A 410,568-nucleotide genomic window follows, 5' to 3' on the forward strand; every position below is an offset into this window, starting at 1 on the left:
GAACACTTGATCGCTTGGAGATCTGACTTAAATTTCAAAATTATGAAGTTCCTATTTGTATACAACCTCTCCCTCGTGCAGTGCCAATCAATGCGCCAGAGTTTGTTGAAACTGCAAACTTTATTGGAGTAGAAAATGATTGGGATGGCTATATAGGTAACCTACGTTTATAGCCTTCAAAAATCATAGAAATAAATAAAACAACAACAAATACGCAATACTTTCTCATTTCTTTTATTTATGCATATTTAGTAAATTTTTTGAACTATAGATTAATTAATTTAAAAATGAGTTATTTACATGCTTTTAAACAAACCCATTCATTAATTAATTCATTCATTCATACACTTATCCATATAAGGGGAAGCCAAAAAAAAATAATTGGTCCGCTTGAGTCGGCCTTATTGAATTTTGAAAGATGTCACCAAAGCTGCCATTGCATTATCATTCAAACGAAACGTGTATTCACAGCTCAGTCGGTTAGGGATAATTGTTTTGAAATTATTGTAGTATGCATGTTACTTACCTCTGTTATTAGAAGTAAGTAACATGCATAGTGAAAAAATAAAAGCATTTAGTAACAGCCTTGGTTCAGAGGATAACCACTCAGGTTTGCACTCACTTCGGACGTTGTGACACATTTTTATACTTTACTTACACATTTCTCTATACTAAATAGCAGGTCTTAAAAAGTTGTTATAGTTTGAATGGAATTTCATTTAAGTAGGGTTTTTCTTTACATATTATTTCTTGCAGTTTTCATTATATTACTTAGAGAAACAATTTTTAAACCTGTCAATTTATTTCAGGTAGATATAACAATAACGGGTCTTAAAGTAGGGCTGAGCTGGGGTAGGGGGCTTTTTACAACGCTCCCTATAGAAAAGGACAGCCTTACTCTTACATCTGTGGATATATAAATAGATATGTTTAGAGTCACCACAAATTTTCCCATCATATCCATATGCAAATATTTAAAATTGTTATATTTCGTTACTTAACTATTTACATAATATGCATAACTAAATTTCTACAATAACATTACATATTTGAGATCATAGCACTTCATTATTCACTAAATAATAACCTAAGTTTAATGCTAAATAGATGCCGTTGATTTAGGGTCTGTTTTACGTGCATTTGAAACGCGTCAGTTGACATACCAACAAGCTGGAAACACCTACGATATTTAGAGTAATGTTTTTAAGCTCGGTTTGCTAAACTACCTAAATTATGGGCCATTAACATACATACGTGAATAATCTAAAAATAAACGCGTTGATAGATTAGTGGGTAAGGCTTCGGCTTTCCTATCGATCAGATCGAGTTCGAGCCCCGGTACGCAACACTGACATTTCGGCGTTATGTGCGTTTTTAAATAAACATCGTGAGGAAACCTGCATGCCTAAAGTTCTCAGTTATGTTATCAAAGACGTGTGACGTAAACCGATCCGCACTTGGCCAGTAGGCTACGACGTAAACCCTTCTCTTTCTGAGCGGACCCCTGCCCTGTAGTGGGCCGGTGATCGGTTGATGGTGATGATGATATATTCGAAATGCGCTGTCTCGTTTATAACAAGCTGCTTTATTGATATATGTCTATTTCATAAAGTTTTGTTGTGTCTTTATTAATATTGTCAACTTATAAGTATATTTCGCATTCATCTGATGCTTTTTATAATTGTGGCCATCATAGCATGCCTTTCGTAGGGTTGCATACATTTACAAGGTCTCTTAGTTTGCAAAAATGTCCTAGGCAACTTCAAAAAGATATCAAACGTATAAAACACGTTATATTTGAGCGTTCTTCTGATTATGGTTTTCTCACAGTTTTGCATTTTTGGTTAGATACATAAATACGTGGTGTACCTACATCTCTGGTGGCCTTGCAGTTTGTGAACTAAACTTCAGTATCTATTTCGTTTCAAGTTTGTATTAGGGGCGCTGGCTGAGCGGTGTAGTGGTTAGAGAGGGGCCGCTCGTAATTTTTGCCGTTCCGCCATTTGCCTCTGCAAAATACACGTGGTAAGCTAAGGGCAAAAAATATATTAGTTTTATTTATGTACCTAAGTTATGATGCACTTATGTCAAGTGCGTTTTCCTAGAACATATAACACGCGCCATTAAAGAATAAATATGTCTAAAGGTGACAAATATCCTGCTATCTCTTTCGCACAATTTTCTCACGTCCGCGTAGTGTGCGAAAGATATCACAACGGCCGCATTTTTAAATTCTGTTCTTTAATCGCGGATTATACCTATAAGGGCTTAATTTGAAGGTATTTCTAAATAACAAAAAATCTTGCTTGCCTATTAGAAATAGAGCAAGCAAGGCGCTTTATAACAATGATAGGTATATAAACTTCGTGACACTGTAGATTCTTACAAAGCCGGAGTTTAGCAATATGTCTTCCGTGCCCTGTTATTATCACAGTAAAGTGATAACCATTTTTACAGCCTGCATTTGAAGTAGCGTAGTGGATCTATGTTCTAAATCCCACTTACGCATAAAGTCTATGTCCAGCTATGGGATGATCCTTCCGACTGCGCCACTTGTAATATCAGAATAAAATTACGATAGAGTTCAACTCAAGACATACTCGTAGCGGACACCATAACGCCTCTTTTGTCAAGCGTTTGCTGAGAAAGCTCCTAGACTAAGATATTTAAATCCTACCCCCGACGGAAGTCGAGTGCAGCAAATCAGTTACATTTACTTCCCCGTACGCAAAGCACGCGCCACATATATATCGCATAGACGCACGCAAGTTCGTATCTAATCTTACTTATTTTTAAAGTACGTTGCAATATACCTAGTGAAAAGTTCTAAAACCCACAGCTAAAAACTAAACTTTTAATCCATGTCTAAAAGCATTGTTTTTAGAACTAACTACATTACATTACAATGAGAGTAGTGATGAATTTTTACCTCATCAAGTTACGGACGTACTGACTGAGCGGCGCGTTGGGAGTGCCTTCCTCAGGTACCAAGACTGGGAGCGCGAGAGATAGGTAGTGGTCAGCGCTGGCAGTCAACAGCTCGTCCAACGCTATGTGCAGGTCCGAGAACGTTGGTCGGGAGCGCGGCCGATCGTTCCAGCATGACATCATTAATTGGTATCTGCGAGTACAGTTTATCGTATGGGTAAAATCTCTTAGTGGGTCTTTGCATTAAAATCGACTAATATGTCGTCATGGAAAACGGCACGACGCTTTAATGCCGTCATGCCTTTGTTTATGCGCGCGTACCTATTCAACATACTAACTAATAAATATAAAAATTTACAAAAAAATACGAAAAATGTATTAATAGATCGAAATCCCAGGGCGCACCTCTATGTAGGCATGTAAGTTTCCTCACGATGTTTTCCTTCACCGTTGAAGTAAGTGATATTTTAATTACTTAAAATAAGTTTGAAAAAAATAAAGATGCGTGCTGGGAGTCCAACACGGCCCCCTTGAAGTGTAGTTGACCTCTTAACTACTAGGCTATCACCGCTTCATTTAAAAAAATTCAAAATTCAAAATTATGAGCACTTTTGAAACGTCAAGTAGGTAAGTCTGTTTGTACTTTGTAGTAACTCTACCACCGGTTCGGAAGGCAGATTCTACCGATAAAAAACCGGCAAGAAACTCAGCAGTTGCTCTTTTCCAACATCATTTAAAAATAAACAATCATTGTTCTATCTTGTGTAAGATGAAAGCGGAGCGGCTTGCTTCCAGGCAAACTTGTCAATTCTTCAATAAGTCTAAAATCATTACAGAAAAGAATTAAAAACATTTAACAGAAGAAATAAAGTGTAACTCACAGTGGCGCACTACAGTTGAGGGGTCGCGGCATGCGGTATCCTGCGGCGAGGAGACGCGGAAGCCGCGCGGCGCTTACGCCAGCGTACGGGGCCCCTCCCACCGTCACTACCTCCCACATAACAACGCCGAAAGACCATCTGCCAAAATGTCCTAATATTAAATTCACGAAGTTCTTTACAACAAAACATATATAACGTTATTCTTGACCATATTTCTGATTAATGGTACTTCACCACAGTGACTGCTCGACACTGCGTGGTCAAAGATTCTTTCAAGCATCGTCACTACCTCCCTCCCACGTAACCACGTCGAATGAGCATCTGACAACAGTAGGTATTTGAATTTTTTAGTAATCTTAATTTAAAAAAATCTACTTATATACTAAAGATGTTTTTTACTAAAAAAATCTAAGTATGTATTATGAAGTTCAAACAAAATGTAGTAATATTTAATCTATGAAGTTCTTAACAGAAAAAATATAAACGTTATATTTGACCAAATTTCTTACTAAATGGTAAAGAAATTGACTGCAGTGAAACTGCACGACACTGCGATTTCAACGATTCTATAAATTAAACTGAATCTGTCCGCCTATGCTTCTCTCGGGTTTAGAAACTATATTTGCGTTTTTGTTACCTACTTCACTGATTTTATTTGGCACTTACAGCAATTAACTAACTTACAAACGCTTTAGATCTATTCCATATGATGAATTTTCAGAATGATGATTCAAGCTTAAGTCATGCCGTGTTATAAACTATATCCATCCAAAGACAAACAAACAAATAAACTTTTTAGTGACAATAATCGTATAATAAAAATACAACACCACCGCGCCGCACATATACTTAGATTGACTCGCAACATTGTCACGCAGTACCGCTGGAGTGCGGTTTGGCCAAGTCGGGTTCGACTTTACCATAAAGTTCTCAAGAATTTAGCAGATTAAAGAGTAAATATTATTATAACATGCTACAGAATTTCGTTTTCATTACAACGTATTCATACAAAAGACATCAACGAGTGCAGCGAACGTTTTTACTGCACTTGTAGCAACAATTTGCCCAATTTAGCGGTTCTGCATTAGACGTACAATTAAAGAAGTAGATGAGTATTCTACTGTCGATTGTTAATGTAATTTGAGCGCGAAATATGTGATGTCTTAGCCAAGGAAATACCCGTAGCATTTAGAAAAAATACATTTTACTACGTTTTTATTCATTGTTTTTATTAAGTTATCACAAATGTAGAGGTAGAACGCTAATGACCAGGTTTCCTCGGCTTGAAAAAGCTTTAATTCCGAGTTGCACCTCATGTTAGTTTTGCGTTCCGCCATTTTTTCAGATAAAAAGTATATAGCGATATAAGCCTATGATAAAAAAAAAATGTCTTACACATCAGTTTGTGTCGTATAAATGCGATGCGTTAAAGACTCCAAAGCCATCCACTTCACGGGCATCTTGCCGTTGCTCTTCTGCTTGTACTGATTTTCTTGGTAGACGTCTCTCGATAGACCGAAATCAGCTATTTTCAATGTCCTATCTGCTGTAACCAGAATGTTTCTAGCCGCTAGGTCCCTTGAAATAAAGAGGAGAATTCTTTAAATTTATACAATTGTTTAATGACAAGGTTGCTTGGAAGCATCCGCCTCCGCTTTCATCTCTCACAAGATAGAAAAATGAATGTTAAAATGTAAAATGTAAAATTTTGATGTTGGAAAAGAGCAACTGCTGAGTTTCTTGCCGGCTTCTTCTCGGTAGAATCTGCCTTCCGAACCGGTGGTAGAGTCACTACACACGGACAGACTTGACGTTTCAAAAGTGCTTGTATTAGGCCTACTTGAAATAAATGAATTTTGAATTTGAATTTTTGACAAAATGTTCGTGACATGTAAATTTAACAAAACGTACTAGGTATTTTAAAATGTAGGTAATGCAAATTGTGTGAAATCGACCTTTCTAACACAATTGATGATTTTTTAACAATAAGGCTGCTTGGAAGCACGCCGCGCCGCAGTCATCTATCAAAAGATAGACGTTGGAAAAGAGGAATTTTCTGAGTTTCAGTTTCTTCCGTAGGATCTGCTTTTGAACCGAATGTAGAGTCACTACATCAGACAGACTTGATGTTTCTGTAAAAAGATGTTGAAAAGAGCAATCTGCAGAGTTTCTTGCTCTAGTAGAATCTGCCTTCCAAAAAGGTGGGTAGATTCATCAGACAGACTTGAGTTTTTAAAAGTAGTTTTACAGTACTAAGGACTGCATGAAATAAATGAAGTTTTATTTTTATTCGTTTTTTACAAGTAGTATCGTGACAGCTCTCGCTCAGCTAAAATTCATGTACCATTTGTGATTTCGCGGTAAATAGGCCATTTAATAAGGTAATTCGTACTATAAATAATTTGAACGGTAAAAAAACCTAACCTTAACATACATTGTAAATACTATGGCTGTCTGTTACTTGCAGGTAAATTCTATCAATATTGAATATGTGCAAAAAACTGACCTATGAACGACTCGGTTTGAAGCTAAAAACTCCATGCCCATGGCCACTTGCCGGCAAAAAGAAAGAAGGTCAAGCAGAGTCAGCTCTGTGTCGCAGACTCCTTCGAGTTCGTAAAGACGATTCGCAACAAACTTGGATTCGGGTGTGTTTTTAAACTGATCGTAGCGATAGTTGGTGCATTCTTTGTTATTGTTGCTATATTTGGCGTTACGTCTTGACACCATCAGGTCCCATGAACATCTGGAGAAAACAGAAAAGCAAATAATATTAGAACACGGGTGTAATGCGACGTCTTATGTTACGGACGCCTGGATAGATCCCAAGTGTAACAAGGGATTTGAGAGTAATTCCCCAGCTGCGCCAGAGTTTTGCATCTAGAATCCCGAGTGTAGCGAGGGGTTTAGAGGCGCTCAAGACGAAGACAGGATGCACTTAACCTTTACACAGTGACTTCCTTGTTGTCTTACAACAGTGACCCGGATAATTTGTTCTACTATTTATTGGTAAAAAATTATAAACAAAATAAAAACTAAGAAAATTAATATGGTAGTTTTGTGTCAGTGTATGAAGTATAAGCAGCGCGGTGCGGCGGCGTTATCAATTAAATCATCATACATAATTCTGTATGATGATCTGATGATGATGATGATGTTCTGATCTGCTTTACAATTGTAAAGCAGATAAAAAAATTAATTGATAGGTAGGTACTCAATTTGATCGGCTGATTCGTAATTTCTAAATGCAGTTATAATAATTTGTTATCAATGGTAGTAGTAAAATTCAAGTATGCAGAATGTTGTTAATATTTTTTAATAATGTTAGTAGTAAAATTAAATAATCATTTTTAATATTGCTTTGAGTTACTGTAGCTCAGATAGACTAAAGGCTCATGTTGCATGTTGTTAATATTTTTTATCGATGTTAGTAGTAAAATTCAATAATTTTTAATATTGCTTTGAATTACTCAGATAGATTAATAGCCCGTGGATGTTCGACGATAAAAAAAAAACACATCAACGACACATCTGGTTATAAGATTTTTTTGTTTACTACGACCATCTACTGGGATCACAAACCCGTCTAAAACCTCCCGTTGCTGCCCAGATGAGAGAAGCCTCTAGTCCAACAGCGGACTGTAAGAGGCTATTGAGGATGGTGATGAAGGTTTTTTTTGGTACCTGAGATAAGTAAGCAAGTCGCCGCGGCTGCAGTACTCTGCCACGATGAGTGGGCGGCGACCGCTGCAGCAGCCCACCAAGCTCACCACGTGCGGGTGTGCGCCCACGCTCTTCATCAGCTCCATTTCTGCGCGAAAGGAACGGATCTCCTCCAGGGATGGGAAATCTAATTCGTGAGATAAATAATAGTATTTCATAACGGCAATTAAACAATCATAGCAATTAAATCACTTGCTTTGACGCTAAAGGAAAACATTGTGAGGAAATCTGCATGCCATAATGCTCGTAAATGCGTGTAAAGGCTATCCAGTACCTACGCACCAGCGGCGTGCCGGACTGCGGCCAAAACCATGCTCATTCTGAGAGAAGACCCGTGCCCTGTTGTGGGCTGGTAATGCGGTGATAGAAATGATGAAGAAGATTCATAATTTAAACTCTATTCAATTTAATAAATTTAAAATGCTGTAAAAATTTTCGGAACCGACAGGATTTGAACCTGCGACTCTCGGGCAATCGCGGCCTGAGCGCTTTCACCAATTAAGCTACGGCTCTCCAACCGTCGATGCCGAAATTAGTATATGCCTTTCACATCAGTCTTTTAGCGACTGTAGCGTCATCTAGTAGGAAACGTTGCAGTTTCGTTCTACTTTTTCAAAGGTCCATATTACAATGAAACACGTTTGAAACAAGAGATATCACATTAAAAATAAAAAAAAGGCAATGTGTCATCTCTTGTTTCAAACGTGTAATTGTTAATTATATTCATCATCAATTGATAATTCCTCCAAGTGTAGGTAAAAACACTAATAAAAATTATAAAAATATAAACTCTATTCCTTTAAATAAAAAAATAAATTTCGTTAAAAATGCAGAAGGTATGCACACACCTTTAAGCATTTTAACAGCCACGTTTTTGTCAGTTGGCGCCAAGGTGCCTCTTCGAACAACGCCAAAGGCACCTTCTCCTATAACCTCATGTAGCAACAAACGATCCAGACGCACCTCCCATTGGTCCTCGGAACCTGATTCTTGGCTACTCTCGTCTTTCTCAACATCCTCCGGTATTTTCTCTAGTACCCCCTGGTAAACAAGATCAAATCAAACACTATTAGGAGTGTCTATTCTTCCAAGATGGTATTCTTAAAGATTAAACGTCGGAAAGTGTTAGTTATAAGGTGTTTTTCCACGCTCTGACTTTCGAAAAGTGGTGGCATTTGATGTGAGACAAAAAACTGTATTAGTATTCCGATGTTATTCCACGTATATTTATAAAATATCAACCCATTAAGTATCATCATTGTGGCTTCATCCACTTAACTTTCTCAAGATCCTACATCGAACTTTTTTCTTCGAACATCCTACATCCTATATCGAACTTTCGTACTTTTGAAGTTTTCACAAACGAGCACCATTTATCAGTATCAGTGGCGTGCTCTAGGTGTCCCACCAGGATATGTATTAACACATAGACGATATCAAACGTCAAAGACCTCGAGAAAATCGTGTTTCTACAATGAAAGCGCGACTAAGCGAAATTCGCGTACCTATAACGCTGGAAAAAGCCTAAGTTACAGAAAATTTGTTACTAAGATATTCAATCTTTAGAATGTATCTCGAAATATGTAGTTATTTAATCTTTGTCTTCATCCGTAGTCGAAGAATAAATAAGATCCACGACCCGGAAATCTAACTATATTTATTTATTTATTTATTTTGTTAACAATAACATAACTTAACCGCTGATGAATGAAACGATGATCACTGTAAAAATATAAAACTGCGAAACAGTCATAACGCCCACCTCGAAAACTAGTAAAATTACCATTGTTCACTGGATATTTATCAAAAAATCTAAATACATACATACAAAAATATTAAACAAAATAAAGTAAGATAAAAACAATGATTAAATGGGATACCAGCGTGTTGCATACACGCTGATCTTAAATTCGATTACCGGTGAAGTGTTACTGTTGTATTAAAAGTTACTTATAGAAAAACTATATAGTTTCTGATTGTTTGTAAATCTCACCGGAAAATATATTTTAGTAGAATATTTTGAGACCAGTCTCCTGCGCACGTAATGTATAAAAACCAGCAAAGTGCTAACTGTGAGTAGCGCCGCTGCACACATCACGCCTATCATGAGACTGGTGGAAATTGGAATGGTCTCTCGAGCTGCAATCAAAATGTTGGTAAAAACACTTTTGTAAAAGTGTAAACAAAAACATTGTTTAATCTCTTGCTTCAAAAAGAGTCTTTGAACATTAGATCGAAACTGCAACGTTTCCTACTAGATGTCAGTCGAAGACTGGTAAAAGGGACATGTTTTATTTTCTGACTTATGAAAAATGTAGCTGATTAGTAAAGAGCTCATGCCACTGTTGTCGGAGAGTCACATGTTGAATAATTTAAATAACCACTTACTTAGATACCAAAGTCTATGCAACAATACTAACTTGAAATATGCTCATATTCATAGACTCGGCAATTTTAAAACAATCGATAAATAATTTAAATAATATAATAATAAAACTAACTAATAAGTTATATAAAAATTATATTAGAAAAAAACACAAATATTAATAAGAAAAGAAGGCAAAATAGAATAATAGGTGGCACGTAGTTACTTATATAATATGCATAAAAATGTTCAAAATACAAGCAACATTAAATTGCTTTCATTTTTCATTAAACTTTTATATATTTACTTGAAGCCCCGTTGGAAGAAGTTTTCTGTAATTTGTCTTATTGGTACAATAAATAGTTATTACCCGGGAATATGTTCCTCTGAATCGCTACTGCTGGAATTTTGCCAGGAATTCTTGCGACCACCGACACGTTATACAATCCTCGGCCTTTTACGTTTTTGAAATTGACTTCTGTCACGTTCTGGGGATTCAAAAAATGTTCACAATTATCATTAGCTACATCTCTTTTCTCACGTCGCGTTAGTTGGTACTAAAATATTCCCCACCACACCATCCCCTGTCTGAAGGGTTGCAGGCTTCGGATTGCCTCGTATATGGAGGCATATTCAAAGCAATCTGTCACTTTCCGCCTTTGATTCGATTCAGACATGGCATGCAATCAGGCACGTTTCCACTAGCGAAACTAGCGAAAGTCGTGAAAATTCTATGTAAGCCAAGCAACTCCACAATCCGCACTGGGCCAGCGTGGTGGACTACGGCCTTAACCCCTTCTGTGGTGGTAATGGGTTGATATGATAATGATGATGATGACCGGTGCAAACGATATGCGCATACTATTTGCATAGTCTGGCGAATTCTACTCGTCCCGTTACAATCGAGTCGGCAGGTTTTAAGCGAACGATCGCTACGAAGGATTGCCTGTTTAAGGGTCCCTATACAAATTCACTTAAGGTGAGGTTAAACCATTACTTAAAACCCGCGTCGCGTCCCGTGTGCGACCAATTAAAGGAGGGAAGTTTTGTGATTGGTCGAACGCAGGACGCCAGTTTGAACGCCGCTAAAGACGCATATTGGACGGTGCAATCTGGCCTTAAATTTACGTAATTAAATAATTCACTTACGCCTAAAACAACTGTGCTTTGCACGGAGTTTGCACGCAATGTAACATTGTAGTCGTATGGCGCAGGTCGCTGTTTCGCCCACCGCACGTGCACCGACCACAGGTCTGAGTCCACCTCCTTAGATACCACCATGGTCACATTCTCTGGTATTTGTGGCGCTAAAATATAATATTTACGGTTGTGATTTCAAATTCAAATTAATCATAATAATAATATGTGAATATTTTACTCAATAAGTACACTTACGCGGCTCGCAAAGCGGAATTTCTTCACAGGTGGGTGTGTGATATGTTAAATTGGTCATAGAGTATTTTCCTTTCACACGTATCGTGCATGTATCGTTTAGAGGCAACTTTTGTAGTATCACTGAGCGATTGGAAACTGGCTAGAAAATATCATATCAATAATTATAATTAAAGGTGTAACAACTAACTTAAGAGTTTACGCTTATCTAGATATATACAGAGCTTATAGCTGTTTAAGTGTTTCGGGTACCATGCCCATAAAGCGAATGCAAAACCACCACTTCCAATCTGCATCCTTAGGTGCGTTCAATTTTGTTTCTTGCGTGCGAACGATTGGTCATCCGCTGGGCGAAATCTTGAACGCTGCTCTAAGGACGTAGGTTGAACGCGTCGCGACGATACGGCCTCGCCTTAAGCGAACATTTTTACAGACCTGTGATTTGGACGGCATAATATGAAGCTATCTTCTTTTTTCGCGTTACGAAAATAAGATCAGAATAAATTTTGCTAAAAGAAGCAAAAGTTGTGACTGCATATGTGCTTAAACATAAGTTGCTCCCCAATATTAGTAATTTAAATATAATTAATCTCTTGAATTAGTATTAATTGTTTGTTCTTTTTAGATTTTATTAGTAGTTCGTATTACTTTATGTCGCCCATTGTTTCACTTGACTCACTCAATGAAATGTTTTATATATATATGAAAGCTCAATGTGACTAGAAGACGAAATATAATATCTTACGGGCCTATTTTATACCCACACACATATACACATACACATACACACACACTCTACAAGTTTGCATGCAAGCATTAAAAAAAAAAAGAGATTGCGAATATACGAGTATATGTTATAATAAATGATTTCTGAACAATATACAGTTAAATTAGAAAAATTAGCTCAATTTATGTAAGAGAAGAGCGAGACCTCCTGGTACAAGTATATTATATGCTTAAAAGGAGATCTCAGCGTAATAATTAAGATATGAATTTAATTGTTAAAGAAATAAAATTTATTATTATTATTATTTAGTACACACATGATTTTTTTTGCTAATATTTTTACCAAGTAGGTAGTATATAAATACTGAAAAGTATTTTACTTTATTTAGGTAAACCCTTAATGTTCTTAGCTTAAAACAATATGTATACTTACTCCGATCCGTTTGTCGTCCGAATTGCCTAGGACTCCATGAGCGCAATTATTTAATACGTTGAATTTTAAATCTGTAGCTGAAAGCACAATAGTAAAAACATTTAACACATAAAATTCCTAGAATGTTAACCAAAAATTATAGGGTCACGTAAAATGGGCACTCATGGTTTTAGGTGACGGTCGTCTATATATACCATTCGTGGGTCGGTGGGTCCTTGCCATTGTTCTAGTTAACCTCAGTCCTACCCAAGTGTCGGAGGTAACTATAGAGCTTTTCCACCACCAAAAAAAAGGTCCTTGCCATTGGTTTATTAAATTAAATTGAAAATTATAATCCACTCCTAAAGCGATGAAATGGTAGTAAAATATGAAAGTCCTATGTTTTTTAATCTAGATACAATAAAATCTGCAGGAAGTATAATAATTTCAGCTAATTATACTAATATACAATCAGCCCGTATTTATGGATTCAGTGGCGTGCACAGGGAATGCACATAAAGAAGGAAAATGGCATCAAATCCTGCCTTTATGAGTTATAGAAAAAATTTAGAGTAGGCAGTGCTTTTGTGCATGTAACAAGTGCACGCCACTGGATGTGTTATGTATAATACCGGATGAATGTTTGTATGGGTTATTTTACTTATCAGATATTGTAAGAAGACGACGAAGCGGTCAACCATTAGTCACAATAAGTTTTTATCCTTTTTAAAATATAATGGATGAATATCCATCCTGTACCATCATGTATCATATATCATCACTGTTTTTCTTGGCACTATTATTTCTTGGAAAATGTCTACCGTGATAATGATCTTCTTATTTTTTTAAATTATATTTTCTAAAACTCCCGCTACAATACAGCTTGTTGTTTCACTTACGATCACTGGAATTCCACCAAAATTGACCGCTTATATGATAAGAATCCTTTTTGTATGAATCCAATAAAAAAATTAACTTTATATCATATTTCTTCTCAACATGTTTCCACGACTGCAAGATCGGCCCTCTTTTCCATAAGGAAGAAGTACCATCGGAGTTTATTGTAGCTGTCCAGAAGGTATAGCTCTCTGTAGGACTGGGATACAGGTCGTCGGGTTTTTCGTTGTTTTTGATAAGACTATAATATATCTGAAACAATGTTATAAACCACATTAATAACATTGAGAAAAAAAAAATGTAAGAACTTCTTCATCATTTTATCTCCCACACACTCACACACTCATAAGATAGAATAAAGTCTTCTAAATAAATAAAATAAATATACTACGACAATACACACATCGCCATCTAACTCTAAAGTAAGCGTAGCTTGAGTTATGGGTACTAAGATGACTGTTGAATAATTTTATGAATAATATAGGTACATAAATACTTATAGAATACAGATACACACCCAGACACTGTAAAAGATTCATGTTCATCACAGAAACATTTTTCAGTTGTGGGAATCAAACCCACGGCCTTGGACTCGGAAGGCAGGGTTGCTGCCCACTGCGCCGATTGAACCCGTGGTTAGAACTTCGGCTTCCCTTTTGGGTGTACGATGCACCGAGTCGTACCGACCCGGTACCCCTAGCTTTTCGGGGCTACGTGCGCTTTAAGCAATTAAATATCATTTCTATTTTGTCATTTCGTTGAAGAAAACATCTCTCAAATCAACTCAACTCTGAAAAGTTACAGTTAGACTCGGTTCCACCGATAATTACCATTAGGATATCACCGCATCATCATCATCATCATCATCATCATCATCATCATCTTATCAACCATTTACCGGCCCACTGAAGGGCACGGGTCAATTGCTTAAAACGTATTATCTTTATTCATATATATTTCTTGTGTGCGTGTGAATGTCACTGAACTCCTCCTAAACGGCTGGACCGAATTGAATGAATTTTTTGGTATGCGTTTGGCATACCAAACAATGGCACCCTGGATGGTTTAGATTTACAACTCAGCACGTCAGATAGCGCTGGGGTCCGCTAGTATAATATAGTTAAGTTAGAGGTGCGTAATTGGATTCGAACTCGGCACTCCGAAATTGAAGCCGAAGTCATAACCACTGAGCTATAACCGCTACTCTTAACCATTGAGCTATCACCGCTACCCCGCAAAAACAAACTTACCTACGTCTTAACATCCTTTTTTGGGTATGGTGATAAGACCACGCTACTTTCCTTATTTCTAGATGATACCTTGTAGTAGACCTTGGGTCTGTTTATGGAGACGAAAAGTGGACATAGAAATTCCTCCACCAAGATAAATACCTTCGTTTTGTTTACCGTTACCTACCTAACATTTTAAGGTCTGTGAATTTTAGTGCATTGTAAGTTCATAGTAGACCTTAGGTCTGTTTATGGAGCCTAAAAGTTGTAATAGAAACTCCTCCTTTTGTTTGCCGTTGGCTTGATAGTATAAAACTTAATTTACAAAATAGCCAACTGCAGCCAAGCCTTAGAAAGGGTTAAACCACTCTGCAGACGTAACAAGAGAAAAGGAATGCCGCAAGCAAATTAATTGTGTCGGAAGTCTACTGAATATACTCGTAACTAGATTTAAATATTTAAAATTAAGTATTACTTACGACCTCATCACTGTTGTGTTCGTTGAGCAAAGCGACTATTTGCATGTGATTCGACGGGGTCGCTGTTACCGACACCTTGTATTCCCTCCGCTTTTTTATTGTTATATTCGGGGGTTTCCCGTCAGTGTAGTTGTGACCTTAAATTATTTAAATATTTCATTAATTCATCATCGTCATATCAACTCATTACCGGCCCACTACAGGGCACGAGTCTCCTCCCACAATTAGAAGGGGTCCAGGCTGTAGTTCACTACACTGGCCTAGTGCGGATTGGTAGACTTCATACACCTTTGAGAACATTATGAAGAACTCTCAGGCATGCAGGCAAGCGGTAGTAAGTGATATTTTAATTGCTTAAAACGCACATAACTTGGACAAGTTAGATATGCGTGCTGGGATTTTAACTCGGCCTCCTAAAAGTGAAGTCGAAGTGTTGCCAACTAGGCTATCACCGCTTTATTCATGTCTTCATATTAATTATTACTTAGAAAGAAATAAATTGTTTACTTAGGTACGTAATACGTAAAAATGTGTAAGGATTTCATACTCACTTAAAAAGTTCCGTTCACAGAGTTTACGTTCCTCTTGCAGCTTAGGGGTCAGACTTGGATACTGAAAACAGAGAATTTTTCGTTGTCTTTAGAAAAAAGTATCTTATCTTAAGCCTATTAAGGTGTTGAGTGCTGCCAAATGAGGTTGAAAGAAGATTTTAGCTATTAATAATCTATGTAGTTCACCACAACAAAAAAAGATGAAAGATTTTATTTTTTACCAAATTCCTCATTAAAAGACCCTCAGCTATACCCGTTTCAGTAAAATTTACTTGATAGAATAAAATCTTAAAGTCAATCCACAACAAAATTCACAGTAAAGTTGCTTCGTTATTTAGTAAAATTTTGGGATGTAAAATAAAAAAATACTACATATTGTATGTAGTGGTACTGAATTTTTTGGTTATGTTGAATTTTCAAGTATACCTAGTACATAAGCATCTCTAAAATAGTGAAAATGGGCGCTAAATAGTATTTTTTTTTTGATGATGAAGATCGCGTTTTGTTTGCAACGTTCTAAAATCGAATTTGGTTGTTCTAAAATCAAATGTCAAGCAGTTGAGTATTTTTGTGTAGTGGCCATGTCCTAACTGTTTTTCAGTATGTTTATAGACAGTGGTTACAACTCAGACTGAAGCACTGAGCACAGGTAAGATATTAAGGCAGTAAGGAAACTAACGCACACACACACAAATGCACACAACGACGAGGCCCTAAAGCTATCGCATGATTGTTTGTAATCGAGGGATCTAGCTTTGGGGCCTTCTGGGAACTTATCTATAAGCTTAGTTTTGATACAAATAGTACTTTGAAATATATGAGACAACTCAAAGACATCAACTGTACCGAATTGATTCATAACTATATCATCAATTAAATTATGTCGATCAAGCCGTATTTTTCGACTCTCACATATTTTGTACGCAAGTACGAGTAAATAGCTGCTTAAATTGAATAATTTTTACACGTAGCGGTACCAAGGTATTATAACGGTGCTATAATTTATTGTTCACGAGCAATTGAATTAACTTTTCCCTCGCCTTTATCCTTTTTTATGTGTCCCGGAATGGATCCGTCCCAATCGAAAAAGACAATAACGTAAACATTTGCAAACCCTTTAACCGTTTCGGGTACAGTTTTTTTTTTTAAATTTTATACAAATAAGCCCTTGACTGCAACCTCACCTGCTGATAAACGGAGATGCAGTTTAAGTAACGGGCTGACATTTTTGGGTATTGCCTTTTACGGTTTCTACGTGAAGTTGTACCGGAACGCAAAATCACTAAGCGGTATGTCTTCGTCAGTGGGTGGTAATTAGCCACCAGTAGCGTGCATAGATGGTATGCAGATGATATAAAATCAAGAACATCTCCAGTACGAGTTATAAATACTTAAGGGTAGGCTTTTCAACTCTTACAATGCCTATCCTTAGTGGCGTGCACAACATTATTGACCAGGGTAGGTTTGAAAATGGCACAAAATGGAAAAATCCTCTTCCTATTCGAGTTATATGAAATTTTAAGGGTAGGCCTGTAGCCCACTGATAGCCACGGTCAAAGCCTCCCAGACAAAGCTTGTATCACAGCTTAAAATACTACATATAGCTTTGAAGAATGCAACTATAGCTATCCTGGTGCACTGATGGCAACTGTGTTATCCAAGCGACGGAAATCGAATAGTCCTCTAGGCCGTCACTTGCAGTGTGCTGCCCGAGCGCTTACGAGCGTGAAGTGCTAGCATAAGGTTGCAGTTTGCGAGCGTAAAGCCGAGCAGAGGACGCTATGGGAGTTTCGCTGATACCAATCATTAATGTCTCCTATCGCATTGGGCCTAAGGTCTATAGTCTAAGCACTAAAGGCTACGAACAGTGCGTGTTGCCAGTGATGTTACGGATCTGAAACTTGTTGGCTTACTATAGGGCTCATTAGAAGGCTTAAAGCTGAAGTGGCAAAGTGCCCCACTTAGCTCGGAGAACCGATAGACGTTGGGTTCCCAAGTTGCTGGAACGGTGACATCGCACAGGTAAACGCAGCCTTGGTCGGCCCGCAATGAGGTGGACAGACGACATCATACGAGTCGCTGGGAACTGATGGAAACAAGCGGCCCGGGACCATGGATTTTGTATATCGCTACAAGTCAATCGGTTGAGGTGATGATGACGATATCATGTAATGTCATTGAGGCAGTAGGAATGGCTGTAGCTTTAATTCCAGTTTCATCTCTGAGATATTGTTGTTCGTAAACAGTACCCAATCGGGCTAGCATGGGCACCACGAGATAATTATGTGTACCAAATCATTGTCTCGTCTTCAGAAAAAATACGAGTAACTCTGCATGCTAGCCCTACAGGCGATCGACTGCGGCCATCTTGTAATTGGTGGCACGCTGGACGCAAACTTTATCGCTGCCAAGGACGCAGTCAAGACACCACAGTTTGGAGGGCTTACTCATACTGTTTACGAAAGATGCCGTAAAATTTTGCGCAGATTTGACTCATTGGACATTGGTAAGGTTAATAGCCTGTTTACTAAACATTCACACTAAAATATTCCGTTTATAACTTCCTATTTCCCATGACCCGAGATCAGGTTTTGAAACGAGAAGTAGGTACTGCGATTCATAATACCCGTTTCAGCTGAATTTGGGTCATACTAATAATATTAGGTAGATCAAAAAGACCAAGTTGATATTTCGTCCGCAGCATATTTTTAAGTTGTGCATTCTTGTAAATGTATCAATTAAGTTTTGTTTACGTGTATACTCCCTAATTTTTTTATCTCGCGATAAAATTTAAGTCTCATGTCCGATTGGAATAAATTAAAAAGTATATTACTGCTATAAATGATAAAACTTTTTATTTTAATAAGTGTTCATACTACGATGATGATAATGCACCCAACCACTTCTGTTTCTAACGGCGAGCTAAAAAAAATTTAGAACTTATTAGAAGCTGCTATTGCGACGATAGTTAGATATATTCCCCCCCTGCGGAATTTCTTAGGTAATAATGAGTACTTTAATTATGTACTTAGTACATATTTTTAATGAATCATGAATAGTTTTTTCAGCGCACTCCAAGTATTAAATTTTGCTACTTTGGGAAGCAATTTTATTAAGGATCTCCAATTTTTTTTAATAAATTATAGCCTGATAGCTTATCTTTCCTTTGGCGAAGAAATGGTTAAAATTGGTCCAATACTTTCGTAGCCTATTGGGTACAAACAAACAAAAAAAAAACTTTCCTTTTTATTATATTAGTATACAGTATTTATGGATGATTATTAAGTAAAATCAATACAGGTACGCCAAATTCTAAAGATCGTTTTACTTCAGGTTTGATAAAAGAAAAATCCAAGCATATCCTTCTGTTGCCCACTGGGTTACTCGAAGCTATCTCATTATTAAATAAACTATGATTTTTCGGAGCAATTAAATGCAGACAGTTCTTGTTAAGTACTTGGTTCGATTTAAATATTGTACGACTCGCATCAGAACGCCTTTATTACAGTGTGATTCAGTTTGATTTACTGATAAAATGAATTGAATTTGATCGAGGCTGACGACTGTAAAAAAAAGACGGTTATTCTAGGTCAAACTGCCTTCTTCAAAAGAACTTATTCATCAAAGAATTGTTGCCTTTTGTGAATTTTAAATTAAAGGTTTTGTAAGGAATCCTCTTGGATAGCTCTCGCGGGAAGACGATGTGGATTTTCTCCCACTGCTTTCCGAGCATTGGCGCACGAGTGGAAATAATATCCATATAAATAATATATCGATATATCCATATACAACATTCATATTTAGGTTATGGAGGGTTGATTCTAAACGAAACACTACTTTACGACGGTCTGTGTATTTTAAATGATTAAAATGATGTACAATGATTCATAATAACGGTATGCGTTGGGGTCGCAGCAGTTTTAGCGTCCCCAAATGTACGTGTCGTAGAGTTGCACTTTGCTGCTCTTTCGGGCACGCTTGCAGCGCGGGACTGACTGTGGCATGGTGATTATAGAGGGCCCTCTTAACAATTTTTCACAAAACAGCTAAAAAAATCTCAGATTATCCGTGCCAGGGACTGCAGGACAGCTCTCACTAAAAAGATCAGCGAGCACACCTCACCACATACACCACATAATTACAAAAGCTACGCGCATCTTCAACAAACTATCACTTTACTGCCGATCCACGTGGGGAGCACACCCAGAGAACGTACGCACGCTCTACTTACACGTCGTTCAGCCCATCGTCACGTACGCCGCCGGCGTGTGGGGGCATGTTGTTCGTAAGAAAGGCGTTAAAAGCAGACTCCTCAGCATGCAACGTGGCTTTGCTATTAGAGCCCTCAGAAGCTTTCGAACCGTGTCCACCTCCGCCGCGTTGGCCCTCGCCCGTTTTATGCCACTCGACCTCAAGGTGCGAGAGGTGTGCCTTATCGAGAACACTAGATTGACTGGCGCGACAGAGTATCTCCCAGATGACATAAGTCTTGAAAGACCTACACCTCCCCGCCTTATGCTTCACCCTGCTGAACGTCTTACGTTCCCGGCGCAGTTCCTGGTGAGCCAAGATGAGGTGGAGCGGTACCAATCCGAGCTACCGACGCATGCAAACCATATATTCACGGATGGCAGTAAGCAAGAAGACGGCACAGTCGGGGCAGCCTTCGTCAGCTACTGCCGGGGACGCATAGTCGCCAACAGGAAGTACAAGCTGCACAATTGCTGTTCGGTTTTCCAGGCCGAGCTCTTTGTCTTACTGCGCGCTTGCTGATGGGCTGCCACACTCTGCGACACCCATACTTATATCTACACAGACTCCCGCTCCGCCATAAAAGCCATCCAGGATCGCAGCAATACACACCCTCTGGTCGCGGACATCCATCGAACAGTGCATGCGAGCTCTGGAACCGTACAATTTGCTTGGGTCCGGAGTCACGTGGGCATAGAAGGTAACGAGGCGGCCGATGCCGCAGCCAAAAACGCGGCCGGTCTCCACAAGGCCCCGGCTTACTGTCACTACCCGATATCTTTTGTGAGACATAACATAAGAAAGGAAAATCAAAATACTTGGCAGAGCCGATATGAGAGCGAGGCGCAGGGGCAGCACACTAAGCGACAGCTGCCTACTATCATGGACATCCGCGAGCTCTTCAAGCTCACGGATATCTCGTTCACTCTCACGCAGGCTCTCACTGGACACGCATACAACAAACACTACCTACACCGCTTCCACATCACCACTGACGATAAGTGCCCTTGTGACAACTCCACCAGCCAAACCCTTGACCATCTATTTCGGGAATGTCCCCGCTTCGGAAATCTCCGCCTGGATCCTTTGCGGGCACCTTGGGGTGTCCCCCTATGAGCTGCGCTCTCTGATGCGAAAAAGATCTGCCTTGCAATCTTACACCGACATGGTAAACTCCATCCTGAGTGACCTCAAGAAATTCAACAATACTTAGTAGATTGAAAATTTTTAGTAATAATTATTATAAGTGTGTAAATTTTATAGTTTTAGTTTATCTATGTGTATAGGAAGAACAGCCTGGCCGATGTATCAAATCGCAGAAGCAGGGCTGTACTTTTCTTTTTCAAAAATTGTATCTTACGAAACTGTTAATTATAAGCATATAAAATAAGATAATGTAAGAAAACTAAATTAATAAAAAAAAAAAAAAAATACTCTAACACCATCTATTCCCAAAATAAGCGCAGCTTGTGTTATGATGTACTTAGATGACTGTTGAATATTTTTATGAATAACTAGCTGTTGCCCGCGACTTCGCCTACGTTTGATTTTGTTTTTTGATGTGGCATTCAATTGACATTCAAGTATTCAGTATCGCTAAGCCTTAAATGAGGGGTTTGCTGTTGTCCGCTGAGGAGTTCTGTCCTCTATCTCCAACTACATTCATCAGATCTGCACTAAGATTGGCAAAATTAAACACATATTATTTACTTCTAACACTTCCAAGAATATATGTACAAAGTTTCATTAGGATCGGTTAAGTCGTTTTTGCGTGAAAGCGTAACAACCAAACTTACATTGACATTTATAATATTAGTAGGGATGTACATAAATACTTATATAATATGCATATAAACACGCAGACAGTGAAAAACATTCATGTTCATCACACAATCATTTTCCAGTTGTGGGAATCGAACCCACGGCATGGATTCTGAAAGCTGGGTCGCTGCCCACTGCGCCAATCGGCCGTCAGAACTTACTACCGTTACGTAATATTAACTTACTACCTATCTACTTGCTGACAACGAGCTACGACTGATAAAAACTATTAGACATGTTCCGTTAATAACTTTTTAGTACCTATTGTCGCCATTACTGTTATCAACGATGTTAGCCAACCGGTAAGTTGATAAAAAGTACAAGAAGTCTATAAATATTGCTTTGCTTTCGCAAAAGAAGTTAAAGAAAGTTAAACTAATGTGTAATAAGTAAACTGTAGGTATCTGCTACCTACTTACGGAATAACTAATTCGACATAGGTATTGGAGTATAATCCTGAATTTAATTCGTACACCTTAGCGTAATACTTATTATACGAATATAAAAAAAATCTTCAGAACGTTTGTTTTTTTTCTAGTTAGTATTTCTTATATTAAAGGCCTGTTTCATCTGGCAAATTTTGGACAGCGTAAACGTAAGTTTTGTTACTTTCTTTCTTTATATGAAGTGCCAAGGACAAAATTTGTGAATAAGGTATCCGACACCTATCAAAAGGTGGTGAAAATGTAAGTGCTTATACAATAATTATTGCTTAAAAAATAATTTAGATTTTTTAATATTCGTTTTCTTTTTTTTTGTATACTTTTAAAGGGCTATCTGCCAGTAAAATGTCGAAACCGTTCCAATAAATTATCAGACTAAAAAAACGGTGAGTTATTTCAAAAACACTCACAGAAACTTTAGTTTTATTTATATATATATATATATATACACATATATATATATATACACATATATATATATATATATATATACAGATATATAATATATATATATATATATATATGTAAGTTGTGTGTAAGTAATGGTGTTTATAAACAGGCGTTTCGAAGTATTATACAGCTAATGAATAAGCATTATATCTATTTTTTTGTTATAAGGAAGTAATCTGAATTATTTAGCATGAAGAACGTAACCTTTATCTATCATAGCGGACACTGACCCCAAAGCATTTAGTTTTAATAAGGAAATCTTTACACAATAGTTTGTTTCATTGTTGATTATTGAAGCGGTGATATCCCACTGGCTACGACTTTGGCTTCACTTTCGGGGGGCCTAAATCTAAATCCCAACAACGCCACTTCTAACTTTTCTAAGTTATGTGCGTTTTAAGTTATTAAAATACATAAAATAATAAATAAGTACACTACGACAATACACACATCGCCACCTAGCCCCAAAGTAAGCGTAGCTTGTGTTTTGGGTACTAAGATGACTGATGAATATTTTTATGAATAATATACATAAATACTTAGAATATACATATAAACACCCAGACACTGAAAAACATTCATGCTCATCACACAAACATTTTCCAGTTGTGGGAATCGAACCCACGGCCTTGGACTCAGAAAGCAGGGCGCTGCCCACAGCGCCAATCGGCCGTCAAAATATCACTTGCTTCAACGGTGAAGGAAAACATCGTGAGGAAACCTGCATGCCTGACAGCTCTCCATAATGTTCTCAATGCGTGAAGTCCAGCAATCCGCACTGGGCCAGCGCGGTGGACTACAGCCTAAACCCTTCTCAAATCTCATAGTGGGAGGAGACCCGTGCCCTGTAGTGGGCGGTGATGGGTTGTTATTATGATGATGGTAGTTGATTAAGAAAATACTTTGTTTGTGGTATTATAAGTAGATGAAACTTAATTGTTTATTTATTTATTTATACTCTTTATATGTACACCACTCAGAAAAATGAGACAAAAAAAGAACAAACACATGAAGAATGAAGCAGGATACAAAAGGCGGCCTTATCGCTAAGTTAAGCTAAGGTAAGTAAGCTATTGATGTACCTATTTTAAAATTTAAACTAAAATTAAAATTACAAAGCCACAAGTGGTTAAGGCCTTCTCTTACTCCTGACCCCAATGTCGTTCCCCTGAAGAGAACTGTCCTTTATGACCCGGCCGATCGAATTCAAACTAATTCCTTGACCAACATACCCAAACTTTCCCAAGGTCATCCTTAGTCGAGGCCCGAGCCTTAAAAGAGGCGTCATACAGTTGATATTACTTCGATGTTGTCGAGCCCTGGGCCCATCTCCTTGCCCTTTAACAGGTACCGGGGGTTGAAAAGAGATAGCACCCCCGTTCTTCTTAAACTTAAGAGCTCTAAGCTCTTAACCTTCTCTATCCATGGCCCTCATCTTAACCCCTTTGTGCCCACCCAAACAAAATTGTTTTTCAGTCTGGATGTTTATCTGTATTAGTAAGTATTTATGTATTCTATATTCAAAAATATTCATCAGCTATTTTTGTACTCATAACAAAAGCTCCGCTTACTTTTACGATGGCGATGTTTTAATAGGTTGGGGAAAAAGTATTTTCGCATTATAGTATGTACGAACTTGTAATAAAATCTCTTTGGCTATACTATTTGTATCTGGCTGGATTTGGTATCATTAGAAGTTTAAATTTTGAAGAAGATAATTCCAAATGAGGAAAATGTGTGATTTTTATTTGTATTTCGTATTGTGAAGATCGGTGATATATTGTCGCGGTAAATTAATTATTTATTTTCCAATATATAAATGGGCGGCATACTTTAATTTTTACGCCGTTGTAAAGTGAATATGTAATAATTAATTCTTATATTAGCATATTCATTTGCGACTCGGTTTTAGAACTTTCATTTTATGTATTGATCGTAAGGACAACAACATCGTTAGTTGTTTCATATTTTATAATATTGATTATGATAATCTTGATATCGGCTGGGAATTTGTACACGGTGGGTGATAATAAGCAAAGGTGACCGCGAGTGTAGCAGAGGGGATACGTTTATTAAAGTACTTAAACATCATGCGCTACCTACCTATGATATTTTAGCACTATCAATGATTTGGGCCACGATAGTCAATCTTCAGACAGATTTTCCAACTACGCGGGATATTAAATTGCACAAGTGTGTGCGGGCAAACACAGGTGCACTTTCTATCCCCTTACTCTCATAGTCCGATGGGACGGTGGATCCGACACGAGCGTAAAGAGATCAAGCGCAAGACTGACAGCTCAACGGGGCTAGGCGAACATGCTAGACGAACGAGGCAATTTTAAATGCTAGTGTAAATGTGAAAGTGTAATGTGGGTTTCTCGTTTTACCAGGTTTATTATGAGTTGAGATTACTTGCACGAGGTGGTTTAATTACTCGATATCATCATCATCACCATCATGATTCAGGTTATAAATATACTACGACAATAAACACATCGGCATCTAGTCCTAAAGTAAGCGTAGCTTGTGTTATGGGTACGAAGATAACTGATGAATAATTTTTACGAATAATATACATAAATACTTATAATAATATATAGATAAACACCCAGACACTGAAAAACATTCATGTTCATCACACAAATATTATCCAGTTGTGGGAATCGAACCCACGGCCTTGGACTCAGAAAGCAGGGTCGCTGCCCACTGCACCAATCGGCCGTCAAATATTGATTATAAACTACATACTATATATATACGTTTTTTTTTCCTGTATATTTTTTTAAATTTATATAATTTAATTTACTGTATTTAATTTGTGTCATTGGTGTTAACCGTACTTATTGAATTAAAAAAAAAATAATAATGAAGCACAAGCTATGCTTGCTTTGGGGCTAGATTTCAAGCTAGATTCTGTGTAAATTTATTTATTTATTTTGTGTGGCGTGCACGGGGTTTTTGACCGCATAAAGAAGAAGATGGCACGAATCGGAAAAATTATTCTCGTTTATGTGACATACAAAAATTTTAGGGTGCTTTTGTACTTGTATGAAGTGCACGTGGCGTGCGTGCACTGCTATACTAAAAGTGCAGGCGGCATTGTCTGCTATACCATTTGCATGATCTGTATCCCTATTTCCCCAATAATGTTCTACATGCTAAAGCGTTCATGCGTGGAGAGGTTATTTTTATAACAGAACCATAGTTTAGCTCTATTCTATAAGAACTATGTATTTTTCCGGTATAAAAGGACATTCACTCTGATTACTGCTTGCGCCGCCCCTCGTAGCCTGCCCGGGCCATGGCCCTTTTGGCCCTAGGGTAAAGACGTCCATCATCATCATATCGACCCATTACCAGCCTACTACAGGGCACGGTTCTCCTCCCGCAATGATTGGTGGACTCCACATTCCTTTGAGAACATTATGTAGAACTCTCAGGCATGCAGGTTTCTTCACGATGTTTTACTTCACCGTCGAAGCAAGTTATATTTTAATTACTTAACACGCACATTACTTAGAAAAGTTAGAGGTGCGTGCGTGATTCGAACTCGGCCTCTCGAAAGTGCCGGCCCCTATCACAGCTTCAAAGAACGCCCATGCCTATGTTTAAGTTTAATCTCATTAAGGAGTACCTACTGATCACTTTGAGAAGCGTGCATACAATTTTATTAACGTTATAATGGCGTGGCGATGGCGACAGCAATACTTCTAAACGTAAAACTAAAGCGAAAAGCTTCATTGTTGCTTAATTTGTGTGCAATAAAGTGTATATAAATGTCGTTCTATCTAAAAGGGTTCCAAACGCGATGAGATACGCGTATCTATTCTAGATTATCTCTATTACCGTATCTTTAAATATAACATTATGAAAATTGTATAATAGATTATCATCCTCGTGGGTATAGTGGTTCTAGCGTGTTCGTTTGTGGATAATTATGTCCGGGGTTCAACTCTTCGGTCGGGCCAATTTTTTCAGATCTTGCATTTTCTTATCAAGAAGTTTTAGTGGCGTTGTCCACCCTCTGAGAACATTTTATAAAAGCCAGTCCCTTCTAATAATAATTTAATTTTGGTAAACTTATGCAATTCTGAGAAACTCTGAAAGTTTGGAGTGATAGTTAAACAATAGTAAATTTGCTCAAAATTTTAGATTAACTGAAATTCACCCAATTTGTTAATTTCAATTTATTATCGTCATTATTCTTTTCAGACTTTTAATATCTCTTCCTTCGTACGAGGGAGGTAATAGGAGCATAGCCCTATATATAATAACAGGGACCGACGGCTTTACGTGCTAGGCAAGGGGTTGAAACCGCCAATTTCCTGACTCAAGGCTAAAAAATCTAATAAATATCTCATATAATTTTTCCCAGGTTTCGACCCTAGGACCTCGTGATCCGTAGTTGAAATTGCTAACCTTTTGACCAACGAGGCAGTTATGTAAATTAAATGTTACATGATTCTTAAATACATAGCAGTTATGTTGAAATAACCATGCGGTAGGTACCATGCGGTCTTAGCAAAATATAATTTGATGTATCGATAAATAGTTAGAAACTTTTTTTTAATTTTAATTTATAAATTATTTTAGTTTCAGTTAAAGTTTCATGAAAAGGATTTTTTGTAGGGTTAAACTAATACATTTGGCTTAATGTTTTTTTTCAACGCTGAGTGAAATTTTTAACGGAGGTTATAGAGAAATAACATATTCTACTTAGAACCAGAAATATTATATTAATAAATATGAAAATGTACTGTTAATAGTTTATATTTAGATAGTATAGGTTTTAAGTAATTTGTTTCAAAATAAGTTTGCATAGAGATATTTAAAGATAATAATAAAGTTTATGTAACAATTATTTTTGGAAGACTTACCCATTCATTAGGAAATAAATCTTTGCACACAAAATGCGCAAGGTTTTTCATCTGTTTTATCGATGCCGGTAACTCTTGAAGTAATTCTTCAGTGCTCAGTACGCTAACATTTGACCATAGCATAAAAAAAAATACAATTTCCCTACTCATTTTCACAGTAAAATACAAATATTCACTTAATTTTCATAGATCGATATTAACGTCTTTATTTATCTCGTAATGCGTTACTTATAGAATTCCAATGTGCTATTTTATATATAGTTAATTCCGTATAGTTTGTAAGTAATACTCAAGAAAATTTTCAGCGCTCGGAAAACTTTTAGACACGTGATACGTTCGCGTCGTGTGGCGAACGCTATGATTGGCCACGCGGTATGCACTGAACTTACGGGTGGGCGCGATCCACCACTCGATTTTTTTTTTAAACAATCGCTACTGTACACCGGTTAAGGGCCTTCCTTTTAAATAATCGAGACGGTTACGAATTAATTTAACACTGACCTCACGACAATGAAAAAAATTAAGAAATAATTGTTCAATTGTTAAATGTGCTATTGAACACCGGTTAAGGGCCTTCCTTTGAAGTATTAAATAATCGACTTAATTACGGCAACCTAATTGATCACCCATGATAATTTAAAAAAAAGAATAAACGTTTTAAAATGCTTAAACAATCTCTCTTTACCCCGGTTAAGAGCCTTACTTTGTATTCAAATAATCGACCAGTTAAAAAAAGAATAAACTTTCAAAAACTGTTGAACAATCGCTTCCACACACCGAATGAGGACCATCCGTTAATGTTTAAAATAATCAGGCATTAGGGGTAGGGGGTTCATGTCTCACTGAACACACAATGGAAAAAATAAAGAATAAACCACCCCAAAATGCTGCATAAATCGCTACTGTGAAGGGCTTTATTTTGACGTTTTAAATAATCGAGTAGGTTACCACCTAATGTATCACTGACCACGCAACAATGACACAAAAATGAATGAGCTTTTCAAGTGTTACATTCATGCTACAAATTGTAAATTGTTGTTAAATCAGCCTTCTTTCGAATTTTTATTAAAAGTTACTGCTAAATTTAGTATAAAGCAAATTACAATATTTATTATTTTAATGTTTAGATAAGTAGGCCATTTTCACAAAAAAAAAAAAGAAAAAAGTAGGCATATAATTTACTTGTTATTATAAATAATTTAAAAAATATATTTTTTTAATTATTGTTCATATAGAGAATGCCAAAACTGGCAGCTATGGGCAAACATTTCTATTCAACTTTGCGTGAAATTTTCTTTTACTTATAACAAAAACTTAGTTTGAAGTTTTAAGTAATCGAGAAAGTTACTTAATTTTTCACTGAACTCACAAAAATGAAAAAGATAATGAATTAACTTTTCAAGTATTAAAAAATACATACTAGATAACGATCTTCCATATTAGAAGAGATTTGAATTACGATTTGAATTCGAGATGGTAACTACTTTTTTGGCCTTGAATCGAAATTATCCGTTTATTTATTTTGTTTTATCAGGTAAAAGATAATTATCAAAGAAATTATAATTTAAAATAATATTCTAAGTAAAAAAAAGAGCTTTTGCATTCAAAAGTTTGTTTAAATTTTAAGACAGGTAAGAAAATACGAGTAGGTAGGTACATACTCACATATCTACAGGTCTAGCTAATAAAAGCGTGTTAAAAAATACGTCGTACTTAATCACGTTTGTTTACCATACTTCAATAACATATCGCATTACATTTCATGTGAAATTGTGATTCATTTAAAAATACTACTTTGTTTGAGGTAAATGCGTCATTTAAATAAAGACGTAAATAAAATCCCAAACAATATATAAATGTAAACATAAAATCAACATACTATTAACTAACAAAAAGTTTCAGCCACTTTTTTCGATAATATCTAAGATTAATGTTGTGACCAAGTTCTATACTTAGTTCCAAGACCAAGACCATTTTCTATACTTAGTTTCGCTGTTTGACAAACTTTTTGTTAAACTTTATGAAAATTACTGAAGTCATCATGGCGACGCTTGCCAAGTGCTATGATAGAGTTATTGATACAGTTTGTTGATAATGAATGAAATGAAAGAATTACAAGCATATACCGTGGTGGACTACGGCCTAAACGTTTCTCACTGTGGTAGGAGACCCGTGCTCTGTAGCGAGCCAGTAATGTGTCGATATGATAATGATAATATGATTATCACACACTGAAGAACTTAAAGTCTTGTTATTTAAAAAAAAATTTTTTTCAAGTAGTCCTATTTTATAAGAAATTTTAATCTTACGATTCCGTGCACTTGCAAATTGGGGAACAATCTCCCATCTGATGTCTCCTTTCAAAATACAATTTAGGGTTATTCAAGGGGCGGATAAACAAACTACTTTAAAGCTAGCAACGCATCGGTGGCTCCTCTGGTGCTGCAGATGTTTGTAGGCGGCGGTGATCACTTAAAATCACGTGACCCACTTGCTCGTTTGCCCGCTATTTTTATATAAAAAAAAGAAAAAGATAATGTAAATTTTGATAAACAGTATGAAGGAAGTATAAAATCTCAAAACGTTAGAAATAACTTGGCCCGACGCGCGACGCACTTCTTTGCGCCTCTATCGCCTGCACGCGATATTATTATAAAAATGCATAACCTTTTTAATATAAATATTTCAAAAGAATCTCAGATGACCTCGTGATATTTCATCAGCATGCTGTCGTAAATATCACTATTCTTAGTATACGTAATTTGCTCCTAAATTTATATGAGACCATATAAATAGAAGGAAGGGCTCAACACATATTGTATTATAATGCAACGATTTTAATTACTCTCTTTTTCATAAAGGGTTACCTGTGCATGTAACTTCTACAGTTTCGTCCATTGCAGTCGTAGTACCATCATCATGTCATCATCCACATCCTATTAACATCCCACTTCTGGGATTCTCTGTCATAGTAGAGACGGTTTAAAAGACCCACAACGCTGCTCCAATGCGGGCTGGTGGGTGTAGTCTTCAACGACTAATATCACAGGTTAGTAGCAAAAACCAAGTTACGTTTAAAAAACAGGTTACGTGTAAAAAAATCACCGGCACCATGAATCACGCACCTCTAACTTTGGAGCTTAGTGCTCTTTAAAATAACACTTGATTTAACGGTGAAGGAAAATATCATAAGCGAATCTGCATGCCTGAGAGATCTCCATAATGTTCTCAATCGTGTGAAGTCTATTTATTTATTTATACTCTTTATTTGTACACCAATCAGAAAAACGAGACAAAAAAAGAACAAACAAATGAAGAATGAAGCAGGATACAAAAGGCGGCCTTATCGCTAAGTAGCGATCTCTTCCAGTCTACCAGTCTGCCCACCAGGGTGTCTACCAGTTTTTACTTAGCCAGCTTTGTAGACTACGATTTAATTCCTTCTTTCTCATTCTAAGAGGAAACCCGTGTCCTTTAGTGGGCTTATAATGATGATGATAATGATGACTACTATGAAGGCACCACATTAGATAATCTTCTATTTATATAAAAGAGAAAGTGTGTTGGTATGTTCCGTATAGGCTCCGAAACGGCTGGACCGATTTCAATGAAACTTTCAGGGAATCTCCGGATTGACCTGGCGAGTAATCCTGTAAAGTTTGGTGACGATCGGAGCACTCCTATTTTTGAACTGTCATACTGTCAAATTCAGCTTTTAATTACTATGATGATATTCTATTGTTGGGTGTACGTGGGTGTAGATAATGATCTTCACCCGCTCAAGAAGAGAATAGAAGAGTCATTCGCTTAAACGGAGAGAAATAAATGATTTAACATATTATGAGACTTAAATTAAAAACTTAATGATGTAAGTTTATTGTTTTAATAAAATAAAGCAAAATCTAGCCCGGCGAAGCGGGCTGGGTACGCTAGTATTAAATAAAAATTAAAGAAATGCCGGGGTTTTTATATAGTGTACTCTAATATTATACTATAACACAAGTCGAGCCCTTTCATTTGATATTAAGGGAGTTTTTAATGACAAATGTAAAACGTCATTTTGTGGCAGCGGCCATCTTGGATTTGAAATTTGAATTCATCCCTTCGAGAGCCACGATGACATACATACACACACACAAACACGCGGGGGTTTGCGTCGAGGGTTAATAAAATAAATGTGAAAAATGAAAAAACTCTCGTCCAAATCTGTTGTATTTCATGCGGTAAACGGTTTAATAATCTAGATTAGGCTTACACCTTACAACCGGCCGATATTTAAAATCAGCTTTTATTGGCCAAACATTTGAGATGTGGCTTAACAAACGGTAAATAAAAGGTAAACAAGAATGTTTTACTCGAACATGGTTAACAGTCATTCTACTTTATTCATTTAAACTTTGTTTTCCTCAATTTAGATCACACGGGTCTTCACCGGATGAACTTAGACAAGACCAAGATTATGCTTAATAATCTGATCGTTCCGGGGCAAGTCACTGTCGATGGGTGTATTCTCGAAACTGTTAAAGAATATACATATCTTGGACAAATCGTTCAGTTGGATAGAAACAGTTTCGAGAAGGAGATCGATAGAAGAATACAGCTGGGATGGGGAGCGTTCGGCAAACTCCGCCGAGTCTTCTCGTCACCCATACCGCAATGCCTGAAGACAAAAGTTTTCGATCAGTGCGTCCTGCCGGTCATGACTTACGGTGCCGAAACGTGGACACTGACAGCGAGGCTAATTCACAAACTTCAAGTCGCTCAGCGTGCTATGGAAAGAGCTATGCTTGGTATTTCTTTGAGGGATAAGATCCGTAACGAAGTGATTCGCCAAAGAACTAAAGTAACTGACATAGCCTTTCGTGTTAGCGTACTAAAGTGGCAGTGGGCTGGTCACGTTTGTCGGAGGACCGATGGACGTTGGAGTCGAAAGGTTCTCGAGTGGAGACCGCGTGTCGGTAAACGGAGTGTCGGACGCCCCCCTACTAGATGGAGCGACGACCTCCGAAAAGTGGCAGGCATCGACTGGATGAGGAAAGCCGAAAATAGGAAAAGTTGGCGCTGCTTGAAAGAGGCCTATGTCCAGCAGTGGACGCACAATGGCTGATGATGATGATGATGATGATGGGTCTTCACCCACAATGAGAAGGGGTTAAGGCCGTAATCCACCAGACTGGCCCAGTGCGGATTGGTGGACTCCACATACCTTTGAGAACATTATCGAGAACTCTCAGGCATGCAGGTTTCCTCACGTCGTTTTCTTTCATCGTTGAAGTGAGTGATATTTGAATTACCTAAAACGCACTTAGAAAAGTAGTGCGTGCTAGGATTCGAACTCGGCAAAATGAAGTTGAGCTACCAACTGCGCTATCACTGCTTCCATAAACTTAAACTTGGTTTTTTTTTAAATCCGCGACTTTAATTATAGTGTACACTATTCTACTAGTCAAGCCCTTTTATCTGATACCCATATTGAGGGCGTTATCAATAAAATTGTGTATTGTATTCTTCTCGTCAAACCCTTTATTTTGAGACCCATATTGTGAGAGTTGCGAAAAGACTTATAATCCGCCATCTTCAGCCGATTTTTATCAAACATAATAGTCCCGACTAATTCACCTTTCAACGAAAAAAACAAATTCAAAATCGGTTCATCTGTACGGCAAATGTACACACAGACACGTCAAACTTAAAACACCCGATAATTTTTGCGTTAGCAGTTAAAAACGAGCATACATAGTATAATATACACCTAAGGTCTGTATCTGTTCCTACTGTATTTAGAAATCCGATTGGTGCAGTGGGCAGCGACCCCGCTTTCTGAGTCCAAGGCTGTCGATTCGATTCCCACGACCGGAAAATGTTTGTGTCATGAACATGTATGTTTTTCAGTGTCTCGGTTATTTGTATACTTTAAGTATATTCTTTAAAATATTCATCTGTCATTAGTACCCATAACACAAGGAACGCTTAATTTGGGACTAGATAGCGATATACTACCATTCACCGAGGCAGTAAGCTGTAATATAATTATTGAAATGTAATTTATATACTATAGGTCGTACTATAAATTATATTTATATACCTACCTATATTGTCGCTCTGAACTCGTGTATGCTATCAGAACAGACGGGGCAATGGTATTCATAAAACATAAATTGAAATTCTAATATCAATTCTCGTACACGGTCGAACTCTCAACTAACTTATTTAAATGTAAAATATTCCAAAATATTTAATCCGATCAGAATTGGAGTTAAACAACAAAACTTTATAAAAAGCTCCGTTGTGAGTTTCTTGTCGGCTACGGAGTGATATGCGATCTGAGCCGGTGGTAGAGTCACAACAAACAGACAGACTCAACTTTCAAGAGAGCTTGAAAAGTTGGAACTGCTTAATATTTAAAAAATTAAGATGGTTATATACTTAGTTATTAAATCGAAGTTAGGTACATAAATTTCAGTGAAAATTAAAAAAAAATGAAAGATTACCAAACATCAAAAAACGTGTACTTCCATTTTTTTTCTTTTTCCGTTGATAATTAAGTAGTAGGTATTACTATTGTAGTGAGCTATGGTTTCTTTTAAAAGGTTTTTGATTGTGGAATTTGCGTGCACGTGTTTTTTTACGCCTTTGTATTTTTATGTAAAGTTAGAAAAGAGCTACTTCAATAAAAATACTATTAACGAAAATTAACGAAATTTTAAAATAGGTTTCCAGAAGAAAACCCTAATTCTACAAAATCAATAAAATAAAGAGAAACTTTAAGCTAGTTTTTTAAAAGTAAACAAAAACGAATCATCTTTTGAAAACCCTTTTTTTGGAAGCTGGTTAACAAAATAACACTGAACCTCGCATAATCCGAACATCTTTATGTAGATATATTTTCCAGCCAAAATCGGCCAAACATGAATTATTTAACGTATCGTATTAAAGGTACTGAAAGATTGATTCGACCGCCAGAATAAAATTCAAATACTTTACGTGGCAGAAAAGTTGTTGAAGTTTGGAATATCTTTGTCGTGACATCGTTTTTTTTTTGCGCATTGGCTTGTACCTAAAACCTATAGTATTAACAAAATATGGACTGTGGCGTAGCATGATTTTTCTCCACACGGCTCGGCGCGGCTATAAACTAAAAGTCATGATGCCGCCTCATGGTTCTCGGAACATGTCAACGATGGACGGACACGAGTGTTACTGTACGTGAAATATAAACGCTCCAATCCTTCATTGGATGTATGAAACCCTAAAAAGTAGGTTGTAATTTCATGTAGTTTCATAACCGAAGCTGACCTCTAATTTCCGAAAAGCCGCCCCTGAAATCGGCGGTCATACCCGCCACACTTAATATGTGTTTTGGTGGTTTCCTTTGTTGGTTATACAGCATCAAATTAAGCTTCGTCTATGAATACCTTAATCGCACCTCAATCTGTCATCCTTATTTTTTCCCCTACACCAAGCAAGAAGACACTTCTATATGGTTTAGTGGTTTCCTTTGTTACATGTTTACTAGGTCTATGAATACCTTAACCTTGAGAGCTTTCTCGAGGTAATAACCAATGGTAGGTTCCAACATACTTCCACGCCAGTCTGTTAGACATCTCAAGACCAGAAAACTGTGACTTTCTTCTGGTATAACCGAACATTATTACCGTCGATGCAGCGTATAGACTCGAGCAGTATAGAAAAGCCGATGGTCACAGGGAAGATCGAAGAAAAGAGGCCGTCGGAAAAGGAAGTAGAGACGTTGGACGGAGCAGTTAAAGGAAGCTCCAGACTGCCCCGTCTATAATGCGTATCATACGGCGTAGAATCAGAAGAGATGGACACTTCTAGTGAAGCAGGCGATATCGTTTAGGAGCCACTATCCTCAGTAATGAGGAAGCGACTGAGGAAGAAGAATATGAATTGATCCACAAATCTGCATTACTGGAAAGTATCACGGCATGCAGAGCTACGTCACATACACCAGACAAAGAGAAACCCAGACGTAATATACATAATAGATAGGCAAACAACATCGAAGTTCGCAGGGTGCCACTGGACTCGAGAGGCATACAAAGAAAAAACGAATAAAGAGGACGATATCGACAAGGGTCAACAAATGTCGATGAACGTGTCCATTTGTAGTTCAAATATAGAGAAAGAAGGGGTTGACAGCCTAAAATATATCTTTGTCCTCCGAAAATAAAAGGACAGCTTTTAAATTATTCCTTTGATCAGTTTCCGTATAATATACATTCACACCAATATTTTATTTATTTATTTTTTGCCAGAGGGCACCGCTCGATTTCGTCAGGTACCTGAGCTTGATTTGATATAACCTTCACTCGTATTTCATCAGCAAAGGCCGGTCAATAACCCAACCTGACTAAATTGTTAAATGTTAGTCTCGACATCTATTTCATAATTATTTTTATATCAACCGATCAACCGATGACGCAAAATGCCTCTTGTAAGAGACAAATATTAAGAATTCATCTGGTCACCTATGTACTTATAGCTATAAAATGTTAATACATTCCGATATATTCATTGACTTCACATATGACTCTTATGTCCTTGTAAAGACAAAATTAAGTAATTAATTTTAGTTTTTTTTATTAATTCATGCAGTTTCGGTGTGTCCAAATTGCGGCATAAATAATAAATGGATAACGTCGTCTGAACGTTCATAAAACGCCTTTTTCGATGCCGCTACGACGTCCTAGTACCTTTATCTTATAATAACTGCAGATTATAATCGTTAAGTCCATCATGTAAGAGATTAAAAGAGAACTTCGAACGTTGCTTACGAAAAAGTTAAGTTTAGCCTACGCGCTAAATCATTTAGAGGTTATCATGAGCATAGTTAACTTTTTAAGGTATCCTACAACTTTTATATATTTCGGGAGTTCTTTTTAATGTTTGGTTGTCTGGAAGAGATCGTTATGTAGCGATAAGGCTGTCAAATTGTATACTTTTTGTTAAATTTTTACTTATAATTTTACTATATGTTTATGTGGTGTACAATTAAAGTGTATTCATTCATTCATTCGACTTTTTATATGAATTCCTGTACCTACATGATAAATAATATCTTTTTTAAACCTAGCGATTACCTTTGACTCGAAAATATCGTTATTTGTCTTCACTCCTAAATAATATCTGTGCTTAGGGCTTCAATAAGGATAAGCATTTTAGTACATATCACAGTACAGTACGGTTTCGTTGGACTAGCCGCATTGAAGCGGCGTTATGATAAGAAACCTGTGCTAGGCCGTAAGACGTTATGATGATGAGGAACAAAAATACTATTGCTTATCAAGTTCATCTAAACCTACTAACTCCATTTTTCTAAACTGTAGTAAAGCGTATTTTCAATACCTTATAATGTAAAGTATGTATAAGTGTTTTAAAAACAGGAAAAACAATTAATTGAATTTAAAACAAATTAAGTAAACTAAATAAAAGAGATAGTAATGCTCCGTAACTGTTTAAATATTTTTCAAATATACGTACTTTAATGTAACTCATTCAAAATTCATTTATTTAAGTAACACTAATATAGTTAAGAACTTTCAAAACGTCAAGTACCTATGTGTATTTGTAGTGACTCTACCATTGGTAATAGGTAAATTTAAAATGAAAGAGTTGTACATATGCGAGGTCTATTTATAGTCATTAAATCATTATTCTGTCGCCCCTCATAAATAAATGTCTGTATATTAAAACGCCCGCTATCGCAAGTTCCTCCCAATAACACAGTGATCGTATCACGCAGTAACCTTAAGCGATTGGCGTGTGCAAAAAAGTGATCAAAATAAAATGAATTTTGCCCATTATAATATAGCATTTAAGAATGTATTATTGTAAATAGTTTGGCGCCAAAATTCCGCGCAAAAACGCCTTCGACCGACCATGACTTGCGCGCAAAAAAATTGGTATTGAACGGCGGCGCGCGATCGGCGCGATAGCCTAGCAGGTAGGTAAGTACCTCGAATAGTTTACTTGAAACCTTTTACCAAACCCAAGAAGTTTTTTTCATCGATTCCTTCACCTACTGCAGATATATTGGTATTAGAATTTACGTGGTCGAGTCCCATCGGCCATCACACATCATTTCATACCGGACCGTGGTCCAATTCTGTCGGGAATACACTGGTATCATTTCTATAAGTTATTTCACAGTTCGAGGAAATAATACCTACGTAAAGAAATAGGTGCATGTGTGTAGAAACCACTTAGTTTTTTTTTACTGCGTATTTTTTTTTGATTTTACACAGGTGTAAATTCTGTGGTTTTATAAGGAAGAGGTAAAAATTTTATCCGCGGCTGAGACAATGAAAGAATTTATAATTTAATTTTCTCTGGTCTCGTCAGGTGGGGGAGGCTTCGGCCGGCCGTGGCTAGTTCCGTTCCAGTGCGACGCCACGTAAAAACCAACTAGGGGTATGTGTTTAATATAACTAACAAGATATTAGTGCCCAGGTGCCACACAGTGGAACTCCGAAAGCGTTGACCGTAGGATAACAGCTGATAGCTTACGTAGGGTGACCATAAGTGTGTATATAGAATTTCACTAAAATTGGGCATAGCTGGCATTTACATGGGTATGTGGGTACCCAGGTCCTACATAGAAAAAATGTTCATTGCGGGAGCTCACGGTTCACAGCCTGCCAACAACAATTGGAACAGCGTGGTGGTCAAGTCCGCCATGATTGTTTGTGCCACAAATCAGCATTTAGGTTTGTTTAGCTGCAATACTGTGTTTAGATATGAAGGGCGTGGTTGACGGTGTACCTATTTCAGGGTTATGAGCTCCAACACCGGATGTTTTTTTTTTAAGTATATAGCCAAGTGCTTGACTGCAATCACACCTGATGGTAAGTAATGATGCAGCCTAAGATGAAGCGCGCTTGCCTAGAAGATGCCTATTCACACATCGGGGAAGACGGAAGATGAGAGGGCATTCCAGGGTTTTGCTGTGCGTATCAGAAAGGAAGAAGCAAAACGCTTCGTACGTGTTGATGGTATTTCAACAACGTAACGGTGCAGATTCTTTCGGTACCTCGCAGTTCGATGGTATAAATGAGATGGTTTAACCAAATCGAATAGCTCCTGAGCACACTCTCCGACATGTATCTTGTAGAATACAGCCACACAGGCAATCTTGCGCCGGTGTTCAAGGCTTTGAAGTCTACTGATGGACAAAGTCACACAGGACAGCACGTTTCAGGAAGTGTTGGTCGTTGGTCCGTCAATTAATACTATAAAAAAAAGAAGAAGCCTATGCCTATATGCACTCATATTTAAAAAAATATGTGGCACACCTATTTGAATAAAGATTTTATAATTTTAATTTATTTCCTCTCATTGTTTATACATTGTCCACTAAGCTTGTCGACCTTCTTTTTTATGTGACACGTACTTGTACTCTAGATAAATATCGATATGATTGATTGTAAACCGAATGACAAATTGCTAATTCGGTTTTAGTAGGCGGATGGACTTTATGAGGTCGCAAAAAATGTATCTTCATGCTCTTAACATTTTCCCGTTCTTATATCTTACAGTAGGCACCGACCGATCAACAATAGTGGTAGTGTGGGGTCGATACAGAGTCTTCTTTGTAGATCTTATTAGATGGTAACACCCTAAAAGGAACCTAGCTCTTAAATTTATTTAATATTATATCTTAATATGTATAAATCTCCTGTCACGATGTTTGTCCGCGATGGACTCCTAAACTGCTTAACCGATTTTTAAATTATATTGGCACACCGTGAGCAGTCTGCTCCAACTTAAGTAATAGGATAGCTTAGATCCTTAATTATAGTATATATATATATACTACTATACTCATATAAGGCTTAGCGTTACTGAATACTTTAAAAACAATATCAAGCGCAGACAAAGTCGCGGGCAACAGCTAGTATATTATATTGCGCTGAAGCTGAAGAGTTTTATATATTCTATCTATGATCTAATAATAAAGATGAAGACTTTTCGTTTAGTTTGGACGCGCTATGTAATGTGTGGAACTACCAAGTCAGTTTTGAATTTGACAGTGCATTTTTAAGCACACATTCTTGACAATGTCATCATTATTATCATTATCATCATATCGTTCGATGACCGGACCACTACAGGGCACAGGTCACCTCCCAAAATGAGAAGTGGAATTAGGCCGTAGTCTACCGCGGTGGCCCAGTACGGAACGGTGGATGCAAAACGCCTTTGAGAACATTATGGAGAACTCTCAGGCATGCAGGTTTCCTTACAATGTTTTTCCTTTACCTTTAGAGCAAACACCGTTGAAGCAAATGATATACAATTAAGGGACCTTTGCGCGCTCTGGAAACTGTTCTATAAATTATGCTCTCGCAGATATAGATTAGAGTACTTTTTATTATACTTCAGGACCACAAGACTGCACTTACCCCAAGTACATTACATAATATTTCTACCTGCACCCAAGAAACAACTTTCTTTATCTACATACCTACGTCTCATAGAAATTTGCAAAGCAATTTAAACTACGGCAACTTAAAAACAGAATCACCTATGTTAGTGAAATGAAGCCAGTCCGTTACTATTCAAGTGGAAATAAATATCTTAATAAGAAATATGAGCAATTTATCAGTGTCAGATTAGATGTCATCTGAGAATTATAATATCTACCAACTAAGAAAAGAAAGTACGCTTTATTTTGGTTACTTATATAAACTTTATTAAATTTCGCTCAACAGTAGCATTTGTTAATAACTATCTATTCTTGGAGACACATATTCTTTGTCTTTGCTGATCTCTCCGCAAGCTATTTTCCTGTTGCGCTCTCTACGCATTGCCTGCGAAGGAAATAACACATCTTTGATTATTGCCAGAATTTGGATATAACTTTTTTTTTTTTACTACAAGTTAAACCCTTGACTGCAATCTCACCTGGTGGTAAGTGATGGTGCACTCTAAGATGGTAGCGGGCTAACCTGTTACCAGACCAGACCAGAGAAAATTCAGAATTAATAAATTTCCAAATTGCTCCTGCAAATCAAAATGCTATCGCCTACGAAGTCCTGGGCAACAGCTAGTTACCTATTACTTTAAAATTTCGGTGCCCAATTTCTTTCAATATTCAAGTTCGGGCTGACTCGAAACCATTTAAGTTGGGCCTACTCCGACGAAAATCCACTTAGGGTTCGACGACCTTTCTGTCTGAGTGGTGTGCGCCATGTTTGTCAGTAAGAAGTCCCGGGCTGCGTTTGCTTTTCATTTTCCCTGTTCTGGTCTAATGGCAAAAACCAGCAAAAATTACTTGGTTTCGGCCGTGGCTCGTCACCACCCTAACGATCTCGTGTAGAGACTCATTAGAGGTATGGGTTTGATACAACTATCATAGGTCTTAATGGATCAGACGGTTACCATCTTAAACTTCACTTGTCGACATGTGAGATTGCAGCGAACGGCTGACTTGTAATAAAAATAAACCTGTAGTCGAATTGAGAACCTCCTCCTTTATTTAAGTAAAAAAAAAACCGTTATTTTCATATGTAAAAGAGGAAATGAATCAACGTTGGCCGATTAACTCGCTCTGTAGTATCTAGACTTAAAACTTTTACAATTAGGAGAAGTCTAGAAGGCATCTCATCTATATTATATATTTTTTTAAAACAACGTATAATTCTTAGAAAACATAAAATTTATATTCTAATTTTAAATCTATAAACAGCGTGAATAAAGGTTTATTTTTTTGTTAAGTTGTTGATGCTAAATATGCTAAACGAAGTAACAAAGGTTTTTAATCATAATTTTAATAACATTTTAAAAGAAAATTGGGTAACTATAGTCAGCAATATCCATTAAAGTTGCAGTTGTGCATTATTATAGTATGCTTACCATAAAACGCAGAAATTGTTTCCTATTAGTCTGGCACTCTTGAAAATCTTCCAACAGATGTTTACACCTGATGAGGCCGCGATCCCAACCGTAGCCTTCCAAACAATTCCTGAAGTCCATTTCTTGTCTGGCACATCGCCCCATCTGCTGGTGGTCTACTATGCCCCCCGTTATGTCGGTGAAAACATTTCGAAATAACGGTGAAAGTTCTCCCATATTCACGAATGTATTGTATAATGTAATATTCTCTGCAATACTAAATTGAATGTTTTGACAACATTTTGACATGATATATATATGTTTTATTTTTTATGTAACTTTATTTTCAGCCACAGTTAGGGTGCCCGCGCACGGGCAATATTATTGGCAATATTCAAATTAGACTTTAGTTGTAGTAGAGCTTTTTATGGTAGCCGACTTTTAACCGGAGATTCTAAGCACCCCCTCGACCGCTACCAGAGTCGGAAGAAGTGGGGCCGCCGGGAACTAGTGGCCTATTTTTTGTTGTGCTACTCATAAGAATGCCCTAATCACCACGCTGGGCAGGCGGGTTGGTGATCGCAGCACTAGACTTGACTGCGCAGATATCGCTGCTGCCCGACATCGGTAAATGTAATTTGTGCAAGTCTAGCTTGTTTAGTTTAATGGTTATCCCGCCATTAGTCGGTCGTCAGAGCCTCGTTCGTTAGTTAGCTGGTGGTACCACGAGCAGGTGAGGTTGACATTTGGAATGTCTAGATGAAAGTGCACTCCCTTACCTCCCCCAACTTTTTTTACTTCAAGTCGCTCAGCGTGCTATGGAAAGAACTATGCTTGGTATTTCTTTTAGGGATAAGATCCGTAACGAAGTGATTCGCCAAAGAACTAAAGTAACTGACATAGCCTTTCGTGTTAGCATACTAAAGTGGCAGTGGGCTGGTCACGTTTGTCGGAGGACTGATGGACGTTGGAGTCGAAAGGTCCTCGAGTGGAAACGGCGTGTCGGTAAACGGAGTGTCCGACGCCCCCCAACTAGATGGAGCGACGGCCTCCGAAAAGTGGCAGGCATCGACTGGATGAGCAAAGCCCAAGATAGGAAAAGTTGGCGCTGCTTGAAAGATGAAAGAGGCCTATGTCCAGCAGTTGACGCACAATGGCTGTTGATGATGATGATGAGAGCTTTTATGGCAGAGCTCGTCAGGGAAAGTAGTGCCGCCATGCTTATTTCTGATGAGGCGTGGTTGCCGATATCATTACAGGTGCTCGTCAGGGAAAGTAGTGCCGCCATGCTTATTTCTGATGAGGCGTGGTTGCCGATATCATTACAGGTGCATTAGGCTTAACCACATCGCCTTAAGCTGATGGACACAGGGCGGCACGTTGCAGGACATGTCCAATTAATATAGTATATTATAAATATATAATATTTATTTATTATTATATATATATATATATAATAATAATAAATAAATATACTACGACAATACACACATCGCCACCAAGCCCCAAAGTAAGCGTAGCTTGTGTTATTGGTACTAAAATGACTGATGAATATTTTTATGAATTATATATGCATAAATACTTAGAAAATACATATACACACCCAGACACTGAAAAACACCTAATGCTCATCACACAAACATTTTCCAGTTGTGGGAATCGAACCCACGGCCTTGGACTCAGAAAGCAGGGTCGCTGTCCACTGCGCCAGTCGGCCGTCATATAGCCCTATAATAGCAACAATGTATAATAGTCCTAGAATTTGCCATAACATAAGCTTATGCTTTATAATAAATGTAAGACCTATCATTAATCAAAATATTTACGTTTAAAGCCCTGCACAGGCTATAAAAGCTGTTCAAAAATGACCTAATGAAAACTTAGCCCCGGTTTGAGTGGCTTACGGAGTGTGCCCAGCATTTGTGTAGTTCGCTAGTCACAATGCCGACAGATTAACTGTAAAACCAATCACGTATTTTGCTATTAAAATAATTAATTTGTATTTATATGTGATATTTATATATTATAATTATATAGAAGCGGTGGTAGCTCAGTGGGTAAGACTTCGATTTCACTTTCTGGGGGCGAGTTCGAATCTCAGCACGCACCTTCTTATTTTACAAAGTTATGTGCGTTTATTTAAGCACGTAAAATATCGCTTCAACGGTGAAGGAAAACATCGTGAGGTCACCTGCATGCCTGAGAGTTCCACATAATGTTCTCAAAGGTATGTGGAGTCCACCAATCCGCACTGGGTCAGCGTTGTGGACTACGGCCTTAACCTCTTCTCATTTTGGAATGAGTAGGTATTCATATGATAATGTTGATGATGATGATATTATATTTATATATTTGTGTAATATTTGTGTTTTATTAATTGCACCTCTATTGTATCTTTTATTTTTTTACGCCTATGTAATATTCAAGGCAGGAGAAGGCCACCAAATTGTACTGCTGCTGTATGTTTATATCTCTAACTACTTTTTTGTTTGGTAATAAAAGTGCATTCATTCATTCAATTCATGGTGCATACGCATATAGAATGATCACTGATTGGTTTACATTTCCAATAACAAAATTGTTAGAAAAGGCGACTTCAAGGCTTTTTTCGATTTCGAGTAAGTTGACATGACATTGGCGTAAATCTATAATTTTAGATGACCCCACAGAGCACTTGTTATACAGGTTTGACCCCGTCTCATTTTAACTAGAGGGAAATACAATAAAACTTTAGTATTTTGAATGTTAAGATTCTATATTATCTACATAATTTACATGATTTAGAAACTGTCTACTTTTGGATTCAAATATTGTCCATCTCCCTTAAGCTTTCCTTCGGAGATCTGGCGATCCCTTTCCTTTCTCATTGCCTGTAAAATAAGAATGATATAAATACACTGAATGTACTGTTTCTTGTCATCTGCTTAAATAATGTCCCATCGAGGGGCATAAGCCTCCTCTTTCATGAGATATCAAACTCAGACCTTTTTTTTACGGGGGGGAAAATCTTCAATGACACCCAACCTCGGGGAGGACGGGTTATCTGGGATTTTTACCCACTAAAACCCCTCGGTGACCAAACTCGGCACATCTGTGGGAGGCTCCGGGATCTCTTAAGAACGCACTGGTGCCTCCCTCGTACAGCGCATGTAGAGCTCGTCCCGGGAGAAAATATTCCCCTGACCTCATGTGCCTCGCTATGGGCTATTGCAAGCTGCTGGACAGCAGCCCCTGTTCATCAAACTCAGATCTGCTGCTTAAAAAGATGGCAAGTTTAGGAAACCCTACAGTTATACATCCAGCATGGTTAGTTAGCAGCAGGAGACATTTTTTTGTTTACAAGGAAGGAAGGACAAAGTGTTATATTCTTCCACAGCTTTTATTAACTCTCCAAGCCTTGGTGCACAAGTGGAAATAATATCCAAATAATAAACTTGTACCAATTATTAAACGGGGCAAATTTTGCATATTCTCATATTCTGTGTTGTCATGCTTCAAAAGTTTTCCTTAATAAGTGGATATAAGTTTGTCTTCTACCTATGCTAACAGTGTAGTTACCACTAGAATCAATATTGGTTAACCATGGCAATCAACTAGTTTGTGTGCAATTCACACTAACCATCACACAAAAAAAAAATGGTTGGTGTTTATGTCCTGTTTCTATGCCATTAGGTTGGAAACTAGCCATGGCTGATGCAGCAAATAATATGTGAATGGATCATCTAGAAGTGGCTTATCCACAACCAGATGATTTTCATGCCTCCAACCTACACCCAATGGTTCTGCTAGAGTGGGTATTTGGAGCTATTAAGGAAGAGGTTGGATGAAAGGATGGTATTTAAATATATGGCAACCACAGAATTAAGAAACCATGTACACAACTATTATTGAACCTACAAAAACCACTCCAATGCAGTTGACAGTAATTATTTTAAATTTTATGCTCTAAGTGTTCAACATAAAATGGCAAATTGAAAAAAAATTGTGAGCTTGCGACATTAAGCAGGTGTAAATTTAGACATGTGCGGGGCGTTTTCACTGATTTTGGACACAATACACTGCATACAATCTGTATGTTCTTATTTCAATGGCGACTACAAAAGATACTGAAAATTCGAAGTGTGTCGAAGACTTCGAACATACAATCAAATAAGATAAATTAGTTTGGTACCCACCATAAATCTTTTAAATTGCTTAGTCTTGGTTTGACACTCATGGAAGTCCTCAAATAAGTCCACACACTTCACCTTGCCGCGGTCAAGACCGTATGCCTCCAGACAATCCATGAAGCGAATCTCATGCTTCTGACATGAACCCAACATCTGATGAGACACCAGCCCACCGGTGAGGTCGGTGAACGGATTCCGGAGAAATGGTGAGATAGACATTACCTGTGTACAGTATAAAAGACCCTTAGTCGTAGAGGTAGTTTAATGAAAGTTATAAGATATTTTTAATACGAGGTTAAGAATTACGTAAACAAATACATTTGAAATTAGGAAATGACTAAACTTGCTAGTTTACCACGAAATATTAAGTTAACTTACTTTCTTTTTTTATTGAATTCAGTTAAGAATTGAAATCAGCAAGTAGTTAATAAAAACAATTGAATTTTACGAATTTTGATTTTCCATTTTATTTTTCATGAACTTGTCAATGTCGCACTGACAGTTGACAGCACACTACACAGAGCAGAGTTGAAATGTTGCTTTGACTTTATTTGTGATTACATAAAGAACTAGAACGTTTAAGCTGGAAAGCCAGGAAACAATCATGTATCATATATTACTCAGTCTACTATCACTGACCTCAACTGTACTATAGTAGTAGGTATAATTATATAGAGGGCAGTACTTTGTATTAATTATCTAGGGTTGAGGGTCTGTGGTATTAATCGTTAGCTATAATCTGAGCCAATTGTCATGTCATTTGTGAATTCAGAATTGTGATTATTGATCAACCAATATTCAACAGTGTAATATCTTTGCAAATTACAAAGTAAACGTTTAACAAAGGTAGTTCTTAAGTTTAACGAATTCACAGATTGGGTAGATTTATGTGCAGTATTAACCAAAAGTCATAAAATTTTAGGAAATTCTAACGATTACCAACTAAACATGGCACGCCAAAGCCTTGAAGTTGATGATGATAACGAAGATACTACTTCGGTTACTGCTGAACTTAAAAGTGCTATAAAACAAGTAAGATGTAGATTTTTCCACTTCATCTCAACCTTCGTAGAAAGCTTTAAGCCGTGGTTGGTTACAAGTTAAACGCCCAAGTTGTGCTTTTACACATTAAAGCTGTCAAAAGCAGAAAAATAATTTTTTATAGGCTCAGATTCCCATTTATAAGCAAAATCCGAAAATTACGTAAAAAATTACATTTACATAAAAAATAAACTACATTAAAATAGAACCAAATGAGACTAAATAAGTTTGTTGCTTGAATTGGAGACTACCAATACTTATTCAGTATTTTATAAGTTTAAATGAGATCGCCTCTATCTCGCCTACTTTAAAGGTTGCCGAGTCCAAGGTTGCAAGCCTTTGCTCATATGAAAGGTTTCTGATTTCCCTTGGCAGTTTAGTGGCTCGATTTTGAACCTTTTCAAGCATTTTTATATCCTTAACAAAATATAGACTCCAGACCTGACCTCCAGACTCCAACAAAGGTCTTAAATATGTCTTATTTATAGGTGTACTTTCCAATTCTTTGAAAGCTTTCCAGTTGCAAATGGCAGATTGATTAGCTAAAATATTATTTTTTGTTCTTTAGGATTTCATGAAACAGTTATTGAATGGGCAAGACAAGAATTTGAAGATAGAAGATGAAGCACTTAACATGGTGGTTGAGGTAGCTAAGTGTCTTGTCAAAGACACTTGCCTCAGAGCCTCAAACCAGGCTTTACTGGAAGGTTGCAATGAAGTAAATGCTGAACATGTGAAGAAATGCTTTCCGAAACTGGTAAGATGCTTTTTTATAATATTCAGATCAAAATATTAAGGGTGGTGGACATAATAAGAGTATATTTTTTCTGAGCAGTAATTAAAGTAGCTATTGCCTGTGTTTGCTGTCCATGTTTATTGTGGTTTGTTACAAATCACATTGTCATCCCACAATTATCCATCCATCCATCCTATAATTCCTGAAGATGTGACTGCAGTATCACTGAATCAGTTTAAGAATAGACTGGACAAACATCAAAAAGACAAAAAGTACAAGATATTATCTTCCAGGCTTATCTCCATACTTGGTTGGCATAAGTAGGTCCACTGGTACCTCTACCCACTGGGTCTCTTCAGCCAGCCAAGCTCACTCCAGAAGCTTAGCAAGCCTCCCAGGTTGCCAAGTGTCCACACACAAGAAAAAAAAAAAAGAAATGATATGAGACACATTAGCAAATGCTGCTTTGTCTATTATATAATAACATCATCTTGACGGCTGAGTGGTGCAGTGGGCAGCAACCCTGCTTTCTGAGTCCAAGGTCGTGGGTTCGATTCCCACAACTGAAAAATGTTTGTTGAACATGAAGGTTTTTCAGTGTCTGGGTGTTTATCTGTATATTGTAAGTATTTATGTGTATTATATTCATAAAAAAAATATTCATCAGCTATGTCAGTTCCCATAACACAAGCTACGCTTACTTTGGGGCTAGATGACGATGTGTGTATTGTCGTAGTATATTTATTTATTTATTTTACCACCTCTCACTCTCTCTCCCTTTTCCAATATTTCTCACATTTTCTACACTGTTTATTTGTGTTATATGATTTATCAATAAATCATATATAAAAGCAAGGGTTGATAATGTTTTTTACAGCACGGCTAGCATACGCAGGAGAATTATATGACCTGATTATATCCCATGACCAGAGATAAAATGAATGTGTCCACCTGCCAAAACACAGCAACAGGGAATTTTTACATGGAAATTGGAATGGAAAATGGAATTATTTGGATATTATTTCCAATGGTTTCCACACACCTATTTCTCATTTTCACTCAGCTTGCCAATGCTTGGAGAATTAGTAAAAATTATGATTACAAATAGTATACATAACAGGTGTTGGTACAGATTATAGGTCCCGACAGGTCCAGAAATAGTGCTTCTTTCACAAACAACACAGTGTGAAAAGGAAGACAATTACTTTAACACCATATTAGTTTAGTTGAGACATTTGTGTACAACAAAATTGTGCCATTAGCATTTAAAATAAGCCAAAACATAATTTTACATAAAAATAACTAGCAAGCAGATCAGGATTGTAATTTAAATTTGGTGCCTGTAGTCATAATACAAGATTTGCTTGCTTTTAATAATTTTTGCTTTTAAATTTCACTACACACTAAAATTACTTTTTAACTGTTTCAGAAGCTGGACTTCCCATAGACAATATCGCGTGATAAAAATGAAAAAAGAAAAACACTTATACAATATTTATTTATATCTAGTAGTAAATGGTTTTTCTTGCATTTATTTTAAGCCATTATGATCTCTTTTAAAATAATTAGTTAGATATTCTTTTTAATGTAATTACTATGTTTAAAAATGTCAACATTCGTAATATGTATTGTTATTAAAATATATGTTTTAAAAAACAGAAATATATGTGAATGTGAATATTATTTTAAGTTCAGAAAACATGCTCATCAATTTTAGCCTTGATACCAGGCTTGATAACTACATAATTTCATATCTATAGTTGCAGAGTCAAATATTCAATTACTCAGTCTTTTGTCACACACTTTTAGCGTATAGTTTTTAGTTGTAACATGATACAGTGTGAGTACACACCTCACATTCTCCCACGCAAGGAGCGATAAGACATCCTTCGCACGCAAAATGTTTATGTCGAGTATTTTTACTGTTTTTTTTTTGTATGATATGTGTGTGCGATAATGTTTACTAACAAACAAAACCGCCTACTAGTGCTTTATTACCTCATTCTGTTCTATACTAAATTGAATAATCTGTAGGAAAATTAATAGTACATGCTGGGCTAATTAAAACTTCTTACTGTACACACTTTGCTATACTTAGCTAGGTGCTGTAAAATACTATAGCCACCACATTAAGTGAACATAATTATTTTTTTTTGTAAGTAAATAATCTGTGATAACAATCTATCAATGTGTTTTATTTATGACAACAGATTTGTTTAAGCATATTTTTTTTAAATTATTTATGACAACAGATTTGTTTAAGCATATTTGAAGGGAACTTAAAAGAAAGATCACAGTTAAGATATGTTTTATTTAGATAATTAAGAATTTGACTATGATCAGTTTTTTTTGAGTTCCATATTTTTTGTCAACCTATTATCGGCCCACTACTCTGTCGCGGCTCAGAATGAGAAGGGTTTAGGCGGTATAGTTTACCTTACCACGCTGGCCAAGTGCGGATTGGTAGACTTCACACGCCGTATTCCCCATCCGCATTATATTTGGTGGTTCTAAGCTCTAGATTCCCTTTTCCCGTTTGCTCAGCTGTTGTTAAAAAAAAATACATTTTTTTATAAAAAACTTTATTAAACTTCTTAGGTCCAGAGAATTGTATAAGTTCACACAGTATACAATAAATATTCTCAGTTTTAACTACAGCCTCGTAGATAACTAACAAAATAAATAGACGTAGGTACCTAATATTAAAACTGAAGAATAGCATAGGTATGATATATTCATATTATTATTGTCTAAGTTTTACAGCATATTATACAGCGGCCTTAAGTATTTTAACCACGCGTTAGGCTGTCTGTCCACCAACATTCTTAAAGGATGTAACATAATTAGATCGATTACCATCCAAAGATACTCTCACAAAACAGAAAAATTCTAAAGATTGTTAAACTTAAAAATGATGTTAGAAAATAGCAATCAGTTTCTCGCCGGCTCTTCTCAGTGGAATCTGCCTTCCGAACCGATGGAGTCACTACAAACAGACTGACTTGACGATTCAAAAGTTTTTAATTAGGCCTACTTTAAATAAACGAATTTTGAATTTCCATACATTTGTTTCATCCACTAGATTTGGCCAAGAAGTTATACTAATTGCATTAAAACTAGCCCCAAATCTGCACATTAGACAGTAGACTACTTTGAGTAGTCGACTTTTAGTAGGTACCTATAATCCGAATCAGACTTGATGACTTCTCAAACTTCGTTCTTACTTTTGCAACGACAAAGTTTGAATCAGAGTATACCTACTTAATAATAAATCTCGTGGTGGGGTTTGCTTTGACAAATGCATTTCGACCCCGGGATTTTATATAGTTAGATAATAACTCGCCTTATTCTCAAATCCTTACCCGCAAGCTTCAAAAACCCACTAAGTGCATGATTTTCGGTTGAAGGCGCAGTAATCCTCGGGGCGTTGATATGGACGAGTCTTAAAAGATCAATTCGCTTTTTCAAGGAAATTGTGACAAAGCGATGACGATCTTATTGGTAGTCGCAAACGCATCCACGGTCCACGCTATGTAACCTAGCTTAGATGTAAAGTCAGGCTAAAGCGTAGCCCACATAGGCGGTGGAGGTTGTAATCAGCCAACGCTAACGCCACTGCGCTCAAACTTTGATAAACTGGGTTAATATCTGTCAATTGAGCAAAATCAAATTAGATACGATTTCTCACTTCAACCGGTTAAATAAACGAACCTTAACCGAAATATTCCCAAAACCAGAATTAATGACAGAGCCGATTTAATTTTTTATTCGGTTTCCAAGACTAAAGTTTATCATCACGATTACACGTCCATGCAAGTAGAGCATGTTGCTATGCTATGGAAAAATTGGTATGCTTCTTTTGAGTTAATATTTCTACAGGGGAATTCCTTACGAAATATACTTATGCAGCCTTCAATATTATTTCGTAATTCTATTAAACGTTGTATCGTCATAAAAGTCAATGTTTTAAAATAGTTAGCATTGCTTTCAGGAGAGCAGCCTGTAGACTAGCACTAAGTACTATTACTGTTTTCCTTGTATTTTTCCTATTGTGTTGTGTTGCAATAAAGTTTTTCTATTCTATTCTATTCTATCACAATGCGTTGTAAATCTACATAATCTAAATCTTGCCCCAAATTACCACAACCGCCATCTGGTCAGTACACTCTAATAAATAAACCGCATCCTGTTCAAAAATGTGACTCGACGCAGCTCAACTCAAGTTAGCTTTAACATTTATGTAATGAACATAAACCTAATAACTAAACTCGGCCGCCCGACAGCGCAGGGTTTGGTGAGGACTATAAACCCTGCTCGCGACGACTATGATAGATCCTCGGTAGGTAGATAGGCTCCGCTTTGCTTGCATTACTCTCAATAAATACCGTAGCAGGAGGAAGTTCACTCTCTATATTCTCATGACACGTCATCTGGTACTAAGCTGCTCGCCAACTAGACCAAATTAAAACCTAAATTGATGCAGCTGACGGAAAGCCTAACGCGGCAAAGTCCGCAAGTCATAGATAGATCCAAACCTTTTTTTTATGTCGTCGCAGAAGTTATTTGCAATTGCAGCATCTTGCATGTAATCGACTGTACCGTCCCGCTGATTGGATACCGAATATGGAATTCTGCTTATCGAAAGTCACGACTAAAATCCTGCGATAATAGCTTGTGGGCCTTTAATACATTAACTGGACGTAGTTATACAAAAATGTTCCAATCCACATGTCATGCTAAAATGAGTTAAATATACAGATCTGCGTATTTTTACATCTACTACTTGTTTCATTAATCTGTTTCAGTCCTCAAGTGACAGTTTTCGGTATTTCATTTTGACATTACGTTCCAACCCACATTTTGTCAGATTAATGCAATATGCAAGTCATAAAAAATGTATTAATCCGCAAGAAACATTTTAATAAACAATATTATTTTATTTCACCGGGAAAACAATGTTTCAATACTTTTGGAATGTTTTGACAAAATTATTAAATGGTCTCTTTTCTTAGAAATAATGTTTCAATATGTTTGGAACATTTTATCAAAATTACAAAATTTTCATTTTTCTTGAAAATAATGTTCCAATTCTTTTGAGACGTTTACACAATATTGTGAAATAATGCTTTTTCTTGAAAACACTGTTCCAATACTTTAGGAACATTATAAAAAAATATAAAATATTTATTTTTCTTAAAAAATAATGTTTCTATGCTTTTGAATGTTTTTTAAGAATGAAAAATAATTGCAAAATTAATGTTCCAATGTTATAGTATCGTTTTAAAAATACGAAAAAAAAACATTGTTTCGTTAAAATTAAATAATGTTTCATTGGATGTTCCACGGTAGCCCGCGAAATTCAAATTTTCGTACGTTTTTTACAATTTGCCGGCCATTGTCAAGCTTTACATTGAACAAAATATGATTCGCGTGAATGTGTAATGTGTGTATGTGTATTACTAATACTTAGTATTATTTTATAAAAATAAAATAGTCTAAAATTATTCTAAATGATTCAAACAAATAAATTATGAGGATGCATTTGAGCACTCAATTTGTCTAATAATAATCAAAGTGCATTTAACTATTTCCGCTAAGTCGATTAACCTTGACCGAGTGAATCAGTTTTGTAACAAGTGTCATAAACGTCGTTCGTGTTTTATTATTATTAATTACTTTGCAATTACTTTGAGTTACTGTTTTGGTGATTTATCATCGTAATAAAAATGGAAGAAAACGGAAGCGGGGTAAGTTTTATTGCAATACAATTACTAAATAGAATAGGTAAGACTTTAGACTAGGTAATTAGGTATTCATTTTGACCGTTATGCGTGTATTATAATAGGCTTGATACATAATAATACCCAAGTATTTATTGACTGTTTACACCTTCGATCAAATATTTATGGTAGATGCACAGTTCCATATAAAAAATGCGTATAAGGCATGCCGTGATAAATCAACATTTTTTGGTTAAAATAGGTTTTATACCTATTTTAACTATGGTACCTAATTAATTATTATTGTTACTGGGTCGTCATGCCGGACGCCGCTCGGCGTATACCGTGTTCGATTCCTGGCACGGTCAACACTTGTCTGATGAGCGCATTGTTAGCTGGTTGTACAATATGTATCGAAATGATATATTTTGTATTTATTTAATATGTAGATATGTGTAGTTTGGAGCTAACCGACCGTGAATGTGAAATGCGTCCAATATTTATTTATTTTATTTCTTGTTATATAGGTTCAGTCCTTAGCACAGCTATTAACTAAACGGAAAAAATTGATGGATCTCCGAAACACCATAATATCTATAGACACATGCAGAACAGAATTGAATACCGTAGATCTTGTGGCAAATCATCACAGTAAGTATTTATATATTTAACTAACAGTATAAAGCTGAGAATTTGTTTATGTTGTTTGGTTGAAAGCGCTAATCCACTGTTTCAAAATTATTAAAAATACTTTAATACAGCTAAATCTACGAAAAATAATGTAAATGTTTAGATGGTTGTTGTTCAATAACAAAGAAACAGCTAAACAGATTCTGATAATAATTGTTTTTTTTTTAATGTTTGTAGGTAATCCCGTTACTCCATACTCAAATGAGCAACGATCCATTTCTCCACTGCCATTTTCACCCCTTACTCCACTTATTGCTATGAAAACAACTAACAAGAACATCAGTTTATCAGAAGGTAGGTGTATCGCAGTTTTGATTCAAATCTACATTATAATATTATATGATTACAAGTAGCTATAAGATATATATTTGTGTACATACGTGTCTTTACTGATTCGAGTTTAACTAATTTGATCCAGGAAAAGTGAGATGACGATTAATTACAGGCAAGGTGTTGTTTCAGGTCCATCTAATTCAGGTGTTTTACAGTCAGATATAGAGAATATTGTGTCTGTTCCACCATGTTCAACCGAAACGCCATCTTCATCACCACTTCGACCGATGTCCCCAGAAACCCAAGAACTGTTTAACACACTAAGTGAACATCAGAACATATTATTAGACAATAGGGATATTTCACATCATGAGGATATCGTATGTGATTTCGATAGCGATGATAGTGTTAGGGATCCGAATTTTAACATATGTCATAAACGAGGTGTTAACATAAGCGAGTCAACTACTTCTTGTTCATCTTTGAATAATAATGAAGCATGTGCTAATAATTTAATGTTATTAGAAGAACAGCATAACGATATCGAAGTTAAATCAACTACTGATATACCAATAGAACCAGTACCCGTAATAAATGATGATGATACTGTAAAAACTGGTAGACCAAAAAAAGGACGTAAACGTAAATATCCTCAGAGTCGTGATGAGAGAAAACGTAATAAATATAATAATATAGAATATACAACAACTAAAAATGAAATAATTAAACCTAAAGTTTTTGTAGACTATCGGTGCAAGTGTTTAAAAAAATGTGCTGACTTAATTCCAGTAGAGGTTAGAAAACAAGAGTTTGAAAAATTTGTTAAACTAGGTTCCTTTAACGCTCAGGTGCTTTACATAATATCTTGTGTCACTGAATATAATAAAAAACGTAGTTACACTATGTGTAACGTACCCGGTGCAAGAAAAAAGCCCAGACAATTCTATCGTGTATATAAGATCAAAGACGTACAGGTATGTCGCGATATGTTTTTGAAAACATTTCAAATAACGACTCAAAAAGTCACAGTGTCATTAAAAAAACGTAGAAGTGGCGAACCTATTGTGGATGGTAGGGGAATACATAGAGGTGACATAAATAAGTTGACAGATGAGGATCATAAATTCATTGTTGATATTATTAACAATCTTCCGAAATACGAGTCACATTATCGAAGAAATAATAACAGTGGCACTTTATATTTACGACCCGGTATGACAATAAATAAAATTTATGATATATATACAAAAGAACACGCAGAAATGTATGGTATCGATCGCAAATGCGCCTCCTTTGCGACATTGAAAAAGATTTTCTATGCTGATTTTAATTTAAAATGTAAAAAATTAAAAAAAGATACTTGCAATAAGTGTGACCAATTATTCAATCAAATCTCTAATGCCAAAACTGAACAGGAACAAGAAGATGCTAAAACTGAGAGGCTTAAACATTTAGAAAGAGCAGAAATGTTAAGAAATCAGATGAATCAGGATTTTATAGACGCAAGAAACATACCGGATGTTGAGTGTTTAACCTTTGACTTGGAAAAGACATTGCCACTACCGCGGATACCAACAAATGTTGCCTTTTATAAAAGGCAACTGTGGCTTTACAATAGTGGTATCCACTCTGCATCTGATGACGTAGGACACTGCTATGTTTGGGTCGAAGGTGAAGCGGGTAGAGGGGCGCAGGAGGTAGGATCATGTTTAGTGAAATATATTAAAACAAAACTACAGCCGTCTGTTAAGAATCTTATACTCTGGAGCGATTGCTGCGGAGGGCAAAACAGGAACATTAAAATAGTGCTCTTACTAAAAACTGTCTTAAGTTGTTGTCACTCAACATTAGAAAGCATTACATTTCGCTTCCTTGAATCTGGGCATACCTTTTTACCTAACGATACGGACTTCTCTAAAATTGAAACTGCTTTAAAACATCACCAGCGTATATATACAGCCGAAGAGTATATAGATATTTTTAAAAATGCTAAAAAAAAGAAACCGTTGCAAGTACAAAGAATGGAGAAAGCTGATTTTTATGGAACTGAAAAGATTGAAAAAAATATAATGAACAGAAAAAAATTTAGTGACAAAAGTAAAGTAAGCTGGCTAAATGCCAAAGAAATAAAAATAGAAAAAAATAAATTATACTCAATATTTATGAGAACTTCGTTTGAGGAAGAGTTTAAGGAGTTGCTTATAGACAAAAAGAACAGAGAAATAAAGAAAGATGATTTAATTCTTTTGTGGCCTAACGGAAAACCGATCGCACCAGCTAAGTTGGCCGATTTAGAATCAATGTACATGTTTATACCGGAGGACTGTGTCCAGTTTTATAAAAATTTAAAAAGTTCGGATAAGTTTATCGATGATTTTGATGGGTTTGGCGGGGAGCCTGACTTCGAGATAATTGATGAATAAATCATCAGTTTTTTTTAACTAAGTTTTTTATATTTGTTGAAAACTTATTGTGTGCTCAAGTTATTTTCTAATATATTTTTGTTTCATTTAATTGCTAAAGCTTCGTTCATTGCAAAAGTTGATGATTTTGATTTTTTATTTTAACCGATTTCTTGTTAGTCTTAAGTTTTTCATAATAAATCCTTCTTATTTCGTAACAAGTCGTATTTATTTAAAATTAATAAATGTGGAACGTTTTTACAAAATATACTGAGTGCTACTTCATACAAAAAATATTTTTTCAAAAACGTTCCAAAACGATTTTTCCAAAATACCTATATTTCAAACAGCAATTTTGAAATAATACTACTATGATAGAACAATATTATTGTAATACTTAAATAAAACCTACAGTATTGAATTATCCTAGTTCAAACAAAAAAATGCCGAGTCAAAACACAAAAATGTATTTATATTGGTTTCAACTAGTTGTGGATTGGAACATTTTTGTATAACTACGTCCAACTGTGCTCGTGAAGTTCGAGAAGTCATAAAGTTTGATTCGGACTATACCTACACTATAAGTTATAGGGACACTCAATCTAAAATATAGGGGAGGCAAACAAAACACCGATTATTGCCTAAATGCGGACCTACTAATTGTAGGTTAGCATTCCGTAGCCCCAACTAGAGCTTTAACGTCGCGTCGCGTCGCCGGTACATTATGATCATATGATTACGATCGTTATTTCTTTATTATAATAATATTATTATACATTATTATAATAATGGAATGTATGTCATTATATTTATTTTTAATATTTTAAAAACACACTTTACAGTTAAATGTTGTGAAAAAATTGTTCCAATTATAAAGAGCAAGGAAGAAAAAATAGAGTATATCAGCATACACCCAGCCTTAAAGTAATTTTCATAGGCGGATAAAATAAAGCCCAAATATTGGCTTGTATTTGAACTTGGCTGGTGCATAAAAATAGTATAAATTCATTTTTAATATTGTATTAGTTATATTGAAATGATCAATGTGATTATTTTGGAGCAAGTAATTTACTATTTAGTATAGATACAGTTATCTACCCCGCTAAGGTCCGTTATTCACATTTTTAGTAGGTACCAAAGTCTGAAGTGGGAAACTGATCAAGTTACGATGTTAGTTGATGGCAACTTTCCGCAGTTGCTAGCTAAATTTTAGTGGCTAGCAGAATCGGGCTGCTGGTCAGAATACAACCAAAAATTCAATTACGTATGTTTACTCTATGGGCACCTTTGTCACAAGTCCGTCTGTTGGTAATGCCTCAACCAACGGTTCGGAAGGCCGATTTAATAAAATCAAATAGCATTAAAAAAACTAAATGATAATTTCATTAAAAAAAATCGCTATAAATAACGTCTGACTCTTACCTATTATATGATAATGTTTTTTTTGAATACTGTACTTTGGGAGATTTTATAGACTTTGGAATAAAGTTGATATAACGGAACTAGTTTAACCAAGCTTGCCCGGAGAGTTTTATTTTCGAATTTATAATAAATGGGTTGTTTGCTTGAAACCAATTTTGCATAAAACAATAAAGGAGCGATTACATTAAAAGAGAAATAAAATAAAATATTTAATGAAAAAGAAGGATATATTTTTGTATAAATAAAGAAGAGAATACTCCTCAGTATCACACTGGATGTATCGAGCTTGCGCACGGGCCGCAACGCAACATACTGTATTTTTTTAATGACTTATAATAAGAAAAGTCCCGACTGATCAAGGCCCAGCCTAAACTAAGAAAGCTGGTATTTTGCGCAGAGGTTCCTGGTTCCCTTAAATATATAGATAGATACAAAATAAGGGCGGGGTTGTCAAAATTACAACAACCTTGGGCTCTGAAAGTGGCATATAGAAAAATTACAGGAAACTAGGAATTTTACATGGACCATTTTGCTAGTCCTACTGCAATAATAATTTTCACAGCCACCTTTACGTAAAGTATGCTTCGGTCCTTATAATAACAGGATTTAGGCCTTTCAATGTGCTGCAACGTGGCGTGTCCTAGTTATCTTTCTATGTACAAAGTACCATAGATGGGCGGCTTTTTGTTACATGAAGAAAAAAAAAGGATTAGGTCATTTTGAAGATCAATATTCAAAATGCAAACTATGCCATTAAAACACGTCGAACGCTATAATGCGGCGTGTACGAATGTGTGATGTGATGTGCGATCAGCCTTAACATGAATTATTCAAGTACACATTGACAATATCTAAAAAAAACAAATTTTATCACAAGCTGCTCAATTCGATGACATAAGAAACGTATAATTTGGCAGCGTGGTGTTAGATGAGTAGTCAACTTTACTAAGAATTATACCAGGAACACAGAGATAATACAACCAGCATCGCCACATATGACATAATTTTTTCCTGAATCACTGATATATCATTTTTAGGAAGATAATGCACCACCGTTTAGCAACTGTCCAAATAGTTACTGAAATTGGGGTTAGAAACTCGTCAGCAAAATCCAATGCGTTGGGTATTAATTAATGTAACGACTCACAAAATACTACAATTGTTTTCAACTCACACATTTTTGTTGCGTGTTCCTTAAGAGCCCATACCATTAAACACAAAACGCACAATTTCTAAACCACATAATAGCAGTAACAGTAATGTAGACACGGGGGCCTAATAATATCACTTGGCTCTAAAAATTAAGAGGCACTCAGCACCAGGGGTAACTCGTATATTCAGAAGAGGTCCATATCTTCACTGCACATAACTTCTAAGAAATCGTCATCATCGTAACTTTGCACGGGACGTGGTTCCGTTCGGTCCGGGAGGGGGGAGCTTGGGCGAGGCGGGGAGGGGGGCAGCTCCGTGTGCGACTGCGCGTCAGTGTCACTCGAGCACTCTCGTGCGTCTGTTGCTGGTGACGGCGGGGGATTGGAGCCGTGCTCGGACTGCACTGCCGCCTCGCTCCGCGAAAGTAACGACGGCAGCTCCGAATCTGACGACAAAGAAATTAAAAGAAACTTAGTACTTAGTGTGACCAAGAACATCAGAGTAAAGTGGATGTTATGAATACTAATAATAATAATTCTTTATTCGGAAACTATGACACATTTATTATTATTATCAAACTCTTTATTTTTATGGCACAACATTAAAATATACAAAATATAATAAACACAGAAACATAAAGAAAGAAGTAGAATACAAGAAGCGGCCTTATCGCTTAATATCAATCTCTGCCAGGCAACTTTTGTATCAGAAAAAAAAAGAAGAGGACCCATCTAACATAACAGAATAATTAAAAAAATAATAATCAAAGTACTTACATAAGATATTAATATTAAATACACAAAATAATTACAAATTAGAATTTTTGCTTCCAGGCAGCCCTACATGGAGTTATATACTATTTTTATATTGTTTTAAATCTCAAATAAGCCTGGAATTCTGCAGCCAGGCTTTTTCAGAAGTGTGTGATTTGAGATTCTAGTAGGTACGAGTAAAATAAAACCTATTTTACCTTGACGGTATAGAGTTTGATATGCAATTACGATTCTTCGATTTAGAGCGAGCAATCTTGTACTAAAGTTACTGAGAACCACTTGGCTTGTTTGTCTTGTGGCATTTGCGGAGCTTAACAGTTCCAAAACTTCAACTGTCAATTATACAATGTGTAACGTAATTACAAAATACTGTTGAAGGGTGTATAAGTATATTTCTATATAAGTGAAAATATTAAATCAAAATAAGCTTATTTATTTATTCCATACAAACTAATTAAAAAAATGTGATGTTTACTTATGACAACCCTATTAAAGATAAAAGACCGACACGTGCATAGTACCTACGCTACGCGACGCTTACCTAATATAGTGACAGGAGTCACATGATTTTAATTATGTATGTGATGTTAACGCCGTATCTAATTTCTTTAAGTAAATACTATGGCAATGGTTTACTCAAAAACTTTGAGCGATTTTACAGATATGTCTCAGAGACCGTAAATAATGTGCCTCTAAAGCCTCTGAAGTATTATTTCGGTTTTCATTTACACGTTGAATATCGACGGTCCCTACGTAGTTTTCTCTTACTACATATGGCAAATTTTACAGGAGAACGCTTAAAGTTTCAAACATGTGTATTTCATGTTCTACTTAACATTAAGCCTTGAAATTTGGTACAAAGTTTTCTTAGGTGATATATTTTACGAAAAGTAGATAATAAAAATACCTCTTAGTGCACTCGTCACTTATTTTCTTGTACATGGCAAATATTACTATTGCATATAGCTTAAGTGGTACTTCTTGACTTTTAGAAAAGAGTAAAGAGTGCTGCTTTCAGGTAGACTGCACGATTTCACGCCAGCGTGCAGACATTTTTAAAAACACAAGCTCGAAAGTCAAACTCTCAAATTTTCTGCAGAGTATCCTATCAAAAGAGCTGAGTAAGTAAACATTTCTCTCTCTACTCTTCTGCTGCGAGTATTTAATTTCAATATCAGCAGCATTAAAGATAAATTATTCATATATTCCACTTCAGTTAAAGAATGAGGCGTTCTTCTAACGGCGCAATCTCTTCCCATTTCTGCGATCCTGGTAGAACGATTCGCAAAAAGTTAGGAAAATGAAATTTCCTTGCTAAAAATAAAAAGCTGTAGCCAACAAACCCTTTATTGTATCGGCAAGCCAAAGAGTGCTGCTTTCACTTAGACTGCACGATTTCACGCCAGCGTGCAGACATTTTTAAAAACTCAAGCTCGAAAGTCAAACACCCAAATTTTCTGCAAAGTATCCTATCAAAAGAGCTGAGTAAGTAAACATGTCTCTACTCTTCTGCTGCGAGTATTTAGTTTCAATATCAGCAGCATTAAAGATAAATTATTCATATATTCCCACATCAGTTAGGCATCAGTTAAGCGAATCGTTCTACAATCGTAGAACGATTCGCATGGTAGATGGTAGTATTCGACAGACAGGTTTTTGGGACAGAGCTCATCCGGGAAGTACTATCAGAATGCTTATTTCTGTCGCTAATCAGGATTGTTACAATGCTTTCTAGTCTTAAGGGCGTCGTGGCAGTGGCAGGTTGCAGGACATTTCCTTGCATGCCCCGCAAAGTGTTGCGCTATTTACAGGCGCTGGTTGTACACTTACCATCACGTTGGTCATCTGCTTGGTCCGCCAATTATTATATATTTTCTCTATATAGCATAAAAAAATCACCTGTGAGGCTCTGTTTCAACTGCTCCATGACCTTCTGGCGATTTTTGGTGCGCGTCTTCTTAATTTTGCGCAGGTTTAGACGATCCTCGTTGAATATATCGTTAATCATTACTTGCGACACTTCATCGTCGCGTTTTAATAGGAAGAAAAATATACCGCCCGATGTGCGTCTTCGAGTACCATTCTGCAAAATAGAAATAATGTGACGTCCTCGCATTACTAAGTGTGTTAAGAACAAACAGCAGAAATGAAAACAATAACTATGTTTTTAATTTATTAATTTACTTGATCTTTAATATTTATAATGTATTTTCAATATATAATATTAGCACGGCTAAATACACACTTATCTCACAATGATGAAAAAATAATTGTTAAAATAACTATTAAATTAACAAAGACAATATGATGATGAATGATGGCTTAACATACTAAGCATGCCATATAATAATATATGTTAACTTCACACATTGCTTTGCAAGGATCTTCTTGCACTTATATTAGAATGAACAAAGCCCGCTGCATAATTATAATGCAGTATCATGGTAGTCGCTTGCAAGATTATTATATTGGCACTGCAATGCAAAACGCATTGCAGTGCCAATATTGCAGGGCATGGTTTTTGTGTTGTGTTTTTTAACAACTTAAAGCCAAAAATACTTACCATAACAAGCATTCCACCATCCGCTTCAATCCTCTGCGTTTCTTTAAAGATTTCTATAGCTTTACTTGCTCCCGTTACTTGTACTATCCTAGCTAGAAGAAAATAGAGGTTATATAACACACACACATTATAATTTCATCGGAGCAGTGAATGTAAGTTATGGTGTAATAAAGCTTCTCTTTCTAGTCAACAATTTTAGTTCTCTCTATAGTCTAGTGTAACACACAATTTATAAGATGGCAGAAATTATAAGCTCTTTAGCAAAAGTGGCCTGGTATGATATTATGTGGCCTGGTATTAATTATCATTTCACACTATGTTCCAGTGATCTGGTAAATATACCAGTCAGATTACACTGTGAGACTAGTTAAATGAAAGTAACTTTCACAAAACTTGGCAATAAGACAACATTTATCTACATTAATATTTTGAATAGGAAAGATTTTTGTTTGTTATTAATAAAATTACTGCACAAATTGAAGTAATACTTTCAATCATCACTAATAGACATAGAATATTAATTAATCCTTTCCAAATAAGGGGTTTATTTTATCATCAAGTATCAATCCTTGCTTTACATCATTATTATTGGGAAACATAGTTCAAGTTGTAATGAAAATTTTAATTAAAATACATACAAATGGGGGTGTTTATGTCTAAGAGTAAAATATTGGTGTCTATTTGAATACTTACCAAGTAATTCCTTTTTGTCCTCATTTAACTTTTCAGCTATGTCTTGAGCTACCAAATCTGTTGGTTGTTCTGAAGTAACAACAAGGTCTTGTAAAGGTCTTGGCATCTGCTTTTCTTCTAGGGGATGCCCACTGTTTATCTTTTTACCTTGCCTAAACTTTTTATTAGATCTGTCTGAATAGCTCCTCTTGTTACTTTTATAGTTATTTTGTTTATAATCATGATTGTTTGTAAATATTTTCTTAGAATAGTTATCATCTAGCCTATATTTAATAGTGTAATCATAAGATTCAACGCCATATCTACTTTTCTTTGTTACATCGCAGCTTACCATATCTTCTGTAAGCAGATCCTCCTGAAAAACGAAAATAAAAGCAACATAATGTTAATAACTTAGATAAAATTTAAACATGTTTATCAATTTGTGCTGTATTTTTATTTACAGATTATCTTTGTCTGTAACAAAAATTCAAAATTTCTTTATTCATGTAGGCCTATCACAGGCACTTGCATTCATACATATAATATGTTTACATAATTGTAAGGGGATGGTAGCCAACTTAAACCTAAAGCTACGAGGGTTACAAACGCGCCCTAAGAAGAGCCCAAAACAAACTTAGCCGGGTAGATTTTTTTTTTTGTTATCACCAGCTCACAGTAAATTAATATTAAGCTATGAAGTATGAAAAGCAATTCACACCCAAGCTATTTTATCATTAAAGCAATCCTTAACGTGATAATAGGATTTTCCTGTAAGCTTACGTTTTAAATAAACTTTGAACTTATTGAGAGACATCTCAAAGATTTCATTCAGATATTTGTTATAACACTTTTCAAATTTGGTGTTTAAAGCATAGGAGATTTTTGGCATCACAAAATTAGTCATAGCAATGGCAAACAAACAGGTAAATGAAGCCCTGGCATAAAGCACCACAGCATTGTAGCTCTTACAAGATTGCAACATTTGTATTTTTTTAAATGCAATTGCAGCATAAGTGTTTTGTGCCGCAAGCTACAGCTTTCATAACACCAGTGCCAAAATAAATATATATTTTGGACCTTACTTGGATTATAGGGTAGGGTAACATGCATGGGAAACCTTAATTAAATATTCTGCCACAAGCAGCAACCCTTTTTGTTTGCAAAATACATGTATAAATGACTAAATAGTTGGAATCATTCAACACAAGAATTGTGTAAGGCATCTTATAATGTGAGGTTTTTATTAAAGTGCGTCTGGTAGCACACTTCAGTTAATATTGGTAACTGAAAACAGATTTTACCTCTTCTTGTTCTAGACAAACTGCCATTAAATAAAAATCAGGAGCCAATTTGTATGTATATTTAAGTACTAAGCTTACTGAAGAGCAGCAGTTAAACTTTAACAGCTTCTCAGAAACCTGACACTTTTTGGGAGGTTCATATTTATTTCTATTGATGCCAATAATTGAATAAACCAACTTTAAAAGTGGCTACTAAACCAACTTTAAAGATGGCTGCATATATGGAGCTTAGAGGCTAACTTACTAGACAAGTAAGTTAGCCTCTAAGCTCCATATATGCAAACTTCTTAAAAATCCACTGTTAGATGCCATACATTGTTTTTACTGGCCAAATATGGGTTTGCATATTTAACTATGGATTGTTAGTCCCTGGACAAGAATTGTTGGTTATTGAGGTTTTCTGTTAAAAGTTTCACCATCCCAGATTAAGAAAATAGGCTGTGTCCACCTCAGTCCTCAGAGAATATGTTAGTCAATCCTGGTTATTATCTCTAACATGGGTGGGTTGTGCTTTACAACACTTCTAAATCAAATTAGAGAGACACCTGTGTCCAATCCTAGGTCCAATGTCAATATGCTTATGACTGTCCATTAGTTGATCTGTATAAGTTGTAATGTAGATCCAAAAAAGTCATAGGTAATTAGAGAAATAGATAGGTTAATTAGAGAAAGCTACAAGTCAATTATGAAAAATAAAAAATATTATCTATTTACCTGCAAAGCTTTACACCAAACGTTATATTTCTCTTTCTTGTCTGGTTGCGCTTGTGGCTGCGGACGTTTTGGCCTCAGTTTAGTGCGTTTTGGGCGTCGACGCAGTTCGTCGTCCGTATCAGAGCCCGACGATTCCAACCCTGTGTCTTCGTCACTCTGCTCATCCTGTATCTGCATGTTCACTAAAGACGGCGGGTTAAAGGTGTCTGGACGCGTCAGAGGGATGTACGTGCCCTCTTCTACGTCGGAATCCTCTAACTGTAACAAAAGTCATTGCACTTTATGGACTGCTTTTTGACATTAAGAAAACATTTCCAACAATGGTGTATGTGCAAATATTTGCTTAATTTAGTTCATGTACGATAAATAACAGCAAATAAAGTAAAAAATAAGTAAAATCACTTTTATGAAAGAGTTTGAGCAGTATAAAGTGTCAAAGCAAACGGCCTTACCTCGCCATCTTCAAGTTCATGGGACACCTCGACATCCAGTTCTCCTTCTGTCGTTGACATCATACTTGCGGAAATTAATCACAGTTGAACAATAATTGCACATAAGAGTGTTTTACAAATTGCAATAATTCCGCCTTTATTCACCGTCGCTGGTTTTTTGCTGCTGTCATTTATGACAATAAACCATAGACATTCTAGATAAAACTGTCAGATGTTACCACTTCGTCATAGATAAAATTTTCTATTTCTGTCCTAAACCAGCAAAAATAAATCATAATCATAAAGCCAAACACCAAAAAGCGTATTTATAAAGTATTTTCTTTTTCGTTTGCTGTTTTTGCTTTTAATGTTCAAAGGCGCATAGGAACAGAATATTATGTCAAGCATATTAATATGCATTTCGTTATTAAATAGAAAGTGATTCAGGTCTCTAGATTCTATGTGAGAACTCTTGTGTTTGCTCTAATTTTTAATATACACCGTTTTAATATACCACACAACCTCAAAATAGTCTGTAGCATTATGTATTTTTTGTTAGCTTTTAGCAACTAGATTGTAGCAATAAATTTAATCACTGTCAATATTGTTTTTCAAACAGGGCGGCTTTTGAAGCAGTAAGCCATGTATCAATTCCGGCTCACAATCGAGCCTCACTCATCGACCTAAGATATGCCCGCCTGCCCTCAGAAACACCTCCTCTAGGTGATTACGAACCTACAGAGCATAGAAATCCTGCGCAACCTATCAAGTAATTAAAATTTATAACAATAACTAGTACCTAATAATAAATAATACAGATTTATTTATGAAGGTTACTTAATTTAATCGTAAATCTTGAAATTCCCTCTCTCCTCTTCTCTAGAGAGGAGAACATTGTCCGCCAGCACGCCGTTAAAACATGCTGTTTATAATTAATACTAATAGGCACAAAGCTATAATAAATTTCATCGTGTGAGGCATACCTATGTAACGAGTACGCAGAATGCAAATGCGAACGCCTGTAGTTAAGAGCCCCATAGTATAACTTTCTTTTAATTCCGAATCTTAGGGATATAATATTAAATAGAGTACTGTAGAGAACGTAGGAGCTAGGTTAGGAGTGTCTCTCCGTGATCAAATAGAAATTAGGAGATCCGTAGAAGTACTAGTTTAACCGACATGGCTCAAAGAGTCGGGAAGGTGAAAATTGGCAATAGGTGGGGTGCATAGCTAGGAGAATCGATGGACGCTGGTGTCCCTAGATGCTGGAATAGCCACTGTGACCGGCAAACGCAGCGTCAAACGAGTCGCATACAAGCGGCCCAGAATCGTGGATTTTGGTAGGTACTTCCTACAGAAGACCTTTGTTCAGAAGTGCGTGTCAATCGCTTGAAGTGATGATGATGATGATGAACAGTAGGTACGGGGATCGACAACTTTCTCCGATGCTTTTAGGTTAAAGCACACGTCTACCGCCTGTAACTACCTACTAAACATTAATTTGTTGCAGGCTTTGGATGGCCAATTTCAATCTTCTACGAACAATGTTCGGCGCAGGAACCCTTGGCCTGCCGTTGGCAGTTAGCCAAGCCGGTATCATGCTTGGCCCCATAATGAGCATGTCATTAGGACTTCTTATTATGCATATGCATCATACTTTGGTAATAATTTTTTTTACCACATTTTAAACAAAGCTTGCAGGGTGCTGTCAGTGGGTTTATTATAGGCTATTTAACATCACGTAGCATACGGAGTCGAGCAAACAAAGTTAGTAATAGCAATCGATGTAGATCTAATCAATATAATTGGAGTTGGTAATAGCGGTTGCGATTATACCTACATCGTACATACTGAGCGAAGCGTTAGCTTGCAGTGCAAAATTACCTACACTGAATTAATTAATATGACACCTGCTCTTTATAGTCTAAGATCTGGTAGAAGAAATGTATACCCTCATCTGCACGGCTAGCATGGGCAGGAGACAATTATCTCCCCGGGTAAAGGATATAAATGTATCTTCTCTTCTCTTCACTGGTGCACAAGTGGCAATAATATCCAAGTAAAATATGAGTAATAATAAATTGCCCTATTCTATGTTCCAGTGCTTTAGCAGGTAGACACCCCCCCTCCCCCCATATATACCCTCCCCCTCCCCCCAGATATAACCCCCCCCAGATATATCCACTTTTATATTATATAAATATTATTTTAGCTCCTGCATGCGCTCGCCCTGCTGTTTTTATACTAATATAGTGTATATATTTAGTGATACGAAATAATTGGTAGATAATAAACTCATCGAAATATCGCGGTTTACAGTTGTGGTGTTTAAATGAGATCAGCCGCCAACTGAAAATTCCTCATATACCTTACAGGTATGGATTTCGCTTAGCTCTTCTACATGGACCAGATGTATGTCATAAATTCGGAGATTACGCACCGTGAGATCTTTGCTGTACTTACTATTTTAAACTTTTTACTGGATAAACTTAAAAGTTCCATGTTTTGTAAGTAACGCCCTCCCTAGCACATTGGCTTCTAGATGAGACAGTACTCTCTGGAGAACTTGGAACGATGCTCATGTTAGCGCTAATGAGCGCAAGTAGTTTTTTAGGCTTAGTGACAGGAACCAACATATTGTTACTAACAAATTATGGAATTTATTCTGAATCAAAGATGATTATTATATTTGTATTTAAACCCATTGAAGTGCTTTCTGACGTCTTTTGAAGTTTCGGAGGGCCAGGTTTGTTTCCCAGGGTTTTGATAACCAGCTAACCAAGCACGTGACGTATTCTGCTTTAGAAATCTGGTCAACTGTTGGACTAAAGAACTCTCCCTACGGAGGCGTTTGCCCATAATCTGATTTAAGCAGATGGTAGGAACCTAACAGCTGTAAACTGTCGTTCTGGTAAACGTGCTTCCATTTCCAAGATTGCATTTATTATCAGCCCCCATTCAGGATGCTTTTGTGATATTTTCCTTAATTAAACAGTTGAAATAACTAGCAACTTTTGTCTATACTATACTATAATACCTAATGTATATGGAGGAAACGAGGAGGAGGAGGAGTGTAAGAAGTACATTTAGACCTGCCAATTTAGTTTAAACATTGGTGTCCAACAGAATAGGCACCAAAGAAAAATCATGAAATTTAGCCATTTGGCCTAAGTAACATGTGGGCATTGCATATATGTACTAACTAGAGATGCACCGAGTAGGTACATGTTTCGCCTAGTAACCGAGTACCGAATTTTACTCGGTTTCATTGTCCCCAAACCGACAGGTACTAAGCTGAGCATCTCTGCTCAGGTTTTTATATCTTAGAGAAGCGAAAACAGGTTTTCACAGGCATGGCATACCGGACTACGAGCGAGCGTTAATTCTACTCTCGGGTCGCTTGTCGAGTTTAGTACGTCTCGTATACAGTTAGCAAGTGTCTTTTATGCATGTTTAATAACTCTTATATGCAAGAAAATAGTGTAGTTTACGAAGTATACAACGTCTCCTATAAAGGTTGCAAGTGTCGTTTATGCAAATTTAATACTTCTCGTATACAGGAAAATACTGTCGTATCTGCAAGTACAGTACCTCTCGTGTACAGGTCGCAAGTGTCTTTTATGCAAGCTTAGTACCTCTCGTTTACACGAAAATAGTCTTATATGCAAATATAGTACGTCTCGAATACATGTTGCAACTGTCTTTAATGCAAGGTTAGGTCGTCTCGTATACAGGTCACAAGTGTTTTTATGCAAGTTTAGTAGTAGGTACCTCTCGTATACAGGAAAATAGTGTCGTATCGCTCGTATTAAGATCGCAAAATTCTATGCAAGCTTAGGTCGTCTCGTAAACAGGCCGCAAGTGTCTTTTTTACATGTTTAGTACCTCTCGTATGCAGGAAAATAGTGTCGTCTATGCAAGTTTAGTACGTCTGGTATACAGTTAGCAAGTGTCTCTTATGCACGTTTAATTTCTCTTGTATATAGGAAAACGGTGTAGCTTATGCAAATATACTACGTCTCGTATACAGGTCGCAAGTGTCTTTTATGCAAGTTAACTAAGGCTCGTATAAAGGTGACTATGTTTTTTATACAAGTTTAGTATGTTCATCTCGTAAACAGGTCACAACCTTAATTAAATAGGGGAAATCGTATCTTTGTATGCTGTCCAGTACCATTCTGGCTCGTGCTTAACCGAATAACTCCGCATTTAAACAGAAATATTGTACCGAGTAAAAGTTATTAAAAAACTGCCGAGTATGCTAAGTACCGATCAATAAACGAGTAGGTACTTGGCCGATCACTAGTACTAACTGATCCAAATTGCAGATTTCAATTTACAGAACAATAGTAGCCACGTTCATGATACTGAGCCAGCTTGGCATTTGTACGGTGTTCGTTATATTCACTACAGATAGCTTGAGAGATGTGAGTATGCTATTATTGTAAGTATTTTGTTTTTGAAAAGAGAATTCGAATTATAAGGTTTTAATGTAGCCTTTATTATCTATGTTATATCTTTTTTTTTTTATTCTTTATTTATTCGGGACTTTTCTTAACAATATGAATGTCAGCCCCATCGTTCCCTTTACGAGACTATATTATATCTTAGTAGTAGAGCTCGCCGTGACTATAGCCATGTTTATTTTTGCCGCTAAGGAGCATTCTTTAAATGCTGTGTTCCGGTCTGAAGGGCGTGGTTGCCGGTCTGAATACAGGCACACTACGCCTCAGATTGATGGAGGCATGTTCAAGGACGTGCTACTTGCATGCCCTGTGAAGTGTTGCTCTGTTTATAGGCAATGGTTTTTCCATTTACCATCAGGTCGGTCATCTGCTTCAATAATTACCATAAAGCCAACTTCGTTTAGTGGGCTTTGGATATTTGGGTTTGACCCCAGCAGGGCTAGCACAGGCAGGAGACAAAAAATATAACCCCCGATTATGAAGGTGCCCACCTTTTTAATCACTGGAACATGGAATAAAAGAAGTTTACCCCCTTTATTAATACACATGTGTTTTATGGATTTTATTTCCACTTGTGCGCTAGTGCTCTGAAAGTTGATTAAGCTGTGGGAGAAGTTAAATTTATATCCTTTCCCCGGAGATGTAATTGTCTCCTGCCCATGTCTAGCCGTGCAGGAGACAAAAAATATATCCCCCGATTATATCCCCTGACAAGGAATATAATTAACGTGTCCACCTGTTAAAGCACGGGAACATGGAATAGGACAAGTTTACCCCCGTTTATTATAACACATATATTATTTTCACTTGTGCGCTAGTGCTCTGAGAGTTGATAAAGCTGTAGACTGCCCATGCTAGCCATACAGGTAGCGAAGTTAAGGAATTCATAGCGGCAAATTTGGTAGGTATAGTAGGAGATTTTACACAAACTGTTTTCCAGTTATGGGAATCGAACCCACAGCGTCGGACAAAGAAAGTAGGGTCACTGCCCACTGCGCCACTCGTCCGCCGTGTATGTATCTGAGCCGTAAGTGTTAAGCCACATGTGCCTAATGCACTTGATGAAAATACACGCAAATGCACGAATTTACATGTTTATAAATTCATGCATAAGCGACTATTTATTTTATTCATAACTAGCATTACACAAGGAACTTACACACTTAATTCGTTTACTCCTTTTCAGATAATGGACTGGCAATCATCAAAACCTGCCATAGCGGCACTACTCCTGCCATATCTTTTCCTAGAATATTTTATGAAGTCTCTAAAAATTGTCAGTTACATATCAATGTTTGGTAAAACTACTTATGTTTTTTTTTGATTACAATATTGGTACAAATCAATAAGTACGTACTAAGCTAGCGCATCTCTACATGATCAAATCAGAAATGAAGAGATCCGTAGAATAACTAGAGTTACCGACATAGCTCAGCGAGTCGCGAAGCTGAAGTGGAAATGGGCAGGGCACATCGCTCGGAGAACCGCTGGACTTTGGGTCTTAAGGTGCTGGAATGGCGACCAGTAAACGCAGCGAAAGTCGGATCCCAACGAGGTGGAGAGATGACATCAGGCGAGTCGTTACGAGCGGCTGGAGGCAAGCGGCCCTGGGCTGTGTATTGCGGAACTACAAAAGACCTATGTCCAGCAGTGGACGTCGATTGGTTGAAATGATGATGATGAAATGATGAAGCTAGCGAAGGATCAGGACGTGGCATCGACAGGGTCTAAGTACAAAAAAATGGCAAAGTAAAGACCCAAATTGAGGCAAGTTACCTGCATACGTTGCGGGTACGTGTTCTGTGTAGCCAATCACACGAGTGTTGCTCAAACTCCCGCGTTGATAGGTTGCACGTAAGATGCATGCCTGCATTGCAAACTATAATTAAATATTCCTATAATTAAATTTCCTTATATTTTTCACAGATCAAAAAAATATATTGATAAGATTAACGATATAATTTCAGGTAATTTCTCGAACATAATCGGTTTGATGTTGGTTACATACCATGTTTTTTACGAGCCTCATGGTAGAGTGACGTACGCCAATACAGATTCCATAGCACTATACTTCGTTATTGGGACTTGTTTGTTCAACCTAAGTTCTCTTGCAGTGGTAAGAAACCGTTCTGCGTCCTTCAGTCTGTTAACGCCATACTTTCGGGCGAACAACGACAGTTTCAAAGCAAAGACCCACCACAGTGCGCCAATGCGGGTTAGTGGTCTAGGTTTTTAGCGAATTTTTGTTAGTGTAAATAACCAGGACGGACGGCTTGACGTGTTCTGAAAGGCTATTCTTTAACGGAAAAATACAGAACAACTAATAACATGCTAGGTATGCTAAACCACTGATGCATGCTAAACATCCGATGCATGCCAAAAAACCGTGGGTTGCTAAACACCCGATGCTTGCCAAAAACCGTAGGTTGCTAAACAACCGATGCATGCTAAACAACCGAGGCTTGCTAAACCACCGATGCATACTAAACCACCAATGCATGCTAAACAACCGATGCATGCCAAAAAACCGAGGACTGCTAAACAACTGATGCATGCTAAACAACCGATGCATGCCAAAAAACCGAAGGATGCTAAATAACCTATGCATGCTAAACAACCGATGCATGCTAACCAACCGATGCATGCTTAACGACCGATGCAGCTCCAGATCGATTGATATTTATTTATATTATGATTTTAGGTTCTCTCTCTAGATAGAGCACTAAAGAAACCTAAGGTGTTAACAAAACGCTACGGTTTAATCAACGTCTGTATGATCACGACAACCACTTTTCTGACTGTATTCGGGGTGTTGGGGTATTGGTCTTTTGGTACTATGGAAGAAAACGTTTTGAGATCTCTCCCTTTTGACGACAAGTAAGAATAATTTTTTGAATCCTTACTAATTTAATTATAACGAAAGTATGATTGTTTGTTAATCTTTTCTAAACTCCCTAACTAACTAAGCAACCAATCCACTTGATGTTTAGCATAGAGTTAGTTGGAAGGACGGAGGACGGACTTTTTAAAATAATCAAAAGGTGATTTGTGGATAAAATTGATCATTGTTCCATCATTCAAGACTCCGCCATCGGTGACCGGAAACACTTCAAACACACTCAGACCCCAACGATGGATTATGTGACTTACATTATAATGGGTCAAGTCAAATTTAACGCGTCTTTCTTGGTTTGGTGATTATCAGCCGGGCCGAGCCTCTCCCAAACCAATATCACGGGTCCGCTACTGTTTAGCGATATTTTTAATAATTACTAGGTGCTTGATTCGCTTTGTTCCAGCTCAGCTATGTTAGCTATAGCCTTATATTTAGTGGCAATTGCATTCGCATACCCTATCCAGTGCTACCCAGCCATACAGATCATATTGGAGATATTACGAAACAGGAAAGAAACTCTATCGCCCAAAAATATGGCTATCATCGAAAAAGTAGCAAGACCTATTTTCGTGACAACTTCTTGTAAGTCAGCGTACATTACTCATCGATGATTGGTACTGAATTAATAAACACAGTGTATTTTCATCGTTAAAGTACGTAGTAACTATGAATAAGCAATATTCAAAATAATTGAAGTTTACTACATTAATTTGAAGCTGTGATATACACGTAACAGCTCGACTTCACTTTCGGGGGGGCCGAGTTCTAATCCCTGCATGCACCTCTAACTCCCCTAAGTTATGTGCTTTTTAAGTAATTAAAATATCACTTGATATAACGGGGGAAGAAAACCTGCATGCCTGAGAGTTCTCCATAATGTTCTCAATGGCGTGTAGAGTCCATCAATCCGCACTGGGTTAGTGTGGTGGACTACGGCCTAAATACTTCTCATTGTGGGAGGAGACATGTGCCCTGTAGTGAGCCGGTAATAAATAATAAATAAATATACTACGACAATACACACATCGCCATCTAGCCCCAAAGTAAGCGTAGCTTGTGTTATGGGTACTAAGATGACTGATGAATATTTTTATGAATAATATACATAAATACTTATAATACATTTAACATCCATGTTCATCACCCAAACATTTTCTAGTTTTTTTTTTATATTAATAGGGGGCAAACGAGCAAGTGGGTCACCTGATGATAAGTGATCACCGCGGCCGTAAACATCTGCAGCACCAGAGGAGCCGACGCGTTGCCGGCTTTTAAGGAATTTGTTTATCCGCCCCTTGAATAACCCTAGATTGTATTTAAACACATCAGTTGGGAGATTGTTCCATAATTTACAAGTGCGCGGTAGTAGTTTGGGAATCGAACCCACGGCCTTGGATTCAGAAAGCAGGGTCGCTGGCCGCTGCGCCAATCGGTCGTCTAATGGGCTGATGATGAACAGCAGTGGACTTCCATTGGTTGACATGATGACGGTGATGGACAGTAGCCTATAACCACTTTAAGGGTTGTAAAACCATCAGGGGAGTGGAGCCCAAAGGCTGGGCGACATTGAGGGGTAAAGAAGCATGTAGTTATCTTTTTGACTACCTTTCTCTTATAATTATTAACTAGCTGTTGCCCGCGAATTGTTCATCTGCGTTAAAAACAAATGGCATTCAATTTAGGTGTAATTCTACTGAAATTTTTAAGTTGTGTATTCTTATGTAAGAAAAGAAAGTAAGTTATTATTTAAATCGGTTATCATTTGACGGCGTTATGTCGTCCCCTCTCCCAGAAGAACTGAGCTTAATTTCGGTATAAAAAGCATCCGATATTACTTCTAATACCTTCAGGAATATGTGTACAAAGTTTCATGATGATCGGTTCAGTAGTTTTTGCGTGAAAGCGTAACAAACAAACTTACATTCACTTCATACTTCTTCATAATACTAGTAGGGATTAGTAGGGATTTGTCTGAAGATAAATTATAATTTTTTCATAGATCAATTATATTATGTTTTCACGGAGTTTTCGCGCATTATAATGGCAATAATATCTCTTGCAGTTTTAATATGTTACGTTGTGCCGATTCAAGGAGCTTTTGTTGCGTTCGTCGGCAACCTCTGCACAACACTGATTGCTCTAGTGTTCCCCGCTTTGATGGAGATCTGCCTTTTGTATCCAAATAATTACGGAAAATATCATTTTTACTTGATAAAAGACCTGATCGTTCTTGGATTTGGACTTTCGTGTGCGATCCTTGGTGTAGCACTTTGCACTTACCTTATCTATGTAAGAATTCTCTGTCTGCATTCACCAAATGATGATTCGATATGATTATACTAATTGGTATTATTAGTTGCAATAGCTCTTTTTGAGACAGAGCTCTACGCCATATTTATTTCTGCCCCAAAGCAGCATTGTTGCAATGCTGTGTTCTAGTCTGTAGAGCGAAGGTGGTTGTTGTTATAATCACGGTCACATGAGGCATAACGTCTACGCTGCCTGGTGCAGACCTATACTTATTTATTTATTTAATGAATTTAATTATTGTACACATAGCAACTACAAATATGTAAAAACTTCACAAATTATTTAGATGTATATTATTTATAGGTAACGAGCGTACCCAGCCCGCTTCGCCGGGCTAGATTTTGCTTTATTTTATTTAAACAATAAACTTACATCATTAAATTTTTAATTTAAGTCTCATAATAAGTATATTAAAAAATTTATTTCTCTCCGTATTCATTCTCTTCTATTCTCTTCTCGAGCGGGTGAAGATAATTATCTACACCCATGAACACCCAACAATAGAATATCATCATAGTAAATAAAAGCTGTATTTGACAGTTTGACAGTTCAAAAATAGGATTGCTCCGATCATCACCAAACTTTACAGGGTTACTCGCTGGTCAATCCGGAGATTCCCTGAAAGTTTCATTGAAATCGGTCCAGCCGTTTCGGAGCCTATACGGAACATACCCACACACATTCTCTTTTATATATATATATATATATAGATAGATAGATAAATAGATAGATAGATAGTTACTTAGGTAGGTACATTTTACATCGCAAATACCTATGTGTGATTGGAAAACAATCCAATTGTTCATGGAATACTGAACTAGAATAAACTGCGTTTTAGTACTTAGTTAGACTTCCTCAATTATACCTACAGGAAAAATTACGCAACGAGCAAATATTAAGAAATATTAATTATTAATTGTAACAAAAAGACATTTAAAATAAAATTTATAATTATAGAATGCAAGTATGTTTATAGTGGTGCTACGTATATGTAGATATGTATAAGGGGCATGTTCACTACACACCCTGTCGTCTTAAGTAATTAAACACTGTTATACTTGCATTTAACTTGTTTTATTTATTTCAATTTAACATTTTTGAGCACACCGTTATTCAGTTAGTCGTTAAACTTGACGTAACGCATGCCTAGTTCCATGTCAACTTTTACATTTTCACAGACTCCCTCAGTTGCGTTATCGTGCTTCTCTCTCTAATTCTTATAGTATAGGATATTAATAATAAAAACCCATGAATGGATTAGATAATAAACCATGAATGGAAACAAGACCAGAGAAAATTTAGCAATTATAATTTACCAAATTGCCCCTGCCGATGGTAGTAAGCGAAAATCAAACTATAGAAAGAATCAGGAATCAACAAAATCAACTCGGTGGTCTCGGAGAAATTGACATACTGACCTAGATTAAAAACACGCATAAAATTGAAACCTTCTTATTTTTCATGTCGGTTAGGAAGTGGACTTTTGGCAGCCCTACATTGAATATATTATTTCCGTTTCCACTATTCGATGGAAATAACGTTCAGAAATATCAATATAAATACATACATAAACATGAAATTGTTAATAGCTGCTATTTTGTTAAGTTAGTTATTACGTTAAAATGTTCGTATTTTCCCATTTAATATATAAATGTAATTAAGAAACATTGAATTATATATATATATATATATATATATTTAGCAACAATAATAACTTCAATGATTACAGTTTCCGAACGCATCGTTCGGATACATTGAGCGATCAAATAGTAATAATACGTACACGTATCCGAATATTTCTGTTCCGTGATATTTATTATTTTCCTTTTAGTTTTTGAATTTCATTAATTCGAGCTCGTGTACATAGTCACTAATACAAGTAACTAATATTGACAAGCATGAAGCCCATAAAGCAGTATTATGTTTAAATGTCAATTTATTGAAATTATACTTCTTTTGGCGCGCACAAAATGATGAGAGTAATTTTTTACGATGCGCATGCACTCCGTCACGAAAAACCGATACCCTAAAGTTAGTTGTGTAATTACCCTATACACTTTGAATCGTCAAAGTCTGCGGGCTCATTCCGGTGATTTAATTTATTCAATTGTACAAAAATAATAGTAACCAAAATCTCAAATTTTAATGATGAAACTTGGTTTTCTGATAATGAGACAATGCGTTATAATTAATTTTTCAATTTATTAAATACCTTGTTCTTTTGTTACAGTAGTTTTTTCTACAAACGCAGAATAAGGCGAAAGATAAAATTTTTGAATATTTTAACTTCTATCGCGTGTACATAAGTACACACACGTTTTTTTTACGTACCTTGACGTCCTGAAAATAAGGATTATAAGCCTGAAACAAAGCATAAACAATATTAAAGTAATATTGCTTTAAGAGATAGTAGTAAGTGGGCTGTAATCTTAAACTTTAAACCACATTGAACGATCTTGTATTGTTATCCCGACAAATTACAAACATTTCAATAAAGACCAAAAAAGCATTGAAGACTCAAGGTCCTAATGATTTCACCTACTCGTAGTACAACGGATAAGCATTTTGACTATATACTAATAAAAATCAAGTAATACAATCAAAATGCAGTTCCTTTTATGTTTTCTGAGTATGGCAAACTAGATTTGCCTGGTAGATTAGAACATAATTTTCGAAACAACTGCTTCGTTTGATTTAGTGGTTACCATGCTCTATTACATATCACAAGGTTACTTGGTTCCCTTTTTGGGCCAAAACAAGTTAAGCGCTAAGCCGTCAGTCCTGGTTATTGTAACTAACTATAATTTTTAGAGCTAACTAGTGTGAGCTGTGACAGCTCTAACACTGGAGCGGCGTGGAGGGTCTATGCTATATTTTAACTTAAGCATAGCTTTTGTATATTTAAACACATTTAACCCAAGAACGAGGTCGGCCCCCAACGAGGTGGACAGACGACATTAAGCGCGTCGCAGGTAGCCGCTGGATCCAAGCGGCTCAGAACCGTGGAACTTGGAACTCCCTACAAAAGACCTATGTCCAGCAGTGGACGTCTATCGGTTGATGTGATGATGATGATGATGTACCTAAGAACAGATTAATTAAAATAATTTTTGCGGTAGATTAGGTGAAGCTGACTAAAAGGTATAAAGGTGTGCGACCCTTTTAAACACTAGCTTAATACCATTGGGCTATACTCGTTTTGTTCACTTAAGTAAAATTGAAAGTCATCAGTCTTTAGTACTATAGAATATAATATATTACAGAATCATAGCTTATTCGATGTGTATCTTATGTTAATAAAAATTTAAGACTCTTTCTTCCAAATAATATTACTTAAATATTTATTTAACTTTCAGAGGTCCCTGCAGACCCGAAGACTGATAGGTGAAGTACTTCAAGTTAGACTTTTAGGCAAACGTTGCTTATGCTTTCAAAATACGTAGGAAAAAACTAAAACTTACTTTAGTTTTTTATTTAAAGCTTAGAAAGCTGTTTCCGAGGCAAACTGATGATAAAACATAGGTACCTACCTATTAGGAGTTATTGTTTGAACAATTCTTAAGAAACAATCGATTCAATTTCGAATTGCTCTGGAAACCTACGGACCACTGTAATGTTCATAATAAATTATTGAACCCGTGCTTAAAAAGTATTTTTATGTGAATAAAAAAAATTGTTCAACCCTAACTGAGGAAAAGGATGTGACGTCGTAATTCTTTTGTTTATGGTCGTCCTTCTACGGGTCTTAAGATTGGCTGGGAAATATAACTTTAATATTGTTCAACGCACAAGTTTACAAATTTTAAACGTTTCTTATAATTAAGTTAATTAATAAATAACAGTTTAAAGTAAGTAAATGCTTATGATTGAATTTTTCAACGGTTGAAATGTCTCAAGTGTCGCAAAAATGTCTGACTTTGTCTATGCTTAACCAAAACCAATGTGGCGGCTGCAGGTTGACCAACAGGCACCAAGCGTCAAGGGATGGCGTTTTGTGATTGACGTTCGTAAATAGTTTAAATTTATGTGAATCTTGCAATTTTTTAGTTTTTTGTAACATATTTAATATGAGTAATCGTAATCTTTATTACGATTACGGGAACGCAATATCATGGTGAGTGAATTCAAATATTTGTACTGACACCCATATTGTTAAAAATTCTAGTTTTAATTCAAAACACATTTAATTCGATCTATTTGTGTGAATAACAATATCATATGTTATGATTTAAATGAATTGAAGTTACTGGCTTTCTGTTTTTTTTAAAAGATAATTTTCGCCGGTTTATACTTTCGAAACAATATGAAATTATACAATTATTATTCCTTCCGAAATAATTTTGAGGTTTTAAGTATGTGTAGTACGTGTAATTATCAATATTTAAACTAATTTACACGATAAGGTGAATACATAAAGCAATATAAAAGCTTTTATAAATGTGTGTATTTTCAGTGAAGTAATTTTTGTGGTACCTAGTATGCACTTATTGTCTTATACCAATACTTGCTATTATTATTTTATCATTTTTTATTTAATAGCCCTGTTGATATTTCATAAAATTTTAAGTATTTAGATTCCAAATTTTGTATAGCCACTTCCAGGCAATGGTTAAATTATTTATTGTCCCAGCCCTGCGAACCATTTCGATCAGTACTGTACTCCTGATGTTAAGTGCAATAACTCTGTTCTACTTTCCTTAAATAATAGTATGTCTAACCTTCTCATCCAAAATTATGTTGATCAGTATAAGAAAATCATAAACCTCAGCCCTGGATATTATGATTATACTTATTGTTCACAATAAATACGAAAAGAGAGACAATGTAGGAATAAGTCTTCTGTCTCTGGATATGTATAAAATTCTGTGAAGCCCAAAGCAGTGTAATTGCACTTTTGGTTAGGAGGTCAGAGTTCCCGTCAATCTTTATGGGCACTCTGAAGAAAGCTGCAAGTTTCTTACGTATAATCAAGTAGACAAAATATAAGTTAGCAGCAGCAGAGCAATTGCACAGCATTTCTCTGCTCGCTTGTTTTGTATGTATAATTCAAAGCCTCCATTAAGATTGGCTGGCACTTTAATACTATATGCCTGTATCAAGCCCGTCCTCTTAGACCAGACCCTTCAAAGTGCTTAAACAAATTATTTTTTTCCGTTGCTATCTGCTGCCATCTATTAAATATTATTTATTACTCAACATTTCATTTAAATATCTAGTTGTTTTAAAGTATTAATCCAGTAGTTATGTAGTATGTATGACAAAAATCAAAGTGATTCATTAGATTCATTCAAAGAATGTTTAAGAAGCTTATTAAATAAAAATAAAAAAAACAACAAAAGTAAATTTATCACTTGTAATTTTTTGTAATAACTACTAGTAACTTTACTAATAATTACCATCTGTAGACTTGAGATTTGCATCTATCTGTAGCTGTAATTTTAAAAGCAAGAATTTCTTTGTATGTTTCTAAATAAATACTAAATAAAAACATATGATTTGAAATTTAATGAAGAATTTGCAAAGTACTCTAGTAATTTGGTAGTAAACTATTTTATGGTGGTCCTACTCCCATGTAGTTTTTGAAATTGTAACCTTTTGAATTAATGAATAAAATAACATGTGAATGAATAGACCTGGAAAATTTCCTCGACAGGATATCCAACTTATTTCTCTTACTACTCCACTCCTGTCATCCCGATACCTCTTCTGATTTTGTCAGCATCAAAATTCTTTTAATATGATTTTTCTCCTTAGCAAGCTCTTCAGCTGCAGTGGAATAATTGATCTATAATATACCAATGGGACCGCCAGTATTGGCTCTAGAATCTAAATCTACATTCGGACTTTCGTGGTTTACCTAGTAAAAAGCTGTAAGACATGTTTTAACCATTGTAGACTAAATGGGTAATTATTTGATTGCAAAAGTTCTCTAGGCTCCCCATTCCCGTTAAGCTCCACATATGGTAAGAGAAATAAGAATGCGCGATTCTTTTTGCGGTGTCCAAGAAATTTTCCAGAGGATCTCATTCAGTTGATTACAACTTATAGCGATTTCTGTCCATTTTTGGACTCGTGAATTTCAGTTGACATGAGACATTCGGTTGTCAACAATGGTTAAAACACGATCTTCAGCGCGGGTAGGAAATGCTGCCCAGAGTGCCCCCGCCGAAAATGGAGACGCGCGTCTAAAAACCTATGACAACAGGCCACGTTCGCAAAAGAGCACCAACTCTAGGCAAGTGTCATGTCCTCAGCCCTCACGCGTTTCGCCTAGCTCTGACAGCATGACTATAATATTTATAATGATAATAATATCACCTTGACATTTTATAGTCAGGTTAAAAAAAATCTGAAACAATTTAAACTCTTACCAAAATAATTTAATTGACAATTTAAAGTAACTTGTGATGATGAATCAAAAAAAAAATCCTTTTTGTAAAATGCATTCCGTTTGTAGTACAGTAAGTAAATAGTTCTGGTAAGTGTTTAAATATATGGCAAAGATGTCTTACTGACAGACAGTTAAATAAAAATACTTTAAAGGTTATACTTGTTATAATCAGGAAGCGTGAGATAATTTCATAATGAGATTTACATATTTCTGGTAATCCGTTGTGGTAATGATGAGAAGATGTGATCTATAGACAGCAGTTTATGTACAGATTTTGATGCATGTGTAATGGAGCTTGTGGTGTTGGTGTATCAGTACATGAATTGTGACTATGAGGATCGTAATGAAATTATGTGCATGTCTTCTTTCTAATAAATTAGTATTTAAGATTTTAAAAAAAATCATAAAATGTAATCTAGAAGTATGGATGCTTTCACACTGGTTTAGGCCCTGCATTCTCTAGCAGTAGTTTGATATTCATATACCCTAGTTGTATCTGCTCACTGGGTTATATCAATATTGTACGATGTTAGTGTAAATAGAGTATTTTTTTTTTACCTGTCTTATAATGTAACAAACAATCTTTGTTACTTTTTAGAGTAATGTTTATTTTTCAAGTTGTTAAAAAAATAAGAAAAACACCTTCCTAATGATAATACTTATAAAAACACTTTCTTAATGATAATAATTGATTTTTTATGTTTTTAAAACATCCTTTACACAAAGAAATTATGAAAAGATTGTTTGCATTACAAGATAAGTTATAAAAAATAGAAATTTCTACTTGCCTCCTAAGGTCTTAAGATTACAAGGGCCAAGAGATGTCACCAAAAATTATTTTTTTATAGTTACTATTTTAATATGAAAAAATGGCTCCATTTAAATGAAAGATTCATATACTGAAAACGCTACAGTATAAATTAAATGCAGCTGGTCCAAATAAGTGTTGAGACATCCATTAATTAATTTTTCTTGATTTTATGATATGTTTAGTAACTATTTTTTGGACACTAGGAACAGTCAGGCACTGCCATCAGGCGGGTCGCAAGGGAACGACCCCTTGGCGCCCGCCATCCCGAACTCTCGAAATATGTACCAGCATCCAGCAGTCAGCGGGTACAACCCCAACCCACAGGATTCGCGGGCTCAGAATATGCCCGTTACGGTGAGATATTTTGTCGCAAATAAGCATGTACGTAGATTAGAAAAGAAAGCTTACCATTGGAAAACGAACAGCCAATCACAAAAGCTCCCATTCAGTCTCCAGTCTTGTGATCGGTTGTAAGCAAGACGTCAATTTTCAGGCATGATAACATGAGGCTACAGCCTAATAATAAGAAATAGTACAGCGGCGGGTGCGGCAATGCTTCGCTCATGCACATACTTGAGATTAAAATTGATTATGTACTACATAAGCACATAAGTACACATGAGGTGAACGTCAACGCGAGGCTTAACAACCGACGCCTCAGGTTGACGCGGTTGGCCGGTATAGTGTGCGCGCATCCGCTATGCAACGCCTTGGGTATGTGAGCGGCAGAACGGGAGTGGTAGACAAACGTCAGAGCTAACTCAGTCTGCCGTGGACCACCGCGACGGTAACACGTTTGTTGAACACGTACATGAAATAAAATATTCTAAGATGGGTCCGCCAAAGACACGACAAATTACAAATGTTATGTGCACAGTTTTTTTTCAGACGAAAGGGTGACAAGGAAATTATAGAACGCAAAAAGAAAAATTACCCACTACATTAATTAAGACAGTTTCTAACTTGTTATGCTGATTCTTAAATATTTTATGTGCGTCTTGTCCATCGCGCCCTTCCCCGTCTCATCACCCACATACTTTAGGCACACTATAAAAGGACGTATTTTTGCACGCCCGGGAAGTGTTGCTCTGTTTATGGCGATGGTTTTTCAGTTAGTTATCATCAGCAGGGCTAGCACAGGTAGGAGACAAAAATTATATCCCCTGACAGGGGATATAATTAACAGGTCCACCTGCTAAAGCACGGAATAAGAGTTTACCCCCGTTTATTATTACACATATTATTTGGATATTATTTACACTTGTGTGCCAGTGCTCTGAGAGTTGATAAAGCTGTAGGAGAAGAAAAAATTTTATTCCCATAAATATTTTAATGTCCCCTCTTCTGTATTGGCACTGTGTGTGTATAAGGGACAGTTAAAATGTGTGCACCGCGCAGGCTCGTCAGAACCCGATGTATGGCAGCGGCATGTACCACGGCTACAGCGGTGGGGGCGGTGCGACCCTCGCGCCCATGCCCTCCCCTTCGCCAACGACCCCGCTGCCCCCTTTCCCTGTGCATCCAGATGTTAAGTTCAAAAAGTGAGTGAATACTTTCTCTAGTTTACATTATAGTATTTAATGCGCAATATTCATGAAAGAAAATTAGTTAATGCCAATCTCTGTATTTTCATTTGGTTTAATTTTTTTTTATTATTATTGATGTTACAGTAAAAAATACAACTAAACTTAATGTATGCCACGTCGAGTGGTGCCAAGAATGCAAAACGTTATTATATAGCCCCAAAGTAAGCGTAGCTTGTTTTATTGGTACTAAGTTTACTGATGAATATATTATAATGAATAATATACACAAATACTTGCAATACGCAGATAAACACCCAGGCACTTAAAAAAAAAACATGGTCATCACAAATATTTTCCAGTTGTGGGAATCGAACTAATCGATCGAGGCTGTGAGCCTGTGACTCAGAAAGCTGGGTCGCCCACTGCGCCAATCGGCCACAGAATGTTACATTATTTGCGTAGGTCCAGGCTTTAAACGAGATAAACAATGTATGAATATCAGGATTTGACAGAGCTATGAAATCGCCATAAATAGACGCATCGATTGGACTCGAACCTATTGAAATTATTGTAATATTATAAATACGAAAATGGTTTGCTACAAATCTACATACAGTTCTTACAAAATAAGCGGTCCAATCTGCAGATGACACATTGTGTTTTGCACAGGTACATACAACGCTCACATCCCTGGTGGAATTAATATTGATTGTGCACTGCCCATTCAATACACATTGTGCTCTGCTCGAATACAGACAACTTGTTTTGTGATCACTGATCACCTTTAAAACGTAAAGTTCGACGAATTTATTGAATATAAGTACAATTAAACATTCACGTTATGTGTTTACCTAGGTTACCCTTCTACGACGTGCTAGCGGATCTCATGAAGCCGTCCACGATGATGCCAATGCAAGCTGGCCGCATGCAAGAGGGAACTTTCATTTTCCACCTCACGCCGCAGCAGGCCACCGAGATTGCGTGCGGCAAGGACATCGTCGGCACTAACAATAAACTCGATTATGTTGTGCAGGTCAGTATTTCTAATACACTAGGTGCGAGATTAAGTCAAGAACCCGCGGATGATGGGGTCCCGAGGCGATGGAATGGCGACCTCGCACCGGTAAACGACGCTTTGGTAGACTACCCGACGGGGTGGACGAATGACATTTAGCGAGTCGCTCAACCCAAGCGGCACAAGACCGTGGAACTCCCTGAAAAAAACCTATGTCCAGCTTTGCCCTGGGCATAGCAGCAGCAAAGCACGATTAATTTCGACTGCGGTCGAAGATGTTTTGGTTGACGTGAGTGGCGTGCCAAGTAATCTGCCAGCTTGGTGCATATCCTGTATGGTATGCACCAAGCTGGCAGATTATATAAAATGAAAAAAAAAACTATTATAAAAAATATAAGGATAGGCATTGTTAGAGTTATAAAAAGCCAACCCTGACGTTTTTATAACTCGTACTGAAGATTTTCTTAATTTTATATCATCTGCATACCCCGCGCATAACCTATGCACGCCACTGGTTGACGTGATGATGTGTAGTTTATGTTAGCCGTGTACGAGACATGCAGAACCTAGAGCAGGGATGGTGAACCTTTTTACAAGAACGTGACATTTTTATTTCGCCAGCTTAGCCGTTGTGATTTAATTTTAAGCTTAATGCGCAATGAAAAATTGCGCAGTGCAGACGGCAGAAAAGCATCGCCTCTTTCTATCATATATCAGTTCTTTTTGACCAAGTGACGTAGTTTCTCATTCAAAGACGTGGCCAATTTAGTATTAAAAAAATGTCATGTAATATTTTGTTGTTTCAGGCACAATTACGATTCTGTCTGCTTGAAACATCATGCGAACAAGAAGACTACTTCCCACCTAGCGTTAATGTTAAAGTTAATAATAAGATGTGTCCATTACCAGTGAGTATCATACTATGCCTCGTGATTTTTTGAGTTTCTTGTATTTTCTTATCATTCCAACTAGTGTTCAATAATTTACAAACAGCGCTGTGCAAAGCAATTTATTATACATAATTAAATTTAAATCGACACTTATAGTGTGCCAAATGGATTGGTGCAAAAGTACGTTGATCCTAGAAAAAGAACCTAACTTACATACAACAATCAAACTGAGCACTTAAAAGTTCATACCTTATAATGAAGCAAAACGCGAGTAAGGCTACCTCTTGGAAGCCATCAACAGTCAGCAATCGTTTCACTGTTTGATTGTCTTTCATTTTGGTTGAAACTGCCAAAAAATACTTAAAGTTACCTTGCCCATATTTCACATTTGTGGAACTTAATTCGAATGTCATATATCGGCTAATACTTTGAAGAGTACAGTAACACTAAACTACTTTTAAAAGACACTGTAGGTGACACTAAAGACAGTCAAGGGCTAGCAAAACATAATTAGTATAATAAAGGTTTGCAACCCCTGCTTAAACGACCATGGGGTCGATTAACTTTTGTCTCAATTAGTTTGGCACAGACTATAGTATTTCTCTACATCACATTATGATGCATAATTTTATTGAAGAATGCCTGCCATTGGTAGGCTGTTTATCAGTCTTTTAAAAGGAATCAAGAGCAAACTGTCTGAGAAGAATTCCATCTAATTCCCCATCTGCCTCAAGATCGCTATTGTGAACCTTTTTTTGTTGAATTGATGGACCAGGCAGACAGTGGCGTGCACTTCATAGATGCACAAAAGCACTGCATACCCTAAAATTGATATATAACTCTTATAAAAGGAGGATTTTTGCCGTTTTATGCAATTTTCTTGCTGTATGCATACCCTGGTAAAGCCAGTGCACGCCACTGCAGGCAGATGGCCTCTCCAAGGGGTGCATTACCCAATACAAATCATTCGCCTGACCCGGGGACCGACCCTCATGATCTGCAGTCGGAACATGCTAACCGTTCAACAATGAGGCAGTTCGGCATAATACTCAGTTTGCAAATGACCTTGTATACTTACCAGAAAACTTTCCTTCCAGAATCCCATACCAACAAACAAACCAACACCAGAGCCAAAGCGACCTCCGCGGCCTGTGAACATCTCGTCTCTAGTAAAACTGTCACCGACAGTCGCGAACACGATACATGTTACGTGGGCATCTGATTTTACACGGGCATACGTACTAAGTGTATTTCTGGTCAAGAAGTTAACCTCAGCAGAGCTCTTGGTCAGACTAAAGGCAAAAGGAACCAAAAATCCAGACTATACTAGATCATTGAGTAAGTATTTTTTTTATTCCACCATAAGTTGTGCTACAATCTAAGTGGGAAGCGTATTAGCCGCCAGGGGTAAGGAAGTTAAAAAAAAAATTTTGAACGGTTACAATGACACTTAAAATAATAGCAAGGATGGCAATAGTTTAGACTGTGCTGCATGTACCATCTCTGAGTAATATTACACAAATTGATAATAAGTACACTAATTATACAAATCATACAAATGTAGTGTATGTATGCATATATGCTAGATACAGTGTTGTGTGCGTGTGTGTATATATTAAAGCAATATTGGTTTCTACGCGACATCGTGCCGGAACGTTTAATCGATTTGCAGTAATGGTAACAAGCCACAAAGAAATAAACATACAATAAATAAATAAATAAATATACTACGACAATACACACATCGCCATCTAGCCCCAAAGTAAGCGTAGCTTGTGTTATGGGTACTGAGGTAGCTGATGAATATTTTTTTATGAATATAATACACATAAATACCTATTATATACAGATAAACACCCAGACACTGAAAAACATTTATGTTCATCACACAAACATTTTCCAGTTGTGGGAATCGAACCCACGACCTTGGACTCAGAAAACACGGTCGCTGCCCACTGCGTCACTCGGCCCCAACAATAACTACCCGCCGGCTCCCAGGGCAAGCAGACGTGCGGCATATTACAGCCGTCTCCTTCCCCCCATCTACAATGATGGGCAAACCCTCATTGGGTCCTGCATAAGCTATGGATGAATTATTCAAACAAGCTTTCACTATGCCCCAAATAAAATGAAATTGTAACTAAATTATAAATTAATTTATTAACAGTAAAAGAAAAATTGTCTGAGGACTACGACAGTGAGATAGCCACGACGTCATTGCGAGTTTCCCTAATGTGTCCGCTGGGCAAGATGCGAATGTCGTGTCCGTGCCGGCCGGCGGCGTGCCCGCACCTCCAATGCTTCGACGCGTCGCTGTTCCTGCAGATGAACGAGCGCAAACCCACCTGGCTGTGTCCCGTCTGCGATCGACCGGCGCCCTACGACTCTCTGGTGGTGGATGGGTGAGATTTTTGTCACTTGTATAGCTACTTTTAGCATTAAAAAGTACAAAGCACCTAGTTTGTGCTTTTAAATGCGTTAAAGTTTAAGTGGTAGTATAGCTAGTACCGCCATGCTTATTTTTGCCGCAATTTGTGTTCCGCAGGGTGATTACGTATCTCGCGACAGCAATGCTTGCAATCACTGCTGTCAAACATCACTTTTCCATACAATAAATAAATAAATAAAGAAATAAATCTCCCTGCCGGTACGAAAAGCCGGTTGCCAGAGTAATTACAAGAACATGAGGTAGCCACGCCTAAGTTTGAAGGACATAGGCTGTCACGTCACTGGACGTGTTCCTTGCGTTCACTGCGAACTGTTGCTTGTTTGAAGGCGAAGGTTTGCTCCTTTGGTCCGTCATATATTACTTTACTATAGAAAATATATAAGCACACTAGTAACTGGTAAAAAAAAAGTAATATCAAAGTGATAAATTATTAATTACATTTAAAACACCGTATCCCGTTTGCGTATTACCGAGCTTAGCAGCGTAGTGACGATGATGAAATTTACCTTATTAGCGTTAAATTATATGTCGGAGCAGCGAGCCCAACTACTGAGCGCAAGCGTGATGTCGTTGTATCATACTTTGATGAGACCGTCCGAACACGAAAACCCCCCCTTCTACGGCCAGGTTTTCGTCTTCAATCGCAGCTATTTGACGTACTTAATTCTAATAAACTGTTCGAATCGATACTTGTGGTACATTATGTCTAAGCCCATAATGAGTACATTATGTCTAAGCCCGATACACCGACTCGCCCTTCGAGTCCTCTGCTGAACCATCCGGCGACGTATAACGCAACCTAAATAAATAATAAGTGTCTAATTCAACCTAAACACGACACCGAATGACTGATAACCACTTAACTAACTTGGCGACATAAATTCTGAGAGTTTATCTCATAGCCTGAAGTCTGTACCTCACAAAACGCTGCTGGCACCATTTAACAAACTGCTGCGGTTAAAATTGTGATCCTAGGCAATTTTTTTTTTGTCTAGGTATTTCCAAGAGGTACTGACGTCATCAAGGCTAGCGAGCGAGTGCAATGAGATCCAACTGCATGCGGACGGGAACTGGTCTGCGCACGTGCCGCCCGCCCGTGCGCCGCTTCCGCAACCCACGACCGAGCCTGTCACACTCATATCCGACGATTTAGGTACGACTCGATGGATTGCTGATCTAAAAAAAAACCAAAGATCATTAATTTAGAGTTCGGCTACTTTATAAGTACTGAAACATTAACTGTATCTGGTTTTAGTGACCTTAACGTTAGTTCATAAAGATGAGGAAGACTAAAAAGGATCCACCATAAAACTTAGAACTATGTCATCAGCTATTCACATCAGCATCAGCTAACGACAAGGCTGCTTGGAAGCAGGCCACTCCGCTCTTATCTCTCACAAAACAGAAAAATTCTAAAGATTGTTAAACTATAAAATGATGTTGGAAAAGAGCAATCTGTCAGTAACAAATAACGGGGACTCGGTTCTTTCCCTGAGGCACAGAACTCTGCCAACTTAATCATTACAGGCTGGTAATGAAACTTCTACACAAAGACCAGTGGCGTGCACAGGGTTTTTGACCAGGGTATGCATAAAGCAGGTACATGGCATAAAATGGAAAAAATCCCCACCAATACGAGTTTATACACAATAATTTGGGTATGCAGTGCTTTTGTGAATGTATGAAGTGCACGCCACTGACAAAGACTCCTTTTTAAATCTGACAATAAATGGCCCCACATTGTGACTCCAGTCCCAAGACCTTGTGTTAAGTCATTTTCTTTAAAAAAAAAAAAAAAAGACTAACATCACACTAAAATAAACAATTGTATTTCAACAGAAGTCATACCTGTTGATGGAAATGGTGCCAAACGCGCGGCAGTTACCGAAAACCGTACACCTAAAGCAGTCGAGACATTAGTGGACCTCACTTCCGATTCAGAGGATGAACTTCCTCTCAAGAGGAAGGTGTCGCAGCCCAAGAGCACACCGCCCGATGTGGATGTTCCCACGAAAACTGAAGACAACTATAACTCCTCAAATGGTAAGTGAAATGTCATCATGTGTCACGGGTTTGAATGTGATAGCACTGCACAGTGCAGTGCAGTTTGCACTGCACTTTTTAAAAGCTGGCTTCTATGATATAAACAATCATTTAATTTCTTTTTTTTGTGTCAAGTATGTTCTTTAAATACAAAAAAAAAATACAAGAGCAAATTAAAAACTAAAAGAAATCTCTTTTTATTATTTAAAACCTAACCTTCTGGTTCTGGTTTAAGAAATTTATTATTCCATAAAGGAATTTCCACTTAAATTGAACTTACAGGCTTTCAATTTACTAAAATAGGATAATTAAGTACATATATAAAATTGATTCTTCGAGCGCAAAATAAATAAATTGTGAATTGTAAGTGGGTAGTTTTAAAGCACCAGCCTGAGTCCATGGCCGTGGGTTCGATCTCCACAACTGGAAGATTTTTGTGTGATGAACATGAATGTTTTTTAGTGTCTGGGTGTTTATCTGTATATTATAAGTATTTATGTATATCTATATGTATAAAAATGTTAAGCGTACACAGCTTCAAAAAATCAAAAAGTTCTACACCGATCGAGCTGAAATTTTAGCGTAATACGCATCAACGATTGTTTTTATCTACTTTTCTCAACCATTTAATCACAATGTGCCACAGCGGAGCGTGGCAGGGTAAAGGTCATAAAAATATTCATCGGTCATCTTAGTATTCATAACAATAGCTACGCTTACTTTGGGGCTAGATGGCGATGTGTGTATTGTCGTAGTATATTTATTTATTTCTATCGACGGTCAACTGCTGACGCGAGCCGCGGCTATGTCGCTGCATAGGTAACATGGATTCATACACAACTAGATGTGACAACTGAAAATGTTACTTGGTTAGTTAGTAAGGCAAATTAATTTCGTACCTTTAAACTCATACAGCCTAACTTGCTTTCCTTTGAGGTATCGTTCGGAAATCGCTAGTTGTATCGAAAATAAATAACCGCTTAAACTGAATTAAAAAAAAATATTTACATTTTAAGCGTGTATTTTATAGAGTGCTGGTGTGAGATTTTCTACTTATTGATCGCGTGATAATTAACTATGTATGGAATCGAAATCGAATCGCACCATCTGGTGACATTACAGTTCCCAGTCCCAGATTGTAGTTAATTTGTCACACCATCGAATATGTAGAAAACCTTACAAAGTAAAAAATATCTTTAATCAAGTAGGCCCATAGGTGGCACTTTTGATGCGTACATTACATGAGAATTACACGGTAGTGAGATGATGGCGATTACCATATTCGTAAACTTAAAACTTAAGCTACGAGGGTTCCAAACGCGTCCTGGTCAAAGAAGAAGCCCACAAAAAACTTAGCCGGGTGTTTTTTTTTCTGTTATCACAATCTCACGTTGTCATTTAAAATTATTTGAAGCACGTAGAACTTTGTGTTATAATGTAAACAATCTTTTTATTATAATAGTAGACAAGTACCTATACAACTATTGGTATTGAGGTGGCACTTTTGATGCGTACATTACATGAGAATTACACGGTTGTGAGATGATAGCTATAACCATATTCGTAAACTTAAAACTATAGCTACGAGGGTTCCAAATGCGTCCTGGTCTAAGAAGAAGCCCACAACAAACCGGGTGTTTTTTTTTGTTATCACCATCTCACATTGTAATTTAAAATTATTAGCAGAAACACAAATATACAAATATTGGTATTGTTGCAGCAGAAGCCGTGTCATCGAGCGGGTACAGGTCGCCGGGTGGCGGCGCGGTTATATCCTTGGACAGCCCCTCCCCGCCCGCACCTGCCTCACCGCAGCCCTCTCACGCACCCGCACATAACACACACGCCGCGCACGAACCGTCCTCGCCGAGGTGCAACAGTGACCAATGTAAGACAATAATTGAAATATACTGCGCCAATGTTTTTCTAAACGTCTTACTCCAAAAAAGGAGGAGGTTATCAATGCGGTTTTTGAAGTAAAACTTCTTTAGGCGCGACTAGGGACTAACTCAGATTTTTTCTGACGGAAGTAACGCTTACGTCAGACGTCTGTGCAGTTTCCGCTATTTAAAAATAATAATTTGGATTAAGTATATGTCATATACTCCACGCTACTTGACTTATACGTGTTATATATAATAACCTTTGATGTATTTTAGAATAGTTTTGGTTACCATGACCACTGATTGTTATTAGTTAAGTTAAAGAATAAAAATTCGACAGTTTTAAAAAAAATATTTAAATTGCAAAGTTTTTTGGAAATGGCGGAGTCCCAGGAACATTTAACTCTTTCATCAATAAATAATAATAAAAGAAAAAATCAAGTAACTAATAATAACTTGACCTGTAAAAAACGTAAGTGTTCATTTTTCTATTGTTAAACTTATATTTTTTTTGATATTCAAATAAAATATATTAAATCTCATTTGTTAAGATAAAAAAAAATCTTATGATAATAAGATTTTTTTTTTATTTTAGGTAAAGGAAATGCTACTAAAGCTGCTGAAAAGATGAGATTATATCGTCAGCGTTTGCGAGAAAAAAAAGCTAATGAATCTAATAATCCTTCTAGCTCTCCAGCAATACGTAAGTGTTTATTTGGTAACAGCTTTAATTATCAATAACGTATTGAATCATAAACTTATGTACATATATTTAATGATATACCATAGTTTTTCTAGTATTTATTTTTTTAAGAATAATTATAATTTACTTAACAGGTCAAAGGGCTCTTACAGGAGCGGAAAGATCAAAATTGTGGTATCAGAGAAAGAAACTTACAAAAATGAAATTATTAAATTCTAGTCAAAAACCTAGTGAATCTCAAAACAGCGAGTCTATTATACAAAATAATGAAAATACTGTGGCGACAAGTATGAACTTTTAATATAATTTTTTTTTAAATTTAAAACAATTTAAGAATTATTTTATTTTACTTTGTGCTATTTTTAGGTGCAGATACTTTAACTCCAAATTTACATGAAGCGACAAGATTACAGCAAACGCGGAAATAAGATTCTGCAGTAAATGTGCCACCATCACTTATTACCGAAGCAATTACTGATCCTTCGCAAGAAATCGTAAAAAATCCTTATCGAGAGTTTCATTTGCATGAAACAAATGTTTAAAAAACAATTTCTAGATGACAGTTTCGGCTTTGTTTTGTGTGTGATCGTCTTCGGTTCCAAAGTGATTTGAGAATGATAAGTGAAATCAACACAATTTGGAATTTTTGGACAGATAATAAATATATACCACGTCATATCGGCCATTGCATTAACCTCCACATAAAAAGAAAAATGATTCATAAAACTAGGTTTTTTCAGGGATTGACAAAGAAGAAAAATCTCTAAGCGTTGCTTCAACATTTGATTACAACCCCTTTATATCAAACTTAAGATGTAAAATTGACGAATCTTTTTTTACTGGAGAAGATACTGCTTTTAATGATATAGAACGAAACAAACTCTGAGGATATTCTTATTGAATCTTTGATCGCACAACAGCAAACTTTATTATGGAATTATGGTAAATATTTAAACATCGCTCCAGGAGAAAGGAATTTACCAGTCAGTTACTTTTTGAAGAGCATGCTGAAGAAATATATATCCCGGCAATATACGTCGGTGAGTTCCGAAAATTTAAAGAAGTCACCGGGCAGTCACTCCTACACGTCTTCTTTATCTAGTCGTGAAAATTCTGCGAGACAGCTTAAAAGTTGCTTTTAGTAATGTTGGATACAATACTAATATTACAAGGCAGCAAATATAGTCAGATTATATTAATGGCATAGAAAATAATTTGGCTTTACTTCGATGTATCCCAAATTCTGCTTGGCATTGGTATCAACGTAAAAAAGACCTCTTCGCCATGATTCGCCAGCTAGGAAAACTTACAATATTTCTTACAATGAGTGCTAATGAAATCGGTTGGACGTCATTACTACAAACTTTATATAAGTTAAAGAACAATGGTGCATATATATCTGAAGAAGATATTCACCTAATCAATTTTATCGAAAAAACTACACATGTTAATGATAAGATGATGATGATGATTAAGATGCTGTCACATGTGCAATTTATTTTAATAAATTAGTAAATTTCTTAATTAAAATACTTCAATCGAAAAAAGTGAATCCTTTTGGTAAGCATTATGAATGAATGAATGAATGAATACACTTTTATTGTACACCAAACAAACAAAAAGTAGTTACAAAGATATAAATACAAATCAAGAGAGTACAATTTGGTGGCCTTATCGCTACATAGCGATTTCTTCCAGGCAACCAATGGCGTAAAAGAAAAAAAAAATTGGCATTATGTTGAACATTACTTTAAAAGAATAGAATTCCAACATCGAGGAAGTCCTCATGCACACATTCTGATGTGGCTGGCTGGAGCGCCTCATGATCCATTAGGAGCCTATATGAGCTATTAATATAATATGGACTAACATTTGGAATAAATATAAATAAATAAAATTTCCAAACAAATAAATTGTAATAAGCAGCACTAAGAATAAGTTAGGATTAAAGAAATTATATCGATAAGACACAAGTTGTTGAGTATTCCTGAACAAAAACTGGAAGTCTAGGTAGGAGGAATGTCAATGTAAGTGTTGGGAAAAAGGGGGAATCAAAGGGATTAACCGGTGATGGTGGAAAACAAGCATCGTTAAAACATAAAAGTACAGTTGGTAGCAGTTTGAAAGGCCATTCTGTTCTCTTACACCTAATTATGAGAAGCAGTAATTGTTTATAGAGAAAAGTTAAACGAACAACCAGTTTAATAACGTGTCGTTGAAACGTACTTTCTTAAAAACCACAAGTTGCATATGAGATTGGAGATGAGTATATTACATTTAAATTAAACCTAGTTGCCAGAAGCTATAATAAGCACTGCTGTGACCAAATAATAATACCCGTTAAAGTTTAGGCCTAATTTAAATAGCTGAAGCTTCAGAAATACCTACATATTGGATCAACGCAATATGAATAAAAACCTACATAAACCTATTTATGAATGATATTTCCTTCTAGAGTAGGTAAATCAGTATTAAACTTTATAAAATTATTTAAACCTATTAAGTCGGCAGCTACTATGATAAATTATAAGTACCTGCTTTAAATGAATCTAAACTAAAGTATTAGAATGACAAATGTTTACCTAGTAGGTAACTAAAATAAATATCGAGGTTAAAAGTAAATAAATAACTTCTAAATATGTGTACTGTATTTTATTTATGTGAGCCTAACCCAATATTTGTAACAATTTCAGAAATTGGAATAAAGTTCCATGCCCACCCATAAGCAAAGGAAAAACATACGTGCATAAACAAAATCACTGAAATTCACTTGTAAGTGTATATTATTCATAATAGCTCAAAGTTGAATAAGAGGTTATCATGCACACGAATGTAGACAGAGAAACGAAAATAAAGACTCCAAATAGACTTGTAATCCGTCAAAATATTAAACTTCGCTTTCCTCTAAATCATTGTAAAGTTAAAATAACGTTAGTTATATACTATTCAAATGAAGTATTATCCAGAAAAATATACATCGGTATTAAAATATAAAATAATAACATAAATAATTCTATTGTCTTTCTCAAAGAAGAATTATGATCATAACAATGATAGAAGGGAACAATTGAAAAAAAAAAACAAGACAAAATTGAAACTTAAGTTTATGTCATCAATTCAAGAGTTAAGCGTTATAAGATAAGTTATTTAATTCAAAGTCAAGATATTGTTGTACCAGTATTGACTTACTCAATACTGTTGAAATATCCTATCACGAAGCTGGTTGGGTTTTATTGAGAGAGCCAATGTCAAAAGCCTCGGCTGAAACGGCCAATCGAGCGGCAACGCATTCGAAAAACTCATCAAGAATTGGAAAATTTAGGAATTGACGATGACTGCACTGCACTGCACAAATGGAAAGTAAATTTATTGGATAAATATGAGAAGAGGCCAGATAACTTAGAAGCTACATCACTTGCAAAATTCTTTGCTTTCTATACTAAAAGGGCCTATGGGAATTGTTATAAACGAAAAATATCTCGAATCATAAGGTACAGAATATATGATATGACCAATGATGTTACGGAATATAAAGGAGAAATGGTCACTCTTTTTTTCCCATTTCGGAGCGAAGAAAATGATATTCTCGCTGAGATGACAATAAACAAATAATTTTGAATAAAAAAAAATATTTGAGTCCATTTTAGACATTGAAAAGACAATTGAAATATGAAAACAATTGTGTCGTGTTGATGAAGTCGACCATGAGGATGCTGATGAAAATGGTGTCGTTACACGCATGCCTGAAGCAGATCCGTTGTTGCAATTATACCGGGAAAATATATTATAGCTACTCTCAAGGCATTAGGATTTTAGTTAAAAAAAGAGAAAATATTACGTCTAATTAACAATTTTATGATTTATAATTTCATGATAATGGCTAATGATGAACAGAAAGCAATTTTGATGCACGTCATTCATATTCTTCTATCGGCTGACAGAGATCCCCTTGAAATATTTTTCACTGGACCAACAGGATGCGGAAAGTCTTTTGTCATAAAGTTATTGATGGATATTTATAATAGATTTTAATTTAATAATTATTGTAATTTACTTGTACTGGAAAAGCAGCTGTAGCTATAAACGGAACAATACACAGCATTAAAATTCAATTCGGATCATTTATGCCACTTCATTCGGTAGTTCTTCAACAATACAATTGTCTTTTTAAATTTGTGAAAGTTATCATCATTGATGAATTAAATACTTATTGGTACAGAACTGTTATCAGAAACAGATTCCCGATTAAAACATATAACTGGGAATAAAACTTGGTTTGGTGGAATAGTCATGTTTTTCATCGGTGATTTACGGCAACTAACACCAATTCAAAATATTTCACCAAGTATATTATCACAAATTTCCGATGAGGTTTCACAAATTGGTGACATCGCCTTGGTTCGACGTGTTAATACGAATGACCTGTGATTATCGTTGTTCTCTACATTTCCACAAATACTAACCTGACAAATATCATAAAGTTTATTCATAAGCAATTACTTCACTTCGCAATTGAAGGTTCGCGACTTGAATTACCGATGATTCTAACCGGAGATTTTAATGTTAATTTTCGCTCTCATGAATCTCAGCCGTTAGTTGATTTTTTAGAACAAACATTTGATCTATTAATACTTCTCCACTTCAATCAACAACGACACTTTATTTTCAAAAAAGCAAATTAGCAAATTTAGAGAGTAAAATATAGTTACCACAAACCTATTATTTCACACAAAAAAGTTATGAGGACATTCAAGTTCCTATTTCGAATGAATAATATGAATGAAACATTTGAATAATCTTTGTAAAGCACATGATTAATAAATATAATTAAATTATAATATGATATTTATTATTTTAGTTAAAATTTAATCATTTCAGTAATATATGACGTCGCTCCAAAGGAGTTTTACTTCAATCGCGCGTAAAGGTTAAACGCACTCACTTTTTTTCGTTTATTGTTGTGTATTAAAGCTAAGGAGTTCCATTTTCAAATGTATTATGTATGTTTTAAATATTGTTTATAAAGTACTTAATACAATTGGCCAGTTAATCAGATTGAGAGTTTAAAGATAGTCAGTAATTAAAACCACTGGTTGTGTGTTCTAGGCACAAGTAATAACACAGATCGGGAAGAGAATGAGCCCGTCTCGTCGCACTGGGCGCCCTATGCTGACACCGACCGGGACAGTCACGACTCTTATCGGAGGTAAATAGAGTAAAGGCGAGAGTGATGTGATAAAAAATATAATATAAATCGTTATTGCTTACAAATCAAATTTTTAATTATGTCTAGAACACAATTGTATGCTTCTTTATCGTACTGTTGTTTATCGTACCCATAACATGCACATAATAAAAAACTCATCCTTCAGTAATTTTTTAACTGCCTAATTAAAGAATAGTTTTGAAGTGGTATTACATTATTTATTAACTTTTTCTTGGTATCAAAGCTGTCAGAGAAACAACTTGACAAAGTTTCATAAAAATTACGCGATGACAACCATAATATCCGCTGTGTTAAATAGGTCATGGATTACTATAAAAACAAAAAATATGAATGTATTAGATATATATTTAATATCGTAGATATATAAAAGATAGATAATTGATAAAGTTCGCCTGGTTGGCAATTTAAACTGAACAAGTGAAAGTCTGTTACTCGCTTTTGCAATTCAAAGGTGATTACGATTTTACCCCTTCGACCCGATTTATGGATTCAACAAAAACATTCCCAAAGAAGGTCGAGATCGGGAAGGTGGCCGGTCGTAACATATACACGAAACCATCAACAGCGTCTCTTTAAATAAAGAAAAGGGCAAGAAGACGATATTTATTTAAAGAAGATTTCACAGACACTCATACTCCTGTATAACCCGCGCCATTAATAAATAGATTTATAAATGTCTGCATGCATGTTCGTTTGCGCAATACGCCGGCGAGCGAATATTTATAGAGTCCATATGACTGCTAGTAAGAAATGGGTCTTAAAAAGTAATTTTATTGTCCAGGTACTGACTGAGGGAGAAGAGTGGTCGCCCCTCCTACACTAGCGACCATTCTTCTGAAGAGGAACAGGAGTCATCCTACCCCGAAGTACCACTTATGCAATCCTAAGCAAGACTTCCATAGCTTAGTTGCAAGTTTCTGTGGAGAAATATTTATGTGACGTAATTATAAAACTGACGCAAAAAATATTATGTTTTTACCTGTCGCAGAATATTTATTTGTGAATTTTTGGACGTTTCCAAAATCAGGCCTCTTAACATGACCATTGTGATATTTTAATAAGCGATAAAATATCGTTTCTATCAATTAAAGATCATACGAATGATCTCACGCTGGTCAAGTTTTTGGAGACCTGCAATGGATTGTTTGAGCGTGTTTTGTTTATATGAAATAAAAACTTACTGTCCACATATAGATGATCCCCAAATGAGTAACTAAATTAAAACTAGATTCTGCCCGTGACATCACCATTTCCTTGATAATCACAGTCCATAGTTATAATGCTCTATACTAGTTATAACGTTCGGATGTAAAGTAAAGCTTTGGTTACCTAAGCCAACCGGGAATTGAAATTCATTTTATTTAAAAGTACGTTGATTTAAAACGATTTGTTTCACACCTGGGAATGATTCTCTTTTGAATTAAAATTTTCGCTCGAAAAGAATTGACGTAAATTTTGACACCTCTACGTACAGTTGTCAATTTTTATGTCACAAACTATATTACGATTTAGGATCATAAAAAAAAATCAGGTTCATGCTTCTTTTTAAACATTAAAATAAGATAACTTGATCTAATTTTAAATTAGTATGTTAAATTCAATTAGTATGCGATTATTAAATGTAAAAAATAACTATTGTCAGGTTATGTCCTAACAATATTTGCTAGGGTGTCACACGAGTATGGGAAATTCTCTCGATAATGATATTAACGAAGTGAAATAGTTTTTTTGTAATAGATGCAATTTTTTTGTAATAGATTCAATTTTCCCACCACATGATAAATCTGTATCAAAATAAGTGAAAATCCGCATAGACATAAAGAGATAGACAACTTAAACTAAACATTGGGTTAGCGCGAACTTAGCGGTTCCAAATAGTCCTAACTTTTACGTACTGGCCGCCAGGTTTATACGCAGATTCAAAAGACTGAAAACCAGTGCAAGTACTATGTTTTTTTCCCGATGTTGCCCAATTAAACCAAATCGGTGCTCTGCCAATGTATACTCAGAATCCTCAGCATATTATATGATTAATATTTATAAAATTCCAATACAATTTCATTTCGATAACGTAATACATAAAATATTTTTCAAAAATGAAACTTCTTTAGACGCTTATTGATTTTTGTCAAATGAAATTTCGCAGTGTTTTCACTGTAAAGAGAGGAATTTCACTATTCTCTTGCCTTGCAGCGGTCGCCGGCTTTTACATGGTCACACAATCCGAAGAAGTTTCACTTATTCTGCCTTAATTCTGTAAATGCTTCAATATTTTAAGAAATCTAAAAATTTAAGTGCATTTTTTTAATATTGTGAATGAAAGTTTTGATATTGTGTGTGTGAAAAAGCATTCTTCTATGTTTTGTAATTTGTACCTTCACATTTTAAATATAAGAAACTCTTTTCTGTAATTTATTTATAACTGAAAAATAGAATAATATGTGTAATTGTATAGTACGTACGAGAGTTACATCTGGGTAACTTCAATGCATTACGACATTTCCAAATAGCACTAAAGAGTAAGATAATGTAGAAATAGTATTTAATAAATGTAGGCATAAACTCAGAGCCTTACACATCATATTGTGATGTCTAAATGTTTATGTATGAAGAGGTCAAATTTGACGTCACCAATTGCATTTTGATGTCAAGATAATCAAGACTCAGAAAAATCAGTTCGTTTTGGAGATGCTTTACCTATCTTAGATTAGACAGCTTTCTAATCGCGCGGAATAATGTGCGATAAGAGTATAAGGATCTTTGTAGCCATAATAGTATTGTCAGTTTGTTCATTAAGAAAAGTCATACTATCAGTGGCGTGCACTGCATACATGCATAAAAGCACTGCATACTGTAGTTATTAGAACTCTTATCCGAATGGTTGTCTTCGTGGTAGAAAACCCTGTGCACGCCACCGTGAACTATGTTGATTGGCGGCATCTTAGAGCATGGTAATTTTTATATTTGAATCTATTTCTTTGAATGATTATCATAAAAAGGATTTTTTTGCAACTTATTTATTTAAATATACTTGATCGGTGAGAAAATAAATAAAAGAGAATAAATGTAAATAAATGTAGACTTGTTTTATTTTATAAACCATTACCTTTCTACCGCTAAGGTCATCTTAAATTTTTATAATGTAATTTAACTTTTCATAACTAGAGGGAAACAATTTTCAAAATGGCATATTAAAGATTTATTTTTTATTTACATAATTTTACTTGAAAAAAAAAAACAAATAAAAAGAAGCAATACTTTTTCGATATTGTTCTCAAAACCCTCTTGTCAGCCTAGACGAATAGTAGTTTTGTCAACGGCTCAGCTCTGTTAAATTATATACAAGAATATTGTTGTCGTCCAGTGGTTTTTGTTAACTAATAATTGACGGTCTAAGCAGATGGTGCACCCGATGGTAAGTGAAACCAACGCAAATCAACGGATCCAAAATCCGTGGGGTATGCAAGGAACACGTTATAAGAAGCGCGGCCTGTGTTCATTAACCTGAGACGAAGGTGTTAGGTAGCCTCATGGCCTTGTGATTACAACAACACCCTTCAGACCGGAACAGCATTGCAAAAATGCTGCTTAGCGGCAGATATAATCATGGTAGTAACTGCCCGGACGAACTCACCAAAAGCGTAAAACTAGTAGGTACTCGCGTCGTCCTTGCCGCAAAGGCTCGGTGTTAAAAAGGCACAACTTATGATAAAGTAAATTATACCATACAGATTCTACTACTTTTCACGGAGTATAGCAAATTTGGCTTAGTTTTCATCATATAAATAAATAAATATACGACAATATTTTTATGAATAATACACATAAATCTTATATCTTTAAACGAGCAATTCTTGTATATATATATATATATATATATATATTTATAATTGAAATCTCGGAATCGGCTCGCAACGATTTTCATGAAATTTAGTATACAGGGGGTTTCGGGGGCGATCGATCTAGCTAGATTCATATTTAGAAAATGTCATTTCATTTGTGTTTTCTGGTTATAACCGATTTGGTGCAACGAAGTTGCACGGGTCAGCTAGTACTTATAATATACAGATAAACACAATCACACAATTATTTTCCAGTTGCGGGAATCGAACCCACGGCCATGGACTCAGAAAGCGAAAGGCGCTGCCTACTGCGCCAGTTGGCCGTCAAATATAAGTGGAAATAATATCCAAATAACAAACGGGGGTAAACTTCTAATATTCGCTGTTGCCGTGCTTTGGCAAGTGGAAACGTTAATTTTATCCCTCATCGGGGGATATACTTGGGGATCATAATTCTTTTCTCTTTTTTAGGCGGGCATGGTGCAGGGCTATTATTAAGGTTGTTCTTCTGAACCTGTAAGCGGGCTTTTTGGCTATCCGAACGAAGCGTCCGCCATGCTGCCTGCTTCTGAAGTCAAGCGCGTGCGCATGTTCGAAGCCCTGTAGAGTTTTAGTTTGGTCCTCAGTGGTAACCTGGTGTTGAAGATATTGACGTGGCAGCATGTTCGTTAAAATAATGGCAGTGTAGGTATAGTCAATAAATAGGTATTTGAAAATTTTATGTGTCTAGCCAGGGGAGGGATATCCTCGATGTAGGTTAACCTGTGACGGCACGGTGGCAGGCAGCTACCCTATGTATATATTCAAGCACGTTTAGGGTGGTGCTGAGGTCTCAGAAGGTCGTTTCCAACCCAAACGTGCTTAGGGATTATGAGAATAGAAGATTGGAATCGCTTGTAAGTTATGACAGAATATTTACGACAAAGGAACGAAAATTCGGCCAGTGTCTTCGCTTCGGTGTTCGCTGTAGGTGAAACACACGCGTTCGCCTTACCGTCAAGTATGCGTCCTCAATGGAGTCATAAACGACCAATAAAAATTCTGGTGCAATCCGACGCCTATGATTGGTCAGAAAGCACGTCACCGCAGAAGACGTTTGGAGGTGTTGGTTTGTCCTTATTACGCTTCTTAGGAACCAACTTAAAACCGTCGAATCGCTTCACAATATGTTAAAGTGAAGGCAAGATACAATATTTAACGGAACAAGAGTGGACGCACGTATAGAGTACATACCTAAACATACCGTATTTAATGTTCTGTGATAGGAGAAAAAAGACAAAGACAAAGGATTCGGCAAAGCCATTTCCCTAAAAATAACTTACCCAATTACCTAACTATTTTAGTTTAACCTGGGAATCAAACACAGGAGACCTTGGAATCAATAGTCGCACATGCTAACCATTTGACCAATGAGGCTTGTCTTCAAGTACCTACTCAATAAAGGTTAAAAGCCCGCGACAAAAACAATCTTTGATCCCATCCTATTTAATCATCGAACCCTAATAGGGCAACATCTCCTCAAGGCCTAAAAAATTTGCCCCAAACGTCATATCATGTTATAAAATTATGATAGTATAGTAATATGTAATTCATTGATGAGACAAATGGACAAAGTTGTAAAACTTATATAACGACCCTCCCTTTATGGGTTACGTGTTAATTAAGGAGCTCGTAATTAATCGGAGGAACTGTTGAGTGCTGAGGCAAAATTCTAATATACGCGAGAGCAACTCCGATGCGAAGGTCAATAACCTCGTACGTGTTATTGTAAAATTATATTTTCGGTATTAGATGGACGATAAAGACAGTACTTGTACAAATATTTATTAGTCCATCTCTAATAAAAGGTTTAACATGGATTTTTTGCGACCTGCGACAAGACAAGTCAATGGTCACAATCTGTATGCGGCGCCCTTCCATTTTTGTGCCGGTCGTAAAACGTCTCGCATCCCTTTTTAACGCAGAGTACAGTGTATCTGAGGTCTCGCTCTCGGGGCCTGGGGACACGTAGCGTTCCTCGCTGCAAATAAGTTCCGCGGTCGACCGCCGAGTCGTTGCGGCGCTGACGTGCGATACGCTAAACTAGTGTTTCCACCGTGAAATCACCAGTGTTATTTGTTTATACCTACTATGGCTTTGATTACATGGCCCCAAGGATCGGCTGTCGATAGTGTGGTGTACTGTACGTGTGTATGTGAAGATTGAAGCGACTAATATTGTGAAACGCGTCTGCCGTGTGCGTTTATGTGCCGGATTGTGATTAAAAGTAATTTACTTAGCTTTTACCGTGTAGAGGGTCGGTCGGTATCGATCGCATATTGAAACAAAGCCGTGGATTGTTTTGGCGGCGTGGAGACCGGTGCAGCTTGAGGTGAGCGCTCTTTGTATATTGGTGTGTAATATCGACTCCGAACTCAGCCGAAGAGCTTGACATGTGGGGCTTGGGGTTTAGGGGAGGGCGGGGACGCGATGCACCGCACTTCAAAAGCTGTTATGGATTTTATTTCAGTCATACATTTCGAGATTGTAATTGATCTCAGTGGTTAAATTAGTAAGAAGTAAACTGCAAAGCGACGTGCCGTAGCACCGGACTAATAGCTTCACATCGAGAGTGAGTAATGCCTTCCCTAATGGGATAATGGCTTTGCTGGCCGCCGCTCGAAATATTTATAAAGCGGTCGAACGAATCGCGCCGTGTCAACATCGGTGGGCTGTTTGCCTTCCCATTTAGACGACAAGGGAGCCGATAAGGCGAAGCTCGAGAGCCGTCCGACATAAATGGCACAAATATAGATTTAATTGCGGTGTAAAATGAACAAAAAACCGCCTTTGTTTCATATAAGGACATCTAAAAGCATTGCGGCTAAATAAACTTTGATTAGAATATCAATGACTTAATAACCTAACTGTAGCTATATACACGTTGGGCAGGCGTGTTGGTGCAACGCTGTGCTGTCGCTGATCCGACGTGACGGCCACTTGGCAAGTTTGGGTCGCTGGCCAACAAAACCGAATATTGTCCGTTTTTCGTAAACACATCGTATAATAAATTGCTTATAAAGAATGATCAATACAACAACGTCTAGAGACCATATTTGAAATTTCAGTACGTTGGATCAACTGGTTAGGCAAAGACGTTGGCCAAACCAGTACCTATCTACAGCTAGTAATATGATGCACTTGTTAAATAGTCAATGTACACGCAATAAAAGGTGCTACAGGTATATGGAATAGAATAAATTAAACATAAAATGACAATCTGTCTATTGAATTACTTGAATTGATCAGGATTAACTATTTTAGTTAATAAGTTGCATAAAATATCCGTATTACGAATGCAACAAACTCATCAAAAATATTTAGCTTTATTACCAAGCATACGGCTGTCGCGTCTCGTGTTATCTGATGTAAACGCTCAACATAATTATCTAAAAACCGGCTAAGATTGTAACCGATTTTTGCGTGTAAATTGGTAATAAATTATTAAAAAAAAATCTTAAATTTAAGTACAAAGTTAACTTTTTAATGCCTTTTTAACACACTCATTTTAAAACCTCTTGTTCCACACTAAGGTATGTGTAGTTATACCTAGTTCAATCGCACCAGTCTCATTTCGATGTTGGTAAAAATACAGTCCATCCAATATCCTCTACTTTCTATAAACTTAATTGCTTGATTCACTACTCTTCGACCTATAAACTGCACTTTTAGTAGTTTTTGAAAGTTTATAGAACTTAACTTCATCCTAATCATCAACATTATCAGTTTAATAATGTTACACTGTTGAGGATTTTACAACTGAAAAATTCAATACCTCCCATTATCCAGTGGCGTGCATAGAGCGTATGCACGTGGCCTGCAGATGATATAAAATGAAGAAAGTTTCCAGTACGAGCTATAAATACTTAAGGTTAGGCTTTTTATAACTCTTACAATGCCTATCCTTGAGTTGTTTATAACTAAATTTCATTTTCTCAATTTTATATCATCTGCATAAACTGTGCATACCCTCTATGCACGCCACTGCCAATATCCAACCCTGGATTCAAACGCAATAAGTCAACCATATTTTATATACATGCCCGGTTCTACCTTGCCTACCCTTAAGGGTACAAAAAACAAAATATTTAATTAAATAATTTTCTATAGTATATGGCGGCCAGAACTATTTTATTATTAGAACAATTTAATTTATTTTGTTCGAAAGCAAAATTGAAACAAAACAAATTTCAATGTTAAACCAAATAATTACACGGTACAGATTTATCTGGTTGCTACAGATTATAGACAAAGCTTAGTTAGTTCATTATGGCCTTGCATAGGGTAAGGTTGACTATTCAATATTAAAAAACTAGAAAACCAAAAAGATAGAAGAAAATAAAATGAGCACGTAACATAATACCAAACTCATTACGGGCGCGTTCGCAGTCGTAAATATTTAGGTCATGTTAATCTCATTAAGTCATTGACAAGAATGCCCACAAGTTACGTGAGCACGTCTTATTTAATAAGTCTTTGTGAAATTTAATCGCATGATAAAAAGTTCTAAGTAGACAGGTAGATTACTTTTATAAGCCATCGGTTAAATGTCACACGGGAAATGGGTACCTAATCTGTAATTTATTATCCGTACCTGTGAGTACATTGGCTATTATAATCTGGAGGCAGTTCCGGATTAGCCCACAAGCTAATGAAGAATTGGTTAGGGCAATACGTCTCGGAGGGCACCCTACTAAACACAACAAAGTAGTTCAATTTCGATATAGGTGTGAATAGTACCTACATAGGTACTATTCACACCTGCTACATGCTTTAAGAGTCCTGGTTGGTGTACATTTAAAGTTTTTTCAAGTGATTGTAGACTTTAGCTTCTGCAAATCATACTTTTATAAAGATAAATTATTTGGAAAGCCAATGAACTTTACAGAACCATGATAGGTGGTCTGGATACGCAGATTTTTTTAAACGCATTTCTCTGATAAGTGACGTGAATGTAAAAAATAAAAATTATGACTTTTGAACAACAATCAATGGTTTAAGGCAAATGTATTACAAAACATGCAAGGAAAATGTTACAGTAATTTTATATAGTGGGTAAATAATTAAACTTTTGATAACTATACATTCATATTGGCCAGATGTTTTATTAAATTGATTAGGATTTTTACAAATACGCTTATAACTATTATTTAAATAATAATTAATAATAAGTTTCCAAGAAACAATTAAAATTATATTTGATTAACAACTAATGTTCATGAAATGTCATGAAGTTGGTGGGTATTTCGATATACTTGTAAATACGAGTGTACTTTCGTTACACTGCAGTCCTACATGGCCTCGAACGATGCAAAGGTAGATACCTCCCGGGGTCTAGTCGTTTATCAAAAGATTGTTGGAATACCTGCATCTGAAAAGTCGCATTCAGTAGCTAAGCGCTTTGGTTTTACTGAAATACCTACATACATTAAAGTATGATCTATCTCGAATAAAATACGTTAAAGTAACTTTAAGGACCGACACTAGTTTACAACTGGGTTAGGGGCGTCGAATTCTTAAGGCATCAAGTACTCTGTCTAACGCGGACTGCCCTGTTCTTTTGCGTAAACCTAAATATATGGGTATCTACCAAAGAATCCAATAATATACTTTCAGGCTGCCACGGACCTCCGGTTGGTATAGGAAAGCCTTTAGCATGGCTAGCATGGGCAGTAGATATTCCTGGGGAAAGGATATAAATTTATCTTCTCCCACAGCTTTATTAACTCTCAGACACTGGCACGAATTGGAAATAATAATATAAAAAATGTTTATTAATAAACTTCTATTCTATGTTCCAGTGATGACGGCTGCACCGGTGGGAGATAAAAATTATATCCCCAGATAATATCTCCTGACAAGGGATATAAATAACGTGTCCACATGCTAAAGCACGAGAACAGGGTATACGAGAAGTTTACCCTCGTTTATTATTACTCATATAGATTATTTGGATATTATTTTTACTTCTGCGCCAATGCTCTGAGAGTTGATAAAGCTGTGGGTGAAGATTTTTTTCCTCTCCCCGGGGAAATAATTGTCTCCTGCCCATGCTATAAGATATATAAGAAAGCACATATCGAAGTGGTGGTCAATTTATTAACCACAGAGTATGAGTTAAGAAATAATTTATAAAACTTGTTTTAAAATATGGAATTGAAGCTGAATATGGAGTATTCAGCTGTTATAACCAGATAAATCGACACTGTTCATTAACCACTGTATGTAATTTGACACTTAATATATTCTAGCATCTCCGTAATAGATACCTTATTAATTTTACGACCTAATTTAAATAATTATATGCGTCAACAAAAAGCAGCCGCCTTTGATACAACGTGAACTGTTTAAAGCAAGAGGTTTTGTTAATTCGTCGTCCAAAGTGTTTTAAAACTATAACACTCGGTTTTACTTTGATTAAAATTTTGAAAACTTATAGGACACGTCTTTTGATTCCAATTTACATTTTTCAAAATAGTTTTTGTTAAATTTTATTATTGTTGTTTTAAAGACACTAGCTGCTCAAACAACATTAATAATGTTTCCAGCTTAAATTTGGTCATAAAAGGCGCCGAGATCGAATCCCAGCACGCACTTTTAACTTTTCTAAGTTGCGTGCGTTTTAAGTAATTAAAATATCAACAAAATATAACAATGTTCGCAAAGGTGTGAGGAGTCCACCAATCCGCACTGAACCAGCGTGGTGGACTACGGCCTTAACCCCTTCTCATTGTGGGAGGAGACCCGTGCAGTGTAGTGTCCGGTAATGGGTTGATATGATGAATGTGGCCATATTTTTTTTTTTTTTAAACAGCTTTCTAAATAAGGTTATTCATCACCTAATTTCAAAATTCGCTTGATAAGTTTTAGAAAACTCGTTTTCTGGTCCCCATTTCTTACGCCATAATAATTTATTTGGAAGGTTGTAGGTAGCCAAAGTTTTCGTTTATTTAGAGTACATGACTCATCATGTCTGTATGTAGGTTGGTATCTAGCTATAAAAGTTCCAATTTAAGATCATTGACATTTCCAGATACGCAAGCCGTAAAAAATCACGGCAAGAAAATATAAAAACCGTACACGAATTTAAGTGAAGACAAGTTAAGTATACCGATCACTGACACCTTGTTATAAAAAATTATGTCAAAAAATATTATAAAAGTGCGAATGGAATATGTATGTAATGGATCCTTCTTATAATATTAACATGGTAATAAATATTTTAAAAAACCAACATGTTAGTAACAAATATATTTTTGTTTTACACTTACATACTTTTATTTTAAGGTTGGTGCCTTTTAAAGATGCCTTATAACATGTTCATACGAAGAAGATACATTTGTTGTACCTTAAAATAAAAGTAGGATAATTTTTGGAAGGTGCCATTGTTCGCTTATAGATAAAGAAAGTTGATTATTAAAAAAAAAAATTTAAATATAAATTTTAAATCCTTTGACATAAATTATGTCAAAGGATTGTGAAAAACCTCTTTGCTGATGCGTTTTAACGAGAAAAACCAGCAATAAATAAATTTTTAAATCGAGCGTAGAAAAAAGGATATAATACCTCATAATTACGAGGATAGTTGTTATAAATTACATGAACAAAGTTCGACTAGAGAAGAAGATCGTTCTGAACACTGTATTGTAAAATTGTACTGTCTTAAAAGTCTGCTGATAATATACTCCCTACGCATTTGTTCGGATAGAATCTCCTTTTTTAAGTCAGTGAATAGGCAGACAGCTGGACATAATTCCGGAGCTTTATCTGTACAGAATTCCTTACCTGCTTTTTTACCTCCTTTGGCCTTTATACCTTAAAGGTGAGCCTTTTAGGGTATGATAAGAACGGCATTTCCTTTAATACGATCTAATCAGCAGTTTCAGGTGTCGAGGATTAAAATATGGCAGATCCGTAAGTAGTAAATGAAAAGTTTATACTATTTCCTAATAAACACTACATTAAAGTTAATGCGTTAGTTATAAAGCTGGTATCAGTTAGCATTACTTATTATTATTTTAGAAGCAGTGATAGCCTAGTGGGTAAGGCTTCGGATTTCCTTTTGTGGAGACCGAGTTCGAGCCCCGGCACGAACCACTGACTTTTCGGAGTTATGTGCGTTTTTTAATTTTAGCAATTTAAATAACACTTGCTTTGAACAGTGTAGGAAAACATCGTGAGGAAACCTGCATGCCTGAGAGTTCTCCATAATGTTCTTAACGGTGTGTGGAGTCCACCAATCCGCACTGGGCAATGGTGGACTACGGCCTTAACCCTTTTCATTCTAAGAGGAGACCCGTGCCCTGTACCACTACAATGAACCGGTCAATGCGTTGATGATGATGACGATGCATGCTTCTTTCGGGTTTGTTACGGTTTTTTACACATCCCGTGAGAACAGTTTGTTTTTCTGGGATAATGAAATAAATAAATATACTACGACAATACACACATCGCCATCTAGCACCAAGTAAGCGTAGCTTGTGTTGGGTACTAAGATGCCTGATGAATATTTTTATGAATTATATACATAAATACTTAGAAGATATATATAAACACCCAGACACTGAAAAACATTTATGCTCATCACTCAAATATTTTCCAATAGTGGGAATCGAACCCACGGCTAAGGCTCAGAAAGGATGGTCGCTGCAAACTGCGCCAATCGGCCGTCTAAACAAATAATTAAAAGGGATAAAGTCCACAACACAACTTTCCAACAACTAATTAGGATTTATTTCACTTAAATAAGCCTAGATCCTTATCTTAGCTTTGCATTACCTTTGAAATAATCCGTTCCGAAGATTAGACTGTAAAAAACCAAACATATTTTTAAAAAGTGTGTTGGATTTGCTGCCATCATTCTAGTAACAGTGAACTCTAAAAGAGCTACAATTAAATAACTGCCAGCAATTCTACCTTTTATGTAACATCTGTAACATCTAAACATATAGTCGATTTCTCAATGTTCCTTGATAAAAGAGCTATAATAATAATTTTCTTCTTGAAGAACGCGGTAGCTAGCTATAAGGATGTTGTTATGTTATTCGATGGCCGATTGGCGCAGTGGGTAGTGGCCCTGCTTTCTGCGTTTACGACCGTGTTTTCGATTCCCACAACTGGAAAATGTTTGTGTGATGAACGTGAATGTTTTCAGTGTGTGGGTGTTTATCTGCATATTACAAGTATTTATGTATATTCATCAGTTATCTTAATACCTATAACAAAAGCTATGCTTACTTTGGCGATGCGTGTAATATATTTATTTAATTTATTTATAATCGCGAAAAAACAATGAAAAATATCGTTTACCACGATTTACACACTTAACAACATATTTAACTAGCTGCATATCCTTGGCACCTTTAAAGTAGCGCCAATTGAAGTTTTTATCTGCAGGGGCATTGCAAGCATTTTTGTCTGCAGGCAAAAACAAAAAGTATATCCCCCGATCCCATGACAGGGTATATAATTAATGTGTCCACTTGCTAAAACAGGGGAACATGGAATAGGAGAACTTTACCCCCGTTTATTATTAATCATATATTATTTGGATATTATTTCCACAGTGCCCTGAGAGTTGATAAAGTTAAGATAAGAGAAGATAATCCTTTACCCGGAGATAAAGAGTTTGCATAAATGATGCAAAGTCTCAGGGTTCAAATACCTCAATGGGTGTCCCACAAGGCTCGATTTTGGGTCCTTTTCTATTTTTAGTGTATATAAATGATCTACCGTACCATGTCAGTGGAACATGCGACATTGTATTGTTTGCAGATGATACATCTCTAATTTTTAAGACTGATAGGAGTAAAGATAACTGACGAAGTAAACCGTGTTATGTCGCATGTGTCGCACTGGTTTACAGTTAACAACTTACTTTTAAATGCAAAAAAACAAAGTGTGTCGAATTTATCTTACCAAATGTAAAGAAAATTGATAAAAATATAATGATAAATGGTGAATCACTAAAAATAGAGACTTCCACAGTTTTTCTGGGCGTGACCTTGGATAATAAGCTACAGTGGGGTGCCCATATAGATTCACTAGCGGGTAAACTAAGCTCGGCTGCCTACGCAGTCAGAAAAATTAGACAAATTACTGACGTTGAAATAGCTAGGCTAGTTTATTTTGCGTACTTTCATAGTGTTATGTCCTATGGAATCTTGTTATGGGGTAAAGCAGCTGATATCGAAACTATATTTATATTGCAGAAAAGAGCTGTACGGTCAATATATAAACTTAAATCACGCGAATCCCTCCGTGAGAAGTTTAAAGAAATAGGCATACTTACTGTAGCTTCACAATATATTTATAACAATATAGTATTTGTAAGACAACATATTAGTCTTTATAAACAAAAAGTGGACATAAACAGTCGACTTACAAGAAATGGTCATAAATTAGTGTCATCTGCATATCGTCTGCGTAAGGTACAGGGATCATTTGTGGGATTGAGTATACGCTTTTATAATATGATTCCTAAGGTGATTTTGGACCTGCCAATGCACAAGTTTAAAGAATTTGTTAAAACACATTTATTAGAGCGAGGTTACTATACAATTGATGAATTTTTTAATGACAAGGTTGCTTGGAACAATCCGGCTCCGCTTTCAGCTCTCACAAGATAGAAAAATGAATGTTAAAATACAAAATGTAAATTGTTGATGTTGGAAAAGAGCAACTGCTGAGTTTCTTGCCGGCTTCTTCTCGGTAGAATCTGCCTTCCGAACCGGTGGTAGAATCACTACAAACAGACAGACTTGACGTTTCAAAAGTGCTTATATTAGGCCTACTTGAAATAAATGAATTTTGAATTTTTTGAATTTAATTGTGTCCTGCCCAGGCTAGCCGCGCTGGTTGGTCGGTGCATAGTTCCGGAACAAAAAATCGCTTTGGCGTTAGGGTAGCCTAACTAGCCACGGCCGAAGCCTCCTAGACCCGACCAGGGAAAATTCATAAATTAAAAGCACCAAAGTAGCAGGTTCAGGTCCAGGTTCGATCACTGGCAAGGGCCATTCAAGTACCTATTCATAATTTCTGAATGATCTATGGTGGGGTTTTGGCCGTGGCTAGCTACCAAACTGACAAAGACATGCCGTTAAGAAATTAGTGTTCCAGTAGGTACGGTTAATAAGGGCGTTAGAGTGCAAGTACAACTAACACCGGTTTTTACAAAAATAACTTGCGACTTATCAATCGGTTCAACTAGTTAAAAAAACAAAGACGAACTCCGATCAATCTCCTTCGAGCCTTTTCCATCTACACGACATTGGCGAAGTAACCATAAACAAGAATTGAATTGAATTTAATCGAATCGTTTTGTAAGCCAAAGTTTTAGGTTACGCTAAAGTAGTGTTACGCGGTCCGTTACTCGAATCAGGATAGTAAAAAAAAACATAGAACAATTCTAAATTAAATACTAATTTTTTTTTTTAACAATTTTAAAATAAATAAAATTTCCGTTGGTGTCCCACACTAGGCAAGCCTTAATTATGGATTCGTATTCGAGTTTAACATTTTTGTCTACTTTTCGCTATGCTATTGTATTTTTTTAAATAGAAAAACAGATGCACTACTGACTACAAACTAAACTACATTTATTTTAATAATAATTTAATAATCCGTAAGCTATATGAGTAAGAATAAATCAAATAATTCTTGTCCAATTGCTAGATCTACGTAGGTATTACTTAATTGTTTATTACAATAATTGTCTGCACTAAAGAACACCGATAAATAATTGCGTTCAATAAATAACGGTGCTGATTTGCAACGTACTAAGAACTTTGATTAATGTCAGCTGTGCAAGACCATTTGTATCTGGTTTGTACAGATTATTTTATCAGATGTTATATATATATAGCTACGTTTAATAACATCATTTCTTTACTAGAGAGACGATACTATGCATAGTTGTGAACATATCTTTTAACTTCTGAGTTTTTATGAAAAGGTGAATATTTAAAATCACACAGGAATCCTTTATTTTCCCGGGATAAAATGTATCCTATGGCCGTCTCCAGGATGAAGACTCTTTTGATGTAAATTTTACCAAAGATAAGTGAACCGGTCTATTTTTTTAAGTCCACTATACGAACATGGGTGTCAAACAAACAGACACACTTTCGCATAGTATTAGTATGTATAAATTTATTTTGGTCCTTTTTTAATATTCCACGCCGTTTTTTTATAACTATCCTTTATACAAAATTTCGCTGAAATTAGTTTAGGTGTAAAGCAGACTTGCATTAGCAGTAATGGTGCATTGTTGCTTTTCTGATGTTAATCGATTATAGCAAATTAAGCTTAATCCTCATTGTAAAAGAATCGGTTATTTCTTGTGTTACGTGGTAATATATATAAGTGATCGGGTGTTTTTACTGAAGCAATGAATCATAAAAAAACCCCAATATAAAATTTCTCTCTCTCTTCGTCCCGCATACTTTTCGCGTCTCGTTCCTTTTTTAAATCTTTTTCCACACCGGATTCTTTTAATACCATCAATTTTATTTTTATTAACTCGCTTTACGAATCTGGATGCCTGTCTTTATAATTCCAACTAGAAATTCTTTATTGATCATGGATTATGCATAATTTTGGCTATTCCGACCTAAGAGCAATCTTTTAAATTACAAATAGGCAAAGGCAGCTTTGTTATTTGTTGTTGGCATTTATACTTATATAACTAGCTGACCTGCGCAACTACGTCTGCACGAAATCTGATTTTAGAGGTTTTAATATCTTAAAAAAACCTAGAAACTAGTTGCAGCGCCTACCTACCAGGTCCAGTTTTATTTGTAAACTATGTTATTCGCTCACAAACTTTCACATTTATAATATTAGTACGATTCATTCATGAATTCGATCGCTGTACCATATGCCTTGTGGCTTGCTGTTTTCTTTGAAGAGTTATGTCCTTTATCTCCGACAATATTTATAAGATTTTCATCAAAATTAAACAATACATCCTTAATACTATACACTCTCAAATAAAAAAAAGAATTATTAAAATCCGTTCAAATTAAAAAAAAAAAATTTTTTTTATCTCGTATTGTTTATTGGGATAAAAAGTATCCTATATGGTGATTCGGAATACCAGCTATAACTATACCAAATTTTATTTAAATCCGTTCAGTAGTTTTTACGTGATGCCCGGACAGACAGACAGACACATAGACAGAAAGACAGACAGACAGACAAAAATTAAATAAAAATCAGCTTTTGACTCATCGATTATAAAGCATCCCCCGGTCAAAATTTTCAAAATATATTAAATGTACAGAAGTCTTCCAGTAACAGATTTATTATCTTTATACTCGTATATATATTTCTTGTGTGCGTGTGTATGTTACTGAATACCTAAACGGCTGGACCGATTGGAATGATTTTTTTGGTATGCGTTTGGGTGGCACCCTGGATAGTTTCGTTTCACAAATCAGCACGACAGTTGGCGCTTGGGTCCGCTAGTAAGTATATAGAATATATTAAATGGACTTCTGTAATATTCTGTCTTCCGGCTGGTTATATATAACACCTGAAATCCATAAACATTGGCTAAATAAAGACTGACAAATGATTCACTAACTTCTTGTTAAAATTCCAAACGTTCGTGCATAATCGTGACTAAAATTTTCTAAAATATATTCAATGTAAATTTACTTACAATTCTATACTATTGTTATAGCATCTAATAATAACAATGGAATGACTCGTTCCACGAACAGATAAACTTTAACAACTGTAAAACAAAACATTTCAAAACTATTGTAACTATTTCAATAAACGAGTTCTTCTTTGTACAAGTTTATATTATGTTACGAGTAGCTACTTTCTTTTGGTGACTTGGAAATATAACTGACGTCGCTTTAGTGCATTTTTCCGTAGCATATTTCATAATATTAGATCTGTTTTATGCCTGGAACTATTTAGTTGCCAAAAAAGTTTTTGTGCGACTTGAAACTATTATTGGATGCATATTGTTGCGGTGCTTACTTCGTTAGGTATTACGTCAACTTCATTATAATATCCATGGAAGTTAAGTCAATTCTTACTTCGAGAAAGTACTACCTACCGCCTTGCTTAATTCTACCACCTAGTAGCATCAAGCATGGCTGAAGGGCGTGGTTGTCGGTGTTTTACAGGCTTTTACAATAACAATAATATTAATATGCAGTTTTTATTTTATCAAAATAACCTACAATTTTGGTTTTTTTTCCTTAATTACCCTGGAATCCCAAACTAGGATAACCAGTGTCTTCCCATATGTGTATCGAAATTAGAAAAGAACAAAGAGAATATGTACTTATTTTGTGTGTGTGTGTGTGTGTGTGGTCATGCATGTGTATGCTGCGTTCATTTACGTAGCTCTACAATATTTTATTTATTCAAATTTATAATTAAAATATATTACTAAATTTACATTAACGAACGCATTATATTTTTCGACATGTTGTGTGTGTGTGTGTGGTCATTCATGTGTATGCTGCGTTTATATACGTAGCTCTACAATATTTTATTTATTCAAATTTATAATTAAAATATATTACTAAATTTACATTAACGAACGCATTTTATTTTTCCACATGTACCTATAATTACACCGGCATCCACCGCCAAGCATAAGCAAGCTAAAAAAGCTCCACGACTATTAATTACTATTACAACTTATAATAAAAGTACCTACTCAATTTACTAAATTAATGTGGTTAAAATATCGTTCGTTAAACAAGAATTTCATCGTAGAAAAACTATTTCCCGAGGGCGTAATTTAAATTCCGAGAAGAAACAAATTCAAATAGGAACTGCGAACGTTTTAAGAGTTTCACCTTGACAGCGGGATTCTTTGCGATGTTTCTCTTGACTTTCGACGAAATTACTCTCTTGCTTACTTTGCATCCGTGCAGCTTCTTTGCCGACCAACTACGGTTTGCATTATGAAAATATATTCACTGAGATATTCATAGCTATGCATATATTCTGAGGAAGCAAACTGTAACTACTTGTGCTTGAAGTTTTGAAGCTTGTTTATAATCAGTTTAGTTAATAGGTATCTGTGGATACTATTCCATCTTTATAAATGAACTGTGAAGTATTAAGTTTGAACCATAAAATGGTCCAGATTATATTTAGGTTGATTCAATATCGTACACGAATTTATCTAGGTGCGTGTTAATTTGTCTTAACACCCGTTAGAAGGTGTTGCACCAATTTTAAATTCATGTTTCCGGTCCCATACAAGTCATATATATATATAAGAGTATAAAAAATAGGAGTCTGAATAAACGTGTGGCAAGAGTCATTTTGTCTAACAATTATTCTATTTGGATAAAGTTGTTTCTACACAATCTGAGATGCATTATATATTTCTACACAATCTGAGATGCATTATATATTGATGTGAATGAATAAATATGATTTTGAAAGGAACTTTCTTTTTGTCAATTTATTTTATTTGTAAAAACGAATATTTTGAAATCGGCCGTGAAAATGATCGTTTGCCCGAACGTCATCAAATTGGAGGCTTTGGGATTCGGTTTTATTATAAGATTTTCAGTGTTCGTCTTCCGCCTAAACATTTATTACCGTAAATAAATATAAATACGGAAAGAAATGAATTTTTTTTTTTAGAATCAGCCAAAAAATCTGTAGGTAAGTATATCTACTTTTATTAAAAACGCACCAAATTCTTCATCTTTTTGAAAGACAACCGTCTTTATCCTGAGAAATTTTACTAGATCTGACACCGTAAAGTTACGCATGTGCTTCCTTTTATCGCAGTCGTAAGAGAGCTCATATATTTCGTGCCACAATCCGAGAATCCTCTTAAAACATCCATATATTATACTTATACATAAAGACGAAGTTAGTTATAACAATAAAAAAAACTTTCCAACTTGTTTTGTGATGCCTTTTTCAATCTATTTCCAAAAAGAGGAAGTTATTTGAATTTGATATTTATTATTGTCTTAAAGGTTTTATTTTTAGTTTGCATTTTTTAAAATTATTGTATTGTAAAGTGATGTTGATAACTACACACGTTTGCTTTAAACACCAGCTATAATGATACTTTGAAAATTAATAAATAAATATACTACGACAATACACACATCGCCATCTAGTCCCAAAGTAAGCGTAGCTTGTGTTATGGGTACTAAGATAACTGATGAATAATTTTTATGAATAATATACAACAATACTTATAATATATATACATAGACACCCAGAAACGTCTTAACCATTATCACTATTTATTGTGTATGGGTCTGTGAATTATTACTATAAGAAATAAAGCAACTTAAGAGTCCAAGGATTGGAATTAGCTAGTGGGACTGATGTTTGTCTTTAGAGTAGAATAAAATAAAATAGAATAGAATATTTATCTGAAAAACATGTAATTTATTATATAATATAATATAATATGTATAATTCGAACAATAGGGGATTCTCTTTATCGCATTTGTACGAAATCCCTGTCACTTCCACTTTCTTTTCTACTTAATTTTCTTCCAATCCAATCGTTTCTCGCTAAACTAATAATCGACTTCGAATGCGGAATAAAACTACGGCATTAAGAGAAGAAATTTTATTTAAACCGTTAGTTTTCTCAGAATAACAAGTAGCCACTCGGTATTCTGCAAAATAACCTATATTCCGAATAATCTCTATGCCAATTTTTATCCACATTTGTCCAGCAGTTTTGTGGTGATTGAGTAACAAACATCCATCCAAACTTCTGCATTTATACTAGTAGTAAGATAGATTAATGTATTAGTTATATTTTAATGTGGAAAGCGTCAACACAACGCCTCTCAAAAAATTTAAATTGGTAGAACTATTCTGAATAATATAAACAAACAACGATATAGGAATCCATAGGTAATGCAAACAAATATTAATTTTTATATAGTTACACAGACAAAAAGTTTTAACGAGAGTTTTGTCCGATGACATAACTAATTAGAACATCGTCGACAATGCTATTGTTGTATCAGACACGATGGCTCGTAACTTTTCCCATTACGTACCTACTATCGCTTGTGTATGTTATTGAATGCTTTGGAAGTACAAGTTACATTGAAACTGTCAAGAATAATTAACTTTCCAAACTAAATATTAATCTGATAAAGAGTTGAGCAAAGGAACAAATCTGTGGAACTATTAGTCCTAATTTTGTGTTTAACAGCTTATTTTTTGAGAAATGCAAATATAATATAACATCAAGGTAATATCTAGAGTTACCCCAGACCAGACTAAAAATTAACACCTAAATGTTTAGACAGTATTTGTTTTTAATGATTTTACATTAAGAGCTTTTTCGACGGGTATTTTATTTGGTCTTTGAATTTATGATAGGCTTATATATTTTCTGATTTGATGCTTGGCTTAAAACTGGTTTGCTGGTTTGGCAATCATCCAATGCAGGATAATAGAATCTGGGAGCCGATTGTCGAAGAACGCCATAATACTGTCTGTCGAATTCTTATTTTAAGAAGGTTTACTGAGGGTTCTGAATGTTCTTCATTCTGTGTTTATATACTAGCAGTCTTATTAATAAACGTCGTGTAGCTGGAGATTATTAATGCAATTAGTTCTCCCTTTCCGTCGTACAGCCGCAACGTTTGTATTAATAAACGTTGTAATACGGTAAAGGGTACTTACAAGATATGGATTTAAAAAGCTTTCAATATCCCTATATTTATAAATAAACGACATTCGAGCTATCGACTTTTTAATTTAATTACTTTGTTGGATGGCATCTCATATATATTGACAGCTACGTATTTACAAATACCGGCTTTAGCTATCTAAATTATGTAAAGAGTAATCGGACTCCAGATAATTAGAAGCCATTGTATAACTGCCATCGCTATTAATCATATTGCATTTATATGAATATGCATGTAAGTTGGTATGTGTTGTCGTAAATACTTTTCAACATGTCTAAGCTATGACACGAATTCTTTGTCCATAAAACGCTAGTAAGGGATGTACATATTAATAGCCGTTTATCGATACACGTGATAATTGAGCAACTATTTAGTTTGTTGAGTATAATTCTATGTTGTTTATGAGTCTTTAACAATTAACTTTTAGTGTGTGTCTGAATATTTTATTTTTGACTCGTTGTCGCGTTTTTCGTCCGCGTGTCTTACAGATCTACGGTCCGCGTGTCTACGGTTTTTTACAGATTCCGCGGGAACCGTTTGTTTTTCTGGGATAAAAAGTAGCCTTTGTTACTCTCCGTCCTTTCAAGTAACTCTTTGCCTAACAGCATCGAGGCAGAATAAAAAAGAATCGATAACATAATAGGTACAACTCTAACTCTAATATAAGATTTATGACCATCCCAAAAACCCATCAACATACTTGCATAATCTAGTAAAAAATTATCTTAATATAGGATAATGTTAATTTGACAAATCGATTTATTTCATGCGAATAAACCTACTCGATTATAGGATAGCTGGGAGAACCGGACTGAGTTTGCTTACTGGCTTACGTAAATATGTATGAAATTCTCATCTGGTATGATAGACTTAGATATAGTATGACATACTAACAGCTTTTGCCTTGTTAAACCTGAATCGTAGCTTTTATTTTTTATATGATATATCGCTTGTACAGTATCCATACTTACCAACGGCCTGCAATTCCACAACTACTTACTCATATTAGAAATTGTTTGCTTTTTTGCCCTCTCTTCATTCACTAACTATAAAGCCAATCAAATTGATTTTTAGCATACAGTTAGTTAGAAGGCAATTGCAAGATTATATCACCTGTAGGGCTAGCACGGGCAGAAGATAAAAATTATATCCCCCGATTATATCCCCTGACAAGCGATATAATTAACGTGCCCCCCTGCTAAAGCACGGGAACGGGGGATTGGAGAAGTTTACCCCCGTTTATTATTACACATATAAATTATTTGGATATTATTTCGAATTTTAGGCCAGTGCTCTGAGAGTTGATAAAGCTGTGGGAGAAGATACATTTTTATTTTTCACCGGCGAGATAATTGTCTCCTGACCATGTTAGCCGCAGGATAACCAACGTTTACCACGGGATTTGTAAAAACCGTAATAAACGCGGACGAAGTAGGCAGGCAACAGCTAGCAATGTTATATTGTTTACGAATGTATGCCTTTAGTTTGTTTGCCTAGTTGTTAGGACTTCGACTTCCCTCTCGTGGGAACAGAGTTCAATCATTGGATAGAAGCAGGCGTGAGTAATATGCGGAAATCCATGATATATTATGAAAATTAAGCTTACTTTGCTATACTTAGTCGCGAAAAGCAGGAGAATCTGTATGGTGTAATTTATAATTTCTTCAATCCTTATACTCCACACCAAACAGATATTCGGCAATGTACCCTCTACGCACGTTTCGCTCCAAAACCGGAGCATCCTCAGGATATGTTAATTTTACAATGAATAATTGTTAAGTCAAGTTTCAGTCAAGACTTAACTTTTATCCAATAATCCGCACTTGGTGTATGGTGGTGGACTACGGCCTAAACCCGTCTCATTCCGAGAGGAGACCAATACTTTACGGCGACATATAAAAATGTCAGACATATTATGACTTGGACCGATGTCATCAAATTATTAGCTGGGAACCTCGGTATATAGAACTCCCTAGAAAAGGCCTATGTTGGTTGTCATGATGATGATGTATTTACATACTTACTATTTTCCGTATGAGCACTTTATTTACCCGGGTTTTAAATTATGCAATGTCCATGCTATCTCCAGGATGCAAGCTATATCGATGCAAAATTTTCTAAAGATGGGTTTTGCTCTTAAGCCCTTTTATACTAACACTTTTTAACCATCCTGAAACTTTACCCCAGTGCATTTTAGGGATACAAACTATCCTATGTCTTTATCATATCTTTGTACCAAATTTTACCAAGCTCCCTACAAAAAGCCTATGTCCATTGGTTATCATGACGATTTTGATGATATATTTTCACCTATAATATATACTCATATAAAAACTATTTAACGATTGAGAACGTTGTACTAGTGCTAGAAGAAGAAGAAGAAACACTTTATTGCACGCATAACATACATATAGGAAAAGAAATACGTGGACCCCCGGTAGTCCGGCCCCTGTCTAATCCGGCGCCCCCTGTAATCCGTTAAACTGTTAAACAAAAAAAAAATGATGAATATTTGCATGCTTCTTAAACTACATAATTGATTCATAGTTTTTGATTATTATTTGACATACATAATGAAGTATAATTAGTGTTTCAGAGTACATATATGTACATATGTATATATAAAATGTATGTATAAAGAATCTGTAATTTGTCGGATTACAAGGTACTCTTTTGTAAAAAAATCCGGACTATAGGGGGTCTTAGGCAGTACTCTATAATCCGACGAATTCGATAGTTCGACACTGCCCTGCAAAATGTTTGTCGGACTACCAGGGGTCCACTACATTAATGAAACAATGTAGACATGCTAAGGCGGCCTTATTGCTGCAAGCAGTCTCTTACAGGCAACCTTAGAGCAAGAGAACGGGATAGCGCCAAGAGTGTTGTAATATATATATATAAATACCAAAATGAACAGATAATATATAAGTATTAAATATACATAATATATAAAAGTAGATTTTAATACAGAATAGTGGTAGTGTGATAGTGTCTTCTTCGTACTCCCTTCCCAAATTACCATGCCCTTGTATTGTAAAGGAGAATGATATACAAGTAGGCTAAATTCTAAATGAAAAGCGCATGAAACTGCGATACTCGGATAGAAATGCTATATAACCGTACCTAAAACCCTCGTAAATGGTAATATCGGGCCCTACACTCGACGGCTAGCTGTAACCCATGTCCAATAGTCGATTATGATCGCAATCGCTCACGGCGCTCGACTGTATTTAAAGTATGAAATTGATTAAGTGCCGCCACGGACTAGCCTCGGGCGCCAATTGAACTTTCTACACTATTTGCTGTTCGGCTGATCAAATTGAACAAATCAGCATGATATACATTATATTATATTTGCAGATATATAAAAACACCTTGTTAAATAAATTTTCAAAATGCTTTATTTCAAAGAGCATTTCTTGTATAAAAAAGCGAAGACCGATTCATCGACCCCGTTTCCAGAAATGTACGGAATCGTATTTCGTAATTCGCATTTTCAGGCTATGAAAAGCTGCAACAATATCCTTGGGATGCGAAGGTTAATTTCGGCAAGGTTATATATAGGAAATTATGAATTTATTTGCTTTACGAAATTCCTGTAAACTATTCGTAAGTTGGAAATAAATAAATAAAAATAAATAAATATATAACATACAGGTGGGAAATCGGGTGGTCTCGAAACCAGAAGTCCGCGGTTCGAGTTTTAGTCTATATTCGGTATTTGTTTTTGATTTACCAAAAAACTAAAATATATCACCGCAAGAGAAAACAAAAATACCGATTACACCAAAAACCTAGAAACCTATGTACCTAAACTGGGTTCTCTGATAGACACGTTAAATCAATGTTTAAACTTATATATTCTGTGGAATTTAAGAACACATCTGTTTAGCGATTTGAACACGAACTAAGTAGTTCGGAAACTAAAAATGTCAATTGTGAGAATAGAATTGTAGAATTGCAAATATACGCTGCTATAAGTAATAATTTATTACAAGTGCCGCCAGCCAGCCCCGGGCGCCAATTTAACTTTATACACTACGTATTTGTTGTTCGATTGAAACGTACGACATTACAATGTTGAACAACTTAACATGATAGACGTCGATTAGAAACAGGCTTTACAACTGTACCGAATTTTAGAGCGTAGCCGTTTGAACTCTTAACTAGGTTTTATATGTTTTATAATGAACTAGCTGTTGCTCTGCGTTTGATTATGATTTTTTTGATTTGGCGTTCAATTTAGTTGTAGTTCTACAAAAATTTAAAGTTTTCAGTATCGCTAAGCCTTAAATGAGGGCTTTGCTGCCGCCCGCTGAGGACTTCTGTCCTCTATCTCCAACCACATTCAGATCTACACAAAGTATGGGCAAAATTAAACACATTATAACCTCCATAGTACGAAAATAATTATTTAAATCGGTTTTAATTTGTCGGAGTTGTAAGTAAAATCGTCAAACACTTTATTCCCCTCTCCCAAAAGAACCGAGCTTAATGTCGGGACAAAAAGTATTCTATATTACTTCTAACACTTTCACGAATATGTGTACAAAGTTTCATGCGGATCGGTTTGGTAGTTTTAGTAACAAACAAACTTACATTGACCTTTATAATATTAGTAGGCATAGGGATAGGGATGTAAACTCAAACTAGGCGTATTTTTTTTAGACATTCTATACAGAGCTGCTTTCTGTGATGAACAAATAGAATAACTAAACATGATAGACATCGATTATAAACTAATTTTACAACTGTACCGAATTTTAGAGCACAGCCGCTTAGAACTTTAAACACAAACTAAGTTTCCGTTTTTGTAGACAATCGAGACGCAAACAAGACTGTGCGAACAGCATGCTGTATCTGTCTACTTGACACGACGGAGTGATTATTATAAACTGTCTTTTATAAAACTATCGAATTTAACAGCAGATCCACTCAGTTGTTTATATTTCAACTAAACCTGTTCACAATTCATTTCAAGATGTTTGCGTCGCCGGAGTCTAATTATTAGACTGAAGTGTATCGAAAATGCACCTCTATTTATATCAAAATAACCACCAACACAATTTCATGAACAATGGCAGTGAATAAAATATAATTTATAATAATTTCTTGAAAACTATTAAAACTATTTACCCACAGTGGATACTTAATCGTGTATACGTATTACGGAAATGTTTTCCGTGGGGTGCATTTTCGATACACTTCAGTCTAATAATAAGACTGAGGTCAATGTAAGTTTGTTTGTTACTAAAAGTACCAAACCGATCCTCATGAAACTTTGTACACATATTCTTGAAAGTGTTAGAAGTAATATAGGATACTTTTTATCCCGACATTAAGCTCGGTTCTTTTGGGAGAGGGGAATAAAGTGTTTGACGATTTTACTTACAACTCCGACAAATTAAAACCGATTTAAATAACTATTTTCGTACTATAGAGGTTATAATATGTGTTTAATTTTGCCCATATTTTGTGTAGATCTGAATGTGGTTGGAGATAGAGGACAGAACTCCTCAGCGGGCGGCAGCAAAGCCCTCATTTAAGGCTTAGCGATACTGGAAACTTTAAATTTTTGTAGAACTACAACTAAATTGAACGTTTTCCGTAATACGTATACACGATTAAGTCCAATTGTAAACATTCTTTTGTAAAAATGTTTTGATTTGGCATCACAGATTGCCGATACGAACGATTTATAAGATATAGGAATGAACCCTGTGTGTTGAAATATTAAAGGTTTTTTTATAGTGACAGCTATAAAGCAAAATTATGACTGATAATATGTAAGCCTTTTTAATGTATGGAATTTGTTACGTGCCACCACAGACAAGCCGCGGGCGCTTATTTAACTGCCTATACTATTTGCTGTTCGACTAAATAGCGGCATTACGACATTAGAACAAATTGAACAACTTAACGTACTAGACGTCGATTATATATAAACCGGTCTTATAATTGTATTAAAATTAAGAACAAATTCGTTCTGTCGTTTGGACACAAACGTCGAAAGTGTTTGTTACAATAAAGAATTAAAAAGTTTATGATCACAGCTATAAATAATAAAGTTAAACATAAACAACGCAAGTAGGTTTTGAATTTAAAATGACGCGTTGTAGATTATTTTTAATTATAACAAATTTTAAACACTAATTGGCATGCATAAAAATACGCTTGGAAATAAATAAACGAAATAAATTGCATAGATACCAGTTAATGTTAAAATCTCCACTAACATACAATAATTAATTTCAATTTGTTTAAAATTAACAGTTTGCCATTGAATTAAGTATGTCCATATCGATGAAACTTATTATACTTACGTACGTAATTAATAGTTTCATGTACTAACGTACTATTAGTTCTACGTTACGTACTCGTACTACTAAGTCTTCTGTAAGTATACTTCACTTATAGTAACTTGATAAGCGTTTCCGTGTCCACATATTTTGGTGGTATCGATTCAATGAATTGCGGTCGTTTCATGCAGCAGGAAAAAAATCGAATAATGTGTAATGAACTTCAATTTCTTGAATTCTCTATCTTATAGCTATTGTAGGTAACATTTATTAAATTATGTTGATGGGCGATGAAAAAAATTACTGTGTATTGTAAAAAGGTTCTTAGGGTCTTAAGATTTATTCATTATATATTTCCTCTTATTTTGTTTATGTACAAGTCTTCTAGGAAAGTAAACGTTTCTAAAAATAAATCTTTGCAATGTGAACTTTGTAGGTATCCAAATAAGAATAGGTTTTTGTATTTATTTGTATACTTAATTAAGTTCCAATATGCCAGTTACAATTTATAATTTGACGGCATCATTTCATTCCATCATACGGAAATAATTACTTTAATAATATTATCATTCAATTAAGTATTATAATGATATTCTTATTTGTAATTTTTTGCAGCGTTGTATAATTTAATCAGCCCATCAACATTGATTGTTGATATTAATCTTGTAACGGTGCTTGGCGAGATTTGATCGAGATATTATACAAAATTCGTTAATATCTTGTGCCGTTCCCGTTATCTGTACTTCGGACAGCTCTAGAGGCCGCTCGCTTGATCAGCAGCACTCTATTAAAATCACACTTGATTAGATCTCGGCGCGGTTTAATTGAACACTCCAGTGGCGGTATGCGCGCCTGGTACTTCGTACTTGCCGGCCGCCGTCGCTTCGAGCACTCTTTACAACGTTTAAACTTTTTTTGCTCCTACATCCAGCCCGATTCTTCTTTGATTCCTTTTGTCTCTTTTGTTGAAGTTTTCATATCCTTCTGTTTTCCGGGTGGATTAATTTTAATTTCGATTCAAAGACTTTCCTCCCTTGTCCCTGTTACTTTTTGCTTTTTGTTTGTTTGCACGGCTTTTGTGTTGTTTATTAAGTTTGTCGACATTGAAATGTTTTGTTTGTGGGAGGTATACGAGCGCGATAGATGGAATATTTATCCGAGGGGTCGCGGGATCAGTGCGCCGCCCACTGGCAATTTGCCGTATGCCCGCGGCGCGCCGCATTCAATACTCGACTCCAAGACGCGTTCTCCAACTAAACGCTATGCTAATGTAATGGGGCTCCATTTAATCACAGCCCACGGCAACTTCAAATTTTCAATGAGACGTTTCTGGCAGCGACATTATTATATTGTACTTTCTGTTATGGTAATAGTTGAATCGGGAATAGTTTCACGTGGTTATTTATACACTGTCGAACTTTCGTATAACTTGTTAGGTTCTTACTTACACTTTTATTGATTTATCATCATCGCCCTTTGCTTTTTTGGCAGACACAGGGCACATGTCTCTTTTCTCAAAAGGAGTTTGAGCGAGCTTCAAAGATCATTACCAAATATTATCACTTCGAGGCACAACGGTGGACAAGAGCATCGTCATATCAACCCATTACCGGCCAACTACAGGGCATGGGTCTCGTCTCACAATGAGAAGGGGTTAAGGCCGTAGCCCACCACGCTGACTAAGTTCGGATTGGTGGACTCCACACACCTTTGAGAACATAATGGAGAACTCTCAGGCATGCAGGTATCCTCACGCTTCGAGCACTCTTTACAACGTTTAAATTTTTTTTGCTTCTACATCCAGCCCGATTGATCATTACCAAAAATTAATCAATAATTATCATTATCATTACCAGATATACCTTTACGTTTGAAGCAAGTGATATTTCAATCACGCACATAATTCAGAAAAGTCAGAGGAGGAAAAGTTCGAAGTCGGCCCCCCGAGAGTGAAGTCGAGCTCCTACCAACTGGGCTATCACCGCTTACTTTTATTGATTACTTAATAATAAGTCCTCAAGTGCTAAAAGCAACCAACTTACCTATGTTTGTTTTATTTGATCATTGAAACCTGTTTTGATTGTGATATTGAGATAACAACAGCGACCAGCTATGTACATATTAACTCACTGTTTATATAAAATGTTTGTTAAAATAAGACGAGACTTGCGTCCGAAAAACCGAAAAGCGAATTGTTTTTTTGTTCTGTAATTTGTTCTAAATTGCTGTTTGTGTTTATTGAAGCCGTGATAGCCTAGTGGTTAGGAATTCAGCAATTCTTTCGTAGGGACAGAGTTCGGTCCCGGAACGTAATTCTTACTTTACAGAGCTATATGCGTTTTAAATCATTGAATGTCACTTCCACGGTGAAAGAAAGCGTCGCAGGAAACCGGCATGCTCGAGAATTTTCCATGATGTTCTTAAAGGCGTGTTAAGTCTACTAAGCCACATGCGGCCAGCGTGGTGGACTACAGTCCAAACCCTTCTTATTCTGAGAGGAGATTCGTGACCTGTAGTGGGACGGTAATGGTCAGACACTATTATATTGCGCGGAATAGGAATGTAGTAAGCGCCAAATACAAATAGTAATACAATATTTAAATAGCTCTTAAATTTTTTTTTTTTTAAATGGCTAATATGGGCACTGGATAATATTCATGGGAACTATGTTATTAAATATTGTCACAGAACTATGCAACCGATTGAAAACAAATTGATAATACTTAAAAATTTGAGTGAGATCACGTAATTTTTTCAATCGATAAAATTTCATATTTTTATGTTTACGCTCAATCTGGGCCCTTGGAAATATGATGTAGTTTTTGTATGTTTTTGTTTGGGTAAATCAAACTTGATGGACTACTGTGAAAATCAAATCTAAAAGTAGCGAGTTTGCTTTATACCCTCTGCGTTTTAAGACGCACATAACTTTTAAGTTAGAGGTGCGTGCTGGGATTCGATCTCGGCCCTCCGAAAGTGAAGTCGAAGTCCTACCCACTGAGCTATCACCGCTATTTATTTTTAGTATGAACGGGTAGTACTTTATGCACCTTTAATTCTCCTGGGTAGAAAGTAACCCCGGCAATAAACAATTTCTGTGCAAAATTCAAGTAAATCCGTCGCTATTTTGCTGCGTGATTCATACAACCCAAGAAAAACCGTTTCGCATTCACAATATTAGTCGGGGTTAGAACTTGACCCCCTCAGTACCAATAAACGTCTCACGGCGAAGGAGTGCCACTCAACAAACTAACGAGACAGTAGTTTATTATGGATGGTACGTCAAAACATTTTATGCGTTACGTCGTTTTGTTATTATATCTATGGTTGCAGTTTTTTTATTGTTTTTGTTCTATGTTTCGAAAGTGATCGATCCGACCGACTTTAATGATCCGATTTTTAGGATTACTTGCTGTTTGGTACCTATGTTCAGCCCAAGCAGGCATATTATGATCACTGGGTTTTTAAATCGTCGAACATGGATATTCCTTTAAATTTATCCGATCTACAGTAACTTTGGGAAATATTCGCAACTAGCTTATCCAAAATGTTTTTTGATAATCAAGTTTTGAATATATATTTTTAACAGGACAGACAGACAGACTTACTTTAAAATTAACGAAATATTAGTACAAATATTAATTTATAAGATTATTTTTTTCTGCAGCATGACACAAACCAGATTGATTAATATTATAATGCCATCGCACAGCTGTTAATACTAGTTATAGGATACTTCTTAAGCATCAAAAATTCTAATGTGCTTACAGCTTGCAGACATAGGATACGGGCCTAGGATACTCTTTAACAAAGAATAGTACCAGGGTAATGTTCCCTGGGGTTTGAAATAAATTCTTTGTTACTATACACGCCTGCACAGCTAAACCAATCGAGATGAAGTTATTGTTCTAGAGACGAGCATGGCATACTTTTTATTCTGGGAAAACTGCAACAGCCTATCCATAATAAATTTTCTCAGTTATTATGAACTGATTAAAATGAAACGGGGTGATGTTGTACGATACCACTCTCTGAGGCGCGCGGGTGGACTAAACCTATTGACTAACCTAAAATGATTTTCCTGACACGGGAATCGAACCCAGAAACGTAGTAATGCTAACCACAGGACGAAACGAGGCATTTACTATTAGTATAAATAAATAAATAAATAAATATACTACGACAATACACACATCGCCATCTAGCCCCAAAGTAAGCGTAGCTTGTGTTATGGGTACTAAGGTAGCTATGAACATTCGCGTTAATGTTTAATTTATGAAGCATAATTATTGTCCGTCTTGTTTTTCAACTGATTTGACAGCTACAATCTTTATTCTGAGAAGGACTGCAAGTATGCTGCCCAATTTAGCTGTACCCAATAACCGTATCAAGGATATCGGTATTTTGCATTTATTATAAGGTTCCAATTAAATTAAACGGCGCCACGGTTTAGGTTGAGATTTACTTAAAGAGTAAAGCGGATACTTAGAATATTTTAATATATCAAAAGTTTTTGCCTACCTTTTGCCCGTAGTGTTCGTCCGTGTTTGTAACGTTATTTTTACACATACGAATAGCTATTGGATATGTGCAGGCGTTACTTTGCGGAATTCCATGATATATTATGAAAATGTTTGCTATACTCCGCGAAAAGAAACCGCCTTTTCGCGGTAAATTAGGCTAGCAAATTTTCATAATTAAGAATTACTCTCAGGCATGTAGGTTTCCTTTCGATGTTTTCCTTAACCGCTAAAGCAAGTGATTTTAAATTGCCTAAATCAGATCGAACTCGGTCCCCCCGAAAGGGAGACTGAAATAGCCACTTGCCTGAATAAACGTCAAAATAATTATGCAGTATTTGTCAACTGACGGCACCTTTCAAATGTCACAAAACACTGCGTAACTTTCCAACGTTAAACAACGTTTATTGATAAAGGGGTTAAAGTTGATTCATTACGAGACGCATAAGCTAAGCGCTAACTTGTCATCAAATAATAAAAAAATATGGTTCGGAACTCAGTCCTATCTGATAATATAAAACTTTAAATATCTTTACGGTGCCCGTTTTCGCAACGCCATTTGTCAGTGGTAATTTATGGTTCGTATCCAGTACGGCGCTCGAACTTCGCACACTTCGCATGACATTCATCAGTGCAGACGAATCTTGTTTACATTGCAGCATTAGGACATACAGTCAGTATAGACATTTTCAGTTGATCGCATATTACGGGACACGCCGCAAGAACCAGCAGCAAGCATAAATAAAGTACCTACATATATTTATGATTCGTAGAGAAGATGAACCAAAGATGAACCTACTGTCCCTATTTTTGACGTTAGTTCCTCTAAAAACAACCTCCATACTGTCTTCCAACTCCAATTCACCTGTATAATTAACAAGGATAGGGTTTCAAAATGAAAAATAGCTTATATCACTCCACTACACTCCACTCCACTGATTTTTACAGGGTTATAAAGTTCCAATTGCCTGTTTTTAGGGTTGATTGTTTCCGACCATATCTATACCAAATAGACCAGTGGCGTGCACAGGGTCTTCGACTAGGGTATTCATAAAGCAGGAACAAGGCATAAAATGGAAAATTTCTTCTCACATACGAGTTAAACAAAGTAATTTGGGTAGGCAGTGCTTTTGTGCATGTTTGAAGTGCACGCCACTGCTATAGACAGTAAGTAAATAAATAAATAATAAATTAAATCATGCTCTTTACTCGGCGCAACTCATGTCATTTCTATTTTCCGTACCACGGGGAAAAAATAAAGCGACGGACTCTTGCGACTCATCTCGTAATGTGCAACGATCTTTATTGCAACAGTTCGCAGCTTAACACTCAATTCACGTTTATTTCACAAGCAGGTTGGCTTTAGTGATGGACGACTTGGTTTAACAAATCGATTTGGAATGACGTCGAGTCGAACAATGGACGTACAGGGTAGTCCTTTTCCTTATAAAGGTTAGCATCTGTTAGCATAAACGAACATAAGCAAAAATTAATTTAAGTGGAAATTGTAAAATAACTGCAGGTAAATGGCATGCTTTAACACAACCGTTAATATGACAACGTTAAATTTTAAATTTAAATTTCCGAAGAAAATGCTGTGAGCGACCAAAAATAAAAATCATAGCTTAAGAAGTACGTACCTTTAAAAATAAATTGAAAATACACCACAAATGTGTGCAAAGACCAATGATGGTGATAAACATGATTTAAAATCCGTATACGAAGAAGCGGTGACAGCCTTGTGGTTAGGATTTCGGTTTCACTTTCGGGGGGCCGAGTTCGAACCCAGCATGCACTTTTAACTTTTCTTAGTTACTAGCGGACCCCAGCGCCATCTGCCCGGCTGATTTGTGAATCTAAACCATGCAGGGCGCCACCCAAACGCATACCAAAAAAATCATTCAAATCAGTCCAGCCGTTTAGGAGGGGTTCAGTGACATACACACGCACACAAGAAATATATGTATAAAGATATGCGCACTTAAAATATTACTTGCTTTAAAGGTGAAGGAAAACATCGCTAGGAAACCTGCATGCCTGCTCTCCATATGTTCTCAAAGGTGTGTGGAGTCCACCATTACGCACTGGGCCAGCGTGGTGGACCACGGCTTAAACCCTTCTCATTATCGGAGGAGACCCGTGCCATGTGTGTCGGTAAAGGTTTTATGATGATGATAAGAAGAAGGGTCTCCGAGCCCATATTATGTATATCTGACTATTACTGAGAGACGATTAAGTCGTATCAGGGATTACAAACTATCAAACACAAAACAAAATTGGCAAAAAAGACTTGAAGACTATAAATTACCGTTTACAGTGTATAATAGAGTACACATATTTGCAGTGTATAACGATTTGTTAAACCTTCAGGGTTAATTATTTACCAACATATTGCACATCATTTTTATTGCAATGGTTTGTAATACCTTGTTATTAAAGTTAGGTACTTATTGACGGTTGAAAGGAAGGTTCATTTAAGGTCTCATACATCAACTATAAAGGGTCTATAAAGATGACTTTAAAAGTCATTTGAATTTGGTATTCAGGAGTCGCTACTGCAAATAAATTGGAATTAAGATAAAAATTTGGTATTCGGGAGTCGCTATAGCAAAAAAACACTGAAATATGTCGGTTTAGAAGCATTATATAAGCGAATGAAATCGCCTACAACCACTAGAATTAAATCAAAGTTTAATTAGCCTATTAATATCCCACGGCTGGGTATGGGCATCTTCTTATATAATAGTGGGTCTTAGAGCATAGACCTACCACCTCGCTGTCCTTTCCGTCCCGGGTTTCAATGGTTATTATCACATGTTAGTGATAATAAACACGTTAATATCAGTACTTATCGACTTGCTCTTAAAGACAGGTCGACACCGCCAATTTCCTACCTCCGGGCTGGTACTGTGGAATTCCCATACCTAAGAATTCTTGTCCCGACCCGAGATCCATCCCGAGAACTCCTTGGTGCTAACTACGAGGTGCTAAGACCAAAGACGCAGCTCAAATAAACAGTACTGGCAGACGATTTTAAAGAATAAACTGGTCTGATCCGGGATTCGAATCCTAAGGACCTCCTCGGGCCTTACTACTATGGCTTCGCTGTAGAGATCATCGCTACTAGTGGTAGAGTCACTACAAACACTGACCTGACGTTCCAAAAGTGCTTATAAACTGGGCCTACTTAAAATAAATGAATTATGAATTTTTTTTTTTGCCTAAAACATTATTATCTGTAAATGTCAGTTCATATTTCGACATTTAACCTCAACTTCCTGAAAATAACTATAAAAAATTAAGGATTAATATAACGTTACTGCTTTAAGCGGTGGTGGTACGGGCCCTTAATCCGTTAAAGATCATGCTAACCACAAAACCAAAGAGGCAGTTTATATAAAAAATACTTTCTTAAAAGACTATTCTGAAGAAAAACCTCGAGTTAGTCATTAGTCTGCGAACGGGCTTGGTATGTGTCGGCCATGTGTGGTAGTGTCGTAAATCACAGTTCGTAATGCGTAGATAAGAGCTCTCACATTTGTTCTCCTATCTCTAGCTTTCTCAGGCATTAGTGTAACGCATTGGGATGAATCTTAAAATCTCAGTAAGTCGCTGCTGTAACAGTTTCTACACTATTATTAATGACTTAATTATGTATCTTTGTTAGAGTTATTTATACGGGATTGCAAAAACATAAGTTTATATCTATTTAAGGTTTATTGATCATTATCATCAGCAATAGCCTATAACATGTCTATAAAAGTAGGTATATTTATAATATTATGTTTTATTTTATTTGTGTAATCTAGTTCAAGTATTAGTATATAGCATGTTTGTTTTTTTATTTATGCACAACCTGCAGTATATTTCCCTCTTGTTTTATAGGGCGATAAGGCCGCCTTTTGCTGCTTCTATGTGTGTTTTTTTTAAATTCTTCTGTTTTTTTTAACTCTTAGTGTGCAAATGAAGAGTATAAATAAATAACAGTATATTATTGGACTAAAGGATTCTCTCAACGGGAGTGTTTACTCAACATAATTACTTTTTGTGTTCTATTCGCTCAGTCCCCTACTACAATATACATTCAAATTCAAATTCATTTATTTCAAGTATGCCTATTTTATAAGCACTTTTGAAAGGTCAAGTATGTATGTTAGTAGTGACTCAACCACCGGTTCGGAAAGCAGATACTACCGAGAAGAGCCGGCAAGAATTTCAGTAGTTGCTCTTTTCCAACATCAACATTTACAATCATTTTTCTATCTTGCGGGAGATGAGAGCGAGGCTGGCTGCTTCCAATCTACCTTGTCATTGAGGAATTCATCAAATGTATAGTAACCTCGCTGTACTAGATGCGTTTGTACACATTTTTTAAATGTATGCATTGGTAGGTTAAGAATTTCCGTAGGAATCATGTTGTAATAGCGTATACTCAACCCCACAAGGGATTTCTGCACCTTTCGCAGACGATATGCCGATATCACTAATTTTTGCCCGTTTCTGGTAAGTCGAGTAGGTATTTTTGCATACCTATTAATGCACTCTTGGCACTATTTTGTTCTCTTGCTGTAAGTCCTTTCTACAAAGGTTGCCTGCAAGAGATTGCTTACAGCAATTAGGACGGCTTTGAATGTCTATATTGTTTACTGTATACTCCAACTATTAATGTTTATTTTTTTGTGTGTTTACGTGCAATTAAGTGTTTCTTCTTCTTCTACGACATCCGGGGAAATAGGCGGGGAAATTACAAATCTATTGTGATCGTCACTATTATATTATTATATTTGACCGTATAATAACGACTAAGACAACCAGTAAATATCTTTGCGTCGTCTGTGTCTCAATACAAGACTAGTGCATCGATAATGACCGTAGTCGATAAACCCGTGTTTATATCAAAATCTCCACCAACAGGGCATGGAATAAATCGAATTGAATTTATTTTATTTTTTAAAAGTAGGTAATCATCATTTGAAAAAGAATCTAATTCAAAAAGGTTTTATTCCTTTAGACATTATCACAGGCGCTTATGAAGCGTTAATATATTTAACATGTTGCACTAATGTTAGTGATGGTGATAACTGCATTCGTTAACTTAAAGCTAAAGCTAGGAGAGTTCCAAACGCGCCCTGTAAAGCTAGGAGAGTTCCAAACGCGCCCTGTAAAGCTAGGAGAGTTCCAAACGCGCCCTGGTCTAAGAACAGCCCAACAAACTTAGCCAGGTTAAAGCTAAAATACTCGCTAAATTTGTAATAAGTATTAAAATATATATAATCTGGCATTTGCTATAGTTGTCAAAAGTATAATTATTTAACTACTTTATAAAATTAATATAACACGTATCATCTGAGTGTCATTCTGATTTTGTGATCGAGAGGCCACATGGTCCGCCAGTAGTTTACGGTACGCAATTCCCTAGATTAAGCCTAATTACATCATTCAAGCGATTACCGTTGCCATTCGCGAGCCTTTGCATTTAAACGGAACCACTCTCATTAACTTGAGAGTTGTTTTTCCCAAAAGACTGTTTCATCTTTAAATGTAAACGACGCAAAAAGGACGTGGAAAATAACTTATTTATTTAAGTTATCAATGAGGTCTTAATCTTTTATCTTCACCTGCTGGTAAGTGATAATGCAGTTTTAATGGTATCAGGCTAACCTGTTATGGATATAGCAGTTAGGTATATAAAAACCTTACGTTTCCGTACACGCTACGGAGCCCCTTCCCCGGGGGGGAGTTCACAAATTATAAATTTCGGAATTGCCCCCGCTGGGGATCGAACCCGGGATCACTTAAGACCACAGCGTCCCCCCCTGCCCCAGGGAGGTAGTCATTTAAACCACTCTCATTAACGTGAGAGTAATATTTTCCCAAAAGACTGTTTCATCTTAAAATGTAAACGTCGCAAAACGGTTGCAGAAAATTAGATATTTATTTAAATGATCAATAAGGGATAAACCTCTTTGGCTTTTATCTTGATTACCGGGATTTATTTTCTGATGGTTTGAGGTAGCTTTTAAATAAAAACATTTCATAATGTTAGGTTTTGATACGGTTTTTCGAGAAATTAATTGTTAGCCATTTAAAAATAGCATTTATTTCTTGGTAAATATTTTGTTATTACTTAGCATCTTTTAACTGTGTACTTACACGAGCGTAGCGTTATGTTAGTAAATAAACAAAGTTTTGTGTAACTTCTAAAACTCCCGAATACAATACTTCGATAGGTTGAAAAATCAAAACACTTGTGCGTGAAGCTTAATTTAGAATGGAGATGTTTGATCACGGACGATGTGACCTTACGTCCCTATTACGCCATTTTGAAAAATGACCGACCAATCGAAAATACAAACTACAATGACAGCAGCGTGAAAAATTGCCTTCCTTTAAAACGTACGTACGTAAACGTTCTTATAGTCTGCGCTATCTGAGTCTATAATTACTGAGCGATAAGGACGCCTTTTATATTCTGTTATTCGTCTTTTATTTCTTTAAGTTCTAGAGGTATACAAATAAAGAGTATAAATCTACTGTACTACTGTACACACCAACGGTCACAGCAATAGTTTCGTAACTTCTAATCATTACTAGTACATAGCAAGAAACGCGTTATGATTTTTTAAAAGATATTTGTTCTTTTGCAAAAATCGCAGCATCATTTTAATCAAAAGAGACGGTGCGGTTTGATGTCTTAACCAAAATGAACGTTTGTTGGCTTTAATTTATCCACAATGCGATCGCTGAAGCAATAACTACTAATATTCACTCGAAGCGTCGCCCCGAGCTATACTCTATCTCGCTTGATTAGGGACCAATTACGGTGTTCACGCGATTACCTTCATTCACGGGCCCTCCCATTTCCTCCAACCGTGACCTCCAACTTGGAAACCTACATCGGAGCCTCACCTAATTCAATCGATTTGACTGAATATCGATGTAACTTTTGAGGGAAAAATAACGGCCGAGTGCGAGTAAGACTCGCTTTCTGAAGGTTCCGTACGTTGTATAGAAACGTATAGTTATAGTTTATATGATTCAAGACAAACAATTTATGACTTGTCTTAAATTTATTTGAGACAATTATTTAAGTGGTGATTTCCACTAAGAACATAGTGAAAAGGGCCACTTTGAAATGTGTGAATTTAGTGTAGTTACTACTCTATATCTTCTGTTTTCGCTTCTGTTCCAAAAATAAAATGGCAAAAAACCCAACCTTTAATCAGTAAGTAAGACCCTGTACATGGGTATATCATACTATGTTATGCCCCTCTCTAGGATAAAGCTAATGAAGATATACCTGTCACCAATGTTAACAGGAATGATTGTTGTCAAAATCGGTGTTACACTTTAGCAGAACAACAAAGAAGACTTGATATTAAAGTTTCTCTTATACCTGTTTTCACTAAACTAATGCTTAGGCATCGCCTATATCGAATGCCCAGTGATCTAGGCTATGTCTATAAAAAAAACGATTCACCAACTTTTAGGTGATAACAATTAATAAACGGTTTATGTAGGTATGCCTATGAATCTCAATAAATCTCTAATCTCCTTAGGAAGAAGACATCACTTGTTTCATATTAAAATTCTTGTCCAGATTTTGTTGATTCTTAAAAGTTAATAAGAGATTTTGAAGTCGCCTGAGTCTGACTTTATTATCACCGTCTTTATACGATCTGCAAATTCCGTTTTGTTATACATCTGAGTGTACTTACGTAAAGAGTCCATTTGAAAGCAGCTCGGCCTGTAAGGGCTAGGGGCTAGGGGCCTAGGCTAGATCGAACGATAATACGCCCACTTATCGCATACAATGCGGATATAAATCGACCGCGATCATTTCGAGACCGATATAGAAACTATAAATATTTGTGAAGAACACGAGCGCGTATGATACACAGAGCTATAACAATACATAGTGTAACGAGAAGAAGAAGAAGAAATACTTTATTGCACACAAACATCAAAATATACATAAAATATAGAATAAGAAACAGAACAAAAATTATAGGCATGCAAAGGCGGCCTTATTGCTGCAAGCAATCTCTTACAGGCAACCTCTGGCAGAAGGAAAAGCTGCAAGAGAGCCGGAAAGTGCTATTATATATACACATATTTATAAAAATAAATATGTGTATATATAATATAATACATATATAATAAATATATATATATAAATACATATATAATTATATAATGAAAAAAGAAAAATACAAATAATACACATCAGTTACGATATTTGTTCGAATGAAGTGAAGTATCACTCAAAGACAGATAGTAATCTTTAAGACGACTTTTAAATATGGGAAGGAATTGACTTTTACGGATGTCAGCAGGCAAATTATTCCAAAGCATAACAGCCTTAAAAGTGGAAGAGTTACCGAAGAACTTGGTTTTGCAAAATGGGAGTACCAGACGGTTATCGTGCCGAGATCGGAGGTCAGTATGTGAAGCAGAATCGGAAATATAGCGAAAACGGTATGTTTCCGATTTCGATTTCTATTACGAGTATTCTAAACGATCATCATAATCACCACTACAGGGCACCGGGCTCTTCTCAGAATGAAAAGGTTTTAGGCTATTGGTAGATATCACACGCCTTTAAAGACAATACGGAGAACTCTCAGTACTAAATGTTTAGCCACCATGTTTTGCTTCACCGTTGGAGCAAGTGATATTTTGAAACTACTTTAAACGCACGCTAATATGTGCCGGGTACAGAACTCAGTCCCCTCGAAGGTGAGGCAGAATGCCTAACCACTAGGTAACCCGCAATAATTAAGCAGTTTTATTTTCTAAAGAACAACTGCTGAATTGTTGCCGGTTTTCTTCAGAGTAGAATCTGCATTCCAGTAGTACCAAACGGGCACACTTAAAATTTTATAAGAACCGGTACGGTAAGCCTACATAAAAGAATAATTGTATACAACTTCTTTATATGCTGCAGTTATTTTATGTGACATTCAACAATCAGTTAATACCCTGTCTTATGATATTCCTACTCACTACAACTAAAAACTTATTATAAGCAACGTTAATCAGCTTATTATAAAATCACAAACAATAATACATCAATCACATGTGTCGACATACACGCAATGTTCATTTGAGCAGAGTAGAGCAAGGTAGAACTCATATCACCTTTCAATATTACTTACGTTACGATATCAATACGTTTTGATCAATGATTTTTTTTTCATAACAAAAGTTCGTAGAAGCAATGGTGCATGAAGCGTAACATTTTACGTGTTTTCAAAAGAAATAAGTAGAAATAAATTATAGACTGTCTGTAGAGAATATTATTCGATTTTTGATCGGTGAGTAAAAAAAACCTTTGTTTCAACACGAAATATTTTTAATATCAAGTAAAATTTCATATACACTATCTATGATGATTCGATTTCATAAGCTCGGAATAAAGAACAAATGTTACACGGTATTGAATCCATATTTTGAATCGAAACAGTTCTAATATTATCAATATGTTGTTCAGAGTTTCAAGCATGAGCTTGGAATCAGAACTCAACGTGTTTGCTAATTTGTGATTCGTTTTAAAGCTTTATGTCGTGACTTCTAAACGTCAAGCGTGTCAGTGAACACTCAACACCTATCGCTGTTAACGTTGTATGTATCACACTTTCACATTGTTTTGTTCAAATAAACTAAAAGGTCGGCTGAATTGAATCAAGAAACGAGTTATTTAATTTGCGCTATTATTGTCAGTATCTTTATTAAACGTCAAGCTATATTATAGTAGGTACATAATAGGTGTATCTATTATCGAATTCGCTTTTATTAAAACCACTAGCAAAGTCAAATTGGTTTATAATATTAGTAGGAATAAATAAAAAATATAAATATATTAAGACAATAAATACACACATCGCCGTATTTTTTGATGATGCAGTCTAAGATGGTAGCGGGCCTAACGTGTTAGGGAGTATGGTAGTCATACCCCTAGTAGGTTTCTAAGCGACATCGCGCCGGAACTTTAAATCGCTTAGCGGCACGTCTTTGTCGGTAGCATGGTAACTAGCTACGGCCGAAGCCTCCCACTAGACCAGACTAGAGAAAATTCAAAAATTATAAATTCTCAAATATAGGGGATAGCCGAGAATCGAACCCGCAGCCTCCCACTTAAATTCACAGCATTCACCGCTGCGCCAGGGAAGTCGTCAAAAAGTCCCAAAGTAAGCGTAGCTTGTGTTATGGGTACTAAGATAGCTGATGAACATATTTTTATAAATATTATAAAACACATAAATACTTTTAACATAGAGATAAACACTAAGACACTGAAAAACATTCATGCTCATCACACAAACATTTTTCCCGTTGTGGGAATCGAACCCAAGGCCTTGGACTCAGAAAGCAGGGTCGCTGCCCACTGCGCCAACCGGCTGTTATAGTATAATAACAGACGACGAACAACTCAGTAAAATGATTACAATAGATGATACCACAAAGATGTTATCTAATTAAACTAACGTCAGAACCATCTTACATCCCAACAAAAGGTTGAAAACATTTACTTATTCCTAATAATAACCATATTGTCTATGAGTTTATTACACGTAGTACGTACTCAATAAAATAATACTAAGCATTTTTATTTGTAAACGTAATTAATTTAACGTATCGTTGCAATTATTAAAACCAATTTAGGTTATCGCTAACGAAGCCCAATAAGTTATAAACAACAATTTTTTATGCGTATTCTTCAGAAATGCAACCTCATTTAGATTTTAACGTACCAATCAATAATTATTATCATTTGGAATAATTTATCGACCTTACCTAAACGAGAACGTATTTGATCTACCTGGCTAAGTATTTATCTTTGTATACATCTTACTGACACTGTGAACAGGTTTTTTTCATCAACATCGTCATCATCGACCCATTGCCGGCCGACTACAGGGCACGGGTCTCAGAATGAGAAGGGTTTTGGCCGTAATCAAGTCCGGATTGGTAGACTTCACACGCCGTTGAGAATATTATGGAGAACTCTCAGGCATGCAGATTTTCTAACGATGTTTTCCTTCACCGTTTAAAGTGAGAAGTATTAAAACTGCTTAAGTTTAAAAATGCACATTACTCCGAATTGTCAGTTCGGACTCGAACACGGTGTCCACGAAAGGAAAGCCGATGCCTTACCCACTAGGCTATCAGCGCTCCTCAGATTCTACGTTAATTATAAGACGTACGTAAAGACGTGATGACTAGATATCGGATTCATTTTATTTATTGAGTGGTTTCATCATACACATTCCGATCGTATAGAAATCAATCGAACGTTGCGATCAGAAGGACCAGGGGAGCATGAACGCGTAGGAGCAAGACGGTGCGAAGGTCGGTAGAACCAGTTTTGCGGGACGCTGCAACTCGCAAGGTGCCGGCGGCCAGGTTAAGTTCACTGTATTAGCATCATCGTCCGCCCTTTCATGTCTGCTTATCTGTCGGTCTAGGCGATTTAAATGAGCCTATTCAATTGTGCCGTGTTAAGCCTTAGGCACAGAATTAAGAACATACAGAAACCGTGTACACGTCTAATATTGAAGCAACAAAAAACACTCAACTTTAGTAGTGCTTCTCGAAGAGGCGGTTAGTCACTTCTTACAATATAGCAGTTATTATTTCACCTTTAATGTTCTAAACATTTAACATAAAAAAAAATACAAAAAAAGACTTCGTAAGACAAGCAAAAAGTAAGAAATAAATATTTTCTGCAACGGAAAGTATCCAGTAATTTTCTACATTTTACTTGGCACTGACTTCAAAATGTTGCAGAAAATATTTATTTCTTGAAAATATATATTTATATATATATTATAGTTATATATATATATATATATATATGTATTATAGTTATATATATATATATATATATATTTTATTTATATTGATATATTTTTAAATCTTATTTATTGCACCACCTACCTCTTTTCTACGTTTTTTCCTTTTACGCCATTGGTTGCCTGGAAGAAATCGCTATGTAGCGATAAGGCCATCAAATTGTACTCTCTTGATTGTATTTATATCTTTGTAACTACTTTTTGTTTCTTTGGTGTACAATAAAAGTGTATTCATTCATTCATTCATTCATTCATTCATTCTTGCTTTTTAGTAGGTTTAAAAAAGTCTGTTCTTATTTTGTTAAAAAAAATCACGCTTTTTAGTGGATAGGTTTGCAGGTGTAACCGGGCACTTAACCATCAGCTCCTTTATAATGTAATCCACGCAAAACTAGTGCAATACTTATTAATCTATAATTTTGGTAGCCATCCTTGGTCCTGCATCTTCAGTTTGACGTTATTAAATGGTAATTTTCGAAAGAAGATGCACAAGTTACATTAAAAAATACTCGAATCGCTACAGGTGTGCCGTGCCTATAATATTTTAAGATTTTTCCAGAATCTGTCCAATAGATCTTTACCAAATTAGAAAGGTCCACCTCTGAGATATTATGACGTATTTAACAAAAGAAAGAAAGAGAGAAAGAAGAATGGGCGGAGTATTCGCGTAAACAAAAGAAAGAAACATACAGTCGAATAGAAAAACTCCTCCTATTTTTATCTCGGTTGGAAAGGGGAAAAATGGTAAAAGTTTGTGAGCTAATAACATTCCGGAGATGTGAAGTGAGAAGTGCGCGGACCCTTTTTTCTATTTTGGACACAATACATTGCAAGCAATAATGGCTCAATGAGGGTTCTGTACGTTCTTAATTCTGTGGCCTCAGGCCAGCTTGGTACTGGTACATGAATGTTTTATTTGCGACAAGACGCATTCATTTCGTACAACTGAATAAACATTTACTTAATAATAATGAAGACAATATTCGTTGTTCATAAATTAAACATTAATTAAAGTGTTGTCAATATGGTTAGCGATATATTCATTCTATAAAATGCTTTACTCCTTATTTTACTATTTTCTGAGGTGAATTTGTTGTTATGTTTTAGTTCACGAGATCACGTTTAGTTTTTAAGTGGGGACCAATAATGATTACGATTACCTCACCACAATGTACCTACCTAAAATGTTGTGTATTATTTTTCGTAGCCTATTTTAATTGAATTCCTCATTTCTCTCTTCCATTATTGCCATCACGTAATAAATAACGTTGATAAAGATTCAAAAATTCAAAATTCAAAATTCTTTTTTTTCAAGTAGGCCTAATATGAGCACTTTTGAAACGTCAAGTCTGTCTGTTTGTAGTGACTCTACCACCGGTTCGGAAAGCAGATTCTACCGAGAAGAAGCCAGCAAGAAACTCAGCAGTTGCTCTTTTCCAACATCAAAAATTAACATTTTAACATTCATTTTTATATCTTGTGAGAGATGAAAGCGGAGCCGGATGCTTCCAAGCAACCTTGTCATTAAGAAATTCATCAATTGTATAATAATCTCGCTGTAATAAATGTGTTTTAACACATTCTTTAAACTTATGCATTGGTAGGTCCGAAAATTTCCTACTAGTAGGTTCTTATACACATAAATTAAAACTTGGCTGTTATAGAAAAAACATCAGCTCATAAAAGAATATAAGCTCTTTGCAAAAGATGTGCCAAGATATTACCAATGGCGAGACTACTAATAAAAAAAATTTTTCGCCTAATTGGCAATTGGCTTCCGTCGTTTTAAAACCTCAATTCGTTACAAAAGATGCGTCTCGATTAACGTAACGCAAAACGGTACTTATATAGTTTAACAAGGCAATAACGGTTCAGAAATAAACTGGCTATTCTCGTGTCGATTGAAGACTCAAGAGTCAAGACACCCGTCAGTAATCGCGAATCGGGAGTTCTTATTTTGTTATTATTTTGACATCAAGCAAGAATTCTTTCAAACTAGGTCTTATACCTCAGTTCAAAACTTACTTGTACATTTATGTTTACTGTTCAGAGGCTATGAGAACAGTGCTACTAATGTAGTTTATTTTTGATTTTTTCTTCTTCATGTTTCTGATTTTTATTTATTTTTAATCGATTTGACAGGCTACAAGTTTTTACAAGAAGTAGGTAATTAATTTACATCTGACATCCGATAACATTATCACTATTTGCGATTTAGTGGGAATCGACGTTAAAATTTTGCTTTTATATATTTTTTCGAACGTGTTGTATTTAAGCAACATACAATTTCGAAGCCTTTTTTGGCATTTTGAACAGTACAACTAGCTTGTCACTTTTTAGTTTAGAATCCTTTCATTCCGTTCAATAATTTATTAGTTTTGCAATTAATAATCCCCTTTGTCCCTTTCTAACACAAGGCAATACTAATCGCGTCCTTTTCCCATCCTTTTTACATCTTAGCGCCATCTAGTATCGTTTAGCGGCATTATTTTGGCACCACTTACTTTCACGACGATTTCTATTAGGCCGCACCACACTCGTAGTGATCTCCAAGTACTTCATAAGTTACCAAAATGCTACACAACATAAATTAAGTAGATATAGCTGAACAATATGTATTTGTATGTATTGTATCTGTTGTAACTAGTTTATTCAATCTTCAATCGCTCAGGCTTTGTGTTCAAAAAAATGTTCAATCACTGATTTTGTGGCCGAATTAGACTTTCATTTCAAGGTGTAATTTGTATATAAAGAAGCGTTGCTTTAAATTGATAAATTTAATTAGTTTGCCAATTAAATAACAAAAGGCGATACAATTGAGGAAACTTAATGTTAACATTATAAATTGGCATTACCTTATAATTAAATTATTCAGCTGACCTGACCGGATAGGTCACTTGCTAATATAATAATATTATATCGAAACCACAGATCATAACATTTTGAAGTTAATCTGTTCAACATTCGTTATTATTGTAGGTTTGTTGTGGTGTTTACATTCTAATTATCTGATACTTAATACCGCATCACTAGTGATAAATAGCTTCTACACCTTCCTTCACCTACATCCTTCCAGATATTCTGATTAGATTTGTTCAGAACGTTTTCTAAACACCCAATATATAAATTTCAGGGCTGTAACTCTTTCCGTTTACGCGCTAGATCCTTGTCAATACCGTCGGACTGACAGATAGCAGCGTGACTTTTATAAGACACTTTTTTGCCCTCAGGGTACAAAAGTAAATCTTACTTTAAGGGTAACCGTAGATTTAAGTTGGCGGAAGAAGTAATCGCCATCCCCTTACATACATTACATATATGCATGAACGTTTTATAAGTAAAGAAATATACTACGTCAATACACACATCGCCATCTAGCCCCAAAGTAAGCGTTGAATATTTTTATGAATAATATACATAAATAATTATTAAATACAGATAAACACCCATACACTGAAAAACATCTATGTTCATCACTTTCCAGCTGTGGGAATCGAACCCACGGCCTTGCACTCAGAAAGTAGGGTCGCTGCAAACTGCGCCAATCGGCCGACAAGTGCCTGTGATAGGCCTAGATGAACAAAGAAATATTGAATTTGAATTTTGAATTATATAATTATGGACTTATTGTTACTCAATCGATACCATACTTAGTAGGTACAGCTTAATCCATTAATATTGTGTCCAGTTGTAGATATTGCTTCAACTGTGAAATTATATTGTCACGATTCAGTCTAGTCCATGCAATCAAGCTATTACCACAGTATACACATTGTATTACTGTTGCAACACTCAGGGGAGTGTCTAGGTATTACCTACAGTTGGAGATTCACACTCCAAAATGCGAATTATAAAATAATTTGATTTAAAACTAATACTTAATGTGTTATAAAACAAGGCAATCTAGAAAAGGAGTAATAGGACACCATCATAAAAAGAGTCACTTATAATGGTTTTAGATTTTAATATAATAATGGCAACCAAAATTCCTTCTTTATTATGTTTGTGGACCTCAATCTTTATCATATTGCTGATAGTATAGTATTTGGAATTAAGGAAAAAAATCCTTAACAATATTTTTTTATTTCGTATTGATTCGTCTCAAATACTCTTAATTCCATAACTATCATTAGAAATCAGTTTATAAGACTCATGTGTCTGTAGATGATTTTTTTTTAGTGTCGAAATATTTCTTTAGTAGTTATAAAAACTAAAAATAAACTTAAATCCCCTAATTGTTTGGTTACGATTGATATATTAAAAACAATAAGAATATTTGTACTAGGACTACATGACCACGAAGGGCTTAAAGCGTAATTTAAGCAGGTATCCGACCGGCCTCTATTATTACTACACTGGACTGGCAACCCCACACAAATGTCTGCAAATTTAGTCCGCATTTGAAGTGCAACATGTAACATACGAGTGTCTCTGGAACTAGTAAGATACTGTTTTAGGTAATTCTAAGGTTTAGTTTCTTGGATAAGCGCATTACTGGTAGCGACATAATGGCATCCATTAATTGTAATCAAAAACTAAGCGACAGCAGCTTATTAAGTGATAGCAAAAGAACAGTGGCGTGCAAAGGATTTTTGACCTGGGTATGCATTAAAAAGGCAAATAGCATATGATGTAAAAATCCTTTCCCTTTATGATTTATGCAAAAAAATTAGGGTAAATTTGTATCTTCGTTTGTGATTCGCACCGCAAGGATTTGGAATGCCCTTTCTGCTTCCATTTTCTCCAGTATCTACACTATGGGTACCTTCAAATGAAGAATGAATAGGCATCTTCTAGGCAATATTCTATTATATATATTATAATCTTATAGGCGCTTCACCTTAGACTACATCATCACTTACCACCAGTCAAGCGCTCGACTATAAACATAAGTGCCAGTGCTTTTGTGTTTCTATGAAGTATATGCCACTGGAATAGGGTTCAGTGACGTATTCTCTATTCTACAATTAATATTAGGTTGGTGGCTTCAATTCCTTATGAAAATGTAGGTGGTAACAAAAAGGCAGTCTTAACGGTAGACAATGATCACTTCGAGACAACCTTGAGACTAGGAAAACATAGAAATGTTGGCGTTGTTATTATGTGCCTAGTATTTGACCAGTGACTAGCACTAGTATCATGTAATCAGTTGTTTAATATTCAATCTGTGTACAATAGATGGGCTTAGTATGAGCGAAGCTGCTCACTGAACCACATCGGCAAAGGAGCGAGTGTGCCTTTGTGCCTGTAATTTCACCGACATATTCCGCTAGCGTCATATTCCTGTGCGACAATCTGTTAAAACATTTAGAGCTAATTGAGTTATTATTAAATTAAGGAAGACTTTACTGAAAAATGAACTTTTATTGCATTTTGGTACTAAAAAACCACATTATTATATAATTAAAGAGGTTTCTTACATACACTCATCATCATCATCATCATTTCAACCAATTGAAGTCCACTGCTGGACATAGGTCTTTTGTAGGGAGTTCCACGATTCACGGTCCCGGGCCGCATGCCGCCATCGGCTCCCAGCGACTCGCCTGATCATCCGTCCACCTCGTTGGGGGGCCGACACTGCGTTTATCGGTGCGGGGTCGCCATTCTAACACCTTAAGACCCCGACGTCCATGGGTTCTCCGAGCTATGTGCCCTGCCCATTGTGACTTCAGCTTCGCGACTCGCTATGCTATGTAACTCTAGTTCTTCTACGAATCTCGTCATTTCTGATTTGATCCCGTAGAGATATTCCTAGCATAGCTCTCTCCATCGCCCGCTGAGTGACTCTGAGCCTTCTTATGAGGCCCAAAGTAAGCGACGACAATCCAGGTACACACAATCTAGTTACATACACTACGTTAGCTAAAATTAAACGAATAAGAGAATGTTAAAAAAACAGATCAACAGATTATGTAATTAAGAGGTTTTTTACATACACTAAATTGGCGAAAAATAAACGAATAAAAGAATATAGAAAAAACAGATCAACAGATTATGAAATTAAAGAGGTTTCTTACATACACTACGTTATCTTAAATTAAACAAAAAAAGAATATTGAAAAAAACACTCCAGATAAAACAAAAGTTGATTCGTTGGCGCTCTGAAAAAGCAACAGAAACAATTCGCACAAGTGAGTTATTTTCACTGTAGAAAGATAGAAAGTATAGTTTTTTAAAGTAGCGCTTAGTGTAATTTATAGAACTTTAAAATACAATTTCTTTATTTACCATGTACAAAATAAATAATAATTGAAACAGCATGGTCTTAGTCTGGACATATTGCAAATTCGTATGAAACTATATGCTAAAAAAAAACCGGCTCACACAATACAGTTAGGTAGAAACACATATCTAGTAAAAGTTGTAACCCAAGATCAGCGTGAACAAGGCCAGAAATATATCGCAAAACTTGTAAAATAACCAACTCTTAAACTGAAATAAAGCTGGGATAGCGCAGAAGCATTAAAATGTTTTTAAGTAATTAAAAATGTTTGCTTCGACGATAAAGGAAAACATCGTGAGGAAACCTGCATGCCTGAGAGTTCTATATAATGTTCTCAAGGGATATGGAGTCCACCAATCCGCACTGGGCCAGCGTGGTGGACTACGGCTTTAACCCCTTCTCATAGTGGGAGAACACCCGTGCTCTGTAGTGGGCCAATAATGGGTCGAAACTGAAATAATTCGTAGGTACCGACGCTCATTGTGTAATACGAAAATTCAGCTTAAAATCTCTCATTCCGAGATTGACCCCTTTTTTATGCTAATATGCCTGGACTATCAATTAAGTGTGATAAAACTTCCGCTAAAACTTTCGTGGCGTTGTTTTTTTACTAATTTTAATGCCAATCGTAAAACGTCCGTACCTACAGTCCAACGAACTCGGAATACTAAGTTCGTGGTGAACACGAAGAAAGTTTAACTTCATTTGGTTATATTTACGCCAGTAACGGATAAATAATATGTGATGAATACCTCTGTTGTATTAAAATAGGAGCTTACTTCACAACTTGTTGTGACTGCCAATTTTTTTTCTCTCCTTTTTAGTTCTTGACTGCAAACTTACTAACTCGAATTAAATGGGTGGACATAATGTAGTGTTAGATTTTAGGCTGATCTGTTAGGGGTATGGCAGTTATATGAACCCATTATTTTCATCGTGTCTATACGATCAGAGAGTTCAGAAATGATAAATTCCCAAATTATTCTTGCAGGATAGAATCCAAAGCCTTCCACTTGTAAGATCAAAGCGCTAACCATTGTGCCAGGGAGTTCGATACTTGAAATATAAAATTCAGGACCCTACCTGATTGGTGGGGTTGGAAGGGACCCGACTTAAGTCCCTACATCAATCCCGGCCGGTGGCTTTTACATGTATAAACGGAAGTGACGACAACTTCTGTTATACACCTTTTAGGTTTGCCATATTTATCCCCATCGCGGAAGTTCCATTTCCCAATATAACTTACGGTAGCTGGTATTAATGCCTACTTAAAATGTTTCACTCCATCTTTCGTTTCAGTGTAATCTTTGAAAAATAAAAACAAAAATAAACTATTTTAAAATCCTTTGTGTACGTATGTAATATTTTTTTATTATTTATGCATACTTCTAAAACATGCCTACTTTATATTAAAAAGTAATGGAAAGATTATTGCGATTAAAAGTCGGGTTCCAAAAAATGGACTATAAAATATTTCAGACAAAACAAAAGGTTTCCAAGAACTAGCACAGTTCTTATAGAAATAATAGCAATTATTAAGCTAGAACAATCTTAGTTACGCCTGAAAATACAAGAGGAAAATTAACCCCATTACTTAGTTTTACGAGGTAACAAAGAGTCAAAGAGACTGTTTCAGAGCCAACGATTAACCTATCCAAACTTATTAGCAAAATTTTGATAATGTTTATCGTAAAAGGGATTTCCTATCAAATTTTAGTCTAACAACTACGCATTAAATTTACACATTATATTAGACAAAGGCAGTTGTTCAATTAATCAAGATTTGCGGGACGTAATCCAAGTTATTGTTATCGCTCTATCCGATTTCCCCGATAACAATTGTCACCCAAACGGGAACCGCAAGACTTGAAACGATATCCTTTGTTTAATTTACTGGGACGGAATCTGGAGGGTAGGTAGCTACGGAGTACGGTTGCCATGGCAACACGCGCCCGGTGGTCGGGCCCTGCCCCTTTCCCCCGTGCCTCGTCCCCCCGCGCTTTATCGATCCGGGCCCCCTTCCCGCGCCACTCCAAATCAAATTACACGAGCAGAGCAAGCGACTGCCGTGCCGGCACACAGCCGACCGCGTTCCCCATGCCGACTCAATCAACTTTGTATTGGCGTAATAGTATTTTAATTCTATTGCCGCTTTTGACTGCAGCCCCCGTAATGGCTTGTTTGCAAATTACTTGCACGTAACAATATTGGCAACAGATACAACGTTTGCACACTCATTGGGCCCCCGTGTGTAACATGACTAACAAGCTAATTACGGCGTCGATTTAATTTAAATGGACTAGCTCCATCAATTACCAGGCTACGTAGGTACTTAGAAGAGCTAATCCACTTTTAACGACCGCTTATTACAAGTAATATAGCTTCGTTTGAACATACCCTAGCTATTTACATTTAAAAAATATATTTTACTTATTATAAAATGTTTGTATCAAGGTAGAAGTTTAAAACTAAGCCAAAGTATTCTTTCAATTATTTTAGTATCATACTCATACTAATTTAATATACCTTTACATTTTTGGTTTATAATTTTCAACTTTTTTACATTATATAAGTATAATAAAAAAACTTAAAAATTGACTTCGCTTGCGGGGCTTTTGCGAACCCAAGCAACCGCCGGTCAGGGCTCCGAGAGAGAAATCTCCTCATAATACGTGAAATTTCCTCATAATACGTGAAATTTCAACAACTTGCTGCCTAGTGCTTTCTGTATACGTCTCTAGATCCAACAACAGCGAAAGGTTCTTAATGTGTTGGTCGAAGTTTTTCGCGAGAAGACTATTTATTGAAACAACTATCGAAACAATAACGGTTGACTCAACAATGAATACAAAGTAAGTAATAATTAATAGGTATCCAAAAAGGAAGATAGAATTTATGAATGGTGCGAATAAATCATTATTTAAGTTATTTTACTCAGGCAACGATTGAATAGTGGAACATTTGACTAAGATGCCAATAAAGTGATAAGTACCTTTTAGAACTGAAAAATAAAAGTTCTCGCGGAAGTTTTATAAAACTGAAACGGACGCTGACGTGGCGGGCGACTATTTATTGTAGAATGAAAGCTGTGAACAAAAATAACCAAAAGCAATAGGATAAAACTTCTCTTGAATTAGAAAATGTTATTATGTTAGACTTATAGCAGTCATAATTTCGGTTCGAGCTTCCATAAGCACCGAGCGGGGCGTATATTTTTCATAAATGGGCGGGACGCGGTAGATTTAAAGCAAATTTGCACGGGACACGGCTGAGTTTCAGCTTCTGCATTATTAAACGAGTACATTAAACAACATGCTTGCTTTCAACTGTAAGGAAGTTATAACTTCTTTAACAAAAGCTTTCTTATCTTTATCTCGCTACTAAAATTATTACTGCGAAAGGATGTCCATTGATTTATTAATTTTGGTTGTTCAGAGCAGCACAGAGCATTGAGATTGACGTGACTTATATTAAAATATATGATTTTGTATATAAATTATTTTTGACCGGAGATACTGATATTATATGCCAAATAATGTACGGTTTATATATTGTATGACATAAATCGACTCTTAGCTCTCTAGTCACTAGATTTTACCTAAGCAACGGACGAACTGATAAATCGCACCCTTAGTGCATTTATCAATTCCAAGTTAGGATTTTCCCCTAAATATTTTATTATAAATATTTTATGTAAACACTGCAATATAACTAAGGCATCAAATAGAATTATGGGTTGACTTTTAAAAGAACAGTTTTTTAATTTGGACATTCAAAATAAGGTGACAAATGAAATATTTACACTAGGGCATCAGAAATTAAGTAAGTGACAATATCGGCTGAGAAGAAATATGGTGCGCACAAGCGCATACATAGTTCCGCACTTAATAAATAATCTTGTTGATTGGCTTAGAAAGGAAATAACCCGTGATAATATAAAGATTAACCTTAATCATATTTCCATTCTATGTCTTAATATGATTAGACGGTTTGGGCACCCGATTAAACCTGGGTGGTTTTGTGGTGCTTTTATACTATTTTAGCAAATAATATAATGCTTTAAATCATTATTTAATTAAAGAAAATTAAATGCGATGTAGAAAAAGAATATTTTACCTTTATGCCGAAAAATTTCATATTTGTATTATGCAACAGAGTCATATTGGTTTGTTACCTATGTAGTTTACATTCTGGAGCCGGTCATAAAATAATTTTTATCCCAAAATGCATATGCATGGTTTGACAGAACTGACCTTGATAAAGATTTGCTTAAGGGATTACCTTGTATCCTGGTGACATTACATTGCCTAGAAAAATTTAGGGGTTTTCTTCAAAACAAAACAAACGCGAACGACAACAGCTAGCGCAGAGGTTCTCAACCTTTTGAAGGCAGTGACGCACTTACAAGTTAAGAAATTTGTCATGCGCCCGCGTCCTTAACCTGGCTAGTTAATATACATAGGTTTTGTTATTAAGACAGTTAGTCGTATAAAACCATAATAAATAATAAACTTTAACAATTAATTTAAATAATAAAGCTACTCCAACAATGGGATGGCTGAACTTGGTGATCTCCACACAATTTTTCAAAGTGTTGAGAACCAAAAAATATTTTTTCTTGATTTTTTTGAAGTACCGAAGAACGCTTCGCAACGCACCCACTTTCTTAGTCGCTCAGGGTGGGAAGCCCCGAGAAAGTTGGTTAGAAAACCAAACAACACAAGTTTCGTATTTATAATATCATATTAAATATCAAGTAATTAAAGAGTATGAATAATATCAAAATAAGCTATTCGGAAAGTAAGTTAGCATTAATATATCACGCAATTAAGTTTCGACCTTATTCGGTTCATTACTTTGTTAATATTTACATTGACAGTTATTATGAAGTAACTTATAATGGATAATAAGGAAAACAGTATAACTCTGTCAAGAGCAATGAAAAACATCGTTAAAGTTTATGAATAATCATAATGCCATGTTAATGTTGACCTATTGACCCCAAAAAGCCACTTAAAAATTTAATACAATTTCTTAATTAAGTAAAATATTAGATAAATCCAAGGCCGAACGTCGTAGACGTTATGATATAGTGTGTGTTTAAAATACCAGTGTCCGAGTTCTCGTGACATCGCCGTTCACGATGCCAACAAATTACATCTATTATTCATTCCCCTGTATCTTTATAATGTTATGTTGAACTAATACCTTGATTGATATGTGAGGTGTTTGCCTTGTAGATCTTGTGGTTAGACTGTCCTACTACGGATCAATAGGTCCTGAGTTCGATTCCCGGTGGGACAATTAATAAGAAAGTGACAACGATCCAGACACCAGGAGATCCTGGAGAGAGGAGTCTCAAGACAAGACTGTAGTGCATCCGCATGTATTTAAAAATATTCACCGAGTCAATGTTATTAACATTTAATTAAAACTTAAAAGCTGTTGATTTTTTTCTGTATAACGAATTGTCAGTACTAGTACATAATTAGGGCATAAGGTAGTGATGAGCCTAGAATAGCAAGATAATTCCAGCCTTGCTTATCGCTGACGTGATAATAATGGTAAATTCCTGTAACCCGCACTGGAACGGGATCTGGTGTACAGGATTATCCTATCCCTTTTCTAAATTCCTCCTTAATGTGATGAGAATAGAAGAAAATCACAGAGTTAGTTAATGAGTCGTAGGGAGTCACTTGCCACCCAAGACTGTGAAATGCGGAATCTTATACTAATATATAAAGCTGAAGAGTTGAAAGATTTGAAAAATTCTTTCAGTGTTAGATCAATTTATCAAAGAAGGCTATAGGCTATATATAATCACGCTAAGACTAATAGGAGCAAAGCATTAATGAAGAATGTTTCAAAATCGGGTTCTTTCCTTTTGAGAGCTTCCGCTGCGTTCGCTGCGGTTTTGGGTTCAATAAAATCACTATGACAAAGTTGTCCCCTTTTTAAAAATTCTAAAAAAGTCAATAGGACGAAGTTTCGTGGGACCGCTAGTCTACGATAAATACCTATGTCCATAAGTCGGTTGAAATGATAATGATTCATGCCCCTATATCTTTATAATCATGTTGAAATAATACTGTGATTGATACGCAAGGTGGAATGTGCGACGAGAAGTATAACAAACGCGCGTTCAGTTATCGTTTATTTTATAGCGATCGGCAATAAAATCGATTATCGTATCATACGTATCGAAACACTCGAGTGGGGACGACAGCCGCTTAGGGACATTTTAATGAGGGAATGCCGTGATGTCGAATCACCGACGATGGGGTATTTGTCTCCCTCCAAATAATGGGAAAGCGTCGAAAGGATATTTATCAAAACTGCTGTCGGGCTCTTTTTATTTGCGTTGCCACTGCTAAATGACAATGAAATTATTTGTCAAATCTCACGCTATTTGAGTTGTAGCTTATAACCTTCGAACAATAAAGTAGTGGATAATATTATGCAGTCGCATAAAAAATTCTGTAGCTTATATTATGCTCAAAAGTATTTAATATAAGTCTAAACACATAACATACTTCATCACATGTATTGCATTTTTCGATCGTGGAGTTCGTTGGCACTGGCAGTGAACATTAGTTCTCTTAAATTCTAACTAGAAACCGAAAAAAAAATAACTTCACGGCCATTCTTTTATGCCTGAGAGCATATCTAGTTTATCTGGTTAAAGCGATTGACAAGTCACAGGTTTTTCTCATGAAAACGCATGCTTTTTTCATGTCCTGTAATTAATCGCGGAAATCTTACAAAAATATTCAGGCACAAAAATTATACGATTTAATCAATTCCAAAATGTAAATGTTTTTGACATTTTAACATTTTTGCCTCGCCTTGCCTCTGGTAAAAAGCGTTTCATCCAACTTGTTTTATTGTTTGAATGTACACAATATTAGGCTAAGCACATTTTGGAAATAATTAATAATTTTAAAAATATGGGCTACATAGTACATTTCACTGTATAAATATATTTAAGTTTATTGTATACATGTATACAAGCACCTAAATTAACAATTTAATAATTATATGTGATAGTACCAAAATAATATCATTCAATTAGAATCTTAATTATCATTTGACGCCTTTTATGATTTTCTCTAATCATAAGCAAAGAAGTTGATATATATTTTATTTATTGTACACTTATAATAAAAAGTTTAACAAGATTAAAATAACATTTTTTTATTAAGAACTAAGCACATTTTGGAAAAGAACCCTGCCCAATAAATAGTAGGTATTAATTAAGTACCGTTTTCATAACGTTTACTGCCGGGTATTTGGTAAATAGTCGTTATATTTTATAGCACAAAGGAAATTTGTCGCTAAATGATGTTTGCGTGTTGCGTGATTGTGATGAGCTGAGTTTGGATGAACGCCAACATTGTTTAGACAAGTCGACAGGTTTCGAAGAAATAATTTAATTTGACTGAAACTAATTTGTTATAGAGGTTAACAGTTACCCGCGTTTTCGTCCGCGTATAATTTATGTACAAGACGAACGAGCTTTATTACGTAAGTAAGTACATAATGAGTTTTTAATATAAAAACTAGGTACTTAATGGCACTTAAATATAAAAGTTAAAGATATGAGACATACCTAATATGTTGCCGCTGACTTTTTTGTAGGCATTATTAAGCTCTACAACTTTTCTTTATACGTCTAATCCTTAAGCGTTCTTACAAATCAGCCTATCCCGAAAAAGTCTTTTAATTGTCGGGATAGTCTGTTCACGACAATTAATGTGGTTTCTATTGGAAAAGAATTTTCAAAATCGGTTCAGAAGAAGCAACAGTTAAAACCAACCTCACAAACCTTACCTGTTAATAATATTAGTAAAGTAAATTATAGCAGATGTGTTGTAACTTATTTTTATTATACACTAGCTGTACCCCGCTGATTCACAAATATAAACTACGGGAAGCTGTATACTTCTAAACACATATAGATCTGTTTGGTGTGGTGTATGATTTAAATTATAAATTGCTCGTTACAGATTTTGTAGCTTTTCGTGGAGTAAAGCAAATTAAGCTTAACTTTTATTGTAAATCATGGAATTCCGCCAAGTAACGCGTGCATCTATTTAATACTGCTTCGTAGGCATACAACCTTAGAAAATCGGCTACCTAAATTTTTTTCACCCGTACCAATTAAAAACAATTAACGTGAGCGGTGATGGCGCATTGGGTAGGAGCTCCACTTCACTTTCCGGGGGCCGAATTCGAATCCCAGCACGCATCACTAATTCTTCTAAGTTATGTGCGTTTTAAGTAATTAAAATATCACTAGCTTCAACGGAGTAGGAAAACATTATGAGGAAACTTGCATGCCTGAGAGATCTACATAATGTTCTCAAAGGTTGACGGCCGACTGGCGCAGTGGGCAGCGACCCTGCTTTCTGAGTCCTAGGCCGTGGGTTCGATTCCCACAACTGGAAAATATTTGTGTGATGAACATGATTGTTTTTCAGTGTCTGGGTATTTATCTGTATATTATAAGTATTTATATGTATTATATTTATAAAAATATTCAACAGCTATCTTAGTACCCATAACACAAGCTACGCTTACTTTGGGGCTAGATGGCGATGTGTGTATTGTCGTAGTATATTTATTTATTTATTATTTATTTATTATTAAAGGTGTGTGGAGTCCACCAACCCGCACTGGGCCAGCGCGGTGGACCTTAACCATTGCTCATTGTGGGAGGAGACCCGAGGTCTTTAGTGGACCGGTAATGGGTTGAAGTGATGATGATGATGATGATGAAAAGAAAGTAAAATATTATTTTTCTACAAAATGTTCTCAAAGGTGTGTGGAGTCCACCAACCCTTATTGGGCCAGCGTGGTGGACTCAAGCCTTAACCATTGCTCATTGTGGGAGGAGACCCAAGCACTGTAGTGGACCGGTTGATGTGATGATAATGATGAAAAGAAAGTAAAACATTATTTTTGTTCGTGTAAAAATTCAGCGTATTATTTCTGAGAGACTTTAAACAGTTCATCCGGGGGATTATTTATAGCGGCTTAATTTGGTCATGCAAGCGTACTAAAACCACTATGTAAGTGACGTTGGATTTCCGCCAAATGTTACTTTGTTTCCAACTTTCCGGGCATGCATTACGACCTAAACGAAATTTGTTCCCGTTATCTTTGCGACCTTTGTGAATTGGATGTATCCGATTGTAGAAACTCGAAAGCCTCTTAATTAATTAAAAGCTATCAAGGCAACAGGAACACGTGTAGCGTACTGGCTAGTGCAGAGAATTCAAGATTAGCGAAGCGATACGGACTGACCTCAAAGGGTCGTGACTCGTGGGGCGAATCTTGCCGTCCAGTACCCTAGTATAAGATAACGTTACGCCCGCAATCGTAGTCGTTTCGGAGTATCGAAGACAGTGATTTGACTGTCAGAATAAAATAGACCCAAACGTAATTGTTATTAAGCTTTATTTCGTTTACGCTTCTACAGCAAGCGCTCGTAGCGGACCGTTTATAAACTAAAAATCAGTCGTAAAATATAAAAGACTTTAAAACAAGGGTCAATAGGTCCTTGTTTGAAGTCACAGTGTTTCTATTCTAGTAAACAGTTCTGATTGCGAGTACGCAAAGTCTGATGAAAAGTTTAGATGTGGCAAAGGATGGGACCAGTTTGTAAGCATCAAAATACTGATCTCGAAAGAGCTTTTAAAACACTCTAGATGCGTATGAAATGAATAAACACAAATCGCTGTGTGTGTTTAACATAAATTGCTATAACCCTAAAGGTTAGCCTGCTATTTTGAACTGTTTCATCACTCTAAGTGAGACGTCAAGGGCATCTTGTAGTACGATAATAAAAATAATGGGTGAAATATTGGATGCGACCTAGGAATGATAACCTCTCAGTGTCTTATGGTGCAATAGTAAAGTGATCAAGTGAGATTGACACTAACCCGGTACGTTAAAATAATGAAGCAGAAACATCACCAAATCTAAAAATCTTCGAAATATAGGTATCCCGTAAAATACTGACACAGTTATTTATTAATCGTTATATTTGATGGACAAAGCTACAAGGAGCTGGCCTACCTGCTGGCGTCGGTGTTAAGACTTATGTGTATGGCATTATTGCAACATTGTTACAAAAGCTCTAGTAATACCAAAAACTGTCTTTCTTACGGCGATCCGGGCTTAGGGGTTTTGCTAGAATTTATGCAACTCATACTTAGGGTATCTGTCACTATGTTGTACGTATCCACACAATCTATCGCCACTAATAAACACCTACGAAGCCACGCACGTACAGAGCCACTTCGTGCGGACACAAATTGCTTTTGTTCGAACGTCGAACGTGCTGTGATCGAGCCCGCTGCAATTATTTCTTTCTTATTGCGGTTGACGTTTGATGGACTCACAATAAGCTGCTCAACTTAGATAATTACCGACCTATAAACCTCATCATTACATAAACGTTTGCGTCAATTAAAATCGTGTGAGTCTCTTCATTGAAATGTGTATTGAAATATTGTAACAGTAACCACTACGGAGAGTTACATATTTGCGTTCCGTTTGCCGTGGAGAGCCTGTGGCCATAGCCATAAATTCTTGCGAGACACCACACCACGATTGATTGCCTCTTCTGGTGATGGGATGGCTGGTGCAAAGAGTAACCACTTGTACTTTTGTTAAAACTTGTTGAAATAGGTCAATTGAAATGATTTGACTGTCTAAACACACTTAAAATCACGTGAAGCTAAATCTCGAATGTTGATCGCTTTGATCGCTGAAGAGGAGACTGTGAAGTGATGTTATGTGTTCAATACAGCTAATTTAAAAATTACGGGACATACTGATTCCTTTAACTATATGGCTCTTAACTATATGGCTCGTAAACCAAGTGTACAAAGTGTTAACCTATGCTTATAAATGTTAATATATCTAGGTACTTCCATAACTCTTGTTAACGAAGACTGAATCTTGAATTAGTTAATCGTGGATGAAGGGATGTCGCGAAAAATCCAGCCATAGAATCAAATCTAGCTGCTCAGGCTATTTCAATATATTTAACAGTAATAAACAAGTTCCACACGGTGAACCAGGTATTATAACTGAGATAATGTCGGAAGATCAAATTTACAAACTGTCACTCAACGAGAAAAGTAGAAGTTTAGAGGATGAAAGTTTAGCAGATTACTACTCCGATGATGACAGGAGACAGAAAGCGTTACAGGCCTAGAAAGAAAAGAAGAATTAGAAATATTGAGATTTATTTGTAACAGATCACCTCATCTGCTTCGGTCTTAGGGAAAATCATTATTATTCTAATGACGCTATAAAAACTATTTGCTCAGATCGTTATGATTCAGTAAGGTTACCTTTGTTTGGTTATTTGGTTTCTTTATTTGAAACTCTTCTCGATGATCACAGAGATCGTTGTTACTTCTTGGTTATTGTATCTAATACGTATTGTATGAAGTTTTACAGACTAAGCTGACAAGCAGCATAAATCTAATGTGTAATCGAGGATTGAAATGATACCCAATTTATGGTGACCCACACAACAATTTATATGATTAATTTCCCGTAGCGTAGGTTAAGGCTTGGTTCAGATGGTCTTGCGAATTCACGTGATGGCAGCGTGTGACTATAAATCACAAACATTATGAGTTATTATTTTCTATCTTATCCAGATAAAAAAAATTTTTTTTTCAGTTCTAACCTTAACCTATTTTAGGAGATAAGATAGCAGAATTTACAAACAAAAGAATCGCCTAATTATATAAGATATTCAAAAGCACATATCTGCACAATAGATGTATGTGCTTTTCACGTGAAATTACGATTTATTAGAGGTATCTACATTTTTATGTTAACGAATGAGGTTATTACTATGATCAGTAGATGATGAAAATTATGTATAAACGCTTCATAAGAAACTATGTCAGTAAAGAACATTTTTCATTGTTTGAATTCATCACTAATGTTTATTGTAAAAGTAGCAGTTCTTTTATTGTATCGTATCGTTATTTTCGCTTCGTTATTTTATGTACGTATAATTACATGTTTCAGGTGTTCTATGAAATGCTTTTTTAGTATTAATTACTTGCTAGAACATTATCTAAGTTAGCTAATATGAATGAATGGGTCCCTTAGATAAAGTGGCTGAACCTTTAATAATAAAACTCATCAAAGTCATCAAAGTCAAGAGCAATTGCTTTTAATGTTCGTAAACCCTCGTAAGCAAGTGACGGCGATCATGTAATCAAATGACAATATCGAATCTATGCGTCCGATAACCTCACCTAACCTTTGCGCATGTTTGGGCTTCTGAATATCTGATAGAAATAAAGCGATTAGTTTGTTTGTAAAGCAATCTTATCTCTTGAAATAGTGAAGCAAGGTTGGAATGTATCTAAAGCAAGTATATTTATTTTTTTATCTGGACAAGATAGAAAATCATTTTATTTATAATGCTTGTGATGCGTGTTTATCTACGCGCCGCCATCACATCTATTAGCTCGATACCAGGCGAACATAAAAATAAAAGAGAAATATTTGGCTTAATGGTGTCGTTCGCCGCTGAGTTGATACGCGTGGGTGCATTAGATGGTTATAAACTATTTTCCTCGACGTATAGCTTAAGCGACTTGTATGTTAGTTTATTTGTATATAATTTTATAAATTCCCATTAAATCACAAAATACTCTTTCGTTATTACCATCTTTAGACGATAAATTAAAGTCCCACTGCTGGGCACAGGCTTCCTTTTTTACTGTGAGCTACCACCATAACTTTTAGAACTTCATAAATAAGGATTTTACGTCTTAGCATCCTATTCATAGTACAACTTGTGGCACATTCACTTTAGCGGTATCATACGCAAAGTATAAAAAAAAATGAGAACTGCTTGGCTGGAATTGAACCCGGTCTTAAGTGACCGTACCTTACTGCAACTAAATTGTCTTTGTCGTGAGAAATAGCTGAATACTACCACCAGATTGTACAAAAAAACCAAGACAAACACCTATAGCATATATATTGTGTAACGAATACAGTAAAACAACGAAAATATTTTTAAAATACACCTATCTCTATATAATTGAAAATAATAATTGTCCCCAAACATCAACATAATTTAAAATTAATTATGGGGGTATATCCCGTACTTTTACGATGGTATTAAATAAATAATAGTATTAGCAGTCAGTAATTAATTTATGACTGCTAGTCCTACTGTTTATTAAATACCGCCATGAAAGTCTTAAATAATTTTCCGACTAATCTAGTATCATATAACTAACGATCCCCCGCGACTTAGTCGGCGTATGAGTCAACCTTAAAATATTGATATATGCTGACGGGAACTTCTTTAAGAACTTTTAAAGAGGAACAATTCCGTAATACATTGTTATGGCGTAACTTTAACCATACAGTCAAAGTCAAAGTCAAAGTCAAATATTTCTTTATTCAAATAGGCACATAGATGGCACTTTTGATGCGTTATTATATACAAAATGTGTACATAGCAGTGAGTAGTGATGGCGATAACTACAATCGTAAACTTAAAACTAAAGCTACGAGGGTTCCAATCGCGCCCTGGTCTAAGAAGAAGCCCACAACAAACTTAGCCGGGTGTTCTTTTTGTTATCACCATCTCACATTGTCATTAGAATACGCATCGTAAGCTGTCTAAAACATACATTTTCCCGTTTTCGCTTGACACTAAACGGTATGAGCTAAGGCCCTGATCACCAGCGGCCGTATCATATAACTATATAACGTGGTGTGTTGACGTGTAGCACAAAATCAGGCTATGCGAGGCATCCAAGAGCTCACCAGCGACGTTCTCAAATGGAATCCGAAACAACAACCGCTGTGACCGAATACGTTTAGGATTGATGAAGCCTTCTTGATAAATGGGCTATACAACACACAAAGAATTTTCCAATTCGAACCAATAGTTCCTGTGATAAGCTCGTTCGACTGAACAAACTCTTCAGCTTTATAACGACGGCCGATTGGCGCAGTGGGCAGCGACCCTGATTTCTGAGTCCAAGGCCGTGGGATCGATTCCCACAACTGAATATGTTTGTGTGATGTACATGAATGTTTTTCAGTGTCTGGGTGTTTATTTGTATTTTTTAAGTATTTATGTGTACTATTCATAAAAATATTCATCAGTTATCTTAACCCATAACACAAGCTACGCTTACTTTGGGACTAGATGGCGGTGTGTGTATTGTCGTAGTATATTTTATAATATTAGTATGGATTTCGAAAGCGCGATCCAGCGATGTTTGCATAAACGAGACAAGACTGATTGATTTATATTTTTATCTAATTCGAATTCAACAACACGTTTCTCAGATATTTACGCAGTCTAAACATTTTGAATGACATCATGACTTAGCTTAGTTAACATAGTGTTGACGTTACCACTTATTTTGTTTATCCTTCACTTTGCTGCATTTAAAAGCCTGGTCGTTCAGGCTTTTAATCTAATCGGCTTCAATTTCGGATTGTTTCGAACTCCCGGCACGCACTAGTTTTTCATAACGAAATATTATAACTTGCTTTAACGGCGACGGAAAACATCGCGAGGAAACCTGCTTGCCTGACAGCTCTCCAGCCTTTTGAGACAGACTCAAAGGCGTGCGAAGTCCACCAATTCGCACTAGGCCTTAACATTCGCAGCGTAGTTGACTGCGGCCTTAGCCCTTCTCTTTTTCGGAGGAGACCAGTTCCCAGTAGTGGATGGTGCATTTTAGAATACATCACAGTTAGCTAACTTAAATACTACTTTTGATAAACAGCTTATGAAGATCATATTCAAGGATTGTAAAACATTAAAAGTAATTAATAAATAATCATAAGTAATTATTTCAAACAAATAAGTCCCCAGCTGAGCTTAAAACAAAAAGCGTTAACTTTTAGTTTCTCTGATAGCGTTATTCTATTTAAAGTATTATTAAAAATAATTTATTATAACTTATTTGCTTCTTGCGCAGTCGAGTTTCTATTTTAATTAACTATAAAATTTATAATTGCTAGCCGCACTCTTATTCTTATAATTCTAATTATGAATTCAATAAAAACATTAACAGCGAAATATTTAATTTACGCACCTTTCTGATCTAAACATAAATAATGCTCAAATTATTTGATCACCATTAAAATACAATGCGGCCATTCAATAGAGATTTCAATTATTTTTTTCCCTACTCTTAATAATGCAAAGAGCGATGTTTGGGTTTGATAGGCTAGATCCTAGAGCAAAGACTGTACTAAACGATAGACTGCTGACTTTAACACCAATTTATTCATAATTAATTTACTAGCTGGCGTTCTTCTTCCGCATTTATTATGATTTTTTAACAAATGCCGTGGGAACCGTCTCATTTCGTGAGATAAAAAGTAGTCTCGATCCTTCGAACTAACTGTTTGCCAAAAACCATGTTAATTGGTTGCTTAGTTAGGGTGTGAAGGAAGGACAAACAAACACACTTTCGCTTTTTTAATATTAGTAAGGATTTTTAATCTAAAAATCTTACTAGGTACTACTAGGTGTCTTTGAGTTATTAGTGAGTTAGTTTTATTCTAGGCAAAAATATTTGTTAAGTAACAGTTAGCTTATGCAAAAGTAAAGACTTCACCTGATTCAAAATGACGAACGAACAGCAGTAATGACACATTGATTATTGTTTGAATCATTGAAAATAATATTAAAACAACTAACGAGAAAAGGTTATCATTATATTTTGGAGGTAATAAAAGACTCATGTTATTAAACACTTCCCCTACAACTAGGTTAAACCTACAATACATATATTTATGTGACAACTACATTCACTAATAATATCGAATAACATTTTATTTAAATTCACTAATATATTGTGTTGTACAATAATTCTCGTACAGAATTATACCTTTTATTATAAATAATATTTTGTTTGTATGTTACTTACCTTTACAAGTTCTATCATTAAAAATCATATTTCGAATAAAGCTTTGTATTCTATTTTCAATTCCAACGATGCGAAACGAATGGCAAGAAAATACAAGCATTGTATCAAAGGAAAGATCTGAGGTAGGTATTTTCAAATAAGATCGGAAAGGTTACAAGGGTTCTGAATTTTTACCGAGTTCACAAAATGCGATGCGGATAGGGACGGGAAATATTGCAATGTATCATGAATATCAAATTAGGTTGTTATGACTTTGGGAATGTATTTTGCCTTGTTGAGTAGTACTTACCTTTGCCAGCTTTTATAAAGAAGTAGACTATATCATATCAACCCATTATAGGTCCATTACAGAGGTGGCGTGCCGTGTAGTGCACGCCTCTCTGGAGGATTTGGCAGCGATCAGGCCATTGACGATGGGACCCAACATGCATTGGGGGGTCAAAACCTTGGCGAGAGTGCGGTGAATACGCAAGTGAATCTCGTGCGCTCACTTATACTCGTAGGTCTATCGAGGGACACACAGAGTTTTAAGTGGGAGCAAGTCCCACATAACTACTCCGTTTCCCCCCAACGGAGTGGTATGCGTCAAGGATTTTCTCCGTATAAAAAAATGAAAGGCCCATTACAGAACACGGGTCTGGCTGGCCCAGTTGGTGTACTCTAACCCCTTATTAATAAACTTGATTTAACGTTGAACTAAAGAAGGCTCAGAGTCACTCAGCGGGCGATGGAAAGTGCTATGTTAGGAGTATCTCTACGTGATCAAATCAGGAATGAGGAGATCCGTAGAAGAACTAGCGTTACCGACATAGTTCAACGAGTCGTGAAACTGAAGTGGCAAGTGTCTGGACACATAGCGCGGAGAACCGATGGACGCTGGAGTTCCATGGTGTTGGAGAGGCAACCCCGCACCGGAAAGCGCAGTGTTGGTCGACGCACACACACAGGTGAACAGACGACATCAAACGAGTCGCGGGGAGCCGCTGGTGACAAGCAGCCCAGAATCGCAGAGTTTGGAACGTCTTACAAAAGAACGATGTCCAGCTGTGGACGTCAATCGGTTGGTGTGATGATTATGATGATGATGACGAAGTTGTAATAATTACTGCCATTTGAAAGACCCTATCAGTTGAAGTGTGAAAAAACACTGAATACTAATAAAATAATTATTAATTATAACTACTCGGGCGATTTGTTTATAAGAGGGTTATTGCTAGAGTTTTTTCTTTATTGAACTGCGGTCATATAATGGCTTATTTTATGCACTTGTTTTACCTCCCTTATTTTATAATTTGCCGTGCATAATGAACGATGAAACGTCAACTACGTGGCATTGTTCTCCTCTTCGAATAAGGGGTTTAGCGTTTAGGCCATAGTCCATCACGCTGGCCAATGCAGATGAGTTGACTTCACAGTTCACACCAATTTGAGAACATAATAGAGAATTCTCAGGCATGCAGGTTTCCTCACCACGTTTTTCTTTACAGACACGAGATATTATATTTTCTTGAATTAAAAACGCTTATAACTCCGAAAGTTAAAGGTGCGTGCAACGATAAAAAAATACGTGAACAAAACTTTTATAAGGGTTTTTATGAGTGTTTAACAGTTTATTCATTAAGTAATTACATTTAAAAAAATCATTGAACTAAAAAGAAGGGAATTTTTATTCTTACATTACCTACGTGGTGAAAGGTGAGACGTGTACCCATTAAAGAGTATATTCACCACAACTACTTACATCTAGTACACACGACGAACACGAGTTGAGCGGCCCGCAACTCGCGAGGGGAGACTAGGGCAACATAAATATACAGCAGGTGACACTTCATAATTACATGTGATTATTTTTTACTGTAGTGCGGGTTATAAAAGCTTTTTTTTTCACTTTTTAAATGACTTGAAACAATATACCGTTAATGACTTTCATTAAACATTCCTGTATTCATTTTTATGGATTTAAATTATTCTTGAAATGGATTTGTCCTTACCTTGTGAGAACAACAAAATCTAGTATATATCAGTACCTAAGTAAGATTCAAATATGGTAGTCTCTAGGCGCCATGTTTGGCGAAGGAAAAGGCTTTTTTGGTTGTATGTGCTCGAGTGGGGTCATTGAGTAGGTCTTTTGAATTAATAAATTACCTTTTAGATTATGAATATATATTTTTTCGTTGTTGTACCTATCGTTTGTTTTTTGAGGAAGATTTTCTTTCACTTTTTAGGATTCGGTACCCGGAGGGTGCCAACATGACCGTATCACTACGCCTCCGCTGTGTGTCCGTCCGCCCGCCCGTCTTTCTATAAGCGGATGCTATATCTGATAAAGCGTAATAGGTAGAGGGTCGATTTTTTTTTCAGAATGTGAATTTCTATAAGTTACGTATAAAAACAATTTTAAAATGTTTGAAACTTTATTAAATGGGGCTTCCTATAGAAGAAACGTGTTTTTTGTGTTTATTGCTCGATCTCAATAATTTATATACCAATACCATATGCTCTTTTCCAATGCACCCTGGTACGGAACCCTTTGCATCTTACAGTCTTAATTTAAAACGTGTGAAACCACAAGACGCGCTTGCAAATAAATAGATCACTCTCAGTATGTATTATAATCTTCAAAAACTAACGCGTGCAGAACCGTACATGCGTTAAAAGTGAAACTTCATTAATAATATAAATCGTAAACTACCTGTAATATTTTATCATCGCTAAAGATATATTAACACATCGCGTGGTGATTTATCTATTCATATAATAAGCGTCTGACGCGAACACGGTACATCTATAACGCAATTTTACTGATACTATTTTCTGCTCTTGCTTTGTATTATATAATGTAAAAACTATAATTTTGGAAATGCATTCCCATAGCATCGGAGTTTTAAGTACAAAGTGCGCTCAGGTGCCCCACTAAAAATATATAGCTCTCTTTTCCCTTCTTTCTTTATTATAACTTTCTTCTCTTTCATGTAATGAAATCTCTCTCATGAATACCCGTGACGTGTATTTCAAATTTCACCCGAAAAAAATTCAATAAGCCGCCGCGTAAAAGGTTAAAACTGTCTTATCGTGTCTTGTATCTATTGACATAAAAGTATTTGCTATTATCATATCGTTAGTTACGCTTAACCGAACGCACATTATCGCAACTATGGAAGCATTTTCAAGTAAATAATAACTGTGGGTTTGAAAGGTGTATGAGAGTTAAGTAAAGCCCGAGGGTCGCAGAACGCCAGGCTGTATTGTATTGTTAAAATTGTTTGGAGCGTTAATAATTCGTCACACGCTTCACTCGACACTATTATAACAGTTTACAATTGCTTCAGAGGCACTATGTTACATTCTGTAATTAAGAAATAAGTGTAAGAAACATTTCAATGGCAGGTATTTATAATTCAACAAATAATCTACTCTTAGGTAACACTTGTTCATACTGAAAACTAGAGTAAAAGTTGATTTTAGAAATGTGAAAAGCTATAAAATATTACAGTTGTAAAAAATCACCCTAGTAGTTTGGAACAGTTTCTGTTAGTAATGGTAACAAAAAAACCGAAAAAATACACACATTATTCTGTTTACATATTTAGTTTTAGCGGTTGGCCGTAACCCGAAAAGAGCCCTGGAGCCTTAGTATCGAAGAAGTTATATCAGATAACCTTTACAAACACAGATAACATTTGAAGAAACCAAATTTATCGAAAGGTTTAAATATTTATATCGCTACTAAAAATATAATAAAATGTGTTTGTAGTTTAATTTCGAGGCTTTTTATCACCTGAGGACCAGTTCTCAAGAATATTAAATCTAAAGTAACCGTGATTAGGGATTAAGTTGTTAAGCAATGTCAGAATTAAATACTCAACACAATTTCGAAATACATCCAATCATCAATCCCAAATAATAAATACATATTAGAAAATAGCAGACGACAACAAACCCCATTTAGAATCTAAGAATCGAAAATAGAAGTAGTGAAATAAATTTTTATATCAGCGTTAATTGACGTTGTTATTAATTACCGCTAAACATATTCAAGTAAGATGTAAGCTTGTTCATATTATCTTGACTTGTTGATTTTGTCGTTTGAGTCGATTATCCCAAGCGTTTTGGCTCGTTTCACGTATCTATCGCATTTATCATGCGATCTTGGTATTTTATCGAAAGTGAATCTTGATTCATAAATAGCGATAAACAGTTCATTACCTCAATAAAATGCAAACCAGTTTACAATACAAGCTTTTAAATGTATTATAAAATATTATGGAATAAGAGAAGCTCACAAAAAATTGAAATAAGCAAAGTTAAAAACACTATTATGAAGGTGAGATAAAGAGAACAAAGGTGCATCGAATAAAAGGCGGCCACTAATTTCTCAGACTCGACAGCATAATGTTGTTTATAATATTAAGTAAAGCCCCGACTTTAACGTGTAAATTTATGCAACAATCTCATCGAAGCAGCCGTGGGATCAGGGTGTCAGCGATAACGTGAAATTGACACCGCGCCATCAATCACTTTAGAGCGAGTGGGCCGATCGAGTGTATAGTGTCGTGTTGCAGTTGTGGTTATCGGCTACAAATTGCTGTCGCCCTGGTGATTAACCGAGAAACACATTGCCTAAAACGCTTAAATATCTATTTTATGACAACCCAGTTCTGCTAATAGGTACACTATGCGGATCCCACTATTTCTAGTTGACGTTCATTTCTCTCGTCGTAATAATAATTGTGAAGATCAATCTATTTCATAAGAACGCAGTTCCTTAACTATATTCAATTTCTTTTGTTGCATCTAGCGGTACGAAGCGTCTTTAGTTTAAGTTTAAACTAAATTTAGTAGAAAACTGTCTCCTTAGTCTTGTATTTAGTATGTTAGACTACGTATTATAAGGATTTGGATTAAAGTTTTTCTGTTATGAAATTACCAGTTAGTAAATTGGTGTTGTCCATCCACATGAAGCCGATGTTTTCCCGGTTAAAGCCCGAAAGCCTAGAGTTTTAAATCCCTCTCATGTGCCATATTAGACATGACTGTTCCTGTGTCCAGTAGGACTAAGATAATTATGCCGATTATTTTCCCGTCCTCTTTGGATAGGACTAGAAAATGGGTAGACAATGATGAGAGATAAATTATAGACAAACGCATAACATATAAATCTAAACGCACAGAAACATGTTGCGTTACAAAACTTATGCAACGTGAACTTACTCAAGATTAAGGATGTTTCTTATTTTCCACAACCCACTTACAAGTCCCAACATTATCACAGTCGACAGGTTAGATTTAGAAAGCGATGTAACGTTACAATGCATTCATAACATTACAACCGACGTCACATTAATACAATAGAATAGCAAACGGTAAATCTGAATGCACGAGGAAATTGTACTTTGCGATTTATGACTTACGTCTTTATGAGTCAACTTAAAATTGTCTATGCGAAGTAGTACTGTCGGTTTACAGTTTTTTTTCTGAGTAAGTATATGAATGACTAAACTATGCTATTAAATGTAGGATTATGTTTTATTCCTTCCTGTATCATGAGTATACTGAGATTCCGTACCTTGAAAGAAAGCGAATAAATAACTTAATCAATCTCCTAAAATAGCATTGCAATGTTCGTATTTTATTACAAACAAAACAAATTAAAAAAAAGTTACTCTTCCTTCCTTTCCATTTTGTAGTGTACATTTCTTGCCGCTTTCTTCTTAGTAGAATCTGCATTCCAAACCGATAGTAGACTTACCACAAACAGACACTTTACACTTCAAGATATCCTGGAGTACTTGAAATATAAAGAGTTTGAGAGTAGTATTAGTGTTTTATCACGTTATGCTTTATTTCGATTTATTTCTTTTCCAGTTCACACAAACACAGAGTAATGCCATTTTATGACTCTCGTTCTAGAGTAATGCTTTAGTTTTGTTATTTAGACAGCCTTCCTATAACTCATAACAAAGAGCCGACCGCAGAGATCGTAACAAAAGAATATAAGAAATATTTCCCCTACAATGCGAATAGGATCGAGAGTACGGATATATCTAGGGTTGTCTTCCATCCCCATTCACCGAAAACATTATTATAACACTTTTTAGTATACTCTCCTTAAATCATTACTATTGCTGTTGTGTTTCTGACTATATTCTGTTGGAAGTTTCATAAATTACATTTTATTGTTAGTGTTTAATGTTTCTTCATAAGTTTTAAGATTTTAGAGTAATGCATCTTTTTTTAATAATAATTCTATAAGTTCTGATATTATAAATGTACGGTTCGGATTGCTGCGTATGTACTTCAATACCACCTTGATTAAATATATTGCGACAGTAAACACATTTCTATTTAGCCCAAAACTAAGATAAATGATAAATAATTCATGAATAATATACACAAATAATTATAATATACAGTTATACAACCAGACAATGAAACATTCATGTTCATCACACAAACATTTTCCATTTGTGGTAATCGAACCCACAGCATTAGACTCAGACAGCAGGGTCGACGAACACTGCGTCAATCGGCTGCTCTTATTGATTCTGTACGTGTGACCAATATTTAACTACACTTTTCGTTGCTGTAGCCTTACTATGTAGTTCTGGAGAAATTCCAGCCTCGAATAGCCTAATTATTGTTTCCAACTGCTGACGTTGCCTGATATGTTGTAGATTGTATACAATTTACACTTTCTTCAATCAAACAAACAATTTGTAGTTGTGATTGGCCTTTCCTTATCCTTGCTATCTAACTATGTGTATGTGAAGGGTAACCAAATTATTTTTTATTGATAATCATTATTAATAGTAGTTGTAGAGCATAGCTCGTGATATAGAGCTTTTGTAACCGGGGAAGCCATGCCTATTTTTGCCGATAAGCAGCATTGTTAAAAAGCTGTGTTCCGGTCTGAAGGGGGAGATTGCTGGTGTAATTACAGGCACATGAGACTTAACACCTATGCCTTAAAATTGATGGACACAGGGCGGTATGTTGCAGGACGTGCTCCATGCAAGCCTTAAACAATGATGCTCTGTTTATGGGCAAGGCCTCTTCTCAATACATACGTCAATTATTACGATAAAAAATTTAATCATTTTAACAAATAAATGCTTGAGCGCGTTGGATGGTATATCACTAGAGAAATATCCGAAAGAGTAACGCAAACATCTCCTGCATACGTAGTTTCACTTCTAAAGACCTTAATAAAAAAAATCCCGACGGGGTCTCAGGAAATGGAGAATTAATCCCTAGGAAATATAGCAACCCTCACCTATCGGGGAATATTGTGCGCCTCTCAAATATCTCTGCTCAGTACATAGTTAAAATCTCTTCTCGTATTTTATCAAAGGGAATGGCAAACAGCTTCGGCGTATAAATTGCTTTTGCGATATGGGAAACGTTATTTTTCTATGATACTATCTAATCTGTCACTTTAGTGTTAGTTTATCTATAAAAGGAAACAATCCATTCCGTGTTTTAGCGTTTCAAGTATTTCAAGTGTTTGCTCGTATCTCTTTGATTGATCTGAAGTATTTACTAGTAACAAGACTTTTATAAGTAGTTCGTAACGAGTTACCTTGGATAACATGCGTTACTTTACGGCTGTCCCTGATACCCAAGTAGCAATTTTTTTTTTGTTAAGTTCTTGTTTCATGACACCGTGTTAAGCAATAATTAAAGCCACTTATTTAAGCGATTATTTTTCTAATTAGCTTCAGGTTTCGTCATAAAATATTTTTGTACATGTTATGATAAGGTACTTTCCTATGTGATGTTTGCACAGGGCAGCTCGCTAGGCTAAATTCGAGCTTGAAACATCCAGTAGCTCTGTCTATGTATACGATACATTTTACGCTGTTTTTATTCTTCTTATAACTTAAATCCACATTGTGATTATTTTACCAAATAATAAACTTTTTAATTCAATCCCTTGTATGATGAAAATTGAAAATTAAGCTTAATTTCCTATACTTCTTGAAAAGCGGAGAATAGTTTGTGTCTGTATGGTGTAGTTTATAATTTCTACAATCCTTATACTCCACACCAAACAGATAGATCACTTCGGCAATGTACCCTTAAAACACAGAGTACATACCGAAGATCTGTTTGGTGTGGAGTATAAGGATTGAATAAATTGAAAAAAAAATGCACTTATGTCATTTTCCCTCAACAAATATTAAACCGATCTTAAATGTGTGATTTCTAAATGAATCATTGGTTGGCTGATCACATGGGTTTTTGTCTAATTCCATTTTGTAGTAGATAAATTCCATATTGTAAAATTTAAATTAATTGCATTTTGATTGCATATAATGACTATTATATTAAATTAAACTGTCAAATAATCGTTCCGTTAAACTTGGTTGTAAATATACCTGCAATTAAATGTGTCCAATTCCAGTTGCATAATTATATAATGTTAATGTATTATTTGTAACATTACAGGATGAATAGTAAATATTTAATTACATATTCACTACTTGGTTGTTACAAAATTTATTCAAAGATAATAAAGTCGATGTTTGTCAAGAAATGCATAGGTATATAATTTATCATTGTTCAAAAAGATGATATCTAATATAGTTAACCCGTTAATCATGCGAAGATGATAACGGGAAGACTAAACAATTTAAACTTGTGTATTACGAAATACCAAGAACGTCCTATAGACTATAGTTCATATTATTGAAGTATTAGGGTAATAAATCGTAAGTATAATTAATAAAATACAATTATGTACAAAATAAATTGAAATAATAAGCAAGTGGAATAAATAAGTCTTGAATCTATTATTTCAAACAACTTTCAATTAAATGTTTCAATTATTATAATAGAAATTCATATTTATAAGGTTGTAAAGGAATTATTCATGGTAAATAATAATTCTTGTTAATACCAGTCGTTTCTAATTTTTATTTATAGACACAAATTGAACTTAGAACACTAACTAAGACTACTACAACATTTCAATAACGAATGAAATAAACGCGATGATATTCAGAGTGCAGAAATGTAACCACTAACCACGCAGGTACAAAGCGCTTTGTAATAATTATCCGTTTATTTAAGAAATGTACACAAATAAACTTTACGAGTAGAGTCGAACGTTCGAAGTTCGAACATAACTTTTTTATTATCTCACATGTTTTCTTGAACGCATGCACACGTCGATGAAAAAAAAAGTGTTTTATCGCCATCTACCGCACGCTCATGCCCAGGCATGTGGCCTCCATTCCCGAGTCCAATTACTCGATCGCTTTATAATTATCAATCGACCGCGTCCCGTATAATATTACGCTATGAATAAATCCGCTTCAATCAGGAAGGTATAACAGCAGTGTAACATTTTGTTATCCCTTCATGCATAAATGTTTGTATAATAATTTTGGAAGCCATGTTCCCGCTGAGCCCCTCTCTCCCCTTACCGTTCCCCGTTCGCCATGTTGCATTCGCTTCACGCGGAATCTTGTTTCTCTTTCTAACTTTAACTTTTGGGCACGTAACTTGTGCCATTTATTTCATACATCATCCCATATAAGTAAATAGTTACGTTGACGTAAATAATAATGTAAAAGTGGCACAAATCAAATCGCGATGTTGAAGCATCGCTATTACTGTTATTGATAGTATCGGCGAATAAATTGTAAATAAAAGAAACTTAACAGAATTGTAGTTGGACATTATTTGCGTGTAATTTTACACTTTACTCTTCCACTTAGTGAAGCGTGAAATGATCGTTGCCGCGGGGAGCATAGCACGGTGGAGCCATGGAGCGTCGTGTTTAGATTCCGTTTTGCCGCTCGCCGCTCCGCCTTGTTCAGTATTCGAGTAGCGTGCAGTCGAAACGCGCGTTTGTGTCGTTCGGCTATACCTTAATCGCGACTAGTGTATCTCAACTGTGTGGTAGTGTGTTGATCAGTTTTATTTCTTCGTAGGTGTGTTCGGGACGCGCTGTCTCTGGTGCTTGGATCGTTCGCATGGTGTTGAAGTGATGGTGCAACTCCTGCAGTGATAGTGTTAACTATAGTGCTATTTGGTGCTGTATGGATTGTGTTTCTTTGGGATTGCCATCGCGGGTCACAGATAGCTCCAGTTGGGAACGGTAACAAATTATTTGTAACATTCCTCATTAGTATATGCTCCTAGTTATATTTGTGTTTTCATTATTAGCATGTAAGTCAAGTACGCGTACATTGACGATAATTATGTGTGCTTATTTGTACATTTGTGTTTGGCAATGGCTTGTTATTTTGTTTAATTTTATATGTTTATACGTAGTTCTATTTATGTTGGGCTTACGGTTATGAAGATTTACCTTATCGTAAATATTCGCGGTGTTAGTAATATCAGTAATGGCTACTACAAAGAACAATCTTACGTTTTATTTGATAGGTATCTTTAGACGTATCACGTAAGATTGACTTTATAAGATGTAGGAATTCAGATAACCGTCTGGGGCTTGAATCATAAAGTTTATATCGTAAAGAGGCATTTGTCGATATCTTCGACCACACACGAAGACCGGCGATACCTACGAACCTTTCTGAGAAACTAAACTGGGTGCCTACCTAGATTATTACAATTGTAAGGCTTTTTGTAAATAGTTTAGTAGGAAATAAATAGGTGGTTATTGCTATACTTAGAAGGAAATTGGGAATTTAGGCGACCTAATCAACCATTGAAACCTAAAAATAACAACAGAAAAAAGTATAACTCCGTTAGTGAGTTGGAAATAAAACTTCGAGAACTCCTCCGAAAATCTGGTTTTTTTTATCTTCAATCTGATGGGAACGAGGTTCTTTGTAATTTTCTCGTTTATGTAGTTAGTCATTTCTATAATGCATTATTGTGCTATTTTTTAATTTACACGATGCACACTTGAATTATTGCGATCGCTTTTTTATCTTTCTTCTCATTCTTGCTTCAAAGATAAGCTAAGCACTTAAAACGTTGAAAACGTAGGTAGTTGATAGTTGACACGTATTAATGTGTTTGTTTAAAGTTTAGCTTTTTTATGAAAGTAAACACTAATGTAGTGTTTTTATGCAAAACCATCATGCATGAGTTAGTTTAACCACGCTTAAACATCAAACTGCTGTAATTTTACAAAGCGTGTTTTTTTTATTTTGACTATAGGAATAAGCCTCCTTTTTTAAACCGGCACTTTATAATCATGATTTAACCAAACTTCACTCCCTAATCAATCATTGTTAGCTTACTTCGTGACTTTATTTCAACATTTGACACCAAAGCGGAGCTGTTCGACTTATTGACAATCCCAAATTGAGCTGCACCTTAGAGTCGCTAGAGCACTGAGGAGATATCAGCTCCCTTTGTGTGCTCTATCGACTATGCAATAGAGAATGTTTTTGATAAGTTGATGACTGATGAATATTTTTAAGAACAATATACATAAATACCTATAATATATAGATAAACAACCAGACACTGAAAAACATTCATGTTTATCACACAAACATTGTCCAGTTGTGGGAATCGAATCAACGGCCTTGTACTCAGAAAGCAGGGTCGCTGCCCACAGCGCCAGTCAGCCGTCTAAAAAAAAATCGTATGAGCCTATTATCGTATCGTATATTATCGTATATTTTATTCTTAGATTTGTATTGAGGAAAACCATTAAGCCGCTAAAGCTTCCGTATAACGAAACTAAATCTGTTTGTTCTCCATATAACTAACTACGATTCCCATTTTTCTGCAGTCTCAGCTTAAATACGAGGGCAGGCGACGACAGAGACGGTAATAAAAACGGTAACGTTAGAATGGGATGAAAAAGGGAAATATGAGCTTAGTTGGTACACGGATGTTTACTTTGTATAATATTCATATTAAAACAAGTCTTATGTTAAGTAGAGTTCGTATACTTAGAACGTTTATTCTTGCGAAAACGATATACAATTTTAAACGTACCTTATATAAAATCGTATCGCTAAGTAGATCTCGTTAACTTATCTCACCTGACGTGTACCTTAAATTATTATTCTTTTCAACAGTTTACATGCTAAATAAGTTGTATAATATAAATGGGATTCCGATATAACTACCTACGTTTAACTACGGTCAAGTATTTGTTTATTGTCTAATTCTAAACATCAAAACGCGTTCACGCTTTTATGTGCTTCTTTTGATCGTCTCTTTCGTGCTAATCTACAAAATGGGTATTAATTTAGACACAACTCAGATAGTTAGTTAGACTTTTAATTTTATTTATACAGGAACATATTTTTATTATTATTTATTATTATTATTTAACTCTTATATGCTATACCAAACCATTAACATATACCAGCATAACATAAAAACAGAAACGTGAAGAAAGAAGTAGAATACAAGAGGCGACCTTAGAAATTAGGAATAAAGATAGGCTGCTGGTTTTAAAATACATACATGCGAATAACTAAATACAAATACATAAACTAGTATTAACTACTATTTTTAATGTCGCGAGAAAACAAACATTCTTTCCTTTTTACAATCATTCAAAATAAATATGCTTTTGTTAAGAAAAATAAATAAAGATTTTATTGTTGTTAGCATTCACAATAAACGTAAAAAAAATATAAAAATAAACACATATTATTGGCTCAATTTATCCGTATATAACAACACACTAAAAGGATCTTTTTGTTAACAAAGCATTGAGTGTCCTTTGTTTATTTTGAAACATCAAGAGGGTCAGAATCCATTACGGGTTAGTGAAGAGGCAACTTTAGTTGAGCGAAATTACGGGACAAAAAGTTTGAATCAAAAGGACGACGCAGAGCGATCGCCTTTGAATAAATTGATGACTTGGAAATATGTAGATGTATACTGTATTCTGTATACTGTATTGGTATTCGTGTTTGAATGTTACGAGTAAGTTAAGTAGTACCTTTTTGTCGTTTATTGTTTATGAATATTTTCGTTATTCAGACTAAGAGATGTGAAGGTCCTGCGTAAGTTACCAGGGAAACATAATGCTAATAATATAGCTTACTCTTTAGCGGATAACTAAACGTTTGTTTAGCTAAAGCATATTTGCTATAATCCGCACGAACATTTCTTAGAGGGACCACTCTGGCATCGGAGTATCCTAAATTTATTTTTAGTGATCACTAGAACCTAATTAGTAATTATGAGATTTGATATCACAATTTTTTAATATTTCAACAACGTTGTGGTTGCTTTTTAAGCACATTAATAAGAATCGTAAAGCATAAATTTTGATTTCAAACTAAAATTATTGTCCTCGTGGATTTTAGTTTACGAATTACGAAAAGCCACGTAAATACCTAATACGCGCCCGTAATTGTAAATAGGTAAATGTTAATAGCATTAACTGTTCGGAAGTCTGTAACCAACCAATAGTCAACGACATAATAATCTGTTTTGATTTATTAACCAATTGGCTTGTCATAAAATAATTATGGTCGATTTACTACCGCGCTTCATTATGCCCCCCATCTATCATGGAAACAGCGACACGTGGCGTGAGCGTGACCCAAATGTTTTAATTATTTAATGCAGCTTATGTTATGTTCTCCTGGTATCTACCTTTTTTGATGACCTCTGTAAATTCCTATTTTAACATGTTTTGTTTTATCTAGAATTTCTTCTTTCTAAAACCAAAATGAGAAAAAAAAAACATATTATTTTTAACTAGACTCAATCGCTGTTTTATACTTTCTGACGTTAAGATAAATTTGATTTCGCAGATATTAAGTCAGACAACAAAGTACTCAAAATAATAGTAAAATAAACATTAAGTAAGTAGATTTCGAAAGTATCTATATAATTGAAGTTACAAAAATTACCTTTTTTTTCGGAGTTAAATCGCAGTAGTTGTTTTTATTAAATTTTGTTCATTAAGAATCTATTTAAGGAAGGTGTCTAAAATTATTCTCCGAACTTTTAATTAGTTAACATCATTGCCGTGAGTTTAAGAATCAGAGCTCAACGTTAAATGCTGATAACTTTTGAAGTGCTCGATTAATATTATTTCATTCGAAATATTGCAATACTTTTTAAGACATTTAATAAGTTTTTACCATTGTTAGACAAAAACCTCCCTTTCGTCGATACCATATCCTGTTTTATGGCTATTTGGGGCTAGTACTATAAAATGTCTAGCCCCCAATACCCATGTCTGCGCTAGCGATGTCTTGCTATGCATTGACATCCTTTTCTACTTTATGGAATACATAGTGTAGTGGCCACATGGCCAACCCAAACCTACTCAGAGTTTTACCTTATCTTTACCGATTCTGGCTTCTACGTCATTAATCTGTGTAGATCTCATTTACAAAATAAATGGACACCATATTAAACGCTTAAGTTTGTCTGATATTATATTACTGCAAGAAGTCTGTTATATATATACGTAAAATAATCTTTGAAATATGTGTTCAGTATAAGTATTTAAGTAGATACATCTACGTTTTGGACAGCTTTTGTTCAAGTTAAGAAAGATTGATTGTGATAGGAGTAAATTAATCTGAACATTACGATCGTAATTCCCTCTAGTTGAGAGATGTATTATGTTGAACACAATCAAAAGCCTTGTATAAAGCCACAGATTGATGATATTAAACGGCATTAACCTCTTTTATTGACTACAAAACGAATCTCTATTCATAATTTAATTAAATCCCGCCGGCCTATTTATTCTGAGCCTCATGAAACTAATACTGAGGTTTTATACCTGGAAGAGAGCTGGATAGATGCCGTGGTCCAGTAGCTTTTCGATAAAAGCAACCCCCCTCGTATGTTTTAATTTTTTTTTTGAGAATCTTCTATCAGCCCCAATGTTTCTGGGTTACATTTGAGTAACCCTATGGACCCACAAGACGTATTTTGTGCAGATTTTTCATGGCAAATTATTGGGACATCTAGATGGGTGGAGGGATTCTTAGTTAAATCATTTTTACCTTAGACTTTATTAAGCTAAGTTTTAGTATAAATAAAAAATATATATTTATGCACGTTTAATCAGAAACTACTTACTTGTCTGACTTCAAACTATATTTTTGTGTTTTTAAAAGATTATATAGATTGAAAGAGCTGAAAGAGTGCGGCTCGTCAGGAATTAGAATTCAAAGAAATTAGCCATCCTTTCCGATTAAGGATAAAAGCCAGATTTTCGAAGGAGTCACTCGTGCAATGTATGATACGCTTTTATATACGTTAATAGCCTTTCCCGTTCGGTATATTTAACCAGCTAATAAGCATTATTATACCCGCTCATTATGGCTTTTAAAGAGCTGCAATTTGCCCGCAGCACAATTTTGTTGATAGTAGGTAACGTCATAATAAGAACGCGAGATCAACCGACATCTATTATCGCTCGTTCATATCGCAGATATTGCGAGACTAAATTAACTTTTTAGTGGCAATTCACTTGATGACTATAATAAAGGTTTAATGATGAAGGTGTTGTAATAGTTATTAATAGTTCCTTAAAAAAGTCAATGTGCTGTTGTAAATTCTTCGAGTTGTATGGTTTTGTCGAACTAATAATTATTATTTATTTACATACACACAATATATATCACTGAATAAATCTTATTTTTGTTTGTTTGTTTGAACGCGCTCATCTCTCGAACTACTAGTCGGATTTCAATATGAGATGAGACCCAGACGTTCTCTATTTCATCCGTACGTTGCAACTTAGGTTCTCGTATGGATGTCCTTATTTGTTTTTTTTTATTGGACACGACTGATTTTTTTTTAATTATACGTGGCTTCGTTTTCATCATTATTAATAAGTAAGTCAAATTCTTAAGAAAATTATAAATGCGAAAGTTAGTTTGTCTGTTTATACTTCCTTGACGCCCTAACTTAGAGTTTGTACAAAGGACTAGGAGTAACATAGGCTACTTTTTATACCAGGAAAACAAAGATTCCAAAGAGTTTAGTAAAACGGTAATAAACGCGAGCATCAGCTAGTTACTATTTAAATACAAATTTTAGTAGGAAGGTGTTCCAAAAATTTAAATTCTTTTAAAAGAAATTACGAAACGAAACGAAAAGGAAGTAAAAAAAAGGATTGTATTGAGTCGCCAGGTCAATTATTCCGTTGTTTCTTAAATGTTTTATTTAGTCTCATTTTTTTTAATTACACTTATTTTTTGAATTCTTTCACTAAATACCTTTAATAGATTTTATTATGTGATAAGTAGAATATTCGATATGAATAAGTTAATTTAAATTCACACAAATCTTTAGTAATCTCTAAAGCGAGGATTAAGAGTTAATCAATTTCTGTGTGAAATTACGTAATACGTGCGGATTAAATTTAATGCTTTGGAATATTATTAAACGTTTGATAAAAGATTTATTTGATAATTCTGAAAACAAAAATGCATGAAGAAAGTCAGTGATGTACTATAGTCAAAATATTAATTGATTAAACGTTTATAACTTCAAACTGCATTGTCGGATAACGAACATTATAATATGACAGAGCTCACCAATAACGTTGTAATTAAGCTGTTTATTGGTTGTACAATGTCTTCTCTCTATCTGGCATCAGTAATCTGCCATTCGAAAGAAGAAGTTTTATAAGTTTGGATACAGAATGAACGGTTATTTAATAACCGTTCATTCTGTATCCAAAGTACAATTGAAACTTGGAATAGGGTAAAGAGGACTGGAAAGTAAATTATGAAAAAAAAAAAAAACTAATAGCCGAGTATTTCAAAGTGCGCATTACATTTCCGCGTCTCATGCAATTTTTCTCTTAAAGTGCATGCTGGGTTCGATGCTCGGGCAAAGCGCCAAGTAGCGCGGCTTGCCTGTAAATCACAGCTACCAGGCTCGCAGCGCGTCGAGGAGCCCCAATCAGCCGGCCTATTGACAAACATACGGCCCGGGCATAATGGATTTAACTGCGATTTATCCGAGGCTCTTTCTTTGGATTTCGCATTAAATCTATCGTTATTTAAACAGTTGAAATGAATAATAGCTAAATATTAAGCTTTATTTGCTATTTGAGAGGTATTTGTAGCTCCAACTGAGATTATTCTTCTAACAACATAGCTAATGTTCTATACGTCACTTGTAAAAGGGAATTATTGTTTTCTTCTTAAAAAAGTGTTGTAGTTGTATAGGAATAGGTTTATTAGTTGACCAAGCAGACAGATGGTTTGTTGAAAACTATCGCGTCTAAAAAGAGCAACACTTCGCAGGACACGCAAGGCACTCTTTCTACAAAATGCTGACCTGTGTCCGTGAACTTAAGGCGTTAGTGTTGAGCTCTTAATCATGGCGGTCGTACTTCCCTGGAAGAACTCTGTCACAAAAACTTCTTCTACCTGCTACTAAAATAACTTATACTAGTTATAACCTTTAGTCCTACTAATATTATAAATGGGAAAGTTTGCATGATGGATTGACGCTTATCACTCTTTCACGTTAAAACGAATTAACACATTTTACTACAATTTGAAATGGAGATGAGTAGATTATACTCATAAGCTACTTTTTTTCCTGGAAATATTTTTAATATTTATTGCGGTATTTATTGACGGCCGATTGGCTCAGTTTGCAGCGACCCTGCGTTCTGAGTCCAAGGCCGTGGGTTCGATTTCCACTACTAGAAAACGTTTGTGTGATGAGCATGAATGTTTTTCAGTGTCTGGGTGTTTATATGCTTAGTCTAATTATTTATGTATTTTATTCATAAGAATATTCATCCGTCATCTTAGTACCCATAACACAAGCTACGCTTACTTTGGCGCTAGATGGCGATGTGTGTATTGTCGTAGTATACTTATTATTTATTTATTTAGAATAAACCAAAGAAACGCGGGCGAAGCCGCAAACAACAGCTAGTCCTTTACAAAGTTAAATATAAATGGCCATAGTTAGTATGCGTTGTTAAACACGGCCGTCTGACACGACTCGCTAATGATATCGATAAATCAGGCATTAGGTAATAACTATCAACACCGATAAAACACCTCTTCCATTTTTAAAAAATCACGACTATTCGTGCTACTTAAGATTAACTTTGAGGAAAAAAATGAGAATAAATACGGGTTCTAGACTCTTGGGTTTTTATACTGTGGGCTACCTGACCTGTATTTGATCAATCGAATATTTAAGAATCTCTTTAGATATTTTTAACTTTTAAGTTTTACACACTTTTTAATAAACTATCTGTGTTTCCATCGAGAGAAACCGTGTTTTTTACGGTAATTAATTTGAGCGAACTGTTTATTTTAATTAAACAGTTATATATTTTTATACTGATATATTTAGATAAATTTAATAATGAACAGCGCAAACGTAATAGACAAACAAATAATGAAATAAACACACTTTCTCATTCGTAATATTAGTATTTACTGAACAATCATTTACAATCTAGGATATGATAAAAATTAAATGTACTGTCGAACCAGATAAGGGCTTATATGTAGTGTATTAAAAATTAACCTACTGAGGAGTTTATCAGCGTCATGGTTATCTCAACCGATGGAAGGCCGCTGTTATGCAAAAGTTTAATATAGATAATATTTCCGACAATCATTGCTGCTTGTGTCCAGCGTCTCGTGTCTCCTTGCTTTTTTCACCTTGTTGGGGTCAACCAACGCCAGTACTATCGCCACTCCATCACCTTGGGACCCCTAACTCCATTGCTCATGTTACATCAGACCAATAATCCTTTACTACATTTCGATTTGCATTATTATATATTTTAAAAGATTAGATATTTATGATGCCGGATTCGATCCCTGGAAGTGAGAAATCTTAAAAAGAGTCGTAATGGTACCAATAAATCAGACGCCAGAGAATGGCAACATTAAAATACCTCATGCATAAAAACATATTATATAACCCTCGGTGTTAGCACGAAATATAGTTTTGGCTGCCCGTGATTCATGATCGCATGCTTTGTCATTTATTACTAGATATAAAAGCCACTTAAAGTTGTATATAAACTTAAGTGTATTGCAAATTCACACCATTTTCTTAAAGTACCTACTTAAACCTTTTGGAATTCCGTAAACGATTCGATCATTTTTCATTTTATTGCCACTGTTAATTTATTTCGTTTAGTAATGGTCACTCACTTTAATACATTTAATGTGTATTCTTAGAAAAAAAAACACTTGTTAAATGTATTGACCTCTTGTAGGTATTATAAAAAGAAAAGAAGTGCAAAAGCATTTAAATTGTCTATAACATAAATACGCTGCGTAGATCTGGTCAATGGTCAACTCCTCAGCTCTGTGGTCCAGTAGGAAAGGAAGTAAGGAAAACTGCAACACTAATTTTCAGTGACGCCACAGAGAAGCAGCGATATGGTTGTATACTCATTGGAATTGACATTATCAATGAAAAAAAAAACTATTGTATGTATTGTATGTTTGAATGCATTGTTCGTATGTAAGTCACAGCTATTTTATTCAGACACTAACATCAGTAAGTATATAGTAGCTCATTTATAGGAACGGTATTTTATGATAGCTTCCTAGCATGAAGAGTTAGATGTTAGTCTTAGGCAAGGAGGGCTTCGTTGATTAGGATTAAAAAAAAAGTTATAATTATTCGGATATGATTAATTCATAGTTATTTTTAAAAGAGCTAACAGTATAATACACACTGTTGAGCTAAGTCAGTATAAACATTAAATAAATGGGCTAAGTGAACAGTCAAGGAAAACGCCAAATTTTTCATACCTTGGTTAAAACTGTCTACTCATACGTTAAAACTTATTTGTTAGGATGCGTTTATTTTTAGCGTTTGAAACATAGGCCTTTTTTCATATAGACATCGTCCTGTTTACGTTTGAAAAATATGTATTGTGCATTATAATACATATTTTTATCACTTTTATCTGGGGATAATCATCATAAGTCACAACAATTGATTAACCTTAAAGTTAAGCCACGATTACGAGGTTTCCTGAAGTGTATCGTGGGTCCATTGTGAAACTTTGGCGCCTTGGGATTAAAGCAATTGTTGCTATTGGCTGAATTTAGGGGAACTCCCGTCGAATTGCGTATTTGAGCTACAGATAAGGTATCATTATCATCAATATCATCCCATTATTATCGGCCGCTATAGGTCACGGGCCTCCTCTTAAGACGAGAATGGTTTGAGCCATTGTCCACCACCGCACTCGCCGAATGCGTAGATTGGTAGACTTCAAATTCCTTTGAGAGCATTAGGCATGTTGAATTCTTATTATGTTTTAATTACCACAAATTCGAAATTATGAATTCGAATTCAAAATTTATTTATTTCAAGTAGGCCCCGGTATATAGGCTCTTTTTAAACGTCAACTGTTAAAGCAAGTATTTTTTTTTATTTTACTACAAGTTAGCCCTTGACTGCAATCTCAACTGGTGGTAAGTTATATTGCAGTCTATGATGCACATGACATCGCACCGAACAAATCACTAAATCGCACGACTTTGTCGGTAAGGTGGTAACTAGCCATGGCCAAAGCCTAGAAGACTAGACTAGAGAAAATTCAGAAATTATAAATTCCCATATTGCCCCTGCCGGGAATCGAACCTGAACCTCCTAATTTAATTCACAGCGCTCACCGCTGCGTCAGGGAGGTCGTCAAATATTTCGTATATACACAAAGTTAGTGTTATTCTACGGCATTAGATTCCCGGTCCCGAGAGGCCCTGAAAACTCAAACAAGTAAGCAATTTATTTAATATCAGCATTTCACAATGTTTTTTTAAAACCAGTCTATAATATTTATTTATCTGTTATCTTTAAGATAATCAAACATTAATAGATTCAAAATGTAATTATAAGTCGTCGGTCTGTAAATAAGAGACAGGTTCCAAGAAACTCATGTTAATGCCAGTTGTAAAGTGCGGTCACGTCGTGCTTCGATTAATTGCTTAATTACCGTCGGTAGCTCGCTTACAAGACCCGCCGACAAAGTAACATAAGACAAAGTACCTACTTCCTTTAATCATACCATTTTGTTTTATGGACCTGTCCGGTTGAGTATAACTACATCTCAACTCTGATACTCGGCGACCCAGTGAATGTTTCCTCTGCCTGCCATTCATTTGTTTTTACAAATCGATTACTGAAACATCCTAAAATGAGTGCGAGAAACGCAGCGCGACGGCGGCATGTATTACGATTAAAACCATTCAATGTAGTGAAAAAAAGATACAAAAATTCAAAATTCTTTTTTTCTAGTAGGCCTTATATGAGTTTTGTTTTTTCATCAATGATTTTTTTAATTTTTTAATAATATTGCCTGATCATATTAATATAAAGGAGAATCAGATGTTTACCCATATAAAAGTCATTTATAGGTAGGTATTCGGTTACTTAATTTATTTGAGAACGTTACTCCTTATCGTTTACGTTACGTTATCCTTTTTTAAATACAGACTGAATTTAAAAAAAAAAGTAACGTTTATATAAAACGTTGGTATATTTTGACAGAGGGATGGATAATGGTTTTTTTCATGTTATTTGCAGAAGCTGCAATTTTTATCTGCCTAGCTTTAGATTTAACCGGTGAACCGAAATGTTTGTTATGTAGGGAAAAAACAATCTGACTTTATATTCATATTTTAGGTACTTGCCTATAGTTATTGGGTTAGTTGTAGTACCAACATCTGTATTGGACATCATCTTCAGCCCCAATGCTAGGTAAGGAAAGAGGTTTTTAGAGCATAGAGCCACCACGCTACTCCAATGTGGGTGTGCGAACTTTATAGATTATTATCACGTGTTAGTAATAATACATTCCGAATCTAAAATTCCATATAAAACCCTATTAATTTTTGGCCCATTCTCGGAATCGAACTTAAGACCTCATGGTCCGTAGTCTAACACATTAACCACTAGACAAACGAGGCAGTTTTTTACATTATCAGAACTTAAATAGGTTATGAAAGTAATTACCGTTTGCAGACGCTGTAAATAAAACAACCAGTTCTAAGAAACTCATGTTTAATGTTTATGTCTTTTTTTAGTGCGGTCACATCGTGTGGCGATGAATTGCTTAATTAAATAATTACTTTCAGCGGATCGTACTTATTACTCTTTTGATCCGCCCATAATGCTACGATTTCGTAACTTCCTTTAGCTATAGGAAGTTACAAATTACAATTTATCTTACACATGATGTTAATAATCAAACTAAACGAACAGATTACATATTTCATTGAGAAGTTCTTCCTACTCTTTGCTGTTGCTACGGATAACGCTTAAAGACAATACAACATACATTGGTCTAACTTTCTAAACTCATGTAGATTCTCATAAAGTTTGATATCTAAACTTTTATTGTCGCCGACGCGCGACGTCCAAACTCACCATTTTCAAAACACTAACTTTAACGCTAATCACACGCGACACAGTTTTTACAGTAGGGTAACTAGCCACGGCTGAAGTCCCAGACCAGTACGGCTAGCATGGGCCGGAGACAATTATATCCCCGGGGAAAGGATAAAAATGTATCTTCTCCCACAGCTTTATCCACTCTCAAAGCACTGGCGCACAAGTGGAAATAATATCCAAATAATATATGTATATTAATAAATTTATAAAAATATAAATTCATTTTTTTTTATTTCAATAACCTTAAATCGCAATATCGCATACGCAAAATGAGAAATATGAATATTCTATTGGTGAAAAGTACCTAAATGTATGCCTAGGAATCTTCTTTGTTAGTGAAAACGGATAATATTCCCGTAGACTAATCCCTTAATATCCTGTTATAGTAGTAAATATGTAACTATAAATTATAGCTTTATATAGTACCTAATGTATACGTAGAATGCTGGATTATTCTACGCTCCGAGCTAAGCGGGTTTATCTACGAGGTTTTATGAGTATTTTACGATTATTGCCACTTCGAATCGGTTATAACTTCGTAAGATATGAAATTTCTATAAAGGAATAATTTTAAATGGATGTATACATTTGTATTTTTATGGAGCTATTTTGATTCTAACGGCGTTTGAACCGTCGCGTCTCTAGTATACAACGTGTAAATGAAAACAGAAATAATAATGCTTCAGAGGCTTTCGAGGTACATTAATTACTGTCTCTAAGACCTATCTATGGAACTGAAACGCTAATAGTTTTTGAGTAAACCAATGCCATAGTTTTTACTCAAAGAAATCGTATACAGCCCTAACGCCACATGCACGTAAAATCAAGTGACTCCTGCCATTTTATTAGGTACGTTTCTTGTAGCGTAAGTACTATGCCCGTGTCGGTCTTCTATCTTCAATAGGGTTTTCATCAGTTAACACTGAGAATGTTTAAGAACTAGCGTCAGACGTGTGTTAACCGCAAATTAAATACAGTTGTCCTCCTCCCGCGGGTGTCGTAACAGGCGTCTAAGTTAATATAAAGGAGGGGCTGCTACTGTTACCATCTCTTGCTCTCAAGCTATCTGCTCGGCGTGGTGGTTGCGGGCAAACCCTTCCTTTGGGACAAACCTTTAGTTCTAATGGAGACTTTTATAGGAAATTGAATTAGGTATCTAGGCCATATTAAGGTAGCAAGTTGACTAATTGGAATATAGCTATAGCTGCGTATAAATATGCTCATGTGCCAACTGCAATACTTTTTAGGTGTAAACGTTCGCACTCGTTCAAATATGCACCGACGGACCACTATGAAGACTTTGTTGCCTATAAATAAGCTGTCAAAGTGGCAAGTGTGTGACTGTCGCACTGCAAATGCGACTGTTTAGAAAGGTTGACTCCAGAGCGGTAAACTGTATAGTAAAATTCCCGGCTAAGTATGTTGTGGACTTCTCCTTAGACCAGGGCGTTTGGAAATCTTGTAGCTCTATAGAAGTGTAAGAAGGTGGTTTTACGCCATCTTGTAAATGTTTACATGGTATACCATGTAGGTGATACCATGCAATTTTTTTTATATGTAATGCGTGCAATTAAAGTACCATATATGGGCCTAATTAAATTAAGAAAGTTTTAACTCAGATTAAACTTTTGACTTTGTAATTTACAAAGCACACAACACAGTGCATTCCCACTACGAATGTTGTAGAGCTAAACTGACAGATGGTGTTATTCCGCAGGGCTACAATGGTGTGTGCGCGTGCGGGGCTGCGGGGGGCGGGCGCGGGCAGCCGGCGCGCATGGCGGCGCCAATGAGGGAGGGCGCGCCGGCCGGCGGAGCTCGCCCCGCGCCCCACGCGCACCCCGCCAACTTCGAGTACGATGACAACGAGTGGGACATCGGCATCGGCGACCTCATCATAGACCTCGATGCCGACATAGAGAAGACCGACGAGGCGGGCGGCATGGCGGCGCGCGCCGAACCGGACGCGCAGCGCACCGCGCTCAAGATGAAGATCAAGCGCACCAAGCCCGGCACTAAGAGCTCGGAGGCCAAGCACGAGATCGTCAAGTCGAACGAGATGAACGGCGAACCCAAACCGCAGTCCGCTGCCGCGGCCGCCGCGTCGCCCGCCGCCAAGCGCGGCTCGGGTGGCCACCGCCGCGACAAGGCGCGCGACAAGCACCACCACCCGCACCCGCCGCACGACGTCAACGGCGTGGCGCGCGTGCCGCCGCCGCCCAACGCGCCCGGCCCGCCCGCGACCGCACCCGCGGCGCCGCTGCCGCCCGCGTCTGCGCCGCATGCGCCGCATGCGCCTCACGCTCCGCACGCGCCCCACGCGCCTCACGCGACGCACGCCGCGCCCGCGCAACCCAAACCCGACACCCGACCTGCCGCGCCGCGACTCGAAACCAAGCCCGCGACGCCGCCCGCGCCCGCGCCTTCTGCGCCTGCGCCCGCGCTTCCGCCGCCCCCGGCGCCCGCGCCCACCCCGCCCGCCAAGCCCGAGCCAGACGACTCGCGGCAGGAACACAATGCGCAACCCCCTACGAAGAAACAAAAAACGGACACCAAGGTAAGCTGTGCTTATTTATTTGTCAACACATTACCAGTTAAATACAGACCACGGGGCCCAGGGTTAAAGCCGCGGTCCACCGAGCTGGCCTAATGTGGATCCTTAGACTTCACACGCCTTTGTAAACGTAATGGACAACTAACTCTCATGCGTGAATAATCTTTTAGTTCAACATTTAAGGGCAAGTGATATTTCATTGCATAAATTAAACGCACATATAATCATAATCAGAAAGTTTAAAACTTTGTCCCAGAAAGGTAGGCCTAAGCGTTAAGAACAATACACAATCTTGCTTAACCGCGCTGATGTTGGCTCTCCGAGACGTCCACACAATATGGACCCTACTTTCACTTCATATACATATATTAAATTACTCAAAACGGAATCAACATAGCTAACTAATTCTTGTTGTTTCTATCCGGCCAACTTATACTCACTTGTATTATACCTGCCTAAAAGAACGAATTAAGAACGCGCAACAACTCGTACATTGCTTCAGAGTAAGGAAATGTTATCAATGCAAGCGCTAATATCACTGATACTCATATGGTGGGTTAATAAATCTTATTAGGTCGCTTCCTGGGCGGGGTTACATTACCTTGACCGCTAGGTTATTTGCAATACATGTTATTTTATTATTTATTCTCCACTCGTTGACCGCGACGGAGGATGAGGATGCTCTGACCCCTGAATTTAAACTATGCAAACCACACGACGCTCTGTGAAAAACCAAAACCTACACTTTTCCGGGATAAATAATTGCCTCATGATATTGCATACTATAATCTATCTCCGTACCTAATTTCATAAAAATCCGGTTAGCCGTTAAGTTAGCCTTAATAGCTTTGAACAATCAAGATAAGTACCTACTCTCCAAGTAAACGCACTTATTCAATTTTTTTGTTACTCTAGCGGTCTCTAGCTTTGGCAAATATAAGTCTTATAGTATTTTTTCTTACTTGTCTTATTATAAAAAGATTGTCATTACTTTTTTATGTAGTGTGTAAAGTATGTTTGAAAAATGTAAAATAGCAATAAAAAAACACGATAAAAAGATGTTTTCTTTATGTAACTTCGTTTTTATTATTTTCATATCAATTGGAAAATAAACTTTACACTAAAACGTAACAAAAAGATTGTGTATAATGTAATTATTAAACAAGTAAGTTAAAATAGACTTTAGATAAAGTAATTTTAAGGTTAACATTTAGTAGGTTAACGTTAGTAAGATCATTTGGATTTTTGTTTTCAAATAAATATATAAGTATTACGATAATACACACATCGCCATCTAGCCCCAAAGTAGCTTGTGTTATGGGTACTAAGACGACTGATGAATATTTTGATGAATAATACATATGTAACATAAAAACTTATAATATACAGATAAACACCCAGACTCTGAAAAATATTCATGTTTATCACACAAACATTTTCCACTTGTGGGCATCGAACCCAAAGCCATTGACTCAGAAAGCAGGGTCGCTGCCCAATGCGTCGATCGGCCAAGTATTTAATATTAAACTCCGGACAGTTTATAAAACTGTCGTCATATCATTCGTAAGATAATTTTCAAGAGCGAGATATATCAATTGCCGTGATTGACATCCGGCGTAGGTACTCGTATATTTATTTTCAGTGCACAATATTACATCCTTGATCTAGATTTGCAACGCGCGCGATTGTGACTGAGTTTATTGTTTGTTAGCGTCCGTTTGCCCCCGGCTACGTACGCCTGAAATGAATTTTTGCATGAAACTGGATTAGAAAATAATATCATGACTATTGCACAGAAGCAGGCGTTACTTTAAGGAATTCCATGATATATTGTGAAAATGAAGCCTAATTTGCTATACTCCGCGCAAAGCAGGAGAATCTTTGTAGTGTAATTTATACTATCTTCAATCTTTATACTCCACAACAAACCGATCTTCGGCAATGTACTTAATAGTCAATTTCCTTGAGTTAGAAAATACTTTTGATAATTAACCAAACAGATCTTCGGCAATGTACCCTCTACGCACGTTCCGCTGAAGTCACACCGTAGGCCGTACAAGTGCACACGGCTCTTTACGGCCTGCATTGGAGCAACATGGTGGCTTTATGAAAGAGGTGGTGACAACTCTATTCTGATTTGCCGTGACCACACGCCTTTGTGGCATAATACAAAGCTCGGTTTCCAGTGCTGAAATTCCAGCTGATTACAATACCTCAGATTTATCCAAAGAAGAGTGTGTTTAGAGGAACTCGCTCACCTTGTCTTAGGTGACTTCCGTTCTGTGTCGGTGTATTGCGCTTGAGCCAAAGGATCCAAATTTCCGGACAGAATGTGTGATGTTCTCGCTAAGTCAGGAGAGTGTAAACACGTACTCTACGTTTACTCGCCTCACCTAAGTTCAGGAGCACTTCGAACTACTCCGTTGTGTTGTGACGTTAAGGTAACTTAACTTAGTGTGACGCAGTAATATAATCAAAGTGGAAAATAAAATGATAAGCTAAGTTAGTGCTAACAATTAAGCTGTGGTTTTATTGTTTGAACGCGTTCTTTACCTATCAGTCGGTTTTGTAATAATTGCTTTTTTTGCATATGATACTTTAACATTATTTTCCAAACTCTTGATGCAGAATTTATGATATTTAAAATTCAAAAAAATTCAAAATTCAAAATTCATTTATTTCAAGTAGGCCTAATATAAGCACTTTTGAAACGTCAAGTCTGTCTTTGTGTAGTGACTCTACCACCGGTTCGGAAGGCAGATTCAACCGAGAAGAAGCCGGCAAGAAACTCTGCAGTTGCTCTTTTCCAACATGTCATTAAGAAATTCATCAATTGTATAATAACCTCGCTGTAATAAATGTGTTTTAACACATTCTTTAAACTTATGCATTGGTAGGTGCAAAATTACCTTAGGAATCATATTATAAAAGCGTATACTCAGTCCCACAAATGAGTTCTGCACCTTTCGCAGACGATATGCAGATGTCACTAATTTATGACCATTTCTTGTAAGTCGACTGTTTATATCCACTTTTTGTTTATAAAGACTAATATGTTGTCTTACAAATACTACATTGTTATAAATATATTGTGAGGCTACCGTAAGTATATTTATTTCTTTAAATTTTTCACGGAGGGATTCACGTGATTTAAGTTTATATATTGACCGTACAGCTCTTTTCTGCAATATGAATATAGTTTCAATATCAGCAGCTTTGCCCCATAATAAGATCCCGTAAGATATCACACTATGAAAGTACGCAAAGTAAACAAGTCTTGCTGTTTCTACGTCAGTAATCTGTCTAATTTTCCTGACGGCGTAGGCAGCCGAACTTAGTTTACCTGCTAGTGTATCTATATGGGTACCCCACTGAAGCTTGCAATCTAAGGTCATGCCCAAAAAAACTGTGGAATCTTCCATTTTTAGTGATTCTCCATTTATTATTATATTTTTATTAACTTTCTTTACATTTGGTATAATAAATTCCACACACTTCGTTATTTTTGCATTTAAAAGTAAATTATTGACAGTAATCATCATTTAACATCATACTGTTTAAAAAAAATGGACCTGTTGTCTCATGTAGATCACGCAAGAGTTAAAACCAAAACCAAGACGACTGATAACTAATACATTTGTTAATTTAAAACCAAACTAATTTCAGTTTCTAATGGGGTTCTAAACGAAATAAATAACAAACAAAAATAACCACTATTGCGAAAATAACAGATTCTCAAATGGCTAAAAATATATTTTTCATTTATTTTGCATCCTAGCACTAAGTACTGTAACTGTTTTCCTTGCGTTTTTCCTATTGTGTTGTGTGGCAATCAATTATTTATATATTATATTCGATTCTATTCTATTCTATATTTTTAATAAATAACTAAGAATCACGGCGTTTTAACTTCCCCTTCGAATAATAAAAAACGAATTCAAAATGACCCATCCGATTTTACAGACACTGTGCCATCTGTTTATGTGTCTGTAACAAACGCAAAGCATTGGCATAGTGGTCAAAAGTATAACACTCCCATTTTTACGTCGCGGATTGATAAAATAGGATATCCATTCGTCCAGTACCTTCGTAGGCTGTTACGTAAAGAAATCCAATCAATTACAATATAATCGCTAATTGTCCGATAGCTCTTATCGGGCTTGTATCTGATTGTTTCGTGTATTTAATTGCCGGAGCTTAGGGGTGTTTGCCAGCTTGATTGAGTGCAAACGGTGGGGTGTAATCCACGCTGTCGCCCGCCGCGGCGGTTCATTAAATCACTCCCTACCTTCCCTCGTCCCCCGCACCCCCTACCTCGGCTCTCTCTTTACAAATTAATGCGATTGCGGTCCGGGCTACTTATCTCCTAATCTATACTATTACACTATTTAGTCGGACGCTGATTTCGCGAAATTATCTGGTGATTAAATGCTAAATTATTTGACGAATGAATGCTAAACGTTCGCACACATAATCTCGTTAAGTAACTAGCTATTTAAGAAAACTTGAAAGTCATTTCTACATGAAAACTTCCTCCTTACTGACCGCTACCTAAGCTTTCTCTTTACAATTTAAAAAATAATTTATCACCTAATCGTTACTGATTTTGATCTAAATTATTTGATAATACAATGCTAAATTGTGTGACGATTGGATTATTATTTATTTATACTCCTTATTTGTAAACCAATACCCAGTAATGGAAATTAAGTAAGATTAGAGAAAACAAAGATTTGAGTAGAATACATAAGGACGGCATATCGCTTATTAGCGATCACTGCCGGACAACACTGAGCGGCAACAAATAGGTGGTGTTAAATTATTAGAAGCCTACATTCCAGTGGTGTGCACTTCATACATTCACAAAAGCGCTGCCTACCCTAAAATTAATACATTGTAAAGCTCGTAAAGGAGGAGTATTTATGGCATTTTTTGCCATTTTCCTGCTGTATGTATACCCTGGTAAAAAACCAACTTCTATATTTAAATAACTACATACGAATGCATAAAAAATATAAAAACAATAAACTTTTTTGTATTAAATAATATATTGAATGTTCAATGTACGCGTAAATAATTTCATTAAATTTAATGTTGGTAAAGAAAACTTGAAAGTCATTCTTACTTTAAAAAATTGCCGATTTCCCCTCCCGTTCCTCGCTGCCTCTCGTTACAAAATAATGCGATTGATTCTATTAAGTAAAAGTTCTATTAAGTATAAGTATATTATTATAAGTAAGTATTATTTATTCGGACGCGGCTCATTTTGATCAAAATTATTTGATGTTTGAATGCTAAATGTTTACATAAATAATGCCGTCAATATAATAGCTATTAAAGAAAACGTGAAAGTCATCCCTCCTTACACACCTTCCTCCTTTTACCTCCCCTACTTCGGCTCTCTTAACTAATTAATGAAATTGCGGTCGACTCTACTTAGCGCCTAATATATACTATTACACTATTTATTCGGACGCTGATTTTATGCTAATGGTTCTATCTGATGATTTAATACTAAGTGAGCGTTTGAATCAATAATGCCTGTGACTATTAAGAGAACTCTACCATTACCACTCTCTACAAAGCTACCACCCTTCCCCTCCCAGCCTCTCTCTTTACAAATTAATGCGATTTCGCTCGAGGCGACTTATCTCCTAATCTATATTGTTATACTATTTAGTCGGACGCTGATTTGTACTAAATTAGGTGTTTGATAATTGAATTAAACATTACTTATATACCTAATGCGTTAGGTTAAAAGTTCCTACAATTTCCGGTTTTCTAACTAAGATTTATTTTTTATTCTTGATTATTCCACTACAAATTCACCTGATGTTGATACAGTTTAAGATAGTAGCGGGCTAACCTGTTAGGGAGTATGGGTAATCGGTTTTTACGCGACATCCTAACGGAACGGTAAATAGATGCACATCATTGTCGGTAGTTTTGGTAATAATTAAGACTTAAAAATTAATCATTGTAAAGTTAACATCTCCTGAGGATGCACCAGTTTCGGAGCGAAACATGCGTAGAGGAACATTCCCGAAGACTGTTTGGTGTAGAGTATAAGGATCGAAGAAATTGTAAATAACACACACAGATTTTCCTGCTTTTCGCGGAGTACAGCAAATTAAGCTTAATTTTCTATATATATTATGGATTTCCGCAAAGTATCGCCTGCTTCTATCCAATATGATGATGATGATGATAATGACACATATAAATGACAAGACTTATGTAGAAAGAGCATTCTACACCTTTATATTCATTCTGGCATTCACACTTATATCCTTACAAATAATCCTTCACGGCCTCACTAAGGAACCAATTCACATAATTTTTGGCAAACAGTTGAAAGTACGGAGAGGCTTCTTTTCATCCTAGAACTTTTAAAAAACCGTTAACGCGGACGAGCGCAACAGCTTGTATTATATTATGTCGTGATTTACAGTGTGCGGTAGGTACTGGTTGGTCTGACCGCACTATGGCCTCAGAAACGTTGCTGGGGGCTTATTCCAATTAAAGCTTTAAGCAGGGCCTATTTAGTTGGTTATCAAGTTAACAAACTTAACTTTAGTGTATTTTATTCAACTACAAGTTAGCCCTTGACTGCAATCTCCCGTTGCTGGGGGATTATTACCATTCATGCTTTATGCAGAGCCTATTTAGTTAGTTATCAAGTTAACAAACTTAACTTTAGTGTATTTTTTTGTTTCACTACAAGTTAGCCCTTGACTGGAATCTCACGTTGCTGGGGCCTTATTGACCATTCAAGCTTTAAGCAGAGCATATTAAGTTGGTTCTTAAGTTAACAAACTTATCTTTAGTATATTTGTTTATTCCACTACAAGTTAGCCCTTGACTGCAATCTCACCGTGGTAAGTGATGATGCCGTCTAAGATGGTAGCGGGCTAACCTGTTAGGGAGTATGGCAGTTTTATTAAACCCTAATCGGTTCTACGCGACATCGTTACGGAACGCTAAATCGCTTAGCGGTACGTGTTTGTAGGTATTAAATAATATGAATAAATATGGCAAAATTGTATAGAGTTGTCAAACTTCGTACAAAAACACTAGCTGAAGCACTGTGGATGAATTTGAGCTTTAAGCAAATATATTATTTTACTTCGACATACTAACATTGCAATACCAGAAAGCTACCACGATTGCGTGCGTGCTAATCTCGAACTAAAGGTATACAGGTAGTGGCTGGACAGGGCTTTGTCCAGGGTTGGCATAAAGTAAGCAGTTATGCATAAAATGGAAAAAAAACTACCTATATGAGTTATATAAAAACTGTAGGGCAGGTACTGCTTTTGTGTGCGTATGAAGTGCATGGCGTTGAACACAGAGTTTCAGTTGCAGTACTATAAGTTGATGGCGCTCTTTCGATACCATATAAATCGTAGGTAACTTTCACGCGATCTACACACACGTAGGTAGAAAACTTATACTTGGCTCTCTAATAAAGTAACCATGTGCGTTTGGCCTTATAGTTATACATTATAGGTATATGCACATGCAATGTATGCATCATTAATCAAAAACGTGACGCAGCATTGTTGCACCAAGATGATGCTCATCGCGGCTTACCGCATCGAATTATACTGACGGCAGCCGCTCGAGCAATGATCGTAATTAGTCGCAGAGGTTGCTGGGAGTATTGCTATGGCATATATAGATATAGCTTGTATTCAGATTATGTTTGTGATTTTAGATAGAGATTATGAGTTATCAGTAACATGCAATCGTATCTTTATTTATTTATTTATTAAGGGCACTAACAATATACATATTTACCATATACAGTAATAAACTTGTACAATATTTAACACATTCCCTTATATGTACATCTATAACAAGTGACTGTGAGTGTCATTATTATTATTATTTTTTGTGAATGTCATATTCACAAAAATGAATAATAATAATGACATGTAAACACAGCAAAAATAAAAATAATCATAAAGATAGGAAGGAATAGGTGTTCTGTATATAATATCTATCTTAAGGAAGGGCTCACCTATAGATAAGCGATAAGCTCATTTCTTAAGTAAGAGCTGATGTGACAGAAACAGAAACGATGCTAGGATGTGTCTTTTGCAAACCAAATAATAAAATAATTGAAGAAAGCTAAAGATTCCACGTATTACTTTTGACGACTTCTTATTATGATTTTAATACTAACCATAATGTGCTATGACCTTACCTTATTCGCTCGCTCGCTTGTTTGTTACGCTTTAATTAGTTTTGTCCCCGTTCAGAAATTTCCGAACTGCCTTCACTTGCTGAAAGATGCTATCCATCGTAACTCCATTTTGCTATACTAATATTATAAATGAGAAAGTGTGCCTGTAACTTCTTGCCTCATGGATATGCATGAACATAATAGGTTTTGTCCGGAAGAATAAAGAGTTCCCGTGGGATTAAATAAAAACCGAAACAAACGCGAAAGAATATTTCAGTATTTATTTAAGTGCTGTACTTAATATTTCTTTCTTACAGTTAAATTACTTCAAAGCTATTAAAGATGACAAAGAGCATAGAGATCGCAAATCCATGTTTGGAGTACAAAAGAATGGTATCGATAATAATTCATGTATTCAAGCCACGGAATCCCACAACGGTCTCTCATTGCATTCTAACCGCTGTATTTTATGACAAAACTAAATTGCTCAACACTCAACAGACATGGCGAGAAAGTTTGAGCGCAGAGGGGTCGTCTCCCTTTGCTTTTCTTGGCATTATTCGAGGGGTGCTCGGGGCACAGTCTCCGAAATTCCACTCATTAATCACTGTCGAGGGCTCTAAAAATTTCGGAAGTGCTTCGGGAATCAATTTAACGTTCACTAAGGACTAGTGCAGACGACAGACTGATAACACGTTAGGAACACGTTTAGGTACAATAACTACAAACAGACAGACTTACAAACTAGAAGGGGATAGTCCTCATTGACATAATGATAAATGCTATCCACCCCTTTTTACACGAGACATACGAGTACCTAAATGAATTTTGAATTTTGATTTTTGACCTTTGAAACACTTTATGACTCGATTGAGATATACAGCGGCGTTTCAGTGTGTACCTAATGCGTTCGCAACAAATGTTCAACTCCACGCGTTTATTTTGGGCACAACACAACACATTCTGAAAGTTTAGTTTTGTCACATATAATAAAGGTCGAACTCCAATGCTTTTAATTGAATCGATATGGATCGTGCGCAGGAACCACTTGTGCCATATCAAGGTACAGTTCTTAATTATAAACATATGTAGAATAAAAACTGAATCTCGAATCATCAGCATCATCAACCCATTACGGGCCAACTACAGGGCAATGGCCTCCTTTCAGAATGAGAAGGGTTTAGTCTACCATGCTGGCCAAGTGCGGATTGGTAGACTTCACAGGCCCTTGAGAACGTTATGGAGAACTCTCAGGAATGCAGGTTTCACCACAATGTTTCCCTTCACCGTTTAAAGCAAGTGATTTAATCTCGAAAAGCGAACTTGAAAAAAAGTATTTATAAGTTGTTTATGAGAACGCTGTTCTTACATTATACGGTTTCAACCCTTAGTTTAAGTGGTTGAAACCGTGGGAAAACATCTAGACTGACATAAATCGGTGGTCTGTGTTAAGCCTAATGCATCCCAAAGTGCGACGGGAATCAATTTAACGTTTCCTAACTCGGAAACTTCGCCGGCATGATAATTAAAGCCGATATCAATTTTAAATTGCTCACTTCAACAGGTATTGACTTTGACATTGTGCCAGTCGTCGCCATATTGAATCGTGTCAATTACAATAATTAGATATCGAATTTTAACATTTGTTTTGTCAGTGACTAAGCGTGAACATGAAATGTTTTGTGAAATTCAACTAATGCAATTTACCTATATTGATTAGATTCTCTCACACACACGCACGCTCGCACACACGCACACACACACACACACACACACATACACACACACACACACATACACACACACACACACACACACACACATACACACACCACAAAATACATACACTCTTACACACACACTCGAAATCAAGTTTAACATGTTGCATGTATCCCTTTGTTGTATCTTATTTTATTTTAATTAATATTTTTGAATGTATTTAGATTTTTTTTTAAATATCAAGTGAACAGTGGTAAATTTTAAGTTTTGGAGGTGGGCGTGATCACTGTTACGCAGTTTCATACTTTTACAGTGATCATCGTTTCATTCATTAGTGGTTAAGATATGTTATTGTTCACAAAATAAAAAAAAATAAAAAACCTATACAAGCGATGTCGCAATGGAATGGTGCCATACATTTCCGCGCTGGCTAGCTTATAACTCGCGTTTTAAAGCACTTTGTAAGCTTTTTAGCTTTAAAAATACCGTGGGAATCGTTTTTATTCCCGGGATCCTATGTTCTCATGGATGCAAAATTTCTTCATATGAAATATTGCTAAATTGGATTCCGCTGTGAAGCCGTGTTTAGGTTATAAAGGGGTTTTTTAATCTCCGGTAACGTTTTCCGGTATAATCCGGCTACATCAGCCTTGGTTAAGACGAACAACACCGCCGCGTCGAACAAGGAAGGAAACAACAAGGATATTGATGGTAAAGCGATCTAGGAACTGCAGTTTGAATTAATATTAACACTATAACATAACATCCAGTGTAGGTACGATGTCAAATTTGGCGCTTCAAATCTCTCAATTATTTCAGCTGTCATTTGTATAAAGACAGCCATTCCAGCATAAATACCAGTTTAGATTTCATTGGTAGTAATACAGGTCAGTTATTAAAAACACGAGGCGCATCGACAGTGCGAGGACGAATTGTTAATGACAAAGAAATTGAATAAAAATACATTTGCCAGCATTCACTGAGCCTTAAACATCCTTTTCACATCGAGACATTGATCTGTTAGAATTGCTTGAGTTCATTTTATTGTGTTATTGCCTCCATGGTTGGACTTTTTTTGGTCGCCATTATGCTATTCAATCGCATATGAATCGCATCAACAAATAGGGTGCGACCCCTGTCAGTAGTATTTTTTGCTTTGTAATAATCTTCTTTATTTAAATTTACTTGTTATTTTATCGAACCGGTTTGTTTAATATCTCGGATGAGATTATATTGACACGCGTATTTTAAGAACTGGCTTAAGTGTCTGGGACCAAAAATAATATTCCGTGCTAATGTTATGAGTGAATCTCTGTTTGCTTTTGTTGGTTAAGTTTTAAATATTGGATAGAAGCAGGCGTTATTTTGCAGAAATCCATGACGTATTATGAAAATTAAGATTCTTCTGCTTTTCGCGGCGTATAGCAAATTAAGCTTAATTTTTTCTTTTATAAAAACGTAAATCCTTGGCAGTGTGATTTAAATCGGTATGCTTATTCTGTGTCAATGTGTTTTAGCTTCTATACAATGCAGTCTCGATTAGATCTACAGTTCAGATTTCCTTTTAAAGTTGTTATTTATTGAAGCAAACTTTACACTTTTGGGACTTTGGACATAACTTAAGACGTAACTCTCGTTTGTAGAGTTAATAAAAATCGAGGGTTTAAGCTATTAAGTTGAACTATAGCACTGAAATGGTATATCGCCAGCGATTAAGGTTAAACACCATTTAAAATTCAGGTTTATGCGAATCGACATGTGTTATGAGAGTGGTTACCATTTCTATTTACTGAACAACTCGTATGTTTAACAACCTTTTGATGTAAATACAATTGACTCCCTATAATAATTCATCGGGCCTCTAACGTACTTTAACGTTAAAAAATACTTGTTATTTATTTACTTGTGGACAAGATAGCGCCGCTTATCAGACGCTTAATAGCTTTTTATCGATAACAGTTCTTTATTATTTATCGGTGTTATGTAACTAATACTGATTCGGTTATAGTCGACTTTAAAATTGGTGAGATTTCCATCGGACTAAAAGAACATCCTCTTCCCGCCTTTGTCGTACGAGGTGACTAAGGTAATATAACGGAGAAAGGGCAGTAGCGTCCTCTGTTCTACTTCTACCATCTACTGCGGTCACCAACTCTTCTGTCCAGCGTGGTTTTGGGCAAACCCTCCCGTTGGGAAAGGCCTTTAGTCCAGCAGTGGACTTTTATAGGCTACGAACATTATGTCTAACATCTCCTTGTTTCGGAAAGAGGTTAATATCACTACCGGCTCGATTATACTGATCGGTCGGAATAAATTAACATGCTGATTAACGCTTGATCAGTGTTCTCACTGAACCGCCCGCTAACTGGCTCGTGTGAGTTAAATTAATTCTTTTAGTAGCCGTGCTTTGGAGCAGGGTTATTACTATAAAAATGTCTCGTTCGTTCGCACTTTGTAGCTTTCCTAAAACGTGATAAATTTGATGTTGACTGCTAGCTATCTAGGAATACATGGACACTAGCGCGTGTTTTTATTTTATCTTTCTTTATGAAACCAGTTTAACAACTTTGGTCTTCAGGGATTGTGGGATTATGGAGAAGCTCAGTAAAAGCACAGTAACACATATTCGTAGAAAAGCAGATTCGTCGGTTTCCGACAATTCTGTTGAAATATTTACAAGACAGCGATAGTTTGATTAGTAGGTATATTAGTAATGGTTTAGAATTTCAAAAAGAGCACTTCGTGTATTATTATTAGTTCCACAGACGGGATGTAGTTTGCACAAAGCAACGCCAGCGGGAGTGATAAATTCTGATGAATTTTTCGCTTCAACGACTTTATTTATATCCCACAACGGACGTATCGCGTTACCTGCCTCGGGCGTATCATCATTCATTTCACAAAAACGTTATTGCCCCGACCGAAAAGCCCCGCGTTTGCTGTACACTTAGTACGTGATTGCCCACCAAGCGTCGTTTTCAAGTATCGATACACTTTAGAGTCAGAGCAGAACAGATAGATGCTCTTTTTTTTTCAATAAATGTTTTGAACTCCAGTAAATCCATACATATAAAGGGGCTTGCTATAATCAGTATTATTTAAAAATTACAGTTTTATATGACATATCTTAAGGTTTCTAAAATATGGATTAGAATTCTGATACAAGAGCGTCAACAATATTAAAGTAATATTGCTTTAAGGTATGTTTGCCCCAGGAATTCAGATTTAGTTTTTTATTTTAACAAAATGATTATTAGTCTTGAGTGTCAAGTAGAAGCAGTTTCCTTTTTATTTTTTCTTTCTAGTCGTCCTGATATTCCAATTTCCAACAACTAGGATTTGTAAGATTCGTTTGCGATAACTCGTTTGTTTCATCCATCCAGCAAACCGTACATCTAAGTATGAAGCTTAAATATGCAAACCTGTACGCACCCAAAAAACATTATCCTCAAGGCAGAATTGGGTCAATTTTAACGTGGCTATCCATACTCGATACAGAGTTTCGAGAATGATCGATGTTCACGAGTCGTACAATTTCTTAATAAGGGTATAGTTGAGAATTAAAATTTTAATATCGAATGCCCGATGTAATTGATTGATGTGATAAAATAAATCGCCGCCCGGGACAGGTTAGTCCGCAGATAGAGATGGCGGAACGAATCGCTACAGTTATTACACTGAATGATTTTCAATAAATTATAATTGTTGGCTCGCTAGTGTATAACTAACTGATAAGCTCGTAATAAAGACAAGCATGTTGAGATTGAGATTGGTATTTTATAAATCATCGTACTATCTCCCTGGCGCAGCGGAAAGCGCTGTGGCTTTAAGTGGGAAGTCCCGGGTTCGATCCCGGCCGGGTGAATTAAGGAACTTTATAATTTCTGAACTTTCTCTGGTCTGGCTAGTTACAAACCTACAAACTAAGACGTGCCGCTAAGCGATTTAGCGTTCCGGTAAAATGTCGCGTAGATACCGATCAGAGGTACTACTATGGTTTTATATAACTGCTATACTCCTAATAGGTTAGCCCGTTACCATTTTAGACCGCAATATCACTTACCAGTAGGTGAGATTGCAGTCAAGGGTCAATTTGTAGTGGAATAGAAATAGTCTTAGTGGTTTCGTATTGTATGTAATTTATCATCATCTCAAAGAAGGCATATCTACTTTTATACACTACGATTTTGTGCCACTTGTGCTCAGAACCTCGTTTGATAGCGTAGTTTGACATTGCGTTTTCCGGTATGCGTTTTAACTTGACAACCTAACGATTGGCTATTGATGTTTTAATATTAGTGATTAGTCTACCATGTTTTCGTCCTATTCCTATAAGATCAGTCATGTATCTTTTCAGTATAGGAACGTAGTAGGAACTAACCCTTATTAATAAAAGTTATAAAGCGTACATAGATACGCAATGTTTTGTCTTCTTTCGAATGTTAAATGACTGATGGCAGAAAATAATCATTTTTTGTAAACCATTTTGAGGTTAGCACGCTATCATCGTACGTCCCTCTTTTATTTTCAATATTATACCCGTTATCTATAGATTTATTACTTGGAAACGTCGTTATTGTCTAAAAGCCCATACGCTGTCCATACAATTTGAACAAGTAACGAACAACGTTTGTTTTTTCTGGAATATTCATTTTTGAAAGGTTTCATTGTTTGAAATGCATGAAGTTAGCAATCTGAAAAAAACATTCGATGCTGAAGCATTTTGGCGACAAGAAATATTTATGACTCGTCAATCTTTTTGGCCAGCTTTTAATAAATAGACATTCATGAACTCATATAGATATAAAATAGATTATCATTAAAGTTATAAAAGGCGACACATTGTGCGAATTTTTCACTTAACAATTATTGATTGTAATTGTGGATGCTCCGGTTTTGGAGCGAAACGTTCGTAGAGGGTAAATTGCCGAAGCTGTTTGGTGTGGAGTATAAGGATTGAAGAAATTATAAGTTACACCACACAAATTCATGCTTTTCGCGGAGTATAGCAAATTAAGCTTAATTCTCATAATATATCATGGATTTACTTACGCAAAGTAAAGCCTGCTTCTATCCAATATATAAAATAGATTGTATATAAGAAACAGAACTTTCATCAAACTGTTAGGATCCTTTTAAGAAATTAAAAAAAAAGTTACTTTGAGTGACTATTATTAGAGTATCATAATGAATATTATTTATATTCTCACGAGGCAGAAACGTTGTATGACCAGGCGCGCAGGAGGCGAACGGAGATAGCGGCAGCTGTCGACTCGACTACTGAACGGGTAATTATTATTGGCGTAATTAGGATGTGAGGCCGAGCAAACCCCGCGGCGTCGACAGCCTGTGCACTAAACAAACGCCAGTATTATTTCCGCTTCGCATTATAACTATACAGATTGTTAGCTGCTCGTGGCTACTCGTTTATTATGTCATGAACAATTGAAATGGTAATAAATTCCCCCGCGCAAAGCAAATTGATTCAAAATTAATTGTGCCGACTGTTAGCCAAGCAAGTCCTTTCGCGTCGACATCGATATTCATCACGGTTACAGTTAGGTACATGTTTAACGGTCTCAACAAATACAATTGCATGCAATAATGGGTTATTTACGAAGGTATTTTGAAGAAAACCGTTTCATTCTTTAATACATTATTACGGGGTGAATTTCATGATCAAATCTTTATTAAAATTATATTTTAGATGATATCAGATATTATAAAAAGCGGGGACAGAGTGGCTTTTCGGCGCAATATTCAAATTCCTGCTAAATAAAATACATACTTGTAAATAGCGACAGACATTGCAGCAGTGCGAAGCCGGGGCAGGTTGCTAGTTCGGTAATAAATACGAATTAAGCTTTTGAGATCTGCTGTAGAGTAACAGGTTCCACTGGGCTTTCAACAATCAATTCTGGACCCCGGATTCTCAGTTGTTTTCATAAACCCATTTAAGTTTGCCGGCATTCGATGTGTTCGGATTTCGTCGGGCTGTGAGTTGGGTCGGATTTGTAAACTATCGACCGATCGGGCGACGGGTTTGCGGTTGTGTTGGTGGAAGCTGTAATCCGCAGCTGGCGTGTACCTACCTGGCCGTCTCTTTGTTGGAATGGAAAGTTTCTCCGAGCAGATTTGTCGCGGTAAACGCTCACCAAATATATAAACAGCAATGTTATTTCTAGTTAACGCTTTCAGAACTTCGGCTTTAGCTCCGAACGAGCAGTTTAATTTGCGGTACGGGTTACAAAATGAATAAAACTACCTACTCGAGGTTGTAAAAGCGAGTTAATGGTTGGGGAGCTCTCGTTTTATCATTGCTATATATTTCGAACGTAGTTTATATCATTTAATGCCTTTGATGTTATTGCAGAAAGCATTCATGAAATGTATCTACGTAAAATGGAATATGATATTAATTGAAAGTTGGATTTGGAATGACTCTTACAAAATATAACAAGGTGAGTCGTAGTATAATTTAAATGTTATATTTATTCATCAACAATACGTGGCTCACAATATTAACACCAGATGTTGCAGGGAGAGATTTTCAACTAAAATAAAGCCGAAAAGTATTACACAAAATCAACAAATCGTTCGCCCGACTAGTCAGCAGACTAATAAAACCTTCACAGATGCAGGATAGGGGGAGCCAGGGATCAAAAGGCGATTTTTTGTTACCTTTTTTTATAAGCCGCTATTTTGCCCTCTTTTGTGCCCGTGTTGTTTACTAATGGGTTCTGTTCGGTTCGACTTGAGATAATAACTTTAGTTTTTTCTATGTGTCGAGTTGAGTTTTTGCCGCCGGAAATGCGAGAATGCTGTTTGGTCGGATTAAAATTTATTTGTTGATCTTGCGGCCTAATCTATGTAGGGATAGTTAGCGCGGTACGTTATTTTGGAGTTAGCTCTTTATTATTTACTCACCTGGGTATTTAACTTTATTGTTTGTATCCATAAGTTCCCCGTTTTAGTATCTACTGCTAGTACAATCCAATTTAATTAAATTCGCGTAATTTATTAATAAGCGATGTTATATTGAATTAAGTGTTCATGAGGCATTTATTGATAGCACAGTAGCTATTTTAACATCGCATTTCTTCCGGTTTATTCAAAATTTTCTTATTTAGGCATTATTTTTGTTGTAGTCATTGTTATATTATTTGTTTTCTTTAAAACTTTTAACTAACCGGAAAATGCACGTTCGCACAATTAAGTACTTTTCGTTAAATTTTTATTTACAATTTTTCTATACGTTTATTTGGTGTACAATAAAGTTGTATTCATTCATTCAAATTTGTGTTGTAATAGCTAACGAGCTAACGAACTCAATAGGTTTGGTCTTTTTAAAATTTTGCTCGTCACACCGTCGCTTAATACGTTTAGATTGATTAATGAATCAATTCCATTTAATTACTGGCGTGTGTTATCACCCTCCAATTCTTCATCGCCTGCAATATCGACGGCCATTTTCGTTATCGCCGCTTAATCAATCACCGCTCGTATAATTCCCCAATATCCTGCGGTCCCACTAACAATTACACATGAGGGCCCCGTATCGCCTGTGTCCAGTCCTGTAAGGGGCAATGACATAAATTGTCACGAAGGGTCTCTCGCTTCTATGTACTCCTGGTAACCCTCTGTGTATTTAGATAGAATTTCCCATATATTTTGTTTTTTCTTCGGAGCCAATTTTGTTAATTTTAAAATTACACATTTGCCTAATCTCAACAGTAATTTTAGTTAGTTAGTATTACTACCTATCTTATTTTAAGTAGATTTATATTTATTTAATTAAATAAATAAATTTATGTACTTTTAAAGATAATATTTATCACCTCGTGTTTCTTGTAAAATTTCCCTTTAGTAGGTACACTAGGTAATACGTGTTTACTCGCTTTTGTTCGGCAGAATATATCAGCGAATAATAGGCTGAGTTGCGTCCATTTTGTGTCTTCGCAATATAGCTGCAAGTGATAAGTAAAAAAGGATAGTATTTCACCTTTTCCTTAATATTTAATGTTGCAGAACAAATAATATAAGTGTTTTCCGTCCGTCTTTCTATCTTTATTTTGATGTATTTTCTTAATTAGCTGTCGATACAAAATACCGCATAGATTACAAGATTTGAATCATATAAAACGGTGTCACACTCCGCCCTCATGAGTAAAAATGTTAAACACATCAACGATGAATGATAAACATCAACGCATCATTTAAATGAAACGGAACTAAATGTTTGCAATATCCCGTTTATTTAAAAATAAATATCAAGACAAAGGTAAAAAAGATATTTTATAAAGTTTTCTAAATAAAATTTATATTCGCTACGAAAAGGAACGCGTTAACAATACCTCAGTCAGTTAAAGTAGGATTTTGCTCGTATATAATACCGGTGAGAAGACTCTCAGATTGCTGTCGACTCGACAATCGATATTCAATCTCTTTTGACGTTATGCGCTCCGCCTCTCCCTACTTTTCTTACTTTGTCGATGTTTAGCGCAACAGGAACGTCGTTCGCTTGATCGATTTCCTTGCGTATTTTCATCTTCTTTGACTAATCCAATAATAACAATAGGAATATAGATACTCAGAAGTTATTATATCTGCGATCCCGAAACATGAGTCAAGCCTGTTACATTATCATTCATATAAATTGTGATTATTAACCATGTTATATTTGTTATCGTTTCTTGCTAACTTTATCATTAGCTAACGGTGTGGTTATAATTTAAGTCTTTATTCAAGAAGTGCAGACATAAGATACATTTCTGTATAATTTATTAAAGTGATATAATATACCTGATACTTTTAATTAACAGTGGATATCAGTATAAATTTACATTAAATTACCGCATTGCCTTCTTTGTTATCGGATATAAATTTACATATAAGCATCTTTATCTTTTTACAGACGTGTGCATTTAAGATATTTAAATAATTTATAATTTAAACTATTTTGAACGGTGCCTCGTGATTATTAATAAATACAGCAACACTCCTACCTTTTAACATCCACCAATCCAAATTGGGCGGAATATAGCCGTGATGAATCACTAATTAGGTACTTATACGAGAGAGTACATTGCATTAAAATGGCAGACGACAAAGAACAAGCTTTCCAGATATCATTTTCTTTAAGTACAGCTTCAGACGACGTTCATGAATTCCTGGTATGAAATAAAGTTTCATAACGCAACCACAGCTTGATTAATTGTAATGTTTTACCTAATGTAATTATAGCATTCACGTTGTAATTAACAGAATGAGGACACGACGCGAGCAGATATCAGTAGCATGTATTACGGCGGACCCACGTCATTTATCCCAAGTTATAATTGAAAGCTTGGCATCTCGGGTCTAGGAGCCGGGTGTATCGCGTTATTAGGCGCGCATACGTAATTTGTTTGTTAAAGACGCCGGCACGCAGTTATACCCGCTGTGAATAATTTAAATTCATCCCCACAGTAGGGTGGTGGCTCCCCGTATCGATTCAGAGTAAGCGTCTGTATGCCGCAACGAATGTATGCTCATATTACGGCCACATTCGGCCGGGCTCTGTTCCCCTGGTACTACAGAGCGCAGATTCTCGGCTCACTGCTCGCTCGGTGAAGCCCGCCTATTCCATCCAACCAACCAAACAACTTTATGCTAGACTAAGTTAGATCGCTACGTCAGTTCTGCTACTCTGGTAATCGCAGGAGGGAAGTTCAAACTAGATATTTAGAAAACAAAATTAATATAAAATGTATTTAAAAGTTTTTAAAGATGAGTAATTATTTTTCTAAATCAAACATTTTACTTTAAAATTATTGTGTGCTGTTTGCCCATGCTGTAAGACGTAAAAAATATTGATAGCATATAGTTATTGCAAATTATTCGCGGCAAACATTAATAAAAAAATCGTTTAATAAATTATTCATGATTTCGCCTACTTCCTTTTGTAATGCAAATTTCATTTTGATTTCAATAATTGCATTCCAAACACGTAATCGTATCGGTATTAAAGTTTTATGAGGTCTTTTATCTGATATAATTTATATTAACAACCCTAACAGCTCGTCGGGAATGGCGGGATTTTGTAGATATTTTATTGTGTGCACGGAGCGCGTGTGTAAATGTTTGAGGGAGATTTCGAGATACATGACAACGGATTTAAGTTCGGCCTTTTATATTTATTTTTAAAGTGATTTCGTTTCAACATTGCGTATGGGTCTTTTAGAAAGTACACACACTATTGTTATGTTTGCATATTGCATTCTCACGTACAAATTCCACTATAGGGTCGTAACCAACCAAAGCCATACTAATCCTAAGCCATACATGAAGCCATTTTATTGATCAGTTTCCAACACATTCCGGGCAACGCGTCTGGCATTCTCATATATGGTGTAATTCACATATTAATCTTAATGGCAACACTTTGTATTGAAAATTATAAGCCTCGGTTACATTTACAGTAATACCCCGGATTTACGCGATAGGAGGGGGACCAAGACATAGCCTTGTATATCGAATTCGCATAGTCGGGGCTTCAACCTTGGGCTTCAAAAACAATTTTTTTGTTACATGTTAGGTTTACACGACTCATTTTTGGTCTTAACATAATTAAAGACCTGCCCTTCGTACGTAAAATAATTCCACAAGGAACATGTCCAAATTTGTCATAAATCGAAAACGCCGATGCGCGCGAAGACCAGAAAATAAAACGCGTATCTCCGAATTCGCGTAGAACGTGGAAGCGTAAGTCGGGGTATTACTGTAGTCCCATTAGCGAAATTGAAGAGTTTACAAGCGAACTTCACGCTTCCATGACTTGTTCAAAAGTAGGTAGGTACTACTGAATAGTAGTATAGCTACATAATGTAGAACGCGTATACACGCTATTGCGAGACATTAGTGTAATGTACCCGCAGCTTCGTTATTACATTTTTGCTTATTACTGTAGCCATATTACTACTGGAGAAAACAAATTTATTAAGGCCGCTCTCTCAATAAAGCTTAAAAAAGTGTACAACTGAAGAAATTGCCTTTCGGTACTTCTGAAGTAATTGCAAAAGAATAATTGTACCTAAGTCTGAAAGAGTTGGAAAGCGATTAAATATTTCTTATGACTAAGTTGCAGCCTAAGCCATTATCCTAAGTCTTGGCCTAATTACGTCCTACCAGTGGTGTGCACAGGGTTTTTGGGGACATAAAGCTTCATATTCAGAGACCAGAGTTATATTGAAAAAACTAAGGGTAGGCAGTGCTTCTGTGTGCGTAATACGTGCAAGACACTACGTCATACTGCTGCGCACGAGCATCTTCTACCATAGTAGAGAAGGTTTCAGAGATTAAGTTCACCACTAGAGGTAACTAAGCGGGTAAAAATACAAGCAAAATACAAACAATATTATAACATCAATTAAAATGAGTTAGTTTTAAATATCTGGTAAACGTTATTATAACTGTAAATCAAATAAATCCCAATACAAAGGATTCTATTGTTTGAATTTGTAACAAAATATTCCATATTTAGTATTCCGCTCCAACAATAAAGCAATGCCCGTAATAAACTAACAGAGGCGTACATTTATCAGGCGTTGTTCCACTGAAAAGTCCGTTAATCTGCCGCTAATTCGGAATGTTTACCGTAATATTTTGATGCTTACCCACGCAACGACGCCCGTCTATTTCGGAAGCTATAGTTATTAGTTGGGGCGCCCGGGAACAAAGTTTATGTGAAACTAAAATATTATGAAGAGACGAAACGAGTCGTTCCAAAAATACAGTGTATTTTGTCGCTACGCACTCGGTCAGCGTAAAAATAAAACGAGAGATTTGTCTTTAGGTGAATAATTTGTTACAAATCAGTGTTTTATTTTATTTAACTTCGGTAGGTTTATGATACTGCCCTTATCTACTTGTCTTTTGTTTAGAATGAAGTATTAGAAACCTGATTTAGAAAATTGACTGATATCACTATGGCAATAAAACAGATCTAACAATGTAGTTAAACTCATAATTGAATAATTAATGTTAGATTGTAAAATTTTGATAGCGGTGGTAGCGCATTGGGTAGTAGCTCGACTTCACTTTCGGGAGGCCGAGTTCGAGTACGCACCTCTAACTTTTCTATGTTAAGCGTGTTTTAAGTAATTCGAATGTCACTTGCTTCAACGGTGAAGGAAAACTTCGTGAAAAAACCCGCATGCCTGAGAGTTCTACATAATGTTGTCAAAGGTGTGTGGAGACCAGCAATCCACACTGGGCCCAGCGTGGTGGACTTAACCCCTTCTTATTGTGGGAGGAGACCCGGGCTCTGTAGTGAGCCGGTAATGGGTTGAAGTGTCACTTCACTGATGATGTAAAATTTTTTTATTAAAAAAGAACCTTTCAAGATAAATATTTATAATTGAATATGAATACAGAAAAAAAAAGAATAACGGACAAGGCAATTCATATCTTTTTCAACGTCTCATATATTATAGCTTCTCTTAATATAAATTTCTAAAGTCTACATTACGCAACAGCCCTCATTTCGTTCATATTAGAAATCTTTTGGCAAGTTTGAATCAAAATGTCACATATACTTTAATAAATCGTTTGCGGCGTCGTGTTCCCGCTGCCAACGCCTGCCATATACAATTCTTACAGAATTATATTTACTAGATGTCGTGACGGCTAGGCTTTTTACAAATATGAAATGCTAGCGGTCCCCCGCGACTTCGTCCCCATATACCTTAGAAGGTAAATACTGGATATATACTGTCGTAAATACTGGAAATATACTGTCGTAAATACTGGATATATACTACCGCGATTTTTTTTCTGGCGTAACTTTAACCGTTAAGGTACACATCGAATATGTTCAAAAAATGTCGCCTATGACCTAGTTCGATAAATTGACAATCCAAAACAAAAAGAATTCTTAAAATTCGTTCAGTAAATACAGAGATTACCCTCATACTCACAAACTTTACCACTTTACAATATTAGCTAAATAACAAAAAAAATACTGCAATTATTAATTACCGTCAAATGATATTGCACTTTATGACCTAAGAGAAGGTACTTACTCTTAACGAGAATTTCAGAGAGGCCAAAAATTTTAACCTTCAATAATTGGAACAAGACTGTGATGTGATGTGAATGTTAGACTTTATACTAAATCTTAATTAACAAACGTGGCAGAACGTCGGGATAGAAAAGAGGTTTTTTACACTCTGACATCTGAAAGGTACTTCCATTTGTGACTAAACACTGCATGATTATTCGTACACGTTAATTAGAAAGGGGAAGTTTCTTAGTTAAAAAAATATTCCCATGGAAATAAAGGATAACCGCCGGCTGTCAGCAGGAGTTTATTAATGCATAAATGTGATAGTTTGGTCTCTTCCTAAATAATGTTTCTATATTCGTTTATGTTCGTATTGTGTACTGTCTATCAATTTTAATGTTGTTGAATTGGATTTCACTAAATTGTTAAACACTTACTTATCTTTTGAAGTTTTCAAGGTCTCTTAATAACAACTTATATAAGTTAAGTACATAAGTATATGAGTTTATATAGCGGCAGATATTTCGATCGAAATTACAGACACTGCAAAAACAAAGTAATAAAAGTCTCAATAAATATAACCTTACAATGACTCCATTAGATAAAACCCTGCAAAGACTAGATTTGATTAGAGTTGAGGCTAGAGAACATTTAACAAAAGCGTCTTTTGAAGATCGATACCATTTTTTTACGGCCCAGGACCGTGGATTTTGAAACTTCCTACAAAAGACCCCAGCAGTGGACGTCAGTTAAGTAAAGTTTAAGTTCACTAAAATTGCCTTTATGTACATGTCTTTTAGGGGTTAGCTTAGATGTAATTCACAATTGCACATTTCACAGTTGTACTCATTAAAAAGTTCAGATATATGATATATATAACGAATCAATGAAACGAATGAGAATAGTCAGCGGGCCGTTGATTTACGAGCGTACGCCAGCTTCGAAACCAATCGTGAGTCTGGTGATGAATAGTGTAGTGTAATCTGTGGCTAAATCCAAACACTCATTCACTCATCTGACTCGCTGCCAACAGTTGCCAACGATCGTAAGCACCTACTAATTATTATTTAATCTTTATCACAACCCGGGGCGGACCGAACTGACTCATTTCTATTTTGCTTTGGAATAGAGATAAAAAATTATTATGACCGCGTTTAATTTATTGCTTTTTGCAAGACGTGTTTGTATTCTTGACGGAACGGAATTGAAAACGAGTTGTTTGACGTATTATCCGGTAACGCAGATCGAAAGCAAATAAACGTCATAAAAGTCATTTTTATGACAAAACTTAACGTTATTTATATTTTGACCAATGTGAAACTACAATTGTTGTATAGAAAATCTGTTATTAATTAGGTTAACTGCTGCGAAATCAGCCATAGATGGGATAAACAAATTGTCATGATAACAAAATAATATGTATTTGGCGAGTTGAAAGAAAATACGTCGCATTTATCACTTTTCTTTTTTTTTTAAATAAATATACTACGACAATACACACACAAACATCGCCATCTAGGCCCAAAGTAAGCGTAGCATGTGTTATGGGTGCTAAGTTAGCTGATGAATATTTTTTTTTTAAATATAAATACTTATAATATACAGATAAACACCCAGACACTGAAAAACATTCATGTTCATCACACAAACATTTTCCAGTTGTGGGAATCGAACCCACGACCTTAGACTCAGAAAGCAGGGTCGCTGCCCACTGCGCCACTCGGCCGTCAGTTATCTGATGAATGGTAAATCAGGTTATCTGATGAATGCCAAATCAGCCATGGATTGGATAAACAAATTGTTTTGATAACAAAACAATAAATGTAATTGGCCAGTTGAGTGCAAAGAAGCATAGCTATATTGTTTGTCTTAATGGCGTCACGGACTCGAAGTGCGTCTTCATTTCGTGTAGAAACACAACGCTCATTTATTTTTATCTTTGCCAGCGCGAAATGTGACGGGTTATCTGATAAATGTTCCGATAACCCGGACGACTGCTTGCGTATGCATGTCTGAGCAAATCGACTTAATTGCTTATTTATGTTGTGGCCCAATGCAAGGTGTAATTAAAAACATGGATGTTTAATATCGATGATACCATGTTAGTGGCCGTGTTCTTAATGTATTCAGTTTTTTGTATCGGACAAAATTATTATCTTATACTGCTGTTATGCTGCCATTCTTATATTATTATTCTCTTAATGATGTTCCGAGAATCGATTCGCATTCGATTGTTTGAATGCTGAGTAAATTATTAAATAATTGCCGGCGAAGTTCGTGTCTCAACACAAAAATATATAGTCCCGTATTCAAATAAAGTTAAGTAATGAAAGAGTTGGTAGAAATAATTTTGTTAGATTCATCTTTCTCTCTCTCTCTCTAATTTTTCCAAGTAAACGGAGCAAGTTCCTCTTTTGTAATCACTCCTCCTCTTTTATAATCATCAGGAACCAGTTCTACTTTTCCGCACGTTAAAATAAATAATGTACCTACTAAAACCATTGAAATACTATTTTATATCAAGTCTTAATTTTTAAACATATATTTACAGTATTATCTCTAATGATGATTCCTCAATGCGTGAGTGCCGCAATCTCTAAACAAATAGCAAAAAGGCCGATAACTGTCGGCTACTCTTGGTGGTGAGCTAATTTTTAATGAATGGTATATAAGAATCTGCTAACAATCTAGACTTTTCGTGGAGGTGAAAAATCATTTTTTCAACTTTCCCTTTGTGTTTTGGATCTTTAATAATAAACTTAACTTTTTTTTTAAATACTGTGTGCAGACCTGAAATATAGCCACAATACAGAAAAGTGCTTACCGTTAAAACCGTTCCTAAATAATAGATATAATGTATTACTGTGACACATAGTTAGACAGACATGACAAAACAATAAGGGTCCCTTTTTAAAATGGAACCTTAAAACAAGTAAAGTAGAAACAAAGAATGGAAATAAAGAGTGTTGATTTTTAAAGAATGAAACAGATGAATCCAAGCACATACGCAGTTAAAATATAAAATAACAAAGAGAGGCGTAGAGCGTTGAGTAACAAAAGAACACTGCTCGTTGCATTTTCCAACGTAAAATGCAAGTTTATTTTTCCCAAACTCTTTCATTTTGTATGACTCGTGTCGGAATGCAACATATTATTTCAAATTCTTTTCTGTGTCCTATTTTACTTTGTAGTTTCCATGTGGTTAACACTCTGCCGCTACTAATATTTTATAACGGAATTTATTTTATTAAATATCACTCTCTGTTTGTTATTTTGCACACAATTTAATCAAGTTTCGTTCTGAAATAGGTTGTAGCGTATGCACGTTGATTAATAAATACAAAGCATAGAAATGTACATAAAATAGAGAAATAACGGTAATAAATAAACATTGTTACATCGTTTTAACGGAGAGTAAGAGAGACAAGAGTAATATTTTGTATCATTGTAGTTTTGTACAAACTATAGTCGAAATACTAGGGTAGCAGGAAAGCGGGGAGTCGCAATTCGCAAATGAAGCGGAATCCGCGGCGGGTATAATTTCCTCGGGCGCAGCCAGCGGGCGACAACGAATTGAATAAAGTTTCGTACCGCGATAATTGCCACCAGGGCCCCACGAACTCAAAGCACGTCTATAATGAGACGGCTTCTTTAATGAAAATACCGAGTGCATGCTTCACAACTCGTTCAGTACAAGTTGGCATTGGAGCGAGATCTCGGTCTCGAATGCTTTTGTATTTTTTTATTGGCAGAACGGAACAAGATTGATAAATTACTCGAGCTCTCGCAGCTACTATGACAAAATAAAACAATACAATATAAATCCTTGTAATGGGGAATAAAGAATTGTGTTCTGCTGGTACGTTTCTGCTATAATTTTAAATTGTTATCGCATATTATGCGATGCCTTTTACGCTTCTTCTGGACTTTATATTGTTGTTTTGCGTCGTACTATAACGGGTTCTGATTTAAGCTTACTATGTGTTTGGGGCCTGAAATCAGTTAAAATTTTATGTTAATTCTGTTAGGTATATAAAGAAATACTGTTGTACTAACTAATGTGTTCCTTGCATGCCCTGCAAAGTGTTGCTCTGTTCTACTGGGTCCGTCAATTATTTATTATAAAAAAAGAATACATTATTATTTTCATATAACACGAGGAATAAATGAATTGGCATTGGCAAGTAGTCAAAAAGAAAGAAATGGGGAAAAAAAAATTCGGTTAGGAATTAAAAAAAAGTTTTATTCATGTAGACCCCGTGTTACAGGCACTTAGTAATAGTAAAAGTGAAAAGTAATAGAATATACTGTACAAATAATTAACATGATATAATTATTAATGAGTGAGCTAAGATATAAAAATAAAACGTAAAAAAAATGTTGCATTATAAAAGCAACAGTAGGGCAGTGTCCGAATATATAAAAAAAAAAATAGTTCGCGGTGCTCACCGGTTTATTTGTATAATTTATATACCTTGGAACCATATACCAAGAACTATAATAAATATCACCTAGGATGTCGTAAATATACACGTCTCTTATATAAAAGTTCCACATAATGCGAGTAATAAACAGATTGGCGTACACATAATAAGCATGGCTAATAAATGAGCTAAGATGACTGCGGCCCGTCACGACATATCGCGTGAGACGATTATGGGTATACCTATAAAAGGAGTCATCGAGACATTTCTTTAACTTAAATAACGGCGAGTGGATAAAGTGGTGTCGATTAAAATTATACCTAACTCAAGTCCAGTGCACCTATGTTACAAAATTTATTACTATTATTATAGAGAGTATAGATTATATTATTAGAAATTCTTATTAATCCTACTATCCTACTAATATTATAAATATGACAGTGTGGATGTTTGTTACTCAATCACGCAAAAACGACTGAACGGATTTGGATGGAATTTGGCATGCATACAGCCGTTGACATGGAAAAGAACAAAGGCTACCTTATATAACGGCTCCTTAAGTAGTTTTCGAGAGAAAATTTAAAATTGTTTACGAGCTAAGCCGCGGTAAGACAGTTTTCAAATTTGGTATTATAATAGTTCCCGTGGTAAGATTAATAATTGTTAACGAGCGAAGCTTCAGACACGGGTAGAAGCTAGAATATTATTAAGGCGAAAGTATTTATGTTTGTTACTCAAACACGTCGCAACGATTGAACCGATTTGTCTGAAATTCGTTACAGAGATAGATTGTTGCCTGGAATAGCACACAGGCTACTTTTTATCTTGGGAAATAAGAGTTCCCGCGGGAGTAAAAAACCCTAATTCACGCAAACGAAATCGCCGGTATCCCTTATAATTATCTATGCGAAACAGTGTTTGTTGATTTGTCTTACCTTCACGCCCCAAACTTGTTTTTTAGTATAGAGTTAGTTGAAAGGACGGAGGGCACATAAATAACAACATAGGGAACATAGGCTACTTTTATCCCAAAAACATTAATAAACGCGGGTAACAGCTAGTTCTTAAATATATAAACTAAAACTAGAAACTTTTTATAAGGGGAATCAAATTCACTTACTTTGTACGACATGAAAATATCCAGTGGGAGAATCCAATTAATATAAATTATTTCTCGGAAAAGTAAAACTAGTAATTATAAGATAAGATAATGACATTTATTATCACTGTTATTTAAATAACAATACATCGATTATTTATTGTATTTTCACATTATTATAATAACTATCTTAAACGTAGGATTGCCCGATTGATTGATAGGAGGAGGAGATTGATGGGTCGAAATATCGACAAATCAAATATTATAGTATGTACGTACCCGTTGGGCGTTAAACTATTTTTAAGAAACAAACAGTGAATATAAATTCTACAGCGACTGGCGTAAAATCGAGTTTATCACGAATTCACCAATAAATAAATTTAAAAAGCAAACCTTATCTAATTACATAACCTGGTACAAATTGTTAAAGCCGTTTCGACATCAAATATATTTTGAGATATATATACGAATTACTCACTTATATATATTAGATATGAAACAGGTTAATTTGTCTTAACGAAAAACCACCCAATCTTAGAATATTATCCAAAGATTTGAGTATAAACCAACTCAAAATACATAAGAATTCATACTCTGATAAAACAGTCTAAATAAAACAGATTTCATAGCAATTTGTTCTTTATTGCGGACGTTATAAAGTCTATTCTTTCTATTATTTGCACTTACAAAACCGAGTGCCGTGAATCGCGGTCAAGTGTGTTGATCTTGTTTGTCTTGTTAACATGACTATAGTACTGGGTACTTATTATTATAATGGCTTACTTAGGGTTTCGCTCAGCCTTTGTTAACACATAACATTTCCTTGGAATAATGCCGACTTTTTTACGTAACAGTTACTTTAGTCTTCCAAGACATTTATACTTAACTAGATGTGCCCTGCGGCTCCGCCCGCGCATATTTGGGAGCGTACTGCTACAAGGTCTACACCTATAGTCATATAATATGAGATTTTTAGAATTTAAAAAAAAAAAAAATTATCTTACGTAATTTTTTTTTTTAATGAACAACTGATCCTATGTTATTTCTAATACCTCCAAGAATATGTATAAAAAGTTTCATGATGATCGGCTCAGTAGTTTTTGCGTGAAAGCGTACAAACAAACTTACATTCACATTTATAATATTAGTAGGGATTACTAACATTTTTTTAAAAATGTATTTATTAGGTTTACTTACAAACACACTAATACAAATTCTATTTAAGTGTAATGTTTTCTTAAAAGTAAACACAGCATATGAAAATACATAATATCAGCATATAATGAAAAGAAAAGGTATCGCGAATGAGAATATAATAACAAAATATCACACAAACAAAAAAAAAATCAAGGAAACAGCAAAGGGTCAAGTGGTCCATGACAAAAATATCTTATCTCTGAACTTATACATAAAGTCAGAGTAAATATCAACTTCAGTACTAATGTGGTTTAGGGTCTTACATAATCTTGGAACAGGGGAATTGGCACCAAGAACAATTCTGCGCAACGGTACGCAACGCATAATATTTATATATGTATATATAAAAAAATATATAAACCTCATTATCTGCATGTTTTGTTCTCAGGGTACATAACTTATTATGTAATTCCCCGAATTATAATAACAGCCCTTCATCCCCGTGAGGTTCACTTGACTTCTGCAGCTTTATATAGTATCATATATTATGTATGTTGCAAATTAAGCGAACGCTGCATAATAAATAAATTGTTTCTAAAAAAACCCATATCTGGAGAGACTACAAAAGGCAATAAAATGTATAATTAACTTAAATGTTCATATAAATTTACATATGATTTACATAATGCCTATATTTAACTTCAAATGCATTAATTTTTATCACTAACCCTATTTATGTACTCTTAGATCGTTATAGTTTATATGAACTATCTTAATATATAAATCTCCTGTCACGATGTTTGTCCGCGATAGAAGCCTAAACTACTTAACCGATTTTAAATTAAATTGGCACACCGTGAGCAGTCTGGTCCAACTTAAGAGATAGGATAGCTTAGATCTTTAATTATAGTTGCAATTTTATTTTATTGCAAATTATTTGTCTATAATTAATTGACAATATATATATATATATATATATATATATATATATATATATATATATATATATATATATATATATATATATATATATACTACTATACTCATTTAAGGCTTAGCGATACTGAATACTTTAAAAACAAAATCAAACGCAGACGAAGTCGCGGGCCACAGCTAGTATATTTATATATCTGTAACGGCCCGGTCAATTAAAACTCATCATGTAAAGCCTGCGAAGCAAAAAACTTAATTCTTTAACTTAATAAAAGAGGCGTAAGCCTATTAAGGTATAAAAAATGTGTTCTGACTCGACACCTGGTGTAACCAGAATCGTTTGTTTATTGTTGAAAAATGCCAGTTCTTTTGCAGTAGTGTGTCGATAATTACCTATTGGCATCTCATCTGGAGGCATAAAAGGTTTTTTGTGATATAAATACAATATTACCTTTATAAAAAAAGTTAAGCAGATCAAACTTATACGCAGTCTGAAAATAACTACATAAGTAAGTTGATTAGCCTACTTTAATTATAATGGCCACTTTATCTAGCTAGTTTTAAAGACAAGCGCTGTATGTCTTATGATATTTCCAAAGTTTCCAGACTGCGAAACAAGTAAACTCTGACGGAAATTCATTAAGTTGGTTTCTATACTGACGACTATCTTTTGACGGCCGACTGCCGCAGTGGGTAGCGACCCTGCTTTCTGAATGTACGGCTGTGGGTTCGATTCCCACTACTAGAAAATGTTTGTGTGATGAGCATTAATGTTTTTCAGTGTCTGGGTGTTTATATGTATATTCTATGTGTATTATAAAAATATTCATCAGTTATCTTAGTACCCATAACTCTAACTATGCTTACTTTGGGGCTAGATGGTGCTGTGTGTATTGTCGTAGTATATTTATTTATTTATACTAATCTTTCTTACTAATAAATATTTTAAACATAAGTTTGTGGAACAAGTGATTCCAGGTTAATTATACAGCTTACTTATATCTACAGTCTAACTAAGTAAATAGCTATATATGAATGGTTACATAAGTCATTTTATTTTGTGCGATATTTTTACTATATTTTCGTGACAGAATAGTTAATTCTACGCGAGGGTCATAAGCCACAGGCGATCGGTATTTTATTTATTCAAATCACGCTAACATTTGATTTATATTCTATTTTTGGAACAAAAAGTGTGTCAATTATAATTCTTATTATTTGTACTCTCAAGCAATATACTTTGTAGAACCAGGCCATTGCAGCGTGGGCGGGGACATGGTTTCAGCACGTAGAAGCTTCTTGACAGAATTAATCTAAACTGTTTCGATTCTGGTTCTTTCTAAGTACATTAACTTGTTTGCATTAAACAATTACTTCCATGTGAGTGGGACCAGTTCCATTTTTTGTAATAGTTCTTTATTATTTAAAAATTGACACTTACATCAAGGCTTTATTGTTGGTGTAGACTGGGCATATAGGCTATGGGTTAAAGTGACGGACGGACTTTTATTATTACTCATGATTTAAAAAGTACTGATGACGATGACTAGACACAGTCCGACAATAGCGTTGGCTGGGGAGCAACATTAATTTATCCAGAGACACTGGATCATTCAACGCGAGTCGTGAGCGGGTTGCCTCATTTTACATAAAGGATAATGCTCACAGCTGGTATTTTTGAAATTTTACTAATATAGCAACACAAAACTGAGACTACTGTCTCTTTTGTGTCCTTCAAACACTCTTCGCCCCGGACATGTACACACACACACACACACACACACAAACACAAACACACACACAAACAAACACCCATGCGCGCGAACCCACAATCTACACACTCACACAACAACTGTGAGAGAAGATAAAATTGAAGATAAATGCAGATGATATTAAATGAAGAAAATCTCCAGCAAGACTCTCCATTTTATATCATCTGCATACCCTGTGCATACCCTCTATGCACGCTACTGCAGGCCATGCTTACCGTGCAGGGGCAATAAGGTCCATGGCATTGCCACTAGCCGCCATAAAGCTGCCTTGTGGATTAATTCTAATTGTTTTTTATGTACACCAGCTATGTAAGAATGTAGAAGGCATTTAAAATGTCTTGTAGGCCACTTTTTTATTTCAATAAATTGAACAGCATTATCTTTATTGCATCAATAATTCGCTGGACATAAACTATCGGAGCTTCTTATCTATCCATATCGGTATTATCAAAATGTCTTATTAACATTCTCCTTTTACAGTACAGAAGGTACTTATCGTAGATCAAATTGTATAAACTAAGAAGGGTATTAAATGGTTTCGTTTACGTCTCCGCGAATTAAACGCTTACGTGAGAAATGACAATTATTTCAACTCGTTTTCCATTGAAAAATGGTGTTTAATTATATTTCGTGTCGCGATAAATAACGTTAAATTAGCGACACGCAGACAACTGCTCTTAATATTAAATGTTAATAATAACACCTCTTACTCAGAATGTTATTATTTGCTAAAGGATTTATATCTTGCTCGAAAATTGTATAAAATCAACGAAGGCGCAGTTAAACAATACATAAATCAAAGCTTAACACTTTTATTTACTGTTCGCAATATTTTAGCTGTTAATTATGTACGGTCACGCCGCAGGTGATTCATTCTAATTCTGTTGAGATATCCAATAAAGAAACTAACACTTATGTATACAGTAAGATTAATTTCCTAACTAAGGCCTTAACCATTAAGGAAAATCCATTCATAAATAATTGATTAGTTCAGTGAAAACAGGAACTTTGTATGTACATTTTTGAGAATTAATCTTAGTACTTTGCTAGGAAATCATACTAAAACAACAACTACAATTCTAAAACAATGGTATATAATATTATATAAAGACGGTATTTCTTAGATAAACGATAAGATTTTGTAAAAGTATAAATTAAGTGTTCGCGATATTTATCAAGTTTTCCTTTACGCATTAAATCGAATAGATTTCATCCGTCGCGTCGCTAAGCATTTGAACAATGTAGGCGAAGGCCATTATATCGTAAATCATTGTTGACGCGCCGAAGTAATTGCCTCGCCGTTGCCCGACCGCTGCCTGACTGCCGTTTCACTCGATTGCCTCTCCATTGATGCTACTCTGGTACTGAACCGCAATTTAGACGCAGACGAACTACGGTAGCTTTGATTGGGTTGATTTTGCCCCGTTCTATTTTAGTTGAATGTTAGTTAGTTCATTATTAAATTACCCTATCAATCAGTGAAATATCTTTCGGTCTGAAGCTGAACGAGTAATTTTGGATATTGGATTTAATGCGTTATTTGCGGAAGCCCATGATATACAAATAAGATTGGGCTTTATTTCCTCTAAACCATAAAAAAAAATTGCACAATATATATTGCACCGTGCAGTTTTGCTTAGTTTTCAATTTATGATCAAGCTTAATTTTAATGAAGTAATTTAGAACAATTTTTCCCGTTGTATCTACCCGAAGAATAATTTTGAAATCCAAATTGAGAATGCAATGACAAATAGAGGTTTTATCATAAAATAATAAGTATAAACTCTATTTATTTTATGTACGTAACTGAGACTTCTTAATAACAGCAGAGAAACAACTTGTCATGGTTTGGAAAAAGTTGGAGGTTACAAAACACTAAAATGAAATAGTAAAGTCAATCGTCGCTTTCGTTGCTCTCCGCGGTAATAGTTTCGAAACTAGTGTTCCGGGAAATAAATCAAAATCCCTCTTTGTTCTAGAAAACTTTTGTTTATATGTGCGATACGTACATGCTACAATGCAATAACAAATTCCCGATGGATGAATTTTTTTCCTGGGATACCAAAAGTATTGGGTATACTTTATCTATAGGCGTTGTATGCCGTTGATTTTTAATCAACCGAAAACCCTGTTGTGCGTAGGTGATTGAGTAACATTGAAACTTAAAAGCGTATTCACAAATTTTCACATTGTAATATTTGATAATCTACTGTAAATTATTAAGTTAATTAAGTATGCAGATGTAGATGACGTATGTAGAAATCTAAATTAAAACGTTCCCTCACGCCTCTCTTAGTTTTAGAACAAATTGATTCTAAAACAGAATTAACGATGTACGAGTAGTTTTCATCGTGATGGTTAAAATAATTGTTTGAATTGAACGATTTCAATTGAATTTGAATTTGTGGCATTATGAGCCTAAAAACCATTTTATGTCGTAAATTTTGATACCTTTCATACAAGAACTGTCAATTTGATGACACTAATCAGGGCCCAGATTAAGAATCATAACACTTACTAGGAGAACATAATCGGCTAGGAGATTGAACAACCGGTCTCGTTTGACATCCATTATGAATTACAATGGTCCTCGAGAATAATGTGGTGCGGTTTGAGTTTTATGAGTTTTTCTTTCTCTTTTTAGATTCGGTGGATTTTGCCATCGCGTGAATTATTGGCACTCATAAAGACATTTGCGGGCGGTTGGGGATCGGGTGACAAAAGGAGTGCAGAAACGACGCTCCATTTGGCGAACACTTTTTATTTCCCAGCCCTCGTCAGTTTACCTACGTGAGCTTTCGTGACAGGATTTCATATTATTTTTTTTGCTTCCATTCGTTTGGGTAAAATAAGCCCGGTGTGAATAGGTTAATTATACGAAAGCGGATTTACAGCTCAGAATTTTTCTTTTTGTTTTAGCTACCCTTGTGTATCCGTCCGTCGTAATAGTATGAATGTCAATGTTATTTTATTGTGTTATACCTATGTTGGGGTTAAACCGACCTTGACGGAATTTGACGAGGAGATAACTACAATCCTGGACTTTCTATGTCGGGGAAATTTCAGAAATACCTATGGGACTTTCAAAAACATTTGTTGATCTCCAATCATGTCCTATGTGAAAGCCGCCTTCGCACTTCGCCCTCGTACACTTTAAAAATATTCCTATCTTCTCAAAACTGTTTCATACCAATCGCACCAACAGGTCCTGGCAATACTGTCTATTCAGTCGATACTCTCCTTTGAACTCCATAGACATCTCATCCCCTGTATGGCTTAGCGGCTTAACGCTTTGGAAGTTTTCAAAAATTCATTTCATTAACACTCTCTTATAGTTGAAGCCTGGTTCTACTCTTGCTTATATACTTCTATTCGCTCATCTCTTCAAGACTTATTCAACTAGGATACATGCTCTCTGATAGGGAAATAAGAAGAAGATTAAATTATTTTTATATTTTTTTCGCCCGCACCGGGTATACAACCCTAAACCTCGTGAATTATAGTTGAACACGCCAACCTATATACCCACAAGGCGGTACTTTAAAAAACAAGATGGCCTTCCATCGTTTAAAAATCCTAACAATTATAAATTACTAGCTTCTGCCCGCTAATTCGGCTGCGTGGACTTCAGAATTAGGTCTAAAGCTTCGCTCGTTAACAATTTTTACTCTTACCACGGAAACTATTTGAGAGATCGGTATAAAAAGCACATGAAATGTCACATCAGACATGTGACATTTCATAGCGGTCTGCCCGCGGCTTAGCTAGTAAACGATTTTCACACGGGAACTACTTAAGGAATCGGGATAAACGGGGTATGTTCTTTTCCATGTCAAAGTCTACATGCATGCCAAATTTCAGGCAAATCCGTTCACCCGTGATTGAGTAACAAACATCCACACTTTCACATTTATAATATTAGTAAGACAGTAGGATAATAACGCTAGCTCATCAAAAGTCGATTCACGAAAGTTTCGTATACTAACCACGCCGGTGCAATACAAATGTCCTCATATCTATACAGCACTTCGTTTTAGATCGTTCACGCTCGAATACTCCAACACAGAGGCAGGTTCCAAATACGGCGAGATCGATTTTACCCGCGTCAGCTTTTCATGTGGATTTACTCTTTTACATGGCAATTCGTAGCATTTGTCCGGCATTCAATTTATTTTATTTTTTATTAGTTGTTTTTACGTACCTACTCGTATTAAAGTTCCTTCAACCTTTGATAGTAGATCTAAACTGAATTGGTTCGCTTATCTGTACTAAAAAATAAAGCTGACAGCAAGTTTTTTTATTAGAACGTGCTAATCGGTAGGACTGCCCGTGGCGGTTTTAAAACTTTTGAAATTTTCATGGATGTTAAATAGGGTATGAAATTTCACGGAAGTCCGTTATTGGTATAAAGGTTGACAAATGGAATAGTAAATTACATGTACATAATTATTCTACCCCCAAAGGGATTAAATAGGGGAAGCTTTCTTTATCAGAAAGCGGTAAACTTAGGTGATATCTATCTGATTTTGGAAACCTTTTTCACATTTGAAAAATTCTCCATCCTCCATTCTTCCATTCTCAAACCTCATAGCTCTCCAGGCGGGTGAGTCGATGCGGTCAGTCGGGATATATTTGTAGCATTTAAGCATTTCAACAGTTGGCAGTCAGTGGATCATTCTGAGCCGCGGCTTAGACAAAGCCCTATTGCCACAGAGAAACGTTATTTACGTAATTGGCGTACGTCCTTATCGGTAGGGTGGTACCGTGGTAGCTAGCCATCGCCGTAGCCTCCCAAAAATTTTAAACTAAAGTTTTTCCTCGAATCGAACCGGGGACCTGCCACTTCAAACCACGCTCTTAACACTGCGCCACGGAGGTCGTCAAAACGAGACCATTCCCAAAATCCGGCTGCAATACCTGCACTAATCGGCATATGTACAGTCCTACAGTTTAGATTGTTCATGGTCGAATTCACGAGCCCAGGGCGAGGTTCACTTCGCAGAGTGAAATCGATTCCAGCGTCAGTTTTCAGTCGAATACACCATGTTCAAATGAAACGAGCTAAATCGCTTTCATGTAAACGCCTGGTTATTTGATTCCCCTTCTAATACGGCTTGTTAAGTCTACAAAGTTCACGTGATGTATATTTTGAACTCTGTTTTTGTTTTTTTGTATGAAATGAATTAATAATGGAATTTGAAAAGTCATAGAAAAGTAAAGTTGCTCGTTTTAATTGTAGGAACTACAAGACCGAGAGCTTGCTGGCATTTTTTGTAACCCTGTATATTGTATAATAACTCTGTTTAACTTATGTGATGCATAGAAATAACAGTTTTTTTTTATTTTGCAGGTAAGATCGGATCAGCTGACAGGGTGAGAGTTTTATGAAGAGATAGAAAGGTCGCAATACTTAACGCTTCGTTAAGTTGAGGCCGAGGCATTCAAATATGCGTACTATTTTAGATCAATCATTGGATTTTTGCTCTAACTCTTATGATTAACATTAAATTTTTATGCCACCGCTGACTTTTGACACCAAATTTTTGATTCCCCACATCTGTATTTAGATTGCAACATTATCATCATCACTTCAACCGATTAAGGTCCACTGCTGGACTTAGGTCTTTTGTAGGGACTTCCAAGATCCACGGTCCTGGGCCGCTTGTTACCAGCGGCGCTTAACGACTTGTTAGATGTCGTTTGTCCAGCTCGTTGGGGTCCGGGCATCGCTGCGTGTAACTGTGCGGGGTCGCCATTCCAGCACCTTGGAACCCCAGCGTCCATCGTTCTCCTATCTATGTGCCCCGCCCATTTCCACTTCAGCTTTGCGACTCGCTGAGCTATAACGGATAGAGATAATTCTCGAGCCCACATTTTGGCCCTAGAGATTTGGTCTGCGTTGGTTTGAGCTTAATAGGATAATATATTTTAGGTCAGTGGTGCACGATATTTAAGTGCAATTAATAAATAATAAATATACACACATCTCCATCTAGCCCCAAAGTAAGCATAGCTTGTGTTATGGGTACATAGTATCTACAAACACCCAGACACTGGAAAACATTCATGCTCATCACACAAACATTTTCCAGTAGTGGGAATCGAACCCGCGGCCTTGGACACAGAAAGTCAGTCGGCCGTCAAATTGTGCAATCTATAAACAGATGCGCGGAATCAAAATGTTGTTTTTTTATAAAAAAAACGTATATTTATATAAAGGGAAACGTGAAAAATAGTCAAATGGTTCCATCGTTAATTATATGTTTCACGTGCGGTGAATCGTTACAAAAGTTCGGCAATTTGCGGAAGGTCGGCAACCCTAATGCGAGTTGACATGTGTGAACTTTATGACGGTCTTTTTTGAACACAGCGCTCTTCGGTGTTGCTAATGACCGCTATTGCAGTGTGTCGGCTTACCGTTATTTTGCTAGTCACTAACGTTCACTCTCACAATACAAATGAGACAAACCGCATTTAAGCTATATATAAGTATTCGCTGTGATGGACGCGTGTTGATGACGTCATTTGAATTCCGGATACTGATCTATAAATGAAAATCCATAGAGTTCGGTACGCGCGGGAAAGGCGTCGAAATGTTCTTACTTACAAATTTACCTACTTTGTGTATATCGTTGCAAAAAGGACATTGTATAATTAATGCTCAGTCTCATATATTTGACGTTTACGTCAGTAATAAAATGCAGCTGTTTTTCAAAGCATGGCAACCCTAATGCAGGTTGACATATTGTGTGAACTTTATTGACGACAGCCCTCCTCGCCATTGCTAATTGACCGCTATTATAGCGTGCCGACATACTGTTATTTTACTGGTCACTAACCGTTCATTGCCATAAAACGAATGAGACAAATCACCTTTAAGCTGATATGTTTATGCAGCATGTTCGGTTCCATGGATGTAAAGTAATGACGTCATTTAAATTTTCATGATTTACGATATAAATTTTGTTGCCACCTGACCCTACGACACAGAAACTTCTTACTAAAGTTATGAATGCGAAAATTTGTTTGTTTGTTAGCCCTTCCTTCACGCTCTAACTATGAACTAATTAACTAGGTTTTTGGCATGGAGTTAGTTGAAAATACAGAGAGTAATATAGATAACTTTGTATCCCAGGAAAACTCTTCCCACTGAATTTGTTAAATCCGTAAACGCGGACGAAGAACGCGGGCAACAGCTATATCTAGCTGTAACTGATGACTCTATTGCAATATAGAGGCATCAGTATTTTTAAAATTGTGTGGGTGAATGCGGTAATTTGCGGATTGTTGACAACCCTATTACGCATTGTCATGACGTGTGAACTTTATGACGGTCTCTGTTGACCACAATACTCCATGCTGTTGCTAATGACAGCTGTTGTTATGTCACATCCTGCCATAACAATTCCTATAGTCACTCTTGACACTGGCAAAGTACATTGTTCTGTTTTGGCTCTACGAAAAGCCATAAATCAAGAGAAGACGATAAATAGACGTAGAATAATTACAAAGTTCTTACCCAAAATATTATAACTGTTTTTAAAAGTGTTTTGTTTTACAATATACATATTAAGTGTTCAGTAGTCGTATTTTCTTTTAGATTTTTTTTCGACATAGCTAAGTACCGTTATAAAGTTGCTTCAACATAAGGTACTTTTATTAACTTTTTCTAAGAAAACGTCCTTAAAGGGTAAATGGAAATACTCGAGTCACGATTTTCTTTAATAAAAATTGTTAAGGTTGTCTGGAGGAGATCACTTTACAGCGAAAACATCGCTTTTCCTAGATCTACTTAAACATCACTCGTGTCATTCCACATAGCAATTATTTTATGATTTAAAAAGTCTGAATAAAAATGACCTTGTAATTTTCCGTACATAAAAGCACCTACGTGTACTAACTTATATAAAAGTGCCCTAATACATAAATAATATTTCATATCTCGTAGATAGATAGAGCGTAATGTTGTGAACATGTAAGAGACATCCTTAGTACAAGTTTTTACATCTCGACAACGTTGATGGTTTTGTAAGACAAGAGAAAGTGTGAGTCAGAGTAAACTGGACATTATTTAATTTGAGCTTCGAACTAGTAATTATAATTTTTAATATCGTACCTTATTTCACAATACCATCATTGATTCTCTCCTCTTCCTCGAGGAATTGAAGTACTTTGTCCTACCGACTAGATCGCGTGGTGTTCGTTGTTCCAACACGTGAAGACATCTATAATCATAGTATCCTCTAGGAAGCGTAAACTATGTAAAAAAAAACAGTTATACGAAATGTAGGACTTTTATAAAATTATTACGATATTTTAGTATGTAAACTCATGAAAACTATCAATGTTATCGAAGTGTGTACACTCGTACTACAGGCTACTGTTACCGGGTCATCCACGCGTGAGAGACACCGACTTTGTTGGAGTTACGCGTGAGGCCTTCATAAGACATTAAGGTTATCTTCCGGAGCTATTGCGATTGGTCAATCGGGATTGGGAAGCCATCAATCCCTGTCGTTATTACTAACACCTGAAAATAATCTAAGCCTGGAAAACACTCTTGTACCTTTGTTGGTTCTAAGCTATATTATCCCTTTTAGGACAGCAGTAGTAAGAAATTATTTTTTACAAAATAATATTAGTTGGTCAACTATTTTTATACTACAGATTGAAGTATAACGGTAACGAAATGTTGTAATTTATAATAACCTTCTTATTTATGATTAATTACCTACTTAAATTTTATAAAAATATTTTTTTAGATCGATTGAATTGGTTGTACCTACAAGATAAGTGGTAATCTTCCAAGACATCTCAGTACCAAATTTCATCATAATCGAAATAGTTGATTACAAATCAGTGGTTGCGCCGCCATCGGGTGATCCCGGTCGCATTTTAAAGGTTAATTTCCATAGAGTTTTTATGATTTTTATTAGTGTTTTTACCTACACTTGAAGGAATTATCAATTTTATAAATTTAAAATGCATATAAAAAACTGATGTGAAAGGCATATACTAATTTCGGCATCGACGGTAGGAGAGCCGTAGCTTAATTGGTGAAAGCGCTCAAGCCGTGATTTTCCGAGAGTCGCAGGTTCAAATCCTGTCGGATCCGAAATTTTTTATATGCATTTTAAATTTATAAAATTCCATAGAGTTGTTTACAATTATTGGTAGCACCACTGGTGTCAGTGATCTCACTACCAAGTTTGATTCCCGGATTGGGTCAAATATTAATATTAGGTTTTATTTATTTATTTATTCAATTACAAGTCCATTACAATGTCATATAGATTACATAAATATTTTATTTTTCAAAAATAATGTCAATCTAATGTTTACATTTGAAATGGAACCCTGTGAGGGCGCTGTAACCAGATTGAGAGGCGGACTTATTATTGTCAATATTAAATATTCTCATTTATGAAATAATTTATTTTATAATAAGCTTTCTCCAGCAAGTAATGTTTTAAGGATTTTGTAAATAAGTTTATACTTTCTTTTTCTTTTATATGTTCCGGGAATTTGTTGTAAATTTTGGTGCACATGGGGGCTTGGGCCGGTGCTGTGGATTTTTAATTTAGATGGCGGTAAGCAACAGGACCAAGTTGTGTTTGCGCATGCAAGATGGTTTTTTCAGCCCGTGCATGCTTCAGAGAGCTCTTAGACCGTCAGTCCAAGTTTCTAACTCTACTATGTGATAATAATGGTTAAAACCCACCAATTCCTATTATAGTGGCGTGGTGGGCATCTGCCCTCAATATAGATCCACTAGCAACTATTGTACCCTGCCACGCTTCGCTGGAATGGTTGGCACATTTTTATGGAATGGTTGAGAAGTGAGAAACAAAACAAAGAATACATTACATATAAGTTTAATTTTGCAATATGTGTGGATATACAATATTTTTTGTTTTTCCACTGTCTGCGTAGATATAAAGACTCGCGGATATGTGACTGATGCAAAAAATATATAAAAACAATCCTTCATGCGGATATTATATCATGCTAAAATTGCAGCTAGATCGGTGCTGAACTTTTTGAGTTTTTATTATAGAGGTATATAGAAGTCGATAAAATTATCTTCTGTTGTAGTACCTATCAATTCAGATCAAAGAGTAACAAAAAGGTATTTACATTAATAGCAGATATTTTTAAACCTACTGCCTTATGATATACTAAAGTTTTAATAACAGAGGTATCTGTTATTAAAACTTTAGTTTTATCTTGGTATTGACCTTATCAACGCTGTCGCCTCAAATAGGTTACCTTGTCGTATTTTATACGAACCGTGACTTTCTGCAAATAATATTTTATAATAGAAATATAAAATATGATTAAACATTTTTTTGCCTGTGGCTCCTCCAGTTATCTGTATCTCTTGTCCACTGACCTTTTGTGCCAAATGAGATATTTTTTAAATAAGAAAATTAACGAATTATGGCGCAAGCAACATTTATTATAACACGATACAGCGAAAGATTAAGTAACCGCACAAAATCCAATTAAATATGTACGTCCCGTAACATATTTTCGTGTCAGAAGTGGGATAACTGACCATATTAGTAGCATTAGAAATAACTTTAGCTGTGCGTGAATAATTAGGTAACCGGGTTTGTAATCTAAACTACCTTCATACAGAAATCAATTTTGGTAGATTCCGCGTGGGCATGATTTGTATAATTTTATCATTTTTATCTAAAGCTGGGATTTACGTGGTAATGAGATTAAGATAAATTAAAATAGATACCAAAATTAATCGGATTTATATTAGACATGAAATAAACATGAATACAATCAATTATCTTTATAACTTATTTATAAATGTAGTTTAGTAATTTTTAGCTTTCGTGGTCTGGTGGTAAAGATGTAAGTTTGCGAAATACAAAAAATAGATAGATACTTTATTGCACATAAAGGAATACAATAAGTTTAACTAAACAAAAAAATATAAATATGTATATATACGCACAAAGGCGGTCTTATCGCTTGAAGCGGTCTCCTTCAGAAAATAGAGAAAATACAATGAGGTTTCTGTTAAGAAGTTCGCAGTACCAGCTCATGTCATCATGAGTTTAGAATTGCTTCAACCCGCTTTGTAGCAGCGTGTTAGATTTTAGCTATTTGGGACTAAGGTCGAGGATGATGTTGACCACTCCAACAGTTTATATTCTAAAAAGCGCTGTTAAATACACGTGGCATAACGTGGGAGGCCCATATGGTGACGGCTGGTCACAATACAGTTGTCACCACCTCTTCCCGCCTGTGTCAACTACATCGTAATGATTTAAGGAACAATTTGAAATACATTAGCAAACTTAACAATTAAAATAACAATTTTCAACAAAACACAGTGGAAATATTAATTAAAACGTGCCTGAGGATTACAGTCAGTTTTAAAAATGCAGTCGAAATTAAAGCAAACATAGCCGATCGCAATTTGTTTGTAGAGTAGGTATTCGTCGTTCGACAATTCAAACATGTCCAAATAAATTCAACGGAATAAAAATATTTTACGTCGCATTTTCATATTTTTTTTACAATGCAAATAATAATTGTAATTTGATGAATCGTTTCATTTACTGTGTTATGGTGGTGGTTTAACTATCCTTAAAATTAAAACTCTCTTTAGTATCTTACATTACCCTTTTACCTATATAGGATTTTTTCTTTCCCAAAGAAAAAAATAAAAAACCTCCGATTTTCGTTAAAGTGTACATTATTGTAACTAGAAAATTGTATGTAGAAAAAGAAAATTGTAATCTCCCACCCATTCCTGGTGGCAGCCATCTTGGATTTGAAATTTTTTGGAACTACTGTATGTATAGTGTATTATTCTAATAGCCTAGCCATATTGAGGGAGTTGTAAAAAAATATGTGATCCGCCATTTTGCGGCAGTCATCTTGGATTGATTTACTAACCGACTAAATCCCCCCGACGACGAAACCGACGAAAATCAGAATTATCCTTATCAACATCCGTTTGGGAAGTACGATGCCACAGACTGGCACACACACATAAACCCACAGACACACGAAACTTATAACACCTCGTCTTTTTTGCGTCGGAGGTTAAAAGAAAGCTCAATACCAAAAAAACTCAATATTAAAAAAAAACGCAAATCTTGGAGTGTGCTAACGCTACCAACTTTTTGTAATCAAATTCCACGACTAGAAAAATCAGTCCCATTCTACAAAATATGCGATTGATATAATAAAGAGAAACGTAGGCAATCTATTAAGTGTGTACTCAGATCCGTCGGCAAATGAAAATAAATAAATTACGAACAAAATCTACGATTCCACAGCTACGTGAGACCATAAACCGAAAGCAGCCGTTGATGGGTGATTGATTCATTTCAGTGTAGATAAAGTCACGTTTACAGCCGACATTTTATTGTTTCTACGACATTAAAGAGCTTGAAATAGCGACGCAGGGCTGCCTAATGCTTGAATAAATTATTATGTTGGTACTTTAAGTAAAAAAACTCTCTTTTTTATTTATATTATTTAGATACATGTATATCTTTATTTTGATAATTGTTTCTGTTTAGAGGCTTAGTCAATGGATAATTATCATCCTACGGTCAAAGACGTCCCGCCAAGCGATTTAACGTTCCAGTACGATAAGGGTTGAAACCGATTAGGAATAGGTATTAACATACTGCTATTTTCCCGCTATAGCATGCTTTAGCCAGATATTATTTTGAAGTGTATCAGCAGTTTTCACCAAGCAAGATTGCATTGAAGGGCTATTTTGCTTTTGAACAATAAAACAGCGTGAATCATCACAGCAAGAAAATCGGAGTACTAGCTAAGTTAGAAAATTGACTTTTCAAGCTTTATGTCACGGAGATCACTTTACGTGGTCAGCTCGATTGTGGTCACTAATGCAGGGGCGTGCACAGGGTTTTCGATCAGCATAAGGATATAGCAGTATGAAGGCGTTAAATTACTAAATCCTATATAAGTTAGAAAATTTATCCCATGCAGTGCTATAGTGCATGTATTTAGTGCACGCCACGTGCACAGAACGAGCAACCCTAACCATTGTATTATAGGTACCTCCCTAATGATTCCGTATTTATGGTCTGGTTTTAAATAACGTCGGCGAATGAATAATCTCCCTTTCTCGGCGATAAATCTCTCCGTATTATTCTAATATCTTAGGCTTCATTCATAAAATTAATATTAATACGGCGTAACGTGATTTATCGTGCGCTGTATTTGATCAAATTATATTCTAGAAGCTACATTTTAGGTATAAAAGATAAACTTACTGAAGCATGTTTACTCAATAAAGAGTACATACTTCATTATTTTATGAATAAATGTAGGAATCTCTTGATATTCTTATTTATTTAGCCGCGCCCTTTCATTATTTTGTACCTATTTTATGGCACGACGACAATCTAGCCTCGGTTGTAATAGTGTAGCACTAGTACTTATAGTGCTGTGAACGGCAAAGCGTTTCTCTGACGATAAAACAAGAGATCCCAAATCTTCACTAAGATACGTCGGATATAATAAATCAGCAATCTAATCCAATATCTACATATGGCAGATTTAATCAGTTTGTGTGCGATTTTAATTTGAGAAATTAAATATCACGGTCATAGGAAGTCGTAAGGCCTGCATGCTTGAGAGTTCTCAATAATGTTCAAAAAGGCGTGTGACCAGTGGCGTGCATAGGGTATGCACAGGGTATGCGGATGGTATAAAATCTCCAGTAAAAATAATAAAAAACTTAAGAATATGCATTGTAAGAGTTATAAAAAGCCTACCCTTAGGTATTTATAACTCGTACTGTAGATTTATGTTAGGTAATTATACTTTATGCACTCCACTACGTCTACCAATTTGCAGCCAACGTGGTGGACTACGGCCTAAACTCTTCTTATCCTGAAGGTGAACCCCTGTCGGTATTGGTTGGATAATGACGTATTCCCAAATCAGGTGTCCGTTCTGTCGCTTGCGTTGACCGCCCGACTTGGAAATATGGTGCTAATAATAATCACGCCTGCTTCCCAATACTTTCATAATATCGCGCTTCCATTTAAGAGTGCAACGTGCTATCATCAGAATAGCAGTCAAGTGCTAATTCGTAATCCATTAAAAAAAAAAAAGTTTTATCGTTACAAAGAAAAACAAAAGCGATCTGAAAAGGCTAGTCGAATAACAATAGAACAGGATGTGTGCAAGCGTTCAAGTACACGTAAAAAACGCGAGGCAAACCCGCCGGGAAGGCCATTTGCCCAGTCAACCTTACAAATACACTTTATGGACTCTATCTTGAAAGGGATAGAGGTGCAATTGGAATGGGAATGCGCAATACGAGGGATGGAATGGCCGGCTGCACTAAGAGCGTCTATGTCCACAAATCCACATACAATGCATTCCAGTCTGTATTACAAAGGAGATAAGGGTTATTGATGTTTGCATGTTTGGATTGTAGAAGGAAATTGGTAGGAGATCGCGGGACGCTCACCGCGCTTTGATTACACGTTCGAGACACTAACTGCCGTCTTCGGGCTGTGGGAATGTTTAGCGTCGCAGTCATTTTGTGATTTCAGCTTTGAATTGGTAAATGTCGAGAAAAGAAGAATACATAGGTATTCGTCTATAGTAACAAGAAAATTGGAGGATTACTTTTGACTTAAAACTATATTGGCGCGACTTTTAGTACAATCTACCGGTATGCTGTCACGTTTGTTTTTTTTGTAACAATTGACGGACTTAAAACGATCGCCTATAAACAAAGCAGCAGTTTTGTTGGCAGGAACTGCAAAGAACACGTCCTGCAAAATACCGCCCTGTGTCCATTAATTTGAGGCGAAGGTGTTAAGCCTCATGCACCTGTAGTTACACGGCCTTTATACCGGAAAACAGCATTGCAACATTGCTGCTTAGCGGCAGAAATAGACATGGCGATAGTACTGTTCCGGACGAACTCTGACACAAAAAGCTTTACCCCTGCTCAAATTACGGCTAACAGCATGACGCGGTCTGATGCCGTCATGTCACCGTTTTTAATTTCCATTTAGTGTGTTCGTAGACGAGTTCATTTTTTATTATTATGTTGCCCTATATTTTCTTTATACGAATAATGAATTAGAATTTGAAAGTTAATCTGAGGAACTATTAGTTGGATTTTTGCATTTGATAGCCTTGGCTTCTATTTACTTATTTAATAAACAGTAGCTTATCAGCAGTCTGTCATGTAATTTTTATAAAACGTAAAAATATACACTGCATAGTAAAGAAATAGAAATATGCTTACAAGCTGAATCGCAGATAATTTTAAATCTTGTTTCCGTGGAACGGTGCAAGAATTCTGGCTGCATTTCAATTCTAAATCTGAAATGCAGCGGATTTTTTGTGCATCATAGAGACCCTCTATAATAGTTTTATTACAAATATATTTTCTTCTGTTCTTGACAACAACGCTGCAATCTATTTGTAAAAGTAAATACTCCAACCGACCATATATCGGACTATTATAAGACCTGTTGTGACTTAAGCTTACACCTAGAGCTGCGTTCGTAAGAAAAGTGCATAGGAATATACTTAAACCAAAGCAAGAGCCACCTGATTGCATTTCCCATCAATGTATGAATCATGATCTATAGGTCTTCATCGGTAAGCCGGTACGACGCGCGACGTCCAGATCAAAGTATAAAAGGCCAGACAGTTTATGAAGCATGCTTAAATATATTACACAAACTTGATTCAAATTGATTTGCAAAGTTGATTGATTTACCCAAAACGTAGCCATTATATGGAGTTGGGTTTATCAAAGTGGTAGAGATGTGATTCGATGCAACATTACAAAGCCACCATCTTGTTCTTACTTTACTTTTCCCCACTCAAATTCACAAATATCACTGCATTCTCAAAGTAGGTCCGCTACCAATCACGTCTTATTTCAATATTCTGATTGGTGTGCAGTGTGACGTTTGTATTCACAAAAGCTACTATACCTGACTAGGTATACTATTGATGACAGACACCTAAAAATAGATAATAAGATAGTCAGACGTTTTGACGTCTGACTATCTAATTATCTATTTTGTTATTAATCGAAGCTTGTACAGCTTTGTGTATATATCGTTATATCAATTAGACTCTCATTACCTTTTTCGTTCTGGTTAACGTATAAAAAACAACAATAGCCATTTACAGACCTTCTTATACTTTAAAACAATATTATTATCATGCATTTACTTTCTGATTCGTAGCGATTCATTATCGGTCCAATAGACTATAAATTATTATTGAAGCATTAATGAAAGAGGCCGAGCCACTCGAGCTTCACAGATTATATCTACACAGCGTATAGACAAGATTCTATCTATCGGATTAAATTAATTGTCGTTAATGTTTTCATTGGGATATTTATTGTAGATTTTGTTGCTAATTTGAAAACGCTTGTGTTCGTTTTATTATGTATTTTCATATAAAAATAGATATTCATATGAAAGATTAATAAGTTATTATTTTGTTACTTAATGCTTGTTGATTATATTAATATTTATGATTTTGATTTTTTAGAAGGCTTCGACCATCTAACAATCTAATTAAACTATTTCTTTGGATAGTAAAAAATAACTTTCATTTTTATGGGTCTTTGTAGAGTAAAAATGTTTCACTGAAACTCATTATTAAAAAATAGCAAAACTGCATACTTAGCAAGAGTGGTATTAAATTTAATTTATTGTACATTAAAGATGTATCCTTGAGTACCGGCCAAGCATAAAATTCAGAAACACACATAAGTGCTATAAAACAAAATGTTTATTAAACTAAAAGACGACGTATCGCATAGAAAACTGAGTTTCACACGTTTTATGTTGTTTCGTAAAACAACAATGTATCAACATAGCAAGCGTTTATAATGCCGGTTTAAAATTTTAAGACGGCAATTTGCCAGCACCGAACGCCTGCGAGGTTGCAACACAGATGCTGTGATGTAATTCACTTTGTAGCTACTGTTGTTTGTTTTCAATGACTGTTATCTAATGACGATTGCTTTTTATGACTTGTGCCGACAAAGATCTGGGAATGGTAATTGCTTTCATGTTCTCTGATTGCTGTTTCTTTTTTTTAGGTAACGAAATATATTGCCTTTACTCTTATACCTTTTTATTTTACTTATAAATTATCCCCTTAGTTCCTTGATTTCAAGTTAACTTAAAATGATTCTTAGATATGCTTGGCTTAGGATTCTGATTTCATATATGAGCAGTTCTCATGATGTCCCTCTACAGGGCACATGCCTTTTTTCACATGGGAAATACAGATTTAGTGGATACTGGATAATACCTCCAAAATTCCTAAATAATAATTACCGGTATGATCAACATATTCAATTGCTGGCTCACTACCGGTACCAGTTTAGGCCGCAGTCCACCATGCTGACCTAGTGTGGATTGGTGGATGAATAATAATAATAACAAGGTGTTCGTAATGAGAAAAATTAATTACATCAAGGACGAGTCGTCGTCTCGCATGAGTCGTACGTTGTCGTACGTTGTCGTCGTCGAAGCGACTAAGGGAGTATAAATTTAAACGGTCAGCAGCGTATTCTGTACTACTACCACTACTGCGATCACAAATCTCAGTCAGTCAGTCTTTGGAAGAGGATTTTTGTCCGGTAGTGGATTGTTAAAGGCTATTGACGAATATACCTCATTATTTCCTTGTGCTAAACATATTCGTGTTATCTTCAGTTGTAACTAACTATGCCTTTTTAATTTCATTATTAATGTAGGGCACTATGGCCTGCAGGCAACACGTCCAAATGTACCACTAATTACTCGCCCTACTTCTGCCTAATCGCCCACTAGCATTAATTAATAGCCCGCTACATTTTTGATTACACGAATGTATATAACTGCCAAGTTTTATATTTTATGTAATGAATAACACTCGTAAAATTAAATTGGTTTTCATCAGCGTGTAATCGGTGTATATGTTACTGGCAACGTGTAATGTGTATAATTATAGAACGCCGCGTGGTGCTATGTAACTTTGTAAGTTAAAAGATACTAGCTGACTTGCCTCTTCTTTTTAGTATATCCATATATACGTATTCATGTGGAATCTTCCCCGAGAGTTTATATCTAAGTATTGGTGATTACGCATAAAATCAAATTCATTAAATACAAAGTTAAACTGGTGTTATTTCTTGTTTATCTTACATTAACCTGAAAGTTTCGTTGAATTATAGGTTCCAATTCCAATTAGACATCTATCTATGTCAATTCTGTTTTACAGAATTTATTACACTTAACTAAGTTCACAAATCTTATCCCCATCACAGCACATTATAATGGAAACATTAAGATAAAGATAGATAGATAAGATAGATAGATGATAGATTTCAATTGTCAAGAATTGTCAAGTATGAAAACCTTCCAAAGTATTTTAAATTTTTACTTTGGAAGGTTTTCATACATTCCGAATTCGTTGCGTTGCTAAGATGTCAGCCCTATAAATTATAAGAGAGGATAAAAGAGGAAACACAATGACTTAGCTAAATTATACGTACCAATCTTCAAGTTGTGCAACGTACTTCCACCATTATGTCGGAGGAAAAACGGAGTGATAAAACTAGTCATTACATCTCACAAATAGAAAGCCGCAGGAAACCGTAGTAAATAAATCCGTCTTATTATTACTAAAGTTACCACTGTAAAACTGTTAAGTGTCTCTTAAATGCTTTTGTCAGAGTGGAGGTTTTTAATGAGATTGTACGTAGTTCAAAGCTTTGTTTCAGTGTAAATTATATTAGCGAAATTTTCCTTGAGCTCGCAACCACTTCTTAACTGAAACTTTGTCCTTCTTTGCCAAATTAATAAAAGTTTTAATTGAATCCTAACGAAAAGCAATTTTCCTCGAGTGTCAAGCTAAAGAATCTGTTGTCTTAGATAACACAACGGACAAAGATCTAATTTTACAAGAAAGTCAATTTTCCTTTGGAAATAAACTAAACGAACTATTGAATTTTTAACATTAGCTCTTTGCCTCAAGGTTTTTCTAAGAAAAGTTAAATAATAAGTAAACGATAGAGCTTAAAATTGCTCTTGACTCTTGAGTAAATGGAAACATTCTCGATATTCCCTTTCTTACTATGTTTTCCTTTGAGATAGTGAATAAAGTAATTTCTATAAATGAAATTACTAGTCTCTTCCTCAGTTCCAAACTGTTTTCTTTTAAAATCATAAATTAAATCAAATGAAAGAAGTCCTGTGGCCAGTCTTGTGTTACATGTGTTCAGAAGCTGCATGCAAGTCACTTGATGGCATAAATTCACAAACGGCACGACATAATAGCACAGCAAATGACAGTTCCATCAATGCATATCACGGTCACCGCTTTCCAGCACCTTGAAAACCCAACGTCTCTCGGTCCTCCAAAACAAGCCCAGAGCCACTTCAGCAAAGCTATTGACAACATAACTCATTGCAACGTTGCATGGGAAAAAAACAAAGATGAAAGACGAACTTTCTGAACTTTCTTCGAAAGCCAAAAAGATATAAGTAGAAAATAATTTTGATATAATATTATTCCTGTCTTTAAAGTTTAAAGTTCCAAGATTTACTTTTCTTTATTTCTACATTATATTTTATTTCTCTTTACAACCTTCACATTTATTTAATAGAACTAATAAATCGTAACAATAACCGGCTCTCTTCCGCTTTCCGGTCACGCCTCGACAATCCACTTTACTATATGTGTAACTCATTTCTAGTTCATTCGGATTTTGCACTACTTGTCTTTTCCTTTCATATTCCAACGTGTCACAGTAGCTAAAGTGTCTTTTGAAAATTCTTCTTTACCTACGTTTTCACTTTAACATTTGTAAAGAAATGTTCGTCTAGATATTTTAATAGAACACATACTAATACTTTATTCAGTTGGTTGCCGTTTTTAGTTCTTTCGAATATTTGATATCATATTATCAATCCGCCTAAATGAGAATCACCGAAATTTTCACTTGAATTTTCACTTCAATGTATTCATGAATGTTTTTTTGTAGGTATTATTATCTAAACATTTGGATATGAATATCATTGAAAATGAATATTGATAGAATATATTAACAGACATGTATAACATTCGATGTCGTGTCATGCCTGCGTAATTCTCTTACGTTTCTGCTCAAGTTATCTTTTCCTTTATTCCTTTCGTGATATCCTCATTCCCTATACTTTTTCACGATTGCGTGAAAGTATTGATAAATTGTATCAATACGAGTGGCTATAGGTTTCCAGTCACGTGCTCGCAATTCCTTTGTTCTGTGCTACGTAGAAATTTCAAGGAAGTGATACCTCTCGGTTTATTCAGCATTCTTTCAAATACGAAAGTATTTGAAAGAATTACTCAAAATCCATTTCGAGTTAAGCTACCTCAACTTTACTATGTTTTAAAACTTGTAATCTAGATTGTTGGTTGTATGTTCTGTAATCATCTTTAAACAAGAGTTTTATTTTCTCTTTGTTGCCATAAATGCTAGAAATTCAATATTGGACATAGAACTATTCTATCTAGATATTGAGAGTTCTGAACTACACAGTCTTCTGGCGTGTTTCTTTCACGCGCTATATTATGTTTATCAATCCAGTAGTACGAGTTCCAAAGCGGGATTGCTTATCTATCGTTATCTTTCTTTACTTGCTTTCTGTACTTTAATGTAATGACAATCGTCAATCATTGATATTTCATCATTACTAATATTATAAATGCGAATGCGAATTGTTTGTCCTTGCTTAAAGTCCTAACTAAACACTAGTCCTAACTAGTTGAAAAGATGGTAGGTAACACAGGCTACTTATTATCCTTGGAAAACAAACGTTTCCCACGGGATTTGTAATAAAACGGTGATAAACTCGGACGGAGAACGCAGGCGACAGCCTAGTATTATTATTATTAGTCTATCGTAATTAAATGAATGGTTTATATTTAATTGCTTACATGAATAACTAAAAAATCCGTTTAAGAATGTTAAAGTTGAAAATGGAAAAATAAAAGCAATTCCCTTTGTAAACCTAAGATTTATTATATCAAACGACACCTCCTGGCTCTTTGAAGTCTCTGGAAAGGAAAATAAATTCCCATTAAGCTTTTAATTAAAACGTTGAAATTTTATAATACCGAAATGTCTTTGAACACAAAGAATTTTGTATCAAGCAAAGAACGTTGTTTATCTGAAAATTAAATCAGAGTTATGTAATAACTTTAAACAATTTGAATTATATTCTACGGTAGCTATAATTTTTTTTATATCCATACTTATTTTTTGTAACGAAATTAATACACGGTTAATTTCTTTGTTTGGAAATATTCTTTTGGGAAGAATAAATATATATGTAAATTACACAAAAAAATATAAACCGCCTTTGTATAGCAGGTTGCTAACGGATATGCCTAATCCACGAACTACTAGGTAATCATAAATACATACATAACAGAGTATAGCAAAACAAAATAACACAACGTTATACTTGGAAAGCGATAAATTATATTTATTTACTGAGAAATACACTTCTATGAGTTATTAGTACCCGTATAAACTGTATGTTTAATCTCCTTTCAGAAATGTACGTTTCATATAATGTTTACGTTCCAACTTCAAAAGCTGCTCGCTCTGTTCGTTAATAGGATTAATATTAAATGAAACATGATCAGATATGGTGTAAAAGCTATTAGAGGAAGCCGTAGAGGGCCGTGTGATCTCCTCTTAATCCCTCGGACGCGGATAACAACGCTAACAATGTGATAAAGCCGCACGGCGCACGTCGCACTCCCTCGCAATAACTATAAACTATCAACCACAAACGTCTGCCATCTTGTAGCCGGAGTCGATGAAATATCCACCTCTCACTCACACCCCCTGGGGAGCTGTAACTTGTCTCCCTCCCACCCTTACTTATGCAGACGAGCGTCAAAGACGCGGGTGAACTGATCATCTCCCTGTGCGGCTTGTTCCGTTCCTATCAATTTAACATTCTCGTACAAGATCCTCGGTTTCGATACACGTTGCTCAACTTGTTGGCATGCTTTCAAGGATGGATTAAATATTTATCTTTTATTTGATACAACAATTTTACTATGCAACTTTACATTTATTACAGCTACTATGAGCTACAATTTCAGTTTGTCTTTTCTAACTTCAAACTGGATAATTTTCAATATGTTTTTTTAAAAACTTATCTTGACCTTAATTTTGTGTGATGCGTGAAATTTGTTGTTAAGACCATTTTAATCAAATTTACTGTCGGTATTCTTTTGTCGTTGATTTGATAGTAAATCCTAGAACCTTGATTTTCTATGGTTTGTGTAATAAAACAACATGAAAACAAAACACACTGTGTAGCAAACTGCAAATTATTATGTAAACACTTTTCAAAACAAAAGCTTTTAATACGCCGCTCGTCTGCGTTACTTCGTCGTCTGAATACCTCCTCAGCTTTGTATTCTCCTGGTATTGGACTTTAAATTACACGAATTAATCCAGGCGGGTACTTCGCGTCCTGAGGGATGGTTACTGCGTTTGCGAGCTGTATTTATTTATTCTATTTATGTAAAAGTGATTTCTTTTTGCTTTGTACACAAAGACTCGCTATATAACTTAAACAACGACATGCTTGATCAACCGAGAACACGAGCGATATTATTAAAAAATTGTTTTTACTATTTGAAAGAGTCGTTAACGTTTTTCAACGCAATTACTTCGTGTATTTCCTTTGTGCTCTTTGTATTTTTTAATTTTATGCAGTAGCGTTTGTAACTGTAATATATTTGAGAAAAAAACTGACGTACGCATGATTTATCTAGTACATTACGAGCTCTTTATAATTCGCGAGAGCATGAAGTGTGTATATATTGTCAGTAATTGCGCATTCCGACCTCGTCGCTGTGATAAGGTGAAGCGAATGTTCTATATGCCTTGGTGGTCATGTAGTTAGCATTTTCGACTTCGAATTATAAGATTCAGAGCTCAATCCCGGGTCGTGGCTTTTCTTAGTTGTAAATATTTGGTTTGTCTGTCTAGAATTTTTCAGTACCACCAACCCGGAGTAAGTCAAGTAATTGGCTTTGGGCTACTTTAGGCGTTCGGTCCGGATATTGTAAGGTTACGATAATATCGTTAGAATAAAATTTCATTTATTTCATGCAATAAAAATTCATTTATTTCATGTAGTTTATTCTCTTTCTGACTACAGTCGACAGTTGCTCGTTTTGTCATCATTCTAATCATTAATTTATAACTATCAACATTTCATTTATGTAAGTGAAAATGAAACCCCTAGCTTTCAAGTTTCCGTCTTTCTATTAGAGATAAGGACTTTGCCCAGCAGTGGATTACTTTAATAGACTCTACTCTTATGCGGAATAAACTGCAAAGTGTAGGTATACAATCTACTATAAGAAAATATTTTCGAGACTCAAACCAAATAATTAGTATGGCGATCACAAAGCACTTTCTCAATGGCGCGGCGTGGCATGAATTATTGATGCGGGCGGGTGGGAAGCCAAGGATCGACTCGCTGTTCACCATTTCATTGTCACAAATTATCCTTTTAACATTGTAAGTTTTTACGCAACTATTAATGTAGGGTTATGATTCTTTTTCTGCGTTTGTCTGTACACTCGCCTATTAATTTATTATTTAGGTATCTACTCTTGCCTTTTTAACCAAAATTTAATCCAGATATACCAATGTTTTAATTTGAAAAAGTGGGACTGATAGCTCTGGTCGGCTAGCACGGGATTTTTAGCGGGTAGCAGTTAGTTCAAAATTAATACTTTCTGTATTAGCATCACTAATAAGTGTCGGTATCGTTTTCTGCATATTGTTCTTATAATAAATCCAACGGGTGGGAATGTAATTGATAAATAAATTAACTCTTAAAAATATCAATCATAAGAAAGGTCGCAAGCGTACCAACGGCTCTGTACGTCTCTTTACGGCTGTGAAACGTTTATTGCGTATTGTGCCTTACATTACTAAAATTTAAATTTATATAGGAAATAATTAAATATGGGTCCGTGTTTAAAAATAAAACACATCTCCGATGATTTTGCGCGATTGCTATCACCTCACGCTTAAAAATCACAAGGTAAATACCAAAGTATATTTTTAAAGTTATTGAGTCTCTTTGAAAAGAAGATAGGTACTAACTAACGCTTAACAAAATATCCACCGAAGTATAAAGATCAGTAAAATTTAATTTCATACAAACATTAAAATAGTCAAGAACAACGTGCTTAGCCCGAGGATACGGTGGCGTGCAACCAATCACAGATATGCCAAAAAATGCACGTTTTCTGATTGGTAGTTTTGTACACGCATGAGCTTTGTTCTTCAGAACCACCAACCATAAATAGATGGACGGACGGATGGATTTGATGCATTAGCACGAATATCACGAACATAATGGGATGTAAAAATGTAGCATGAATTTGCGGCGTATGATACTTTATTAATATACGCATTCAATGCAAATTTTCATGGCACAAAAAGCGCGAGGCAATACATATAAATTTTAATTGAAAGTCCCGACGTTATTGCCAGCAACGTAGTGACATGTCCTCGGATTTATTAAGATTAATCACTGTCAAATGCACGTTATTTCAGATCTTTATCCGCAAGATCAGAAAACAGGATGAAATCGTTTTCGTTCCGACTGTTTAATATTTGAAAATAAAGATTTTTGAAGAATAATGAATAGAGTCTGACTTAGTTGGTAAGTTGATTGGTATCACAAGAAATATTAAAGTAGCTCTAACAATCGTTCCAATAAGGATGAACATTTTTTTTCCAAATTGGGTCCTAAAAGACAAAGCACTCACGCTGTGTGACCTTTTTGGGATAAAATCACGCTTCGCATTAAGTCTTTTGGAACTTTTTGAAACATATACTTAATAGAAGTTACTCAAAGTGGATACTGTAAAATAAATAAATATGTAGTTTTATGCAAAACTACATAGTTCAGATGATATAAATTTGTATTTTGGTCAACTAGAACTAATAAATGTTAATTTTTAATAATCCGCGACAGCCAAAAATATGTGTGGTGGATTTTGTTTTTATAATTTTTTTTCCCTTAACGCTAAAGCGGTCCTACAAAATATATTTTCAACGCACGTTTCGCTCTATTTCCATTCTAAGGAAATGTTGAATTCAACGCAAATTCACTTTGCTATGCTATTCCGCATAGGTAGTATGCAACGTCGGTTTCTATCCAGAATCCTGATTCTATAAATTAAAGAAATCCAAAGTGATCTTCATCCCCACAGAATGAATGCCTTGGTTGTTCATAACTTATCTGTACTATTTTTTTCTTAGTCGTGTTATAAATGTAAACCATGTTTTTATTACTTTTTAGTGTAACGTTGGTTTATTTTAAAAATAGAATGTATACAAGTGCATTAAAATGAACCAAATAAAACGACGTTGTCAGACATTATAATTTCTTTTTAGTTTTTAAACATTCCTTACCTGATGACATACGTCAGGCAAAATACTTGCCTCGTTTTGAAAGTCGTCGGTACATACATAAAAAAACTATTTTTTATGTATGTACCGTTATAGTATGTAGTTTATTATTATTATATGTATGAACAATATGTATTATATATAACAATTATATGTGTAGTATTAGAATATATAAAATGTAGTTTAGTTTGCAATATTTTTATTTAGGTATATATTTTTATTGCCGCACCAACCCATAAGAATAAGAACTACTTTCGCCAAAGGTTACCTGGCAGAAATCGCTTTAGCGATAAGACCGCCTTTGCACACCTAAACTAGTTTTTTTTATTATTTAATGTGTTTCTCTTTGTATTTTTTTTTTGTGTGTGCAATAAAGAATTTAATAACAATAACACTAAAAAGTAAACGATTAACGAGAGATAATGAAACGATTGTTTACATAATAAGACAAGTAATCTAATCTATCCGACTCAGCATTTGCAATTTAATTTCGCGGTCGTCCGATAATTGAATCCACCGACGTCATTGCTAGTGACATTTATTTATTGAGATTTTAATGCAGCGGGGCTGGTCTCGGTCGGCGGACTCTCAAACTGTTAATCAATTACACACACCGTTGGTCCGCGCGCTTTTTCCGCCTCGTAATGGATACCGCAACACAAGTATTGGTAATGAGTGCGGTGTGTGCACGTATACGAGGCGGTCGGGTGCACGCACGGATGCCTCGCCAAGTACGGGGCTAAGCCACTCTCTGCGCGTGTGTACTCGGCTGCTATTTTTTATTAATGTATGTGTTGGCTGGCTTTGTGCTCCCCCGGCGCGAACCGCGTGGCGTGGATCGCCATTTTTCGAGACGAGCACGGCTTGCTTGTCCGGAGACCGGAGCAGTTCTTTTTGCCCTCTTTCCGTTTTATTGTATTCGTTAGCTAAATAGGTGTTATTAAATTCAAATTCAAAATTTCTTTATTCACGTAGGCCTATCACAGGCACTTATGAAGCGTTCATACATACATGTTTACATATTTGTAAGGGGATGGTGATAACTTCGTTCGCCAACTTAAACCTAACGAGGGTTCCAAACGCGCCCTGATCTAAGAAGACCCCACAACAAACTTAGCCGGGTATTTTTTTTTGTTACCACCATCTCACAGTAAATTAATATTAAGCTATGAAGTTAGAGTAATTCACACCCAATCTATTTTATCGTTTAAGTAATCCTTAACATTATAATAGGATTTTTCTGTTAGCTTACGTTTTATATAAACTTTTAACATAATGAGAGACATCTCAAAGATTTCATTCGGTAATTTGTTATAAAATAATATACAATTGCCCCTGAATGAACTAGGTTCATCCTCAGATCATACCTCAGACTAAAGAATGCTAACGAGATACAAAACTGAAGCGCGTCGGACTTTGTATGCCCACCGTGCCTACACTACTGCCAAAACAAAATTGTTTTATTCAAACTGGTACATTCAAAACGATATTGTGAGTTGATGTTGATTGAGCTATGCAAAACCACTCCGGTCGGACTGTTTAAGACGCTACTAGTTGCTTTTTTAATCAGAGTTTATCACTTCGTTATTTACATTGTTTCTGTGCATAAGTAAGATTTTTACGAGTATATCTTGCACTTTGACGGCCGAGTGGCGCAGTGGGCAGCGACCCTGCTTTCTGAGTCCGAGGCCGTGGGTTCGATTCCCACTACTGGAGAGTGTTTGTGTGATGAACATGAATGTTTTTCAGTGTCTGGGTGTTTATCTGTATATTATAAGTATTTATTTGTATTATATTCATCATCTCAGTACCCATAACACAAGCTATGCTTACTTTGGGGCTAGATGGCGATGTGTGTATTGTCGTTGTATATTTATTATTATTTATTATTACTTTGCAATTTCAATTTTGATTGCTATCGATATTCTTTCTATAACTGAGAAATTCGATATCAAGAAATGTTTAGTTGTGGTGTGTGGTATGCGGTCAGCGTGGAAATACGATTAGGTATAACCTAGAAGGGCTGCTGCCCGCGTTCATAGTATTTTCGTGGTTTCTTTACAGATGGCGAATGATAACATTTCTCTTAGTTATTATGGTATGGATACGTTCGTAAAAGCCATATAGCTGCTACGAAAGTATCTCGTTGGAACTTTTCGATATATTTGACTGATGTTGCAAGGCGATACAAATTCCGTTGCCTTTTAGATTTTTTTGCTCCTCTATTAAAGTAATTTGTTCGTTAATTAAAGATTCGTTCGGGCATCGATTTATATCGCTTAATGTATATAAATGGAGGGATTCAGCCATCGACGGGTCTCGAATTAGCATAAGGACGCAGAATTTAACTCGTCCGTCCAAATAAAGACGGAAAGTCATTTCCATATGTAAATCTCGTTTCGTTTTCAAGTAGGGTTGTCACCCTTATTATAAGTGACACTTCGTATAACATATTTTTGCTCATTTTCAAAAAACGTTATTCAATTGAAAAATACATCCACACTTTGCCCAAAGTTGCAATGTTTTGATATATTTGTAATCATATTTACGAGTAGTTAGTCTGCTACTAAAAGTATCCTTTGACATAATATATTCGTTGTTACACAGTTAAATACAATTGCGTAACTTACACCTTATTTAAAGAGACAAAGTACATCGTATTTTTTGCTTTTCTTTATTTTTTTAAAACTTTTTATTGGAACTAAATATAATTAACATTATGATTATTAATATATTTTTAATTTCTACAACTTCCATGGCGCTCATGTAAGCGTTGTAGTCGTATAAATGGGAAGCTTTGGTTTCGGTCTCCAGCAGGGGGATCTTCAGAATTTGTTTTTAGGCTTCCGAAGGCTTCGGCCCTGGCTAGCTACAACTACGACGAATACGTGCCGCCAAGAGATTGAGTGCCTCCACATGTAAGCCCTAACGATCTTTGACTGCATCATTTTTACCACGAGGCAAGATTGCAGACAAAGGCTAACTTGTTATGGAATGAAAATCGTATGTCTACTTCTCATTCGCTGTAATTATTCCGCATGCATACATTACGGTTAAAAGTGAGTTACAGTATTAATCAACCTGTTTAACATTGAAATACCCTTCTGTACCTACTTCCGAATCTTATTATTCAGTTTGCGTGGCAGCCCTGTAACGCGAATACGTGTTTGCTTTATTACAAACGGCTTAATGATATTTACAGAGCTTGTAAATGCCCTCGGGTGTTCTGTGAACTCTATTTGTCATTCAGTGGTCGTGTAATAAGACTGTTGTCTATATATCGATTCATATGAACGAACTAATAGATTTTCTCCTTATTACCCTATTGACGGCCAATTGGCGCAGTGCGCCCCTGCGACCCTGCTTTCCAAGCAAGGCCGTGGGTTCGATTCCCACAATTGGAAAAGGTTTGTTTGATGAACATGAATGTTTTTCAGTGCCTGGGTGTTTATATGTATACTATAAGTATTTATGTATGTTATTCATAAAAATATTCAACAGTCATCTTAGTACTCATAACACAAGCTACGCTTACTTTGAGCTAGGTGGCGATGTGTGTATCGTCGTAGTATATTTATTTATTTATTAATTTACCTGCACATGTACAGCTAGGATAGACGGGAGACGTTTTCTCCACGGGGCAAAGGACAAAATGTATATCCCCTGTACACAGTTTCTTCACTCAAAATAGATAGGTGTGTAATTGAGATTAGGGATTTTGCTAAGTGGCGTGCAAAGGAATTTGGACCAGAGTAAGCATAAAGAAATTTGAAGCTATTTAGGGTGAGGGGATTCAAGGACGGGGCGAGCACAAAAGATCCTGGAGGGTCGAAGTGCATTCACTGAAGTGGCCTCATTACAAGATAGATAGATAGAAGCATAAAGAAGTAAAATGGCATAAAATGGCGAAATCCCCCTCCTTTGCCAGTTATATGCAAACGTTAGGGTATGCAGTGCTTTTGTGCATGCATGAAGTACACGCCACTGCTTATGCTTATTTCCACTTGTTTCAGAAATAAGCATGAAAGTAGTCAAACCGCAGACGAGCTAAATGACGTTTATTAGTATTACACTTTGAGGGAGGTGTCCCTTGCATACCCTACAAAGTGTTGTTTTGTTAATAGGCGCTTGGTTTCCACTTACTATCAGCTAATAACCTAACCTAAATAAACTAACCACCTACCTAATAATTTTAGACGCGTCCAGAACCTCTTGTACAGAGTCGAGAATGATAAATCAAACTTCGGAGTTGGCACATCTATTTCAAATGTTACGATCATTTTTAGAAAGAGCACCTTAGAATAATTTACCTTACCTTACCTTAATTACCTTACCTTAGATTAATTCATTTTTATAACGAGTAATTAGATATTTACAGGACGCGTTGAATGTTCAAAGAGACGTAAGCCAAAGGGATTCTATTGCCCAAATTATTATTATTGTCATAATGTCCGCAAATTAATACGTAGTTAAGGGTTAATACATTCAAAGTTGCGCTCTGCGACCGCAATATTAACATAAATGAAGCACATTCGCCCACTCGAATACGAAATAATTGATACTTATCACTGCTTTTTATTAGTCGAGCATGTTTAATTAAATTTGCAAATAATTATTATAGGTACAGAGTTGGTGGGAATTTCGGCGTACCATTTTATTAGCAGAACGTCGTCGTTAGAAGTGATGGGTACGAGTATATCGAGCCATTACCTAATACTTATTCTAACCGACAGAAAACTTTCTACGTTTTAAAAAAATATACAGTCAAACCTGGGTAAGTGAGAACTGGATAAGTGAGAAAACTCTATAAGTGAGAGTAATAGCCAGGACCCCTGATTTTAAGCTCCCAAAACCTCTATTAGCGAGAAACAGAAACCTTTGTAAGAGAGAGTCGTTATTCCCTCACGGACCTCCGTAAGTGAGACTGCTACTTATCTATACCTCTATAAGCGACAGTCGAGCAAGCAATTTCGACAAAATTTATGAGTTAGAGAAAAACATTCAAAATACAAAAACAGAAAACCAAACGAAATTCACGGATTTTTTTTAATGTAAATAAGTTCTAAATCAAATAAAATTACATAGTGCATGAATATGTCTTGTTATTGCTGCGTACCTCTATAAGAGAGAAACGCTACCCATGTACCTGCATTAGAAACTCGGGTTAGTGAGAAACCTCTATAAGCGAGAATGAGATTGTGCTCCCTTGAACTCTCGCTTATCCAGGTTTGACTGTATATACATTGTAGTGCTGGTAGATTTTAGGATATTTTTTTTTCTGTAAAAATATTCAAATAAACCATCTCCTGTAAAATTTATATTCTGTCGGACACTTAATCGGCCTGGCCTATTAACCTCTACCAATCACTTCAACCTCAGCCTTAACCGCCAGGTTCTTTAATAGGTTTTCAATGACAATGTGAGATGGTGATCATAAAAAAAAATAACAACCGGCTAAGTTTGTTGTGGGTTTTTCTTAGACCAGGGCGCGTTTGAATCCCTCGTAGCTTTAGTTTTAAGTTGACGAATTTATTTATAGCCATCTCACTCCTTTTTCATATTTTACATGTAAAGTACGCATCAAAAGTGCCATCTATGTGCCTATTTGAATAAAGAAATATTTGACTAACCCTCTAAAATTTGGATGGTCTGAGCCTACATACCTCCCAAAGGAGAGACGGCTTCAGAACATCGTTAGGTTAGGTTATGTGCGAAGGCCTCAAACATCAATTTTTTTTATTCCTATCTCTCGACGACCTCACTGACGCAGTGGCAGAAGCTGTGGACATTATATGAGAGGTCCCGGGTCCGATCGCCGGCAAGAGAATTTATGATTTCTGAATTTTCTCTAGCCTCGGTTACATACCACCCTACCAATTATTATAACTGTCATACACTTAACAAATAATGTCGCTACCATAGATTGCATTATAACTTCCCACTAGGTTAGTTTGCAGTCAAGGGCTAACTCGGAGAGGTATAGTAGGCACGTAGGTGCTGAGTCTAGAGTATGTTGTGCGAAGGCTACATGCTTCAAAATATTTATCTCCTGACACTCAATTCAAAATCTGCCACCAGCTCCCTAACTACTACGCTCTGAACACGCGCCCCATTCTACGTGATTATATTTTAAACCTCAATATATTTTAAAATAAACATTAATTATAAACAATATTATGAAAATACGCGTCGAGTTCGAGCGCGTTACATATATTAAATTATTATAATTTATCATACATGAGCGCACTTTAAATGATTCATTCACTGTTTCATCCAATTTGTTTTTGCCGCAAATTTCTTGGATTATTATAATAACGTACTTACAAATTATAACGGCTACCGAAATATTTACAGTGAGTGGTTGCGTATTTTCGTTATTACTTTGTGCTTCTGATTTAGAGTAGCGGTTGCCTACCTGTGTTTAATTTATGTTTTCTCATGAGACTTAGTCTACGTTTTACAGCGTAAAATGGTCTGCCTTTCTTCAGAATAAAAGCTTTACTCAAATGGTCGGTTTCGCAATGACTGCTTTTTAATATTTTTACGATTTGATTTGTTCATAAAGTCTCAGATTTACACAGTTTGTGTAAATTGAAATAATATAAGTTTAAAGTGTTCCCACAGTTCAAAAACCATTCGATGTGGAAAATGCTAAATTGTAATAGTGGTTCTTAAAGGAACTTCTGCTAAGCGTGGATAAAAGTTATTCAAAACCAAAACAGTAAACATACCAATTGGTAAGGAAAAATTAAACGCTATTTGTGCTGTATACCTTCGTTGTGGTATGCATTCCTAGTACAATCTTCACGCGTTGCAGCCATGTTGGTGCCTTTTACATAAATAATACTGTCTGTCACTATGACGTTAACATGTTTTATGTCATTTAATTCTTGGCAGATTTTTCTTTATTTTATGCGTCATAAAATGGTAGACATTATTGCAATGTAACCATTTTAACGTCTTAGCGAATATAATATAACGGCCTTGACCAATTTTATATAAAAGTATATTTTCTATTAACAACATTTCAAACAATTATTTCGTGACAGTTTAACAATGGTAACGTTAAGCAAGCATAAAATGAGTTCCAAATGCGACAATTATAGAACACTATGTAACACACAGGTAATATAGACGTAAAGGTATAACTACAGAGCATTTATAAGTGTGGAGGACATACGAGTAGGAACTGTATAATACGGAAACCTCACGTATACTTGACCCGCTTACACCGGCACGCGGACAGCTTTCTTAACGTTTTCCAATATTTACACCGCGCTTGCACCACACACCACACCTTCACGCTTTATGCCCATGTTTACTGCCATCTTTGTCATGATGTACCTTTAAAGGCAGCGGATTTACGAGCAGATGACATCTAAGGTAAACATCGAATATAAATTCACACAACAATAACTTTTTGTTAATACAAACTTACAAAGGTTTAATGCAGCTGTAGCAACGTTTTTTGAAGCTTCTCTCACGTGACGATTCAGGAGTTAGATATTCATTGTCACGAATAAAATTCCGTTCTATTAAAGCAGTATATAAATTTGGCTCATGTGGCTTTGATAATCTTTAATGTGCAATAATTAAGGTTCACTTATTGGAACGTGGAATTTGAACCGGCGATCTAGCTAATATACTTTCACGGGAGACTGAATTTGTTTAAGAGGGTGGTATGTTCTGTGGTGACCAAAATGGAGTTAGAAAATAAGTAGCGTCTACTCCCATGCCTTATAATTTAAACGATTAAAATATTGTACTTAACAATGTTTTAATATTGTCAAAATATTATTGTACTTAATAATATCATAATTACTTAGTGTTCTTATTAACTCTACCTAATAGTCTTCATAATTTTCAGTTTACTAACAACGTGGAATTGTCTATGATAGAGATAAATATTTGCTAACGTCAGTTTGAATTGACTCAAAATATATTTGAAGTGTTTCTATAAACTGGCATTTGTTAAGTTGCTAATGAAGCTCACAGGATATACATATAAAATACTAAAGCAATGTCTATTAAGTTAAAACTTTTTTTCCCTACTCATTTACATCTTTATTAATTAGTTTTCGGCTTTTAATCGTAAGGTAAAACTATACAAATATTTGTTAACGTCAACTGGAATAAACACTAACGTAACGTAATGTCTTTCTAAAATGACAGTTCACTAATAGTGCTTGCAGGACAAATAAAACATTAAATCAATCTATTAAATTATAACTTTATTTCCCCTACTTAATGTCGTGTTTATTATACGTTTTCGCCGTCTAATTGCGTGGCATTTATTAATGTCAATTGGAACAGACAGACCGTTTCATTTATGGTGAGATTTGCACTGTAAATTAATATATCCCCTGCTAAAGGAAACTCGTTTAAGGACTTCTTATTTACCAGCTGCATCTGTACCCTTAGTGCAATCACTCAATGGTTTTCGAGTATTACTATACTACAACATAAAAGAAAATAAAACTTATGTTTTTAAACTTCAGTTTGTTCATTAGCACGCCAGTATAGTCAAAGTAAAAAAAAAACTTTATTGAACTATGCCTGTAGAAGGCACATTCGAAGTTTCGATAAGTGAATATACTTTTCCCATTGTCGTGAGCTTTGTGATTATGCGTAGCCTCTAAGACAGTATTAAAATTGAGTTCAGTTTACTAAATTGGCGATTAAATATCAACATTCAATGAAATTTACTGAAGTAATTGTTATTCAAAGTTTTAAACAGATTATTTGAACATAGAGTTTTAATTTCCCATTTCAATATATTTTAGTTTAGAGTTGCCCAGTCACTGAGCCGCTCTCACACGATATAGGGTACTTTTCTTACACCGAATTATTTGGTGTATTTTTTCCCAAAGAATGTTACAACATTGGGTTCCTTAACTAGTTTGCTGTTATAGAAAAAAAGTCTCATGCATGTAATTACAATACATGTGATTGGTCCCGTGATTGGTTTCTCGAAAACCAACGACGTTCTCGAATAGTGTAATCTCGCTAAGGTCCTGATGTAGATATCACATTAGAGATGGTAATCGATGGAATAATGCTTTTATATGGCGATAATGGTGTGGTATATATTAAAATCTTACCTTTATACAATAATAAGGATGTTTTTTATGGTCGGGAGGAGTGCTTGACTCATTAAATTGCGTCATCGGAAGATTTTGGTTTGATGAGCTCACTTGCTGTGTTTATGACCCCATGGGCCCTAGTTTGCTATTGCAAATGTGTCTCTGTGTTGACCAAAATTACTAACAAAAAAAAGCTTTTAAGACGTTTATTATTATAAAATATTGACCATAAAATAATTTTGTTTGGAAATATACTACTAATATTTTTTACCAGGAGAACATATTATATAAACGTTCTTCCCTCGACCCGTGAGTCGAATCTCTTTTTGGACTTTGTAATCTGTAGTTGACCATGCTAACCACTAAACCAGCGAGACAAAATTAAATTATTTGTATGTAAATCGGACTCCATTAAAATTTCATACGTTAATTATGTAAATTTTCCTGCATTCCTGGCTAACTAATTAGTTATTACCTAAAATTATAATATAAATTATTCGAGTCTGTCAAAACGGGCTTAGAATAATTAGTTTGACCTGATTCAATATCAGGTACACATTGTCATTAGCCTATTAATCTTATTGCTGGGGATTGGCTAATTCCTCACTTATAACAGAAAGGGTGGGTAAGCTTAGACCACCCCGTTTCTAACAAGCGGGTTGCCGGGTAATCTGAGAACGTTTGACTTTGGGAAAGATAAAATATATTACATTTTGTATAACCGCTATTATTTATATGTTGTTTCAGAATACTATTAGGTTGTTAGGTACTGTGTTTGTTCGTAAATATTTTTTTTAATGTTTTCGTTTCTTTACCTTCTATATTTGCTGTACCAAACTGTATCGTCGAACATCGATAGCTTGTTTAATCCATCAGATCTACGGTGACTCTAAGCAATAATTAGAATATTTGAAGTTTATTTCACCTGTCCTAAAAATGCATTTGATTCCTGCATTTAGAAAAGCAGCTGATCAAATGAGGTACCTACCGATTCGGATCGGATCTGCCGCATGAAACGATCACTAACCGAATTGATACCGTCGCCGCACAGCGCCGCTGACACTCGATATAGGATGCTTTTTAAACACCAAACTATTCATTTAACTCCTGCCGATGCTAGCCGTGCAGAGTTCTTAACTTTAAAACATACACGAAGGTCAAAGGTTTTATACATTTGTTTTGTAATAAAAACAATATTAATACAGTCCAAATTAAATTTAATAAGAAAAGGCATACGTTTCTTATTTAAATCTGCGAAATATTAAAAGAAATGTTTTTAATAGAATTTTTAGGGAGTTGCCAACAAGGTTCAGTATAATACAGCGTAGTCTTTGATATTATAATTTCTTTTAAGCACAAGCGGTCGTTCCAATTTCAAATTATAATTTCGTTTAAAATTCGAATTATAGGTTGGTATTTTTTTCCCCAAGTGCCTCTTTGCTTTCCTAATGTTTTTCATAAACGCTATTTTTGTACTTTATGAAAAACATAATTTACTTAATTAACATTATATTTACTTTATTAATGTTTTGAATCATTATAAAGTCTGTCTTATAGTACAAGTTACGTCAGTCTTTATGTAGTAGTGTAGCTCGTCCGTGGACGTACAACCGCCATGTTTGCCAACGCCAGCGCACATTACTTCAATAACTTGGAGGTGTGTGCTGGGATTGGAACTTTGGCCTCCCGTAAGTGAAGTCGAGCTACCCGCTGAGCTATCACCGCTTCCGGTATTTACTTACTTCCTTGGTAACATGGCTGCCCTATACAAATAAATACGTCCTTCAACCGTATCAATACTCAAGAGATTCTCGTCTTACGGAATGAACCGTCCTTGTTTGTTATTATTACTGTTTCATTAATGAACAGTAATTTATTTAGCGTAATTTATAGTGTAATTACCGTGGCGCGTGTCAAAGGGCAACATTAATAAGCAATTGCTTTATTAATTATTCAGCTATGTCCCTTTGATGGCACATCAAAGCCTGTTTGAATTTGATTACGGCAATGAGGCGATGCGATATAACTCCGTCGATATGGATAATTGTAGCTTTGCTTCAGTGTAATGTGTGTGTGCTAGTAATGTTTTTTTTATACCTAACTCAAATTTTTTGAACGTTATTTTCATTAAATTTATTGTTAGTTTAAATTTTGCGAAATAACAGTCCCCTCTTCTTTTTGTTAGGTACCGATTTTGGTGAAATTTATGATCATATACTCATAGAGCTTGTATTCGGAAAATAGGATACTTTTGACGACCTCCCTGGCGCAACTGTGAGCGCTGTTAATTTAAGCAAGAGGGTAAGGGTTCGATTCGCGTAGGGCAATTTGGGAATTTATAATTTCAGAATTTTCTCTGGTCTGGCCGTGGCTCCAGTCCACCCTACCGGCAAAAACGTGCCGCTAAGCATTTTAATGTTCCGGTTCCGATGTTTCTCGTACAAACCTATTAGGATTATAACTACCATACTTCCTAACAGGTTGGCACGCTATCACTTTAGACTGCATCATCACTTACCAGGTGAGATTGCAATCTAGGGCTAATTTGTAGAGGAATAAAAAAGAACTTTTTATCCCGCTACAATAAATACCTGGGGACCAGCATAAACCTTTGTAAACAACTAAGTAAATCTTATCCAAATGTCGCACAGGGATATCTTGCATAGTAGAGAAAGATTTTATTTCCGGAACAAAACCTGGGTTGCGTTCCCGGGACCAAAAACAAGAGCATTTGTAGGCTACAGCTAAACTAATCTTGGCGAAGTTAAGCACAGATACATGACATCCCGGAGACGGGTAATATTAATGCTGGTAAAATAAACGTTTCTCGCGGATTTTTTAAAATTATAATAAAAACAATAAGGTTTAGTGTAGTGGTAGAGCACAGCTTTAACAAGGGTTTACCACGCTAGTCCAGTGCCGATTGGTGTTAAATCAGTTTAGCGGTGAAGGAAACCCTTCAACGCTAAAGCAAGTTTATATTTAGTAGCTTAAAACGCACATAACTTAGATAAGTTAGAGGTTCGTGCTGGGATTCGAACTCGTCCCCCGAAAGCGAAGCTAAAGTCGTAACAACTGGGGTATCATCCCTTCTCATTGTGGGAGTTCCCGGGTAGCGGGGATGGCTTGCATCCTAGAGACGGATATAGGATATTTAAGGTTTATCCCATAAAAACTAACGGTTACGCCAAAGTTTACAAAAAATCCTCATAAAAACACAGACTGGGTACTTACCCAGTCTGTGTTTTTATGAGGATTTTGTTTGGTTACAGTTTTTTATTTATTACAATAAAGTAAGTGCAAACGTAAACTTTACAAACTTAGTCTTTGCGCACCTTTGGGAAAGTTAAGCAAAATGTATTTTACAGCTAGCTATACCAAATCGCTCGCGATCGCTGAAAACATTTCTGTTATTCAAACTCAAAAAGCTCTTCATTCAAATGGGAGTTATACAAGCTCTTTTGAATCTGTAATACTGACTTTTGAAGACGCCTATTTAGTTTTAATGAGGAACTCAAAAATGCAGCTCCCTCGAAGTTAGACTCGCGCATATTATAAAAGCGACGTCACATTACGTAAGCACTTCCAGAGGTAGGCGAGGGGGAGGGGCGAGGCTTAATTTGTTTTGCTGCAGAGCAGACGCCCAGTGAAAACATTTCCGAAGTGACTTTATCGTTCTATACGGAGTTAGACTGTTTGTTTGTGACACTGTATTGTTAACTAAAGGTTTTAGCCGTGAAAGTGTCGTGTCAAGGTTGGCATCACAAATTGCAGTAAAAACTTTTTATTTGTTTTTTACAGTATTAATAGACGGACCAAGTACATGGCGTAATCATCAGTCGTTACCATTAGTTGTAGCGTTACTGTCAGGTGGGGTAAGTGTCAAAACATCCCCTTTAAACAGAGCAATACGTCCTGCAACGTGCCGCCCTGTGTCCACCGCCCTGAGGGGTAGGTGGTCTCACGTACAGTGGCGTGCAGAGAGTGTATGCACAGGGTATGCAGATGATATAAAATGAAGAAAATCTCCAGTACTAGTTATAAAAATCGTTAAGGATAGGCTTTGTAAGGGTTATAAAAAGCCTCTATGCACGCCACTTCTCATGTACCTGTAATTACACCGATAACCTAACCCTTCAGACTGGAACACAAAAGTGTAATAACCTAGCAGCAGAAATAAGCATAGCGATCGTATGTACTTCACTTCACCGTATGAGTTCTGCCACAAAAAGCTGTAGTCAGTAGTAGAGCTTCTAGTGGCAGAGTTTTAGCAGTCTAAAAAACGAAACGAAATGAAAGGTATTTATTTTTATGAATAAGTTATACAAAAAATTCTTAACAAAATAAAAAGTCTCATCATAACCAGTCAGCCCCAACATACAAAATTTGGGCAATTATCGTAACATAAGTTAAATAATCTAGCTCTGAGGCTTAAATTCATCAATTGAAATACATTACTCAATAGCCACCATTTCAATGTATTCTTATATTTGGCTATTGATTTTGGGATAGCATTGAATATCTTTACACACACGGCACTACAGTTTTTACAGTCGAACAAGACTGAAGCGAAAGTATAAGAAGTAGTTATAGTAAAATTCCTCAAAGCTCGTGGATTATTCCGTAACAGTCTATAGCGCTGTTTCCTTGAATTAGACGTGTCATGCGCTTTCTTTGCGCGCGCCACGGTCATAATTTCATTTTCTTCGCCGGGGTACATGAGGCGACCGGGTTCATTTCATAACCTATAATGCTCTGTCTCCTTCTATCAGTGCGAGAGTAAATAGGACGGGTTTTCGGAGAGGCTATAAAATTTGCCCTCATCGGAATTTCACCTCTGCCACGTTCGTGCTAAACGCAGTTTTCGGTTGAACGTCTTTTTAATGGCGCACTATATAAAAGCTACATTCAAATGTCCGGATAATTCTCCATTTGAGTTATAAAAAAAGGTGAATTTCTTGATTGACCTTGAATTACTTGGAATTACTAAAAAGAGTTTACATTGTAGCTAAGGAAAACTCACTCGCTGTTTATTTGTGTCGGTTTTTGATTTCGAAATACAGTTATTAATTTATAACTCTTGATATAATTAGAAGGATGAAATACTAAAACACGTTTTAATAGTTTGCTTACGTCTCTCTGCATCTGCATGTCATACAAATGTTACCAATGGCTCGACCGATTTGTACTAAACTTTCAACATTCAGTCAGATTTCCAAAAAGAGGGCTTTCCAAGGAGTCTAACCTAAGTACTTTATACAAATGGCATGGGAAACATTTTGTGCGGATGATTTCACAGGCATCTGCTAGTCATTAGGTAGGTACTTTAACGATTTAAAATCACCACAAGAATAAATTTAAGCTTAAATGTAATTTAAACATTATTTTTAGACTCAAGCGCATCCGTATACTTACACACTTACCTATTCTGATTCATATTCATAAATACAAAAACAAAAACATAGCTATATAATATGTATGCTATACATCAATTTAATTACGTATAATTCATATGTATACCGACTTGTTATGATATCCCGAAATGGCAAAGGTATTTGATAATAATCAAACAATTTGATTCGGCGAAGTATTCAACCGTGTGAATTTAATTTCTAACGTTGCGCTCGCGTGAATTTCTACAAAAAATATACCATAGTACTTTAGTTTAGGTTCTTAACAAGTCGATTTATATCGTCGTAATTTACTGCAAACTATATACTGTGATTTTTTTTTATGATACAACGTCACCCATTCTTTAGTAATAAATAATAAACAAATGAAATTTTTAAGATAGATATGGCACGGCACGGCACGGCGCGGCTGCAGTATCAACTTTATCGATTGCAGTCCAATCATTGTGGGAAAAAGAATCGAACAGGTTCTTAATTTGACCAGCTGCTTACAAATTTCAAAGTGCAGGGCATTAATGCTTTATTTTTTATCACTCGTGTGTAAAATTTTTAATTATTAAGAAAATTTATCAAATAATATTTTTTTATAGATACTGAAGTTGGATACAAAATTGGGATATTGAAGTGCGTGAAAACACATATTTTAAATCAAACAGTTGTTATGATATGAAAGACATAATATTGCTATGTTTAAACATTATATCGACTGTAATTTCCAAGGCAAACTCATCGGTAAGAAAATAAAATTTTGAACAAAATGTGCGCAAAACAAAACTTTTCATCCGCGTGAATGCGATTTAGCAGTCGTTGAAGTTTTCTGGTTCATTTATTAGCACGATGTCGACGCAGAGCCAATAAAGAGGAGCTTCCAACATTCGCCACCCTTCAGACGATTTATGAGTGAAACTCGTTTTAATTCCACTAATAGCACTCTCCTTACGTGAATGTTAATTTTTAACAATTTAGAACGGTTTCGCAAACTTGTTACGAGTTGTTTCACGTTCTGGAGTTGGATGTATCTTTTGTTGTTGTTTAAATTTGTTTTTAGGGTTTCTATTTTAGTATACAAAACGGTCATCACTGTCAGCCTGATCACGTCCCACTACTGGGAAACTACTCTTCTTTGAAAGGAGAAAAGGCTTTAGAGTTTTTTGAGGACCACTTTGGTGCAGCGGTGAGCGCTGTAGGTTTGGGAGTTAAATGGGAGTTCCCGGGTTGAATTCTTGGCGGGGACAATTTCAAAATTCATAATTTCTCAATTTTCTCTGGGTTGGTGCGGTGGGAGGTTTTGGTCGTGGCTAGTTACCACTCTACGGACAAAGACGTACCGCTAAGCGATACGGTGCTGTGTAGAACTGTAAGGATATACGTTTGATAATAATAATAATGTTTACAAAAAATCTTAAGTCTAAAGAATTTATTAAACTGTTTTTTTTATTTTGTAGGATGTGGCTGGATGCTAAGAATTTTTGACATAAAAATGCAGTTGCTTACCACTCGACCGGGCTATCGAACCCATAGTTGAACATACTAGCCACAAGACCAGCGAGGTTAAAAACAAAATATAAAATTATAATTTCAACATGATATATGTACATATAAAAACAAGCTAGTGTTATTTCTGTATGGAAGTAATAAAATACAATCCAGACTTTATAAGAGATTTGCGAAATCATAAAACGTCTTCGTAGACCGACTATTTCGAGTATCGATATAATGTAAAACAGATATAAAGTTTTATAGTGTTTTAATTTACTTTCGTCATTTTACACTTTGTACTTTTGTGGAACTATTGTAAAAAGAAAACTAGTTATAAATGTACGACTTTACGCATAGAAACTATCGGTACCTTTTACTGTAAGGTTATAATTTTTTAATACAAGAAAACGACGCTAAACAACAAGGTCTAGGTTATTGCGCCCTGATTAAGAAGGTGGTAAGACACTAAAGTTGTACTATAATACATAAAGAAATACATAACTGTATACATACAACGGACGGTCCCAGACCAACCAAGTGCAGAAAAGGCCCAGAAACAGAAGGGAAAGAAGAACTGTATTAACGATTAAAATTTGGTAAATCAGTTATTTAAGTAGCTGATCCGGGGAAAAAATTTACTTAATACTTTTTAGGCGGTAAACCTGCTTTCTGAGTTCTAGGCTGTTTGTTCGATTCATATTTATTTATTTTTAATATCACACATAACGCTAAAATAATGGGACAGAGAACGAGAGCAGTGGTGCCAAATGTGTAATAATTTTCTTTGACTACATAAAATTTTGCTATATAAATGAATAGGTATATTTTCTACTTACGAAGAGAACGTACCTAATTAAGTTAATACATTTTTGTGTAGAACGCAACAGTGATTTTTATCAATTTGGAAATAATAAAATATCCGTTGATGCCCGGACGTGCGTTCGGAGTCAAGTAGTTCGTTTAAAAATAAGTAAATTCCGTTTAAAGAATGAAGGCAATAAATCGCTTAGGCTTTCGTTAAATTCCACTAACAACATTCCCCGCGATTAAATATTATAAATATTAACTTTTAACAATTAAGGGCCATTTCGCAGGCTTGTTATGCCTGGTCGCGTGTCCAAGAATGTCGAAATTACCTTTTAAAATAATTCGTATACAGCTAAGTCCTGAAACACACTGAGCGTATCTTACGGCGCGTACTGTGCAAGACACGCGACGCAAAAAACTCTGAAGTATGTCTAGCAATATAGGTATCATTATTATGACGCATAAAATATAAAGCCATGTTATAAACACTTTCTTCCATTAATTGTCGCCTAAAACAGTCGCGCGTTATTATGGATGCTAAATTAAAACATCGATGTTCAAGCGATGATTGCGTTGTTTCTGTCGCTTGTTGCAGGTACGACAAACAGCCAAAAGTAGCGATAAAGAAACGCGCTACTGAATCGCTACAAAAAGTTGCCGTGGGCAACCTCCCTAAGATAAAATTTAACGATACGCCTCCGGCCCACTTATAAATAATTCGTGTCCACGTTTACATTGTAACAACAGGCCCCCAATTTAAATGTAAATTTTTCATAATTAAGGGCTGCTTAGCAAGTTTTTATGGGTCGTCACGCGTTGGAAAATGGAAAATATGTAATTATTCTGAAAAATTTGATGATTATGAATTCAACAAGAAAAAGTTTGTGCATTTTAGGTAAAGTCCAAATCTTTTGAAAGATCTCCGGTAAGAGAGCGAAATGTGTATTGTACAAAAATTAAGAAGTATAAATTATTCCGTACGGATTTCTCAGACTGTATCATATCTATGTATTGTAGAAAATCCATCTTAAATGCATTGTACGTCTCATGTTCGCTTCTAACCTTTGCAATGAGATTTAACGTTCGGCACATTCGTTATAGATAGTTGGCAAAATGTGATTTAAATTACCATCATCCTGTGTTTTTCCATTTAGAATTGGCAGAGTGATTGGTGACCTATAAGAATATCTGAAAATTTGTATATAATTTAATTTAATTTTAATTTTTAATAAATATTTTTTTGTACTATCCCACGGATAGCCAAAGCCAAAAGACCCCTTCCAACTCTTACCAACACCGTTTTTTTGCCTGTTCGAGCGAGTCAAATAAAGATGTACTCAATTATTTTTACGAACTTAGTTTTAAACTACCATATGGTATGGTCGATGATTTTTGAGATACAAAAAAAGCGAAGCTTTCGGTCCGAGTCACTGCACATGTTGCGTGTATCCAACCTGTCATAAGATCACTTTAATTTTGTAATGGTTAGTATATTTTGCAATTTAAAGTCAGGACTCAAAGAAAATATAATTATAACGGAGCAGAAAACTTAATAAATCTCTTACGTTTTCATTTTAATTTACGGGAGTGCTTTATCTCGCAATTTGAATGTTAATTTTTTAACAATTAGGGCTATTTGTTTTGCGAATTAGCTTTGTTATAATCCCGGTGCGCGTCCGAAGTTAGTCTATGAGAACAAAACCATCAAGTACCTTGTGAAATTATTCGATTTCGGCACCGAAGTTATTATAATTATGATGGTTGACGAAAATAAGGTTTATGAATAGACGTTAAGAATATTTTTACTTCGACTCTTTTGGCTTGTTATTTTTATTTTTGTAATTTTAGATTACGGAACGTGACGTTTTAATGTTTGAGTTCTACAATGTCCATAGTAGGTACAGAAGATGTGTGTGTGTGTGTGTATATATGTATGTATATATATATATATATATATATGTATTATATAGTATATAAAGGACTTACTTATTAAAATTGTATAGGTGATTAGTTATGCACTGATTAATCTCTTTCTGTCTCTCTTACAACGTTTATAAATATTGGGAAATAGGTAGGTACATTATTGCCCTAGAAATAAATGAAAAACAATAGAAAACCAGGCACGTTAGAAATCTAGATTAAAAAGTAGTTATTTCCATTATCATACATGAACACATCAAACGCCTTCTTTAGATCTATTTGAATGTGGAAAGTAGTTTTTTTTTTTATTATTTGAGTGTTGTCTGTGGCTTTTTCTTCTAAATAACTACCCGTTCCATTAGCGAAGTATACAATAGATTGATTAATTTACACTTATATGCGTATTACACACCTCTTATTTTATGATAATAAAAAGCATTCCGAATTATTATTTAGTGTGGACCAAAAATTTAATTGTTTATTATAGATTGCTATTCCTGTTATGAAATAATTGAGTGCCACAGGCATAGATTAATTTTACGTCTAACTTAATAAGACTAATAAATTTTGAGTGCCAATCAAATGTCAAGGATGTATCAAAATTGATTATTTTATTGATGTAACGATATAATGGCATGCCAATTCGTGTTTTTGATATGTAACAGATTATTTACAACGTTGTAACTATATTTGGTTTTCATAAGTCAATATTATTATGGAGATAATGTGGAAAATAATAGTTATTGGAATTTTTTGTAACAAAAATATTGTCTCTACAAATAGGATAACAAAACAAATTAATAAGTCGATTAAATTTCAGATTATGAATCACCGATCATGTAATATAAAGGTTTCGTACCTGAGCGGCCCAAAACGATTTGTTAAAACGAATAGTTTTAACAAATCGTTTTGGGCCGCTATTAATATATATTATATAGCTATATAATATAATTAAAAAAACATGTTATCCATTTGTTTTTTGCATCGCATTACCTTAGAAAAGATTTATTTAAATAAAAACAAATTAAAAAAATAAAATTTTCGTTACAAAAATTTTGGCAAAAAGATAAAATATTTGATTTGGTATCCCAGCCTCCTTAAATAAAATTTTAGTTATTTTATTATATATTGCCTTATAAACTTTTCTAATATTTCTCTTTACCGTCTTACTAAGTGTAACGTTTATGGTATGAACTAAAATGTCCTTCTGGATATTAGGACCGATAAGCTGTGGCTAAGATCGATAGGTGCCACTAGAAAATTAGGGGTTCGTCAAAGCTTATCTAATGATCGTTGTACGGTATAACAATAACTAAGTGGCGTCCGTACTGCTGTGTGCTTATTAAAATAAATTGCTTGTCAACTTTCAAACAGGTCTAATCAAACCACCGGTCAACTAATTAATATTTAAGTTGACCGGTTGTTTGATTAGACCTTCAGAAACTAGAATTACTTTTAATTGTAGTTTTTTTTTTCAGGTAAGCGAACACATTTACGACAACGGAAGTTTAACAAGAAGCTTCTTTAAATGCAGGTAATGTACGAGTAAGTTTATAATTAACAATTTCTATTAATATTTTCATCCAAACTATTTCGTAGCCAACTGGACTGTGTTCATTTCTCGCATCGGGTAGTTTTCACACAGCACAATTTTATTAGATACGATCTTGTAGTTCAAAAAACTGTGTTTATCCTTCACCGTCTTGGAAAGCACGTTAAGCGAGCGCTTTTGTCACTAACATAAAAATAATATAATTTCTCGATTCCCACCCACGTCAGCGTGGTTGTTCTAAGCTTAATAATCCCCTCCCCCTATGAGACACAAGACCCGTGACCAGCTGTGGGACAATAGTAGCCAACTAATGTGTGTTATTTTATTATTTGACTGAGGATATTCTTACGCTACTTAAAATAAGTACAAGAAATTTGATTTGCCCTGTTCTAATATAAGACGTATAAATATCGACGGCCGACTGGCGCAGTGGGCAGCGACCCTGCTTTCTGAGTCCAAGGCCGTGGGTTCGATTCCCACAGCTGGAATTTTTTTGTGTGATGAACGTTTTTCAGTGTCTGGGTGTTTATCTATATTTTTATAAGTATTTATGTGTATTATATTCATAAAGATATCCTTCAGCTATCTTAGTACCCATAACACAAGATATGCTTACTTTGGGGCTAGACTGCGTTTTGTGTATTGTCGTATTATATTTATGTTTTTATTTTGAATATTGCTAGTATTATTTCTTTCAGTTTACTTAGCATAAGAATTAAAACATGATTAAAACTGATAAAAGCGAGTTCTAACTCTTATTAATTAATGCTACGTTGCTATCAGTGGCGTGCATGGAGGGTATGCAGATGATAAAAAATTAAGAAAATCTTTTCATTTTCACACCATGACTCTAAATAATTATTTTTGTACTATAGAGGTTATAATATGTGTTTAATTTTGCCCAAACTGTGTTTGGAGATAGAGGACAGAACTCCTCAGCGAACAGCAGCACCCTCACTTAAGGCTTAGCGATACTGAATACTTTAACATTTTAAGATCTACAACTAAATTTAATGCCACATCAAAAAACAAAATCAAACGCAGACGAAGTCGCGGGCCACAGCTATTAAAAAATAAATTAGAGCTGTATTCTGGCTATAGCGCTTACTTAAGCTAAACAAGAGCGCTTAAGAAGCGCGTCTTTGAGGTATAAATTCGTTTTATAACTCTTAAACAGGTTACGTATTTAAAGATTTGGGTTTGTAGTTAGAAGTGATAATAAATATGATACATATACTTTTAATGCTTGTTCATTTTCAGAAATAGGGCGCATTAGTAACGGATAATTACAATTTAATGGGATTATGATTGGAGAGCCGTTAATAGTAGTTGAGTATTAATTGTTATTTCATGTGGAACTATATCTAGTCCGCTTGCAATTAGAATATATTGTGTGATAATTTAGATACATAATTTATTAAGTGCTTATTGTACAGCGCGGGTACCTTCCGTAAATTTACTGTGAGATGGTGCTAACAAAAAAAATACCCTTATAAACTTCCCTATTCCATTTTCCAATGATTTAGCAGGTGGGCACGTTCATTACATCCCATGTCAGGGGATATAATCGGGAATATAATTTTTATCTCCCGCCCGTGCTAGCCCTGTGTAGTCTGTTCTCTTGAATCTGCCTTCCGAACCGGTGGTAAAGTCACTTTTAATATACAGACTTGACGTTTGACGAGTGCTTATAGTGTAAATATTATCCTCACTATATGGCACGGGTCTCCTCCCAAAATGAGCAAGGGTTAAGGAAACCCTCACGATGTTATTGTGATACTAACCAGGCATAACTAGTATTTGACGGCCGATTGGCGCAGTGGGCATCGACCCTGCTTTCGGAGCCCAAGGCCGTGGGTTCACAACTGGAAAATGTTTGTGTGATGAACATTAATGTTCTTCGGTGTCAGAGTGTTTATCTGTATTTTATAAGTATTTATGTATATTATTCATAAAAATATTCATCTGTCACCCATAACACAAGCTACGCTTACTTTGGGGCTAGATGGCGATGTGTGTATTGTGGTAGTATATTTTTTTAATACTTACTAACATTTGATAATCGAAGAAAAGCATAAAACAGTATTAAAGCAGCTCTAAATTCCGAATAACACGCAAAAACCGGTAAACGGATTACAGTAGAAAGCGGGCGGAAAACAGCAATTTGTTAAATACTTAAATCTCGAGATTTTAAAGCCTTGCTTTAGTCAGACTCATTTAGTGTCCATTTACTGTACTATTTTTTGAAACTAAATGTTTTTAATTTAAAAAATGACTTCATACAGGTCTTCATACAGACTTCAGTTATATTTTTGCGCCTTTTGGAGTAGAGACTTTGGGACCGTCGGGTCCGGAGGCACGAGCTCTTTTCAAAGAATTATCGAAAGGGTTAAGGAGTCTACCGGGGATCCTAGAGCGGGCAGTTACCTTGGCCAACGAATTATTTTGGCCATCCAAAGGGGCAATGCTGCCAGCATCTTAGGAACTCGCTGCGGTGGTATCGAAGACGTTTTAGATTTTATTCAGTTTTACATAGTTTTTTTCAGGTTATTTTTGTAAAACAAATATATTAGTTATATCTTCATACATTGATTTGAATTACCTATTTTATTTCATACAGAGCAATAATATCAGCAGTTGAACGCAAAAAAAATTTACAGTTTAACAATTTTAGTTTTATTGTCCTGCTGATCGAACCTAGAAGCAAGAGAGAGAGTAAGAGCTTGGACCACTGCAAAGTGGATTGGCTAACTTTAACGATTATCATTACATATTAGTAACACTAAACAGGCCCGAAGGTTAAACGTGCTCTCCGGGGTTTACAATGCCAATTTCCTAACACATGTCTATGGCTAGTTACCTACTGAGTATTTCTTGATAAAAAAACTAATACAGACACAATTTGACCCTACCAGAGAATCGAAGCCACTACCTCGTAATCCGTAGTCCAAAATCTATACCAAAGAGTCATAGCTAATGTAGAAAATAAAAACAATAAAATAATTAAAGTGACAGAATCAAAAACCAAGAATATAAAACGAATTAAATCAATTACTTTCCTACAGGAAATTGCTAAGTCAAAGATCTGTTCAAAGTAGCACGAGTATTTATCACAAAGTAAACATAATTAGAATTTTAACGGCCATAAAAACCGTCATAAGGAAAAAACTTATTAATTATCACAAACAGAATGGTCTGTCGCAATTAAGAGTCCATTTTACCTCATCTTAAAATTCACTCCTCGCCGAGGTTCAAAGGCGAAATAATTAAAGCCGAGGGTAAGAAAATGCAGGGAGATCAAAGAAGGAAAACCCCCTCGGGTAAATAAAGTGCGAGGGATTTTGGTATTTGCTACTACCGACGTCAGATTATTTTGATGTTCACCTCAGAGCTTGATTAAATATTCCGCTGCCATTATGCTATTAACTCTGGTTAGTAATTTTGCTAAGTTGTGATTTCAACTAATTAGAGCGTCGAACGTGTTCGGAATTTGAAATAAATGTTCCATTCCTAAACCAGCTTAGAACTTTAAAATGACGAATCACAAACTCAGGCTGACTAGAGTTTGCATTGAACATGAATGAATAATTGGATTGCTAGATAAAAACTTAGTGTGCAATTAATTTTGGTTAGCAATTTAGCAAAGCTGTGATTTCGACTAATTAGAACACTGAGCGTGTTCGCAAATTGAAATTAATGTTCCATTCTATCAAAACTAATTTAAGTAAACTTATTAGCAGCTGTAAAATGACAAATTTTACACCGGAAACTATATTTAATTCGAAATTCGAAAGCGACAATGACATTGCAACGCCTCCTGCTCACGAGGATTGCGAGGTCCTAGGTTCGATTCCCAGGTCGTAATCCATTGAAATTTGCAATATCGGCCCGGAGTTAGGAAGTTGGCGGTGCATAACGGCAACTCTGAATGTTCCATTATGCATTTTTAATGAAAAATTATATTTAATCTAAATTGATATAAAAAAATAAAAATAATAATCTAAACAAAACAATTAGGCAAATATTATAAATTGGGTGCATTACGAAATACCCTACAGCAAATGTGAGATCAATTTTCCGGATCTAGCGATAAAATACTTTTAGTTCAATTAGCTATTTCAATTGTTTGTTTTATATTATGCTAGTAGGACTTAAATGTACATTTAAAGGGACTGTTGGTCATCAGTGAGTGAGTGAGTGATCACTCACTCACTGATGATGTGATAAAAGTTACATTTCCATATAAAATGCATGATGCGTTCAACCCTCTACAGTGACAGCGTCAAAAAACCGTGTCCAAAGGAGAGAGCCATCTTCTTTTTTGAAGTCTTTAAAAATAAGAAACGCAATTTTAATATCGCTGTCAAGACGGTACTTCAATTCAAAGGTTGTAAAATATAGATACTACTCTTTTATGTGCGCTGTTATTAAAGTATCCAAGTGCCTCTTTTATCTCGCACTTAAGCTTTGTTTAATGTTACATTTTTATTATGAAGAGAAAAACTAAAATTTACGAGTCTTCCAACATTTTTAAGTATTATTACATTCGATTGAATGAACTAACTTTCGATTGACCTCAGCACGGTTTGCATGGGCAAGATTTTTTCCACGGGTGAGGGACAAAATGTTTATATTCTCCCACAGCTTTTTTCCACTCTCTAATATATAGGTAGTGCAAACAGGACTAAACTTCCCTGTTGCGTTGTTTTGGCAAGTAAATTTTATCACTTGTCTGTGGACTTATAGGGACATCATTTTTGTAGGGACATTTGTTTTTGTCACCAGCCTGTGCTAGCCATGCCGCTTAGAGAGAGAATGGAAGTCAAAGCTCGAAATATCTTTTTATGGTCCAACTAGTTACGAGACGTTGAAGAACCAAGAGTAACTTATAATATACTGTCTGGTAGAAAATGGTGGTGCACTACAGTGAAAAAATAAACTATTCGCTATAATATTCGCTATAATATATATATAATAGACACGCAGCGAGCAAATTTTAAAAAGCCTGAATTATTGTTGAAATGAATCCACTCTTCTGTACTACCCAAAATTTTTTTATTAATATTTTATTTTACATTGTCGACTTGACTTACGTCTTTGTCATGTCCTTGTCCTATAACCATGCCAAGTTGTAGCTTTATAGTATTATTGGTCTCAGAGCTAAGCTGCAAACGAACGAACATACGGATATATAGGCTCCATTTTGACTACGGAACCCTATAAATCAAATAAATAAAGAAACTTAGACATAATCCGTATACAAACCTCTTAACAGCTTCATGCATTTTTGAACAGTCTTAATTTCTGTTCTCATAGTAGGTACACATATACTAAATTATTTAACTCCGTGCACAGAAGACAAGTTCAATCAATGTTACTCTATTTGATTAAGTTTGCAAAACTGTGGTAACAACTAATTCTATCTAACTCATGGACTTCCGGAAAGTTCCAAAAACCTTCTATCCAAAATAATTAACTTCCAAACGGCAATGTACTGAAAAGCAAAGTTACGCTTTACCAAACAATGCGAGTTACTTAGCTTATAGTAGACAGCTCTTGTAATCGTTAATATGAGCAGGACTCGATATAGATTTTACGTAACGCAAGCTACAAAAGCAAGTAACTGACCTGAAACTAGGCAGTTACTTTTCTCAGGTTTAAGACGCCTACGATGGAAAATCGAGAGCGCTCTGAGCTATTATTTCTTTTTCGCTTAATTTAGCCGAGAAAGTAGGTCTGCCATCATCATAAGTAGCCATCAACGCAACGCGCTTGATAGTAGCGTCGAAACAACATGGAATATGGCGTTGCGTAGGTAAAAGTCTGGTGTCAATCGCTAACATTTCTGCCCTTACCTTCTTTCGTTCTGCGTATAAGAAATAATTCACAACGCAACAAAATAATTTTAAAGCGTACTTATATCAGTTAAACTATAACGCTAACACACTGCGATGGAGGCGTCGTAAAATAAATACTAAACAACAAACAATGTTGCGTGTCGCCGGCACCACGTCGTCGCATAAAAAACTAATATTATTTAGAGTTTCCGACTCCCGCCCGTATTACAATATCATTCGGCCATAAACGGATTCATATTTCCATGAACCAACCAGCCAATTTTGGCCCTTATGATCCTCAACCCTCCGGAAGATAAGTATGATTTCGTACCTTCGTCTGTAATTTTATTTCACCCTTCCCTCGACTGAGCTTTATTTTGCGTATAATTTTGTACTACAATAAAATGTGCTTGAGATTGGTCTCGTTTCGAGAACTTGAGAAATTAAATTGGCGTACCTTTGTTTGTGTTAGTTTAATTGTCCACTTTGATTAGAGAACATACTTAACTCTTTTACTAGATCCTTGATCTAAAGGTACTTCGGGGCCACGGATTGCCGGAGTGGGGGCTCTGGCCGTCACGTGTGGCCCTGGGACGATGGTGGGTTCATGTGGCTCAGGCCGTGCTTAACATAGAGACAAATGCGCAATTGGGGAACCTTTTCCCGCGGATAATCCGTAAGGTTGCCGTGCGAAGAAGGCACCGGTAAGTTCTTAGGAGATTCCGGAACCTCCCAAATATATTTTTTTATTATACTTTATTATTATATTATATTATATTAGTCTGTAAGTGGGGTATACAATGTATAATTCATAACATTACCATTATGTTTCTAATAAATTTAAACATTGTATATAACGTTGGCTTCATAAATAAATAAAATAGATAAGGGAAATAAATACAAGACTGCTTTGAATGTAGTTCTATTTTCTTAATTAAAAAATTTACAATTGTGATTATCGATATCTCTCCCTTTAAATGAGCTTCAGTGAGGTTTTACCGGACCCCTCCCGCACCCTATTTTAAGCGCTCGTTACTAATGAACGCTACTAACCACAGTATCGTCAGACATCGATTTAGGTACAGTCCGATGAGAAATTGCTACCTAATATTTAGAAGTAGAACCAGTTCTAGATAGTGAAGTTAGCAATTGTTCATGTTCTTTTAGAACCGATTCCAGATGATAGAGTTTACAAATGTAGGTACTCTTTTAGAACCAATTCTAGATTTTAGAGCTTACAAATGTAGGTATTCTTTTAGAACCCATTCTAAATAGAAGATTATAAAACTGTCGGTATTCCTTTAGAACCATTTCTAGATAGTTCTCAGGTAGTCAGTAGACAGGTATTCTATGTACGTATCAAACATTGAATAAGGAAAGTTGTGAATGTTTTATGGTTTACTAAAAAGAAGCACATCGTAACATTGTAACTTCAATAAACACATAACATATCACGACGTAGCTATATTGAAGTAAGATACAAACTCGCAACGAAGACCCTTTTGTATGGGCCAACAATAAACGTCAGCCGTCAGGTATAATAATTTCTCTGCATCGCATTATGAAGATACGCCTACGCTTTTTTGAAGGCGTTCGTGTTTCATGATCATTAATATTTTTTAAAAGCCGTATTTATGCTCGTGGATACGAGGCAGAAAGACTATTATTTTATTGAGGAAGTTGGCTCAGGTCGCTCGTTAAACGCCGACTGTGGCGATCAAGTTAATCCATTACCATTTTATACTGTCGTAAAGGTTTCACGACTCCCGTCAACTGTTCAAACTTTATTTGCCATTATATCTAATAATATTCTCAATTGGTAACTTGACTGACGACAGCCATTTAAATTAAACATTGTTTTCGTTTTAAATAGGCTTTAGGTCCCAGGTTCTATTCTCGGCAGGGGTATTTGGGAATTTATAATTTCGGAATTTTCTCTGGTCTGATTTGGTGGGAGGCTTTGGCCGTGGCTATTTTACCATCCTATTGACAAAAACGTGCCGCAAAGCAACTTAGTGTTCCGATACGATGTCGCGTAGAAACCGATATGGGGTATAGGTTTAATATAAATGCCATACTACGTTACCATCTTATAAATCAACACTAAACACCAGGTGAGATTGCAGCTTGTAGTGGAAAAATAAAATATTGAGTGTCTTACGACACTGGACCTAGTAAAAAGTATTTTGTTATGGTCGACATTTCTTTAAACGAAAACACTATCCTTTACCTACAAATAAATAAATATATTACTACAATACACACATCGTCATCTAGCCCGAAAGTAAGCGTAGCTTTGTGTTATGGGTATCAAGAAGACTGATTAATATTTTTTTTATAAATAATATATAATACATAAATACTTATAATATACAGATAAACACCCGAAAACTTACATTTTCATCACACAAACATAAAAAAGGATATCTGACAATTATAGTACTTAATTTTATTAGTTGGATTGAGCTTAAGTTAGTTTATAATAAAAAATTAAATAAAGCAAGTTTGAAAATAAATAAAAGTAATAATAGTACTAATAGGAAATAAATGTATGTTAGCGTACACGAATGATCGCGGATAAAGTACCAGACAAGCAGTATCATGTAGGAGGTTGGACGAAGTTTGCGTACAAATTACTCGGTAACAAGGCGGGGACGCGGTAATCCTGTTATCGGCTAGATATCCACCGGAGCCTGTGGCACGGAGTAACCACAACTTTTAGAAGCTCACTAAAAGCCAACTTAAGTTAGACTACACTTTAATTGTTGTTCCCTTGGTAAGGAGATTAGCGCGTGATAAAATTTTCAATGCGATGCTCAACGTCTTACTTATATTTATCGCCGTTTAAAATCTGCTTTAAAATGAATTTAAACAGGAAAGAGGATATATATAAATAAAAAAATTTGCTAGTGCAATTATTTGCACAAAAAAAAATAAGGAATCGTGGTAAAAACCTCCGCAATAAAAGGATTGTTTTTTTTTTCTTTATAATAATGTTGGATTCAATAAATCTGTAATCAATTAACTGTTTGGTCATAGCATTAAGTCGTAAATATCACTGTTCTTTTATTACATTGCTTATAGTTATAACTTGTCCGTAACAATAATAAAATTATAATCAAATTATCTCGCATAGACTGTAGGTGTTATGTTGCAAGTTACAAATTAGTTTTTTATAGCAGCCATTTGCGTCGGTACTCCATAAAATTATATTTTACTCGCGTCTTCTTTAATAATTCATAACATCAGCATCTAATAATACACGTAGCTTGAATTGTGTTTTTAGTGTTCTGTTGTTGGAGTACAGGCAATTTGTTTTCCTTGGGAAAACAGCAGAACAAAGAAAAAGCTCGGAAAACCTTGTTAACTTTTTAAAACATTCGTTGGCGCTCATGCATAATTCAGTATCTCGGCAGCGGTGTATACACTGCGTGTCTATCTATCTGTTCACTGCACAGTGTATGGGTGTACTCTGAGTGGAAACAGAGTCCGTACTCAGTGAGCCGAACTACCAGGGCCACATAAATAGTGCAGCGTCGCCGAACATGTCCGCAATCCGCATTACGGGATAACATCGAGCGACGCCATCGCCAGTCCCCAACCCTCCTCACAATTGACATTTCGTAAGAGCCCAACCCTTTGTTATTCCGATGAAATGTGAATTTCAATGAAAACGAGGTTAAAATTGCTCAGGCCCGACGTGCCCGTAAAAAAAAGAGATTTCATTACGAGCCATTGTTGTGTTACGATTTTCACGGTCCATTTTCCTTTCAAGAATTGTTATAGTGGAATGGTTACGGTTTTAATATTTGTATTAGGCACGGTGCCGCGTCTCGAGTAGCACTTTGAATACTTTATTGCGAAAGTAATTAACTCAAAGTGATGTTCTTCTGTTTTTCGCTTGCTTTTACGCAATTAAAAATAATTTGAAATAATAGCCTGAGCGCAAAGACGCGTCTGGAATAATTTAAAAGCTTTGTGAAGCGAGTTAGCATCTTGTTTCATTAACGCGCTCGCCTGTCTCGGGGAATATTTATATGAGTTAGGATCATGAATATTTACATTACGGACTGACTCGTGTTTCGAGATGCTAATTATATCCGTTTTATGAGTACTTTATTACGTATTTCGTCATAATAACGTCAATATCTTATGCTTACTAACGTTCAGTGACATATTACAATATAAGTGATTGAATGGCTATACTTTGTTGGCAATATTCTAGAGCCCAAATACTCTAATTAGTTACCGCAACTACTAATGTATGCCTAGTAAAAGAAGCGAGCGTTTTTTTTCATACTACCCTTATTTTACATTTCACATAGCTCACGTCTACGAAAACCCATGCAAAGCCATTAAATTAAATCAGCCGTACGAATAAATCGCATACGTCAATCCTATACTAGACTATACTTATACTATAAATCCTAGACGGCCGACTGGCGCAGTGGGCAGCGACCCTGCTTTCTGAGTCCAAGGCCGTGGGTTCGATTCCCACAATTAATAATGCTCATCACACAACTGGAAAATGTTTGTGTGATGAGCATTAAGTGTTTTTCAGTGTCTGGGTGTTTATATGTATTTTCTAAGTATTTATGTATATATAATTCATAAAAATATTCATCAGTCATCTTAGTACCCATAACACAAGCTACGCTTACTTTGGGGCTAGGTGGCGATGTGTGTATTGTCGTAGTATATTTATTTATACAAATAATAGCGCAATGTTGTAGTTATATTTATTTGTCCGCGTTATCGTTGAAGACCTCCTTGGCGCAGAATTGAGCGCTACGTTTAAAAGTGTGAAGTTCGAACCCCGGCATCTTAAGAAGCTTTTGCTTGGTTGTTGGATCAAGGGTCAGATACAGAAGGTCCTTTAAACGACACGTATGGTGAGGAGGTTCCTCACGCTGTAGCTTTGCTTGGGCATTCAAAAGCCCCGCAAGAGGAGAAGTGTATGTTTTTTATATAAACTTTTAATAGTGTTGTTTTTATTTATATAATTTTACATTGTTAACAATTTAAATAAAGTAAAAATTAATAATTGATATAATGTTATAATAATAATAATCATTTAGTCAAGATAAAAATAATGTATACAATAATAATATTGTATACATTATTTTTATTACATGTTTTCTTTCCGCATAGTTTAGGGCATTCAGGTAAGAAAACCTGTGTTACAGAGGGTTTATTACTTACATTACTATATATTTGTCAGAGGTATCGTAGCTACACAGATTTGGCACTATTCCCTTTCACATAAAGTTAATGTCGGACTGAAAAAGACAGGAAGCAAATTGTTAATCTATTGCCTAGTATCCTAGAGACGGGATAAATATCGAGTCTCGATACAGCATTCACGAAGAGATATAAAGGAAGAATAAATAACATAGTCGATGGGGTCACGTCCGCCACTCGTACTTACCTAATGGTGCGAGACGGCAAATCTTGGGAAATTATAACTATTATCTTCGATCTTCATATCTCAGAGATTGTGTAGCAATGTGTTACATCTTCTGTGTACTCTTATATATTATGTACGTGCGTACATCGTCGTATGTTTACAATAAGCTTCCTTATTAAACAATAGACCAATTTAAATAAAATGTTTGTGTTTGAGCGGCTCCCCAGATGGTTTCCCAATAGGACAGGTAGGTAGACTCAGCTGCGAGCAGATAACCGCTTCTTTTTCCGGACCTAGAATTTGATTAAAGTCACAAAGTTCATATATTTCCGGCCGCTTTCATAGGATATTTAGTTCTATTATTCATCCAATGTTGCATTTTATGCATTTTTTAATCATGCTGATATGCATAGTACCTCATATATATATCAAAATACCTAAAACAATATATCCTTATATATATCCAGTTCGTTGATATAATCCCAATGCTACCTAGCTATACTATAGCTAAACACTATATGGAGTGTTTGCCAACAAACAAGTGTAACATCAACTGTCTAGAAAACGACGTTAAAATAAAATTGTAATGTATATAATAAAATTACAATATTTACGGTATTGTTTACATTCCAGATCGACTTCCAGACTATAGTATAGTATTTCTTAAATATAGTTCAACGGGTACATACCACGATAATATTTTGGATTTGTCGATATTTCGACCCAGTTGCATGGATCGTGGTAAGGACGAGTCCCGTCCTGACTACGATCCATGCAACTGGGTCGAAATATCGACAAATCCAAAATATTATCGTGGTACATATGTAGAAATGTTGAAAAAAGTAAGAAATGTTGATTAACCACGAAACTCTTAGTTTAAAATACATAGTATAGTATAGTACCTACTTACTCATAATAATTTTTTCGCTAGCTCCAGTGACAATATTTTCCGTTAAAAGTACCACTTGAGGCTCGGAAACTCGCCACTTGAGATCTTTTAGACAAAAATATAACCCCAATTGAACTAATTACGTAACAACATTATATTTTGTTGCAAAACATTTATATTTTAAGCCAAAAATACTTACGAAAGCTTCCGTTTTCGGCAAATTAAAGAATATTTCGCGTGGGATAAAGGAAAACTCGAGCCAAAGATATGAATCAGATTTCCTCTCGCAGTGAATACAGCGACAGGCGAAATTACCACGTTTTTGGAACACGCTTTTATAGTCGCTTTGCGGTATCTCATTTGTAATGAAATTAAATCTCATTTATATTTCTTGAAACGTTAAAACTTGAAAGTTATTTTAGTGTCGCAGTGTTGACTTGAAGATGGTACTGTATATATTTTAGTTTATAACGAACTTTTATCGTAAAGACACTTCATGAAATTTCGTTTCAGGCTCTATAATTTATGACGAGCTCCTTGGTGCAGCAGGAGGTCCCGGGTTCGAAGGTCGGCAGGGACAATTTGAAATTTGTAATTTCTAGCGGTGGCTAGTTACCACCATACCAACAAATACTGTGAATTTTATAGAAACTGCACTTATTTCAAAGATGTTCCAAGTTGTTGAAATAGTATATCACATTTACTGTAAATATTTACATTTTATTGTAGCTTAGTTATTACTAGAAGTTTAACATTGCTTCTTAATAAAATTAAGCATATAACTGTAACAAGATTTATATAGCTTCTCCAAACATTGACTATTTGTGAAAACTTAGATAAAATCCTTTCAGTATTAAGATTTGTTTGCGAGTTCAGATAAAAACAGCGGACTAACTTTTCATTTACACCTTGTACTAATAAAAGCTTGGCTAATCATAGATCTAACAACATGCCACGTTTGATGTTATATTATATTATATGTTTACAACATTTACGACTATAAATTATTCTAGCGAATACATGCTGTAATAGCTAGAATAAATCACAGCCATAAATATTCTCAATATAAGTTAAACATAGTGTAAACATATTATTTGCGTTATAATGGCAATACAGCCACTTCAATCTCTCATGAATAATGTATTTATTTAAGGAGCATCAAAACTGTTTTCAATAAATTAACATTTCACTTCATTTAGATTAAATGTCTCTATAAACTTCTTTTAATAATGTCATTTAAGCCAATTTGCACAATCCAGTAGGTATGATACAAAAAAGTTCACATTTACTTTTAAAAATAGCTTTTTGTTAGAATAAAATAAGATCAATCAATCAATCAATCAATCAAAAATACTTTATTGCACACAAGAAAAAAAAATAAAAGAGACAAAACAACAAAGGTACAATAAAATTTGTGTAACAAAGATCATCATCATCTTCATCTTCATCATCATCATCATCATCATCATTATCATCATCATCATCATCAACATCATTATCAACCCATTACGGCCAATTACGGGGCACAAGACTTCTCAGACTAAGATGCCGATGGTCTTAGGATATAGTCCGCCACGCCGGCTGAATGCGGATTTCAAGTATTCACATGTCTTTTAAAAACATTATAGACATACTAGCTGTTGCCCGCTACTTCGTCTGCGTTAGATGTTGTTTTTGATGTGGCATTCAATATACTTGTAGTTCTAAAAAAAATTAAAGTATTCAGTATTGCTACGCCTTGAGGGGTTTGCTGCTGTCCGCTGAGGAGTTCTGTCCTCTATCTCCAACAGCATTCAGATCTACACATACACATATTATAACCTCGATAGTACAAAAATAATTATTTAAATCTGTTATAATTTGTCGGAGTTATGGTGCAAAATCGTCAAACACTTTCATCTCCTCTCCCAAAGGAACCGAGCTTTAATGTCGGGATAATAAGTATCCTATAATACTTCTAACACTTCCAAGAATATGTGTACAAAGTTTCATGAGGATCGGTAAAGTAGTTTTGCGTGAAAGCTTAACAAACAAACTTACATTGACATTTATAATAATAATAAATATATTAGTAGGGATAGGGATTAGTAGGGATAGGGATAGGGATTTCAGGCTACATGCCTTCGTCGTCGTCGTTTCGTCACTTTGTTTTTTTTCACCGTTGAAGCAAGTGATGTTTCATTGCTTAAAACGGACATAACTCAGAAAAGTTATGTTCCTGCGATAGGGAAGTAGACTTCTTTTCTACTAGGCTGTCATGCCTTTCTCCTGAGTCGCTCCCTCATTACTGAGGATCGTGGCTCCTAACTGATATTGCCGGTACTCTGCCGCATGATACGCACTGTAGACGGGGCAGTCGAGTGATTCCCTGATCTGTCCAACGTCTCACGCTCCTTCTGCTTGGCCTCTTTCTTTCGGTTTTCCCTGAGTCTTTCCTGGCTATGTGACCGAAGTACACAAGTGTTTTTTCAGACAGATGGTGAGTCGACGAGACGTCCAGCGTTTTTAATATTGAGACGATGGTCTAGCGCTCGATCCAGGTGATGTTCAGCATTCGTCTCCAGCACCACATCTCAAAAGTATCGATCCTCTTACGGTCGGTCGATCACGTCTATAAAATAGTATAACCCATTTTATAATACAAATATCGCATTAAGTTTTTAACAGGGAAGCTAAAAGTTAATTTTTTATTTTAAATGTTTACTCGTTACAGTTATTTCGTTTTAATTACCAGGGCAGCAGCCGATGGAGAGAGGTTTCATTTTTAATTAATACTGTCGAGCCCTCGTCGAGGGTGCGATTGTTTTCAGTTTTATGATGCCTTTCAACTCGTTCGCGAAAATAACAATTTGACAATGGAAAGTTCGCGATTAATTAGCAGTCGTTCGATAATACTGCAAATCATCTTTTAATTGTCTACGAGAATGGCATTTATTGCCAGTAGATTATATATTTATTAGAAGAGTAATTACAACATTTATTTTATGTAGTAGTACATATTAATGTACTAGTGACCTGACAGATCAGACACGCAACTTTAAATGATCTCTTTTAAAAGTCTAGTTAAATTGTGTTAACACTTAACCCAACTGCTAACCGGTATTGCTTCTAAAGAACTAACCAGGGCATCATAGAAATCAGGTTATAAACACCATACGTTTGTAAACTAGATATATAAATACAAAAAAGTTAGGTATCTGTATCCATAAATGTGTAGGGAGAAATTCTTCGTATTAGATTCGTTCATTCGTTCGAATCTACAAGGAAATATCTATGCATGTTTGATGTAACTAAAACTTTTTTCATCTCCTGAATCATGTCAGTGGTTAAGTCCTTGAGCGACCGGTCGAAATCCTTCCTTTGTTTTCCCAATATGAACAGTTTCATGTATTTTCTATAAAACAAGATACGTGACCATCGATTTAGTAGTAGATCATCCAGAAACACTTGTTCTTGTACATTATTAGCCTAGAGAGTCAGTTATATTATATTTATAACGTGAAAATGAATACCAACAAATATATATCAAATAAGGTGTTATAAAATGGAATGTTCCCACAACGCTTAAAAGCCCAGATTGCTTTTACTTGATGAGCAAGTTGTCTATAAAAGCAGAGAAAACCATTAACGGACGCATCAAAGAAACGTCATTAAAGCTTAAACAAGTGAATATACCTATAACATCAAATGAGCGTGTAGAATTTCATCGTCTCAATTCAGTCTAATTGGGATTAAGTTCAATTCTTAAAAACTTGTTTGTGCTAAGTTTTTATACCGACTTTTATTTGTTACTTATGATGTTGACACTAATCGAAATTTAGATAGGAATTACGTTACTAAAAGAACAAAAAATATCTTTCTCTGATCTGAAATTTTAAAACGTTTTTAAAACCATAAATACAAAGAATACAAAGGATTTATAAATATTTAAATCCATCCGGATAAAAATAGGAAATGGTAAGAGTGTTATAATAAACACATTCTCATGATTAAGTATATACGTATACAAAACGAAAGGTACGTCATTAGAACTCGGTCTGATAGCTCTTTACGACAGTATTAACCTGTTGATAACATCTACTATCAGATGTGAACGCCGTGCGAAGCGTGAAGTTTGCTTTTTATTGTAACTGGAGGTTATGAGTGTATCGTTATTTTATACTCGTTTTATAGTTCGTTATTAAATATAAACTTATGAAAGAACTCCATTTGAGTCCAGGTTTTACTTATCTTTTCATTTTAACACGGTCACTTATTTCAAAAGCTCCTCCGTAGCTATGAATGCCTAGTACTTCTACCAGAGTCGCTATAGGTAATGATAGTTTCATAACCTGTCATCATGATCAATGGAATCTACATAAATCACATAATTACATACGCCATATTTGAATCCCCACTTAGGTTGTAATTCTTTTTTTTATTGTAAATATTAGAGTAAAAATTATAACTAATCCAAAATTCAAATTCAATTTCAATATTCATGAAGATCCTATCACAGGCGTATAATCCGTAATTAAGAGTATTAAGCGTATAATACGTTATTATTAATGTTGAGTGATGGTCTACATTCGTAAACTTAAATCTAACGCTAGGAGGCTTCATATCCAAGCTTTTTTATCATTCATGTAATCCTTAATATTATAATAGGATGCTTCTATAAGTTACGTTTTATATAAACTTTCTCTGATAATTTGTGATAAAATGATATACGACCTACCCTTCAATGAATTACTAATTTTAGCCTTTTTTTTTTTTTTTTTTGCTGACGGGGGGGAAATCTTCTCAAAAGATGCCCAATTCTCTGTGGGAGAATTTGGGTTATGTGGGATTTCTACCCACTAAAACCCCCTCGGTTGCCAGCCTCAGTACATAATGGGAGGCTCCGGGATCTCCTAGGAACGCACCGGTGCCTCCCTTGCACAACGCTTATAGCTCGTCCCGGGAAGATTTATGATTCCCGATTACCTGTAGGGCGCTGTCTTCTACGAGCAGGATTGGCTCGCTCTCGATCTCGCTCAGCAGCCTCCTTCTTGACTAGTACAGTTTCGCAGAAGGAGACTACCGCCTTCCACGCTCTATCCTCCGCGAGCATTGCTGCTATCACTGCTGCAGGAGAAAGATCTCTTCCAACGTGGCTGATCAGTAGATGGCGCTCCTGGTCCCAGGCCGGGCACTCTTCGAGTGTATGCTGCGCGGTGTCCCGGTCTCCTCCGCAATGGTGGCATTTTGGTGTCGCCTCACGACCAATCCGACACAAGTACTCCCCGAAACAACCATGCCCGGTGAGTACCTGAGTCAGTCTAAAGGTTACACTTCCACTTTTCCTTGACAACCAGGCCTCGAGGTTTGGTAGTATGGCACCAACAGCGCGTTGGCGTACGTTTTTCTCCTCTTCAAGACGCGTACGCCAAAGAATAAGGGCTTGTCGGTGCGCTAGTTGCCTCAGCGCTTCGGGTTCTACGTCCATTTCTCTTCTTCTTTCATATATATTGGCGTCCACCTCCGCCAATATGTCAAAAGGCAGACAGCGGGCCAAAATGGTAGCCGCCTCAAAGGATATTGTGCGATATCCTCTCGCAACCCTAATGACGATCTTGCGTTGCATGCTGTTGAGCTTCGCTCTGAGTCGCTTTACTCTTAATAGCCTTTGCGACCAAACAGGTGCCCCATAAAGGGCTATTGATCGCACAACACCTGCGTAAAGGCGGCGGACTTCTTCCTGAGGTCCCCCGAGATTGGGCAGCAAACCGTGCATTGCACCTGCTACTTTTTGAATTCGGGGGACCAGGCACTCGAAGTGTTCCTCGAAGCCCCATCGGCTGTCCAGGGTCAGGCCCAAGTACTTCAGGTGCCTGCCAACCTGCACATCAGCATCGCCAACCCGAATCGTCGAGCAGGGTGGTTCCAGCCGCCTGGGAATCTTATGGAACCATAGTGCCTGGGTTTTCTTAGGCGCTACCCTGAGGCCCAGCTCCTGAATTTTGGCAACTACATTTGCCACGCTTATTTCTGCGAGCCTTGAGGTTGACTGGAAGGAGTCTCCTTCAGCAAGCACTACAGTATCGTCAGCGTAGCACACTATATGGGCACCAGGTAGGAGACTTACGCGAAGAACCGCATCGTATGCTAAATTCCACAAAAGTGGCCCCAGTACGGAGCCCTGTGGAACTCCGCAACTGACTTCCCTTATTTGCGTAAGGCCATCCCGCCCTATGTACTGTATGGACCTGTCATGCAAGTAGGCTGCTACTATGTTGCGCAGGTATGAAGGCACGTTGTGGTGAGTTAGGGCTTCCTTGATAGGCATCCAGGGTAGCGAGTTAAAGGCGTTCACAATATTTAAACTCACCGCCAACGCCACTCCACCCTCACGAACAACTCGTTGTGATATAGTGCGAACGCGGAGGATCGCATCCACTGTCGAGCGGCCCTGTCGAAAACCGAACTGACTTTCTGATAAGTCAGGACCCACATGGGTTAGATGGTCGCTAAGGCGGGAAGCAATAATGCGCTCAAACAGCTTGCCTACCTCATCCAGCAAGCATATTGGACGATAAGCGGAAGGGCAATCAGCAGCCTTGCCATCCTTCTTTAAAAGTACCAACCTGGATTTTTTCCAGCCGGATGGGAATACACCTAAATGGAGGCAACTGCTGAAAAGGCGCCGTAGCCTATTTCCCAAAGCCTCCACAGCAAGCACCCATGCGCGGCCCGGTATACCGTCCGGCCCAGGTGCGGTGTTCCTGTTTGCGAGACGTTTAACGGCTCGTTTTAGCTCATCCTCCGACACTTCAAACTCCTCAGACCAATCAGCGTGATCAAGTGGTGCTTTTAAGGTCAATGGGTTTTCTCGGGAGCTAGGAAAGAGTACATCAATCACCCTCTTCACCAAGTCAAGGTCCATGGTCTCAGTCAGTGGTGGTATCCACGGTCTAAGTTTGCCGAGTACGATTTTGTAAGGGCGCCCCCATGGATCTCTGTCAAGTCCTTCGAGCAGTTCTTTCCAGCTCTTCGCTTTGGCATTTGCTATTTCAGTCTGGAGCGCCCTAGTGGCTTCTCTGTAATTTGTGTATGCCAGAGTTATTTCTTCGTTTGTGGCTCTCCGTCTTCTTCTGGCCCTCGTGTACTGACGTCTGAACCTAAGGCAGGTATTGCGCAGATGCGCGATATTATCAGACCACCAGTAGACTGCCTTAGTTTTAGTTCGTCCGGCCCGAGGCATAGAGGTGTCACATATAGATGTCATTGTACACTGAAACCAGGCCGCTTCCTCTTCTGGATTGGGTAGGGAATCCTGGAACCCCACTGCCCAGTCCGCAACATATGCAGCAGCAACCAGCAAGTGCAGCAGCAACCAGCAAGTTACTAATTTTTTTTTTTTTTTAGCCTTGCCTAGTAAACTGCCTAGTATACTTTCTTTTTAACTTTTGTCATATTTATATGTAAATAAATTAAATACTGCAGTACAACAATAGAATCAATATGAGCAGCATTACGCCATAATAATATGCCGTAAGACACAATGCTGTGAAAGTAACTAAATTAAACAAGCCTGGCAGTTTCTATATCTGTCATACGACGTATCTTTTTAACCGTGTAAGCTGCAGACAGGGGCGTGCAAAGGGTTTTTGACAAGGGTATACATTATAAAAGCAACAATATAAAACAACGAAGAAACACAGGTTTCACAAAATGCTTAGGTTAAGCAATGTTCTATTACACCTATCAAATACACATACATCGCTGCTGCTTAGTTTTGAATCGGTATCGTAGTGTTGGATTCTATTGTTTCCAAAATCTTAATAAGCTCTGAGGGTAGGGTATGCAGTGCATGTATGCATGTATGCAGTACACGCCACTGGCTGCAGAGCAGCTAAGACTGTTCGATAAGTTATTGAAATGTGGGCCCTATTAAAGTTTAACAGCTAACGAGGTACCTAGAAATAATGTCGTATTCACCAGATCCAATTCATCATTATTAAGTTGTACAAAATGTAACGTAAACTAATTAAAATACAAGTCATGCCCGCGTGGAATGGTGCCAAGAATACTGGCTGCATTTCCGCGTTGAATGCGCTGAATGTTGTCCGTCTAAGTCATCTCAAAAAATGGCCCAACCTTTTTACCAGGTGAGGTAATTAAATAATTAAGCTTAGGTACACTTTTCCAGTATTTATTTTTTGTACAATACCTAGTACTGTCCGCGTGGAGTACTCGTAATTCTTAATCGAGGACATGGCTTATTTACGTGCCTAGATACATTTAAATCCATTTTACTGATTCAGCTCTTTCTGCTATTGAGTAACAAACATCCACTCATCTTAAAAGACTTTCACATTTATATCATTGTGGTTGTGATTTGTTTGAACATGATTAATTTAATGTTTCATCTTTTGACATTGAATGTTAATATAGCTTTACTGCTTATCGAATGTATACAATGAACTCGGTAAATGCGGCGTGAAAAGATAATAGAGGTTTGAAAATAATGAGGTATAACTTAGTAGACCTCGAAACCTCTTACGGTTATTTGATATGCTAATACAAATATTTTTTTGTTTACTAAAGTTAATTCAAGCGAATGATTCGCAGGAATTTCACAATTTATTAGCATTTCTATGGTTGTCGAAACCGTATTTTGTGAATGAATGAACGTTCTATTTTCGGTAACTTCTCTTATTTATTCCGAATTGACCTCGATCAAGTGAAGTCCTAGGTATGCAAAGTAAATAATATCTTACAAAAATGAATGGGAAACGAGAACCGAAACGCAAGCATCCAGTTTTTTTATTTAAAAACAGTTAAAGTATCTTAAAACGGTTTTTCATTGAAAGCTACTAAATGAATTGCTACAAAAACAACAAATACGAGGACGGTTCGGCTTTCGAAGCAAATTTTAAAAGTAAATTAATTATTTTGAACAGTTGGATGCCCGTAATCTGAGCTACGAACGTTGGTTGGTGAAATTTACTAGGTACGTACAATTACTATATTCTGTAAATAAAGTTTATAACAATGTTTTTCGTGTTTCTGTTTTTAACGGGATACCTTTATCTTTCATTTAATAAATGTGTAAAAATTCCGATTTTATCGATCCTGTTTTTCGTAAAATAACGTAAGTGAGCTGAATTTGTATATAAACATAGATATACATTTAATAACCAAAATTAAATTAAAATTTAGATTTAAATAACTTTTATTATAATAATAATTTTCTAGCAAAAGTGATCTCTAACAGGCCCACATTTACGAACTCAGCCAATGATGCACTTAAGATGTGGAAGATAGCAATAAAACAAATATATAGACACACGAATGCTAGATAATATATAAAATAATAAACATAATACATAATATCAATACTATAGGTATATGATGTTGTTTAATAAGTATTTTCACCGTTGGTTAAAAGATGATCAATTTTCGAAAATACCAGTTTCAAGTTACAAGGGTACCAGAAAATAGCAAGAGAAAAGAGGAAATATATTTCTTGAAATACTGTAAAGGAAGTTATTAAAGCAGTTGCGCATGAAAACGAATTGTAGCGAGCCAATTAGTTGGGGAGTGTCACCGTTGAAGAGGGTTCCGGTAAAACCCTGGAGCTACGCGAGGGCGAAAGATTGTGTAATCCAATCATTAATTATGTATGCCTGGTAGATGAAATTGAATGAAAGCTTAACAAAAAAAGCATTTTATCTTTATCCTTTTAATGAAACGTTTGTTAAACCTACGTTTATTTGTAATTATGTTTTAAGTAAAACAAGAATTTAATTTACTCGGTCATTTTATGTCCTGAATGGAATTTGATTTAAAACCAGATCATTCTACAAAGTTCAAGCGGCTTGGTGATAATTACGAAATCTCTAAAATGAAATTTTAGAACGTTACAAAGTATCTGGAATTTTAATGTTATAAATAGGTTTTAATCGCTTTTGCTATTAAATATGTAATAGATTTTCAGTTTCGATATCATAATAGGTAACCCCTAACTGCAGAAAATACTGAAATAATAAACAAAACATAGAAAGCATAATATAATATTATTGTTAAAACACTGTCAAGTATTTACTACATGTTTACTATTTAAGATATACTACTTATCTTGAAGGTATAGGCAAGTTTACTAATATACTAAATTTCTAACACGACTTTAGGTTGACTTGGAAAACAGTTATTATTTCAATCACGCAAAGCTTTCTTTCTGATTCGTTTCGTGCCTTTCATTTACATGTTAATTTCTCTATATAGCTTAGGCCGATATCGTGAGAAAGCCGACATCAAACAGTTAGTAACACACAATTGTAATTTTTATTACTATGATACTTCTAAAGACAGTTAGAATAAATTTAGAGCAATCCACCTAGGTTCATTACCGCCTCGTTGATCTAGTACGATAATACCCAAAGGGGTATATATCGACCTAGCACGGCAAACATGGGCAGGAGACAATTGTCTCCCGGGGAAAGGATAAAAATTTAACTTCTCCCACAGCTTTATCAACTCTCAGAGCACTGGCCCACAAGTGGTCTGGAAAATCCAAATAATATATGTATAATAATAAACGGAGTTGACTTTACTATTCCACATGACGATAATCTGGTGAAAGCTGAAAAGGAAAAAGTATCTAAATACTTGGACCTTGCTCACGAGATTACCGCCATGTGGAATGTTGAGTCGACCGTTGTTGTTCCGATCGTCGTTTCAGTCAATGGTCTTCTCGCGAAAAGCTTCGACCAACATCTTAAGAAGCTTTCGCTTGGTTGTTGGATCAAGGGTCGGATACAGGCCTTAGTAGGCAGTAGTCCTTGAAACGGCGCGTATTGTGAGGAGGTTCCTCACTCTGGAGCCCTGACCGCCGGTTGCTTGTGCATTCAAAAGCCCCGCTAGCGGAGGGTGGATGTTTCTTTTTTTATAAATTTTTAATCGCGTTTTTTATTTTATTTTAAGCATTGTTAAAAATTAAAAAAAAAATGAAAAAGAATAAATAATAGAAAATAAAAACGGAGTTAAACTTCTATACCATGTTCCCGTGCTTTAGCCGGTGGACACTTTAATTATATCTCTTGACAGGGGATATTTTTTTTGTCTCCTGCTGGGGGTATATGCTTACCTGCAAGGATTCCATGTCACACAAAAATTTTATTTATTTATTTAAACTCTTTATTTGTACACCACTACACAGTTAGGAAAATAAAGGACGAATAGAGAGAAACACAAAAAACTGGAGTAGAATACAAAAGGCGGCCATATCGCTTAAAAGCGATCTCTGCCAGGCAACCTTAGGATTAGGAGACAACAAGATATTACTAATTTTATATTTTATTTCACTGTAATTTAGCCCTCGACTCATCTGGTGTTATATTAAACTCGCCTAAACGGTTTCTACGCGGCGGGGAAACTATTAATCGGTAGTAAGCCACGCCCGAAGCCTACGACCAGAGTAAATTCAGACATTATAAATTCACAATACACATAAGACCACACAATGGTCACTATTCCGCCAGGGGGGGATCAATGACAGTGGATCAATTAAGCATGTCGTTACTTTAGTTCTAAACTCTAGAAATTTATATTGAAAGGACGCTCCTCGTCGCGATGATTCAATGCGAACGATCATTAATTACCAAATGTTAGTAAAAGTAAACGTGCCCTCTGGGGCACGGGGGTAGGCCGCCAACTTCCTAACTAGGGCTTGTAACTCTAAACTCTTACTAAATGTACTCTTTTCAGACTATTAACAAAAATAAACAGTCTCTGTCACAACTTACTACTTTACAATCCAGCTGAAAATTTATTGCTTAACCCGGTGGCTTTGTATAATTTCGTATAAACAAGATGCTTCGAACTCCGCCCGCTGTTTATTGCCTTTGGCACGCAACAGCCGTCCACGATAAACGTTAACTCTGAAACGTGCCATTTGCCTAAATAATTTTAATGACGAACATTTGACTCGTATTTAGGTACTTACGTTATTTACTAATCGTGTTATGTCGTTGAAAGCACTGCCCTGCTGGGTAATGTGCTAGAACCACAGGTACTTCTCTGACAACTTCGCGGGAGGTCCCGGGTTTGATTCCCAGCAGAATCAATTCGGGAATTTATACTTTCTGAATTTTCTGGTCTGGTCTAGTCTGGTGGGAGGCTTCGGCCGTGGCTGGTTACCACCCTACCGACAAAGGCGTGCCGCTAAGCGTTCCGGTACGATGTCACGTAGAAACCGATGGTATAGGTTTAATATAACTGCCATACCCCTTACACGTTAACGCTACCATCTTAGACTGCATCTTCACTTATAAACAGGTGACATTGCAGTAAAGGGCTAACCCATGAAGATGTAAAAAAAAAACCTTCTGTTACATCCCTTAAATACTAGCATATACATATTGCTTACACGTTATTATTGACTTTCGTAATAATGAAGTCGAATCAGCAATATGTCTCTTTATTAGGCAGTTTAATTAATTAATTTATTTATTAAGAGCACTAACAACATCCATATTACAAGTTTTAAAATAAATCACACACAAAAAATGGACTGATATGCACGTCAATTACAAGTGCACATATAATTTTTCGATAACCAGTCAGTCATTATGGTATTAGCAGATTGGTTGCCCAGCTACGCACGTGGTTTCTGCCTGCAAGCTGGCTCCACAATAATCTATCCTCCTGAGCACAAATCGCCAAATGATCTACTGAACGATAAACGCGAAAACACATTTCATTTTAATTATGTAGTCTCTAAGTCGAAGTCAATAATTGGAAAATATTAAAAAAAGTGCTAGTGTTGTGTTATTTTTTATCTCAACCAATTGCCAGTATGTAACTGTACCTACATAGAAGTAAATAGAAACAGTTTTACAACAAATTCCTGTCGAATAAATGACATTAAGCGAGGACTAAGTCTCTAAACACATGTTGATCCGTGTAAAGCTAAATCTGGAATGAGTGGTAATCGCTGAAGACGTGACCTCGAGTCGTTGCAACCTTTTGTAACATTTTCTTTCTTCTCATTGCCTTTGAATTGTAAACAGCGAAAAGAGAGCTAGGCATTGATTTAATATGATACTAGTATTCATAATCTCACTGGAGCTAGATTTTCGTTTAAAAACATATGATATTATTGGCTTGTCTTCTCTATTTTCGCCTAATTTTCGCCGTGTGCTGCCATTTCTGCAAAAATTTCAAGATATCCTAGTCTATAATATACGACCTTGCGTTTTAGTACGTTAGTTTCGTTGTCCATGTTGTGTGTGTGTTTAGTTTTACACCTACCTAGTCTTTATATTTTCTATGGTCAACACTACGAATTGTGAATCTGCTGGGAACGTGCCTACAAACAATATTAGTAATTGATTAAAGGCTTGCCTAAACGTATTTATATGACTGGCAAAACCGTAATCTAAAGTCAGTTATAAAATCATGGTTAGAATACTTAAATATTTTAAATTCCTAAATAGTCTTAAATCTAGATTCCCAGTGAACTAACTTATGATTGGATTTTAAAATCCAATGAAAGTGAATCAGTAAAAGATTGGCCCGTAGAAATTTTTTTCTGAGTTATGGAACAAACAATATAAAAACAAGAAAACCGTTTTTTACTCGATTACGGGAGGTTAATGTATTTAAGAGTCTATGTATATATGTATAGATGATCCACTTTTTTGTCGCCTTTTGTTATAACGTTTATAGCAAGGAACAAGTGAAGATATGCGCCTCGTGTTATACTAATATATGAATAATATAAAGCGTTATGTTCTCTATTATTCCTAAAGTTCCACATCCTCAGTGACGATACGTGTGGCCTAAATTCACTTTAATGGTACAGAGTAGGTACAAACTGCGATATAACCATACTACGAAGAGAGATAAAGGCAGATGATCGCAAACCTCAACAATGTTTGTACTAGGAAAACATACGACGTTGCAGTTCGGTGTGGATTTGCATATCATAATAGTGATATCATGATCGGTACAGCGAGATGTCGTATGAGTCAGGGGTCGCTTGGCACTAGGAGATACTGTTACGAATTATTGGGCATTTATTCATTGTTCGGCACCGGCAAACCACCGGCACTGACATTAGTAGACGCATAATTGTTCGGAATGACATGGCATGCCGTCTTACAGGCCCGGCCCGAAAACTACATGTCGTCAGTAAATCTCGCACTGGTGTCGGGCAGGATCGCTTTGCATGTTTTGTAACGTAATGCAAAGCTTCGTTAGTGCGGGCGAGTGCGATCGCGATCCAAATATCCCACTTTTTGCACCCAAAATAGTTTCCTGATATTTGCGGCTTAAAACCAACAAATTAAATTTGTTATACCCCACAATAGCTCTTACTCACGTCCGTCACGTAAATATAAAGATGCCGTGTCTGTTCGGACAGTGTCGGGCCGTGCCAGTGCCGGGCCGTGCAATGAAGAAACGCCCATTAGGCATGTAGGTGTCGGTGCACTTTCCTTTCGCAGCCGAGACTACAAATTAGTTGCTGCGACGCGCCACAAAGAGAAATCTTCAAACGACTCCCTTCGGCGTCTTAATCGAAATCTGCCCGCTCATTACATTCCCGCTCCAACGCGTTCCTTTGTTCCTGTCATCTGAATTGATTTACCACCTATTGTCTTCTGACACCGGCGCACCTCCGTACTCTTATTTGCGTTCGATACGACGGCGCTCGAGTTTTATTGAAATGTTAATGTGAAAAGTTTTTTTCAAGTTCCTACCATAAAGTTCGTTGAGGAGATAAAACGGCAGCTGGCGACCCCTGTTTGCAGACTAGCAGCGAGCGTTGAACGTAGTAAGGGTGTCGACGACTGATAGACATTTTCGTCTTTGCAGTAACAAAGAAACATATTTCCTAGTTAACTTAATAACTAAGGCAATAAGGCCATATTAATAATATTATATTCCTTATTGAATATACATTATAATACTTCTGTTCCGTGGTAGAGTTTGAAAATTATTTCAGACAGACTTGACGTTTCCAAGTGCTTAAAAATAAGGCCAAATTTTATTTGAATAAATTAATTGTGATCATGTAAATTTAATTCGTAATGGTTATAAGACTTATGATTATTTATTATTAGTTGATGTTTATTATGTTGTTTGTCAGACGACCTTTTTTATTGTGATGTTCGTTTAATCAGTTTTAAAATTGAAAAAACATAAAACAATTTAATCTAAACCTGCTTTTCATATTCCAATTAGTATTTTTCGTTTAAAAAGAATGTATGCTATCAGACACAAGAAAATAATAATGACAGTATGTCTCTCTGAGTAATGTACACGTATAGTCAGCCTTAAGCGCGCCCCCTCTTGCTTCGTACAATGCCTCCCCTGCCTCGACTTCTAACGGCAAGTCGCTCATAAAGGACTTAATGGCGACATGCCGTGTCGAAATATTAATATGCGGCTTAACTGTACAAATAAACGACGAGTATTTTCTCTTGGTACTAATATTATTCTGACAAAATCCCCTGCTGTTCAAACCTGCTTAAATGTTTGGTGCACAGAAGGCTACACTTTGACAAATAAAAAAAATAAAAAGTTTATTTCGGTAAGAAACAAAGTGATACCAATATATCGCTGAAGTCTTCTTTTAAGAGACAAATTAGACTTAATGATGAAATGGCGACTTGAAATATAATCACGCGGCTTCATTCTACAAATAAACAAGAGCATAATCTCTAGCAATGTTACGGATATTTCGCTGATTTAATTCCTGTCCATGTCGCTCATTTAGTATTCGGTAAGTGCACAGATAAAACTCTAATATATAGTCTGCGTTCTGCCTGACAGAGTACTTTGTCAAAACGGCAAGCAGACTTAATGACGAGTTAGCGTGTCGAAATATTAATACGCGGTTTAACAGTACAAATAAACACAGTATTGTCTCTTGTAACGGACGCGTAGTGGGCGTCGATCGCACATTTGTCTCAGTCTAACAATACAGCGTTCACGCTATTTATATTCGACGCGTGGGTACGATGATAATCAACTATTTGATGCTATCGTTGAAGATGCTCAGACATGCGATTACATTGGTAGGGCTAATGATATAAGTGGGCCATAATACATTTATCATGAGAAGGTTACGCTTGAACAAGGTTTTGTCTTTAGGTCTCATTCAGTGAATTGTGTTTTTATAATGTAAATCCCACTTCTGATAACTGATTACTACTTATTGTTAAAGAATACTAGTTAAAGCCCGTGACATGCCGGGGACTGTTTGTTTTAACATCATTCTCTATATTATCATCCTATTATCGTCCCACGCACTGCTTGGCACAGGCCTAGGAGATACGGTTTACGGTTCTAGATTATAGACCCACCACGCTAGAGCAGCGTGCGGATTGGTAGGCTTAACGACTATTATGTCAAGTTAATGATAATAATCGTGGCCGACGGGTAAACCTTCTCCCGGAGGCACGGGTTTCAAGTTCCTAACTCCGGGCTGTTACTGTAATTTCTTACCCATTTGTTTACCGAGATTAAAATATTGTGGCAAGATTATTTTAATGATTGATTAGCTAAAACACGTGCCCTTAGATATCTGGGACTGTGGCTAGACCATTAAAGCTAACGACAACGCTTATAAGAAACAATTTAAGTCCATGACAATGTTTAAAATCGATATTTTGTAAAGCGAAAACGGTGTTAAAGCAAATCTGTTTACGACACGTCGATTTACAACAACAAAGCCTGCTTGTTTAGCGGAATTACATTTTTATGGCTAGAATATTTTGTTGTCACGAAGCCCGAGAGTAAAATACATTTTAAGCAATACAAGAGTGCTGTAGTAGTTGAGCTTTTTGTGACAGAGCTCGCTAAGGGAAATACTAATACTACGTTATTTCTGCTGCCAACCAGCATGGTTGTGTTCCGGTCTGAAGAACGTGGTTGCCGGTGTAATAGCAGGCACATGAGGGTTAACATCTATGCCTGAACATAATGTTGATAGAGCAAGATGGCAACTTGTAGAACGTGTTCCTTGTGACCTGCGAAGTGTTGCGGTATTTATAAGCGATGGTTTCCCACCTACTACTACTGGTGGACCATCAGCTTGGTCCGTATCTATCTATAAGTAAGGGTTTTTTTTGTTTGACCCTCTTTGACAGACCAACGGATTGATTTGGTTATTTCCACGGAGATAATTTAAGAGCCACAGAATTAACTGCACCAGGACTTATCCGACGGCAATTTTTTTTTTTTATATGATATATATCATGGCAACAGCTGATGATAAAATTAGGAAATATGCAATATTCGTTCCTACCTCCAAGCTAGGTAACTTAAAAGACTGTCAAAGCTGCAAAGTGACACTAAAATATTCAAGTTTTAATATCTAGTTATTATAGACCTCAGAAAATCTACTTATAATAAATAAATAAATATAAATAAATATAAATATACTACGACAATACACACATCGCCATCTAGCCCCAAAGTAAGCGTAGCTTGTGTTATGGGTACTGAGATAGCTGATGAATATTTTTTTATGAATATAATACACATAAATACTTATAATATACAGATAATAGAAGTAAAGATAAACACTTGCAGTCTGTAGACGGCCGATTGGCGCAGTGACCCTGCTTTCTGAGTCCAAGGTTGTGGGTTCGTTTCACACAACTGGAAAATGTTCGTGTGATGAACATGAATATTTTTCAGTGTCTGGGGGTCTATCTGTACATTATAAGTATTTATGTATATTATTTATAAAAAAAGCTACGCTTACTTTGCGGCTAGATGGAAATGTGTGTAGTGTCGTAGTATATTTATTTAATTAATAAATACGCAAATGTGTGCTTGTTTTCGCTCTAACTAAACAACCAATTGATTGATTTTTGACATAGAGTTAGTTGAAAGGACGGAGAGTAGAATAGCAGAAAGCAGGGTCGCAGTTGCGCTAATCGGCCGTCAAGTTATAATTTACAATTAGGATTTACAATGAACACAGCTTAACCGTAACTATATTTCGGGCAGCTATTACATCTGGCTGCTTAACACAAATATACATTATATCACGGCTAATTGCCCGATCATGATTGCGTTTTTATGAAGCATTACCTCGAAAATGACTACTTGTATTCAGCTGTCGATGTCAGTCTAAATGCTTTATCATTTGCGTCTAGACGCGCTGTGTGGAATAATTCTCAGATTAACTGTCAGCTGTTCTTTATTCATTCGAATTAAGAGCATTTTGCATGCTAATAGCTCGAGTTATCGTGTAAGTTATACCTGCCTAGTACATTTTCTGTCATATTCAAGTTCAAGTTTTATTATATAGCTGTTAGGAATTTTGTTGTAAAATAAAACTAGCTACAACTTGTTTGATTTGAACTCCTTAAGATGCTGAGTGCTTCTAAATGAGGTTTAAAGAATAAAGCACTGTTAACTATTGATGTAGTTCTTCACGACGAGATAAATATACAGTGTAAACTCTTTATAACGTTATCCTTTATAACGATAAACTCCCTATAACGTTGGAGTGAGCCCAAGTTGGTTGGTTAGCGTTAAAACTCACATATTGAAACACTCTTTATAGCGATACGCCATTCTCTATTACGAAGAAATGTGTTCATATTTGTAGACAGTAAATATTTATTATCGGTATTATTGTTTATGTTATGTTATCAGGTAACAAAAGACTTTGAAGCTCCGAAACATCCGAGGTCGGTCTAGCTTTTGTTATCCTTAATTGCCTTGTACACGTGCAGTATGACGCATTGTTTTCTCGAAAGTGATGGTCTTCGACCAAGCATACTGGGTACCTATCGTATTATCAGTCGTAAACCTACTTTGAAACTGTTAACATGGCCAGTAAACGGAAAGCGATTAGTGTTGACGAAAAAATTTGTGTGATACGTGCGATTGAAAAGGGAGAAAAGAAAAGTGACGTTGGAAGGCGTTTGGAACTAAGTCAATCCACTGTTGCTACCATTTGGAAAAACCAAAAAACAATTCAACAGGCGGCGCTGGAAGGAAACTTGTCTAAAAAATTAAGAAAGCCAAAATTCGAAGACTTAGATCAGGCAATGTTGTCGTGGTTTAACAATCAGCGCCAGAATAATGTACCCATCTCGGGGCCAATTGTAAAAGCTAAGGCTCAAAAGTTTGCCAACCAACTTGGCATAATTGACTTTAAAGCATCTGAAGGTTGGCTCGGAAAATTTAAGCACCGTCATCAAATTACGTACGGTAAAATGAACGGAGAGGCGCGGGATTTTTTTAATAGACACCATGTAAGAGATTTTTTTGTTCACTCCATATAACGATAACTCTCTATAACGACAACACACATGACAATGACATAAAATGCTCAGTCCCTCGAGTTTCGTTATAAAGAGTTTACACTGTATTATGCTATTTATATTTATGCTGGAATGGCGACCTCGCACCGATAAACGCAGCGTTGGTCGACGAACGCCATATGACCGACGTAGAAACTGCTAGACTGGTATATTTTAGTTACTTTCACAGCATTATGTCATATGGAATTTTACTTTGGGGTAATGCTGCTGATATTAGCACTATTTTCGTGCTGCAGAAGAGAGCTGTTCGTTCTATCTACAAAATGGGTCCGAGAGAGTCATTAAGAGATAAATTTAAAGATTTTAAAATAATGACAGTGTATAGTCAGTACATCTTTGAAAATTTAATGTACGTTCATAAAAACATTTCTAAATTTAATAAAAAATGTGACTGCAATAATTTAAACATTAGAAGTAAGAATAAACTTACAGTGCAATATACTAGGTTACATAAAATTCATAATTCGTTTAAAGGAAATTGCATACAATTCTACAATAAACTACCAATTGACAACTTGGAGATGTCTCTTAAAAAGTTCAAAGTTTGTATTAAACGTAAGCTTATAGAAAAGTCCTATTATAGTATAAGGACTACGTAAACGATAAAAAAGCTTGGGTGTAAATTATTGCTCTAACCAGGTTGCTCTTCTAATAATTTAAAATGACATTGTGGGATGGTGATAACAAAAAAAAAACACCCGGCTAAGTTTGTTGTGGGATTCTTCTTAGACCAGGACACGTTTGGAACCCTCGTAGCTTTAAGTTTACGAATGTGGTTATCGCCATCATCTCACTACCGTGTAATTCTTATTTACGCATCAAAAGTGCCACCTATGGGCCTACTTGAATAAATGACTTTGACTTTGACTTTGAACCCCGACGAGTTGGACCGATGACATCAAACGAGTCGCTGGGAGCCGCTGAAAACAAGCGGCCGAGGATGGTGGAATGTAGAAATCCCTACGAAAGACCTATGTCAAGCAGTGGACGTCGATTGGTTGAAGTGATGACAATCATGGTGAATTGCCACAAAAACGATTACTTGATTCAGCTGTCGATGTCTGACTTCACTTCTGGAATAATTCTCATATTAACTGTTTATTTTTGTTTATTCATACGAATTATGAGCATTTTGCAAGCTAATAGCGTATAGTTATCGTGTAAGTTAAAACTGTCTACATTTTCTGTCATATTCAAGTTCATAATTACAGGAAGCTTGAATGCACGATGTTTTAGCTGTTAGGAATTTTGTTGTAAAATAAAACGGGGTAGGTTACAAGTTGCTCAAGTTAAACTGCTTAAGGTTCCGAGTGCTGCTAAATGAGATTTAAAGAACTTAAACTGTTAACTAACTATGTAGTTCTTCACAGCGTGAATAATATAATATGTTATTCTTGACCATATTTCTGCCTAGATGGTGTGTTGTGATAAACTAACTTACTTAACGAATCGTTAGTTTAGGTAACTTTGACGCACGTTAGTTACTTAAAATTTTTGATAAACAACAAAAAAATACATATATATGCAAACTAATTACTGAATACTCCAGATGTTTGAAAAACGTTTTTAGTTTTTAAAAAGTTAAAATACATTTATGGGGACCTGAACGACTACTAGAATGCACCAAAACTGCAAAAAAAAATCTTCATTGCATAAGTTGCATACTGAATCGAATCCGTTCTTGTGATGATCTTAAGTTAACCGTTTTCTAACATATCGCTTGCTTTGTTTACAAATCGCTTACAAAAATTTATTTTATTTTATAGCCCTGATTTAGCTTATGAAACTATAGTATTACTCTCGTAACTTGTGACAATGTTGCTTGGCAGCAGCCGGCTCCACGTTTATCTCTCACGAGATATAATATAATAAATACTAAGTTGGAAAATGTTGATGTTGGAAAAGAGCACCTACTGATTTTTTCTTGCGTGCTTCTCGGTGAAATCTATTTTCTGAACGAAAACCTTGAAATTCCTAGGTGCTTACAAAGTAATCGTAGGAATACTATAAAAAAAAGTTTCCTTTATTTTTTACGTTATTAATGCAATTCTGACGTCATAAAGTTCATTTTAAGTCTTGCTAAGTTGGTTTAACGAATTCAACTGTTTTGAGCCTTGGTACATAGAACGATTACACAACGGATAAAATCGGGAGTATTAAACAGGGTCCTGTAAAGAGATAGTGCTAATGATACTATAATCATTCTACTATTAATATACAACTTCTGGGCACAGATCTCTGTCTTCTTTCACTACAGGAGAGAGGGTTTTAGAGAATAGACCCTTTTCCAATCTTATATCGTACTTATATACTTAATTAAACGGCTGAACAGATGTTAATGGCATTTCAAAATACAGATAGTCTACTTGCATGACATGTCCTTGACTATCACATACTACTTTCATCGCGAATAAAGCAAAAGAAAATTTGGAAAATCCAAAAGTGCACGCCACATAATCTCATTTTTTTCACAATAAAATTGAAATTTTTTTAACTGAAACTTTCAATGCTCATTACAAATTTTTTTTGTCATATTAATTATTATTTATTTTTTATAAACAAGACACGGGAATGTCATAATGATTGCACATTGAAAGTTACAATTAATATTAGCTAGAAATTACATGGAAATTTAACGACAGTGAATTGAACGTTCTTATTAACTAAGAAATTATGTCGTGTGTTACTTAAGATAATTTAAAAAAAATTATTCCATTTTTTCGACCAATTTTGATGCCACATACACCCGTCCATACACGGACGTCCAGAAAAGATTATGTTTAATGTTATTATTTACTATGTTAAACAAAAAAATTGTTATTCAAATGTATTTTATGTGCCTGACAAATTATTTGACTTGATATTAGTGTACTCAAATTAACCTGTAAGTGCAATATAAATAACAAAAAATCAATTTCAGTTTCGAGAAAACTGCTTTTTTTGAAATGTCGAGAGTAGAGCACAACCTCAACGCTTCGCTTATGAGGCGAGCAAAAGTACAAAACAGGATTTTACAAAACGTTGTCGACGGAACTAGGTATCTTAGAAATTTATAAGCTTATGAAATTTAAAATTATAAGAATTGTTTATTTCATTGTGTTAATCCGAGATATAGCTTTATCAAATTACCTATTTCGGATCACAATCAACTGCACTTATTTAATCAACACAATATGCTGTATAAAAACGTTATTTTAATAAAATTATTACAATAACGTTTTTATACAGCATATTGTGTCATTTCTAGACAAATTGACAAGCCATTCCAATTTTATAACAGTAAAAATATTGCATTTCAAAAACGACCAAACAGTCGAAAGTCGATTGTCGATTCGTATTAACAAAATATATCTACTTTATAAAACATCATCGTTTCGTTTCCCCTTCACCATTAGTTGTTACTGAAACGTGAAAAGATTATAACTTCCAGCAACTCGAATAAAATTTTATTTTTCCGATAGTAGCTACATTTGTGAGTCGACATCTCTACGGATTCAACTGGGGATGCTCGGCTCCATAATTTGCGATGCCATTAACCGTGTGTTTGAGGGAGAAGGGGCAATATCGCTGTGCTACTCGCATATCGGTCGCTGAATGTAAATGGCTTCATTTGATTATGTTCTACGCCGTAAACGCTCTTTGCATTTATGCAATCCCAGTACGTACTGCGGGTGATAGTCCTTATTTTATGAAAACAAAAAACATTAAAGAATTTTTAAAGTACTCATGCGGACCAGACTAAAATAAATTTAATATCTACCTACCTCTCGTCTCATAAATAAAATCAGTTATGTCTTTAGCAGAGAAGGTCAGTGAATCCATTTATAAAACAAATTTATCAATTACCATTCAATGTCAAATAAATAACTCTCTAGTTCGATAGAGAGTATAGATATATAATAGAGTCATAGTTAACAGATTCTATAGAACAAAAGAGATGAATTTTAGATAATTAAAAATTTTAATATTCATTATTCTTTTGGTCTACGGTAACTCTACATTTAAATATTTACGTATATCAAACTCTCTCCGCTATTTTAAATGTTCTATTTTATTCATTATTATGTTATGAGAAATTAAATTGCATAAGTATGAGAGATAATTTTTTAAATTTTGTTCCACAGGAGACAGCCGAAGTATGCGTCGGCACTTCGGTGGGAACGATCACTGAGCCAGACTGCCTCGGGCCATGCGAGCCTGGTACCTCGGTCACGCTGGAGGGCATCGTGTGGCACGAAACGGAAGGTGGTGAGTTGTTACTAGCGCACGAACCCAACGCACCGTAGCGCCTATATCACACCTCCAGCACGCTTATGCACGCCTGATACTTGTGTCCGCTTCGCAGTCCACACATACCGACCCCAGGCACCAAGTTTATGCAGCCAAAACGACCCTTTCTCGATATACAGTTGAAACTAAAATTAAATAACAATATTGTACGTTGACAATGCCATACATACGTTTGGTGCTGGGGTAGCTCATTTTTCATTAATTATTGTTTAAAATTCTCTACCGCGACCTTTTTTTTTTTTTTGTCGGGGGGGAAATCTCCTGATTACGAGATACCCGAATTGTAAATAATTGGGTTATGTGGGATTTCTACCCACTAAAACCCCCTCGGTTGCCGGCCTCAGCACATGAAGAGAGGCTCCGGGATCTCCTAAGAACGCACCGGTGCCTCCCGTGTACGACGCCTTTTGGGCACGTCCCGGGAAGAACACTTGCACACTTTCCCAAATAGGGGTAGCTCATTTTTCATTAATTATTGTTTAAAATTCTCTACCGCGACCTAAACTATCATAATAATAATACGATTGGTAGGTTCTTTTTTTGTAATTTTATTTAGCGAGTATTGTTTAAATAATAATATGTTTAACACAATTTCCTAAAGTCATGAACATAATATTAATCTAAATACAAAAAATAATATGTTATAATTTGTGAAACGCTCGTTTAAATTACAGATAAGATAATTGAAATCTATTTACTTAATCTATTTACGCGGATAAACCAATTTACACAAATCTCCATTTATTACAAACATTATCAGCACACAACGCACAGCCTAGATTTCACTGCAGGTTAATTTTGTTCGCTGGGAACTAATAGCAATGTGTACTAAATTCAAAGCTTAAAATAAATCATTTCGATTTCAGACAAACTCTACAAATATTTTGCTAGAATGAAGTAGGATCAATATAATCCAACCGGAAAATGAATTCGAACTTAATTTGTATTGCAAATAGCATTAATTACGTCCATATTAAGATAAACATAATAAATAATTATCCTTGAGGCAGTTTTATAAAATAAATATAGGTATTTTAAACAGAATATCGCTGTATTTATGGCCGATCAACCGGTCTTTTATGGCACGCGCAAATTAAATTTTAAATGCACTTTATAAATATTGCAGTGACGTTTGACTGATTGGCTCTTAAATCCGCAATTAATGGAGGGACATGCGGCCGTAAAAATTTTACGCAGGTACTCATGTATTATGTTACCTTAAATGTACAGCGCGCAAGGTTTTGTCCACCACTTATGTCTCGTGTCTATGATACTCTCCGGATCTAATATTATCCAGCTTCTTTAACGCAGCAATGGAGCAACTGACTAGATTTTTGGTATACATTTAGTACTTCATCATCCATGAAGTACAGGGAGTGACAGGTTTTTATCCCGGAAAAATGCGCGGTTCATACGTCTAACGTCATAGATTAATAACAGCGTTCTATAAAAACCTGCATGCCAAAATGGCCTAGCGGAATTTGTTTAAATAGGGTATTAGGATATCTTAGGTGATCTCTAGTGGAAAGCTTTGACCGACACTATTTACCCTAACGATATATACGTGACGCCAAGCAATTAGCTATGCGTTCCGGTACGATGACGCGTACATACCGATTTGAATCTATGAATTTAATATAGCTGCCATACCCCATACAGGTTAGCCATCTTACCTCTTACACTGTATCATCATAAAGAAACATGTGATGAGATTGGAGGGCTTACTTATATGAAAATAACTACAAATAAATGTGACATTGTCTTGTCCTTTTGCTTGGGTGCAAATTATTGCTCTAACCAGGTTGCTTCTTTAATAGTTTTAAAAGACAATGTTTAATGGTGATAACAAAAAAAATAACAACCGGCTAAGTTTGTTGTGGGCTTCTTCTTCGACCAGGGCGCGTTTGGAACCCTCGTAGCTTTAGTTTTAAGTTGACGAATTTAGTTATCGCCATCGATTCACTGCTATGTCATATTTTACATGTCATTTACGCATCATAAGTGGCATCTATGTGCCTATTTGAATAAAGAAATATTTGACTTTGACTTCTTCTACTGAATTTAAGTTTAGTAAAAAGAATAATACCGTACTTAGGTACTCGGAAGTAGTAATAGATTCGTTGCTTAACCGCTCAAACGACTCACAAAAAAGTCCTTCGTTCGTTTATCACTCAGGCGACTATTATTACTCAAGCGATATAAATATTACAAACGTGAAAGTTTTTGAGGATCTATAGATCTATGGATGTTTGTTGCTCTTCCACGTAACTACTGTATGTATTTAAATGAAACTTTACAGCAATAAAGCTCATACATTAGAATAACACATAGGCTATATTTAAAAAAGATTTCGTGTAAATTAGCCAAAATAATAAGTGTTAAGTCGGAACAAAAGGTGCATAATCTGTAAGAGTGATCGGATCACCTAAGATTTTAGTTTAAAGTATTAGGCAAGTATTATACAACGGGTTCCCCGGACGTCTCTTAAAGCCAATGAGATGGACATGCCGTGGTGGTTTTTAATTTCGGTAAACGAGTCCCACGTAACATCTGTCCTGCCCAAAAGGACAGAGGTAAAGCATTTCCACCATGACAAAAAAAAGGGCAGGTATATGCAGACGAATGGGCAAAAGCTACTATAGCATATAACATGATGTCGACCTTAACATTGTTCTGTACAAGTTCATAGAATAAGCAATAAATTTTACGCCCTCTTTTCTAGCCATTGATTTATAATCTAGGCCGATATTTTCTCATTGTATTCCAAACTGAGCACATGATATTCCTTTATGTTACAATCATTTATTCTCCGATAAGCTCTATTTCTCATCCCTCTGAAATCCGTCCATGATACGCAGCCGTCTATTATTACAAAAAATACATTGTATTACACAAATCGAGAATTCCATAGTCCATAGTCCATAGATATAATATGATTACGTCGAACGCAATTTTGATACCTTTTCGATGTGGGATAGAGATCGTTTTGCCGTGGTATATTTTCGTTAATTCAATACTCGCGTGTCTATTGTACAGGCTATTAGTAATACAATGCGTCTCCCCTGGCGTTACATATAATTACAATAAAAAGTAATAATAAATCAACATCTGCCCGCTGGCACTCCAAATTTATCCTCACTGAGGGGGACTGCTCACGCCCTCCCAATTTATTTATTTTCGTTGACGTTGGACGGGCTTAGGGAAATTGAATACTGTCGAGTTATTTTTCGTGGAAATGTCCCAATATTTTTGCTGTGTAATAAAGCTTTTAATTAGTTTTATTTCTCTGTTCCAATTACTGTTTTGAAGAGAGTTTCATGTAACAGGGTTATATTTAGCTATAATAAAGCTACATTTATGTTATATATGGAAATGATTGCAAACATACTCGTTACTTAATTACAACTAAAACGGTTGTGTGATAGCTCAGTGGTTAGAACCTCAGTCCCGATTTCCGTTGAACGAGTTCGATCCAGGTATGCCCCTCACTTTTAGTGTTATGTTCGTTTAAAACCATTAAATATCACTTCATATATAATGAAGGAAAACATCATGGGAAAACCTGGATGCCTCCGTCTTCTCCATAGTGCTCTGAAGGGTGTGTGAAGTCTACGAATACGCACTGGGTCAGCCAAACTACGGCCAGAACCCTTCTCATACTCGGCCTAGATCCGTGCCCCGTAGTGGGCCGGTAATGGATTGTTAATGAAGATACTTTTGCAACTTGAGTAAAGCCCTGAAAAATTGCTTGTAACTTACTTCTTTTGATTTCGGTTAAAAATCAGAACATGACATTACTTTCGGTTGTTGGGTGAATGATTAAAAATTTCATTCATTCATCCAACAACTGGAAATAAATTCATCATTCTGATTTTATGAATATGACAAAAAACAGTGAATTTAAAATAAAGGCGCTTTATAAGCTCATGTAATTATTTATTGGATTAAAGATTGACTCTAGCATAGTTTTTCGGAGTTATTTCTTCTCTGGCTTGGCAAATCTTAAATAAACGCCTTAACCGATTTGATTGATTATCCCAGGGACAAGACTTTCATGGACTAAGCTTCTTTTTATCCAGTTAGGTATCTGATCTATAAAGCCGGGTTTACGAATAATAAAAGTGGCATAAATTTAATTTCAGGACTTTAGTTTCATCGATCATTTCAGGTGTAGTTAACCTATTCTTTAATGCGTGTTGTGAAATAAGGTTTCACGTGAAACTGACTTTAAAGAAGGCAATTTTAAGTCAGTGTTATTTTCGGGAGTGAATCCAAACTAAAAAAAATGCATAATAAGTAACGTATAGATATAGAAAATATATATTAGAACCTCAGTTTGCTAATTGTTTAGAGAGTTCTCTTTCTTAAATTTACAAACTGTCACACTTAAATCACAAAATGTATTACTTGTGCACTAAAGATCTCTGTCACTGAAAACATTTTAATTTAATAAATGCATTGCTGCGTCATTGGTGCTTCGATCACTAATAAAAAGATGATCGACGCATACGCGATATAGTAAAAAAGTCAGATCATTCATTAAATAACTGTGGAATGTTGGATTTTATAATCTAGGGCCGTAAAGTGGTGAGATTGTTGGGAGGGAATTTTTAATTAACTTTGCCAACAAGATTTTAAGACCACGAAGTTTGCTTTTTGTTTGAATGGGTGTAAATGGATGCTAACTTTGTGCGGTCGAGAACAATGATTCCACTGAAGTTTAAAATTCTATTACATATTTGCTTTAGTCTTTGTAAATTACAGAATTTTATTGATAATACTATTTTTAAAACTTTTCAATTTTGTTAATGCAGTTTTTTTAATACTTTCAATATAATTTTTGAATTATAAACCATGAATAAGGCGAGTACATTGTACATTGTACGAGTATCACCCAAGCAATCGAAAATTGCTTTACAATCTTTCGCTATAATATTGTTTATGTGTGAACTTTCACATCTACTTCAATGTTTCTGGGCAAAAAAAAGAAAGTACTTATTGTAGAATATAATAAGTAAAAATATAGAATTCCTAAAAAACGTTAGATTACTTTTTTTTACTTACCAAACGATTTAAAAGTTGAAATAACAAGAATAAAATCTACGCCACAAAGAAAAAAACAATCATAGAGCTAAAAAGGAAAACGTAAAAGCAATGGCAGGAGCTCCACAACCATTAGTCAGTTGATTACGGCCCGCGGTAATTAGCATCCTAAATGAACCTATTCCACCGCTCCGCTCTCCTGGTACGGCCATTGCGATCTCAATCAGGAAACATTAGTTAGATCCCCCGTTAGTCGGCAGTTAATTGAAAACGATAATAGGTTTATTTTATTCATGTATAGTTTAAGATATAAAACATCAATATAATTATTTTTAATGAGTTTTTATGACATGATAATTATAATATTCTCTGAGTTCTTAGAGAACGTTAGAGTGTCTGGTTCTTAGAGAACGTTATAATTATGAAAATAAACTGGCGGAAGGCCAGGAATAACCTTTACAGATAACTTTTATATTAAAATGTAATGACATTTGTACACTCTTGTGAACACGATTCGTTCACGAAATTATTGACAGCAAAAAAAAATACTCATTTGAACTGCAAGCAAGATACTTTAAGTATTTGCTGCAATAGCATAAACGTTATAAAAATGTAAAATTTTGATAAAGCATTTAAAATTTGTTCTTATAATTAAACTTATTTAAGAGTTTATAAATCTATATTTATACAAATTATATTTTATACAAGGAACTTGGACATAATTTAAAAATCAATGAGATAAGTTTTATAAAACCTTTTTGCAGCGGGTGAACAGCTATTTGACAGGCGTACAAATCGAAGCGGACACACGAAAACAAAAGGGCCCGGACATCTAATTTAACTTTTCCGTGACCGGTCGTCCATATTAAACATTTACAAGCGAGATTCGCCACCCTGGTAGGGTAACAGTTTGCAAATTTGAATACAATGATGTTATTACAGGATGCCGGGTGTGCTAGAAATAGAAATTGCAAGACGTGAGCAAACAAAGTTTATATGAATTTTATCGATATTTATATAACTTCTTTTGTACTAATTCGTATATTCTTATGCGTTGTGATTTTACAATAAAACTTTTAGGGATTTCGATTTTCTAAAATGGTGTATCAACCACCAATAATCGTTTTTGAGTTTCTCATCTTGTAGATTTATTAGTTAAAATATGTTTATGCTACAATTATCTCAGAAATTGTAGAAAGTATGTAAGTATGTATATACAAACACCTATCCTATTTTTATCTATGTTAAAATTCACAAGGGTTTGTCATCTTGCAGATACGTACATATAAATATAAATTAGATAATGATTTAATTCTGCTCGAAGCTACCAAAAAAGTTAAAGGTGCCTATTTCCAATCATAGAATTATAAAACCCAGTACGGCAATTGTTGGTAAGTTTGCTACCCGATCCAGAAAAACATTAGTTAAACACCTTAAGTTAGATACCTAAGTCGTTACTTATTTAATGCTGGTAAAGTCTGGCCTAAATGGATAACCGTGTGCATGCATATCCGGGGAGGAAAGGGCAGTTGGTGAATCTAACCCCTAAATAATTAAAGCGAGACGCGCGCCCGACAATTTCCTCAGTTCCGAAGCTCTGTCTGCCCACTTTTTAATATTTCTGCTTTCCTAGTACTTCGCCTCTTGGAAACTTAAGCTTCCTTTTTAAAATGTAACGAACAAAGTAACTCAGACTGTAATGATGAAACTTTTAGGAAGAAGTTATTTGTTGTGCTTTTATGTATAAGGACATTCAAGTGTGCCGACAGATGAGATTTTGAAGAAAAGTCTTCCTATATTGTATTTACAGAACTTGAAATATCCGTACTGTCGAACGCACATGACACTTTAGTAGTATTTTGATTTGGGTAAGAATTCTAAATTCAAATTAATCATAGATTTGTCGAACTAGAACTAGAATTTCTTCGGTTTGACTTAGAACTCTTAATTCAAATTAACAATTACTTTTAAGGTATCTTATTCCTTTTTCTAAGTTTTGGAGTTTTAAGGTTTTGGCATACCTTCAATAACAATACATTTGAAACAAGTAACCCATTAGAAATAACGCGTTATTCTCAAATATCAATGATCTTCACATCGTTGTTATGCGTTTCAAACGTTACGCAATATTATAGATGTTTATGTTATGACCTTAAGTTAAGGAATTGTTTTTCAGCCCCGGGTCTTGGTAAGCTCGGTAAATCTGTAGATCGATACTTCAACTTCTTATTCAATTTAGGTCATCATTATCATCTTCAAGAAAACAACTTTCATAGGAGAGATAGAGTTTCACAGCATATACTCACCATACTTCTTTAATACGTGTTGGTGGGCTTCAACGACTATTGCAGCAAGTTAGTAATAATAACCGCGACCGACGGCTTAACGTGCTCTCCGTGGCACGGGGGTTGTCACTTTATATTACACCAATATTCTAACTCCGAGCTGGTTTTGAAAATTATTTAATAGGATAACGCAATATCTATTTAGCTACCTTAACAGAATCAGCATTGTGCTTTGTTCGACTAATTAGGCTTGTACTTTGCTCGCACAATTCATCAATTTATTGAACATAAATATTACGCGCGATCTTTCGTCCGGTGACCGCAGCCCAAAATTGATAATATAAATTGTAAATGGACGTTATTAAATCGTACTGTCAGTTGGATTCATCTATCATGGCCATTCATTCGGCACAATAACTCGCTCGGATAATGCAAATTGCTTATAGAGAGACGCTTTATGTTTTCATTGTTCGTGAAACAATAAATGGGAGATAGTAATTATTTATAGAGACTTCGCTCTATGCTGGGTACAAGCTGCTGAGCGAGCGGTGCAGCGGGGTTATTCTGTACGTATTTGCTGACATCAAATTTATCTAGCCACTGTGGAAAGTTGCCACCAGTATTATACATCACGTAATTGTATTGCCAGAAGAGATTGAGTCAATCTTGTAAAGATAGTGGTCATTGGCAGTGGAAGGAAATAGACCTCGAGGACGTAGCACGATTTGTTGGTCGAATCAAATCCCCACTGCTCTCGACACCAAAGTGCGTATTGTTTTACACGTTGCTAAAAGCAGAGTCAAATGGCACAAAATCGTCCGAAAGGTTGTAAGTGGAAGGGGTCACGATAGATAATTGTATCTACCAACAAACAGACTTCAAATGAACTCAGTTGGAAACATGATTTCAGCATGCAAAACATGGGTTTAACAGTTTGGTGTGGCAAGCTTAATTTGGTGTCAACTAAGATACAGAATCGGCCGTCAGGTGGCAATCTCTAAACTTACACCTCGTGGACGGTGACGCAGCGTTTACAGAAGTGGCGCTTATCCATTTATTTTAATCAAAAAATGTAGCACCAGAGACAGTTGTGACCCATTTCGTATAGTAGTTTGGTGTTTAAGAAGCACCTGTCCGCAGCGCGTTGCGGCGGCGATATTGATGCAATCAATTACGGTCGTTTAATGCAGCAAAAAATATAAACCGGTGTAGCAAAATTTTTTTTTTTTAATATTGCTTAGAGTTACTATGGATCGGAGACGGTGTATAATTCGATCGTTATGGATATAATTAAAATTATACTTCCTACAGTTATAACTGTTTTGATTTAAATAAATAAAGAGTAATAAATCAAAAAAACGTTTTATCATCACCATCTCATCCGATGAATGTCCACTGTAGGATATAGCTCTTTTAGCGATTTCTACTCCAAGTTTTTGTGTTAAGCGACCTACAACTCGATCGACAGTCTTTTGACCCAGTGAGGGGTCTTCACATAATATGATGTTGAAGACCACCCAGCATGCCATATGTTATAACGTATAATACAGGAACATAAGTTACTGCATTTTATGAGTTAAAATGTATAAACCATTATATTCAGTTTAGTTAGTTTTTTGTGGAAGCCCTTAATACTTTATAAGTGTTCATGTCATATACTACGTTTTGAAAGTTTCAACGGCGCACTCAACGTTGAACAACGCGATTTAAGAATACCACATTATTCACAATGCATAATTAATTCGGATTTTATATCGATCTTTTTTGATGTATTTCTGTGTGCAATTTACTTGTAGATCACGCAATTGAAATTTGTAGTTGTATTTAATGTTAAATGTTAATTATATAAGTAGTTTGTTTTAGATGACGTTTTAAAATGTTTTTTTTTTCTGTTCTAGCTCAATATGACCTATTTATATACAGGTCACATTGGGCTTTTTTTTTTAATAACCTGTAAGATTTCTACATGGTAGTGAAATAATTGCGATCACTACGTTCATAAACATAAAACTTTAGCTACGAGAGTTCCAAAAGCGCCATTGTTATATGTTGTTAACAAACGCTGAACTAATATCTATTGGCTGCCTCGTTGGTTTGTGTTGGCGTTTCGACTGCATCGAAATTCGATCACAAGGTCGATTCTCGGGTCGGGTCAATTAATGGTATTAAGTTTTTCTATCAATATTTTTTTGATGACCTCTCTGGTACAGCGGTGAGCGCTGTGGTTTTAAGCTGGAGGTTCCGAGTTCGACTCCCGGCAGGAGCAATTTGGAAATTTATAATTTTCTCTGGTCTGGTCGGGTGGGTGGCTTCGGCCGTGGCTAGTTAAACCCTAGACGTGCCGCTAAGCGATTTAGTGTTCCAGTACGATGTTACGTAGAAACCGATGCGGGGTGTGGTTTAAATATAACTGGCCTACTCCCTAACAGGTTAGCCCGCTTGCATCTTAGAAACTAAATCAACACCGTTAAAGCAAGTAGATAATATATTGATGAAATTAATAAAAACGCACATTACTCCGGAAAGTTAGCGGTGCGTTCCAACTCGGTCCCCCATCGGTCGGGAAGTCCATGCTTACAATATATTTTAGCATAGAATAGGTACTTTACAAAAGGCTCAGAGAGAGATAGGTACTTTACAAAGGTCACTAAGCGAGCGACGGAAAGAGCTATGTTAGCAGTATCTCTACGTGATCAAATCAGAAATGAGGAGATCCGTAGAAGAACTAAAGTTACCAATAGCTCAACTAGTTGCGAACCTGAAGTGGCAATGGGCGGGGCACTTAGCTCGGAGAACCGATGGACGTTGGGGTTCCAAGGTGATGGAGTGGTAACCCCGCACCGGTAAACACAGCGGTGGTCGACCCCGACAGACGACAACAAGCGAGTCGCGGGGAGCCGCTGGATACAAGCGGCCCAAAATCGTGGAGTTTGGAATGCCCTACAAAAGACCTATGTCTAGCAGTGGACGCCAATCGGTTGTTTTGATGATGATAATGGCGATTATATGTTTTTTTTTATACAACTTTTATAATATGTATGTCCTAATAAAAATATGTAACGCGTTCTCTCAACATTATTTAAAAGGCACCCGTTTAGAATTCATGAGGCAGTCTCGAAAAGGAATCGCGCCCGGGGGATTAAAAAGGGATTGCAGCATACAGTAAACCCTTATTTTATCGAAATTTATCTCCGCTCGGATAACTCTTGCGTATAAAAACGCCGCTTTTCAAGGGCGCGTTGTTTTTTTTTTCTTGTCAATAAACGACAGATTAAATAATTGTTTTTTCTCATTCAAGTAGGTCGTTACCTACTTCATTTAAGTAGACTAGACGAGTATTACAGCAAATCAGGCTTTTATTTTTGTAAATTTAAAAAAAAAAATGTTTTTGCGTTTTTTGCATTGTATGAAAGCGGTAAAGAGATAAATAAAATATGAGTACACGCGAAACGCGATATCATTAGGAATTATTACTGCTCTGGGATTGAATAACATCCTCATACATACATAAATATATCTCTGTATTATTTTGACAACCTTCCCGGTGAAGGGGTGAGAGCTGTCTTTTAAGTGGCCGATTTGGGAATAATTTCAGAAATTTTGTTTTGGACTGTTCTGCTAGGAGGCCTCGGCCGTGGCTAGATACAACTCTACCCCAGGGTAGTCGTCGCAACGGATGAGACGTGAGACGTCTCATCCGTTGCAAAATAAAATTAATAACAATAATTAATTGGCTGTGCCTAGCAGTGAGACTTTAATAGCAGGCTATTATGACAACTGCCTGAATAAACCTACCAATTAGACAGCACTTGTCGAAACACCCCGATCCGATTTGGTAACAAGTATAGGACTTTAAAATTTGGGTCGACACGGCGAAATGGATGCAGTTGAGTTATTGGCGAGGCAATCCAATTTGTCACGGGCGCTCATTTGCATACAGCGAGGGACCCGGGAACGTGACTCTGGCGGTATATTTAGAAATGCCCTCTCCACCACCCCCGCCTTATCACGCTCGCGTGCTTACTTATGCAAATTTAATTAATCAATTTAATCCCCACTACGCTCGTATGAAACTTTTCCACACTATTAGTTTGCTGTAGCGCATAAAGTTTAATACGCGAATCGCAACGTAACTGTTGTGTTAAATTGTGTTAACATATTATAATGAAGGTAACTTTTACCTGCGAGGCTTTCTATTTAGGTATTTATTTTTATTGTACATAAAATTTTAAACAAATATTTTAATTACTAGCTGCCTATACCCGCGACTTCGTTCGCGTGGATTAAGGTGTTTTATCCCCGCGGGAACTTTCTTATTTCCCGGGATAAAAGGTATCCTATGTTCTTTTCCATGTAAAAGGCTAGGGTAGGATTAAAGAGTACAAAGGATTAGCTTATCCCTACAATAGACATTTTTCCGAGCTTCCCCCGACTGTGAGTAAGATGTAAATACACATCGTAGTATAAAATACATATTATATGTATATATACTAGTAGTACCCTGCCACGCTTCGCTGTGGCACATTGTGATTGAATGGTTGAAATGAGAAACCAAATAAAGAATACATTTCATATAAGTTCAATTTTGCAATACTTGTGGATGTATAATTTTTTGTTTTTCCACTGTCTGCTATGTGACTGTTGCAAAAAATAAATAAAAACAATCCTTGATGCGTATTATATATCATGCTAAAATTTCAGCTCGATGGGAGCAGAACTTTTTGAGATTTTGAAGCGTACACAAACCAACATAACATTTTTATATATAGACAAAAATAATGACAATTAAATCGACTTACTAGAAACGGTCATAAATTAGTGATATCAGCACATCGTCTTAGGAAAGTACACAAAACCTTTATTTGTTTTTAAAGCAAGATACCGAAGGTTCACCATTAGATTTACCATTAGGTACATAAGTTTAAAGAATGTATAAAAGCACATTTAATACATCGAGATTACTATACTATTTATGAATTTCTTAATGACAACTTTCATCTTACACAAGCTTTTGTTAAATTGTAAAACAATGTTGGAAAAGAGCAACTGCTGAGTTTCTTGCCGGCTTCTTCTCGGTAGAATCTGCCTTCCGAACTGGTGGTAGTCACTACGAACAGACATACGTGACGTTTAAAAACTGCTTATTTTAGGCCTACTTGAAATAAATCAATTTTGTATGCTTATTATAAGAAAAATAAATAAAAACGGTATACTATATACTATACATAAGAGTGCTCAGTAGCGTGCACAGCGTTTTTGTCCAGGGTAAGCATAAGCAGGAAGATAGCTTTGAATAGAGAAATCCTCCTTCTTTACGAGTTATATGAAAAAATTAGGGTAGGCAGTGCTTTTGTGCATGTATGAAATGCAAGCCACTGAGAGTGCTGTTCTACTCGCCGTTTTAATACAACTGTGTCTTGGCTGTTCATTAATTATTCTATTATGAGAGAGGAAGCTTAGATGTGGGACACTATTAGAAGTACGTACTACCGGTTGCCGGTGTAATTACAGGCCAACCTGGTGGACTAGTGCCTGACGAAGAACGCGGTCAATTGCTAGTATTATTATAACTAAAATAAACCCCTTATTCATAACTTACAGCGTTTATCGTTCGTTTAAGTAGTTTAAGTATCTCTAATATAGCACTCATTATAAACTCAAACTTCAAATGATCAAACTATTTAAACTTTCAATTAACTTTAGTATTTCTCGCCGCCATTTTTATGTTTTATTCTTGCTCTTTGATCTGGGTTTTGAACTCCCAGTCAACTTATATCGACCACAAATTATACATAATTTCGGCCAGTCGGAACGAAGATACCTTTATTTTTTTTAAAAGAACTTTTGCTAACATTTAACTGCGACGTTTTATATCCTTTTATTTGTCAAATGTAAATGTAAAATTCCTTCCCTTTGCCATAGTTTGTTTGTTTGTTTTTAAAATATCTTTATTTATTAAATAATTGTATTATAGTTATATCCTAGTGACTAGCCTAGGTGGAACAAATAAATAATATATTACTTACAGTTTAGCAGGTTACAACATCTTTATAAAACTTTACAGCATATAAACTAAACATTTTTAATAAAATTAAATGCATTTAATTGTTAAAGATATTAATCCTATATTTATAAATTAAACGAGGGTATTGGCACTACTTGCCCTCTTGCTTTACTTAGAACTTAGTACAGACGTACGTTTGTTAATAAAATTAAATGCATTTAATTGTTAAAGATATTAATCCTATATTTATAAATTAAACGAGGGTATTGGCACTTTGACATCGTAAAAAGTAGCCTATATTACTCCTAACCAATTTTTCTACCCGTCTATAATAGTCCTGTCAAACTTGGTTGAGTCATTGCGAAGATTAGACGGGACTAATGGACAGGCAGACAAAAATGTGTTCGTGTTTCATTAATTAATACAAGCAAATTATCTATAAAAGTAGCATAGCAGCAATTATTCGAATTCTGATTACCTATTTGTACTTATATAATATTACATAGTTGTTTGTGACACTAATTTTAATATTTTTAGACTGCATGACATTTTTTAAGCCAAATTTAGATTAGAGAGAAATTATTCGTTAGATATAAGCTATAGGAAAATACTCCTCGGTGAATTCACAGGTACACTGTGATACTATTTCCCGGAAAAAGTATCCATTCCTTTTAAATTTTTGTTAGTAACACAAAGGACACTGCAACGCTGGCGCTGTTTGCCCTGGTGTGCCAAATACTCATAGTCTCTTTCGTCTTTTCAGGTGTGTTGGTGGTGAACGTGACGTGGCGAGGGAAGACCTACGTCGGAACCTTACTGGACTGCACGAGACACGACTGGGCGCCACCCCGGTCAGTAATAATCCATTTAAATGTTATTATTTATTTCATAATAAAGTACTACCTTTTTTATGGTGACGGCAGATCAGGATACAGTTGTCACCACTCCTCTTCCCGTGGCGAGGCGATAACGGGGAACGCGCAGCGGCGCCCTCGGTGCTACTACTACAATCTGCTGCGATTGGAAAACCTTCCAGTTGTGAAAGGTCTTTAGTCCAGCAGTGAACTGTTCTAGCTGTTATGCCGGAAATACTCAGCTTCTATGGGCTGTGCTTCTTAATGTCTGTGTTTAGGATTCCGGTCAAATGGTCTTTGGGCAAGACAAATTGCAAGTCCTCTTATTTAACCCAACGTCTTACAGGAGCGAACCGTCTAGGTCTTGCCAATAAAAGTGGCAATTGAAGTTGTGTTTTTTCTACCATATATCGTAGCTTGTGTTATGGGTACTAAGATAACTGATGAATATTTTTATGAATAATATATTAATATACATTTAAACACCCAGACACTGAAAAACATTCATGTTCATCACAGAAACGTTTTCCAGTTGTGGGAATCGAACCCACGGCCTTGGACTCAGGAAGCAGGGTCGCTGCCCACTGTGCCAATCGGCCGTCATAATGTTTCATAATGAACATTCAACATGAATATTTATGTTTATTGCAGATTTTGTGACTCTCCGACGGAGGAGTTGGATTCAAGGACGCCTAAGGGTCGCGCGAAACGTGGTCGTGGCGCAGCGCCCACTGACATGACAAACTTTACTGAAACGCGCTCCTCAGTGCACAGCAAACTGCGCAACGGTGGTGCCAAGGGCCGAAGAGCCTTGCCATCCCCAACGCCCTTCACTCCCCCCAAACCGGACTCTAAGAGGAAACGGAACTCTGACGCGGAGGAACGCCCGCCGACGCCTAAAGCGAAACGCCCCCCACCTACCCCATCATCTCCACCACCTGATCCTGTTTTACTCGAATGCCCGGAGCCGAATTGTAACAAGAAGTACAAACACGCGAACGGGCTGAAGTACCACAGGTCGCATGCCCACGGTTCACCGGATGAAGAAGATAAAGATGGCTCTAGTTCCGAGCAAGAGGAACCTACTGTCGAACCGGCGTCACCAGCGCAAACTCCTTCCGAACCAGCTACACCAGCGACCCCTGTGAAGTCTCCCACGCCAACGAAATCTCCGGAAGAGAAGAGTGATAAATCTCCGGAAAAGTCTCCTGAAAAGCCTGAGGTGGTGGAGTCCCCGCCCCAGCCGAGGTTTGAGGAGTTCGCAACGACACCTGAGCCTCCACCGCAAGTTGAGCGGCCGGTGACCCCGCCTGCAACTACTCCGCCGCCTGAATCCTTGCCCACGTTACAGCTTTCTACGCAATTAACACAATTCAAGGTATGCTTTCTTGACTACCAATATTCATTTTTTTCTGCTTGTTGCCGAGTAGTGACGTCATATCAGAATACAGTCGATACCGGCCCCTTCTCTTCCTGTGGGTTTCATACGAGGTGACTTGGGGAAGAGAGGTGACTTGGGCTCTCTCTACATCGTCCGCTGTGTGTGACTCTTGAGCCTTTTTATGAGAACCGACCAGCGACCACGATTTATTTCGCATTTATAATATTAGTATAGATTAAGTACCAAAATAATTGACAAAGAATTGCCAACTGAACAGGTCAAGTAAAGAAAATGTTGAGCTTAGTTCATAAACCTCAAAATCTAAAAAGTAGACTGTAAAAGCTAGAAAATGGAATATTCGGAATATTCTCTTCAGAAGCTCAAGAAAATTTTCTCTTACCGCATTGAAAAGAAAATTGTGTTTATATTTTGTACAACCTTTAAAAGCACTTTACAGGGAGAGCTAAGACTGTATTTTGGTTTAGCGGTTAATGCACCATTTCTTGTCTGCAGGAAAATATTGCAAAACAAATACTTTGTCTTTTTGTCTTCTACCTTTAAAGAAAAGTCTACACTTGTAAGCATTACCTAATCTTCAAAAATACTATAAAAAATGTTTTATAATATTAACCTCTAACTTGAGGACACCCGGGGCTAGTAATCCAGTATATAATTAACTACACAGTGATTTTAACTAGGAATGATCCTTTTTTGTGCCAAAAAATTATATTATATGAAATTTTAGGCACAATAAAAGTAAAATCATACCTAGTTAAAATCACTGTGTAGAAATTCCTTTTATTGTGCTTAAAATTTCATATAATATAATTTTAGGCACAATAAAAGTATCATCACCTATTGAAGGAATCATAAAACAGCATAAATAAATGGTGGAAGAACTTTAAGGGGTTGATAGCCTGAATAGAAAACAGAAGAGTTTAGTAGCAGGAGAGCTTTTTTTGATATAATTAAAAAAAAATTCAAAATTCATTTATTTCAAGTAGGCCTAATATAAGCACTTATGAAACGTCAAGTCTGTCTGCGTGTAGTGACTCTACCACCGGACAGACTCGTCCGGGGAAGTACTCCTGCCATGCTTATTTCTGCCGCCTTGTTTATAATTTCAAATTCAAATTCAAAATTTCTTTATTCATGTAGGCCTATCACAGGCACTTATGAAGCGTTCATACATAAATCTTTACATAATTGTAAGGGGATGGTGATAACTTCGTTCGCCAACTTAAACCTAAAGCTACGAGGGTTCCAAACGCGCCCTGGTCTAAGAAGAGCCCACAACGAACTTAGCCGGGTAAATTATTTTTTTGTTATCACCATCTCACAGTAAATTTATATTCAGCTATGAAGATAGAGCAATTCGCATCCAAGCTATTTTATCGTTTAAGTAATCCTTAATATTATAATAGGATTTTTCTGTAAGCTTACGTTTTATATAAACTTTGAACTTATTGAGAGACATCTCAAAGATTTCATTTGGTAATCTTAATATATATAAATCTCCTGTCACGATGTTTGTCCGCGATGGACTCCTAAACTACTTCACCGATTTTAAATTAAATTGGCACACCATGAGCAGTCTGGTCCAACTTAAGAGATAGGATAGCTTAGATCTTTAATTATAGTCGCAATTTAATTTTATTGCAAATTATTTGTCTATAATTAATTGACAGTCACATGTTATATATATATATACTACTATACTCATTTAAGGCTTAGCGATACTGAATACTTTAAAAACAAAATCTAACGCAGACGAAGTCGCGGGCAACAGCTAGTTTGTTATAAAATAATATACAATTGCCCTTTAATGATTTTGCAATTTTGTGTAGCCTAGTAAACTGCACAACGAGTTTATTTTTGCTTTTAATATTTATATTGTTACAGCATATAGGCGATGGTTTCCCACTTAGCATCAGGACCAAGTAGATGGCCCTGCTTGGTCTGTCAGCTATCACTATGAAAAAAAGAGCTTAATTCTTTTATGGTGGTTTATTGGAATTTTGTGTATGTTCCAGGTTAAACCAAGATCAGCTTTAATGCCATCAGAAGAGCGTAAGTCAACTGAGTCACCACCAGACGGGTCGCCGGGCAAACGGCGGGCGCGAAGGTCACCTACCCCAGGCGTGCGTTCCCCCGCCTACTCTGACATATCCGATGATGCCGCACCCACTGAGGGCACACCTGAGGCTGAGGCTGGCCATCGACCCTTCCCAGTGTATCATCAGGTATGGAATATAAAATGCAAGATGCCTTACAATCCTTCTAATTTGTCCAGTTTTTAAACTCAGAACACTAACTTGTGTGTGCATTATGCCCGTTTTAACTAACGACGGACAAGCAATTGCTAAAGTAAGTAACGCTTAATCAAAAAAGATTCATAGGCATAACATTTACCTTTCACCATTCGGTTTTCACTGGGCAACTCATATAACGGATATAAATTCTGGATCAAAGTCAAGTGCCTAGTTTCTTTGCAATACCAGGATCCTCCCCAAATTGTAAGTCAAGTCAAGTTTTGATACCTAGTTTCCTTTATCTGACATAATATCTGATACTTAATAGATAAATAAAATATAAGTCAAATTGTAGTGTATGTTCTGTATGTTCTTAATTCTGTGGTTAATTTATTAATTGAATATGCGAGAAAACATATTGTTGGTAGGGTACCAACAACATGTTTTCTTTGTAAAGTAAAAAAGTTAATATGCAAGGTTGTAAGCAAAGTCAGTTTTCGTAGTTTCTCTTATCCGACACTTTCTGATAAACTGATGCATTCTGATACAATTGGTTTGAAAAGCCCCTCAAGTACTTATCCCCCAGCTATCGTAAATCTGTCCTTTCTAGGAAATCACAATTTGCATTGTATTATTTCAGTACTACGGGCAGCCACCGTACTTACCACCGACGCATACCACCAGCGCACCTCCTCCTCCAGACAAGGGCAAGGAAGACCTTTCTAAAGGAGACCCTAAAGGCGATCTTAAGGTACAGACATATATACAACATGTAAAAGAAAACCGAAATAATACTTCACAGGCGTTATCTCTAATCTATTTATTTATTTATTTCCGATCTTACATTTTTGTAATGTATACATTATAGATATGATAAAATCTTTGATGGTGAGTTCACTTCCAGTGCAAATCATGTGACTCCTGTCACTTAATTAGGTACGCGTAGTGTAGCGTAGGTACTATGCGCGTGCCGGTCTTTTATCTTCAATAGGGTTGTCATAAGTAAACACTTAGAATGTTTTGAATTCAAAATTATGACATCACGTCTGTGTGACAGTATTTCTGTACCGATAATCTCTCCGTATATCAAGTATTTTGTGATTTCAAACTATCAATTGCTAAGTTTTTTTTTATCAATACTTACCAATATCAATAATCTTTGGCTGTTGAACAAAGACTTACTAAAGCTCTTATTTGCCTCTGACGTTACGAGTACGGCCATGACACCCAGTGAGCGTTTTCGCGGGGAGTATTTTTTTTTGAAAATATAATTAGCAATTTATATTAACAAAATTTTGCATATATCTGCAAAGTACATAATTCCGAACATCATAGGACAGTTATTCAACACTAGTGATCATGCCTATTCCACTGAATACTGTTATAGTGGTTGGGGCCTCAATTTCCATAACGGGTGGCCCAAGTTCACTCCCCGACACGCACCTCCTACTTTTTATGAGCGTTTTAAAGCAATTCATTATCACTGGCCTGGTGGGAGATCGGCCACGGCTAGTTACCACCCTACCGGCTAAGACTTACTTGTAGTGGAATTAAAAAAAAACCTTGCTTTAACGGAAAAACCTGTATGCCTGAGAGTTCTCCATAATGCTTTCAAAGGCGAGTTAAGTCTAGCATTTCGCACTTGGCACAGTCTGGACTCTTGCCATAAATCTGATCTGAGAGGAGATCAATGCCTGTATAAACCCGATTACACATGTAATTATTTTATGTCTTCAGATTCGCGATTTTCCGGATTATCGCCAGCAACAACCGAACACAGTGAGTTTTTATTTAATAATTTCAACAAATTGTTGTCGTACTTAAACAATTTTACCAAGACTGTGAATTCCCATTAATCGAACTACAAAAACTAGTTCAAGTAATCTGATTTATACAGTATCGAAGTATAACCAGAACCGAAAAACGAATTCTCGTTTTAAAATTGTTATATATCTATTCAGGATGGCAAACAAGATGGCGGTCCGCAGAAGGTTCTACCGCCGCACTTCTACCCTTACAATTACGTTCCAAATTTTCCCTACAACGTGGAATCTGGGCCACCCCCTGGGCCGCCCCTAGATGACAAATCGAAGGAGTCAGACCGTTCCAAAACTACGCCAAGCCCGCTCGATAAAAGCAAACAACAGAGGCCGTCTGATGGAAAGGACCCCACGAGACCGAACGAAAACCATCAGATCTTGAAAGAGAGTATAGAAATGAAAGCCCAAATGGGGCCGTACTCCTTCCAGAGACCTCCGCATGCGAGAGAAGAGGAATTGAGGAGGTAAGTTAACTTGTGCAAATTTCAAAATTAAAAATTCATTTATTTTAAGTAGGCCTAATATAAGCACTTTTGAAACATCAAGTATGTCTGTTTGTAGTGACGCTACCACCGGTTCGGAAGGCAGATTCTACCGAGAAGAAGCCGGCAAGAAACTCAGCAGTTGCTCTTTTCCAACATAATTTAACAATAATTGTTCTAGCTTGTGTGAGATGACAGCGGAGTTGTCATTAAGAAATGCATAAATAGTATAGTAACCTCGATGTATTCAATGTGTTTTTATACATTCTATGTAAACTTATGTAATGGTAAATCTAATATTACTTTCGGTATCATGTTATAAAAGCATATATTCAGCCCCATAAAGGTTTTCTGTACTTTCCTTAGACGATATGCTGATATCACTAATTTATGACCAATTTATGTGCATAACTTTAGTTACGGACTTTATTCCTGTTAAAAGCTAATCAACAAACGAGCTTATTACTTGACAAGTAATTCTGATAAAGTTTTAAGGCGAAAATTATAAATTATACCGTAATATTACGTAAATAATTTATGTAAAAGTATTAGTGGGTATATAGTGGTTTCTCCACGGAATCTCACACTTGGCACTCTTTTCAAGATTGCGCTGTTGATTTTTTGATCAGTGCATAAGTTCGGTATTAATGTTGCAGATATTATATGAGTATCGAGCAGCGTCGCAAGGAAGGCGGCGAGGGTAAGCCTGTGGGAGCGCCGCCGGGCCCTCCCGGACAAGGGGGCCCGCCTCGCCCCCAACCCGCCCACAAGCCCAAAGACAAGGATGACAAGCCTAAAGAGGAGGTCAAGGTAAGCCTTTAATAACTATAATAACGTTTTTCTATATATATACAAATACTAGTATTTTCTACTAGTATATCGCAAAATGTTTAAAAAATATAACTAAGTAAATACTTCATCATTTCGTTTCCAAGTAACTTTTATCTTCTATTGAGACCATCTTACGGAATTGTATAAATCGCACAATCGAGTATAGTATGTGGTCAAGAACGAAATATATTTTATCCGCTGTGAAAAATTCCATGGATTATCAATAGTTCTAAGTAGATCAGCAATCTATCATACTGTAGATATAATGATAATATGTTATATATGTATATTAGGAGTACTACGTAGTCAGATTTTTTTTTATAATCCGCGATGTTCGCGATAAACCTGTAGGTACGTTGTTATGTATATTTTTTTATTTTTTTTGCAACACCAGACAGATCCTCCAAAAAACGCCTCACTACGCACGTTTCGCTCCAATACCGGAGCATCCTCAGATGTTGACTTCACAACGCACGATTTGAAAGTAAAAGATTTATACATATTTTTGAAAACATCTGTGTTGTTGTGCGTATAAAGAAATTATGAATTCCACAGTACCGATTTGTCTGGTGTAGTAATCTACGTATATCTTGAAGCTCCAAATATCTAAGAAACTAATTATTATTATTATAAAACACTTTATTAGTATTCCACAACATTAACATATACAAAATATAACAAACACAGAAACATAAAGAAAGAAGTCGAATACAAAAGTCGGCCTTATCGCTTAATAGCGATCTCTGCGAGGCAACCTTTGAATCAGGAAAAAAAGAAGAGGAGATTGCTGGTGGTACAAATATGACCACTTAGAACGTAGATCATTTAAGATACTAAACATTTTACGTTTTAATTGTTGTCCTTAACGCTGAGATCAATAAAAACTTTCTCTTCATACTTAGGTTCACAAAACATATTGTAAATATTATTATTTTAAATCTATGAAGTTTTTCACAACGCAAAAAAGATATGTTATTCTTGACTAAATGGCTGTACCTACACGATTAATTAAAAATCCAAACTATCGCACTTGTTATACAAGTATAGATATAAGTATAGATATAGTATAGATTGCCATAACAGATATTATTTTTTGTTGCCAGGTGAAACAGGAGGGCCAGAAGCCAACGACGGAAACTCAAGGGCCTCCGCCGCCGCCGACCTCCCAATACTACCTGCCACCATACATGCAACCACCGCACTATGGGGGCTTGCCTTTCGACCCCGTGTACCGAGCACCCCTGAGTCCCATGCTCGTCGGGGGCTTCGGTGGCGGCTGGACGGTGCCAAGGTATCTTTTTTTTAAACTTATTAAATAAGAATAAATACTAAAGGCGTACTAATTGCTAAGCGTTATCTACTTGTTTAACCTTGTTTCATGCAAAAATACGTGAATGCATCTAATATAGTATTATTATTATATATTAATACACGTGCAGCAACAACTTTTTTTATCTCTGCTTTAGATTAAAGATTTATACCGTTTACAATATTATTGTTTATATTAATTAGTGACCATTGGATGCAAAATGCGCTCTGCACATTACTTGTTATAATTACAATTCTAAAAAACTAAGTAATGAAAGTTTAATGAATTACAAATTCTTTGATTATAATTTACCTAATTTTATTCTACATGTCAAGTATTCCTCTTCGATCTGGGTTCCTGTAATTTTAAATCCTCTCTCTAACTTATATTGATCACAGATTATGCATATTTTTAGTCAGTCCGAACTAAGATCAATTTTCATGGCTGTACGGGGTTATACCTTCGCCTTTTTCCAATGAAAAGGAATAAAGAAAAAAAATCCTTTTTTTTTTATAAAAGTGATGGCAAAGGCAATAACAGCAACATTCACTAATGACACCTTTAAGTTAGTTTTAACTGTGGTTTTTATAATATTTTAATTCTTGTCTACCAAGGTATCATGCGCCCGAGGATCTTTCGCGTCCGGGCGCGCCCGCTAAGCTGGAACTCTTACCACCTGGGCACGGAGCGCAGTACGCCTACGGCCCGCACTCCGCTCCCCACAAGATACACGAGCTGCAGGAACACGCCAAGTCTCCACAGGGAAAGCCACCACGCCCTGAGCCGCCGAAAGAGTCTCCCCGGTCGCCGCCCCCCCAACGCCACGTGCACACACACCATCACACGCACGTCGGGCTCGGATACCCGCTGTACCCGCCGCCTTATCCTGGTAAGCTTTTTAAGCACATTTTAAAGTTACGCCAAGCATCACCAAAGGTAGGTAGTTGTGTTACGAAAATTTTAAGCTGGAGCCTTTTGTTTAATCATTATCAGTGCACGCGTGTTATTAGATTTTACAATATTATTTATTAAGGCACAACTGTAAATTCAGCCGAAAACACAATTCTGTTGAACGAAATGCAATAAACAATATTGGTTGGTTCCGTTCTAAGACAGGGAATACATTAATAACTTTAGCTACATGAGTTCAATTACTCCTCTGGTTATTATGACCAAAAAACAGAATAACTCATCTTGAGCTAACAGAGTTTTGAGTCACTTTGATTAAACTTATGATAAAGTAATTCCCAAAAAACAAAAACTGTTTTTGTTGTTGTCGGTTCCAAGCTTAAATTAAGTGCAATTGCTTACTGCTTTTCTGCTTACCTGTATTAATGCTTGGTTTTTTTTTTTTGGTTCACATTAAAATATTAGTAAAAAATTATATAAAAATTAATGAAGTGTTTAACTAATTCATTGATTTTATGTAATTTTCGATCTGGTGATTTTGAACACAGTCCCGCCATTTTTATTTTTTTCTCGGATACATCTTTCATTGACCCCTGAAACCACACGGCGTCTGGCGCCACTAATATTACGTGTAATTGGTTGCAGGAGCGCGATAGCATTCGGCCGAAAAGCGGCCGAGCACCGCGCAAGTGTAACAAAAGAGTACACTTTAGAAAGATGTCATTCGGGAAAGAGATGAAAGTGGAAGTTACATAGAGAGACTTTAATAGAAGATTCTGTGTTCCAGCGGCGGCCGTACTAGCTAGCACGCAGGCGGTTGTCAACTCCTTCCCGACGCCACCCAAGTGAGGAAATCCTGACGCATAGTACAGGAGCCGGCGATAACTTCTCATCGAACATTCGTTCGATTAACGACACATCAATAAAGTGACCATGGCGTTGACCATTGCGTCACTTCACAAAATGATTTCGATAACATTTATCGAAAAGGATTAAACATGGATACGACCAAAAAAAACTATTCCCGTTGTGATAGTGAAATTAACTGTATGTGTTTCGCTTAAATCTATGCCAGTAGCCATTAAAAACTGTGATCTCGCGTGAACCATGTGTAAGTGATGTGCGCTTTGAATGTTTTAGTATGTGAACTAATAGTTACCTGAGTTTTAGTTGGACTGTTGTGGTGTTGATGAACTTCCAAAATGGATGTTGAGAAAATGTAAGCGTTGGGTGATGGACAATTAAGGACTGCGTGCACCAACGTTAAGTTTTAATTTAACTAGTGAAAGCACAAACTAGTTCTGTAAATATTAGTGTTATCTGTAAATTGCCCTACTATTTTTAGTGTTCTGTTGATCAAAAGTGTAATATAAAGCATTGAACTATCTCATTCTTCCTCCGGGCATTGTACTGATGTTTGAAGCCCCGTAAAATTATACCGAATTCAGTGTGTACTAGATCTTTATTTATGAAAAGTGCATTCCACAAACAAAATCAAGCGTACCTAGTTTTAATGTTAAGATTAATTGATATTTAGATAATATAGTGTAAGTTTAAAGGCGACAATGTGATCATTGTAACAATATTAGAGTGTGAGATGGGGAAGAGATATCCTATTGCGTAAAATAAAATAGTGATTGCAGTATTTCTATTAGCGTAGACTAACAAAGAACCTTTATACCACATGACTGAACATAAAACGCTTAAATTAGGATAATAATTGTTTCTGAAACGATTTCATTAACATACATATATTTTAGTTCAGCCAGAATGTAATCCTCTTTTAAGACTAATATTTTTGTTCCACCTGCATATGTCCTAATATTTATGGAGAATTGTTAGTCTAAGCGTTATAGAAACGCAATATAATTATGGCACGGGCGCATATTATTATGTATGTGCCACTAAACTCCACACGACGCCACCAACTTGTAGCATTTTGTATGCACAGACACACGTCACGTTCGGTCTTGGTAATATGTTTCTAAGCATACAAATTACTAACATTTCATAAGACTCAACACGCGTGGCGTCACGTGGGGTGAAAGTGCGTGGCCAATATGTTCGAAAAATTGATCCTCATGTATTCACACCATAGGTAATCCTTAGGCCGCCTCTGGGACTAATATGTGTAGAATGCACAAATCGTTTTGTCTCGATGATAGTGAGAAGCGAATATTTATAATGTAGAGAGCAACCTATAGAATCGTGGAGTGTTTTGAATATCGCTGTGCGTATGTATGTTCGGCTTTTAAACGATAAATGTATAAAATCTCATCAAAATACAAGGGATTAGATTTTCCGTACCTTCCGTACTGCACCGTAGTTTAAGGGGCTGCATTTTTAAATGTGTGTAAATGTTCTGTATTGTTTTTTTAACTACTCTGACTGTATTAGATGTTGATTTTAGCGAAATGTCTTCCGGTCGTGATTGTTGAACGACTGATGTTATGTTGAGTTTGCATTTCGATGTTTCCTGTAATATTAGATGGATCTCTGGAACGTTGACCGGGTTGATTGACCGTTCGTCTTCGTCCTTGCACATGGACTTAACTACTGATTGGTTTACGTTTCGATAAAAGTACGTAATCAAAATAATTGTTTTCTGTTTATAAATATAAAAAGTTACAAGAATTGCAAAATTATCTTTTTTTGTTCATGAATACTATTGTAAGGGAAAATAAAAAAAAAAGATTTTTCCATTGATAATTTATTTTTTGTTCAAGAGCGATTGAGAGAATTGTATATTTTCTGTTACAAAAAAGATATTAACAATATTAAAATTTTGTTACTTAAAAATATTACCATAAATTAAACATTAGTTTTAGTTTAATAGCAATTTTTGTTTTAAAATAATACATAAAGATCCATGTGTATCTTAGTGACATTTAAATCTTAACTGCCCGTGATTCCCATTATATGACATCAAACTTGACGTTTCTTTAATTAAGAGGTTGACGTCATAAAAGGCCCTGATCATTGCTCTAGTGTCAGCACATAAGTGTTAATGTATTTTAAGTATATAATTACCCAAGTGTATTTATAGATGAAAGGAACATGTCGATTGAACGCATTTTCAACATAGGTAGTATACCTCTAGAGTTGAGTTCACAATTATTGTGCTCTTTCATCTTGTGTCAGAACTGAACAATTTAAAAGTAAATACATCCTTCAATTTTTGAATAGTGAGGTTAATAATTCAGTTTAACTTATAAGTAAAGAAATTTTGCAAATAAACTCCACTTGCAATAGTCCCTCTATAAACTTTAACCTGTTAGACATATCTTTTTAACACCCCGATTTCTGCAAGCCCTTATGCTTAACTTTAGGTAGACCTTCTGTGCGTGCACCACTCCCCTGACGTTGAATCCAGGTCATAAAATTCGGTATTTTTTCGGACAGTTTAAATTTTGATAAGACCTGGACTTTTTTCGTAAAAAAGTTTGCTTTAACTGTTTATTATTTGGCCACAGTATCAGGGAATTAAATCCAGAAACCGGTTTATAGACTGCTTCCCTGTGTAAACTTCGGCCGGGTTGATTGACCGTTCGCGTTCGACCTTGCACTCAGCAATGCGGCAGGGTGGGGGTGTTGAAAGAGATACAAATTCATCCCCATGTACAAGCGCAAGAAACCGGTTAAAGAGCGATATATTATTCCCAAATTTGCTCAAAAGAAATCGATTTAAAACACACAAACACTAAGTGCACCAGATTTTGGTTATCGTGCCTACGGACGTACTCCCTGTACTTGTCTATTGTTATTGTTTTTCAGAATCTTTCGCTTCACAGATAATATAGATAGGTCGTTATTTGACAGTTCAAAAAAAGATGAACGCGCACGATTGTGGACACACCTTAGAACGCATAAGTGACAAATATATGTAGTGATTCACTGTTCTTTAACGTTACTCCATGTACGTGTGTACCTGTTTCATAAATTACCCAATAAATGTGTAAGAAGTGGGGCCTAAATTTCCTTTTTTTTTACTCTGTAAAATTATTGAAGCCTTGATTCCTTTTTTCGTTTAATTGCGTGTCGCATTAGTCACTGTTTGCAGGGCCTACTATTCACAGTATTACTGTTAGACGGTTTAAGTTGTGCTCTAGAGGCCTAGAACCTAGAGCAGCGAAGCCAGTAAAACAAAAAATAACTCAGAGAAACCTTATTGGTTAAGAAATTCAAGACTCAACTCACTCGCTGCATTTTGTGAATGTTTGTTGGATACTCGACGAAAGCCTTTGATTATTTACTCCAATTCAAAAACAAAAGGTTATATGAAGAGGTGGCAACAAATTAAAAATGAAAAAATAAAATATCCATTAGTCGGTTTTTAAAAGTAGGACGAGTCTATCAAAACCAAGTTAGCATTAATTAACTACGTCGATAGTAGGCCTGTACTGGATTTTTTAACAAAAAGATTCAAAAGATCTAGATTTAAATTGAGGGTTGATTTGGCGCTAGTGGTTTGGACTTCATACAACTTGTTCAAATTATCCGCTTTCTGATCCTACATCATTAGAAATTTATTAATTTAAATGTGTATTTTTTCAAACTAGCGACAAATTGGCCCCGCGTCTTATTAAAATCATAGAATATGGACTATTTTTGAATGTTTTCTTGAAAAAAAAAAAAGCTGTATGATTGTAACATAAAAAAAAAATATATCTTTTCGCCATACTAAAGTTCTAATTTTTAAATGTCAATAAAGTTTTCAGAGTAAACTATGTACTTATCTAAAAGTTTATTAGGTCATACAAAAAGCATGGCACTTGAATAAAAAGTATCTTTATCGGTATTAAAAGTTGGTAATACTAATTGAGTTGGAAACATAAAACTTCTTTGAGCGTGGTAAATTGATAAAAATAATTGTTATTTTTGTAATTATTTCTGCATGAGTTCTTTATACAGTTTTTTGCTATGTAAAGGACTGCAAACTTAAGGTACGTTTAAGATACTAATTAGAGAGACAAAAGACTCGTCGCTTTTATAATTCTGAAATAGAAAGGTGGAAAAAAATGTTTTCTTATAATATTTTGGAGTTTTTGCATAATCCGAAGTCGATTTTATTCCCTCATTCTATTCAACAGATTTTTTCACCATTCAAATCTTAATTATGCACGCAATACTTGCGTGATGTAAGTTTGACGCCTCTCAGGACTTACAATCACAAAATGTGGTTAAGCATGTGCGTCTAGGATCAGAGGCCTATCGCTTTAAACAGTAATATTAAGATGATAGTTTATTAGGCATAACTTGACGTCTTAAAAGTAAGGATTATAATTCGGTAACAAAACTTCAACAATATAAAAATAATACTGCTTCAAGCGATGGTATAGTCAGGCACAAAGTTCCAGTGTCTTCATAGTCAAAATTGTTATGAGATTAATTTTACAGTTCCAAGAAAAAAAACGTGAACAAACTCTCTATTGTCTCTATAGTACTGTTGTCATTAAACGTACCGTGTAATAAATAGCCTATTTTGTATGAATGTAATGAGAACATGATGACATGATCTCGTACGGCACTCGTGCATTGACAAATAGACTGATGATTACTTTATAGCGCGTAGTGCTTTGTGCAAGCTTTCAACGTAACAACAACTTCGTTAATCTGCCAAGGGAGAATGGTCATTTGGGATCCAGGCTTAAAACGAAAGGGACCTATCTCACATTTGTCATATTTAAGTTTAGCCAAAAATATAAATATGTCAGGATTTATATATTTTATATTTAGTAAAAGTGGCTGGTTGAATATAAATTGTGATTTTCTGCAGGCGCAGTACTAAAAAGCTTATTGCCTCCTATCCATGATGATTTCCCAATTTGGAAGGGCATTTCTAGTGGAAGCATATGAAAATGACTTTTTAATTCTTCGACTAAAAAAAATAAATAGGCAATATATGTAAGCTACTGTTAGTAAATATTAAAAAAATAGCAAAAAGAACCCAACATAGGTCTCTTTCATGTCAGGTCTTCTTTATATATTCTATTTTGCTGTAGGAAGATAACTATCAGGAGTCCAGATTAAGGTTTACTTGAAAGCTTACATTAAAGGCCCAGAAATTGTCTGGTGAGGTCACTAATGTTGGTTTACTGTCTGATTAACTATTAGCCAAGATTATATGTAACATTATTTTCACACTACACACAAAAAAAGACTAACTGTTGTTTCAAATTAGGTCATTTGGATTCAAAATACTCTGCATTATTTTTTATCATTCTTATTAATGTTTTAAAACATATTGTTTTGATTAATTATTTAGGCATTGCTATTTGATCTTGATCAATTCGTAAAGAATTTTTTTTACTAAAAATGTATGACTGTAATCACACACTTGGTATATGTACTTCGTTCAGAACGAACTGTTCAATAACTTGAACAATAACAGAAAGGTCATGCTTGGCTGAAAAAAATTACGTCATTATTTTTACCATGAAAAAAAAAGTGAATTTCTCAAATAATTTTTCTCAATACCAAATAAATGTTTTTTTTTTGTATTAATAACAATTAATCTATAGAATTAAGATTCGTTATTATACAACCTTGCATAGTAAATCCTTCAAAGGTAACCCCATCAGGCAGTCTGTGACGCTTAATTAAAAACGCGGCGCGTTTTCGCCACTCATTACGCTTTCATTATTTTATAGTTATTGTACCAGTGACTTGGTAAACAACATAATGTTGTACTATAATGTATCAATATATCATTTGTGTATTTTTTCGATGTAAGTAAAGCCAAGTTTGATTTCTTAGAAAAGAATTCGAGAGGTAAATAAAAAAAAGGAATAATAAAGATAAATTATTTCTTATGAAAATGTGTTTATTTTCTATAGCCCTAAATAATGTACAATTTATAAAGGATAGCCATAGATTTTATGCTTTACAAATGAACTGACTAGGAACATACAGTAAATGGGTTATGTGGAGTAGTTACGTTGGATAGCACCCAATGCATATATTCAATGTGAGGAAAATTTGCATCAAAAGCAAAACTAAAGAAATTGTACATGCAACGAATTTACCAAAATCCTTGACCTATAGAATGAGGTCATTGAAGCATGTATAAACATGGTCATAGACAAGCAATTTATTCCTAATCTGAAATTGGTGCATTGCGCATTCGAAGTACATGATCGTTTTAATTTTATAGGTAACTTAATTTTGTAGTTTCTTCGGGTGAGGTTCCGTATAGCTACTCCACTGGGTAAAGATTAAGCTTAAACGTTAAAATTATAATTTTAGAGTTAATACCAAAACGGTACAATAAAAATAAAAAGTATAAATTATAAATAGTTTGAGATCTCACTGTTCGGTGCGAACCGAATATCTGTATATTTCGTAATGCGATGCTCTCTACGCACATGATTTTATTTGGCAATAGCAATTTCGTATGCATATCGTTCACAAACAATAAAAGACGCGTCGCGTACTTTTGGTCCTTCAAGCCGGATATGAATCACATACATTAATGATACATTCAAATCAATGATCGCTCGTCACGTAACTATGAACAATTCTAAAAAACTGCACGTTTTTATTTTAAGTCGTAACCTACCTACTGATTAAAATGATTGAAAAAAATATCTGGTCATTGAATAGTTTCTACAATTCTGTCTGAAGACTATCAACTTCTATTGTCTCGTGCAGTTTTTATGTCACAGCCATTTGATTTACAAATAAAGTGAAAACAAAATATTGTCATAACCCTCGTGTCCTGTATTTTAAAATTATCAGTTTATATTTGAAAATGAATATAACGTAAATTAAATAATAAGGGTTAAAGTGGCAATTTTAAAGCTTATAGGTCTAAATACTAGAGAAATCAAGATAAGAAGGATATAAGTATGCTTGTAAAATTTTGAACAAACCGCTGAGCTCAATCATATACAAAAAAATCGTTTAGAAAAGTTTTTATTTACGTATATTACGTAATTCAAAACTATTCTCACAGAAACTTTTTTGCCAACAGAACTTAACTTATCGTTATTCTCCTTCTATACTTGACCAGTTATTTACACGATAAATTGTTAAATAGCATCGCATATAATATACTGTATTCGGCTCGTACCCAACAAAAAATACAATTTTGTTATAAGTAAATTTAGAAAATGCATGGTAACTTAAAAATAAAGTTAATAATACTAAAACTAAAGTTAAGATTGGTATATTAAAAAATTGCATAGAAATTTAAAATAAATAAAACTTACACTTAAATAAATCGCATTGGGACTCAGAATACTGATAGTATTATCAATAGAAGTAAATCAATAGTTATAATATTAAGTTAATCGTTGTTAGAAATATTAAAAAAAATACATTGAATATCAAAATGTTAAAAGCAAGGTAATTGTTAAATACGTAAAAGTAATTGTTATTTCTTTGGCTATTTCAGTTTATAAAGGTACACAAAAAGGGGATTGGTATTTGGCAAGACACGTAAAATTATATCTAAAATATTTGGTCTATTTGCATATAGACTCCATAATAATTGGATTGTTTAGTTAAAAGTTTAAATTAACTTCAAAATAAATGCTTACAAAACTAGAATAATTTTCTTTTTGTAAAAACAAAGTAGATGAAACATTTTTTCAAACACGATACAGTAATCGTTTAGAACATGAAAATAAGCTACTAGTTTATGGTTTAAAAGAGTGACTTTTTTTTTTTTATTCGAAGTCAGCAAGAAACGAACGAATTTGAATTTCCGAACATAAATAAACCTATGTCCTCTAACCACATGATAAATTTGAGTCGTGTTGTCATAAATATCTTAATCTTTCACTAACAAATGTTTTTTTTTATTGTATTAAAAACTAATGAATAATGCTAATAATAAATAAATTCAATATGTAATCTTCTCCTCGAAGAAAATACTAAAATCTTTTAAGACAGTTTTTGAATTTCCGTACTAAAATCCTATTCTAGCTAGGTAAGCATTATATTATATTGTACAATAAATATATCATCAGTCTATGTCCTCAGGTCGCAGATGTCTTTCGCCTTCGTTGAAAAATATTTGCATGGATTTGTATAAAAGATGCAAACCTAACATACGGCGTTCTTTGAGAGGCCAGGATGACGCCACGCCGTAATAATTTCCGGACTTTAAATTTTTCAAATTCGACAAACCTATGACATCAATCATTGCCGCCTCGTAAGTGAAAGCTTCGGCTGGTATCACGTTTTGGAAGACGTGTAAACATATAACGCCTACTTTATCCGACCATATGTCTAGGATGTGTTGGATTTTTTTGTCGCTGGACGTTTTGAAATCTCTCTTCCATAGTGTGAGAGCCTGGTATAAGTGAGAATAGGGTCTTGAACGTTTACCTGGAAACAGAAATTGAATTAATAAAAAAAAACCGGTGACTAACATCCATGCATATGCTATGCTAAAAATCGCATCATAAAGGTTTCAGTAATATTTGGAGAAACATAATGTTAATTATTTTTGTATAATTATTTTGTATTTTTTACTTATTTTTGTATAATTTACTCGGTAATTTATTTTAATAATTATAAACTTTGGTCATGTATTATTTTAGTAACATCGTAAAATTATTTTTTAAACTTAATTTACAAATGGTTGAACCAATTCATGTAATAATCAAAATTATTACTGAAATAATGACAGATTTGTATGACATTCAGAAAGTGCACAGTTAGGTACCTACTTTGAAATAAAATATTTGATTTGAATTAAAAGAACAGAGTACTTTTATCTTCAATAGGTATATTTTTTATTCTAAGACATATTAAGCGCTATACAAAATGTGCATTTGGAGAAAATCCTTGAAAATAGGTTATAGTTATTTAACAATTAGAAAGGAAGCTACTTGGTTTTAAGAAACCAAAATTGTACCATTGTTGTCTAGGAGTAAATATAACGTGGAAGAAAACATCGCGAGGAAACCGATTTCGATTTTCGGATAGACACTTGCCGCTAACCACCTGAGGGGTTGCTACGGCGTCACCGGGGGAGTGGGGCGAGCGTGCAAGCTCGCTATGAGAACAGCCCCAGGGCTCGACAACATCGGGGAGAGTGGGAGACGTCGACCCGAGGGTGCCTCCTGCGAGGGCTCGGACCTCGGCTCGGTTCGACGTTAATCTGACTGTTGGTCGACTTTTGGACTAATTGTTTAGTCCGAACGCCCCCGTGACTGTGGTAAGGATCCACGTCCGGATGACGTCAGAAATCGGGGCCCTCGTCTTCGCCGGTGAAGACGCTGTGTTGGTTGTGTGTTTGTGTGCTGTTGGGACATTGTCGGTAGTTATTTGATCGTCATGGTCGTAAAGGACATGTTTCGGACGTCGCCGCGTAGGCTCAACGTCGGGGGCGGGGGTATAAGTGGACGCCTCGACCACTAGGGGTTGGGGTGTCGGACTGCTTTTTCAAAGTAGGACTTTGATAATTTTTTTAAATACTGGGCTATGGTGGGAAGATCGAGGTGGGATTCGAACTCGTTCCCCCGAAAGTGGAGTCAGAGTTCCTACCCACTGGGCTATCACCTCTTCAATAATCAATCTCATAAATCCATTACCGTTTGTAGTGGGCCGGTATTGGTGATGTTGAAGTGGAAACTTACCTTTACCGACATAAAAGATGGAGTTAACAAACGTAACCCAGGAGTCCAAGGGTTTCTGTTTGGCGCACTTCGCTGGCAGGTTATCCGTCAACCTGGGGTCTAGTAATAGATAGGTGAATGAGGTCTTGGAGTTTCCCTCCCTCCATTTCTTGGCCGGGTTCGCGAAGTCGGCCCGCGCTTTGTTCTCCAGATCTATGTAAGGTGACGGATTTCGCAACCAGTCGTCACTTCTAAGTGATTTTTCTAACTCAACACTGTAGGCTGTAAGTGAAAAATTGTAGACTATTAGATAATTAGGTTATTTTTTTATTATGTTTGTCCATTCAGAACGTTAATAAAAAAATATAAAAATAGTATTTTATTTATACTTTTATATCGGCCCCAAAGACATTTTATCAAACTCTGTTGAAAAGTTTCGCCTTTCAATGTTAACAACAAGACAAAAATTGCGTATTACTTATTATATATCATCATCCGCCGCCTATTAACGTCCTACTACTGGGCACAGGCCTCGTTTTTCATAGTAGAGACGGTTTTAGAGCATAGACCCATCACGCTGCTCCAAGGCGGGTTGGTGGGCTCTAACTACCATTAACACAATTAAGTGATAAAATCGCAACCGGCTTTTCGTGCTTTCTGAGGCACGGGGGCTGATACAGCCAACTTCCTAACTGGTGTTGAAAGTTCTTTAATAGAAAATACACAATATCTCATATCATTTGGCCCAACCTGGAATTCGAACCCAGGACCTCGTAATCCGTAGTTGAAAACCACTGCACCTACACGGATTTAAACGGATGACATTTTCATAATTTTGCAATATCTTACATTAGAATGAAATATAATCGTATTTACAGAAAATAAATCAACCGCATAAGCGAAGCACAGTAGATTTTTTATATATATATATATATATATATATATATATATATATAAAAAATAATAAATATATATATATATATATATATATATATATATATAGATATTCGTACCGGAACGCTAAATTGCTTGGCACGTCTTTGTCGGTGGGGCGGTAACTAGCCATCCCCGAAACCTCCCGCCATACAATCTGATTGTAATACCTTACAATGAGGACATTTAATCAACGTCTCTTGCGCAGAAGTCAGAAGTCACTTGTATGATCTTACTATTATAAGAATAATAAGGTGAGGTGCCAGCAAAAACCTACGATATAAATGGCATACCATTACCATGATAAAATGTTTTGCTTGAAATTGCCTTGTATAATTTTATTCTTTTAAATATCATTACAAAAGTAAAAAATGTGAAAAACAAACTTATAAGAAATATAAACAATATAAAAATGACATGTTGATAATTGTCGTTGTCAAATTATTTAAAAGTATATCACCGGATTTAAATATAAATATACATAAAAACTATCTCCAAGTCCTAAGTTGCCTAGTATCCAATGAAAAAAGCGAATTTATAAGTCAAATACTAGGTTAACTGGTTTTGCCATACACATCTTGTGATTTTTTTTCTAATCCCGTGGGAACCCTGTCATTGATTTATTTGCAATTTAAATAAATAAATATACTAAATTAATATACAACTATATATTAATATACAATAAATAAATATACTACACACATTGCCATCTAGCCCCAAAGTAAGCGTAGCTTGTGTTATGGGTACTAAGATGACTGATGAATATTTTTTTGTATAATATACATAAATACTTATAATATATATAAAAGGAAATACAAGGTTTCTTAGTTTAGCTTCAGAAGCTTGTAGTAATATAATTTTTTTAAGATTTCATGGATGCCCCATCCTATAAAATAAGAAATGTTTTTACTATATTGTTTAGACTTAAGATTTTTGGAAATAAATATTATTATTATTATTATATATAAACACCCAGACACTGAAAAACATTCATGCTCATCACCGAACATTTTCCAGTAGTGGGAATCGAACCCACGGCCTTGGATTCAGAAAGCAGGGTCGCTGCCCGCTGCGCCAATCGGCCGTCATGTGTGAAACCCGAAAACACTCTAACTTGTGAAAAAATCCAACTATATAACTTAATACCTAATAACTTGTGAAAATTTAGCATTTATAAAATACTCGCTTCTTCCCACGACTTCGCCTGCGACTTCAGAATTGGGAATCTAAATCTTCGGTCGTTAACATATTTAATCTTACCATGGAAACTCTTTGAGAGATCGGTATGGAAAGTACATGTCCTTTTCCATAGCATAGGTGACATGCATACCAAATTTCTAAGCTGTCTGCCCGCGGCTTAGCTCGTAAACAAATTTCCCTCGGAACTACTTACGAAACTACTCAAGGAATGGGATAAAAGGTAGCTATGTTCTTTTCAAATGTTCATGTCAAATTTCATCCAATTCCGTTATAGTAAGTAGGAATTAGTGTACGATCATCTAATTTTTTGCATGCCTTTTAAGGCGGATTGTTTGTCCCTATGTTTTGTGTACCTACCAACAATGTAATACCAATCTGCAAATAAACGATTTGATTTGATTTGATTTGATTTGATTTGATTTCCGTTTAGCCGTTTTTTCGTGATTGAGTAACAAACATCACCAGTTTCACATTTATATTATTAATACTAGCTGTTGGTCCGCGAATTCTTCTGCGGTATTTAAAAATCATTTATTTTCCCCTGCCGTCTCCGGGATACAAACTATTTTTATTTATTTATACACTTATTTGTACACCACAAATAGAAAAAAAAGGAGAACCTGAGGAATCTGATGATGACATAGGCTTCGGTATTTTCGACTTAAAAACTTTTTATAAAGGCTTTTGTATTCCATAGTAAGCTTTATGAAGCTTCTTTAGTTGTAAGGAATCTTATTATCTTTCTATATATATACTAGCAGACCCCAGCGCCATCTGTCGGGCTGATTAGTGAATCTAAACAATCCTGCCACCCAAACGTATACCAAAAAATTCATTCAAATCCTCTATATATATATATATATATATCTTTCTTGTGTGCGTGTGTATGTCACTGAACTCCTCCTAGACGGCTGGACGGATTTGAATGAATTTTTTGGTATACGTTTGGGTGGCAGGATTGTTTAGATTCACTAATCAGCCCGACAGATGGCGCTGGGGTCTGCTAGTATAATATATATGTCTGCCAAATGTAATCAAGATTTGTTCAGTTGAGCTGATCATAGGTTAAAACAAACAAACCAAAACACTTTTGCATTTATAATAGAAGTATTGATTAGTATAGATAACATTATGTAACTCACTTTTGCCATGAAGATGTACAACTATCGGGTTCTTTTTCAAACTCTTGAGCTTTTTGAGGTACAGTGTTTTGTTATGCTCTTGTATAGGGCCCGGCTGGAACCCTAGACGCTTCAGCTCCAACCTAAGAGTGTTTATGTCATACTCCATTGAAGAGGGCAATGATGAAGCCATGGAGATAATGGTTTGGTCTGTTGCTTCGGTAGCTTCGTCTACAGGTAACCTGGAGGAGATAACACCTAAAATTATATCTGTACAAAAATAACATTTGTAACCATGCTTAAAATCGTGGCAATTTGCAGTTATTTTTTTTATTAGAGTCATTTCGATCGAGACCATTTAACTGCGTAAAATAACTAAGAAAAACGCATTACAAAGCAGGAGTGTTGATATTTTATGCCCGTCACAATTTTTAAAATAGTTTTCAATTACGAGACAAATAACAAAGGAAATCAAAGCAGTTATAGCGGTCTCCATATAACCAAAATAGATGGCGCCACAAAGATCAAGAAGTGTTGACAAAAATTTAACATATATAAATCTCCCAAAGATTTCATATATAATCACTCAAACAAGCGCTTCAAATTTATTTCGGTTAACATTGATACTACTCTTAATAAACTTTTTTAAGAGTCCTAGTTTATTTTGGTTCACTGAGCGCGTTTACCCTATACGGAAATAAATATACTTTGCGCGTGTCAATTGCCATAAAAGTACGTACATTTTTGACCTAAAACTTCTATTGCCGTCAAAAAAAAAATCAAATCCAATTTTGAATTTTTGAATTTTTTAACTTCAGTAACATTCAGTTTTTAACCACTTTCTCTTTTAGATTTTGTTCGTGTCTGCATAATATCTAGTGCATATGAAACGATAACACTGCCTATGCACACTTATTTGCTGTTCATTTTTGTTTAGTTACTTATCTAATGTTCTGATTTCTTCATTTTTAATTCATACATTAAGACTTTATTTATATATATATATATATATATATCTATTAATGAATTAGTGATCGACGAATTAAATTATATTATGTTAGGTAGGTACTTACACAACCGACGAAACAAGCAATCGCTTCTCAATGAGTACGACATCCTCTTCTTTATCCTCATATTTATATTCCTCTTGCACGTTCGCTAACACTATACTCCCAGAAAAACTACTGCTCACTCCGCTACTGGCCGAAGATCTTCTTGTATTCCCCGGTTTAACATCATCACTACTACAATTAGATAACCACTCATTTGTCCTGTTCTGAACAACTACTAATGCTCTATCTAAGTCAACTTTAGATTCTTCAGTCAACAATGAACTCCTGTCTATCGTCAATTTATTCAATTCAGAACAAATCGACGCATCGCTGCTGTAATTCTTGCTTTTGCTTAAACTTTTGGAAATAGCTTTGTCTAAATCAGTTCTAGATTCTTCAGTCATCAATGAACTTCTATCGATACTCAACTTATTTAACTCCGAACAAAAGGATGAGTCAGTACAGCTTTTACCTTTTCTCAAATTGGTTTTTGTATTATAGTTTCTGTGTATTATACTGTTAGGTGAACCGGGAAGGGAGAAGTTTTCGTATATGCTTTCTTTACGTTTAATATTTTGAATGGTTTGGCTCTTTTCAACGGTTTGCTCTAGTGGGTGTATTCCACTTATTTCGACGTCGCTGCCTCTTTTAGACATGCACGTCTTAAAAGTTACATCAGTTTCATTTAAATATTCTAAGCTTTTTGTAAATTCACCGTCTTTCCAAGGAACGGATTCGTTTTCAAGAAGGTACGTCTCACCAAGTATAGTTGGATACAGTTTGTTGATAACTAAACTATTTTTGTCACACCAATCGCGTATCATTTCGGATTTTCTATTGGCAGATGCATTGTTTAATTGATTTTCAGCTACCGGTTCGTATTCAGCGACCATTTGGTCTGTTGTCACTAATATTCGTTCTGTAAAGATACATACATAATTTTTACTTTCTTGATCATGATAACCATAATAACTAAGTTGTGGAACCGCAGAGTTGACATATATTATTTCTGTGAAAATACAACTTTCTAATGTCGGGAATTAAGTATTAAAATAATGACTTTAACATCTCGGAACTAGAAGGTAGGTTAGTAAGTATATACGATTCTTATAATAATCTTATAAATAAATATCTAAATAATTTGTGGAATAAGAAATTAATAATCTTACTTCATGATGATGATGATGAAGTAAGATTATTAGTTCCTTATTCCACAAATTATTTAGATATTTATTTATAAGATTATAAGCGGTGATAGCCCGGTGGGCAGGACTTCGACTTCACTTTCGGGAGGCCGAATTCGAATCCCAGCACGCACCTCTACCTTTTTAAAATTATGTTTGTTTTAAGCAATTCAAAAATCACTTGCTTCAACAGTGAAGGAAAACATCGTAAGGAAACTTTCTTGCCTGAGAGTTCTCCATAATTTTCTCAAAGTAGTGTGGAGTCCACCAATCCGCACTGGGCCAGCGTGGTGGATTACGGCCCCTTCTCAATGTGGGAGGAGACCCGTGACCCTTTAGAAGGATGGTAATTGGTTTTTATGATGTTAATGATTTATAAAAACTTTTTTATTCCTCTTAGGGGCCATTCAAGAATTAAGTAAGCGGTTTTTTTGCAATTACTTATCCACCCCTCCCCCTCGTCAGCAAAAGTAAGCAAAGCTCTTACCCCTCCCCCATGCTTACGTAAACATTGACACAATTGATTGATTTATGAACAACAGTTATAAGTCTAGAAATAAGGTAAAGGTTTCGAATAGAGGACTGTAATGCACACAAAATTAATTTAAACAAACTGTACTCACACAGTGTTCAACATAGAGTAAGTGACAAATATTATAATCTTAAGCAGTATTACGATCAAGGTTGAGGTCCCAAGGTGCTGGAATGGCAGCCCCGAACTGGTAAGCGCAGCGTTGGTCGACCCCCAACGTGGTGGGCAGACGACATTAAGCGCGTCGCAAGTAGCCGCTGGATCCAAGCAGCACAGAACCGTGGAATTTGGAACTCCCTACAAAAGACCTATGTCCAGCAGTGGACGTCTATCGGTTGATATGATGATGATTACGAACAAAACAAACTACACGTAGCAACGTGGATAACGAAAAAAAAATTCACTTTTATTTTATACCAAATAGAGAAACGTTCAACGCGCGTGGATTGTGTAATTATATGTGCCCGTGCCATTAGCTGTAGCTACTTCTCCAAAGGTACCTACTAACATATTTACATACAATTCAATGATATCGTCACATAAAGATAAAGGTTTACAGGCCGTGATATAAATATTTGATAACATTTATCTCACGCTTTGTCAGCTGTAACAATATAAGGCCAAAGTTGGTAGCGTTATGACTCACAAACTGGATTTTAGGGTGCCGTTCGTTACTTATAAGGAAAACGTTTTCTCTCTTAGCCCTTCGTTTGCGCACTACAAGATAGCTCTTAACTGAACTGATGATACAGTGCAGATGGTAGCGGGCTAACCTGTTAGAGTTATGACATTTATAGAAAAAGCCATACACATATAGTTTCATCACAGCTTCGCACTGGAACGCTAAATCTTGGCGGAACGTCTTCGTCGGTTGAAAACTACCACAGCTAGCCACAGCCGAATACTCACAACAGAGAAGATCAGAGAAAATTCAGAAATAATAAATTTTCAAATTTCTCCGGACGGGAATCGAACACGGGACCTGCCACTAACACACAGCGCTCATCAGCGCGCCAGGGAGGTCCTCAGAGCCTATGCAGATTTTCAACTTAAATACTCTTTGAGTGATGGAATTTGAAGTAGATTCTTTATATTATATCTTTTAAATTGTGTGTTAAAATCTACTTATATATATTATGTTTGTTATATATTTGTTTAAATTATATATGTATTTGTATCTTTACATTTTGGTATTTATGTATCAACACTCTTGGCACTATCCCGTTCTCTTGCTGTAAATCCTATCTACAAAGGTTGCCTGTAAGAGATTGCTTGCAGCAAGAAATCCGCCTCTGTATGTCTACATTGTGTACTGTATACTCCTTACTGTTTCTTTTCCTGTATGTTATACGTGCAATAAAGTGTTTCTTCTTCTTGTATATAGTTTATGATTTTTGATACCGTGAGAAAGTTTCAATAACGATAAAGCTTATTTCCGTCAATTTAGACAATTTGATATCCATAACGAATTTCGATTTATTTGGCAGCTTGAATTTGAATGTTTTGTTAGTGTTAGAAAGTGTTATATCCAAATAGACGTTAAGGAAATAGGAAGCTGTTAGGATTTCCGTGGATCATTAAGTTTTGAAAGTTTAAACAATTTTTTTGCTATTTTAGTAACATGAGCATTTTTTTTAGAACGTTATAGAGTAGGTTATTACAACAACAAACGAACAATTAATCTTTCTTCTTTATAAAATTAGTATCTTTATATGACATATGTATAAATATAGTACATGTATGTCTTAAATTAGCGCTCCGGTCTATTCTGTTGTCTTTACAAATGATACAGAACCCTTTTACTACGTGAGGCCCGGATTCCGGCTTAACAAACCTAAAGTGAAACAATTTCGTAAGCAGGTGCAAGATATTACGAGAAGCCTATACACTTCGAGGAGTGTTCATTCTTGAACACCTGCAGAAATGTTAGCGTGCTTGTATATTAAGAAAAACCTGACTGCAATGTGCGACATCTGGATACAGGCAGCTTGAGCGTTGCAGATGTTTTGATAATTATTTTAAATACACACATCTGTAACTTGTAAGTGTTCGCGGTATTAAACTTAAGAACTTATTCTACCTATCTGAACATTTTCTTTTATCTTGTTGCTTCGGCCGCGGCTAGTAACATGATCATTATCTTTGACCGTTTTTAACTATTGCCTACAGTACTGTGGGAAATGTAATGCGCCATGTTTTTGGCTTAAATATTTTTTGATTTTTTGAGAAGATAGTATAATACAATAAAATATATAACATAAATATATAGATATTTATGTTATATATTTTATTTGTATTTATATATTTGTATAATTTTTAAATCTTATTTATTGCACCACCTACCTCTTTTCTACGTTTTTTCCTTTTACGCCATTGGTTGCCTGGAAGAAATCGCTATGTAGCGATAAGGCCACCAAATTGTACTCTCTTGATTGTATTTATATCTTTGTAACTACTTTTTGTTTCTTTGGTGTACAATAAAAGTGTATTCATTCATTCATTCATTCATACAAGTAAAACTATTGTAAAGTTAATTGAACTGTTATAATAATGGTTTTGTTTCTGTTTTTATTTTTGTATTTTCTTTTTTTTTGTTCTGGTTTTAAACTTTGTAATTTAATCTGCTTTGTATTTAATGTAATTGGTGTTAACCGTACTAATTGAATTTAAAAAAATTATAATAAAAAAAAATATTAATTCTTTAGCTCTAAGTTAACGAATGCATCGTCACCTAACTAGTGGTAACGTGTTATAGTATGTATGAACGTTTCGTAAGTGCCTGTATTAAGGTCTATGTAAATAAAACATAATTGTATTTTGAATCCCGAACCGGCCTACCGCAGGCCGCCGTGTGGTGACGACAGATCAGAATAAGAGAGTAAAAAAATAAAATCGTATGGCCTTATCAATCGCGGGTCAAGATAAGCTTATCAATTTGATGGAAATTTTTTCAACGTGCAAATCAATCGCAATCAGAGCCATTTACTAAACAGTATGCTATGTACACATGACAGTTTTTTTTTTTTATTTCACTAAAAGTTAGCCAATGGCTGCCATCTTACCTGTCTTAGAGTCACTACGAAGTAAATTGACGTTCCAAATTGCTTGCAACTAGGTTTAATTGAAATTAATTAATTTTGAATTTGAATTTTAAAATTCGAACTTGGTAATTGAAAGTTTAGTAAAATTCGTGGTAGTGCGAGCGTGGTAGTCAAAGATGGTAGCGGGGTAACCTAAATCGCTTTGCAGCACGGCTTGTCTGTAGGATGGTAACTAGATCACTTCACCTAGGTCACCTTTTAACAAGCAAGACCAGAGAAAAGTCAAGATTTTGTAAAATCCTAAGTAGCGCCTCGCTCCCACTTATAAAACTACAGCGTTTGGTTGCTGCGCCAGAGGTTTAAACGTAAACAGAATAATCTTTAAATTATTTTATTATTTCAAAAATCTTGTAAGATAGACAACTATCCACCAATGAACTTACGCATCAGTTATGGATACGCTTTATTTCTCAACCGCATTCCACAGGCTATATCGCATTCTATGGGCTCTAATGACTAGATGTGTCTAATGTACTACGCCCAAGAAGTGGTTCACTCGCGGCCTGCCTGCGTGCGGAACGGTCAATGGACTCCATACACGAGCTTAGTATAAGCGCTAGTGTAATTTACTTGTAGACGTACTTATAAAGGGCCTACCCTAGATTTGAGAAGCTTCGTTCAATTTTCTGTACCAGTATGCTAAAAGTAGGGTACCAAAATACGACTTACTGCACGGCTAGCAGGCAGACGACAAAAATGTTATCCCTGACAAAGGATTGAATTTAAGTTTCTCCCAGCCAAAGCACGGCAACGGGTAGGAGACGTTTATCCCTGTTTACACATTAATTATTATTGGGATTTTATTTCCACTTGTTCACCAATGTTCGAACAGTTGTGAGAGAAGATATATTTTTATCCATTCCCCAAGGCAAAAATTACGGCCCATGCTGGTTTGATCCTTATAATCTAGGAAATATCCATAAACGGTATTCAGAAGGCGCAATGGCATGAAGCCACAAGCCCAGGTATAAGAAAGTCAATCGAATACTAAGAATTAAGGGGAATCAAGAAATAGTAGCGGTTGTTTAACTGATGGTAATACCGAAAGCGGCATATAATGCCATGGAGATAATGGTATCGAATCTTACTCCATTATAAATAGTAGCGATATGTTCCGGTGCTCGCGACCAGAGGCAATAAGAGATTTGAAGAACGTGGAGGGAGAGATCTAACAGTCTAGTAGGTAAAAGACCTGTGAACGACCTACGGTTAAAATGATATGATTATGTTTATCCACAAAATCTATCTATATATATAAGAGAAAGTGTGTGGGTATATTCCGTATAGGCTCCGAAACGGCTGGACCGTCTTCAATGAAACTTTCAGGGAATCTCCGGATTGACCTGGCGAATATTCCTGTAAAGTTTGGTGACGATCGGAGCACTCCTATTTTTTGAACTGTCAAATACAGCTTTTATTTACTATGATGATATTCTATTGTTGGGTGTACATGGGTGTAGATAATGATCTTCACCCGCTCGAGAAGAGAATAGAAGAGAATGAATACGGAGAGAAATAAATGATTTAATATATTATAAGACTTAAATTAAAAATTTAATGATGTAAGTTTATTGTTTAAATATAATAAAGCAAAATCTAGCCCGGCGAAGCGGGCTGGGTACGCTAGTAAAGTATAATTACAAAAAAATCGTAAACGAAAACGGAATAGTTTCTTGGAATACATTTTTTCGTAAAAAAAGGTTTGTTTACAGAAAACGAAAAAAAAAAAACAAAATTATACTAAAGAAATTTGAATACATATACAATTAATCATTAATATAATATGTTGCTTCTGTTGCTATTAAACAAAAATAGGATTAATATGTCGCCAAAGTAAGGCCCTTAATATACTCACGTAGGATACCACAAACAAAGGAAACGGGAGAGCGCACGTTTTTTTTTAAGTGTAAGGATATACTTTCCATAATAACATGGTAGGTATATTTGGTAGGCAGGTTCATAACCGCATTGACGTAATAAGTACCTACCTACTTGGTAAGATAAAAAAATGTATGTCCCTATTAAAATTAACCTTACGTAGTAAAGTAAGACAGGTAAGTACTAGGGCATCATAAACCAGAGACAGTAAATCAAGAAAATAAAGAACCTTTACATTACGACATAGTTCCAGAAAGCACGAAATGCTTTCAATGATTTTAAACTTTGTACAGAAAAGATTTTTGGGTCAAAATTAATTAGATACGTGGGTTTCATTACTTGGTATCAACCTGTCCATTTGCTAGAAGGTAACATTTTCCGCCTCCGCAGGGCTGCCAGTAGTGCATCTCAAAAACGGTTTTTAAGTTTTCAAATTTGAATTCGAATTTGAATTTGAATTTGGATTTAAGTATCTGCCTACATTTGAAAATTTAATAATACGCCAATTTCCGCTACACCCACGATATGACCACAAATAGTGATTTGAGACTATAACGTTACACCCACTACCGAAGCTTTTTCATTTATAAGTAAGTAATAAATTAAAATAGAAAATCAAGATTTGACATAGTTTACGAAACTAGTACTATTGACTAAAATGAACAACATGTTCTTAAAATACAAACTATTTTCGTGCGTGTCGAAGATCGAACTTAGTCTCTCTCTGCATGAGAAGCCGCAGTCTTTACCACTAGACTATCACCGCTTAAAAAACTTAATGTAACCTATTTTAACTATAGCCTATATATAAAATACCCTTACTTATACATTTAATCTAACATGCAGATTCATGTTAAATTCCTGACTCAGTTTAGCACTAAGTTGACGTCTGTTTTATTGATGTCAAAAAAACCCTTGCAAGTGGTTCCAAGACAAATCAGTTTTAATAAATGAAAATGCAATACCTCTACCGAATCTTAAAAGTGAATCATCTAAGATAACATTGCGCAATTTTATATTATTGGATTTTCCTTATTATGCAATATCCAATAATCAATATTATGCAATAATTTTTATAATGAACTTTCATAAAAATTAATATTATTTCCGATTGTCAAGTCATCATCATATCAATTCCTCTCCTCCCTCAATGAGAAGGGTTTAGTAGTCCACCATGCTGGCCCAGTGTGGTTTAGTGGACACCACATGCCTTTGAGAACATTATGGAGAACTTTTAGGTGTGTAGGTTTCCTACATTTATATGTTAAAGCAGTTGCATACACCTAATATTCATATAGGAGGGAGATTTTTACACTTTTATGCCATCTTCCTGCTTTATGTCTACCCTGGTCAGAAACCCCATGCGGTGTGTCAAAGTCACAGTCACATACAGAAAATTATTATTAGATTAACTCAAGCAATTGTCAGGTCAATTGAGGGTTATAATGCACATGCTAAGTGCCAATGAGAGTAGAACCTCTGACTCAACATTTTGAACTGGGTCAAATGCAAGTTAAAGAACTAACCACCTGCCACCTTGGAGCAGGTGGTTAGTTAATGCAGTTCTTAATGTACAAAAACTTTAGGCATCAACATAGCAGATCTCTTTAATGAGGGACTGTAGATGAAATGCTGTAGAAGATGGAAGCATGCATCCATGTTCCTGAATATTGTAGCACTGTACATAAATGTGTAATTCTTTTGTGGTTTATCTTTCTTTCATCCTCTACCACACCAGATTTAAGATATGTTCGGAATCATAAAAACTCTATATTAACCAGGTCCCAGGATCAAAAAGGAGATACCCTGCCACATAAATACACAGTTCACACTTTTGTATCAGAAAGGTTATTTAACTCCTTGAGCAAAAATGGATCAACAGTGTAGTGTATTGACTGATATACATATACAGGTATAAGATTGAATCCTCTAGTTGCAATTATTGCTTGTATGGGCAATGGTAAATGATTGTCATTCGGAGTTGTTGTACACAACGGTGTATGGAAATCCTTTAGCGAAAGACATTTCTGTATAAATAAATTCAAAATTCATTTCTTTGTTTATAAGCACTTTATAAACAACAAGTCAGTCTGTTTGTAGCGACTATACCAACAGTTCGGAAGGCAGATTCTACTGACGCCAGCGAGAAATTCATAATTCCAACACATTTTAAAATAGTGCATTTATATAATGTTTTAACTGAAATTATGAAACTTCATAGCACAGTTAATAAAATTCCTTAATCCAACAAAGAATGCATAGAAATAATATTCTTACCTAAATCTAATGTATATGCACATTGTGAGCCAAGAGAGTCATCACTTTGGTCCACAACGTTATGCAGGTAATCATACACCTCCCACTGTTGTTCTTGCACAGCATAGTCAAACGCAGATATCCCATCTAAGTCCAGTCTTGAGGGGTCTCCTCCGCATCCTATCAGCAGCTTCATATTGTCAACTTTGCCCCATATTGCAGCAATGTGTACTGGTGTAATCCCATCATCATTGCTAAAATAATTAACGTTTATTAAAAAAAAAAAACAATTAAATACTTAAACAGAAATTAAATTAACGTGTAGCAACCGCAAAACCCACAGAGGCATTGTGGCCCAAAATGATGTCAGCAATGCTATTTACCATGGTCAAAATTATTATTTAGCCTCAGCACCTTATTTAAAAATATTTTTAATAAGAGCTGAGTCTTGGAGCCCTGCATCCAAAAGGCATAACCTAGCCAATTACAAAATGATAAAAAGAAAACTTTTTTAAATGCATAAAAAAGGAATAAGGAAAACAGCAACAAAAATAAATAAAAAAACATTATGAAGTATTTTATCAAGTCAATTAATACAATAATAACAACCTCCTAAACATATTCAGTTCAAAATATAGAATTATTAAAGTGCTGCAGTTAATTTTAATATAAAATGATTAAATATGCTTGTTTTTACCTTAAATTAGGATCTCCACCATTCTTCAATATTATTTCTGTGCATGCCTTGGATTTGTCATAATTTTCTATTCCTACAGCTAAATGTAAAACTCCAATACCTTTACATGGTAAAATCACATTTAATTCTATCTTATTTTCAGTAAAAAATCGTTCCACGGATCTGCAATATCGAGAGGATAAGTAGAACTTAGTTAATAATTAATACTCGTATAATGTTTAAAATCGTAAACTTTATATAAATAAAATACCTTTCGTCCCCGTTTTGTATGAGATCGTATAATTTAAAAAGTTCCCTGTACGTCGTACCCATGGTTTTCGCGAATGGAAACTAAATTAGAAGTCGGCGAGCTTGCCACTTTTGTCTCTCATTTCCTGTAGGATTTCCTGCCGCGATATCACTTTTATTTTTAGATTACGACACTGTATATCACATAATCTTTAGTTATAATCTCTGATATAACCCAATATATACAATAATTTAATTAAACAACCAAAATCACTGTGCTCACATTTTTCGTTCGTTTGTTTTAGTCTAATTTTCAAAATAACGTCACAGTTCACTAGTCGCACATTTCTTTGTTTACGTTTGAGGGCAGAGCGAGAGAGATTTCATTTTCGTTTCATTCTATCTTATTTCGTTTCGTTTCTCTGTCTCCGACCTCCGTATACTTTGAGCGATCTATGCGAACTAAGCGAACAATGATCCCTTTTTATTATGCTAATACTTTAGAAGGTTTTAATTAAATATCCAATATTTAATTACACACAAAATGCAATGTTGTTTTAAATTTGTATTATTTTAGTTGGACATGGTTGAGATATGTTCACGCGGTAAATATGTAAAACGGAACGCCGCCATTGCAAGCATTAAGTTTTTAAATTTTGAATCTGGTAAGTTGTAACTGACCACTAAGCGAGTATTAAGAAGCCTACGCGCACTGAGATTTGAAGAATAGTTTATTGTTGTGTGGGAGTAATGGTATGTAAGACAATAAAGTTAAGCAATCTTATAAAGAGTTCGGTGAACTACTTAGAAATATCGTATTTGGCATGTTTCTTCCGTTGCTACCTTTAAGTACTTACCTATTTGCTAGGTATATACAATACATAAAACTATAATCTTGCTATAGTGGAGGGTCGATATCAAATAATGAATAATCTATCTCAATTAGAAAACAAGGAAAATAAGTCTGATAAAGATTCGACTTTTTATGCTGATTATGAAGTTGGCAACTCCGATAAAGTAATAATATTCCAATAAAGTAACATGGCTATGGATAGTTACTTTTGTTGCTGCGTCACCGCACGTAAAATAAACATTTTGACACAAATTACTTATCAATTGCTATCAAATATCTTTTCATGTCCCGAATCCCCTGATCAGGCCAATAATTGTAAGGTGATATTGATAAATAATTTTAAATTTACTAGTCCAGAGTTAGTAAATGGCAACTGTCAACCACGCGCTGCGCTAACTCAGTATTTATTCCTGTAACAGTTAGCCCTTGACTGCAATCTCAACTGGTGGTAAGTGTTGATGCAGTCTAAGATGGTAGCGGGCTAACCTGTTAGGGAGTATGGTAGTCAAAGTCCCTAATCGGTTTCTACGCGACATCGCACCGGAGCAGTAAATCGCTTGGCGGCACATCTTTATCGGTAGGGTGGTAACTAGCCACGGCCGAAGCCTCCCACCAGACCAGACCAGAGAAAATTCAGAAATTATGAATTCCCAAATTGCCCTGGCCTGGAATCGAACCCGGGATCTCCTACTTACATTCACAGCGCTCACCGTTGCGCCAATAATGTTGACAGTGTGCAGGCAGCTAAAATCTAATTCTTTTAACTTTACTTATTATTTTAAAAATCTTTTCATGACTATACGTGTAAAGTATGCTTTAAAAATAGAAGTAAAACAAATGTGTTGAAATAAAAAAAAAACAATAAAAAAGCGATATTAATAAAGCGATTAGGTACCTATGCTTTTATTATTTCGTAATATTTTCAAAACGATCTAATTTCAAACTAAAAATAAATTGAAAGATTGTTTACATAACACCTAAGAAAGATGGAGTAGGTATACAAAGATAGGTACGCGATCCCTGAAAACATAATCCGTTTTTGGCCAGTGGTGTTGCTAAACAGTACTTGCTATGCCATACTTAGGGATGGCACTTATTTATTTACATAATTAAACCATTACAATGAAACTGCATAATTATGGATGAGATAGTTTAGATAGTTTCATGCTGTGTGGAAGTCAGACATTTTCGCCTTATCGCTGCATGATAGCCCTGAGGGCTTCCATCTCTAAACTTTAAAAATAGGGACACGAGAACAAAAACACAGACATACTGCTTTGACAGTATCTAAATGCGTGCTTCATAAAGTACCTAGCTATCTACCATATAGGTATGCTATATCAACGGCTGAAGCTCGTATACAACAGGAAAATGCTCCTCTAACACCAGTTATATATAAATTTTAGGGTAGGCAGTGCTGTCGTGAGTGCTCCTCTAACACCATTTATATAAAAATTTTAGGGTAGGCAGTGCTTTTGTGCATCTATGAAGTGCACGCCATTGGCTCGTATGCCATAATAGACAGTAGAAAAATATAAATCTTACTATAACGTCAGACTTGCCTGCTGTTTGACGGACGTAGGATTCTTTTATTCCAGAAGAGCACCCTGGACCGTTCCCATAGGATAAGAAAAATAAATCTTTGTTACCTATGTCAGGAGCAGGACTTTTACCGATATTAAGAAAATTTCGCACAGAGGTGTTATCCTGGTAACCATTATATAAAACTAGAATATTTTTTTTTCCGGGATAACAAACGGTTACTGCGGGATATAAAAAAACGACAAAACGCGTAAAATGTCTCAGTATAGTAGGCTACTTAAAATCAAAACACGCGTTTTGTTTGTTAAATCTATACTAATATTATAAGTGTGTCTGTTGGTTTGTTTGTTACCTACGTTCCACCGCTGCACCGGTCTTAATGCATTTTGATTGACGGCCGACTGGCGCAGTGGGCAGCGACCCTGCTTTCTGAGTCCAAGGCCGTGGGTTCGATTCCCACAAATGGAAAATGTTTGTGTGATGAACATAAGTGTTTTCCAGTGTCTGGGTGTTTATCTGTATATTACAAATACTTATTTATTCATAAAAATATTCATCAGTCATCTTAGTACCCATAACATAAGCTACGCTTACTTTAGGGCTAGACGGCGATGTGTGTATTGTCGTAATATATTTATTTTATTTATTTATTTTGGCACGGAGATAGCTCGCATCCTGGAATAGATAGGATGTTTTATATTCAAGAAAATAGCACCCTTAAATAGTTCCCGAAAACACTACTAACACCGCTTAAAAAAACATACCTACATATTATTAAAGGCACGGCTACTAACTTTACTAACATCTATAATTAAATATAAACAATCAATATTTTTTTTATTTTGCTTGAATATGGTACATGCAACATGTTTACATAGGTGCTAATTAATTTTAATAAGTGTCACATATCCTGCCAAGACAGGCGTGCAAAAATTTGCTGTTAATAATTTTAACAATATTCAACATTAAATAACAAGTCACATTTAAATTACCTAATTACAAGTAAAAATAAACATTATTTGTATGGTTGTTGGACGGCCGATTGGCGCAGTTTGAAGCGAACCTGCTTTCTGAGTCCAAGGCCGTGGGTTCGATTCCCACAACTGCAAAATGTTTGTGTGATATTTATGAATGTTTTTCAGTGTCTAGGTGTTTATATGTATAATATAAGTATTTATGTATATTATTCATAAAAATATTCATCAGTCATCTCAGTACCCATTACACAAGCTACGCTTACTTTGGGGCTAGATGGCGATGTGTGAGTTGTCGTAGTATATATAAATATCAAGTATAACCATATAAACCATGTTTACAAAATATAATAGAATAGAATAGAAAAACTATATTGCAACACAACACGATAGGAAAAACACAAGGAGTAAGTGCGATGGTGCAAAGGCGGCCTTATCACTAAAAGTGATCTTTTAAAGGCAACCTGAGCGTACGAGGCCGATAAAAAAGTGGAAAGTGGGTGGTGCATAAAGGAGGTTACAAAAATAAAATAAACTTTCATACTACATTTACATATTAACTACAAAAATACCGATATAAATTTGTATATACTATAATAGATATTTATGCTATTATAAACTTACATAATACTCAATTACATAGATAAGAAAAAAAATGAAAGCGCTGTATATGAAATAGGTGAATAGATTCAGAATGACGTATTTCCCTCGGGAGCGATGTTACAGCTTTAAAATACATAAAAATACATTCAGATATAAAAACACTTTGAACTATCCTCCTATATGTTGACAATTGGTAAACCTAATGTAACAAAACAATAAATACCTACGTTTCTTACTACGAACTTTAACTTTAAAGCGTTCAGTTATGGTCTAACGAACGAATTACGTATACCTACTAATTAGGTTTACAACAAAAATAATTTAATATCACGGTAGGTATACAATAATAGGAATATTTTTCCTTATCTGAAACAGTGGTTGCTTTTATAGGGGCCTGACACCATTGCAAACCAAGGTAAGAACTAATGTTTATTAACAGCTAAAGTCAATTTGATTGTCGTCGGTGTATGTCCGATTAATTTCGAATTACAAGCCCACCACGCAACAATGGAGAGCGTTGTGGGTATATGCTACTTTTATGCTTTTCCCAGAACTGGGACGCTTAAATGCTGACCCTTTTAAAACGGCTAAAGACTAATTAGTTTTTGATTCGAAGCATGAAAGTGGCGTCTCAGAAGTAAAGTTAACTCTTATATGTTACGGCAAATGGCTTGGCGCTCTCTTATGCCGTCATGCCCTCCGCATCCCCGCATCTTATCTTCTTTTTGGTATATTCTAAAATTATAGTTGTATCTGTATGAACTTTACGTACTTTAAGAAATGAAGAAAAATAATATATTAATTAAATATCAAAACCCAACTCAGATTAATCAATTGCTATATATTATTAGGTACACAATATTTATTGTTATAATTAAATGTTCTACCAACAATTTGATGTTTCTTCAATTTGCAAATTGAAGGCATACAATTAGTATTACATACTAAAATAGTCAATTAATTTAGAAAATCTAGTAGGTGAAATAAACGAGTAGATTGACTGTATTTCTGCGCTGAACAGCCAGCCTGATTCTTTGCGAAAAATATAACCCAACTATTCTGTTATGATGAACCAATCGTATTATAAATCGGGTTGTCGCAAGAATCTTAATTTGCTATACTCCGCGAAGAGTTTATTTTAGTAGCTTTCGCGGAGTATAGCAAATTAAGCGTAGTGGTCATTGTAGTTATATTATCGAATTTCGCATAACGCTTGCTTTCATTAATGAAACAAAGACTTAATACAATTTTATTGTAGGATACAAACACGGATATGAAAAAATACAAATATTAGTACCTAACTTACCATAGAAAGATAAGGTAGAATGTACAATTTGGCACCCTTATTGCTACATAGCGATCGATCTTTTTGACTGGTTAAAGGCTCCGGCCGAGGCTTGTTACCAGCGAAGCGATTTAGCGTTCCGTTACGATGTCGCGTAAACAGGTTACTACCATCTTTGACTGCATCATTCACCCTTCCATCAGGCGATATTGCAGTAAACGGCTAACTTCATCATCACCTCAACCAAATGACGTCCACTGCTGGACATAGGTAGTTTGTAGGGAGTTCCTGGGCCGCTTGTCTCCAGCGGCTCCCAGCTCGCCTGATGTCATCAATCCACCTCGTTGGGGCCCACTTCCCTGCGTTTACCGTTGCAGGGTCGCCATTCCAGCACCTCAAGACCCCAACGTCCATCGGTTCTCCGATTTATGTGCCCCACCCATTGCCAATTTAGCTTCGCGACTTGCTGAGCTATTTTGGTAACTCTAGTTCTTCTACGGATTTCCTCGTTTCTGAGTTGATCAAGTAGAGATACTCCTGAAATAGCTCTCTCGATCGCCCGCTGAGTGACTCTGAGCCTTCTTATGAGGCCCATAACGAAAGGGGTTAGCGGCTAACTTGTAGTGGAATAACCAAAGATTTACAAAAATCCCTTCCTGGAAACCTCTATCCTATCTATATTGCACTAATTATTACTTTTGAATTTTACAGATGAAATTATATGTAGTGTTTGCGGGATTGTTGTCTCATGCGGTGGCTCTTGACAACGGCTTGGCCCTGACTCCACCCATGGGCTGGTTGACCTGGCAGAGATTTAGATGCATCACGGATTGTCAGCTGTACCCAAACGAATGTATAAGGTGAGGTTAATTCTTTTGGATACGTTTTTATTAGGATACTCCTTTATTTAGTTTCACCACCTTCTCATAAGCGTCGGAAAGCCTCAACGTAAGTTTTGATAGCGACTGACTATGGGTCATTTCAGTTCATTTCATTGAGCATTGACGTCAGCATCGCTAACCATGTGTGTCATAAGAAGGCTTAGAGTCAAACAGTGGGCTATGGAGAGAGCTATGCTCGGAGTAACTCTACGTAATAAAATCAGGAATGAGAAGATTCGTATAGGAGTGCAAATAGTTTATTTTAATAAGTCTGCTTTAACCGTATTAATATTGGAGACAAAAATTATAACCCCCGATTATATCCCCTGACAGGGGATATTATTTACGTGTGCACCTGCTAAAGCAAGGGAATATGGAAAAGGGGAAGTTTACCCCCTTTTGTTATTACACATATATTATTTGGATATTATTTCCACTCTGAGAGTTGATAGAGCTGTGGGAAAGAATTTTTTTTATCCTTTCCTGGGCAGATTATTGTCTCCTACCCATGCTAGCCGTGCAGGTCAGACCACAATGGTCAGATATTGTTTTTTGTATTTTTTTTTAAATGGGAAACAAAACAAGTATCTACCTAATTATTTGTAAGTATCTTTATAGCTTTCAATATTTGTGTATTTTAGCGAGGATCTTATAAAACGCACAGCAAATAAAACATCTCATTACTTGTAAGCTTTATAGCTTTAAATTTTTTGTGTGTATTTTAGTGAGGATCTTATAAAACGCACAGCAAATATAATGTTGAGCGAGGGTTACTTAGAGGCTGGCTATAATTACGTGGGAATTGACGACTGCTGGCTGGAGAAAAAACGCGATAAAAATGACCGACTGGTGCCTGACCGGGAACGATTTCCGAACGGCATGAAAGCTATTGGTGATTTTGTAAGTTACAATGAATTCTGGGCTTTGTTTTTTATCCAACGTAAATAGGTAGGCTTTATGTGGCTTCTGTGGCAAACAAACAAGAAACTGTCGGACGTGTTAGTACTACAAAAATATTTCATACGAAAACAGTATACGTTGGTAGAACATAAAAAAATTAGCGTTTGGCAAGCGAGATTTAAATGTCTATACATAATTTCAGATCAAGCCTTAACTTTTCTTTAATAAATTGGACATTTCTTCAGGGGATTACCATCATTTTTAAACCTCTATAAGTTAGCCCCTGACTGCAATCTGATGATGCAGTCTAAGGTGGTAACGGGCTAACCGTAACCTGTTAGGTTCATACGCGATATCGTACCGGAACGCTAAATAGCTTATCGGCACGTCTTTGTCGGTAGACTGGTAACTAGACCGAAGCCTCCCACGAGAAAAAACATAGAATTATGTCTATTTTGACGGCCGATTGGCGGAGTGGGCAACGATCCTGCTTTCTGAGTGAAGGCTGTGGGTTCGATTCCCTAGGCCGGAAAATGTTTCTGCGATTAACATTTATGTTTTTATGTATATTATAAGTATTTATATGTACTATATTCATAAAAATATTCATTAGTAATCTTAGTACCCATAACACAAGCTGCGCTCACTTTGGTGCTAAATGATATCTGATTATTTATTTATTAAAAATTAAAAAACATATTTCCACATTAGGGCCATTTCCATAAGAGATATTTGAGGATTCGCTTCTTAATAAACTTTACGGTATTCAGAAGTGCTGAATGTAAATGGCACCAATAGAATTTTCAAGTATATAAGTATACAGAATAGAAAAGTCCTATTATAGTATAAAGGACTACGTAAACGATAAAAAAGCTTGGGTGTAAATTATTGCTCTAACCAGGTTGCTCTTCTAATAATTTAAAATGACATTGTGAGATGGTAATGACAAAAAAAAAAATACCCGGCTAAGTTTGTTGTGGGCTTCTTCTTAGACCGGGACGCGTTTGGAACCCTCGTAGCTTTAGTTTTAAGTTTACGAATGTGGTTATCGCCATCATCTCACTACCGTGTAATTCTTATGCACGCATCAAAAGTGCCACCTATGGGCCTACTTGAATAAAGATATTTTTGACTTTGACTTTGACTTCAAGTGGAGAGAAAATCAAATAATAACTTATTCATGTATGATGTTACTTATAAACTCTAAGGACCTAAAATACTGAAGTGTGTGATGCGTAGCGAATGTTGTGAAGATTAACTAATTTGTTTTCTAGCTTCACAAGAAGGGGTTCAAATTTGCACTGTACCAGGATTATGGGAACAAGACATGTGCGGGATACCCTGGCGTTTTGGGCTATGAAGAAATCGATGTAGAGAGTTTTGCTGACTGGGACGTTGATTATATTAAACTTGACGGATGCAACGTTGATATTTCGAAAATGGACACAGGTATGTGCCTACCTAATCAAGATGATTGTGTATTATTTCATTTAAAAATTCCTTCTTGTCTTAAAGAGAAGTTTACTTTTCTGGGAGTGCAATCCGATTTAAGACCATGTTGCGCGCTGACTCTGAGTATGCCTTTTCATAGAACTAAATTCTATGAGCACTCGTTTAAAGTGCAAGCCATAGCGCTGTGGAATGCGCTACCAATCGACATAAGGCAGTCTAAGTCACTTTGTATTTTTAAGAAAGCTGTCAAAAACCACTACTTATAGTTTGCATTGAAGACGACTTGTAATATTATTTACTATTATTAATGTATTTATGATATGTTAAAGTATATATTAGTTTATTATTATTAATTTTTTAGTTTAGGTAGTTATTAGTATGTATTTTGTTTTAATAAGCACAACCTGCAGTATGTTATCTTATCGTTTTCCTTATCCTAAGGTTGCCTTATACTTCTTCTGTCGTGTCTTTTTTTTTTAATTCTTCTTCTGTATTTTTATTTTTGTGCAAATAAAGAGTATCAATAAATAAAATAAATAAATGATTAGACTAGCCTCAATAGGTGAATTTTAAGAGAATGATAACCAAAAGATCGTAAGTTCTTACATAATATTTTATACAGCTTTCATCCAATGTCGAATCTATATGATTCTAGGCATGTACCAACGGATTGTTATTAATTATTTCTTTTGTTTTAAATATAACGATACAGTTATAGTACGGTTTTGACGACCTCCCTGCGCAACGGTAAGCGCCGTGAGTTTAAGTACCAGGTTCGATCCGGGAAAAGGAAATTTGGGAATTTATAGAAATTATATAATATGTTGCTAGTTATCCCAAAGACAAATTAGTGTTCTGGTGCGATGTCACGTGGAAGTACTAGGGGTATGACGACTTAGGGGTAGACGGCCGACTGGCGCAGTGGGCAGCGACCCTGCTCTCTTAGTCCTAGGCCGTGGGTTCGATTCCCACAATTGGAAAATGTTCGTGTGATGATTTTTTTTCAGTGTCTGGGTGTTTATCTGTGTATAAGTATTTATATGTATTATATTCATAAAAATATTCAAGAGGTACCTTAGTACCCATAACACAAGCTACGCTTTGGGGCAAGATGGCGATGTGTGTATTGTCGTAGTATATTTATTATTTATTTATTTATTTACCATACTCACTAACAGGTTAGCCCGCTACCATATAAGACTTCATCATCAGTTACCACCAGGTGAGATTACAGTCAAGGGCGAACTTGTAGTGGAATAAAAAAAAAGTTAGGTATTTCATATATGTACATAGTTTTTTTTTTATATTTTCGAATAATATACTTTTATGTGGTACAATATAGTGTCAGGTCTGAAAAAATTGGAGTAATACTTACTTTTTTTTCAGGGTATCCATATTTTGGAAAACTAATGAATGAATCTGGACGTCCCATGGTATACTCATGCAGTTGGCCTGCTTATCAAAAAGAGGTAAGTTTTAATATCAAAGAAGATATTTAATTTTAGAATATGAGAGGTATAAATACTTTAAATGTTGAATTGTGTTTGTTTGTTTCTTATTGACTTCTTACATGGAGCCTCGAAAAAACGGTTAGACTTAATATTTGTAGAGAGAGCTTATGGAACCGGAAAGCTATCAGGGAAAAATGGACGTGTCCTATATGCGATAGATTCTCCGTTCACGGTAACCTTTTCATGAGGTTTTGTAGCTCTTTGAATTCCATACAAATCGAAAGAGCTCCACCTAGCGACAAAATAAGCGAACCTTGTGTTTTGGGTACTAAGATAGCTGATGAATATTTTTATGAATATCTAGATATATAACGTAGAAATGAAAACCGAAATAATACTTCAGAGGCATTATTTACCGTGACTGAGAAACCGAAACGCTAATAGATTTGAGTAAACTATGTATTACCATAGTTTTCACTGAAAAAAATCAGATACAGCCCTAACATCAAATGCAAAAGTAAAATTAAGTGACTAATGCTACGTTACTAGGTACGCGTCGCGTAGCGTAGGTACTATGCGCGTGTCGATCTTTTATCTTCAATAGGGTTGTCATAAGTAAACATTTAGAATGTTTTGAATTCGTTTGTATCGAAAAATAAGTATGCTTCTTTTGATTTAATATTTTTACAGAGTGATTTCATATGAAATTCTTTCAACAGTATTTCGTTATTCCGTTACACGTTATATACCATCTCCTGAGGATTCTCCTGCTGTTCGCGGAGTATAGCAAATTAAGCTTATTTTTCAAGTAAAGTCTTCTTTAAACCAAGCTACGGTTTGCCCCCTATATGGAGTGTGTATCTCCTGCCAAAAATAAATAGCATTCATTTTGCAGCCCGACTATGCCTCCATTGCAAAACATTGTAACCTGTGGCGTAATTGGGACGACATACAGGATTCCTGGAGCTCTCTCAGCACCATCATGACCTGGTTTGCGGAGAACCAAGATACAATTGCCCAATACGCTGGTTCAGGAAAATGGAATGACCCGGATATGGTGAGTTATAATAAAAATATAATAGTTGCGCATAATATAGTAATGAAATGAATGAATTTTATTGCACACCATATAATAATATTATGATATTTAAAATTCTTAAAACGCACATAAATTAGAACTGTTTCTTAGAAAAGATGGAGCCTGGGATTTGAACTCGGCCCCACGAAAGTGAAGTCGAGCTTGTGCCCACCGCTTCACTTATAACCATGCAAATATCAAAATTGTTAATACATCTTGGTTATTTTTAGCTTATCATTGGAAATTACGGATTGTCAATAGACCAGGCAAAAGTCCAAATGGCTATTTGGTCGATACTGGCCGCTCCTTTATTCATGAGTGTAGATTTGGCCACCATTCGACCGGAGTTCAAGGAGATTCTACTCAACCAGGATATCATTGCTATAGACCAGGATGTGCTGGGCAAACAGGGGTTGAGAGTGTGGAATAAATCGCAGTGCGAGGTAAATAGACAAGCCATTGAAAATTTCTATAAGCTGAAGTTATTTACTCCAAGAGAAAAGTTGTGTTCAATTTAGTGCATGTTCAATTTATTGTTTCTGCCTTCTAAACTGCGGGTGGAAAATCCAACATTCCCGCTCTGCCAGTGGTTAGGTTTTTCACTGGGGTGGGGTAGGGTAGGCACAAAGTAGGAAGATGGCATCAAATGGGTAAATCCTCCTCCTATACGAACTTTGTAAATATTTTAGGTTAGCAGTGCTTTTGTGCATGTATGAAGTGCGCCACTGCGCCCTGCAGCAGGGCTAGAACGGGCGGGAGATAAAAATTATATCCCCTGATTATATCCCCTGACAAGGAATATAATTAACATGTCCACCAGCTAAATCAATGGAACATGGAATAGGAGAAGTTTACCCCCGTTTATTAATACACATATATTATTTGGATATTATTTCAACTTGTGCGCCAGTGCTCTGAAAATTGATAAAGCTGTGGAAAAAGATAATTTATTTCCTATCCCCGGGGATATAATTGTCTCCTGCCCATGCCCTGCAGGTGGTACCTCATAAAAAAAACAGTCTAAACAGCCTCCTATACCTACTTCGCATTTTTTTTAAATAGACAATCTAAGTCTATGAATAAAAAGAAGAACCATGATGTAGGCACACAAGTTCAAGTTTTACGCTAAAATCGTACTAACATTATAAATGCGAATGGATGGATGGATGGATGTTTGTTACTTTTTCAGGCACAGACTACTGAACCAATTTAAATGAATTTTGGAATGGAGATAGATTATAACCTGGATTAACATATAGGCTAGTTTTTATCCCGGAAAAATGTACGGTTCTTTTAAAATCGTCGATTTTCGACAACAAGGCCGAGTAGATATCCTACTAATATTATAAGTGTGAAAGTGTGGATGTTTGTTACTCAATCACGCAAAAACGGCTAATCGGATTTAGATGAAATTTGGTGCGCATGTAGCCTTTTACATGGAAAAAAGCATAGGCCACCTTTTATCCCGATTCCTCAAGTTGTTGCCGAGGGAAAAATTTTTTCCCAGCTAAGCCGCGGGCAGACAGCTTAGAAATTTGGTATGCATGTCACCTATGCTATGGAAAAGAACATGTACTTGCCATACCGATCTCTCGAATAGTTCCTGTTGTAGGATTAAAAATCGTTAACGAACGAAGCTTTAGAAACAATGCTGAAGTCCACCCAGACGAAGTCGCGGGCGGAAGCTAGTAAACTATAAGGCGGATATTCCAAGGAATTTTAATGATATTTTTCATAGATATGGAGAAGAGAACTCTTCGATGGATCGTACGCAGTGGCCTTTGTGAACAAACGTGACGACGGGACTCCTTACCTTATCAAAGCTTCATTCGACGCAATGAGTATACCGACAAACATCTATGAAGTACAGGTAAACTTTAGGCACCTTTTTTACAGTTCAAGTTCTCTTCTAAATGTATATGAAATAATGTTTTCCGAGAACGTCAACGTGCGGTATAGTGGGACGCAACATGAGTTGATACTTTACCCTCACGTTATATGAAGGTGGCATCTTCGACGACCGTTGGCTCAACGGTGAGCGCTATGAATTTAAGTAGGTGGTATATGTAATACTGGAGTCTTATAAGAAGAGTTCGAAGCGGTGATAACCCAGTGGTCAGGACTTCTGCATCCCTTTCGGGGGGCAGAGTTCTAACTCTCAACTTGTAACCCTCATCATATCAAACCATTACCGGCCACTACAAAGTCTGTCTACTCCGGAAATAAGGAGTCCAACACGCTGGCCAAGTGCGGATTGGTGGACTCCACACACCAGAGAAAATTATGTAGAACTCAGGCATGCAGGTTTCCTGACGATGTTTTCCTTCACTGTTGAAACAAGTGATGTTTTAATAACTAAAAACGCAGATAACTTAGAAAAGTTAGAGGTGCGCGCTGGGATTCGAACTAGACCCTATGAAAACTGTAAAACTAATACTGTTACTCATTTACTCAGGATTTATATAACGAAGATGAAGACTTCTCATTCGGACCACATGGTAATTTCACTACAAGAGTAAACCCATCAGGTAAGAAAATGCATACCATATTCCCATCAAAATCTGTTTTTATTTATTATTTTCTCTCCTCTCTTTTCTCATTCTATTATGATTAACGACTAAGACACTGGGAGGCATCTTTGCATCGTTCGAGGCCGTGTAGGACTGAGGTGCATCGATAATGCAGTCGTATTTAGGTATATCAAAATACCCAACAACTCAATGTCATGAACATTGGTTGTTAATCCAAATTTATTGAAAACTATCTATTAACTATTTAATAAAATATCTGGCAAATATAAATATGTTTATAGGAATAAAAAGTTAAATTATTTACCCACAATTTACGGTAACATTTATGTATTTTTACGTGTACAACGTGTATCCGAAATACTGTTCAAGCGTGCATAAGTATATTTCATAAGGAATCACCCTGTAAACATAAAGAAGCATATTTATTTTTTCATATAAACATTCTTAATGTTTACTTATAAAAACCCTTTTAAAGGTAAAAGATCGACACATGCATAGTACCTACGCTACGCGACGCGTACCTAATAAAGATACAGTCACTTGATTTTACTTTTGCATTTGATGTTAGGGCTGTATCTGATTTCTCTCAGTAAACACTATGGCAATGGTTTACTCTAAAAACTATAAGCGTTTCGGTTCCACAGATATGTCTCAGATACTGTAAATAATAAACCTTTAAAAAGCCTGTGAAGATTTATTTCGGTTTTCATTTACACGTTGTATATATATTATATTGTTGTATGTATAACTTTTGTTTTATTAATATGTAGTTTGTTTATTTTTTAATTTAATTAATTAATTTATTTATTTATTTATTTCCATCTTACATTTTTGTCATTACAGGAAAAAGTTATCCTAATACGACAATGCAGCATGTTATGTAAATTTTAATAATATATATAACTATAGTGTATATGATAAAATCCAAATCGCAATATTTGTGAGTTCACTCAGAGTGCAACAAAATAAATCCGTCTTCTCGGCTATCACATTGAGGGTACGGAATATTTATGTAGTTATGTCATAATATCTTACATAATACATATTAGAAACGTCCTATTATAGTATAAAGGAAACGAAACGTAAACGATAAAAAAGCTTGGGTGTGCACAATTGCTCCAACAAAAAGGTTGCTTCTTAAATATTTTTAAATGACAATGTGGGATGGTGATAACAAAAGAACACCTGGCTAAGTTTGTTGTGGGCTTTTTCTTAGACCAGGGGGCTATGTACTGTTATGTACTGCTATCTACACATTTCGTATATAATCAGCGCATCAAAAGTGCCATCATGTGCCTATTTGAATAAAGAAATATTTGACTTTGACTTGACTTTATTATGTATACTAGCTGTTGCCCACGACTCCGTCTGCGTTTGATTTTGTTTTTTGATGTGGCATTAAATTTAGTTGTAGTTCTAAAAAAAATTTAAGTATTCGCTAAGCCTTATCTTTGGGGGTTTGCTGCTGTCCACTGAGGAGTTCTGTCCTCTATCTCCAACCACAGTTTGGGCAAAATTAAACACATATTATAACCTCAAAAGTACAAAAATAATTATTTAAATCTGTTATAATTTGTCGGAGTTATCGTATAAATAGTCAAACACTTTCGTCTCCTCTCCCAAAGTAACCGAGCTTAATGTCGGGATAATAAGTATCCTATATTACTTCTAATACTTCCAAGAATATGTGTACAAAGTTTCATGAGGATCGGTTAAGTAGTTTTTGCGTGAAAGCGTAACAAACAAACTTACATTCACATTTATAATATTAGTAGGAATAATGTGTATGTTTTAAAGTCAAAGTCAAAGGTAAAAATATCTTTGTTCCAGTAGGGGCCATAGATGGCATTATGATGCGTACCTTCATTGTATGAAAAATGTGTACATGGTAGTGAGACGGTGGCGATTCCCATGTTCGTAAACTTAAAACTTAAAGCTTACGTGATCCTCAATACGACTTTTCTATAATCTTACGTTTTGAACTTCTTAAGAGACATCTCAAAGATTTCAACCGATAGATGTATATGTGTGTGTGTATTGTAGCACCTACCAAGCATCAAAGCATTTTCTTCTACGCCTTTGTATACCTGGAAGAGATCGCTATATAGCGATAAGGCTACCCAATTATATGGGCTCTTATTTTATTAAAATATAATATACTAGCTGTTGCCCGCGACTTCGTCATCGTCTGATTTTGTTTTTTGATGTAGCAATAATTTTAGTAGTAGATCTAAAAAAAATTAAGTATTGAGTATCGCTAAGCCTTAAATGAGGGGTTTGCTGCTGTCCGCTGAGGAGTTCTGTCCGCTATCTCCAACCACAGTTTGGGCAAAATTAAACACATATTATAACCTCTATAGTACAAAAACAATTATTTAAATCGGTTATAATTTGTCGGAGTTATGGTGTAAAATCGTCAAACACTCATCCCCTCTCCCAAAGGAACCGAGCTTAATGTCGGGATAAAAAGTATCCTATATTACTTCTAACACTTCCAAGAATATGTGTACAAAGTTTCATGAGGATCGGTTAAGTAGTTTTTGCGTGAAAGCGTAACAAACAAACTTACATTCACATTTATAATATTAGTAGGGATAGGGATATATTGACGACCAATTGGCGCAGTGAGCAGCGACCCTGCTTTCTGCGTCCAAGGCTGTGGGTTGGATTCCCACAGCTGGAAAATGTTAGCGTGATGAACATGAATGCTTTCAGTTTCTGAGTGTTTATCTGTTATAAGATTTATGAATATGTATATTATTCTTAAAAATATTCATCAGTCATCTTAGTACCCATAACACAAGCTACGCTTACTTCGGGACAAGATGGCGATGTGTGTATTGTCGTTGTATATTTATTTATTTCTGTAAATTTTCTCTGTGGTTTACAATAATAGCGCATCTATTATTACGTTCATAATCAATTTTAGGATATTTAATATTGTTTCAAGAACTGATTTGTGTTCTATTTTTCTATTTTCGCAGGTGTAAAATACTATAAGTTCATTCCAATGAAATTGAACGAATTATCACAAGAAAAATTCTACTACGTGAGTGGAATCTAAAGATTTTTTATAATGAATGTTAGTATCTAGTATCTAGCTAAGTATATATTTACTACATAAACAAATATGGTAAAACAAACCTGCATAACTGAATTAAATGTATATTGAATAAAGATTGACTATTTTTATTTATTTCTTTGTCTGACTACTTACTATTACCCCACCGGGGTAATACCAGACCAGAGACAATTCAGAAATAACAAATTCCCAAATCGCCCCTGCCGGAAATCGAACCCGGAACCTCCTACTTAAATTCACAACGTTCACCGTTGCGCCAGGGAGGTCTTTAAATATTAGCTCAGGTGGAAAAAGAGTGGTCTCGAAACCAGTAGACCCTCGTTCGAGTCCAGATAATTATTTTTGTCAACGCAGATACCACGTTGTACACACTCGTCCGAACACCGAAGCCAAGCAACATCGGGCGCGGTCAGTACTTGGATGGGTGACCGTCTGGGAACACCGCGTAATGTTGGCTTTTTGTCGCGATTGTGTGCGAAAGCGTCCCCGTGGCCCCGATACTAGGCGACTTATTGGAACCCCGTGGGGTTTGACGTACGTGCCGGTACGTGTCGACCATAACCATTGTAACCCGTGGTTCGGTGGTATCCATGAGGATCCCCTAGAAAAAAAAAAGGTTGGTCTTCAAATATAGCAACACAATATTGCGGGATTACAAACCCAATAGTGACGCGCGCGCTGACAACAGAATCTGCACAGGCGTCGCTGCGGCCAGTTTTTCTCACTACTCGGGTACTAATAGTAATGCTAGTAGTACTTCTCTTGCTCAGTTGTTTTTCTTTTAAAATAATTTTAATTTATTTACTAATTTAATTTATTTATTTATTTATTTAATCAGAATTTTAGTAAGTAAAGTACAGAGTTGACACAATAAACATGGTGCCGCGATATATTGCAGTAGTATAAACTGTGTCGCAACAATTAAGAGGAGGTATAAAGCAAACTCGCTTCTTTAAGATTTTATATTTACAGTAGTCCATCAAGTTTAATTTACCCAAAAAAAACATAAAAACTACATCATATTACGCCCACCTCCAACAATAAATGTATGGTACAAATAAAAGAAAAGTTGAATATAGTAGTAATAATAATTTGAAGTCACTACGAAATTTTATGATACCAATGTTATTCTATGGGTTTCGGAACCCTTGAAAGGAACCCTTATACACTCCTCGCACATCGCCAGTTATTTTATATTTATAAAAGCGCCACCATTAGATATGTATCACTGGTGCCTCATAAAAACGTAGTAAGTTTATCTTTTTAACCTGTATCCGCTCGTCAACTCTGAACAATAGCTATAAGCCCATATGAATGTGCTAGTTTGTTTGTTGTCCTTCTTCCACACAGTAACATAACTCTTAGCATCTACATATATAATACTAGCGATCCCTCGCGACTTCACCCGCGTATAAGACATACAGCTGTTTTTGTTTTTCATAAATCCAGCGGGAACCGTGGGCTCGAAGATCCAGGTCTCGGTGGAGATCTACGTTGCGCACGAACCACGGGCTGCCCGTGGTCGTGCGCATAAACTTATTTTGTAGGACTTGTAAGCTCTTGTAAGAGCTGTGAGGGCGATAGGGAATACGCCACTGGCGTATGACATCATGGGTAGCGCATTGAATGACGACAATGAACGCGGTATAGGTGCCATGCTTCGTGCAACGGTGTTACAGGAAGGGACCACGAATAATTTGTTTTTTCGTGGACGAAGGTTACGGTTAGGGTCTTTTGGGGCACGTATACAACACAGTCGGTAAGAAGATCTAAAGCATCATCTGCTCGTAAGATTTGGCACATTATTTTTAGTTGGTCGCAAGTCCGTCTGACCTCCATGGAGTTAAACCCTAAGTAACCTAAAATAAATTGGGTTCGGTACATAAAGGGGTAATACCCATATCAACGCTTGAACAAGTATCTTAATAGGCCTTCGGCGTAAGGCCAGGGGTGCCAGACGCAACTACTAATTTATAACAGAGCAACGCTGTTATTGTAAAAAAATATCCATACAATTTTTATCAATTCCCAAGCAACTTATCAACAGATTACAGATAGATTGAATATATTATAGACGACTAACGTTACTAATCTAATAGTTAGTAGTACAATCCGCCAACAAACATGGGAAAAGCATGGTGGGTCTGTGCTCTAAAACCCTTCTTCATAAATTGTATTAATAGGCTGATGAATATGTAATGCGATAGTTATTATCTTAGTCTGTCCGTTATTCATGAAGCAACTGTCTTTTTTATAACATAAGTTACGGAAATAAGGATAAATTCAGTACTTGTAAATAAACGCCGGCGAAGCCACGGAAAAAGCAAGTATCGGATAATCTAAATACTAAATCGTTCACCATTTAAGTGGTCAATATTTTGGGACAGGTTATGGTAAGTGGAACGAACCCAAGGCTGACCACGCCGTGACCGTTATACCTACCTACCTATAACAGGTGAAAGTTAATGATACGTCATAAGAACTCAAAATAAGCCATTCACGGCCTTATAAATTACGTATAACTTAGTTTAACTTTTCTCCTAATAATGAGTGAAGAACGGAATTCTCTTTTAGAACGCTTATTGGTTATATTCGTGAGCACGATATAAGACGTGGACCATAATTTGGCGCAAAAGTTGGCGCTGCTTGAAAGATGCCTATGTCCAGCAGTGGACGCACAATGGCTGATCATGATGAAGCCCTTGACTGCAACTACACCTGCACGGCTAGCATGGGCAGGAGACCATTATCTCCTCGGGGAAAGGATAAAAATTTATCTTCTACTACAGCTTTATAAACTCTCAGAGCACGGGCCTACAAGTGGAAATAATATACTTTTCCTATTCCATGTTCCATTGATTTAGCTGGTGGACACGTTAATTATATCCCTTGTCAGGGGATATTGGGGGATATAATTTATATCTACCGCCCATCCTAGCCCTGCTAGTGGTGCCGTCTAAGATGGTAACGGGCTAACCTGTTAGGGGTATGGCGGTTATATTAAACACATACCAATAATCTATGCGACATCGCACCGGAACGCTAAATCGCTTAGCGACTCGTATTATCGGTAGGGTGGTAACTAGCCATCTTGGTATCAACTTAGAGTACCGTGCTTCGCAGAGCACGCTGAACCGTCGATCCTGCATGATCTCTTTACGGTCGTGTCGGAGCTACCTTCCCATCGGACTATTTAGAGTGTGCACTTATAGGCAGTAACCATTTAAGCGTAACTACACAGGCACTACGTATGTTCTTGCGTAACATTTATTAGTTCCCTCTAGTACATAGCATTTGTTTACATATGTATTAATGAAAACAAATTCTATGTATTATATTATAGTGACGCTATCTTTCTCGAAGTAATGAGGATTATTTTTTAGGGTTCCTTGCCTCAGAAAAACGGAATCCATCTTTACACATATCACAAAGTAGCTGTATCACAATCGAACTTGTTCCTAGTCTGAGGTCGGGTAGGTGTCCACCATGCACCGCTGAGCTACGTCGTCGTGTGTTGGAGCTCACAACTACCATTATTTCAATAAGAGATAAAGGTATAGGATTGGGGAACTCACAATAACAATCCCATTTGTAATATTAAATAATAACGGTTTATTATGAAATACAATTACGTTACAAGTTTTACATTTTCCATAAGTAGCTAAGATTTCGAAGTTGAGTTCTAATCGACAGTAACGAGTTTGAACTTGTCTAAGCATAGAAATGTTACTAGTTAAATAACACTAAATACAAAGGCCTACCATAAAATACTACTTATGTATACCTAGGGAGAAGAGCGTGCACCGGGGTTTTTGTCCAGATTGATTTCATTAGATGAAGTCTAGTAGGGCTAGCAAGCTACGAGAAAATTATATCTACCCTTTATGTCTATCGCTATTGTAAAATACGAGGTAGAGAGAATTATCTCGTGGCACGCATGCTAGTCGGAACTTGTGTGAAGCGATGTTTAGATGAAACGAGTGAGCATTTAGTATATTAATAACTAAGATTACTCCATAGAATCAGTGGCGGTACTTCCATAGAAGCATAAAAGCTGGGCTTCCGTTATAATCAAATAATTAGCGAGCTTGGTTTATCGTAGTGTTTTTCAGATATTATGTTACGTAAGTGGATATGGTTCGTCATTTAGCACAACAAGAACTGCCGTTTAGAGGTCATGACCCTTAAGAACACCACGTGTTCTTAAGGGTCTTGACCTCTAAACTTCTAAAAAGGTTCTTATTAAAGCACCACCATTCGTTCTACCTGTAGGTAGGAACGTAAATCTGCGGGTGAACCCATTCCAGATACTGTTTTTTTGCATCGGGGTCTAAAAAATTCCAATTCTTATAAAATTTACAATTCCTATGATATTGCTTCCAATTATTCGACGGCCGATTGGTGCAGTTTGCACCCTGCTTTCTGAGTCCAAGGCCGTGGGTTCGATTCCCATAACTGGAAAATGTTTGTGTGACGAGCATGAATGTTTTAATAATGTTTCTGGGTGTTTATATGTATTTTATTTATTTAAACATCTTTATTGCGTAATAAAGAAGAAATTACAAATATAGTTAAACAAAAAATTAAAAGCAAAAGGCGACCTTATCACTAAAAGTGATCTCTGCCAGGTAACCTTACCGATAGTACACAACAAAACATGAGAGACGGGAAATCGCAATTAAAATTGTATATTCTAAGTATTTATGTATATTATTTATAAAAAATATTCATCAGTCATCTTAGTACCCATAACACAAGCTTAAATTGGGGCTAGATGGCGATGTGTGTATTGTCGTAGTATATTTATTTATTTAATTATTAAGTGCCATTTTGTTAGGCTGTTATAGCCTAGTGGGTAAGGCTGTACGGCTTCGGCTTCCCCCGGGGAAGGAGCCGACTTTACAGACAACCAATTTTTTTTTAATCATCGTCAATGGACGTCGAAATGTCAAATAGGAATAAAACGATTATTGCATCTCGCAGGCTTTTCTCTCATACCGGTAGCGATAGGCAGTTTAACAGTAAGGTACTTTACCGAAATAAAATATAAAACATACCTAACTGCCAAATTTAACAACAAAAATTGTATCCGTCGTTAACAATAGCCTCTTAATTTGTCACGTTGTGTTAAGTATTTGCTCAATAATTTAGCTATACCTTGTAGGATTTACTTCCTTTCAAGGCTGACATCTTTAACGTAAAATCCGCTTAAACATTGTTGTACAATTATAACCTTTAATTTCGTCAGATTTCTTGTCAGCGTAGTAGATATAGGCGCCGATAAATTATCGCACGTTCCTTTAATTCGCTTCCGATAAGATACACTCAATACGAAATAAATAAATAGGTAATACGGTTTTTCTACAGATATTATTGAGGTATAAAAAGGAAAATTAGTGATATGAGATATCAAGTCATAATAATAAGGTGCATTCAGTCTAAATTATTGCTAACTTTGGAGTTACGTCGCAGTATTGATCCGTGGTATCGGGAACAACATCATATTCATAAGTACAGTTTAAGATATAGGTACCTAGTTGTTGAACTAGGTACCTACATTTTTAAAACATTTGCACATTGTCTGTTACAGTCGATTGTGAAGGGTCTGTTTAATTAAATGTACCTACCAACCCACAATTTACTAGTTATGTACCCACAATTTGGCAAATAAATAAATATTGTATCATATCTTTAGGAGTATACCTAGTTGCCAACGTTTTGTGGCATTGGATGGAAAACTTAGTTCGAAGGTTTGATGGACCTTGGGCTCTCAAAATGGGGATTGAATCGCATCTAGGCGGATCGATAGTCTCTGCTAGGTATATTTATGTGACAAATATCATAGCTTATGTTCACCACGCAACGGTGGAGGCGGACTCGGTGACGCGGACGAAACTGCTAAATGAGGGGGGGACCTAGGATTTTTAGTTACAAATTCCGTTTAAAAAAGTACCCTTTGAAAAATCTCATCATTTTAATGTATAATTGTTATTAAACCTTTTCTCTAAAACTTATAGTTTGCCCGGAAAAAAATATCTCTGATTAGGTATGTTGTATGGAACGAAACAGAAACTGCTAAATTTTGGCCAAGTCTTGACAGGTCTTGCTTTACTACTACTACTACTACTACTTTATTCTTATACTTTGGCTTGTTGGCTATAACTTTACGCTATCACAGCGCACCCAAAGTTCAACTCGGAGCATTGGCGCACAAGTGGAATAATACATGGGGGTAAACTCCTGCTATGCCATGTTCGCGTGCTTTAGCAGGTGCACACGTAAATTATATTCCTTGCCTGTACCTCCTAGGCCTGCTGTGGGAGAAGATAAAATATTGTCCTTTCCCCGGAGAGAGAAATATATCCAGCCCATGCTAGCCGTGCAGCAATTAAAATTAAATGGAAAAGTTTAGTAGGGATAGGGATTAGAAACTAAACTTTCTAATCCCTAACTTTCTATTACTAATAATTAGGGATAGGGGAGGGAGGATAAATATCAAGTAAGTATAAGTTTGTTTGTTACGCTTTCACGCAAAAACTACTAAGCCGATCCTCATGAAACTTTGTACACATATTCTTGGAAGAGTTAGAAGTAATATAGGATACTTTTTATCCCGACATTAAGCTCGGTTCCTTTGGGAGAGGGGTTATAATATGTGTTTAAGTTTGCCCAAACTTTATGTAGATCTGAATGCGGTTGGAGATGAGGGAGAGAGGACAGAACTCCTCAGCGGACAGCAGCAAACACCTCATAGGGCCCCTCAAAGGCTTAGCGATACTGAATACTTTAAATTATTTTAGAACTACAACTAAATTGAACGCCACATCAAAAAACAAAACAGACGAAGTCGCGGGCAACAGCTAGTAATAATATAAAACATCTAGGCTGGCAACCACACCTGTCGCCACTCCCCAGGCGAGCTTCGACACAAACAGCTTTACTAATTCTATGTATACCATTGTCTCGTCCTATTTCTATGCGATAAGACGAGATAATGGGTAGACGTAATTATCTCATGGCCCGCACAAAGATATGGATATAGATGGTGAGGCATCGATTCTATTATCTTTTAGTAATGAACAATATAGTATAAGTCATAAAATCATGTCAAAAAAGATAGTGTAAGCATTTTTTAAAGTTTCCCACAATATAACCTCCAGCCACAATTTGCAGCGACCGTCACCACCACCATTGTGGTGGGGAACGTTTAAATCTTCGATCGATACTGGCCTTGATCGACGAATCGTCTCAAAACACGTCGTTATTGACTGTATGCGAGACGTTTAGGTATAGAACTGAAACATGTAGGAAGATGAATAAAAACTATGAAAAAAAAATGTGTGAGCCGTCATGGCCGCCCGGCAGATGTGAAACATCGAAATTTATATGCATAAAATAACAGATTACGACAGGAATCAGATATGGCATAATGAAAAGATGAAGCATTACAAATTTGTTCCATAAAATAATGGCTGTTTATTACACAATTATACATTTTTTATTACATACAAAATAGCTTTATTTGAAATCACGACAACTTAACTACCTATGGCACATATTATGTTCCCTCATATATCGTGACGGCTTGTTTAGCCACGGGGCCACGCCAACAATAAGATTTACGCTCGCTTATAGATGTTTCACATCCAAAAAATTTACAATTTTAAGCTATTTGACAATTAATGGCAAAAAATAAATTGTTTCGATATGTAAGGTTCGGTGCTTTTAACTGGTAAGTTAATAAAAAAGATAACCATTATCTAGTTCCTGCTAAGGTACCTCGTAGGCTCGTACTTCTTATGTATTTATAATTCATATAATACTTGTTATTAATATTATCGTAGCTCGAGACAATCCTTTCATTAATTATTGTCAATGGAAAACGTCAATTATATTGTTATCAGTTAAGTAAGAAGTGTAATCGTTGCAATATATTATAATCTATGAGTACCTACTATTAAATTAATGCATATAAACAGATAAAAAGTGTCGTCTGTGATACCTAATGTAGGTAATTGATTGAAAATCGAAAATTATATTAACTGAACACAAAAAGAAGTCTTTTTATGACATAAAATGCAGAAGTAAAATAATATTACAGAAATACCACCGTTTACCTGAGTTCTCTACTATATTTTACTATATTTTACTAGATGTACCATGTAAATAGGAAAAATATCGATAGGCGAAAGATAGAATGATGGCACATTTTTATTTTGTGTATTTAGGAACTTTAATGTTTATCATATTTAATATAATAACTCATTGATTTTTATCTTAGTTGACCTCGGTATAATTAAAATTTACCCCTTCTTTTGAATTTAATCTTTGTAGGCACTGTTTGTCGGTTAAAAATCTTTGACTTAAGTTTAATTTTTTAAATCTAATATTATTTTGAACATTACTTTTTTCTATATATAAAAAAGCACATAAACTTGAGGGATAAAATAAATTGAATTCCTAGAGGCACAAAATTTCCTATTTCCTAACGTAGTCTGATAAGTCAAAGCTGACGTGCCGGTGTTATCATCTGACATTGACAGAAGTCAGCCAGTGAAAAATGATAGCTAAAACGCGCTCTTAAATTTTTAAGTTTTATCTATTCATTAGTTTCACCGATCAATCTCCTTCGTGCCTTCTTCATCTACAAGACATTGGCGAAATACCTTGTGCCCAGTTGGCGCAGACAAAAGCCATAAACAAGAATTGAATTGAATTGAAGTTTTATCTAAAATAATTAAAATTCTGAAAAATTCGAATTGAAATAATAGTGGCCTTGTATTTGATATATTTCGTCAAGATCACATTACTATTTGTCACAAGAAAAACTACGACAGACAATGTAATTAACGTTATCAAGTCACGTAAGAGTATAGGAAAGTTGGTTAGTTCCGCAGTAGGTCAATGGTACGAGCATCGCGTGCCGGTAACGAAGGACTGACGTCGGCATCAGGCGAGTGAGCCGTGGGGCGAGGGAGTCGTCAGTCGAGTGTGGTTCAAGACGCGGCGGGCGGCAGTTGTTCAGACACCGCACGGTTAACACATTCCTCCGCCTGTTAACGCGTTTACCGTGTCCGTGAAAGTTATAATCGTGTCACATTACCGTAACGATGGGCGGTAGAGTCGAGAACGTCGGCATTCTTGCCATGGAAATATATTTCCCATCACAATACGTCGACCAACAGGAATTGGAAAAATTCGACGAAGTCGCCGCAGGGAAGTACACGATCGGTCTGGGGCAGAGCAAAATGGGGTTCTGTTCAGACCGGGAGGACATAAATTCTCTGTGCCTCACCGCTCTGCACCGGCTTATTGAGAAGAACAATATAAATCTACATGACATTGGGAGGTTAGAAGTTGGCACTGAGACCATAATAGACAAAAGTAAAAGTGTTAAAACTTTTCTTATGACATTGTTTGCAAAGGAAGGTGCAACAGATATTGAGGGGATTGATACCACTAATGCTTGTTATGGAGGCACAGCTGCTTTGTTTAATGCAATAAATTGGGTGGAATCATCATCGTGGGATGGCAGAAAAGCCATTGTGGTGGCTGGTGACATTGCTGTGTATGGCAAAGGACCTGCAAGGCCTACAGGAGGAGCTGGTGCTGTTGCAATGCTGATAGGACCTGACGCACCCTTAGTTTTTGACTGTGGAGTTCGTGCCTCATATATGACCCATGCTTATGACTTTTACAAGCCAGACTTGGCATCTGAATTCCCCTTTGTTGATGGAAAGCTGTCTATACAGTGCTACCTGAGTGCTTTAGATAATTGTTACAATTTGTTCTGTAAAAAAATGAGGAAAGTTGACCCTGATTTTAAGGGTTTATTGAGTTTGGACGGTATGTTATTTCACTCTCCATATTGTAAGCTTGTACAAAAATCACTGGCTAGAGTAAGTTTTAATGATTTTCTTAATGCACCTGAAGGGGAGAGAGAAAAGCAGTTTCCCGATCTATCACAGTTTAGCAACTACCAAAGAGCGAACACATATTTTGATAGAGATGTGGAGAAAGCCTTTATGACATACAGCAAAGAACTTTTTGAAGAAAAAACCAAGCCTTCACTCAATATAGCTCGCAATGTAGGAAATATGTACACCCCATCCTTATATGGTGGACTTGCTTCATATTTAGTTAGCAAATCACCGGACCAGTTAATCGGAAAGAAGTTTGCCCTGTTCTCCTATGGTTCTGGGCTAGCCTCAACTATGTACTCTATAAATATTTGTAATGACATGAGCGCTGGCTCCAAATTAGAGAAACTTATAAATTCCTTAAACAAAAGTGTTGCAATGTTGGATCAAAGGCAAAGTGTAGAACCGCAGTTATTCTCTGATCTTATGCAAGTGCGAACAGAAAATTATCATACTGCACCATATGAGCCATCAGGGCCTGTAGATATACTATTCCCTGGCACATACTATCTTGTGAAAATAGATGACCAAAGAAGACGTACCTACGATAGAAAACTATGAAGCATTTATTTTTAATAGTCATTGTGTTGGGTGTAGGACATTGGTTGTATAGTAAGAAATATTTAAATGGTATTGTAACTTAATTGTAACTGTTTTAATACTTTTATTGTATAAATTAAGGGATGCAGCATTGTTTTACAAAAACAAAACTTAATTTATGTAATTATAATAAAATTCATGAACATGGTTTGGGATAAATATTTCCACAATTCCATCTACAAAAACAACTTTTACAGTATATAATAGTCACTGTAATATACCTAATGTGCAATAATGATTTACTTAACTTATTAGCTGTAACTGGAAATGATGAATTTATACTTCTTTATAAAAGTTCAGTGTAATTTCGTATGGTATTTATTATTCTGGAAGCTTTATAAAAAATTGTTATATAAAATTACATTTCGAAGAAATATACAATTACAGAATATATGTAAAGTTTATTGTTTTATTACTCAAAGAAATATATTTTAAAGTTATGTGAAAGAATGGCTTCTAATAATGTTATATAAATTGCATTATTATATAAAATTGCAATGCTACAACTTACTATAGGTAGCTCCTCCATCTGAGCTACTAACCTACAATGCTTATGCATCATGAATCAATTTTTTTTAAACTAGAAGGCCTGGAGACTTTCACTCATCAAATCATTCATTCACCTACAGAAAGCCATCAATTGAATGTAATGGAAAGTCGCAATTTCATTCAAAAGATTATTTTGGAAGTTCCTACCTAACACAGGGTTAAAATGAAAACTTAAATAAAAAAAAATCGTACTCGTAAATTTGGAGTGGTGTTTTTTTAAGGGTCTATCTATTCTAATGATGAACGTTGTCGTTAATTAGATCTTTAAAAAATACTGTTTTTGGATACAGCAAGTTTCGGTGAAGTATATCTATATACTCGTATATATGTGGGTAGGAGCTCAACTTCACATTCTGGGGGCCGAGTTAGAAACCCAGCACGCACCTCTAACTTTCCTAAGTTATGTGCTTTTTAAGTAATTAAAAATATCACTTGCTTCGACGGTGAAGGAAAACATCGTGAGGAAAGCTGCATGCCTGAGAGTTCTACTACTGTTCTCAGGGATATGTTGAGTACACCAATCTTTACTGGGCCAGCTTGGTGGACGTCAATCTTAACCCCTTCTCATTGTGGGAGAAGACCTGTGCTCTGTAGTGGGCCGGTATTTGGTCGATGTGATGACGATATACATATATATAACCGCGTTCTTTAACAAAATTGTCTGCGTGATGACTATACAAACATATAATAAGTTACCAAAAATCGTAAGGGAAAATAATTTAATTAATTTAAAAAAAGAGATATATATACGAGTATCTTTAGGAGTTCTAAAACAACTAAGAAGGCTTTATATGTTTAAATTCAAATTCATTTATTGCATATTACAGGTCAGGTTGGATAGAATTACATGCATGAAGTCCCAATGTATATTGCCTCTTTGGGCGTGCAACAATTACAAACTATTATATTTTTTACAGACTAAACTTAATTATTTAAAACTAGTACATTCAATGTCATATTTAAACTAATGATAAAAATATTATAAAATGTATTGTTAACTAAAAATTTAAAGCACTCTTTTTTAAAATTAATTAAATTATTTTCCCTTACGATCTTTGGTAACTTATTATATGTTTGTGTAGCAATCACGCAGACACTTTTGTTAAAGAACGCGGTTTAAGTTAGCCATTAGGTGCCTACTAGGTACCTAATAGGTAGTTCTCCTTGAACTTAAAAAGTGTTCTTATATGATGTACAGTCGTATAAGATTTACATATAATTTACGTTGCAATTGTTTTGCTAGTTTTTAATTTTATTTCTTGTGCCACTACAAGTTGGCCCTAGACTGCAATCTCACGTGGTGCTTACCAGTTAGGGGTGTGGCAGTTGTTATAAACTCATACCCATCTTCCGTTTGACGCGGCATCGTACCGGAACGTTAAATCGGGATTAAACCCTCGACATCTCACTTATAAAGATCAAAGCGCTTAACACTGCCAATAGTCTTGTTGACAAGTTGAGAATGGTACAAAATAGAGAAACTGCTCTTTAAATTATGTGTGATAGCTCATTGGATCCGGAATGACGTCTAGAAAAATGTGCCAAAAGCGTGTATTAGCACATAACAAATTGCAAAAGTTATAAACAATTAAAGATGAAAAGAATATGGCATTTCGTTTTTTGCCAATATTTAATAAACTAGCAGTAGGTATCTCTATTTTGTACCATTTTCAAATTGTCGACTAGACTACAAGTCAAGTTGTGGATTACACTTGTAGAGTTGGTTTATAACATTTCACTATTGTCAAACAAGGATAGCATTACTTTTAGACCTTTCTTTTAACGATTTGTATCCGAATATGCAGCTAACTAACAAGATTCGAGTGAAAGAAATCAAGCTAAGGCGAATTCTTTTACATTGGTTCTTTACTTCCAGTATTGACCTAGAAATGCCTAGAGCATGAGAATAATACGAAATAAATAAATTTAAATGCAAAGCATTAGTATAAATTTGAATTGATGATGCTGTTTAACTTTAGACTAGACTCGCTACTTTCTTTGCCTCATTTCCAAGCTCAAATGAGGTTGTGTCTAATGATCTGTAAATATCCATGCCACATGCAAACAGCTAATAATGTAATTAAAAACAAAACATCACGAATCTTTTCTATCATATTCTCTTTTAATAAAAGTTAGATTATATAAACCGGTCAAGTGCGAATAGCATTACCACGCGAATGGTTCCGTACTACCGTGCAATATGCAACTGCAGTAGTAAATAATACACAGGTTCCGCTTTATACTTGTATTTTTTTATTTTTCTACGAGTGTACGAGTGATTAATCTATTTTTGTAATGATTTAATTGCACACACAAACATCTTCCAGTAGTGGGAAGCAAACCCACGGCCTTGGGCTCAGAAAGCAGGGTCGCTGCAAACTGCGCCAATCGGCCGTCTAATGATAAAGCCGCATATCGGAGGTTTAGTAGGTAAAGTGTTAAACTTACGCCTTTGCTTGTTGCATTATCGGATACGGAATCCTAAATAGGCGATTTCCCCCTATTTAGGGTTCCGTATCCAAAGATGAAGATGAAGGTGCTAGATCAAATATTTCCTAAGCATACTTAATGACCGAAATAAAACTACTTATTTGTATTAAAAAAAATAATGAAATGGTTTCTCTACCAACCTTTTTCAGAACCCTGGTAGGTAACGTTATAGTATTTCCAGGAAAAAGGAGCATCCTTTCCTGTTAGGCAATAAAGTAGAGGCAAATAATATGTCCTTCCTTTGACGTCAGCAATTCGACTTACGTATTTCCGTTACATTAGATATTCTATTCCTGAATTATTCTGTAAGTGTTGAATACAATATCTAACTACTTATCTAAACTTTTCAAACCTACAACAACTTCAAGGCGTCAAGATTATTATCTATACTCTGGTCTCCATTCATTCTTTCAACAGTATTAATGTCTCATATCTATCTAAATGTTTAATATAAAGGTTTATTTTTTAATACGACTGCACATCTGCACTTTTGTTATTTACGTTTAAAAATACTCAGTAGTTACACAGATACTTCCGTTTAAAACCCGTTCTCGAGCCGCATCTACTCGTAATATCTAAAGGCTGATTTGACTCCTTTAGAAAAAAATATTATAGCAAAACGTGGTTTCATTTATCTTTTGTTATGTTCATACTGTAGTCTGTAGATCCATTTAGTGGTTAATAGTGTAGGTAGAACCGTAGAACAACATAGTTTAGCACATAAACTGAGCTTAGTTTGCTATAAGGAACCACGGAATACAGAATTAGTCGTGAATTTTTCGTTCGTTCGTCATTAAAAACCACTCCACTTTAGTAGCACTTGATTCTTGATTTGTAATTATGTTTCCTCTAATGTTCTAAACGTTTATCATAAAATGGGGTAAAGGGGTAAAGTTTGTGAGCTAGCAACATTCCACGCGACGAGCGCAAAAAGGCGACGAACAAACTCAACAACAACAACGAACTCTTTTCTATCGACGTTTTCACTGTTTTTGGACACAATGCACTCTAATAATGGCTAAAGGAGGGTTCTGTATGTTCTTAATTCTGTGGTTAGACCAAAGCGGCTTCAATGGCGGCGTTCAAGTTTGCGTCCAGCGTGTAAAAATCATAAGAAGCGTGCGTTCGAGTGACGACTCTAAAACTTGGTCGTTAAGTACGTGTTTCACCAGAATGCTTACCCGGATCATTCAACTGCGATGGAGACAGCTATGCTCTATGTACGTTTCAAGAATGCGAAGATCCGCAGCAGATCCAGAATGACCGATATACTCGTAGCTTAGCTAGTCGCGTAGCTGAAGTAGCAATAAGTGGGGCACATATACGGATAACCGATGGACGTTGGGGTCCCAAGGTGCTAGCCATTTCAGCTAAAAGCAACATTAGTATCCCCGACCAGGAGGACAGATTACATAAAGCGGCATACGTCTAGCAAAGTACTTACATTGTTTGATGATGATGAGAATGTCCGATCAAATCCGGACTCTTGCAAACCAGCACAATCTTGTAGGACGTTAAAGGCAAGGCCAGACCGCGGCGACAAACTTTCGTCCAACTCCGCTGAGGACGCAGTTTTGGACACCGCAGTGTAGACCCCGCTCTATTAGGTACAATCTTTCGAAGTGACCTTGTAGCGTAAGAACAAAGACAACCCTCATGTCATCATAGTTGATAACAATAAATTGATTAACTTTGAACTGTCATTAAATACGGAAGAGCAATTATTATTGATCGAAGAGGGCAAATAATGCAGTTAAATTAAATACGCTATTATGATTGCAGTTATATAAATATTTACTGATAAGTGAATTCGCTGGTACCTACCCGGAACTATGTTTGATATAATGATGCCAAGGCACAAATTGCTCAACTCCTTCTGCGAGGAACGCAGAAGGAGGCAGCGGCGTTCCAAGACCTCTCGCTGCTCACCATGGCGTGGATAACGGTGAGCAACGAGTGGTCGGGTCCAACTACGGTCACGAGTGCGGCTCGCTAAAACGGCCACTGGGCGCACGAGTCCAGTGTGTGCTGTGTCGAGTTCCTCGGGACACCTCGGTGGGCTTCTCGTCCTGTGACCTAGCACAGATACCTCCCTAAGGAATGTCACTCTCCACTTGGCTGGGTCGTAGAAGATTGTGTGTGTGTAAAAGAGTTCCCGTGACCCAGTCTCCAGGCGACGAGTAGGAACTTCGCTGGGGTTTGTGGTTATTTTGGTTGCATCTCAGCCGGTGAGTCCCACATACCCGGAAACGGTGCTGCCACAGGTGACCTTTTTCGGAAAAAGCTGCATAAACACATTTTTCTCAAGTAAAATTAGAAAGAAAAAATTAAAATATATAAATAATTATACAGTCATTCGTAATTTATTTGCTATTTTGGAGTGACTCCTTCTTCTAAGGTTACCGTCTCCTTACGAAGGTTGGAAATTATTACGGCTATCTCTAGCTTGGACAAAAATGGTATAACTTTAAAGAATCTATAGCAATTCATAAATCCTACGAATAAAAAAAGCCGCATTTAAATCGAGCCGTTTGAACGCTTCCGATCCAGATACAAATTCGGATCACAATCACAGACAGGCAAACCGTTCAAAGGAGGTTAAACACAATAATGTAAAGTAATTATTGCAATATTATATACAAAAAAAAATGAACGATATGGTAAACATTTGTTATGAATTTTCGGCAGGCGCAAAATTATTATTGTTTATGTTTCTTATGTCTATTTTTTTTTGGGCCGTTCAAAATAAAACTTAAATTCTTATTTATAAGAAGTAATTATTTCGAAATGCCAGATAAATGCACTACAAATATATTAATTTATAGTAAAGTTAGTTGTAGGCAGTTAATTTTGTTCAATAGGTACATTATGAGTATTCAATGAAATTTAGTAAAATGAATGTCAAAACACCCAATATTATAACCTTGGCAAGTTCAACGACAGCGTTGACAAAATAAAGTCTATTTCCATGATGATTGTATCTAAATTCTAAATACGTCGGTACCACAGAATATCTGCATATTAATTCTGTGCTCGGTACCATAAGTGTCGTTTCGTTTGGAAACGATAGGTAGGCTTCACGTAAAAAGAGCGCTGACTGAACTTTGATAGTTCAGTGCGTTCAATGGACACACTTTTAATTACTAATCAAACATAATATTTAAACGCACTTCGCAATTCTTATTTTGAATACATAGGTATATCTCGGAATCAGTTGTAACAATATTTGTCAAGTTTTGTACTTAAGCCTTTCTTTAAAAAATCGCGATTAAAGCAATACAACATTATTTACAACATGTCGGAAACCGCTATTGGAATAAAAAAATGTATTTACTAAACCTTTTACTTCCAATTTTATCTGAATAATAGGTATTTATTCCGGAAAAACACCCAACCAAACCAAAAAAATAAAAGAAACAAAAAGTAAACGAGAACTTTTCTATTATATACCTACCGCCTGCCATCAGATCAGAGCAGCACTTGGGCTGTGTAATCCGGTAACGGGATATTGTTAAGAAATCGCCAATGACCCGATAAAGTAAAAGTTTTGCGGGTGTTCTTCTGTTCGTCATCAGAGGACCCAGTGGATGACCCAAACCGTTGGTTCGCCTCTCACCTGTCAACAGGTGATGGGTCTGAAGGGTGGGGGTGAACAGTGAACGTTATAGAATTGAAGCCTTGTGGGTGATGGAAGCGGATGTTTTCGGTGTATATGTATAAAAATGTCAGCAATATTTTTACTTGGCACGACTGATACCTCAATCGCTTATTTCAATACGTTGTGACTAAGTTTCCGACAATTTTATCAGCTTAGGTTATTCAAAATTTTTACCTATACCTATTATTGTCAAGAACACGTGGTACAATACAATGTTTAGATACAAAGGAAAGCTATTCGAGAGTTGATCGAATACATATTTTATGTTATAAAATGAGATACCTAACCAATTGAAATTGTGATTGGGGAGGGTATCGATCTCGTGGGTGTAGTGTACGATGGCATCGCGTCTAAATGAGTGAATGAATGAATAAATAGGTACACTATGGTTGTACACCACACAGAAAAAAAATCTGATTTTTTCTATAAAGTAGGTGTATATGTATAAAAATCTCAGCAATCTTTTTACTTGGCACGACTGATACCTCAATCGCTTATTTCAATACGTTGTGACTAAGTTTCCGACAATTTTATCAGCTTAGGTTATTCAAAATTTTTACCTATACCTATTATTGTCAAGAACACGTGGTCCAATACAATGTTTAGACACAAAGGAAAGCTATTTTCGAGAGTTGATCAAATATATACCTATTTTATGTTATAAAATGAGATACCTAATTGAAATTGTGATTGGGGAGGGTATCGATCGCGTGGGTGTAGTGCAAGATGGCATCGCGTCTGAATGAGTGAATGAATGAATGAATAGGTACACTATGATTGTACACCACAAAGAAAAAATATCATAAATAAACAATGGAGCGACGCAATTGTGCAACGCGGTGCAATTTTGTGGTCTTATCGCTACATGTGTTCTCTGCCAGGCAACCAAAGGAGTTAGAAGTCCTAATCTAGTCCTATCTGTATCTAATACATATATAACGCAAATTCAAAATTCAAATTCAAAAATGTTTTATTCATGTAGACCTTATAAAGCGTTCTTACATTTAACATATTACACTAATGTTAGTGATGCTGCTTTCGTACTCAAAACTAAGGCTAGGAGGGTTCCTAACGCGCCCTGGTCTAAGAAGAGCCCACAACAAACTTAGCCAGGTTTTTTTTTGTTATCACCATCTCACAGTCTAGTTAATGGTGAGCTATGAAGTTAGAGCAATTCATACCTAAGCTATCATACATGTAATACTTAATATTATAATAGAACTTTTCTATAAGCTTACGTTTTCTATAAACTTTGAACTTATTATTTTAAATACTTTTTAGTTAAATACTTATTTAAGTTTTTTTTTTTATTGTGACCGGACATAACAATGATAATGCTGTATACACCTATAATTAATTATTGTAATGGCACTAGACATAAATTAATTTTTTAAATAAAGTAGTTACAAATAATTGCTGTTGTGTCTTATGAATAAATAAATAAATACTTAAATAAATAAACTTATTGAGTGACATCTCAAGGAGTTCTCTGTTCAGATCTGGTAATTTGTTATAAATTGCGATGTAAGTATTACAGCGGACGGTTCAGATCAACCAAGACAGGCCCAGGAAAAGAAGGCACTGGTCTCAAAATGAGGAAGGTTTAGTACGGAGTCTACTAATACTGGCCAAGTGCGAATTGGTAGACTTCACACACCTTTGAGAACGTAGAGATTTCTCAGGCGATCAGTTTTTGCTTTACCTTTAAAGCAAGTGATATTTTAGCAGCTCAAACTTAAATTTACTCTGAGAAACTAGAGGTACGTACCGGAGATCGAACTCGGTTACTCCGAAAGGAGAGGCCGAAGCTATAACCACTAGGATATCACCGCTTTGCTCTCATTTTAGAAAACCCATAATTTTAAAAACAATAGGGTGACATCTCACTGATGTTTAGTCATCTTAATAATTTAAATAATCAGCTAACAAAACAGTTACCTACTGTTTTTTAAGCTGACTGTACCTACTGACTGACTCTACCACTGAGATTTCAGATAGTAAGTAATTTTGAGATTGACGTTCCCGATTTTAAGCTATTATATATGTGACCTCGCTAGAAATAACTCGTCGTACTTAAGTACTGCTTATTATTCTATTTTATGATTACCTTGAATCTTGGCTCAAGCAGCTTTGTAAAATCTACCATCTATTATCTAATTATTGCGAATGTTTTTTTATAATACCTTTACTAGCTGTTGCCCGCGTTCATTACTGTTTTTACGAATCCCGTGGGTACCATTAATTTCCCTGGGATAAAAAGTAGCCTATTTTCAGTGGCGTGCATACAGGGTATGCTCTAAGCGGGCAGATGACATCCCTACTAATATTATAAATGTGAATGTAAGTTTGCTTGTTACGCTTTCACACAAAAACTACTTAACCGATCCTCATGAAACTTTGTACAAATATTCTTGGAAGTGTAAAAGTAATATAGGATACTTTTTATCCCGACATTAAGCTCAGTTCCTTTGGGATAGGGGATGAGTGTTTGACGATTTTACACCATAACTCTGACAAATTATAACTGATTTAAATCATTATTTTTGTACTAGTAGAGGTTATAATAAGTGTTTAATTTTGCTCAAACTGTGGTTGGAGCTATCTCCAACCACAGTTTGAGCAAAATTAAAGGAGTTCTGTCGTCTATACGACAGAACTCCTCAGTGGACAGCAGCAAACCCCTCATTTAAGGCTTAGCGATACTGTATACTTTAATTTTTTTAAATCAACAAATAAATTTAATGCTACATCAAAAAAACAAAATCAAACGCAGACGAAGTCGCGGGCAACAGCTAGTAAACTATAAATATCTCCAGGACGGGTTATTAAAAACATAAGGATAGTCATTGTAAGAGTTATACAAAGCCTACCCTTAGGTTTTTATACCTCGTAGTGGAGATTTTCTTTATTTTATATCGTCTATATATGCATATCCTGTGCATACCCTCTATGCACGCCACTGCCTATGTTACTCTCCCTCGTTTCGACTAACTCTATGCCAAAAACCAAGTCAATTGGGCTTACTTAGGGCGTAAAGTAAACACCAACAAAAAACACACTTTCGTATTTATAATATTAGTATGGAACACCTTGAATTTGTATATTGAATAAGTGCCTAATTTGACAAATTTAAAATTTCTGGCACACTTTCTACGCAAAGGATCAGCCTGGCTGTTCAGCGGCATTACTTGCCCGTTATAAATAAAAATATCTCCAGTTTGAGAAATTGGGATCGTAATTTTAAGCAACCATTGTCGGAATTAACTTATAAAACTCAAACTTTTAACATTCCAGACCCAGGTGCCGATGCATTGGAATTCATTCTACTCCAGTTGACATCATACAAACTACAGGATTTATGTATCCATAGACTAAGATATCTATAACATCAGTGCAACAATAACTTTGTATTCACTTTTCTTATCAAGATATGCTCCAGAGCATAGGAGGTTATCTTAAGACATCGAATTATTCCAATTATATGAGCTATTGCGTCAGCTGCAGTAACTAGAAAATTGTAAACAATTTATTCTTTCGTTCTCTTCTTAACTACTTAAGTGCTCAGTTAAAACAACAGGATCCCTTATCTTGCTAACTTTGCCAAGTTTCTTTCCTACACGCAACTCTTGGGCGATATGTTCAGACGTCTAAAACAGGTATGGCGAATGCTTCCCAATACTTTATCTTGAAATGACAATTTGTGGACTAAAGTATCGTCATTAACGTCAACGTTTATTTTGTTGGTCAAGCAAAATTGGATATATTTGCAATTTGTCTGTCTTTACCTCAATCCGTGTGTTCTTTACAACTATTGTTTGAAGGATGAGTAACGTTGAAATCGCAACTATTACGTATGTAGATAAAATTCTAACCCTAAATAGTCTTTTGTATCCTGCTTCATTGTTCAAGTGTTTGTTCTTTTTTTTTAGTTTTGCTGAGTGGTGTACAAATAAAGAGTATAAATAATAAAAAAACTTATAATAAAACTGTAACGGGTCAAATTCTGTACATTGAAGATATTCCATTTTTTTTCATTGGCGTCTGTCTATCTTTATCTGAGCCGCGATCCCACTGAAACTACTAAATGAATTCAAATGGAACTTTGCACCATTTGATTTCATACTACGAGGTAGGAAGTATGACTTTTTATCCAGAAATTCAGCTCAGTTCCTTTGGGAGAGGACACTTTGACGATTTATTACCATAAATCTGTCAAACGTTAACCGATTTAAATAATTACATTTGTACTAAATAGGTTATATTATCAGTTTAGTTTTGTTTAATTTCATCAAGATCTGTTGAAAATGATTGGATATAGAGGACAGTCTCCTCAGCGAATAGTAGCAAACCGCTCACATAAGGCTTACGATAGTGAATACATAAATTGTTGTTACATATACTAACTAGACTTTAGTGCTAGGACTGAACGAAAAATGTTAGAAATTGTATTGGTTACCTACGTACGAATCAATTAACAATACGATTTTGATACTTTCTTTTCAAGATTGTTCTTTGTTATTGATAGGAGCTAAGACTGATATGAAATTATCTTTAAAATTTCAAAAGACGGGCATCCATCCACACAATATTTGCAGTCATTTTTTATAGGGAAGTTAAAAGTATTTTAAATAAGGCAAATCAGGAATAGATTTGCGTTTGGAAATGTTTACGTGATTGAAGGTTCCAAATAGTTGGTGATTAAAGTTCCAAGAGCACGAACAACTAACAAGTATATTATTCGTCCACACTACAATACTATCTGTACTTAATAACATAGGTTTGTATAGTTAGCACTACCAGTATGATTGAAAAAACTTTACGTTTAGTATTTGATTTATCAAGGTAAGTGTAATACGTGTGTGGCAGTACGCTGCGTTCAGTAATTAACACGGGCGACGCCAAAGGGCACATCAAGTAAATATTAAATATACAAGGTGACGTCGTGTATTCTCAAGTGATATTAAATATAAGATACAGTTAATGAAATTCACTTTAAATTTATTGGAGCTGTTTAAAATTTTGCTATAACCTCCTGTTCCACTGGATAGTTTGTAGTTAACATTCGTGGTTTAACGTTTCTTATATCTAGAGTATTTTATTTAGTTGAGGTCGTCAGGGAGGGTGATGACGGGTGCAACCTCGATGGGAGCGATGATGACTGGTTCAGAAATCTCAGGCTGTTCGACGACATCAACTGGCGTAGGGTCGATTTCAGGGACTTCGATGGGAGCTACGACGATTGGTTCAGAGATCTCTGGATGCTCCACAACGATTACTGGGGTAGGCTTGATTTCGGGTTGCTCCACGACGATCACTGGGGAAGTCTCGATCTCGGGCTGTTCAACGACGATCACTGGGGTAGGAGCGATCTCTGGTTGCTCTACAACGACTGGGTTACCAGAAATGGAGCCAGAGTTGACGTTGACGATAACCTGAACGAGGGGGGAGCTGTATACTGGCACGGCAGCGGGAGCCTCTTCGACGATAGCAGGTCCAACAGAAATAGGAGACTCTTCTTCAACGATAGCGGGTCCAACAGAGATCGGAGAATCTTCCCAGTCGTCAACAATAGCGGGTCCAACAGAGATGGGAGAGTCGACGATTGCGGGTCCAACAGAAATGACTTCGCTCGGGTCAATGTCGATGATTTCGGCGGGTCCGGCGACGCCGGGGTTGACGAAGCGGGCTGGGCCGGCGACGGCAACAGCAACGACGGCGGCAGCGATCAGTATTAATTGCATCTCTAAAAGATATAAATTAGGGATTATAAGCTAATATTTTTTATTTTTCTTTATTACTTTAGCACGGCTTGAAAAATTCTATCCCCTGATTATATCCCCTGAAATCCACCAAACACCTGCCAAAGCACGGCATCAGGGAATATAATAGAGAATGTAATAGTTTATCTCCGGTCATTATTACGTATATTATTTCCACCCAATGCTCGGCGCTTTGATAAAGGTGTGGGGGAAGAAAAAATTTAATCCATTTCCCGGGGAGAAAAAGGTCTCAATTTTTAAAAATAAAATGGGTAAATGAGAAAAAGTTTTTGAGCTAGATTTTTTTTAGATTCCGCGGGTGTAAAGTGTTACATGCGCAGGGCGTTTTCACTGTTTTCTGACACAATGCACTGCACGCAATAATGGTTTTTTGAAGATTCTGCATGGTCTTAATTCTGTGATTTTAGTAAGTGCAAAAAACTGAAAACATTTTATTCAAATATTTGAAATACGACACCATTGATCAGATCGTATGACATAAAGTGTGTGACGGTAAGTAGTTAGTGTCAAAGTTTTAGTCTATAAAGCCTACTTACTTATTTTCGCGTTGTTACAAAAACAATGAGAGAGCACACAATTTCTTTGCGTTATATACTAATCAGTTTATCTCCATTGGTAATTGTAAAACTTTATCAATATTCTTTGTATTCGTATCTGATTCTTTTTATCTGTAACAATCTATCTGCCTAATCCAGGTATTTACGTGGGAAAAAATCATCATGAGGAATATTTACTGACGGTCGTTTCCTCAAAAAAAAGAGCTACTTTTTGATAGGTAGCTAGGTTATGAAGTGATAATTTATTAGATTTTCCTAATAGTTCTAATGGTAGTATGAGAAAAAAGTACACTCTTATTAAATTATCACCTTTTACAGGGATCCATTACCAAATTAGTATTTGTCTACTCAAAGGCGAACCCTAATTTACGACTTTGTCCTTTTTTTATAACTTCTTATATTAGTTATTAATATTAAGGTATAAAATTGGATTTTGCCTGCTGTATAGATTTTTTTTTAATACCTAAAGATACTATATACGTACTTTATATATTTTCATTTACAAAAAATACTGAAGAAGAATGATCATAATTCCGTTCATGGCGTGGTTAATAACGTGGAAAAGCCGGAGTCGGGTGATAAGATAGTGGTTAGGCCTGCTTTCTGTTAGGACCGAGTTCGATGCTCGCAAGCACTTCTGACTTTTCGGAGCTATATGCGTTTTAAGCTAATACATTTTTTTCACAAAAAATAACCGACTATATTTAACAACTAAAAAGCAAGAAATAAATATTTTCCACAACATTACTAAGTCGGTTCCAAGTAAATATAAAATAACTAGAAATTTCAACAAATGTTTACCAAAAAGGGACCACCTCCGAGGTATAACGTAAAAAAAGAATCATCAAAAAAAAACATACAGTTGATTTGTGAACTTCCTCCTTTTTTACGTCGGTTGAATATATTACTTGCTTTTAACGTTGAAGGAAAACATCGTGAAACCTGAGTTACCCGTAATATTCTCAAGGCGTGTTGAGTCTACCATTCCGCACGTGTGCAGCATTCTAAACCCTTCCATTCCGAGAGGAGATCCGTGCTCTATTCCGAGAGGAGATCCGTGCTCTGGAATGGGTCGGTAATGGACTGGTAATGATGACGAGAACATACAATGGTGCATGTGTGGTCAATTGCATGGTTTGTGTGCGTCTCTTTAGAAAGCACCCTAAGTTTATCCTAGTACCTTTATATTATGATTTGTTATTAATGGCCCTATATCGCAAATAACAACTTCATTATTTAACAAACGTATATTTGTTAGTTATTAAAACAGCGTCATGCATATATGTACCTATAACGATTAAAATGTTTAGCTGTAGGTTCACCCTAACTGTCTTTCTGTATTCATATAAGATGTATTGTTTGGAACGCTTGACATGAATAAATGTATTTTCTTTCTTTTTCTAATTTCTCTCTCTTTATTTTAATGACTTTTACCTACCATTCTTACAATGATTGCTTATCATGAAATATGTTTATCACGTTTAAACATAACGCTATTAATTACCTACTGTCTGATCCTTCGGATTACAAAGGTTAGATGGCTATATTCCCCATTTAATGATAGTAACCTAATAACCATATAGCAAACCATATAGCCTAAAAAGCCTAACCTACCCTATAGCATCATCATCATTATCATAATATCAACCCATTACCGACCTACTACAGGGCACGGGTCTCCTCCAACAATGAGAAAGGTTTAAGGCAGTAGTAGACCCCCCTGGCCCAGTGAGGATCTGTAAGCTCCACACACCTTTGGGAGCATTATGGAGAACTCCGAGGCATGCAGGTTACCTTAGGATTTTTTCCTTCACCGATGAAGCAAGTGATATTTTAAATAGTTAAAACGCACATAACTCAGAAAAGTTAGAGGTGTGTGCTTTGATTCGAACTCGGCCCTCCCGAAAGGGTAGTCGAAGTCCTACCCACTTAGCTATCACCTCTTCCCTATAGCTATTACTATGCAATGCAAAGTTATTACATTGAAGACCTCCCTGGCGCAACAGTGAGCGCTGTAGTTTTAACTGGGAGGTCACATCGTTGACGTCCCTCGAGAGGTACCGACAAAGCCTACGCCTTGCCTTTGCGATAACGCTTTTCACTAGGCCTTGGAAAAGTAAGTATTTTAACGAATTTTAACGACCTCCCTGACGTAGCGGGTGGCCGGGTTACCGGGTGGCCGAACCACAGCGGTGAGCGCTGTGGTTCTCAGTAAGAGGTTCCGGGTTCGACCCGGCTGTGGCGATTTAGCGCTCCGGTACGATGTTTCGTAGAAACATGGTATGGTTTTAATATAAATAGGTATACTACGACAATAAACGCCATCTAGCCTTAAATTAAACGGAACTCGTGTTATGGGTACTATGATGACTGATGAATATTTTTATGAAGAGTATTCATAATAACATATTTATAATATACCAACACCGAAAAACATCACACATACATTTTCTAGTTGTGGGAATCGAATTCAACGCCTCGGACCCAGAAAGCAGGGTCACTTGCCACTGCGCCAATCGGCCTTATATAACTAATATAACTTCCGTACTCGATTTTGCCGAAGTTTCTGATTTTTTAAGTAATTGACGTTCATATTTTTCTTTTAGCAGCAAGCTTTTTTTTAAACCTTTGTAGTAAAATTTAATAAATCAAAAATTGAACTTATCGTGAGCGTAGCCGCGGGCAAAAGCTAGTCTTTTTATAAATATATTCTATAATAGCACGTGTTAAACCTACAGTAATGTTTCGTTGTTGTTAAGTTTCATTGTCATATTGTTTCATTATCTTTTGGGAGTTTCGGCACGTAATAAGTTCTAATAAATTACTTCACGACACCAATATACTATTGATTGCTAAGTTTATTGCCGCTTAACAGAAGTTTATCCGTTGATTTACAGCCTGATTGTTTATCGAAATATTATCATTTATTGTTGTTATTTTTTATCGTTCTCGTACATTTTACTAACACAGAGAATATGTGCTGAGCAGTGGCGTGCACTTCATACATGCGCAAAAGCACTGCATACCCATATTTTTTTTATATAACTCGTATTGGAGGGGACTTTTACCATTTTATGCCAAGCACTTGCTATATGCATACCCTGGTCAAAAACCCAGTGCACGCCACTGGTGCTGAGAATTATAGGGTATAGAAATCTTATTAAGAAGTAAACAACTTATCATCATCATTCTAACCGGCTTACGTCCATCGACATAGTTCTCCAACAACAAAAACACCAACATAAATCCACGGTTCTGGGCCGTTTTTTTTAGCGACTCTCAGCGACTTGCTTGGTGTCGTCTGTCTACCTCGTAGGTCGACCAACGCTGCGTTTGCCGGTGCGGGGTCATCATTCCAGCACCTTGGAACCCCAACGTCAATCGGTTCTCCGAGACATGTGCCCACTCATCTCGACTTGTTGAGCTATGTTGGTAGCTCTAGTTCTTCTCCGGATCTCCTTATATATAATTTGATCATAAAGAAGATAGAGCATCGCTCTCTCCATCGTCCCATGACTGACATTAAGTATTCTTATTAGGCCCATAGTAAGCCACCACGTTTCAGAGCCGTACATCATAAACTTCTCAGCTGAATTAAATTGACAAGTATAAAAATAGTGCTATCTCGTTCTACCAGGAACGCAATGAACAGGAAAGTATTATTTTTAGATGTGCCAATTTTTTTTTAGTTTAGAGATGTGTGTACGATAAAAAAGTACTTGTAACAAATAACAGTAGTGAGCTTTTCACTAGTAGAAGAGCCTTTTTGTGTCAAAGCTCGTCCAAGGAAGTACTACAGCCTTGCTTATTTCTGCCCCAAGCAGCATTGCTGTGTTCCTGTATGAATGCGTGTAATGGCACATGGCACATGCGCATACGCATGGCTATATATTAGGAAGAAGACAAAATTTTATTCCCCGATTATATCACCTGACAAGGGATAAAATTAACATGTATATCTGAAAAAGCTCGCAACGGGGAATAGGGAGATATTATACGTATTTTATTTCCATTTGTGCGCCAATGCTCGGAGAGTCGATAAAGCTGTAAGAGAATATAACATTTTTTTCTCTCCTCGGGGAGAAAAATGTCTCCATACTAGTAGCCAGGTTGATGGAAACAGGTCGGTAGTTTGTAGTACGTTCCTTACATGCCATGCGAATTTTTGCTCTGTCTATAGGGAATGACTTTTTACTTACTATCAGATACTTAAGCCATTAGCTTGGTTTATCAATTATACAAATATTATAATGTAAGTACAAATTCTAACTTACTTAAATTAATATAATCAAACGGACTATAGGCACAAGTCATGTCCGCGTGAAATGGTTTTTGCATTTCCGTGCTGGAAGACAAAGCTTATTTTGTTCTCAAAACACCAACTAGACTTGCTATCACCATATGATAACCAAGGTTTAATATCTATAAATATATTTTTGGCTACTAGCGCTGCTGGTATGATTTCAAAAGGTTCAAGTTAAAAACGTAAAACAATTAAGAAATCTTTCAGTATGCCGGACTCCGGCGGTAAAGGATTTTAACTCCACCGCGAGTTCCAGACCAGGATGGGCCGTCTCTTGTGATCAGCCATGGGTCTATTCACTGCGGCTTCCGCTGGGAATCAGAAAGATGCACGTTAGCCGATGGCTAGCGACCCCATCGGCTAACAATATCCTACACTTATGCATGAATGCATAAGCTTAAACAATGTGTTAAAACAAATTTAATAAATCGTGGTTGCTATACGATTGATGAATTTCTTAGCGACAAGGTTTGTTGGAAGCAGGAAAATAGAAAAATTCTGAAGGTTGATACTGTAAAATGATGTTGAAAAAGAGCAATCCGTTGAGCTTCTTTTCGGCTCTTTTCGTTAGAATGTGCCCTTCGGACTGGTGGTAGATTCACTACGAACAGACTGTCTTGTCCCGAATGGTGCTTTTCTACTCGTATGAACCAAAAGAGACCCACAACACTTTGGCTTGTCCTTCATAGTGAATCTCGTCCCGCTTCGGAGAGCACGAAGTGCTATGAAGTCGGTAGGGTGATAACTAGCCACGGCCACCATACCAAACCAGAGAAAATTCAGAAATTATTTATTTATTGTATTTATTGTATTTATTAATTTTTATTTATTGCCCCTGCCGGGAATCGAACCCGGGACCTCCAAGTTAAATTTACAGCGCTCGACAGGGAGGTCGTCAAAATATGCCTCCTCTTTGATAGGAGAGAGGGTTTTTAGAATAAGTAGGTTAACTTAGAACGCCCATGATTAGTTAGAGGTGTACGCCTAAAAAGGACTAACTCATTGTTTCGGTATCAATAGATTGTTATCATGTATTAATGTCAATCTTTATCAAAGCGGTGACAGCTCAGTGGGAAAAACTACGACATTACTTTAAGAGTGGAGAGTTTGAACCCCAGCACGCAACTTTTAAACTAAGTTATGTGCGTTTTAAATTATTGAAACTAGCTGACCCGTGCAACTTCGTCTGCACTATATCTGTTATTACGAAAAACACAAAAAAAATTCATTTTCTAAAAATTAAGGATTCATTCTCAGCTATATCGATTTATCACCCCCGAAACCCCCTGTATACTAAATTTCATGAAAATCATTGGAGCCGATTCCGAGATTCCAATTATAATATATACAAGAATTGCTCGTTTAAAGATATAAGATATCACTTGCTTTAACTGTGAAGGAAAACATCGTGAGGAAACCTGCATGCCTGAGAGTTCTCCATAATGTTCTTAAAGGCGTGTCATTAATCTACACTGGGCCAGTTGATGGGTTACTGCCTAAACCCCTTTTCATTGTTGAGGAGACCCGTGCCCCTGTAGTGAGCCGGTAAAGAAATGATGTGATGATGATGATGATTAATGACAATAATTTCATAAAATAACCTGGACAGAAGTTGCCAAAAACCCTAACACTAGAACACTTGCCCTGGACTCAAAGTCCAGGGCAAGTGTTCTAGTCTAGCGAAGAGGGGATAATGTTGACCTAAAAATACTTAAGAAATCACAAATTAAATATATAATAATAACTAAACTTGTAGTTTCTAGCTTTTTTAGTTTTTATCCTAAATGCATCAAACTTGCTTGACAACACGTTCTGTTGATCCTATTTAATCAAGGTAGTAAATTAACACCGCAAAATGTACGCCAGGTAATCTAAAGTAAATATTTTGATCTTTTCCGATGATAATAATACGATATATAAAACAGACGAATGGATCTTAATATCAGTATCTTCGGAAACAAACTCAAAAATAACGTAAGTTGTGTGTAATTGAATACAAAATATAGGTTTAAATAATTATACGAACAAATGGAAAATCATACGAAACACTCCACTGCATAAGTGGGATAAAGAAAAAATGTTTAACTAGTGGATTGAATGAACTTCAAAATCTCAATGGCTCGGCTTGGTTGACGCAGAGAGGAACTTCTCCGCTCAGGGAAACTGAGTATTGACTGACTTTGTGATTAAGAGAGGATTACAACCTTACTCCTCTGAATATACATATTTCATATGGGGGTTATATTACATCAAAAAAACATTGCCGAGGAGGGTTGACATCGGCAGGTCGGCAGTCGTAACCAAAATCATTCTATAACTTTAGAGAAGACATTCGGTGCCAATCGCACCGAATTGGGATAATAGCAAGAAAAAGAGCATCTTGCATGGCCAGGCAATAAAATATGGAAATCGATGATTAAATATTTGCTTAACGCGAAAAATGCAAACAAACTTGCTGCTGGAGGCAGGTGTGTGAAATTTGAAAGGCTAAATGATCTATATCTAACTGTTGACGTCCCTCGGTTGATATGATGCTCATGTTTAAAAGATATTAAGAAGTTATTATGTTATTTATGTGTAATATTAATTGATAATACTTTTTGTTTTGTAGATGAAGATCATTGTACTGTTCGCGGCGTTCGCCGCAGTGGCCACGGCTGCTCCCGCTTTACCCGAAACGGACAGCAGTCTCCTCGACCTGATTGGAGCTATAGTCAATCATTTGAGACCTCCCATTAATGCTGGTCCTGCTATCATTGGCGAAGAGAGCCCTATCTCTGTTGGACCCGCTCTTGTTGAAGAAGAGAGTCCCATCTCTGTTGGACCCGCTATCGTCGAAGAAGAGAGCCCCATCTCTGTTGGACCCGCTATTGTCGAAGAAGAGAGCCCCATCTCTGTTGGACCCGCTATCGTTGAAGAAGAGAGTCCAATCTCTGTCGGACCCGCTATCGTCGAAGAAGAGAGTCCAATCTCCGTCGGACCCGCTATTGTCGAAGAAGAGAGTCCCATCTCTGTTGGACCCGCTATCGTCGAAGAAGAGAGCCCCATCTCTATTGGACCTGCTATTGTCGAAGAAGAGAGCCCCATCTCTGTTGGACCCGCTATCGTCGAAGAAGAGAGTCCAATCTCTGTCGGACCCGCTATCGTCGAAGAAGAGAGTCCAATCTCTGTCGGACCCGCTATTGTTGAAGAAGAGAGCCCCATCTCTGTTGGACCCGCTATCGTCGAAGAAGAGAGCCCCATCTCTGTTGGACCTGCTATTGTCGAAGAAGAGAGCCCCATCTCTGTTGGACCCGCTATCGTCGAAGAAGAGAGTCCAATCTCTGTCGGACCCGCTATTGTTGAAGAAGAGAGCCCCATCTCTGTTGGACCCGCTATTGTTGAAGAAGAGAGCCCTATCTCTGTTGGACCCGCTATCGTCGACGAGAGCCCCATCTCCGTTGGACCTATCGTCGTTGATGAGAACCTCGCTATTGACGAAGTACCCGAACTTATTACTTTACCAGCCTTCCCTGATGTAGAAGACACTCCAATTACCATTAACATTCCCGGCCTTCCTACTATTAACATCGTTTTCAACGTTAACCCAGCTCCACAACAGTTTGAAGAAATTGAGCCTACTCCGATCATCGTCGTAGATGACTTGGACGCAATTCCTTCCGCTGACGATCACTTAGGGCCGGACCCAGATGTATATTACTAAATACCAACACCAAACATTGGTGCCTGACATCAAGGCATCATCTGTCTCCGCTATAGCTCTGACTTACATAATTAATACATTAATACATTCATTTGAACGCGAACTGTTACGAAATGCTACAATTTGAAAAATAAATGCATTTAAAACTGTATATTTTCTGATTATTACTTGACAAGTGTCCTTATTATGTTGTTAGGAGTACTTATTATATTACATGTTGCACTTTATGATCCATTTCTTACCTAACTGTTATAAGTGGAACTTTTTTATTTACCTAGTTCGTTTGAAAATCTTTAATGTTGTGGCACAACAGTGCTGTGGGTTAAAAGAACAATCACTATTAACTTCAGTTTAATATAATAATATTGAACAGAAGTTTATAGTGATTGTGAAAGCTGACTCACAGTTTTAGGAAATAGTGTCCTACAATAGTGCTGCATATTCCTCAAAATATGTTTGTAGCACTATTTTTTTTCAGTTTCTTAATTTGTTCTTGCGAAGACGCAAAGTCAAGAACACATAAGATTCAAAATTATGAAGTCCAGTGCACATAAGATTGACATGGCTGATGTATTTTAAATAGGAATGCGGTGTGTTGTGGACTAGGTTGCGGAGTCTTGGGGCATTGTATTTTAGGTGCAGTGAATTCTTTAGGCATTCTGTGGCCGGCTTAGTATCTTCGTGTCAAACTTGCCGCGTTTTTAATTCGTGTTCACCGTCATTTATTTTATCAATACTGTAAGTGAGTTATCACTCTGAGAGTCTAAGACCTCTATTTTTACACCTGGAGAGACTGCTGCCACTTTGATAACCAACTTCGAAAAAAGGAGGAACTCTATTTCCTCACTCTCATAGTCGATTGGGACGGCAGCTTTGAAACTGAAATATACATATTAATTAAAAAAAAAAAACTTAAACCCTGTGTTTTGTACAGCGTTTTTAATGGTGCGGTTTTAGTATCTCTTTTCCATCAGATCTTGTACACAGGTACGTTACAGATAATTAATGTTTGTAGCGCAGTGTGTAAGATTACAGACGACAGATCAATTTTCAAAGCTGAATAGTGGTGTAACTTAACATACTCGTCACACTCAACAGAGGGTTGCTATAAATTTGCTAGTTTAAAAATATAGGACACTGCGGGTGTACCCTTGTATATAACTTATATAATATGTATACTATTTCGCGTAAAGAGTATAATATAGAGAATTTATTAAAAATAAAATAAATTACAATAACATAGTTTACTATAAGTCTAAAAAAATAACTGTAAGAGCTAAAGAACCTCATTCCAGCAAATAAAATATAATATCTGTTCTTAAAATAAACTTGCTACAGTAAAAAAGTTATTTAAGGTTTATTTCATTGCAAGACCAGATTCCGGGCCGACTGCTTTTGGGCGCCGGTGGCTCCCGTCGGGTTTTTTCAGCACACGCATCCTTATCCGTATATAAGTAGTTAGATCTGTCCCCTCGCTGACTCAAAGGGGACAAATCGAAATTATTATTCCTGTCAGCCCCCCTGAGAGGACAAAGCCGGGGGGCAGATAGAAATAATCCATTGTTTCGGTCTTCGCTCCGAACTTGTGAAGTATTCAAGCTTTTTATTCTAGAATCCTAAGTGGAGCTAGAAGCGTCTAATATTTAAAAAAAAAACTACGTAGAGTCTCATACTGCTAGAGTAACGACTGGTAAACGTAGCGTTCACAAAACCCGCAATTCAGTAAACAGTCTTTTATTAAATATTTTTGATATTAATTGGCTGTCATCTCAAAGCGAAAGTGATGATTCAGTCCAAATTGATAGCAGGGTAACCTGTTAGGGACCAGACCAGAGTCTATTCAGAAAATTTGACTAATAAGACCGTTCGCACTGAATACAAAGTCAAAGTCAAAGTCAAAGTCAAAAATATCTTTATTCAAGTAGGCCCACAGGTGGCACTTTTGATGCGTACATAAGAATTACACGGTAGTAAGATGATGGCGATAACCACATTCGTAAACTTAAAACTAAAGCTACGAGGGTTCCAAACGCGTCCCGGTCTAAGAAGAAGCCCACAACAAACTTAGCCGGGTGTTTTTTTTTTTTTTTTTTTGTTATCGCCATCTCACAATGTAATTTTAAATTATTAGAAGAGCAACCTGATTAGAGCAATAATTTACACCCAAGCTTTTTTATCGTTTACGTAGTCCTTTATACTATAATAGGACTTTTCTATAAGCTTACGTTTAATACAAACTTTGAACTTTTTAAGAGACATCTCCAAGATGTCAATTGGTAGTTTATTGTAGAATTGTATGCAATTTCCTTTAAACGAATTATGAATTTTATGTAACCTAGTATATTGCACTGTAAGTTTATTCTTACTTCTAATGTTTAAATTATTGCAGTCACATTTTTTCTTAAATTTAGAAATGTTATTATGGACGTACATTAAATTTTCAAATATGTACTGACTATACACTGTCATTATTTTAAAATCTTTAAATTTATCTCTCAATGACTCTCTCGGACCCATTTTGTAGATAGAACGAACAGCCCTCTTCTGCAGCACGAAAATAGTGCTAATATCAGCAGCATTACCCCAAAGTAAAATTCCATATGACATAATGCTGTGAAAGTAACTAAAATATACCAGTCTAGCAGTTTCTACGTCGGTCATATGGCGTATCTTCTTTACCGCATAGGCAGCAGAACTAAGCCTGTTCGATAAATTATTTACATGAGGGCCCCATTGAAGTTTAGAATCTAACGTTATTCCTAGAAAAACTGTCGTATCCTCCAGTTTCAGTTCCTCATTATTAAGTAGTACAGTGGTTTTCACGTGTTTAACATTAGGTAAAGTGAATTTTATACACTTGGTTTTTTTTCCGTTAAGAACCAAATTATTAGCTTCAAACCACTGTACCACTTTAGCGAGAGAGTTGTTTACGTCGTCAAAAGCTAGTTCACGTCGATTTATTTTAAAAGTCAGTGATGTATCATCGGCAAACAGAACTATCCCGTGTTTATCCTTGGCAAGGTAAGGAAGGTCATTAATGTAAATAAGGAACAGAAATGGTCCTAATATAGACCCCTGTGGGACACCTATTTTCATAACTGATCCATTAGACCGTTTTCCATTCACGTCGACTTTCTGAATTCTATCGCGTAGATAGTTACTCATTAAGTCTAGAGCTACACCCTGAATTCCATAGTGGTGTAGTTTCCTAACTAACGTTTCGTGTTGAACACAATCAAACGCCTTAGATAAGTCACAGAACACACCAAGTGCATCACGTGACTCCTCCCAGGCTTCAAATATGTTTTGTATTAGCTCAACACCTGCGTCGATTGTTGAGCGACCCCGTGTGAAACCAAATTGCTTAATATGAAGTAAATTATACTTATGAAAATGGTAAAGTAATTGATTTAAAATGAGTTTTTCAAAGATTTTACTGAAAGTGGGTAGTACGGATACTGGTCTAAAGTTAGTGGGGTCAGAAGTACTACCCGATTTAAACAATGGACAAGACCGCAAGGCCTCCAAATTGTATCGTCTAACTTGGTATTTTTGTATGTGCTTTATTGTTTAATTCATTACTCTTTTACAGATTCGATCGATCGTGACATGTACTTACGAATAATTAATTAATTCATTCTTCTTGTCTACTTCCAAACTTTATCAACTTTCAAAATAAAGCTCCACGGGAAATGGTTCCAAAAACACTCTGATAGTGTCTAAAAGTCTCTGCATGTACCTTTGTTCATTTTTCGCATCACCTATCTATAATGTGAATACCTACTTTAAAAGAATGATTTGGCTAGTCTCCTAAACATGTTCTTTTTCTTCTCCGTCGTTACTTTCTTTTTAGTGTTGTGGGCATTATGAATTGACGCTGTTTGGACTAGACGTTGCCTGACTCGAGAGCTTTGGCCACTTCTCGCTGTTGTGAAATCTTGGCCGGCCGAAATCTGTCTGGTTGCGGGCCTCAAGGCTTTGCTTCCTTACCAGGGCTGATATTGCACGTTCCGTTGACACTTCTCCCTCCTGGCAGACAGCCTCACTTCACTTCACTTGCCATTAGATAACGCTAGACTATATTAAAAGAAAACCCGGTTGTTAGCTATTTTTATTTTTGTTCATATAGTTAAAGAGTTAGTGGCAATGATTATTTCGATACATGGTAAATTGCGTGTTGGAAATAATAGATAGGGGAAAGAGCTCGTAAACCAGGTAAATGTGGTACCACTGGGAAGAGTTAGTGTTGATCGCAATATTAAGAAAAAAATCAAACATAGCACTTTTATTTACTGGATGGATTTACTTCAAATTTTTATCCAAAAATTTCACAGGAACGGGAATTTTAAAGGTCTTTATATTCGTTCCTATGCAGTTGTATTGCATATGTTTGTCCGTATACTCGTACCTATATCAAAGGCGATTTCGGAGATTGCACGCAATCTGCCAGTCGCGCAAATTCTATTAAGTAACCGGCGCAAGCTACTAGCCCGAGTTACCAACACGAGCCCGAACGTGCATTCTATATGCACATGCTACTTGCGCAAGTTACTGGTGCAAGCGATATAACATTTGCATATTAGGTTACTGGGATATTTTACTTGCACGAGCTTTCTATGATGCCATGTCCTGTCGCAAACTAGTTCTAGCGTCACTAAAAATCATTTTCTAGAAGTCAAGAATGCTAAACGAAGGAATTAATATTTATCAATTACGAAAATTATTCAGTAAGATAGAGTACCGATAACTTTTCAAAGGTCCACTATTTTTAACTTTTGCAACACACACTTATGAATCGTGTTTTCTTCCACCAGCTCTTTAGCTAAGTATGGATCTAAAATTTAAGTAGGCTTAATTCCCCTGTCAAGACTTTAGTTTGTTTAATCAAGGCTGTAAATTAAAACCACAAAGTCTCCACTAATTCACTTTTTTGGTGATAATTTTGCGATATATAAATCAGCTAAATAAGTTCTAATTAGCATTGTTTGTGGGAAGTTAATCGAAAAGAACGTAAGTTGTATTTTAATTTACTGATTAATAATTTGTACGTTTGTATTTTTATTGCTAAACTAAATTACTTAGTTAATGAATATCTCCTAACTGAGACGTTTTAAAGTCAAAGTCACAACTTTCTCTAGTCAAATAGATCCATTGTAATGAGCAGGTTTTTTTAAATGTTAAGTTTAGAACTAAATAATTTAAACATACTGCGTTTGTTTTGATGTGATTTCAAGAGTGTGACCTTTGGATCACTCAACTGTCATTATGCTATATTCTGTCTATTTTACAACCATTAATTGTAGTATCAGTAGTTATTGCTCGCGGCTTCATACGCGTGGAAATTTTGGTGTGAATGCTCATTTTATATAAATCTAAATCTTTCCGGGATAAAAACTAGTATATGTATTGTTCTAGACTATAATCTATCTGTGGGTCTGGACTGATTGCGTAATAAACATCCAACCATCCAAACTTTCGCATTTATAAAAAGAGTGTTTAGGGGTTAAACTCAGATGTTAACTTCAAATTCTTGTCAGTCTGCCTGCCTGTGATCTATTGGTTTTGTGAATCGATGCATACGAAAGATGAAAAGGCAGTACATTTAGATCGGTATTAAAGATTTGTGTGGACAAACTTTGTTTAGGACAGATAATATATTAAAAACGCTTTCCTTTGTAGATGAAATTCCTTGTGGTGTTCGCGGCCTTCGCCGCCGTGGCTCTTGCAGCTCCCTCTTCAGATGTCGACCGTAAGCTTTTCGATATTATCGGCAACATTATTAACAATCTCAGTAGACCTCCCATTTTTGCTGGACCTGCTATCGTCGAAGAAGAAAGCCCCATATCTGTTGGACCCGCTATCGTTGAAGAAGAGAGCCCCATCTCTGTTGGACCTGCTATCGTCGAAGAAGATAGCCCTATCTCTGTTGGACCCGCTATTGTGGAAGAAGAGAGCCCTATTTCTGTTGGACCCGCTATTGTCGAAGAAGAGCGCCCCATCTCTGTTGGACCCGCTATCGTCGAAGAAGAGAGCCCTATCTCTGTTGGACCCGCTATTGTCGAAGAAGAGAGCCCTATCTCTGTTGGACCCGCCATCGTTGAAGAGGAAAGCCCCATCTCCGTTGGCCCTGCTATCGTTGATGAGTCCATCTCTGTTGGTCCCATTGTAGTTGACGAGAATCCCATCTCTGTTGGACCAATTGTCGTTGACGAGAACCTCGCGAACGAAGTCCCCGAACTTATTACTTTACCAGCCTTCCCTGATGTTGAAGACGTTCCCATTACCATTGACATCCCCGGCCTCCCTACTATCAACATCGTTATCAACGTTAACTCTGCTCCTCAACAGTTTGAAGAAATTGAGCCCACCCCTATTCTTGTGGTCGATGATTTAGAAGTTGGACCCGTCCCTGTGGAAGTTGTTGATAACATTAAGCCTACTCCAGTGATCGTCGTTGATGATTTTGTTGTAGAATCTTCTTCTGATGATTTTGTACCTGACCCAGATCTTTACTATTAAATTACTTCTTACAACAAATAATACCTCTGTTATCGTCTATGAAGTATCACCTATCACCTTTGTCGCGGCATTATATTTTCATGCCTTTGTAAGCTAATAAATATTGTCATAGAAAGTGGTACGATCTTGTAATGTAAATAAATATATTTGAAGAGAAAAATCTTTTGTCATTCTATTATTTTACTACCGGTAGTCCGGGAATTCTACGGTATACCGTTTAAAATTTTAGATTTTCCTCTAGATATTAAGCAGTACTTAGCTGATTTTCATAACCAATGCATTTCTGTAAAATCCTTTCATACCAAATGCCTAAACATTCATCATCATCATCCAAATCTCAATTAGCCACTTAAATTTTAACTAAAATTTTAGCTAATATACAAGTTATAACTTTTAACTTAAGTAGAATAAAGCTTATATAATTCATAGTCAAATTCGAAGTCTTTCTTTATAAAAACGACAAAAGTTACTTTTGATGCGTATGTGCTACGTATACGGTATTGATACGTATCTAAGTTGCGATGATAATAGCTAGTTATAATAACAGTTCTAATAAATTAGGTATGAGACAAATTCATTTAAAGGTACATATTTCCTTTTGTATTATATCAATTTTAGGGCTCTGATTAATCTAGGTTGTAAATATATATTATGAAAACATTTTTGTCTTTAGATACTGAAAGATAATCTTCGCTATAAATGTTCGATACGAAGACGTATGCTTACACAGTTTGTGAGTTATTAATCGACTAAAAACGTAAGTTGTAAATAAATTATTAAATATATCAAAAATATCGTTTATCTTTATTAAGTAGTCTATTAAAGATCCGTTTCTGGGACGGGCTTCGTTTCTTATATGGGAGAGAGGGTTTTTGAGCATAGAGCTACCTGACCAAAGCCAAAGCAGGTTGCTATACTGCGCGGGCTATTTTTATAACATGTTAGTGACAATTACTGGAACTGTAGACGGTATAACGGGCTCATAGAGTGGAATATGCCAATTTCCTGATTTTATGGTATTGTGAAATAGGAATAGAAAAACCGTAATGCCTTTCTTGGCGAAACATAGGAATCGAATTCAGGTCCTCGCAATCTTTAGTTGAACATGCAAACCATTACACCAACAAGATAGTTAATAAAAGTATTCGTCAGGAAAAAACTGAATCCGCCTTTTTAATGAAGGTGGCATAACGCTCTGTCATTTAAAAGATGCTGTCAGTTGAAGTGTGACTAAATATTTCTTAACAAATCCGACATTATGCCACGATTTTTCAATAAGACCGGAAGGGTTTAAACTTGGTCTGAAAAGCCAGAAGGCGTAGGGAGTAGCTATAGCGAAGTATCTGCAGCATCAATGGGCTTTCATGGATAGGAAAATAAAATTGGACGAGTGCGAGTCAGATTTTTGCACCGAGGATTTGCATCATCATGACTCAACTACTTTCCACACATTACATCACTAGTGGACAACACGTCACTCATTAATTTACCGTAATCAATAAACAGTAAAATAGGAAATCTCCAGCATTTGTATTACTATACGAAAAAAGCCATATACTTTGGTCCTTCGAGTTGGATAGTAATTAGACGTTGCGTAAGTGCCTTTCTAACCATACAAGATTGATCCTGAAATGATGTTAATTAAATATTATAATTGTAAAAGTTTGGATGAATGTTTGTTACTAAATCTCAGGCGAATAGCTGAACGGGGAAATCCTCAATTTCCGTGGTTTGTTTTTTTTCCATAGATTAAGAGATTGACATGTATTTTTGCATCGTGGTGACCACTAGTTAGTTCTAATCATTTATTTTTACTTTCCAGATGAAATTCATCGTTATCTTCGCTTTGGTTGTGGCTGCAGCCACTGCCCAACCCATTGAGCCCCAAAATGAACGTATCTTCAATATAATCGGAGCAATCCTTGGCTCTTTGAAACCTCGTCCACCAATCTCTGTTGGTCCCGCAATCATTGAAGGGGGTAGCCCTATCAATATTGGCCCAGCTATCATTGAAGAAGAAAGTCCAATCTCCGTTGGACCAGCCATCGTTGAAGAAGAAAGTCCTATCTCCGTTGGCCCAGCCATCGTTGAAGAAGAAAGTCCCATCTCCGTTGGACCAGCCATCGTCGAAGAAGAAAGCCCCATCTCCGTTGGACCAGCCATCGTTGAAGAAGCCAAGCCAAGTCCCATTTTCCCCTTCCCAATTGACCTCAACTCCCCACTCGTCCAAGTTGTTGTCAACGTAAACTCAGGATCCCCTGCCGCTGCCGCTCCGGTAGAGCACCCTGAAATTAAGCCAACACCAGTGATAGTCGTTGAGCAACCCGAGATCAAGCCTACCCCAGTGATCGTTGTGGAGCAGCCAGAGAGCTCTGAACCAATCGTCGTAGCTCCCATCGAATTGCCCGAAATCGATCCTACCCCAGTAGAAATCGTCGAACAGCCCGAAGTTTCTGAACCAGTCATCATCGCTCCCATCGAAGTTGCACCTGTCATCAACCTCCCTGATGAACTGAACTAAATATATGAACTAGATACAAGGAAGTAATCTATAATTGTTTACAACTTAAAGAAGGAACAGGGGAATCAATATACAGAGCTATTCACAATAAAAACTTAAACAACCCCAAAAACTCTATTTATGATTCAAAATTTTTGTCATCCTTTAATATTGAAAAAATAGACAATGAAATGTATGTTGCATACACAAAGTGTTTGGTTCAATAAAATAACACACTTTATATAAAAGAATGTTTTAATTACCTAGAGTTTACAAATTTGGCGACCGGTTTCGGTGGTCGTGAATGATAATCTCGGTGATCTAATAAGATGGTTTAGAGATAATAATAATAATAATAATAATAAACTTTATTCAGCTTCCACACATAAGTAAACTAATGAAAACTAATTACTAATTACATTAAAACTAATTGTACACTATTTTACAAACTAAATGCCTTATCGAAAGGTGCTTCAGCTGAAAAGGCTGCTACCTCAGCATGCTGCTGCAGTATTTGACAACTGCAGCGCTGATTTTCAGGTATAGCCTTGATTGGCGTCACGGATTTGCCGGGAAAAGTTTAAGAAGATGCGTAGTGAACGTATGTGAAAGGAGAGGGAGTATACGGAAAAATAAAGTAAAATAATATAAATATTATTTTCAAGTATTTTGATTATCCAAAAATACCTTTTTAATGGCATTCTTGAACGAAATCATTGACTTCATCATGGCTGGAGGTGGAAGGTCATTCCAGACCTTACAGGCAGAGTACTTACAAGTACCACGAATAGCAGCAGTTCTATGCCATGGCATGGAGATCCGAGGCGCAGACCTTTTGCTACGTTTTCCATTTTCGTGAACCCATTTTATTTTTGAACGCAAATATGCTGGTTTGCCTGTGGACATTATGCCAAACAGCATAGTAGCTAAATCTACTATCTAAACATGGAGTCTACGTCGAGACAATGAACAGACAAAGAACATGTTTAGCATATTTGCGCTATTAATATAAGAGCTGACATGAGAACCAGGAGCTATAGAAAAACAAAATCTGGCGCAGGCGTTTTGGACTCTTTGCACTAACTTTGCTGATCTGGCCAACATACATGGCCCGTAAACAGTATCAGCATAGTTAAGTTTTGAGTGGACTAGATCTTCACATAACTGAATTCTAACGTCGGTGTTGAGGTATTGGCGCATTTTATATAGAACTTTTAGCTAAATCATCATTAGATAAATCATCATAATAATGTCCGCCAATGGGCAAAGGACTTTTCTCTCATAAAAGAGATTAGGTAACGATTTTAATTATAGGTATATTAATATAGAATATAAAACATTTACCCACTTGTCAACGTGTAGTTGCTTAAATTAAGCAACTGATTGATTTTTGCTAATTCCTGTTATTTCATCGATCCTTTCACACCGATGAACAGAGCTGGGCAATTCAGAAAACATCAAACATACTAACAATCTACAACCGAAAGTCTACTCGCTTTAAGCCGAGATAGAGTCATAATATTCCCAGACAGTACATAAGATTTCAACCTTACACATCCTACATTATCACAAAAGTGATACACTTTAGCACCCCACGGCGCAAACACACAATCAATCAACAATAAGCATATATCTAAACGAAACGTTTAAGGAAACTCCGTGACATCAGCGCCTAAAGTCCAAAATCCAAAGTCTTCGAACAATGCTTGTTGCCACTGGTGATCCAACACGTGGTCGCTGACTATGGGTTTCATAACAGGTCTCACTACGTGATGAAATCAGGAATGTGGAGCTCCTGAGCAGAACCCGAGTTATCGACATAGCTCAAGAGGTGGCAATGGGCGGTGCACATAACTCAGAGAACCGATGGATGTTGGGGGGTCTCAAGGGGCAGAAATGGCAACATCGCACCGGTATTCGGATCTCCCTACAAAATGTCTATGTCCAGAAGTGGACGTCCATTTGTTGAGATGAGGATGATAACGATAAACCAGTTGGTTGGGTAGCAATAAAGATTCATTGACATAGACATATTCTGACGTCTTTTGTGCTAATGTTATAGAGGTCAGCGGAGCCATACCATACTTTGCCATATACAATTTCGAGGTTAGCTGTAAAATAGCATTTTCTTTTTTATAAAATTACTACGCCACACAGCCAAGTTCAAAACAAATGCATCCAAACTATGTAACTAGCATTTGGCTGTACTAAGGTAAATAATTGCTTAGAAGGTACCTATTAACTCTTTATTTGATTTTCATTGTATATCGGAACGGAACATATGGGATACGGAAGTGCATTTCGGATTATAACAGAACGTTTAAGCAACGCACTGCGTCCATATAGTCTGAACGAAGTCGGCGACAAGTCCTC

At 35.9% G+C, this 410,568-nt stretch overlaps 15 protein-coding genes across 19 annotated transcripts; 9 read left to right on the plus strand and 6 right to left on the minus strand.

Annotated features, from left to right (window-relative positions):
* Nucleotides 1-395: 395 nt before the first annotated feature.
* On the minus strand, nt 396-27,739 carry LOC120633515 (tyrosine-protein kinase receptor torso-like). The gene is made up of 16 exons (XM_039903738.1): nt 27,429-27,739; nt 15,584-15,644; nt 15,033-15,169; nt 13,327-13,576; nt 12,449-12,525; nt 11,293-11,431; nt 11,047-11,204; nt 10,268-10,385; nt 9,526-9,671; nt 8,381-8,573; nt 7,494-7,659; nt 6,316-6,555; nt 5,205-5,387; nt 3,810-3,947; nt 2,930-3,121; nt 396-2,030 (listed from the first exon to the last, which is right to left on the minus strand). The coding sequence occupies exons 1-16, from the start codon at nt 27,576-27,578 to the stop codon at nt 1,925-1,927; spliced, it is 2,454 nt and encodes an 817-aa protein (XP_039759672.1). The 5' UTR covers nt 27,579-27,739; the 3' UTR covers nt 396-1,924.
* Nucleotides 27,740-40,145: 12,406 nt separating this feature from the next.
* LOC120633362 (NADH dehydrogenase [ubiquinone] iron-sulfur protein 5-like) lies at nt 40,146-41,564 on the minus strand. The gene is made up of 2 exons (XM_039903563.1): nt 41,307-41,564; nt 40,146-40,261 (listed from the first exon to the last, which is right to left on the minus strand). The coding sequence occupies exons 1-2, from the start codon at nt 41,520-41,522 to the stop codon at nt 40,172-40,174; spliced, it is 306 nt and encodes a 101-aa protein (XP_039759497.1). The 5' UTR covers nt 41,523-41,564; the 3' UTR covers nt 40,146-40,171.
* Nucleotides 41,565-44,021: 2,457 nt separating this feature from the next.
* Nucleotides 44,022-45,972, minus strand: LOC120633198 (NADH dehydrogenase [ubiquinone] iron-sulfur protein 5-like). Its single transcript, XM_039903340.1, has 3 exons — nt 45,833-45,972; nt 45,461-45,676; nt 44,022-44,155 (listed from the first exon to the last, which is right to left on the minus strand). The coding sequence occupies exons 2-3, from the start codon at nt 45,671-45,673 to the stop codon at nt 44,066-44,068; spliced, it is 303 nt and encodes a 100-aa protein (XP_039759274.1). The 5' UTR covers nt 45,674-45,676; nt 45,833-45,972; the 3' UTR covers nt 44,022-44,065.
* Nucleotides 45,973-46,190: 218 nt separating this feature from the next.
* LOC120633487 lies at nt 46,191-49,415 on the plus strand. The gene is made up of 4 exons (XM_039903698.1): nt 46,191-46,300; nt 46,377-46,486; nt 47,064-47,252; nt 48,661-49,415. Exons 2-4 carry the CDS (start codon nt 46,403-46,405, stop codon nt 48,676-48,678), a joined length of 291 nt encoding a protein of 96 aa, XP_039759632.1. The 5' UTR covers nt 46,191-46,300; nt 46,377-46,402; the 3' UTR covers nt 48,679-49,415.
* A 3,317-nt stretch (nt 49,416-52,732) lies between these two features.
* LOC120632971 lies at nt 52,733-56,567 on the plus strand. Its single transcript, XM_039902969.1, has 4 exons — nt 52,733-52,978; nt 53,479-53,602; nt 53,819-53,935; nt 54,104-56,567. The coding sequence occupies exons 1-4, from the start codon at nt 52,958-52,960 to the stop codon at nt 56,335-56,337; spliced, it is 2,496 nt and encodes an 831-aa protein (XP_039758903.1). The 5' UTR covers nt 52,733-52,957; the 3' UTR covers nt 56,338-56,567.
* A 1,379-nt stretch (nt 56,568-57,946) lies between these two features.
* LOC120632972 (phosphorylated adapter RNA export protein) lies at nt 57,947-65,545 on the minus strand. The gene is made up of 6 exons (XM_039902970.1): nt 65,369-65,545; nt 64,917-65,174; nt 62,920-63,274; nt 62,227-62,318; nt 61,563-61,746; nt 57,947-59,335 (listed from the first exon to the last, which is right to left on the minus strand). The coding sequence occupies exons 1-6, from the start codon at nt 65,429-65,431 to the stop codon at nt 59,076-59,078; spliced, it is 1,212 nt and encodes a 403-aa protein (XP_039758904.1). The 5' UTR covers nt 65,432-65,545; the 3' UTR covers nt 57,947-59,075.
* Nucleotides 65,546-71,271: 5,726 nt separating this feature from the next.
* On the plus strand, nt 71,272-75,058 carry LOC120633412 (proton-coupled amino acid transporter-like protein CG1139). The gene is made up of 5 exons (XM_039903619.1): nt 71,272-71,410; nt 71,781-71,929; nt 72,515-72,690; nt 73,113-73,291; nt 74,772-75,058. Exons 1-5 carry the CDS (start codon nt 71,272-71,274, stop codon nt 75,041-75,043), a joined length of 915 nt encoding a protein of 304 aa, XP_039759553.1. The 3' UTR covers nt 75,044-75,058.
* A 3,913-nt stretch (nt 75,059-78,971) lies between these two features.
* Nucleotides 78,972-101,012, plus strand: LOC120633064 (E3 SUMO-protein ligase PIAS3). 4 transcript variants are annotated; one of them, XM_039903153.1, is made up of 13 exons: nt 79,005-79,133; nt 81,103-81,254; nt 82,425-82,575; nt 83,620-83,762; nt 84,603-84,780; nt 85,569-85,670; nt 86,750-86,990; nt 87,820-88,054; nt 89,097-89,254; nt 89,941-90,144; nt 91,865-92,032; nt 97,837-97,936; nt 98,739-101,012. In XM_039903153.1, exons 2-13 carry the CDS (start codon nt 81,130-81,132, stop codon nt 98,743-98,745), a joined length of 1,812 nt encoding a protein of 603 aa, XP_039759087.1. In that variant the 5' UTR covers nt 79,005-79,133; nt 81,103-81,129; the 3' UTR covers nt 98,746-101,012. The 4 variants fall into 4 exon arrangements, with proteins under 4 accessions (XP_039759090.1, XP_039759087.1, XP_039759088.1 ...); XM_039903154.1 differs by having other exon boundaries at nt 91,868-92,032; XM_039903155.1 differs by having other exon boundaries at nt 83,629-83,762.
* Nucleotides 101,013-102,702: 1,690 nt separating this feature from the next.
* Nucleotides 102,703-332,955, plus strand: LOC120633414 (zinc finger protein 608-like). Its single transcript, XM_039903620.1, has 14 exons — nt 102,703-102,903; nt 104,093-104,170; nt 188,419-189,258; nt 302,899-303,022; nt 317,160-317,247; nt 317,902-318,628; nt 320,665-320,874; nt 321,524-321,634; nt 322,621-322,662; nt 322,845-323,167; nt 323,842-323,995; nt 325,120-325,307; nt 325,940-326,214; nt 327,022-332,955. Exons 1-14 carry the CDS (start codon nt 102,703-102,705, stop codon nt 327,081-327,083), a joined length of 3,423 nt encoding a protein of 1,140 aa, XP_039759554.1. The 3' UTR covers nt 327,084-332,955.
* Nucleotides 332,956-333,026: 71 nt separating this feature from the next.
* LOC120633216 lies at nt 333,027-351,312 on the minus strand. The gene is made up of 7 exons (XM_039903368.1): nt 351,007-351,312; nt 350,757-350,918; nt 350,081-350,313; nt 341,130-342,027; nt 340,078-340,298; nt 336,824-337,084; nt 333,027-335,567 (listed from the first exon to the last, which is right to left on the minus strand). The coding sequence occupies exons 1-7, from the start codon at nt 351,066-351,068 to the stop codon at nt 335,203-335,205; spliced, it is 2,202 nt and encodes a 733-aa protein (XP_039759302.1). The 5' UTR covers nt 351,069-351,312; the 3' UTR covers nt 333,027-335,202.
* Nucleotides 351,313-351,624: 312 nt separating this feature from the next.
* Nucleotides 351,625-367,713, plus strand: LOC120633109 (alpha-N-acetylgalactosaminidase). Of its 2 annotated transcripts, none has more exons than XM_039903219.1 (10): nt 351,625-351,737; nt 356,953-357,101; nt 357,848-358,022; nt 359,297-359,471; nt 360,861-360,943; nt 361,821-361,982; nt 362,234-362,446; nt 363,742-363,873; nt 364,459-364,531; nt 367,519-367,713. In XM_039903219.1, exons 1-10 carry the CDS (start codon nt 351,735-351,737, stop codon nt 367,596-367,598), a joined length of 1,245 nt encoding a protein of 414 aa, XP_039759153.1. In that variant the 5' UTR covers nt 351,625-351,734; the 3' UTR covers nt 367,599-367,713. The 2 variants fall into 2 exon arrangements, with proteins under 2 accessions (XP_039759153.1, XP_039759154.1); XM_039903220.1 differs by lacking the exon at nt 351,625-351,737 and adding an exon at nt 355,244-355,371.
* An 8,625-nt stretch (nt 367,714-376,338) lies between these two features.
* Nucleotides 376,339-378,516, plus strand: LOC120633282 (hydroxymethylglutaryl-CoA synthase 1). The gene has a single exon (XM_039903462.1). It carries the CDS (start codon nt 376,727-376,729, stop codon nt 378,095-378,097), a length of 1,371 nt encoding a protein of 456 aa, XP_039759396.1. The 5' UTR covers nt 376,339-376,726; the 3' UTR covers nt 378,098-378,516.
* An 11,353-nt stretch (nt 378,517-389,869) lies between these two features.
* Nucleotides 389,870-390,574, minus strand: LOC120633302 (cytadherence high molecular weight protein 3-like). The gene has a single exon (XM_039903492.1). It carries the CDS (start codon nt 390,572-390,574, stop codon nt 389,933-389,935), a length of 642 nt encoding a protein of 213 aa, XP_039759426.1. The 3' UTR covers nt 389,870-389,932.
* Nucleotides 390,575-398,069: 7,495 nt separating this feature from the next.
* Nucleotides 398,070-399,202, plus strand: LOC120633319 (von Willebrand factor A domain-containing protein DDB_G0286969-like; the record flags this gene model as incomplete). The annotated part of the gene is given in 1 exon segment (XM_039903508.1): nt 398,070-399,202. A coding segment is annotated over 1 exon segment (1,107 nt), but the record flags the coding sequence as incomplete, so codon positions are not given.
* A 5,653-nt stretch (nt 399,203-404,855) lies between these two features.
* On the plus strand, nt 404,856-408,219 carry LOC120633334 (uncharacterized protein KIAA0754-like). Its single transcript, XM_039903526.1, has 2 exons — nt 404,856-405,389; nt 407,635-408,219. Exons 1-2 carry the CDS (start codon nt 404,856-404,858, stop codon nt 408,214-408,216), a joined length of 1,116 nt encoding a protein of 371 aa, XP_039759460.1. The 3' UTR covers nt 408,217-408,219.
* The last annotated feature ends 2,349 nt before the right edge of the window (nt 408,220-410,568 follow it).

The sequence above is a fragment of the Pararge aegeria genome, chromosome 21 (assembly GCF_905163445.1).
Source record: "Pararge aegeria chromosome 21, ilParAegt1.1, whole genome shotgun sequence".
In the NCBI taxonomy this organism is placed as follows: domain Eukaryota; kingdom Metazoa; phylum Arthropoda; class Insecta; order Lepidoptera; family Nymphalidae; genus Pararge; species Pararge aegeria.

Bases quoted from the DNA above. Each gene is read 5' to 3' on its own strand.
- LOC120633515 (XM_039903738.1), bottom strand. From the start codon at position 27,578: ATGAGTAGGGAAATTGTATTTTTTTTTATGCTATGGTCAAATGTTAGC. The intron at 15,170-15,583 runs GTGAGTATGAAA...AAATAATTTAAG, and splicing joins CTGTGAACGGAACTTTTTAA to GTCACAACTACACTGACGGG. The intron at 13,577-15,032 runs GTAAGTAATACT...ACATTGTTTCAG, and splicing joins AACACAACAGTGATGAGGTC to ATATATTATAGTCTTATCAA.
- LOC120633487 (XM_039903698.1), top strand. From the start codon at position 46,403: ATGGCACGCCAAAGCCTTGAAGTTGATGATGATAACGAAGATACTACT. The intron at 46,487-47,063 runs GTAAGATGTAGA...TTTGTTCTTTAG, and splicing joins TTAAAAGTGCTATAAAACAA to GATTTCATGAAACAGTTATT.
- LOC120633109 (XM_039903219.1), top strand. The intron at 358,023-359,296 runs GTAAGTTACAAT...TTTGTTTTCTAG, and splicing joins TGAAAGCTATTGGTGATTTT to CTTCACAAGAAGGGGTTCAA. The intron at 362,447-363,741 runs GTAAATAGACAA...TATTTTTCATAG, and splicing joins GGAATAAATCGCAGTGCGAG to ATATGGAGAAGAGAACTCTT.
- LOC120633216 (XM_039903368.1), bottom strand. From the start codon at position 351,068: ATGGGTACGACGTACAGGGAACTTTTTAAATTATACGATCTCATACAA. The intron at 337,085-340,077 runs GTGAGTTACATA...TTTCACTTACAG, and splicing joins TGTACATCTTCATGGCAAAA to CCTACAGTGTTGAGTTAGAA. The intron at 335,568-336,823 runs GTAAGTTTCCAC...TTCTGTTTCCAG, and splicing joins CATCTTTTATGTCGGTAAAG to GTAAACGTTCAAGACCCTAT.
- LOC120633064 (XM_039903153.1), top strand. From the start codon at position 81,130: ATGGTTAAAACACGATCTTCAGCGCGGGTAGGAAATGCTGCCCAGAGT. The intron at 89,255-89,940 runs GTACGACTCGAT...GTATTTCAACAG, and splicing joins ACTCATATCCGACGATTTAG to AAGTCATACCTGTTGATGGA. The intron at 92,033-97,836 runs GTAAGACAATAA...TGTGTGTTCTAG, and splicing joins GAGGTGCAACAGTGACCAAT to GCACAAGTAATAACACAGAT.
- LOC120633414 (XM_039903620.1), top strand. From the start codon at position 102,703: ATGACAGAATATTTACGACAAAGGAACGAAAATTCGGCCAGTGTCTTC. The intron at 189,259-302,898 runs GTAAGCTGTGCT...TTTGTTCCACAG, and splicing joins AACAAAAAACGGACACCAAG to GAGACAGCCGAAGTATGCGT. The intron at 325,308-325,939 runs GTATCTTTTTTT...TTGTCTACCAAG, and splicing joins GGCGGCTGGACGGTGCCAAG to GTATCATGCGCCCGAGGATC.
- LOC120633198 (XM_039903340.1), bottom strand. From the start codon at position 45,673: ATGTCTATCTCACCATTTCTCCGGAATCCGTTCACCGACCTCACCGGT. The intron at 44,156-45,460 runs GTGGGTACCAAA...CTTATTTTACAG, and splicing joins AGCAATTTAAAAGATTTATG to GCAATGAGAAAGGAAAGGGA.
- LOC120632971 (XM_039902969.1), top strand. From the start codon at position 52,958: ATGGAAGAAAACGGAAGCGGG. The intron at 52,979-53,478 runs GTAAGTTTTATT...CTTGTTATATAG, and splicing joins TGGAAGAAAACGGAAGCGGG to GTTCAGTCCTTAGCACAGCT. The intron at 53,603-53,818 runs GTAAGTATTTAT...TAATGTTTGTAG, and splicing joins TCTTGTGGCAAATCATCACA to GTAATCCCGTTACTCCATAC.
- LOC120633362 (XM_039903563.1), bottom strand. From the start codon at position 41,522: ATGGGAGAACTTTCACCGTTATTTCGAAATGTTTTCACCGACATAACG. The intron at 40,262-41,306 runs GTAAGCATACTA...TTTCCTTCGCAG, and splicing joins AACAATTTCTGCGTTTTATG to GCAATGCGTAGAGAGCGCAA.
- LOC120633334 (XM_039903526.1), top strand. From the start codon at position 404,856: ATGAAATTCCTTGTGGTGTTCGCGGCCTTCGCCGCCGTGGCTCTTGCA. The intron at 405,390-407,634 runs AACCTCGCGAAC...TCTTTGAAACCT, and splicing joins GACCAATTGTCGTTGACGAG to CGTCCACCAATCTCTGTTGG.
- LOC120633302 (XM_039903492.1), bottom strand. From the start codon at position 390,574: ATGCAATTAATACTGATCGCTGCCGCCGTCGTTGCTGTTGCCGTCGCC.
- LOC120633412 (XM_039903619.1), top strand. From the start codon at position 71,272: ATGGGCAGGGCACATCGCTCGGAGAACCGCTGGACTTTGGGTCTTAAG. The intron at 71,411-71,780 runs GCAAGCGGCCCT...ATATAATTTCAG, and splicing joins GTCGTTACGAGCGGCTGGAG to GTAATTTCTCGAACATAATC. The intron at 71,930-72,514 runs GTAAGAAACCGT...TTATGATTTTAG, and splicing joins ACCTAAGTTCTCTTGCAGTG to GTTCTCTCTCTAGATAGAGC.
- LOC120633282 (XM_039903462.1), top strand. From the start codon at position 376,727: ATGGGCGGTAGAGTCGAGAACGTCGGCATTCTTGCCATGGAAATATAT.
- LOC120632972 (XM_039902970.1), bottom strand. From the start codon at position 65,431: ATGATGTCAACGACAGAAGGAGAACTGGATGTCGAGGTGTCCCATGAA. The intron at 65,175-65,368 runs GTAAGGCCGTTT...CTTTTGTTACAG, and splicing joins ATGAACTTGAAGATGGCGAG to TTAGAGGATTCCGACGTAGA. The intron at 59,336-61,562 runs GTGATTTTTTTA...CTTTGTCGTCAG, and splicing joins GTTGAAACAGAGCCTCACAG to ATTCGGAGCTGCCGTCGTTA.